At 46.2% G+C, this 559278-nt stretch overlaps 1 protein-coding gene across 2 annotated transcripts; it reads left to right on the forward strand.

Moving 5' to 3' along the window:
* Positions 1–150066: 150066 nt before the first annotated feature.
* SCAF1 (SR-related CTD associated factor 1) lies at positions 150067–464037 on the forward strand. Of its 2 annotated transcripts, none has more exons than XM_086930129.1 (11): positions 150067–150295; positions 193311–193594; positions 228038–228107; positions 229022–229134; positions 296810–296946; positions 345315–345439; positions 346220–350827; positions 385598–385680; positions 387883–388200; positions 402633–402761; positions 463178–464037. In XM_086930129.1, the coding sequence occupies exons 2-11, from the start codon at positions 193334–193336 to the stop codon at positions 463367–463369; spliced, it is 6036 nt and encodes a 2011-aa protein (XP_086786255.1). In that variant the 5' UTR covers positions 150067–150295; positions 193311–193333; the 3' UTR covers positions 463370–464037. The 2 variants fall into 2 exon arrangements, with proteins under 2 accessions (XP_086786255.1, XP_086786256.1); XM_086930130.1 differs by having other exon boundaries at positions 150158–150493.
* Positions 464038–559278: the final 95241 nt, after the last annotated feature.

The raw sequence follows: 559278 nt of genomic DNA on the forward strand, positions 1-559278 counted from the left end.
TTCTAGTCTCGCTCTTTTATGTTTATGCTGGCACTTTCTATTGCTCGCGGCATATCCTTTTCCCAATATTACTGGCAGTTATGTTCAATTCTGCCCTTCATTAGGGTAATTAGATCATTACATCGGTGTAGGCTTCTATTTGGCGATCTCAGTATCTTAGATGTTGTTTAATCTCTTTATCTTGAGGTGTTTCTGGTCTGATTGGTCCCAGTGCACTGTTTTTATAAATAAAGTTTTTCAATTCCACCTTTTAGAGTTGATATACGTTCCTGATATGGTTAACCCTCGATGCTCCCGTGGTGATGTGGACTTTCTCCAGTAGTCCTTCTTAGCTCGGGGCTCGTATTGCCAGTATCTTGACTCCTTCACCGATGTATCTCCAAATCCCGGTTATCAAAGAGCTCAAGAATAAGTGTACCAGTAGATGTTATCTGGCCTAATACTTTGTAAAAGGCAGCCAGATTTTTTCGAGGATCTGGTAACTGCCCTTTCAACTGCATTACCTCTGACCTTTTCCAAGGGACATGAACCCATAGCCTATGCCAGTGGGCTTCAACAGGCCCTCGGCCATTATTTTGGGCATTGGTGAGTGCGTTAACAAAGACAGGGACCGCCTCTCTCATTGGCATAGCTGTCTCTAGAGGGGGTTTGGGGAAGGTGGTCATTTCACGGTAAGCTATCAAAGCAGTCATAGCGCCAAATATCCCCTCTCCCTGCACATCGCCTCTTTTTATTTGTGACCTGAGGTCCACTAATCCGGCGGGTATCTGCCTAAATGAATTCTCGAATCTCTGCATAACCAAGGTACACATGTATTCAGCCCAGGTGGTCTGTTCCATAATCGTCCATTGGGAAAAGGTGGACCATATTTCTTTAAATGGATAAATATTCCTGCTATTTATCCAACATTCACACTGTTGCTTTTGCAGGTCATCTTCTCGAAGGGACGAAAAGCTGACTGCAGAGCACAAAAGCCAGCCGGGGGAATTCAATAATCTATATAAATCCTGCTTAACCGTAGACCACGGGGAAGAAAGGAAGGGGCGGGCAGGGGTAAAACTGCAGGGATTGGGCAGAAGGGGACTCGTTGTCATTCCCGTGGCGAGGACAGGGGTAGTGTGCGCAGTAGGTGTCATAGGCCCCAAAATAGGAGGGGGGGTCAGCGTAACGGGGGGAACAGTAGGAGGGGCAGTGGGGGCAGGAGTGTGCAGCACAGCTGGTGCCGCTGCATGCCGGGCAGGGGGTGTCAGCGCAGGGAATATGGGGGCATAAGCAGGAGGACTTTTCAACATGGTATCGAGCAGGGATTCACCCTCTTCTCCCCTTCCATAAAGCTTTTTCCTTTCTTTTCACTGGCCTGGTAGCACTTCTGCACCTGCTCCCTATGTTCCCTATCAGCTATTTCTACAGATTTTTCCATTCGGTCCTGTAAGTGCTCCCTAGCATGGTCAGCCATTGACATCCGCTCCCGCTTCCTTTCTAGTGCCTTTTCCTTCTTTGCTCTCTGCTCAATTTCCTCCCTCCACAACCTGACAGACTCAAACATCGAGGGACGAATCTTCAGTTTTAATAGCTGTTCCTCTAGATTTGCCAGAGCTTTCGGGTCAAAAGACCCATAAGGCGGCCATTGTAATTCTGAGTTACTTTGTTTAGTGTATTTGGTCCAAAAAAGGTAAAACATTATAGCAGAAGGACCAGGTTTAGTATACATGGTGTGACCAGGGGTCCCCTCTGGAGGAAGAGGAGAGGCCGCCTCCAGCTGGGAGTCCTGCGCACACATACAACAACATAATTTCTTAAACTTACTACTGGCCAGCATGCTTTTAAACAGATAACAGGCAACAGCGGGTTTAAAAAACTCACCTTGCTGGCTTGGCTTTAGCAAAAGTCAATAACAGCAGAATCATACAGACTCGGTGGGTGATCAGCCCACCCTTACCTGACAGGGGTAGTTCTCTTCTGCAGACATAGGGCTGTGTCCTGTTCCAGAAATCACCTTGTTAGGGGACCCCAGCGAGGAGGCAGTCATGTGGCCCAGACCGGGCGGGGAGGAACAGCGGGTGAGTCGTTCGGCCACCAGACTGCAAGAATCCCTCAGGTAGGGTACCTCCGTCGGAGTCTCTCCGTGCACCTCCTCACATCTACCGGGCCTGACCTTCGTGCTCGTGGGGTCCCTATTCGGGTGCCATTTGATGAACCGTTTATACCCACTTACTGGGTCTCGGTGGCGGGGGAACCGCCCAAGTCTTCCATACCCTCCTTATATAGAAAAAAGGAGACACAGGAACCTTCGTCTGCAGGAGGAACAAAGTTTTATTCGAATAGCCCGGGCTATGGAACAGATTCCCAAGCTCATCAGAGACAAGACAGAGGAGGCTGCTGCTTCACTTAGCAGCTTACAGGCCTTATATACACATTTCCCACCTTAAGAAACCAGTTTGGATGGGGGCCTGGCGCCCCCGAGTCAGAATGCAGTTACACCATTCTTTGTTCAGGCAGGACGGTGCTGCAACAGATGGTACAAAATATTATGGACAGGTCTTGCAAAACAGGATATGCACGTGAGGGAACAGACAGATATTGAACAACAGGATATGTCAAAGAAACAAGTTCTGGGACAGTGGCGTGACCAAGTCTTGCGAAACAGGGTGGGTGTGTGCAGGAGTTCAGTCCGAGTGTGGTGAGGCCAATTCTTTATTCCCTTTTTCGAAATTGGCTCAACCACAAGGAGCAGGAAGGGCAGGGTCGTCGTGACAGTTTAGAATTTCATCAGACATCAGCAGAAACTACTAGGAGGGTCGTGCAGAGGTGTTTGACACGAAATGGCAATGCAAACATAATGGAGTCTTGACACAAAATAAATACCGACAAGAAGGACACTTTTCCTCAGACCCTCCTTTTGCCATTGAGTGGCAAATACCCTAGGAAACGTCGATATTCATGAGATCATCTGTTTCTTGTGGGAGCATCATCTTCATATTGGAGTTGTGAATGTTAGAGGGTTGAGGCTTGAGAGCGTTTCACACAAAATGGTAATGCAAAAAGAATGGAGTCCTGACACAAAATAAATGCCAACAAGAAGGACACTTCTCCTCAGTTGCATGTCCTAATAGTGAATTACAACCATTTTCGTTGTTCACTATTGCAAGGCTACCTGTTCTCCATAGGCCAGAATGGGCTGTTAGATTATTACATGTTTATAATACTAACTGTCTCAGAAAACATGGTAGAAATTAGAGTTTATTATGCCTGAACTCAGAATGATAAAATGCATCTTTCAGTGAAGTTGGTTTCTAGCATTCTGTGTTTTCAAATACCACTTTTAGAAAGTAGGTATTTGCTTGCCTAACCTTTCAAGGCTGCCTCTGCTAGGTTTTGTATTCCATTGTCTGGTTTTGTGAGTGACGGGGCTGGGGGATTCCAAGAGACAGTCTGAGTCAGCCCAGTGTTGAATAGGGAGATCTGCATCTAGAAGGGAGGGAGGAGCTGTACCTGGACCTTGAATAGGGCTGTGCCTGCCTTCTACAATGCTGGCTCCACCCCCTGGGGAGTGGCGGATGTCTCTGCCCTGCACACTGAAAGAAGAGAAGGAGTCCTGTAAACAAAGTGCTCCTGGACTGTACTTGCCTTCCAAAATGCTGGCTCCACCTCCTGTGGGGCGTCTAATGTGCCTGCCCTGCACTGTGAAAGGAAAGGAGAAGTCTGGTAAACAGTGCTTCAGAACTGGTTTGGACTGGGCAAAGGCCCCTCTCCCATAAGAGAACAAAGGATTTTGGGGTATAAATATTGGGACCCTGATCCCAAGAAATTAGATCACTTTGGAATACAAGAAGAAACCTTTGCTAAGGAGAGGAACCTGGAGAAACTGAGGAGACACTATCCCTAAGCTGAAGTGCTGCTTGGGGGAATGGCATGCAGTGGTTGCCTGACTGCCAAAGAAAGGAGAAAGAACTTTGTGTGCTTTACTTTCAACTTGTGAAGGATCTCCAAGGGCCTGGAAAAGAGCTGGCCTCCTGCAGAAGTTTTAGGGACAACAGACTTCACCCACCAGCTTCTTAAAAATGTTCCTGAAGTGCCTGCAGCTGTGCTGGACTTTGTGGGGGATTTGCGTGTCGCAAGGAGCTGGAAGCGCGACTCAAGATCAAGAAGCATGTCGCAGAACAATGCCGCTTCACAACCCGAAGCGCTCTGCATCACCGGAGAAGAGAATCGACGTAGCCGCCGACGCATCACCGGGAAGCGTGACGCAAGAGAGAAGGACCGACGTCGCCGCAGACGCCGCCGCATCTCTGAGAAGCCTGTCGCAGGGCCTGTCGCGGCTCATCGCCGGAGAAGAGGATCGATGTCGCTGCGGACGCCGCCGCATCATCGGGAAGAGTGTTGCAGGGCCTGTCACGGCTCGCATCATTGTGTAGAGAGGATCAACGTCGTCGCAGACACATCGCTGGGAAGCTTGTCGCAGGGCCAGTCGCGGCACGCATCTTGTAAAGTATCTTGCATCGCCGGAGAAGAGGATTGACGTCGTGCAGACGCCGCCGCATCACCGGGAGGCGTGTTGCATCAAGGACAGAGCGAAATCTTTATTTCTTTGCACCCGAATTTTACTGCATTTCCATGGCTGCAACATTGCTTGTTGTGGAAGCACAACGCATCGTAAGGTACATTGACGCAAAGTGTCGTATCTTAAGAACTGAACTGAACTAAGCTAAATCTACCATCTTAAAGTAACAGCATTGTGTATTTTTGTTGTTTATGGTCTTGTGGTAAATCTATACAAAGTATACTTTTTTTTTATATAAACCTTGTGTGGTGTACATCTGTAGTGCTGGCACTGGGTTACTGTATGTTGTCACAAACGCTTAACACGCCACCCCTGAGATAAGCCTGTCTACTCGTGCCAAGCTGAATAGAAAAAACGAACCCTGCCAGAGCAAATTGGTTGGTCCCTAGGCGGGATCCTTTCAATTAGGTTGCGAGTGACTGAGAACACCTGTCTGAGTGGACAATGAATAAACTAATAATTCAGCCGTTATTGAAAAATGTACAAAAATTTTATTTACAATACATAAAAAGAATTTATTCTGTATAAATACATAATCCAAAAAATATATCAAAGAAAGAAGATAAGCACATGAGTCATAATCATAAGTCCCACATATTCCCTCAGTCACTCAGAAACATTCATTCTCTTTCAGCGCTTCAAGCATTCAATTCATACATACTTCAATCTAACGTATACTCATGATATTCAGTAAAGATACAGTTTTAAACTAAAGCTACAACAAACTGTGATATAAAGCAATTGAGGAGGCAACAAGCAGTAAATGGTTTTTTGAGTTGATACTGCACATGTGCCATCCAGGAGGAAATGCGCCGACGCGCGTTTCGATGCTTGGCCTAGTGGGGCTGCATCTTCATCAGGGCAAGGGAGACCAAAGGGAACATGTGTATAACAAAGATGGGCCCACTGCAGTAGGGCTGGGGCTGGGGAGAGTTGTATGTAGGGCTTCTCTCCGCTATGCAATCTCAAGGAGAAGGGGGGTGAACAAAGTGTCGTCCTGCGGGGTCCTTGGGTAGGAACATGGGACGTCAACCTGCAGGGGGAATACAGTGTGTGGTCCACTAGTTCAGGAGAATCCTGGAGGGTAGGGCAACAATCAGGGTCGCAAAGTGAAGTGATATAAGTATCAAAAGTGATTAGATCGGGTTTCAGGAACTGATTAAAAGCGGCGACCTGTACACGACTGGTTAATAGATTCCAGGTCTATCTGGTAGAAAAGGGTTGCGGGTGAGTTCTTAAAATGAGTTAAGGTCAATCCATTAATAAGGACCTGTCAAAATCTAGTTAAACAACTTAAGGTCCAGTTAGTTGAAAGGGGTGGCTGAGTGGAGGGATCCAAGGTAGTGTTGCCTAGTTAGACAACTCCAAGTCCAGTTTAGTTGAGTGGGGAAGTTGAGTGGAGGGATCCAGGGTGGGTTCCTCAAAAGGGAGCGGGCATCGTGGACCGCGAAGCGGCGTCTTCAAGGATTCCCGGGGGGTAATTGAAAGGATCCCGCCTAGGGACCAACCAATTTGCTCTGGCAGGGTTCGTTTTTTCTATTCAGCTGTTACTTCCCCTCATTTCCTGCCAGTATCATTAAGTCCCCCCGGGGAACCCCCTTCTATTTGAGAGTACTCGTGCCAAGCTACCAAGTGGGTGAGCAAGGGTTATTTTGGGAGTGTAACCCCCTTATCCTGACTAGAGGCAAAGGTCCCTATTTGTCACAAGTACCTACCTGTGCCAACTAGAGTCCCCAAATCTAACACCAACCAAACTGCAAGTCCCATAATTCCTCTCTGCGGTTGCATACATGTCAAGTTCATGAGCATACAGCCCGAATGCAAGTCAAAATCATGGGTTCATTGTGCCGGTGACCAATAGTCATTTGCAAACAGATGGTAATTTCAAAATCGGGAAAATGTCTCAATGTCACTCGTAAAACATAGCACTGAAAGTAGAATTGTGATGGGCACAATATATAATATTTATTTACAGGTTAGTATTCCCAGCTGTGGTGCTTTTATTTCAGCTGCAGGTCGAGTGCACATTGCAGGCGGATGCCTAGGCTTTCAATCATGAGTGGACAGGGTGGGGTATCATTATAGACAGCACAGGCAGACAGGCTGGGTCTGAAGGTTTAGTGCATGTGTCAGGTTGGGTGAGTGTTTTCCTACGGCCAACCCGACATGCGCTGTTGAGGCCTCCTTTACCAGCACAATGTTAATGAGATGGGGATCACATCCGCAACCTGCCCGGTTTCGTATGGAGCGCTGACTTTGCCTGCTCTGGCCAATCCTGGCACAACTCTTACTCTGTTTCCTGATGTAAACGCCAAAAAGAGTAGGGAGTAAAACAATGGTTATCTGTGATGGCACCTGCTGTGTATGCTAATACTGCCCTCACTCACACAGATGTGTGACATGCTTCATCATAGGGCTGCTTACAATACACCCCGGCATAGTCACGCACGGGGTGGATCAATATGGTGGGGGAAGACAATACAACACAAAAAGAGACAATTTATGTCACAGTAACTGGGAATGATGGTAGTGAAAGTGCAGTGATAAGTGAGTTAAAACTAGCTCGGAAGTGTTGCCGTCACTAAGACTTTTATTTCTGGACCCTTCGTCCAGAGTTAAAAACTTGAAGTAAGGTGGTGCGTGGGAGACGCTATGTGCTCCTAACACCCCTCCTTTACTGCCAGGTGGTCAACATGTTTCGGCCGTCTGTGTGTGCCCCATGTGTAGGGTCACGCCGGCCTTCCTCAGGACTCTACCTGTCCCAATGTATCGATACTCACACCTCCTGTTGAGATACGAGTGTATCATAAAAGCCAGATCATCCGTGCAGATGTATTTCCTCTTGTAGGTAGTAGGATTACGAGTTCACCCCTATTTCAAGTTAGAACTGGTGGCGTGCAAGGAGATATCCCCCCTCTAGTCACACTTACTCCAAGGGTAGTGCTCCCCTGTAGCTGCTCGCCTTCATCCGTTGTGTAGTCAAGGAAATACCTCTAAACGGATGATCTGGCTTTTATGATACTCTTGTATCTCAACAGGAGGTGTGAGTATCGATACACTGGGGCAGGTAGAGTCCTGAGGAAGGTCGGCATGATCCTACAGGGGGGCCCAGACACACGGCCTGGCAGTAAAGGAGGGGTGTTAGGAGGACATAGCATCTCCCACGCACCACCATCCTTCACGTTTTTAACTCTGCCCGGAGGGTCCAGGAATAAAAGCAGGGGCGGATTGGCAAGTCGGGCATTCGGGAATGGGCCGAAGGGCCGGTGCCTCAGTGCCCTCTGTGGGCCGTTTTTTTTCTCCCCTGTCCCAGTCCACAGAGAGTGGACTAGGAAAGGGGAGAAAAAAAACGGCCCACAGAGTGCACGGAGACGGAGACTGAGAAAATGAAAGCAGCCTCGCTGTGCGGCCGGACAGCAATTGTCAGCTGTGGTCTCTCCTTCACCCCTACCCTGCCAAGCAATCAAGCTGAGGCTGGGCTGGGGAGGGGTGATTGTTTGCAATAATCGGCCTCCCTGGGGGCCAGGTGTTTCTCAGGCCTTTGAGCCATTTGCACCTCTGCCCCCTGGCGCCCATGCAGCCCAGAAACGGTGTTAGTCTTAACACCTCGCCCACAGCCCTTCACATTCAGGGCATAGTGGGCAAGGAAGAATGGGTCTTGCTGTGGGGGCCAGGTGATGTTTGGAATTTTTTTGTTTTATTTATTTATTTATGCGATTTTATATAGCGCGGACTTTACCCGAAGGTGTCAGAGAGCTTCACACTAGGAACAGCAATAATACATGAGGAGAAAATGATAAGTGGACAAATTACAAAAGCAAACGTTAAGTTACATGAATCAAAAGTGACAATAGTGAGCAACCAAAATACGAGAGGAGCAAACAATACATTACAGGAGGAAAAAGAGATGTGTGCAGGTTACAAAAGCGTACAAAATACAAGTAGAGGTATAATACTGCAATTAATGGCAGACACTCCAGCACAAGAACAAACGTTACGTAGGCAATGGTGGCACTTGTGCAAGTATCTAAAGCAAACAAAAGTGAGAGGTAGCAAACAGTGTGTAACAAGAGAAAAGTGACTTGTGCAAGTTACAAAAGGGTACCATACACAGGTACAAGGGTAATACTACAGTAAATGGTAAATACTCAAACTGCCAGAACACACTGGGAAGGCACTTCCCATGCACCAGCTTCACCTCAGCCTCCCCCCTGGCTACCTGGCTGCCTTGGATGACCCAGAAAGCTGTGTTTTGTGCTCCCCTGCCAGGACATTTTCCCAAGGCCTGGAGGGTTGATTAATTTACTAATTGCAGGGGCCTTACCTCTGTTCATGTGCTCCTGAGCTGAAGGTCTGGGGAGGGCTGAGTAGGTTAGTAATAGCAGGGGCTTTGCTGCTTTCCAGGTGCTCCTGTGCTGGAGGGCTGGAATAATTTTGAGACAAAAAGGGGCCTTGCTATTTTTTAGTTGCTCAGCATGTAGGCCATTGTCACCTTGGCCCTGTGTCGTGTGCAAGAACAGTATTCTCCCACTTTCATTCCTTGTCTGTGCAAATGGTGTTTCATGAAAGGGCAAGCCCCTTGAATGTGGGCCACGCCCCTTAAATATGGGCCACGCCTCTTGAATGTGGGCCACTTTTTTCGTCAGTGCCCGGGCCGAATTGTGATCCCAATCCGACCCTGAATAAAAGTCTTAGTCACGGCGACAATTCCGAGCTAGTTTTTACTCACTTATCACTGCACCTTCAATACTGTCATTCCTAGTTACTGTGACATAAATTGTGTCTCTTTTTATGTTGTATTGTCTTTCCCCACCCTATTGCTCCACCCCCTGCGGATGGGAGGTTTGACATTTACAGAAGAACATGGCCAATCACAGTATGGCTATATTATGAAGCCACTCAGTGATTTGTCATTTTCTATCCCTTGCTGCATTTCCTTCAGTATCTACTGTTCCCCCCCCCTCATCATGGCCTGTGAGTGGAAAAGAGGAGGGTGAGGCTCCACCTGTTACTTTTTTCTCTGTGCTGGAGTTACGATTACGCATCAGCTCATACCCCTGCGATTCTAGGACACTCACTTTCTCTCTCCATGCCTAAAAAAATGTGCCTGACCTTGTGTAATGGTAATGGGTAATCATGTAAAGCACTTCGATGCCCTTGGGCTGACTTCGCACTATCAAAAAAACTATAAAATAAAACATGTACACAGTAGAACACACTGAGCATATATTTTAATAGCCAATAAGTGTTTTACCATTCTAGAGTAATTTGTAATGTACTGGCGCAGAGCCGCACTTCAAATAAGTAAATATTTAAAAACTATTGGATTAAAGTCAGGGAGGTGTGTGTGTTTCTTCGGACTATTTTAAGTCTTTGCCAAAGAAATGTTAGGCTTTTATTTTAAGATGGCTTCCTTGTTAATGGGCCATTCGTACAGTTCAAGGCCTTGTTATGTGTTTACTTTTAATTCCATTATGCCCCCTCCCCAACGCCCAAGAGGTGCATTGTCTTAGCTGATAACGTGTGGCTGTTTTAGTGAGATACGCTGTGGCAGAATCTTGCTAAAATCTAAAAGAATGCCATCCACGGTAGGGGCAGACCCTCTATTCCCATTTGTACTCAAAATAAATACGATGCATCCACGGCAGTGCGGCTGTAAATATTGATCCAAGCTAATAATGTTAAAGACATTCAAAGTTCTGTAAAAGTCAACGGAATCGCGATTGAGGCAGGGTTTTTTATGGCTGTTCCTTGAAAAACGCACATTTCCCGCGCTGCGTGATAGCTTGATTGATGCTAATTTCCTTGTAATCTGCCTACAGGCAGACGCGTTCTCTCTCCTCTCGGGTTATTTATCACAGAGGCAACAATGCCCGGGTAATTCACAACAAAGAAGCGTGTAATCGTGACGGCAGCAGCACTGCTAAGGGATTGTTGTGCATACTAATTAAAGCGCCAAATGAAATGTATGACACGAGCAACAATGGACATCAAATAGAATTATGTCGTCATCATGGCGGTAGTGTGGAACTTAACTCTGTCTGACACAGCTGCCTAACGAGTGTATTTGAAGTTGTCTTGAGATTCACTTGCACAGAAAACTCACACATTTAATTCCCTCCCGTAGAGCTTCTGATTTGTGAAAGACCCACTTGGGATGTCCTCCCGTCCAGGCAAAGGAAAAATATATGTATGCAAGGGGCGGAAGCAGGAACAAGGAACCCACAGAATCCGCTTAAATAAAGACAAAGCATTTTTTTTCTTAATTTAAGTTTTCACAGTAAAACACAGTGAAGAGTGGGCCAGTGAAGCCCAATTCTCTGGAATGCAAACCATGATTGGTCAGGAGTGGACCCACGACCCTTAAGTCGGGCTCTCCCACAGATCCTTGCCCAGCCCGAGTATTAGCCGGGGTAGCTGAGGATGTTTATTAGAGGCAGCAACGATTATCAATTTATCTCTTCGGACCGCTACCATTCCCGGGCGATGGAAGCAGGCTAAACTCCTTCCCCTTCTCAAAAAATCTTCTTTAGACCCTTCTGTGCCAATCAACTATCGCCCCATTTCTCTCCTGCCAGCCCTGGCTAAAGTCTGCGAGAAGATGGTTTTTCGACAGCTTGAGGCCTTTGTGGAAGCATCTGGGGCTCCTCACCCTTCTCATTCTGGGTTTAGGACCTTCTATAGCACGGAGACTGCACTGGTGGAGATGACGGAGGTGATCAGGGAGTGTTTGGATGTGGGCGGCAGGGTGGCCCTGATTTTGCTTGACCTCTCTGCCGCCTTCGATACGGTACCCCACCAGCTACTTCTTGCCCGGTTGTCATCTATAGGCATTACTGGCACAGTATGGGATTGGATAAAATCCTTCCTGGACGAACGCACTAAGCAGGTCTGGATGCCTCCCTTTTTGTCCTCAGTCAGGAAACTCTCTACGGGGGTCCCTCAGGGTTCCACGTTGAGCCCTCTGCTTTTTAACATCTATCTGACCCCCCTGATCTTTTTAGCAGAGGAGCTGGGAGCAAAAATTATAGCTTACGCGGATAACACCCAGCTCCTATTTACCTGGAAGAACTCTGCCCTGGGCACTGATACTGCCCAGAAGTGCCTCTCGTCTGCCCAACTTAAGTGCAATGAGGACAAGTCATAAGTACTCATGTATGGCCGGTTCCCCCTTGCCTTCAGAGAATCACTGTGGCCCCCTGATTTCTCCTGCCCTAACTCAAAGGGAGGCCCGACGAAGAACTTAGGGGTCGGTGAAGATCTCCGGTTTTCAGATCATATTAAAAAACTTACAGGAGTTTGCTTTGGCACCCTCAAGGCTTTAAGAAAGGTTTTCCCCTGCTACCAAGGCAGGCCAAAGAAATGGTAGCCCGTGCCCTTATCCTTTCCCGCCTTGATTATGCCAATGCTTTGTTTATTGGCATCCCTGGTTACTTGTTAAAGAAACTTCAAACCATACAGAATGCTGTAGCTAGACTTCTGTTCAACTTCTCTAGGAGATCTAGTGTTCAGCAGCATCTGCGGTATTTGCACTGGCTCCCCGTGGCCCAGCGGGTACCATTCAGAGCCCTTACTTTATCTCACAGAGCCCTCCACGGCTTAGGGCCATTATATCTCAGGAAGAGTGGGGCTTTGTACGCTCCCAGCCGATCCTTGCGATCTGCCACTCAACGCCGGATGGTAATTCCTCGGGTTCGCAGGACACGGCTGGGTGGTCAGTCCCTTTCTGTCAAAGCAGCAGCTGCCTGGAATGCTCTCCCTGCAGATCTACAGCATATCCAGGACTTCCGACTTTTTAAAAAACACTTAAAAACCCATATTTTTAATCAGCTTATCGAAATATTCTCTGCGCTCTCTGCCACAGCTCACTCCTGCGCCAGGACACTCTAGAGTATTTGAGTGCGTTATAAGTCTTTTATAACATAACATAACATAACATAACATAACAAACACAGGCTGTAACACATGGCTGCATTTGATGCTGCAGGTGGTGGGAGGAAATGGGCTGGGGCTGTAAACTTTGGGGAAGAAATCATGTGATAGTGGCAGGCAAAGGTTGTTGGAAAGGTGGCAGTATGCCTACAGTGCACCAACATGAATCAACAGAACTAAAGCACAACACAACTGTAATTAAATCCTGGTTTTGTCCACTTGTAAACATAATTAAAGCAGTAATATATGACACAGTTTTAAATGTGTTTATATATTTCAAGCCTACACATTCACAATTGCTTTATAAGCCGGTTGGTTTCTCAAATTCCCTCTAAAATTTACCATTTTTTATTTCTTTTTTCAAAATCTTCTTGGGTGGTGGGGGGGATAGAAGCCTCCTAAACTCCCCTTTTGTCCCTTTGATCTTGCTTGCTTCGCTCGCATCATAACTCTCATCCACAACTTTTACGCCTACCATTTTCAAATTGCACCAGCCACCGCTGAGTAATCAACACCAAACTCATTGCCTACAAGCTGTAATCTGTGAGATTTCATGTAACCAGATACATCTGTAGGCTTCTAGAGTGTCCAGTAACAATCCACCTATAAAGGCCCATTGGCTTTACCAGGTGTTTCATAATGAATAAATCAGGTCTACTGCCTTTGTCTGAATGTTTCATATGAGGCAGATCCGACCTATGGCATCAGAAATAACTCTTCCCAATAAACCAATCAGGTTTATAACTTTTGTCATTGGCTCGTCACTGTAATCAAGTCAAACCAAATGTATTTAGAATAAGCTATCCTACAAGGCAACCATCGGGTATATTGCTATAAAAATCCAAATACGAACAAAATTATAGTTCTCTTAACAAATGTCAGATTTGCTTTTTGCGTATTTACGCATTCGTACTGCATAATGGTACATTTTGGGTAGCTACATACATTTTGTAGACCCCTAAATTTGATTGCATTATGTTTTAGTATGTCATGTTTTTGTATTTCGTTTTTGGGGAGTTTGCTGCAGAATGTATTAACCAAAGGTTCCCAAGCCAACACATGGTGTCAAATAATGAATAAAGGGATAGCGATTCTACACAATTATTTTTTATTCTTCTCATATTTTATGTTAGGGTGGAGAGGTAGAGGCAGTCTGTCTGGCTAAGGGATTCACTGCGTTACACTGCTTTGGTTAACTTCTGCCGAATGCTTTATTTCACTCACTGATTTTATTAATCAATCAAACACTTCTGCACTATCTCACTTAGCTTTACATTCTCTCACTTGCTCACTGTCATGCTCATTTATGTAGTCTCAAATCAAGGCGCTTCAAACTCTTGATCATCATTTGATCACTCAGTCACTTCATGCTTCACTTACTTGCTCATTCACTCACTTGTAAACTCACACTCACTAAGACACTATCATGTGCTCAATCACTTACTCATTTGCACACTCCTTCACTCACCACAATCACTTGCATTATCATTGAGCCTTTTTCTGACACGCACACTCTTTAATTTGCTTTTCCACTCATTTACTTGCTGCTCACCCTTTCACTGACATTTTACTTGCTAATTCATTCACTAATTTGCACACTTGCCATCCAGTCAGTCAGTCAGAATATCTTTATTCGACTTTTTACAAGTCATACAAAGAACAAACAATGAAAACAAAGACAATTACATTTACATACAATACTTCAACCTACATTTTCCTAGAGGCAAACCATCTAGGCATTTGGAGTTAAAAAGTTATCTACATAATTAAAAAAGTTTTACATTTCATATTAATAATGCATAATAAAAAGCCATTAATTTTAAGGTGAGTTTTGGCCAACGGATTTCGCCCTTACGACAGCTACCAAAAAATTTGCCATGCAAAAAGTAATACGTGGATTAGGTAAAAGTTGTAAAATGAGCAAAGCCGGTCACACCTGCGTGAAGCCCGCTTCTTTCAAAATAGGGAGCAAATGTTTCTTTCTCTGCTCGTGATACAAACTACAAAACATGACAAAGTGCAGAGTGTCCTGTACCGAGAAATTATTGCAGCTGCACGGCGGGGCCAGATCAGGCTTCTGCCAGCTCTTAAAAGAACCCAAATAAAAATGTAGCAAATTAAATCTAAACTTTATTAATAAAAACCAGTGATAAGGGAATGTGACAAAGCTCAGATAGGGGGCGAGTGAGGATGAGCTAACCAGAAGGCTATGGGCCCTTACCGCTGGTTTCAACAGTTCATATTCCTCCCGCCGTGCTTCCTGCCTATCCTTGAATAACTTTTTAATGAAGGCTATATCCTGTACCCTAATTTTATCTGGGGATGAAAAAAGTTCCGGGCAACCCAGGTCTGTAAATGTTTTCCCTAAATAGGCCAACCATGGGATACTATTATATTTGTCCAGAGATAAGACGTCGAGCAGAATTTTGTGGTTCAAGGGGAGATCTTCGTTCGTCCACATTTTCAACCACAGAATCAACGGTGCCAGGCTCAAGGTATCTGACAGATAGGGTATGCCCACCTCTTTGTGAATAGAGTACGTTGGGGTTGACTGTGGTACAGAGAGCAGGGATCTGATGAATCTATTCTCTGCTCTCTGGATTGGGTCAAGATTTACATACCCCCACAAAGGGGAGCCATATGACGCTATGGCCACCGGTTTACTCATATAGATTTTTAAAAGAGCTTCCATGGGCCTAGCCCCTAGCTTACCAGCAAAACCCAGTACTGCTGAGGACGATCTTATTACTGCCAACCTCTTTGCTCTTATCTGAGGGCCCCAAGATCCTTTTTGGTCGAACATTACACCTAAATAGGGAAATGTGGTTACATTTGAGACAGGGACCCCCCTACAAAAAAATGATTTATGTCTTTTTTTGTTACACTCACGCCCCATTACCATCGTGTGTGATTTGGAGGCCTTTACCTTGAGGTCCAGATTCTCCATGAAAGAACCAAAGGCGTCCAGGAGATGCTGTAGGCCTACCCCAGTGCGGGCTATCAACACTGCGTCGTCCGCATACAGGAGTGCCGGTATTTTGACACCTCCTGCATACGGAACATCAGCTTCCAGACCCCGCAGGTGACCGCCCAGTCCATTGATATAAATGGTGAACAGTAAGGGGGCTAAGATGCAGCCTTGCCGTACCCCCTTTAAGGATTTAAACAAAGGGGTGCGTCTACCATCATTTGTTACTCGGACAGCTGCAAAGAGCTCCTGATGCAGGGTGGCCATGAACACAACCAACGACTCATCGATACCCATCTCAAGCAAGATCAACCACAGTTTTGACCTATTAACCAGGTTGAAGGCCGAAGAGAGGTCCATGAATGCAAGAAACACGGAACCCTCCTTGGCCACGGTATATTTAGAGATAAGTAGGTGCAGGTTTATGCATTGTTCAATAGTCCCTTTTCTTTCTCTGAATCCATATTGTAGTTCAGACAACCCACCACAGCTCTCAACGTTCTCCCTCAGTCTGGCCAAAAGTACTCTACCCAGAATTTTTATGGTTGAGTCCAGAAGAGATATAGGCCTATAGCAAGCGGGATCATCCCGCTGGCCTTTATTTTTAAAAATAGGGACGATGGTGGATGTGGCCCATGAACTCGGTGCTTGGTTATCGTTAACTGCATTAAACACATTTGAAAGGACCTCCGCCCACATTTTAGGTGAGTACATAAAGAAGTCGGCAGGGACGCCGTCAGGGCCAGGTGCCTTATGTCTTGTTGTAGCTAGTAATGCTTTTTCCACTTCTTCAGGGTTAAAAATGATAGGGTGAACAGCTACTATGGGCAATAGGGCATCTTTAGTTCCTTTATCCTCACCCTCATAAACATTTTTAAAATGATGCAGCCATTTTTCGTCGGTGATCACGCAGTCCATGGGATCATTTTTATCATCGCAAAATAGGGGCTGTTTGATATTCTCCCAAAATCTCCTGCTGTCCTTCAATACGGTCGCTGAGAGGAGATTTTCCCATGATTCGCGCTTAATGATGTCCTTACGATTCTTTATGGCTGCCTTATAATTTTTCCTTAATCTAGCGATGTCATCTCCGACCCTAGGGGAGGATTTTAAGGCTACCAGCAGTGCTCTATGGGCTTTTGAACATGCAGAGTCAAACCAGCGCTTTTTCCCAGGAGTTCCTTTTTTTGGTTTGGCTAAAAGGTCCTTCGCCACCTGTCCACATATTGCCTCATACGCCGCTATTACTTCTTTACCTTGGGCACCGATTTTTTTACAAATATCCACCTTATCTTTTATTTTAGGGAATTTTTTTTCGTAAAAGTTCTCCGGGATCACTTTAGCCCATTTCAAACGTCTATCTTGATCAGAGGGCCTCAGGGGATGTACAGGTTTTAACGTTATTGGCGGTGCGCCCATCTGGGCTCCCCAGGCTACTTCAAGTAAAACAGGATTATGGTCGCTATACGGTATTGTAACTGTGCGATAATCCATAGTCGGGTTTAAAATGCCTTGTGAGACAAAGATGTAGTCTATTACTGATCCATGTTGGGTGCCAGTAAAAGTTGGCGCCCTCGGGCCCCTGTCAGGTTCATACAAGTCGTAGTTAGCAAGAAATTCTTCTAACTCGTACCCCTCTGTGGAATGTTCAAAGTGGGGTCCCAAGGGGGCCTCCTCATCATCCTCATTGTCATTGTCACTACTTCCCTTACAGGCTAAGTTGCATAAATGAATGTTAAAATCACCTAATAATATTAACTCAAAAGCAAACTTGATATTCTGGAATACTGTGTTTAAAATGCTGTCTAGGTTAGCAACATTGCGACCTCTATGTTCGCTATTCCCAGAATTATAAAAATTTACGTAAATGGTCCTACTATTGTTGTTTATTACCCTTTCAACTATTAAAATGTTGACGGAGTCAGTATTGATCTGCCTATAGCTACCTTTCAAATCTAAAGAAAACATGGTTACCAGGCCACCTTTGGCTCTTCCCATACGACTGGGGACAGCAGGTTTAGTGAAACTGTTGAATCCGTCCCACCAAAAATTGGCGGATGTGTCCCACGTTTCTTGCAAAGCGATAATGTGATGGTTTGAGACGAAGCTCGAACAAGCGTTGTCCTGGCGTTTTGCATTTGAGCCTGCTATATTCCAACTTATGATTTTACATGGATCAGTTGGTGTCCTAAGCTCCTTTACTCCCACCTAGCACCCTTCAGCTGTTCGTGAGGATAAAGCCCCCTCGCTTATTTCCACTTCAAGAAGGCTCTGTATAAGCTCTGTATTCAGGCTCGGCTTTTCACAGGCCTCCGTCTGATGTGATGACAGGGGGGGGTCGCACACTCGCGACTCATTGTTTTCTGAGGCTTCTCTAAAAAAAGACTCGCTGTGATCTTCACCAGTATAATATTGACCAGTATTTAATGATGGCATGTTTCTAGCCTCACTTTCTGAGTCAGTTCCAAGCTTAAGTCAATCGCAGTTGTTTAGGTCGGACAGAGGGCCGTACCTATTCCCAATTCCGCCTCCCCAATCAAAGGGAGTAGCTACCTGACCTTGACCTATAACTGACGTATTCCACATTGGTTGTGGCGTGTTTGGGTGAAACAAGAACTGGTCATTTCTCATCCGTGGCACAAACCTATTTCTCCGGCCAATAAAATCATGACTCGGGAAGCCAGGACCCCATCCATTTGTAACTGGATCATATGGCATAGCAGGCCTGATATTTAGCTCTTGCGGGTAGTTAAATCTTCCAGACTCAAGGTTAGACATGGGCTGGAAACGGTTGTTAGGGTATCGAGGTCTAATACCCCCTTCCCAGCTGGTGGCATTGGTAGCTCTCTTGACTTTAGGGGTGTTAAAGAAAGTGGCAAGCTGGGTCTCGCTAAAGAAAAATTTTAGGGTGAGGGGGATTATGGAACCGCTACGACGTTGGGGTGGGAAGATATTGGTCAGAATGTTTGGGAGGACGTCCGCGTTAGCAAAGTTTATGATTACGCAGTCCCCCTTAAATTTTTTGGGCTTATTCCCAATCCAGGGTACCCTCCTGGTCATGACAATATCCCCTGCTAAACTATCCAACCCTTGCTGTGCCATATGCATATTAGTAGTGAGCCAATGTAGCGCTTTATCTTTCAGACCCTGTTTAGATTCTATTTTATCTTGTGATAAAACAGGGACATTTGCTAGTACAAGCACTACCGGGGAGGCTTCCAGAATGAATTGGGCTGAGTCATCCTCTTGTTTTGATCCTGCTATAGCGGCGGTTGTTGTGGTGGGAAAGACTCCTACCGCTGCTTCCTGTCTGGGTGCCAATATTAATGCAGATGGTAGTGGCTGCTCTTGTAGGGTGGTCTGTGGTGCGTTCATAGTTGATATGACCTCCGCATCTGTGGGCACCAATTTTGTAACAAGGGAGGATAAATTCTCTACCTCTTCGACCAACTTACTATGAACTCCACCCACCTTTTTGACCTCTGATGTTAATTTGTCCAGTTTCCCGATCAAAAGCTTAATGATTGTCCTGATCTTAATGTCAATCATTTCTTGTATCCGATTAAATAGATCATCATCAATAATGCGTCTTGACTCCTCTTCAACGTCAAACTCCACATTTTTCACGTTACGTCTTGGGGGTGGTGTGGCCAGCTTTTTCCTACCTTGTTGTTTCCCCCCCCCGCTTTGGCTGAGATTTTCTACAAGATCTCACAGCCCTTGGTGCGGGCTGCTCCGGTGATAAAGCATCTTCCACTGTAACTATCCGGAGATTAGAGTCAGGATCAGTGTCAACAGACAGATGTACTAAAACGTCTTCTTCCTCACGACGCGGAGGGCTCGCTTCCTTTGAAGCCCCTCCTGTCGCGTTGAGCGCGTCAGGGAACGCGCCGCTGCAAAGGCTCACGGGAACTGTAGTCCCGAAGCGGCGGCGCGACTGGCGGCGATGAGGTGCTGACGGCGCTGGTCCAAGGGTGTGCTGCTGGCTCCAAGGTCCTCGTGGCTCCTGCTCCTTTGCCGCTCGAAGGGTAAGCCTCAAACTGCTCCGCAACTCGACTAGTCAGGACCCCCCCGCTCCGCCGAGGGCTCGCTTCCTTTGAAGCCCCTCCTGTCGCGTTGAGCGCGTCAGGGAACGCGCCGCCGCAAAGGCTCACGGGAACTGTAGTCCCGAAGCGGCGGTGCGACTGGCGGCGATGAGGTGCTGACGGCGCTGGTCCAAGGGTGTGCTGCTGGCTCCAAGGTCCTCGTGGCTCCTGCTCCTTTGGCCGCTCGAAGGGTAAGCCTCAAACTGCTCTGCAACTCGACTAGTCAGGACCCCCCTGATTTTATTAATCAATCAAACACTTCTGCACTATCTCACTTAGCTTTACATTCTCTCACTTGCTCACTGTCATGCTCATTTATGTAGTCTCAAATCAAGGCGCTTCAAACTCTTGATCATCATTTGATCACTCAGTCACTTCATGCTTCACTTACTTGCTCATTCACTCACTTGTAAACTCACACTCACTAAGACACTATCATGTGCTCAATCACTTACTCATTTGCACACTCCTTCACTCACCACAATCACTTGCATTATCATTGAGCCTTTTTCTGACATGCACACTCTTTAATTTGCTTTTCCACTCATTTACTTGCTGCTCACCCTTTCACTGACATTTTACTTGCTAATTCATTCACTAATTTGCACACTTGCCATCCAATCACTCACTGCTTCATTCACATACGCACTAATTCCCACAGTCAACTGCTCACCCGCTTGCTCCATATCTTGGATACTCTCTCCATCACTCATTAAGTGTCTCACTTACCTACTCACTTGTTCTTTCCCGTACTCGCTTGGACAGTCACATCCTCATTCAAAACCCCTCAAATTCCCCTGGCCATTCAGTCATTCACTCACTCCATTTCTTATTCTTTCACCCACTACCTGTTTATTTGCATAACCATCAATCCATTAATTCAAATCAAGTTATTGCATACAACTACGATTGTTTGATTGATTGTCATTTGCAGAGTTTCTAATGAAAGAATACAGTATGTATTTATCTTTAGCTCTTAATTTTCATTCTAGATTAGCCTGAGAAGATTGTAAAAAGTTGGTGAGTCTGCAGTCATCTTTCGGAATGCACTGTAGGGCATCTCCTTTTTAGAAAGGACTATTTGATTTAACAGTGGCCTATCTGAAATGCTCCAGAAGGTGATGCTGTCACTTATCTAGAATGAACTGGCAGATAGCACGCGGGGTTGGCTTGTCAGACGGGCCTTCAGGGTTCCACTGTGGGCTCTCAGGAAGTGCCTGTGGTGTGAGTGTGAGCACTTTGAGAACTGGCTTGTGTGTGAGGGCCTATGATTTGGGACATCTTCAGCGAATCCTTGCTTTCTGGTTCACTAACATTACATAGTACTTGCAGTCTTGTTTTTATAATGAGATAAGTAAAATTGCACAATCACTCCCTAAATGGTTGATGAACTTTCAAATACTAAGATCCTGGGTATGTATTTTCAGTCGCTACTTAAAGTGCACTCTGTCACAATCATCAGAAGCACCTGCTGCAGGAGAAGCTAATCATCAACTTTAAATTAACCGAATGCCCGAGCAACACAGCCACGTCCAATTAGATACTCAGAAAAATCATGTGTCTCAGTTTATTCTGACGCAGGAGAAAGGGGAAACTCATATACAGGTTGTAGGCAGCTGGCTTTTTATGTGGTAGTGCCAATGTAAGGGCTCCCTAGGCAAAAAGTACAGATGACCCTTATTGGTTTACAAGGCTTAAATTAAATAATCCCAAGTGCTCTATTTGTGGTAGTGTGGTCAAGCAGCTTAGGCTTATCAGAGGGTAGTGTTTAGCATGTGTTGTACACACAGAGTCAATAAATGAGACAAACACTCAAGAAGAAATTCGAGACCAATTTAGAAAAAGAACACTGATTTTTCATATAATTTTAGATACCACTATCATCGGAATCAGGTAAGTACTTTTGGAGTTATAGATTTTTGTAGTATTAAAACAATACAGTCAAATAACAGTTTTGAGGTAGACGAATCTGAGTTCCTGGTGTCAGGGGCACCCGGAAATACTGAATTTAGGGGCGTTTATGTGAGTGTATGGTAGTCGCCAATGGGCTACTTACCCCTGGGGTGACTACACCCCCTATATGACTATTTCCTAGGGAGAGTGGGCATGAACCTGATCCGGAGTTCCTAGTTTCACCAAATTCAAAATGGTGAAACCTTTCCTTGGCTGTTCGCTTCAGGTGGCCTATCATAGGGGTGAGCTTAGCCTGAAAGTGTGACATGCCTTCTGGCTAACTAATTTTCTACCTACTCTGGTGCTAAATGGGCCTCAGGACAGGGGGTGGTATTCCCCAGGTCTTAGAGGGGAAGCCATTGTTACAGATCTAAGATGGCGGAAACTTTGAAGCCTCTGGCCTTGACATGCAACGGAGGAGGTGTGAATACTTTCCTCCAGAGCAGGCATTGTTTCTGGCCTTTGGGAGCATGGGCTCTCACCTAGAGGGTGTCAGAATCTCATCTGTGGTGGCAGTCTGGACGATACCAGTCAGCCAGCACACTAGAGGACTAGTAGGTTTTCGGGGGAACCTTTAAGGTGCCCTCTCTGGGTGCATGTCATGATAAATCTAGTACTGGCAACAGTACGGAGTTAGTAAGACAAGGTGTTTGATACCAAACACCATTGGTCTCAGTGCAGCCACCATGTAGCTGGGTAATTCGTAATAACCAGTGCCTAGTAGATGTCCTTAAGATGGCTGCCTGATAACTTGCAATATCTAGTAATGGAACCAGACATCACAAGGGCCTATCTGCTCATACAGATGTGCCCTCACATAACATATAATGGACCCTGCCTTAGGGCTCTAGGGTCTGCTGTAGGGGTGCATTACTTATAGCATATGCAGTGTACCTTGGCTCACAGGGAGTTTGCCATGCCTTGTTTTCAAAATGGTTTGCATGATTCTATAAGGGCAGTCTGCATGCAGTTTTTCGTGTGGGACATTTTGTGTGGCAAATAAAGACTGCAACCCATAGGGACCCTCTTTAGTACCTATGACCTGGGTACCAGCGGTACATTTTACTGGGGACTTACAGGGGTGCTAAAGTCCTTGCCAATAGGGTTACAATTAGACACTTACCTTGTTTTAAGGGAAAGAGCACTGGTACTGGTTGCTTGTCTAGCAGGGACCTATTGCACCTTCAGTAAAAAAAATCTGTACTAGGGCAAAAGGTCGGGGTGGCCATGTCAAAAAGGGCGCTTTCCTACAAAGGTAGCTTGTAAAGTGACGCTGTATTGTCCCAAACTTGGTGCACCTTAAACACCCTACACCCCAAAAAGAAAACATCAAGCTGGGCCCCAGGGAGGCCTTATATAAAAAAAATCTGAGCACAGGATGAACCCGCTGCATTTCACCTTGTTGTTCTCTGAGGGAGAACAGAGGAACGTGACAGACTGGGCTCAGGCTGCAGAGAAAAGTTTTAGAATTCTCTCCTGCTGCTTCAGGACTGCTCTGCACATATTTAAACTCCCTCTATTAGCATTTTAAAGACAAAAACATGTCTTTAAAAATGCATTGAGCAGCTCAGCTTCATCACTATCAGCCGCTCCAAAGAAGCATTTAATGAATACAGTGGAATCCTTTGCAGTGCACGCTGATTGTACCTCTCTGCACGGACGGAAGCCTAGGTGTGCACACCCACACAGGCACACAGTTTATAGGTAACTATCACCCAGGGGTATCCAGGGTGGACTGACTTGCGTGGCTCTCACCAGGTTTAGTTTTACCCAGAATCCCTTTTGAACCTCAACCTTTGACTAAAGGAACACATTTTACTCACATTTCTGTGATTGAAAGTTCTTGAATCTGCTGGGAGACACAAACGTCCTTCCACCTGGCATTCCTCTAAGACCCCCGATATAAAAGGTACCACACTTGTGTGGCTAGGCCATTTGCCAATGACAGAAATGGATCAAACCAAGGTCAATGGGAGTCCCCTGGCGAAGGCTCTCAGTGACCTTGGTTTGATCCGATCCTGTAGCGGGCACCAGGCCCAGCTACACATGAGTGGCAGCTTTTTTATTGCCAAGAATGAGGTAATGCAGAGTGATAGGAATGTTGTTGACTCATGCAGATTCCAGAAGTTTGCATCACAGAAATAGAAGGAAAATGTATGATTTAAGTCAGAATTTGAGAAATGGGCTGCTCAGTTCCTTAGACGGTGTCATAGAGGTAAATGGATTGTTCAGGAAAAGCACATCTTTGCATTGTGTCATGCTGCATGACACAATACAAAGGTGTGCTTTTCCTGAGAAATCCATTTACCTCTATGGTACAGTATAAGAAAACAAGAGGCCCGTTTAGCATTGTTTTATATGTCTAGAAATAATCTTGTATGTGTAGGTGTGACCACTTCTTTCTCCACACAATATAAAAGTCCAGTATTTGTAAAGCGCAAACAATTACCCGAAGGTGTCAAGGCGCTGGGGGCACTCTGGAAGATTAAGCAAGCTATTTCCTAGAGTCACATGGTGCTGGGCTGATCTGCCGCTTGCCCCAGGGATCGAACTATGAGCCCCCGGGTTCCAGTGTCAGTCGCCCTGGTCGCTGCTCCACACCTCTTCCACAATACAGAGGTGTACTTTTCCTGAATAATTTGTTTACCCCACTGAAACTGTCCGATTAACCGAGCAGCCTGGTATACATTTTAGGCTCAGTCTTAAAGTATTGTTGCACATATTACTCACAGGATGCCTTATTAAAGGTTCCAAGATTCTGTAGGGTAGTTCCAATATCGCTGATAGGCTCTGCGCAGTGGAATAATATACACTATAGTTTTGGCATAGGACTGAGGTCAGTATGCCTCTATCGAGTACATTAAACTTAATTACTCGTGTGTGCCAGCTGACTCAGAGGTCACTAGAAATTTCTCGAATGAACAAGAAGGGATTCGTTTCTGACAACCGCATAAACATGACAACTTTGTTTCCCTTAGAATTGGAACAATCTCAGAATCGTGGAAACAATAGATAAAAGTTTCACTTAGTCAATCGTGTATGCTTCGTTTCTACAGAGTTACACAGAAATAGATAGACAGGCGTTTCAATAAAAAGGGTTTATTAAACAGTCTTATTTCTCGTGGAAGAGATATGAGCTGCTACAATCGTAAGACGGAATGCGAAGTATAATACGTACAGCGTTAGCAGTAAGATTAGATAATACTGCAATAACATGGTTTGTAGCTGTGACATATATTCATAAAAATACATGCAGAAATAACACAGGCTAAAATACTCATCTTGTGCTTCTAAAATAATCCTACCCCAGTGTACCTAACCTAAGTGTAGTATGAGGGAAGAAGTAGGTGCTTTAGCTATAGTCTAGTTTAGCTATAGTTGCCAAGATTTGCCAAAAGTCCCTCTAGGTTCTAGTCTGCTCCATACCTTAGAATGAGTGAGGTTGGAATCTCTTTCCGGGTCTCGATCTCTAACACCCCGCAAGAGGAGTCAGAAACACTGGAGCTGGATTCTCTGCAAGGAGGATGACAGCGTCTAGTCAGTGCGTCAGGAGGGGACTTAACTTCCTTCAGACTTGCTGTGGCGAACCGCATTGTGCAAGTAGGCAGCCGAACCGTGGACCATGATTCGCCATGGTAAGTGAAGGTATATTTACACCTTGAAGGTTTTTAGGAATGCCAGTATTGACGTAAAAGTCGGGCATTGAATGAACCCATAAGGAATAGATGTTCATGCATAATAAATTAGTTATTGAAAAAATCAATATCCAAGCAAGGGGAAGTCCTAAAGGCTCAAGAGTCTGGTTTTCCAAGAATTCGTTGTGACGTAGATGAACAGATGTAGGTGGCCATGACTGTATTTGGTTAGCATGGAGAATGCCTAAATAAGGGCTGGATTTCTATGCCTAAATATGGGTAATGCGAATTGTTCCTATTTAAGGTCATAAATCGGGAAACCTATATACGGTATCTAAATCGACACACAACACCCACAACTTTCATATGAACGACATTACTAAATTCTAAACATGCTAAACATATCTAAAATATAGCTACATATGGAGGGCTAAGAACATGTCTAAAAATACATTGTAAAATGCATAAAAACTGTTGCCATACATAAAATGCATTGGTGGTGTACATATTAAAGCAATGTTTCATTCTAAGCTTATATTTATATTGAATGCTAAATGAATGAACATACATATATACATACACATTATGAAATGGCTTGTAAATACAGAAGAAAAAAGACTGAAACCATTTCATGTCAAGTTACATAAAACAATTGTTATTGACAGGGTGACATATGTCTCTGAAAGTGTTTCAAAGAATTCTGTTCTCTTTGAATAGTTCTACTGTAAGCAGATTATTTTGCCCAAAAAGAAAAATACAAAAAATTAATCATAGGAAAAAGTTTCAAGTTTAGTCTTTGTTTGGAAAAAAATGAAGGCCAAATTTAGAATCTTCCCGGTACACTGTGTGCTGAATCAAAAGTCAGTGTATGGGGATGGAGAAAACATGAAATCTTCTAATCTTGTAGACAAAAAGTCATCTACCGTTGTAGGTGAAAGGTGGATTACCTTGTTTAGAAGACTAACCGCACATAGATGAGAAGCATCGCCGTCAGCATTGGTAGCATCAGCAATGTTCGTATCGGATGTACCTGCATGCCTGTTGTTTCCTCTCGTACCTCAGCAGTAGCAATTTGTGTCTGTGAGATCCCAATGAATGCCGTCATCAGGATTGGTAGCCGCTTGGGAAAACACAGAGCATGGGCCATTACCGGGTCCAGCAGAGTATCGATATCCGTAGGCATGACTGATAGGAGTGTTAGACAGATGTCCACCACGCATTCTTCACTGCAAAGCAGGCAGCGTAGAACAGGTAAGATGCAATCCTGCCAGAATGGTCTGAATGACAGAAACCATGTGGTATTTAATTCTCGTAGAGGAGGGAAACCTAAAATTTGGACGATGCGCTCACAACACTTCATCACCAATAGAACTCTCTCTATGGTACTTGGAGTGACACTGGTGATTTGGCTTGCCATATCGTAGCAGTAGGAACAAAAATAGGATCCCTGCAATGAGTCCAAAAAGTAGTGGCTGTCCGCCACACACAGAGTGCGCGAAGTTGGGAAATATTTTGAGGACTGCTTGAAAAGATGCTAACAGTCCTGAACACACGGTCTTAAATACATGTAAAATACCGCTCGTATCAGACATGTTTAAGATATGTTCCAACATTTCTGAGAAATGTATAGGGCAGTTTGTTTTCAAAAGGGCATGTATCTCAGCAGTCCTTACGACTTGTAGATCATAGGTTTCTTTGGCCGAGGTCAGTGGCACAGTTTGTTGTAGAAGAATGGCTTTCATTCTGCTTAAAGTATCAATTCGTATAGAAGAGATGTTCAGTGAAGGCCATAAAGGCGACTCCCTGGCAGTCTTGGTTTGTGGAAACAATACTTGCATACAGCAAGTGACCCTGGATGAAACAGTCACTAGATATGGGATACCTGGCAACATGCCACAGCAGCTGTGATCATTCAACATGAGGTAACTCCCATTAGAAAGTAGTCCAAAAATTGGATTAATCACTGCAGCTGGTGAACCTTGCAGGTAACAGGATAAGTTTGTAGTGGAATCATCCCAGGCCCCGTGTAAATTAATACCCTAACAAAGGAGAGAACCGCTTAGTGCGTTTTCACAGTTTGAACTGCTAAGAAACACTTCACGCCCCCCACTCCAACAACTGTGTGTGTATGGTAAATCCCAGGATGTCTTGATGTATTCCTTATCCAACCTTTCATATTTGCCTGCTGGTATATTTTTTAGGTAATACTGAAAATTGAAAATTGTAACAGGCAGAGTAATTTTATCATGTATGATCCATTCAGTAGCTGGTTTCTCTGCCACTGTAAATGGTAATTTTTCCAGTTTTTCAATGCTCAGCACCGCATAGTCTGCTCCCCTTTGTGCCAGTCTGATCTGTTTATCAGTAAGATTCAATTCTGAAAACAGTGACGTTGTGTTTATTAAACGCCAAGGCACATAGCCTGCACGCACATTTTGTAGCTTCCAGACTAATAGCATGATAGAACGTAGCTGAGACTGACCATGTTGCAGCATGACCAAGTCTTGTTCCATGATGCCTATGGCAGAAGACACAATGTTGTCCAATGAATATATCCTGGACGACAGAGTTGTTAACCTATTGTCTACTACAGAGAGAGATTTCTCTAAAGTAATACGATCAATTTCTTGTATTCGTTCTGCAGTCTCTGCTTGGGTAATATTCCATATTTCATTATAAGCAGCGTAGATACCGGCATATATGAAACATTTTTGACTCGTTTTTCTTGGTCCTAGCAAGAATTCCCTAAAGTCTGCGCCATTTTTAAGTAAAGATAAGTGTTGTTTTACATCCTCAAGTGTAGATTTGTGTAGCAAATCAAGGCATAGTTTCCCTACACTGTATGTTGTTACTACCCCTGGATGCTGTCTTTGAACATATCTTGGGTCTGGCATATCGATAGTGAAACCCTGTGTTTTGTTCAGGAATCGATTTTGACAGTTGTTTGTGTCTTCCAATCTGGGTCTGATCTGTTGTGATACAAAATATTATGTACATCGACCTCCCTCTGTGTAGTTCTATTACTTGTAGGTATAGGTATGGTCGGTGTGTTCATGTCTTTGATATTGGCTAACCCAAGGCAAGATGTTTGTTGGACAGTGCCATTCAAAAACATCATTTGCTCAGGGATGATACAGGCTCTAAACAAAGCTTCTACCCCCTGCACTTGCCAATCCTTTGTACCCCAGACAGTTTTTGTCTCTAGGTTGTCTTTCCAAAAGTAAAAACCTTGTCTAGGAAGTTGGGCAATACAGGCTGCAGAATAAATCTGTTTCATATTTGTTAACATATTTTTCGTTCCTGTCTTGTTCACATTCTTAAAATAAAATGATTCTGGATTTGATAAGTTGAACCCTGAAAAATATGGAAATTTAATTTCAAAAGATTTTGAGCTACCCTTTGGAGGTGTAGGACAATGTTCCCATTAGTTATACATGTATACATTTCTAGGCATTGCAGATGTGTGCAAGAAAGGATGACCATAATGTTTATAACAATACATTTGTTCATAGTCTGATAAACCCTCTAAATATTCATGATTTGTGAATACTGCAGACATTTCGAGAATAGACTTCATGTTATTAACAGTCTCGAAGTCCTAATCATCATAAAAGCTACTAGAGGTAATAAAGTCACTTAATGAAATCTTGGATAAGTGTGGAATCTACAAGAGCTCCGACGGTCCAAAAATGTTATATTCAGTTGTGTCCAAAACTATGCCATCTGGTATAGGAACGGCTGTGATGTTCACTGCTGACTAGTCTCTTGGTTCGAGATGGAATGGTTTGTGTGGCTGGAGAAGTAAGTTCACTTTTTTACTTGCTGTGCCCATTTGAATATATCTTCCATTTTTCAGCATACCCAGTTATTACCAGAGCAAACTAAAGTAGAAAGAAGAATATTCCCAAAACAATCCATAGTTCAATCCATGCTGAAACCAGATAAGTCTTTTTCAGGTGATGAAAAAAGTCTGTTGCTTGTTCTCTGAAAGGTCTTTGTCCTGGCATAATTTCAGGTTCGCTGGGATCCTCAGAAAACGTATCAAAGTTAATGAAATAGCCAGAGGCAGTTCTGTCAATGGTTGGAATTGCATCAGGATTTGTTGAAATCACTGGAACCAGTTGATCACTTATTACTTCATTGTAGACAGGTGTATCAGGATGAACTGTTATTTGGGTTTCAAGAGGAACGAGTTCCATAGCTTTGTTGCTTAGTCCTTCATTTCTCACTGTAGAATCTTCAAAGGTGATGAGTCTCATTGTGAACCTCTTAGATTGTATCTAGCGGAGTGCGTCTGCTACACTGTTGGAGTCCACTTGGCCTACTGCTTAGTATCAGCCACATAGTGTGGTTTGATCAGGTCGATGGACACAAATCTTTTCTCCTTTTTACCAGCAAGGGGCGGCAGTAGTACTGTTCTTGATCCGTGGAATTGCTAGGACAGGTACTGGTTGTCTGTAAGAAGGCCCAAATTCCTTCTTGCCTGTGATCTTTTCTCTGACTAGATCACTAAACTTTGGGATCCAGACAGGCCTTGCTGGGACAGTTGGTTTTTCCCCAGTGGTGGTTGGCTTCAGGAACACGTTGCTTTGTTTCGATCTTAGTTCAGTTAAGTCCTGTAAAACTGCCAAACAAACTTTGATATAAAATTTCTTATTTTCCACCACTGTTCCTTGACAATTAAGGTTCGGAACCAACCTTCTCATCCCAAATAGGACCTCATATGGAGTGACACCCCCTAGAGAACTTCTTGGCAAATTGTTTTATGCAAGTTGGACCCCATAAAGATGTTTGACCCACCCATCACCCGAACCTAATACCCTTGGTGTTATAGACTGCTTTATGTCCTTTTTTTTCCACAACAGAATTTCCCTCAGGATGGAATGGAGAAGAATACTGCAATGCTCTACAAGGGTATACTAGATTAGTGCTGGATCAGAAGTCAATAAAGCAAAGTCGCAGTGAATGAAGGTTGTTCTGGAGCAAGACAAGAATTTAGAAAAAGCTTAAATGCCAAGTTAGCACTGCAGGTAGTGCTCGTTCAGGAACAAGGGAAACTGCTGTAGCTCAGGAACAAGGAATGCTAAGACTCAGGAGTCAAGGTAGCACTGCAGGCAGTGCTAATTCAGGAACAAGGAAAACAGCAGCAGGTCAGTAACAAGCTCAGGAAACACTGGAAACAAGGTCTTCAAAAGTTCAGGGAGCACTGGAAATAAGGGTCAGTCTCATTGGTACAGAGCTACAATGACCCACCTTGGCCTGAGGATAGTTGGGGCTTAAAATAGCTCACAGTAACCAGATGCATCAGGTGTGAGCAGGCTAGCAGCAACCAGCCACAGGTCAGCTGAATTCCTCCACCCATCCTTGGCCTGCAGGGGTGGAGACTAAGTAGTGAGCATGGAATTCTAGGCAACTGAGTGTCAAACATTAGCAGGCTGGCTTCAAGCATGAGCAGACTGGCTTTCATAAAACCCGGCATGGATTGTGAATGGATGTAAATTCCCAGATAGTGACCAAATGGATGGAAGTCAGGATATGCATGCAGGGAGTATCTGGAAGCTCATAAGAACACAGGAAAGTCTCACTATGCAACCCTCTGGTGGTAGGCACGAGAGTACAGGGAGCGAATGGTGACACTGGGAGTTGGTCATTACAATCTCCACAGCTCCATAATGGCTTTACTGAAAACTGTGAAGTTTAGTAGCAAACTTCTTAGCACATTAAACCCACACTGATGCCAGTGCGGGATTTAATGTAAAATGCACACAGAGGACATCTTAGAGATGCCTCCTGAAAAACAACCAGCCCAGGTATGGTTCCTGAATGGCTGCCTGCCATTTGCCACCCCCAGACAGGTTTTTGGACCCCTGAGTAAAGAGCCTCCGCTCTCTGGGTCCAGAAAAAAGCCCATCCTGGGCAGAGATGTCATGCTTCCTCCCCCAGGATGGGCTGTGTCCATGAGAAGAGAAGCTTTAAAGGCCTGCTTCCTTTGTACGCAGTCCCTGCCTGTGCTGCACCCAGCCACTAACTCCCACCGCTGGCTCCCGCCCAAAGTGGGGGTCAGCACTTAGGGTGGGAGAATCAGCAGGAAAACTGAGCTAGGAGGAGATTTGTGCCCACCTTTGCCAACCACTTTGAGGGGAGTGCTAGGTGAAGCACACATCAGTCCCCTACACCTTGGAGATGAGGGGACCAAACCAATTAGGAAGAGGCTCATGACCACCTCCCACTGGAGGGTGGTATAATAGGGGGTGTACTCACCTCAAGGAAGGGACCCATTGGTTCCGACCTGCACACCCCTATAACACCCCTAAATTTAGCATTTAGGGGCAACCCGAACCTTGCCTCATCAGAATAAAGGAAAAAAGAAGAAGGACCGAAGAGCCATGCTGACCCAGGAAGAAGAGGTCACCAACTGCTTTGGCCCCGCCCTACTGGTTTTTCCCAACTCCCACCTGCCTACAGCGGAATCCTGGCATGTCCAGCAGCCATCAGCCCCCCAGAGCCCGGAAGACCTACCCTGTAACCATCTTAAAGTCTATGTCTCCCGTGAGCACCATATTTGCTCAACAAAGACTCACCCACAGAATCTGGATCCAAGCAGCTCTGTGATTTTGCACCACTCTGCACCGGATGCCCATGGCCCGAGTTTGAGTGGCCTACACCACGAGGAGGTCTCCCCAGTGATCCTGACCTCCCTCAAGTTTCAAGCCGACAACTGCAGCCTCAACCTGAAGGCCCCCCAACCACAAGAAGAACCAGATGCCAAAAGACACCCCTGCATCCGATGCCTCACGGCCTTGTGTGGCCCAACCGACGATGTCCAGGCATCCTCCAAGGACCCAACTTACTTCTCCAGCCTGTGGTTGCCTTCAGGAAGCCTCCCTGCCCAAGCCTTCAGCATCTTTGCCAAAGAGCACTCTGCACCCAGCCGTCCCTGTACAGCTGGTGGTGCAGTTCCTGGGCAGATTGTTGGCCCCTGCAGAGCTGATCCTAACCTCAGGAATTTTCCTCCCCCAGGCAAGAGGCCTGCTCATAAGCAGTCCCTGACCAAAGGCCCCATTGGCTAACATTGGGCCCTAGCACTCTGCACCTGGCTGCCTCTGTGCTGCTGGTGGTGCAAATTGAGGGCCTACCTAGACCGTAGGGAACCTTGGTCCTAACCCCCAAATCTCCCACTTGTAAGTCGTTTACTTACCTGAGAACTGTTAATCCTTTTTCTCCCTTTGGAACCAATGTTACGAGTTTTGTTCCTAAAAATGTTGTCGCGCTGAACTTTTGTATGAAAAGAAAAGAAACAATATTGCAAACCTGAAAAAGTCTTACTTACCTTGTATTGTGGGATCCATGGTGTGGTATCTAGGCATACAACTCAGAGTAGTCGATGTAATCCAAAAAGTATCTTAAAAGTATTCCAAATGTAATTACTGTGTATTTTTAACAGTTTTTGAAGCAGATCTAGTAACGATTGCAAATTCAACCACAACTGCATTTTGTTGTAATGTCTTGTATTTGAAAGTATATTTCACTTACATGTGCCAAGTCTTGTTTGGTATAGAAATAAAACATACCTTTACCTTGTTAATACTTAACCAATTGGTCTGGATTGTGTTTCTGAGTGTGTGTAATTAGTTCTCCTCTACTACCACAAACAGAGCTGTTAGTACTTACCTCATTTAGCCTCTGCTATACCTCTGGGGATTCCCTGGACTCTGTGCACACTATGCATTACTTTGGTATAGTATATGCAGAGCCATCTTCCTACCCCAAGTCATTGGCACTCCAGTGCACTGGTGTATACCCTTTAATTCTTTCACTTGTTTGGACAGATGGGCCCTCTTTTCCTTACGCAACTTATTGTCCACAGCAAAAATAGCCATGAATTCCCTGTTGATGACTAATTTAACGGCTTCCCAGAGCATGCAGCTGAGACTTCATGGGTGTTGTTCAGTGCAAGATAGTCTGTAAGGGCTTGGTGGACTTGCTTCACCGCTTCAGGACGCTGTAATAATGTGTCCCTCACTCGCCCGGACTCTGTTGGGTGGCGCATAGGGGGAAGTGTCATTGTGAATGAAATCGCTGTGTGGTCTGACAGTGCAGCCGGAAGTATCTCCCATCAAGAGGTGAGTGTGAGGATGTCTTTTGTGCCCAGGAAGTGACCCAACTGTCCATAGGTTTATTGTGCATGGGAAAAATCTGAATATTCACATGTATGGGGAGAAGTGCGCTCCATATAATTTGGAGCCCCATGTCTTTGAGCCACCCGTGCCCTGCCCTCCTCCCAGCCTGGCCATGTTAATGCGTTAACCTGTCTAAGTCCTTATCTAAAACCAGGTTAAGGTCCCCCACACTAGAACTCTTCTTTCCTGTGCGGACAGGACCTCTATCAGTGCCGAGCACAGAAACACCTCTTGACACCCGTTTGGGGCATAGATGGAGACCACCACAAATGACCAGTTGTTGAGGGTGAGGTGAAAAACGGGGCAACAGCCCTTCCCCTCCACCACTTTGGAACCAATTTTCCCCTTTAAGGAATGCTCTACTAGGAGGGCCACCCCAGCTGTCTTGGTACTTGCAGAGGAAAATAATTGGTGCAGGAAGATGCGCAAGCAAGCCTGTGACAATCTTGTGAGAGGAGGTGTGTCTCCTTGAGTAGAAATATATCTGCCCCTGCCTTCTCCAAGTATGATAAAACGGCCCTATGTTTATCTAGGCTATTAAGGCCCTTCACATTGAGGGTGAAGTCCCTAAGGGGGGTGTCCCTCATGGTGTGTCTGAAGGAATCTAAAGGCTGCCCCAAGCAGCATTCACTGTACAGTTCAGGAGCTTGTTTGGCGTCTCCTGGTTCTCTCTATTATTGCGTGTGTACCATGTTGTGACTGCTGTGAGCATGAGTGTATCCCCAAACTAAACAGAGATCCCTTCAAAAGAACAAGCAAAAGTGCAAACAGAAACATATGTAGTCAATCAAAAAGGAAAAACCGATCCACAGTTCAGAATGTTAAATGTAGAGGGTCCAATCCATGGCCACGATTCCCCATTGCTCCGCCCCACCACCCAACCTGCCTGCAATACAGTCAGATAAAGTATTGCCCATCTGTGTTATGAGGAGTCGGTCTTAGCCAGTACCACAGGGATCAGCTCCAGTGCCACCTATTGTCCCTTGGCAATCGTGGCTGGGTCCCGTCAGGCAATCCTTTTCCCCGGCCTGTTGAGCAAGAGGGAAATGCCCGAGGTGAGGAGCCATCCACCGCCAAGTCTATTGCCCAGCACACTGCATGTCTCTTCCAGTGATTGTAGCTGGAAAAGGTTCCCATCTAAGCAAAAGATAAGGCAGACGGATGCCCCCATGAATATGGTACCCCCAGGATCCGGAGTTGAGAAGATGCCAGCCTGAAGGCACACCTCTTCTGCAGGGTAGTCTCTGCCAGGTCTTGGTAGAGAGTAGGCATTTGGTCCCTGAAGGTGATGGGGTGTTTCTCTTGTACCTTGCACAAGATTTCTTCCTTTACCTGGAAGTCATGGTTGCAGACAAAATGAGGGGCGGTCTCCTCCTGAGGGGGGCAGACTCTGTGTGCTCGGCCCAATTTTATCGGCAGAGTTGGTGAAGCGTCCAGGATTCTTTGAAATAGATCAATGACGAAGCCAAGGAGGTCCTTGCCCTCTGCTTTTGATGATACACACCTGATTCGGATGTTATTCCGGCAGGATCTATTCTCGAGATCTTCAGCATGTGCCTGAAGATCTATCTGCTGGTTGCACAGGCAAAGGATTTCTTGTTATAGGGCCTCAACGTCTTCCACAAGGCCACTTCTCTGGTCCTCCAAGGTAGCAAAGTGGTCCCCTAGAGAGTCGATGTCTCTCTGGAGTTTCTGGATGTCATTGTAAAGGTCTTTTTTGACTGCCTGCATATCTTCAATGAAGGACTTGAACAGAAATTCAAGGAAGGAGTGAGTCACTGGCTCCTCCATCCTCATCCTGAGTATGAGTTGTAGCAGATATTAAGGGGCGGTTTCCAGAGGTGCCCCAGACTTGCCTGAAAAGCATCGCTTTCAGGTTACTCCGCCTTACACTGAACCACCTCTCCTTCAGAAAACAACTAAAAACCTGGATATTCGATTAGTAACTTACCCCCCCCCCCCTCCCTCAAGCGCCTTGAGACCCTCTGGGTGAGTAGTGCGCTATACAAATCTTTAACTTGAACTTGAACTTGTTTAGATCTAACTGTAGCCATCACAGGTCTACTAGGTCTCCTTCGACTGAGGCAATAGTTTGTGTAGACCCCCAGTACTCTTGTAGCAGGACAGGGTCAAGCCCAAGGGAAGCCCAGCCGCTCGCGGGGGAGAACTTCAGGGGGGTGCTGGGTAGCAGGACTCCCACCATTCTTGCCCCACCACCACAGAGGGATGGTTTCACTGAGTGTTGCAGTCAAGAAAGATCAAAGCTGAAGCTCACCACCAAGGGCGCCAACCCCGCCCCAGGTGGCCGCCCCAAGGGCCTATTATCCAGAGGCCGCGCAAGGGCGGTGATGTCCACAAGTTCGTTGCCAGTGTCGTGGCGTGGCTAAGCCAAGCTCTGTCCTGTTGATAGAGCGCTAATACCAGTGTCCATATATAGCTTTATTGCCAAGATTTGCTCGCTTCAGCCACAAAGGGAAGGCAGCTTCCAATCAACACTCACTTCACCCCCGTGAGGCAATTAAGCCCCGTCAGGAGAACCCGCAGAGCCACAGCAATGGCCCCCCAAGAATGTCAATCCGCTGCAGCTTGGTGATCCCCGGGGTACACAGTGCGAAGGCCTATGGCCAAACCTAACCAGGACTGGGAGCTCAGGTGTCCAACCAGCCCAATTGATCTGGCCTCTGCAGCCCACTCCAGTTGTGGTCCACACTCAGATGCTAAGGGGCCCTACTCCACCTTGTTCCAATTACCTCAAATGTCTATGTTGCTCTCCATGGGGCACCACCAGCCGTCCAGTTGAGCATCAGCTTGTGTCAATGCCCCAATAACCCGGTCAGGGGAGGGCACCCACTATGGCATGCAGACTGGTCCCCTGTGAGGGCACCCTCAGCACCAGCAGGGGGATGATAGATTGGTGGCTTTGCAGCTCACCTCTTGTCAATCCGCTCACAGGGGGCAGTCCGGATCAAGGCAGGTCCTCTAGGCATGCCGCTTTCATCTTCCTGCAGCTGCTGTCCTCAGGCCTCCCCCATGCCAGATCCCTCCTTCGCCCGAGTTGTGCGGTTCTCCAGGAATGCCCGGGTAACCATCTTCGTGAGTCCCGGCAGATGCGTCAATCCAGGTGTTGACTCGCAATGCAGGGCCACGTAACCACTGCCATAGCAGTGGGAGGGAGTCTGGGTGAAGCGTGTAGTCTCCATCCGGGCTGGATCTCACCCTCTCGGCGTTCACTCAAAAGCCCTCGGCCGCCGGGTGCAGCCAGAGGGACCGCTACAGTGCTCGTCCGGGTGTGTCCTAGGATGGCAACCTAGCAGGTTGGCTACCAGGCTTCCAGCAACATCGGTAGTGACTGTGGTAGGGCAGTTGTGCAGTGTGTGTCGGTGGAAATCGGCTGCAGTGCCGGAGAGATGGGGTAGAATGTCTCACTCGGCTGCCATCTTGGCCACATCCGCACAAAGGTGAAACTTCAAAATGATACAAGCCTTTCGGAGTTGAGAGCGCTTATTTTCCCTGTCTTGCATTCCAAAGCACATCTGCGAACACCCTTTACAGAGGTCCTGGGTACTGATTTATTGTGCCTCTCCTAAGCTGTCCACCGTCTGATTGACCTGTGGAAGAGGGCAGGCATCACATTGGGAAATCTTGTTAACTTCTCTAAAATCAATGCAAAATTGGACAGATCTGTCCGGCTTTGGATCCAAGACTATCGGCGAATTCCACTCACTGGTTGAGGGCTCAATTACACCCATTTGTAGCAACTGATTTACTCCATTGTTTATTAATTTTTTGACAGGCTTCTGGTATACGACATGGTTTCAATCTCACTCTTGTGCTGGGAGGGGTGAGTATAGCATCTTCAACAGCTTCTAGTTCTACCTGGGAGAAGGGAAAACACCCCTGAGGGGGAGTGTAACCCTTCTATCAACTCTTGTCTAAGGAGACGGGGTAGATCTAGGTCTATGCTCTGAAGGAAAAGGGGTGCTTCTGAGGTTATTTCCGTTCACACCAGTAGGGGACCCTCCTATTTCTTTAAGAGATTCATGTGATAAATTTGTGATATCTTCTTATAGGAGTCACCTTCTATTCTATGTGTAACAGGAGTTATCTTTGCAACAAGGGCCTTGCCACTGCCCCAATAATTTGTGGTCTGATGAAGGCATCATTATTAAAACACGATCTCCCACATTAAACACACTTTCTTTAGCTTTTGTATTGTACTGTCCTTTTAATGCTATTGGTACCCATTCCAGGTTGGCATTAAAAATACTACTAACCTGATGGGGCGCTAGAGGGCGCATGACCGTAATGGCCGCAAGTTAGCGAGGCTCCGCCAGACCGGGCGATAAAACACACTAAATAACTATCCTGATGCGAGAATTCAGCCCAGAAAGAATCTTAAACACGAGCGCACATCATTAGGCATACTGTGATGCGAAAATCTGGCGGCGAGCCTACTCCAGCGCAAAGACGAGCACCAGGCAAAACCCGTGCGGGAAACAGCAGTGAGGGGCTGGGGAGAGGAGCCGGCGGTGCCTGCTATGAGAGGACGGAGCTGACAGGGCCTGCAGCGCCGAGCCGAGTGGGCACGGCACCGGCCTAGCCTGAAACACGGGAGTATACAGGTGCGGCGAGGTGACAAACAGTGGTGAGAGAGGCTGACGGCGGCTGGGGAGCCCGTGTCCTGGCGAGGAGAGGGCGAAGCGGGGAGTGGAGGCGGCAGATTAGGACGAACGTCATCCCCGCTGAGAGACGGCACGGAAAGCGGAGAGGACGTGAGTAAGAGCCCTGCTTCCCTGCTGGTGCCCTAGTGAGCTACGGCGAAAGTGAACTCCTACGGGGGATAACTGCTGGGAGCGTTGGCCGCACACGCCGCCATTACAGAGGCACGGGCAGGAGGATGCCGCAATTTTCCCAGCACAACGGCACTTCGAGACAGTGCGCGGGTATGCCCTGAGCCTGACTTAGAACCTGCAATAGCACCAAGTGTCTAAGGGCCCCCGCAGCCCACCACGCAAGAGCTGAGATGGGAAAGTGGACTATCTATTACAGAAAGGCAGCTGGTTTCCGCAAGCACAGCCACTGGGGGGAAAGAGACAGGCACGCAGACAGTGGAGCCGCCATCTTAGCAATGGAGCTGCGCACTGAGACGTTGTAGAGGGCTAGGTGGGAGACAGCAAGCTGGCGCACTGATAGCTTGCCCTAGCTGCCCGGAAAGTACGTGCTGAGACAGGAGAGGCGATTGAGCCGTGCAGTAAGGCAGCCATTGCAGACACGCATAGCCATTGGGGCGAGAGAGACAGAATGAACGCAGACAGCGGCGCTGCCATCTTTTAATGAAATAGCGCGCTGCACCACTGTAGAAGCCCACGGGAGAGCCTGCATGCTGGCGCATGGATAGCTGGCCCTTGCTACACACCACACAGGTACTCTGGCGCAGGAGTACAACGCACTTAGGGAAGGAGCAGGCATTCCATATTAACACAGCTGCATAAACGGGAGTGATTGGCCGCGCACAGTTAGAGGCCCACGCACAGAGGACCAGCAAAGCAAGGTGGGAGCACAAGGGAAAGAGCCCGCGCACGTGGAGAACCCTGACGCGCAGCCCCTCTGAAGTCAGACAGCCTGGGCTTCACGTAAAGACAGCGACAAGAGTGGGCGAAGTGCGAGTGGAAAACGACAGGAGAAGCTGATAGCATGGGACATCGGGACCACTGACAGTGAGCTCCTGGGCCCCAAGAGGAACACAAGGAGTGACAGCAGTACGCGAGGCCTCCCAACTAGCCCACGAGGTGGACCAACTGAGCGGATACGACCAGAAAGAAGTGAAACTACAACCGAGGGGCTACAACGGACCTTAACTTTGCACGCCCTCCCAAGCACGCAGAGGGCAGTTACCATGGGGCACACCAACGCTAAGCAGGCTAAATTATCGTTCGATGCTCGCAGACCACCTAATCCTAAATCAGCAAAGAGGATGGACAATGACTCGCCTGAACAACAGGAAGAGGACTGGAAGTCGCTGTTGATTGGAATGAAGCAAAGTCTCACGTCCATAGACGCGAAAATGGACACCATGAATGCCAGAATGGACTCAGTGGTGACTAAATTGAATCAGCACGACCAGCGGATCAAAGAAACGGAGTCCAGGGTGTCGGAGCTGGAAGATGGAGCGGTGGCAAACAGAGAACAAATGCTCCAGATGGATAAATTGCTGAAATTGATCGCGGATAAAAACGAGGATTTGGAGGCGCGCTCCTGAAGAAATAATGTACGCGTGCTGGGACTGGCTGAATCTACAAAGAGTGGTAAAATGGAGAAGCTGCTTATTGACTTATTTGGCAGAGACGCCTTTTCCGCACACATGATCATAGAGAGGGCGCACAGATTGCTTGCACCTGGAGCGACGCCGCAACCTATCATAGTTCGATTTTTGAACTATCGCGACAGAGATGCGGTGCTGCAACTAGCTCGGGAGAAGCAACCAGTATGGAATTTTACCCAGATTTTACGCAAACAGTACAGGAGGCCCGCCGCAGATTCGCTACGGTGAAGAAAAAGCTGGTGGCACAGAACATGCAATACGCCATGATGTACCCAGCAAAACTATGTGTCACTCACGCTGGAAGACAATATTTTTTCAGCAACCCCCAGCAAGTGAAAGTTTACCTCAAAAAGGTACACCAAGAAGCATCCCAGGACGCGGGGGCACGTGGAAGATCCAGATCCCTCTCGCCTATGGCAAATATAGACTGAGGAACTTTGCTGATTCCGGAAGGCCCCGGAGAACCTGGCATGCAGTATGCCGGTGAACTTTCACATTTGGTGTTGTACACTACTGATATTTTCATTCTGAGAAATGTCGCCCGGTCACTCACCTCCATCCCGCTGACCTCGTCCTCTCTACTGAGCGGGGCGATGGGTGGGTGAAATAGAGGAGGGAAGAGGGCAGGCGTGAGCCCCTAGTGAACCCCGTATGAGGGCAAACCCCATAGAACTAAGTTTAAGAAAGTTGGGGATAAGGTGAGGGGGCGTATGTTGGTGGGGGGAGGAGAAGTATGCCTGGCAAGTTGGGGGAGCCAGAGTGGGAAGGGGGGTGGAGGGAGGGAACGGGGGAGTTGTTTAGGGATGGGCATGGCACTGAAGATGAGGTACTTGTGTGCAATACCAGAGGGGTCAAAAGAGAATGGCGGATACTGTCAAGGAAGGCAGTGAGCTCACAGTACTGACTTGGAATGTAAGGGGGTTGAACAACCCAAGGAAACAAAAGCAGGTGCTCGGATACTTAGATAGGCACAACATCAAGGTGGCCCTCTTGCAAGAAACACACTTAGATCCGAGAAAAGAGCATCGACTTGCGGTAACATGGGTGTCTCACCAATGCTTGGCATCCTATTCAGGCTACTCTAGAGGGGTGTGTATATTAGTCAAGAGAGGAGTGCAGTTTGTAATGGGAGGGACCGACACAGACAAAGAAGGTAGATATTGCCTGCTCTGGGGGAGACTAAACCCTCAAGAGGTAACATTTGTTAGCTATTACTGGCCCAACACCGATGACACACACACCTTACTTACTCTATGGGGCAAAATCCAAGACATAGGCAAAACTTATGTTGTATGGGGAGGGGACTTTAACACTGTAGGGGGCTCTAGACAACATAGATCCCACGCCTCTCCCACGCACTACACTAACTCGCACCGCACTCTAAAGGATATAATAGACATGCATTACTTGCTGGATGCGTGGCGGCATAGGCATCCTACTCAGAAGGAAGGGACACACCATTCCGCAGTACACTTAACCTGGGCAAGGCTAGACTACCTCATAGTAATCGGTGGGCATGGCACACTCGGTGGAAAAAGCTGAGCACCTGGCCCGTACTTATTCTGACCACTCACCTGTGAAGGTGATTTTACGGACTCCGAGCACTCAGGCCCCATTTCTTAATTGGAGGCTTACCTCTTGCACCTACAAGATGCAGTGTTTAAAGCTGAAATGGAAAGGGATATTCAAGAATTCTTTGAGACAAACGTACACTCGGTAGCAAGCCTCACAACTGTGTGGGAGGCATTTAAGGTTACTGGTGCATATCCAAGGGAGGGGGTGTACTTAAGGACCTGCGAAGGGACCTGCGTAAGCTGGAAGTGGAGATTAAAGGCCTAGAGGAGGAGCTGGCATTGGGAAGGGCGGGGGACGACATGCGGGCAAGAATGCACGCCAAAATGACAGAACATGAGGAGGCGGCAGAAAAGGAGGGTAGGTTCAGAGGGAAAACACACTTGGCACGACTCTACAGCGAGGGGGATCACCCAGGGAAAGTCCTGGCGAGTGTGATATGGCCCCCTAAATTTGCAAATTATTTCACTGAAATACGAGACGCACAGGGGCAAACACATAGAAATGTAAAAGGGCTGATGGACACCTTTGTCGAGTTTTATGAAAATCTTTACACATCTCAGAGGGGTACTCCCCTGGACCTGACACAATATCTTGACGATACGGCTCTGGCGTGGTTGGGTAACACACAGCAAAAGTTCATGGGGTTGGATCTAAAAGTTCATGGGGTTGGATCTAGAAATAGACGAAATTAAGGAAGCAATCATGGGTATGAACTCGGGACGCGCGCCAGGCACAGACGGACTGTCAGTTGAATTCTATAAGACTTTTGTGTCCATCCTTGCTCCTATTCTAAAGGCAGTGTCCTATGAGGCACTGGAGGAAGGCATATTACCTGCAACTATGAGAGAAGCCCAGATAATCTCACTGCTCAAGCCAGGGAAGATCCCGAAATCCTGCGATTCATACCGGCCCCTCTCATTGCAAAATTGTGATACCAAGATCCTGGCAAAGGTGTTGGCCACTCGTCTTAATTTACTAATGGAATGCATGGTTCTGCCTGACCAGGTGGGATTTGTTCCGAACCAGGTCAAGTCCCATAATTTGAGAACCCTCCTGGCGGTACTGCAGGACATTGACCCTGAGTGCTCGGCAGTGACAGTGTTTCTAGACGCCACCAAGATGTTCGACTCCTTAGAGTGGGACTACTTGATGGGAATCCTAAGACACATGGGAGTACCGCCGGTCTTCCTTGGATGGGTGCAGTTACTGTACCAACACCCTCGGGCTACAATGCTGCTGAATGCAAGCGGGTCCGCAAGTTTCGCCATAACAAAGGGCACGAGACAGGGGTGCCCGCTGTCCCCAATATTATTTGCGCTAGCTATAGAACCTCTATTAGCGAAATTGAGACAGCACCATAATCATAGGGCATTAATATACCCATCTCGGTAGTTATTAATTTCTCTGTACGCAGACGACATTACCCTATACGTCAAGCAACCCATGGAAAATCTGAACCCCATACTGAGAGAAATTACTAAATGCGAGGCTATTTCAGGGGTGCAAATTATCTGGAGTCTGCGGTATTCCCCCTAAAGGGAAAGACGGTCAGACACCACCTGGATTACCCACTGATATGGGAGACAGAGAACTTCAAATATTTGGGGATTCCCATCACCCAGAATAAAGAAGAATTAATGCGGGCCAACTATGGAGTATAGGCATTTTTTTTTGTATAGGCATTTTTTTTATATAGCGCACTACTTACCCGGAGGGTCCCAAGGCGCTTCGACCGCTACGAAACCCTTCCTGGCTTCCCTGAGAGATGGTCCCTTAATGGGTATCTCCAGGGTGAGACCAGGCATCCCCGGCGGTCTGGTGGGGCCGTTAGTGACGATGAGACAAGCTAATGCCCAGAGTTGCCGAGTGTGATCGCTGATCAGAGTGGGCACCGAGGCGAGAGAATTATCGAGTCCGCTGACCCTGGTCCAGAAACCTGCCGCGCCGGGATTCGAACCGATAAAATCACAGATACTGTTTCTAAATGGATAAAGTTACCCTGTCAATGGCGGTCAGGATATCCCTAGTCAAAATGACAATCCTGCCAAAGTTTCTGTATTTATATATCAACATACTCTATCACCCCGGGAGGTATTTCTTCAATACGCTCAGAGCGCAGCTAGTTTAACGCATATGGGGAGGGGAGCAGGCACGGCTTAACCTAGCCACTCTAATGCTGCCATACCACCAAGGCGGCTACGAGGTCCCCAATTTTGAGCAGTATTACTACTGTGCGCAGGCGCACTTTGCGGTGTATTGGTTTCATCCGCCCCCTTTTATGACCCTTCTGGCGGTAGATGATGGCCTCATGGCCCCGATACCCCCGGAGAACTACATATTTGCAGGGGTGAAGGAGAGGGAGAGAGACACGTCAACGGTGGACTGCACGGTCGCAGCATAGCGGTAGATGGCAAGGAAATTAGATGCGCCAATGTTGTATTCCCCGCGGATGAAAATGACTCGGAACCCTATTTTGCAAATCACAAGTGAAGGGCTGTGTCGCAGGATGTTTGACAAATTAGCTTTCGGCACCTGGGGAGACTTGTACAAGGAGGGACTGTTTCGTACCAAGGACCAGTTCTTTGGGGGGGATACACCCACATTCATAGTTACTTTCCTATATATCCGTCTTAGACAGAGTATGAGCGCCATCACCCCAGCATTTCCTAAGAAGCCAGATACTTTTCCACCGCTACACATGCTGCTACAATCTGAGACACCCAGACATGTTATTTCTCACCTGTATTGGCAGGTCAGGCACAACCCTCCTCCTCAGACCCTGCGGGCTAGAAAGGAATGGGATAAAGATCTAGAAACACCCCTAACTGATGACCAATGGGAGACCTGTTGTATGCAGACCGAAGTTGTCACCAGTAACAGCAGACTTAGACTGATACATTATAAATTCCTAAACACAGACTGTACCATACCCCGGTCAAATTACATAAATTTCGCCTAAGTGCGGACGATAGGTGCGAGCGCTGTCGGAGGGAGGGAGCGGATTTCATAAACCTAGCGCGGTGCTGCTCGAGAGTCATGAGCTATTGGAAAGAAGTGTTTGTAGGTCTGTCTGACATGATAGGAGAACAGATAGAGCCGTCCCCTCTACTAGCACTGTTGGGCCTACAAGATGGAGTGAGGACAAAGCATAAGAAGTTCCTGACAATGAGTGTTTTACTGGCAAAACGACAGGTGGCCTGTAGGTGGGGTAGGGGAGAGCACCGAAATTCAAGAGCTGGATTACGGACCTGACAATGTGGCAAGAGCGTCTTCATGACCATGCAGACACGCTCCCAATCAAATCCCGACCCAGGGATATTTGGGGATCATTGATCACTTACCTCCTTGCACAACAAGCTGGGGATGAGGAGGATACGAGGGAGGGAAGAAGCTCAAGGGGTGCAGGGAGATGTGGAGCTCTGGTAGAAGGGTAAATAGAGCTGTGCTGAGTGTTGAGGTAGTTGAGGAACGAAAGCGGGGAACATGCACACGTACTGAGGGTAGAAGCAGAGGGAACTCACTGCACTTCAAGGGACTTTGGAAGGCTATTGGAGCAACAGCCTGATCAAGGAAAGAAACATTTGGTCCACGAGGACCTGCACTGAGTACTTTATACAGTATCTCGCTAAAGTGCATAGGGGTAGGGGAGAGGGCAGGGAGGTATTTCGAGAAAGTTGGGGAGGGAGGGGAGGCAGGCAAATGCAGAAATGGGTGTCAGAGTATGTCTGTATATTGACCAATCCAATGTCGTGCTTTTGCGATGCTGTACTTTGCCAATCTTCAATAAAGGTTTTTGAAATAAAAAAATACTACTAACCTTCCAGGAATGGGTGTACGTACCTATTAGTACTTGTTGATTACGCAACATGATTTACTGAAGCCATTGCTCTACATAACCATAATACCTTAAATGTTGCCAAAGCTTTGATCAATGTATTTGCAAGGGTAGGCTTCCCAAAAGAAATTTTGACGGCTCAAGGCACAGCATTGGTCTCCAGGCTAATGCAACAGGTGTGTCACATGCTGGAGGTCACCCAAATACACACAGCTGCATGTATCAAATTCTGGGGGGTCACCCAAATAAGCACAGTAGCCTATCACCCCAAACAGATGGTCTTTTTGAGGGACACAATGCAACTTTGAAAAACACACTTAAAAAGATATTGGATCTGGATACAAGACACTGAGAGAAAGGAGCCATTCTCCACCATTGGTCTCTGTGAGAGTTTGCCTACCAGACCTTTCCGACTACGACATCCAGGCTCCTCTCGTCTATCTTCGCAGGGCTACGAACGGGGATACGACCCGGAAATCCCTCCCTCGACGACCGGAAACAGTTCCTCAGGACCAATAAGAGGGGAGTGGAATAACCGTTACGAGAGAGAAGGAGGTGGAACGAGGACAACGTGGATGGAAGACGCGGGACCCGAATTCAAGCAGGAAAACGCGGGACCCGGTTTCAAGCAGGAAGACGCGGGACCCGAATTCAAGCAGGAAAACGCGGGACCCGAATTCAAGCAGGAAAACGCGGGACCCGAATTCAAGCAGGAAAACGCGGGACCCGGTGTAAAGCAGGAAGAAGACGCGGAACCCGACCGAAGAGAGAATTGGACAACCGGAGCCAACGAGGACGAAGAAGAAACGTGGTCCGAAGATTGGTGGTGTCTGGAGGTGGCTGGAGAGCGGCCGTGACTCAGGAGAGTTACGGCGGAGCCAGGTTAGTGATTGTAAACTGGGAACAGTCGGGAGAGGGTGGTAACGCATGGGTGGAGGTAGCGTTCAACAAAGTAGTCATTTATGCGTTCTTTGTGACAATAACACTGCCTTAGGTTGAGTCTTATGTTATTGCCAGCCCATCCTGATAATCGAACCGTAGAAGTAAAATAATAGGAGACTATCATTTTGAGGGCGATAAAACCCTATCATGTTTTTTTTTTGTCCTTACTGTGTGCAGGACTGTGCACCAAAACGCTGAGATTGTAACGTTAGGATGGTATGACTTTTTCGGTCCTAACACTACTTAATTCTAACGGCTCCTTTTCATTTCTTTCTTTCCTATGAGCCTCCGGGGAAATCATCACGATCACGGACACAACGAAGATCGAACTTCCACATCCTCGTCGGACTCGGACGACGCCATACAATCTCAAAAGTCTATAACTCAACAACCTTCAACTTCTTTACCAATTCTTAATAAACCTTCTTTTAAACCCATTCTGCAGCCTCCTCGCCTGTTTATCAAGCCTGCCCTCCCACAAGTGGTGTCAGAAGTGGGATCTGAAGGCGTAATGGAGGCCGCCCTAGCCAAAATGGCTGAAAACCAAGAACATTTGGGAAAAGTAATGGAGCGGTTCCTAACGGTCGTGGAAGAAGACCGAGGGAAGCTACAAAAAGTACTCACCGACCAAGAACAAACACAGGGAACCGTTGTAGACAAATTAACCGCAGCACTCAGTCAGCAAAGAGGGCCAACAACCTTACCCTCGGTAGTGTTACAACGATACGTTGCAGGAGAAGACCCAGACTTTTTCTTTAGTAATTTCGAACGCATGGCCAACGCGGCATCATGGCCACCGGAAAAATGGGGACAATATTTGGGTCCACTGTTGTCAGGTGACTTACAGGCTGCTTACCAAGCTGCAACTCTTCAGGGAACGGTTCCCTACGCCGACATAAAAAAATGTATTTTGGAAAGACTAGGAATAGATGATGAAACGTATCGAATCAAGTTACGACAAATGAGAGAGGGTCCACAAGAAACTCCACGTGCACTCTATTTTAGGGTACAAGACATGGCCGATCGTTGGTTGAAGCCAACTACTACAACTAAAGATGGGATTATGGCAAAAATATATTTAGAACAATATTTAACATCTCTGCATCCACCCATTCAACGATGGGTGCGGCAACAGGCAAACCTCACTCTAGAAACGGCGGTTGAAATAGCCAGTGCATATAGCAGAGCCCAGGACTTTCAAAAAGGGAAAGAGGACGTAGGAAAACCAGTAGGTCATTCCCTTCATAGGCCGACCAGACCCCTTGTACCCAAGAAACCTGAACCTCTTGCTTTGGTACCAGGTACGCCCACAGTGCCTATACCCAGTATTCCCCTTAACAGACCTCCTCAGACTGGGCCTCAATGTTTTCAATGTGGAGGGTTCGGCCACATAGCCCGGTTTTGCTCCCAAAGAGAAGAACCCATGGAAATTGGGTTGGCACGCAATTATTATTGTTCTCCCCCCGCAAAGAAACTACCCCCATACAAATGTACGGTTTCAGTAAACGGGCAGACCATGACCGCATTAGCCGATACAGGCTGCTTACATAGTGTGGTTCGGCCGCAAGACTTGGGAGACCGCATAGGACCCATTGACGGGATGGTGGCTATCAAGTGTGTACACGGCGATATCAAACCCTATCCGACTGCCAAGGTCTTAATTCAACATCCCCAAGACCAGGGTACATCCTTGACGGTGGGTTTGATACCGCGACTTCCCAAACAGGCTATTCTTGGCAATGATTATGAGAAATTACCCCAGTTGTTACATGAGACAGGCACGGAAGACACCAGAGAGTGGCTGGCTACAGCCCCTTTTTCCACAGATGTTGAAAAAGTATGGCCCCCATCCAAACCGCAGAAAAGTCGAAATCAAAGGAGGGCAGAAAAAGGAAATCCACCGGTGGTGATGCCGTCCATTCCTGTGGAAAATCCATGGGAAACCGATCGGAATTTTCATGCTGCCCAACGGGAAGACCCGGTGCTACAAGAAGCCTGGAAGAACGCCCTCGATGAAGAAGATCCACAACATGTAGGTCCTTATTTTTTTATTAATAAGGGATTGTTGTATAGAAAGAGTCATGAACAAAAAGCGCAGTTGTTAGTACCAGAACCTTTCCGGGAAAAAGTGTTATATTTAGCCCATAGTCATTTATTGGGTGGTCATTTTGGGGCAGATAAGACGGAAAAGACCATACTTGACAATTTTTATTGGCCAGGTATTTATCAGCATGTAAAGAAATATTGCAAGGAATGTCCCATTTGTCAGCGACATAGTCGATACCATCCCCCTCGGGCACCATTGTTTCCATTACCCATTATCAATGATCCCTTCAGTCGAGTGGGCATGGATATAATCGGGCCTCTCTTACCCTCTCGAAGTGGTTATAGATATGTCCTGGTGATTGTTGATTATGCCACAAGATTCCCTGAAGCTTTACCTCTCCGTCGTCCTGACACAACCAATGTAGCTAAAGCCATGATTGGAGTGTTTTCCCGAGTAGGATTTCCCAAAGAGATCCTAACGGATCAGGGAACTCCTTTCGTTTCCAAACTAATGAGAGATGTGTGCAAAGAATTAGGGATCCATCAGATCCGAACATCGGCCTACCATCCACAGACAGATGGTCTGGTAGAAAGATATAATGCTACGATCAAAACCACTCTGAAAAAACTGCTAGATCTAGAAAGTAGGAAATGGGAGGACATCTTACCTTTGGCTCTTTTTGCTATCCGGTGCAAGGAACAAAAGAGTACTGGGTATTCACCTTTTGAATTGCTCTATGGCCATAAACCTCGTACTTTCTTGGATATGGCTCGAGAACACTGGGAGGCTGAACATGATAATAGCAAGCCTTTACCCGAGTATCTCACGAATCTCAAAACTCATTTAAGTCAAATGCGAGAAATTGTCCGTAACAACTTAGAGGAGGCACAGAACGCACAAAAGACACAATATGACAAGAAAGCCAAACTCAGAACTTTCCAGGTGGGAGACCTGGTACTGCTTATGATGTCCTCCTCGGATCAGAAGTTATTAGGGCAATGGCAGGGTCCCTATCCTATATTGCAACAAGTTACACCCGTAACTTATCGAATTGAGGTAGACAGTAACAAAAAAATCTCTCAAATATACCATGTGAACTTGCTTAAGAAATGGGAAGGACCAGCACCGGCAGCAGTTCACTCTGTTGAGATTCAAGAACCCCTTTTCAAACAGTGTATCGATCCAGACTTGCCAGGGTCTTTAACCAGGGAGCTAGTGGAAAAATTACAGTCTCACGAATCCGTCTTTTCCAATACACCGGGTGTGACTAATCTAACGGAACATGCTATAAGGACCACCCCGGGGAAAAAGGTTAGATTAAGACCTTATCGGATACCCGAAGCCAGGAGGCAGACAATAAGAGAAGAGGTACAAAAGATGTTACAGATGGGTATTATAGAAACATCCAACAGTGAATGGAATTATCCCATAGTACTTGTGCCAAAGCCTGATGGATCTATCCGATTTTGCATAGACTTTAGAGAAGTCAATAAAATTTCAGAATTCGATACCTACCCGCTCCCTAGAGTGGATGAAATGGTTGAAAGAATAGGAAAAGCCAAATACATTAGTACTTTGGACTTATGCAAAGGATATTGGCAAATTCCCTTGAAAAAAGAAGACAGGGAAAAAACAGCCTTTTCCACCCCAGATGGGTTGTACCAATTTAGGATGTTACCTTTTGGGTTACACGGAGCTCCTGCCACTTTTCAGCGGGCCATGAATACAATACTAAGGCCCTATGAAATATTCGCGGGAGCCTATATTGATGATATCATCATATATAGTGATACGTGGGAACAGCATTTAGAACATCTTGCCGCAGTAGTACACACACTGGGTTCACCAGGACTGAAGATTAACCCCACCAAAAGTCATTTGGCAGCTCAAACTGTTAAGTATTTGGGCTATCTGTTGGGGGAAGGGGTTATACGACCACAACCTTCAAAATTGTCGGCCATTTCCCATATCCCTTTCCCCAAGACAAAGAAGGATCTACGGGCCTTCTTGGGGTTACTAGGATACTATAGAAGGTTCATCCCACAATTTTCACAGTTGGCAGCACCATTGACTGATTTGTTGCAAAAACAGTGCAACACCGAACAAGTACTACAGAGTCCTCCCAAGCCTGTTCAACAGTCCTTCGAAACCCTAAAACAAACTTTAACGTCGGACACTGTCTTGATTAGTCCCGACTATTCACGACCGTTTATTTTACAAACGGATGCTTCAGATCAAGGACTTGGGGCTGTGCTGTCGCAAGAAACACCACAAGGAGAGAAACCGATTTTGTATATTAGCCGCAAGTTGTTTCCTCGAGAGAAAAACTATGCCACGATCGAGAAAGAAGCCCTTGCCATCAAATGGGCTATCGAGACATTACGGTATTATTTAGAGGGAAGAGAATTTACTTTGTTCACAGACCATGCTCCCTTAGAATGGCTAGCACGAAACAAAGGACACAACGAGAGAGTGCTGAGGTGGTTCCTCTCTTTACAACCTTACCGATTTCAGACACGACATAGGAAAGGTCAAGAGCAAGGAAATGCGGACTATTTGTCCAGATACCCACAAGAAAGGCTTCCCCTTAGAAGAAAGACAGCAAGGGAAAGGGGATGTGAGAGTTTGCCTACCAGACCTTTCCGACTACGACATCCAGGCTCCTCTCGTCTATCTTCGCAGGGCTACGAACGGGGATACGACCCGGAAATCCCTCCCTCGACGACCGGAAACAGTTCCTCAGGACCAATAAGAGGGGAGTGGAATAACCGTTACGAGAGAGAAGGAGGTGGAACGAGGACAACGTGGATGGAAGACGCGGGACCCGAATTCAAGCAGGAAAACGCGGGACCCGGTTTCAAGCAGGAAGACGCGGGACCCGAATTCAAGCAGGAAAACGCGGGACCCGAATTCAAGCAGGAAAACGCGGGACCCGAATTCAAGCAGGAAAACGCGGGACCCGGTGTAAAGCAGGAAGAAGACGCGGAACCCGACCGAAGAGAGAATTGGACAACCGGAGCCAACGAGGACGAAGAAGAAACGTGGTCCGAAGATTGGTGGTGTCCGGAGGTGGCTGGAGAGCGGCCGTGACTCAGGAGAGTTACGGCGGAGCCAGGTTAGTGATTGTAAACTGGGAACAGTCGGGAGAGGGTGGTAACGCATGGGTGGAGGTAGCGTTCAACAAAGTAGTCATTTATGCGTTCTTTGTGACAATAACACTGCCTTAGGTTGAGTCTTATGTTATTGCCAGCCCATCCTGATAATCGAACCGTAGAAGTAAAATAATAGGAGACTATCATTTTGAGGGCGATAAAACCCTATCGTGTTTTTTTTTTGTCCTTACTGTGTGCAGGACTGTGCACCAAAACGCTGAGATTGTAACGTTAGGATGGTATGACTTTTTCGGTCCTAACACTACTTAATTCTAACGGCTCCTTTTCATTTCTTTCTTTCCTATGAGCCTCCGGGGAAATCATCACGATCACGGACACAACGAAGATCGAACTTCCACATCCTCGTCGGACTCGGACGATGCCATACAATCTCAAAAGTCTATAACTCAACAACCTTCAACTTCTTTACCAATTCTTAATAAACCTTCTTTTAAACCCATTCTGCAGCCTCCTCGCCTGTTTATCAAGCCTGCCCTCCCACAGTCTCCCTCTTCCAAGGTTTCCTATACCAAAGAGTTGAGGTGTGGGTAATCATTAACTACAATTATAGGTTCAGGTTATCTTGGTGTAAGACCCACTTTAAGGGGCACTACTGGTAGATCTCGGAGTTGTATGCATACTCTGCCAAGGGGTATCTCTTACTGTCTCTGTGAACACACTGTATGTTCAGAGTTTCTTTGGTTTCAGGGAGATCATTGGAACGTTCTTGGGGTTGCATTATGCTTTGTAAACACCTGGTGTTTGGCAGGGCATTAACAGGCACATCATTTACTGATAAATCACAGTGATAGGGAGGCTTTCTTTCAGGAGGGCTGCTATACAAAACGTGAGTCATTCCTATCTCCATAGGTTCCTCTTTTTGGGAGTAGTACCTGGCAATATGACCAAACCCTCCACACTGAAAGCATTGAGAAACAGGTGGGGGAGGCCTAACTACTGGGCCGGAAAGTAAGGTCATCAGTTCAGGTGTCTTTTTAGCAGAAGGATGCGGATTACAAATAGGTCTGGAATGTGAACATCTCCAATTTGGCTCTTCCTTCCCTTCCCCTTCTGTAGTTCCTGGGCATGACTATATGCCCTGGCTATTTCTACTGCTCTGTCCAGAGTCAATTGGGTATGCTGTCTTACCCATTTTTGCCTGAAGGGGGTGAAGGGAGGTGATGTATTGCTTGATATAAATTTTCTCCATTATCTCATTCTTGGTATGGCATTTTAGCAATCGGTCAGTCATGTTTTTCACCAGAAAATACAAAGCTCTAGGGGTTTTTTGAGCACCTTCTTTGATATGCTGTAGTTTTATCCTATAGGTTTCATTGTCTACTTCTAGTCTTTCGAGGATGCTCCTCTTGATGTCATTGTATGGAGGAGTTTCTTCTGGGTTTGAAGCCTGGTAGGCTGATAGTAACTCTCCTGTTAGTAAAGGACCCAGTAAAGGACCCAGATATTGATTGGCAGGCCAAGCAGCTGCCTGAGCCATTCTCTCAAAGTTATTAAAAAGAAAAAAGGGACTTCTCCACTAACATATTTTTGTAGGACTACTAAGGGCAACGCAGTACGCCCTCTTTGTTGACCCCACTTATCGGTCAGTCTACCGAGGGCTGTCTCTTGGGTGGTTGATTGAGTTGTCAGGGCTTTATGTATGTATTTGCGATCCTCCACTGCTGCGTTGAGGAATTTTTCCATAACACGTTCCAGTTTCTCATAGCTTTTGGCCATCCTATTCACCACAGCCTCCATGTTTCCTGATCCCACTTCATGGCATGACCGGCCGTTAAATTTATTCAGAGAAAGTTGCCCCTCGAGAGAAGACTCACTCCCAGGTAGGTATTCACCTCTATAATGACGATTGCAGCGAGATCAGAAGCAAAAGTGGAATCATTTCAGAGGGACCTAACGCGTTACGGGTGGACACCCTTGTTCACAGGCCAAAACTAAGCTCACAGCAGCAAATTTCAGTCACCTGATATATCTTAAATCATAGTTCCCCCCACAGTGGGCCTCTGGTGAGTAAAGGGCATTCTGGTAATAGTGGTCCTGCACACATCTTACCCCAGTGGGTTTGCCGTGGCACCCAGGTTTCATTAACAGTTCATCTCCCTAATGGGTTGATACCAATCTCACATTCCTGGGCTCACTACATTTGATCCATCACTCATTATGGACCTACTATTCTGTAAATGGCTCCAAATTCTTGTTTCCTCAGATCCACTTTTGATTGCAGCAGTGCGACGTCACGGCTGAACCGGTCCTTAAATTTATTCAAAGAAATTTGCCCCTCGAGAAAAATCTTAAATAACAAATAATTAATAAAATACTATCCAACTTCTATCATTTTACATAGACGTCTTAAAAGAAAAAAACATGCAGGAAAAAGTGATGTACTGCCTGAAAATAACAACTATCAAAACCATCAAAAAGATATGAGAATAAGTATGCATACATTAATTAAAAAAGTATAAACTCACCCAAATAGCAAACAAATATAAACCTAATGCCTCAAAGTCTAGAAACTAGCAACAAATTAACATTTATAAAGAAATGTATGATTTTTTTCACCCACAGAAAGCAAAGTACCAGGTCCATATAAGAATATCCCCAACACAAAAGCTGCAAATCGTAAAAAACATCTATACACAACATATATGTTAGCATACCAATAAGAAGTGCTTGCATAGTTTTAAATGAAAATAATACTTAAAAAATTGTTTAAAATATTATATATTTTTACCATTACACTATTTTCCGCTACAATGACAGAGGCTAATATCATTTTGCGGAAAGTAAAGCAGTTATGTAAAGATGAATCGCAGTCGAATGTATTCTCAAATACTTTAATACCACAATCCTGGTACAAGTACAGCAGATAACTGCACTTCTAACCGGCACCAGTTCTGACCTCATTCCATTCCACACATTTACATCATCCACTACCCATTCCATATACACATTCCACCCTTACATACCTGACATTTCAAAGATCAGAATGGGATCACAACACATCTTCCCCTTTTTGATTACACAACAAAATAAATGATAACATAAGCATATAAGGATATAACATGCATGTCACATTTTCAAGGATTAAGAGGTTCTGTTAGCAAGTAAAAACTCCCCATTAAATAAAAAAAGATAACTCAACTAGAATATAAAGGTTTACATTGCTTTCTCTACAACCTCACTGACATAGTCTTTCAGTCTTGTTGGTATCCTTACAATCCTACCAAACCTCCCAGTCCTACTTCCCATCTCTGCAGTGCTTTCCTCAGAAAGCGTAACCCCTCCTGCATTAAACTCTTCTCTACTCGTGGTGGTTTCCCTTGTCACATTTGTTTCTCTTGTCACGTTGGTATCCCCGTTGGCTTCCCCATCATTTCCACAGCACCATTGCCAGCCAGGTGACAAAGAGAAGTGGTACAATGCTTTCCTCCGTTCTATCTCAAAAACTTCTCAAATGGCTCAGCCACAATTTGTACACTAGTTCAGTGATCACTGACTTTGGTAACCCTTCCTTCTGGAAACTTTTATACAAAAATCTTCCAACAGTACTATCATCCTAATGCTCTACAATTTCCACCTCTGACTATTTAGAAATTGGTCGACAGCAACCACTAAATATTTCTGCACAGATCCATCCCAGATTGGACCCTAACTGACCACTCCCAATTTCTCCCATGGCATTCCCGGAACACTAACCGGACACAAAGGTGGTCTTAATGGTACTTGACTTTTAGCTGCGTTTTTCGCATAACACGCATTCCCAGACCTTTCAATGGCCAACCCCATTCCAGGCAACCTGTACAATTCGTTTATGCGGTTTTTAGTCTTCACAATTTCTAAGTGCCCCTCATGACACACTTCAAAAATCCTGTTCCTTAACCTTTTTGGTAGCACAATCTTACCATTTAACAATATCTTGTTGTCTTCTACTGACAACTCTTGTCTCAACTCCCAAACATCCTGCGGCTCTGTAGGAACACAGGGGCTGATTAGAATGGTGGGCGGACGTAATCCTATTAGAAGCGGGACTGCCCAACAGTCTGTTGGTGGTCTCCAGAGAGGCATTACAATGTGACCGCCACCACGGCGGTCACAATGCCTATAATTTGCATTGTTGCAGGTGCCGTTAGCTGCAGCACCGGCCACAATGCAAAATGGGGACACATTAAATATCCCTGCACTACGTGGCAGGTAACATGCAGCCTGCCACATGGTGCTGCAACATGTAGGGGGGCACCATAGGTGCCCCCCAAAACCCACAGCTTAGGGCCAGGGAGGAAAGGGGGGCCACAACGGTCCCCCAAAGTCCCTTTCTGCCAGCCTTTTCATGGCGGGTTACCGCCATGAAAGGGACATCATAATCACTACAGCGGTGCCCGGTAGGCACCGCCACCATTGTAGGGATGTGATTCCCCTCTGACGCACCGGTAGACTAAAGGAGCCCGTTGGATGTGTGGCAGTTGGTCTTTCCGACCACCACCTAACCGCCCTCCATGGTAATATGGCGGGCGGATATCATGGTTCCGATGCAGTTGGGACCACCACTGACAGTGGTCCTACTGTCATCATAATCTTAGCAGGCCACCATTCTATTACTCTGACCATAGTGTTTGCCAACACAAAAGCCTCCTTGTAGACCTTCCACCATTCCTCTGACGGGATAACAACTACCTCTTCTCCTAAGCATGCTACACTGAACTGCTCAATGTCTTCACCAGGTACATCTGTCACAGGAAGTGGTAATCTGCTCATAAAATCAGCAACTTTATTATGCACGCCAGGCATGCACTGCACACTATACTTAAAATCAAGGAGCTTTACTGATAACCTTGCTTACCTGAGGGAAGCAGTATATAACCCCTTAGTGGACAAAACCTGTGTGAGTTGTTTACGGTCACTTCTTAAGAACACATGGCTTCCCCAAAAAAATGGCCTGTAGTGCTCTAAGCCCCATACACACGCCAATACTTTGCATACTATTACCCAATATTTCTCTTCGGTGGGTGTTAACAAACCCAACACAAAAGCTACTACACACTCTTCTCCTACCTCAGTCCTTTGGATGAGCACAGCACCAATGCCACGCTTGCATCTGTCTGACCATAGACTTTAAGGTGGGATCAAAACCTTGTAATGGCATTGCCGCATTCACCTCCTGTTTAATAGAGGTAAATTCCTCCTTACATTTAGCTGACCACTCAAATTTACATTTGTTTTTAGGAGCTGTCTCACATTGTACGTTTTGCTTGAAGAATTTTCAACAAACTTAGAATAGAATACAAGACCTAGGAAGGCTCTTACTTCCTCTTTGCTACTTGGTACCGGAGACTTCTCCACAGCCTCCAGGAATTCCCTTTTAGGCTTAATATCTTCGACTGACACATTGTGACCTAAATACTTCACACATGTAGACCTATTAAACCCCGCGGTCAGTCCTTTATCCTTCAATACATCCATCACTTTCCTAACCATCAAATCATGGTCTGCCTTGGTTTTTCCCATTATCAAGATGTCATCCTGAAAGAACATAAAACTTTTCACATCTGTAAATAATTCAAACATAATTCTCTGAAACATTATCACAGCTGAAGCCTACCCAAAAGGCACTCTCACAAACCTAAAACATCCAAAACGAGTTATGAATGTAGTTAGGCTCCTACCCTTCTTGTGTAGAGGAACTTGGTGCTAAGCAGCAGTGAGGTCTATTGTAGTGAACCACTTAACTCCCTTTTTGAACAAGAGTATTTCCCTTATTCTTGGCAATGGAAACTGGTCCACAATCATGTTCCTGTTCAAATCTCTCATATCTACACACAATAAGAGTTTCCCATTTGTTTTCCTGGTAATTACCAATGGCGAAACTCACTCTGGCACATTCCACCTTCTCTATCACGCCTCCAGCATACAACTTTTCCAACTCGCTCTTGACCTCCTCCCTCAAGGCTAAAGGAATATTTCTCACTTTGTGCACCTGTGGTGATGCACCTCGTTTAAGCACTATCCTATGCTGCAACCCCCTTAATTCACCAATCTCGCCTGTGAATATTTCTGGATATTCTCTAAGAATCTCCTGTTTATAGCCCACCATTTGGTTGAACTACTAACACTAGATACCAACTGTTGGGATAAAGTATATTCCGCAAGTCTCCCTGATCTCCCCAGCCTAAAACTGATGGTCGTGCTGCAGTCACATACAGCTTACACTCAGCTTCTCTATCTTTAAACTTAAAATCCAATTCTCTAAGTTCCATATTATAATGTCCTGCCCCGAGAATGTCTTAGGACAAACCTCTGTAGGTTTCAGAACATCACCTAGAAATGGAACAAACTTTTCCCTCTATATCTTACTAGCAGCCCATCCCGACGTTGTCCGGGTATGAATTGCTGCCGTCCAGGAGTATATTGTTTTGTAGGATTTCGTTTTGTTAGCATTTCTTATCTGTGACAGGCCTGTGAAATGCTCCGATTCACAGTGCACTGCTGATGCACTTAAGAGTGCGAGTTCAGTAGTGTGTGAATTTGAGTTTCCCTACTATATTTTTCCTTGCAATATTATATAGCGCGAACTTGACAACATGGCATGAGCACAATTTACATTACAGAAGAACACATTCATTTGTGGTAGGCATGGGGAGACAAAGTGATTTGCCTGGAATCACAGGATGTTGAGCTGATGCCAAGATTCAAACGTTGCTCCCCAGCTCTAAAGTCCGCAATTCTAGAACTTGTGGCTGGAGGTGTGTCTAAAAGTGTATGTCGGTGCTAGCCATCAACGAGAGAGACCTGTGCATTTTTCAAATGGGTGGTGAAAAAATATGAGTATGTTGCTGGAGATGTGGGCTGCCGTGCCACCAATGTACTTACCGGAGAAGGGTAAACACCCATTATTCCACAACTTTCTTTCCGCATACCATCACTCCGCATACTTTCATTACGAAAGTACCATGACTCCACAATGCCATTATAACGCATGGCATTACATTTTATATGCTTTTACCACGCATACATTTACAACGAAATTCGTTGTAAATGCATGAATGGTAAAAGCATGTTTTTTTAAATGTTTGGATAAGGTAAGTATGGGTATAGGGGTATATGTTTTGGGGTACTGAGATATATGTTTTGGGGTGTTTGGGTATTTTAAGGGTTCAAAGTTACAGGGGTAGTTTTAGGCAGGCACGGCCCGTGCCGGGCGTTATACTGGGGTGGTGACTCAAGGCAGGGGAGGGTCAAGGTGGGGGGTTGTAAAATGTGGGATATGGACCATTAGAGGTAAGTACCGAAAAAAACAAATAAAACAAATTTCGTTGCTCACGCTGCATCACATTTGGCGATGCAACATGGGCAACGAAATTCGTTTTATTCATTTATTTTGGTACTTACCTCTAATGCTCCCTATCCCACATTTTGCAACCCCCCACCCTGACCCTCCCCTGCCTGACATCACCGATCCAGTATAACGCCCGGCACGGGCCGTGCCTGGTTTTAGGGTTTAGGGATAGGTATGGGTTTTGGGGTACAGGGGTATTTTAGGGTTCAGGGCTAGGTTTGGGTTTTGGGGTATAGGGGTATTTTTAGGATTCAGGGGTAGGTTTGGGTTTTGGGGTACAGGGGTATTTTAAGGGTTCACAGCTAGGTTTGGGTTTTGGGGTACAGGGGTATTTTTAGGGTTCAGGGCTAGGTTTGGGTTTTGGGGTACAGGGGTATTTTAGGGTAATGGGGTAGGTTTGGGTTTTGGGGTACATGGTTATTTTTAGGGTTCCGGGCTAGGTTTGGGTTTTGGGGTACAGGGGTATTTTTAGGGTTCAGGGGTAGGTTTGGGTTACCGGGGTATTTTAAGGGACCAATGCTAGGTTTGGGTTTTGGGGTACAGAGGTATTTTAGGGTTCAGGGGTAGGTTTGGGTTTTGGGGTACAGGGGTATTTTTAGGGATTCAGGGCTAGGTTTGGGTTTTGGGGTACAGGGTATATTTATAGGGTTAAGATGGGTTAGTGTTTAAGGGTGTTGGGGTATTTTAAGGAGTAAGGGTGGGTTATGATTATGGGGTTCAGGGGTATTTAAAGGGGGCAGGGTGGGATTAGTTTTTAGGGTGTGAACGGTAATAAAATAAAATAATAAATAAAAAAATAATATAAATTATCCAATTTAAAGGAATACATGTTTTAATTAAATTAAAAAAAAATATTTACTATGAGAACTTCCTGTTTGCATATTAACAGCATAAGAGGTGCACTTTGGGAGTTGTATTATTTACATGGAGCCACGTGACTCTACGAACTTTAAAAGCACCACAGGAGCACAATGGCGCCTTGAACGTCATGTCTCCCACCTGTGAGCAAGGCCAGGAGGCCGAAACATTAGGAAACTGGGAGAATGCAGTGGTGCTGTAAAGACTGAATAAAGCAACCTTCACCTGTATTGGGCCTCTGTTTCGTTGCTACAAATATGATGGGCTGCTCCATGCTCATTTTTTAGAGGCTGCCCTGAAGGGTCGGGGGCTCCGGTAACTGGAGAGGTTATGTGTTATATATATATACATATATACTCATATATACAAACATATATTTGATGTTTTAATAATGTATTTTTACAATGTATATGACTTTACCACACATGCATTTGCGTTATAATGGCATGCATGATAAAGTCATATGCTTTGTAAAAGTTATAGCAAATGATGTCTTTGCGGAGTAATAGTCCCGCGTTGTAAAAATTTCGGAGTGATAGTATGCGGGATGTTAGTTTGCGGAATATCATGACATATTCCCGGGGGAGGGATAGTCCCTTTCTTGCTATTTCCGTGGAGGCGGGCCTTGTGTCCGGATGTGTGTGACGCGAAGCCTGTGCGCAACAGAAGTGGAAAATCTCCAGTGTGCGCTTCAGGCGTCACTGGAGGTTAAAGCGAGATTACATTTCCTGCAGAATGGCCCCTGTTTGCGCTCTTTCCGGCACTTGGGAATAGCGCCATGCCTGACTTCCATAAAGTAAAGCAGGTGCACGTCACTGGAATGTACGAACCTGGGAAGAAAAAACAATGAAATATGGGGGACAACGCTCGCTTTTTTTTTCCGTAATCCTGCGCCCCGCACACACCCACGCCCCTGGCACACGCCCACAGCACACGATATGAGACATGGACTGAAGATCGGAACGTACCACACGCCCCCAGCCTTTGTCACGCCCCCAGCACACGCCCACAGCACAACGCAGACACGCCCACAAGGGACTACTTTGCTGGCACGGTTCTTTTACCTTTTAAATGTATATAGTGGGCGTCTGCATAGCCTATGTCCTTCTGCTACAACTGCCCTTTCCAACGCTGTATTGGGTGTTTTGATTGGTGCTGTGGTTCCTGAGATTACCCGCCTCAAAGGTTTGGGCTCTCTTTATTATATTAGTATAGATTAACAATGATATAGGGCAAGCCTGAGTCAGCTGTAACTGTGATAAGTGCCTCTACTATAACGATGTTGCACTTGGGTCTTTTCCTTTGTTGCTCAACAACTTTAAGTACCCCCTCATCAACATGCAACACACATATGTTAATATTGTCATCCTCATATTCCTCGGAATTCGTTGTGAAAATCCTGCGTTAGAAGATTCACTCCCTTCACACACCCTTTCTGTCTTCTGCACACCTTCTGGAAGTGTCCAACAATATCACACCATGAACACTTTTGGTTCTTTGCAGGACACCTCTTGTCTTTTCCTGTATGTCCTTTGTTCCAGCACCTAAAACACCTGCCTTTGAATGTTGAGTGATCAAGCTGTTAAAAGGTTTTCCACTCTTTCATGACCTTCTTTAGTTCATATTTAAATGCGTTCTGAGACTTTCTTGGTCTGTACTTTTGCCCAAACTCCCTTTTTATTTTCCGCACCAGTTTTGTCTATCTTCACACACCTGCCAGACAATTCTGCATTCTTCACCACATCCACTACTTCCTGGAGTGACAATTCCCCCTTAGTCCTCAATGTATCTTGAATGTTAGAATTTGCACTACACATGACTATTTGATCACGTATCAACTTACCGGGCAAATTTGTAAATGTACACATCAATGCCAAATTCTTCAGGGCAGCTGCATAATCTTCCATTGATTCTTCTCTCACTTTTTCCTATGTAAGAATGGGTAACGATCTGCAGACACAAACCATTCACTAAGAAATCCACCATACATGGTAAATATCAAAATACAAATATCCCTTTTATATATGCTCTACTTCAAAATAAACAAGCACTGGCGTTGCCAATAGGTCTCGCAGTAGGAAAGTTGGAGCTATTACAATTGCAAATAACAATGCCTTTTATTTTTGTTTTCATTTTAAAAACATAAAGGGCTTTGTCATTTACAAAACCAATAGCTCCAACTTTCCTACTGCGAGACCTATTGTGCACTGCTCAGTGTGGGTGAAAGTGGCACTGCGTGGGTGTGAGTGGCTTTGAGTGAGTGGCGTTGCGTGGGTGAGTGGAGTTGCATGTGTGAGTGTTGTTGCGTGGGTGAGTGGCGTTGCATGGGTGTGAGTTGCGTTGCGTGGGTGTGAGTGGGGTTGTGGGTGTGAGTGGCGTTGCGTGGGTGTGAGTGGTACTGCGTGGGTGTGAGTGGTACTGCGTGGGTGTGAGTGGTACTGCGTGGGTGTGAGTGGTACTGCGTGGGTGTGAGTGGTGCTGCGTGGGTGTGAGTGGTGCTGCGTGGGTGTGAGTGGCGTTGCATGTGTGAGTGGCGTTGCGTGGGTTTGAGTGGTGCTGCGTGGGTGTGAGTGGTGCTACGTGGGTGTGAGTGGCGTTGCATGTGTGAGTGGCGTTGCATGTGTGAGTGGCGTTGCATGTGTGAGTGGCGTTGCATGTGTGAGTGGCGTTGCATGTGTGAGTGGCGTTGCATGTGTGAGTGGCGTTGCATGTGTGAGTGGCGTTGCATGTGTGAGTGGCGTTGCATGTGTGAGTGGCGTTGCATGTGTGAGTGGCGTTGCATGTGTGAGTGGCGTTGCATGTGTGAGTGTGTGGACAACATTTGAGAATGCAGTAAATGTTTGGGGTAAATAGATATTAAAAAGAAAAGTCTATGGATGCCACTGGTAGAAAGTACCCCAGCGAATAGTATCTTAGTTCTGCACGTTCGAAAACATGCCCTGTTGTAGAAGAGAAATTCTATCCCTGTATGCTATCCCAAAGAGACAGATTTCTAACATTGGAACATGATGAAATGGGGTGATGGGTGAAAGATGCCGCCAAAACCTTTGTAGCCAGGATCAATCTAGTGAAACTGTACAGGCAACCCAATTCTCGAAACGGAAAAAATCATTTCGGCAACCTCTACCATAAATATCAGAAAAGGAATGTGGACCGATTCTTGCTGGAGCACAGACTTTGGGATAGGACCATTAGTTAAACAAGTCATAGGACGTAAAGGGCTGCGATTTTTTAAACCTGAAAGAATCCTACCAATGGGTAAAAGGGTTATTCCAGGTTTCCGAGCAATAGGGGTTCTAGACCTCGCCTGCAAGACCCGACATGCAAAGGCGGGGGAACTAAGATTTGGGAAATATTTAACTGTTATAGTCTTTAAAAAATGAGATTGCTTTTGGAAAGGCACTTGCCTGGCTGCCTATTAAAAATGTGTGAACTCCTTGTTGGGAAACAACTGCTCAGGAAAAAGACTGTCGCATCAGGTTAAGCAGGATACCAAGAGACACTGGTTAATGGAGTGTGATTATTATTTGTAATTGTTACATCTCTTATTGGCTTGGAGTTAAGCAGCCAATGCTAGGAATATGATGAACTACATCGTCAGTGTAATCAATACACTTACAGTAGCACCAGCATCAGGCTGGCCGCCCGTAAACAGGCCTTTTATCGAGAGACAATTACACAGCTCTGCACTGCTAATGAGGGCACGAGGCATGCAGGGGGCAGCAGGGCGGGGGCCAGCATCAATCACTGGGGGTGAGGGCAAAGAAGAGGGGAGCAGAGGGAGGGATGAGAAGAATGATGTGGTAGGAGGAGAGAAAGGAGGGTCGAGCGGAAGACAACGGCAGGGATGGACAGAGAAAGGGGTGAAGAGCAAGGCAAAGGCTGAGGGAGAAGAACGATGAAAACAAGTCAGCGGGATATGGATGGGCAAGCGGGAGAAAAGGCAAAAAGAGGGGACGTGGTAAAAGGTATAGCGAGGGCCTAAGAGGAAGTTTATTCATTGTGCAGGGGGCGGTGAGAGACTAACAAAGGAAAATACATCAAGTTCCTGGTGCACGAACGGGTAGAGGAGAGAGAAAGCTAAAACATAGGTATGAAAGTAAATTACTGGCATCTGCTTTACAAAAAAAGAAAAAACATGAACAGCTACTTATTGTTTTTGACAATGCTGGTTTCCTTTGGCAGAGGTCAATGCTTTTTGTCGATGTTGAGCATCGCAAAAAAAGAACTGTGCTATTGATATTGCTGCTGCAGTTCCACACCGGACAAAAAATAAGAGCACAATGGTGTGTAAGTATGTCACACACCTATGCCTCTTGGCCGTGAAGCAGGGGGCGGGGCAGCGCTGGGGAAGCCTGTGGGAGGGTGATTGATGACTTTGATGTGGGGAAGGATGCCTCTTGGCCGTGAAGCAGGGGGCGGGGCAGCGCTGGGGAAGACTGTGGGAGGGTGATTGATGACTTTGATGTGGGGAGGGAAGAGAGCCTTTTGCGAGCCTGCAGGAGAAATGCTGCCGATGCGCGTGCATGTTTAATCACGTGATTCACGTGAACTGCATGAAAACCGCGGGGCTGAAAGCCCTTGGTTTGACGATGATTTTCGCCACTTGAATTCTCGTTCCCTCAATGCGCTTGCGCGCATTGTAGGTCACGAGACCTAAAAAAGCAGCGCTTACTATGAGCACCTAAATCATATAAAAAAATCAAACAAATAATTACTACTCCCAATAAATAATCCAAAACATCCTACAATACATATTTTGAAATCTATGGCACATGTAGCAACGTTGGACAGTAGAACAATACAATACTACAATACAATAGTGTGAGGATACTATACTAGAAAAGTTGGGGAGACAGACTTGCGTAGAGTAGAGATGGGCAAGCTACTGAAAGCTTCAAACAGGCTAAAGTCACATGCCTGGCTCTGCTTCTGTTCGAGATCTTCTAGGCACATCGAACACAAAATTGGCCGACCTTTCATATGGCTTCTACCTGACAAGCTCTACCCTCAGGAGCCAAGATTTCAAAGCAAACTATAAACCCCTGATGTTAAAAGGAGAAAAAGAGATACCCATCTAGAGACTGTATTTCCAGAAACCACAGTCTGTGACTAATCTTGGCTTCCCTGCTTGATAAAATTGTGTGATCCTAGGCAAATATTTAATTTTACAGAACATCCTTTTTCTTCATTGTCATATAAAAGCACCTTCAAATACGTGAGTTCGGGATGTGCCGTACAAAAATCTCTTGTGTTTGATTTAATAGGCTATAATGTTGCTTCATCCATAGTAAAAATCTAGGCAACACATATAGGGCCAGATGTACGACCAAAAATTTTGTGCATCGTAAATTGCGGCTCTTTTGCGAGTCGCAGTTAGCGAGGTGCCATTTCTGATGTGTATTTCACACTGTTTGTGATTCTACCCAATAAATAAAATTCCACATATATGGAAATACTAAATAAAATTAAGCAACAGACAAATAATTATTTTCCACAGAAAATAAATATAGATTTTGAGCAGGCTATGATATCTGCAATTCTAAATTGCTACCCACACACATCAATACAGGGATGTTATTATCATTTTAATCAGTGTCTATGGAGACACATTCAGAAATCTACACATAGGGCCTGATTCTGATGCGGTTAGGCAAGCCATCCCACCTAGGGCCTGATTACGATGCGGTTAGGAAGGCCTTCTAATGGCATTTGATCCTTTCAAATCAGATCGGGAACATGTCATCCCGACCGAGGGCCCAATTACTATGCGGTTGGGAACATATGCTCCCATTGAAGTCAATGGGAGTCCAACCAAATCGCATCTAGAAGCATCCGGATGCATCGTACTCGGTCAGTCGGACTCCCCGATCCGAGTGGGTCGGAAACCATTTCCAAACCTATTCGGTCGGGAAGCTTTCCAAACTGCATCAGAATCGGGCCCTAAGTGTAGAGTATGCGACAAACAGTTCATTCACATACAAAATTTTAAAACATATTGCACTAGCCTACATGCCAGTAACTGAAGTGGCTAACATTACAACCTTTTACTAGAAAGTCCTTACTACCAGCAACACGAACAAAAATGAAGTCCCTTCCTAGACGATTTTGAAGATACCTGGGTAGGAAGACTCCCTAGATCAGACCATAGGAGACAACCAAAATACCAATTACAATCATTACAATGGCTTAACGATCGCCACCGCCGAGCCTGCGGTGGCGACCGTTACGCCATCGTAACGGGAATACCCCACCATATTATGATGGTGTTGGTATTGTGACGGATGCAAAGTCGGTCGGTTGCTTTTCTGCCGGTCGGCAATCGTTCCGATTACCAGCCGAGCGGTGCTGAGCCAGTAATATGATGGCGGTGCCTATGAGGCACCGCCACCCATATTACGATGTGGGTGGTATACAGGCAATTCCATGGCGGCAATGCTGCCATCGAAGGGCTGGCGGGGATTAGTTTTGGGGGCCCGTTGCAGGCCCTTGGGCAGGTGAGGGGGTTGAGGGTGCACTTGAGGGTTACCCATGGTACCCCCTGCAGTTACCTGCACCAAGTGGCAGGCACCAAGTGGTGCCTGCCACATGGTGCAGGGAAATGGCAGGCATGCAATTTTGACATTGCTGCGGGTGCTGTTGTTAGCAGCACCCACCCCTATGTTAAAAGGCGGAATGCGATCAGCAGGTTGGCGGCCCCATCCTAATTCGCAGTGCGGGACTGCCGCATGTGTGGCGGGCGGTCCCAACACAGCAAGGATGGTGGGCGGAATCAGGTCCGCCCGCCATCCTAATAGGCCCCCAAATTCCATGGTGGAATGTCTACCTTAGCACATTAAACCAAGATGCAAAAACCAACAATGCTGTTGAAGGATGGCATAATACCTTACCAAGCATCAACAGGACGAGGTACACTACCCTACACAAACTAATACTCTCTCTGCAAAAAGAACAAAGCTACCATCAGCTAAGAATGGAGCAATCTGTCACACAACTCAGGCATAAACTATCCAAACAAACTAAGCAAATGTAGCAATACCTTCAACAACAAGTAAAACTATACCCTACAATAAGAGGCCTAGAATACTTAGGAATGATTGCCAAAAGCCTACTCTAAACTCCCAAAGCACTGTAAAATGTATAATACTTTTCAGTTTAAATTATTAAAATACATACAAAACAATTTTATTTATTCACAAAACTAATTAATTTGTCTAATATATTTTTTATTAATAAATACATCTATATATAGACACATTAATTATGTTTTTGAAAAAATAAACAACAGCAATAAAATTACTATTTGCCTCCCACAATTAATAACTTTAAATAACTTACCATTTCCATAGTTGTAGAAACAAAATCCCACATCTTGTAAAATAATCCAGGCAGCTCATAATCCAAATAGATGAAAAAGTTTCCCCAAAAAACATGTAAAAATCCAACTGTACCAAAAATAAATCCTCCGTCTGTAAATCCACAATCCCGAAACCATACAAAACCCGAAAAATCTGTTAAAAAAAGAAACGCTCTGTAAAACTCGAAAAATTAAGAAAGTGTTAAATAATTATTAGTAACTAAAACTAATATACACTTCCTTAATTTAAAAAAAACACAATCTTCCGGCAATAAACCTATAAAACAAAAACATTCCCACCCACACAGATATTCAATAATGTATAATTTTACAATATTACAAACATTACACACAATTTAATAACACATATCCGACTCTACTTTAAATTTTCAAACTAGGACTAAAAATCGTAACACTACATAAATCGTTGATACCTAACTAACGCATAAAAAAGCCTTAACTTCTAAAACCTAACTCAACACACACTATCTACAACCTTCCTACCTTCAAATGTAATTAAAAATTTTGTTTTAGTAAAGAAAAGTATTCTTACCTTGCTCGACGTGAAGTAGATCCCAACTGCGACCTTCTCCCCTTTGAAATAGCCCAAAACAACTGAAAGCGGTTACAAAATACAAGCCCCAAACAAATATGGCAGCTTTAAACATTTAAAATAAATGCATTTTAATTTGAAAAATGTTATAACATGATATAAAACTTGTTATGAGGTTAGAGGCAGTAGACCCGGGAGCAGAGGACGGCCTGGGACCAGGGTTCAATTCCCGACGCGGCGGAGTCGTGGACCAGGGTCAGCGGACTCGATAATTCTCACCTTGCTGCCAACTCTAACCAGGGATCACACTCGGCAACTCTGGGCATTAGCTTGCCTCATCTCCACAACGGCCCCCCACATACGCCGGGGATGCCTGGTTTCACCTTGGAGATACCCAGTAGGGACCATCTCACAGGGAAAGCCAGGACGGGTTCCCCAGCGGTCTACTGGGCAGAGATACTCCTTCGGGAGTCGGTTCTAGCGCATTACAAACCCACAATTAATTAATTAATTAATTAATTAACATACAAAAATTTGTATCTTATTTGTTTAAATGCATAATTTTGGCATTGTAAAATTATAATAATAATTATTATTAAACACATAGGGGCTCATTAGGATGGGGGCGGAGGCACCTCCATGGTGCTGGCGGTAAATGTCATTTTCCGCAAGCCAGCAGCGGTCCTCGCGCCTGCCATATTACAATGGGCAAACATAGCCCATTTCCCGTCTGCAACGGGGCGATGTGAACCACCACAAATCTGCTCCCGCCAACGTGGCGGTGGGAGCCAATAGAGAGCCAGCCTGGTGCAGAATGATGTCCCGTCCGCCGAACAAATCACGATGCCTCAAACAGCCCGTCTCATCGCAGCGGAGAAACCACCCAACCAGAGACGGCGGAAGCACAACAGCAAAGCGCAAAACCAGATACCCGGTCCCCTCCACCCGGTCCCAGCCGCAATGGATCCAGCTCTACAAGCCTTTCTGGTGCTGTACCTGATCCACTACCAGCAAATAATGGACCGTCGTGGACAATGCTGCTGGTATGCTAACACACTGCTCCGCACACAAACACAACACACAACTCCTGGGCTGATACACGGTTCCTGTCCACATCAGACACTCTGGTGGGGACAGGAACACATCCTCAAGTGTACCCACACATGTCCTACCTGTCACAATATCACCCCTTGGCATCCGGGTCACCCATCAACTGCGAAATCACTGCAATATCCTGGTCACATCACTGCAGCGGTGCAGACATGGGAAAACCTGCGCACAATGTAGTAGGCAGGGCCAGCGCCAGGCATGGGCATTCTACAAAGATTTAGAGGGCCCCACCTCCACCCTCCACATACTAAACCCCCCACACCCATTTGGGGACATGTGTGCTCCTCCAGTGCCCCCCCAGCACAATTAACCAGCCAGGTGTACCCAGACACTGCACCACACACACCAAACAACCAGGGAGCCTATCTTAGAAGGTAGGGGTGAAGAGGAACACCCTGCACAGAAGCTCAGTTGCAGGGCATTCCTCCTCCTCACCCCTACCCACCACTCATGTCAAGCAAACTGAGTCCAATCACAAAATGAAGACTCACCCTGCATATGAAAAACCATTGAACTGTCTACACTGCATGTCAAGTCACTCAGACATACCCGACACTGACACACAGCTACATACACATACCAGATGTCAGCAGCAATGGAGGACAATAAATGGGCTAGCCGAAAGTGAAGTGGACAGTGATGGAAGCCATGGAGCAAGCCACAAAGCATGTGTACATCACATGCAAGATAAGGAACACATCACACCACCCTTAGGCCATCAAATCAGACATGGGGGGCACATTGAGTGGAATTAAACCAAAGTGACCTCTGTGCAACAACTCAGGGAGACATGAAGGCAAGCCATGAATAGGCAAAGGAATGATAGGAAGTGTCTGAAGTCAAACAGTGATCAGCCACACATCTGTCTCAACTTACTTGACATGTGTATATCATCAGCACAACACACATGGCTCATTGTCACACTCCCTGACTGTCAAACACAAGTTGGATCCTTCACACATACCCCTCCTCTACCCACCTGACACCTGTAGCACCCAACACCAGTGTCAAACACACAGAATGATGAAAATGATGCCCTGTGAGTACACAGACAACCAATCACACTCCCTGGGGTGCATCCACAAACATCACACACACACTCAGGGATGCATGAAACAATGCGGACACAAAAACAATAGCCAAACACAAACCTCACAAAACAACATACACAGAAGTCCAACAAGCCCACATATGGCCAGCCAAATAGTGGAAAGGCAATGGGACCCCAGCCAGAACACGAGCACACAACATTGTCACTCAGGACCAATGCACAAACACCATACCCCAACACAAACAAGAAGATCATCATCTCAAAACAATCATGAACACAAACTGGGATCAATGGGACAATAAGCTAAAACAGACAGACACCACACCACTCATCAAGTCAACATGGTGTCATAGTGTACTACAAGCATGCACATGCACTTTACAGACAAGTGACAGGTCAAATTTAGGAGGACATAGCACTATTGTGCACTCAAAACAAGCCTAGTAACAAAAATACACCATGCTGCTTGTGACAGACACATACGTAATGCAAACCACACCTGCAACACACATCTGAATGAATCACAATGCACAAACTACTCACACACAATGTCATGCAAATAGAACATCACACACACAGAGCATTTGTCAGCTGAAAGAGCCAACACAGCCCAAGCACTGCATACATCCACAACAAAAAAACAACGGATTCACATGCCAATCCATCACATTGCAAACTCAGCTGGACATCAGTGGGATGCACACCAGGCAAGTACATGGCAACATACACTCACAGCACTGCATGCAGGCCAAGCAGTGTATGCACACCAAACAAATCAGTAGCACACACATCTCAGTGCCACAATATGTACTCATACAACACAAATCAGCACAGCACACAGACACCATCACACTCAGGAAGGGTAGCAGTACCTCAACAAACACACATACAGCTAACCCAAGACTCACAGATGCACACCTCAGGGACACCCAGGTGCAAACAACATGACCAGAGGACTGTGTAGCACAAACCGTTGCACTGTACATGAGCAACCATGACTGCATACCAGTACAAGAAAAGCACACATAACTAATTGGAAAACTGTTCTGAGTGGCACATTGGTCCTGTGCACAGATCAGCACCACAAAGCATAGTATAACAAAAGAAGTGGTGGGGAGGCTCGCACACTGGCAACCTAAGGGGTAGGTGACATGAGAGTGAAGTGGTGTGTACGTCAGTAGTGGACCGGTCTGGAGTGTACTGATCATAAATACATAGAGGAGTCACTCACAAGGGCAGGAATCAGAAGCACAGATAGGGGATGGCATGACTCCACATCCCACATACCATACTGCGTGCAATGGCCCTTCATACAGCCTTCTGCTGGTGGACTTTAAGCTGCAGGCATGGGAGACAGGGAGAGCAAATTTCAGTGACACTGGATTATGTACCACTGTGTCTCAGTACAGGAGCATGCACAGCTATTCAAATATGTTTAGCAGAGGCAATACAGCATGACACGTAGTACATTAGCATGAGACAATCATACCTAGATGCATGCAGGTAAGAGGATGGGCACAGCCCACTCCATGGAAAGTGGGAGCATGATATAGGACGCACGCTGGTTGACAAAGAAAGGGAGAAGATACTTAAAAGCCCGGTACGCATCCCCAGAAACATGCGCTTACGCCAGATCCAGGTATATATAGTTCACAGAGCCTATCTCACCCCCAGCTTAATAAATAAATACTTTCACAGGCCGGATGCGTCTTGCCCCGGTGTGGCGAGCTGGATGCAGATCTTCACCTTCTGTGGTACTGCCCAGGGCTTGGCACCTACTGGAGAGACATCAGTGTCCTGCTCACACAATGCCCTGGCCGCACAATCCCCTGTAACTGGCCTGAATTTCTCTTGCATCATTTCAAGCGGTCGTCCCTCTTTCTGGATCTGGGGATGGTAACAGCGGTGCGGCTCCTCACAAGGAGATGGAAGGCAAGTGACTCACCCAGTGTGCAGGCATGGACCTTGTCCCTCCTGTCGTGGGCCCGAGCAGAGTGGACTGTCATTAGGAGAGAGGAAACGTTGGGGCTCCGCAGGGAGCCCATGGCGGAGTGCTGGGAGGGCATGCTTAATGCCCTGCAGGCGGCAGGGGCTAACACAGCTGAGAGGGTGGAGGGGGACACAGTAGACATGGTGGATAGTAGAGGAGAGGGGTGCGCGGCGAACAACACCACTGACACACAGGCTGGCGCCCAACATGGGATTGTGGCGAGGGTGTCATAGGAATGGAGATGCACACACATGATTAGGGGGTGAAGAGAGTCAGTAAGACAGAGAAAGGGGCCAAACATGGAAAAGAGGGAGAGGGAGGCGGGCCTCGGGAATGGGACTGAAGGGGCATTTTGTACTGAATACTGGTGACAATGCCGTATTTTGATGTTCTTGTTTTCTTGCAAATGTTTTGATTGCAACTGAGTTACGCATCTAAGACTTGTCTCTCCACGCGGAAATGGGACACACTGACTCTCGCATACTGCGGACATGCCTGGGTGCCCAAGACTTTCTCACATGCCATAGAGATGTAACTGTAGTAGAGCCTTTTTGGCTTGCCACACTGTCAGTGCACTGGCACCCAGACAAGGTTGAAGAATTATCTAAACGTAAATGGTGCACCCAATGCAATGTTAAAAATAAAAAAATGCCAATAAACAGAGTTGACAAAAAAGAAAATGAGGATGGACACAGTACATTGCCATCTCATACACATGCAGAATTCCAGCACAGAAAGCAAGGTGAAGATTGCCCACATCTGCAATGCAGTATGTGAGGGAGCAAGACATACATTACATTCCAAATTATGTTTTGGGGCAGACTCACTGTGTCCAACACTGCACACTCCTCAATGTCCTTGGCCTGTGATGGCTACCTGTGTCATGAAGGTCACATATAGGGATATGATCTTACAATTTCACACCCTTATCACAAAGTCTGTCTTGTGCAATCCACGGGCGTAAGATAGCTAATTGAGGAATAGGGTAGAATACAACCCATATCTCTTACTCTGTCCATTTAGTGATGGGTCCCTGACAAATTGGGCAGAACCTCTGCAGGCCAGGGGGGCTCACACAGCGGTTCTAACGTGGACCATCAGAACTGTCACATGCATGTACAATATGAGAGGGAAAACAGTGCCTACACATGCAAGTCAGTACACATGATGATGAAAATGAAAGAGGGACATTTCAAAAGTACAACAATGTGCTGTGTCATTGATGAATTTCCACCAAGAGAGTCACCCTCTGGCATTTCACTCTTATGCATAATGCTGACATATCCATGGTGGCAATATTGAGTCAGATACATTTCCCTCAGTACTGTAATGTCACAGATGAGCCTGTGAAGAACCTCATGGACCCAAACATCATTAGAATAGGCTATTTCTGTCCTGAATCCCACTTACCAAACTTGCAGTGTCACTGTACGGCTGCCAAAAACACTGCATGCCCCTCCCAGTCTGATATGCAGCCAGGGAAATGTGTGAAATAGGCTACAAACCCCTTTCTCTCCTGAAGTCAGCATGCTAGGCAGTGTATCACACATACCCTCACTCTCAGGTACATACTGCAGTAGATCAACTTAATTTGTGCACTCTCTGCACTCCCCTACTTTCACTCAGAAACACTTATCATGACATCAGGAGCTCCATATAGCCTCCCATAGTGTGTGAGCACCTCGTCCACCAGGACCTCCAGCTCCTCTGTGGTGAAGGGATGGGCCTTGATGTTCTCAATCCTTGCCATCAATGGGTCCATGAGCCGGGAACAGCACCAGTGAAGTGTGTCAGTCAGCAGTGCCTGGAAGCAGTAGAAATGTGTGGTTCTCTCCCACACATATATACCCCCCTAGAGTTGTTTCAGTGGTACTAAGCTGCTGCAATTGGTGTTCCAGGTCAGCTTTTTTCAAATGCAGCCAATGACCGCGATTTTAAAAAATGCATTTGGCTACCACGATTGCGGATTCCATTGGCTATAAGGGCAGGGGCATTGGCGGTGACACACCGCAGTAGCCAGGCGGTTGCTATCGCAATCGTGCATTTTGCAATGGCATCCAATGACCAGCCCCCCGGTAGCGGAGCATGCCTACCGCGATTTAAAAAAAATTCAGTTGGCTACCACAATTGCGTTTCCCATTTGCTGTAAGGCCATGGGCATTGGCGGTGACACACCGCAGGGGCCAGGGGGTTGCTACCGCGATCGTGCATTTTGCAATTGCATCCAATGACCGGCCCGCAGTTGCGAAGCACGCCTACCGCGTTTTTCAAAAATGAATTTGGCTACCGTGATTGCGTTTCCCATTGGCTGTAAGGGCATGGGCATTGGCGGTGGCACACCGCTGGGGCCATGCGGTCGCTACAGTGATTTGGCCGCTTGATATTGGTGCCCATGGCCATGATTGTGTTGGCGGAGCACACCAACCACCAGTTTACAATGTGTATATCACCATTGCGATTGCGGTGGGCGTTGTCGGTGGCACACCGCAGGGGCCATGCGGTCGCTACCATGATTTGGCCGCTTGGTATTAGTGACTCTGGCCGTGATTGTGTTGGCGGAGCACACCAACCGGCGGTTTACTGTGTGTATATCACTACCGCGATTGCAGTTGGCATTGGCACACCGCAGGGGCCAGGCGGTCGATACCATGACTTGGCCGCTTGATATTGTGCCCATGGCCGTGGTTATGTTGGCGGAGCACACCAACCACCAGTTTACAATGTGTATATCACTATCGCAATTACAGTGGGCATTGTCGGTGGCACACCGCAGGGGTCAGGCGGTCGCTACGGGGATTTTGCCGCCTGACATTGGTGCCTATGGCCGTGATTCTGGTGGCAGAGCACGCTTATGGCACCTATGGACACATCATGCTCTGGCAGTGGCAATGGCCAGTTCTCAACATTGTACAGTAGACACAATAATCATGCCACCAGCAAGTGCTTACTAATGATAGTATGACATTTAGCCCACTGATGACTACACATGCCATGTCAGTGCACAGGATTACATGCATGGGCATGTACTCCCTCACAAGTCACTCATGAAATTGTTGTGCATGTGCACAGATCTGGGTTGTGATGGACTCCCACATGTGTACACATTTCAATGTGTGAGATGGCTAAGCGACACACATCAATGAAGATATGACCACATAATGTGCCTATTTCACTATGTAGCTTGCTGAACTCATGATAATACTTGCTCTTTATGCACACACTGTGTACATTGTGTTATGACTGGGTGCCCTGTCCGATTTACACAAGTAGATGTGGCAGGTACAGGAGCTACATAGAGGCTAGCAGTGTTGCTGTCTCACACATATTCTGTGTCAACTACTCTCAGGGCTGGTGACATAAGATGTTGCAATGTACCTTTTGGAATTCACATAGCCTGATTCTGTTTTGGGGGTACTCACTGTCTGAATACTGGATGACAAGTGTGCAAATAGTTTAGATCAATGTGTCCCTACATGTGAGTTGTGCTGTAAGCTGAAGTGTGTCTGCCAGTCATTGTTGGCGCTGTCTCAGTGAACATGTAAGATGTTGTACACATCATATGAGGGGATTTAATTGACATGTGTGCCCTTTCATCTCACCTAGGAGACTTTCGAATGTGCATCGTCCATTCACAGTGCTGGCGGACATGGAGGATGAGGACACCATACAGAAATTCCGTCTGGATCGACCTACCCTTCAAGACCTATGCGCTCTGTTGGTGCCCCATCTGAGGCCTCACAGAACCTATCCAACTGCTCTGACACCAACGTGTAAGTTGATGACAGCCCTGCATTTCTTTGCTACAAGTTAATTCCGCAGGTGGGTTGTCGCAACCTATGTTCAGCATGGTGCTACGTGATGTCCTGTCTGCTATGATGACATACAGGAGCCGATACATCAATTTCCCCAGGAGGCATGAATTGAGGCATGAATTGGTGGCTGTGAAGGGTGATTTCTAAGTCCTTGGACACATCCCTAATGTTGTTGGTGCCATTGACAGCACACATGTTGGCCTGGTTCCACCACAGGCATGTGAGCACATCTACAGGAATAAGCGGATATGATAATCTCCCGTGTCTGTGCCAAATTTCCAGGATCAGCCCACGACTCCTACATCCTGCATAACAGCATCGTACCACAGCTGATGGCAAATCTGCATCCAGAGCATGCGTGGATTGTGTGTGAGTACGCAGAGTTAAGTAGTGTTCTGTATATGTGACATGCTGTTCTCAGCTACTGTTTGAATTACATTGGTCTGTGTCTCTCACACCTAGGTGACTCTGCATAAACCAACCGGTCTTGTTTGCTGAGCCCACTGAGGAATCCCAGGACCCATGGGAGGACACGTCGTGTGGTGGAGCATACTTTGGTCTACTTAAGTCACGATTTTGCTGCCTGAACAAGACCGGAGGTACTCTCCCCAAAAGGTGTGTCAGATCATAGTTGCATACTGCATGTTCCACAACCTGGCCTTGTGCAAGGAGATCCCCCTGCTCCTGGACGATGATGAACAGCCGAGACCACCGCCTGCAAACCCACAAATGTCCAGTGATGAGGATAGGAGAGAGGAGGAAGGTGTCGACCTGTGTCAACAGCTCATCAACCGCTACTTTCCTTGAAGGCGAGTGAAAACGTACAAAGGTGCCATTGTCTGCAGATTTGGTTGTTGCTGAAAAGGCCTAGGTGAGCATTGTTGAATCTGTGCTGGCTGCTAATGTTTCTGGGACAGGGTAGTCATGCACAGCTACAGGATGTCCATGTTGGTATTGTTGCTCATTGTAATGTGTGCAGATTTGAGTACATTGATGACAAGTGTGTAATGGGTGTGATACCAACACATGACAAGTGAATAGTGTTCTCTTGTGTTTTCCTAGGTCCCTTCAGGCTCTCAATGCCTCAAAACAATCACTGCTGCTGGTACATTGTAAACAAAGTCAACATTGTGCATCCTGTGATAAACATGGAGCTGACACAAACACATAGGTGTGTAAAGAGTGTTTATTTACAATGGGTATATGTGACAGGGAAGTAAATATTTACAAAAAGGTGGAAAGTGAATCAATGAGTTGTCAGTGATGGAAGATGAGACAATCGAGTAGTCACCACATTGATGTGGTGACCTAGTCCAACTGATGGATGCCATTAACTTGGCAGTGTGGGGAAGGACAGTCAACAAAGTAAATGGCAAGGTGAAGAGGGGTGCCATCATGGCTGGCTCCTTGACTGGCATTTGGCTGGTGCTTTGCCACAGGATCCTTCCTGGGATTTCTTTGGACGGCCCCTTGAACGTTTGGCAGGGGGGGCCTCTGCTGTGGGCTCAGCAGGGTCTGAGGACTCCCCCCTCTCTGTGGTTGCAAGAGAATTTGGAGAACTGTCATGCTGCGGGCCACTGGAGGAATGTGAAGCTGTTGTTTGGGCTGCAGGCCTGTCTCTCAGAACTGCCACAAGCTGGCCCAAGAGGTCCACATTTTGGCCCACGCGGGTGTCTATGAACCTCAGCAGCAGGCAGAGCTCAAGGGGAATCTTCCATAGCCTGGCCTGTGTGTCCCTGGGCTCATTCATAGGCCCCAATGACTCTGGTGATGTTGGCCAGGGCTTTGGTCCCAGTGTCCAGTTGGCTTTGATGCCCAGTTGTCCTCCCACCTGCCCTGCTGTCCCGTACCTTTGGCGTCACCACTCTACGCACCCGCCTACTCTCCCTGCCCTCCTCAGATTGTGAGGTGTGGGGGGGTTATCCCCTGAGGCATGGAGAGTGTTGCAGGCTGCAGTGGTGGTGGTGAAGGCAGCACAGGTTGTTACAGCAGGGGTCAGCGTAGTTGTTGTTGCTGATGTGATAGCCGGGGGACAGTGGGGTCCTGGGACCTGTTGTGCCCTGGCATGCTTGATGGGCCGGCTTCTGGCTCCGCATCCTCAAAATCCAGGGAGTCTGCATCAGAGAGTCCATATTCAGGAGTGGAGACTGTCTCTGCAGGTTGGCGTGATCGTCTTCTGCTGTCAGTTCTTGGTCACCTGTGGTACAGAGGAGAAATGGTCATTGAAGTGCACCCCTCAAGCTTGGTGTTAGATGTATCTTATTTATAGGTTATATACCACACAATTTACTAGTTATCACATTGTATGTCTGCAGAGTACTATGCATCATGACATGATGTGGAGGTACAGACATTACTTGTCCATGGGGTGACATGTCAATAGATAAAAAGTGCTGCATGCATATTTTGTGATTACAAGGACATGTTGTCATCTAACTACTAGCGGCACAATGACTTTATGTGAAGCATCTTTGTTGATTACTCTGCATGTCAGATGTTACATCTGAGCATGACCTAGCCTTTGTTATCTCCTGCATACCTTTGTCATGTCATGTCCTTTGCTTTATTTGTACTACAGACCATGCTTGCTTTGTTTTTTTTATAAGGTCCTTGATGCTCTGCCCCCATGGCACTTACAGATAACATTCAGTGCTGTGCATGATTGTGCACTGAATTTCTCCAACACGTGATTTGATGAGTCACACTTTGGTTTCTGTGAGAGTTACATGGGATTAGATGTCTGCACACTGTAAGTGGCAATTGGATCTCAGGCAATTTTGGTGGAATGTGAGTGCTGGTTTTGTCATATTGCTCCATGCATTTTGGAGAGGAATGGCGGGGTGCATGCACTGTCTACTTACTTTTTCTGTTGGCACATTTGGGGGAATTTCTGACATATATTTTTGGGTGTGTGGTGGAGTGCTCCATCCTGCTCAGGTGGGACAAGGGTACCTGTTGGGAGTTGTAGTGCTAGCCTCCCACCCACACACACCTCTCCCTGTTAAGATGGCTATCTACCTGTAGGTTTGATGACTGAGATTCAATGGCTGCTACATGGTTGTGTGTGTATGGAGTGCTCCATCTTGCTCAGCTTTTTGACAAGGGTGCCTGTTGGGAGTTGTAGGGCTGGCTTCTCTCTCACACACACCCCTCCCTGTGAAGAGGGCTACCTACCTGTTAAGTTTAGTTGGGGAGGTACAATGGCTACCACATGCTTCTGGTTGGGGGCTGCTCCATGTTGCTCAGGGGTGGGACAAGAGGGCCTGTTGGGAGTTGTAGTGCAGGCTTCCCATAGACAAACACCCCTCCATGTGAAAATGGCCACCTCCCTGTGTAGTTGACAGAGTGAGCAAATAGGTTAAACATGGCTCTTGGGTGGTGGGACTATTCCATCCTGCTCAGGGGTGGGGCAAGAGAGCATAAGATGGCTGCCTACCTGTTAGATGAAGGTGAACAATGCAATGTCTGCTACATGGTTCTGGGTGGAGGTGTGCTCCATCCTGCTCAGCTGTGGGACAATGGAGTCTGGGGGAGTAGTGGTGCTGCCCTCCAACCCCAAAACACCCCTCCCTATGAAGATGGCTACCTACCTGTAAGTTTGGTTGGTGAGACACAATGTCTGCCACATGCTTCTGACTAGGGGGGGGGGAGTGTTCCATGTTGCTGGACTGTGGGACATGTGAGCCTTTTGGGAGTGGTAATACTGGCCACCCACCCACAGACAACCCTACCTGTTAAGATGGCTGCCTACCTGTTGAACAGAAGAAGTGATTGGTTGCACAAGGCTCTTGGGTGGGGGGAGTGTTCCATCCTTCTGAGCTGTGGGACAGGGGACCTAGTGGGAGGTGTAGTGATGGCTTCCTAGCCAGAACCCCCCCCCCCCCCTCCCTGTTAAGAGTGCTGCCTAACTGTAAGTTTGATGAGTGACATTCAATGGCTGCCACATGCTTCTGGCTGGAGGAATTTTTCCATGTTGCTGGACTTTGGGACATGGGGGCCTTTTGGGAGTTGTAGTGCTTGCCTGCCACCCACAGACACCCCTCCCTGTTAAGATGGCTACCTACCTGTAAGTTTGGTTGGCGAGATAAAATGGCTGCCACATGCTTCTGGCTGGGGTGGAAGTGCTACTTCTTTTTCTTTTTTTCTTTTTTAATCATTTTGCGATTGTATGTATAAGGAGTATAAGGAGTTTCGGGAGTCTGTTGTTTCAACGTTCTGTGCTGTCACTGCCCCGTTTTTCTCGTACTGGGAGTATCCCTTTAGGTGTTCTTTGTAAACAGGTTTCTCCTTTATCCTTTATCATTGTCAATAATTCTAATTCTTACACGGGGGGAGCTAGCAGTCCTGGCTACTCGTCAGAAATGATTCCGCCTGAATTATTGTCATCGCTTTAATCATTGGATATGGTTAGCAGATCTATACAGAGGTGTTAGTTAACTGTTTGGAAATACTGTTCCCACAATTCCCTGAAATTTGACTTTTGCTTGTTTTCCCTTTTCTATCAAGTTTATTCATGGTTAGTATAGAATTTAGCCAGTTTGCGTGCAAAGGAGGTGCTGGTTTAACCCAGTCAAATCTCTCTTGACTGATTTGCCCGTACAAGTCGGCCAGGGCCCTCCGCTCAGATAGGGAAAATTTGGCCATCATCCCAAGAGTGAGGAAGGCACGTACTGGAGGCCGCCGGTTCTCGCTGAATGCATCAAACAAATGGAACGCCCTTCCTAGAGACCTCCGGATGAACCCGTTCACCTTAAATTCAGAAAAGCACTCAAAACCTTTCTCTTCCCTACTACTTCCTAAATCCGTCCCTTTTTAGTTCACTATGTTCAGGTCAATTTCAGCGCTGGGACGCTCCAGGGCAGCCATGCGCTCTATAAATCCAAATCTAATCTAATCTAATCTAATCTAATAGTATTATTACAAACAATAGCTTTTCCTGTTTTTTAGTCAACTTACTTGTCTCCATATCATTTGTAAGGTAGATCCCAAAAATAATTAGAGTAATACTTACATCTATTTGATGACCCAACACCATAGTTGTCGTCTTACCAACTTCATGCCAAAAGGAGGTGAGTAGGGGGCATTCCTGGAACATATGGATGTCATTTGCCTTCTCCAATCCACATTTGGGGCAGGACTTTATGTTTGCTCCTTTAAATGTCGATAGTCTTTTTGGGGTCCAGTATGCCCTATGAATTGTGAGCAAGTGGTTCCTTTTCAAGGTTGCTGGTTTTAGGGTGGACCAGCATTTTTCTAAAGATTTTTGCCAGAGAGTTTGAAGGTCTAGTTCAGGTTTATCTTTCCTCCATGTTGTTTCGGGAACTGGGCAATCTTCCTCTCCGGCCTCTATGAGAGCCCAGTACCATTTCGATATTTCTTTTTTTATTGTTGCAGATTTTATCATTTCCTTCTCTAAGTCTTCATTGCCCGGTTTTTTTCCGTTAGAGATTTGGCCCAGCTGGTCAACTGGTAGTACTTGAATTTAGATAAGTTTGAATTAGTGACTGAGAAAATGTGGTCCCACGTGATTATGGAGTTGTCTATTAGGAGTTGCCCCCAGGTTTCGATCCTAGCTACTTTTAATGGTAGAGCCAGGGAATCTTTTAGACAGTCTGGTGTGCCAGGAGAAAGGAAGTATCCATCTTTCTGGGCTGTGGGATAAGGTGGCCTATAAGGAGTTGTGGTGCTGGTTGCCTATTCAAAGACACCCCTCCCTGTTAAGATGGCTGGATCCCTGTGGAGTAGAGGAAGTGATTGGTTGCACATTGCTCTTGGGTAGGGGGAGTGTCCCATCCTGCTGATCTGTGGGACAGGGGGCCTGGTGGGAGTTGTAGTGCAGGCTTCCCTCCCACATATACCCCTCCCTGTGAAAATGGCTGCCTACCTATAGGTTTGATGTGATTAATAGAATGGCTACCACATGGTTCTGGGTGGTGGGTTTGCGCCATCCTGCTCAGCTGTGGGACAAGGGTGCATGGTGGGAGTTGTGGTGCAGTCTTCCTAAACACAAACCCCCATCCCTGTGAAGATGGATACCTACCAGTAAGTTTGGTTGTTGAAATGCAATGTCTGCCACATTCTTATGGGTGGGAGTGCTCCATCTTGCTGAGCTGTGGGACAGGGGCCCTGGTGGGAGTTGTAGTGCTGGCTGCCTGAACACATGCAACCCAGGGTATGTTGCTAGCTACCTTTGTGGAAAAAGAGGGGGAGTGAATGTTGGATCTGTGAGACATGTGTTGGGGAGTGTATGGTGCAGATGAATGGATTTTGGCCTAGGATGTGTAGCTTTGTAGTTGTGCACGACAGTATATAGCAGTGTGATGGTAGACATTTGTTTGTACTTACCAGCCTCCACTCCCCCGGCTACTCCTGTGAGACTCTCTGGATGCAGTATGGCAAGCACCTTCTCCTCCCATGCAGTGAATGTTCTTGGTCGAATGGGAGAGCCACCGCCAGTCATCTGAGCCAGCTGATAGTTCTTGTAGTTCTTCTGTTTCATCTGCCTCTTCAAGTCATGCCACCGCTTCATGAACAAATTCTTGGTGCGTGGGGTGGTCCCTACTGCATTGACCTTGTTGACTTTCTTGCCCCACATTTGTGCTCTGGTGGCTAATGGTGTCTGTTGGACCAGGTGACCAAATGATTGAGGTTCTACTCTGATTATCTCATCTGTCATGACTGACAACTCATTGTCAGTGAATTTGGGAATTTTCTTTTGTGCCATGGTGTGTGATGTGCAAATGGTTTGAGGTGCAGGTGTGAGGATGGAGGGGGTGGTGTGGGTAAAGTGTGTGTGTGTGTTGTTGTGCTGGTGAGATTTGTGGTGTTTTGCCTATCCAATGTGCTGCAGGGTTTAGTTCCTTCAGGGCTGGAGTAGTGCAAAGGATTCTGGTCAGGGTAAAGGCAGGTTTTATACGCCCCTATGTGGGTGTGTCAAAAAGGTGTATTGCTGTCAGGTGTGTTGTGTGGGTTGTCCTGGGATTAGTATTTTGTTAGTTGCCACGGGGGTGTGTCCTTGAGGTGTGTTAGGTGTTTTTGGTGGCTGAGCTAGTTTGATGTGTGCACTTGGTGGCCTTGTTGTGTGTTTTTTTTTTTCCTACCGCCATAATAGTTCTGGTGCGACCGCGGCGCGGTGGTGGGTATGCAACAGCCCTTCCGCTGGCTCTCCCATTCATCACTGTTTGCGATCGTGGATGTTGGAAACAACGGATCGTTCCGCTGTCACCTCGAAGGTATCCTAATTGTGCGTGCCGTCACTCCGCTGGCCTTGCGGCGGGTTTGGGTTTTTACGCCGCAAAACCGACCGCCGCGGACTTATTTTCACCTGCTCCGCCCGCTACAGGCGGTCTTTTGTGGCATCGTTCCGCCGCGCTCAGATTTTTCTGGCTGTGGATCCTAATCTGATCGACGGTTTTGCTGCAGTACCTGCAGAGTGTTCATTTCCGCTACCTTAGCAGTCTGGATGGTTTTCTGACCGCCATCCTAATAGACCTCCAAATTAGGTAGGGGCTGAACACTAAACTTAATTAACTTACTATTCCCACTCCAGTCACTATTAAGTTTGGGTAGGTGTTGGACATTAAACTTAATTAACTTTACACTTTACACTCTAGTCCGTATTAATTTAGGGTAGGTGCTGGACCGTGAACTTAATTAATTTACTATTCTCACTCCAGTCAGTAGTAAATTGGAGTAGGTGCTGGACACCAAACTTAATTAATTTAATATTCCCACTCCAGTCAGTATTAAATTGGGGTAGGTGCTGGACACTTAGGGGCCCATTACGATGTCGGGCGGATTGCCTCCACCAGGCTGGCGGTGGCCACCGCCGGCCTGGCGGAGGCAATCAGGCCGACATCCATTCCCGAATTCCCCCCCGCCATATTAGTATGGCGGGGGGACCGCGGCGGACAGAAAGACCGTCCGCCGCTTTTCCGCCCCGGTCGCCTTGCAGCCGAGGCGAAAAGATTTTAATATGATGGCGGTGTCTCATAGACATCGCCAGCCATATTAGTATGGGCTGTCAGTCAGGCCTTTCCGTGGCGGCACGAAAAGGCATGCGTTCTTCACTCTGGGGGCTCCCTCCGGGCCCCCAGAGAGAAGGAGGGGTGGGGGCTGCACATGGGGGGGTACCTGTGGTACCCCCCACATTTGCATAAACAAAGCAGCAGGCACCGCGCGGGGCCTGCCGTTTTGTTTATGCACATGCTGAAATGCATTTCTAGCATTGTGGCACCACCCGCCACTTATGGCGGGCGGTCCCAATCCCCGCTAGGATGACGGGCAGACAAAGTCCGCCCGTCATCCTAATGGACCCCTAAATGTAATTAATTTAATATCCCCACTCCAGTCAGTATTAAATTGGGGTAGGTGCTTGACACCAACCTTAATGAATTTACTTTTCCCACTCCAGTCAGTATTAAATTGGGGTAGCTGTTAGACACTAAACGGAAGCCACCGCCGGCCCGGAGGATGCGGAAAATCCGCAGCAGACCCACCAAAGACCCACCGCCACATCAGGATGGCTGGTGGGTCCTGGTTTCCGTCCGCAGCTTTTCCGCGGCGGCGGAAAAGCACTAATATGGTGACGGTGTCTTTCACACACCGTCAGCCAGATTAGGATGGGCTCTGATACAGGCTTTTCCGCGGCGGCTTTTCCGCTGTGGAAAGGCATGTGTAACTTCACTGCGGGGGCCCGTTGCGGGCCCCATAGGTGAAGGCGGGGGTGGGGGGTGCACATGGGGGGTACCTATGGTACCCCCCCTGCATTTGTATGCAGAAAGCGGCAGGCACCACGCGGTGCCTGCCACTTTCTACATACAAATGCAATGCATGCATTTTTAACATTGCTGCGGGTGCAGCTTGAAGCCGCACCCGCCGCAATGTTAAAAATAGAGGATGTGACCGCCAGGGTGGCGGTCACATCCTAATTGCACATGAGGGAACTCCGCATGCCATGCGGAGGTTCCCTCCTACTCTGGGGTCACGGACGGACGCAAGTCCGTCCGCGATCCTAATGGGCTCCTTAATTAATTTACTATTACCACTCAAGTTAGTATTACATTGGGGTAGGTGCTGGACAATAAAATTTATTAATTTACAAATACCACTCCAATCAGTTATAATTTGAAGAAGGTTCTTCACACTATACTTAATTAATTTACTATTCTCACTCCAGTCAGTATTAAATTGGGGTAGGTGCTGGCCATTAAACTTTTGCTACATATCATTTTATTTTTTTGAAACACTCCCCTCCTATAGCCACTAGAAAGTCAACATCCCACTCCAAGCAAATTATATCAAATTAATAAATATTATCTATGCATTAAAAAAACATTTTTCAAAAAAAAATGTAATACATTATTTTAAAACACTCCCCGCCATTATACCTATAAACCCAACATCGTGCTCCTAACAAATATATTTATAAATTTGAAATTGTATTTTCTAAATCACAAATATAAATGTTACATTTATTATAAATTAAAATACATTATTTTCAAACACTCCCCACTCGTATCCCCTATAAAGCCAACATTCCGCTCCTAAAGAAAAAAGTTCTAATTACATTTTTTTCCAAAATAATATTCATGAATTTATAATTTAAAATAAAATATTTTAAAATACCCCCACCGTTATCCCCTATAAACCCAACACCCCACCCCTAAAAATTATATTTCAGAATTCAAAATTGTATTTTCCTAAATTACAAATATAAATTGTAAAATTATTACAAATTAAAATTTTAAAACAGTCCCCACCCTTACATTTACATCCCCTATCAACCCAAAATCCTACTCCTACAAAATATTTTTCAAATTCAATTTTTTTTCAAAATAATAATCATACATTTTAAATGTATTATAAATTAAAATATATTATTTTAAAACACTCCCCACCCTTATTCCCTATAAAACAAACATCCAGCTCCTAAAAAATATTTTTCTAAATTCGATTTTTTTCTTCTAAATAATAATCATAAAGTTTACATTTATTATAAATAAAAACCAATTATTTTAAAACACTCCCCACCCTACTCCCCTATAAACCCAACATTCCGCTCCTAAAAATATATTTCAAAATTTGAAATGTTATTTTCTAAATTAAAATATAAATGTTACATTTATTATACATTAAAAACAATTATTTTAAAACATTCCCAACCCTTATCCCCTATAAACCCAACATCCCGCTCCTAAAAAATATAATGCAAATTATTTTTTTTATAACATTAAGGAATATACTACTACAAAGCACACTATATACATTGAAATATAATACAATAACGATATTTTCACCTAACAATATTTTAACAGTCGATTTTACATACTTCAATATTTTGTACAATACTTTAAATCGATATTTTTGACATTGATATACAGAACATCAATATTTAATACTATTGATATACTAAAGTCGATATTTCTGTATATCGATGTTAAAAACTCAAAATTAAGACTACTTACCTATTAATGCAGCACTATGTGCATTCTGTAATGCAAATGTTTTTGTGCATGTGTTTAGATGGCTGTAGTCTAAGACTAGAAGATATGAATTCTCGGGATTCATTACTGGAAACAAAGGATTATTCATGGGGGAGGTGCAAGTTTCAATTACACCCTGGTATTCAAGTTGATTTAAGATATCCCTGACCTCTTTTTTTTTGCATTTTGTTTTATTGGGTACTGTCCCTGTGGAGATGGAGTCATTTTTACTGGGATTACATGGTGTGGTGACTCAGCATCCCAACCAACATAGTTGCGATTAAGTGCTTGAGCAAGGGCTAGCGCCCACTCCCACGCATATGTGTGTTTTAAGTATTTTGGAACGTGGATGGAAAATGATGGTAAAATTAATGTTTCTCCCTTTGGGCAATCCATAACAATTTCAGGCTGCCAATCTTGTTCAGCTAAAAGTGAATGAATGACATTACTATGCCATCTGTTACCCCACAGTAGGTTACAAAGCGGACATTACATCGTCTGCATTGTTACCACTCATGGCTTTACATCGCAAGTCATTTTTTACGACTTGCGCTAGATGGGCACTGGATTTAGGAATAATATAAACAGTGCTTTAAATGGGCCTTTACTCACCGGTACTGAATACCGGCACTTCTTAAATTTATCGTTCGGAGTACCGGCACTTCTCTACTGCCCAAGGAGAATACCGGTACTCATGAAAAGGTTGGCTTAGAGTCTGTGAGTGCTGGCGCAGTGGCGAGCAGGAGTGGGACGTGTCTCTGGGAGCAAAGGCGCCGCTTCTGTCTCCCGATCTGAACCCCAGCTGAGCTATTTAGCAGGGCTCATCTGAATAATGCCGGGTGCTAGCTGTCACGCTGTGCTGGACAGAGCAGGGTCGAGATTTGTTTTACCTGCTAGTGTGCGCGTGTGATTTTCAAAGCGCAGCACTTCAGGTAGGGAAAATTCTGTGCAGGGTAACACTTTATACATTGATAGACATATTATCAGGAGCGGATTCTCACACTTCCCGTACAGTCTCTGGATCAGAGGGTTAATGCCCAGACGAATCAATCGAAGTGGCCCCTGGAGCCCTAATCTAACTGCTTTCTGCACTGAGGCACCTACCTTTCTAACGCCACATGCCTCAATTACCCGGTCTGTGCATAGAAGGCTTTCTTATATGCCAAACAAGCTCAAAACTAGCGCCACCAGCCCATTGTTTCCCCACATTCCTAACACCCTCCTTTAGATGCGCTTGGCTCCCATCTTGCTCTGTCACACTGTGGTCGCCGCCCATGCTGTGGCATGGTGTTTCATTTTCTGCCTGCCAGCTGTTTCCCAGAGCACCCAGGAATTCCCCTGCTATATGGACTTGAAGGAGGAAGCCGGTGTTCGAGACTCGATCACCTGCTCACCTCCTCCGGACCTCGACATGATGGGCTATTGCTGTGCCCAGCTCCGAGCCCAACTTCTGCCCCACATGCACCACGCCAGCCCAGTGCTACCTTTTCTCTAAATTAGCAGCTTTGCTTATTTTGTTAGTAGTGCCAAGTGTTTAACATCCCTGCTTGACAGTGACACTACGAAGCAGCACCCTTTATTTTCTCAGGATAGTTAGACTTGATAAGTCAGGTGATTATTGTTCCTGCTGGAGAGAGGTCAGAGTTTTCTCCACTGGCGCTTTTCACTCTGACCATTAAGTAGCGTAGAGGGTTAATATGCCTCCTTCAAAAAAAGCATATTGTATTGTACTTGATTGCATGTGGATAGATCAGTGGGTTGCTGCTTTTGTCAGAGATCCCTTTGTTGCATGTGGTTTGGCCACACCTGAAGCTAAGTTTGGGGTGGAGGGTGCTGATTTTTTAAAGAATTTGAATAGCTTCAAAAGCACCTACTGCAGAGTTTGACTTCCCTGTTGTTTAAATTAGTGTGATTTCTGATAATTGTCTATTTCTATTGACTTCATTCCATGATCATGCTCGCAAGAAAGTGCCACTCTAAATGTTGCACATCTAGTTGTTGCCTGACTCTCGTAAATCCACGGAATCTATGAAAATGTCACACATAAGCAATCTGAAACATTAGCAGCTATACTCAAATGGATGTTTTTTTCTGATATTTATATGATTCCCTCGTCTTCCTTGCCTAATTTTGCTAGCGAGAAAGAAAGTGTCACTCATAGTCGTTGAAATGGCACTCACAATTACAATGAAAATATGAAAATGTCACACATAGCAATCTGAAACCTTGGCAGCTACAGGGTCCATTCAGGCCCTGTGCTGTCAACCACATTCACACTATCCTCTGCATTTGCACAAACATAGGAATCATGGCAATCCCCTGGTAGTGGCAATTAAAAAAGCCATGAAGAAGAGTATGACATGGCTTTTAACATACCGGAGTCTTTAGTCAGGAAGAGCCAGTCAGTCACCCCAGCCCAGCCCAGCCCAGCCCAGCCCAGCCCAGCCCAGCCCAGCCCAGCCCAGCCCAGCCCAGCCCAGCCCAGCCCAGCCTCTCGCGCGGTTAGCACTCTAGTTCTGCAGCAGGCAGGGCATTTAAGGCAGCGGGCACTTGCGGTAGGGAGGACGGTGGCAGAGTCTCCCTGACCCGCTCCTTACATCGTGCTCCGTGAGTGCTGAGAGCGCTCTGCGCTTCTACTCTGCCTGATACCTGTGTGCTGTGCCATTCTTAATATTTTAAATTGGACTTGCTCTTTATTTTATAGTGCTTTTAGCGTGTTTGCTAATATCTTCCTGGAGCACCAGGGACACATTGGGGCTTCCTGCATTCAGAGGGGCTGTGCTCGATTCTTTCCCTGCCCCGCCCCGGTCCGACTCGGCAACCAGTGCCGTTGAGCGGAGGGCGGGACAGGAAGAGCCAGTCACCCCACCCCAGCCTCTCGCGCGGTTAGCGCTCTAGTTCTGCAGCAGGCAGGACATTTAAGCCCTCTCGTCGCCCAAGCGTGCAGCAGTTGCGCGCGGGGGAGCGCCTTAGTCGCGCCGGAGACGAGCCAGTGAGGAGCCCGTCTGTGCCCGTCCGTGACCGAACGGGGCCTGGGGCCATGGCCCCTACATCCGCTGCGCTTAACTAACTTAGCAGAGAGAATAAGGTACTCCCCTTATGAACTATGTAATATGTGGACTACTCCCCACACAGGCTGTGTACAGGATTCATGGCCACTCCCTGAAGGTCCGTTCTCGTGCAAAATTTGCAAATTCCAGTCTTACCCTAGTAAACACTTACCAGACAAGGTGTACCTGAGAGCCTCAGAACCAGGTCCCTTATAGGGAACAGTATCCTTTGCAATGTAAGGTCTCTGCCGAAACACTACTCAGAGGTTTGGGACTTGATTCATTCTGCCCTCCCTGACTACTGTTTCTGTACTGAGACCTGGCTCAAACCCCATTTGGTCCCAGCGATTACTCTGGGGACCCCTCTGGGATACAAGATAATTAGACTAGACCACCCTGTTAAGACCGGCGGGGGGGTAGCCATTATTTATAAGGATACCTCCACCGTCACCATCCTGGACCAATGCAGTACCAGTGATATCGAAATCCTGGTCTTCAAAATCAGTTCCAATCTGGAGACCAGCTGGAAGGGGGCATTGGTGTATCGTCCCCCGGGCCCTTGCACAGACGCCTCTACAATCCTTATGGAGACGCTGGCTCCCCATATCAGCATGGGGACTAACTTCCTACTCCTTGGAGACTTTAACATCCATAGTGAACTGGTGGACAACGTAGAAACCCAAACCTTACTGGCAGACCTAGCAACTTTGGGCTTCAAACAGTGCAATCAGGGCCCCACACATCGTGCTGGTCACACTCTCGACTTAATTTTGTCGAATTCGCACATGCTGACCTGTCATCCTCCTACACAGGTGGAGTGGACTGACCACTTTGTGATAGGTTTCTCCCTCCCCACTCTTACAGAGGATCGCCCCCAACCTGCCCCTCTCCCTTTATGGCGCAGGCAGTGGCACAAGGTGTCCGTGGAGGCCTTTAGAGACATCTTTGTTCCCCTGGACATTTCCACTTCGGATACCCCGGACATGCTCTGAATACTGCAGTTAATCTCATTGCCCCTTTAAGAGTCTGTAATCAGCGGTCTAACCGCAGGCAGGAATTATGGTACTCTGATCTACTGCGTGCAGAAAAGAAACTATGCAGGAAGTTGGAGAAGCTCCCATACTGTAGCAGATAAATTTCGCTACCACTCTGCCATGAGATCTTATCACAGAAACATCAGAGCTGCTCGTAAAAACCATATTATTTCTCAACTATCTGAGGCAGGCAATGACCCTAAAATACTTTATCAGGTTCTCCGAACCTTCACTAAGCCTGTTGCTTGTGAAAGTCCAGAGACGGTGTCCCAACAACTGTGTGATGACACTGCTGGGTTCTTCTCGAATAAGATCGACTCTATCTACCAAACAATTGCTCAATCTACTAATTTGGTCGATACTAGTGATTCCTTTCTAAGCCCTCAGCTCGAGACTGTTGAATCTGACCCCACTAAACTGTCCTGCATTCCTGAGATCAGTTTGGACGATGTCAATTCACTGATTGGCACCATTAAATCGGGTTGCCCGGCGGACCTCGTTCCTGCCCGAGTGATGCATCTCATAGGGAACATTCTTAGTCCTACTATTCAGACCCTGATTAACCGCTCGTTATCTGAAGGCTTAGTTCCACTGGAGTGGAAAAATGCCCTGGTCAAGCCCATTAGGAAAAACACCTCCGTCCCTTGGTCTGATATGTCCAACTTGAGGCCCATCTCCCTCTTGCCGTTTGTCGGCAAACTGATGGAGAAACATGTCAACCTTCACTTCTCCAGTTTCATTGAGCAGACCAGATGCCTGGACCATTCTCAATCGGGGTTCAGGCCAAAGTATAGTACAGAGACTGCTCTCCTTTCGGTCACGGATACTATACGCATGTCCCTGGACAGGGGTTTGTCTGTGGTGTTGGTGCTGTTGGACTTGTCCGCAGCATTCAACACCATATCACATACCATTCTTCTAAGAAGACTAGAGGAGATCGGCCTGGAAAAATCTGCCCTGGCGTGGTTCACCAGCTTCCTCACAGAATGTACCCAGCAGGTGAACATGGGCACCTTCAGTTCCAATCCTTCTAAAATCACCAGAGGAGTCCTGCAGGGCTCCTGTCTCAGCCCTACGCTATTTAATGTTTATGTTGCCTCTTTGGCTAATATTATGAGGTCTTACGGGTTTGTACCCATTTCATACGCCGATGACACTCAGTTGTTGTTTACCTTTAAAACCTTCACCCCTGCGGTAAGGCAAGCCTTCTCGAGTGGCATGACGGCGGTCGCCAGTTGGATGGCCAACAACTTTCTCCAGTGTAATGTGGGAAAGTCAGAAGTCATGTTGTTCGGGGAAGCTAAAATCTTGTGGACTCCTGACTGGTGGCCTACTAGCTGGGGAGAGGCCCCCTCCCCTAAACAGGTGGTGAAAAATCTGGGGGTCCGCCTTGACCACGACCTCACACTTGTACATCACGTCAACATCACGGTGGGGTCTTGCTTCCATGTCATCAGCCTCCTTCGGAAGGTGTTCCCTCTCCTCCCCGACAGCTCGAGGAAGACCTTGGTTCAGGCTCTCGTGTTGAGTCGCCTGGACTACTGTAACGGTCTTCTCCTAGCGGCCAATGAGGGCGTGTTAAACAAACTCCAAGTGGTACAGAACACCGCAGCACGCCTGGTGACAAATGCCCCCCCCCAGAACTGCATCCCGGCCCCTTCTTAAACTGCTCCACTGGCTTCCCATCCGGAAACGGGTGGAATTCAAGACCTGCTGCGTGGCGCACAAAAGTCTGCATAATCTAGGGCCGTCCTATCTAGCTGACAAATTTGTCCATCATCACCCCTCACGTAACCTGCGCTCTAGTAACCAGGTGTTGCTGCAGATTCCCCGATTCAACAAGACCAGACAGGGAGGACGTGCCCTCTCTGTTATGGGTCCACGTCTGTGGAACAACCTTCCCTTCTCCCTTAGACAGTGTACCAGCCACTCAATCTTCAGGAAGAGTCTTAAGACCACTCTGTTTCAGTACTAGAGCCTACCTCTCCTTGCACCCTCAGACAGCACTGCGCGGAGATACACCTTCGGGTGTGATTCCGGCGCGTTACAAATCTATAAATAAATAAATAAATAGTGTGTCTGCTTATGTTTGTGTATTTTCCTGCATTTGTATGCTTGTTTTTTGTAAGAAAAATGGGTGGCACTTTGTGTGTACATGTCTGCTCGGTGACAAAGGTTCATAAATAACGTAGTAGGGAGGGTTGGTGGGTGAGTGGGTGAGTGAGTGAGTGAATAAATGAGTAAGCAAGGGTGGATGTTTGAATGGATGGATGGATGGATGAGTGGATGGATGGGTGAAAGAGGGTGGAGGATTGAATAAAAGGGTGGATATAGGTGGATAAGTGAAAGATTGGATGGGTGAATGAAAGGGAGAGGGAATGGATGAAAAGGTGGATGATGGATGAATGAAAGGAGGGATGGAGTGAAAGGGTGGATGGAATGAAAGGGTGGATGGAATGAAAGGGTGGATGGTATAATGGAGTGAAAGGGTTGATGGATAGATGAGAGAAAGGATTGATGGATGAGTGAAAGGGTGGATAAAGAGATGGATGAGTGAAAGGATGAATGGATAGGTTTAAAGATGGATGGAAAGGTTTGGACATGAAGGGTGGACAGACAGAATGGTGACAAACTGAATGATGGATGAAAAACTGAATAGACAACAGAATGTAAAGGGTAAATGGTGGACATCAGCAGGTAAATGGTAGGATGAATGGATAGATTGATGGAAGAGACAAGAAATATCTTCTGGGGAGGGTCATGATGATTTGCTTCATTTACTTGGTGCCATAAGAGCTTTGGTTCAAAGTGGAGGTATTTTCAGTTTCTTCTTACTCACATGCTCAAAAATATATAGTATTGTGCCAAACAACAGCATTTAACAGTATGGCATTAAGAAGGTGTAACTATTGCAAAAAAAGGAAATGTTAACATATTATCGCATTTCGCTTTAATTGTGTGTAATGTTAACCTGATTTGTTTATATACACACATTTATCATGTGTTTTGTTGTGTGGTGCAACTGTTATAGAAGTCGTTAAGTATCATCATGTCTTGCCCTTAGCCCCGCCCCTGGCCCCGCCCACTAACTACACCGCTAGCTCATGTTAATGAGTTCCTGCACTTATTTTTTTCCATTTAAAGGACTGAGTATAAATTACTATTCGTACTCCAGTTAGCGCAACAGCAGGGAATGTGTTAGATTTAAAATCCAACATATTCCCTGGTGTTGCGCGCCATCTAGCGCAAGTCGTTGAAACGACTTGCGATGTAATGCCATGCGTGGTAACAACTCGGACGATGTAACGTCCGTGTTGTTATCTAACCGCGTGGTATTACCAGTGTTGTAAGCGCTGTTTCCCGCTAAAAGTATATCATAGCCAAAAGCCAAGTTCTACCCAAAGAGACTTTTAACTTTCCTAGGTTTGCCCCCCTCCATTTGGAGTGTTATCTCATGTAACCTATGTGGGACACTTACCCTTGGATCAGGTGTTTCCACCGTGATGCGCGCATTCAACTCCGCTGTCACCAGAAATTCCTACAGGTTCTGGCAAGCTATTTTTACGTCTGCTGAGCTGTTTGGTATCGTAGTTGAGTCCTCAGAATTCTGGGCTTGTCTAACTTTGAGACCTGCTACTATCTTCTTTTTAAATTGAGGTTTAGATTGTGGTAGCTTAAAGTGCGCCGGGTGTCTCTGGACTTTGTACGCTCTTCTTGTCTGTGTTCTGACCGTCCTTCTCTATCGGAGTTTCTTGGTGAACCCTGAAAGGAATGAGAGGAATGTGTACCTGTCAGGTTTTGATAATGTTATCTCTATTCCTGAGATTTTCTCTTTTCTGAGTTCTCCTGCTAAGGAGACCCACTCTTGGATAGAGATCTATTTTCTCTAATATCTAGTTTTTATTGTTAATAGCCCATTTCCTCTTAAAAGAATCAGGTGCTTGCTTGGTGTTTTCCTTCTCAGGACCCATCAGTTGTGGTTTTGTTGCTCTAGCTCCCAAACTATCTTTTCCTAATTCAGCAAAGGCGTAAGTGATAACTTTAGGTAATTCACATTCTTCTTGTAAAGGAGTGAAATCCCTCAGGCGTGGCATATTGCCACTGCTGCTGCATCCCCTTAGATATTAGCTAATATGATAGCTGATAATTGGGCAAAATTACCTAATAATTTGACTTGTTTGATTAGCTCTTGTTGGCTGAAGTGTGTGTGTTCTCATCACAAACTGTGTCATGTTCCTGTACGTAAGTCTGCTACTGGCATTGTGTCAATGTCTGATGCGGTGTGTAAGCTACAAGGACAGGCCAAGTGGCCCGTCTCTTCGGAGCGGACCTATTCTTACATTGTTTCTTGTATGGGGAGGGTACCTTTACCCTAGTTTATATGCTCCTGGTAGGTGAGCGGAATTTCAATGTCCTCATACGGACTGTATTCCTATGGTATTTCATCTTCAGTGTAAGAATGAAATATATTTGATTGCGATTTCTGTTTGCGGGAATTTCACCTATGAATAGAATACCTCTGTTCTATATGATTTGTGAGCCTCAATCACGAAAGTTACTGTACCACCCCTAGCTGTTACTTCGTAGTCTGTTAGCTTTTCAGTAGGGACATTTCTGATATTTTCTGAAATGTTAATTTCCCCTTCTTCTTGTACTAAAACGCGCTGTGCTGGCACAGAGTAGTCTTTTGTCATTGTTGGAAAAAAATTCAAGTAAGAGTTTTAAAGAAACTGAGATAAGGTTATATACACAATAGGAACGGTTTGTTCTTCAAGCTTGATAAACCTACAGCCAATATTTTGCCTACTCAGCTGTGGCGGATAATACCCTTCCCACTCCAGACATCTCTGGGAAAATGTGAGTAGGTCTCTGAGAATAGCACGACTGAACTATTCAGATTTGACTGTTAAATAAGTACCAAACAAAGGTTGGCAGCGCTGTGTCGTGTAGTGCCTATAAACCTATAGAGGATCTGCGCATTTAGACAACATATACTGTAGGATTGGAGTCACACTGATTCTGGACACCCCTACCGGATATGTCAGACTGTATACCAGCTAGCTCACAGTACCACTAGAAACCCCTCGTAACAAGGAGAGAATAGTTGTTGACAACTATAGAACATGACAACCCTGATCCCTCAGGATCGTGGAAACAGTGTACTCATTCTAGTGTAAAATAGGTGTGATAAAACAACCATTATCCAGTCTATATATTAACGATTATAAGCACTAACAGAGTAAAAGGATTGTAGATGTCTACCATTGTGCTAAAACAATGAGTACAGACAAGTATATAAAATACATGACAGTAGTAAAATGCGAACCCCTATGATGCGTCCCTAACTAGATGTAGCAAGTACTTGGGTGTAAAGCCAAGAATCTCTCTAGGATAAAGTCAACCCCATTACCTGATGTGAGAGACTGTGGGACCCCTTCTTAGTCTCAAGATGGACATCCCGCAAGGGATGTCAGACCACTGCGAGCTGGAGTGTCTGTGTGCAGGAGCCCCAGCCTCTCACGTCAGTGCGGCATGAAAGTCCTTTTCTTCTCTGACTATCTCAGCAAGAGACGCTGTATATATGCCCAAAGTGGTACCCCCTGGGGATGTACCTTTCTGTGTCATGTCAGACTGGGATGACAGAAGGAATGACCCTTATACATAGTTTTTATGCAGGCGATGGTAAGCCTGCTGTCCTGTTGTGAATCCAAGAATCCTCATGCGTAATGAAGGAGGCTTAAGCGTTTCGGAAAAAACCCATGTCATACTTGGAAATCACCGTAACTAGGTAAAAGGTCAGTACCAAGAACCGTTTTGTAGTGCAATGGTAGGTAGAATATAGGTGAAGGGTTGGGTGACTACCTGAGCCAATATTAGGGTACCTATATGGAACATAAAAGGCTGCCTGATAAGGGGTAATGCCCCAAAACCGATCGCAGGATGCTTCTTTCCGGTCCAGGGAGGACCTGCCTTGGCAGCTTGGGCTTGACTGTTCCCATGAAGAGCAGGGTCAAACTAATATGCATAAGGCTGAGACCAAACTGGGTAGACGTGGTGAGCAAAAGCGATGGATTAAACCCAGATCTTTGTGCCTGGAGGGGAATGTTTGCATTGTTCAGCATTCCGTTCGTCATTTGTTATTTTTGAATCGGTCACCCTAAGTGAGGATGTGGGTCCTGCGTTTGCTGCGCCCCCGGATTCACGCTAGCCCGGCTGATGATGGGTGATGCCCTGAAACCGATCCTAGAATGCTTGTTTCCAGTCTAGGGAGGACCTGGCTAGGTAGTTCGGGTTGGACTGTTCCCATGAGAAGCAGGGTCAAGGTTGATTTGTATATGACTAGGTCCCAACTAGGGTGGCGTGGTAAGAACAATGGATTAAACTCAGATCTTTGTGAGTGGTAGTGAATGTTTGCACTGTTTAGCATTCCGTCCATCATTTGTTCTTTTTCAATTTGTCACCCTAAGTGAGAGGAGTATCTCCAGACGTGGGTCTCATACTCGTTGTGCCACTGGATTCAAGCTAGCCTGGCTGATAAGGGGTGATGCCCCGAAACCGGTCCCAGGATATTTGTTTCAATTCCAGGGAGGACCTGGCTTGGCAGTTTGGGCTTGACTGTTCTCATGAAGAGCATGGTCAAGACTGCTTTGCATTTGGCTGGGTCCTAACTGGGGTGGCGTGGTAAGCAAAAGAATGATGGCTTAAACCCAGATCTTTGTAGCTGGGGTGAATGTTTGCATTGTTCAACATTCTGTCCTTCATTTGTTCTTTTTGAATTGGTCATCCTAAGTGAGAATGATATGCCCAGACGTGGGCCCATGCTCGCTGTGCCACTGGAATCAAGCTAGCCTGTCTGATGATTGGAGATGCCCCGAAAGGCCCAGGAGGCTTGTTTCTAGTGCTGGGAGGACTTGGCTTGGCATTTTGGGCTGTACTGTTCCCATGAGGAGCACAGTCAAGACTGATTTGCATATGGCTGGGTCCAAACTGGGGTAGCGTGGTCAGCAGAGGAACGATGGATTAAATCCAGATCTTTGTGACTGGGGGTGAATGTTTGCATTGTTCAGTATTCCGTCCATTATTGGCTCCTTTTGAATTTGTCACCCTAAGTGAGGAGGGTATGCCCAGATGTGGGTCCTGTGCTCACTGCGCCACTGGATTCAAGCTAGACTGGCTAATGAGGGGTCCCAGGATGCTTGTTCTGGTCCAGGTAGGACCTGGCTTGGCAGTCCAGGTTTGACTGTTGCCATGAGATGCAGGGTCTAGACTGAATTGAATATGGCTAGGTCAAAACTGGGGTGGCATGGTGAGAAAAAAAACAATGGGTGAAACCCAGATCTTTGTTACTAGGGGTGATTGATTTCATTGTTCAGCATTCCGTCCATCATTTTTTCTTTTTGAATTTGTCACCCTATGTGAGAAGGGTATGTCCTAACATGGGTCCTGTGCTCGCTGCACCACTGGATTCATGCTAGACTGGCTGATGAGGGGTAATGCCCCAAAACCGGTGCCAGGATGCTTGTTTCCGGTGTAGGAAGTACTTGCTTGGCAGTCCGGGCTCGACTGTTCACATGAGGAGCAGGGTCAAGGTTGATTTGCATATTGCTGTGTCCAAACTGGGGTTGCGTGGTGATCAAAAGAAAAATGAATTAAACCCAGATCTTTGTGACTGGGGGTGAATGTTTGCATTGTTCTGCATTCTGCCCATCATTTGTTCTTTCTGAATTTGTCACCCTAAGTGACAAGAGTATGCCCAGATGTGGGTCCCGTGCTCGCTGTGCCACTGGATTCAAGCTAGCCTCACTAATGAGGGGTGACGCCCCGAAACTGGTCCCAGGATACTTGTTTCCATTCCAGGGAGGACCTGGCCTGGTAGTTCGGGATGGACTGTTCCCGCGAGAAGCAGGGTCAAGACTGATTTTCCTGTGGCTGGGTCCAAACTGGGGTGGCATGGTGAGTAAAAAAATGTTGGATTAAACCCAGATCTTTGTGACTGGGGGTGAATGTTTGCATTGTTCAGGATTCCGTCCATCATTTCTTCTTTTTTACTTTGTCATCCTCAGTGAGAAGAGTGTTCACCAGATGTGGGCCCTTGCCACTGGATTCAAACTAGCCTGTCTGATATGGGGAGATGCCCCAAATGTTTCCAGGATGCCTGTTTCTATATTAAGGGAGGACCTGGCCTGGCAGTTCGGGCCGACTGTTCCCACGAGAAACAGGGTCAAGACTGATTTTCATATGGCTGAGTCCAAACTGGGGTGGCGTAGTGAGCAAAAGAACAATGGATAAAATCCAGATCTTTGTGACTGGGGGTGAATGTTTGCATTTTTCAGCAATCCATCCATAGTTTGTTCTTTTTTAATTTGTTACCCTAAGTGAGATGGGTATGCCCAGACGTGGGTCCCATGCTCGTTGCGCCACTAGATTCAAGTTAGCCTGGCTGATGAGGGGTCCCAGGATGCTTGTTCCCAGTCCAGGCAGGACCTTGCTTGGCAGTTCGGGCTGGACTGTTCCCATGAGAAGCAGTGTCAAGGCTGATTTGCATATGGCTGGGTCTAAACTAGGGTGACGTGGTAAGAACAATGGATTAAACCCAAATCTTTGAGACAGGGTGAATGTTCAGCATTCCGTCCATCATTTGTTATTTTTGAATTTGTCACCCTAAGTGAGAAGAGTATGCCCAGGCGTGGGTCCCTTGCTCGCTGTGTCACTGGATTCAATCTAGTCTGGTTGATGAGTGGTGATTTCCCAAAACCAGTCCCAGGATACTGGTTTCCATTCTAGGCAGGACCTGCTTGGCAGTTCGGGCTCAACGGCTCCCCATGAAGAGCATAGTCGAGACTTATTTGCCTATGGCTGGGTCCAAACTGGGGTGACTTGGTGAGCCAAAGAGGGATGGATTAAACCCGGATCTTTGTTTCTAAGGGTGAATGTTTGCATTGTTCATCAATCCGTCCATCGGTTGTTCTTTTTAGGTTTCGCCCTGGCAGCGCGCATGCGCTGTCTCTCTGAGACATCAAGTAACCTTTATCAGGTGTGAAACTCCGCCTTTTGCCGGGGAATTTCTCCTGCCACTTGCCATTCGTAAATACTGGCATTGCTTTTCTTAGAGGGCTTATAATTGGCTGTAGATCTGCTACGATACTTCCATTGCTGCCTCCATAACAGCCGACCCTACACCACTGTGCCCAACAGCGCTCTACAGTTCGCTCTCCCTGCTACTGACACAGTGCATGGTTTGCATTGTTTGCGCGCCTCCAAGCCCTAGCTGCAGTTTCCCAGCACTGACATGCGTCCTCCTCCCAGCTTCGCAGTGCACGCTGCAGCCCCTCCTCCAGGCCGCCTCCTCTCAGCCACCTCTGCCGGTGTGCGGAGCGCCCAGCAGCACAGTCACCTGCCACCTCCTCACCTTGCCTGCAGCTCTCCCAGAGGTTGCAGCTCCATGTCGTGGCCAAAGATACTTATAGGCTTAGAATTGAATGGGTCCTCCCTGAAGGTTGCCCCCCAAAACCCTCTCTGCCCCACTGCACTGGAGGGGCCTCAATTAAGCCCCTGTTCCTCGTTCCTGGCTCAGAGCCTAATCATCCTAGGTCAGACAGCATCGAGAAATAATTAATAATGTATTTATGTGTAAGATGTCCACGGATGGCTAGGGGAGAGTTCCTAAGACATTTCGGCTGCTTCTTCAGGACCTTGGCAGAGGTAAGCGTGTTTTGCTTCCTTGTTTACGTTATGCCTCTTCCAGATGATATGCAAAGTGCTTTGAGGTCTGCCTGGTGCACATGATTCCCTGAGGTCCCCAGGGATCCCCTTTTGTCCAAGAATGCATCTGTGGAAGTGTAACTTTATGGCATTCCATTAGTATTTTTGTTACATGCATCAAATTAAATTTTGTTAGGAACGGTGTATTGGAATGAAGAACTCACACAATAGGGACAGTCTGGGCACTAATATAAACTAATTGAAACACAATCATCCGTAAAGCCCCCTCCCCCACCGTCCCCTAATATAGGAACTAACGCCAAAGTTTTAACGTATTTATTACCAATCACAAGTCTATAATTAGACCACAATCCACGGATGTGTGTCTTAGGTGTCGGCTGACACCTCTCTGGACATTGTTTCCAGTTGGTTCCCCGTGTATTAAGATCCACAATCTTCGGCTGTCACCCCTTCCCTCTTGTCCTGATGAAGACCCGCCTCTGATGACTAATAAGCTGCACATCTAGTAAGGGTTGAAACGTTGATGTTATTATCTCTATTAGTCCACACAATTTCCCCTTCTTGAACTGGAAATCATAACCATTGTTGGGATTTATGCTTGCAAGACGTGCAAGATAAATATCTCCCTGTGTTATGTTTATGTCATATATGTAAATGTGTGTCACTTTTGTACAGTACTTTGCCACATTATCACTATCAGTCACTAAGTGTACACCGTAGCCATCTGTGTTCTTTCGCCGTATGTGCCTAATGTCACAGACAGCCATTTCATTTATCTGTACATATATAATCCAAAAGTAAAGAAATTAATTTTTTGTATAAACAAATTGTTGTTCTTGGTGTGTTACATGGTGATATGAATTGGACATATTTCTTTTATGTATTTAATACCTTGTGCAAACCAGTTGAACTTCCTGACAGAACCATTTTTTATCTAATGTACTTACCCAGGTTCTGAGGGTTACTGGGTTACCCCATTATCATTAATGTCAAAATAAAAGGGGTGATCCAGTGAGATTTACCACACTTAATTCTGTTTATAATTTTTACAGATTCTAGACCAAAATCAGAAAGTTTTCAGTTCAAGGCATACTCGGTGAGATCATGCGACTTTAATTTAGAGAAAATAGAACAAGCATTTACAATGCAATAGGTTTCGCATTTGTAAGAGATTATGCTATTGGCATTGTAAATGAGAATGCCTTTTATTTATTTGTTCTAAAAACCAACACATTAATAAAAAGGCATTGTAATCTACAATGCCAATGGCTCAAACTCTAGTAAATGTTAGACCTCTTGCATTGCAAATGCTTGTTTAATTTGTCACCCTAAGTGAGATGGGTCTGCCCAGACGTGGGTCCCATGCTCGCTGCGCCATCGGACTCAATCTAGCCTGTCTGATATGGGGATATGCCCCGCAAGGTCCCAGGATGCTTATTTCTAGTAAACGGGGGACCTGGCTTGGCAGTTTGGGCTGGACTGTTCCCATGATGCGCACAGTCAAGACTGATTTGCATATGGCTGGGTCCAAACTGGGATGGCTTGGTGAGCAAAAGAAAGATAGATTAAACCCAGATCTTTGTGAATGTTTGCATTTGTTGTGAACGTATCTAGGACCCTAATTAAATATTCCCGATTTATGCCCTTATGTGGTTATAACAAATCATATCCTTTTAAAAGGCATAGGAATCATATACATATTTAGTCATAGCCAATGCAGTCCAAATACGGCAAGGCTACTTCCTTAGATTCCTAGAAAGTTCAACGAGTTCTTTCAACAAACCAAACCTCCAGCAACCTAGGAATTCCGCATGCTAGAACTCCTGCGAGTCCGAAAGAACGGCCAGTTCTTAGTGACATCTTTTATTGACGTCTTATGTCCAACCTTACGTCAAACATGGCACCTTCCAGGTATAAATATACCAGCGTTTGCCTTAAGCAACACACGGTGGTTTGGAGCAGAGCGGCTATCTACTTATCTGAAGCCCAGCTGATGCGAGTGCCAAAGGAAGCCGTCCCTCCCATTTGGTGCACTGAGAAAGACGCTGTCTTTTTCTCCTGCCGAGAAAATCCAGCTCCAGTGTTTCCAGTCACCCTTGCGGGTTACTGGGAGATCGAGTCCGGAGAGCGAGATACAAGACCTCCTTCATTCTAAAACCAAGGTACGGAGCTGATTAGATCCTTAGAGAATTCTTGAGTCAGATTCTTGGCAAAACTAACTTAACTTAAAAACTCCTTTACTCCTTCCCACGTACTAGGCTTAGGTTAGGTACACTGGGGTAGGCGTACTTAGAAACCTCAGTGGAGTACGTTTAGTCAACTTTTATCATTGTATGTAATTGTATATATTTTATACATTTTAAGTATCATATGGCTCAGAAACCATATCAATGCTTTTACAGTATTATTAGCAGCCCGTCCCGACGTTGTCCGGGTATGAATTGCTGCCGGCCAGTAGTATATTGTTTCGTAGGATTTCATTTTGATAGCATTTCTTATCTGTGACCGGCCTGTGAAACGCTCCGATTCACAGTGCACTGCTGATGCACTTAAGAGTGCGCGTTCAGTAGCGTGTGAACTCTAGTTTCCCTACTTTATTTTCCTTGCAATATTATATAGCGCGAACTCGACAACATGGCATGAGCACAATTTACATTACAGAAGAGCACATTGATTTGTGGTAGGCACGGGGAGACAAAGCGATTTGCCTGGAATCACAGGATGTTGAGCTGATGCCGAGATTCTAACGTAGCTCCCCATCTCTAAAGTTCGCAATTCTAGAACTTGTGGTGGGAGGTGTGTCTAAAAGTGTATGTCGGTGCTGGGCATCAATGAGAGAGACCTGTGCATTTTTCCAATTGATGGTGAAAAAATATGAGTATGTTGCTGGAGATGTGGGCCGCCGTGCCACCAATGTACTTACGGGGGAGGGTAAACACCCATTCCGCAAATTTCTTTCCGCATACCATCACTCTGCATACTTTCATTACGAAAGTACCATGACTCCGCAATGCCATTATAACGCATGGCATTACATTTTATATGCTTTTACCACGCATACATTTACAACGAAATTCGTTGTAAATGCATGAATGGTAAAAGCATGTTTTTTAAAAATGTTTGCATAAGGCAAGTGTGGGTATAGGGGTATACGTTTTGGGGTACTGGGGTATATGTTTTGGGGTGTTTGGGTATTTTAATGGTTCAGATATAGTTTTGGGTTATGGGGTACAGGGGTATTTTTAGGGTTCAGGGCTAGGTTTTGGTTTATAGGGGTATTTTTAGGGTTCAGGGGTAGGTTTGGGTTTTGGGGTACAGGGGTATTTTAAGGGTTCAGGGCTAGGTTTTGGGGTACAGGGGTATTTTTAGAGTTCTGGGCTAGGTTTGGGTTTTGGGATACAGGGGTATTTTAAGGTTCTGGGGTAGGTTTGGGTTTTGGGGTACAGGGGCATTTTTAGAGTTCAGGGGTAGGTTTGGGTTTTGGGGTACAGGGGTATTTTAAGGGTTATGGGCTAGGTTTGGGTTTTGGGGTACAGGGGTATTTTAGGGTTATGGGCTAGGTTTGGGTTTTGGGGTACAGGGGCATTTTTAGAGTTCAGGGGTATGTTTGGGTTTTGAGGTACAGGGGTATTTATAGGGTTCAGGGCTAGGTTTTGATTTGGGGTACAGGGGTATTTTTAGGGTTTAGGGATAGGTTTGGGTTTTGGGGTACAGGGTATATTTATAGGGTTAAGCTGGGTTAGTGTTTAAGGGTGTTGGGGTATTTTATAGAGTAAGGGTGGGTTATGATTATGGGGTGCAGGGGTATTTAAAGTAGGGGTGGGCGGAATTGGCGCGAACTTGGTACAATAAATCCGCAATATTTCGTTCCGTCAGATTTCCAATTATTAAAACAGAAACCTCATATATTCAAGGTAAAACAACAAGTATTTCTACATGCTAAAATGCATATAGTCATTTCACAAAAGTGAAATTAGCTTCCAGCAAGCAGTGAGAGAGGTGATGATTTTGAGATCAAGCCCCTGCAAACCATTATGGGACGAGATTAGCAGTCGGAAGGGTATATTATAGTATCCAAATAATTCTACAAAGAGCTGCAGTTCACCTCGTTCTCCCCAGTTGTCCCCAAGAGGCAAAAGCAATAGCATTTAAAATATTATACATCAAGCTGCAGTTCACCTCATGGTCCCTAGATGTCCCTGATGAGGCAAATGCAATAGCATTCAAAATATTACACATCAAGCTGCAGTTCACCTCATGTCCCTACATGTCCCTGATGATGCAAATGCAATAGCATTTAAAATATTATATATCAAGCTGCAGTTCACCTCGCCGTCCCTAGATGTCCCTGATGAGGCAAATGCAATAGCATTTAAAATATTATATATCAAGCTGCAGTTCACCTCGTCGTCCCAAGATGACCCTGATGAGTAAAATTCAAAAACATTGAAACCCTTTCATGAATAGTAAAAATTATGCGAAGCTTATCCCATAATGCTTTGCAGGGCCTTTTAGTTGTATTTTCGCCCATAACTGTGCTTGGGGTGGTTCTAAGAGAATGGGACCACCACTGAATTACTATTTAAAGGGAGCAGGAATGTGTAGAACCTGGGAAGAAAAAACAACACTCGTGAGGGAATGCCCCCAGCGATTGTCACGCCCCCAGCACACACCCACAGCACAATGCAGACACGCCCACAAGGGACTACTTTGCTGGCACGGTTCTTTTACATTTTAAATGTATATGGTGGGCGTCTGCATAGCCTATGCCCTTCTGCTGCAACTGCCCTATCCAACACTGTATTGGGTGTTGTGATTGGTGCTGTGGTTCCCGAGTTTACCTGGCCAAAAGGTGCAAGTTCTCTCTTTATAATAGTAGTATAGAATAGATTTCATAATACTCCTTTTACTGTACGCACTTTACTTTATGACAAGTATTACAATTGTAGCAATTCACTTCTCTTGCATGAGAAAGAAGACTGCTCAATAAATAACACCTTTTATTGAAAACGCCTGTCTCTCTATTTCTCTGCACTCTGGTGAAACTAAGTATGCACGATTGACTGAGTGAAATAGCCATCTATTGTTTTCACACGACTCTGGAGTTATACTCCTTATTCTGGGGGAGCAAAGTTGTCATGTTTATGCGGTTGTCAGAAGCTGAATCCCTTCTTGTCTAAGCAGGGAAGTTAACTCCTCCCTGTTCATTCGAGAAAGTTTCTAGTGACCTCTGAGCTAGCTGGCAAACCTAATTAAGTCTAACATATTCAATAGAGACATAGTCGACCTCAGTCCTACGTCTAAACTGTTGTTTATGTTATTCCAATGCGCAGAGACTATTTGGAAAATAGGAACTACACTACAGCATTCCGTCCATCATTTGTTCTTTTTGAATTTGTCATCCTAAGTGAGAAGATTATTCTCAGACGTGGGCCCGTGCTCGCCGTGCCACTGGATTCAAGCTAGCCAGTCTGAAGAGGAAAGATGCCCCAAAAGGTCCCAGGATGCTTGTTTCCATATCCAGGGAGGACCTGGGTTGGCAGTTTGGCCTAGACTGTTCCCATGAGGAGAAGGGTCAAAACCGATTTGCATATGGCTGGATCCAAACTGGGGTGGCGTGGTTAGCAAAAGAACAATGGATTAAACCTAGATCTTTGTGGCTGGAGGTGAATGTTTGCATTGTTCAGCATTCCGTCCATCGTTTGTTCTTTTTTAATTTGTCACCCTAAGTGGGATGGGTATGCCCAGACGTGGGTCCTGTGCTCGATGCGCCACTGGACTCAAACTAGCCCGGCTGATGATGGGTGATGCCTAGAAACCGGTCCCAGGACGCTTGTTTCCGATGCAGGGAGGACATGGTTTGGCAATTTGGGCTGGACTGTTCCCATGATGAGCACAGTCAAGACTGATTTGCAAATGGCTGGGCCCAAACTGACATTTATGAAGAGTCAGGATGCACACCTCATGTTCATATTTTTATCAATCTTAATGTATTTTTTTCAGTATGTACAAGGATAGCGTGCAGATTGCTATAGCGCCATGCCCCATGGCACTCAGGTACTAATATCACATGGGTGGGCCGTGGTCACGTCCCAAGCAAATGCACAGCATATTGTGCCATTACGGTCTTCATGTATCTGAATCAAATTATTTAGTATTTACTCAATGTTATCATTCTTATCACAGTTTTTGTCCCATTCTTCCACATTTTAAAACGAGTCCACACGTTGGCTATACATTGCTTATTTTCAAGTTTCTAGTGCCCAAATGTGTCAGAGACTTTCCATAAGAACACGACTGAGGCATGGGTTCCTTTCAGGCAGCATTTTATTCGAAAACAAATGACCCAATGCATTCCGGGCATAGCGCCCTTCTTCGGGGGTCGCTGTGAAAGATCATAAGAAAACTTAATTACCATCTGCAGATTGCATAAACATTTAACAATCATCATCGCCCTTTCCTGTCAAGTTGTATTCTCTTATATGCTCTCAACAAAAATTAACATCATGTCTGCACGTATTAACACACACTAAAGTACGGAGAAATGCTATTTGCTGTGAACCATATTTCTACCCTTTCCTTGTATACTCATTCCTTCCGCAACTTTTAACTTACTTATTTGTCTAAAAACAGGCTCCAAATTGAACATTTAGGAATCATATGGATTTCACCCTCCTCTTCATCCTAGAGGTGTACAAGCGGTATTCTGCCTTTCACTCTCATCTTGCCTCTCCCGTTATCGTTCTCCTTTATCTACCCATCTACTTTCACCCTGTAACCTTAACCTCCCATGCTTTACAGCGTTTCAACTGCCCGCTCACGGTGCTAATTCACTTCCGATGTCCATTCCATATAAATGTTTAGTTAACTGCAATTGCACCCCTCCATACAACATTGCCATTGCACTCTTGTACATACCTGCCAAACTGCCGTTAAAATCCCTCCGCCCTCGCTGTTTCTTCCACCAAAATCCAAATGCATCCCACAATCCCTCTTGTTTTTAAACACATCCCTTCAGTCACCCCATAGGTTCACAGATTTAACAGATTCAAGTAACTCCCATTCCCCCGATTTTACAATGCATTGCACATGGTACTTTAGCTTGCAAAACTTCATTTCCCATAATGCCGTGTACTAGCACTGCACTTGCGGGTATCGTGCCGTGGCATACAATCAAAGTTAATCACGTAATTCAAGAGCAGGTTGAGCGTAAATAATGTTAACCGATAGGTTTTCATGATCATTTCTTCACAGAAAATGTCCTTAACAAAATCAATTTTCACACCATCTGTCACGAACCACTTTGTTGTTCAAACGTTTGGGCTCTTATTTTCTAATGTTCTCCTTCTTTTAATCCATGGGTGCTTCCTGGTTTAGGGCATCAGTTATGAAGACATTTATGAAGAGTCAGGATGCACACCTCATGCTCATATTTTTATCAATCTTAATGTATTTTTTTCAGTATGTACAAGGATAGCGTGCAGATTGCTATAGCGCCATGCCCCATGGCACTCAGGTACTAATATCACATGGGTGGGCCGTGGTCACGTCCCAAGCAAATAGGAGCCTGTTTTTAAACAAATAAGTAAGGGAAAAGTTGCGGAAGGAATGAGTATACAAGGAAAGGGTAGAAATATGGTAATTTAGTGTGTGTTAATACGTGCAGACATGATGTTAATTTTTGTTGAGAGCATATAAGAGAATACAACTTGGCAGGAAAGGGCGATGATGATTGTTAAATGTTTATGCAATCTGCAGATGGTAATTACGTTTTCTTATGATCTTTCACAGCGACCCCCGAAGAAGGGCGCTATGCCCGAAATGCATTGGGTCATTTGCTTTCGAATAAAATGCTGCCTGAAAGGAACCCATGCCTCAGTCGTGTTCTTATGGAAAGTCTCTGACACATTTGGACACTAGAAACTTGAAAATAAGCAATGTATAGCCAACGTGTGGACTCGTTTTAAAATGTGGAAGAATGGGACAAAAACTGTGATAAGAATGATAACATTGAGTAAATACTAAATAATTTGATTCAGATACATGAAGACCGTAATGGCACAATATGCTGTGCATTTGCTTGGGACGTGACCACGGCCCACCCATGTGATGGGTTCAAACTGAAGCAGCGTAGTCAGCAAAAGAACGATCGATTGAACCCAGATCTTTGTGACTGAGGGTGAATGTTTGCATTGCTCAGCATTCCGTCCATCATTTGTTGTTTAGGTCTCGCCTGCCAATGCGCTTGCGCATTGCTGGCGAGAATTATAGTAAGTGGAAAAGAAAAGTCTACCATAACGGCTGCGGATCCCATACAGTTCATGTGAGCCAGGCGTGTGCACGCCAGCCACATAACACACAAACATTTGTCTGTGCCTCGCATCAGACTTCATAGGATGCCGCTCCCCCGCCCCCGCGTGCACATCGCGCACCACCATTTGTTTGTGCCTAGGCATCAGACTTCAAAGGCTGCCGCTCTCCCCGCCCCCGCATCTGACTTCAAAGGAATGTGCTCCAACTCCCTGTCACGGCAATGCCAAGAGCTTGTTTTTTTAACGTGTGTGGACCGATTTTTCACAATCCAACCCGGAGTTCAGCCGTTCGTCCTATTGTGAATTAAGGCCATAGCTATTTAAAATGGCAAGTTCTCACGGAGCACACCTCTGACAGTGTGCTCGCATCTAAAATACAACTTCACCTTCAGCGTGCCTCGCACACAACTGTTGCTGCATCTCGTAGGCGACAACACAGGAACTGGAACATGTATCTCTCCCAGTGACATTATCCGTTAGTGTTTTATCCTGTTCTTGCAAAGAAATACAGTTCTAGCGTTCAACTCAAAGTCTCATAGAACGGGGCGGTTTCCAATTCAACATTTAACAAGAATAGTCTATTTGTCTGCATTGTGTTTGTCAGCTAATCACGTCACCTGCATTCAAAATAAAAGACAGACCAACGCAACATTTTTCCGCCCCATTCCTAAACTTCACCCAGTAGCCATCTTGGAAAAAAGGTGATTTGAATAAAAACAATCATAATCAACCCATTTACTATAAAGGACAGCTACTACACGATAGTACACAGGAGATAAACAGTAACTCTATACCGAAATTAATGTCTTGTTATCTTCTATGGTCTAATTTAAAATAATTCACCAATATGTGTTTATGTACACAGATACAACTTTTACTATATATGTAGTTATGAAGCAGAGGAGAACAGCGTCTTTATAAGACCTTAATGAAAGATTATTTTGTAAAACGGCATGCTAAAGAGTTAACTGAGCAACGCAACCCTCCATTAGTATTTGAACATGGCCGCTTCCTTTTCTGAATCCTTCCACCCTCCAACTCCAACTCCACCCTCCAACTCCAGCCTCTAACTCCAACTCCACCCTCCAACTCCAACTCCACCCTCCAACTCCAACTCCATCCTCCACCCTCCAACTCCACTCTCCAAATCCAGCCTCCAACTCCAACTTCCAACTCCAACTCCACCCTCCAACTCCACCCTCCAACTCCACACTCCAACTCCACCCTCCAACTCCAACTCCACCCTCCAACTCCAACTCCACCCTCCAACTCCACCCTCCAACTCCAACTCCACCCTCCAACTCCACCCTCACCCTCAAAATCCAACTCCACCCTCCACCTCCACCCTCCAACTCCACCCTCCAACTTCCAACTCCAACTCCACCCTTCAACTCCACCCTCCAACTCCACCCTCCAACTCCACCCTCCACCTCCACCCTCCAACTCCACCTTCCAACTCAACCCTCCAACTCCACCCTCCAACTCCAACTCCATCCTCCAACTCCAACTCCACCCCCAACTCCACCCTTCAACTCCACCCTCCACCTCCAACTCTACCCTCCAACTCCAACTCCACCAACCAACTCCAACTCCACCCTCACACTCCAACTCCACCCTCCAACTCCACCCTTCAACTCCAACTCCACCCTCCAACTCCACCCCTACCCTCCAACTCCACCCCCCAACTTCAACTCCACCCTCTAACTCCAATTCCAACTCCACCCTCCAACTCCACCCTCCAACTCCAACTCCACCCTCCAACTCCACCCTCCAACTCCAACTCCACCCTCCAACTCCACCCTCCAACTCCACCCTCCAACCCCACCCTCCAACTCCAACTCCACCCTCCAACTCAAACTCCAACTCCACCCTCCAACTCCAACTCCACCCTCCAACTCCACCCTCAACTCCAACTCCACCCTCCAACACCAACTCCAACTACACCCTCCAACTCCACCCTCCAACTCAACCCTCCAACTCCACCCTCCACCCTCCAACTCCAGCTCCGTCCTCCAACTCCAACTCCCCCTCCAACTCCAATTCCACCCTCCAACTCTCCCCTCCACCCTCCAACTCCACCCTCCAACTCCAACTCCACCCTCCAACTCCACCCTCCAACTCCAACTCAACCCTCCAACTCCACCATCCAACTCCACCCTCCAACTCCAACTCCACCCTCCAACTCCACCCTCCAACTTCAACTCCACCCTCCAACTCCAACTCCACCCTCTTAACTCCAACTCCACCCTCCAACTCCACCCCCCCAACTCCAACTCCACCCTCCAACTCCACCCTCCACCCTCCAACTCCACCCTCCAACTTCACCCTCCAATTCCAACTCCACCCTCCAACTCCAAATCCACCCTCCAACTACACCCTCCAACTCCACCCTCCAACTCCACCCTCCATCACTCAGGGCCACCACCACATCACTCAGGGACACCACCACATCATTCAGGGACATCACCACATCACTCAGGGACACCACCACATCACTCAGGAACACTACCACATCACTCGGTGACACCACCACATTACTCGGGGACACCACCACATCACTCGGGGACACTACCACATCACTCGGGGACACCATCACATCACTCGGGGACACCACTACATCACTCAAGAACACCACCACATCACTCAGGAACACCACCACATCACTCAGGAACACCACCACATCACTCAAGGGCACCAATGCAGAGGTCTGGCCCGGGACCAGGGTTCAATTCCAGCCTCGGCGGCTCTTGGACTCAATCTCCACGGACCTGATAATTCTCGCCTCGGTGCCTAGTCTAATCATGGGTCCCACTCTGTGACTCTGGGCAATAGCTTGCTTAATCTCCACAACGGCCCCAGCAGCGCTTGGATACCTGGCTTCACCTTGGGGGTGCCCAGGAGTGGACATCTCACAGGAAATCCTGGAAGGGTTCCACAGCGGTATGAATACAGTTCTACGAGACCTCTGGGTAGAAGGCGCTTTATAAATACAAACACACAAACACACACACCACCACATCACTCAGGGGCACCACCACTTTACTCAGGGGCACCACCACTTTACTCAGGGGCACCACCACATCACTCAGGGACATCACCAAATCACTCAGGGGCACCACCACATCATCACTCAGCACCACAACAGCACAGTCCTTGCTTGCTACCAACAAGCATTGCCATAGCCAATAGGACTCGCATTAGTCCGCAGTTTGCTGTTTGCCGCACGTCTTCCGCACGCCTGAGACCGTCTCAGAGGAGGGTGTTGGTGCTGGAAGCTTTCCGGGTTCCGTGTTCCCGTGTTGACAGCCCCTGGTCGCGCTGCCATCACGGGCTGTTTCGAGTCAGGGGTGCAAGATTTGCCGGCAGTAAGGGCCCCCGCGTGAGGTGCCCCCGTGTGAGGCTCCCCCTACGGCAAGCAACCCAGGCAAGCTACCCAGGTGAGCAACGCAAGGGGTTGCAGGGCCGCGGGGGCGAATCCTGCCAAGAGTCTGTTTGTGGTTGCGGGAGGCAGAGCTGTAAGTTCTCCCAGTGCCCCCCCCCCCCCACAGCAGCGGCAGGAGCCGCGTGACACCACCCCAGGATACTCGTGCAGGGGGTGCAAGTGTTTCCAGCGGCCCCCCAGCACCAGCGGTAGTCAGACGGCATCAAATATATATATATATATATATATATATAAAAGACGTTTGGCAAGGGTCAGTTTGTTTGTAGTGGCAGGAGCGGCAGGAGCTGCGGGTTCCCCCAGCGGCCCACAGCACCATGGCAGCATTAGGAGCAGCGTAAGACACCTTCAGGACATACGAGCAGGAGCCGCAAACTTCCCTAACGGCTTCCTTGCGCCACACCGCAGGAGTCATGAGTACCTACCAGCAGGTAGCCATCAGCAGGAGCTACCTGTGATACCTACAGCTGCAGGAGCTTGCTCGCAGCAGCCACATGTAACATCTTGTCAGCTGCATGAGATATATCACAACAGCAGCGGCAGGAGCTACAAGAGCTCCAAGTGTTCCATAGTAGCAGGAACCGTGCGAAGCGGGGCAAGTATTTGCAGGAACCACCCAACCACACAACTGCGGTAGTATCCATACAGAGCCCCTACAGCTCCTCGTAGCCCTCCTACAGTGAGGGGGAAGTGAGCGCAACTCCCCTCAGCAGCGACAAGGTCTTTAGTGATCGCCTAGCTGATCAATTCACATCAACTCTTAAGGTGCACTCACTTGACCATTCACTTGACCATCCTTTATCGTTTCCACTCTCAACACTACGCGCACGCCCACGAGAGAGAGGCTCGCTTGTAACAATAATAACAAAACAAACCCTGTGTGCCAACTGATCAGAGCCACTGGCAGAGGAGGAGTTGAACAAGCCTACACTGTTCGGAATAATGAGGTCAGGTAGGTCTAGAAAGAACCCACCACAACCCATGAAACGGAAAATCAAAGCCAAAATGGACAATAAAGGGATAACCTCCCCCCAGAGTAGTAAAGCCAATCCATCAAGGACCCCACTAATTCCACCAATTTACTCAATCTTTGGCTCAATGAACCCAACTGGCAAATTTACTTTTTTAAAAGATCCAGTTGCAGCCATCTACTCAATGCCAGCAAAGATCAAAGTACTTCAAAAACCACTGACGCCGCACAAAGTAACCAACCAGACGGACGACAAATAAATCAATATGACACCAATAATACTGGGAAGAAAGTAAAGGAGGCCCCCTTCTTTGTCAATTCTGGGACAGGGGAGGAAAGTTGAAAAACAGGGAAGTCCCACTGGTAACCCTCAAAGGTGGTTAGAGTTATATGGTAGGTGCCCAGAATCTTGCTTTTTACCAATACCAATCGCACAATAATATATTACCAAACCTACTGTGCAACTTATTCGGTTTCACATTAGCCAACTCTTTTGTTGAAGAACTATCAGATATCTTTAATACCTATAAGGCTCAGCACATTACCAATCTTTAGTCAGAATTTAGAAAAAACAGGAAAATTGTTTTTAGAAAAATATAACATTTGTATGTTTATTTCAGAATCACAAGTAAATCACAATGATCACAATTGATTAAAAAAATTCGTACAGTAATATGATTAAAACATTCAAAATCATTGGTATAAACAATAAACAAACAATTTATACATTATCAAGTTAAAATGTTCGCAAGAACAGGGGTCGACGCGGCGTTTCGGTTTTGGAGAAACAATTAAAACCTTCTTCAGGACCAAGTTCTAAAAGGAAACACACAATTACTTTTTTGTGTTTACAGTTCGTTTTTTTTTTTTAAACAAACACATAATCCTAAAACAATTCCTGTTGTCTAAAGATACAAAACATACTACAGCTATTTAGCAGTTGGCACTAGTCTATATCCAGTTGTTGGTAATGTTATTGGTATTTGTCAAAAACATATTAGTTTCTGAAATAGTCACCATCGGTAAATACCAGTATCTAATTTCCATAGAGATGATGATACACTGTTATCACTTAGTCAATGTTTAAGAGCGGCATTAATTACCCTAGTTGTAAAACTCCAGTTGTTGGTAATGTTATTGGTATTGTCAAAACATACTAGATTCTGTAATGATCACCATTGGTAAATATCAGTATCTGATTTGCAAAGAGATGATAACACCCTCTTCTCACCCAGTAAGTGGTTAAAAGATGGAAACAATTACCTTAGTTGTAAAACTGTCATCCAGATAAATCATGGAGGACTAGCCGCCCGAATGTAATTTCCGGGTCTTAGCTATACTGCATATTTCCAGGGATATAGATATGTCTTGGGCAGTTATAGTGCCTGCGGGTGAATAACAATAAGGCCCACGTCAATGTCTAATCAAACATAATTTACAGAGCGTTTAACAAGTGATGGAACAATGAATTTGTATATTATGCAGCTACCTTATGCTTTCATTGGACGGATTCACGCTCTGGTAGTAGGAGCCACCGATATAGGATTTCTGTTGGGCTGTAGATAAGTGGAAATAAATTACTGTATTGTTTTTCTAGGGGTGATTCCCAAAAGTCCAGGGGGGCTCTTTCATACGCACTTTCCCAGATTTTTGATTCCTGGCCACTCACTATGACACGACCTTTTTCAATTGGTTTGTGTTGAAGGCAGCTTTCATATATTAGCAGGATACTCCTGGCACTGTAGATAGAGAGAGGGGGAATTTGTGATAAGGATGCTCCCATTACCTAAATGGTTCTATTTTACCCTCATCTGTCATACAGTTATAGTACTAATGCTGTATATGCATTATGACAGTGCGTTGTTGATGGATACTGCTGTATAATTTTTGCCATTTATCGAAATTGCCCTTGATACATGAATCGTGTCGAGTCGACATGAGGTCAGATTCTTTCATTTAAGGCATATCTGTCTTGGTTTTAATTGCAGTTACTTACAGATGTCTTCCCTCATATGCAGCTAGTTACTGCGAGTATATAAAAGATATTCAATGTGGGTTTTAATCTATATACCTCACGTTCAAAGTCACGGCTACGTTTTAGGAATGTGACGTAGTGGTACATATCTAATTCAATGCTATTTGTTCTAGCGGCATAATTCATATCGGGAACGTTACAGGACGTAAGCATTTACTTTACTTGCAGCGTCCTAGGTAGTTGGAGTCCTAACTCTGTACAGTTGCTTTAAGGGACTCAGGAACGGACCAAAATGAAGGATTGGGCATGATAGTTTTACAACTAAGGTAATTGTTTCCATCTTTTAACCACTTACTGGGTGAGAAGAGGGTGTTATCATCTCTTTGCAAATCAGATACTGATATTTACCAATGGTGATCATTACAGAATCTAGTATGTTTTGACAATACCAATAACATTACCAACAACTGGAGTTCTACAACTAGGGTAATTAATACCACTCTTAAACATTGACTAAGTCAGGGGTACTCATAGTACGGCCCGCGGGCCGGTGGCGGCCCGGCAAGCCTTCCTTGGCGGCCCGCCGGACCTTGCAGACATGTACCAGTTTTAAAAAAAAAAAATCTAGAGTTTTAGTAAACGCCGCCGGTTGATGCAGCCTGACTCGGAGAGGCTCTGCTCTGGGGGGCCGGGAAATTCCAGCCATAGAGTGGAGCTGCAGGGGCCTCAGAAGAGGTGAAACAGAACAAAGCCTCATTAACGATTTAATGGTCTTTTAAAGACCTGTGAAGTGCTCCGGCTGTGTGCGCGCCAGGCAAGCTGACTCATCCCGGGCTGCCACAGAGGAGGTGGGGGGAGGGGAGAGGATTGTTGGACAATTACAGTGATCAGGACAAACCCCGTGACTGATTGAACCGAGCCGAGCATGAACTTGGAGATCACTCTGCGCAGCCTCGAGTAGCATTTGTTTTATCGACACTGAAGGGATGAAAGTCTGAATCAGCCCAGCCTTATTTGGAATCTCTGCCCTCCGGATTACACCTGATCTCTGCTGCAGTGGTCCAGCCAGCTCTCGTGCACCCTCTACATTAGGGAGGCACTAATAATGTGCTGCAGATTTTGGGAAGGCTGGGGAAGGTGGTTCGATGTGTGCAGCAAATAGCTCTTGCTATTCGTGATATTTCTAATAGAATTAATACACCTTGCCTAGACAGAGATAGGGAGACAGAGATGGAGAGAGAGGGCCAGGGCGGGAGAGACAGAGGGAGGGAGAGTCAGGGGAGGTTGAGGGAGTGAGAGAGTCAGGGGAGGGCGAGGGAGGGAGTGAGAGAGGGAGGGGGAGAGTCAGGGGAGGGTGAGACAGAGGGAGGGAGTGTGAGAGGAGGGAGAGAGGGAGAGTGAGGGGAGGGAGGTAGAGAGAGGGAGAGTCAGGGGAGGGAGACAGAGGGAGAGCCAGGAGGGGTGAGGGAGGTAGAGAGAGGGAGAGTCAGGGGAGGAAGAGAGAGGGAGAGTCAGGGGAGAGGGAGGGAGGGAGGGAGAGCCAGGGCAGGGTGAGTGAGAGGGAGAGTGAGAGTCAGGCGAGGGCGAGGGAGGGAGAGACAGAGGAGGGAGTGTGAGGGGAGGGAGGGAGGGAGAGTGAGGGGAGGGAGGTAGAGAGAGGGAGAGTCAGGGGAGGGAGAGAGAGGGAGAGTCAGGGGAGGGGAGGGAGGCAGAGGCATAAGGAGGGAGGGACACAAAGGGAGGGAGGGAGAAAGAGGGTGAGAGGGAGAGAGAGAGGAAGACAGGGAGAGAGAGGGAGGGAGACAGTTAGAGAAAGGGAGGGAGACAGTTAGAGAAAGGGAGAGAAAGGGAGACGGAGAGAGGGAGGGAGACAGAGAGAGGGAGGGAGACCAAGAGAGGGAGGGATACAGAGAGAAGGAGGGAGACAGAGAGAGGGAGGGAGGGAGATAGAGGGAGAGAGGGAGGGACAAGTGGGAGGGAGTGAGGGAGACAGAGAGAGAGGGAGAGAAAAAGAGAGGGAGGGAGAAAAAGAGAGGGATGGAAACAGAGAGGGGAGGTAGGAAAGAGAGAGGGAGGAAGAGAGAGGGAGGGAGGGAGACAGAGATAGGGAGGGCGGGAGACAGAGAGAGGGAGGGAGACAGAGAGGGAGGGAGGGAGACAGAGAGAGGGAGGAAGACAGAGAGAAGGAGGGAGACAGAGAGAGGGAGGGAGACAGAGAGGGAGGGAGGGAGACAGAGAGGGAGGGAGGGAGACAGAGAGGGAGGGAGGGAGACAGAGAGAGTGAGGGAGACAGAGGGAGTGAGGGAGACGAAGGGAGTGAGGGAGACGAGAGAGGGAGGGACGGAGAGAGAGAGAGAGGGAGGTAGAGAAATAGAGAGAGGGAGGGAGACAGAGAGAGAGATATGTGTGTATGCTCGGTCTGGTGGCTCAGTGGACAAAGACATCCACTGCCAGGGCCTGTGTTCAACCTCATGGTCACAGTTTTTTTTTGTCTCTAGCCCCGCCCCCTCTCTCACTGACCACGCCCCCACCGGTGCGGCCCTCGGCCACAAACTACACTGTAAATTTGGCCCCTTAGAGAAAGTTTGTGAGTACCCATGGACTAAGTGATAACAGTGTATCATCATCTCTATGGAAATTAGATACTGGTATTTACCGATGGTGACCATTTCAGAAACTAATATGTTTTTGACAAATACCAATAACATTACCAACAACTGGATATAGACTAGTGCCAACTGCTAAATAGCTGTAGTATGTTTTGTATCTTTAGACAACAGGAATTGTTTTAGGATTATGTGTTTGTTTAAAAAAAAAAAACGAACTGTAAACACAAAAAAGTAATTGTGTGTTTCCTTTTAGAACTTGGTCCTGAAGAAGGTTTTAATTGTTTCTCCAAAACCGAAACGCCGCGTCGACCCCTGTTCTTGCGAACATTTTAACTTGATAATGTATAAATTGTTTGTTTATTGTTTATACCAATGATTTTGAATGTTTTTAATCATATTACTGTACGAATTTTTTTAATCAATTGTGATCATTGTCAAGTCAAGTCAAGTCAGATAATTTATATAGCGCACTACCTACCCAGAGGGTCTCAAGGCGCTTAGAAAGGGGAGGAGGATTATTTGTCAAATATCCACGTTTTAAGTTGTTTTCTGAATGCCAGGTGGTTCTGGGTGAGGCGAAGGTAAGCGGGGAGTGAGTTCCATGTTTTAGCAGCCAGGTATGAGAAGGATCTGCCTCCCATGGTGGTCCTGTTGATGCGAGGTACAGTGGCGAGGGCTTGGTTGGAAGAACGTGGTTGGCGGGAGGGGGTGTAGAAGGACAGTCGTGAGTTGAGGCATTCTGGTCCGATGTCGTAGAGTGATTTGTGTGCGTGAGTTAGCAGTCGGAAAGTGATTCTCTTATTGACGGGTAGCCAGTGGAGGTCTTTCAGGTGACTGGAGATGTGTTCGTTGCGCGGGATGTCTAATATGATCCTGGCTGAGGCGTTTTGGATTCGTTGGAGTTTCTTCTGGAGTTTAGCGGTAGTGCCTGCGTAGAGGGTGTTTCCGTAGTCCAGTCGGCTCGTGACCAGAGCATGGGTGACTGTTTTTCTGGTTTCGGTGGGGATCCAGCGAAATGTTTTTCTGAGCATGCGAAGAATGTTGAAGCAGGATGAGGATACGGCGCTGACTTGTCTGTTCATTGAGAGTGAAGAATCCAGGATGACGCCTAGGTTCCGTGCGTGGTCTGTCGGGATGGGTGCTTTTCCAAGGGCTTCCGGCCACCAGGAGTCGTCCCATGCAGAGGGGGATGTACCTAAGATGAGGACTTCTGTTTTGTCTGAGTTCAGTTTCAGACGGCTTTGTTTCATCCATTCGGCAACTTCTTTCATTCCTTCGTGTAGGTTAGTTTTGGCGGTGCTGGGGTCATTGGTGAGAGAAAGGATTAGTTGAGTGTCATCCGCGTAAGAGATGATGTTGAGGTTGTGTTGGCGGGCGATGGCCGCGAGGGGGCTCATGTAAACGTTGAAGAGGGTGGGGCTGAGTGAGGATCCTTGAGGTACGCCACAGATGACTTCAGTGGCCTCGGACTTGAATGGTGGGAGGCGGACTCTCTGGGTTCTTCCGGAGAGGAATGAGGTGATCCATTCAAGTGCTTTTCCTTGTATTCCGATGTTGTTGAGGCGTTGTAACAGGGTGCTGTGGCAGACTGTCGAATGCTGCAGAGAGGTCGAGGAGGATGAGGGCGACTGTGTCTCCATTGTCCAATAGAGTTCGAATGTCGTCTGTTGCTGCGATTAGGGCGGTCTCAGTGCTGTGTTTTGCTCGGAAGCCAGATTGTGAGGAGTCGAGGGATTTGTTGGCTTCGAGGAAGGCGGCGAGCTGGTTGTTGACGGCTTTCTCGATGACTTTGTCCGGGAATGGAAGGAGCGAAATGGGGCGGTAGTTTTTGAGTTCGGTGGGGTCCGCTGTGGGTTTTTTCAGAAGGGCGGTGAGTTCAGCGTGTTTCCAGTTATCCGGGAAGGTGGCGGAGTTGAAGGAGCAGTTGATAACGTCTCGGAGGTGCGGTGCTATGACGGAGTCTGCTTTGTTGAAGATGTGGTGAGGACATGGGTCTGTGGGGGATCCTGAGTGGATGGAATTCATCAGGCGGATTGTGTCCTCAGTGGAGATTGGGTTCCAGTCGTTGAGGGTGTTCACGGGGGGAGAATGTTCAGCAAATGGTTGGGTGGGTTGGTCTCCGGGTTGGTTGTCGAAGCTGTTGTGAATGTCTGCAATCTTGTTGTGGAAGAATGAGGCTAGGGAGTCGCAGAGGGCTTGAGAGGGGGTGATGTCGTTGGAGTTGGCCGAGGGGTTGGAGAATTCTTTGACGATGTTGAAAAGTTCCTTGCTGTTGTGGGCGTTGTTGTCAAGTCGATCCTTGAATGCTGTTTTCTTGGCCTTTCGGATTAGTTGGTGGTGAGTGCGGGTGGCGTTTTTGAAGGCGTCCTTGGTGCTAGTGGATGGGTCTTTTTTCCAGGCCTTTTCAAGGGAGCGGCAGAGTTTCTTGGACTTCTTAAGATCATCGTTGAACCAAGAGGCCTTCTTGCTGCCAGGTTTGCTTTGACGTTTTTTCAGTGGTGCTAGGGTGTCGGCGGTGTTGGATAGCCATAGGGTGAGGTTGGCGGCGGCTTGGTTTGGGTTAGAAGAGTGGGCTGGGGTGTTTAGAAGGAGCGATGCGGAGATCTGGTCGGTGGTGATCTTGTTCCAGTTTCTTTGCAGAGTTGGTTGGAGGTTGTTGGTGGGTTTTGGCTTGTTGTAGGTGAAGTGAACGCAGTTGTGGTCAGTCCAGAGGAGATCTGTAGTGTGGCTGAAGGAGACATGGTTGCTGGAGGTGAAGATGGGGTCGAGTGTGTGCCCTGCGATGTGGGTGGGGGAAGTGACTAGTTGTTTAAGTCCGAGGTTGGCGAGGTTGTCCAGCAGGGTGGTGGAGTTGCGGTCGTTGTTCTTTTCAAGGTGAAAGTTGAGGTCTCCCAGAAGGATGTAATCTTTGGAGGGGAGCGCGTGTGGAGTGATGAAGTCCGTGATGTCTTCACTGAATTTTGCGCGGGGTCCTGGTGGTCTGTAGAGGAGGGTGCCTCTGAGTGTGGTCTTGGGGTCGATGTGGATCTGGAAGTGAAGGTGTTCGGAGTTGGCGAGGTTGGCGTCAGAACTGGTTGAGATGCGGATAGATTTCTTATGGACGATAGCGATGCCTCCGCCTGTGTGGCTGGTACGGTCCTTGCGTGTGATCTTATATTCTTCAGGGATGGCAATGGTGATGTCTGGGGCGGAGGAAGCGTTCATCCATGTTTCTGTTAGGAAGGCGACGTCTGGGGAGATGGTGTCTAGTAGGTTCCATAGGTCAATGGCGTGCCTGTGAACCGAGCGGGTGTTGAGGAGGATGCATTGTAGGTGGTTGGGGTCGGGAGTCTGTGGTGTGGTCGTAGCGGAGATGTTGATGGTGCCGCTGAATTTGCAGGAGTAGCAGGAGAAAGGTCCATGAGTGTGTCCAGGAGCGGCTTGGACGCAGTTGGGGGCGCGACCGGGGTTGAGGGCTAGGAGGGTGGCGGCATCGTAGGTGATGCGGGAGGGCAGCGCAGCGCGAGGGGCAGGGGGTATGGCGCTGGGCGCGGTCCAGGCGCGGACGGGCGTAGACGGGCTTACCTTTGGCGCACCTTCGGCGCGGGTTGGGCGCGGTCGCTGCGCGTGAACGCTGCACGCGGGAACTACTGTCATATATGGAGAGTGGAGGGGGAGGGGCGAGGGCGGCTCAGCTGGGAGGCGTGGCGGGCTCAAGGGACGGAGCACAACAACAACAACAAGAAGCTCAAAATGGAGGGGAGGGCAGAGCAGGGCGCCGGGGGATCGCACAAACAATGCACAGCTCTACTTAAAATGAGCGAGTAATGGCAAAGAAATGAACACGCTTTGAAATCACCAAACAGTGCAGCTTAGAAATAATAATGCACAGCTCTACTTAAAATGAGCGAGTAATGGCAAAGAAATGAACACGCTTTGAAATTTACTTGTGATTCTGAAATAAACATACAAATGTAATATTTTTCTAAAAACAATTTTCCTGTTTTTTCTAAATTCTGACTAAAGATTGGTAATGTGCTGAGCCTTATAGGTATTAAAGATATCTGATAGTTCTTCAACAAAAGAGTTGGCTAATGTGAAACCGAATAAGTTGCACAGTAGGTTTGGTAATATATTATTGTGCGATTGGTATTGGTAAAAAGCAAGATTCTGGGCACCTACCATATAACTCTAACCACCTTTGAGGGTTACCAGTGGGACTTCCCTGTTTTTCAACCAATAATACTGGCACAACCTACGAATTGTACAATGCATACCATCGGAACAGAAAGGCCAAACATGAGTAAGCCAACATCACAAGAGACTGATATGTCATTTAGTCAGGGGAACAATAAGCATACAATTCAGACACAAGCGCAACAGGGAAAAAATTCAGCTGGGGGCTTACGAAGTAAACAATTGACGCTAGAACCAGAAGTAAGACAGGAAACAATAATTGAGATATGAAGTGTGTCGGAACAGGTAGACCAAGTACCCACAGAATTATCTAACAAAACATGTAAAAAAAAAAGACAGGAAACAATAATCGAAATATCAAGTGTGTCGGAATGGGTAGATCAAGTACCCACAGAAGCACTTAACAAAACCAAAAAAATGAACCAAACCTGGAACAAAGAGCTGACACGGTCAGGGAAAATGCGGTGGAAAACATAAAAAGCATAGCTAATCCGCTTAATCATAACATCAACTGGTGCCAGCAGGCAGACAATAACCTTAATCAATATCCACCTGAGGAAAAACAGGATCCAAATTACAATCTGGAATCTCTAATAAATCTACATGGTGCTCTAGGGAAAACACTAGAAACATCAATCAAAACTCTGAATATGCAGTCTGACAAACTTGATATTCAAATAAACTTAATGAGTCTAATCGCTGAACATATCTCAGATATAAACAATAAACTTGATACCATGACGAATATACTTGCAAACTCCCAGGATAAAAATAAAATGCGGGCCCAATCTTTAATCTGCCCCTGTAGCCCTATACTCGATAAATTAAGTGACCTGCAAACTATACAAATGCAAACGTGCGAATTGCGAATCTGTAAATATGGAATCACACGGTAAACACTGCACACTGGAAGGAAAAAACATCATTAACATCGCCCTGCAAAAAGATATAACTAATGCTGAAAAAGATAAAGTAGAAAAGAAGATGAGAACAATCCCTCAAATAACTCCTCACAAAACAAAAGAATTGAGCATCCAACAAAGAAAAGAAAAAAGTTAAAATCTGGAGAATCAATTGAGGAACTAATAGCACCAAATAACCAATCGTTAGAGTTGACTAAATATAGTCACGTTCCAACCATTGAAACAAATCCACAAATGCATAAGCAAACGAGCATTACAAACAATCAATTGCCCGCCTTAACAAAAAGACAACAAAAACGAGCTAGAAAGGCTAGAAATCAATTACACACCAGCAGAACATCTAATAAACAGGCTTTGGATAATTATCCAATTTTTAACCTCTCCAAGGGCATACGGAAATTTCAAAAACAACCAGGTAAAGTGGTAGAATCGCACGGTAAACACTGCACACCGGAAGGAAAAAACATCATTAACATCGCCCTGCAAAAAGATATAACTAATGATGAAAAAGATAAAATAGAAAAGAAGATGAGAATAATCCCTCAAAAAGCTCGTCACAAAACAAAAGAATTGAGCATCCAACAAAGAAAAGGAAAAAAGTTAAAATCTGGAGAATCAATTGAGGAACTAATAGCACCAAATAACCAATCGTTAGAGTTGACTAAATATAGTCACGTTCCAACCATTGAAACAAATCCACAAATGCATAAGCAAACGAGCATTACAAACAATCAATTGCCCGTCTTAACAAAAAGACAAATAAAAACAGGCTAGAAATGCTAGAAATCAATTACACACCAGCAGAACTTCTAATAAACAGGCTTTGGATAATTATGCAATTTTTAACCTCTCCAAGGGCATACAGAAATTTCAAAAACAACCGGGTAAAGTGGTAGAACATCAGTCCACACCAGCGGAAGTATTACCCCGACGAAAAGCAGTAGTACCACTACTAAATAGTCCAGTTAGCGCTGAGGATAGCAATTATGAACAATCTACAACACATACACCTAAGGGGAGCAGCACAAACTGAAGCTTCGAGAGTAGTGACCCCGAATCACCCATAGCAAAAAGATCAGAGGGGAGTACAACGGGACAATTAAAGAGCACTGGAAACAAAATTAAACAAACCACCAAGACAACCCAGTTTGAAAAGGGACAGATTATGATTGCACAAGACAATGGTGTCCCCACAGATAGAAAAAACAACAAAGACTCAAATCTAGGGGTGTCCAAACAAGGATTCCCAAGGGATTTGATAAACAAAGTCAATAACCCCAAAAAATAGTAAGCCCTGCTCAGCAAAAGACCATCAGCCCCGAAGTAAACGACCGCTCACAGAAAAATCCCAGAGCTATCTCTAGCAAAGGCGATACTAAAAAAGCCAGGCAAGTTATTGTGAAGGTAGACAAGAGCTCGTGAGATTTGCTATTAGTCAACATAAATACGGATTGTGACGATGCACATACCAACAGAAGTGCTGAAAAAGAAACAACTTTAAGGCCAGGTCATTTGACAACCCTATTAGATCACGGCCAAAATCGTAGTACCAGTGGCATAAAGATAGGTAACCAGAAAGTAATTACGAAAGTAAATGAGCCTCTGGAAAATACCAGGAAGGACCCCAACACGAATAACGTAAAAAGTCAGTTCAACTATACAAATTAAAAAGATTACAGAGACTTAATGAGTTAACGGACCAACAAGCAGACATCATCTTCTTGTATGCAAAAAAAGGAGAACATATTGAACACAACAAGAAGGATTCTATTCACCCCAAACTACCAATCACAAGGTCCACAAGACTATCTGAACAGAGGAAACATCCTACGATTAATGGCAGAAATTCCAACTCTATAACATATAACATCTGCCGATCTAATAGCAATAGAATGTGTTAATCCTGGAAACAATATAGGAAAGGAAGGCACCCTAGCAGTATGGAGGAACGAAGAAACAGTCAAAGCCATACTACAAGAAATCATCACATTTGAAGAGTGGGGAATCTCTCTTACCAAAGAGGTAATACCATGCTATCCCACTCCATTCCTAATATCCAGTGTCTCCAAAGAAAAAACCCTAACAACAAAATGTACTGTGTTGCAAGGTGCCGAGGGGGCGGAGGGCACAAAAGCAGAGCACCAGTCAAAAACAAATATTGGATCAGGAATCATGGAGGAATGAAATTATAGTTTGGGTGGTAAAACAGACCATGCCTCCATAAAAATGTTATCTTGGAACATCGCTGGAGCAAAAGGTATCTTACATGACAAAGGAAAGACCGAGTCCTGGGACAGACACGAAATACTCGTACTTCAAGAAACATGGCTAACAGCCCCAGTCGAAGTCCCAGGCAGAATAGGCCACCATGTTAACGCAACACGAACTCAGCAATATGGACGAGCCGTTTATATTTCTACAGCACTAAAAATAAAGTCTTCACAGTTGACATCAACAACCCCAGTTATGCAAATAATAAAACTGGAAATGGGACCATCCGCACGGGTATGCACCATCATTCTTATCAATATCTACGCACACCCAAAATCCAAGATAAAAAAAGAGCTTTTCAAAAAATGTATTGATGGTAAAGCGGAATTTCGCCTTAAACAGCCAACTTGGGAAATAATTCTAACAGGAGATTTCAATGCTAATCTACTACACCCCCATGAAGAGGAAGAAAATATCATAACAGCAAATGAAATCTGGGCAGTAGAAACGCAGCTGATCCCGGTAGCACCTCGTAAGGACAAAGTGGGCCGGCAACTTATATGGGACCTTGAACAGCTAGGTATGCGTGCACTAAACGGGAGAATAAACCATGATAGACCCGCGAACTGCACGTATATTGGTCCCAGCTCAAGCTCAATCCTGGACTACACCATAGTCACTCTTTCCCTTCTAGGGTTAACTAAGAAGTTTTAAATCAAATGTTCACCTGATAGCGATCATTCGTTCCAGCATATTGAGCTAAAAATAACTCCTCTAAAACATCAAGAAGCGCCAATAATAGTAGGGGTAACTTCTACAATAAATCTGAAACGTTTAAGGTGGACAAGTACCACATTACCAAAGATAGCTCAAAACGCTAAAAACCTAATGTTAACGCTCGCGTCAGAAAACCAAATGACCATTGATACATGAACTATCTTATTGAAAAAGCTACCAAAAGTAGGAGTGTCAACTAAAATGACAACAGCCATCTTAATCAGGTATCCCGAGGCTTAAGAAGGCGCCTGAGAAAGACAACTTTTGGATGAAAATAGTTTACAATGCAAGCAAATCTGACTCCAGAGCATTCTGGTCTCAGGTAAATTCAATGAACAGAACCACAAACATCATAAGTACGACCTCCGTCTCGGAGAACGCATGGGTCCAGCATCTAATCGTTACATTTTCAATGAATAACTTGGAACAGCTGCCATTAGCTGTAACCACAGGGTACGAAAGTAAAAACGTAGAGTTTCAGCTTTTACCCGCCTCAGATTCCACAAGCAACTTGGAACAGAAACATGAAGACTCACCTCAAACTACCCCTGCTCATACTGAAGTAGAAGTTTTGGGAATCATAAGGAAAAGTCGGTTAGACAGCGCACCTGGACCGAACGGCGCCCCACAGGCAATTTACAAGCAAGACCCCCATTACTGGGCCTGTAAGCTCAACAGCCTGTTTCAGACGATCAACATTACCAGTCGCATTCTGGAAAGCTGGAGAGGCGTGATTATCAATCCAATATATAAGGGGCGGGGATCGTACGGATCCAGCAAATTATCGCCAGATCGCGCTGATAGATGCGGAGGCTAAATATTACGCTTCATTGATTCTAACTGACCCTGTAAATTGGTCCGATGAGAATAAAAAAATCCCCGCAAATCAGTCAGGGTTTCAGCGTGGTTCAGGCACAATTGCAAACGTCTTAGCAATAAGCCTAATCGCAGAAAAAAAAACTACAAGAGCGACAAGCACTCCATCTATGTTTTGTGGACTTTAAGGCGGCCTTTGACCGTGTGAGCCGACAAATATTATGGGCTAAATTAAAGCAACAGGGCCTACTGGACACGATTTTAAATCCAATCATGGACCTTTACACTAACACTTGGATGCAGGTTAAGATCGATAATGGCCAAAGGCTTACAAGAAAGATTCCAACCAACGAAGGATTAAAGCAAGGCTGCGTCTTGCTCCCTCTTCTGTTCAACCTATTCATGGCCGACTTGACACCAAGGCTAGATGGGGTCAACGCACATCCGCCACGACTAGGGACATTGCCCCTAAACACACTTATCCTACGCAGATGATGTTCTCCTTCTTAGTCAAACAAGAATAGGATTGCAACGTCTAATCCACGAGTTAGCTGAATTCCCCAAAATAACCCTGATAGAAATAAACAGTAAAAAAACAAAGGTCATGATCATAACGCACCGTCGCCTCAAACAGCCGAAATTTACAATCAACAACACAAATCTTGAAGTGGTTGACAGCTACAAATATTTGGGGATACATCTGGATGATCGAAGGCTTACATTCACCATGCATTATGATACTATTAAAAAGAAGGGAACTGCATTACTGCATGCATTATGCAGAATATCTAAATGGCTAAAAGGTCCCTTGTTTACCCACCTTCTCGCAGTCATTAAAGCTAAGTTACTTCCAACGATAGCCTATGGCAGTGTGGTTCATAATGGAAGAAGTGCACCGATATTAGATAAAATACAAACAAGAGTATATAAGCGAGTATTTTGTTTACCGTGCAATGCTTCACCAGCACAGGTACGCCTCGAGTTTGGATTAAAGCACCAAATATTGCATAAAAGATAGGAGCCAATTAAATTCTGGTATAACATCTGGCTCAATCGCGGTGTAGAAATTAACTCGGCCATCTGGGCAGCGTTGAAAAACAATCCTAAATCTAACTATGCAAGGTACTTAAATGCCTCCCTGAAAATGCCAGCCTGTAAGAAGCTGGAGAGACTGTGGAGGGTAAACTACGGGCTCGCAGAAAAAGCCAAATATAAGGAAGCATCCAAAAAACTACAGAAAGCTATTAGAAAAACAAAAAAACTGTTTTATGCGGACTCTATCCAGCAGGCAGAGCAGTCGAGTAAGCAGATCTTTAAGGTGGTACAGTCCTTTTTTAAACCTAAATGCATCGAGAGGGAGGTCCCCCCGTCACCCACTCTATGCGAAAACATCTCTGAGTTCTTCGACCAAAAAATCAAACAAATTTACGAATCCTTTAGGCCAGAAACAAAAACGGTGAAATCGGACCTAGCTATCAAAGATGTGATGGGTGAAACCCTTGCTCAATTCCAGACTATACCTCTGAGTGCGGTGAGGCAAGAACTTATCCGCTTCAAATCCGGTTCGCCTGACGACCCGTGTCCATCCAAACTATGGGGCACCATAGCTGATTTTGTGGCCCCCACAGTACAACAAATCTGGAACTCGTCCATCGTCTCGGGGGTATTCCCAAACATCTGGAAATATGCAACCCTCCTCCCGCTTAAAAAAAAACCTAATGGGGATCCAGAAGACCTCAGCAATCTTCGCCGCCCCGGGAAAAATGTTTGAGAAAATAATACAGCGCCAGCTGAGTGAATTCATTGAAGCAAACAAGATACTACATGAGACGCAATCAGGCTTTCGTCCCGGCTTTAGCACGGAGACAGCACTAATTGAGGTGGCAGAGTCAGTAAGGTGGTCGATGGATGCAGGAAGCTCAGTGATGCTGGTACTCCTGGATCTGTTGGCATCCTTCGACACGGTTGATCACGCTAGACTCTTGATGCGACTGGCTGAGATAGGCATCCGTGACAAAGCATTGGGGTGGTTACATTCGTATCTGTCCCAGAGAACACAGAAGGTGGCACTAGGGACTGTCTCTTCAACACCCAAAGTCCTCAGCTGTGGCGTCCCACAAGGGTCGGCACTCAGCCCCCTCTTGTTCAACATCTACCTCGCTCCTCTCTTTACGTTGATTGCCAATTGGGGTGTCAAGGCAATCTCTTATGCCGATGACACCCAGTTGGTATTTCCGTATTCAGAGGTGTCGCAGGAGTCCTTCTCGAGCTTCAAGGGCTGTCTCCAAGATGTGGCCTGCTGGATGAATACGAACAAATTAAAACTAAACGCTAATAAAACGGAAGTGATCTTTTTTGGTAAAAGCCCCCCTCCTCCCTCAGAGCTATGGTGGCCAGCGGAGATGGGCCAAGCCACCTCACCTAGCCTCACGGCAAAAAATCTTGGAGTGCGGTGGGATGACAGCCTGTCCTTTACCTCGCATATTCAACAAGTAGTCGGTTGTTGTTTGAGTAAGCTGAGGAATCTCCGTAGGATTCTGAGACTTCTCCCTGAGAGTTGTCGGAAAACAGTAATCCATGCCACAGTAACATCCAGGCTGGATTACGCCAACGGACTCTATCTGGGCTTACCTAAATACCTGACTCAAAAACTTCAGTTGGTCCAAAATGCGGCTGCGAGACTGTTATTGCGGATTCCTTTTAAGCATTCAGTCTCTCCGTATCTGCGATCACTGCACTGGCTACCAGTTGCCAGCAGAATCAAATTTAAGTTACTTACGTTGGCCTTCAGATCTCTGTTTGGCACTTGCCCGAAGTATTTGAAAATCCGGCTCCTGAGATACTTCCAGGCCCGGGCGCTTTGTTCCAATTGCCGTGTTCAACTTGTTGTCCCACGAGCAAAAAGGGCTTGATTGGGGGGTCGAACTTTTTCGGCAAATGTTGCAACGCTATGGAACACCCTGCCCCCAGCAATCCAGCAAGCCCCCTCTGAACCTTGCTTCAAGCGGTTGCTAAAGACTTGGCTCTTTACCCAACCATGCTAAGCTCCCTCACTTCAACCCACCAGGTCAACTGTGTTCTTCCTAGCGCCGGGACACCTCCTCGTGAGGTAGCTGTTCGCGCTTTACAAAATGCTGTATTATTATTATTATTAAAATCACCAAGATGACAGATATTTGGCAAAGGAAATTACCAGTACCAGCATTCAAGCAGATTGTGAAAAAAGCAGCTAACTTGCACTCGTTGATCGGATATAAAACAACCTTAAGACGACATGCACACGCATGGATGGTTTTACAATCATATACAAGGCTGGTGCCAGCAGCTTACTTAGGCCTTGCTTTTCCTCCCCACCTAAAATTAAAGTACTTGAAGTTACGCATGGGGAAACTGCCCACAAATGCCGACCAACCCGATTGGAGGACCCCGGGCTCTAAGGATTGCAACCTATGTGGCGCAGCAGTTCAAGATTTCATACATCTGATTTGTATCTGCTCTGTTTTAGAGTGGGATTGCCGGAGTTTACTCAGGAGAAAGTTGAATGAAAAAGGCATTTGCACCTATCGTTCAGCAATTCTAGACGCGTTGGACTCAGTCGATCCACAATTCATTTGTCTAATAATTAAATTTGTAACCAATTTTGAAAACTTATTGAAAAGATAATGTAAGCCAGATTTACTTTCGGTTTAGATTTACAATTCACTTGTCAAATAATTAAAACTGTAATCAATTTTGAGAATTCATGTAAAGGACAAATAAGACTAAAGTAATAACCCATCAAGTTTGACACGGTTTTATAAAAATTTTTTTTTTAAAGAATTCGGAACATGTTTTTAAAAATGTGGTTTTAACAATTTGTATTTAATGTATAATAGCACGCAAAGGAAAAGTATTTTATTAATTGGAATAATGTAACTGTTTTTATTAACTATACAATAAAGAATTTATTATTAAAAAATAGGACTCGCATTAGGAAAGTGTAAGCTATTGGCTTTGTGAATAACAATGCTATTAATTTATATATTTTCAAAGCCAACACATATTTAAAAAAATTGTCATTTACAATACCAATAGCTCACACTTTCCTAATGCGGGACTAATTGCTTTGTAAATGCTTGTTTTGAATTTGTCACCCTAAGTGAGGAGGGTATGCCCAGACATTGGTCCCGTGCTAGCTGCACCACTGGATTCAAGGTAGCCTGGCTGATGAGGCCCCAAAAAACGGTCCCAGGATGCTTGTTTCTGGTCCAGGGAGGACCTGGCTTGGCAGTCCGGGCTTGACTGTTCCCATGAGGAGCACAGTCAAGACCGATTTGCATATGGGCATGGGTTGATAATCAAGAGCAGAGGGACCCAAACCAAGGCAGGCTGACTGAGATATTTCATCAACACAAGCATATACCTCGCCTGCAGCCCTATTTGGACTTTATTACAAAGCCGAGAGATAGGACTCTCTTTATGCAGTTTAGGATGGGCACCCTTCCTCTTCATGATCGTACCAGCAAATGGAAGCCCCCGCACCAAACGCCTGTGGATTGCCCACACTGTGCAGGTGTTGTTGAAAATATCCCTCACCTTTTCTTCGTATGCCCAGCCTATATAAAACCTAGTTTGAAATGGCTTAAACCTGTGTGCCTGCAGCTTGAAACTAGGGACCACTCTGTTGCACTTAGAATACTTAAGGCTGATGCCAGTACAACCCTAGCCTGTGGGGTGGCTAAATTTTTAAGCTGGGAATGATTAATTAGACTAAAGGCTTTATGAAGAAACTGTATAATTAATTGTTTTTAAACATCCGCAAAGCTGTTAAAGTTTAATATATTTTTTATCTATTCATTGCAAAAAAAAAGTTTTTTAGATGAATTCCTCTTTTTATTGTATTTATTATGAATTGTGTTTTAATTTGTGAATGTGCTTTTATGATATCAAATATCTAAATAAAGCTTTGTTGATTGATTGATATGGCTGGGTCCAAACTGGGGTAGCGTGGTCAGCAAAAGAACGATGGATCTTTGTGACTTGGGACTTGGGGTGAATATTTGCATAGGTCACCATTCCGTCCATTATTTGTTCTTTTTGAATTTGTCACACACAGATCTTAGCAGCAGATGTCTTAAGCCAGTAAGATATTTCAAAATGCAACCTCTTTCTGACCAATTAAGTAAACCAGAACAGATTTACTGTCATATTTGTCTTTTAGGCCTTTTATTTTCAACTGTGTTTAAAAAACAAAAATGAATACGTTTACTGCCAGACTCTGTTTTTAGGTCGAGGCTACCATCGCACTGCGAAGCAGTGGGCGGAGCCAAAGATTTTATGACTTCAACAGTGGGGCTTTAAACCGCCTCTCTCATAAATGGAGGCTAGCCATTGGAAGAGAATGATGTCAATTATTCTTGGAGAAGATTCGTGGGCGTTTCTGTCTTTTTTTTAAGTCCCGCCCCCTTTGTTACGTCATTCAGAGTTGGGCCATTGTGGGTGTTTACTTTTTTTTTTTTACACAGATGTTTTTCGTCATTGCTAACCTCGTCCCGGTCCCGCGTGGTTGTATCCTGCCCCCCTCCCGCTGTCCGTCCCCCCTCCCACTGTCCGTGTCTTTTGTTTTCTTTTTGGGGCTGTTTTATATAGCGCAAATACGACCTGAGGGTATCATAGCGCTTTACATGAGCGCCCTGTTGCATTACATCCACGTTTTCAATGAAGGGGCGTCTGATATATTTGCCCATTGGCATGCATGGCGCTTGTAAACACCATCGACAATTTTGGTAAGAACCGAACTTCTCCATCTAAAAAGGAAGATGGCGAATGTGCTGCGACGTCCTCTTCGAGCGCTGCCCGGGTTCACCCAGCACCCCCACGTCCCGGTCCCGCTCTCCCCCTCAGCCCCGCAAACCCCCCCCGCGGCAGCAGACAGGCATGTGTTTTCTTTTTTGGGGCTGTTTTATATAGCGCAAATACGACCCGAAGGTATCAGAGCGCTTTACATGAGCACCCTGTTGCATTACATCCACGTTTTCAATGAAGGGGCGTCTGATATATTTGCCCATTGGCATGCACGGCGCTTGTAAACAGCATCGACAATTTGGGTAAGAACAGAACTTCTCCATCTAAAAAGGAAGATGGCGTATGTGCTGCGACGTCCTCTTCTCTTCGAGCGCTGCCCGAGCAGAGTCTGGGGTCTGCGCTACGGAGCTGACCGCGGGGGCTGACCTCGATAGCACCCACTCACCGGGGCATTGCGGCCCTCCAGGACCCCCAGCCTCCGCCACAGGTGAGAGGGGGTGCCACAGTAATGCTGCCGGTGATCACAGACAGACCTTCTCTGAGGAGGGGGGGTGAGGCTTGTGGATTGATTCGAACAACAAGTGGGTTAACACAACTTTCAAAGGTTAAGGGACATCGGTGGGCATTCAAGGTCTGCTCACAGCACACGTGTGTTCATTTACTGAACCAGCTCTCTCGGTAAAAGCACTAGTTTTAATATGAATTGTATCTGAAGCTTTAGTAAGATTCCTCATCTACATGTTACTAATTTCACCAGTCGTGCAGTGGATGAAAGGCTGAGTGAATTTGGCTAGGAGACTCCGACCCTATACCGCGCCTACAAAACGCTCTGCAGACATTGCTTTAAACCAGCGAGCGACTTCCCCTTTCATTCCCACTCGAAGGATACAAGAGTTCCCACGACTTAAAGCTGTAATAAACAATTGTTATTCGAAGAAATACATGAATTTACGGAACGTAATCTTTCCCATGAGTTCTCTATGAAAAATCACTATGGGGTGGAGGCGCTCATCTATCTATTGAAGAATTAGACATTTGAACTTAAAACTTGACTTCCGGAGCCTTTGAATCTACTTTTTTATTTTAATACAATTGATTTTTAACCTAACAATGTCGTCTTTCTCAATCTCTAATATTTTATAGCACATAGAGCGAACACTGCCATCTCTGGGTGCTCAGTAAATTGGTGCAGTTATTAAATATGTTTATTTTATCGACCTCCGAGGGATACAAAGCTGGGTTAATGCACCACAAAGTAAAACTTAATTGACAAATCGTAATGTAAAACAACACCATTTCAATGTGGAATTATAAACTGTGGCCAAAGGACCTCTGGCGCTGGTGCAGATGAAGAAGGCCCCCGCCACCCCTCAGCCCCACCCTAACCCCACGCTCTGCAGTGTGACCAGTGGCACCCATTTACAACAAGGTGACCTGTTTGCCAATAATTTCAGCTTCTATCTCTTTTGATGCTACTTTCCATTTCCAACTCAAAACTGTGTGTAATATCTCATGATGATACTGATATTCAATCACAAACAAGTACGCTGATATCTGGATGCAGTAATAGTATCAACTGATCACATAACTTGGGCAGGCGTGTGTGTGGCTCTGTCTGTCTGTGTGCATGTGTGTGTGTGTGGCTCTGTCTGTCTGTGTGCGCGTGGGTGGTTCTGTCTGTGTGCGCGTGGGTGGCTCTGTCTGTGTGTGCGTTGGTGGCTCTGTCTGTCTGTGTGCGCGTGGGTGGCTCTGTCTGTGTGCGCGTGGGTGGCTCTATCTGTCTGTGTGCGTGTGGGTGGCTCTGTCTGTCTGTGTGCGCCTGGGTGGTTCTTTCTGTCTGTGTGCGCGTGGGTAGCTCTGTCTGTCTGTGTGCGCGTGGGTGGCTCTGTCTGTGTGTGCGTGGGTGGCTCTGTCTGTGTAGGTGGCTCTGTGTGGGTGGCTCTGTGTGTGTGGGTGGCTCTATGTGAATGGCTCTCTGTGGGCGCCTCTGTATGTGTGTGTTTGTGGCTTTGTGTGGGTGGCTCTGTGTGGGTGCAAATGCAATAGGTCTCGCATTTGCAAGCTATTAAGCTATTGGCATTGTAAAGGACAATGTCATTTATTTATGTCTTCAAAACAAAAACATAAATAAAAATAATGTCATGAGCAATGCCAATGGCTCTAACTTTAACAATGCAGAGACCATTGCATTGTAAATGCTTGTTTAGTGGTGTGTCTAGAGGGGGTCTGATGGGGCATGTGCCTGATCCAGCGCTCTGATTGAAAAACTGTCTCACAAACGCTACCTATCACCTCAATGCCCACCATTAAACATCAAACACATATACAGGGCCAAAACACCAATGAGACACTTTTTGAGCAACTAAATCAGGTGATTTGATTAATAATAAATCTATTCACATAATATTTACATTATTATATACAACTGCAGTTTATCTTTCTTACCATGGATTCAGACATTTATTATTCATTAATCAAACCACTTAAGGCGATTGGATCAACTGATGGAAACTAGACCATGAATATACAAGACCAGCTTGTCTTTTCAAATCTATTTTTTTTAACTTTATTTTTCATAAAGAAAAAAGCATTTACGTTTTTGAATATTTATTTTATAAGCAAATAAGAAAGCAACATTTAATAAGGAAATGAAATTAAAACTGACATTTTAAAGCAAGCTCAAAACTATGAAATATTAGCAGAATAACAGTTTCCATTCCCTAAAACTATTTCCCTATCTATTTCTCACTTCACCTAAAAGGGAAAAATCATTTAAAGTCTGCTGTCCTTATATGCGCCAAAGGTCCATCAGCATGTCACGTCATTCAGGAATCGGAAGGTAAGAGTTTTTTCCTTGCTCATTGTGTCAGACTTTATACCTTTCTCTCTAGCTAAACTTTCTACATTTTACATTCTTTTAAACGAATCCGAGCTTTTCATTGGCTTTCCTGTGTCAGTCCATGATAAAATTATTAGGTCATCTCCGACTCTTGACCAAGTCCAGGCTTCACATAAGCCCTATTGTCTTTCATTTCCATGTCTTACAGCTTCCTCAAGTAAGTTACTTTTTTTTCCTCGAGTTTCGAACGTTTACTTCCTGTCCTTGGCAGACATATCAAGTTCCTGTCCTTGGGCCATCTCTCCATGAGCACGTTCAACGCGACCAAAGAACTGCTTTTTAATTCACGATGACAATGCAGCAAAAATCTTCACAGCTGCGCATGTGTAAAGAGTTCACTCTGGACAAGCTTTTGCGTCTGCAGCTCTGTCAGCCATTTTCTGAACCATCTTTAGGCCTCACTTGGAAACTATTATTAAACAAACACAAGACATCAATTAATTAAAGAATTGAGACCCATTCTGTTACCCTCCCCCTTTACTAATTAATCCTGTTAATTATGTTACCTAGCAAAAGCACAAATAGGCAGCATCATAATTACTTCTCCTTTTCGTACAGCAGGAACTCCATGAGCCTTTATCACGAAAGACATAACATAAGCACATAAAATAAGCACATGCCATTAATTTAACTGCCGCATTTAATACTGACAAAGACAATAGACAAGGTTAGTTTATTATTCTTTCTTTGCGTTTGCAACATAGAGCACATTAGTTTATCCCGCGTGTAATGATGAATGTATTCTTAAACTAAATTGATTAATAATTTCACCACAAGTTTATTAATCTGATTACTTTGTTATGAGAGATTAACAAAATCTTGTTCTTCACCTTGCTCCATCAACTCCCATCTCTATTTCTCCTGCCCCTCCCCACAGCTACACAGCTATTCAATGTACGCTTTGCTACACACATTAAGGTTACAGCTATGTTTCCTTGTGAAGCTGTGTTTGCTTATAATGTTTAACTCTGAATGTATATTATTGTGTATATATCTATATCAAAATATGCATGTAGAGATATATAGAAAGTCAGATTTAAATAGTGTGCGTGCGTGTGCGTGTGTTTTGTGTGTGTATACCATGTAGGTGGCTCTGCTACTTTTATCTGTAGCCCCATGTTTCCCCCCCTAAAATTCACTTCACTCCTAGGAATGAGCTTTTCATGATTCCGCCGATTTATAAGTTCCCGTAGTCAATGTATTTCCTAATTCCAGCACTGACGGTAATATAATCTAATGATCTACTGTCAAACGCTTCCGCATGCAAAAAAAAACAACTTTCTTTTTAAAGAGACTTCTATAATATTTTTAGGTCTCGCTGGCGTTGCAGCGCGAAGCGCTGCCGCCAACGAGACGTATAGTCACCGTGTTTGCCTCCAAGGGAGACAGACCTGTGCACGAGCCGATTGTAGTATGGGTACGAGTCGATTCAGGTCTGTGAACAGTGGAACAGCTTGTGCGCCGCAAGTAACAATTATCACAGCATGAGACCCCACTTATCACAGCATGTCAACAGGCGCCTCAGGCTGCTGGAGCACTCAACTATAATTAATGTGCAGTTGAGTGCTCCAGCAACGTGGGGCGCCTCTCTGCATGCTGTGATAATTATCACTTTGGGGCCTCATGCTGTGATAATTAGGGCGGCATGCTCTATTTGTAGCACTGAACATTTTCAAAGAAGGCGAAGCAGCGACATTCATTGGAGACACTCACCCTCATGCCCTCACCCCCCTCACTCGCCCTCACCCCCTCACACCCCCTGACCCCTCACACACCTCCTCACCCTCACACCCCCTCACTCTCACACACCCTCACACACCCTCACCATCACTCACCCTCACACACCCTCTCACCCCCTCAACTTCACACACCCTCACCCTCACACCCCCACACTCTCACACCACCTCACCCTCACAACCCCTCACACCCTCACCCTTACACCCTCACCCTCACACCCTCACCCTCACACCCCTCACCCTCACACCCCTCACACTCACCCTCACACCCCTCACCCTCACTATCCCTCAACCACCCTCACACCCCCTCACCCTCACATCCCCTCACCCTCACACCCACTCACCCTCACACCCCCTCACCCTCACACCCTCTCACCCTCACACCCCTCACATACCCTCACACATCCTCACTCACCCTCACACACCCTCACTCACCCTCACACCCCCTCACCCTCTCACCCTCACTGACCCTCACACCCCCTCACCCTCACAGCCCTCACTCTCACACCCCCTCACCCTCACACCCCCTCACCCCCTCTCAACCTCACACACCCTCACTCACTCTCACACCCTCACCCTCACACCCCCTCACCCCCACACCCCTCACCCTCTCACCCTCACACACCATCACCCTCAAAAACCCTCACCCTCACACACCCTCATACCCCCTCACCCTCACTCACCCTCACTCACCCTCACTCACCCTCACACACACTCACACACCCTCACATACCCTCACCAGCATAGCATAACAAAACATAGCATAGCATAACGAAACACAGCATAGCATAACAAACAAAAGCATAGGATAGCAAAAGCACAGCATAACAAAACAAAGCATAGGATAGCAAAACAAAACATAGCATAACAAAACAAAACATAGCATAGCAAAACACAACAAAGCATAGCATAGCATAACAAAACACAACAAAACATAGCATAGCATAACAAAACATAGCATAACAAAACACACTATAACATAACAAAGCATAGCAAAACAAAACATATCATAGTAAAACAAAACATAGCATAGCATAACACAACACAACAAAACATAGCATAACATAACATAAAACAAAGCATAGCATAACAAAACATAGCATAACAAAACATAGCAAAACACAGCAAAACATAGCATAGCATAACAAAACAAACCATAGCATAACATAACAAAGAATAGCAAAACAAAACATAGCATAGTAAAACAAAACATAACATAGCATAACATAACACAACAAAACTCCCCCAGACTTCCCGCAAAACGGTGGTCCAGGCACTTATCACGGCACACCTTGATTATGCCAATAGCCTATATGCCGGTGCCCCCCCAATATCTTATAGACCGATTACAAATCATTCAGAACGCGGCAGCAAGGCTTATTGGAAATATCCCCGCCCGCAACTCGGTCAGTGCGTACCGAGATGAGCTACACTGGCTTCCCATAGCCCGTCGCATTGATTTCAAAGTTCTGATCCTTGCCTTCCGGGCAATTCATGGAACTGGCCCGGCATATCTGAGCAAAAGGCTCAAGATATCATCCTCAGTAAGACATCTGAGATCTAACAGCCTTCGCTTACTAAACGTCCCCAGATTCAGGCTCACTCGAAGTGGAGGCAGAACTTTCACCGTTACAGCCGCCAAGCTCTGGAACAGCCTACCTCTAGACCTTAGGTTTACCGAGTCTGAGCAAGTCTTCCGACGCAAACTGAAAACCTGGCTGTTTACCAAACGCTAATCAAGAGCTCCTCTGCAGCCCTTGGTTTTCTTTTCGGATGGATATGAACTAGGTAACCCTCTCTAGTGATAAACCTGTAGTCTTAGCGCCGGGACACCCCCGCTGGAGGTAGCCGCGCGCTCTATAAACTTCGTAAATAAATAAATAAATAAATAAACAAAACAGCAGAACAAAACAGCATAACATAACAAAACATAGCATAACATAACATAAAACAAAGCATAGCATAACAAAACATAGCATAACAAAACATAGCAAAACACAACAAAATATAGCATAGCATAACTAAACACAACAAAACATAGCATACATAACAAAACACAGGATTGCAAAGCATAGCAAAACATAGCATAGCATGGCATAAGAAAACACAACAAAACATAGCATAGCATAACAAAACACAACATAGCATAGCATAACAAAACAAAGCTTAGCATAACAAAACATAGTATAACAAAGCATAGCACAGCATAACAAAACATAGCATAGCAAAACAAAGCATAGCATAATAAAACACAACACAACATAGCATAGCATAACAAATCATAGCAAAACACAACAAAACATAGCATAGCATAACAAACCAAAGCATAGGATAGCAAAACTAAACATGGCATAGCATAACATAACAAAACAAAGCATAGGATAGCAAAACAAAACATAGCATAGCATAACAAAACATCACATAACATAAAATAACATAGCATAACAAAACACAACAACACATAGCAGAACAAAACATAGCATAACATAACAAAGCATAGCATAACATAACTTAAAACAAAGCATAGCATAACAAAACAGCAAAACACAACAAAACATAGCGTAGCATAACAACACAAAACAAAACATAGCATACATAACAAAATATAGCATTGCAAAGCATAGCAAAACCTAGCATAGCATAACAAAACACAACAAAACATAGCATAGCATAACAAAATACAACATAGCATAGCATAACAAAACACAACATAGCATTGCCTAACAAAACAACGCTTGGCATAGCATAACAAAGAATAGCATAACAAAGCATAGCATAACAAAGCATAGCATAACAAAACATAGCATAGCAAAACAAAGCATAGCATAGCATAATAAAACACAACAAAACATAGCATAGCATAACAAAAAATAGCATAACAAAGCATAGCATATCAAAACACAACAAAACATAGCATAGCATAACAAAACACAACAACGCATTGCATATCATAACAAAACAAAGCATAGGATAGCAAAAAATCATAGAATAGCATAACAAAACAAAGCATAGAATAACAAAACAAAATATTGCATAGTATAACAAAACATAGCATAACAAAACATAGCATAGCATAACAAAACACAACAACACATAGCATAACAAAACATAGCAAAACACAACAAAACATAGCATAGCTTAACAAAACACAACAAAACATAGCATAACAAAACAAAACATATAGCCTAGCAAAACATAGCATAGCATACCAAACACAACAAAACATAGCATAGCATAACAAAACATAGCATAGCAAAACAAAGCATAACACACACAACCACACACACACAACCACGCACACACAACCACACACACAACCACACACACAACTATCTATCTATCTATCTATCTATCTATCTATCTATCTATCTATCTATCTATCTATCTATCTATCTATCTATCTATCTATCTATCTATCTATCTATCTATCTATCTATCGCCCTCACTCTATCTATCTATCTGACGGAGGCCTTCCCTGTGTGACGAGCTGTGGCTGACGTGGACGTCGTGACGTGCTAACGCTGAAGCGGAGGTCGAACGCTTGACGGAGAGAGAGAGCAGCGCAAGCAGAATCGAGACGCGGAAGACACGGTGCGTACCAAGCTAAAAACCCCCTCCCCCTCCCCAAGGGGGTCGCGGAAGGTGCCGGCCGGGATTATAGCGGGCAGCACATTGATCACGGTGGAAACCGCTACCGAGGGTCTGCCCCCTGCATGAGTTCTGCGCTCTCAGTAAGAAGGGCCAGGTGGAGGTGTCAGAGTTCGCGGGGCCCCCGGATTAGGAGAGCAACTCTGCTGGGAGTTGCTGTTGCAGTTGCAGAAAGTTCGTTATTCCCTGATTCTGGCAAATTAAGCCCAAATTAAGCCCAAGCCCCGGGGAGACACCCGATTAGGGGCCCCTGTGAGGACTGGGCAGGTTCAAGGCAGGTACAAGCCAGCATAAGAGAATCAAAGATCAGCCTTGGTCAGCCAATCAGCTCACAGGGAAGGTAAGTGGTTTTAGTTTTGATTTTTACCCGTTTTTATCATTTGGATTAGCGTGTGAGTGGTTAAAGTGAGGGCTGCTGAATTCGCAGGCTAACAAGGGAAGGCTAGCCTGTGTGGCCTTGACATAATCCACGGAACAGGTGTAGCTTGGATATGGCCCCTAGAAAGGCAAAGCCAAAGGAAACATGCTTAGAGACACTGGAAAAAGCTGATGAGTTCGACGTGACATCAGTCGCGGAAGGGCCCGGGCTAAACGATAAAAAGGAGGGGAAAAAAACTGCCAAGAAGTCCTCCACGGAGAATAAACTGCAAGGATGTGAGAAAGATTGCAGCCTTGTGTCTAAATCGATAAAAGACTTTGTGGGGAAGCACTTTAAGAGAACACCCACCCCAGGAAAAGGGCAAGCCCAAGAGTTCAATAAGGAGTTACTAAGCGTTGAAGTAGAAGTAGAAGATGTAGTGGAGATTGTGGACTCCTCACTTACACAGTGTGATCTAAGCCATAGGATGCTCCCCCTTGAACCAAGACTCTCATCTTCTCGGATCTTTTCTTCGCCAAGGGCAGGGGAGGAAGGCTTGACCGGTCTTGGGTCCAAAGATGTGGGGGACTGTTTGAATATGTCAAATCCAACGGCAAGAACTATATTTGACAGAAGTGTGGACCAAGTCGGGAACCAAAGCCCTAAACCTCTAGATCCTCTAAATGAAATATTACGGAATGGAACTCTGGGCATGGATATTACATCGTCATCCTCTGCCTCGATGTTGGACATTATGTTGATGCTACAAAAAATGCTGCAAGGACTGCTAGAGGTTTCTGTGTTAAATAATACCCTGTTAAATAATCATGAAATACAATTTAAGGAAATGATAGAAGAACTGCAGGGGATAAGGGGACTGATGCCTACAATGGTTAGAACAGTACAGGACCCAGCGACAGATGGCCAAGTTGAAGAGAACATAGAGCCATTAGTGGAGAGTGGTCCCCTGAATAATGTTTATATTTCTAGATGGCCTATGTTGGTAAGGAGGCGGAGAGAGACCTTTGGGCTCCAGAACTTCAGGTACTCCCATAAAAGTCTTTCCCACGTTCAGGGTAGACAGAAGGCCAAAAATAAAGTGAAGGGTAAAGAAATGCAGGCTAGGGTAATAACTAAAGAAAATGTCCGGCGGAAAAACATGAAAATGGAAGGAAGGGAAATAGGGAGGCAATCTGTCCCTGTAGGAGCTGCGGCTGAAGTAGAAAAGAATAGGGCACCACGAAAAATCACGTATAAACCCACGGGGGAGGTGGCGAGCTCCAAAAACATTAGTAACAAGTTAGGAGAGAGAGCACCCCTAAGAACCGCAATGGTTGGAGGTAGCATAGCAGACACACTCCCTAGAATAAATGCACAGGAGGGAAGAGGTGGCTGGGATTCAATATCCTCAAATAAAAGCAATTATAATAAATTGTGGATCTACTTTAAATCCAAGGAACAAGTGCCTGGAGGGAAAAAACAAAGAAAGGTAGTGCCACTAAACCGTTCCCATCTTTTATCTTCGTTTGCAAAATGCCCGTCCCTAAAAGAAATTGGTTCAAAGGACCTGAGACAGATAGGGTTCTGCAGTGACAAGAATGGTGCAGAATATACAAAGGTACTACTCTACTCAGGGCTTGTTAAAGCGGCAATCCAGAAAGCCGAAAAAGAAATTTTAAAAGAGGGTATAAGGATAATCCAGGAAGAAGAAGTAGAAGTAGGGAAACAGCAAAAGGGAGGCTTTCTGAGGTTTCACGCAGGATTGGGGGAAAGGCAGGTGAGGTGGGTAACCAGGGGTCGGGGGGAGAAGGCCAATATCACCATAGCTGTAGAGAACTCGAAGCTTAGAAAGGACGTGGGTAGCTGGGACATGGATAGTAGTGCTTGCTCATGGGGTCTGAATGAGTCAGGGTGTCTCAGTGAGATCGACTAGGTTACCGTGTTGCCGCATAGCCTGAAGTTAATTTCATGGAACATAAACGGGTTGGGAGGTACAACAAAGGCAGATAGTTTAAACCAGGTTGCAAAGGGGGTAGACATCATTTGTCTACAAGAAACTTGGCTATGCGGCAACACCCAGGTAGTTGAAGGATTTGTTCATTTTCATAAACCAGCGAGTAAAAAGAAAAAATTTGGACGTCCCTCAGGGGGGATGATGACCCTCGCTTCAACCAGATTCGTGAAAGAGACCAAATTAATTAACTCACTATGTAAATGGTTGTTGGTCTGCAATGTATGTCACCCAGGTACTGAAGGGAAGGATGCCCATTTGATTATCATAAATGTATATATTCAATGGCGGTCTCAAGAAGAATATGATATAGAATTAAGCCTTTTTTAAAAGGACATAATTGACCTGACAGAAAAGTATGGGAATGCCACATTGATGATAATGGGTGACTTTAACCACAAACTAAATTTTGGAAAGATTGATTACTGGTTCGAGGACATGCTGAGTGCCTATAATATAGGATCAGCAATTTTCCCATTGTGTTTAACCTCTAGCCAGGACGAAGCCCTTGGGAAGTTCTTGGGTTCTATGGGTCTAATATGCTTAAATGGCAGGAAAGAACCTGATCGACCGGCGACACAGACCTTTAGAGTAGGCAACCAACAATGTCCAATAGATTATATATTCACCCAGGCATGGAACTATATACTGGTAAAAAAGTTCCATGTAATTAAGCGCAGGGATAGCGATCACAATGCCCTGTTCTGTGAAATAGTGGGTGGGTCATTAAGTAAATGTGAAAAGGTGATCACCCAAAATGTGGAATATCCTAAGCGCATAACTACAAGATTGACGGATGAGTATGTTGAGAAATTGGCTTGTTTTCAACAAAACATACTGAAGGATAAAATCGAAGGGCATCAGGTAGCATGGTACGAGGATACAATAGTACAGGCGGTGCAGTGTCTAAGAGTATATCTAAAAGATAAGAAAGACGCCAAGGTAAAAACACAGCCCAATAAAGCGAAGCCCAGGTGGTTCAATCAAGAATGCCAGAGTAAAAAAAGTGAGATACGGAGAATAGAACGACGCCAGAGGAATAGTTATGACTTAGGGAACTTGGAACTCCTACTCGGGCTAAAGAAAGAATATAAATATTTAGTAAGGAAGCAGAAAAGGATCTTTAAAGAAGAATGTTGGGCAAACCCTTTAGAGACAATAGAAAATAAAAACATAAAAGGGTTCTGGAGGCTGATACAGGATGCTACAGGAAGGGCACCGGGTACGATGAGTTGTGTTGTGGAAGAGGCAGCTTGGGTAAATTACCTAAGTAACCTATATAGTGCTAAAAGGACCCCGGAAATTGTGAAGAATAAATCAGCTTGGTCAGGGGGCGTAGAAGGATTAAAATCAGACTTCGCAGTAGAGAAAGTAAAAGAAACCATTAAAAAGCTGAATCTATCACGTGCTGCAGGTCCAGATAATCTTCCCGCTGTTTTAATTAAAACTCAGTTAGATTGGTGGGCAGGATTTTTTTCTCACATGTTTGCAGCAATCCTGGACTCAGGTCATTTTCCTAAATCCTGGAGAGGGGCCATAATTAGACCCTTGCATAAAAAGGGGGAAAAGAAGGACCCTAAGAACTACAGGCTGATCAACTTGCTGGATATTGGCGAAAAGATTTTCTCAAAAATTATCCTTGGCAGGTTAAAGGAGTGGGCGGAGCGGCAGTCAATAGTCCCAATAGAGCAGGGTGGCTTCAAGGAAGGGCACTCTACTGTTGATCACTGCTTCGCACTGTGGGCTGTAGCGAGGAAGTCCATGGAGCAGCAGGGCAAATTGTTTTGTTGCTTTGTTGACTTTCGCGCTGCTTTTGATTTGGTGGATAGGGACTGCCTGTGGGAGACATTGCGAAATTTTGAGGTTCCTGCCGACCTTTTGCAGGTAATCCAAGAACTGCACAGCCAAAATTGGGCACAAGTAATCAAAGATACCTCTGGTGGCCTTACAACGGAAATAGAGATATATAATGGGCTGAGGCAAGGCTGCGTTTTGGAACCGTTACTCTTTGCCATATTTCTAGCAGACTTGCCTCCTCTCTTGGGCACAGCCAGAGGTGCAAGCCCAAAAATAAATGGTAAGCACCTGTCCTGTCTGTTGTATGCGGATGACCTTGTAATAATGGACCAAACAGAGGTGGGGCTTCAGAGGAAGTTAAATGTATTTAATGAATATTGCATTGCAAAGCGTCTTACAGTAAACATGGATAAAACAAAAATTCTATGCTTCGGGAAGAAGAGTACGAAATTTAGCTGGTACTTGGGCCAAACTAAATTAGATACTGTAAGCGAATATAAATACCTCGGAATATGGTTTACAAGGTCCCTGAGGTGGGAAACCCACTTGGAAGCTCAGAAATTAAAAGCGCATTTAGCGGTATGCGGGCTGAAAAGATTCAACAATAGCTATGGCGATATGTCACACAAACCTCTATTGACTGCCTTTAAGGCTATGGTCCCTCCGCAATTCCAATATGGGGCAGAAGTAATCTGCATTGACGGGAAAAGCTCTTGGGATAAAGAGGAGGGCAAATGTTTAAAATCCCTTCTATCTCTTCCTGGGTCGGTAATGGTCCAGGCAGTTAGATTGGAAGTAGGCCTAACCGCATGGAATGTTCAGGTGCAGATGAGTCTCCTTAGATTTTGGAATCGATTGGGGCAGGGGGAAGTTACAAAGGTGTCACAATGGTGTATGAAAGAAATTCAGACCAGTGAGTTAAAGTGGGCCAAGGCAACAAGAAGTAAACTCCGGGCCATTTGTGACCACCTGAATGTGAACATTGACCCTCTGACACTCCAAACTAATGTAATAAAGAGCGTACTAAAAGCACAGGGAAAAGAAATTTCAAGGGGCACAGACCAAGAGTATTTGAGAAAGAAGGACTCCGTGAAATTTATGAGCCCAGGTTGGGAGAAAGACTTAAGCTTTCCATATATAGATTTGCTACCAAACCGTTGGTTAAGGATAGAAGTTCTTAAGTTAAGAATAGGTATTAACCCGATATTTTTAAATAGTGCAATTAAATCAGCTTTAACGCATCCTGATGGCAAATGTGTGTGTAAGCTAGGAATGAAATGTAATATTTTGCACATTTTATTGGATTGTGATATGTTTTTAAATTTACGTAAACAGTTCCTTCGTCCGATATTTTTAAAATACGAGGTTGAGGTGCGTTCTCAAGCACGGGAGCTTCTAGTTGTTATGGAAAATTTATACATTGCAATAGCCATCGGGAAATTTATGCTGGGTGTTTATAAGTTCCCGGTTTGGCAGGAGGCTCAAAAACAGCAAGTAGCTTTATAATCCAAATGAATCCTTGTTTTAAACTGTATAAAGGTAGTTTTTAGGATAATTTGACTTTTTATTGATATGAATATGAAATTGTGATACGTTGATTTTATATGACAAAGTAGGATCTCTGGTTTATAGATCAAATGGTCTAAATAAACTTTTTTTTTGACTTGACTTGACTTGACTATCTATCTATCTATCTATCTATCTATCTATCTATCTATCTATCTATCTATCTATCTATCTATCTATCTACATATCTATCTATCTATCTATCTATCTATCTATCTATCTATCTATCTATCTATCTATCTATCTATCTATCTCCCTCACTCTATCTGTGTATCGATCTATCACCCTCACTCTATCTGTCTATCGATCTATCGCCCTCACTCTATCTGTCTATCTATCTATCGCCCTCACTCTATCTGTCTATCTATCGCCCTCACTCTATCTATCTATCGGCCTCACTCTATCTATCTAATCGCCCTCACTCTATCTATCAATCTATCTATCTATCTATCTATCTATCTATCTATCTATCTATCTATCTATCTATCTATCTATCGGCCTCACTCTATCTATCGCCCTCACTCTATCTATCTATCTATCGCCCTCACTCTATCTTGCTATTGCCCTCACTCTATCCATCTATTACCCTCACTATCTATCTATCACCCTCACTCTATCTATCTATCTCCCTCGCTCTATCTATTTATATATCTATCTATCTAACACCTTCACTCTATCCATCGCCCTCACTCTATCCATCGCCCTCACTCTATCTATCTATCTATCTATCTATCTATCTATCTATCTATCTATCTATCTATCTATCGGCCTCACTCCATCTATCAATCTATCTATCTTTTGCCCTCACTCTATCTATCGCCCTCACTCTATCTATCTATCTATCTATCTATCTATCTATCTATCTATCTATCTATCTATCTATCTATCTATCTATCTATCTATCTATCTATCGCCCTCACACTATCTTGCTATCGCCCTGACTCTATCTATCTATCTATTGCCCTCACTATCTATCTATCACCCTCACTCTATCTATCTATCTATCTATCTATCTATCTATCTATCTATCTATCTATCTATCTATCTATCTATCGCCCTCACTCTATCTATCGCCCTCACTCTATCTATCTATCTGTCGCCCTCACTCTATCTCCCTCACTCTATCTATCTTTCTATTGCCCTCACACTATCTATCGCCCTCACTGTATCTACCTATTGGCCTCACTCTATCTATCTATCGCCCTCACTCTATCTGTCTATCTATCGCCCTCACTCTATCTATCTATCTATCTATCTATCTATCTATCTATCTATCTATCTATCTATCTATCTATCTATCTATCTATCTATCTATCTATCTATCTATCTATCTATCTATCTATCTATCTATCTATCTATCGGCCTCACTCTATCTATCTATCTAATCGCCCTCACTCTATCTATCTATCTATCTATCTATCTATCTATCTATCTATCTATCTATCTATCTATCTATCTATCTATCTATCTATCGGCCTCACTCTATCTATCTATCTAATCGCCCTCACTCTATCTATCTATCTATCTATCTATCTATCTATCTATCTATCTATCTATCTATCTATCTATCTATCTATTTATCTATCGCCTTCACTCTATCTATCGCCCTCACTCTATCTATCGCCCTCACTCTATCTATCAATGTATCTATCTATCTATCTATCTATCTATCTATCTATCTATCTATCTATCTATCTATCTATCTATCTATCTATCTATCTATCTATCGGCCTCACTCTATCTATCAATCTATCTATCGCCCTCACTCTATCTATCGCCCTCACTCTATCTATCTATCGCCCTCACTCTATCTATCAATCTATCTATCGCCCTCACTCTATCTATCACCCTCACTCTATCTATCTATCTGTTGCCCTCACTATCTATCTATCTCCCTCCCTCCCTCCCTCTATCTATCTATCTATCTATCTATCTATCTATCTATCTATCTATCTATCTATCTATCTATCTATCTATCTATCTATCTATCGGCCTCACTCTATCTATCAATCTATCTATCGCCCTCACTCTATCTATCGCCCTCACTCTATCTATCTATCGCCCTCACTCTATCTATCAATCTATCTATCGCCCTCACTCTATCTATCACCCTCACTCTATCTATCTATCTGTTGCCCTCACTATCTATCTATCTCCCTCCCTCCCTCCCTCCCTCTATCTATCTATCTATCTATCTATCTATCTATCTATCTATCTATCTATCTATCTATCTATCTATCGCCCTCACTCTATCTATCGCCCTCACTCTATCTATCGCCCTCACTCTATCTATCTATTGCCCTCACTCTATCTATCTATCTATCTATCTATCTATCTATCTATCTATCTATCTATCTATCTATCTATCTATCTATCTATCTATCTATCTATCACCCTAACTCAACCTATCGCCCTCACTCTATCTATCTATCTATCGCCCTCACTCTATCTTGCTATCGCCATCACTCTATCTATCTATCTATCTATTGCCCTCACTATCTATCACCCTCACTCTATCTATCTATTTATTGCCCTCACTATCTATCTATCACCCTCACTCTATCTATCTATCTATTGCCCTCACTATATATCACCCTCACTCTATCTATCTATCTATCTATCTATCTATCTATCTATCTATCTATCTATCTATCTATCTATCTATCTCCCTCACTCTATCTATCTATCTATCTATCTATCTATCTATCTATCTATCTATCTATCTATCTATCTATCGCCCTCACCCTATCTATCGCCCTCACTCTATGTATCGCCCTCACTCTATCTATCTATCTGTCGCCCTCACTCTATCTCTCTTTCTATCTATTGCCCTCACTCTATCGCCCTCACTCTATCTATCTATCTATTGCCCTCACGCTATCTATCTATCGCCCTCACTTTATCTACCTATCACCCTCACTCTATCTATCTATCTATCTATCTATCTATCTATCTATCTATCTATCTATCTATCTATCTATCTATCTATCTATCTAGCTATCTAGCTATATATCTATCGCCCTCACTCTATCTATCTATCTGTCGCCCTCACTCTATCTCTCTTTCTATCTATTGCCCTCACTCTATCGCCCTCACTCTATCTATCTATTGCCCTCACGCTATCTATCTATCGCCCTCACTCTATCTACCTATCGCCCTCACTCTATCTATCTATCTATCTATCTATCTATCTATCTATCTATCTATCTATCTATCTATCTATCTATCTATCTATCTATCTATCTATCTATCTATATATCTATCTATCTATCGCCCTCATTCTATCTATCTATTTATCTAGATTCTGATCGCCATCACTTTATCTATCTGTCTAGCTATCTATCGCCCTCACTCTATCTATCTATCTATCTATCTATCTATCTATCTATCTATCTATCTATCTATCTATCTATCTATCTATCTATCTATCTATCTCGCTCACTCAATCTCTCTATCGCCCTCACTCTATCTATCGCCCTCCCTCTATCTATCTATCGCCCCCACTCTATCTATTTATCCCACTCACTCTATCTATCGCATCACCACAGCATCGCTCAGCACCACCACTGCATCACTAAGGGGCACAACAACATCACTATGCGCTACCACAGGATCATTGAATGCCACAGCATCACTAGTCGCCACCACAACATCACTCACCGCCACCACAGCATCAATCTGTGCAACCATTCAACTACTTGGTCAAATATGTACTCTCAATGTTTCAAGCTTTATTACAAATGTCACAAAAAGAGGTTAGTATTTCACTGCTGTTCTTAGATTTTTGTCACAATAAAATACACTGAACATATTCTTCACAAAAGGTATTTACAAAAGTTTAAGCTATTGCCATTATAAATTACAATACCTTTTATTTAACTATTAATTATTAAAAAAAAATAAAAGCCATTGTTATTTGTAATATCAATACATCTAAGTCACGTGAATACAACACATATTGCATTACAAATGCTATAGGTGTCACAAGTTATAACTATTGGCATTGTAAATGACAAAGCTATTATTTTTGTTATATTCAAAACCAACACATAAATAAAAAATGTGTCATTTACAATACCAATAGCTCAAACTTTCCTAATGCGAGACCTTATGCATTGCAAATGCTTGTTACATGTTGTTTCTTACTAGATTTTCTTGCCAGCGATATTCAACTCGTGCACGGGTGTTCTTAGAGACCAGCCAGACCCTTGGCACTCTCTGGCTTGGCTCACATCGCCCTGTTAATTTACGATTTCTTCTCAAATTTGTCAAACCATGTTAAAATACGCATTGCTAAGGCACTGTATTAAAGAAACTCATATTTTGACAATTTACTACTACCTATTTAGCGATAAGTACTTCTTATTCCACCAGTTCTATTCAAGCAACCTGGCGATCACTTTTGTTCCGTCATTGGAGTTGAATGTTAGCATTCTAGTTCTTATTTGGAATTAGTGTGTGTCATCGGTGCCCCTGGGGCACGGAGATTTTTTTAGCTTCCCGGGGTTTTCATCGAGAGCACAGTCTAGCCCTCAGACGCCGGAACCACTCCGTCTTTCTGGTTGGGACCACATATCCCAGAGTGCCCCCCTCGCGCTCAGTGGCAGCGGTCGGAGGAAGATGGCGGCCGCTGGAAAGACGGAGGAGCTGCTTTTGTTGTAGAGGCCGCAGAACACAAGAGAGGGACAGGCTGCGGCATCCGGCGGCGGGGGTGCAGGCACCAGCGGCCCGGTAAGCGATCGAGGGAACCTGGGAGGCGGCAGTCTACCTCACAAGGCCTTCCAGCTTTCTCGCAACTCGCGAGAGTATTCGGCAAAGGGAGGCGGCCTGCAAGTGGGCCACAGGATCAAATCTCTGGCTACCTCGCCTATCTACGGTCGGGCTTTCCTTCAGATGTGCCGACATCGGTCATAGATCGCCTTATGTGAGGTCAGAATCCTCATCGCATAACAAAAGCTGTGGGGCGAAGGGTGTACGCAAGCTTCGCTGAGGAGATCTCTGAGCCGGTTGTGTGACAGGGCTGCCTAGGTGCGCTTTGCTGGGGCACACTTTGCTGATATTACCTCATCGGTTTCCTTTCGTTTTTGGTGTGTGTTTATTTATTAGTTTTGGGATCAGTTTCTATTTTGTGCACGATTAATTGGTGAAGAGAATGTTGCCTCTTATTAACATTTACGTGCTTTATGAATGCAAGCACATATGTCTCAACTTCCTGTTATCATAGATACAGCTTCCATGAACAGATCTTTCATGGCCAAATCGGTTGGAAATGTACGTGTAAACAATGTTGTGAAGTAAAAAAAAAATGTCCTTTAATGGCGCTATTGAAGATGAAATGTAAAACAAAATTCCCCCTTTCTGAGGGTCCATGGTTTGTTTTTGTTTTTTTAAACTTGATATGTGATAATGACCATATATAACTGAGCATGTTAAAAAAGCATATCGTCGTGTGCACAGTTTTGCGTTCTCTACTGAGAAATTATTAAATGATTGGTATTGAATCTTAAAACGGGGATTGCAGGTTTTTATAGTCGTTAGCTGAACAGTATGTCTTTTGTTGACTATGCTATTTCCCAGATTGTTTCAAAATGAGGTCTAAGGTTGACTGTAAAATAGAAGTGAGTAGGTACCTCATATAAATTGTGCACTCACAATTGCTATGGTGCAACCATTACGTATTTGGTACAACGTTCAACATTCAGATGCTCCGATTTTGCGTATCCCTGCTTCGCAGATTTGCATCCGTGGTTATCATTTACGATCGAGAGATATTTCCCATTTCCACTACTTTCAGTTGACCACTGCTGGCTGCCCATCTTGTGGTGTGGATCTCTATGCCATATCATTTACGTACTTTGTCTGCTTCTATCAAACTCGTGAGAGACTGAGCTATTCATTTTAAGATATTATAATCTAAGCGAGGTACTTCCAGAATACAGTGAGCAAATGTCCCTTTCTGATTTGACAATTTTAAATGTTATGTTTTACATCCTGGAAGTGACTGTTAAGACATAAGTAGGGCCTGCACTTTAGTGATGTATTTGTTTTGTTTTCGTGCCTTTCGCCTTTTTTTTTTTTTTTACTTTTTTTTTTTTTTTTAATCTTTTAATTAAGGAACATAACACGGATAATCGGCCAAAGCACCACATCATAATCGCCTATCAGCAGATAGGCAATCGGCATCAATACATTACAGACATATTTCACAACAGTTGTTCCTCTGACAGATAACCGAAGCATCAGCAACGTGGATATCAAGAAGGAGACACAGTTGCTCTCACCTGAGTGTGGAAGTACACAGGCCCCCTCTATAATCATTCCAGTTGCCTCGCAATTTCTCCCACTTTTTTGGACAGCCCTTCCCTTCATAAATCATTTTCTCAGCTATCATGCACCAGTCCATGTCTCGCTTCCAGTCTCTTAGGTATGGTGCCATCTTTGCTCCCCACAATCATGCAATATTACGCTTGGTGATTGCCAAGCCCAGGGTTATCCGGTTTCGTCGCATACGATTCAAATCAGTTGCGTACCAAATATTGAGCAAGCACCACTGGCCGAGAGTGGCCTCTTACTGCCGCACAGGCTGTTCATACAATTTACTGCGGATTCCCAATAGATCCGCACAGTAGAGCAATCTCAAAAGATATAATGGAAGGTATCTAGCTGTCCATACAGCTAGCGGCGGTTTGCATCTTTTGCCCTACCCATTTTCACCAAGATGGTGCATGCATAGTATGACCTATGTAGTATCTTTAGCTGTACTAAGCGAAACCCCCAACCTAATCGCTATCTCTCTCGGGAAGGCAAGGGCCTCCGGCTACTCTTCGTCCTCTAAATCTAGGTTCCAGTAGATAGTGTGTTAATGGAGTTGTTAAGCAGTTTGCTGTACGTAAGTGAAGTTGCCTTGCAGGGCATATACTTGTCAAGTAGTCTGTCTTTCAAGGGGGATGATTCGGGTAGTTTGTAGCCTTGGGTAAGTACCGCTCGGAGGGCGTGTCAGACTTGCAGGTAACAGAAGGTCTCAGTAGGAGCTAATTGATGGTAGCGCAGTAGGTTGGTGAAACACTGTCTCACCGGGACCATAGATCACCCACCCTGGAAAGGCCAATAGGATCCCACTTGTCAAACAATGGTTACCTACCCATGGTACCCAAAGCTTCGGAATCCCACAAGGGGGTGACTTTGGTTAACCTTCCCTTACATCCCAGGGCTGTGTTTATAGTAAGCTAGCTTGTAACAGCCGTAGTTCCCTGGAGTGTCAAGTGTCATCTAGAAAAGCGGCCCCACAAGTATCCTCCGGGTTGTAAATCTCAGAAGTCTATTAGAAATGCTGGTTCGTACACCGTGAGGTGTACCTATTGATTAATACCCGTAAGTTGAGGGGCCCAGTAGTACTTCTGGATGTCTGAAGTGCTATGCTTGCTGGTCTCTCATCCCATGACAGCCTTCTGAGACCCAACTCTATGGCCTGAAAATAGGCAGTTAGAATAGAGTATGGTGTGTTGTGTAGTACATAAAGGAAACGAGGCAGGGCTGTTTAAGATTAAGGGCAATAAAGCGTCCAGGAATAAAGCCGGATTAATCAGGATGGGTTTGCCATTCACTTTTAAATTTACAAAAAAAAAATCCTCCTGCTTGGGTCTAATAGAAAGTGAGTTGAAAGGAACTCTGAATTTTTTTTTGTGTGATTTAAACCTAGGAAATGTCCCACTTGAATTTCAGATAAAATAATGTAAACAGTGAGAATATTCTTTTAATATTTACGTGCCCAAATGATATACTCTGAGGCCCTCATTGAGGTACAAAAATGTCCTAAACTGATCAACACATTTGTCACATTTATCAGCAGTCCCGTTTGATAATTTCAGCCATACTGTATCACAGTATGGATATAATGCCTGTTTACTACAAGCCAATGCTGGTGGGGGCTGCACAAAGGAGTGGAAATTTACAGAAGCTGTTTTCTTTAAATTATTCCCCCATTCAATGGCCTAAAACTGTGCTACTGCCATGTGTTCCCATTTCAATAATTACTGCATCAGTGAAGCTGTCTCCAATGGCCTCTCAAAACGAGGATCGTAATGCTGTAAAAGTCAGCTGATAAGCTTTGGTGTCTAGCTAATAGATAATGTCAAGCACAGCACTGGTTACAAATCTCTTAAAAATCTGCCTGGATAAAAAGACTTGTTTATATGGAGTGTGTCCCATGTCTTTTTGGTGCACAATAAAGTGAGCCTGGTAGTTTACGTCTTCTTGCACTCTTTATACAGGTCAGTACAGAAAGAAAATTAATTACTATTCTCAAATTTGCCAGGTACTGAGTTAAATATATTACTTTAAAAAATATTCTCAGAAATGGTTTGTTTACCCATATGTCCCTTGTACATTATTAACCCCTTCCATGCGGCCGCGATTCCCCTGGTGTGCTGTAAACAGCACGAACAGGGGCGGGCCGTGACGAACCCCAGCCGTCATCAGCACACGAGCACCGTAGTGCATGACGGCTGGGGTTCGTCATCAGCATGGAAGGGGTTAATGCATACCAGAACTCTAGAGTGATTTTTGTGTGTGCAGAAGTCAGTAAGATAAACTTTATAGTAACCTTGATAGAAAACACACTTGGAGGGTAGTAACTTAATTTGGCCGATTCAAGCTTTAAATGGTAATGAAAATATATATTTCTAAGATGTCTGCTACATCATTAGGTGGCATTGCTTGAGAGTTGTGTATTTAAAATCAAATGACTCCTGACTATAATTTATATGTCATCATCATCATAAACTTTTATTCGGTTACCACTTATTATTGCAACCATAAAAAGTACAATAAAGTTAAAATAAACAATTGTAAAAACGTTTTACAAACAAGTCAATCCTGTTCTACACGAAAAAAGAAAACACATTTACTTATAAAGCGTAAACTAAAGTATAAAATTACTCATAATTACGTCGATATTTGATACAAGATTTAAAAAAGTTAGCTATGTACTTCGCTATGAAACTTGACTCAAGGGATTGCAGGTACAAAAATGCTGAGCGACAGGATCTTAAACCCGTTGATCGCAGTAGAGGCAAGATCCAGACCTTCCTGGGAGGAGTGTAATATTTACAAACTAAAACAATATGCAATGTTGACTGAGGGGAAAAACCATCGCAGGGACAGGGAATGGTTATAGAAGACCAGTCTTGGGATTTAGGAAAGGTTACAAGCCGGAAAAAGGATTTAAAACGAAACCTTGTCAAAAGGTACTTTTCAAAATTGTTCAGATGGAAGGTCAAATAGGGTTGAATACCCAGATAGTTCTGAACAGCAATGATTTGGGTGTTTGCGGGTTTCACCAATTCCATCGAACATCGAAGAGCTCTTAAGTGGCACAAGCACAGCTTTTTTAGTTCTTTCCTCGAGATGTCGCCCATACTGGGTGGGTCCTGGAAAAAGCTGCTACGGCCCATGTCCCGACAAAAGTTCCTTATATATACCAGCCAAGGTATTTTCTCCCAATTATCAAGGTATATACAATCCAAAATTATTGAACGCGTTAGGTGGCACTCCTCTTTAGTCCATATACGGTGCCATAAGAGCATGGGTTGGCAGCGAATAGTGTCCGTAATGTAATCCATACCCAGTTCGGCTAACGAGGCATAGGTTGGGGCACTTTGTGGTAGGGCCAGCAAATACTTAGCAAACCCGTTCTCAACAGTTTGAAGTGGGTTTATTGGACCTTAGCCCCAGACCCCTGCTCCGTAAGTAGCCACACTGTTACACTTTGCGTAATAAATTGTAAGAAGTTCAGGAGGAGCCGGTTTTCCCAGTTTCCTTGAAAAGGTGACCAGGGCTGCTGTTGCTCTCTGAAAGAGCAGCTTTTTACTTGCCACAGCCTGCCGCCAGCTCAGTGAATCGTCCACCAAAATGCCCAGGTAAGGATAGACGGGAGTTCGTTCAAGCTTGGTTTTTTCAACAAAAATAGGTTTAGGGCTCTTAATTTTTGGGCCGAGATGCATTACAAATGTCTTTTTTATATTAACCTTAAGGCCCAGGGATCCCATGTAGGAACAATACTTGTTGAGCTGTACTTGCAGTTGGGTCAGCGTTCTCGCAAAGATGACAGTCGTCCGCGTATAGCAGCGTTGGTATAGGGCGATGTTTAATTTGTGGAAGGTCCTGGCTCCCTTCTAGCATAGCTGCCTCCAGTCCGTTAGTATATAAATTGAACAGGAAGGGAGCCAGTACACAGCCCTGCCTAACCTCTTTGGTAATTGAAAAAGGGGGGGAAGTTCACCATTGATCCCGAACCTGACTCTTGCCGTTGCATCTGAATAAAGTTCGCGCAGAAATACAATGAGAGCGGGATCGAGACCCCTATTTCCCCAAGCATAGCCCAAAGTTTGGGGTGCAGGACACAGTCAAAGGCTGCACTGAGGTCAACGTATACAAGAAATAGGTGACCCTTTTTGGCGCCCACATACTTCCCAATCAGAAGGGCGAGATTCAGGGCCTGCTCCACAGTCCCAAGACCCGCCTGGAATCCGTATTGGAGGTCGGTCATGACGTTGTTAGTTGTTGCCCACTCCTGAAGACGTTCCAGCAGTAGTCGCCCCGCTACCTTTCCCAAATAGTCCAGGAGGGAGATGGGCCTGTAACAGGCCGGATCGTTCCGGTCGCCCTTCTTGAAAATGGGGAGGAGAATAGATGTGGACCATGAGTCAATAAGACCTGTAGTTGTTATCGCAGCCAATACCTGGGTAAGAAGTGGAGACCAGAGCTCGATGTTATGAGTGAAGATGTCCACCGGCACCCCATCTGGGCCAGGGGCCTTGCCTGGTTTTGATGCTTTTAAGGCTCTGACTACCTCTCCGAGCTCGACTCGGATGTTAATTGGAAAGGTCTTTGAGTCCGATGGGGTAACTGCAATAAAACCCCCCCTCTATGGGTTCTGTTTGGCATCCGCCAAAGATTCTCGAGAAATGGGCAACCCACTCTTCTGCTGTCACTGCGACATCAAGATGCTGGATTGTTGATGGATCTGACAGGGAGATTTTACAACTCCCCAAAAGAGGCCACTATCTTTGCTTCGGCAGCTGTCATGTAGTTGTGACCACAAGTTCGCCTTTATTTCTTTACTGCGATTTGCCCTTGCGGCCTTGTAGAGCTTTCTTAGTTTGGTTATCTCAGGGATGTTCCTCACAGTGTTCCGGAGAGCTGCCTTAATGTTAGAGAGAGCTTTCCGACACCCGCAGTAAACCAGCCCTCGGCCGATGGTTTGCGTACATGCGTACGAGATAATTCCTCCTTTATTATTCCCAGAATCCTGCCAAAGCTGTCCAACACAGTTTGAGGCGAGGAATCAGGATTTAAACAGTCGTTTACACAGTGGCAAGCTTTTTTGAGAACTTTCTCCGTTACTACATACATACGGATCTATTTTTGCCCACTTTACTGAGAAGCCGTTCACTTTGTCCATTTTTAACGATTGTTGTGTTAACAGGCTTGTAACATTGGTGTGTAGTGAAACAGATTTTGGTTGTATTAAAACGCTGTTAGGGAAGTGGTCACTGCTAATGTCAGATCCTGTGCGAAATTTTGCTATTTGGCCCTTCATACTCTGTGAGCAAAGAATAAAATCAATTGTACTTGACAGACCCCTACCGTGAAATGTCGGGGAGAAATCAACTTGCGGGTGTACCAACTCGTTTGCATAGTCCATCTCCAATGAGAAGAGGCTCTCGTTCAGGCAATTCCCATTGATGGTGTGTGCAAAATGGGCCAGGGGGCTGTCAGTCTCGTCTAACAATCCACAATTCCCATTTCTGTGATTTGGGCATAATGGGATATTAAAATCGCCACCCCAAATAACATAGACAGGGAGAGACGATGACTTATTCAACTGTAATGTTATAGTGGTAATTTCATTTAGTATCTTCACACACTCAAGGGGTTGAAGATTATTATAAAAATTTACCAAAAGGTAAGTAAAACTGTTATTCAGGTGGATTTTTAGAATTTGGTAGCAAACCTCTTCTTTTAAGCTAGTTATTTCTGTTGAGGAAAGGTTATTTACTACATAAACTACTAAACCACCCTTGGGTCTTCCGAACAAACCCTGCTTTGCCGGAATAAAAAAAGTTTTAAAACCAACCAGATGAACAGGGACGGTTAACCAAGTCTCCTGAAGGCATACTAAGTGGTTCTCATCGATTGTGTCTGCCCATGATTGTAAATTAATCTTGGAACGTAGGCCAGCGATGTTCCAGAATAAAACAGATAGGGTCGTCCCCTTAAGTGGGAGGGAGTTAGATTTTTGGCCGTACGGGATAGCTGTGCTGGCACTTTCAGTTGTGGTCATTAGCAAAGAGCTGTTCCGAGCCACAGTCGGGGAAGATAATTTAAAACCCTCGGTCAGAGAAGGCGACGAGTCAGGAGGAGTTAAAGGTTCCTCCGGATCACATCCTGTGAGGGCATGGGGAGGAGTGAGGAATTGGGCACAGGTGGTGCCTGGTGCGGATAGCACTTTAGTGTTATCAGATTGGATCGCTAAAGCTCTCTCTGGCATCTGTGGAAACCCAGGGGCCCTCTGGATCAGAATGCTCCTATGTGGAATGGCTATCGGTCAATCGACCATTTCCAGGCATTCATATCTGTTTCTAGTGGGGATACCTCGCCAACCCACCAGAGAAGCCTGTTCCCAACTAGGGTACCAAGGCCGAGGTTCCCACTTTCTACTCCTATTCCTCTGGGTAAACCAGGGGCCCACATAGTTCCAGAGACGTTCTGGTGGCTGATCCCAGTTTGGAACCAGAGGATACTGGTTGCTAGGTATTGGTGGATAAAAGGAGAGGCGATGTGCGTCAATCCCCTCTTTCTTGGCCAAAGCTGGCCATGAGCAAATGTAGTCAACAGTGGCTGGGTCATCGCAGCTTACTATAATACAGTCTCCCTGTGTACTTTTAGGTTCGGTCCTTATCCACGGAACTCTGCGTACAGTAGAGATTCTGCTCGTATGTGGAGGTTGTAATGGCCTGTTTACACTAAGACACTGTAGGACCTTATTTTGGAGAGACCAAGACGGTTCCTCTGTGGTTGACGGGAGCTCCGGGACCCCCGTGAGGATGACAGTATAGGGGGACACTTCTGGGGGAAGATGGATCGGGACGTCTGGGCCTAATTCCCCTTTTCCTCTCGTCCAGTACATTTGATGAAGAATGCTGAGATGGTAAAGATGGAATAGGTCTCTGATTTGATGACTGAACGGGACCCTTATCAGGAATGGGCTGCGATGGAGCGGGATGGGTAAGGATGGTAGTCGGGGTCTTATCCGAGGGCCCACTGCCAGGGGTGGAGGGGGAGAGGGTTTGTGGCCCTTAAGGCTTTGTTGGGTTGTTTTGGGCTTTTGCCGCCTTGGACGGCTTGGGTTCACAATCCTTTTGGTCCCCTTGAGCACCTGTGCCAAGAGGATTGTCTTTACCCACCCCTAAATTCGATTGACCCACTCTGTGCTGATTAGATGGTTTCCGGGCGAGTTTCGCAAGTTGTTTTTCGATTATCATTATACTGCGTTCTAAGGGTTGAAGATGATGATTTAAAATTTCCCTGAAACTTGCCAAAAGCTGGGTGTTTGTACTACACAGACTACAAATCTCCCCCACAGTACCCGTGGTCGTTGAGTTAACAAATGGGTCAAATGAATTAATAAATTGGGGTGGTTGAGTCATTTGGAAAGTCCTGCAGTGGCTGAACATCTGGCCTCTTTTTGTTAGTTATAGCTACTTGGGGTTTTTTTAAGTTACCTTTCTTCTTATCATTACCCTGCTTAGGGACTGCACCCTCCTTCGCCCCCATAAGCTGATTCACAGGGCCTGAATCTAGTGTTTGGAGTAACTGAAGGTCTGGAGTATTTTCAAGTTTGCCTGTAGAATCAAAGTCTGAGGAGAGATTAGTGGCTGATAAATCAACAGATTTCGGGATGGAATGGATCTCCACTAGAACACTTGGCTGAAGTAACACCGGAATATTTGAAGCCGATTGTAACGGAGATGGAGCTGAGGCTAGGGGGCCCATTGATGACCTTCTGGCAATTGCAAGGTCTTGTGACACCCTTCGCTCAAGCAGAGAAATTCTCTGATCAATGACTTCATTTGTTCTTAAGATAAATTGGTCAATAGGGCTGGTGATCAGGGCGTTGTTCAAGGCCGTCTTACTTCTGCTCCCCGTGTCATGGTAGATTGAACCTAGGACTAAGCACGGTAGGTTGTGGTAGTACTACTGGGTAGAACAGGTAGGAATGAATTAATTAATGTACCTGATGGTCGGAGAGTGTTTCACCAGGCACAATCGCCAAGGGGGGTGGCCCAGCCCAGCACAGTCTAGAACGGGCCCGCCCTTGGCCCGGGCTTCGCCCGGCGTCACGCGAGGCGGGGCTGGTGTTGCTTATGAGCGCCTCCTGGCGCTGTCCGGGTGACGCGGCGGACCTCAAGGGCTGATGGACTGCGTAGTCCGCCCCTCGCCACACTCCTCTCAGAAGCCCCGCTCCGATGTCCGTGGAAGCGGCAGGCGGCGGGAGACAGGCGGAAGGTCCGCAGCTACAGGCAGCAAAGAGAACGGTCAGTTCTGCACTCTGGCAGGACGTGCGCAGCTACGTAAAGATTCCGTAGCTGCATAATTTATCTGTAGATAGACATCATTTTATGAATATTCGGATGAATTTGCTTTACACATTCACAACTACATGCTTCTCAAATTCTGTATGCTCACTTTTTAAGTGCACCCTCATTTTCTTATAATTTTCTTGATTGTTTATTTCAAAACTCAAGGAAATAGAGATATAATTAATTCAATTTGTTGGTTCGAAGAGAAATTATATTAAACCATAACCAAAGGAATTCTCGTAGACATTACGCTGATACAAAGAAAAGGGCAGTTAATTCCAGATCCTCATGTAACATCTTGGTTTGCTGTAGAAAAATCGCTAGCCCTTTTGCAAGCTTCACCATTGTAGATTTTTGCTTAACCTCTGCGTAAGACTTCAAAGGCTGTCAGGTGCTAGCTTATCAAAAGCTCGCATGTATTTCATAACAGTTGACACTAAGTCCAAGCAGCTCTTCTTCAGTTCCTTGGACCTTTAATGAGTATTCAACATTAACTATTCTGCCTAGTCAGCGTTCAGTGGCAACTCTTTTGGCAACTAAGGGATGTTTAGTGGGGATTCATCATGCGACTCCATTTTCCTCTTCATACATTTTTGTAGCAGATGAGTCCTTATAGGACCATGCCATCAGAAATCTTTTCTTTGGCTCATTAACTTCACGAGAAGAATTGTAATAAATAAGAACAGTCCCATATAATAATAAATTATTGCTTGTTGTAGGACAAACCCGGGTGTGTGTAGGGTAAACAAGCATTGGCATAGCCAATAGGTCTCGCCTTTGGGACCTTATAAGTGTTTGTCCATGCAACAGTTGGTGATGTTGCGCCAAGGATATTGTACTTCATAACTAAATATTTATAAGGTCCCAAAAGCTAGACCTATTGGCTATGATAATGCTTGAAACACGAAACAGTCGGAGTGATCCAAACATGATCATGTGAAACCCATCATTACTGAAACTGTACTGCACAGCAGCACACAAATTAGGAGAGTACATGTAATGCTTTTTTTATTTAAGCAAAAAAGGGCAGTAATTTAGCAGCTCAATTGTGACATTATTGGACCCTTAGAATTATAACACGTTCACATTTTTGTAGACCAAAATGAACATGCGTCTGCGAGCACAAAGGGGGTTGATTGGGATCTTTAAAAATAGGGGAGAATCCCACTTTTGATGAGCGATCCAGTGTGTGTGGCTGTCCTTGGCTTCAGGAGCCAGTTATTACATATGGCGTCACTGAGATGGACATACCAGCTCTTATTTTCGTTTGCTTGGTAGTACTATTTCGTCTTGATGATTGTTGATGCGTTTCGACCTAATGTGTTTTGGAGATCCCCTCAGGACAGATGCTGGTGCGAGGTCAACCTGTAGGGCGCATGAACTAATTTATAAAACTTGGTTATACTATGTACGAGGGATAGTGGGAAAGGTAGATAGGCCAATGCAGTCTTGCTTACTTAATGATTCTGTAAGAGTAGCCACCTCAAAATACAGAACCTGTGCAAAAAGTGTATTGTAGGACATTTTTTACCTGGATTTTTGTCTTGTTTCTGCTGGGTGTATAACTATGCAATATACCCCTGCTAATCAGCTTCAAAACGCCTCTGCTCCTTTTCTAAACACAATGTAGTTGGCACGCCCCTAATAGGCATATTTAGCTTGCTTGTAAGTACTGTTGTTCCTGCTGAAAAGGGTACTCGGAGCCTAAAAGTAAAATGTCACTAGTCGAATACAGTACCCAATCTGCCACCCACTACAGAGATGATGCAAACATGACTGCAGGCCTACCATTTGTAGCCTTGCTGTTGTAGTTCAAAAATGGAAATTCAAACGGTCAAAATATCTTCTTGACAAGTCAAAAACCTCCTTTAAAATATTTACAGGGGATAGATCCCCAAAAGTGGAATTCTCAACCGCTTTGAAGAATTAATTCAACCACCACCCTCTCTCCCCACTTGTGATTGCTTTAATTCTGGATCAGTGTTCCATTATGGGCTATAGAAATGTAAACTTGTGGTAATGCTAAAGAGCAAACAAGGGGCAAATGTCACATGACCGTCCAATCACAGGCTTTAAAAAAAAATATACGGTGCAAGCACTGTTATCCTAATTTGCGTCTCTCCACACACTACACTTTTACTGGTGATGGTTTTCGCATTATCAGATTTGGGGCACTCAAATTGAGATGTATGATTATATTTTTAAGTTTCCTTATGTTGGAAGCATATCTACTACGAGGTATGCTCTTCGATAAGCTGTGACTATAAAAACTTTACAAAGGTTAAAATTTGACGTAAAGTCAAGTAAATAGCTTGAAAGACATTGTTCCTAGTATATACTGTATATGTGGTCCAGTCTTTCGTCCTGCGTAACATGGGCCAAACAATTTTAGAACCGAAGGTGTGTATAGCTCTAGCGACCAGTAGCATATAGAAATCACAGACAAAAATGATGGATTTGTGACTTCTACCTAATTGTATGTAGTGTGCAGTAGTTTTCTAAATTTTAAGGTATTTTGGCATTTTTGTGTAAAGGTCGGATAACATTATTCAACGGCAAGACTTACTGGCTTTACCAATAATTGTTGTGATATTGGACCGGGGAGGCGTATCACAGCTAAATTGCCAATGCAATTAAGAAACCAAGAACTAAAAGGAATCCTTCGAGAAGGTGAATCCACTCCTCTATAAATGGGATAGTGCTTGCTTCAGCATTTTGATTTTCTTTTTGATAAGCCCTCCGATTTGGCGATTGTGGCTTTTTTTTTTAAACCTTTATTTGCAATAAGTAGTGGAAGACAAGCAAGAGATCATCAGTAACGTACATACAAAGCATACAAGGATTCAGATGTAGTGTAGTGCAGCGGCATACATGAAATGTCCAGGTGCCATGTCCAGAAGGGGGAGCATAGCGGGCAGAAATGAAGTCATGTTAACAGCAGTGGCATGTGACGTTACACATCAGTACAGAGCATACAAACACATCAATAATGCGAATAACAAGCACATACCTCTCCAAGGGGAGAGCAGCGGCAGGACCGTGGGTGTGTACTCACAGTTCAGCAGTCCCAGAGGTAAGGCATCACAAGCAGCACCACAAGGGAGAGGGCCTTAAATCCCCGCTCCCCCGCCGACGAACATATAGCATACCCCATACATCTAAATAAACAGTAGTGCAAATAGACAGACCCTCTCATCGTGTAAACTTGGCATGTGGCAAATAAACGTGTAATTCCAACAAATGAAACCCCATTAACCCACCCCAACCCGATCCGCACTATCCGAATCAGAATCCTGCTCAGCCCTGGTGAGGAGGTACACCTGCAGTGGGCTCCAAAAGTCTCTGGGCCTACAGCGCACAGGCATCATTTCTGCGTAAACATTATATTGGTCCTGACAATAAAGGATATCTTTCAACCAGTCCTCGAACTGCGGTACTCTGCCCCTTCCCCAGCAACAGGCCACACGCCTCTTTGCCAGCAGCAGAGCTACATCCACAAACCTACGATATAACGCTGGCACCTCCTTGGTATAACCCAACAACAGGACCATTGGGTCGAGTGGCACCCCATTGTCGGTCATAACCTGAAGAGCATCATGGACTTGCACCCAGTACTCTGAAACAACCCCACACTCCCATGCCAAATGAAGAAAATCGGCACCTGGCATATGACAACGAGCACATCTATCATTCTCCGCTAGCCGGAACCTGAGTTTCCTAGCCGGAGTGTAGTAAAAACGCTGTATGAATTTGTAGTGTATGATCTTTAGGCGGCAGCTAGAGGAGATGTTGGCGGTCACACCACAACCATACTTCCACTGGTCATCAGAGATGGAAATTCCAAGCTCAGATGTGAGAAGGTGGCCTGATATGCAGTGCTCACTATTGTAGTGAACACTATGTATCAGTCCAGCAACCCTTATTGATGATTGGTTGTAAGTCAACCTTATAGACCAGCTATCCTAGTAGCGTGGATACGAGCAGTCTAAGGCTAAAGACTCGAGAGGGCGTGTTAAGCCAGCTGTTATACCACACATATACCCCTTGAACACCAAGTGAAAGGACACCACACAAGTGTTATGAAAATAAACAGTGTATTTATTAAAATCACAACAGCCCTGTACTCTTTATGAGGACAGGGTACTAGGCACAAAACAAAACTCTTACGAAAATACTTAAGTTAGCACAGTATATACAAATGCCCGAGGGGCACGGAAAACCATATACTCTGAAAGTGGAATGCGAAATTACTAGCAGGTAAGTACAGTACTAATAGGCTTTGGAATCGCTAGGTCTTGACTATAGAATCTTCAGATTACTTCTAGGAGGCCTAGGGGACTCTGGTGCAGAGTGTGCACTCTCACGCGGGATGCGGGACAAAGTCTATGGTAGCTAGATTTCACAGAGTTAGTGTTCTCGGGCGAACCCGACCTGGTAGGAGGAAAACGAAAGTGGATTCTGACCCTTGGATAGTGAGGCTATGCTGGGGCACCGAAATGCCGAAGTTACCTAGCCCAGGGGCTGCAGCTGCATAGGTCTCAAAAGACGTCGGGAATCCTCGTAGACGGACCAGGAGCCTGGAAGAAAGATGCTGGCAGGCGACCAGTGAAGAGAGTTCGAAGTGATCCAAGCCTGGATCTTGAAGATAGATGACACCTGAAAGCAGAGGGGACCAAGTTCGAGACTACTAGCCAGTAGTCAGGTGGCACCAGGAGGGCACCGGATGGTAGTCACCTCGACTAGGTGAGTGGGTGACGCTGTGCTCTGCAGATGTCACGGACCAGGAGGCGTTGTCGGCGACCAGGATGGAGGAGCGAGCTGTCCCACGATGGATGAAGCTGTCGGCGTCGCTGGACCCAGGATTGGGCAACAAAGCCTTGGCAAATTCAAGCCCACGCGGTGGACTCAAAATGGCGTCTGGAGTGGACCAGGAGGGTCCGGGGTGCCTCTCTTGAAGAAGGAAGCAAGGGCCAGTCTGGAGCAACCAGACCAGCAGCAGTGATGTCGTCGGGCGTCGTGAAGAAGGCCACAAGCCAGCCGGCTAGTAGCCACACAGCGCGGTGAGCAGGCAAAAGCAGAGGGGCCCCACGCAGATCGTGGAGATGCTGGAGGGCTGATCTTCGGTGCTGGAGCTGCTCAGGGTTGGGGCTTCTCGGACCCCAAAGCACTCACCAGTGGAGCACACGGTGGGCTTGTTGCAAAGAAGTCGTGCAGTCTTGGCGATCGTCGGTCCCTCGAGGTCTCGTCGCACTCACGGTTCTCAGCTTGGCTGTAGAGGTGAGTAGAGGTCAGAGGTGCCAGGGAAGCCGGGTCTCGTCGAGCTGGGCAGTCGGATTCCGGAGGAAGGACTTGCAGCAGAGCGCAGTGTTCTTAGGATGGTGTCCGCTTGATGCAGGGTGACTACTCCTTAGCCACAAGGGAGAATCTTGAAGAAGAAATCTTGATGTCCTTTCGCAGAAAGTCGTATCTTGATTCCAAAGATGATCTAATTTGAACAGGGGGCCCGCTCCTATCTTTATACTAAGAAAAGGGGCTGACCCGGTGACTAGGTCCTGCCTATGGGTGGGACTAGGAGGGGGGTGGTTACACCCCTCTCCCATGCCGGACTTTCCCCAGGCCAGGGGCTGGTGTGCCCCTGGAACTGGTTCTGACCGGCCTATGCGTAGTGAGCACCGGGGTGCCACTCAGCAGTCACCTTCCTGTAAAGCCCTGCCTACCCAGGATACACAAAACCCTGTCTGGGACGGTGCTAGCACCGCCCTCGACAGGAAACCCTTTGTCCAGGCTCCCCTCGCTGGAAGGACTCCCAGCTGCAGGGGGTCAGACATCCATTTTGTGGAGCTGAGGCTTCGTTTAACTTTAACCGGGGTTCACAGTTACATACATGTCGTGTCCCTCTAGAAGGGTGGAATGCTAACCCCGCCGCCAGAATTGGCGAGGGGTTAGTATTCCAATTCGTATGACACCTTACTCGACATGTTTTGATAAAGCAATACCAAAGATAGCATTTAACCGCGAGGATTATAATGCACTTGAGAGTATATGGTATGCGTTATCATGGAACAGCTATTAGGACTTGGTTCCGCAAGCTGCAGACAGGCTCAGCTCATGCCAGAGCACCATCTCACACGATTCCAAGCACTCTGCCTTCAGGATTGTCAAGGCCTGCCATAGGAGTGACTGATAGGAATCTGTGTGCCCATTTTTAGGGTTAGATATAGGTATACTATATCTACAGCAAAGGGTGATTACACGACTTTGCCCCAGCTGTCATGCAGCCAGTTGTGTCAAATTTAGGAGGCCAGCCATGGGTGGCATAATACATGCTTCAGCCCCTGGTAGGCCCTGGGTACACCTATGCCCTGAGTTACAGGGTCTGATAAGGTGGCCCAGTACCAATTGGTAAATGCACCTAAGGTACATGGAATCCATTTTACAGAGAGAGCAGTAGGCCTGGTGTACTGATTGGCAGGGTCCCAGGTCGACTATGTCAAAAACCAGCTAAAACACAGGGCAAAAAGTTGGGGGCAACCATAGTCAGGAGGTACCTTCCTACACTAAGCATCCCACTGGGCCCGCGCCCGCCCAGGCGAGGCAGCTCGTTGTTTCCTGATGGCACCATACAACTTAGACACCAAGTGACGTCCATCAGAAAGTAACAGCACGTGAAGCGGTAGGGTCACACCCGGCTCCCCGGGGAACTCCGGTAACAGCGACCTCAGGCCTTGTCGTAGCCGGACATAATAAAACATTTCAAGCGGGGAGTATGCCCCACCCCCAAAGAATTGCTCCAGGGTACGGAAGGTGCCCTCACGAAACAGGTCACCCCAGGTAATTATCGCAAGACGCCTGCACAGGCGCTGGAACCCAGTTTCTTGCAGAAGAGACAGAGCAGGGTGATATATAAGAGGCAACGCAGGTGAGTAGAGAAAATCAACCTCCAGCGTCGTTGCGATACGCTTCCAGGCATCAACAGTGCAGGTAACCGTCGTTTGGTGTGAGTCAATATCCCCAACGTTACCCAGGACCATGCCCTCCAATGGGAGAGGATGAGCAACCCACTGTTCAGCGGCCACCTGAGGCATAAACGGCGTGGGGCGCATCCAGTGGTAGGCGTAGTGCGCTTGGGCGCTGACATAATACAGTTCGAAATCAGGGACGTCGAAGCCCCCATTGACATAAGGCAGCGTCAGCGTAGACCACGCCACTCGTGGCTGTTTGCCCCCCCCCAGAACAGCCGAAGCAACTCTGAGTGGAGACGTGTGAAAAAATAAGCCCCAGGATGATACGGAATGTTTTGAAACAAATAGAGGAAGCGGGGTAACACCACCATTTTAATGAGAGAGGCTCTACCTGCCATAGACAATGGTAAAGACATCCACCTCGTTATGCTATCTGCTAACTTAGTTATAGCCACACCGTAATTAAGCCGTAACGTCTCCTCTTTGAGCAACGACACGACAATACCCAGATACCGCAGCTCCGAGTCACACCACTCCAGGGGGTAGTCAAGTGGGAAACGATGAACCGCTGCAGTGAGTGGAAAGAATCGGGATTTCTGCCAATTGATATGAACTCCAGATATACCGCCAAAGACAACAAACTCACGTAGTATCGCGTTAAGATTCAACTGCGGATCCTTCACATAAAGGGTAACATCATCAGCATACAGGGATATGCCAATCTGCCGCTGAAGACAGTTAAACGCACTCTGTTGATGCAATTGTCGAACCCTACATGCAAGAGGTTCTATAGCAATGGCAAACAGGAGGGGAGAGAGTGGACACCCCTGCCTGGTCCCGATCGGGAAAGGGGAGGACAACACACCATTCACAACCACTCTGGCCATAGGGTCAGTGTAAAGTAATTTAACCCATGATATAAATATTCTGGGAAAGCCCATCCTGCACAGAACGTCTATTAAATAACCCCATTCCACCGAGTCAAACGCCTTTGTCGCGTCTAGAAAAATAGCAGCCACCGGGAGCTCTGGAGCTATAGTTGGAATCAAGGAGAATAATGTTCGAAGATTATGGGACGTCGCCCGACCAGGCACAAACCCTGACTGGTCAGGTAGCACTATAACGGGCATAAGCTCAGAGAGACGCGTTGCCAATACCTTAGCCAGAATTTTAACATCGCAGTTGAGCAATGAAAGAGGCCTATAGGAACCCACGTCAAGGGGATCTTTTCCAGGGTTGAGCAAAGAGGTGATAGCGACTTCCCTCATAGACCCTGGTAGGCGCCTTACCTCAAGGGATTCCTCGAATACCTCCCGCAACACCGGAGCCATAATATCCACGTAACATTTATAAAATTCGGCGGGGAGACCATCAAGGCCTGTAGCCTTGCCATTATTAAGAGACATGATGGCACTCCTGACTTCATCAACCTCCAGGGGCCTACCCAGAAAAGCCCTATGATCGTCAGAGCCAGCAAAGCGACAGATCATCTAAAAAACCCCCATATCTCTCATCTCCTGAGTGCTGGGAAGTGTATAAGTGTGTGTAGTGTTGCAGAAACGTGTCCTGAATAGTTGTCGTGTCTGTACAGCGCGTACCATCAGCCAAGACCAGTTCCAAGACATCCGAACTATGCCTCTGGTGTCTCGTAAGAGCAGCAAGCACCTTCCCCGGTCTTTCACCTTCACAATACCTTCGAGCCACCCAGTATTTCCCCCTATGCTTCGCTTCCCTGGCCGCTTCTTCCTCGTACTCCGAAAGTTTACCTCTAAATTGGTGCATGAGATCAGGGTCAGAGCCATCAAGCAGCCTACGCTCTAGATGTCGTAGGTCGGTCTCTAAGTCAGCAAGCGTACGAACAATAGTCCTGAGTACCCCACAACTCTTGGAGATTGTGACCCCCCGGATCATAACTTTAAATGCCTCCCATATCACTTCCACACTGTCCACAGACCCCCTATTCCTCGGGAAGAAAGCCTCTATTTCTTCTCCCAGCTCTGCCTTAAAGATGGGGTCCAAAAGGGCCGAAGGGAAAAGCCTCCAAGGCGGTCGCGGTCGGTGCAATCCAGGCACCGATACCACAACCCTAACTGGACAGTGGTCAGAGTATGTCCTGGGGAGGTGTGTCACACCATGCAATCCAGCCACTAGCCCCCTGGAAAGGAAGATGTAATCCAACCTCGCCCAGGTACGGGCCTGCGTCGTAAAATGCGTGCCCTCCTTAACAGTGGGGTGTACATATCGCCAGCTGTCTACCAGACCTGCCTCTTCCACAATGCCCCGCAAGACATCCCTGGCTTGGACGTTGTACTGATGACTCCCCTCCGATCTGTCTTCAAGAGCCCCCACTGCCAGATTAAAATCCCCCCCCCACACAATATGGGAAGCGTCTACTGCAAGTACATGACCCCATAGTGCAAGAAAAAAGGCAGGAGTATCAACATTTGGTGCATAACAATTTACGAAAAGCACAGTGACCTGCCCTATCCTCCCCCACAACAGCACATATCTCCCGTCGGAGTCTACGTGCGATCCCAACTCCTGGAAGGTAAGTGATTTCTTGATTAGTATTGCAACCCCCCTTGCATAAGAGGAGTACGATGAAAATTTCCTCAGTGGCCCACCTCCCCCCCAAACGTATGTGCCGGTGACCGGCGTAGATGTGTTTCCTGCAGAAGCGCCACCTGTATGGCATGTCGGTCCAGATAGTGCAGCACATTACGACATTTCCTGGCATCATTGAGCCCACGCACATTCCAAGAAAGAATCGATATCCTATCCAACACCTCGACCGACATTACACACAAGGAATACGTGCCAGGGAACCCCGAATCCCCGCATCAGGCACACCACACGAGCAAATACAGTTGGCCGTAGCCGCCGCACACCCTTTCCACCTAGTAACACGAACATCACAGCCATCCATGCCGTCTTCCATACCCAGAACCAACCCCCCCCTCCCAAAACCAAACAGAGCACAACCGTGCAACAGGCACGCAGCACCACTCGAAAACATTCCGCCTGCGTCGCACCCAGCAAGTGAGTGAAAAATTACCAATGCGTCCCCTCCTCCCTCCGCCCACCTGACCAACCCCAACCTGTCAGGACCCCCTACCACCCCCCCTCCCCACACCACAGACATCCATCCATCCGTCCAGAAAATCAGTCGCACAACAAAATAAAGTGTAAACATTGAAGGGGAATTCCCGTTGGGGGTGCCCACCAGAGGTGCACTTCACCACCCTCATACACTATGCCGACCTTCCAGCCGCTAGGCAAAGATACGAGTCAGGCACAGTGCTGGGGTGGGTGCCCGGAGCAAAGAATAAAAAAACCAACCATCGCCACCTCAATAGTCTCTACATATGGCCGCTCGGAGCGGTCCGGAGGTCCACCCATCCGCCCACAGAAGCACATGTCTGTGGAAAAGCAGCCTCTAGTGACAGGTGTAGCAGTACCAATATGAAGTGTTCAGCTCAGTCATCACGCTATCAAAAACCTGATCAGGCGTCCTCCTCCTCTCCCGCCGATTGGTGATCATTCTGTCCCAGTCCATCCTGGCGGCCAGCAGCACCCCGTTCCCTCTTCAGCCGCTTCACAAATTCTTCCGCCTGCTGCGGATTAGTGAAGAAAGTCTGCTTCGCTTGATGAGTGACCCTTAATTTTGCAGGGTAGAGCAAGGCGTAGTCCACCTGTAGATCCCTAAGCTTCTTCTTAACTGCCAAAAATTTACACCGCTGCTCCTGCACCATGGGAGTGAAGTCCGGGTAGATGGTGAAGTTGACCCCCTCGAAGGAAAGTGAGCGGGAAGTGCGAGCTGCACGAAGAGCCGCGTCACGATCCCGATAGTTCAGGAGGCGAGCAATGATAGGGCGCGGAGCCGCGCCAGAGGCCGGTCGCGGTCCGAGCGACCGGTGTGCCCGCTCCACAATAAACTGGGTAGAAAAGGCCTCCGCCCCAACCGCTCCAACCAATAGTCTTTCCACATACGTTTCCATCTTCCTAACATTCGTCGTCTCCGGCACACCTACCACGCGAATGTTGTTGCGCCGACTCCTCGCCTCCAACTCCTCATTGTTGGCGGCTATTACTCTTAGGATATTGTCCATCCTCGCCAATTGAGTGGTATGAGTGGCCGCAGTGTCGTCGTGATCCGAGATTCGCTGCTCCGCCGTAGTCAGGCGCTCCTCATGGACATCAAGTTTCTGTACTACCGCGTCCATGCGGGAGGATAGTTTGTCCACTATGGTGGCGAAGCCCTGCCGCATCTCCTGCATCATCTGCTGGAAATCAGGGGTGGTGGGCTGCGAGAGAGCATCCGCGACAGGCGGAGGGGGAGATCGTGAGGTCCCAGCCTCCTGTACTAGGCGTGCGCCCCTCCTAGAAGCCGTGGAGTCAAAGGAGAGCTTAGGTTGCTTATTGTCCGGTTTGCCCATGTTGATACACACACAGCGTGCAACAGCGACGTGAATAAAGAGGCAAGGGGGTCGATCCTCGAGAACAAGGCCACGGTCAACCCGGCTATGCACCCAACAGGACACGCGATGCAAGAATGTCAAAAAGTGGGGCATAGAATGCTCACCTCCACACAGCACCGTCAGCACCCTCAGCGTAGACACAGCGTGCCGTCGCTGCCAGCAGGGCAGCCGCACTGACGGCAATCGGATGTAGTCCGGTAGGGCACTGTAGCGACCCGGACCACCACACCACAGAGTAGAAAGGGTAGTGCCATTCACAGCCCTCGAACAGGGACAGCGCGTAGGAGTCAGCTCCAACAACGTCTCTCAGGGTCCAAGGCGGTGAGATCTAGGATCACCAGGCAAAGTAGGCGCAGTAGGGGGCAACCGTGGACTATGGCAGGCAGATGGTGCCAGCGCCGCAACATCCAGTGGAGGGCCTCGCCGTGAAGACTAGCATGGCAGGCTCCGCAATATGGCGACCGCTGCGATGAAAAAGGGCGCCAAATGAAAAAAGTCCAGGTCCGCCGTGCCACGCTCAATAATGCCACATATAAACCTGTTTCTGATGTATAGTGCACTCTTGCTCACACCATGCAGATTCCAATCAGCCAAAGCAGCTCCGCATATGGGGGGCACGAGCAGGCGTACCTGCCCCGCCACTCCCCTCCGTGAAATGGCCGCCTCCAGTTCCAGGGATGGATCGTAGCCTCCACCTCAGCTCTGCTGCCACAATCCCTGGCGCCACCCGCACCGGCGCCCCTCACCTCGCGCCGCCGTCCAGGGGCCACAGGGGCAGCCACCGGTCGCCACCAGGCAAGCAGGCACGGAGAAGCACCGAGGGGGTAGGGGAGCAGGCCCTCACCCACGTGTGCAGCCGCGGACTAAAGTGAGCCGGCACGCCGGGCCGCAGAGCGTCCGCTCTCCAGAGCGTGCGGCGGTGAAATTTCCGGACCTTCCAGCTTCGGCAAGGAACCTCCGATCGGGACAGGATTTTAGCCGAGGGCAGTCCGTGGCCAACCAGAGCAGAATCCGGGATCAGGGCAGGGAAAGGCGACGGTCAAACAGGATTCCTAAGCGGATGAAGACTCCGGGCTGCAGGAGCCTCACGGCAGTGCGGCCATGCTGCAGTGCGCCCTCTAGCGCCCCCCGCGATGGTGGCTTTATACAAAATCAAGACCGGTAAAGTCTTGGAACACGCGCAGCAATAAAAGCAAATCCCTGTCCCAGCCATGGCAACGTCACCCTAGCATAAAAACTGGATTTGACACGCACTTTTGGGTGAGAGGTTTGAGGGGGGAAAATCAGCTGGTGCAATGAGGACGCAAATACAACTCCGAACATACCTAAAAATTCCATCCCAGATTAAAACAATCCGTGCCCCCTTACTAGCTCATATCAGAGGTTTTTTTTTTTTTTTTTAATTTTTTTTTTCTTTTTTTGTGTTAAATTTATACTTTATTACACCTTCGATGTAAGCACACAGCACTCATCGCCTACAACCCAGGGGCCGGCGGCAACAATAGATAGCACCTAGGTCAATGGTCAATAGTCTCATACACAGCCGTAATGCCAGCATCCCGGGGGCCTGGCGGCGTACACATATGAAAGAAAGAAAAAGAGGACCGTTCTGTGGAAATAGCTTATAACTGACATCAAAAATAAAGTAGTTAATACTGGTGTCGACACCCATGACCATAGTTCGGAGTGCAAAAAATAATGCAGGTAATTTGTGTGTGCTAAACAAGTCTCGAAATCAAAGTAACCAAATATCCTGAGAGAGGGAGAGAAAAGAGTGCAACAAACCCACCTCTAAACAAACCCCCACCCTTCAAACAAGTCAGCCTACCCATACCCGTGTCCACCCACCCACCTGCACCAACTACTGAGTCTATAGATGAACTTAGCACCCATGTCGAAGGGCCCGAGGGCCCAATGGTGTGTTGTAGAATTCAAAAGGGACCACTAAGGCCACCCCCCCAGCACAACCGTCCCAGGGATTCACTCACTTAACTTCTCAACTGACACCCGGATGGGACCAGACAACCACCTCCGAGAAGAGGACAGTCAACCATGCAACATGCCAGCCTCCGCTGCCTCCACCCCGCCCTCCTGAAGCTCATCCAACTCCTCCCCTTCGGGATCTGATTCACCGCCCCCCTTAGCGCACTGATATTCCCTATATAGCCCCCAGAAATTCCTAGGGCGACTCTTTGGGGGAAGCAGTTCATTATACACCTCAGATTGCGTACAGCAATACAGCAAATCCGTCTCCCAGCGCCTTTTGGTAGGAACCGGCCCCCTCATCCAGCACAACGCAACCAGGCGCTTGGCCGTCAGCAAAGCCATATCAGCCAAGCGCCGCACCGCCACTGGCAACGGCTTGGAAAAGCCCAGCAGCGCTAGAGCCGGGCACGGCAGAACCTCCGTACCTAGCATAGAACTAAGTTCCGAGAATACCTCCCGCCAAAACTTATGGATACTAGGAAAGTCCAGGACATATACAAGAAATCAGCTGTGGGAAAATGGCATCGCTCACACTCCGCCGACTCCCGCAAACCATATCTATGCAAGCGGTCCGGTGTGTAGTAGACCCGCTGTAAATATTTAAAATGTATCAGACGATGTCTACTATTAAGGGAAATCTTCCTAGTGTTCGTACAGCAGTATTGCCACATCTCATCAGAGATCGTCAACTGAAGATCACACTGCCAGGCCAATCTAGCCTTGGAGAGAGGGTACTGCCGGTGCCGGTCCCCCAGTTTCTTAAGATTAGTTACCAATTTACGGGGCGTGGGGTTCTGAATAACGTACGTGAGCTCCGGCACTTCCTGCGGCTCTGCCAATTCCGGGCCCAGCAACCCCTGCAACGCCCTACGGACCCGGTGGTATTGGAAGCTGTGTAACAGCGTTGTTCCAGAGTGGGATTGGAGGACTTGTTGCGACGTTTTCACCGTGTCGTTCAGAAAGAAGTCCCCCATCTTTTCTATGCCCAAGTCCCGTAACGCCTTCAGGACACCCTTCTCTGTCAGCGGGGCCAACCACACCGCCCATTCCACTCTCAGAAGGGGAGAGTACAACAGCTCGCTCTCACGGGAGCGGACCAGCTCATGCCAAGCGTGGTTTGTGGCGGCAATTGAGTCCAAATTACCAACCCTGCGAACGACAGGACAGCATATTGTGGCCGGAAGCGGGGTGGGGTCCGCAAAGAGGCGCTCCAGCTTTACATGCGGGATTCCAGGGTCCCCATGGATCCAGGTGTGGAGATGAGCCCCTTGTGCTATCCTGTAGTACCTTTCTAGATCAGGAGCTCCCAGGCCCCCGCGTTCATAGGGAAGCATTAGTGTTTGCCATCGAACCCTCTGCTGTTTGCCCCCCCACGCAAGCCTGATAAGTGTCTGCGTAAGCTGACGAAAAAAAGCCTTTGAGAGTACGGCAGGTATGTTAGTGAAGAGAAAGAGGAACCTGGGGAGCACCACCATCTTCATAATAGCTATCCTGCCCATTAGGGACAGCGGGAGCCTGCACCACACCTCTACGTCATCCACTAGCTTAGAGTACGCAACCCCGTAGTTCTCGCGTATCAGGATCGGTGTGAATACGGATCCCTAAATAACGTATAGCGTCCGTGGTCCATTGCAACGGGTATTCCGAGTCAAATGGGAGGGTCACTGGAGTCAGAGGCAACGCCACAGACTTGTTCCAATTGACTCGAAGGCCCGAAAGGGCTCCGAACCTCACCACCTCCCGCAAGACAGCCGACAGATTCACCTCTGGCTCTCAGACGTACAACAGAGTGTAGTCAGCATATGTCGATATGCCAATCTGATAAGAAGGAAAGTTGATCCCCTCGAACCCGTGGTATTCCTTAATAGCGCAGGCCAGGGGTTCCGCCACCAAAGCATACAGAAGTGGGGAAAGGGGGCAGCCCTGCCGAGTGCCCCTACTGATCTCAATCGGGGCAGTGACCGAGTTCCCTATCTTTAGCCGCGCAGTCGGCTTGTAGTACAGAGCCCCTAGCATCTGAAGGAAGGGTTCGCCGAGCCCATACTTACGCAGAACCCTGAGCATGAATGGCCACTCCACTGAGTCAAAGGCCTTTTCCATATCCAGGAAAATAGCCACAGCCTTGTTCTCCTGCCGGACATGCTGAATGGTGCCTAGGACCGTACGGATATTGTAAGTCAAGTTCCGGGCGGGGACAAACCCTGCCTGTTCCGGGGCAACCAATTCTGGGACAAGTAGAGCCAACCGTGTCGCCAAAACCTTTGCATATAATTTGGCGTCTACGTTAATCAGGGAGAGCGGCCTATAGGAGCCACACTCGTTAGGGGGTTTTCCCGGCTTCGGGATGGTAATGAGAAGCGCCTCCCTCATAGACTTCGACATGCTACCCTGTTGACAAATGTCGTCAAAAAGGAGCATCAAGTAGGGCACCAGTTTGTCTTGAAAAGCCTTATAGAAGGCCACCGTAAGGCCGTCCGACCCTGGAGCGCTGCCTGACCTCATCCCCTCTAGCGCCTCCGTGATCTCCTCTTTCTGGAATGGCGCCATCAGAAATTCCTGTTGCCAATCAGCTAAAAAGGGCATCTGGATGTAACTCAAATAGTCGTCTATTTCCTCCTCCAGGTGGCCTGATCTCGACGTGTACAATGCGGTATAATAAGTATGGAATTCCGCCAGTATATCCTGTTCCCCAGTCACCACATCACCACTAGCAGTTAATAACATCTCGATCACCAGGGGCGGCCTGCTATTACTCATCAGTTTAGCAAGCAGTGAGCCAGGGCGGTCCCGTTCCCCATACGTGCGTGCCGTGGCGTACTTCCCCATATGACGTATCTCCCTATCCGCCTCATCATGGAATTCTGATAGCAGAGGTTCAAGCCTTTCAGTTATGTTCGCATCACCGGCACCTCCCGCTTGACGTTCCAGATCAGACAACTGAGTTTCCAGATATTTCAACCGCTGCCTGATAGCCTTAAGGACCCCAGAGTGTTTGGCCATCGTCATCCCCCGTATGTCCACTTTGAATGCATCCCAAAGCACCTGGACACTATCCACCGACCCCACATTAGTCGAAAAGTACGTATCTATATCCTCCGCCAATTCCCCTCTGAAGGCCTCATCCAGAAGTGAATACGGGGGGAACCTCCAGGTGAACGGGGGTATCCTTCTAGCCGGGGCCTCTAGTATCAAAAGCAGTGGCGAGTGGTCAGATAATGTGCGGGGCAGCACAGCACATCCCTTTACGGAGTTAAGGAGGAAGCGGGAGACAAACCAATGATCAATCCTCGTATGTACATTATGGTAGGCTGAGTAGTGAGTGAATCCACCCTTCCCCGGGTGCCTATGACACCACACATCCAACAGGTCGAGTTTCACTAGCTCCGCATGCATAAGCAATGCCGAGGCCGCCGGGGCCCTGGGAGTACCAGCCGACCTATCCAACTCCGGGTTCAACACAAAATTGAAGTCTCCCCCCCCATAGCAACCTGGAGCCCTCATATTGCCTACAGAGGTCCGCCAGCAAGGTGTAAAAAGCGGGTGTGTCGCAATTGGGGCCATACACATTGACAACCAACAAATCGTAGCCTTTCCCCACACAGCGGGCAACAGCATACCGACCCTCCGAGTTCACAACAACCTTCTGCAGTGACAACTGAGATTTGGGATTAGCCCACGTAAGCACACCCCTTGCGTGTGTAGTGAACCCTGCAGCAACACAAGCACTCCCCAGACCTCTGGTCTGCAACATAGGACTAGTTAGTGGCAGGTGTGTTTCTTGGAGCAAGGCTAGATCAACCCGGTGCCGCTGCAGATAAGCTATTACCTTCCTAAGTTTACGGAAATCATTCAGCCCCCTAACATTCCAAGACGGCAGTCTGAGAGAGTTGGGGCCACTCTCCGGCCCTAGAGACTCAGCGTCCACCATGGTAGGACAGGGAACAAATCAGGGTAGCACAGGAGGCACAGTAGACACATTCCAGTAGCAGGCCTCACAAAACCCTCCCCCCCAACAGACCCCGAAAGACCTACATAACATGGTCAACAAGAAAAGAACAAAGCAAACACCCACCCACCCACAGCCGACCAACCCCAACCCGGTCAGACCGGTCCCACCACCACCCACCATCCTCCCACCCCAATGAAAAACACTACAAACCCAAGGGCCCTCAGGAGAGCCAAAGGCCGAAAGCGCAGGGGCAGAGGTTCCCAGCTGGACAACAGAACAATTAGGTCAAGGACCTCAGACCTCGGCGGCTCCACCACCCTGCCCCCCAGCACCATTCAGCACCCTCACCAGCCAAAGAAAAATAAAAAAAAAACAGTCAGATAACAAGTCTCCCACGCGCGGGAGAGCCTCCCCCGGGGCTACCAGTTAACAAGAAAACGTGCTGACGCCACAACCCTATTGCAGTCCGCTAAGAGCAAGAGTACACCCCACATTGTCTATTAAGTAGGTTCACAGCACCCGTAGCAGATATAAATACTTGGAAGGGGCTCAGCCGACCCGGAGAAAAATCCACAGATTAGATTACCCCTGACCGTCCATGGAGGCGGCCTCCTTCTCGTCCTCACGTTGGCCCCTCGGGCTGTTGCGGTGTTCCTTGGCCCACTCCTTCAGAGATTTTTTCAAGTCCGCTGGGTCAGTGAAAAAGTGCGAGTGCCCCTGTTTGTTGATTCGGAGTCTCGCCGGGTACTACATGGCGTAGTCCAGCCCTAGGTCTCTCATCTGTTTCTTATATGGGGCGAAGCGCTTCCTCTCCTCCTGCACTCTCGCCGTGAAGTCCGGATAGAGGGAGATGTTCATGCCCTCGAATTGCAGGTTTCCATTTTCCCTCGCCAGCCGGAGCGCCAAGTCTCGGTCCCTATAGTTCAAAAGCTTCGCAATGATCGGCCGCGGCGGGAGGCCTGGCTGCGGTTTCGGCCCCAGAGTGCGATGAGCCCTCTTGACGATGAACATAGGGGAAAAAACCTCCTCCCCCAGCAGTGTCTGGAGCAGTTTCTCCACGAATAACTCCATTTTGCCAGTGTTGGTGGATTCCGCAACCCCAGTAATGCGGACGTTGGAGCGCCGTAAGCGTGCCTCCAAGTCCTCCGTCTTATCTTGTATGACTTGGAGTAGGCGTCCGAACTGCTTGCGGTCCTTATCCCATTCCGTTTGGGCTTCCTCTGCTTCCGTTAGCCGCCGTTCTGCCATATCTAGCCGCTCAGCATGTTTATCCACCCTCTCAGACATTCGGTCCATCCTGAAGGACAGGGCGTCCATTTTCGTGCCAATCGCCGCCATGCTGTCCTGTAAGCCCTTTTCCATGGCGCCCAGCATTTCACGAATGTCCGCACAGAGTGAACTGTCGGTTGCCGTAGGCCGCGGCGAGGCATCCGGGGCCGGACCCTCAGCACCTTTTTGTTTTCAGCTGATCAAACGACAGTTTGGGTTGATTCTTATCGCCTTTCCCCATAGCGTTCCTAGTAGACATTCAGCAGGGTGCTCAACCGCCAGCAAATTATCGCCAGCGAGTGATAGTGGGGCGAAAAGGGGACACTGGGGGAGCTAGCTCCGAAGGGCGAGCTGTTGCGCAGCAAAGAATGCAGTCAAGATGGTGGCCAAGCGCCACGCAGCTCGAGTAGGCCTAGGAGCCAGAGAGGCACGCCACCAAGCACTCTCTCAAAACCAGGCCACACCAATGTCAGGCAGCTGGGTCCCCACACGTCCAGCACACTTCCAATCCGCAGCTCCGCAGTGGTCCTTGAAACGCGCAAGGCGCAGGCAACGGCCGATGAAACTCTCCCCAAGGAGACGGCGGCCCGCCGGGGGGTTCCTGCAGCGTCCAATTGTACCCCAAAGTATCAGCACTCTTTCACCCATCAAGTGCTTTAACGAGGGCCAGTCCACCACCGCCGCTCCCGGGAACACACAGCAGGAACAGTTGTGCAGACACCAATTAGGCAGACCGACACCACTCTGGCACCACTGGCCGCACGTAACGTGACGCAGCTCGGGCGGCTCCTCAGGATAGACCGCGGACTACGGCCTAGTCCGCCACTGCGCCCCCCTTCCAACAGCGAAGCGAAACCACATCGGATTTCGACCGGGGAAAGGCCCCCCACCAGGTCGGGGCGTAGATGGAGAGTCCACCGCAGTTTCCAAGGCTGGCTCGGTGCCGAAAGGATAGTTTTGACGAATATTAAAGGGGCTCAGGCGAGGAGCTCAGCGCTCACACGTCTTTCATGGACGCCGGCAAGCTCCGCCCCCTGCTCATATCAGAGGTTTGAGTGCTTTGAAATACCTCAGCTCATTCGAGAATTGCTTTTTTTGCAGAGAAAAGCAAAAGCGCTGACAGAGGAAAGCATCCCTCCTGTCCCGCCCCCTACGACTGAGTGAAGGGAGTTGTTAAACGCATGGATTGTTGCTCAGCAGCGCCTTTCAATTCCGCTGATATGATGAAAAGCGATGTTATTCTGAAGTGTTGAGTCTGCAGGGAAGCAAGGCTCCCTCCGGCAAAGACAAAGGCAGCGAGCACATGCCGTCCTATTCTGGAGCGAACATAGTGTGTCAATAGTTTCTTGGAATCTGACTCCAATTCGCCTCCGGGACTGAAGCATGGCAAAAGCGGGCGCTTTCCCGTGAAATGAGAACGGAAACCAGCGAGCCAAGTTTTGACAGACTCCTCTGACAGAACAATGAAACATAGCCACCAGATGGGGGCTAAAAGGAGCACACGCGGTGGAAATAACACCCCCTCCCAAAACTGAACAACGATATACATGAGGCACAGGGACAGCATGCTGCGATCTCACTCCAAATGAGGATGTGTGCTGACACGGACAAGAGAACCAGCCACGTTGAGGATTGAGAGGGAACCTACAGCTGGCGACAGGACGCAAAGCAGGGCGACAACTAATCAAACAAGCGCACGCAAATCTGCATTGAAGCATAGATTACACGAAGAGCCGGCAAGAAAGTGAAAGTGACAGCGACTGCGAGCAGGCAAATGTAAACAAGCGCGTGCAGCCACGCTAATTACAAACATATGGCCCCTGCGCGCCTCTGCTCGCTCCTGCACGGTGGATGCCACCACAAGCACGAGTGCTTGAAAAGAGCTGACCGATTTCTAAAGGTCCTCTCCTAGAGCAGCGCCTGCGCGCTGCGCTAGGCTCAACCTAAAAATGTGGGAGAAGGATATCTTTCAAAGTACCTGCTAGCTACACTTTTAATATTGCTAAATAGTTGAGGTTTTCTATGATTATACCATACATTTTCTTTGGTTCATCCCTTAGCCTCTAGCCTAGGGAAGTTGGCCAATACCTTTCTGTTAAAATGAATGGGTTAGTTAACCCAGCCTCTCCTACCTCTTTCCTCTGGGAAGAATAACATTTCACCCCGTTTGGGAAGACACATCTGCACAACAAGCAAACATTATCTTGCCCGCTGGGGATACAGCTGCACAAAAACTTCTTACAGGCTGGAGATACAGTGAACTAAATAAACTCTTCCCCCAGCTAAATACCAACGGGGTGGCTATTTCTTTCATGTATAGTATTATGTTGGAGTGCTCAAGGCAGGGTAACTGTCAAATTGTGCATTCTCACTATGTGGAAAATGTATAATAGGCACATTGCACTGAAATATTACCTAAAATATAGTAACTAATGTTTAATGTAAGACAACTAACTGGTTAAATCCTTTGATGACACAATGGTATCTAGCGTCAGAAACCATAAATATGTTCCTCTTTCAGTGGCACCCAATTCATTGGCCATGTAAAGGTGAAGACTGTGTTGGCCTGATGAGGCTCAAACCTGTGACCTCCAGCTTTCACACACATTGCCCGATGCAGGTACATAAACCCTAGACGCTCTACATGTACCTTTTTATTTTTCATAGCAAATGTTAAAAAAAAAGTACTTTTTGGGGGGGATTTTGTAAATAAGTGGCTACATTCTCTGGCCACCAGAGCCTTCTTTAACCTCTTAAGTGCTGCGTCGGGGCGTTGGCCGACGGCAGCACTACCTCCCCAGTGCTGCGCACGTCCATTGGACGTCCATTCAGCACTAGTTCCAATGGACAGCGCAGCACTGGGGAGGGATATTTGCGCCGCATCTAAGGTGATATTGAACAATGGCTTGGATGGTTCTCTTTCTCTGGATATGAAAAGTAAGCCCAATTTAGGATTCTCTGGCTGGGTCACCCATTAGTCACTGGATTTCTTATCCATGATGCCTGGGGATCTGTAGCATATTTTATAAAATAGTTAAATTGTATGTACTTATGCAATAAATTGAATGTTCTCAGAAATATTCTATCTAGGCAGTTTGTTTCAGCTGGTGTCTGATTTTGAAACTAATCAATCGATTTGCATTATGCACACAACAATTATTGGTCTCTTGGTCTGTGTCCTTCAAATAGGTTACATAAATCGGATGGATTTCCGATACATTTTAAAAGATAATTTGGACATATACCGGTCGTCTTGCTGAAAGGACTCGGAACAATATGCACTCTTTATGGGATATTGCCCTTATAACTCCTGATTTCAGCTGAAAATTGCGAGCCTTTTATCCTAGTTTATTAGATCCTGTTATTTGTAATACAGAGAAATCCGCTTTGTTGAGTAGAGGTAGGCCAAAGTTTCAAAGCACTTAAATATCGGGCATCTTAGTTTAAATTGGAACCAGCCCTTCAATTGGAGTCAATGCAATGAAATTCTGCTTTGTTCAACATCCTCTCTTTTTGTCAGACCCAATATTAGACATATTGAGCCCTTGGCAAGTGCAGAAATCCTGCATTAAAACTATTTTCCAGTTTGCATTGACAATCTCTTATAATACCAAAGCCTTATGAGATGTACAAAGAAATCTCAAACGGGGTGAATTGTATGCTGGAGCGTCATGTAGAGAATTCGGCATATATAAAAAACAACTTGCAATTAAAAAAAAATCATAACTAATTATTAGTTTAAATTAAATACAATAAATAAATGGACTGTTGACAGTTTAATTTAAGGTCATTATATCTTTGGAAAATGCATTAGACAGTGATAATTTCTCATACTTAAGCTTTATACTAAGGCAATATCGAAGTCCTTCAAATTGCGTGACACTAGTGCTAACGTGATATCAACAAAATATCAGGTGTTAAAGTCTGACTAATATGATACTTGAATCTCTCTCTTCTTCTTTCGGAGCATATTGATGACCTGTAAGAAAGTGCCCTCCTTTTGCACGGTTGCCCCCTCTTTTTGCCGAACTGCTGATGTACTTTGAGTGTGCCCTGGGTTCCTGCCAAACAGGTACCCACGGTGTATGTTCTTTTCCCTAACCTGCATTAAAAATAAAACCCAGTTGGCACTCTTTGGCAACATGTCAGTCCCTTGTAAATGGTACCAAGGGCACTGTGGCTAGGGAATGTGTCTTGTGTCACGCTTAGAGGCCCTGTATCTTTACACACACACTGCCATTGCAGGCTGCGTATTTTGATGTAGAACAAAGTGAAGAGTCGACATGGCACACATTTCTGTGTACCATGCCTACAACCCACTACCCTGGCATAGGTCAGCCAACTCTAGCTGGGTGCTCTATACCAGTGGTGAGGGTACAGGTGCATGAGCCATGTACCGTACATTGTCTGAGCCAATTCTTAGACGTAAGCGCAGTTATGCCATTAAGAGTATATGGTGCTGGGAGTTTCATTACGAACTCCAGAGCACCATAATGGCTGTACTGAAAACTGGGAAGGTTGGTATCAAACTTATTAGCACATTAAACCCACATTGATGCCAGTGTGGGATTTAATAAAAAAAGCACCCGAAGGGCATCTTAGAGATGCCCTCTGAAAAACGACCTAACACTAGATTCCTGGCTGAGTGGCTCCTTTCCAGCTGCCACCACCAGACATTTTTCCCTTGGTCGAGAGCCTGCTGCTCTGGGGGGTCTGAAACAATGCACATCCTGGGACGAGGTGCCATTCCTCCTCCCCAGGATGGGCAGGGTCCACTAAGCGGAAGCTTTAAAGGCTTGCCGCCTTTGTGAGCTACCCCAGCCCTTTGCTGCTTCCAGCAACAGGCTCCTGTTCTGACCCCCATTTTGGGTAGGAGAATCGCCGGGAAATCCAAGTGAGGAAAGGAGGTATGCCCACCTTTGCCAACACCCCCACTCAGTTGGGGGAGGCGAGGTGAAGCACAACACTCAGTCCCCGGCATCTTGCAGATGGGGGACTCGGACAACAAGAGAGGCATATGCCACTGTAAGGTGGCATAATGGGGTTTACGCACCCCAAGGGAGGGACCCATTGGTCCCAACCTTTACTTACCTGTAACACCCATAAATCTAGTATTTAGTGGCAACACCAAACCTTGCATCCTCGGACAAGAACCGACCAGATGAAAAAAAGAAGGACCGAAGAAGCTGTGCTGAAACTAAGAGGACGCCCACTGACGTCCCAGCCCTACCGGCCTTTCCCCACATCTAACCTGTTCTAGCGAAATCCCAGTGTATCCTGCAGCCAGCAGCCTCAAAAACCCGAAGCCTGCCTTCCAAACCAAAGACTTTTTCTCACGTGAGCACAGTATTTGCTCACCCACAAACTCTTGCCGCAGCCAAAACCGTGAGTTTGCACCCGATGCCGATGGCCCGAGCTCCAGCGGCCCAACACCACAAGGAGGTCTGCCCAGCGACCCTGACCTGAGATCTGGTGCTCTCTGACCTGCCTCGAGCCTTCAAGCAAAGCCTGCAGATCTGGTAAAAAATCTGACTCCTAAAGACACCCCTCGACCTCCCATGGCCTTGGGTGGCACAACTGATGGTGTCACAGCATCCCAACTTACCTCTCCACCCGGTGGTCACCTCCAGAAGTTCTTCGTCCCCGAGCCTGCAGACTTTGGTGCAACAAGAGTATCAACAGGGCACCCGATTCCTAAACAGCACCATGCACCGTCCCAGCGCCCCTGTGCCGATGCAGGTGTACTTTGGGTGCTAACTCGGGTCCTCCTTTGCCATGAGCCTAACAGCAGGAGCTTTACTCCCACAACCTTGTGGCCTGCTCGTGAGCAGCCACCCACCGGAGGCCCCCTATCCACCATTGGATGACATTGGGCCTCAGGACTCTGCACCCGGCCACTCTAGTGCCTTATAGGGTGTTTCAGGAGTGCATCTTTGACCTGGTTCTAACCCAGGAATAGCAACTCCCATAAACTTGTATTTACTTGCAAATTGTTATCTTCATTTTTCTCCATATGAATACATTGACTGTTTTTCCTTGAAAATTGTTTTAAGTGTGGAGTTGGTTTGAATGTCACACTAAAAAAATGCAAATGCCAAAAACTGATTTACTTACCTTTTCTCTAGGAAATGTCCCCGTGTGATATCTAGGCATATCCCACAGAGTACAAAAAGTAATATAAAAGTAATGTACAAAGTAATCTGTAAAGTAACTGAAAAGTAATTTCGAAACATTGACTTACCTGTAATCCTGCATTTGAACCTGCATTCAACTGTAAAACACTGCTTAAGATTTTGCAAAGCCTTTTTCACTTATCTGCATCAGACTTGGCTTGATTCTAGAAATAAAATAATATTTTTGATACAAACAAAATTGGTCTGAGTTCAGTCTGAGTGTGTGTGACATCATTTGCTGTCTGAGTGTGTACAACAAATACTTAACACTATCCTCTGATAAAGTCTTACTGCTTGCCCACACTACCACAAATGGAGAGTACGGTGCTATCTACTTTTACCTTTGGGGTCCCACTGGACTCTATGCACACTACACCTCATTTTGGTATAGTATATACAGAGCCAGCTTGCTGCATGACATACTTGCAGGTGGACTTGTTCCTTTCCTTTCCTGCCTGACTAACTCTCTTATAAAGACTTTAATTGGCATTTTTGTATTTCCAATTGAAAATTATGAAACTCTAAAAATCTCAATTTGATGCTGCTGCTGAACCTTACCTCTGTGTGGTATTTCTCCAGAAGTGAACTCCCCATCGTCTTTTCTACTACCTTTTCCTGACCGTGTCATGTCATACTTTCATAGAAGCCTTGGTGGCACTCTGTGCACAGTCAACTAAACTGTTTTCCCCTGCCCTGTAAAGGGTCACGTAGCCTGCTCCTAGGGCAATCTGCTGCAAGTGCGTGCTTATCAGATAATCCAGAGTTAATCTGTTCCTCGCTCTCTGATGTTCCCTTGAACAAGGAACCTGCACAGCTTTTTTCTGTTTTTTTAATTGACTACAGATTACCCAATAAAGGCACCAACTAAAGCATCCAATTTTTCAGGACTATCAAACACTGGATCAACCCCTTGACAGACCCACCTATTCCTCATGCCACAGAAATTCGCATTGCCATCAATATTCAGTGAAAAAAATACAGAAGGTCTGACGGCACATTAACATCAGTCCTGCTTCATCTCTAAAGCCCGTCATTTCCTGTTGCTTCTGGCAGTGGTCAGCCTTCAAATCCCTATCTCTCTCAGACCTAATTGAACTATTCAATTTCTTTTAAAGCCACTTCCTTATAAAGAAGATGTCTAGCCCTCTAGTCATTTATCAAATCTTTCTCAGGACTTTTTCCCACTCCCTACGCCCCATTGTCAATGCCTCCCTCACTCAAGGTATCTTCTAGAACCTCTCAAGCCGAGCAGTATCCTCCCACTTCTTTAAAAAGTCCTCCTAGACCCTGATCTGTCTTCAGAGAACAAGCCTGCTGGTATAGTGACTTGAATAATCTTCTGCACCTAACTGTTATGCACTTGACCCAGAAATCGGTCCCAAATTTCATGATCGTAGGCAAATATTTTTATTTAACCAAGGCCTCTTTTTTTCATTCTTGCAAATGCTTAAGTTCGGCATGTCTGCTGTACAAAAAAGTATTTTGGTTGATTTAAGAAACTAAACTTTTGGTCCATGTATAATAAGAATCTAGCCCACATATAGTTTATCCATGACCACTGACTTGCCTTTTAGTTCACTAATAGTTTTGTCAGTAGGGTGGGTGCCGGAGTGTTTCTCAGTTCATGTTTAAAAACGCTTACTTTTAATAAATATATTACTAAAGCATGCCCTTGATATGGCCACAAATGTTTCCACTGACATGCAGTTTTACTATTTGAACTATATAGTGCACTAACAATAATATGTGGTAATCTGGGTGCAGCAAATGTTTTATTATTTGCAGATCACCAAGTGTTGTGTTTTGATTTATTTTGATCATTTTAAACCTTTGTTTCCCTCACACTTCAGAATTACCAAAAAATGCTTTTCTAACTCCTGATATATTTTGAAATATATGTACTGTTCATATACAAGTGATTTAAATGTTGTGTTGGAACAAAATGACCCCCTACAGCCTTTCACTTCAAACATACTGTGCCCCAGCACAATTACCACAGTTTACTTTACAAAATCCTTTAACTTTGGAGTCAGAGAAAGAAAAGTTAACACCACTCTCCAGGATAAAATAAACAGCAATTAGTATGAAGACATGATCTGACATTTGACCTATCTTTGAACACATAAGAATGTGACACAATAAAAACATGATTTGAAGGTATTGCTCATTCACTTTCTAAATGAACAGGGCACCCGTTCTTTGCCCGCTGAAGTTCTTTCTCTGGATCAGGCCAATTGGCCCTAAAAATAGCTTGCCCTAAAAAAATCTGAGGTTCAGATAGGCTCAGCACATACCCATATATTAACCAGTCATAGGAAGTATTACAAAATTAGTGATTCTCAAATTAGTCATTCCAGATCAGAGAAAACAATCCCCCAAAGAAAATATTAGAAGCTCCAATTTGTTATGAAATGCTTTTTTTCTTCTTTATTTGATAAATGATCATTCATTCGATTTATTTTAAAAACACAGTACAAAATCATAGCCATCGTTGCCGACGCGTTTCGTCTCCACGAGACTTCTTCAAGGCTCTTTGCGTTTTTGTTTATTCTTTAATCAATTCCAAATCAAGTACAAATAGCTAAAATCTCCAACGGTTGGATGGAATGTTCCTATTAAAAATTGAATCGTTTTATTTTGAAAACCCCACAGTATTTTCCTCTGTTGGACCTATTATTGATTTTGTGGAAGTTCTCCCAAGGTGGTACGGTGCCCAGAAATATCATCTGTATGACGCTTCATCAACAGAATCAGATACCACGCCAAACGTTTCGTCATACAGATGATAATTAGGGGCAACAGTACTGCCTTGGGAGAACTTCCACAAAGTCAATAATCGGTACATTCCATACTGTGTTTTTAAAATAATCAAATGAACATCTGTGAAATATCAAATGAAGAAAAAAGCATTTCATAAAAAATTGGAGCTTCTAAAATTTTCTTTGGGGGATTGTTTTCTCTGATCTTGAAGGACTTTAATTTGAGAATCACTAATCTTGTTATACGTCCTATGGCTGGTTAATATATGGGTATGTGCTGAGCCTATCTGAACATTGTGTTTTTGGTCATCCAAAATTTGAGGAAACTTGGGAGGTCTGGTTCCCAGCTCTTGCACTACCACCATCGCCCACACCTTACAAAATTATATATGTACTATTGCAGGTCTTGGGTGAAGTGACCCTTTAATTAAGTGTTTTTCTAATAAAATCTGATTCGCCATAGCGAGTGGGCAAGTAGATTTATCAAGGAGTGCCTGATGACTTTGCCAACTACCGGTTGTCATTCCTCTACAATTCATGGGCCAGATCATTGAAAAAGGATGTTTCAGTCCAAGATCACATCAGTGAAAACTATCTCTTGCACAACTACCAATCTAGCTTCAGCATGGAGACTGCTACCTTATTTGTCGTAGACTATGTTCTTCTGATACTGCTGAGCCTCCCAGTTGCCTTCGATAAAGCTGACCTTCCCACCCTCATATGAACAATAGAGTCTCAAATGAATGGGATTCACCGGCAATGTCCTTCACTGGTTCTCCTTCTACCTTTCCAATAAATCGCCAGTATGTTCACATTCGCAGCTCCACGTCCCAGAGCTCTGTATGTATCGCCTGCAAAAATCGGCAGGCTTTCTCCTATCGTTGTCTGTGCATGGAGATGCCTAATGACCTGTTCAGCTCAGATAAGAGCATTCAGATTAAACAATATACTAATGATACTCTACTTGAAAGTCACCTCTGCTTCAGCTATCCAATGCCTCAACCACTGCTGGCACATCATCCAGACCTGAATGTTTAGCACCTATCTGAAGCACTACTCGGCCAAGAAAGAGTTCCTGTTATTCTTCAATAAATACTGACAAACCAGAAACAGTACAGATCTGGCTCAGTGTCATGAATCTTGACTGCTTCAGACCCCAACTTTCACCAAATGCCAAGTCTGTGTGAATCACCCTGGACACCTGCCACATCCTCAAGTACACATTGCCAAAAAACAAAGACTGTCGAGTACTAAGTGTGTTTTCTAAAGAAAGTGAGTTTTTTTTAAAAATAGAAATTGACTTCAGAACTGCTGTTCAATTCTCGTACTCTTGCAACTGGTTGATGGTAAGGCCTTGTTCGATAGCCTTCTAGACACCACGTTTGCACTGCATAGATTCAATCTGTAAGCCTCAACACGTCTACTCCAGGGCCTGAAGAATTATGATAACATCACCCCCATCCAGATGAACCTCAATTGGCTTACATGCCATCACCATCTTCAAATCCAGCTGCATAATTTATTAAGCCATCACGATTGGCACCCCTGCTTATCTTGCAGATGAACTCTATGGCTCTCTTCACTCTTGCACCCAGGGAGCCATCTGACTGCAAACCAAGAAAGTGTATTAAAAAGACTATGCAGCAGGCCTTTTTCAGCTTTACATCCATGATCTAGAACAGCATAACCCTCATCCATCAGCTCCAATTTAGAAACCGTTGAAGACTCACCTGTTTAAAGAACACTACATCACAATACATTAACCTTCCACAACCCAGCAACCTGTCCTGTCACTCATTGACTTTATGCTGCCTTTCGTCTAGGGTTACACATTCAAAATAAAATATACATACCTACCCACCCAGTATCAACCTTCCTTAGTTTTGTACTAGAAATTAGCAGGGATCACCCTGTGAAGAAGTGCTTTTGCTGATTACCAGAGAAGGTACCTCTCCACTAGTCATTTATTTGGGCCCAGATCTGTCACTCAAAAGAAGGCTCCAGTGTCTCTTCCTTGCTCGCTAAGACTACGTTTGACTTCCATCCATCAACCTTACATAATTCAGAAGCTAGGTAAGAAAGGGGCCATCTTCCTTAATGTATAGGCCAGGCACCGAACTGCGGTGTTAGTATGTGTTTAAAAAAATATATATGTTTTTTGTTTACTTTTTACGCATTTGAATTAGATGGATTCATGTATAAACCGGTTGTGTTTTATCAGCTATTACTCTTGTGCAGTGGCCTCTATCCTTGATAGGACTTTCTATGATTACTATAGTTCTAAAATGATTCCCCTCGGTTGCACTTTTCATTCAGTTTCTTAAACATTTTTTTGTCTGTTTTATTGTGAGTTTTTATATGGTAATTTTAAAGGATGCTAATTGTAGATTCTATTAGTCATTGTTTGTAAACACTACTGCTCCTTTCAAATTTATTATGGTTGTTGAAACTTTTAGACCAAACTTTAGGTGATCATTAATTGTTCTTTGTGTCTTCTGGTTTTCTTCTCTTTTCTTTGCTGTGATATATTGCAGTGAACGAAGCAGTGACCTAATCTTGTATGGTTTCTTCAGAGCTCTTAAACTGGCTCCACCTAGAAGTTTGAAGCAATGTTTTTACATGGAGACTTTGAAACCCTTTTTAGGTCTCGTGCCTAGCGTTTCACTGCGTAGCAGTGCTTCGCGCAGCGCGAGGCATTTTGTAATTGAAAAGGGGGTTTTCAGAGTCACTTTTGACTGTAAAATGCTCGTGCGTGTGCTTTTTTGTTTACTGTTACCTCATTGGCCTTGGCGTTTTTCGACAATGAAAGACTTCACACTATTGGCTTTTTGCGCGAGCATTGCTCCTCCCATGGCCTATTGGTGTCTATTACGTGCATGAAGCTCGTAACCGACACCAATAGGCCGTGGGAGGAGCAACAGAGCTACGGGCATGCTAATAGAAATGACACGCCTTGCTGTAGCGCGCACGCGTGTGTGTTTAGCAATTACTGGCTTTTTTGGTGAACGGCGTGCTATAACGAACAGTAAAGGAATGCCATCTCCCCCTCGAAATTCGGCTGCACTTGCATGCGTTTAGCGTGTGTTTACCAATTACGAGCTTTTTTTTGTGAACTGCGTTTTGTAATCAATATTAAATGAATGCCATCTCCTTCTCAAAATTAGGCTGTAGTTGGCTGTCTGCACAGAGAAGTACAAAGGTAGGAGAAGTGATATACATGCAGGAGGAATGCGCGCGTTTACCAATTACTTTATTTATTTAAGCATTTTTATATAGCGCGGACTTTACCCGAAGGCGTCGGAGCGCTTCACAATAGGAACAGAACTGATACATGAGGAGAACATAAAACGTATGAAGGGCGTTCTTTAAGGAACAGTAATAGAAATTGCACGCCTTGCTGTAGCGCGTGCGTGTCTTTAGCAATTACGGGCTTTTTTTTGGTGAACGGGGTGCTTTAAGGAACAGTAAAGGAATGCCATCTCCCCCTCGAAAATCGGCTGTACTTGCGTGCGTTTATCAATTATGAGCTTTTTTTTTTGTGAACTGCGTTTTTTAATGAATATTAAATGAATGCCATCTCCTTCTCAAAATTAGGCTGTAGTTGGCTGTCTGCACAGAGAAGTACAATGGTAGGAAGAGTGATATACATGCAGGAGGAATGCGTGCGTTTACCAATTACTTTATTTATTTATGCATTTTTATAAAGCGCGGACTTTACCCGAAGGTGTCAGAGCGCTTCACAATAGGAACAGAAGTAATACATGAGGAGATCATAACACGTGAACAGATTACAAAAGCAGACGTTAAGTTACATAAGGTAAAAGTGACAATTGTGAGCAAACAAAATACATGAGATAGCAAAAAGTGCACAGGAAGAAAAAGTGACAAGTGTGCAGGTACAATTAGAGGAATAATACTGCAATATATGCTAGATACTCGGGCACAAGAACAAACGTTACGTAGGCAATGGTGGCACTTGTGCAAGTTTTCTTATTTTTTCAGTCCTTCTCCCAGGCACTTTGTCTATGATTGTTAGAATTAGCCTCCCTCCCCCGAAAACCATTCCCTCCTCTCCTTAGGCTTTTCTTATGTATGCGCGCGTTTACCAATTACGTACTTGCAGCCGTACAGGAGTACTTAAGTGATATTTAAAACACCATTTACTTGTAAATTAGGCTTTTGTGTGTTTAGCAATTACGGGCTTTTTTGGGTTTTTTTTTTGTGAACGGCGTTTTTTAATGAATATTAAAGGAATGCCATGTCCTTCTCAAAATTAGGCTGTAGTTGGCTGTGTGCACAGAGAAGTACAAAGGTAGGAGCAGTGATATACATGCAGGAAGAATGCGCGCGTTTACCAATTACGTACTTGCAGCCGTACAGGAGTAGTGATGTATACTCGAACAAATAGCTGAACACGCAGTGATGCAGACACTGACAATAATGTATGTACAAAGACACACTCACTAACAGGAAGGTATACTGTAGCCCCCAGCGTACTCGCATATGCAATGTTGAGCTACAAACCAACAAACAAAAGCAAGTTTTATCTTTTTTATGTCATTGCTATATTACAAGATAAATCACTATATACAAAATATTCTTATGGTGAAACCAATAACCATTAAATATTAACTACTGTATGTAATGCAACACCAATATTGAGATCATAAAATAAAATGTTGTTTATATATTTTGTATAATCGGCATTAATACATACCTATTTCTACCAAAAAAATTCGACAAAACAACTAACTTTAGTAATGCGAGACCTATTGCATTGTAAATGCTTGTTTTATCTTCTGAATGGGATAGTGCTTGGCACCCCTTTTGTGTAATTGCAATCATAACTTGATTAGAAAATGGCTTCTATGCTACATGGATCAGTATTAAGGACACTAGGAACGTAAATGAAGCTTTAAAAAACAAGATGTAGGAAGAAACACAGGTTGTGAATAGAACATTTTGTAATTGTAGCACTTATAGCGCTCATTAGATCAATCAAGGCATCGGAGCACTATGCAGGAGTAATAACTGTGAACGAGAAAGCAGCTCAGAACATCAGAACTCCAACCCCTCGCCCCCAGAAAAAAATCATTTTGCAACTCTTCCCATCAATCCTTGGAACATTTTGATTCTAGAGGAATATGATGTTTGAAGTTACTTAACTGTTTGAAAGATAACCAGTGTCACTATTGGGATTTTGCAGACGGCCATGATGTTCTGGCATGCCGATCTCTGCCTGCATAGATCTGCATTTTTAAATCTGTGCATTAACTGTCCAAATGAGAAAAATGTCATGGGCTAAAATACCGACATTCAGTGGACAAAATTCCGCCAAAATGAGTCCAGTAACAGTCTGGGATTGACTGCCTTCTTTCGATTACTGTTTATATAGAGATGTTACTTCCTTTGACTGCACCTGCTACTTTTGATTGTCAGTAGTTAATAATTATGTTGAAGGCTTCATTTTACAATCTTTGTTTTAGTATTCAAATTTATTTTGACATATTTTCCTGCCTCTCTTTTAGGCTTTCCATTAGAGGCTGCAGTGATGGATGAGGAAGATGGTCTGGACCCAAAGGCGCATGAGGATGCTTCAAAGATGGGTCCTGACGCAGAAGTGACATCTACGCCAGAGGATGCAGAATTGGCAAGCACACCTGAAAATAGGCAGGCAATAAAAGAAACCAGGCCAGAAAGAAACGAGCAAAAGACAAGGCCAGGACCCGAGGGACCCGTGCACAGTCCTCCCCAGCATGCTAGACAGGAGTTTTTGCCACCAGCTCTGCGTGATGGGCAGTTGATGATCCTGGTAAGGCCATAAAGAAAAATTATCAATTGATATGCCATGGTCAGCCACAGTAACAAACCTCCAGGGAAAAACTCTGTCGCCCTTGCCATGGACCTGTCTGGTCACAAATCTAAAGTTCCGTTCACCACGTACCCAAGGTTGTACCTCAATGTGCACATCTGCTTCTGATCTAAAATCTTCAGTGACAGAATCTTGACAATACATGTCATTTTGTAGCTCCTTGTTTTTCAGTTTTTATTATTTTCTTTGAGTTAAAAAAATCTCTTGTTTATTTGTATTTAAAATAAACAATGGACACCAGAGATCCAAGACTGTTCAATAAGTCAAGTCAGACAACATGTATCAAGAAAAAGCAGATATCCATTAATACAAATGTCAGTTGTACGTTTCATACATATCGGAGGGACTGCAGTTTTCTTTTTACGTCTAACAATAAGGGTCAATTGCACCCAAGGATTAGCAATTAGACCTGTTTATGCAGCACAAGTACATTAGAGTTTGAAGAGAGTAAACAGGACACTTAGTATTCCATTTAAATTACCACGTTTTGCAGTTCACAGTATACACAAAAAATTATTCTCTCTCCAAATAGGATCTGGATTGAATAATCTGGTTATGATGGTATAGTGCTGCCTCTCTTGGCACAATTCACCTCGTAGTCACCCTAACTTTAGGCTGGACTTTAAGGTATAGAGTTTAGCAGATAGTTGCTGAAGTTGTCACTAGACCTGGAACAGCGTATGTTTCGAGTTGTTCATCATAGTGTGTTAGATTCTTTAGTTGGCCTCTAGTATTTAGACATTTGTCGTTTGGCAATTATCAACATTCTAAGCAGCGTATGTCATAGCTGGACTATGTTAAAGTAAATCATCTTGGATATTGTCTCGACCACCTCTTGCCAGTGTCTGTAAATTTTATGAAAAAAAGACCGAGCCAGGTGTAGAAATCTTGCACTCGGTGCCCTGCACAGCCTACATGTCAAGTCCTCTTCGAGGCTGTATTTACACTTGTACATAGGAATATGATAAATTCTGTGGATGAACTTAAACTGCATAATTCCACGTCTACTGTTAGGAGAAAGGGCACCAGTTTGCGCGCAGCAGAACTGCCAGTCTTCTTCGATCTTATTTGGGAGCTCAAGATTACATTCATTTATGGTGGTGGGAAATATCATGGATTTATATGGTCTCCTTACCACACCTACCAGCAAGCATTTACAATGCAATGGTTTCGGCATTCTTAAAGTTAGAGCTATTGGCATTGCTCATGGCATTATTATTATTATTATTATTATTATTTTTTTTAAAACGAAATAAATGGCATTGTCGTTTACAATGCCAATAGCAGGGCAGGAGAGCAAGCGCAACGAACGAGGGGGCAGGACAGCAAGCGCAAGCAACGAGGGGGGGCAGGACAGCAAGCACAAGCAACGAGGGGGGGCAGGACAACCAGCACAAGCAACGAGGGGGGCAGGACAGCAAGCACAAGCAACGAGGGGGGGCAGGACAGCAAGCACAAGCAACGAGGGGGGGCAGGACAGCAAGCACAAGCAACGAGGGGACAAGACAGCAAGCACAAGCAACGAAAGGGCAGGACAGCAAGCACAAGCAACAAAAGGGCAGGACAGCAAGCACGAGAGGGCAGGACAGCAAGCACAAGCAACGAGGGGGCGGGGGAACAAGCACAAGCAACGAGGGGGCAGGACAGCAAGCACAAGCAACAAGGGGGGCAACGAGGGGGCAGGACAGCAAGCACAAGCAACGAGGGGGCAGGAGAGCAAGAGCAAGCAACTAGGGGGGGAAGGACAGCAAGCGCAAGCAACAAGGGGGGCAGGAGAGCAAGCGCAACAAGCGGGGGGCAGGAGAGCAAGCACAAGCAACGGGGGAAGGACAACAAGCACAAGAAACGGGGGGAGGACAGCAAGCACGAGCAATGAGGGGGGCAGGGGAGCAAGCACAAGTAACGAGGGTGGGCAGGACAGCAAGCACAAGCAACGAGGGGGGCAACGAGGGGGCAGGGCAGCAAGCACAAGCAACGAGGGGGGGAGGACTGCAAGCACAAGCAACGAGGGGGGAGGACTGCAAGCACAAGCAACGAGGGGGGAGGACTGCAAGCACAAGCAACGAGGGGGGTGGACAGCAAGCACGAGCAACGAGGGGGGGAGGACAGCAAGCACGAGCAACGAGGGGGGAGGACAGCAAACACGAGCAACGAGGGGGGAGGACAGCAAGCACGAGCAACGAGGGGGGGGAGGACAGCAAGCACGAGCAACGAGGGGGTGGGTCAGGACAGCAAGCACAAGCAACGAGGACAGCAAGCACGAGCAACGAGGGGGGAGGACAGCAAGCACGAGCAACGAGGGGGGGTCAGGACAGCAAGCAACGAGGGGGGGGGCAGGACAGCAAGCACAAGCAACAAGGGGGGGCAGGACAGCAAGCACAAGCAACAAGGGGGCAGCAGGGGAGCAAGCACAAGCAATTAGGGGGCAGGGGAGCAAACGCAAGCAACGAGGGGGGGCAGGACAGCAAGCACAAGCAACGGGGGGGCAGGGGAGCAAGCGCGAGCAACGGGGGGCAGGGGAGCAAGCGCGAGCAACGGGGGCAGGGGAGCAAGCACAAGCAACGAGGGGGCAGGACAGCAAGCACAAGCAACGAGGAGGGAGGACAGCAAGCACAAGCAACGAGGGGGGACAGGACAGCAAGCACTCACTGGAGTACTCTGCAGCTTCTCGACTTCTTGCGGCGGTCGGGCAGAAATGGCGTCAGAAAAAGCGCCGACATTTTTGCATTCGGGGCGTGGTTTTTGCTGTTGAGTGACGGATGACGTCATGGCGAGAGAACTGCAAAAAACACGCTCCTGAATCCGAAAAAGACTGGGCTTGAACGGAGTGACGCCCCTCTCCTCCAATGGCTGGCCTCCGTTTAGGAACCCAGCCAATGGAGAAGAGGGGCGGGTTCAAGCCCCCAATTATAAAAAACATTAAATCTCGGAGCGAGACTGCGCAAGCCCAGCCTACGGTCTGAGACCTAAAAATGCTTCAAGTGTTAAAAAGGGAGGTGGTTCCCGAGGGAAAGTGGGGAAATTCATTTTGCATGTTTTCTGTAAAACGTAATAAAGAAAGATATATTGAGAGGAAATATTATTTCGTTTTCTCTGTAATCGTACAGAGGTGAATGGAATGACCCACTCTTGCACAAAGATGCAGATGGTCAATATATTGACATGTGTAGCCTGCTGGTCATTAGTTCTAAACTCAGCCACGCAACTTGGTGGGTAAGTGCACCTACTGCAGAAAAGTTGTGACTCCTGCAGGACACAGATTAAAATACCTGAAAGCTCAGTGTGTTAATGCAGCTGACGTTAGTGTTAAACATACTGGTCACCAGTTCCATCGATTGTGAGGCAGCTAGCTCACAGCAGTATACTAGCTATGAAAGCACTACAGCAGTAGAGTCCAACGAATCCGATGCGCTCCACTGCTTGGAAACTTCTACACCCTGTCCATCCTACTACTGTACCTTTCCTTAAATCTGGCACTGCTTGGTGATAGTCAGGGCGCTTAGAAGCAGGCTGCATCAGATGAGAAGTGCCATTAACAAGCACTGAATGGGCACAGATTCTATATTGCCCCATATCCCATACAAGGTGACATCAGAGGTTGTCCAAGGACAGAGAAGGCATGGTGTTATAATCACTCATCGCGCACTGCAAGCCTATAGTCTAATCTGCAGATACACCTAGCGAGAGGACAAAAATTAATGTGATAGCAATTTAGATTTCCCCTGCATTGCCCTGATTGCAGGAGGCTTGAGTCTAAGTTTCAATCAGCATTATGGCTGAAGTGGCGATGAAAGAAGGAAAGATGTGAGAATGGGGAAGAGAAAGGAAAGAAGAAAGACATTGCAAAACAGTAAGGGCTTATTATATAAGTCACGGCTGGCTTCAGACAAAAACAAATGCTGCTAGCTGTGGTAATCCTGTGTATTGTGTACATGACGGACGGCGCTTGGCAGTCTAAAGCACCAACGATGCTGCTTCCCCGCTGCTCTTTATCAACACAGCAGAAGTCTCAGCTGTAGCGGCACAAAAAGAATACTAATGACGTTGAGTGAGAGAGGGTGCTCGGGGAGAAGCCGATATGGCACTCTGTCATATTTTTTTTTAATTTTTTTTATTTTTGAAAACCTTTATTGTGCTCAAAGACAGTACAAATACGGGCCCACAACCATCCGGCCGGCCACGGTCACACATTTAGCACTGGTGCATGCAACTCGGCGCCAGGGTAATGCGGCACGGCAATGGTTACAATACAAGAACAGACTGGAAAGCGCCGTCATACCTAGACACAGGAGCAATGTAGGTTAATTTCAAAGTCTTTTTTTTGTGCAAATATTAAAGTCAGGTCATACTACTCCGTACTTAAACAACGAAAAAAGAAAAGCAAGGTCCATGTAGGCGGGACTCAAAAAAAAAAAAAAAAAAAAAGACATCAGTTTCTGGCAGAGCAATTCACAACATGCAAGTCCCGACCAGAGGATGGCCACAGAATAGTCAGACCACAGGAAGCTGCCTCAACAACCCATCTTCAATGGCGCCACCACCCATCCCCCAGCATACCTAACACGGGCCTAAGAAAGAAGGGAAAATCATAAAAGAGCAAAAAAGGAACCATAGAAAAAAAAACTCAACTAACAGTTAACCCCCCACCCTACACACATGCAGAGGCTATGGCCTACCCCCCCCTAGCAGAGTGTCTGTCGCCCCGTAAACCCGAAATGTAGTAAGAGAAGAGAAGAGAGGAAGAAGAGAAAGCGAAAGTGAAAGTAAAAGTAAAGAACAAATTCCAATGACATAGGGAGTAGGAACAGGAACCCCGTCCCTAAATGCCCCTAAGAAAAGATCCGGGAGGAGGGTCAATTAAACATGCGCGCAAGCTCCGCCGGTCCAATAAGCAATCCCCACCCCAATAATAACATCAATAGAGCTGCAGCAAACGATACAGTGGAGAGTGAATCAATGCGCAATCAACAATAGAACCAGCCAAGTTCGGGGTCCACCCTACCTCCACACACCCGCCCGGGTACTAAGCAAAGAAAGTCCCCTATCCCTGGCCAGTCCTGGGGCTCAGTCTCTCACCCCTTCCGTTCACTAGTCCAGTGTAGTGCAGGAGAACAAAGGAAGATGGCCGCTCGGGAGAGGGGGGAGGTGCACAATCGAGGGAAGAATGGCGTCCGGTCCCAGGAAAAGAATCCACCTCGGTCCCAGTCCGCTCTGGCATGGTCCAGCCGTGCAAATCACAAAGCAAAGCAATCCAAATCCAAGGCAAGCATGCCGGTGGTGAGGCAGGAGAGCAAAACACTGGTAGCCCGGGCCATGATCTCTCGCACAGCTGCACACAGTCAAGCATGGAGCAAGGGGGATACACTGTTTTGTTGATGGTATTAATAAGAGGTAACAGACCACTACCAGCTCCTGCGATGGCTACAGTATCTTCCACTGCGATCTCACGAGACAATGTTGCGGCGTCAGGCTGTAGCAACTCCCGTCCGGAGTCTTGTTGAAAACAATGCCCCTGCTCCAGGCTGGAATCCCGGGAACAGGCATCGAGTCGTGCCCCCAGCGCGATACAGCAGCCCCTCAACTCCAATTGCAATTCACCCAGGGCTGCAACAACGTCAGCAAGGGTGAATGTGGGCTTTAAAGACCCCATGTTCGCAGTCCCGTGGGGAGGAGTTGCTCCGAACCTTTTCACGCCGGGGAGCTCGCTGCTGTGATGGGGGGCTGTGTAGACTGTGACTCAGTGGCCAGCCGTCTGCTGCACCATCTTGACTCCTGTTCAGCACAGTGCGGGGAGAGGCAGGGGGAAGCAGCGGGACGCGGTCAGGCGGGTACCGATCACCCACCGGCCAGCAAGGATCCGCCCGTCTCGGTGGATCATCCGAGGGTCGACAAATGCATGGGGAGGCACGCAGAGCAGGATCGGGTCAGCCGTCGTCTGCCAGAGGGACTCGGAGCACGGAGCAAAAATATGGCGGCCAAGAAGAAAGGTCCCGCTGGCGAGTCGCCCAAGCCGTCCGGCACCATTCAGCCCAGGAAGTGTGCAGCGGTCCCCGTTGGCAGGCAGTGCGCTGGTCGTGGTTGCACAGGGAAGCGCCGTCCAGCCGTATCACCCCCGTCACAGAGCAGCTGCGGGAGGGGGCGCGAGGGCAGCAGGGCGCTGCGGAAGAAGCTGGGTCTCGGGCCAGGGCTCGTCCGTCCACAGCGTCTGAATCCGGGCGGGTGGAGGGGCCGGCGGAGCACCGGCAGCAGCAGCTCCGTCTCCCGCACCTTTTAGAACCAAAACTGGGTAGCCGGGCAAGCAGGATCGTGGTGCGGGATTCCGGGGCCGGCGGAGCCGAAGGCTGCGCGTCCGTTCAGGTCGCCATCTTGGCTCCTCCCCCCTCTGTCATATTTTTGATCCTCTCTGCAATGGTGTGTTGTTAAAAAGCACACAGCCTGCAAAAAAAAATAATTGCCCCAACTCCGAAAGCTCACACCTAACTATCGAACGTCCGGGGGTCTGAAAACTGCTGTGAGCTTGGTGCAGTGCAAATTTAAAGCAGCCCCTCTCCATGAACAACTGCACATTGTTGTAAGTATCGGAATAAGGGGAAAGGGTTAACAGACCTGCACATGCTGCCGAAGTAAACTGAGGCTGGCATAGGATGGGTGCTGGCATTAGGGGGTATCCGCAGTGCGCGGTCTAAGCATCTGCTTTCTGCAGTGTACTGAGAAACACACAGCTGATCTTGTGTGCACTGTGTGGGGGAGGGCTCCTAACGTGAAGAGGGCGGGGGAAAAGCCAAAATCATAAAGAGGCAGCGAGAGAAGAGAAATTTAAGGTGGATCTGATATAAATGCCATCCAAAACATGAAACACAGCATCCGCGAGGTAGGCACTGTGTTGATACACAAGCAAAGAGAAAGCAACAAAAAAAAGAGGAGTGCGCAGGAACGAACATATATTGGACAAGTAGGAGGGGTGGGGGGTGCTCGTGCTAAGCAGCAGCTGTTTGCTCTTTTTCAAAGCACACACTCCCGCAAGCTGTATGCCGCCACAAGCTCGAGTGTGAACTTGTAAAAAGAGCTGTACGACGGCAAACGGTCTCCTATGCAGCGCATGCGTGCTATGTAGGCGAGACCTAAAAATGACCCTTTTTAGGTGTCGTCTAAGCCATCGCGTTAGCGATGCTTTGGCGAGGTATTAAGTAGGGACTTTGAAAACTGCTCCCAATGGCTTTTCCAGGCGGATTGCCTACAGTGCATGTGTGCGGGCGCGTGCACATCGCACACCATTTGGCAGCCTGCGAGCCTCGGCATCAGACTCCAAAGGAATCCCCTCTCCCGGCCCGCCGTTTCTTGCTTTGCTCCACGGTGCTTTCGCAGCCGTGCTTGTCTCCTCTCGGGATCGTCACAGGCTGCTGACTACAGCCTTGTGGGCAGACATCTAATTCATTGGCTACAAAGCATGTTCGCAGTGACTTGTTTTATTTACATGAAATCACAGCTGCTGTGCGTCTCCCGCACCTTAATGGATTTTTTTAGGTCTCCCGTGAGCCATTGCATAAGCGATGCTCTGGAGAGCATTAAGTAAAGGGGCATTTCAAAGTGCTGCCCAAGGCTTTCCAGGCGGATCGGGTGGCGGTTATGAGCACGACCACGTGCATTGTGCACAGCTTCCTTTTACCACCAGCCACTTCATGCGCGCACACTGCGCTCCGCCTCTACTGCCACACGCATTCAGCTCACCAGGCTGCACACCCCCTCGCTTCCCATATGCTCGCTCGCAAATGTCCCTTGCACCTTTCCTTTGATCTCCGCTTTTCTTTTAACTTTCAGCGCGATATCCCACAGGCTCCTCTCCACCTCCTGCCTTTAATGGCCCTCCCCCTCCCCCGCACAGAGCGCACATTGCTTGTTACTTAAATCCATTTTCTCCATTCCACTTCACATTCTTTTGAGACACTTCTCTTCACAACCGCCTAACTTTAATACCTGTCTCCTTACTCTATTCGTTTTACAACCAGTTCACTCCCCTTGTCTCCACTACCTCTTTGCTGCTTTCCCTCTCACTTATCTTCGTTTCTCTTCTCTTTCCTCTTGTGGGTGACTACCCCCTCACTCACCCATTAACGGCTCTTTCCTCCCTCAAAGGCTCCAGTCTCTGCTTCCAGCTCTTCACTCCCCCCTCCCCCCTCACCGCTCTCGCATCCTTTTACTGCCTCCCTTCACTTCCATTATCTTTCCTGTTCAATGGTTCCATGTGCACTGGCCTCTCACTGCTGTCTCCAACTCTCAGTCCACTCCTTCCTTTGTCCATTCGTAGCGCTCACTTATTCACCCTTTACATCTGCAGCCTTGGCTCTCTCCCATCCCGCCCTTAAGTCTGCCTCCCGTTCTGCCTTTCCCGGCTCTCCCATTCCGCCTCTCCGGCCCCTGCCTTGGCTTTCTCCCCTTCCGCCCTCTCCTGGCTCACTCCCCGCAGTCCTCCTGTCTCCCCACCCCTTCTTTAACTCTTCCCGCTCCCTTCCTTCCTTGGATGTCCTCCAGAAATGTTCAGGTTACTGCCTCAGCGTCTTTCACAGCAGCCTTCCCTTCCAGGGATGGTGAAAGCAGCCATGCAACCATCCAGTTTGAACACTGCCAGGTCCCTATAATGCAGGACGTGTCCAGGTGCAGCCTTAGCCTGCCCCCTCGCATTGTCTACGCTACATTACCTCCTCACCTCTGTATGGCTGACCTGCTCTTGGATTTAGGGCTCTGTTGGTGTACGTCCTCAGTGAGCAGGGCAAAGAGGCCTCCGCCTCCCACTACGAGATTCGGGTGCTGATGTGACGGGCGCAACTTGCAGTGAGTGTTGACTTATTTTTTTAATTTTATACCTGGCCCGTTCCTCTAGTGCCCCTTTGACCTTTTCTTTTGTTTTAGGTATTCCTTCTGAAGTGCAGGGTGACGGTCAGTAACTTGGCCGAAAAGTTAATCAAAATACAGGTTGGCATTCCAAACCTAACACTTAAATTAAACGTGACCCATGCGCACGTTCACAATTAAACGCGTTTTTCTTTTCTTTTTTCTAAATGCATCTTGCAGGGAGCGTGTTAAGGTTTTGCAACATTGATCCACTGGTTGTACAGCTACAGGACCGTGCTGCTATTAATTTCATCATCTTTGTCCAGCTGGAATTTACTCAAACACTTTTATGCATATTTCTCATAGTCATATATTTCAAATACCGTGAGCTCATCTAGTAAGTCTGGTTAGCAGTGTTCGACAGAGTAGAAGTCCAGGTTGTCAAATGCAAACAGATGTACCGCGAAGTCAGTGTGTACTTTAAACACGGCACAAAAACAGCACTTAATATTGCATGCGCACTGCTCGCACTGTTAATGGGCATCAACCTACACTACTGAAACTTGTTGCTTTTGTTCTATGTTACCTGTGCAAAAACGCTTTTACCTGCATATGAATGTACTGCTTGTTTTCCAGCAAATTAAATCTATCTTCCCCTTGTGACTCTTTTCAATGGGATCCTTTTTGGTCTCAAATTATAGTTCTCCTAACCTGACAAAATTACTTCTTTGCCAAGCCTTTCTAATCTTTACAGTGACTTTGTCCATTAAAAGCATTATTTTGTCACCAAATAAGTCTCCTCATTATTGAGAACTTGTAGCATCAATTTCAGATTTTGCCCTTGTGGCAGTTTGATTATTTTCCTCCAATGTTCCTGACTTTTCACCGCTGACATGTCATTTTGAGTCAAATAATCTTTTCAAAGTACTTATCTACCAGTTGTTTAGGTGGTTGGGAAGATTTGCTTGAGTTCTGCTCTCTGGCTGCTACTCCTTTCGTGGTTGTTTCAAGACTCTGAAAGGAACAGTTGGATACTACTCCGTGTCCAGATTCTTTTGTATATATCCCAAGTGAAGGCTGGAACGCCAGCAGCCTTATTACAAGCTGCCAGGATGCTTATGGGTGGCACTTGTATTTCATTTTCTCTCATGGAATTGCATGACTTGGCATTGCATCACCTGACCTAGTACGTAGATGGCACACCTCATTAAAGCTCATCCTTGCTGCTTTCTGGAGTAAGGGCACTGAATGCCCCTTGGAACAAGATCATATGGTTCAAAAGGCCACACATATTTTAATATACATGTCTTCATTCTTTGTTTTGCCTACAGACTACTTTATCTGGTAGGTGTCGAAGACCTAAAAGCATACGAGTTGTTAATTTCATTTTCCTATTAAAGTGCTTCCATTACTCTTTTTTTTGTTTGTCCTGCCCCTGGAGCAAAGCTGTGTTTCTAAATGAATGAGTTGTATTCCTCCACTGCTTTACAATCAGAGAACTAATTTTTTCTTTCTTTCAGCACTCCATGGGTGTGCTTATGTTTTTTCTCTCGGACTCTGGTACCTACTTTGTTTTACATATTTACACCCTTCCCCCTTTTCCTTTGTGCATGCCACCCCTAGGTATAGATTATAGGCAGCGCAAATGTGCTGTTCTGCGAGGCATGCTGTTATGGAGTATGCACTTGAAGCCCCGCCCACGATCACTTTGCATGTGGTTTTTTTTTTGTCAGTCCCCCTGGGCACAAGCAGGCATCCACTTCTGTCTTTTTTGCTGCGATCAGCTGTCCTGACAGAAGTGGATGCCTGCTTGAGCCCCAGGGTAACTGACAGCAAAAACAAGCATGCATCCAGTGTCATTGTTAACACAACCACAACCACACACACAACCACAGCCACACACACTCAGCCACACACACTCAGCCACACACACTCAGCCACACACACTCAGCCACACACACTCAGCCACACACACACTCAGCCACACACACACTCAGCCACACACACACTCAGCCACACACACTCAGCCACACACACTCAGCCACACACACTCAGCCACACACACTCAGCCACACACACTCAGCCACACACACTCAGCCACACACACTCAGCCACACACACTCAGCCACACACACTCAGCCACACACACTCAGCCACACACTCAGCCACACACACAGCCGCACACACACAGCCGCACACACACAGCCGCACACACACAGCCACACACACACAGCCACACACACACAGCCACACACACAGCCACACACACACAGACAGACAGACACACACACACACACACAGCCACACACACACACACAGACACACACACACACACAGACACACACACACACACACACACACACACAGCCACACACACACACAGCCACACACACACACAGCCACACACAGCCACACACACACACAGCCACACACAGCCACACACACACACAGCCACACACACACACACACACACAGCCACACACACACACACACACAGCCACACACACACACACACACAGCCACACACACACACACACACAGCCACACACACACAGCCACACACACACACAGCCACACACACACAGCCACACACACACACAGCCACACACACAGCCACACACACAGCCACACACACACACACCCAACCACACACCCAACCACACACCCAACCACACACCCAACCACACACCCAACCACACACCCAACCACACACCCAACCACACACCCAACCACACACTCAACCACACACCCAACCACACACCCAACCACACACCCAACCACACACCCAACCACACACCCAACCACACACCCAACCACACAACCACACACACAACCACACACACACACAACCACACACACACACAACCACACACCACACACCACACACAACCACACACCACACACAACTACACACCACACACAACCACACACAACCACACACAACCACAACCTGTTTTTTTTGGCTGTCAGCATAAATACGCTGTCACCAAACACGATTAACACCTCGGGAAAGTTTGAGAAGTCACCCCCAACTTTAAAACCACTTGCTGTTGCAGAGTGAGTGCTGTACACATGGCAATACCTTGACCCAGCGCACTGTTGCAAGGAATGCTTGGAGCCTCGGAGTCTGACAGACCTCAGTCTGCATTAGTTCACCCCATCTTGGCGCTGCATGAAAACAGGGTGCCCACTGTCCAGCATGAAGTGAGACTGTAATCGGGGCTGGAGATGCTATTTAGCCTTCTGCTTAGAACATTGGGTTTCATTTAAGGCATTAAACATAATGGAGCACTGGCAACGTTGATAAAATGGATTTCATTTTGAGTAGTGACTAAAACTTAAAAAGCCTGCAGTACTGGAAACAAGCATTTGCAATGCAATAGGTCTCGCATTTGCAAAAGTTGAAGCTATTGGCATTGTTCATGACAATGCCTTTTTTATCTATTTTGTAAAACAAACCCATAAATAAATGCCATTATCATTTACAATGCCAATAGCTAGTGTTGCATTATTATTAGCAATGCCAACTGCTCACACTTTTATAATGCGAGACCTATTGCGTTGCAATGTTTTCTTTGTTTTAACTTCATTTATAACTAAGGGGACAGGTGAAACTCTGCTGGCTGTGGGTGGCCTATCAGTTGTAGAAATCGATCTCTGTGGATATATATATATATATATATATATATATATATGTATATGTATGTGGATATATATATATATATATATATACTGATTCCCCCCTCCCCCCCCCCCGTTTCATTAATTTTGAAGCCCATTGGTAGATTTGGAATTGGTTTTAACTGCTATAATCGGGTTGCCGTTTCCATGAATCGTGCAAGCTAAAAATGTTTAGTAACTTGCAGTTGCCATCTTTTAACAGTTTATGTTCTTTTAACCTCTTCGCCGCTAATGACAAGGGTAACTCGTCATGGAGTTTCCATTGATTTCAATGGAAATTACATTGAAGTTCCACCAGAAGCATAGCATCCAAGTGGTTAAAGAACGACCACTTACAGCCACTTTGTTCAAAATTCAACAAGCATTTGCAATGCAATAGGTCTCGCATTATAAAAGTTTGAGCTGTTGACATTGCTAATAATAATGCAAGAGTAGAAGCTCAAAGATTCAGTAATGTGAGACCTATTGCACTGCAATTGTTTTTTTAATTTTATTTTTATATTGCACAAACTTGAGTGAAAGCTGTGTATTTATGTTGCATTGAGTACAGTGTAATTATGTGTTGTGTTATTATGTGGCACAGATTGGTATTGTGTGGAGTGTATTTACATTGCATTAAGTAGAGATTAATTATGTGGCGTGCAATTATGTAGTACTGAGTGGTATGTGGAGTGTATTTATCTTATATTGAATACAGTGTAATTATGTGATGTGTAATTATGTGGTACTGAGTGGTATTATGTTGGGTGTAGTTATGTACTCTACTCAATGCAACATAAATACACCCCTCATACCACTCCGTACCATACAATTACAAACCACATATTTACACATTAATCAATGCAACATAAATACTCTCCACATCATAACACTCAATACCACATAATTACACAAACATATTTACACTCTACTCAATACAACATAACTACACTCAACAGAATACCACTCAGTACCACATTTGCTTGTTTTCAAGGGTTGTGGTCAGTTTCAGATATCGTACTGCAGTTAGTTTCACGTACTGTGATCAGTTTCATGTATTGTGGCTGATTTGAAGAACTGTGGTCTGTTTTATGTAGTGCAGTCTGAGACAGTCGGTGCTAGTGTTGAATTAGTATTAGCAATGCCAACTGCTCAAACTTTTATAATGCGAGACCTACTGCATTGCAAATGGTAGTTTGGCAAAGTTCCTAGCTGTAGTTTTTGAACCCTAGCTCTGCCGGCACCTAGGGAAACCTAGCAAACCTATACATTTTTGAAAACTAGACACCCACAGGAATCCAGGATGGGATGACTTGACTGCCTCTCACCAGGTTCTGATACCCAGAATCCCTTGCAAACCTAAAAAATTGTCCAAATGACACAATTCTCCAGTATTGGGGTGATAGATTCACATGCCTGAATCATTCCCTGTCATCTGAGTGTGAGTCCCACGGTACATAAAAAAGCAATAATTTGTATATCAGAAACCAAAACCCTTGGTAATATCAACCGGGAAGTAAAGTAGCCCTAAGCTACATTGTAAAAAACTTCCACACTCATGACTATTCTTGTCATTTTGTATAGACCAAACTGCAACCTATCAGGCGCCAGCACCCACCAGAATGTTCTCCCCAGAGACTCAGGCTCTCAGATTTTCTACCGCACGTCATGTGAAGGGAGTTTCCCTGAGCTCTGCTCAGTACTTCTCAACCTGACTGGTTTTCTACCTATTTTTGGAATGTCTTCATCTAAATCTCTCTTCAGACCATGTGAGTCTTGTGGGAGGCTTAGGCTTTTTAAAGAAGATCCCCACAAATGATGCATTTATTGCCAGTATCCAGACCATGAGGTAAAGGATTGTAAGATCTGCAGAACCTTTCCTCAGGAGACCCTCAGACAGGGAAGGTCGTCTTCTACTGTGGTTGCAGAAGATCAAAGACCAGGATAATCCTCTATCTGAGGTAGGAAGTCTGGCTTCGGAGTCTACTATTTCTTACAGAAAGAGGAAGATTGAGGATGAGGTATCTTCTCCTGGGGCTAAGGTGTTGAAAAAAGCTAAGGATTCTAGCTTGCCTTCCTCCTCGACCGAAAAAAAGGCTTCTCTACCTTCAAAATCCGGACTTAATACGCCCCCGAGAAAGTCTGCAAATCCTTTACCATCTAAAAGACTGTCACAGAAAACTGTAGCTCAGAAAAAGACCGTCTACGACTGCATCGTCGACGGCTTCTCAGTCGACGGTTACCATCTACGATGTTTCCTCCATGTCGACGGTTACTTTCTCATCGCCAAGAGCTCAGATGATAATGACGTCTGCTTCTTCAACGTCGACGATGGTCTCCGTTTCAATTAGACCCATCTCGTCGACGAAGATACTGCCATCGAGCGTTGACGCTCCTTTATCGTCAAAGACAAAAAAAAGTCGACGAGCGCATCGTCGACTAAACTTAGCCCGTCGACGAAAGTCATCCCGTCGAGATCACCTTACCGTCGACGACCCCACTGTCGACAAGAACTCCATTGTTGCCGATGGCTACATCGTCGACGAGAATTCAAACGTCATCGACAGCTACATCGTCAACAAGAATTCCACCGTCGTCGACGGCTGCGTCGTTGACGAAGACTGCATAATCGTCGAAGACTTTGTCGTCGAAGATTGCCTCGTCGTCGAAAACCTCGTCGACATTGATAACCCCGTCAACAAAGATCATCGTCGGCCACAGTTCATACAATTTTCCCGTCGACGGTTTGTCCGTCAACGCCTCTTCTGTACAGATATGCAGGTTTGGTCTGCTGCCTCCTTTACCTCGCCGTCTACGGGGGTTTCCTTATTGCAAAGAAGAGGCTCTTCTCTGACGGCTCTTTCACCGTTGAAGTTGCCTGAGCAGCTTCTAGACTCAGAACAATCTGACGAGGAGGACAGGTTCCGGGCGTTCAGAAGTCCTTTAGAATTGCTGATAAAGTTGCAGGAGGAGGATCAGGAGGAAGAACAGTTTCCTGAGCCTGTAGATCAAACCTCTGCTGCGGTGCCAACAGCACAGATGCCGTTAGATCTCCTTAATAATCTGCAATATATGTTGAACGACTATTACCGCCGATTCCCTCCATCTGAATCGGCAGAGTCGCTTCCTACAACGCCCATGCCTCAAGCACCTGCTTCAACCTTAGGAATCCCATGACAATCTTCTCCAACACCAGCACCTGACGTACGTTCCATAATTCCGCCTTCTCTGGCACAATCCCATCATACGCAGGAGGATATAACCACTGATGATGACAGAGAGGAAGGAAAGGTGGATGATAAATCTGTACTGTCGGAGTGGGACGATTTCCAGGCGCAAACCCCATCACCTACTGCTCCTCATACTGCGGACTCTCCACCTGTGGACATTAGGGGATTCCATCTAGTAATGGAAAGAGCGACAAAGAGGTTTCAAATTGCTATGGGAACTAAACAGGATGATTGTTTTTTGTATGACTTTAAAGATCAGCCACAAAGACCAGTAAAAACAATCCTAATAATAGATTGTATTTGGCAGGAGGGCCTTAAAATCATGTCGACTCCAAATTCTTTACCCGCAGTCTTACCTCGTATAGACAAAGTATAAAGCGCCTCTCACATCACCGGTGTGCCTTATAGGACAAGCTAAGACAGAGTCAGTTGTCACTCAAGCAGCACAGAGACGAGCCAGAAACCCTTCCTCACAGGTGACCGCTCCACCTGACAGAGATGGCAGACGTCTGGACTCTATTGGCAAAAAGGTGTCGACGATAACTGCAACTACAATCCGTGCGGCGAACTCCCTAGCAATACTAGGGAGATATGGTGAAATATCCGACCACATTGGTCTATCATATCTTGAAAAGCTTCCGGAACCAGAAAGATCAGAAGCTAAGAAAGAACTACATGAAGGAGAGTGCGTTCTGCGGAGATGATAGATGTAGCCGTAGATGTGGCATCTACAGGCTTCCGACAATTGGCAGGTGCAGCAGGACTGATGAGACAGAGTTGCTGAAGTCAACATCCTTCCGCCAGGAAGTCCAGCCAAAAGTAATAGATATGCCTTACGATGGAGAATTTCTCTTCGGCCAGCACATGGATGAGGCCTTGCAGGTCATAAAGATAGATACAGAAACCGCAAGGTTACTGGGAAACCTGCAGTTTCACAAATCGTCCTTTCGGGGTGCCAAAAGACGTGGGTCCTATTCTAATGGATGGGGCTACTCTCAACAACGCTCGTACCAATCTTCACCGGGTAACCAGCGATACCAGCCGTATAAGCAACAAACATATGGACAGCGAGGCAACAACTTTTCACTGAGTAAAAGAAAGTCCTCTTATCGCGGACGTGATTCCTCCAAAAGGCAATGAGACCAGCCACCTGCCACCACCTCTACCCATACCAAGGTCAAAAGTTGGAGGAAGAATATCCCATTACTTCTCAAATTGGTCCAAAATTACTACGGACAAGTGGGTCCTGGATGTAGTGGCCAGAGGACACACTTTGGAATTTGTCAAAACACCTCCAAAAGGTCCACCACCAGCTCACCTAAAGGAGCTGTTCTCCCAAATAAATATAATGATTCGGAAAAGGTGCAATAGAAAAAGTTCCTCAATTGCTGAAAGGAAGAGGTTTCTATTAGAGGTTCTTCCTCATACGAAAGAAGTCAGGGGAATGGCGCCCTATCCTCGACCTGCGTGCCCTCAACAAATACCTCAAGAAACTTTCCTTCCGGATGTTAACACTTCAAGAAATCCTCCAGCATCTTTCCAAAGGCGATCACATGGCCACCCTCGACCTTCAGGATACTTACTTTCAGGTATCCATCCTCCCAGGCACAGGAAATTCTTAAGGTTCAGAGTGGCTGGCAGGGATTTTCAATTCAAGGTTCTCCCATTTGGGCTTCGTTCAGCACCCTGTGTGTTCACAAAAATATTTGCTCCAGTGGCGACACATCTTCGCTTGGAAGGCATTCAATTTTTTCCGTACTTGGATGATTGCCGTATCAAGCCCATTTCTTTAGGAGCAGCAAGAGTGCACTTTCAAAGGTGCCTGTCGCTATTCTAGTCTCTGGGTCTCTCAATCAATTTCAAGAAATCCCATCTTGTTCCATCGCAGAGGATCTTGTTTCTGGGAGCCACATTAGACATTCGGCTCACTCAAGCCTTCGTCTCAAAAGAAAAACAACTCAAGATTTGCAGCATGGCCCTCCGCTTGCGGCAGAAAGAGTACGTTTCAGTACGACTGTTCAAGGCATTCCTAGGGATGCTATCATCCTGCATCCCTCTCATACCCAACTGCCGTCTTCGGATGAGACCTTTCCAAGAGGAACTCGACCTCCAATGGGTGCAGGTTTCGGGGTCCGTCGACAACAAGATAACTTACCGCATGAGAGAAGCTTTTCTTTGGTGGGTTCAAAAGGAAAACCTGCAAGTAGGGTGTTCATTCCTGATGGAAATGCCAAGGTATACCATCACCATGGATGCTTCCCTGGAAGGATGGGGGGGGGGCGCACCTACAGGGAATGACTGTCAATGGAGAGTGGAATACGCATCAAAAGAAATGGAAAAAATAAATCTGCTAGAGTTGAGAGCAATTTTTCTGGCCTTGAAGTCCTTTCGAACAGTAATACTGGGATCCACAGTTCTAATAAAGACAGACAATACAACAAGTATGCATTACTTAAACAAACAAGGGGGCACAAAATCGGCCCCTCTTTCTCAGCAGGCCCCGGAGATTTGGAGTTGGGCTCACAAAACTATAGGACGGGCTCGTGCGCCCATCCTATAGTAGTGGTGTAATGAATGTGTATGCCACTGCGCATATTATTGGAGATATGCTCCTATCACAGACTCGTTGACCAATTCAGCGAGTCTGTGATAGGAGCATATCTCTAATAAAATGCGCAGTGGCATACACATTTATTACACCACTACTATAGGATGGGCGCACGATCAGCTTGATCAACGCAGAACCTTGGAGTAAGGAAATAATATAGGGGTACTTCGCTCCCTCTATTCATGACACGGGTTCTACAAATCACGCTAGTTGTTTAGGGTTACTCAGCTCCCTCTATTCATGAGGGAGCTGAGTATTCACATACATTCCTGTAGCTTGAGGAACAGCCCGGCCTTCTTTGTTCTCACTCATACTTTACGGCACTTGCTGTGGCTGGACCTACCACTCATTAGGAGTGGATATTGCCCTTATCAAAAAGACCTCTCCCTCTTGTTATAAACTATCATCTTACTTTACCACAACCTGTGAAAACTAGTATAGCAAGCTCCTATGACTCGCTACTGCCACATGGTAAAAATGTGGTTTTGCACACTGGGCAACAATCTGACAATCCTTGGATTTGCTGTTTGTTAACTGTGGTCTAGGGGCACCTTTTACTGTATATCACATGATAATTTTGTGATTTACACCCAGAATATCTCCAATGCCTTACTCTTGATGAAAACATATTGTTTCTTTACCTTTGCAACAAAATCCTCGATTCAATATACATTCTGACCACCATGACCTTTAAAAAAAATCTTATTCAAAACTGCCCCCAAACCATGTTGACTGGCATCCTTGTTCAACAAAGTATGACACATGATATCAGATCAGTGTATCACCTTGGCATTTCTTACACTACACTAAACTTCATCTCCTCAAACTCCTGCAGGCTTTTCATTTTCCTGTTAGGGTCCTTGGGCCTGATTCACAGAACTAACTTAAGACAAAATCCTAAACTTACTACCATTTTGATATTCGCAGAAGGCACTTACTCATGTTGGTATTCACAGAAGTTAGGAGTCCTAACTTTAGGACTCCTAAATGCCTTCTGTGAATACCAAAAGTCTTAAATTGATTTTTCTCGGTTTAGGAGTAGTAAAGTTAGGACTCCTAATTTTACCACTCCTAAACTGAGAAAAATCGATTACATGCACAGTGGGAGGAATGGTTAGGCACGCTGGAGGAAGAAGACTAGCGTGACGTCCTTATGGCCCCCAGGACGGTCACGGCCTCTGCTAGGCTGCGTATGATACAACTCTATTATTTGCATGCTGCTTACCTCACCTCTGTACGCCTTCATCGAGCAGGGTTTAGCCCGACCTCTGCCTGCACTAGATGTGGTCACAACCCTGCCGATTCTCTCCTTATGGTATGTGCCTATCCTCGCTTGGCGCGGTTCTGGAGGGACATTGAGGAATAACTCACTGAAATACTGGGGTGGGACGTCCCATATGACCCGAAATACACGATCCTGGGCATTACTGACGGGCTAGCTGGGTCAAAGAATGGCAAATTGTTTTTTACTACAGTAATGGTGGGGGCTAAAAGGGACATAGCGGCCTTATGGAAGAGCCCTGAACCCCCATGTGTCAGACACTGGCAGACCGGGGTCGACTGGTGTGCCACGCAAGAAAAAACTATGTATGAAGCACGTGGGTGTCCTAAGAAGTATCGGAGGATTTGGGGGAAGTGGTTGAGGGGAAGGGTTTAATCTCGAGAGGAATGTCCTAACACTTGCAGTTTTATCATTTATATTCGTGGAATGGGTCACGCTGATTGTTTGTACTCTTGGTGTTCATGGTGTCGTGATGTATGGCTGGTGTCTTTTTGTCAAATCAATAAAAATGTGTATCAAAAAAAAAGAGGACTGTTTACCTTTTGGAGAATAAGGGTGAACCATGCGAAGTCCCTCGGCCCACATGTATAAGCATCTACTCTTATTTTGTTAACTCCTTAATTGCTATATCATCTTAAATGTAGGGCACCTTCACCTTAGCAAAAGTGTTGATACTCCCCGCTCTGAGAAATTGCCCTTAAGCTGATGTCAGAGCAAAAGACATGCCCTTGATTAACAGGGTAACAAACAGTAAGATAAAGGACGTGAGATTTGTATCTGTACAGCCTAACATTCATCCCAAGGGATATCACGGTGTTAGGATGGACGGAAAACTGTTTAGCGTGCAATGTGATATGATGTGTACATCGGATTTGGAGCCATTATCCAAGGGTATAACTACTTGAGTCATGAAAAGAACCACGTCTTCAGCTTCTTTCTAAAACTCATGTGATCTTCAATGAGAAGAATCTCTAACAGGAGGTTGTTCCAGTGGGTAACTGTCAGATAGGTAAAGAAGTGACCCCCTCGCTCTGACTCTTTTGATGTGTGGAGTTTTGGCTGGAGCGTGGCTGCCAGACCTAGGGTCGTTAGAGGGGAACATAGAATTCCAGTTTGTTCCGCAGTATTCTAGGGCCAAGTTTATACAATGCTCTGTGCGTATTGCATAAGAGCATAAATTTGGCTCTTTATCCGATATGCAGCCAATGTACATCTTTCAGACAGGCCGAGGCCGAACTGTGCTAGGCTTTGTTGCTAGGTTTGGCTGCAGCATTCTGAACAAACTGTAGGTGGGAAAAAAGTTAATTGGCCATGCCAACATAAAGCGCATTCCAGTAGTCCATATTGCTGGTCAATAGGGCCTGGGTAATAGTTTTCCTTCAGTTCAAAAGGAGCAACATAAAGTCTCCCAAGTAGTTTTAGCGTGGAAAAACTTTTCCCACAAAGAGCTCGGAATTGGTCCTGCATGTTTAGTGCATTATCTACCAGGATTACCAGATTTGTCACCACACGTTTATGGGCATGGAGGCAGTGCCCAATGGCTTGGGCCACGAAGTTGTGACCCAGACTGAAGGTGCGTTTCCAAAGAGAAGTATTTCTGATTTGGGGGCATTTAATTTCAGGCAGTGGGCTGAAATCTATTCCGCAGTTTCAGGTTACTTTTATGGTCTCATAATTCTCCTCAAACACAATCAACAACTGGGTATCATCCGCATATGATCAGATGTTGAGACTCCATTTCCTACCAATCGTAGCCAGGGGAGAGACATACGCATTAAATAGAGTTGGGCAGAGATGACCTAGTGACTGACGCAAAGTTCTGTCACAATAGGCAGAAGAGATGTAGAGAGTTGAAATGGTTCCAAGCATTTCACTGATATTGGGAGACTGTTGCCAGTTGGCCCATAGTCTTGCTCTACTATCCCTCTGATCAACATGGTTTCTCACCCTGTCACCTGCCTTACTTGCCACCCCCATAGGTGCTGACCATTCAGGCAGCTCAGTTGGGCCTGCTGCTACTTCCTTGCATATCTAGAGTGTTCACACCCACTGAGGGCCTGTGTTTCTTGAAGACCATTTTATAATAAAGTGTGTGAATTTGCCTATTTGTTACTAAACATTGGTGGATTTGCCATTCACTGTACAAACTTGTTTCAAAGGCACATAGTCCAAGATTTACATGCTTTTCATAATACCCTTACCATCTTTCAAACCCACCAGTCCTTTAACCTCACCCTCATCTTAGGCTAACTTAATATCTTAAGGTGCTCCCAGCCATATACTATGGGATTGATGTCAGTCGTCGCCCTGTTCCATTCTTCTTCCACTTAGTCCTGCTTTACACTACCACCATTATAAATATAGTGTGCTACTAACTCCATGCTCCATATCTGCAACATTCCCATGAACCTCAAGAATCCTTTGCACATTTTCTTTACAACCATTGCTGTTCTACTCATAAATAACCTACTTTTTGTCAGGTCGGTCTCTATTTTTTTATTTTTTTATATGTTAGATTAGTTTTATCCTGATATCGTGAAAGTGCTAAACATTAAATGTATGGGACTGAAGTAACAGCCACACGAAACAGTGAAGCAGCAAATGGTGGAAAAAAGCTCACAATGGTTTCGTGAGACACTTTTTGCGGTCAGAGGTAATCTGCAATGATATAGCTGCTAAAAGTCACCAGCTAATAACTCTAGAATTCTAAATGGTAATAAAGCACAGGAACAATTTAAAAAGTATTAAATGTTCTCAGCAATAGAAACTGTCGCCCTAGAAGAACATCAGTGCATCTCTTTCTCAGAGTATTGGCTAAAGCGGCGAGGATAAAGTGATGAACGTTGCCACCATGGCCAGTGACGCGCATTCTCCAGGAGTAGTACCCTTTCGGAGCGTGTTCCCAGGCATTCTCAAAGATCTGGGCTTGGTCATTTAGTCTATAAATTAGTCTCCTGTGTAGTCAATACCATCATTTTCAGAAAGCCGCTTTCCACACTTTGGTGTCATGTGACCTCTCCTTCCAAGGTGCATAACTTTGCCACAGCCATCGATGTGCCTAGCCATCTCCTTTGATTCATGAGTAGGATGTTCGAGTAACTCCAAAAAAGCAGAAAGTGTAGTATAACCCCTTCCATACTGATGACAGAACGGTTCCGTCATCAGCTACGGGTGAGCTGTGCTGATGACGGAACCGTTCCGTCATGACTCCGCCCGCGCAAGGCGGAGTCAGCATGGGCGGGGAATTCGCGCCGCACGGAAGCGGTTAAATATCTCTGGAGATATTAATGACTTCCCAGTTATTTTCTCTTAGGTGTATAGTGCACTGTAAACCCTAAGGTTTTTTTAACATCATGATCCCCTTCTTTGCATCTACTACATAAGTAACATTGAAATATGTATAGAGTTGCCAGCTTCCAGTGGCAGTTTGTCTGTTCTAACAGTATACTTTTATGCACGAGACAAGATAATCTAACATGTCCTTCTCTATTTTGTCAAACTCTAGTATGAATAATCTTTAAGAGCTATTGGGCCTCGAAATCAGGCCTCATGTGGGGACGTTTCAGGCTACCTGAGGTCTTGCTTATGTGCCATTTTGACATAATATCTGTTTGCCATCCCATACACACTCTTTTACAAGTGTTTCAATTGTCTGTAGCAAAGAATGGAAAGCCAATACGGATACAGAGTTAAACCTGAATGCAGCTACACTTTTAACAGCACTCTTCCACCATGAAGAGAGACGTAGCTCGCTCCATCGTGCAAAATCAATGGTATTCTCTAAAAGTGGAGTTGGATTATTTTGGATAATAAGGGTAACATTAACTGTTAAGTGTTCTGTGTTTTTTGTTACCAACATTTAACAGATTGTCGGTAATTTGGTTGTGCTCTACACCTGGACCTAGCTTCGCTCTTGTACCAATTAGACTTATAGCTCAAGGTGGCAGAAAAAAAGACCACCAACCAGCTCGACTAGGATATAGTGACTATAGAGGTGTCATGTTTTGTTATTGTCAGTATTGTCTGTTCGTACTTTTTGGTTCCTGATCGTGTTTTGTTTTGTACTGTTTAAAAGACCATGGTCTAAATAAACAAGTTTCTCTCTCTCTCACAGTATTTTACTGTCTGTGTATAACATCAACTTTATGAAGACTGGTTATGTTGGGATGTCATAAATATGTTATATTGTCTGATGACAGCCGCCAAAAGTTTCAAAACCAGAAAAAACAGTGGTGGGGCAGGGGGCAGCCGGGATGTGTTCTTATAGGAATAGTAAACTGTTCCAACTCAAATCCATCGTAGTCTATTCTGGCTGAGAGTGCTAGGTATAGCCATTAACCTTGGTAAATGGAGCCTCAACCCATTCATGCTTGATCCATGGTTCAAATAAGAAGCCCCGCATATCTCTATGAAATGCTTTTTTAGAGTTGAACAACAGTGCTGTTTTATCTTGTGCATTATATGTTTCCCATAAAAGGTGAAGAAGGGTATACAAGAGGTTCCTGTGTGAGCTGCTCAGGAAGAAAACTCCTGTGTATAGTAAATAAATCAAGGTTACTCTTGTTGGGCTTATACTTTGGCCATGATCTTCATGTCCGAGGTGATCAAAATAGCCCTGTTCCTGGCTCACCTCAGCAGTCTTGAGTAGCAATGTAATCTAGTGTTTGTAATTCCTGGTAAGCATACGCCGTCTGTTGGTGAACCTTCTTATTTATCATTCTACCCCCTCTGTTTATAAAAAAAACAACACTTTTTAAACTTTTACCTTCGTTACATCGGTAATGCAATAGTACATTGTATTTCATGGTCACACATGCGCACACATCCTACATCTAGGCATAATCACTTAACTGTTTAACGTTGTTCAAGAGGGTCAGTTATGGCCTGAAGAGTCATCTGATGTTGACTGCATCATGTTGAGCCCTGCCCTCTGAATCAGTTCGGGTACAAGAGTAGGGGTTGCCTACCAATGTTCTATTCGGTTTAATAAAAGCTTTGAAAGATAGTTGGTAACTATGGACAAATTCATTCTGCTATGCAATGCGGCAGTCCATTTTTAGAGAACCTAAGTCAGTCATACCTTTTCCCACCCTGCATGTATGGGAGGAGTAACCAGTTGTTTCCATACATGGGATAATGCTAAATGTGCAGCTACCTGTTGATGTGTAATGACTTAGCCTCTTGGTGTGGTTAGGGGGTATTCGCCATTCTCTCCAGCGCCCCCTCGGAGTATCGTGTGAGGGTTTCAGGGGATTGTGATTCCTTATATTTGTCTGAGGTGTGACCAGGTTTCCATCCAATATGCCTGAATGAATCTGCACGGCCACCACAAGTGAAGGAAGGTGCCCCTTTTGCCACAGTTTCTACAACAAGTGTCTGGGCTTCAGGTCATTGCATTGAGGTGTGTAGGGGGCAGATACCACTGGGTGAACAACTTGTATGCTTTCTCTGTGTGTGCTAGTTATTTAACAGTGGGAGGTGTATTCAGCATATGCTGCTTCCAGGCTAGTCCGTCTGTGGCAACCATAGTATGAAGTGCAATGGAATTTAGGAGAAATGGTGTGCTACCTGAACCCAGCCTTTATTTCCTGGACTAATATTCTAGTCTAAGGCTAGGGGAATCTGTGCCGCTAGGATGTAGGATCTAATATTCTGGAAGGTAAGGCTGTCGCTGCTATATTTTTGTAAAATGTTTCTCTAGAGACTTTAGGTGCAGGATCTTTCTACACAAAAGAGTAGCAGTGTATTTGGATTTGATCTGTGGCCAGTTTGGGAAAATGAAGTGTGTAGGATTTGCGCCACATGAAGTAGACTTGGTAAAAGTTCATCTTTCCGGCGGTCATTCGGCCTAACCAGGAGATTTCCAGCTTTCCCAAGAGATATGCATAAGGCTTGCAATAAAGGGCAACTTTACACTAATATAGATTTGTTGTGCTTGGAAGAATGATGCCTAGGTTTCCGATTGACTCCTTTGCCCATGTGAAACCGGTTTAATCAAGGTTGTCTTTTCACTGTGGTCTTATCAACAGGAATACATTTCTATCTCCCTCGTGGCCGATTTAACAATTACTCTTGGGTGAACTGCCTTATAGAATGATATGTGGACATGCTAGCCCTCCTTTCACTCGTAATGCTTCTAGTATTTTGGCCTTTACTCAAATTCTGCATTCAGTCCATACAACGGTCATCGTCCGCTGGAGATGTCTCTTCTCTCCCTTGGGGATGAGACCAGCAAAGTCTGAAAAATATGTAGCTATCTTGACAGAACATTCATAATCAAAATGATTAAACCTTGCCATGATACATTTTGCAAGCTGTAATTATTTAAATCTGTCAATCCCGGCCAGTTAGCCCTGCTCCTCCCTTCCACATCTTCGGTGTTTTTGTTTTTCAAATTATTTTTATTGATTTTTATACAACAAAAAATAGGAATAATAAACAATCAAGAAATGCGTAAACCCATTCTGAAAGGGGGGGGGGGGGCGGTGGGGAGACTCCAGTTGCATGATATGACAAAAAAGTTTAGATATAATGAAAAACGCAACTGAACTGAAACACCAGACACACAGAATGACTGGGGGCAAGAGCACATTGAGCCCTAGTTACTAAGCTTAATACAAAATGACCAGTACACCCTCATCAGAGCTAGTCTCATCCTCATCAGCAAATTTATGAAGAAGAAACCCCCACAACATGATTGCCTCAGCAGCTGCCTCGTCTGTATGTCCACTACGCATATGTATCTCCTCCACCACTCCCCATTCAAGAAGATCCTGCTGCCATGAAGACAGCAGCTGTGCCAGAGTGCTCTTCCAGAAGATGGACACCCTATGTTTGGCCAGTAATAATGCAAGCTGGGCCATCCTATAGGGAATCTCCGTATCATTCGTTCGCTATAGACTCTGCTTCTTTATCAAGTTGTTGCCCCATCTTTAGGGACGGGATTGATCAGTTAATTGTGCTGCATCTGTCTTGCGGTCTATTGAGAACGTTAATTTTAATATCTTGCAAATATCTAGATTTATTCCAAAACCTGTGATTTTTTTTTTTTTAAATTTCAAATTCCGTTTGGCCCACCTCTACTCCACTTAGTGAGATTAGCGAGTTGCCTGATGTAAGTAGAACATAGTCTACAAATAGACAAGTCATTTTGTTTAACCCCACCTACCAAACTTTATTTCTGGGTTTATTCCTGTGACCAATTGGGAGAGGAGTTGGCCTAACGGCTAGGGCGGTTGACCCCGAATCTGGGAAATTGGGTTCGAGTCTCGGCAATGACTCCTGTGATTCTGGGCAAATCACTTAATCTCCCCTTGCCTAACAAAAAAAATTAATGTGTCCTCATGTAATGCTACTGGTGCTATGATACCCGATCTGGGTCAAGTCCGCGCTATATAAAACTCTGTAAAATATACAACAATAAAAAAAAATCGCTTTTCCAATGGCTCAGTTACTAAATCCGAGAGAAGAGACAATGCAACAACTTTTCCCATTTCTCACTGTAAAGCAACTTTACACCAGACTAGCCTTTTACATTTTACACTACCCTATGGGCATTTGTAATTGGTCATAGTCGACTTCGATCATTTTAAGTCTTGTTTGAACTTGTTTTAAAGTGCTTCCATGTATTTCTGGATGATTCTATCAAATGCCTCTCCAGCATCAAGGGTACAGCTGGAATCACCTTTGTTGACTAGGTGGACTACTAGTCTAACATTATCACTTCCCTGTCTATCTCTGATAAATCTCCACCTGGTCTGAATTTTATAGGTGTGGTATTATTGCACACAATCTATTTGACAGGACGTTTGTGAATACTTTTATATCTCTATTGAGTATTGCTGTTAGCTAGTGGGCTGCACAGCCTTCTGAATCTTTCCTTGCTTTGTGAATGAGTATAATGTCTGCATATCTCCTGGTTGGTGGAACGTCTAAGTTCCGGTCAGTCTAATTGAAGAAAGAGACCAAGTATTTTCTCGGGTATGGAAGCAATATTTTATATAATGAGACCAGTAACCAGCTCCTACTTCTTTGGAGAGCTAGACAACAGTCTGATGGGGTTCATATTTTCTTGGAGAACTGATCGAAGTAGAACAGTTTTCATACTAAAGTGATCCCCACATCTCAGGTGGGTTTCTTGAAGAAACACTATGTCTGGGTTATGATGTTTGATGTAGTTCTAGTTTGGGGGAGGTCAAACCCCTGATTTTGATGTTGGTTTGAATGGTGGGATTAGTATCTCGTTTTAGACGTAGTTCCTACATGCACCTATCTAGTAAAGTCTTCATTTGAGATTCCTACCCTATTAACTGAACAAAACCCATAAAACATCTTTGTTTTGCAATAACCATTTGTATCGACCTTAGGTGGGGTCAAGCACCTATCAGTTTGGCTCTGGCAAGTAGACCAATGAGGCTAAGGTTTCCTCACAACATATTCTGTATTCTACTCACCCCTGGTGCTCCCTCGATTGATCAAGCTCAGTCCCTTTTATTTAAACTCTTCAGAGATAAAAATAATAAATCACAACATTCTCCCATGTCCTTCCTGTTCTTTCTCATTACCACCTTTTTGTCATTTTGTAAAATGAAATCTTTCCTTCAAAAGACTTCCTCGCGCCCATATCTACACTTATGGAGCTGCAAACAGTTTTAGGCATCTGTATGCCTGCCTCTTAGGTACCGGTCTAAGGGTCCCTAAGATAGGCGCATTTGTAATGATTTGCTGTAAGTTTCTTCTCTGTCTCTCCTTGATGAATTTCGAGGGTCTTAAGTGGAAGGGGAGTACTCTGATCTGAGGCATTCAAAGCCGGTCTCCAAGCCTTTTCTATTCCTTTCAGCACCTTTCCAGGTAAAGTGTACTGAGGTATGGTAGCACTAGCAATATTAAACCCACTTAACATTTTAGGCATGAGTAATAGGTTTCAGTTCCTTGCACCTCTGGCAGCTCCTGGAGTCTTAAGTCTTGATAGAAGAGAATTTTGTAGCCTTCATTAAGGATATGATTAAATTGTCTAGCTTTTTAGGTCGAGTGTCAGCGAAAGACCTATTGTTTTCACTTTCGGGGGAATCTGAGACAGCGTTCGGTTACGCGCCTCTGCTGTCTCAGATTCGCCCTCGAGGGCGCGCACGCCGCCGTGCACATCCCCTGCCTCCCATTCACAGCCTCTCTCAATCACACACCGCCACACTCACGCATGCGCGCACACACACACATACACCCACGCAGGCACAATGCATCGGGACACACATATACACACGCACGGCTAACAGACCCACAGCTACACACGCGCACACACACAGTTACACCCACACATGCGCGCCCCCCCCCCCCCCCCCTCACCGGGCTCTTCTTGTTTCCAAGGCTGCCGTGCACATCCCCTGTCCCGCACACACGCAGGCACACACACACATACACACACGCAGGCATACCCACGCACACTGCATACACACACTCGCACACATACCGCCGCCGGCCCCCACCGTCGCACACATACACACGCGCGCGCACACACACACACACAAGCGCACCAAGACCCCCTCCCCCCCCCCCTCGCCCCCCCTACAACTAAGGCCCACTTACCGGCACTCCGGACATCTGCAGCCTCCGCGGGGCTGTTCCTCTGGCCAGACACTCCGTGGACGCGGGCTTCACAAAACGGAAGTCCCGCCCCACGATAGGTTTCGGTTTTGTCAGTGCGAGCGCAGGTCTTGTCTCTAGAAATTGCCGTATTTGCCATCCGCAACGGAAAGAAATTAACAAGCGTGAGGCGTACAATCCCACTAATTACTTGGTAAATATAATTCTTGTTTCATAATTGCTTCTTATTGAAAGTCTGCCTATTTCACAATTGTGTACCTAGGTCAGGCTGTGTGTTCACTAGCATTCCTCCCCACACTATGGGCTCTGGATATGCCGATGTCTGGCTGCTGCTGTATTGTTTTTCAGGCATGCATATGTTACGTCCTGTGCCTTCCTTCAAATTCCAAATGTATATTTTTCCCTCATAAATCAATTTTTCCAGATATGAAGAACTGTCCTACAGTTACCTAATCTGTTTGTAAGTTGCAGCCTACCAGACAGCACAGCTGTCTGGTTTGCTAATACATTCTGAAAGCTTCCCTGAGAATGCATTCCGTTCATTACATATCATTGACTTTGTAGTTTGTAACACGCAATTGCTTGCTTTCTATTTGCAGACTCTATTTATTTTAAGCCGTCTGCCATGTCTTTGTCCCTCCCGTGTTGCAAAGCCTGTTCACCATCCCTCCTTGTATTCTTCTATGAGGTCAGGTTTTCTATAAACATGCTTTAAAGATGTGTTCTTGTCACATTTGCTGTGCATTCAAAGACCGAGGTCAAATGTCAGTCTGTCTTCCAAGGGAGGTTGATGTTTACTTTTATTTCTCTGACTTCAAAGTGAGAGGGTTTATCTGGCAATTCTACTGGGGAACCATTTGAGTGGGAAGGCAATGGAATGTTTTTTGCTCACACATAACAAAATGTAAGATGTCTGTAAATGGACTATGCAAATATTTCAGAATATATCTGAATAGAAAGCACAAACTAAGCACATTTTTTTAAACCATTCTGAAACAAATAGAATCAGGAAAAATCAATACACTTGGTGATGCCATTTCCACACATTGTTTGTGTGCGGTATGGTTTTATCAGTAAAACTGTATGTCTGTGCAAATGTCATGGTTATTTCATTTGAAAATATGTTGCCTATAATGACCGTGTGCTACCACACCATGTATACTTCCCTCTTCTCCACACATGCCACGGTACACTACTCCACGAAACTCTATGTCCTTCCACTCTGTGCCCCTCCTCGCAACGCCCTGGACTCCACAAACATTTAGCCATACTGAACAGCAGTCATCCCGGTGTACAACATGGCTAAAGCATATTGGGAAAGCCAAAAGCTCTTGCATAGGCAAGACCTATTGGTTTGCCATTGCTTGTTCTGATTGGTCCATTGTGGTGTGTAGGTCCTGCTCCCCTTCCTTACTTTCCTTCATTTAGATGTCTGCTGAATTGAGCCCTTAATTTAAAGATTGCATGTCTGATATCGTGTCTGATATGCCTTTCCTAGTGCTGCTGACACAGCACTTTTTTTCAGATATGGATTTCTCCAGTTCAAGTTGTATCTCAGTTAAACAGATCTTCAAATCCTGCTTTCTCACTATGTTCTGGTATTGCGAGGCCATTTCGTCCCTTGCTTGACAGATAGGCTCTTGTACACCTGGCATTAGCTATTTGGAAAGCAAGCAGTCTTGAGTTACTTAGTGGGTTTGGGCAGTATTGACTTGTTTTTTTTGGGCCTTCCAAGAGGTAGGATTCTGCCTTTAATCCCATATGACAAGTTGGTTTCAGTGCTCTAACTTCTAATTCAGTTCCTCATTTGTTTTGATTGATTTTTTTGGAGTAGCTTTCTGGCTTGCACACATCTCTGTATTGCCTTGTGTGTTCCAAGTGTTCACCTGCAGTCAGACTACCACCGTAGGTCCCTGTCTCTGGGTTTCTTAGGGCCAGATGCTTTGTTGGAGGAGGTTCCCCATAATTCCTGTGTTGGGGGTGGTCGCTACTACTTTTCTTAATGTGCCCCACATTAATTTGTGGTCAAGCGTAGTTTTATATTCCATGTAATTGCATTGTCTATTTTCTGCTGGCCTTACCATTGGGTGACACTCCCTCCGCCCCAGTCTCACTAAGTCATCCTTGTCTGCCAGAGATCTCTTTTTGCTTTAGTTCGATATTGAGGGATGTTGCAGTGCTGTATTTGTCATGTGCTTGCCGCATCATTTAGTGGTGTCTTCGGGCGGTCCTAAACATTCCAGGGGTATCTCCTGGTAAGGGTGGCATTTCCCTCAGGCCCCTCTTTTTGGAAAGATTTAAAATACGATGTCTCCACAACATAATTTGATGTGCCCAGATTGGGAGTCTAAAACAGTACAGCGTAGTTGTGGCATAAATGGTGTAAATGTTTAGTTATTGTTTTTACTCTACTTATACAAGTTTTATGCCTCTGCCTAGTATTGCATACCCACAGATTTGTATTGAGAGTGCCCATAATTAGAGATGCTGATCATTGCTGACTTGAGTTCTTTATCTTTTTATTCTGCATTGTAATAGCCTAGTCCTTGTAATAGCCTAGTCATCGACCAGATCTCCTCATCGCTTCTTCAAAACCCCCCTGCCCACTCTTCGAACCCCAACCAAGCAGCCATTAACCTCGCTCAATGGCTAACCAACAGCGCCGACAACCTAGCACCCCTGAAAAAACATCAAATCAAACAAGGCAACAAAAACGCCCCCTGGTTCAACGATTATCTTAAGAAATCCAAGAAACTCTGTCGCTCGCTTGAGAAGGCCTGGAAAAAAGACCCAAACACCAACACCAGAGACGCCTTCAAAAAAACCACCCGCATACACCACCAACTGATCCGAACTGCCAAGAAAGCCGCTTTCAAAGACCGACTTGACAACAACGCCCACAACAGCAAGGAATTATTCAACATCGTCAAAGAGTTCACCAACCCCACTGCCAACTCCAACGACATCACTCCCTCTCAAGACCTCTGCGACTCCCTAGCTTCGTTCTTCCACGACAAAATCGCAGACATCCACAACAGCTTCGACAACCAACCCGGAGACCAACCCACCCAACCTTCTGCCACACCTTCACCCCCTTGAACATCCTTAATGACTGGAACCCAATCTCCACTGATGATACCATCCGCCTGATGAACTCCATCCACTCAGGATCCCCCACAGACCCATGCCCTCACCACATCTTCAACAAAGCAGATTCCATCATCGCACCCCACCTCCGAAATATCATGAACTGCTCCCTCACCTCCGCCACCTTCCCAGATCGCTGGAAACACGCCGAACTCAGCGCCCTTCTGAAAAAACCCACAGCTGACCCCACCGAACTCAAAAACTACCGCCCCATATCACTCCTTCCATTCCCGGCCAAAGTCATCGAGAAAGCTGTCAACAACCAGCTCGCCGCCTTCCTCGAAACCAACAAATCCCTCGACTCCTCACAGTCCGGCTTCCGAGCCAAACACAGCACTGAGACCGCACTCATCACAGCAACAGACGACATTCGAACTCTACTGGACAATGGTGACACAGTCGCCCTCATCCTCCTCGACCTCTCCGCAGCCTTCGACAGTCTGTCATAGCACCCTATTACAACGCCTCAGAAACATCGGAATTCAAGGAAAAGCACTGGAGTGGATCACCTCGTTCCTTGCCAGGAGAACTCAGAGAGTCCGCCTCCCACCATTCAAATCAGAGGCCACTGAAGTCATTTGCGGCGTGCCACAAGGATCTTCACTCAGCCCCACCCTCTTCAACGTATACATGAGCCCCCTCGCGACCATCGCACGTCAACACAACCTCAACATCATCTCCTACGCTGATGACACTCAACTGATCCTCTCACTCACCAAAGACCCTAACACCGCCAAAACCAACCTACATAAAGGAATGAGAGAAGTAGCCGAGTGGATGAAGCACAGCCGCCTGAGACTGAATTCCGACAAAACAGAAGTCCTTATCTTAGGTACCTCCCCGTCCGCCTGGGACGACTCGTGGTGTCCAGAATCCCTTGGAAAAGCACCCATCCCAACAGACCACGCACGAAACCTGGGCGTCATTCTGGACTCCTCACTCTCGATGACCAGACAAGTCAACGCCGTTTCATCATCTTGCTTCAACATTCTTCGCATGCTCAAAAAAACATTTCGCTGGATCCCCACTGAAACTAGAAAAACGGTCACCCACGCACTGGTTACAAGCCGCCTGGACTACGGAAACACCCTATACGGCGGTACCACCGCAAAACTTCAGAAAAAACTCCAACGCATCAGCAGGACTCATTCTAGACATTCCACGTAAAGATCACATTTCTGGTCACCTGAAAAACCTCCACTGGCTCCCCATCAATAAGAGGATAACATTCCGCCTTCTAACCCACGCACACAAAGCACTTTACGAACTTGGACCCGAATGCCTCAACACACGACTTTCCTTCTACACCCCCCTCCCGCCAGCTACGCTCCTCCCACCAAGCCCTTGCTGCTGTACCTCGCATCAACGAAACCACCATGGGAGGAAGATCCTTCTCCTACCTGGCGGCTAAAACCTGGAACTCACTTCCCACTCACCCTCGCCTCACTCAGAACCACCTAGCATTCAGAAAGCAACTTAAAACCTGGATATTCGACAAGTAACTCCCCACTCTTCTCCAAGCGCCTTGAGACCCTCTGGGTATGTAGCGCGCTATATAAATCACTGAATTGAATTGAATTGAATTATTGATGGACATTAGGCAAAGCTTTGAGGGTCGCTTAATTGCTTTTAGTTCCATTTACTCATTAACTCCTGAAGACCAAGCCCACAAAACAGTGTTAAGTAGTTATTCATTGAGAAACCGCTTTGTGTTGGGAGAGTATACTTAACAAGATAATTGTAAATCTGACCCGAAAAGTGCCTTCTGTTAGGTTCAAGTGCTTAGGGTCAACTGGTGTACCCAGGATAAGAGGTGCCTAAAATGAAGCGGTTGGAGTGCCAGTTCAGTGTTAGATGAAGAAGCTGCTTATCACCTTAACAGCTAGGAGTACTACTTGCTGGGGTGTCCGCTGACATCTCTTTTCTGAAGGTAATCGACTGAGCCAGTGAACACATCCAAGATAATGTGTGATAAGAGGACGTGCTTTAATCTATTATCCAGTTTACTTTTTTTTTTTATCTTTCAGAAGGCATTACAGCATGTCATGGGAACCAGCCTTGAGAGTGAAAGCAAAAAAGACCTGTTTGAAATGGCAGGTAATGTTCAATGCACAGTGATCTGTATAAAGAAAAGTCTTCACTTCTCTCTAATAGTCAAAAATTAAGGTTGTTTTTGCTCGAGAGATTCAGTGTGTCTCTTGGTTAATACCTGGGATGCTTAGCCTTATTTGTTTCTAAAAACTCCATGTGAGCATTGTTTTGAGTGCATTTTTTTTTATTACTGTGCTTATGTGTCCTGATATGTTTCCCACACATGTGCACATCCTGTTAATACCATTACCTGTGGGTCTTTTTCACCTCTCAGGCCACATGGCTTCCTTCACCCGTTAGTTTTTGTACCTGTCTGAGCTTTCCCTGTCCTTCATACCTCTAGGTCCCACTAAGTCGTGTTCTGCTTGGTGGGTGCACCTTGTGAACATGAGACTTTCCCTGATGGGCATGTGCCTTTTGCCTGAACAGCTCTTTATGGTCTTATACTGATGGACGAATGCCACGTAATGGTTTTCCATGCAGGTTTTTGATCTGCGCTTTCAGTGATTGGTGAGTTAGGTAGTCTTACTGCAGGCTGCGTAGGTGACTCTCTTACTGATGATATATCTATCTACATCCCGTGGTGCCAGGAGCTAACCTGACCAAAATATGAATCCCCACACTTTCAGTACAAACATTAACACGCGCACTTAGGCCTTTGTGGAAAATCTATCATTTTTTGTGGACCGAAACCCCGCCTTATGCAACACGTTCCAGCCACCTGGCCTTGCTTACATATACTTGTCCCTGTGAAACAACGATCCTAAATCCGTGAGTACATGGTCATAGAAAGAGGACTTCTTAAACAGGACAGTATAGTTGCTATCTTAGGTGCTTCATTGTTGGAAGCATATATAGATAGTCTCTTTCTGGATTATGATGTTGTTCATGATCCGGTATGTCATTGATTTGTTTTTCAGATATCCCATGGAAAAATGTAACACAGAAGAAGACCTGCAAAAAGAAAAATGATATGTGTGGATGCCCAGGAGAAAATGTATCCCCCACGCTGGACGTGGTGAATGGAGCTGCTGTACGTATGCACTACTTACAACTGATTTGTTGGTTATCTTAATAAATGCACTGAATGCATGAGGTCTGCATACTGTAATATTCTTCAGGTAATAAATCGTAAGTATTACATTTCTTGCATTTGAGATTACCCTCTCATCTCAGTATCTACCCTGCGCCAGTCCTGCGGCTTTAGCTCCTCATCTAGTGCCTCGTCCGATTTACTGTGTTGTTGGGGCCAACTCCGGTAAGCCATTGCATAGAACCCTATAGATATGTGTTATGAGTCTTCATCTTTCTGTCCGATCTAGCAGTCTCTGCAGGGGTTCCTCAGGAAAACTGGGCCACATCCTGCACGCTGTGGCCAATATTGTATTGCCCAAAACCCAATGTGAACGAGTCATTCACATCTTCCTGCCTGATAAACTGGCCCCCAAGATATAGGGCGTCCATATAGTGTCCCCTGTAGGACATACAGATACCGTAGCAACACTAGCATTTTTACTAGAGCTGCCCTTCCTGTCAGTAAGGGAGGGAGGTCCCTCCAGAGCGGGACCGAAGCTCGCTGCCCAAGTCAAAGAAATGTTGTTTTTCATATGCTATTTTAATCCCTAAATAACGTATACATTCCATGACCCACGGTGACCAGACCTCAGGGAGTCTTGCGGGGTCCATCATTGTGGGATCCCCCAGCGGCAGCAGACGTGATAGCTGAGCATTAACAGAAAGTCAGGACGCCTCCTCAAACTCTCCCAGGGCATCCTACAGCACTGAGACCGAATCTTCCGTATCTTGTAAATATACTAGGGCATAGGCCACATATGAGATCACACGTATTGTCTCCTAACCAGATACCCAAGGCTCTAACTTCTGTCATAACGGTGCTGCCAATGGTTCAATCACCAGTGCAAATAACAGTGGCGACAGCGGGTACGCCCTATCTCGTACCGCCATGTCGTGGGAAGCTTGCAGAAACCAAACCACCTGTCCGGATCATTGTAAAGTAACTTGAGCCAGGAAACTTATTTGGATCCAAAACCCATTCTGTCTAAGACCTGCCACTGATATTCCCATGCAACCGAATCGAACACCTGCTCAATTTTAAGGAACACTAGTGTTCGAGGCATATGAGCTGCAGATGGTACATTATGAATAGATCGCCATCTGGTGTTGGGCTCGGATGATTGCACTTGTTTTTCTCTTGGAGAAGTCTTTTGTAGTCACGAGGCTGGTGACTCCTCCCTTGGGTGATAGTGCGCATGCGCATGGGCATGGGCTCCATCATTAGATAGTTTTTTTCCGCCATTGGGTTCGGATGAGAATCGAAGCGCTCCGGATCGACTTCGAGAAAAAGTTATATTTCGGCGCGTATTCCCTTTCCAATTCGACGGTATTGTTTATCGAGCGCAAGTTCATTCCCATTTCGAAGCGCTTCGACGTCAACACCGAAGAGTTCTAATTCTACCTTGACGGGACCCTGAGGCCTATTTCGACGTAGTCCAGCCCGTAGTCCATGGAAAGGACTCCATTCATGAAATGTCCAACGTGTGGTGCTAAATTCCCACACAAGGACTTGTTACCTGACAACGAATCCAGGATTGTGAAGCCTGTGCAGCTTTCTCCTCCAAGTCGACGATTCGAAACCGTCGAGCCCGAAAACACGAAATATCGAGGATGGAGTCAAATGCAATCCCAGAACTGTTCGAGGTCGAACACTCCGAGGAGGAAGATGAGGACGGGTCGGGGTCGGAAGCGGACGAGTTTGATGTTGAAGTAGACGTTCATCAAACCATGAGGGACGACGTCCCTTTGCCAAAAAACCGACCCCGATTGGTATCGAGCCCGGTCAGACAACCGAAAAAAGTTTCCGACACCCCGCCTTCTGGCCGGCACCGAAACACTCGGTCCCTCACTATGTCAGATCCGAGAAACGGTAGACATCGACACCGAAGCTCCACACCAAAGAGAGCTTGAAGTGGAGACATTCCATGTCGAAACCGAAACATGGTTCGACGTCGAAGACTCCCTAGACACCGAAAAAATCGGACTCGAGCAAACTCTCGGTGCCGAAAACACAACACCGAGACACAGAAGCAAAAGCACCTATCGGACCCAAAGGCTTCGGTACCGACACAGGAGCAGGAGATAGATCCAAAACAAAAGACTTTGTTCATTGATCCACAAACTGGCAAGGTGGTGGCAAAACCACCTAAAAGGAGGAAGACTCAACCGTTGGAGGGGAAAGCTCCTCCTCCTAAGAAGAGAACAATGGGGACAAATACAACTCCTCCCCTTTCTCCACAGCCTATGGACACACCCTCTTCTCCTCTTCCTCCTACTCTACCAGCTATCCCTCGACCTTTTACACCACGCCCATCTACACCTCACACAGATGTAGACAGTGACACAGGGAATGGGGACCTTCCTGGGGATGATAACAATACCTTCCCAGAGCACACAGACCCATGGGAAGATTATGATGCAGTAAAAGATAATGATCTGTATCCCTCAAAACCCTCCCCACCTGATGATAATTTGGGTTTTGCACAATAATTAATAGGGCAGCAAAATATCACAAGGTAGATTTACATACTGAACCTCAGGTAGAAGGTTTTCTTTTAGAAACGCTGCCAGCTGCACACAAATTTTCAGGGACCCTACCAATGCTTAAAGGTCTCTTCACTCACACATCCGATACATTTAAAGATCCTGTGAGGGCTAGGGTGTTAAACCCAAGAATTGACAAGAAGTATAAGGCAGCCCCAAAAGACCCAGTATTTATCAAGGGCCAAATACCTCGAGACTCGTTAGTAGTATCAAATGCTCGTAAGAGGGCGAACTCACTAACAACAGGAGAAGCTCCTCCTCCTGACAAGGAGTCTAAGTTAATAGATGCCTCTGGCAAGAGAGTAGCATCTCAAGCAGCAAACAGCTGGCGCAGAGCAAATACTCAAGCGCTACTTGCACGCTATGATAGAGCTCATTATGATGAGTTAGAGAAACTCATTACACATCTCCCTAAGGAACATCAAAAAAGGGCAGAGCAGCTGATACAAGAACGGAAGATAATAACCAACACTTCCATTAAGTGCGCCTTAAGCGCAACAGACACTGCGACAAGATCTATAAACACTAGTATCATGTTAAGAAGACATGCAGAGGTTCCTTTCGTAGATCCACCTATAGAGGCGGATCAAAAAATACAGGCACAACCCAACAATCAACCTCTTTTACACCAACATCCCCTAAAGGTAATTCAAGAGGCAGTTAGAGGTAACAACAACAAGGGTAGAGGTCGCGGAAACAAAACCACTCCTACCCCAAAACAGTGACTTCATACAGCTCCCCCCAGACCATGTAACACCGGTCGGGGGACGTCTATCACAGTTTCTGCCTGTCTGGGAAAACATCAGATCAGACAGGTGGGTGAGACAAATTATCCAACATGGTTATTGCCTAGAGCTCACTGCTACCCCACCAAACATCCCCCCCAGACAGCGTCCAATGAGTCAAGACCATCTGACATTGTTAAAAGAAGTACTATCACTGCTACAAAAGCATGCCATAGAGAAGGTTCCAAAACATCAACAAGGGACAGGAGTATACTCTCTATACTTCCTAATCCCCCAAAAAGACGGGTCTCTAAGACCAATCTTGGACCTCAGACCTCTCAATGCATACATAAATTCGGAACATTTCCACATGGTCATGCTCCAACAGGTACTTCCTTTACTGAAGAAAGAGGACTTTCTCTCTACACTGGATCTAAAAGACGCTTACTTTCACATCCCAATTCACAAAGCCCACAGGAAATACCTAAGGTTTGTAGTGGAAGGACAACATTATCAGTTCAAAGTCCTTCCGTTTGGGGTCACAACGGCACCAAGAGTGTTCACAAAATGCTTAGCAGTGGACCATGTAACACCGGTCGGGGGACGTCTATCACAGTTTCTGCCTGTCTGGGAAAACATCAGATCAGACAGGTGGGTGAGACAAATTATCCAACATGGTTATTGCCTAGAGCTCACTGCTACCCCACCAAACATCCCCCCCCAGACAGCGTCCAAGGAGTCAAGATCACTTGACATTATTAAAACAGGAGGTACTATCGCTGCTACAAAAGAACACGATAGAGGAGGTTCCACAATATCAACAAGGAACAGGAGTATACTCTCTATACTTCCTAATTCCCAAAAAAGACAGATCTCCAAGGCCTATACTAGACCTCAGACCTCTCAATGCATACATAAATTCGGAACATTTCCACATGGTCATGCCCCAACAGGTACTTCCTTTACTGAAGAAAGGGGACTTTCTTTCTACACTGGATCTAAAAGAAGCCTACTTTCATATCCCAATTCACAAAGCTCACAGAAAATACCTCAGATTTGTAATAGAAGGACAACATTATCAATTCAAAGTCCTTCCGTTTGGAGTCACAACAGCACCAAGGGTATTCAAAAATGCCTAGCAGTGGTTGCAGCACACCTAAGAAGACAGCAAAAACATGTCTTCCCTTACTTGGACGACTGGCTAATAAAGGCCACGTCACAAGAAGAATGTCTTCAAAACACACAAAAGACAATTCAACTGCTGCACCAGCTAGGGTTTACGGTGAACTACACAAAATCCCACCTGCAACCAAACAAAGTTCAACAATATCTAGGGGCTGCTATAAATACAGAAAAGGCTATAGTATACCCCAATCCAGTCAGGATTTAGACAATGATTACCCTAATTCAAAGATTTCAACCGCAACACTCATTAGCAGCTCGAGTGTGCATGCAGTTCTTAGGGATGATGTCCTCTTGCATACTGTTAATCCCATATGCCAGACTACAAATGCGTCTGCTTCAAGAAAGTCTAGCAACACAGTGGAATCAGGCTCAAGGTCAGATTACAGATCTGGTGTTGGTAGACGACCTCACGCATTACTCTCTGAAGTAGTGGAATACAACAAACCTTTCCAAAGGACGGTCGATCCTAGAGCCAATTCCACAAGTGATACTAACAGCGGATGCATCGCTCACGGGATGGGGAGCGCATATGGAGAGATACACAGTACAAGGGAGATGGAGTGTACAGCACAAACGACTGCACATAAATCATCTAGAACTACCAGCATTGTTTTTAGCATTAAAAGCTTTTCAAATGCATGTTCTCAACAAAGCAGTCCTGGTCAGAACAGACAACATGACAGCAATGCATTATATTAAAAAACAGTGGGGGACACACTCTCTCCAACTATCCAGACTAGCGCAGGAAATTTGGAGATGGGCCATTCCTCAAAGCATCTATCTGTTAGCAAAACACCTTCGAGGAGTTCAAATTCAGATAGCAGACATCCTAAGCAGAGAGTCAGAACAAATACACCAATGGGAATTGCACAACCAAATACTGCAACCATTTTTCCAAAGATGGGGACAACCGGGGGATAGATCTCTTTGCCACTCATCAGAACGCAAAATACCAAAGCTTTGCATCCAGGTACCCAGACCACCTGTCGCAGGGCAATGCATTATGGATAAATTGGTCCAACAATTTTGCATACGCTTTTCCCCCTCTCCCACTAATTCCATTAGTGGTTCGAAAACTGCAACAACATTCAATGACCATGATATTGGTAGCACCCACGTGGGCACAGCAGCCATGGTTCACCATGCTCCTACAACTCTCACAGGTGCCACACCAAAAATTAAGAAACTCACCCATGCACCTTACACAGAACCATGGAGAAATAATGCACCCAGATCCCAAACAACTGAACCTAGCGATCTGGCTCCTGAGGTCTTAGAATTTGGATACTTAAATTTACCTCCAAACTGTATGGAAATTATTAAACAAGCAAGACGTCCAACCACCAGAGCCTGCTATGCAGCAAAGTGGAAAAGGTTTGCGGTATACTGTAACAGTAACAACATCAACCCTCTGGACGCATCTACACAAAATATTATTTGCTACTTACTACACTTACAGCAATGTAACCTTGCTTATACCTCCATTAGAGTACATCTTGCAGCTATAGCAGCATACCTACAAAACAGGCAACATTTATCCCTTTTTAGGGTACCCGCAATCAAGGCTTTCATGGAAGGCCTCAAAAGAGGTATTCCACCAAGACTACCACCTTCTCCACATAGTACTCACCAGACTAATGGGACCACCTCCTGAACCTATGCATAGGTGTGAAATGCAATTTCGTACATGGAAGGTGGCTTTCCTTATAGCCATTACCTCCCTCAGGAGAGTGAGTGAGTGAGTTACAGGCATTAACAATTCAAGAACCATTTCTACAGTTACACCAGAATAAAGTGGTTCTTAGAACAAACCCAAAGTTCTTGCCTAAAGTAATTTCAGCATTCCACATCAATCAGCCAGTGGAACTACCAGTCTTTTTTCCAAAGCCACAGACGGTAGCAGAAAGGGCCCTACATACACTATATGTCAAAAGGGCAATATTATATTTACATAGAAAGAACACAAACTTTCAGAAAAACTAAACCACTATTTGTAGCGTTTTCCCCAACACATAAAGGCAACCCTATATCTAAAGCAGGTATTGCCAGGTGGATTGTTAAATGTATACAGATGTTACATAAAGGCAAAAAGAACACTAACTGTTCCCCCTAGAGCTCATTCTACACGCAAACTAGGGGCATCTATGGCATTCTTAGGGAACTTTCCCCTAGATGACATATGCAAGGCAGCAACTTGGTCTACACCGCATACCTTCACAAAACACTACTGTGTTGACGTGCAGGCAAGACAACAAGCAAATGTGGGCCAGCCTGTATTAAAAACTTCATGTTCGAGGCATATGGGCTGCAGATGGTACATTATGAATAGATCGCCATCTGGTGTTGGGCTCGGATGATTGCACTTGTTTTTCTCTTGGAGAGTCTTTTGTAGCTTGGTGACTCCTCCTTTGGTTGCTAGTGCGCATGGGCATCGGCTCCATCCTTAGATTGTTTTTTTCCGCCATCGAGTTCGGATGAGGATTGTAGCGCTCCAGATCGACTTCGGAAAGAAGTTACTTTTCGGCGCGTATTCCCTTTCCAATTCGACGGTATTGTTATCGAACGAGATTTCATTTCCATTCCGACGCGTTTCGACTCCAACATCAAAGAAAAACTTCGATCTACGTCGACGAACAGGAGGCCTTTCTCGACGTGGTCAAGCCCGGAGTCCATGGAAAGGACTCCATTTAAGAAATGTCCAACATGTGGTGCTAAGTTCCCACACAAGGACCTACACGAGGTGTGCAACCTCTGCCTATCGCCTGAACACGAATCCAGGGACTGCGAAGCCTGCGCAGCCTTCTCCTCCAAGTCGACGATTAGAAACCGTCGAGCTCGAAGACACGAGGTTTCCAGAATGCAGTCGGAGGCGATCCCGGAGCTGTTCGAAGACCAGCACCTCGAAGAAGAAGAGGATCATAAAGAACAGTCAGGGTCGGAAGGGGACGAGTCGGAGGTCGAGGAATTCGATGTTCAACAAACCGTGAGTGACGCCGTCCCCTTACTAAAAAACCGACCCCGTGCGGTAACGACCCCGCCTTCGAGCCCGGTCAAACCGCAGAAGAAAGTTTCCGACGCCCCGCCTTCGGGCCCGGCAACGAAACTGAAACTGAAACCGAAACTCTCGACTCCCAGCATGTCGGATCCGAGAAACGGTCGACATAGACTTCGTCACCGAAGCTTCATGCAAGGGAAAGCTCGGCATCGAAACATTCCATGTCAAAACCGAAACATGCTTCGACGCTGAAGACTCACTCGACACCGAAAAAATCGGACTCGAGCAAATCCTCGATGCCGAAAACACCGAACGTTGACGATCGGAAGCAAAGGCACCTTTCGGAACCAAAAGCTTCGGTACCGACACAGGAGCAACAAACTGATCCGAAACAAAAGATTTTGTTTATCGATCCACAAACTGGCAAAGTGGTGACGAAGAAGAGGAAGAATGAACAGCTAGAGGACAAAGCTCTTCCTTCTAAGAAGAGAACAATGGGGACAAATACAACTCCTCCTACTTCTCCTCGACCTAGAGTTACACCCTCTTCTCCTATTCCTCACACTATGTCAACTATTCCTCCACCTTCTACACCAAGACCATCTACACCTCAGACAGATGTAGACAGTGATACAGGGGAGGAAGAACCTCATGGGGAAGATGACACTATCCCAGATGAGGAAGACCCATGGGAGCATTATGACGCAGGGTCAGATGATGACAACGACCCAGAGTTATATCCCTCAAAACCTTCACCCCCTGATGATAACACAGGTTTTGTACAGCTCATTAATAGGGCAGCAAAATATCATAAGGTAGATCTACATACAGAACCTCAAGTAGAGGATTTCCTATTAGAGACACTACCTACTGCACAAAGAACATCAGGTACTCTACCTATGCTGAAGGGTCTTCTCAGTCACACAGCAGACATATTCAAAGACCCAGTGAGGGCTAGGGTGTTAAACCCAAGAATTGATAAAAAATATAAGGCAGCTCCAAAGGACCCAATATTTATCAAGGGGCAGGTACCTCTGGACTCGCTTGTAGTTTCAAACGCTCGCAAAAGAGCAAACTCATTATCTACAGGAGAAGCCCCTCCACCTGATAAGGAGTCAAAATTAATAGATGCATCAGGCAAAAGAGTAGCATCACAAGCGGCAAACAGCTGGCGCATAGCCAATACACAAGCGCTACTTGCACGCTATGATAGGGCGCATTATGATGAGTTAGAAAAGCTCATCACACATCTCCCTAAAGAACATCAGAAAAGAGCAGATCAGCTTATACAGGAAGGAAAGAAAATAACTAACACTTCCATTAAGTGCGCCCTGGACGCGGCAGACACTGCAGCAAGATCCATCAACACCAGTATCATGATAAGAAGACATGCATGGCTTAGAGTCTCCGGGTTCAAACAAGAAGTACAAACATCTTTATTGAACCAACCTTTTGATCAGAAGACACTTTTCGGCTCAGGCACAGATGAGACTTTAGAAAAGATGAAAAAGGACACAAACGGCTAAGTCAATGGGAGCATTACAACAGCCAACACAAAGGGGTTCCTTTCGTAGATCCACCTATAGGGGGGCTCAAAAAGTACAGGAACAAGTCAGCAATCTACCTCTTTTACACCAACATCACCCAGAGGTAATTCAAGAGGCAGTTACAGAGGTAACAACAACAAGGGTAGGGGTCGCGGAAATAATAACAACCACAACTCCAAAACAGTGACTTAATACAACTCCCCCCAGACCACATAACACCGGTCGAGGGACGTCTATCACAGTTCCTACCGGTCTGGGAAAACATCACATCAGACAAGTGGGTGAGACAAATTATCCAACATGGTTATTGCCTAGAACTCACAGCTACCCCACCAAACATCCCCCCCAGACAGCGTCCAATGAGTCAAGACCATCTGACATTGTTAAAAGAAGAAGTACTATCACTGCTACAAAAGCATGCCATAGAGAAGGTTCCAAAACATCAACAAGGGACAGGAGTATACTCTCTATACTTCCTAATCCCCCAAAAAGACGGGTCTCTAAGACCAATCTTGGACCTCAGACCTCTCAATGCATACATAAATTCGGAACATTTCCACATGGTCATGCTCCAACAGGTACTTCCTTTACTGAAGAAAGAGGACTTTCTCTCTACACTGGATCTAAAAGACGCTTACTTTCACATCCCAATTCACAAAGCCCACAGGAAATACCTAAGGTTTGTAGTGGAAGGACAACATTATCAGTTCAAAGTCCTTCCGTTTGGGGTCACAACGGCACCAAGAGTGTTCACAAAATGCTTAGCAGTGGTGTCAGCACACCTAAGAAGACAACAAATACATGTCTTCCCTTACTTGGACGATTGGTTAATAAAGGCCAAGTCACAAGAAGAATGCCTTCACAACACACAGAAGACCATTCAATTGCTGCACCACCTAGGGTTTACGGTGAACTACAAAAATTCCCACCTACAACCAAACAAGATTCAACAATACCTGGGGGCTACTATACACACAGAAAGAGCCAAAGCATACCCCAATCCAATCAGGATACAAACAATGGTCACGTGGAAACAAACAATGGTCACGTTGATACAAAGATTTCAACCACAACACTCACTACCAGCACAAGTGTTTATGCAGCTGTTAGGCATGATGTCCTCCTGCATACTACTAATACCACATGTCAGACTACAAATGCGTCCACTACAGGAGTGTCTAGCGACACAGTGGAATCCGGCTCAAGGTCAGATTACAGATCTGGTGTTGGTAGACGACCGTACGCATTGCTCTCTGGAGTGGTGGAACACAACAAACATTTCCAAGGGACGGTCGTTCCTAGAACCGATTCCACAATTGATACTGACAGCGGACGTATCGCTCTCCGGAAGGGGAGCACATATGGACAAATACACAGTGCAGGGGAAATGGAGTGTGCAGCAAAAGAAACTGCACATCAACTACTTGGAACTACTAGCAGTATTTCTAGCATTAAAAGCTTTCCAAATGCAAATAACCAACAAGGCAGTCCTGATCAGAACAGACAACATGACTGCAATGTATTATATTCAAAAACAGGGGGGGGTGGGAACACTCTCTCCAACTATCCAAACTAGCACAGGACATTTGGAGATGGGCCATTCCTCAAAAGATCTATCTGTTAGCAGAACACCTACCAGGAGTTCAAAATCAGATAGCAGACATCCTAAGCAGAGAGTCAGAACAAGTACACGAATGGGAGCTGCACGACCAGAGATAGATCTGTTTGCTAATCATCAGAACGCAAAATGCCAAAACTTCGCATCCAGGTACCCACACCACCGGTCCCAGGGCAATGAATGCACTATGGATAAATTGGTCCAACAAATTTGCTTACGCTTTTCCCCCTCTCCCACTAATTCCATTAGTGGTTCGGAAACTGCAACAGCACTCAATGACAATGATACTAGTAGCACCCACGTGGTCAAGACAGCCGTGGTTCACCACGCTACTGCAACTCTCACAGGTGCCACATCAAAAGCTAAGATTACCCATGCACCTTACACAGAACCATGGAGAAATAATGCACCCAGATCCCAAGCAATTGAACCTAGCGATCTGGCTCCTGAGGTCATAGAGTTTGGATATTTAGATTTACCTCCAGAATGTATGGAAATCATTAAACCAGCAAGACGTCCTACCACCAGAGCATGCTATGCAGCAAAATGGAAAAGGTTTGCTGTACACTGTAACAGTAATCACATCAACCCTCTGGACGCATCCACTAAACAGATTATTTGCTATTTACTACACTTGCAGCAATGTAACTTAGCATATACCTCTATCAGAGTTCATCTCGCAGCTATAGCGGCGTACCTACAAAACAGACAACATCTTTCCCTGTTTAAAGTACCAGCAATTAAAGCTTTCATGGAAGGACTCAAGAGTCATTCCACCAAGACTACCACCTTCCCCAGTCTGGAATCTCAACATAGTACTTACCAGACTAATGAGACCACCCTTTGAACCTATGCATAGGTGTGAAATACAATTCCTCACATGGAAGGTGGCCTTCCTCATAGCTATCACTTCACTCAGAAGAGTAAGTGAGTTGCAAGTGTTTACAATTCAAGAACCATTCATGCAGTTACACCAAAACAAAGTGGTTCTTAGAACAAACCCAACATTCTTGCCTAAAGTAATTTCAGCATTCCACATCAATCAGTCAGTGGAACTAGCGGTCTTCTTTCCAAAACCACAGACGGTAGCGGAAAGGGCCCTACATACATAGGATGTCAGAAGGGCAATATTGTATTATATAGAAAGAACACAAACTTTCAGAAAGACAAAACAGCTATTTGTAGCGTTTTCTCCTACACATAAGGGCAATCCCATCTCTAAAGCAGGCATTGCCAGATGGATTGTAAAATGTATACAAATATGCTACTTAAAAGCAAAGAGGACATTAACTGTTCCTCCTAGAGCTCACTCTACACGTAAACTAGGAGCATCTATGGCATTCTTGGGAAACATTCCACTAGATGACATATGCAAAGCAGCTACCTGGGTTACACCGCTTACCTTCACAAAGCACTATTGTGTAGATGTGCACACAACACAACAAGCTAGAGTGGGACAAGCTGTATTAAAGACTTTATTTCAGACTTTTGCAACAGACACGGGCGACCACCGCTAGGGAGAGAACTGCTGTATAGTCTATACATAATGTACCATCTGCAGCCCATATGCCTCAAACGGAATATGCTACTTACCAGTATGCATCTGTTCTTGGCTTAGAGGGCTGCAGAGTGGTACATGCCCTCCCAGCCTCCCGGGAAACCTGTGTCTGTTCCAACAATATCTTATTTAGATACACTTACATGGGCATTTCTATCTGTATTCTATCATACTACTCCATCTAACCCTACTATGGCAAAACAATCTAAGGATGGAGCCGATGCCCATGCGCACTAGCAACCAAAGGAGGAGTCACCAAGCTACAAAAGACTCTCCAAGAGAAAAACAAGTGCAATCATCCGAGCCGAACAGCAGATGGCGATCTATTCATAATGTACCACTCTGCAGCCCTCTATGCCAAGAACAGGTGCATACTGGTAAGTAGCATATTCCTTCAAACTGTTGCAACAGACACCGGTGACCACCGCTAGGGAGGTAACTGCTGTGTAATCTATTCATAATGTACCATCTGCAGCCCATATGCCTCGAACGGAATATGCTACTTACCAGTATGCATCTGTTCTTGGCATAGAGGGCTGCAGAGTGGTACATGCCCTCCCTGCCTCCCCGGAAACCTGTGTCTGTTCCAACATTATCAACAACGGCGCCCCTACGAGCCTCCTTGAACGCGGCCGCAAGGCTCATCACTGGTTCAAGAAAACACTCGCACATATCCCCTGACCTAAAAGCCCTGAACTGGCTGCCGTTTGAAGCCAGAGTACAGCTGAAAATTGCCTGTATGACACATTCGGCCGTACACCACAAGGCACCCAACTACCTCACTCACAAACTGACTATATCAGGAGGCTCAAGATCCAACAGAAGCACAAAGAATCTCCTCCTGAAACCTCGCAGATTCCGAAAGGAAAAAACATACAAACGCTCCTTCTCAGGAATGGCACCCAGGATCTGGAATGCACTCCCGCCAGAAACTAGGCTTATCCCCTCCTCTGTACTTTTCAAGAAAGAGGTAAAAGCCATCCTTATGGCTAAGTTCACCTGAACCCTATTGCTACTGGATCAATGACAGTACAGGGCTCCTAGTCTACCGGCTACCTGATTGCTTATGTATATTAGACTCTTATACGACTGCTACTGGACTAAAATCATAGCACGGATGCCTTAATATTTGTTTCCGGAGTGTTTACTAGGGATGTACACTGTGACCTGAGTGCCCTACTAACTTGCAATCCATTCACTACTGCCTATTATTCCGTTCTCAACAGTGTGTTTACTCACCCTCTGGGGTGCTATAATCTTACTCGAATCGACATTGCACGGCTTCAATATTATTGTTATATATATATTGTTATTAGTGTGCATACTCCTGTGCAAGTACTACCCTACTTTGCAACTCACTCCCTACCGTATATTACACTGTTTTCAAAAGTTTGTTTTCCTACCTACTGTTTCTGTAAAGCGCTCTGATATCTGCAAAGATCTTGTTCGCGCTATATAAAACTCTAAAAATAAATAAATAAATAAATAATCTTATTTAGATACACTTACATGGGCATCTCTTTCTGTATTCTATCATACTACTCCATCTAACCCTGCTATGGCAAAACAATCTAAGGATGGAGCCGATGCCCATGCGCACTATCACCCAAGGGAGGAGTCACCAGCCTCGTGACTACAAAAGACTTCTCCAAGAGAAAAACAAGTGCAATCATTCGAGCCTAACACCAGATGGTGATCTTTTCATAATGTACCACTCTGCAGCCCTCTATGCCAAGAACAGATGCATACTGGTAAGTAGCATATTCCTTATAGGAACTGTTCCATGGACTAAGGGTATGGATAACTTGAAACAGTCTAAGCAGTTTATACATGGTGCTCCTCTTTGGAATGAACCCGTATGTAAATTCATAGATAAGGGCTGACAGAAACTGGAGCAGTGAGGTAGCCAACAGGCCGCTAATTATTTTAACGGCCGCATTTAACATGTATAGTGGTCTATAAGACGTCACCTCCACCAGTACCTTACACGGTTTCGGCACCAGCACCACAAGAGCCTCTCGCATAGTATCTGGGAGGCGTCCCCGTTCGAGCCTATTAACTATCACATCGGCATGTTTATGATAAAATATGGTCAGAAGGCCATATCCCCCCAGGTGTTTTTGCACTTTTCTGATGTCACAATGATACTAGGATCTACTCTTAGGTTACTTCTGTGTCAAGCAATTGCCTCTCTTCCGCTCCCAACCTAAGGACCTTCAAACCTGCCAGAAAGTCCTCCCCCCTCCCATTTGATGCAGATTCTCTTTTCGTATATACCTTTGCAGGTGAACCTTGAACACCTCATTTAGGACTACCTGGGAGTTAACTATTTTACCTCCATTATCCCTTAAAGCCAAAGTCCGCTCCCAAAATCTTCAATCATGGCTTCAGTCTTGTTCCCCTCGGTGTGCAATCTCGGTCGCTATGCAGTGAGCACGTGCTTTACCAGCTTGCGCCAGTTATCTAATAGAGCACTACGGTGCATCTATATTCTTCAAGCTTCTGGGTTGTATCAAGAGCACCCCTTCTGATGGATACATCTGCCTGTGGATTCCTCACCTCTTGAATCACCACTTGCGCAGTATTCCACTTCGGAATCTATAGGCAGATACTGTATCCACCAGAAGAAGCGTTACCGAAGGTAAGTAACTTACCAGAGAGTCTGGTCTCATTTTTTTTTCTAAGTCACAGACTTATTGCTGTTTCACCCCATATGTAGTATGTAAGCACCAATCCCCTGACATTCCAGGTCAAGAGTTTAAATGTTGCGTCTGCCATCTTTTGTATTGTGTAGACTCTGCACAAGACCTGCACACACCAATGAACACCACCATACCACACATCTCAAACATCCAATCACATGAGCAGCCACATTCCCCCTGAAATTGTAACTTGAACAGACCTACCCATTTTCCCAACTCCCCCATCCCCTGGGCAGTACTGCAACCCCAATACTCCCCGGTAGTGGTATCTCCCAGTAACCAACATGAAGATAATGTTCCATTGAACAGCACTATTTGTGCATACTTGTCCTCGTCAACATTAAAGTCTTTCAATCTGTGGCCACAGTCTGTATGCTGTGGCTCTAACTGGGGAAATATTTCTTTCTCCCTGGTGCCTGTGACACCGGTAGGATTCAGCTCGCAGTCTGGCTTGTGCCCTGCGAGGGCAGAGCTGCCTGTGAGTTGCAGTCTGAGGTACCTGGCAGAAGAGCAAACTCCAGATTTGAAGAATATAATCTCTACTCATGATGGTTAAAGAACCATAAACCTGTGTCTAGCGATCAGCACTATCTGCGCTACCTCTGGCGAAACACTCGTAAATATTGTAGCAAAGCAAGCAACATGAGTCTGCATTTACCATAATGCTAGGGGCGAACCTTGATGGAAGTTTAAGCGGCGTGCTCCCACACCTGTTCCTGTTTAAAAGCATTATGTCTGCTGTTTGGGGTTTATGGCAGAGCCTCTCTAAGCGCTTTCACCATCTTGGCTAACCTAGCCACGCCCTCTCTTTCTTGTCCATGTTGCAGCACCTTGGGAGGTCTTGGATTTGTTTCATGCCATAGAGAGGTTTTATTGCACAAACCTATTTAGATGACAGGAATGTTGAGACTGTGTGCCAGATAGCGATAGGATGACCTTTGTATATGGGTGAATTTTTAAGCCACAAAGCAAATTTTGAATGTAATCCTTAGTGTAGATCATCAACTATGGTCAAGATGTCAAATTTTCTAGGTGATGGCAGAAATAAGGCTAATGAATGGAGAACTACTTGATATGGGCAGGTGTGAACCAAGGAACACCACCCACGATAGTATTGCCAAAGTCAAATCAGGAAATAACTAGTGCTTTTCCAGCTGATGTTTGGCTATCAAGTCAGCATACTTATCAGTGTGCACATCCGTATCTTCACCGATCTAGCTCAGCAACTCAGGGCATTGATTAAATAGATTTGGAGCTAAAATGGTGGTCTGGACCAGGGTGTCCGACCTTTGTTGATGTGTTCACCAGTCTTTACCTCTTGACACCATTTGATGATAATTAGTTAAAAAGGAGGCAAACCAACTACAGACTTAATCGCAGAAGCGTGTGTGGTTTGTTGGAATGGGTATTGGTCTGTGATGATCAGGTTTATTGAATGTAGATTCGAATACAGGAGAACAAGTGTGCAGGAGTATTTATTTTCCAGTATGCAGCAAACATCTGTCAGGATTCTGGTTTATTTGCCAAACCAGGAGCAAAAGCCAGGTTGGTTTTGGCCAGTAGATATTGTTTTTCGTAATAGAAATCAGTTTGGAAAAATAACATTTTAGTTTTTATCAGTACTAATGTGATTTGGCCAACTTTTAGCAGATTTGGGGGAAAGACCGTCAGAGCTGAAACTTGATCAGAGTGCACAGGTGGTTGATCCAAGAAGTGGAAAGTGTTCTTGATAGTGCTGGCCGAGAGTATAAGCAAGTAATAGTTGGTAAGCTAGAGATATTTTAGAATTCTGACATGTTTATCTATTTTCTTTTCTTTTTAGGTCGAGCTGATGTTAGCATTCATGCCAAGCATGAATGCTGTCAGCTCGACAACTAATGTGATCCGTATTTAGGAGAGTGGACACCAAAGTGTTACGAGCTTTTTCAGTCTCGGATTTCACCTCGGGAGCGCGCAGCATTGTCTGCAGTGGCAGTGTCAGTTTCGCTTTTTTATTACTTTCGTTTTTCCTGAGGCTGGCTGAGGCTGGCTTGGAATGAACAGGCTTGCCCCCGCGCATGCGCAGAGTAACTCACAGCCCTTGCTTTTACAGACGCAGGCAGGCAGCCCCCACCCCTCTGCATGCACGCACGCACGCACACACAGGCGAGCGCATGCACACGCAGGCACACACATACAGGCACACAGACACTCGCTCACACACACACACCCCCCTCCCCCACAGTCACACACACGCACGCACACACACATACATACAAAGCCCGCCCGCCCGCACTCGCGCGCGCACATGCTTTTCCCCCGCCCCCCTCCCCCCTCGCCGCTCCCCCATTCGGCAACGCACTCACCGGCTTCCTTCGTGCGGCGGCTCTCCTCAGCTGCAGGGCCCGGCAGCAGGACTCTTCTTCCCTCCTTCGGCACCGGGGCGCAGGGTAGGCTCCTGCCTGCTCCGGTGCTCCAAACACGGCGGCTCCGTCCAATCGCGGCTCTTCCGTGAGAGGCGGGGTAGGCTCCTGCCCCCCTACTTCCTGTTTCCTGTTGTCGCTCCGGCCTGCCTGACTTCCTGGTCGCAGCCGGCAGAGTGACGGCGGTGATTGCGGTATGTATTTAGTTAGTTATTTATGCATTTTTATATAGCGCGGACTTTACCCGAAGGCGGTATTTATTTATTTATTTTTTTGGGACGCTGCGTGCTGTCCCGCACCACCTCCTGCTGCATTTCCTGCTAGTCGGCGCCCGTTGCCATTGACAATTCTTTTGCATGTTCTATGTGAAAGCTGCAGTATTTGTCTTTGGTCAGTATTTGACACTTACTGAACACTGTTTTTACGTCAAGAATCCACTTGATAACATTGCACACGTGTTTTGTATTTTAAATTTGCTCCTCGCAAACAGCATGCACGCATTTAAAACTAGTTCTTTATGTTTTTCCTTCTGTATTTCTTGCTCTCGTTTTCTCGCTCCCTCCTACAAACTTAAGTATCGGCCCTTGCACTGAGTTCTTCCTTTCTCCACCTCCCTCTGTGCCCCACCAGGTCATTATTTACCACATTGCAATATACTTTTTCATCGCAGTTTCAAAACTTTTTAGCTCTTGCTCCTAATGCAGCTGTCGAGTGACCTTTTGTAGTCAACGTAAAAAACAGATTTCATAACAACTGTTGAAAGGGGCTTAGGCGTCACCCACATACATGTTGGTTGCCTTCAGTAGCAGGACATTGTTGCTTATGGTCTCAAGCCAGTGATCTTGGCTGTGTGCCGGATCTGTTTATGTAAAGTTATGTTAAAGGCAGTAGGCCTGAGATATTTGTTGTGAAAATGTTTGTTTTTTCCCAAGATTTTCATACGCGTAAATTCTTGTGGCCTAGTGGACGTTGGTAAACCACTGTCATTCTGGTTCTGTACAGTAAGCAAAGCAGGTTAAGGTGCAAACTTTTCGATTTTCAAGGGGAGAGGATGTAGCCTTATGGTTAGAGCAATGCAATAGGTCTTGCATTATTAAAGTTTGAGCTAATGGCATTGTAAATGACAATGCCTTTTATTCATTTGCATTGGTGCGTAAACAAGCACTTTGTACTTCTAGTCCATGCTTATGAGAAGCAAGGCTGGCAATCTCTTTTACTGCCAGCCTTGCTCATCTTAAGGAAGGACTATACGTTCAAAGTGCGTGTTTATGCACCGATTGCAGGTTTTAAAAACAAATGAATAAAAGGCATTGTCATTTACAATGCCAATAGCTCAAACTTTAATAATGCGAGACCTATTGCATTGTAAATGCTTGTTTTTCTTTTGTCCTCATCTCACCACTGACAAATGCAAATTGTTACCCTTGGCCCAATCTTATCCTGGGCGTCCCGGGCCGGAGTTCTTGCTTTCGCCTGGGGCCAACCCGGCCTGCCTTTTTATACCAAGGCATGGTGCAATCATTGGACCTTGCATATACTATAACAGCCTCATTGCCTTCCCCCCATTCCATAAATAAAAGGTTTCCACACTGTGATATTTACATTGTGAGTTAATTGTGATTCTAAATGTGCAATTCTAAGTAGCTCGAAGCCAATTTTCATATAATGGAGGGCTGGCATCCTTCCAGATCTTACCAATTTCTCTTCGAGCAATAAAAATGAAAGAAAAAAATAAAGCAACTTGTGTCTCCCTCAGTCCAGCTATGAGTTATGCATCCAGACCAAACATGACTCTGGCTAAGTTCAAGCATAATTTTGTTTTATAACTCTCATTAGCCCTCTCCACTCTACCCCAAAAGGGTCCCACTACCGGACAGTCATAAAAGATGTGAATATCATCCGCTTCTGTGAGTCCACATCTTGGACAGACAGGAGATGGGTTTACAAACTTCGCCAGCTTTTTCGGTGTATAATAGAGCCTGTTTATAGTGTAGAAGTGATTTTTTTTTTTTTTAGAGAAACTGTCCTGACATATTTATAAAGTACTTTAAGAGAGTTATCACACAAAGCAGCTGAGTCTGCCTCCAGCCTAGTAGAGTTCCAAACCCGGTATAATGGGGGGGGACTGCAATTCCTCCGCTTCCAGCATTTTCCTATACCAGAGCCCAACTTCCTTCTTCCTAGGCCCTGGAGATAGGAGAGCACGCTCTATTTCCCAGTTACCACCGATGTTCTCTTTCTCGGCCATGAACCAGGAGCAGAGTTGGGTGTATTTAAATCTAGTCAGAGAGTCCCCTATCCTAGATCTCAGTACCTCCCACGGAAGGACCCCTTCTGATGTTATTAAATCAGACCAGATACTTATTCCTGCTCTCCTAATAGGAAGGGACAGGCTATCCCTAAGGCATGGGGGCAAACCTGGAGATTCCCAGATTGGAGCTCACTCAGAATAATATTTGATGCTCCATCTTGCTTTAACTTTGTTCCATACAAAAAGAGCTGATTTTAAAACCTTTAGGTGTACTTTTTTGTAGAATTTTACTGCTCCAAATTTATATAGAAACCCGGACTCTCCTCCCTCTTGACCTACCATTATATTCAGAATCCTCCCCCACTTAAAATCGTCAGGGCATGAAAGAAGACATCGAATATTTTTCAACTGGAAAGATCAGGCATACCAATTTATATCTGGTAGTGCTAGCCCCCCCTTTAATAATCTTCTTTTCAGCTTTTTCCAAGATAACCTGGGATTTTTTTTAGCCCAAATAAAACTGCCGATCTTTCCCTGAATATTCGCCAACATTTTATCTGGAAAAATGAGGGGTATTGCGTTAAACAAATAGGTTACCTTAGGCAGAATTATCATCTTGACCAGGTTGACTCGGCCATATATTGTAAGGGGAAGGTTCTGCCTCTGGAGAAGAGCTGGTCAATATCCTTACATAGTTTCTTTATGTTGGTTTGATCTACGTTATTAATATCTGAAGTGATAATAATTCCCAGATATCTGAACTGGCTGCTACAAGGACCTTCCCAATTATCTATCCCCCAACACATTATTTCTGTTTTCGAGTTGTTTATTTGATATCCCGAATGGAGGCCGAAATCAGCCATTATCCTCTCCACCCTGGGGAATACTTCCACAGGGTTGCTGGTATGAATCAAAAGATCATCAGCATATAAGGCAAGCTTACAACTCAAATCCTTGTATTTAAAAGGTGTAATAGTCTCGTCGTTCCTCAATACTTGTGCCAACTGCTCAATATAAATGTCAAAAAGAAGGGGCGAAATGGGGCACCCCTGCCTGGTACCCCTCCCAATATTGAAGCTTGATGTTAAAAGACCATTCAATAGAATTTCTGCCGTGGCACCCTCAAAACACCCTCTCATGGTTTTGATAAACCCATTACCCTAAGTACATTCCACAAAAATCCCCAGTTAACACGGTCGAAGGCCTTCGCCGCATCATATGCAGCTAGCGCCAAGGGCTCGGACCGTGCCACCGCTTCCAATCAACTGCAGATTCAACTCGTGAATGTATCTTCCGGGCACAAAACCTTTCTGGTCCGAACTGATGAGTTGTGGATCCAATTTAGCCAGTCTCCCTGCCAAAACACTAGTAAAGATTTTGTAGTCCGCGTTTAGCAGGGAAATGGGTCTATATGAGTCTGCATTGAGGGGGTCCTTCCCTGTCTTTAAGATGAGTACAATGATGGACTTCTTCTAGGATACTGGTATCTTTCCCCTTTGACTATAAACGTAATTGAATAATTCACATAGTCTTGGTACCAGACTCTCATGAAATATTTTATAAATTTCGCCAGGGAGTGCATCAGGCCCTGCTGCTTTGTTATTTTTTAATTTTTTGATATGATTCCTAACCTCTTCCTCAGTGAAGGGACTATTAAGAATTATTCTACCTTCATCGGTCAAGCTAGGCAGGGCCTTACTCTCCAACCATTGTACGGAGTTCTCATGTGTCGAAGATGGTTCTTCCTCATAGAGTTTAGAGAACATAGAGAGCAAATGATCTTCCAGATCTTTCTGTTTGCAGGATATATTCCCCTGGTCATCGATCATTAACCTATCTGTTATTCCGCACCCTGTCCATTCTAATCTTACTTGCCAGGACTGCACCGGCTCTCTCCCCATACTCATAATTGTCCATAGCATGAACTACCCATTGAGCCTTTTATTTTTTGATCTAGTAGCCCTCTATATTCTGATCTGAGAAGTTCCAACTCGTCTAGTAACAGTGTTAAGTTTGGTTGTTGTGTACCCAGTCGAGCGTTCTCTAGCGAGGTTATTTTATTCTCTAATGTTTTAAATTTCCTGGCCTCCTCCTTATTTTCCGAACAAATTAGACTGAAGTTGACCTCTTATATGTGCTTTCCAGGCATCCCAAACCTACTCGGGAAGAGTAGAGCCAGCATTATCAGTAAAATAATTCTCTATTGATAATTTAACAGATGTAACAATATCTTGACTATACAGTGCAGACCTTTTTAGGGTCCATCTAGGTGATACCGTAATTGGAACCCTGTTAGTCAAAACCGAGAACATGATGGGTGCGTGATCAGATATAATAGTAGGTAAAATTCTTATATCCTCCAAGATCTCTAAACATTGCCTGTCCACTAAGATATAATCCAACCTAGATGCGTGACCATGCTTTTTACTGAAATAGGCATATCCCGGTGCTGACCCACCCTTAACCTTCCAAGCGTCAATTAGCCCAAGCTCGTTCATCATATTGGCCATGGCACGCCTAGATCGCGGTGCGGTCTCATGCTTACAATAATTGGAGCGATCGTGCCTGGGGTCAAGCAGGACGTTAAAGTCCCCCCCGATAATAATGAGTGATCTAACCTCCACAAGATTAGATTGTACTTTAAGTAGGTGGGTGAGATCATCTATGTTGGGACCATAGTAAAAAATAATAGTCTATAAAATTCCGCTAAAATCTAACTGAGCCATAACCCATCTTCCTGTGTGATCCGTTGATGTTGATCTAATGGAACCTCCTGTCCCAGCCTTTATCAAGATTGCACCCCCCTTATTTGCAACAGTCTGCCCAGAGCAACAATAGGACCCCACCCATCTTAGTTTACCAAAAATTTCATTACCTCCAATAAAACTTGAATGGGTTTCTTGGAGAAAAGCTATTTTGGCCTGTGATTGTTCTATATACTTCAAGACTAGCCTTCGTCTTCTGGGACAGCGGAGCCCGTTAACATTCCAGGAGATATAGGAAACCTTATTGTAAGTCATTACATTTTCCCCTTACCCATCGCCCAAAACCCCAAAATGGTTAATGGGAAACCCCGCCCAGCTAGTGTCTGGTAAGTGGTGAGTGTGATGAGAACTTAATTTTTATTTTGTTACCCCACCCGGACCACCCCCCCCCTGCACCCCCTCCCTCCACCCACCCGCTGCCTCCATGACCCCAGAACCCCCATCCTACCCTGGAGAACCCTCCCATTCTTCCTGGGCATATGCCCTTTGACGGTGCCTCCCCCCTGTGTATAGTTGAAAAAAGAGAAATAAAGATTCGTGCTGATTAAATTTAGATTTTCAAAACCTTGGTGATTATGCTCTAAAATGTATACATTTTATGTGAGATACATGCGAAGAGTAAGGCAGAATATGGCAGATATAGGGCCTATAGCATATTTCTAGCATAGAATTCAATGGTACTCTTATGCTATACCCTATATCTTACCCCTAACCAGCTGCTTACCAATACTCTACTCCCCCCCCCCCTTCACTGCCAGCCCTTATTTTCTCAATCAAAGCATCTGCTTCCTCCACATGACGTATAATGTGCATATGGTTACTCCACTTTACACAGAGTGAAGCAGGGAACTTCAGCTGGGCACGGGCCCCCAATGAATTAAATATTGCCACCCTCTTGCCCAATTCCCATTGTTTAGTAGCTGTTATGGATGAGACATCCGAACGGATCATAAATGAGAATGTACTGGAGAAGGAAGATGATTTAATGTGGCCTGTTTTGAGGGCCAGTGATAGAATCTTTTCTTTAATGGCATAAGTTAGGAAGTTCACCAGTATTTTCCTGGGATGCTCTTTGCCTGGTTTCCTCCTATATGGGTCACGATGGACCCGCTGAATATCGGCTAATAAATCCAAATCCACTTCAGGCGATTCCTTTAGCACTGTTGTTTTTAAGAGCGCTACTATGAATGCCTTAATTTCACTACCCTCAATATCCTCAGGAGCATTCAAAAATGTTAAGTTGTTCTTTCTCGTATGGTTTTCTAACCTCTCTGTCATCTCTCATCTCCCAATTCTGTTGGGCAAGTTTATCAAAAGCCATTGTGGTGGCACCTATGGCCTCCTTCATTTTTGGCAGCTCCATCTCTAGTGCATCCGTCCTCGATGCCACCTCCTCCACCTTCCGAGCCAGTATCTCACAGGAAGCCTGAATCGCATTCTGGTTTGCTTCTGAGATGGTGAACCGTTTTCCAATATCCTCTTTTAGCCCTAGTAATATATCCGCCAATGTTCAAGGAACTGTCATTGCAACTGGCGTTATGGGAATATTGTCTGTGCGATTCACTACAGGTATGTCATCCTTAGGTACTGCTATGGCTGCAGATAGATCTTCCTCTCCTAAATTGTCCTCCCCAGCTTCCCTGCCGTCTTGCAACCCCTGCTCAGCCTCACCATCTTGTGCCATGTCTTGAATAGCCAGAGCTGAGAAACTATTTGACAGTTCTATTGTTGGATGTACTATATCCTGTATATGGGAAGAAGTAAAGTGAGATGGTGGGTCTATAGGGTCTATTGAGCTAGAAGGGCTGGCTGTGGAAGGTATGGGAAGTACAGGAGGCGTGGAGGCACTAATTATGTCCTCCCTCGCAAGGCTCTCCACTGCTACCTTGCCTGTCATTCTTGTAGCACTAATAGTGTTTTTAGCACTTATACTTTTAGGCCTATTGCTTGTGGTATTACTTGGGGTATTACTTGCCACGCTACTTGTGGTGTTCACGATGCTAGTAGTAGTTGCAGTGCCTGTGGTGGTTGTGGTACCAGTTGCTGCCATCTTTTTTTTCTTGATCTGTACTACTAGTGGATACGACTTTATAGTACGATTTTAATGATGATGTAACCTTGGGAAATGATGGTGTAACCTTAGGCAGGCTAGAAAACCCTCCCAATGTACCAGCTCTCACTTTCTTATTTTTCCCCTTACCTTGGGGAGTATCCGCCCCACCAGAACTTATCTTGCCTCTCCTGACTCTAGCCTTCAATTGTATCACCGGTGGAGTAATTGATGATTTTGAAGAGATTGTTACAGCGTTCGTATTCGTGTGCACAGCTCGATTTCGCAATGTGTAGCGAGTTACTCCAGCCCGGGAAGCAGTAGTATCAAGCACACAACCACGATCACCTAAACAGTTTTTTGGCTGAATACTGACACTAGCTGCACCGTGGTCTCCCTCCTCCATGCAGGAGACCCGATCCAGGTACCAGTGCTGGCTATAAAAAAACCTGTTTTATACCAATTTGTGTGGATTTGTAGAGGTCTGAACCCAAAGCCCCCCCAGTTACTTGCACCGAGGATGTATAGCTTGTCTTCCAATCGCGTGCATCTACTTGAATATTTGGTTGTATTAAGCAGCTTACCGGTGGTGAAGAGAAACTTGACAGTACCGACAGCCTGGTAAACTTCCCTTCCAGCAGACCCGGACCCTCCAGTCCAGGAAGTAAATCTCCTGTGAGTCTGTCGCCAAGATCTAACGGCTCCAAGTTCCTTACACTACACCGACACTGCCGACTCACCGCTACATCCACCCGGGACCATCCGCTCTACTGCAGGGGGACGCCTATGGCCGTCGCAACTACGGCCGTCGCAACTGGTGGAGAAAAGGAATCTCGAGCGCGAACTCTAGTAAGCTTTTCCCTCTAAGCTCACTTAAATGCACAAAACAGCCTTTCAGTGCCGTTTATTTCTTCGAGTTAGCTCGACCGAGAGACCGCGAAACCTCTAAGGAACAGACGTGTTAAACGCTAGCACTCCGTGGACGCCATACACAGAAGGAGGAGGGGCTCCGTCACGGCCCGTAGCGTCCAGCCGTCATGTCCTCCTCGACATGTTCATCTATTTTGATAGGGAAGAAAAACTGTCCCTGGTATTTTTGGTTTAGGGAATGATCTAAGCACTCGTATTGTAGTTTGATGTGAATTTGTCACTTTAGTTGATTTTTTTTTGGGGTGAAGAAATGGTGCCGCTTGTTGCTGCTTGTTACACCTATATACTGAAACATGAGGTGTGATGTGCGTAGGAGCAGAATTCTAGCGGTTGAGGTTCTGGGAAGGAGATTAGCAGACATTTCACTGAAGTGCAACCACTGACCCCTCTTGACACTGATGTTTGCCCAGAGGTGATTGATGATTTTCTTTTGTTTTAAAGGAACTTGGCACCCCCCTTGCCTCACCTGCATGTCCTTCCTATCATGTCCTTATGCATTTCGCCATCTACAACTGCATCACTATTTAATTAGTCGCAGCAGTCCGGGTGGCAATATCTGTTTGCAAGAATGACTGACTTTGCTCAAAGTCAGTTTAACCTCGCAGGATTAGCTGTTTGATGCTATAGGACATTAGATGATCGCGTGGCTATGTCATACTTTCTGCTTAGATTTCAGTTGTAGTGGTCCAAGGAAATGCACTATTTTATGGACTGAAGTGTTTTATTACTTCATCTGTTTCCTCAGCAATTACAAAACAGCCTTAGTTTATTCTGGGATGGAGAGATCCTCGTAGCAGTCATGTGTTTCAAGGAGTGAGACCAAATTATAATTATATCTATATTTATATCTACATATCTAGATCTCTATAATGAGCTATTCTACCTTGCCACCGGTGGCCTCCTCCTGGAGGTCGCTCTTGGTGTCTTGGTCAACGAAGAGGCTGTCGGTGCGCCATGAAAGCCGAAGCAATATAACAGACTCAATGGTTTCATTGGATCTTAATATGGAATGCTAAACAGACTGCACATGAGTCCTTTCGATGGCCAGGAGACAAATAGAGGTTACAGACGCGATAGAGGTCTGTCACGGGTACTTTGAGTGACACTAGGAGCAAAAACAGAACTTAGTTTTTACCATCACAAGAACATTCTTGTGGGTCATATATTGTATCGAAGGTCCGAACGGGCCAGGCATTGAAAATGTCAGATCTGCAGAAAACCGAGTTTAAGGAAGTACACGGTTGGAGAAACCAGACACGTGATTGCAGACTCTTCTGTCGAGGAACAGATCCTAGCAGCCTGAAAACACCACCACGTGGGGGAGATCCATAGTTAGAAGGAACTCGTCTGAAACAGACGGCAGAGAAAAAAAGTCTAACAATGGTGATGATTCCCAGGTGCATTACAAGTAATAGTTTAAATCTCAGTTCCTAATGACACGAAGACTTCATAGAAAAACAATTTAGACATGTACAAGTCCAACACTAGATGACAGGAGTATGCACAGCCAAAGGCTTATTAAGGATATATGTCTCATGGAGTCCAAGGTCCCTCTGAGGGAGGAGTTGATAAAATTATTACGGGCATTCTTTCTGGATCCCCCACGGACGTCGCCCCTGCTAAGATTCTCAGAAGCCATCTACCCCTTCTGAGCAACTATATAGGTAATCTGGGCGCCCTATCCTTCCATGAAAGTCAGGTGCCTGAGGAATGGAAACTTGCCCAGGTGGTTCCTATAAAGTAGAAGGCCAATTTGAGTATTACCCCGCTGGATAATCTTCGCCACATCTCCCTCCTGCCTTTCTGTGCCAAAGTTGTGGAGAAATTTTAAATTTGTGGAGGATAATAATCTTCTACACTTTTCCCAATCTGGTTTTAGGGCGAAACACTCTACGGAGACCGCCCTTCTTTTCTCCACAGAACTGCTTTGTAAGAAAGTTGATGAGGGTCATACAGCTGCCTTGATATTGCTGGACTTGAGTGCGGCTTTTGATACCGTATCGCACTCCAGACTCCTCGCCCGCTTGAGCGAGATGGGGATAGCCGGCTCAGCCTATGAATGGATGGGCTCTTTTCTGGCGGATAGGAAATTTCAAGTACACTGCCCCCCTTTTAAATCTACGCCGCGGTCTCTTAGACAAGGGGTTCCTCAGGGCTCTATATTGAGCCCTACGATGTTTAATCAGTATATGGAGCCCCTGGCAAGATTGGTGGAATCCTATGGGGTGGCTATTGTGTCATATGCTGATGACACCCAACTGTTGGTTACTCTATCTCACAACCCAGTTGAGACAGCAAATAATTTCTCCGCTTGTCTTGTGGCACTCGCTGGCTGGATGAAGAGCAACTGCGTCCGCCTTAATGGGAACAAGACGGAACTTTTAGTGATCGGTTCTTCTCCCTCTACCTGGACATCGGCCTGGTGGCCTGCGGATCTGGGTCCGACACCCACCCCTCTCTGGCACGGTGAAGAACTTGGGTGTTGTTCTGGACACTAACCTTTCATATTCTCAACCTATTGGAAATGTGGCCGGTAAATGCTATGGCATACTAAAGGTTCTACGTAAAATCTTAGATCTCATTCCCATTAAAGCAAGGAAAACTTTAGTTCACACCTTGGTCACCTCTCATCTTGATTATGGGAATTCTCTGCTCTGTGGCCTCAGTAAAAAAGGCCTGAACCAACTTCAATCTGTCCAAAATGCGGATGCCAGGCTTGTCTTGAACGTGCCTAGGAAGTCGTCGGAGGAAGCGTGCTCTACAGACCTTGCACTGGCTTCCTATGCAGGAGCGCATCCGGTTTCAAACCATGTGCATGCCCCACCGTATTGCACACGTCCCTCCTTACCTCCAAAGTATGCTCACCATATACCGTCCCAAACGCCTTTTGAGATCTATGGGCAGCATGCAGTTTGTGGTACCTCGTATCCACAAAGCACGGATGGGTGGGCGTTCTTTTAGGTATTTAGCCAGTAAACAATGGACCGAACTCCCCATTGAACTTCGGATGGAACCGTCAGGATTACGGTTCCGGATGAAACTGAAGACCCACTTGTTCCCCAAAGATAAGAATTAAGCTGGTCCCTGACCCCCTGTTCCCCCCCTCTCTGTGGGCCTGTTCTTAGAAGTTTTGGTGGAATGCATCCTCAGCGCGGGGACGCACTGTTCTTCTGTGTAACCAGGCGCTTAATAAATGTTTTTATTATTATTATTATTATGTGAATCTGCAGCACTACATGCCATAAACAGATGGTTACGTTCTAAGTAATATTGTCCTTTTTTCTGGCATTAGTACTTCATCTTCTCTTCGGTGAGAACGCAGTGCGTGCTGTATTCCTTTCTTGGTACTTTTTCCTTTCTTTGTGGTTCCTGGCTGAACACGATGAGCACTGTTTGCATATGTTTTGTACTTATTTCAGCCTTGATTGTAATTCTAGAACGAAACACATGTCTGATGTATATACTTGTTTGAAAAACTTGAAAACATTGAGAATAAACCTAGAAGAAGACAAGTGAACCTTTGGACCATTTGTTCAATAAAAGAATTGCTACAACCCACTGCACTGGCATAGATCAGTCACCCCTCTAGCTGGGTGCACTTTACCAGTGGTGAGGATACCAGTTTATGAGCCCTGAACCCCTACACTGTCTAAGTCCATTCTTAGACATTGTAAGTGCAGTGCTGTCATTAAGAGTATACGGTGTTGGGAGTCTGTCATTACGAACTCCACAGCACTATAATGGCTACAATGAAAACTGAGAAGTTTGGTATCAAACTACTCAGCACAATATACCCACACTTATGCCAGTGTGGTACTTTATGAAAAATGCACACAGAGGGCATCTTGGAGATGGCCCCTGAAAAACGGCTTACCACTAGTGTCCTGGCTAAGTGGCTGCTTGCTTCTAGACCCCTGGGTCATGTTTCTAGACCCCTGGGTCGAGAGCCTGCTGCTCTCTAGGTTCTGAAACAAAGCACATCCTGGAACGAGGTGCCCAGGATGGGCAGGGTCCACGAAGGGTAAACTTCAAAGGCTTACCACCCTTGTGAGCTACCCTAGCCATTAGCTGCTTCCAGCAACTGACCCTCACCTGTTCTGACCCCCTCTTTGGGTGGGAAAATTGCCAGAAAACCAAGTTAGGAGGAGAGGTGTGCCCACCTTTGCCAACCCCAGGCCTCAGGTGGGTGAGGCGATATGAAGCACACTCCCAGTCTTTGCAATCTTAAAGATGGGGGACCCAGCCAACCAGAGTGAGGCTTATGTCCCACTCCCACTGGAGTACCCACCCCCCCTTTACCTACCTGTAACACCCCTAAATTTAGTATTTTGAGGAAACCCTGAACCTTACCTTCTCAGCCCAGAAGAGACAAGGACTGAAGAGCCGTGCTAAAGAGGATACCAACTGACTTGGCCCCAGCCCTTATGGCATGTCCCGATCTCTCCCTGCTACAGAGAAATCCCAGCGTCTCCTGCAGCCAGCAGCCCCCAAGAAACTGAAGGACCTGTCCTGCCTTCCCAAACCGTCTCCCATGAGCACCGGATTTGCTCACCCCCAGACTCTGGCTCCGGCCAAATACGCTAGTCTGCACCCGACGCTCAAAGCCAGAGTTCGAATGGCCCAACACCTGAGCTGGGATCTGGTGATCCCTTGCCTCAAGTATCCAGCTGACGCCTGCAGCCCTTTTCTGGAGGATTCCACGACTTTGACAGGAGCCTGTAAGGAGAATCCAACTCCAAAAGACACCCCTGCACTGACTTCTTACTACCTTGGGTGGCCCAACCGACGGTGTCCCTGCGTCCCAAGACAGCCTAACTTTCCTCTCCAACTGGTAGTTGCCTCTAGAAGATCTTCGTATCAAGCCTACAATTTTTGTTGCAACTGGAGAATCCCCATTGAAAACAGGGCACCCCATGTTAAAACGGCACCCTACACCCGGCTGTCACTACGTCGCTGTGAGTGCACCTTGTTTGCTAAATCGGATCCCCCTTTGCCCTGAGCCTAAGTCCAGGAGGCCCTTGTGGCCCGCTTGTGAGCAGCCACCAACCAGAGTACCCCTTTCCCCGATTGGATAACATTGGGCCTCAGCACTCTGCCCCTAGATACCCTAGTGCTGCTGAGGGTGCATTTTCGACCCTGGAAAAACCCTTGTTCTAACCCCAGAAAACCAGCTCCCAAACCTATGTACTTACTGTTGAGTCGATAATGTTGTGTTCGAGACATGTGAGCTGTAGATCACATGCTCTGCATACTCCTGCCATTTAGTGTTGGGTCCTGATATTTGCAAGTTGTTTTTCTTCAGAGAATTCATTCCAGTAATGAGGTAGGTAATGCCTCCTTTCGGTGATAGTGTGCATCGACTGTGATCTGGTTCAAAGCTGTTCTTCGGGTTCCCCTCGGTGCGCAATCCACTCTACCCGCGTCAGTATTGTTTCGAACGCGTATCGTGTCTGTTGAGGAAAACCTCTATTTCGATTGAAGATCTTGGTAAGACCTTACGACCTAACCGCGTCGGTCCACTTCGCAGTCGATGGAACGCACACCATTCAAATGCTGCCTTGTTACCGCGCCAAGTATAAGAGCACCGACTTGCACGAAGTGTGCAACTTGTGCACAACAAACAGGAATATTACATGGGCAAAATGTTCAGATCGAAGAAAACGCTACATGATCGTCCGACCCGACGTTGCGAGATGCAGAGTCAAAATGTCCAATACACGCCGGACATCTTCGGTGAAGGATCCGACCACGAATTCGATGCAGAAGGGGCCGAGGAAAAACAAGGGGAACTTGTCTCCATTCCAGAATCAGACTCCGAGTTGGAAGACTTGCCACAAGGTCAATGTACTGTGAGTACCAAACGTCCCTTAACCCAAATTCCAACTCAGCCAAATCAAAAAGGCTTTGTTCCTACCTCCGCCTTTGGGCTACAGTCTGCACCGACAAGATGTTTCGACACCCCGCCCTTTGGCTCGGCACCAAAACAAGTCTCTAAGCCTTCCGGCTCGGGATCGAGTCGACCAAAGTCTGACAAAGTCAAAACTTTCTGGCTCGAAGCCGAAAACCGCTTAGAGCTGAAATCGTTGACACCGAAATCAAAGCCTACTTCGGCACCAAAACCTTCAGCGCTGGAAAGTGATCATACCCCGGCACCGGAATATTCGGCACTGAAACCTAGAAGTGTTCCTATAAGGAGCAGAATCCGATTTTCGATTCCCCAATACTCCAATCAGACCCAAAACAAAAGGAACTATATATAAATCCAGATACAGGACGTGTTCTTACCAAGTCACCTCAGAATCACAAACCTGAGTCGGAGGACACACCTTTCTTTATTCCTCTGAAGATAAAAAATAAATGTTGGTACTAACCCTTCCCCTCCTACTCTTTTACCACGTTCTCCTACAACATCGCCACCTTTGCATCATTTACTGATTACACCAACTAACTATCCTCCACCACCACGTGATGATGGAGATGATAATGGAGATGGTGATGATGATGATGATGGAGATGGAGGTGATGATGATGATGATGATGATGATGATGATGAAGATGGAGATGGAGGTGATGATCATGATGGAGGTGATGATGATCATGATGGAGGTGATGATGATCATGATGGAGGTGATGATGATCATGATGGAGGTGATGATGATCGTGATGATGATCATGATGGAGGTGATGATGATCATGATGGAGGTGATGATGATCATGATGGAGGTGGTGATGATCATGATGGAGGAGATGATGATGGAGGTGATGATGATGGAGGTGATGATGATGGAGGTGATGATGATGGAGGTGATGATGATGATGGAGGGGATGATGATGATGGAGGTGATGATGATGATGGAGGTGATGATGATGATGGAGGTGATGATGGAGGTGATGATGGTGGTGATGATGGAGGTGATGATGGAGGTGATGATGGAGGTGATGATGGAGGTGATGATGATAATGGAGATGGAGGTGATGATGATGGAGGTGATGATGATGATGATGGAGATTGAGGTGATGATGATGGAGATTGAGGTGATGATGGAGATTGAGGTGATGATGATGATGGAGGTGATGGTGATGATGATGATGGAGGTGATGGTGATGATGGAGGCGATGATGATGATGGAGGCGATGATGATGATGGAGGCGATGATGATGATGGAGGCGATGATGATGATGGAGGTGATGATGATGGAGGTGATGATGATGGAGGTGATGATGATGGAGGTGATGATGATGGAGGTGATGATGATGGAGATGGAGATGATGATGGAGATGGAGATGATGATGGAGATGGAGATGATGATGGAGATGGAGATGATGATGATGATGGAGATGATGATGGAGATGATGATGATGATGATGATGATGATGGAGATGATGATGATGATGATGGAGGTGATGGAGGTGATGATGATGATGATGGAGGTGATGATGCTTATGATGGAGGTGATGATGATTATGATGGAGATGATGATGATGGAGATGATGATGATGATGATGATGGAGATGCTGATGATGATGATGATGGAGATGCCGATGATGATGGAGATGAGATGATGATGGAGGTGATGATGATGATGATGGAGGAGATGTACCACACAAAGGGCTAGTCACACTCTACCTATGCTTATATGCATGATGAGACATGCCAACAACATCTTTAAGAATCCAGTGCAGGCTTGCATTCTCACCCCAGGATTGAAAAATATAAATCTGCTCCCTCAGATCCAGTCTTTGGTGGTCTCTAATGCCTGTAAACGGGCCATTTCACAGACCACAGGTGAAGTCCCCCCTCCAGACAAGGAGTCAAAACCATTAGATGCCTCTGGTAAATGAGTAGCTGCCCAAGCAGGAAATCATTTGCGCATTACGAACACCCAGGCCTTGCTTGCCAGATATCATAGGGCAGTCTGAGACGAAAAGGAGCAGTTGCTACAACACCTCCCAGGTGAGCACAAAGCAAAAGCCCAGGATTTAGTCCAGAAAGGGGAGATCAACACTAGTGTGTTACTAAGAATACATTCATGGTTGAGGATTTTTGGTTACAAACCAGAATTACAACAGTCTATATTAAATACTCCTTTTGACAAGGAACATCACTTCTGGCCCGAAGTAGATGAGTCATTAGAAAAAAATGAAATCAGCATTTGCAATGCAATAGGTCTCGCATTAGGAAAGTTTGAGTTATTGGTATTGTAAATGACACATTTTTTATTTGTGTTGGTTTTGAAAATAGCTAAATTAATAGCTTTGTCATTTACAATGCCAATAGTTTTAACTTTCGCAAACGTGACACCTATAGCATTTGTAATGCAAAATGTGTTGTATTTACATGACTTAGATGTATTAATATTACAAATAACATTGGTTTTAATTTTTTTTATAATTATTACTTAAATAAGTTATTGTAATTTATAATGGCAATAGCTTAAACTTTTGTAAATAACTTTTGGGAAGATTATGTTGTGTATTTTATTCTGATGAAAATCCAAGAACAGGGTGGAGGGTATAGGGTGGAGGGTATAGGGTGGAGGGTATAGGGTGGAGGGTATAGGGTGGAGGGTATAGGGTGGAGGGTATAGGGTGGAGGGTATAGGGTGGAGGGTATAGGGTGGAGGGTATAGGGTGGAGGGTATAGGGTGGAGGGTATAGGGTGGAGGGTATAGGGTGGAGGGTATAGGGTGGAGGGGGAAGGTATAGGGTGGAGGGGGAGGGTATAGGGTGGAGGGGGAGGGTATAGGGTGGAGGGTATAGGGTGGAGGGTATAGGGTGGAGGGTATAGGGTGGAGGGATAGGGTGGAGGGTATAGGGTGGAGGGATAGGGTGGAGGGTATAGGGTGGAGGGATAGGGTGGAGGGTATAGGGTGGAGGGTATAGGGTGGAGGGTATAGGGTGGAGGGATAGGGTGGAGGGTATAGGGTGGAGGGATAGGGTATAGGGTGGAGGGATAGGGTGGAGGGGGAGGGTATAGGGTGGAGGGATAGGGTGGAGGGGGAGGGTATAGGGCGGAGGGATAGGGTATAGGGTGGAGGGGGAGGGTATAGGGTGGAGGGTATAGGGTGGAGGGGGAGGGTATAGGGTGGAGGGGGAGGGTATAGGGTGGAGGGGGAGGGGGGTGGGGGAGGGTATAGGGTGGAGGGTGGAGGGGGAGGGTATAGGGTGGAGGGTGGAAGGTGGAAGGTGGAGGGTATAGGGTGGAGGGTATAGGGTGGAGGGGGAAGGTATAGGGTGGAGGGGGAAGGTATAGGGTGGAGGGGGAGGGTATAGGGTGGAGGGTATAGGGTGGAGGGTATAGGGTGGAGGGGGAAGGTATAGGGTGGAGGGGGAGGGTATAGGGTGGAGGGTATAGGGTGGAGGGTATAGGGTATAGGGTATAGGGTGGAGGGATAGGGTGGAGGGATAGGGGGGAGGGATAGGGTATAGGGGGGAGGGATAGGGTATAGGGGGGGGATAGGGTATAGGGGGAGGGATAGGGTGGAGGGTGGAGGGATAGGGTGGAGGGGGAGGGTATAGGGCGGAGGGATAGGGTATAGGGTGGAGGGGGAGGGTGGAGGGTATAGGGTATAGGGTGGAGGGGGAGGATATAGGGTGGAGGGGGAGGGGGGAGGGGGAGGGTATAGGGTGGAGGGGGAGGGTATAGGGTGGAGGGTATAGGGTGGAGGGTATAGGGTGGAGGGTATAGGGTGGAGGGTATAGGGTGGAGGGTATAGGGTGGAGGGGGAAGGTATAGGGTGGAGGGGGAAGGTATAGGGTGGAGGGGGAAGGTATAGGGTGGAGGGGGAGGGTATAGGGTGGAGGGTATAGGGTGGAGGGTATAGGGTATAGGGTATAGGGTGGAGGGATAGGGTATAGGGTATAGGGTGGAGGGATAGGGTATAGGGGGAGGGATAGGGTATAGGGGGAGGGATAGGGTATAGGGTGGAGGGATAGGGGGAGGGATAGGGTATAGGGGGAGGGATAGGGTATAGGGTGGAGGGATAGGGTGGAGGGGGAGGGTATAGGGCGGAGGGATAGGGTATAGGGTGGAGGGGGAGGGTATAGGGTGGAGGGGGAGGGTATAGGGTGGAGGGGGAGGGTATAGGGTGGGGAGGGTATAGGGTGGAGGGGGAGGGTCTAGGGTGGAGGGTATAGGGTGGAGGGGGGAGGGTATAGGGTGGAGGGTGGAGGGGGAGGGTATAGGGTGGAGGGGGAGGGTATAGGGTGGAGGGTGGACTGGTGGCGCATAGAGTGGTGGCGGGTTGATGGAGAGAGTAGTAGAGTGGTGGCGGTAGAAGGCTTGACTCCATCAATTGTTGTTTTTTCATTTGTCACCCCGAGTGGGATGGGTAGGCTCAGACGAGAGTCCCATGCTCTCCACACCACATCCTGGCTGAAGACGGCTGATAGCCAGAAACCGGTCCTAGGATGCTTGATTCCGGTCCAGGAAAGACATGGCTTGGCAGTTCGGGCTGGACTGTTCCCATGAGGCACAGGGTCAAGGCTGATTTGCATATGGCCATGTCTGAACTGGGATGGTGTTGAGTGCAAAAAAACGATGGATTTAGGCCCAGATCTATGTACTGGGGTGAATGTATGACATTGTTCTGCATTCTGTCCATCAATTGTTGTTTTTGCATACTGAAACATGAAGCACGGTGCCTGTGAAGAGGGCGTTGTGCAGAAAAAATAAAAAGTGCGCGGCCTCCAAAAGCACACACGCTACCTCCCGATAATAAAAACAACAATAATCGGAAACATGAAGCGTGGCGCCTGTGAAGTGGGCGCTGTGCTGAAAAAATAAGCCATTCGGTCTATAAAATCATATAAAAGAACAGTTCACAAGTGCTGGTATAAAACGCAGAGCTACATCGCTTTTAAAACAAGCAATGGTGGTGCGAGCCGGCGCGATATGGGGAGAAGCGGGAGTTGCGTGCACGCGCGGCCGAGGCTTAGGAAGAAAAACAAGTTTGATGAGGGTGGGGGAGCAGGGGAGTGAGCCGACCATATGGGCATTGCTGTGGGCGGTGGGTGGGTGGGGGAGCAGCAACCTTTGATAAAGCGCGCGCCTGGCAAAGCGTCACGCTTCAGTAGACAACATGCATTGGGAGGAATCCGGTTTGGAATCCTCTTGGTCAAAGAGTTTGTTTCAACTCCAATAGGTCAGAGCTATAAATAGCTCGACCTAAAAAGACACAGGGGTAGCCAAGACTATGGGAGCTCCGCTGTCTCCCTCTAATCGAAGTTCCTTTCATCACTCCTACCGCGGTGGATCGAAAATCATGTCCTCGGTCAATACTGCCACCTCTTACAAAAGCAACAGTCCATGTTCCTCTGCAAGGGGTTTCTTTAGAGGAGGATATAGAGGTAACAACAAAGGTCGAGGCAAGGGTTCCGCACCGGGTAATTCCCCCTCCTCCAACAGACTGTTACTTGCCTACACTTCCCCCGATCATTTATCTCCAGTTGTACGTCTTCTACAATTCCTCCTCATTTGGCAATTTATCACCACAGACAAATGGTTGTTAGGAATTATCAAACATGATTATTGCCTGGAGTTTACCAACAACCCTCCAAACATACCACCATGTTCTCACAAAATGTCACCAGAACATTTACGTCGACTTCAGCAAGAAGTCTAGTCTCTCCTCCCCAAAGGAGCCATAGAACCTGTGCCACTACAACATCGTGCGACAGGCTGTACTTTCTCATCCCCAAAAAGGACAGCTTCCTGAGACTTAATCTATCTAGATCTCAGAGAACTAAACCTTTACATACTGTCAGAGCCTTTTCACATGGTAACACTTCAACAAGTGCTCCCGCTTCTACAGCAGGGCTATTTTTATGTCTACTCTAGACTTAAACGATTCGTAATTCCACATTCCAATTCATCCCGCTCATTGCAAATACCTCAGATTCATCATAACAGGTCATCATTACCAATACAAAGTATACTACCATTTGGAGTCACCATTGATCCCAGGGTTTTTAGCAAATATCTAGCAGTAGTTGCAGCACATCTGAGAAGACAACAGATCCATGTCTTCCCATACCTAGACGACTGGCTCATCAAAGCTGCTACTTACCAAATGTGTCTCAAACACACTCAAACCAATATTCACTTACTTCACTAACTAGGGTTTACAGTGAATGCGTAGAAGTCTCAACTACAGCCTTCCAACACACAAACTTATCTGGGACCCACAATAGACTCTCACAAAGCTCTAACCTCTCCCAATACAGCTAAGATTCACAGTATTCAGTACCTTCTCACTCAATTTCAGCCCAACCAATCATTGCCAACAAGAGTCTTCATGAAACTGCTAGGCATATTGGTGTCTGCATTATAATTGTTCCCCACAAAAGACTTTACATGCCTCCCCTTCAAGAATGCTTAGCAAGTCAGTGTAACAAGTTGCATGGTCAGTTAACCGATCTAGTGTCTGCATTATAATTGTTCCCCACGCTAGACTTCACATCCCTCCCCTTCAAGAATGCTTAGCAAGTCAATGTAACAAGTTGCGTGGTCAGTTAACCGATCTAGTGATGGTGGATGGCTGCACCCATCGCTCTCTGCAGTGGTGGAACCCACAAAATGTATCCAGAGGGCGGCCCTTTCTCGACCCTTCTTCACAGACCGAGCTAACAGCAGAAGCATCGCTCACTGTTTGGGGCGCTCACCTACAGAATCACACATACCAAGGATTATGGACTGAGTACAGGACCCTACATATCACTCACCTAGTGCTACTAGCAGTGTTTCTAGCGCTTAAAGCCTTACAGGCTCACCTTCTAGGCTAAACTCTTAGTCCGGACAGACAATATGACCGCTATGTACCACATACAAAAACTGGGGGGCACACACTCTCCAGCTGTCACGCCTAGCACAAGCTATTTGGAAATGTGCCATACATCACAAAATGTATCTCTTAGCAGGAAACCTTCCAGGAGTAAACAACAAATTGCAGACCTTCTCAGCACACACAGACAGCAAATCCACAAAGGGAACTTCATCCCCAAATTCTTCTTCCCTACTTTCAGGAATAAGGATTTCCTCACATAGACCTGTTCGCCACATCTCAAAATGCAAAATGCCCAAGCTTCGCCTCCTGGTTCCCACACCCACTCTCCAAAGGCAGTGCCCTATGGATGAACGGGTCAGGAATATTTGCATACTCTTTTCACCCTCTCCACTCATTCCACTCAAAGTTCAGAAGCTCAAGGCAACATCCCTCACACTGATTCTCTTAGCTACCACATCGGCATGCCAACCCTGCTGGAACTGTCAGTAGTTCCACACCAAAAGCTGCATCTCAATTTCAGTCTCCTCACTCAGAGCCATGGAGAAATCAGGCATCCAAATCCCAAGGAACTCAACCTGACGATTTGGCTCCTGAAGTCATAGAGTTTAGTTATTTACAATTACCACCAGACTGTATGAATATCCTAAAGGAGGCTAGGAGACCTACTACTAGGGCATGCTATGCAGCAAAGTGGAATGGTTTTGTTATATATTGTAATAACAATCCTCTTGATGCTTCAGTACAAAACATCATCTTTTATCTCTTACACTTATAGCAATCTGGATTAGTTTGTTCGAGGCATGTGGGCTGCTGAATTCATATCTGTGCATAGATCGCCGCCTAGTGTTGGGTTCCGATGATCGAACATTGTTGTCCTGGAAGAGTCTTCGAAGTATCACAAGATAGGTGGCTCCTCCCCTGGACTACAGTGCGCATGGGCATCGACTCCATCCTCAGATTGTTTTTTTCGGCCATTGGGTTCGGATGTATATTGGTTCACTCTAGTCGGAATCGATATAAACTTTCTTAAGGCCAAAAGGCCTTTAGTTATTTTCGTCGGTATAGTCTTGCGTTCGGTGCCTGATTCTTCCAGCTCGGTTCCGAGCCGGATTCCATAGACCCGCATGCTTTCGACGCGGAAGGCCCAGTCGACGCCACAGACCCTATCGACTGATCATCATGGAACGGAGCCTGTTAAAGAGAGGTCCCGTGTGCAACTCAAGTATCCCCACATCGACGTCCACCCGGTGTGCAACAAGTGTCTGTCGCCGGATCATGATGAAGCCAGTTGCATGGCTTGTTCCCGTTTTCGATCCAAGAAGACGCTTAAGCATCGACGCGCTGCGCGCCAGGAGTCCCAGCAGACTGCACCGGCGCCTGTGGACATTTTCGATGCCGGAAATGATGAGGGAGCTGACCAGGAAGTTAGTGAGAACCTGTCGAATCCCGCCTCGGAGGTCGACTACAACTACGACGCGGACGCTGAAATGCTCGAAGCGGAAGAAGTCGTCGACGAGGTAGGAGACGACGATGAAGCCTTTGGGGCCATGGAAGATAGCTCGAGCGGAGAGCTAACTCAGACTGACATTGGGGCCGAAACGCTTCAAAAGGCTCAGGTCGAGGGATCGCCACTAGGCCTTACCCAAGATCTTCTAATGGGTTCTACGGCTCCGCCTTCGGGCTCGGCTACGGACATTGCTATTGAGCCGCACCCTGCAAAACGGAAACTGAATTTGAAAACGACGGTCTCGACGCAAGTGAAAGCACGTGTGCCCCCCTCGAAACCGAAAGTGCGCATTACTTTGGTCGGATCGAAGGCCTCGGACCTGTCTGCACCGACGAAGCAAAAGGGTGTTGTCGATCCAAAGACACAGGTCAAGGGTGTCAAGACTAAGTCTGCCACGCCGAAGACAAAGGTCAAGGCAGTCGAGCCGAGTAAATCGGCGCCGAAGACTGTCGACACCAACAAAGGACTCGGTGATCCGAAGGTTTTCGAGACTCTGCGTCAACAAGACAAGGCCAAGAGCGGCACATCCCACGAGTCCTCGTCTAGTGGGGCCTCGAAAGATTCAGTCGACTTGGCGCGGCCGTCCGCCGCTTTCTCCAAGCAGGTGGAGGACTCCCTAAAGCGCATCAAGGAGAAGGCCTCGACTGTCGTGCCAAAAGATCCTTCACCTTCGAAGCCTGTCGATAAACCTCAAAAAGCGTCGACGCCCATTCACTTCACGTTGCCGCCGAAAGTGGGGCCGAAGGCTTTCACCCCTAGGATGGTCGCCAGCGTGCCCGAGAAGGTGCCCTCAGTGCCGAAGTCGACGACCGTGGTCCCGGCCTTTAAGCATCGACAATCTTCGTTGGAAGAACAGCAAAAACATTTTATCGATGCCGAAACAGGCGGACATTCCCTTCATAAACTGAAAATTGCCCCAGAACAGCCAATGGAGTCCTATAAAATTCCTTTAAAGAAAAAGGATTCCACTTCAACTCCTGTTCTTGTGGAACCACTTTCTCCACATGGCCATGATGTCTCATCCACTTACTCTGACGTGGAAGCTGGGGAAGGTAACGATGATGATGATGAGTACAGCTATCCTGTCTACACTGACCCAGATGATACCAATGAACCCTGGGCAGCTGGTGCTGACCCAGGTGATCCTCACTCTACCCCAGGCACAACTCTATGCTGTAAAAACGTCGCCCACAGAGGATTCAGCGGCGTTTAATACCCTCATTGAAAGGGCGGCTAAAAATCATGACGTCCAGCTCCATGCTGACCCCATTGAAGTAGACTTTCTTTTTGACACCTTTTCCGTCTCGGAGAGAACTGTCAAGACTCTGCCTATGTTGAAGGGTGTCTTGAAACATGCTGGGGAAATCTTTAAGGAGCCTACCAGAGCCAGGGTGATAAACCCTAGAATTCAGAAGAAGTATAAACCAGCACCTACTGACCCTACTTACATCAAGGGACAGTTGCCTTTGAACTCTCTTGTTGTTTCTAATGCCCGGAAGAGGGCTAATTCACAAATAACGGGTGATGCTCCTCCCCCAGATAAGGAATCTAAGGTGTTTGAGGCATCAGGGAAAAGGGTGGCAGCCCAAGCGGCCAATATCTGGTGCATTTCAATACACAAGCACTTCTAGCAAGGTATGACAGGGCACACTATGACACACTGGAGACCCTGTTGCAGCACCTTCCAGATGAATACAAAGAGGCAGCTGAGATGCTCATCCAAGAGGGGAAGCTAATATCCAATGCTTCTATTAAATGTGCACTGGACGTGGCTGACACAGCGGCCAGAGCTATCAACACTAGTGTCATGCTGAGACGACATGCCTGGCTCAGAATCTCGGGATTTAAGCCAGAGATACAGACCACCATTCTTACTCAGACAGTAAACCCTGATCATCTGTTTGGCCCAGAGGTGGACACCACCTTGGAAAAGATCAAAAAGGACACTGAAACTGCTAAGTCCATGGGGGCCCTGCAGTCCCAGCAATTCAGGGGTGGTTCTTTTCGTCGCTCAAGCACTAAAGGTGTTTTCCAGAGGCCAGCTCTCCCAAACCACACAGTACTATAAAGGCAACACGCAGACCACATACACCAAACAAAGTCGAGGTGGATATCGTGGAAACAGCGCCAATGGCAGGGGTCTTGGAAACAACAACTCCAGATCCTCTGCCACTAACAAACAGTGACGCCTTGTCACTGCCCCCCGACCACGCAACACCGGTCGGGGGGAGACTTCAACAGTTCCTGCCAGTCTGGAAATCCATCACCACAGGCAGGTGGGTCACACAGCTTATACAGTACGGTTATTGTCTGGAGTTAACATCCACTCCACCCAACATTTGCACTTATTGCAGCAGGAGGTCCTCGTCATGCTGCAAAAAGGGGCAATCGAGCTTGTGCCTGTGGAAGAAAGGCACAGGAGTTTACTCACTGTACTTCTTGATACCAAAAAAGGACGGGTACTGGACCTCGGACCCCTCAATCAGTACATTCTATCGGAGCACTTTCACATGCTGACCCTGCAGCAAGTACTACCGTTGCTCAGTCAGGGGGATTTTCTCGCAACTTTAGATCTAAAGGATGCATATTTTCACATTCCGCAGCACCCGTCACACAAAAAATACCTCCGGTTCATCATCCAAAACAAACATTACCAGTTCAAGGTTTTGCCTTTCGGGGTCACCACGGCACCCAGGGTGTTTACAAAGTGCCTGGCGACGGTGGCGGCGCACCTAAGGCGACAAAACATTCACGTCTACCCTTATCTGGACGACTGGCTCATCCAGGCAAAGTCAGCCCAGCAGTGTGCCGCCCACATGTCCCACACCATTCACCTTCTTCACGATCTAGGATTCTCACTGAATTACCCAAAGTCCCACCTGAAACCCGCCCACATACAGCAGTATCTGGGTGCGACGATAAACACTCTGGCAGCCACAGCACAGCCAAATTCAGTGAGGGTCAACAGCATTCAATCGCTGATACAAAAATTCAGACCTCAACACTCTTCCAGCGCGAGTGTTCATGCAGTTGATAGGCATGATGGCCTCCTGCATCTCCATAGTCCCGCACGCGAGACTACAGATGCGTCCGCTTCAGTAGTGCTTAGCACGTCAGTGGACTCAGGCTCACGGACAGTGACAGACCTAGTGTTGGTGAGCGGTCGGGCATACAACTCTCTGCATTGGTGGAATCCACGAAACCTTAGCAAGGGACGACCGTTCCAAGAGCCTGTGCCACAGATCATCCTGACGACTGACGCTTCTCTCCAGGGATGGGGAGCTCATGTACTCCATTACACTGTGCAGGGACTATAGACACCACAGCAAAGGAAGATGCACATCAATGTTCTGGAACTGATGGCGATCTTCATGGCACTAAAAGCCTTCAAAGTACATCTGTGCAACAAGGTCGTGTTGTTCCGGACGGACAACATGACGGCCATGTACTACATTCAGAAGCAGGGAGTAACACACTCTCCACAGTTGTCTCATCTGGCTCAGAGCATGTGGAAGTGGGCCATTCAGAGAAACAGCTTCCTCATGGCAGAACACCTCCCAGGCAAGGACAATCAGATGGCGGACCTGCTCAGCAGGTACAGCCACCAAATGCACGAGTGGGAGATACATCCATCAGTACTCCACCCGTACTTCCAAAGGTGGGGTCATCCAGAGATAGACCTGTTCGCCACAAAGGAGAACGCAAAACGCCGAAGCCTTGCCGCCAGGTTTCCACACCCACAGTCGCAAGGCAATGCGATATGGATGAACTGGTCAGGCAAATTTGCGTACGCTTTTCCCCCAGCACCTCTAATACCGCTGGTGGCACGCAAGCTGAAGCAGCACTCGATGACTCTCATCCTGGTTGCTCTGACGTGGGCTCGCCAACCATGGTACACAACGTTTCTGGAACTGTCCGTGGTACCGCATCAAAGGCTGCGCCTCACACCCAGGCTTTTGACGCAGAGCCATGGCGACATTCAGTATCCAGATCCGCAACAGCTCGACCTGGCGATCTGGGTCCTGAGGTCTTAGAGTTTGGCTACCTCAACTTACCTCCTGACTGTATGGACATCATCCGGGAGGCAAGGAAGCCCACCACCAGAGCATGCTATGCGGCGAAGTGGAAGCGGTTTGTCATTTATTGTGCGGACCACAACATTAACCCGCTGGATGCATCTATTCAAAACATCATTTATCTCTTACATCTGTACAAATGTTATCTGGCCTATGCTTCCATTCGTATACATTTATCCGCAATGGCTGCTTATCTCCAAAACAGACAGCACCTCTCACTTTTCAGGGTGCCTGCCATTAAAGCCTTTCTGGAAGGACTCAAACGAGTCATTCCTCCGCGGACGCCACCAGCTCCGGAGTGGAACCTCAGTGTGGTCCTCACCAGGCTGATGGGTCCCCCTTTTGAACCACTGCATTCCTGCGAGATTCAATTCTTGACATGGAAAGTTGCTTTCCTTATAGCGATTACGTCGCTACGACGAGTTAGTGAACTCCAGGCACTAACTATCCAAGAGCCATTTATTCAAATTCATTCCAACAGGTTGGTGCTTCGCACTAACCCTAAATTCCTTCCTAAGGTAGTGTCTCAGTTCCATATCAACCAGACTATAGAACTACCTCTGTTCTTCCAAAATCCAGAGTCACTGGCGGAGAGAATGCTCCACACACTTGACGTCAAAAGGGCCCTAATGTATTACATTGATAGGACCAAAGATTTTAGGAAGACTAAACAACTCTTTGTTGCCTTTGCGCCACAACACAAAGGTAACCCCATTTCCAAGGCTGGTATAGCCAGGTGGATCGTTAAATGTATTCAGATCTGCTATCTGAAAGCCAAGCACACTCTCACCATTCCACCACGGGCCCACTCCACCCGAAAGTTGGGGGCCTCCATGGCTTTCCTTGGAAATATTCCTTTGGAAGACCTATGTAGAGCAGCCACATGGTCTACCACACACACATTTACAAAACATTACTGTGTTGATGTGCACTCCAAACAGCAGGCAGCTGTAGGGCAGGCTGTTCTAAAAACACTTTTCCAAACTGCTGCAGCTGGCACGGGCGGCCGCCGTTAATGGTGGGACTGCTATGTATTCTATGCATAGATATGAATTCAGCAGCCCACATGCCTCGAACCGAATATGCTACTTACCAGTATGCATCTGTTCTTGGCATGTAGGGCTGCTGACATTCATATCGTCCGCCCTCCTCCCCGGCGCCTGTAGCGGCTGCAGCATTCACACATACTTCTAGCATGGTCTTCATTCACTTAGTTTCACTCCATCTTGGCTACAATGGCTAAAAACAATCTGAGGATGTAGTCGATGCCCATGCGCACTGTAGTCCAGGGGAGGAGCCACCTATCTCGTGATACTTCGAAGACTCTTCCAGGACAACAATGTGCGATCATCCGGACCCAACACTACGCGGCGATCTATGCACAGATATGAATGTCAGCAGCCCTACATGCCAAGAACAGATGCATGCTGGTAAGTAGCATATTCGATACATACATTTGATTGCATTTAGTAGCAGTAGCTGCATACTTACAAAACAGACATTTATTTCTATTCAGAGTCCGAGTGATTAAAGCCTTTATGGAAGGAATAAAAAGAGTAGTGCCACCAAGAGCTTCACCTGCTCCACTGTGGAACTTGAACATACTCCGTACAAGGCTAATAGGACTACCCTTTGAACCGATTGAAATCACTTCCTTAAGGCGAGTTGGTGAACTCCAGGCATGAACTATACAAGAGCCTTTCTTTCAACTTCACAAAGACAAGGTGGTTCTTCGATTAAATCCCAAATTTCTTCCAAAGTGGTTTCTGCTTTTCACATCAATCAGTTGAGTTACCTATGTTCTTTCCTCAACCTGATTCTTTAGCAGAACGAGCTCTACACACACTTAATGTTAGAAGAGCTCTACTACATTATGTAGAAAGAACAAATGATTTTCGTAAGACAAAGCAGCTCTTTGTTGCTTTTTCTCCATCACACAAAGGCAATCCCACTTCTAATCAAAAACACACTTAGGCTATATGAATGGGATCTTTTTGAGCCAGAGAAGTACCGATCCCTAAGACACTACTTTTTGCACATCATAAATCGGGAATTGCAAGATGGATTGTTAAATGTCTCCAAACATGTTATACAAAAGTAAAAAGAACATTGCCAATACCCCCTAAAGCACAATCCACTCGCAAAATAGGGACTACTATGGCCTTCATAGGGAATATTCCCTTAGCTGACATATGTAAGGCCGAGACCTTGTCTACATAGCACATATTCACCAAACCCTATTGTGTAGATGTGTTAGCAAGGTAACAAGCTAATGCAGACCAGGCAGTACTTGCAACACTTTTTCAAAGCTACAGGTTAGTCACCACGTTGGGAGGATACTGCTGCATAGTCTATGCAAAGCATATGATCTACTACTCGCATGCCTCGAACAGAAAATGTTACTTACCCAGTAAGCATGTGTCCTTGACATGTAGAGCTGTAGATTGACATGCGCCCACCCGCCTCCCCAGGTACCTATACCTGTTGCAGTTTTTTTCTTTTCTTACATGCATACGCATGGACATCTCTATTCTATCTTAACTAACTGCATTCTGAAATTCTGGGGAAAACAATCTAACATCGGAGTCGATGCCCATGTGCACTATCAGCGAAAGGAGGAGTCCCCTACCTCGTGACTGGAAAGAAAAACAACTTGCAAACATCCGGACCCAACAGTAGATGGTAGGAGTATGCAGAGCATGTGAATCTACAGCTCTACATGCCAAGAACAGATACCTACTGGGTAAGTAACATTTTCCTTTCTCCCATAGGACTGCATTGAACTGCTTTCTTGCGAAAAGATTTTTGTTTGGAGTTGGTTTGTATGAAACCTTAAATGTGTAAAAACTGATGTACTTGCCTTTCCGCTAGGAAATGTCCCAGTGTGATATCTATGTATATCACACTGAGTAGAGAAAGTAACAAAATGTAACCTGAAAAGTAATTCAAACTGCTATACAAACTAATGACTTACTTACCTGTAATCAATTCAATTGAATTTAAACTGCATCATTCTTGCAAAGTGTTTTACTTGGCCTTGCTTGGTTATAGAAAATAGAATATAACTAAATGTTTTGTATACAAACAAATGGTATGAGTTCAGTCTCTGAGTGTGTGGCATAATTTCTTGCCTGAGTACAATAAATGCTTAACACTACCTTCTGATAAAGCCTTACTCCACACCCACACTACCACAATTGGAGAGTAAGGTATTATCTACTTTTACCTCTGCCTACCGTTGTGGTTCCACTGGACTCTGTGCACACTATACCTTTCTTTGTTATAGTATATACAGAGCCAGCTTCCTACAGGTATATTTAATTTTCTAGAACCAAGCCAGGCATGATACAGGTAAATATATTAAGACCGGTTGGAGAGGTAAGTTGGGATGTCAGGACACCGTTGGTTGGGCCACCTAAAGCTGTGGGGCGTCTGGTGCAGGGGTGTCTTTTGGTATTGGGTTTTTCTTACCAGCTCCGGTCGAGAGGGATCCTCCAGAAAGGGGCTGCAGGCGTCGGTTGAAACTTGAGGAGAAATCCTTGTGGTCTTGAGCCACTCTAACTCGGGCCATGGGCTTTGGGGGCAGAGTGGAACAGATTTGCGGATCTGGCTGGAGCCAGAGTCTGTGGGTGAGCAAATCCTGTTTCTAGGGGGGGGGGGGGGTTGTCTGGTTCCCCCCATCTTCAAGATGGCGGGCACTGAGAGTTGTGCTTCGCCTTGCCTCCCCCCCCCCCCTTAGGGGTAGGGTTGGCAAAGGTAGGAACACCTCTCCTCCTAACTTTTTCTTCTCTGGATTCTCCCTGCCAAAGTGGGGGTCAGAACCAGTGGGGGCCAGTTGCTGGGAGCCAGTTTTGCAGCGTGAATCTATCTGGATTCACTATGCTGTGCATATTCCGCGGTCTTGTGGTTGGGTCCGGATTCGTAGTCTTTTCTTTGTTTTTTTTTTTTTTTTTTTTTTTTTTCGTAGCCCTTGTGGGCGTCGTCGTCACACCTCCTCGGGTGCATTTCCGGTGACGTCGGCATGCTTCCTGCGGAAGCTCCCACTCTTGGGTGCCATCTTCAGATTCTTTTTTCCGCGGTCGGGTCTGGATCGTTCCCGTTGGGCTCCAGACATTTTTGGAGAAAGTACTGAAAAGAGTGGAAGTTGGAGGAGATTTTGGAAGAAGAAGACTAAAGAAGACTTCACAGAACATTGACGAGGAGAAAAGAAGGTGAAAACCTCGAGAACTTCGACGATCGTCGACGTCCACGCGGTCAGGGAGGCCTGAACGCACGAGGATGGACAACACGCCGTTCAAGTTCTGCCCGAACTGCAGACACAAGTACGCGCAGAAAGACCAGCACCCGGTTTGCAACCTTTGCCTACCGGTAGAACACAGAAGCGAGGACTGCAACGCCTGCGCCGTCTTCGCCCAGAAGACCCTTCGTGTGAGGAAGAGACCGAGGGTAGCACACGCCACCCTCGAAGGAAAATCCCCGACGCCATCGCTGTACGAGCTGGGGATGTCCTCAGAGGAGGAGGACAACGCTGCTGCCGAAGACGACAGCTACACGGTCGTAGAGACCGATTACAAGAAGACGCCTGATAAGGTAGGAGACTCGACGTCCCACAAGAACACGAGAGACTCTGAGTCTCAAAAGTACGAGGCCAAGAGCCCGAAGGCGCCGACGCAGCGACATCTGCCGTCCGCGACCACAAGCAGGCCCAGCGGATCCTCGGAGAAGGAGTCCCTGGCGCCGAAAGCTGTTGACCAGCAGAAAGCATCGAAGATCGTCGCCGAAAGGGACCGATCGACGTCGAGGGAGAAAGACCCTAAAGCCTCGGCACCGCCCAAGGACCCGAAAGCCAGTTCGACGTCCAAGCCGTCGACGTCGAAAATCTCGCCGCCGAACCAGGCGACTAATAGAGGGGCCGAACGTTCCGAAGCCGAAAACGCAGCCGAGATGGAAAGGAAAAGACGTCGGCTAGAAGCCGAAATGGCAAGCCTCTTGCAGCGGAGAAAAGATTTCGCCGCCGAGATGAGTGCCTTCACGATTCCACACAAGACCAAGCACGCCGTGCTAGATCTGGTCGAAGAGGAAGAAGAACATGCCGACGACCATGTGCCTAGCGACGAGATGGTCGACGACCAGGAAGGTGAAGAGAATCCCTACGAGGATTACAGCTATGAGGACGAAGAGGGCAGTAGGTTGGACGCCGAGTCGGCCACGTCTGACCCACGCGAGGAGGATTACCTAGACGTCGACACCGAGAGCCCGGAAGAGGCGGTCGACTCATACCCCTCGAGACCCTCGCCGCCGGACGACATCGGGGCATACAACTCAGCGATACAATCTGCCGCAACTGCATTCAAGCTAAAGCTCGACGAGGAAAAGCAGAAAGCAGACTTCCTGCTAGAGACATTGCTCCCAACACAAACAAGAAGCCAGTTCCTTCCAATGCTCGATAGCGTCTTGGCTCAGGGAAAGGAAGCGTTCAAAGAGCCCGCAACATGCAAGGCGGTAACTCCCAGAACAGAGAAAAAATACAAACCCTCCTCGAAGGACCCGGCCTACATTCGAGGCGAGGTCTCCGCTGACTCCATTATCATGGCCACAGCTAGGAAGAGGGCGAGCGTATCCACTACCTCGGGCCCACCACCGGATAAGGAGAGCAAGAGGATGGATCTGGTAGGGAGAAGGATCGAGCGAAATGCCGCGACCCACTGGCGCATGGCTAATTGCAACGCCCTGTTAAACAGGCACATGTACCAGATCATGGAGGGGCTGGGGCAGTTGGTGAAGGACCTACCCCAGGATGCCAGGCAGAAGGCCGAAAAATTGATCGAAGAAGGGAAAAACGCGGCAAATTCTTGCCTCAAGACAGCCCTGGACGGAGCAGACACCGCCAGCAGGCTCATGATGATGGGTGTCACGGAAAGGAGACACGCCTGGCTCAGGATCTCAGGGTTCAAACCCGAGGTACAACACAGTATCCTTAACACGCCGTTCAACGGCGAAACGCTTTTCGGAGCAACAGTGGACGAGAAACTATGCCAACTCAAAAAAGATAACGAGACGGCAAGATCCATGGGGGCATTGCAGTTCAGGGGCAACAGAAGAGGCACCCCGGCACGGTGGCACGGCGGGAGAGGTGGAAACCAGCCAGGTACATCGCACCAGGCCTTCCAGCAGACGCACCAGGCAGACGCACCAGGCAGACTCTCAGGCTCAGCAAGGTCACCAGAAGCAGTCCTGGCAATACCAGCCAAGAGGTCAGTCCTTTCGAGGGAGAAATGGCCGTGGCCAGAATAGAAGAGGGGGGCAGCAGCCCACCTCAAAGTGAGTTCAGACACCTCCAGGTGCCCGACCACAGAAAAGATCCCAGGGGGCACCACGTACGAAGGGGTCAGGACGATCTAAGGACCTACGACCACATGACACCAGTGGGAGGAAGATTAAAGTTCTATCTCCAAGAATGGAGAGAAATAACATCAGACAAATGGATCCTAAACATCATCCAATTCGGATACTGCTTGGAGTTGGAGAGAAAGCCAACAAACAGAAAACCATGGGGGAAGCCACCAGCAAGAGAACAGCTGGCGAGGCTTCAGGAAGAAGTGCAAGAACTTCTACAAAAACAGGCCATAGAAAGAGTTCCCTTCAGGGAAAGGAACAAGGGAATATACTCAACGTACTTCCTAGTACCAAAGGTCGACGACAAGATGAGACCCATCCTAGACCTAAGGTTCCTCAACAAATTCATAAGAACACAAAAGTTCAAAATGACCTCCCTGCAGGAGGTGCTGCCGCAATTGCAGGTCGGAGACTTCATGGTCACGATAGACCTCAAGGACGCCTACTTACACATACCGATGAACGAGAAGCACAAGCATATGCTCAGGTTCGCAATCGGAGGAGGCCACTACCAGTTCACAACGCTGGCCTTCGGACTGAAATCAGCACCAAGGGTATTCACGAAGTGCCTCGCAGCAGTCGCAGCGCACTTACGAAGACAGGGGATACACGTATACCCTTACCTGGACGACTGGCTGGTGAAAGCAAACTCGTACCAGAAGTGCAAGCAGCATGCACATACAGTGACGAGCACGCTTCTAAACCTGGGGTTCTCCGTCCATTGGAAGAAATCATCAATGGAGCCGGAGCAAGTGAAGATCTTCCTGGGGGCAGAGATCAACACCTTACAGGGCAAAGTGTTCCCCAGCGAGAAGAGAGCAAGGGCACTGGTCAAGGAAACTCGCCTCTACCGGAAGGGACAAGCTCGGACAGTGAGGACTGCGAGCAAGATCATGGGGATGATGGCATCGTGCATCCACCTAGTGCCGAATGTGCGGCTCCACATGAGACCCATGCAAGAATGGCTCCAGGAACAATGGTCACAGGCTTCTGGCAGTTGGGAGGATCTTGTGGTGGTGACGCACGCAGTGCAGAAGGAGATGACATGGTGGACCTTGGAGAACTTAACAAGGGGACAGCCTCTAACACTCCCAACTCCGACAGTGACCATCACCACGGACGCATCCCTGAAGGGATGGGGCGCTCACATGGAGGAACTCAAAGTGAGGGGTCTTTGGACTCCAGCAGATGCGACAAAGCACATCAATTACCTCGAGTTGAAGACAATCTTCCTTGCACTGAAAGCCTTCCAGACAAGACTGTACAGGCAAAGGGTGTTGCTACAGACAGACAACACCACGGCGATGTTCTACATCAACAAACCGGGTGGAACACAGTCAACAACGCTTTCGACGCTGGCGCAGGAGATATGGAGGTGGGCCATCCCTCTCCAGATAGACCTGCTAGCCATACACCTACCAGGGAAGGAGAACATTCAGGCAGACTGGCTGAGCAGACAGACCTCGGCATCCCATGAGTGGGAGCTCAATGCTCAGGAGACAAGGAGGCTGTTCAACAGGTGGGGAACGCCATCAGTGGACCTGTTTGCAACACGCCAGAATGCGAAATGCCGAAACTTCGCATCCAGAAAACACGAAGAAGGGTCCCTTGGGAATGCCCTATGGATAGATTGGTCCGGGAAATTTGCGTACGCTTTTCCCCCGATACCACTGATACACAGAGTACTGAGCAAGTGCAGAGCGAGCACCATGACCCTGATACTCGTCGCGCCACAGTGGGTGAGGCAGACATGGTACTCGCAGATCATGGAGATGGCGCAGTGTGCACCCCACAGATTCGGCAGAAGAAAAGACCTGCTCTCCATGCAGAACGGAGAGGTGCTGCACCCAGAACCAGAGAGCATGAGCCTAGTAGCATGGCTCCTGAGGACATAGAGTTCGCACATTTGAGACTGCCAGAGAGCACCCTCAGGGTCCTTCGGGAGGCACGAAGGCCCAGCACAAGGAAGTGCTATGTCGCAAAGTGGAAAAGATTCACGATGTGGTGCAGAAGGGAAAGACTCCACAATAAAATGAAAAAGGACTCCACGGTACTGAAGTACCTGACACACTTACTGGAGAAAAACCTCAGCTCGTCCTCCTTGAGAGTTCACCTGGCGGCTATAGTGGCATACACAAGGGGTGAGATGGGCAGAAGCTTCTTCACATCACAAGTTGTAAAGAGGTTCCTCGAAGGAGCAAAAAGGATTGCACCACCCAAGCGGGTGCCACCACCGGCATGGAACTTAAACGTGGTCCTGACGGAACTCATGAAGGAGCCCTTCGAGCCGCTTCACAAGGCCTCCTTGAAGATGCGAACTATGAAAACTGCTTTCCTGGTTGCAATTACGTCCTTACGCAGAGTGAGCGAGCTGCAAGCGCTAACGCTAAAGGAGCCCTACTTACAAATACACAATGACAGGGTGGTGATGAGGACCGACCCACACTTCATGCCGAAGGTGGTGTCCAAGTTCCACATGAACCAGTCCATACAGATACCAAGTTTTTTCCAAAAACCAACCACTAGCGCAGAGCGAGCTCTGCACACCCTGGACGCCAGAAGGGCGGTCATGCATTACATTGAAAGGACAAAAGGACACAGGAAAACGAAACAGTTCTTTGTGTCGTTCGCCAACAGTTACATGGGCAAGGCAGTGACTAAGACCACTATTGCACGATGGATCGCGCAAACAATCCAACTCTGCCACAAAAGGGCAGGAGAAGAACTGGCAGAGGGGGCACGCGCCCTCTCCACTAGAAAAAAGGGGGCTACAATAGCCTTCCTGGCCAATACACCCATACAAGACATATGCCTGGCGGCAACATGGGCTTCGGTGCACACATTCACGAAGCACTATTGCGTGGATGTTCAGATGAACAAAGAAGCACAAGTCAAAGGGTGCTCCAGCATATATTCAGAAACCAGAGCTCATCTTCCACCTAGCCGCCACGGAAATGAGAAACCGCTACGAAATCTATGCACAGCATAGTGAATCCAGAAAGATTCACGCTGCAAAACGAATAGTTTCTTACCTGTCGGTGTAGTTTTGCAGCTTGAAGATCTTTCTGGATTCACTAGCGAACCCACCCACCCACCTCCGCCAGAAAGATGAGGCTGGAGAGAATAGAGGTGGTCAAAAAAAAAAAAAAGGGAAAATAGGAGGAGAAGAAGTAAGAGAATATAAGGACAAGTGGTAAAGAAATTATCACCTGAATAGAACATTGCCATTGCTTCGGAAAAGAAAGAAACATGGAAAAAAGAATCCGAAGATGGCGCGCAAGAGTGGGAGCTTCCGCAGGAAGCATGCCGACGTCACCGGAAATGCACCCGAGGAGGTGTGACGCCGACGCCCACAAGGGCTACGAAAAAAAACCAAAGCAAAGACTACGAATCCGGACCCAACCACAAGACCGCGGAATATGCACAGCATAGTGAATCCAGAAAGATCTTCAAGCTGCAAAACTACACCGACAGGTAAGAAACTATTCGTTACTGGGAGCAGCAAGTGGCTATGATAGCTCACAAAGGCAGCAAGCCTTTGAAGCTTCCCCTTCGTGGACCCTTCCCATCCTGCCGGAGGAGACTTGGCACCTCGTCTCAGGATGTGCTTTCTTTTAGAACCCCGAGAACGCAGGCTCTCGACCCAGGGGTCCAGAAACATGTTTGGTAGTGGCATCAGGTCGAGCAGCCACAACACTAGAGTTATGTCGTTTTTCAGGGGATGTCTCTAAGATGCCCTTGAGTGCATTTTTAATCTCACACTGGCATCAGTGTGGGTTTAATGTGCTGAGAAGTTTGATACCAAACTTGCCAGTTTTCAGTAAAGTCATTATGGTGCTGTGGAGCTCGTAATGACAAACTCCCAAACCATATAGTCTTTATGGCATTACTGCACTTACAATGTCTAAGAATTGACTTAGACATTGTAGGGGTACAGGGCTCTTGCACTTGTACCCTCATCACTGGTATAGTGCACCCAGGTATGTGGGTGGCTTACCCATGCCAGGGCAGTGGATTGTAGGCATGGCACACAGGGATGTGTGCCATGTCGACTCATCACTTTGTTCTGCAACAAAATACGCAGCCTGCAATTGCAGTGTGTGTGTGTGTGTGTGTGTGTGTACACGTGTGTGTGTGTGTACACGTGTGTGTGTACACGTGTGTGTGTGTACACGTGTGTGTGTGTGTGTGTGTGTGTGTGTGTGTGTGTGTGTGTGTGTGTGTGTGTGTGTACACGTGTACAGTGTCTCTAAGGGTGGCACAATAAGTGCTGCAGCCCTTGAAGGCCTTCCCTAGTCACAGTGCCCATGGTACCTGTGGTACCTCTTGAAAGGCATTTACAAGTGGCCGGAGAGTTGCCAATTGGGTTTTGCAACAGTACAGTTTGGGGCAAGAAAATAGGCCTGGGTACTTGGTTGGCAGTCAAAGTAAAACAACATGAGGCAAAAAGTGTGGGGCAACCATGCAAAAAGGTCCACTTTCCTACAATAACTAAATAATATTTTTATGCAAACAAATTTGTTGGAGTTCAGTCTGAGTGTGTGACATCATTTCTAGCGTCAGTATGTACAATAAATGCTTAACACTACCCTCTGACAAAGCCTTACAGCTCACCCACACTACCACAAATAGAGAGTAAGGTATTCTCTACTTTAATGCCTGCCTACACTTGGGCTTCCAATGGACTCTGTGCACAACACAACACCACACCAGAAAAATTCCATACTAATTTTATAAAATAAAGTACATTTTAATAAATATTTGACAGTTAAACAAAAATACAATCAGTAGAATTGGTGTTATGAAATTTTAAGGTTTAAGATAAAATGTAGTGCCTAAAAGATCAGTGTCCCTGCATCTAGGTGCTCAAAATCGTGTCAAAGTTGAAAACTATTGCCGTTCGCAATAAAGTGTGAGTCGGATACAAAAAGTAGATTAAGCCTGGCCTGTGCTTACCTTCTGACTTAGAAGAAATTTGTAGCAAAAGTCTCTGAGAAGGTAGAATTTCAGTAGGGCGAGTCTGCAACTGACAAGTGTCATGAGACCAGATACCCTTTTGGGGAAGTACCAATGAATGGAATTTCCTGCTGCAGAGAAGAATATAGCAGGAGCTGGTTTGAAGTTAGGCTGACTGGCGATACACCTTGGGTGGGTTGACTCGAAGGTTGGTCCTGGTCTCCCCTCGGTTCTCAGAGCAGTTGTTAGCCAAAATCCAAAACTTGGGACTTGGAACATTTTTGGCTATCTGGGCATCTTTAACACCACCACCAAGGGTTCAGGACTGAAGGGCCACCTCTTGGGGAGCTAGGACTTACTCCGGCTTGGTCCAGGTGCGGGGTCAAGATGGTTGGAGCCTTTTCTGTCCCTGAGGCTGTGATCAGGAGGCCACCCAGTTAGCCCTTGGAGTCACTCTGGTAGTCCTGAGATTAAAAAGTGGAACAGGGCTCAGGCAACAGGGGCAGGCCTCTGAGGGTTCAAGACAGGCTTCAGGCAGCAAAGCAGTCCTTCAAGGTGCAGCAAAGCAGTTTTTCTTAAGTACACTCCATGCCAAAGCAGCCAGACCCCTCCACCCTCTCCCTCCACCCTCTTTCTTTTTTTCGCTCAGTCATTTCCCCTCTATTTTTGAAATTCATATTTGAGCCCCAGCAGCAATTTACTGGAGCACACATTTTTGTTCTTGCGGCAGGATGCTGTGGCCTCACTTTCACTTGCACATTCTTTATTTCCCACTCATCATTTTTCCCTATACTTCATTTGTTCTGGTCTGATCCTCCTTTTTTTTTTTTTTAGATTCCTGTCCCACACCAGTGTTCTGTGAGTAATTGATGTAACCAGTTGTGATTGAGAGTTTAATCCCTTTCTAACACTATACATTTTAAATCTTGGTCACCCGTATTTCAGATTGCATGGTCTGGATGCTTCTTATCCCCTCCCAGTCCTGATGATGATGATTCACCAACCACCCCAGGTCGAAGCATTGTCAACACTTTAAGATAGGAGGACAGTGCTTATGAGTTGTATTGGCGTCTGACTGTTGGAGACCGAATTCTTGTACAAACGTATTTTTTATACTGTTCCATTGCTGCCTTGCATCAAGCACACCAAACACAAGCTTTAGGCCTTTCACAGTATGACCCCATGAGCACTGACCACCTATCTATGGAAACAGTGATACTGTATGAATTTAATACAGGTATACTTTCTGTAAACTGACCAGGTTTTGCTGTAATTGTTTTTCTGTGTGCCGTTGTTATCATGTTGATACATTGGTAACCTTAACTGGTTATTCTCAGCTCTATGGTCAATCTGCAACCATTGTTTGTGTTACTCTCCATAAGCTCCTGGTACCAAGGTGCTTCGGGCAACCTTTGTTTTTGGTAACTACTTCCCTCTCACAATGAACACATCAACACGCAAAGTAGTTTCCTTCAGTGCCAATAACTACTATGGCAGTGTGTGCTTTTTTGCACTGTCTTTAACCGGTGTTTTTGTTTAGCTTAATGATGGCCCGATAGCAAGAATTGCAAAAAGGCTGGTTGGCAACACGATACCGATTAGGAAAGGAGTTGGCCTAACGGCTAGGGCGGTCATCCTCAAATTTGGGGAGCCGAGTTAGTCTCAGCAAGGACGCAAAACATCCTGTGATTCTGGGCAAATCACTTAATCTCCCCGTGCCTAACAAAAAATATGCATGTGTTCTCATGTAACTCGACTGGTACTCGTTTAAAGCACTCTGATACCTTCAGGCCAAGTTTGCGCTATATAAAACATCATAATATAATATATCGCCTTTGCCATTGCCTCTCGGTTTGATTTTGTTTTGTTTTGTTGCTCGACTTAGTCGACCATTTGGTTATATATCTTCCCTCCGCCCCCAGAAGCCAATATGTGTCATTACTACTTTCAGAGCCTTTTTTTCCATCATTTTGTCAGGAAGCAAGCAGAAGACTTCGAGGAGAATCGAGGAATGCACTGATAATGATGAGGATTAGTTAATCAATAGTGGTTACATCAGACTATGCTCTTGCTTCATCATTTCTTGCACATACCATCTTTAACCTTTCTACATCATTGGCCTCATCTTTGCCTTGAACTCCAACACTGTTTGTATCCTTCAAACTTCAGTTACCCCATGATTCATGTTGTCTTCCCATCCTGTGTTCCTTTACTGCAACACAGTTGAGATACATTTTGTGGACTTCACCAAATGACCAACAAAAAATAAACTCCAGAAAAAAGCATCTGAATCCCTCTGCCACTAATAAACCTCCACAAGGTCTTTTTTTTATTTCTTTATTAAAGTTTGTTATGCAATTTCCAACCATAACTCATCCATGTTGCACAGTCATCGGAAGCAAAATGTAAGTAAAACATATATACATCACTTCACCAGTCCACCATTACTTAAGGCAATCCTTGTAGACTCATATCCCTTCACCATCCCCTTGCTTATTCCACCCCCTCCACCCTGAGGCTGGCTGAAATGCGAGAATACAAATCCTCAAGTACGAATGGGCATCTACTCCATTGTTTGATCTTTTCAGCCGATTGGTCCGGAAGTACTCTCTCGCGTCCAGTTCAAGATCATCTCGGGTCCCCTTTTGGTTCACCGTTCGTTCCTCTAGCTTTATGGTATTGTCTTGCTCCTGTAGATCATTATTCTGCTTGGAGCACTGAAACAATCCCTTGCGTTGAATCTCGCGACTCGCCTTAGTGGCCTTCGGACCACGACCGACTGGGCTTTTTCCTAATGTACAGCTCTATCCGAAAATGAGCTGCTGATGGAACACACTCCATTCGTCTGTAATTTGTCTCTTGCCCGACCATCAAGAAGATACCTGTGAGGCCTGCAGGTCATTTTCTTCTAAAAAGACACTTTAGGACTGACTTGTGTGGTGTCTAAAAATGCAACGCAGAGACAACACGCCTGATATCTTCAGCCAGTCAGAATAGTAGGAAGCGGCCTCTGCAGCAGTGGTGGAGTCTGTTTCCTTATAAGACTCAATTTCCCAGTTAGACACCAAAAAAGATCCAATTCACAATGAGTCGTCCGAAGATCGGCATACCGTAAGTACACATCCCCGATCCGAAGCCCAAATTATTGCCTCAAAATGATAAAACTGCTCATGGTCTGCCACTGCATAAAAGCCATGGCGCTGACCTATCCATCGATTTGGATGCCCTGCCCTCGGGCTCTGCACCGAAACATCAACCAGCAGCGGCCTCCATCTTAAAATTGGCATCAAAGCCTGCGCATCAAACCATGCCCTCGGGTTCAAAAGCCAAGTCCCACCGCTCATTGGCTCCGACCTCTCCAGTACCAAAAGCAAAACCGTCATCGTCACCGAAATGTTGGACCTTCGGACCGAGAAAAAAAACACCTGAGCCGAATCTAGAAACAATGCAAGAACGGCTCGATTTCCCCCCCAAAAAAGTTATAAATTCAGCCTGGTACAAAAAAGATTAGCCTACAATCTGCAACGCCTACACCATGTAGAATAAACCTGTCTGACAAGACCTCTACACATGCCTATCCCTACCTGTGCCACTCCACTATCACCATCTTATACTTCCACTCCTACACCTGGCTCACCAAAAGGAGTGCAACATTACACCTCACACACATTCACCCTTTAGGGAGGACCAGGATGACATGGGAGAAGATACACAAGCTACAGACCCAAGGGATGCCTATGACATAGAGCCAAAGGGGGACACAGACCCTGGCCTCTACCCAGCACGACCATCCCCACCAGATGATGCTGCAGCTTATCCGGATTTAATAGCTAGTGCTGCAGTGTACAACTAAGTACCTTTAAATAAAGATCCAATAGAATACTACTTCCTTTTTAGACTGTCACCTCTGCACAAAGGGGCTGACCAAACGTACCTATGCTTAAGAACGATTTACACCATGCTGATGAATTTTCAATGATCCTGTAAGGGCAAGGATTATAACTCTGAGAATGCACAAAGTACAAAGCCGCACCATCTGACCCCATAGCAAAGGTCAGTTAACATCTGATTTATTAGTGGTGGTTAAGGCAAGAAGAAGGGCAAACTCCCAGACAACAGGAGATGCACCTCCCCATACAAAGAATGAAAACTAATTGTTGCATCTGGTAAACCGGTAGCCGCACAATCACTGGAGAATAACAGTCCAGCCTTATTAGCACGGTATGACAGAGCACACTGGTAGGAGACAGAGAGACTCTTCCAACATCTACCAGAAGAACATAAGCAGGGGTATGAACTAGTAATGAGGACAAACTCATTACAAACAATTCCATTGCATGTGCTTTTGATTCTACTAACACAGCAGCAAGAGATATTAACACTTGCATCCTCTTGCACTGACATGCTTGGCTCCGTGTCTCTGGCTTCTAAACTGAAGTTCAACAGGCTGTCCTTAATCTACCCTTTGAGAAGGTGCGCCTTTTTGGACCACCAGTGGATGCAGCTCTAGGAAAAATTATAATGATAACCAATGTTGCTAAATATATGGGTGCCCTCCAATCAACCTCATTTCGTGGGTCCTTTTGTCACCCCAGTTTTAAGCAAGACGCAAAGGTTGAATCAACAGACACCTCTGGGTCACAATACAGATAAGGAAATAATATCCATGCTGCAAAAACCTCCTTCAAACAAGGACTCCCTTACCATTCCCCCCATCATTTCCCCCACCTGTCGGGGGACGTCTACAGCAGTTCTTCACAGAACGGCAGACCATTACAACAGATCAATAGGTGTTGGACATTAAACCATATGGTTACTGTCTGTAGCTTATCACAACTCCTCCAAACATTCCACCCAAACAACTGCAACTTCTACTCAAACAGGAAATAACAGCTCTCCTACTCCAAGGAGCCAGAGCCAGTACAACCTCAACACCAAGGAACAGGAGTATATTCACTATATTTCTCATTCCCAAAAAAGACCTCAGATTGCTAAATCACTACAATCTTTTGGAACACTGCCACATATTCACCCTCCAGGAAGTAATACACTTGTTACAAAAAGGAGACTTCATGTCCTCCTTAGACATAAAGGACGCCTACTTTCATATACCAATTCATTCTGCCCATCGCAAATACCTAAGGTTTGTCTTCCAGTGCCAGCACTATCAATTCAAAGTGCTTCCATTTGGAGTCGCCACCGTTCCACGAGTATTCGCAAAATGGCTGGTAGTAGTTGCAGAACATTTGCGCAGAGAAAACATTTATGCATTCCCTTACTTGGATGATTGGCTCATAAAAGCTAACAACTCCCATATTTGCATCCAACATGTCCAAAAAAAGATCAGCCTGCTTAGGGTATCGTCTAGGGTTTACCATCAATGTGCAAAAATCGGATCTCCAAACTTTACAAATACAACCTTACCTAGGGGCGATTCTAAACGCACAGTCAAATCATTCATACACTAATCCAATAGTTTCAAACGGGAAATCTGCTCAGTCAGGACAGTATTGCACCTTTTCGGCAAGATGGCATCCTGCTTCACAAAAGTTTCATATGCACAGCTACATATGAGACAGGTGCAAGAATGCGTTTCACTGGAATGGAATCAGTCACATGGTCAAATGCACGATCTAATGTTGGTCAATAGCTGCACACATCACTCTCTGCTGTGGTGGAACTCAGAAAACCTTTCCAATGGGCCGCCGTTTCTAGACCCAGTTCCCCAAGCCATTCTTACAGCGGATGCTTCTCTGACAGGATAGGTAGCCCAGCTGCAAACTCTTAACAGTTCTGGGTGTATGGAGTCCTAAACACCAGTGTCTCCACATCAATTTCTTAGAGATTGAAGCTCTTCACCTAGCATTGAAAGCGTTCCTAACTCACCTAATCTACAAAGTTGTACAGGTCCGAACGGATAACATGACCACTATGTACTATCTACAAAAAACGGGGTGGCGGGAGGGGGCAGCACTCTCTGCAATCATTGTGCCTAGCAAAAACAATCTTGCGCTTTGCAATACATCACAACATTATTGTACTGGCAGAATATGTACTAGGGACAAGCAGTCAAGTTGCAGACCTTAGCAGGACGCAGCAACAAGTTCACAAGTGCGAACTCCACCCTCAAATACTCCAACCATACTTTCTCAAGTGGGGGTTCACACAAATAGACTTGTTTGCAACCCCAGAAAACTCAAAATGACCAAACTTCACCTCCAGGTTCCCACACCCCCTATCCAAATGCCCTATGGATTAACTGATCAGGGATATTTGCTCATGCTTTTTCCCCTCTCCCACCTTTGTGGTCCGAAAGCTCAGGCAGACTTCACTCACCCTAGTTCTTATAGATCCATCCTAGGCTCTGTAACCATGATTCACTCCACTATCAGACCTCTCACAGGTTCCCAATGAGAAGCTTTCCTTCAACCTGGACCTTCTCACGCCGAACCATGGCAAAATTGGACACCTCAAATCCTAAGGAGATGAACCTTGCAATTAGGCTCCTGAAGTCATAGAATTTGGATATCTAAACCTTCTACAACAGTGTATAGATATTCTTAAACAAGCTTGCGGACCTACAGCTAGAAAATGCCTGCTGGATAAATGGAAAAGATTTGTGTTCTATTGCCAAAAGTAGCAAGTTAACCCTTTGCAGGCACAAACAATTGTTTCTCTCATCTTCAAACACCAGGCTTAATATACACTTCAACAATGTTTACACCATGCTGCCTATGCATCCTATCTGCAAAATAGGCAACATTTGTCCTTATTCAAAATACTATTCATTAAAGCATTCATGAAGGGACTTACAAGAGTAATTCCCCCAAAACTCCCACTAGCATCAGCAGGGAATTCAAACATTGTGCTAACAAGTCTCATTGGGCCCTTGTTTGAGCCACTACATTCATGCCAACTCCAATACTTATCTTGGAAAGTAGCATTCTTAATAGCGATCACTTCACTAAGACGTGTCGATGATCTCCAGGCACTAACCTTGGAAGAACCATTCTTTTAGCTCCATAGAGACAAAGTTGTGCTCAGAGCAAATCCAAAGTTTCACCCCAAAGTAGTCTCTCCATCTTTCCACATTAATCAGTCAATAGAATTGCTTGTCTTCTTTCTGCAACCTGATTCAGTAGCAGAAAGAGCTCTACATACTCTAGACGTCAAGAGCTTTAATGTATTCTATTGACAGAACCAAAACATTTAGGAAAACTAAGCAGTTATTTATTGCTTTCTTGCCTCCTCACATTGGAAATCCAATTTCAAAAAACGTAATTTCTAGGTGGATAGTTAAAACTATTCAAACGTGTTATGCTGAAGCTAAAGCACTTTTAGATGTTCCCCCTAGGGCTCACTCAACTTGTAAAATAGGAGCCTCTATTACTTATTTTAGGGAACATCCATATTGCTGATATTTGCAAAGCAGCAACATGGTCCACATCACACATTTTCACAAAACATTATTGTGGGGATGTTTTAGCACATCAACAAGCTAAAATTGGACAAGCAGTGCTACGTACCCTATTTCAAACAACTGCAACCCCCATAGAACCACCACTTCAGGAGAGGGACTGCTTTAAAGTCTGTGGACAGCACGTGTATCTACAGCCACACATGACTTGAATGGATTACGTTGCTTACCTTGTAAGCATCTGTTCTTTGTTTAACTCTGTTTTATTAAATTTTCGGCATAGAAATATATACACAATACAGGTCTCATGTAATCTCTTTTTAGAACAATAAAGGCGGCCCCTGGATCCGACCCCACTTCCCTGCTTTGTTGCTGTACAAAGCAAGAGTTCTGTGATGAAGTAAGAGTCCAAGGAGGCCCCACGGGGCCAGAGCTCTTCTTGAATAGACCAGTTATTAACTCTGAAGAACAAGAAAAAAAATAAACCTTACCCCCTTAACCCTGATCTCTTCCCCCCTCCTGCGCCCCTCCCCGGAACCGGTCAGCCATGGTCTTGTGGTGTGGAGATATTGTAAATGAGGATTGTCAAATGATTATCCTTCAGATGTTGAGGTATCTGTGAGTCGCAGGAGGCAAAGATATTTCGGGCGTGTGACTTCGTTAAATTCCATCGCCAGCAGGGATAATAGAGGTTGCCAAATAGTGTTGAATGAGGCAGTAGATTGGGTAAGATTATCATGTATGCGGTCCATACTGACAACGTACCATAGCTTATGCAGCCAATCTGTGTGTGAGTGGGGTGAGCTTGTATACCCCAAAGCAATAGGATATGTTGAACGGCCGCTCCCATTGCTATCCCCATCTGTTTCCCCCTGAGTGACTTCAGTGGGACAGTGAGTGTGTTGGGCAGCCCTAAAAGTGTATCAGCGGGGAACCGGGGAATTTCAGTTTCAGATTGTTTGTTAGTGTCGTTGAGGACTGCCATCCAGTATCCCTCCACCTCCATGCACCCCCAGAAGAGATGAGTCAGCGTGCCCTCCTCATCACAACCTCTCCAACAGGTTGGGCTGCGGTTAGGGTTACCCTTATTCAATCTGAGTGATGTTAAGTACCAATATATTGCAACTTTGACTGCTGCTTCTCCGCTAGCTGTATTCCTGGCCGTGTGATTCGCTCTGTAAAGTACGGCCTGCCATTCTTTGTCCAAGAGGACTCTCCCTAGTTCCCTTTCCCATCTTTTCTGACTGGCTGAAGGCCTTGAGAGAGCCGGATGAAAAATCATCTTGTAAAGGTCTGTGATCAGCTTTCGGTCTGACTGTTTGGTAATAAGCCGTTTCTCATAGGTCGTCAGCTTTCTGCCTACCATAGGGTATACTTCTGGGTGAGTCAACTGTGCCTAATTTGGAAGTATTGGAAGCGTTTCTGGTCTTTGATATCGTATAGCTGTGGTAGAGCGGAGAGCTGGAGGAACCAGTCAAGGTCTAATAAGTGGCCCACGGATTTGCAACTCTACGTGCACCATTGAGAAAACGCTTGCCTCTCCATCCCTGGTGTTAATTCAGGATTGTCGAATAAGGTCGTGAGCGGAGAAGGGAAGGAGGTGAGCCCTCCCTTAACCACAATTGTGTCCCATACACCCATCACTGTTCTGGTAATAGGGGATTTGTTGAGGTAGATTGGTCTGTCGGATCGCTTTAGGAAGGGTATCTTCCAGAGTGACGTCTGCGCCCTAGCCCTGTCTTGGAAGAGCCATCTCTTCTCAGATTCAGGTCGGCTCCACTCCACTCCACTCCACCAGGTACCGTAGTTGCGCCGCCTGAAAGTATCGTAGTATGTTGGGGATTCCCATTCCACCCTCATCCGGAGGCCGGTGGGATAGGTCTCTGCGCATCCTTGGATGTTTTCCAGCCCATATGAATTGTTGCACTGCTTCTTGCAATTTGCGTATGGTTCCTATGGGTGGGTGGGGGGGGGGGTGGAGGGGGGGGGTAACTAGGATGGTCTGAAAGATGTATAGTTTTTTTAGGTAAGACGGACATCTTTACCGCTGCAATACGGCCGAGCAGTGATAGTGGCTGTTTCTGCGATCTCCTCAAATCTCCGTGCATTTGGGAAGTGAGTCTTTGCGTAGTTCAGGGTGACTGTCTATTCTGTAGACGGGGTAAGGACCATCTCCAGGTACAGGATCATGGTGTGAGGTTTCAGGCCCCCATATTCGGGAGATGCGCCATATAGCTTGTTTGCGTTACAGCATAGAGACAGGAGCATTGATTTCCCCAGATTCATTTTAATGCCAGACACCCTCCCAAATGCCTCCAGTTCCCTCAAAAAGGCAGGCACTGACCGTTTGGGTAGATCTAGCGCTGCTAAGATGTTGTTTGCATATAAGCTAATTGTGTGTTGCTCCCCTCCGAAGGGAATACCCGCGATATATGGGTTGTCCCGAATCCTCTGTGCTAGGGGTTCTGTGTAGAGGGCAAATAGGAGGGGAGACAGCGGGCACTCCTGCCTCATCTAATGTCAAACTGCTGTGAGCTTGTACCATTAACGCGTATCGTTGCCCTCGGTTTGTCATAGCAGCTCGCGACCCAGGCCCTAAAGCAGTTTCCAGATACCGAAGTGCGCCAACGTTTTGTCTTAAAAACCCCAGTCTACCCTATAAAACGCCTTTTCTGCATCTACAGACAACCGCATTAGGTCCCCTTTGTAGTGGGCCTTGTCTACTAGGTGCATGAGGCGTTTAGTGTTGTCGCTGCACTGTCTGCCCGGAATAAAGCCAGATTGAGCTGGTTCGATGATGCCAGTTAACCGTGGTCAAAGTCTAGATGCGTGGACCCCTGTAAATATTTTTAAGTCTATGTTGAGTAGGGAGATCGGCCTATAAGCGGCGCACTGGGTGACGTCTTTCCCTGGCTTGGGTAAGACAATTAAATCCACCTCCAGCATATCTGGAGGTATAGAACCGGGTCCCTGAAAATAATTAAAAAGTCTGGTTAAAATCGGCCCTAGGAGTTGACAAAAGGTTTTATAAAAACCTGCCGAGAAGCCATCTGGCCCAGGAGATTTCAGAGGTTTGAGGCAGGCGATCGCACCGACCACTTTCTTTATCCTAATGGGGGCATCTAAGGTGGCGGCTCCGGCTGCGTTGAGAGCTGTGGTCGCTGCATGACTTAGGTAGGCCTCCCTGTCTTTGTCAGTATTCGAGTCCTCGCTGTATAGAGATGTATAGAAGTCCCTAAAATCCTTAGCTATCTCGTCTGTATCCGCCTTCTCTCCCTGAGCATTATGGATGGATGTGATTTTAGACCGGTGAACTCTGGCTCTGAGCTTGCTTGCAAGGAGGCGCCCTGTTTTATCGCCTCCTACATAGTATGTGTGTTTAAGCCGCAGGGCTGCATACTCTGCTCTGTCCAGGTCCAGGCCTGTTAGCTGCGCCCTAGCGGCCTTCAGTTGCCTCCATATCCCGGGGCTCCCGTGCGACTGTGCGCCCTCTTGAGTTCAACCACACGAGCCATTAGAGCTTCCCTTTTTTCTTTCCGCTATGTGGATTCTGCCGCCGAGATGGCTATCCGTTCCCCTCGCACTACTGCTTTACGGGCCCCCTATCCGGGATTCATGCTGAAGCCTATACTCCGATTATCAGCGGCCTCTTGTCTCCTCACCTCCCTTCCGTTTAAAAAGTGTGGCTCTCACTGCACGTAGCTCTGCTGGGGGCTGCCGGCTCCAGTTCCTCACTGCCGCCTCTTTTGCGCACTTTCCGGGGCCGTGTGCGGAAGTCCCCGCTGCGCCGTTCAGGCGGGTGGCGCCCGTGCACGTCCACGTAGGCCCGACAGCCCGGACCTCTATTTTTGCGCCTCCGCTCAGGAGCGCCTCTCAGCCCTCTGTTGCTCGCCGCTTGTGCTCCTCCTTATCCTCTGTCTCGTTACTCTGCCGCTGCTGCCTACTCACTGTCTGTCAGGACCGGTGGTCGGCGGGCTGGCACAGGGGCCGTGGTGTCTCCGTGGCTGGGCTCAACTGCGTCCACGCCCGCTCGGCCTGGACGCCATTTCACGACTGTGAGGTGCGGGCTGCGTCTGAGTCCCTCAAGGGCAGATCGCCTCCGAAAGTGCTCTCAGGTACGGCTTCTCGTCTCCCCTTGACTTTCCGCCAATGTTAATGCACAACTGGGGACTGTTGTGCGTGAATCGGCTGGGGAAGGTAGCTCGGTGTGAGGAGCCTCAAGGTCCTGCGTCCTCCTAGGTTGCCATCTTGGCCGCGCCCCTAAGCATCTGTTCTTGACATGTAGTGCTGTAGATTCATATGTGCCCTCCCTCCTCCCTGGAAGCCTGTGTAGGTCACAGTCCACTGCTTTACATCACTTTAATTTACATCACATATCAGATACAGACTCTAACTCCTTTCTCACCTGCCTTTGGCAAATCAACCTACCAACGGAGTTGATACCCATGCGTAGTATCACTGGGAGGTGGGCTGACACATCCTCGTGACTCAAACATTCTTTGACGAAAAACAATTTTCAATCAACCAAACCCAAGACTTGATGGTGGACTTATGCACAGCTTGTGAATTTACAGCACTACATGCTAAGAACAGATGCTTACAAGGTAAGTAACAGAATCCTTCCACAAGTTCCAATTTATGCTTATTTTCCCCAACATAACCGTATTAAACTCTCCTGCAACTGCAGCCCTTTCAAATTTTAACTTTCCATTGGCACACCCTTTTCATTTCGAATCAGCTTATGCCCTTTTTGCCAAATCTCCTTCACCTGCACCTTCTTCTATCTGGCACACCTTCATGCAATGAGGTGCACCTGGGCCCAGTGGTTTCCCAGATTGCACAGTGCCCCAACGTGTTTGACTATTCCATTCTGTTGCTAGGTATATAGTCCAGCTACCAATAACTCTGAATATGTTGGATTGTTTTATACAGTCCTACGCACCACCCCCTTCAACTGAATTATTTTCCTCTGTGTATCATCTTTGACCTTGGTAACCTTAAAATGTTTATTTATTAGGTGCAGTCCAATGTTATGTGCTTTATTCAAAGCCTAAAAATACGAAACGGCAATCCTAGTCTGGCAGCTGTTTGCTGGCTGTTTAGGAGCATTAGGCATCTTTATCCATCACAGATGATCTGGCCTTGAACTGCATTTGGCGCTGACTTCAGAAGATCAGGAGGATATTATTTGTGTCTTTCTGATTGAGTTTGACTTCTTACTGCAGGTCCCTGAAGCAGTGACGGAACTGCTGTCCAGCCTGGCTGCTGCTGTGGACTATTTGGAAAGAACATACCTCACTGATGCCTCTCCACCGTCCCTGGGTTTGAATACGGATAGGACATTCATTGCTGAAGAGCTCTAGTGAGTGAAATGCTGGCAAGCAACCTACTAATGGACGACATTCGGGTGGTTTGGAATTTCGTATTCACATTTTAAATGTCTTATGATTGTTTACTCAAAGCTTCGTAACCTGTGTCTCCATGTGAACATACCAAGTCCAAAACGAAGTACTTTGTCACTGCCACAACCAAAATTTAATAAGAAGCTCGTCTAGATACCCTGTCTTTGTCTTAAGTGTCCTAGTGTTGAAAATTCAGGAAGCCCCAATAAAAACGTGTATAACGGTTAAATTACTTTTGTCTGTATAGTTTGCCTGAGTCTCTGGACTTGTGCCAGCCACTCGCAGAATAACAAAATAAGTAAAAATATTACACTGGAAATTTGAACAATATAAAAGTAAGCATGCATGTTCTTAAGTACACTTACATATAGTACACCTGCTATGAATTTAATTAGTTTAATGTGCTGATAACATTAGTTGTAGACAGCTGAACAGTACTAATATTAACAGTTTAAGAATGAGGCAGAATGAGAGGCTGGATGGCGCAGTTTTGAGCTGAACCTGACGCATGCTCCGCCCAATCGATCGTCCTTCCCTATCTCAAAACATTTATATTCATACTGCGGAGCTACTTCTCGAATATGCAGCTGGTCTCTTGATCAGTGTACTGTGCTACTGGTTTAGTACGTTCATCTGTGCATTACTGCAAGCTCTGGGTTGCCTGTAACATGCACTGTTAACTGGTGCATTAAGCAGGGCTAAAGTGTGATGTACAGTGCAACAAACTATCCATGCAGCAAGAGGCCCAGGAAGTAATATGTTAAGCATACAGACCATATATCACTGTGTTCCATTTTCTCACCACACCCCTACAGCTTCTAAGCAGCACAGGAAGTATACATTTCCAGAAGTATATCCTCATGTTGCAGACACACTATTCCCCTTCCTTTTTCCAATAGAAGGATCACCAGCAACAGTTGGCTCGGTTTGTAGGTTGTATGTGGCAGAAATGTAAGCTCCTTATTCGGTCTCGCCTAGGCAGCGCTTGCGCGGTCTCTTCTAGACATGCTGGATTCAGGATATGGGCATAAAGCTCTACCCATCTTTTTAATTGGCTCCAGTCCTAGTCCTTTGTAAATGGTGGCTTGTGAGAAAGTTGCTCTATATATAATGGACTAGAATGAAGTACAGTGTGTATGGAGTCCACCAACCCCAGAGGTATAACAGGTTAAAGTCAGAACTGACCTTACTCTCCAAAGTGGTAGCTTGGTCGAGCAGTAAGGCAGTACCAGAGGACAGTGTAAAGCATTTGTTGTACACACTCTACTTCTATGGCTCCAAAGACTTAAAGATAAGGATCATGTACTTTCTGATGCTGAAAGTCTTATTTTTGGCCATTCCCAAGCAGCCTCCAAACGTAGTACTGTGCAGGAGTTGCCTTCTCCATTTATTAAAAAGAGGAAAATGTCTTTCTTTGGCCCCTGCGGTGTCTTCACCTCTTCCTACTACTTCTGCTCCCACAAGACCTGGCTCTCAGGCAACTGCTGCAACTTCCTCAGGTTTTTCTGTGAGGAAAACTGTCTCAGCGTAGACGACAGTGTCGACTACAGTCCCGTCGACAAAATTGGCTGTATCTGGACCATCGACGACAACAGTAATGACGACGCTTGCTTCTGGGTCGTCTACAGCCCTTTCGTCGACGTCATAGACGAAGGTAATTCTCCGTTACAAGACTGTGTCTTTAATTATTCCAATTTCATCGTCGACGGCGAAGAAACCTCCTTCGTCGACTGCTAGATCATAGTCGACGAAAGGTAGTAAGATGATGGTTTAGTCGACGCCTTCGACGACGAGTGTCCCGTCGACGAGTGGGCCGTCGACCACAGCTCCGTCGACGAAGAAGTCAATTCCGTCGACGAAGGTCCCGTCAACATCTACGACGACGAAGGTTCCAGACGATGTCACCGTCGACGACTGCTTCGTCGACGACGTGTACCGTCGACGATGGCTTCGTCGACGAAGAACAAAAAGCCCTCGTCGTCGTCTCTGCCGACGACTGCATCATCGGCGGAAACATTGTCATTGACGATAGAATCTCCAAATGTAGACCAAACAGTTCCGTCTACAATGCCGTCCACATTTGCATCTCTGCCTTTGCTGCCACTGTCTTCCAATGGTTCAGCCACTGTTGACACTCTTAACAAACGCCGTAAGGTGCCAATGGACCAACGCGCAATTACGGGTGATGCACAGCATCCCTCACCTTTGTTTGCTACGGACTCTGTTCAGGAGTCTGAGGAGGACGAACATGAGTCTTTCACACAAGCACATAGTCCGTCTGACTTGATCATAAAGTGCCAAGAGTTCAGTAATGATGATGAGGAACAGTATGGCCAAGATGAAGAGATTCCTGTCCAAGTTCCGACTGCGACGTTGCCTTTGTCGCTCATCTCAAACCTCCAAAATATGTTAGACGACTATAACAGGCGTTTCCCTCCATCACCACAGGTACCTATAGTTCCTTCAATCTTAACAACTACTGCGGAGCAGCTATCCGCTCCTTCAATACCTTCACCACCTGCTGTCTCTCAGAGACGCACATCAATTCACATACACACAACTGTGTATCCTGACGATGACGAGGAGAACCCTCCTGATCGAGAAGATGGAATGGTTACGGATGTTGATGGTGATGATAATATGGCGGAGTGGGATGACTATCGGGCCCAATCACCGTCCCCAACTTCCGTAATGCCAGGGGATTCTCCACCTGTGGATATTGCAAGCTTCCATCAGTTAATGGACAGAGCTGCTCAGCGTTTTAAATTGCCAAGAGGCCAAAGAGAGATAGATTGTTTCCTTTACGATTTTAAGTCAGCCATTCAAACAGGTTTATACTGTTCCGATTATTGATTTTATCTGGGCTGAAGGGGTAAAATTGATGAAGACACCAAATTCCTTGCCTGCCCAATTACCCCGTTTGGAAAAGAAATATAAGGCGCCTGCCGGGTCCCCATTGGCCAGCCGAAACCGAATTCGGTTGTTACACAGGCAGCTCAGCGGAGATCCCGGAATCCTGCTTCCACTATTACGGCACCACCAGACCGTGAGGGCCGTCGCCTTGACGCTACAGGCCGCAAGTTCTCATCAATGTCTTCACTACGGTGAGGGCGGCTAATGCTTTAGCCATCTTGGGTCGATCCGACCGCCAAATTTGGGCTGATATGAGTGCCTATGTGAAGTTGATTCCGGATGCTTCTAAAGCAGAAGGATTACAACTTCTCCAGGAAGGAGAGAACGTCAGAAGAAATGATTGATTGTGCGGTAGATGTGGCCTGCACTGGTTTCCGACATCTCACTGGAGCGGCTGTCCTACGTAAACAAAGTTGGTTGCGCTCCACCTCCTTCCGCCAAGAAGTTCAGGCGAAGATCCTAGATATGCCATATGATGGCGAATCACTCTTTGGAGTACATATTGATGAGGCGTTACAGTCCATAAAGAAGGACACAGACACTGCACGATCCTTGGGAACTCTACAATTTAGAAAACAGCCCTTTCGGGGTGCTCGAGGACGCAGCACTAACTCTAATTTTCGAGGAGGAAGCAATCAATATCGCTCCTTTAACCAAACCAACCAACGTTATTCCAATAACCAACAGTCGTCTCGTCAACAGCCTTCAAAGACCGATAGAGGGAAAACCTCTTACAGAGGGTCTACTAACAAACGACAATGACTTCCCTTTATCCCAGTAGATTGGAGGTCGAATCTCCCTGTTTTGTTCTCAATGGTCCTCCATCACCTCGGACCGTTGGGTTCTAGACATCGTAGAAAAGGGCCATGCATTGGAATTCGTCAAGATCCCTCCTCTAACTCCTCCATCCGGACTGCCACCTGCTCACATCAAGGAACTTTTCCATCAAGTTCAACTTCTGATTCAGTAGGGTGCAGTAGAGGTAGTGCAAAGGTCTCAAAGAGGGAAGGGATTTTATTCCTGTTTTTTCCTAATCATCAAGAAGAACGGGGATTGGCGACCAATATTGGACTTGAGAGCGCTCAACCAGTATCTCAAGAGTCAGTCCTTCCACATGCTAACGCTTATAGAGATCTTGCGTTTGCTCTTAGTCGGAGATTTCATGGCAACTTTCGACCTCCGAGATGCCTACTTCCATGTTCCAATGCTCCTTCGTCATCGGACGTTTCTACGTTTTCGTGTGGGGCGGAAACCTTTCCAGTTCAAAGTATTGCCTTTCGACCTTCGTTCCGCCCCTCGAGTCTTTACAAAGATGTTGGCTACTGTCGTGACCTATCTGCGCCTCCTGGGTGTCCAGATATTCCCATATCTCGACGATTGCCTCCTGAAATCTGTCTCGCATAAAACTGCTTCAACATACATCCCTTGTCAGAGGGTGTTTCGCTCCTTGGGACTGTATAAACTTGGAAAAGTCCCAGTTACATCCAGCTCCATGCAAGGACTTTCTAGGAGCCACATTGATACCACTCTGGCAAAAGCATTTGTGTCCCTAGAACGTCAGCAAAGGATCCTTCGTCCAGTATCTCTACTACTATCAAAGCAGTCCGTTTCAGTCTGACTACTGAAATTATTTCTAGGGATGGCGTCATCGTGCATCGCACTCATCCCACACTGCAGACTGCGGACACGTCCCATTCAGGAGGAATTGGATGGACAGTGCAGTCAGGTCGCCGGATCCTTCAACGATCTAATTTGTGTCCCAGCTCGCATGAAGAGAGTGCTCACATGGTGGGCACAACCAGTAAATCTCTCAGCAGGGACATCATTCCTATCCGTCACTCCAGATCTCACGCTCACGACGGACGCCTCTTTGGAGGGATGGGGGGCACATCTCCAAGACCTATCCATAAAGGGAAGATGGACTCTGCCTCAGAAAGCCTGGCACATCAACAGGTTGGAGCTCAATGCTATATTTCTAGCGCTCAAGTCATTCCAACCCGTGCTTCAAGGAGAGTCAGTCCTTATACAAACAGACAACACAACCTGCATGCATTACATAAACAAGCATGGCGGAACAAAATCTCCGGTACTGTCTTTACTGGCACAGGCAATCTGGGACTGCTCGCTCAGTCACCAAATCACAATCACCGCAGTTCATCTCCCAGGGATCTCCAACCTCCTAGCGGATTCCCTCAGCAGATCCAGCTCATCAACCCACGAGTGGGGGCTACATCAACCAACACATGAAATCATTTTTCGCCGATGGGGGCGCCCGTCACTGGTTTCTTTGCCACACCAGAGAACCGGAAATGCCCAGCTTACGCAAGTTGGCATCCCCATAGAGGGTCACAGGGCAATGCCCTTTTGATGAACTGGTCCAATCTGTTTGCTTACGCCTTTTCTCCGATCCCTCTAGTGCCTCGGGTGCTATGGAAGATGCGGAGAGAGCCCTGCCACATCCTTCTCATTGCTCCCAGGTGAACGCGACAGGCATGGTTCTCGGAATTGCTCCTTCTGTCCAAATGCGAGCCCATCCTTCTACATCCTCGGATGGATTTTCTCTCCATGGACAGGGGCCAAATTTATCATCCGGACCCCTCTTCTCTGAGCTTATCAGCCTGGAACCTGAACACTACGAATTTGTCCATCTAACCATTCCGCAAGAATGTAGGGACATCCTTGCTCAGGCCAGAGCGCCGTCAACTGTGAAGACCTATAAGTTGAAATGGAAGAGATTCTGCCATTGGTGTGCTGCTACTGGTGTTCATCCCATTCGTGCAACACCTGCACAGCTCCTTCCTTTCTTCTTACAATTAGCTCAGTCCGGGCTTTCTCATGCCACTTTAAGAGTTTTTCTGGCGGCAATTTCGCGCTTCTGCCAGGATCGCTCAACCTCCCTTTGCTCTTCTAGGATAATACGCCAATTTTTCAAACACTATTTTGTACTTTTCCACCTATTCGGCGCCCTCCTCCTGCTTGGCGCCTTAACATTGTTTTGGCACAACTAATGAAAACACCATTCGAACCTATACATAGAGCTGACTTGAAGTATCTCACCTGGAAAGTTGCTCTTCTCCTGGCATGGACATCTTCACGTCGCGTGAGTGACATTCATGCATTTACGATCAATCCTCCGTTTCTTCAGTTTCAACCAGATTGTGTGGTGCTTCGCACTAACCCTACCTTACTGCCTAAGGTACCTTCAGATTTCCGCATCAATGAACCTGTTATTCTGAAGACTTTCTTTGCTAACCCACAATCTCCTGCGGAACAGCGCTTGCACTCCTTAGACATTAAACGGTGCTTGAAGTTCTACATCAACAGAACGGCTCCATTTCGTAAATCTGACCAACTCTTCGTGGCTTATGGATGCTTTCACAAGGGGCGTCCAGTTACCAAACCTACGATAGCACGTTGAGTGTCTTCGGCCATTGCTTTATGCCATCAAAGGGCAGGTAAGCCTCTACAGCCTTCGGTGAGAGTACATTCTACCAGATCGATGGCGTCCTCGACTGCTTTATTGGCTGGTGTACCGTTGCATCAAATTTGCAGAGCAGCTACGTGGTCCAGCAGACACATTTTTACTAAACACTACTGCCTGGGTGCTATGAATGAAGCGGATACCGCAGTAGGACAAGCTGTGCTTCGTCATCTTTTTCAATAAGGTGAGCCTCTGTTCTACCCTCCTCCAATTGGTTTCCAAGTATTTTATTGACTGTTTCTGACTGTTATTTTCTTTATATATATGTATTCCATACATATGTTTTTTCAGTCTGTTCATATGCTGAGTGACTTTGGAAACTCTTTTATTGGTGCTCACTGCTATCTATTCTATATTCAAGCATGTGAATCTATGAAAGAAACCCTAATACTGGAGAAGAACAATTGTTACTTACCTATAAACAGGTGGTTCTCCAATATTGGTGTCTTTCGTAGATTCACATGCGACCCTCCCTCCTCCCCTCAGAGGCTCTCTTCTCCTCATAGACTCTTTGGTCACTCTTGTGCTACGAAAATCTGAGGTGCTGAGCTCGGAGGAGAAGGTTCTAGAGGGTTGCTGGCGCCTGATTGGCTGCGGTTTGGACCAACATAATGACGATGATAGACTGCAAATAGTTTTTTCCTTTTCAATGCATTCCTATGTAGAAATATGTGTAGGCTTGTTATGCCTTTTTTCTAATACATATTTCAGGTTTTATGTTACATATATAGTATATTAATGCTATTTTATTTACTGTGGGACTCCCACTCAGACTACGGGGGATATTCAAGCATGTGAATCTATGAAAGACACCAATACTGGAGAACCACCTGTTTACAGGTAAGTAACAATTGTTCTTATGCAGCATGCAGTACCATATGCAACCAAAAGAGGTCCCCTTTTACCCACAAATTGTATTGCACCCTGCAACATGGCTAGGTAAAAAAACATTGCCATTCATAATGCCAATAAATCCAACTTTGTAGACTTGCAGTGCTGGTGCCTTGCTCACTAGGGACCTCTAGGAGCAGCTTGTGGTACTGCACCTAGACATGCAGTGCTGGTGCCTTGCTCACTAGGGACCTCTAGGAGAAGCTTGTGGTACTGCACCTAGACATGCAGTGCTGGTGCCTTGCTCACTAGGGACCTCTAGGAGCTGCTTACAGTACTGCACTGATGCATACAATGCTAGTTCATGGCTCACTACGCAAGCATTTTTACTGCACTAGGTCTTGCATTACTGAGCTGTTGGCGTTGCATTATTATTTGCAACGCTAATATCTCAAACTATCCGTGATGCAAGACCTATTGCATTGTAAATGCTTGTTATATTGGTTATTGGTGTCTTGTACTTTTTTTGTGAAGGTGTTGAATTTGATTCCTGATCCTCTTCTACCGTGTCTGGTAATTGTGAGTAAGACAATTGCATCAATTGGTTTTATTTCATATGATTTGCAGGTGTCCTCCTGTTGACTAATCTTTCTAGCAGCCCTAATGGGTTACAATTGCATGAAGGTCATCTGCATGGCTAGCAGAAGTTCTGCTCTACCTTCCTGCCCTTTGACGTTTTCTTGATAGCTATTTCCTGCCTTAAGTTGTCTTTATATTTATGTGAGCCCATTGGAGGTGCTCCAGTACATTGTTTGGCTTCACAGCTAAGCTCTGATGTCAATGACCCCGTAAGTGTCTAATTTTATTAGTGAGAGTAGGTATTTGCCTCACAGCAGTCTACATGATGACTAGCACTGGTGGCAGTGAGAGTCTAGTCCACAGCATATGCCTAGGCCATTTAACTAAAACAGTAACAAGAGCTACCCACCCTCCCTCCATGTGGAAAGCCTATGGAGCAGGCTACTGAAGTGACATGGAGAGATGCTTACTGCCTGCTAAGGAGATGGACTGTCCCCGGGTCTACAATGAAGCAAAAGGACAACCCATGGGCATGGGACAGTTTGTAGATAAAGCATGTTCCCCATTCTGAACCTCAGAAAAAGATGGAGACTCTAACGCACTTTGCTGTAGCACTTATCCTGTGCTGCTGAGTACGTAGGCTTTATTCACTTAGGCCCAGTGTGGAGGGAAAATGGCACTAAAGTATAGGTTCCATCTCAGGCCCTCTGTTTTGCTTCTCACACTTGTTTGTAAGCTATGTCTGGCTCCTGAGGAGGGGGCAGTACTGCCCTCCCTCTGTTGCCTAAAGGTAGACTAATAGAGCAAACCTGAGAGGATGCAATTTCTAGGTCGTGTACACTGCTTTTAACTACCTGTAGTGTGGGCAGAAGCCTTTTGTGAATCATACCTAAAATCTACAGGAGGCTTTGATCCTGTAAGTTGCTTACAATTGGTTGACTTTATTGTCACACTTGCTTCCCATTCAATGACTTGCCTTCGTCTTGTGTTAGCCTCTTTACCATCTTTTTAGTTGGCTAACATCTATTGCTCACATTTTATTAACTGCTTTGTTTATAGCATGTGTATGCTACGGCATCTAGAGTTGACTGCGGATGTTTACAAGTTGTTGAAAGGAGGCTTCAGTCTGTTTTGTGGGATCATAGCCCCCAGTACACCAGGGCAAAGAGTTCTTCTGGAGGACTTTGGATATCATGACTCTGACCTTGTAGGTCCTTCTCGCATACCACTAGGACAGACTGAGAAAAGCCCTGACACTTATGGAGGGCACCAAAGAAGGAGGAGACCATTGTGGGAGAATGCACGTGCCAGAACAAAGACCAATGCACAATCGGCAAAAGCGCCTCCTTGACACGAGGTCTTGGCCCTTCATGGTTTGGCCTCATAAACAGTCTCATGCAAATGCTATGTGCAACTCCTGAGGGAACCTTGCTTCGAACCTGAGAAGCAATTTAAAAGACCTCAACACATTGCTCTGGCTGAGCTCAGTGAGCCCTCAGTAGGGAGGGCCTGCCTCGACTCTGTAGAAGCCTAGTGCTAATAGCTCCGAGACCAGGCCCAAAAGGCTTTATTTCAAGCCCTGAAGCATTGATCCAACATCCTTGGTGCTGAAATATACACCAGGGTTGGGGCTCTTATGAGTGTTTCCCTGATTTTTTCCAGATGTACAAAATAGCAAGCCCTTTAAATATCCAGCATCTGGGAAGATCCTTGTAAGGCCCCACCACCAGAGGAGCCTGCACCCAAATGTCTAACAAAAATACGTTTTCCCTTTTGAAGAGGCAGTTTTAGAACTCCAGAGGGAAACCCTATTCCTAAGTAGTGTAAAAGGTCACCCACTATTCACCACTACCTCAGCCACCACAGTCTCCATATATGTTGCCTTCCCCATAGTAGCCTCACCACACACTTTCTTACTAATCAATAAGATGCTATCAATGGTCATTACTGTTACCCAGGGCCATCACACGTGTGGGAAGACTAACGCCAATCATTAGGACGACTCTGGGTTAGGACCATACTCTACTCTGCCAGCTGTTATGCCTGCATACAATGTAGTAATTTAAAGGACAGTTGACCACCATGAAGTCGAGGTGGAGGACTTGTCTAGAAAATGGTCGAGAAAGAGGAAGTTTCTTATTCAGACCCTATCAAAGTCAGAGTTTTCAGTACCATTTTCTCATATTTTCACAAGCATAACAGCATACGCAGGTACAAATTAAAGCTGATTACTATGTGTCTGCCATCTTGAATTAAAAAAAAGGCGTAATCGGTAATTCCGCTGACTTGCACTTGCGTTCTAACACATACATCTGCACAGCTCATCACATATACACACTCAGACCGAATGACAAGGCACATTGTTATGCTTCCTCCCGAGATGGTGCACAGCATAGACAAAAAACATTAGGAAAGTCAATAAGGCTAGATTTATTGGCTTTACCAGTGCTTGTTAAAACTTCCAAAGTGCATTCAGTACTGGGGGAAGCCTTTTTTCCTCCCAGCTGTTTTCCAAATTCACAGGCGTACTGCCCTCATGGCCACACTGATAGCATTTTGGACTGGCTCAAGTGCCATGTCTATTGGTGACGTCTAGAGGATCCATTATCAAACCGAGCACAAAACCAGAAACTGGGAAGGGAGCACTTACCGCTGTCAGGGGAAGCCTGATCTTAACAGCAAGAGGAGGAACTCCCTGCCTGAGAAGGCAGCCAGTAAACACCTTTTTGATGGTGTTCTTTGTTTTTAGCAACAGCATGCGCAAAGTCAGAATCTGTTAGAATCCAAATAAAATACATGGTTCTTGAATTTGACCATCTATTCCTTGAAAGTGGTCTTCTGGATGATTCGCGTGTGAAAAGTATCTGTATGGTAATGGCACTTGACACCCTTTTAGATCTGGAAACGGTGGTTTGGATGCCATGTGCCATGGTGGTTTGGGTGCCAACTCCTATGGCAAAAATGCTACCTTCATCTTTAACAGACTGAAGCACAGCGTGTTATATGAAAGACAAGCAAAGTAACGCAGAATCTGTTATTTTTTAAGGATACTAGGGGTTGGACTCTGGACTTGCTCAGACATTTCAGGATTATACTTTCTGGCTACAAACCAAAGACTCAAGTTTACATTTTTAATTGGACTAATGTTTGCAATAGCCTACAGATTAATTTTATTCATTGTATTTATAGACTGCGACTTTAGCTGTAGGGTGTAGTAAGGTGCCTTACATACATCATTTCAATTGTTATAATATTTACATTCAGCTTCTAAAAATGTGTACCCAGGCAATTGATATAACTAGGACCTGGCTTCTAGAACTTTTGCATATTTTAAGGCGATTTGACATAGTTATTAATAATTGTGTCCATAGTCTGGGGGTAGGCAAGATAACGACCAGTATCAGTCTGTCTCTTCCTCTTGTTAGTTATTGTCTTCCTGTAGTGTGACGTTCTTCTTGAAGGTTTCGTGGGATCTCGGACCATACTGTCTTGTGTTATGCAGTGATTTTAATTTTGAGGCAAACTTCAAATGGTAGCCAGTGGAGTCGTTTTAGGATCAGATTTATCAGATTTTCTTCCATATGGTGACTTTTATTGGCAAAAGTGTGCATTTCAGAAGCTCTGCTGAAATGGTATTGTTGCTGTCTGCTAGACCTTGTATAACAGCAATTATTCTGGCAGGATTGAATTCCGAAATTTTAAAGAGGTTCTTGTAACATTTAACTGTTTTTGTAAATTGTTCCTTCAAATTCATAACTGCATTGAACGTTTCAGAGTTCCCAGAGCTTTAAGCAATTTTAGACTAGTGAGTGACTTTGAAAAAGGACAAATTCACCTTGTTAGCATTTTCAACAAAAGGTTGAAATGTCAGATTGTCAATAAAACTTCTTAAACTGAAATGTCAGATTGATTATATTTTAGGAGTTGGAGATTCTGAGGTACAACTGAGTATTGTCAGTGTATCGTAGTAAAGCTATGCTTTTGCTGTGTACTGTTTCCATCAATGGTGCTTTGTGCAGGTTGTGTTCATGCAAAGCAGCCTAGCGTACAAATTTGAATCCAGTAATGTGTGATGAACAGAACCAGTGTAAGGCCGATCATTCTATGAACATTCTTGAAGATGAGGATATTTAGCAGGGATTTAGGGTTAATGGAGATAAATGCTTCTGACAAGTCCAAGAGTGCTAGTAGACAGGAGTCTTCTCATCTAGCATTTTGAGGATGTTGTCCGTGACACGGTGGCTGATTTTGTACTATGTTTCGGTCTGATTTGCCTGTTTGTCTGCTTAGGAGTTTGTTATAAAGCGAGAGGTGAGATGAATAGCCATTGCTTTTCCAGTGATTCTATCCATTTAAAACAATTTGGTCACAAGGCTTTTGTTTGAAGGTTTTCTGGCTCTAGGATTGTTTTTTTAAGTTGTATCAATTGTCCAGCTTTAAGAGGTGCTGGAGAGGTTCTTTCAGACAGTGAAGAGTTCTCACTTTTGTGAAGCAGAAAAATGTAGTCCGCTTGTAGTACTTGGTCCAAGTGGTTTGAAGGTTCCTAGGTAGCAATTCTCTTGTGTAGGTCTTCTTTGCCCAGACAAAGAGATAACCGGGATGAAAAACAAATCTGAGCAAATAACTTTGGGGCAGGAACTTTCTACTTTCAGAAGAGTGTATAATAGAGGTAAAGGTCAACAATCCCTCTGCCAAAAATCTGTAGAACACAACCAGTGACTCACTTGGGCACCCCTGAGCGCATGGCACTCGGAAGGAAGGCAGCGCTTAGGTTTTCCTGTTGCACAGGGTAGGCTAAAATCTGATGCTGGAAACTGGCCACTAGTTAGTGTCCCATTTTTACAAATTATACTGACAGATTCTCATTGACTTCCGGCTCTGTCACAGGAAAATGTAGCCTCTTCTGGGTGTTTGCGGTTCACGGAAGACCTGGCTTGGCAGTTCGGGCAGGACTGTTCCCGTGAGGCACAGGGTCAAGACTGTTTTGTATATAGCTGAGTCTGAACTGAGGTCGCGAAGTGAGCTAAAGAACTGTGATGGATTAAACCCAGATCTGTGACTGGGGGTGAGGGCCTGAAAAGTTTATGCGCTCCGTCCATCATATCCTTGTGTTTGCTCTGTATATACTATAGGTATAGTGTGCACAGTCTAGTGGAACCCCAAAGGTAGGCAGAGGTAGAAGTAGATAGCACCTTACTCTCTATTTGTGTTAGTGTGGGTGAGCAGTAAGGCTTTATCAGAGGGTAGTGTTAAGCATTTATTGTACACACTCAATCAGCAAATTGTCACACACTCCAAGACTGAACTCAGACCAATTTGAATTGTATAAAAATATTATTTAGTTCTACTTATTTTCTAGAACCAAGCAAGGCTGGTACAGTTAAGTGTAAATGGTACTTTTCATGGCAGGCTGAACAATCCAAGGAATCTGAATGAAAATGACTTTGTTCAGGGTTGTAAATGCTTTCAATACATTGGAAATTACTGTTAATTACTTTACAGATTACTTTAGAGATTACTTTTTCTACTCGGTGTGATATACCTAGATATTATACTGGGACATTTCCTAGAAAAAAAGGTAGGTAAAGCAGTTTTTAGTTATTTGCAGTTTTTCAATGTTTCATACAAAACCAGCTCCACACTTAATTGGAAATAAAAAGCAGTCAATGCAATCCTATGGAAGAAAATTGAGTTATCGGGTTAAAGGTAAGTACACATTTGTGGGAGTTGGTGTTCTGGGCTAAGAACCATTCTGCTTGCCTGATTACCTACATATTTATTATTTACACTTTCTCCTGTTTATGTTGCATGCTTTTGTGTACAGCGCTCTGATACCCTGATGGGTCTTGTTCACGCTATATAAAACCTTTCAAATCAGTAACTCACTAGTATTGCATCTAGTACATTAATTTAACTTTTGTGGTAGGTTAGTATACATATTTAACACACAAACTCTTAAACAATGTAGGAAAGTGCCCTTTTTTGCATGGTTACCCCCCCCCCCTTTTTTTTTTTTTGCTGGACATCTGATGCAACCCAACATGATATGCCCTGGGTCCCTGCCAATCAGGTTCCCAGGGCCTGTGTTCATATGTACCTTTATATCCAGAATTGGCACATTCCTGGCCACAGGCAAGCCCCTTGTAAAAGGTACCAAGGGCACTGTGGCCAAGGAAGGCCTCTGAGGGCTGCAGCACCTAGTGTGTCATCCTTCGAGACCATGCACCTTCACCCACATGTACTGTGATGCGTGTTGTGATGCAGAGAAAAGTGAAAAGTCAACATGGCATGCACCCTTACGTGCCATGCCAGCAATTCACTGCTTAAGGCCATTGTAAGTCACCCCTAAGACCTAGATAAGTCACCTCTGTGGCCTAGATAAGTCACCTCTGTAGCAGGTTGCACTCGTCCTAAGGTAAGGGTACAGAGGTATGAGCCCTGTACACCTACAGTGTCTAAGTTAATTAATAGTCACTGTGTGTAGTAAAGCCATAAAGAATATATGGTCTCGGAGTTGGTCACTATAATTCGCAGCTCCATAATGGCTTTACTGAAAACTGAGGACGTTTGGTAGCAAACCTCTCAGCACATTAAACCTACACTGATGTCAGCGTGGAATTTAATGTAAAATGCACACAGAGAGAATCGAAGAGATGCCCCCCGAAGATCGACCAACCCTGGTGTGGTTCCTGAATGGCTGCACACCGTTGCCACCACCAATGGAAAAGGTTCACACAAAGGTGCAGTATGGAGAAGCTACACAAGAAAATTATAAGGGAATCACCGGTGCTAAAATATCTAATACACCTGCTGAAAGCAAGACGAAGTTCATCCTCGCAAATAGTACACCTAGCAGCGATAGTAGCCTACGCAAGAGGAGAGACCGGAAAGAGCTTCTTTACATCACAAGTAGTTAAGAGTTTCCTGGAAGGGTCAAAAAGGATCGCACCACTGTAGAGGATGCCACCACTGGCATGGAACCTGAATTTAGTCCTAACGGAGCTTATGAAAGCGCCCTATGAACCCATTTATAAAGCTTCACTACAAATGCTCACAATGAAGACAGCCTTTCTGGTGGCAATCACCTCGCTGCGCAGGGTAAGCGAGCTGCAAGCGCTGACGCCACAAGAACCCTACATCCAAATACACAATGACAGGGTGGTGATGAGAACGGACCCACACTTTATGTCAAAGGTGGTGTCAAGGTTTCACATGAACCAAACAATACAAATACCGTGCTTCTTTCAGAAACCATCCACAAGTGCAGAGAGGGCGCTGCACACTCTGGACGCTAGAAGGGCAGTAATGCATTACATGGAAAGATCAAAAGAGCACAGGAAGACAAAGCAGTTCTTTGTGTCCTTCACAACCAGTTTCCTCGATAGACCAGTAACAAAAGACACCATCGCACGATGTATTGCACAAACGATACAATTCTGCCACAAACAGGCAGGAGGCACAAGCCCACTCGACCAGAAAAAAAGGAGCAATAATAGCCTTCCTGGCTAACACACCCCTTCAAGACATATGCCTGGCGGCAACATGGTCTTCAGTGCACACGTTCACTAAGCACTACTGCGTGGATCTACAAATGAACAAGGAAGCACAAATAGGATAGAAGGTGCTTCAACACATATTCAATAACCAACGCTCATGTTCCACCCAACCGCCACAAACATATCAAACCGCTTCAAAGTCTATGCACAGCATAGTGAATCCAGAAAGATTCACGCTGCAAAAGGAATAGTTTCTTACCTGTCGGTGTAGTTTTGCAGCTTGAAGATCTTTCTGGATTCACTAGCGAACCCACCCACCTCCGCCAGAAAGATGAGGGATGAGAAGAAGGTGGGAATACAAGGTATGAAGTACAAACAGACACTTTAAGAGACAAGTTGATAAATCATTTACTTTAAGGAGGAAGTTGATAACCTTGCCAAGGATTCACGAACATATCACAAAAACAAGAAGAAAATAATACTGCAGATGGCGCCCAAAGGTGGGAGCTTCCGCAGGAAGCATGCCGACGTCACAGGAAGTACACTAGAAAGTGGGACGTCGACGACCACCTGGGCTACGGGAAAAAAGAGAAAGAAAAGACTTCGATTCCGGACCCAACCACTAGTCCGCGGAATAATGCACAGCATAGTGAATCCAGAAAGATCTTCAAGCTGCAAAACTACACCGACCGGTAAGAAACTATTAGTTTCCCTGAATACTAACTAAATTTAGGGGCATTAGGTGTGTAGGTTGGGACCATGGAATCCCTTCCTTGGAGTGGATACACCCCCTATGATGCTACTCTCCTGAGGGGGCATGAGCCTCTTCCTAATTGGCGGAGTCCCCTCATCTTCAAATGGAGGGGACTGAGATGTGTGCTTTATCGCGCTTCCCTCACCTGAGGGGTGGGGTTGGCAAAAGTGGGCACACCTCTCTTCCTAACTTGGATTTCCTGACGATTCTCCTGCCCAAGTAGGGGTCAGAACCGGTGAAGCACAACTCTCAGTCCTCGCCATCTTGCAGATTGGGGGACCCAGCCAACCAGAAAGAGGCAACCGACCCCAAGAACCTGGAGTACCAGCCCTGCTTTCCCAAATCAAGAATTTCTCCTGTGAACACCGGATTTGCTCACCCACAAACTCTGGCTCCGGCCAAATCCACGAGTCTGCAGCACTCTGCAAAAAAAAGCCTGAGTTAGAGTGGGCCAACACCACAAGGAGGTATCCCGGCGATCCTGACTTGAGTTCTGGTGATCTCTGACCTGCCTTGAATCTCCAGTCAACGCCTGCAGCCTCTTTATGGGGGATCCCCCCCCATCCTCGACTGCAGCTCAGATCTCGGATCTCTAAGATGCCCTCTGTGTGCATTTTACATTAAGTCCTACACTGGCATCAGTGTGGGTTTAATGTGCTGAGAAGTTTGCTACCAAACGTCCATGTTTTTCAGAAAAGCCATTATGGAGCTGTGCAGTTTGTATTGACCAACTCCCAGACCTTATATTCATTATGGCTTTACTACACTTACAATGTCTATGAATTAACTTAGATGCTGTAGGGGTACATAGCTCATGCCTCTGTACCCTTACCTTAGGACTAGTGCACCTTGCTAGAGGGGTGACTAACCTAGGCCTTAGGCAGTGAATTGCAGGCATGGCATGTAGGGGTGTGTGCCATGTTGACTTTTCACTTTTCTCTGCACCAAAACACGCAGCCTGCTTGTGGCAGAACGTGTGAGTTAAGGTGCATGGCCTGTAAGGGTGGCACAAAAGGTGCTGCAGCCCTAGAGGCCTTCCTTGGCCACAGTGCCCTTGGTACCCATGGTACCTTTTAAAAGGAGCTTGCCTGTGGCCAGGGATGTGCCAATTGTGAACACAAAGGTACAATTTCTGGAAAGCACAGAGGCCCTAGGAAACTGAATGGCACAATAATTTGGGTTGCATCAAATGTCAGACAAACATGGGGGATAACCATAAAAAGAAAGGCCACTCTCCTACAGTGTTTTTAGGAGGTTGTGTTAAACATGTATACTAACCTGCTACAAAAGATAAGTGTACTAGGTGCACTACTACAGAGTTATTTATTTGAAAGGTTTTACATAGCGCGAACATGACCCATCAGGGTATCGGAGCGCTGTACATAAAAGCATGCAAGATAAATCGGAGAAAGTAAAAATACTAAATATGTAGGTAATCGGGCAAGCAGAATGCGAAAAAAGAACAACCCACGTCATTGAAGGTATAAAGCAATACAAATTTCATTGTTAAATGTTAAAATGAGTGTATGGGCGGCTTCAGGTCTATTGTTGCAGGAAGATATTCAGGAGCTACCCTTTGGCTTCTTTTTTTAATGTGGCAATCGAAGGGGTAGTCTGATTTTGGGCGTAAGAGCATTCCATATTCTCGGTGCAAGACCGTAGACGATGTTGAAGAGCGTGGGTGATCGTGCAGATCCTTGAGGCGCTCCAGTTGAGACCAGCATACTGTTAGAATGAGAATAGTTGTTTTTGTGTTCTTATTTAGGAATGAGGCAAACCAATTTGAAACTGGGCCCAATGACACCATCCTTTTTTCAAGAAGCTCAATCGAGTCATGTTTGACCGTATCAAATACAGAGGAAAGATGAACGTGTCTAAGTAAGGAACTTTCATTCTGGTCAACTAGTCTCAGGGCACCATTAACAGTGCATGTCAGAGCAGTTTTAGTATGGTCACGTTCTGAAGCCCGATTGGTATTGGTTGAGGAGTTGAAACTGTTTGTGATTACAGAGTTTTGTGTACACGCATTTCTCAATTAGTTTGGCAAGTCATGATATTAGAAGTTGGTCTAGAGTTGTTAAGATCAGTTAAGTCTGCATTTAGCTTTTTTGGGATGGGGGATGACTTGGCCTATCTTAAGGCAATCTTGAATCAAGCCCTCCAAGAGCAATTCATGGACAATCTTGAGCCAGAGTAGGAGAATGGAGGAGTTTACGTTCTTTTTAGAGATTGGCGGGCAGAGCATCATTGAAATTATTTGAATGTTTTAATGAGGTTTTAGTTTTGAGTAACACAACATCGTCTGGTACCACAAATGCATTCCACAACGCCTTTGTTTTATTCCCCAAAAAAGGAGTCAAAAAGAGGGGGACTCGCCAAGGGTAGCAGAGAGGGAGTGGACTGGGACATGCAATGCGTATTTGGTGCATTGCAGTTCTAGTTCGATCTTTCTTGTCTTTTAATGAAGTGTGCAGAAAACTCCTCTCTACTAGGGATTGAGTCCTTGAATGTACTACTTTTAGCATGTATTATGTGAGTGGCTGTGTGACTGTGTGTATGGGTGTGTAAGCGACTGTATGAGTGTATGCGCGGGCGTGAGTAGCTGTGTGGGTGAGTGAGATGCTGTGTGAGTGGTGGTATTGGTGATTGAGTGGGTGCGTCAGTGGCTATATGGATGAATGAGTAGCTACGGATGGGTAAGTGGGTGTGTAGTGACTGGATGAGTGAGTGGGTGTCTGAATGGCTCTCTGAGTGAATGACTCGGTGTGTAAGTGAATATATGGGTGAAAGAGTGGCTGAGTAGGTGTTTGATTAAATGAGTTGGTGTGTGAGTAACTATATTGGAGCATGTCTCTGTGAAGGTGTATGGGTGAATGAGCAGGTGTATGAGTGCTTGTATGGATGTTTGAATGGGTATGTAAGTGGTTGTGTGAGTGCTTTTATGGGTGAGGGAGTGGTTGTTGTAAGACAGAGTGGGTGTGAATGACTATGTAAATAGTGGGTGCGTGAGTGGTAGTATGGGTGAGTCGATGCTTGTGTGAGTGGTTGCACGAGTGAGTGGGTGTGTGAGTGCCTTTATGGAGGAGTGAGTTAGTGTGCGAGTACTGGTATGGTTCTTTTGTATATGTATCTGGGTGTTTGGAGTGATAGTGAGTAACTTTGTATGGGGGTGTGAGTGGTTCTATGGATTGTCATCAGTGATGTAAATATGATGTCACTGACTATATCATGAGTTATGTAATATGTGAGGTCATAAGCAGTGTATTGCAGGGGTGTAAGTTATAATTAAGGCTCCCCGTTTTTACTGATTTTTACAGATAAAGACAGATGCAAAACCATTTGTTTTCTTCTCTGTATTTATTTTTAAATGTAGATAAAAACGGAAATTGGGTTGCTTTTTGGGTGATTCTAAACACACTCTGCTATGACTGCCAGGCCAATAGCTTTGTGGATTGATAGTAAAGAGGGTTTAACAGCAGTAGATATGCACACGATTGATACTGAAATTTGCATATTTTCACATAAGGCGCATTGATTTATTTTCTTCGGATGTTCATAACACTGAAACCTGGCAGGCTTTCAAGCATGAGTTCATATTTATCTGGGAATGAATGTGGAAATATACCAGTTTCAGCGAAACAATTTTCAGAAAACCCAAAATAAATATGGATGAAAACAGATAAAATTACCTAAAAATCAATATGGATAAATACAGACTGAAAGGTCAAACCAATAAATACCAGAAAACCAAGAGCCCTAGTTAGCTCAAGTAACTACCACTCCTTTTTAGGTCTCGGCTTCGAGACCTATTGTCACGGAGTTCGCTCTCAACGGAGATAGAGCGGTGCACGAGCGCCGATTGCACATCGCGCACGCCGAGCCTCCTGGAGCCGTGCACATCTCTTGCTCCACATTCACACTCACGGAAGCACACACTCACGCACACACACACACACACACACACACACACACACACAGAAGCACACACACACACACACCCTCCCTCTCTGCCCACTCCCTCTCTGCCGCCCCCCCCTCTACCCCCACTCACCGGGCTCTTTCCCTCGCAGTGGGTCAGTCATGGCAGCAGGCAGACTCGGTGTCTTCTCAGGCGATCTTCAGCTGATGTGCACGCCCACGCTGGTCTCGTGCGCGCCCGCCACGCTGTTTCGCGCCCGTTGATCCTCAGCTTGTTGCTTACAGCCAGTGGCTTGAACTTGAATGTACTCGACAAAATATCCTTATATAACTAAAAACTGAGCATCATCTTCATCTCACGTTTGTAAAGGTAACCATGAACACCAATTGTGTTAAAATATATTGAATACGATAGATCACCTTCCACTCGCCCATACATATACTTTAAATTCCTTATTCATTATTTATTAGAACAAAGCAACGCAGAAGATAATTTTTGGTTGTCTGTGGGTGGGGAGATGGGGTTAGCACTCTCTGCCCTCTTTTCCTATCATTGACTCTTTGGCGCTTATAGGAAAAACCCAAGCTGCTTATACTTTAGAGGAATTCTGCATAAGGATTATTATAGTGTGCGCACAGTTTAGAGTGCGCAGAGTGTGAAGTAGTGAGTGAGCAGAGTGAGTGAGTGAGCAGAGTGTGAGTGCAGAGTGCGCAGAGTGCACAGTGTGAAGTAGTGAGTGCAGAGTAGTGAGTGCAGAGTGCGGTTGAGTGCAGCGTGGTGTGTGCTGTTGAGTGCAGAGTGGTGTGTGCTGGCAATTTAAATGACAATGCCATTTATTTATGATTTAAAGAAAAAAAAGAAATGTCATGAGCAATGCCAATAGCTCCACCTTTAATGATGCCGAGACCATTGCATTGTAAATGTTTGTTTATGCAAATGCCTGCGCTTCCTTTTTAAATGTAAAACATTTTTAGGTCTCGCCTTTACCATTCCGCAGGAATGGGAAATGGGAAGAATTCAAGTCGGCAAAATCCTCTTCAAACCACGGGCTTTCAGCCGCGGTTTTCTTTAAGTTCACGTGAATGCACGCACATCGGCAGCATTTCTCCTGCAGGCTCGCAAAAGGCTCTCCTCCCTCCCCACATCAAAGGCATCAATCACCCTCCCACAGGCTTCCCCAGCGCTGCCCCGCCCCCTGCTTCACAGCCAGGCCATCTGTTCCCTGCCAGACCTCTCACACCTCCGTCACAGCATGCCTGTGTACTTCAAAGGCTTATTACTCCACACGGCCGGCCGCAGGCCGTGCAACCAGAGCACTTCAGTTGGTGTGCAGCCCCCCTCCCAGCACTGCCTTGTTACTCTCGGCAGCCGTGAGTCCCTAAACACTTTTTATATTTAATTAGCAGCAGCAGCATTTCTCCTGCGCCAGGTCACATCAAAGGCTCTGTGCCACTTTCACCCACACAGCAACACTTACAGACACGCAACGCCACTCACACCCACGCAAGCCCACTATCATCCACGCAACACCACACTCACCCACGCAACGCCACTCACTCACGCAAAGCCACTCACACCCACGCAGTGCCACTTTCAGACACGCAACGCCACTCACACCCACGCATGCCCACTATCACCCACGCAATGCCACACTCACCCAAGCAACGCCACTCACCCAAGCAACACCACTCACACACGCAACACCACTCACACACGCAACACAATTTCGTTTCATTTTCTTCTGGTGTTGAGGGAGTGGGTTGCTTTCTTTTTGAGCTGGTTCTTGTTGATGGGGAAGGGTTACTGGCCAGTTCCTTCATCTCTGCAGCAGAATAGTTTATAGGATGCTTGCGCTGCATGTGGCGGATCATTGTGTGATTTCCAAAGGAATATTTTTTAAGAGGGTCCTCTCTGGAAAGTTCCATGCCACAGATTAGGCAAGTCACCTTGGCTGCATTTACCTTTTTCTTCCCCTGTGGAAGAGAAAAAAACTCCCAAATAATGTGTGGTCTAGGCTGGTATGGGGTATTGTGTTCTTGGAGAAATGTTCTCGTCCTTTCTTCCTCTTCCTCCTCTTCTTGACCACCAATGAAAACTTGTGGTGGTCCTTTTGGTTGTTGTGGTGGTGGTGCAGATGCACCAGCTGCTGCTGCTACTGAAGCCATTATAAAGATGATAATTGTACAGAGGTACAAGCAGGTCTTCCTCAGTCAAAGGACAAAGTCAGAAGAAAGGAAAAAGGTGGGGTCTTTCATCAGAAGGAAAAAAAAAAGTTAGATCCAATGAAAAGTGTTATTTTCAGGTCACATGACTAGGGGCTTCATCATTATGAAACCAAAACTGTTATGAACCAATGAAAAGTGTTATTTTCAGGTCACATGACCCGACGCGCTTACGCTACGTGCCCGGGGGTGCGCCCCGGGTCGCGTCGTGTAAGCGCGTCGGAAGTTTACATTGCGCGATCGTATTCGCACGAGTGCTTCCGGGTGCGCTTACGCCGTGCGTTTCACGCAGACGCGGCTACGCGATACGTCACTATCATGTTTTCGAAAACGATAATGGCGCTTACGGGACGCTCCCCGGTGCGCTCCCCGGGGCGCTTCACATAATTACGCTTTCTGGGGCGCACCCCGGGCCACGCACCGGGAGCGCACCAAGGCAAAAAAAAAAAAATAATATATTTATATATATTTTTTTTAAAAAATAGGCAAAATTGTAGGGACTGGTAGCCCAATGTGCCTTTGCTATGTCTCAAGATATATGCTCACGTCGTTTTTACGAAAATGAACTTTGAAAAATATATATTGGGCTACATTGGGCTATATATATATTAGAGCCAAAATGTAGCCCAATGTAGCCCAAAGATGGCCACCAGAGACAAAAAACAAAAAAAAATGTAGCCAAAAAAACAGCCAAAAAAAGTAAAAATATAGCCCAATAACAGAATGTCCCAGAGAACAACTAGTGCGCTAACAGTCTTACTTATAAACTGAGATTTATAGTTGGGAATTAGCATTTAAAAAACCTTTGAAATTCACGGAAAAACCATAGGTTTCACACCAGTTATAGTTAGGAATTGGCATTTAAAAAACCTATGAAATTCACTGAAAAAACCATAGGTTTCACACCAGTTATAGTTAGGAATTTGCATTTAAAAAACCTATTAAATTCACATAAAAAACCATAGGTGTCACACCAGTTATAGTTAGCTGGAAATTTTACTGACATAAAACCATTGAAATTCCCACGTTCTAGTTAGTTGGACTCACTATAACTTGCGCGTGCAATGCACTGCTGATGACGTCACATATTACATCACTCATGACATGGTCAGTGCCATCACTCATGACATCACTGATGACACCATCCAGTGAATGTGTGACTTTATGAAAAATAAATATGTTTTATATATGTATTAGGAAAGGTCGATGGAACAATACATTTTTAAAAAAGTGTCTTAATGGATGTTTTTAAAAAAAAAAAAATGATTGGTTAACTGGCTTATTAAGTGTATTTTAGTGAATACAAATATTAGGGAGTAATGTTTAAAAATTAAAAAATATGTATCCGTGTTTCACTTTGTGCATAAGTGGCTGCATGGGTTGGTGAGTAACTACATGTGTGTGTGTATGGGTTATTAGATGTTTTTTTAGTATCAGTATGAGTGACTGTTTTGTTTAGTGTGGGAATTACTTACTACAATGACTCTTTTTTTGTATGTATTTTAAAGACTGCATATGTGCAGGACTGCATGGTTGAATAGTGTGGATAAGTGTACGTTAGTGAGTAAATGACTGTCTGACTAGTGTTTTTAACAGTAACTACATATGTTTTAATATAGAATATGTGAATATTGATGCATATCAGTGAGTATATGTGAGAGTAAGAGATTGTAAGAGTTCCTGTTTAAATAAGTATGTGTTTCGAAAAGTGATTGTTTAAGAGAATAAAGATTTGTAATTTTCATTAGAAGTAAGGTGGTAGCGTGTGTATTGCTCTATATGCAAATAAATGGATGATCAATAGTTTATTTGCATGTGTGAGTATGTGTGTGAGTAACTTTTGAATGACTGTCGGTGTGTAACAGGATGTATAGGTGTATCACTTCATATGATGGGTGAGTATATGTATGAGTGACTACAGAGAACTGTTGGTGAATGAGTGGATGTGTATATAGATGGTGGAATTACTGAATTGGTTGTTGTAACTGAAATGGGTAAAATTACAGTGAAAGGAGATCTGTCACTAAGTCACAAGAATGGTATCATCAGTGATGTCATGAGTGAGGTCACTGACCATGTCATGAGTGATGTAATATGTGACGACATCAGCAGTGCATTGCACGCGCAAGTTATAGTGAGTCCAACTAACTATAACGTGGGAATTTCAATGGTTTTATGTCAGTAAAATTTCCAGCTAACTATAACTGGTGTGAAACCTATGGTTTTTTTATGTGAATATATATATATATATATATATGTATGTATATGTATATATATATGTATATATATATGTATGTATATGTATATGTATATATATATGTATATATATATGTATGTATATGTATATATATATATGTATGTATATGTATATATATATATGTATGTATATGTATGTATATGTATATATATATATGTATGTATATGTATGTATATGTATATGTATATATATATATGTATATATGTATGTATATGTATGTATATGTATGTATATGTATATGTATATATATATGTATATGTATGTATATGTATATATGTATGTATATGTATGTATATGTATGTATATGTATGTATATGTATGTATATGTATGTATATATATATATGTATATGTATATATATATATATATATGTGTGTGTGTATATATATATATATATATACACACACACACACACATATATATATATATATATATATATATATATATATATATATATATATATATATATATATATATATATATATATATATATATATATATATATATATATATATATATATATACAAATTGTCCTGTCGCAGCGGGAGCCCAGTCCAGTTGGTGCCCGCGATGAGACCAGGACAGTGTCTCAGTTAATCTCCATACCAGAAAAAGAATTGCGGCACACTTCTTGGTTTTTCACGCTGTTACTTTATTTCCAAACGTGAGGTAACCACTCCTACGCGTTTCGAACCGTAGTTCCTGATCACGGTAGTATTAGTGTTTAGTCCCTCTACTATTTTCATATTTATACCAATACACGCCCTTAGCATTATCTGGGGCATGCTGGGACTTGTAGTTTTTAAATAAACAGATTATGCATTTGTGTTTTGCATTTCACAGCGTGGGTTACATTACTATGTATATATTTATATGTATGTGTTTTTTCGAGGCATGCGGCCTGCTGAATTCATATCTGTGCATAGATCGCCGCCTAGTGTTGGGTCCGGATGATTGCACATTGTTGTCCTGGAAGAGTCTTCGAAGTATCACAAGATAGGTGGCTCCTCCCCTGGACTACAGTGCGCATGGGCATCCACTCCATCCTCAGATTGTTTTTTTCCGCCATTGGGTTCGGATATATTTGTTAACTCAAGTTCGGAATCTATAAAAAACTTTCCTTTTGGCCAAAAGGCCTTTAGTTATCGTCGGTATTGTCTTAGCGATCGGTGCCCAGTACTTGTTCCAGCTCTGTTCCCGAGCCGGACATCCAGAGGAGCCGCGTGGCTTTTCGGCACTGAAGGCCCGGTCGACGCGAGAGGCCTTATCGACGATCCATCATGGAACGGAGCCCGGTCAAGAGATGCAGGTGTCGGACTCGATGAAACGCATTAAAGAGAAGGCTACTACTGTCGGACCAAAGGCTTCTCCACCCCCGAAGCCGGTCAGTAAACCTCCAAAATCGTCGGCACCCATCCAGTTCACACTGCCGCCGAAAGTGGTACCTAAGGCCTTCGCCCCTAGGACGGCCGTCGAAGCGACCAAGAAAGGTGTCCATGGGGCCGAAGCCTACAACTGCGGAGGTGGCCACCAAGCATGGACAGCCTCCGCCTGAAGATCAGTTGAGGCAATTCATCGACGCCGAGACGGGTAGACTTTCTATTTACAAGCAAAAGATCGCCCCTGAACAGCCTATGGAGTCATATAAAATTACATTAAAGAAAAAGAGGGATTCTGCTACGTCACCTCTTCTCTTTGAACCTATAACACCACATGGACAAGACACTGCTCCTATCTCGCCCACATACTCAGATGTGGAGGCAGGAGATGGTGACAATGAGGAGTACAGTTATCCTGTAGACACTGATCCTGAAGATCACACTGAACCCTGGACAGACGCTGCTGACCCAGGAGATCCACAAACTGCCCCAGACAGTCATGTCTATGCTGTGAAAACCTCGCCTACTGAAGACACGGCTGCGTTTAAGGCACTTATTAAAAGGGCAGCGAAAAATCATGATGTCCAGCTCCATGCTGACCCTATTGAAGAGGAATTTTTGTTTGACACCTCCTCAACCTCAGAGAGAACTGTCAAGACTCTACCAATGCTAAAGGGTGTCCTAAAACATGCTGGAGACATTTTTATGGAGACCACAAGGGCAAGGGTGATAACCCCAGAAGTGAGAAAAAATACAAACTAGCACCTGGGGACCCTACGTATATCAAGGGACAGTTGCCGTTGGACTCTCTGGTTGTTTCCAATGCCCGGAAAGGGCGAACTTGCAAACAACGGGTGATGCTCCTCCCCCTGACAAAGAATCTAAAGTGCTAGAAGCATCAGGGAAAAGGGTGGCAGCTCAAGCGACCAATATCTGGCGCATCTCCAACACACAGGCACTCTTAGCCAGATATGACAGGGCTCATTATGATACACTTGAAACCCTGTTACAACACTTGCCAGATCAATATAAGGAGGAAGCAGAGATGCTAATGCAAGAAGGGAAACTTATATCAAACGCATCTATCAAGTGTGCACTGGACGCAGCAGACACTGCAGCCAGGGCAATTAATACAAGTGTGCTGTTACGGCGACATGCCTGGCTGAGAATCTCCGGTTTCAAGCCCGAGATACAAACCACCATACTAAATCAGCCTGTTAACCCTGATCACTTATTTGGCCCAGAGGTGGACACCAACTTGGAAAAAATCAAAAAGGACACCGAGACTGCAAAGTCTATGGGGGCTCTACAGTCGCAGCAGTTCAGGGGTGGTTCCTTTTGTCGCTCCAACAATAGAGGAGCTTCCAGAGGCCAGCTGTCCCAGCAGACACAATACAGTAAAGGAGGCACGCAGACCACCTACACCAAACAGAGTAGGGGTGGCTATCGTGGAAACAGCACCAAGGGCAGAGGTCGTGGAAACAACAGCTCCTGATCCTCCGCCACTAACAAACAGTGACGTCTTGTCACTGCCCCCCGACCATACCACACCGGTCGGGGGGAAGACTGCAACAGTTCCTGCCGGTCTGGAAATCCATCACTACAGACAGGTGGGTGAGGCAACTTATCCAGTACGGTTATTGTCTGGAGTTCACATCCACTCCAACCCAACATACCCCCAAGACACCGTCCTATGTCCACAGAGCATTTGCAATTATTGCAGCAGGAGGTAGTCGTCATGCTGCGAAACGGAGCCATAGAGCTCGTGCCTGTAGAAGAAAAAGGTACAGGGGTGTACTCGCTGTACTTCTTGAGCCAAAAAAAAGACGGGTCCCTCAGACCCATACTGGACCTCAGGCCCTTAAACCAGTACATTCTATCAGAACACTTTCACATGCTCACATTACAGCAGGTTCTGCCGTTAGTCAGGGAGATTTCCTCGCAACATTAGATCTGAAGGATGCATATTTCCATATACCGCTACACCCGCCACACAGAAAATACCTCAGGTTCACCATTCAGGATCAGCATTATCAGTTCAAGGTCCTCCCTTTCGGAGTGACGACGGCGCCCAGGGTGTTTACCAAGTGCCTGGCGACAGTAGCTGCACACCTACGGAGACAGAACGTTCACGTCTACCGTTATCTGGACGACTGGCTTATCCAGGCAAAGTCGGCCCAGCAGTGTGCCGCCCACATGTCCCACACCATTCACCTTCTTCACCATCTGGGGTTTTCACTAAATTATTCAAAGTCCCACTTTCAGCCCGCCCACGTAAGGCAGTATCTGGGCGCGACAATAGATACTCTGGCAGCCAAAGCACAGCCAAATTCAGTGAGGATCAACAGCATGCAATTGCTGATACAACAATTCAAACCACAACACTCGCTTCCAGCACGAGTGTTCATGTAGTTGATGGGCATGATGGCCTCCTGCATCTTCATAGTCCCGCACGCGAATCTACACATGCGTCCGCTTCAGGAGTGCTTAGCACGTCAGTGGAATCAAGACACACGGACAGTTGAAAGACCTAGTGTTGGTGACCGGTCGTGCATACAACTCTCTGCATTGGTGGAATCCACAAAACCTTTGCAGAGGCCGACCGTTCCAGGAGCCTGTGCCACAGATTATTCTGACGACGGACGCATCTCTCCAGGGATGGGGAGCTCATGTACTCCACTACACAGTGCAGGGACTATGGACAGCACAGCAGAGGAAGATGCACATCAACCTTCTAGACCTGATGGCTATCTTCATGGAGATGAAAGCATTCAAGGTACATCTGTGCAACAAGGTTGTGTTGATCCGGACGGACAACATGACGGCAATGTACTACATACAGCAGCAGCGAGGTACACACTCTCCACAGTTCTCTCATCTGGCTCAGAGCATGTGGAAGTGGGCCATTCAGAGGAACATCTTCCTCATGGCGGAACACCTCTCGGGCAAGGACAATCAGATGGCGGACCTGCTCAGCAGGTACAGCCACCAGATGCACGAGTGGGAGATACATCCATCAGTACTCCAGCCGTACTTCCAGCAGTGGGGTCATCCAGAGATAGACCTGTTCGCCACAAAGGAAAACGCCAAATGCCAAAGCTTTGCCGCCAGGTTCCCACACCCACAGTCGCAGGGCAATGCGATATGGATGAACTGGTCAGGCATATTTGCGTACGCTTTTCCCCCAGCACCTTTAATACCGCTGGTGGCACGCAAGCTGAAGCAACACTTGATGGCTCTCATCCTGGTCGCGCCAACGTGGGCACGCCAACCATGGTACACCACGCTTCTAGAACTCTGTGGTACCGCATCAAAGGCTGTCCCTCACACCCAGGCTTTTGACGCAGAGCCATGGAGACATTCAGCATCCAGATCCGCAACAGCTCAACCTGGCGATCTGGCTCCTGAGGTCTTAGAATTTGGCTACCTCAACTTGCCTCCTGACTGTATGGATATCATAAGGGAGGCAAGAAAGCCCACCACCAGAGCATGTTATGTGGCAAAATGGAAGCGGTTTGTCATTTATTGTGCCGACCACAACATCAACCCGCTAGATGCATCTACTCACAACATCATTTGTTATCTGTTACATCTATACAAATGCCATCTGGCCTATGCTTCCAATCGTATACATTTGTCCGCAATAGCAGCTTATCTCCAGAACAGGCAGCGCATCTCACTTTTCAGAGTGCCTGCCATCAAAGCCTTTCTGGAGGGACTCAAATGAGTTATTCCTCCCAGACACCCACCAGCGCCTGTATGGAACCTAAATGTGGTCCTCACCAGGCTGATGGGTCCACCTTTTGAGCCTCTACACTCATGCGAGATTCAATTCTTGACGTAGAAAGTGGCTTTCCTGATAACAATCACATCGCTACGACGAGTTAGTGAACTTCAGGCACTAACTATCCAGGAGCCATTCATACAGATTCACTCCAACAGGGTGGTACTCCGCACTAACCCTAAGTTTCTGCCCAACACCCGAAGACCTCTCAGTTCTCCCTGTTCCGTACCTCAGAAACAAAGAGTCTTCTAGGTGAAGTCAGAGTCGAGTTTTTTTGGCTGCAACCAAGTAACAAGTGTCCTAGAAGTACAACAGCACGGGATGTAGGTTCTCAGGAGACTGTTCGTTTTTACAGAACCAGCCTTCTCCTTTTATACAAAAATAACAGCTGCAGGCAAGTATTCTTCAGTTTACAAAACGGTCATATACATATTTCCACAATAAAGCAAAAAGCAAAGTCACGCCGGCCAACCCATATTTTAGATGTCTAGTTGGTGATAGATAACCCAGGTCGGTCCATAAATACCATCAGATATCGACGAAACCCCAATAAAATCGGGCAGACCGCTCCCCCTCCTACACCACTCACACCCCCTCCCCTTCTACCAACCCTCAGACCTCCACACATACCATTAACACTCCTCTCACACCTACAGCTGACATTAACACTCCGCTCACCCCTGACAGCACAGCTCCCACCCACAAGACACCTAACCTAGTCCAGCACCAGAACTACGAGCTTATCGACAAATCCCCCCTGTTATCCCCCTCATTCTCAGTCCCCATTACCCTCTATCCAACTACGCAGAACACACCTCCTCTCTCAATCTAACTCCCCCTCCCCACAACAGGACCACCTCCAATCCCAGTTCCCCTCCTACTCTCAGCCCCCATTACCCTTCCTGCACCCCCACCACTACTATCAGTCTCCCAGCCTACACCTTGACCCCCCGCCTACCATCAATGCCCTCACTCATACCACCAATATCCTCCCTACCTCATCCACACCCTTCCCGCCCAAAACCTCTCTCCACCCTAACACCATCCCGTACACTAACACAACACAGCCCTGCTCGAACACCTCTCTCCTCCCTAACACCATCCCGTACACTAACACAACGCAGCCCTGCTCGATCACCAGCCCACTCTCCCACCTGCACGCGAATTCCCGGGGCAGTCATTCACCTCTGGCTGCCCCCCCCACCTCCACCACCTACCCCAACATGGACAACATCATGGCCACTCTCTTCCAGATCAAAGAAGACATACACATCATCAAAGAACTACTCTCCATACACCCCTCACCCACCTCCACCTCCCCTCCCAAATCGTCCCCCACCCCTCCGGCTGACTCCCACACTCAACATGCCCTACACCGGGCGTCAATCCCTGCTCATAGCCGCAGCAACTGCCCCCGTTTCCCTCGTCGCCCCTGCAACCCCTCACACAACTACACCTCTACGCCCAACTTGTCCTCAGCCCTTCCGATTAACTCTCTCACTCAACTCTCCCCCCAACCGGACCTCAATCCCAGCTCGCAATCGCAACAACCGCCCTCGTCGCACCCACAACCCTACTTCTGACCTCGACACACTCACCCTTCTCCGCTACTATGACCCAGCCCCCCAAAATCACACAACCACCCCACACCTCACCATTCCCACGTTACAAAATAACCTTAGAAAAGTCCCTCTCTCTCTAGAACCAACTACAACCCTCAACACACCCCGTCTCAAATGCACTCTCCTCAACTGTAGATCGGCCTCGAAACATTCCGCCGCCATTGCTGATCTCCTCTTATCACGGGACCTTGACCTAATCATCCTGACTGAAACCTGGTTAACTGAATCTTCGACACCTATAATGGACATTCTGGTTCCTCCCAACTACCACATTATCAGGCTCGACAGATCAGGCAAATTGGTGGTGGAATCGCATGCATCTACAGGAACAACCTCTCTGTTATGAAAGTCAATTCTACCTCCCTACCATCCCCAACATCCTGGGAATACATCTGCCTCGACATTATTAGTGAGGGCAAACCGATATGCTCTCTTCACAGCATTTACCACCCACCCAGGGACAACCTCCCCCTTTCCCAACAAATCATGGATATGATCTCATCCAACTCCGGACGGCAGCTCACCCAAATATACCTTGGTGACTTCAATCTCCACTGGAACGATCGCAATGACGCAGTGGTAAATAGTCTTAAAAATTTCCTCGATGCCCTTAACCTCACCCAAATATGCAACAGCCCGACCCACGAGAAAGGTTCTATCCTCGACCTGATCATCTCCAAAGAGGACTCTATCCAACTCGAGTCCACCCAACCCTGTGACTGGTCAGATCATCATATTGTCACATTCTTCATCAATGAAAAAGTTAAAGTTAACTCGGCTCAATTCTCCAAGCCCAAAGTCTGGAAAAGAGACATGAAAAAGCTCAACCCAGGCTCTTTGCCCCCTAACAGCTGCAATCTCCTACTCCCACCGACAGGAGATACGGACGTTCAAACCCTGACTGACCACTATCTCAACGCTATGACCTCGATAATTAATGAGGCTGCACCTATGCAGCTAAAAAGAGTCTCTACTAAAATCTCCAATCCATGGTACGACGGGAGTCTCAATGAGGATAGACGAGACCTGCGAATGGCAGAGCGTATCTGGAGATCAGCTCCCTCTGCAATGCACCTAAAAGATTTGAAGAAAAAGAGAAACGCCTACTTCAGGAAAATAAAATGCTCAAAATCAGACTTCTTCAGTCTCCAGCTCGACCAAGCAAAAAATCGCCTGAGGAAACTGTTTGAGCTAATCAGATCACAATCCAAGGATCAACCCCAACCACTCAACACTGTGCGTGAAGCACCCTCCTGTGAAGACTTCGCCGCTTTCTTTATCCAAAAAACCGACAACATAAAAAGCGATCTCCTCATTGACGCAAGCCTCTACTCCAAACCCCTGTGCCCAGCACCCACTGAACCAAAAAACAAGGCTACATGGTCTACCTTTGGCACATACTCGGAAGAAGAAATTGGCAAACTGCTCAGCACCCTGAAACCATCCAATCACCTCACGGACCCCCTTCCTGCTACCGCAGTAAAAGACTTTACCCCTTTGCTTCTCCCTCTCTGGACTAAAATTATCAACAGCTCTCTCCAACAGTGAAGCATACCTGACTCCCTCAAAGTTGGTCAAGTCACACTTCTATTAAAGAAACCTACAGCCGCCCCTCTGATCTCAACAATTACCGTCCCATTACCAATATTCCCACTCTCGCCAAACTGCTGGAAAAATGCGCACCACTACAATTGACTAAACACATTGAGCAATTTGATCTCCTCAACCCTCACCAGTCAGGCTTCCGAGCAGGACACAGTACAGAAACCGCTATGACTCACATAATTGACGACGCACTTCAAATGCTAGACCAAAACGACACCTGCCTCCTCATCCTTCTTGATCTCTCATCAGCATTCGACACCGTTAAACATGAGAATTTACTAGAACTACTAAACACAAAAATGGGTTTATCTGGAACTGTTCTCAAGTGGTTCACGTCCTTTCTTCACAACAGGTCGCAGAAATTCAAGAGCAACAACCTGATGTCCTCGACAATACCTGTAACGCTAGGCGTCCCTCAAGGATCCTCTCAATCCCCAACTCTGTTAAACCTAGTAATGGAACCTCTCACCACCTTGCTACAAGCATCCAATGTACACTTTCACATGTACGCTGATGACACCCAACTTTATCTCAAATTACAATCCCCCAATGACATCTTGCTCCTGAACTCAACGATCAGATGCACCCAATCCTGGCTTGCCGATAATCACCTCAAACTCAATGCCCTGAAAACAGAGTTCCTTCTGATCTCACCTCCAGCGAAGATCTCCACCACTCAAATTTGGCTTAAACACCTAACCGCACTCAATGTCCAACCCACCATCGTGGACTCCGCAAAATCTTTAGGCATAACACTCGACACCAATCTCAACATGCAGCAACATATCAGCAAGGCAACAAAGGGTGCAAACTTCCAGATCAATACTCTGAGGAAACTTAAACCCTTCCTCCCAGCCAAAGACTTCCAAACCGCAGTACAAGCACTAGTCATCCCTCGAATTGAATACTGCAGCACCGCCCTCTGCGGACTCCCCCTAACTACAACAGCACCACTAAGAGCTTCTCTAAACACTGCAGCGAGACTCATCACTGGTTCAAAAAAGCACTCCCATATCACCCCTGACTTGAAATCCCTGAACTGGCTGCCTTTTGAAGCCAGAATACACCTGAAAATTGCTTGCATGACTCACAAGGCGGTACACCTAAACTCATCCGGCTACCTCGCTCAGAAACTGACAATCACTGGCGGAGCTAGAAACACTAGAGGCACAAACAATCTTCTGCTGAAACCTCGAAGATTCCGGAAGGAAAAAACATATAAGCGCTCCTTCTCAGGAATGGCGCCTAGGATCTGGAACTCACTCCCTCCCGAAACCAGGCTTATCTCTTCCACTGCACTCTTTAAAAAAGAAGTAAAAGCTATCCTCATGGCTAAATACACTTGAACTACTATCTCGAACTCTGTTTATACTCTGCACTGATTTGTACTACATGGTTGACCCCTTCGGTTATTTGTATGAGTTGTCCTATTGCTCACATGATTGGCTTTACAGCCACCTATTTGTACTGTTTGATCTATTGATTTATCTGTATGACTATGCTCCATCATGTACCCCTCTATGTAAAGCGCTCTGATATCTGCGAAGATCTTGTCCGCGCTATATAAAACTTTCAAAATAAATAAAGTGGTTTCACAGTTCCATATCAATCAAACTATAGACCTGCTAGTGTTCTTCCAGAATCCTGACTCAGTGGCAGAGAGAATGCTCCACACACTAGACGTCAAAAGAGCTCTAATGTACTACATAGATAAAACCAAAGATTTTAGAAAAACAAAACAACTGTTTGTTGCCTTTTCGCCACAACACAAAGGCAACCCCATTTCCAAAGCAGGTATAGCCAGGTGGATCGTTAAGTGCATTCAGATTTGCTATCAAAAAGCCAAGCGCACATTAACGGTTCCCCCAAGAGCCCACTCCACGCGAAAGTTTGGGGCCTCCATGGCTTTCCTTGGAAATATTCCTTTAGAAGACCTATGTAGAGCAGCCACATGGTCTACCACAAACACATTTACAAAACACTACTGCGTAGATGTGCACTCCAAACAGCAGGCAGCTGTAGGGCAGGCTGTTCTAAAAACACTTTTTCAAACTGCTGCAGCTGGCCCAGGCGGCCGCCGCTATTGGAGGGACTGCTATATATTCTATGCACAGATATGAATTCAGCAGCCCACATGCCTCGAACCGAATATGCTACTTACCAGTATGCATCTGTTCTTGGCATGTAGTGCTGCTGACATTCATATAGCCCGCCCTCCTCCCCGGTGCCTGTAGCGGCTGCAGCACTCAGAATTACTCTTAGCATGGTCATCACTTACGGTGTTACACTCCATCTTTGCCACAATGGCGAAAAACAATCTGAGGATGGAGTGGATGCCCATGCGCACTGTAGTCCGGGGGAGGAGCCACCTATCTCGTGATACTTCGAAGACTCTTCCAGGACAACAATGTGCAATCATCCGGACGCAACACTAGGCGGCGATCTATGCACAGATATGAATGTCAGCAGCCCTACATGCCAAGAACAGATGCATACTGGTAAGTAGCATATTCGTTTATATATATACATATATATATCACCACAAAAAGGCTCAAACGTCCGAATCCATGGTGCCTCTGCTCCTGGTGCGGAATTCCTCTGCAGAGCCTCGCCGAGTAATATTGCAAACAACTTCCTCGTGATGCGAAAAATGAAAACGCACTCACAGGAGATAACTTATCCCCAATTCTTTTAATTCTCCAAAACAACTCCCACGTCACAAAAAAACTGCGCTTTTCGTTATCCCCTGGTAACTTGCTCACGGTTACCACAACAGTGTTTGAATACACCCATTAAAACAATTCAAATGCACCATGTGACTCGTGATATCATCCTCGCACTAATTGTGCAATGTATTGTGATACTTGTAGGCAGAGGCCATGTGTGTGTAGTTCTGTGATATTTTTATTTAATTTTTCCTGGTCCTTGTTGGCAATTTATACCGTTTATCTTTTTTGTATATATACCTATATGCTACATTTTACCCAAGAGTTATTTCGCCTGTATTTGGGACTGCAATAATTTATGCTAGAGTCCCGCCCTTACTTTTCCTTTAACCTAGCACTTGGTTAATTTATTTGATAAGAATTCCCTTTACCCACCAATGGGAGGGAATGGATTGTCTTCATTGGATCCAATGTTTAAGTACATCACATATTTTTTGTCGCGTCTCTGCGATTTAGCAGAAACACAATCATAAAAACAGTGGTATACTCCCCCTAGTCCAGCCCTCCAGTGGGGGGATTTGGACTACTGGTTTATAAATAGCATTCTTTTAAGATGCCATTAAAAGATTTACTCCATACTTGGCCCACCAGTGGGCCTTTAATCTATACATGATTTTAGTGTAAGATCTTGTTGTAGCCCCTGACATCTAATTTATGTGTTTTGGATTGGAGGCAGAGGATTTTTGAGCCTACATTTGGTAATTATGTTCTGGTTTCAATCGGACCCCAATTTCATTTATATGTAGCAACTTATCATAAGGCAAAAAGAACCACAATGTTGGTCATTATCACCCCACATAAATTTGCCTATCTCCACACCACATATTCCCCAAAAACAGGATGAAATTCTAACAAAACTCTTCCCTTAAAGATGTACATAAAGTTCCTCACTTTGGTTGAGACCCCACGGAGTAAAAGTTCTAAAGTTCAATATCTGTCGGGACTCTCTCTGTCTTAATTTCTTTTCCTGATCTCCACCTCTTGTTGGTGGGTATCATTTCAAGTGCGTAAAAACGCAAAGCTTTCCAATCCCGTCCATGGTTTGCTTCCATGTATTTCGCAACTGGGTTGCTTCTGTCCCAATTCACTGGCGGGTCTTGGTTTCAAAATTCCACCGACCTGATAATTCTCGCCTCGGTGCCTATCTAATCATAGAGTCCCACTCTGCAACTCTGGGCAATAGCTTGCTTTAATCTCTACAACAGCCCCCACAACGCTAAGGATGCCTGGCCTTCACCCTGGGGGTGCCCAGGAGTGGACGCCTCACAGGGAAAGCCAGGACGAGTTCCACAGCAGTATTCGTACAAGCGCCTTGAGACCCTTGCGGGTGAGTAGTGCGCTATACAAGTATCAATTTACTTTACAATTTACTTTACAGTTGGGCTCACATGTTCGAGTATTCTTTTTTCAACTCTCATTTCATGCTCCCAATGTATTTTAATGCACACCGGCATTCAATCACATAAACAACGAATTGACTCTTGCATTTAATTAACTCTTTGATTTGCCACATTTTGCTTTTCGGCAGAATCACTGTGGTTGTGTTTTTAGCAATTTGATAAACTTTACATGCCTGGCATTTTAAGAAGCCTTTTGTCTTTAACCCTTGTGTTCCTTTCTTTTTTCCTGGACCTTAATGATGGCTATGCACCAATTTATCTCTTAATTTTGTGCACAACGGAAGGTGACATTAGGATGTTTGCCCATTATTTTTCCTACCGTAAATGTAAATGTGTTGTATTTGTATAGCGCGAACAGTAACCCGTAAGCATCCCGGCGCTTGTACTCCTACCACAAGGGAACCCCTCCTGGCTTTTCCTTGTGAGGTGTCCACTCCTGGGCATCTCATGGTGAAACCAGGCATCCCTTGTGTATCGGGGGCCGTTGTGGAGACTAAGCAAGCTATTGCCCAGAGTTGCAGCGTGGGGCCCATGCTTAGATTCGGCACTGAGGCGAGAATATCCGGTCAGAGGAATTTAAGCCCGATCCCGCCGAGGAGGGAATCGAACCCTGGTCCCTGGCCAGCGCTCTGCATCCAGGTCTGCCGCTCTAACCATTGAGCCACACTTCTCCATGGGGTCCAGTTGTAATAACCTCCAGTTTTTCCTTAGAATTTTTACAATTTGTTTGGATTCTCTGGTTTAGTCCAAAATTAATCTCCCTGGATCCCCAGTTTTGTGTTCCACATTTGATGTCTGGCATTTCACTTTCAATGTCTCATCTTGTCTTTTGTCATTTGCTCGTTGCCATCCTCGTTTAATGATACAATCCTTGTATCCACGTTGTCTGAATCTTCCAACTGTTCTCTCTGGCTGTGTTCTTCCCATTCCTTTTCTTCTGAACAAATGCGGCACAGTCTTAAAAATTCCCTGTATGGAATGTTCTCTATCACCGATGTTTCATGGAAACTATCCGCGTGCTGAGTGGCATTAGTCGATGTCTTTTTTCTGTGTAGGGTGGTCTCTATTTTGTTATTAGCGATATAAATCAGTGTCCAGAAAGATCGCTGTGATGGAATATGTAAATTTTATATTAGCCTCTGTTGAATTTAGGATTTTGAAGTATTTCTCAAATTCCTTTTCTGTTCAATCCCACATAATTAAAAGATTATCAATATATCTTAACCACGTCATGAATTTGTTCACAAATTTGTCATTGTTTGGGTGCCATGCTATTTGTTGTTCCCACCACCCCACAGTGAGACACGTGGATCCTGGACTGAAAGTGAACCCCATTGCACATCCTTGTATCTGTTGGTAAATCTCTTCTCCAAAGTAAAACACATTCGGTGTAAGGCACATTTCTATCATGTCAATCAGCATTTGGTTATGTTATTTAAATTGTATATCTCGTTCTTTGAGAAAAAAGCCACATGCCAGTAATCCAATGTTGTCAATGTTTGTATAAAGAGATATTACATCCATTGTTATAAGTCGGTAGGAGGCTTGCCATGGTAGATCTTAGAGATGTCTTAAAAGGACAGTGGTATCTCTTAAATAAGAACTCAAGTTTACAACATAGGGCATTAAAAAGAAATCGATATAGTTTGCTACTGGCTCCAGTAATGAGCCCTTTGTGGAGACTATTGGCCGTCCTGGTGGTTTACATGGGTTCTTGTGTACTTTTGCCAAAAAATACACAGTCTCTGTTATTTGGTGGTATGTAGTCAGAAATGTTCTTTCATCGTCATCAATAAGATTCTGTGACTCCCACTGAGAGATCTTCCTGTCCAGTTTTTCTTTGTATATTTTTGATTCCTATCCAATTGTCGGTAATATTCCTTGTTCTTCAATTGTTGGTGGGCTTCTGAGTCATAATCTATGGTGTTTTGAATGACTGTTGCCACCCTTGTCTGCCATTTTGATTGTTTTTAGTTTATCCTCCATCAGATTTTTTAGGGCCCTTCTCTCTTCCTTTTTTGAGATTGTCCTTTTATTTATTTCCTTTTATTTTGTAAATATCTTGAGCTTCCTGGAAAAAGTCGATCTTATTGCCATGTGGTAATTGAGGACCTGGGAGTTGTTTTGGAGAATTAAAAGAATTGAGGATACGTTATCTCCTGTGAGTGCATTTTAATTTTTCTCATCACGAGGAAGTTATATATATATATATATATATGTCACCACTCTATAGATACAGTTAGGACTGCATTTCCATAGAAAATTGCTTTTTTGGTTTGGAAATAACTTTGGCACCGTTTGAAGAATCTCCACAAAACTTTCAAGAAATGGGCTCTTTTTTCCTCAAGTCCTTCCTGAAAAGTTTTGGAGTGATCCATCATATGGGACAGAGAAAAAGGGGCGGGTTCCAAAACGCAATTTCCCCCTGCAATTTCCATATGGATTTTTGCAAAGGCTGCAGCCAAAACTATTAAACGGAATTACACCACATTTGGCAGAAAGCTGATTTGGTGTAAATATGTTCAGTAGTTTTTGCAAAATTAAACTTCAAAAACGGTATCTATCTGGGAGCTTGGCTTCAGGGGACTCGTGAGACCGCAACGTCTACCAAAAAAATCACACCGTTCTGATTTGCCACAGGGGCCTTTTTTGTCCGTTGATCATCTTGCTCCTGCAGGAGTGAGGACTCCCAAGGGGCACACTGTGATTGGCTGGCGTTAAAATGAAAAGAAATGTAGAAGTTGCCATTTCAGGAAACAGCAACTTTGTTTAGGTAGGGGTACCTGGACCCCCTTGACCATGTGGGGGATCTGATTTTTCTGGGTTTCCGTTACCCAAGTGACATTATAGCTAATTGTAATAATAATTTCTGAATTGCATTAAACAAACTAAGAAATTCACTGAAAAAAGCAAAGACTAAAGGGACGTTACAGTTGGGTGCAAATGTCAGTTAAAATATACTATTTTAAAGGAATAAAAACACTGAAATCTACCAGTTATGTCTTTCAAATAACTTAGCTTGACTCCAAAATTCATTGTAACTCGTGCCCTCACCCTTCATCGGTAATTACCTCACATATTACATTACTCATGACCTGTTCTTTGATCCAATGATAACATCTGTACAACATATGAAATTAAATCATTGACAAACACTGTTCATGGCAAGGGAAAACGTTATATCCCGGCCTTGCTCCCAACCTCTTTATGGTGGTCAACCTCTCACTGAGGCTGGGGAGTTGGGTGTAGGGCTCCAATGCCTCTTTCATTACTTTCATTTAATTAATTAATTTTGCAGTGCCCCAGATCCGCAGGTCCCTTGCAATTCTGCAGGGAAGCAGCTGAGCACAGTGGTGAACCCGTGAAACTGCAAACTGCCCACCCCATCCACCCCCTCATTACCAAGGGAGTCTGGGTACCCCTACGATGCCCCTAGTATGTTTTTAAAAAAAAACATTTTGGGACAAAGTCCGTTGATGGTGGCTGCAACACTTTATTTAGGTTGCCGCAAGTTAGTGGGGTTCTGTGGTCAACCTTGTGGATCCATGACGGTTAGTCACAGTCAAACAATCACAGCACTGCAGGAGCTGTGCATCATCTGCGTTGTGATACATACGTAAATTTTGAGCCTTAGTTTCTCAGACACTATTGAACTGATTTAGACTAATTCTCAAACATTACACTTTTTTTTTTTTTTTTTTTTAATTTTTAAAACCTTTATTATAGTAAAGCACACAGCTATTCAGCCTAACATCCCGGAGGCAAGGCAGCATGGTGTCAGAAGAAGTAGTGTGCAAAGCGATTCATATCAGGACAATGCAGGTTGTTTTTTATTTTATATACAAATAAGAACTTAAACAGAGGCACCCTAGGGCGCAGAAGAAAGGCAATGGAGAAGGAGAAATGCCTATGAGTCAGTAGGAGGCGTCAGAGGTCAGGTAAGATTTAGAAAAGAACGTAAGTAGGATGTAGGAAGGGGGGGAGGAAGGAACAGGAGAATTACAACACGAGTAGCATAGCTGGTGTCATCGGTTATGGTGATTGGTGTTCGTCGCGGGGAATCGGCTCTGGTGGCAGGCACAAGTCACCTCTGTATGCATTCCATGCCCCCCACACCTTATTCCATGTCTGAGGCCGCCCCCTGGCAGTATACACAGTCTTCTCACGCAGCATACACCAATCCATGTTGGCCTTCCATTGTACCACCAGGGGGGCCGTGTTGGATCCCCATTTCTGCGCTATATCCCTCTTAGCGACCATGTTGCCCAATGTAGCCCAACGAGTCTGCGCCGTGTTGTAGTCATTCGGCTCCCAAACATTGAGGAGGCACCTACGCGCCTCTGCTGCCAACTCAACTCCAGTCACCTCCCTCATCACTCGATGTACTCTCTCCCAATAAGGGGCAATAACGGGGCACTCCCATATTATATGCATGAAAGTAGCAAGGGCTCCGCAGCCACGACGACAAAAGCCATCAGGCGAGAAGCCCATACGCACAAGCCGGGGACCGGTAACATACACCCGGTGGAGGATCTTAAACTGCACCAGCCGCAGACGCGAGGAAATGGCGACCTCCTTAGGGGAGGACACAGCACTCTGCCAGTCCTCGTCGTCCAGTTCCAGGCCATCGGCTACCCACTGTTCCCGCAAGCGCTGGAGGAGGTCGATTCTAACATTAATCAGCTTCTTGTAGGACAGAGAGATGGCGCTATCTGGCATATGCCCGTCCAGGACTCTGTCCTCCAAGGGGGAGCTTTCGGGGATGTCACCCTCCTCCGGTCCAGCGGTAGTTATCGCATGCTTGAGTTGGGCATAACGGAAAAACTCCGTTCCACCCAGTCGGTATTCCGCCTGTAGTTGCGGAAAAGTCTTGACTTCCCCCCCTGGCCAGCATGTCCTCCACTCTCGAAATACCTATGAGGTCCCATTTGTCGAAACCCTTGGTATGCCAGAGCTTGCCTAAGATATCAGAATCATATAGAGGGGTGAATTTCGTCAGTCTGCCCTGCCAGCCCTGTATCTTATTGATCGTTCGCCACGTGTGTACCGCCGCCTTGGTCGGGCCTGTGAGGTGCCGATCGAAGGATTTAGAATAGAGGGCGCGGTAGTAGTTGCCCCCTTGCAAGAGCCATCTATCCATAGCATAGCCCGGGCTGTCCACAGGACCGTAGAGGCCATGGTTAATAGCGGTAAGTTGAGAGGACCAGTAGTACCTCCGCACATCTGGTAGCGCAATGCCCCCATCATACCACGGCAACGTAAGCTTCTGGACAGCGACGCGGGGCCGACCATCCCAAAGCAGGGCGCGCTGCAGGCTCTCAACCTCCCTAAAATAACGAGCCGGGACAAGGTCCTGGGTGTTCTGCAAGGCATATAAGAACCTGGGCAGGGACATCATTTTAAATAGTGCCGCCCGGCCCAGGAGGGAGAGAGGGAGCCTGCGCCAACCCTCCACATCCCTCTGCAATCGTTGGAGCGGAGGGAGTAAGTTGTGGTCATACCTCGCCTTAGGATTATTCGATATATAGATCCCCAGGTACTTGAAGCCTTGCACGGCCAGTTGTATGTTGCAACCTCTGGGGAGGCGCGGCGTGTCACCCTTGAGGATGTAAAGGGAAGATTTGGCCGAATTAATAATTAGGACAGAATAGCGCCCAAACAACCGGAGCACGTCACACGCCACAATAAGCGACTTACAGGGGGAGGTGAGGTAAAGCAGGATGTCGTCCGCATACAGGGAGACCCTGTCCTCGAAGTCCGGGGACCAGGAGATCCCATGCAAGTCAGGGTGCGAGCGTAGCATGGCCGCGAGTGGCTCCAGGGCCAACGCAAACAGGAGTGGAGACAAGGGGCAACCCTGTCTGGTACCACGGTGGAGCGCAAAAGGAGCAGACATGCGGCCGTTAACAGTGACAGCGTCCAGAGGGCAAGCATAAAGAAGTCGCACCCAGCCCAGGAAGCCCGGTCCAAACCCAAGCTTTGTCAGTACCGCCCATAAGTAGCCCCACTCTAGGGAATCAAAGGCCATCGTGGCATCAAGGGAGGCAAGTACCGCCGGTTCCGTAAGGGCGTGAGCTCTGGCCATGACCCCATGCAGGCGTCTCAGGTTGAGGGCAGTGTTGCGGTGGGGAATAAAACCGGATTGGTCCGGGTGTACCAAGTCGCTGATAACCCCGACCAGCCGATTAGCCAGTAGTTTAGCCAGGATCTTGGGCTCCGCGTTAAGGAGGGAAATGGGGCGGTAGGATCTACAAACATCCCGCGGCTTGCCTTCCTTATGGATGACCACTATGGTGGCCAGCCGCTGGTCCAAGGGAAGGACACCCTCTTCACGAGCCCGGAGGAACATACCCCTCAAATAAGGAGAGATCACATCCGGCCGGATCTTGTACAACTCAACCGGTATGCCATTGGGGCCGGTAGCTTTACCTGCTCGCAGGGCGCGGATCGCCAAAGCAATCTCGTCCGCGGTGATATCCCGGTCCATATCGACTCTTTCCTCTTCCGAAAGACAAGGGAGGTCAATCGCCGAGAGGAACTCAGCTGAATCGGCCTCGGAACGATCCGAGCCGGCTGTATAAACACCCCGAAAATAGTCAGCAAAAGACTCGGCAATGGCACTCGGATCTGTAACCACCACTCCGTCCTCCCCCAGGAGTTCCGGGACCACTCGGCTTGCCATCTCCCGCCTGTCCAACCAGGCCAACAATTTACCGGCCTTATCACCGACATCATAAATGCGGCCCTGCTGCTCCTTGGCCAAAATCAGGGCAGCATTCGTAGCGAGATCATGATACTCCGACTGTTTCAGGGAGAGTTCGTGTAGGAGAGAAGGGTCAGGCTCAGGCCCCAAACGGGACTCGAGATCCAAGACTTCCTCTTCCACATGCAGAAGGTCGGCATCACGAGCTCGCTTAGCCTCTGCAATGAGAGCTAGAGCTTCACCCCGCAACACAGTCTTGAATGCCTCCCACAGGGTGACCGCAGAGCCAACGGAGCCCACATTTTCAGTGAAATATAGGTCGATGGCCTTAGCCAGGAGTGCTCGTGTTTTATGGTTGCGGAAATACCAAGGATTCACCGCTGCCGGACGGCTGGACAGGACGACACCAAAATCGAAGGAGACCCACAACGGCGAGTGATCAGAGACGCCCCTTGTCAGAAAACGGGCCTCGGAAACGGCAGGCGATTGCGCCGCCAGGGTGAGAACATAATCTATACGGGACAGGCTCCCATGGGCACCGGAAAGGAACGAAAACTGGCGGAGCGCAGGATGCAGTAGCCGCCAACAATCCACCAAACCCATAGTCAAGGAAGGTCGGCAGCCACATTTGGGAGCCCAGTAGGTCCCTCGGCGGCTGACGATCAAGGGTGCCAGAGCAGACTGAGTTGAAATCGCCCCCCAGGATCAATAGGCCCGAAGGCAGGGACAAGATGGCGCCACCAAGGTCCTGGAAGGTGCTAGATTGGAGGCCTGGGGGGAACATAAACCGAAAGCAGCGCTAAGGAACGCCCCTCCCATCTTCCCGCCACAGCTGCGTAGCGTCCTCTATCATCAAGCAGCGTGACGTCTATTTCGAGAGGAAGGGACGCACGCACAAGGATGCCCGCCCCCCGGGAACCCGAGGAGAACCCAGAGTGTGCAACCATTTTGTAACCCTTACGATTTAGGGCCCTACAGGAGTTTCCCACCAAGTGCGTTTCTTGCAAAGCACAACATCAGGCATGTGCCTCTTTATCAGTTGAATTACCACCCCTCTCTTAACTCGGTCACCTAGTCCATTGACATTCCAGCTAAGCACTTTCAATTTCCTACCCCCCATCATCCCACAACCCGCCCCACCCGACTACAACCAACTCAATTATCAATTGCACAATAAAAAACACAATCCATTGCCTCAAGAAAGAGATAGAGAAAGAACAAACAAACAATAAAACTTGCATAGTCGCACCCCCCACCCTGCACCCCTGCATATGACTAAAAAGCCCCCCCAACCAGCAGTGTGCCTGTCGCCCCATAACTACTCTACAAGAAGACACCCAGAGGAGTGAGGAATCTCCGCGAACACCCCCCGCCACCCTCCATGTACTGACAGGAAAGGTAATACGGCATTCAAACGCTACATTCGATAGTCAATTGAGGCAAATATAACAGACGAGGAATCACCCACTATAGAGCCAAGTCTCATAGGTCCGGGCCGCCAGCAGCGCCACCTTCATGGTCCTCCTGTGCGTCTCGGCGCGTCGATAAAGTGTCCAGCCAGTCACTTACATTCTCAGCAAAGTCAAAGAAAAGGGCACGACCCTCGTGCTCGATCCGGAGCTTGGCAGGGAACATCATGGAGTACTTTAACCCCAGGTCCCGCAGTCTTCGCTTCACCCCTGCGTAGCTCTGGCGTTGTCGCTGAACCGTCCTGGTGAAGTCCGGATAGAAATGGACATCGGCATTCTGGAATTTAAGCGGTCCATGTCGTCTGGAAGCCTGCAGGACAGCGTCTCTGTCACGGAAATTGAGCAGCCGGGCCACGATGGGTCTGGGTGCCACGCCCGACTTCGGCGGGCCACCCGGCACTCGGTGGGCTCGCTCCACCGAGAAAAAGTTGCTGAGGCCAGGCAGCGCCAGATGAGTCTTGATCAGATCTTCCACGAGGAGGTCCGTCGCCGCCTCCTCCGAACCCTCCGGTACACCGACAATGCGGACGTTCTGCCGCCTGGCACGGCTCTCAAAGTCATCCAGCCGCCTTGCGAATTGCTCCGCTGTTCTCTGCAGGTTCCGGACTTCAGTTTGTAAGTCCGAGACGTCTCCCGTCAGACTGGACGTCTTGATGTCCAAATTCTTGACTCGATCATTAGTTTTACCCAAGTCGGCTCTAATGAGAGTCAGATCGACGGCCATGCCATCCACCTTATGCGTAAGGACTTCATGCTGTTGCTGCATATCCGCCCGGAAACTTGTAATGGCCCCCATAATGTCACTCAAAGTGGGCTCAGAGCCGTCCGGCGAGCCCGAGTGCGGGATGTCCTTGGTAGAGGGCCCAGTAACAGGCGGCGTCTTTAGTTGGGTATAGCGCTCAATCCTGTTCTGTTGTTGCTGTGATTTGCCGCGGACGCCTCTGTTCGATGTCTTATCGGGGTCCCCCTTGCCCGCCATATTAGGTCCAAAGAACAAAGGGCTATGCCAGGCAAGTCCGAGCCCAGGGACCCGGAGATTCGTCCGGGACAGACTGTAGAATGCCGTTACAGGGTCGCTCCGCTGTCCAGTTCACCTCGCCGTTGGCGAAGGCAGGCGGGTACTCCGCAGTGCGTAGTGGCGAAGTCCGGAGATCAATGGCACTGCGCTGGCACGGAGTCCCACTCGACGTAGCTCAGCGTAGGAGACACCGATTCGAGATCTGAAAACGGTTCTCGCCTCAGTAGACCATCGGCAACAAGTATCCACCCACATGGATCAGGATTACGGGCAGGATGATTGCGGAGGATCGGAAGGTCCGCGGAACTCCGAGCTTACGCGGCCATCTTGGTTGCCCGCGAAGCTCCTCCCCAACATTACACTCTTTGAACCAAGATCTAGCTTTCCGACAAATTTGGTGTAATTCCTTTCAGCCGTTTTTGTACTATTGCTGTTCGATTTTCCTATAAAAAATTGCATGGTGAAAACATGTCCAACCCCTGCCTCCCCCTTCCCCCTTTTTACTTGTTCTCCTGCTTGATAGATCACCCAAGAAAGAAAGTACTCTGCAAAATTCTGTGCTTTGCATATTTAATCCTATCTAACCTATATCTAGTCTTTCCTTCAGCCATCAATCAAAGAAAATAAGTGGTAGGTTAAGGAGTTGGCCAGAACTCTCCTCATGCGATTTTACTCTTCTCATGCGATGTGAGAGACTGATAAAGTCTTACAAAATAAATTACATCTAGTTATTGCTGCTAATGAGAGTTGCACGCATCACAGCATCATGTTGTGCATGTTTGACACAATGCTGCTGATTGTTGGCAAATTTATTTATGTATATATTTTTTTACAACGAAGTGAAATATCAATCAACCAGGGATTTGTGAAGTGCGCTACTCACCCGTGAGGGTCTCAAGGCGCCTGGGGGATAGTGGGGACAGGAGTCTGGCAGCAACATCTTACCCGAACAGCCAGGTCTTGAGGCTCTTCCTGAAGGCATGTAGAGTGGGGGGACGTTTGTTGCTGAGCAGGATTTCGTTCCAGGTCTTTGCCACAATGTAGTAGTAGACTCTTCCACGCGTTCTGGTTCGCCGGATGCGGGGGTTTCAGCCAGGATGAGGTCGGCGGAGTGGATGCTACTCTTGGGTGCGTAGATGGAGACTCTTTCGTTAAGGTACTGGGGTCCGTGTTTTGGAGCGATTTGTAGGCATGAATGAGTAGCTTGAAGGTCACTCTCTGCATGACTGGTAGCCAGTGGAGGACTCGTAGGTGATGGTTTATGTTGTCTTGTCATGGGATGCAGAGGGCGAGTCTGGTGGCTGTGTTCTGGATGGTCTGAAGGTTTTGGAGCAGGGATTTATTGATTTTGGCGTATCTGTCATCTGTCTAATGTGGTTAGAATAATTACCGGACCCCATGTACAGAAACTGGTTGGACCTTTATACAGGAGGGCAAGTAAGGCAGTCTCTGCTTAAAGTACGCAGTTAAAGAGGTACCTCATCCTTTCAAGTTGAAGCAGTGGCCACCCCTGCTATGGCTTACAGTACACGTAAAGTGTTAATTTAGCAGCTGATATCTGGGTAAACAGTGTGCTCACAAAATGAGTAGTATTCTGGGCAAAAAATCTAAACCAGATCTATACAACAGGACGGGGATGTACAGCAGCACCAAGCCTAGCAGAGTACTCTGTATCCACAATTCACAGCAATATTCAAATATCCAAATTATCTGTTAATGCCTTGATTTTTTTGTATTAAAGAGTCAGGTTTTGTGTATGCTTTGTTGATATTTGTTATGTTTTAATCCATACAAACATTCGGAGGATGAATGTATCAAATTCTGTATTTTATAATTACAAATTGCATCCTGGGAGTCTGTTAAATAACTATTAGGTTGCTTGTTGAGGGGTGAAAGTTTTGTTTGGGTACTGTTTGCCTGAGGCTTGCAAATAAAACTCTTGAGCTAATTATGTCTTGTTTACCAACCTGTCTGATGGACAGTTCTGTTTCTATTACCTCACCTTTTACACTTTCAGTCTTCCTGGTGCATTGCTTTTGTGATTCTGTAATTTTTTTTTGTCCCTTGTTCTCTTTTCTCCCTTTCTCATATTCCCAATCTATCTCATTCTTTCTCTTTAGTTTATTCTGACTAAACCACGTAATCCTTTAATATTGCTTTGTTCCTTACAGTATGGATGATGCAGTGGCTGAAGTTGAACTTGTTGCTGAAGTACGGATAGACGACGTAGGACTTTGCTCTGCAACCCAGTCTGGGCTCTTCAGAAGTGATCAAAACTGGAGGCTTTGCAAATCTGGTATGGCGACTGAGAAAATGACTTGCCTTTCTCTGCGAATAGAAGCTTCCCCAAGCGAGAAACTTCTACAGAACCTATGTATAACTCATTTCTGCACTGGAGCTTCTCTTTCATACATGGTAACAGTCATCTTGAGTAGTGAACGTTTCCTGCCACCATAAACCAGCTGATTTTCTCTAGGTCTAAAACTTCAAACTGATACCGCAGTGAGAGGTGCCTGTCCAGAGCCCCCATTCTGCTCTTCTGTTACCATTTGCCATATTGTCACAACCCGTGATAATGATGCACTTTAAAATTTACCCTCACTTTAGAGAGCAAGTTCTTTTCGTTCAGGTGTCTTGTGACAGTTTGATTAAGAAGAATGTAAAGTACAAGTAGAAATTGTTAATCTCTTCTGACTCTTCTGTTATTCGTTTAGAAATCGATACACAACTAACTTAGGGGTCTATTTTGTAGAAATCCAGATAGTGATTCTATAATCTTGACACTTACGTTTACTGGTGCCTCACATTTTGGTGATTTGGTTTGTTAGTTTTATTTGGCTTGCTCTCATGTACATTGGACATGGTGTCAAGATTATAGAATCACTATCTGGATTTCTACAAAATAGACCCCTAAGTTAGTTGTGTATCGGTTTAGTTTCAGTGGGGGATAATACTTAGGCTTGGTCTCTAAACATCCCTCTAGCCCTGCAATAGTGTTTGTTTTTTCATTCGTTTAGAAATACCATGTCTTTATCTGATGTAACCTCTTCACCATTCTCTTTTCCACTCTTTACAGTGTGCCTGGGTCCCAGAGAGCTTCCCGCAAGAGGAGAATCTCCACTTTCATTTAGAGACACTTTCAGTAGCTTGTCACCACCAATGGGACTCAGAAGCAAGGAACCCACACCACGTATGCGTCATTCTCGCAGTCCAAAGACCTTGGGCAGGACTAGGAATACACCTGCCACCACTACTGCTCTTTCTGGAAATAAGAGCCTTCGGACTGTGGATGAAAAGTACATTTGCTGTCTTAGAGACTCTAGCAAAGCTCATTCGTTAGTGGTTCAATTGCCTGATATTGCGAGCCCTGTGTTGGATTTTAGTAGTGACTGCACTCCTCTGAGAGTACCACATGCTTTTGATTCCAACCAAACAAGTAGATTTGATGTTTCTAGGACTGGGGCGGCACAGAGTTCAGGTTTACATCCGTGCTGGGGTTATACATTGGGCAATGGCACTGGTGTGTCCAATGGTCAGCCAGGACCCTTCGCTGGAAGCAGCTGTTCCACCTCTTCCGGAAATCAGCATTCCCAACCCCCCACTAACTCGTTGGAGAAGGTAGAGTCCATTAGTTGTTCTTCATCATCTTCACCCTCTTCACAGCACCATTCTGATAGTGGTGGTGGTGATGGGTTTGGGATACAAGGCCACACACCGCAGAACCAAGAAATCTATGATCCCTTTCATCCTACCGATGAAGAGAACTTGAATGGTGACTTTTCTTATAGACCTTCTCCTGAACAGGAGTTGGAGGATGAGAAGTATGATCCTTTCGAACCAACGGGATCCAACGCCAGCTCTTCAGAGCGTAGCCCATCCCCTTACGAGGATGATGACGATATCCCTGATCCCGAGGACAGACTTTCTGAGGCACTGGCCAGCATCTATGAAGATGAGGATGACGATGATGATTTGGGCCCCATACACAAAACAAGGCCACCAGACACCCCAGCCATTACTTATGAAGATGACAGCAGTATTTTTGATCCGGAGGACAAAATATCTGGGGAACCAGTTAGCCCCTATGACGAAAACAGTGCACCTTATGATGAGAACAGCGTGCCATATGATGATGAGAGCGATGCCCATATTGATTATGAGAATGATTTGCAAATTGACGATGAAGACTGTGTTCCTGATGAGGACGATGGTGCCCCTATTGATGATGACTGTGTCCCTGTTGAGGATGAGGATTGTGTTCCTATTGACGAGGATTGTGTCCCTGTTGATGAGGATTGTGTTCCCACTGATGACGACTGTGTCCCTGTTGATGAGGATGTTCCCATTGATGATACGAAATATGACCTACTTAGAAATAAGAACAGTGTCACTGTTGAGAAGAACAGTGTTAATGTTCACAGTGTCCCCATTGACGAAAGCATCTCCATTGACAATGAAAAGGATGTCCCTGTTGAAGAGACTGATTCCCGTATTGTTGACGAAAGAGCGGGCCCTGCTGACAGCGAGACAAACAACCCCATTGCAGACAATGTCTCTGATGGTGATGTGAAAGATATTCCTCTTGATGAGCCAGGTGTCCCAGTTAACAATGAGACAAACATCCCCACTGATGCAGACATCCACATTGATAAGCCAGATATTCACATTGATAAGCCAAACACCCCCAGTGACAAAAAGAGTGAAGTTAGTGTTGAGGCTGAGATCCCTAAAGCAGGTGACATTGAGGCCAGTATGCCTGTTGATATTAAGCACAACATCCCTATTGAGGCTAAGAGCGAGATATCCAATGCTAAGCATGACATTCCCATTGACTGTGAGGACGAGGCCCCAGTTGATGAAGACGATGTCCCAACCCCTCTTGACGGTGAAGAACATGTCCCATCTGACAGTGAGAATGACCTTCTTGTTGACAGTGAGAATGATGCCCCTAACCCAGAGGATAAGATTTCCGAAGTCTTGGCTAGCATCTATGACGACAATAGCCTGAGTCAGGAATTTCCAGGTTCAGAGAAACCAAGGGAAGACTCCTGTGTGCAGGTGGAACAAACGGAAGTAGGTAAAGATGATGAAAATGCCTTGAATAAGGAAAGTACAGCTGGTGAAAAACCGATCAAAGACGAAAAACGATCTAAAGACCAAGTCTCTCCAAAGGTTATAGCAGACATTCATAGTCCAGTCTCTAGTGTGGATACTGAAAAACAAGATGTGTCGGAAGAGAAGCCAAAAAGTGAATCTGATAAAAAGACATCTAAAAGTCCCTCTAGTGCAGATTCATTGCTGAAGGAGGAACCAGTGTCTGATGAGTCTGAGGTGGCGCTGGAGCCCAGAAGGAGAGTGGTTACGGTGGATCTTACTAAAGACTACACCCGCAAAACTGAGTTCACATCTGAGGCAGATTCCAAATCAAAATTGGAAATCAAAGTCTCCTTAGAGTCGTTTGCGAAAAAAGATGTAAAATCGTACCTTCGTCTGGAGAAAATTGCTAAAAGAGGTGGAGAATCAAGGTCGCACCACAAGTCTAGGCGATCATCAGAAAGAAGGGATGAAAAGGATCGCCGCTATGATTCAGAGATTGAGGAAGGAGAGATTGTGCAGCAGGAGGAGGATCGGTTCAGTCCCATGCGATTGTTCCGTAACCGCAGTCGTGTCCTTGATCGGCCTACAAGGGTTGTAGAAGGTGATGATTTGATTTCACTTCATGCTGATTCAGATGAGGAAGGTGCTCTGCAGATAGACCTAAGAGAGAACCAAGGAGACAGCAGATGGAAAGGGTTAGACCTGAGACGGAAGATTACTAACCAACGTAGAGAGAGGTACCACAACAAATCTGCATCTCCTGGGGAGTCCAAAAGAAAGACCAAGTCACGCTCTAGCTCACGCAATAGGAAAAAAGCTAAAAGGGATCGCAAGAAGTCTAAAGAGCGCAAGAGGTCAAAAGATGCCCGATCAACAGCCACATCGTGGCCTACACCAAAAAAGTCCAAGGAGAAAGAACGCAAGCGTTCCCGTTCCAGATCCAGACACAAAACCATTCGTTCCAGATCGCGAGATCGCCGGCGATCCCGCTCATGGTCGCCTATCGTTAACACCAGTGTGCTGGGTTCCTCTTCGAGAGTATCTACAGAAAGAAGGAAGGGAAGAAGATCCAAGTCAAAGGAGAAAAAGCGTAGATGGTCAAGAACACCCAGTGCTGATCGGTCTAGGAAAGACAAACACAAGGAGAAGCACCGATCAGAAGGAAAAAAGAAGAAGAAACGTTCCCGTTCAAAGTCACGAGAGCGTGAGAAGAAGCCTGCACGACGGTCAAGCGAGAAGAGAGAGAAGGTGAAGGAGCGGGACAGGCATCCAATACAAATGTCTACTCCAGTCATCCCTCCGCTCCTCGAGCGCCGGAGGAGAGATAGTCGCACTGTGGTGCCACCGTCCATTCAGGACCTGAACGATGATGACCTTTTTACTATTAAGAGGACAATCACTGTCAATCCGCAGGAGAAACGTGATGATCGTGATGACATGCTAGGCACTCCAGAAATCTCTGCCAAAAGAGAAGTACTCTATGACTCAGAAGGTCTTAGCTTTGAGACGTGCTTTTCCGACAGGGAGCCATTGGACGATCGTGAGAACAAAAGTGTGCGAGTGTTTGAGAGGATACCCAGCAAGGCAGAGGGAAGTAGGAGGAATGCCTCTATGAACTATGAGAAGAGTCGCACTCAGGACGATGTAGATGATGGCGTACAGAAAACGGGGAAAGACCGTGAAAGAAAGAGGCCCTTCACGGATGACCGCTCAAGTCGGGAGAGGTATGGGAAGAAGTTTAAAGAGGACCTGTTGTCTGATGCAGAGTCTGTAAACTCTGAGAAGGACAAACTGCGTGTTGAGAAGGAGAAGGCTCCGAAAAAGGTGAAGGGGAGCCATAAGGATAGCAAGAGCAGCACCAGAAAGGTTAAGCTACAGTCTAAGGTGGCTGTGCTCATCAGGGAAGGGGTGAGCAGCACTACATCTGTAAAAGATGCTGGTTCCATTGGCATAAAGTTCAGCAGGGACCGGGAGAGTCGCTCACCCTTCATGAAATCAGAGGAGACTCTGCCTGACTTCTCCAGTGGCCGGCCAAGGTTGGATGAGGAGCCTCCTGCAGAACTGATTGTGGTAAGACCCAAAAAGGTGAAAGGACTGAAGGCCAAGACCGGCTTAAAAAAAAGCAGAGTTACAGATGACAGCACAACAACCCTGCCCACTGGCGAAAAAATCAAGACTGTGGCAGAGAAAAAGAAACGGAAGCTAAAGACCAAAACCTCTCTAAAGAAGTCCAAGGCAGACAGTTGCAGTGTTGAGGTCCCCAGCCCCATAGAGGTCAAGGAGGAAGAGCCTTCGTGGTCTGGCTCAGAAAAGTCTGAGTGCCAGCTGAAACCACCTAGTCCACCAAAGCCAGCACCAGAGCAGGATCTGACCCCTGATTCCCAGACTGTGGACAGCAGCTGCAAGACACCCGAAGTGTCTTATGTGCCAGAAGAGCCAGAACCAGTGGAGGTGGTGGAAGTGGAGGTGGACAGTGTGTCTGAGCCCAAGGAGGAGCCCCCACCAGTAGTTCGTCCTGCACCAACACCACAGATTCCGCTGAATCTACAGTCTGGCTTTGATTGCACCACCAGCGGTGTCCTTGCCTGTGAGTATTTGGTACCTGGGCACATGTGTGTTTTGATAGCATGGAATATCTTTAGAAGCATGTTTTGAATGAGTGACACCGAGCTATGAGGTGGGTTGTCCAAGTATTGCAGGATAATGTAGTAGTTATGTAGTACTAGAAGACTGATATTACAAGTCTGGCAGAGGGAGACTCTGGTCTCCATCACTTGGATGATTTTTCTCCCTAAATGATGTGGCGTGTATGTGTAATGCCTTCCTTGGGAATGTTTTGAGTCTTGTGTTGCATCTTCTGAACCTGATCTTTTCAATTGACTCCTTTTTTCCTGGACCGTGTTATTGTTATGTTTTGTTGTAACTCACCACTTAAAAAATCCTCTTTCCTTGTTTTATTTTTTTAAAGAAAAAGAGGAAATGAGTCCAGAAGTGACATATCACACCATATATTTATCCTCCCCTTGTAACCTATGCATTCCTTCTAGAGTACTCTTCACTATTGTGCATTTTACTCTCCCTGGAGCATGGTGGGTTGACCTTTTACCCACGTTGCACCCTCTTACTTGGCTACAATACAGTGCTAGTCCTGCAGACTTGTCCATTATGCATCATCCAACCTCTCCCCACCTCAATTGCTGTTGTACTGTTCTCTAGTGCTGGTAGCCTGCAACAGGCCAGATGCAAAGCATTTAGAATGGACTGTCGCCATTCTCTAACTGGCATGTACTAATCCGATGTTCTGTCTCTGATGTACTTCTTCCTTTACCTGGTACCCCCTATCTCCAAGTGTGATACTTTGGGCTGAAGTCAGCATCTGGGTTGCATTCTACTGAATGACAGCATGCCCTTTTGACAACCATCCGCCATGCGGATTTGCTTCCTCTGAAAGCACCTTTTGATGCCTACCACATGGTGAGAAGCCTGCAGTTGACTCTGCATACACCATATTGGGGTGTGAAGTTTATCTCTGTGCTATGAATATCAGCTTCTCAAGGTCTGTGCAAGGCTTTGCTTATGTTTGTCAGGTTTGCTGGTTGCTTTTACAAGGGTATGTTCGTGACAGTGCCTGGAGTCTTTTAGGGACTGTTTGAGGGCCAGCATGGGAACGTTAAGACGTCTTTGTCAGTGTCTGTTGAGAGGTATGAAAGAGTTGAGAAGCTCGTTTGTGCCAGGATCCCTGATAGCCCCAGGAGTGTCTTTCAGAGCACATGTAATGGTATGTGCATGCTCTTTCCATTTTTAGGATTGTATCTATTTTTATTTTTATTTAAAAAAAGGTACAAGTACAGTCGCAGATTTCCAATAACTGGCAGTGCACAATTGGGTGGGAGGTGAGGGGGAAACGGATGGGGAAACAAAATTATACATAAATAATTTACATTTAAACCAAGTAACCATTCTATGTTCTTATAATGATCCCTGTGTCCCTCCCTTCATGTATATTTCTTATGAGTTGGGCTCAGTATCTGCTGTAAGGTGGAGCACCCTCAAATATATCGGGCAGGTAAGCGCCTAAAGGTACTAGACACAAATTTCAGGCATGGTCCCCACATTGTTCCAAATTTGTGCAGTGTGTGGTTTACTACTTCAGTCAATTTCTCTATGGCTAACAAGTCCCAGAGCTTGTGTGTCCAGTCTGCAGGTGTGGATATGGTGTCCATGCCCCAACGCGACAGCAAAACCTGTTTAGCAGCACATAGTGGCGGTGTTCTGGCCCTCCGCCTAGCTGAATTTAGAGGGTATGTCTAAGCATTGGGTAACCCTTATAGAATATAGCTAGGTAAGCAGGGCAGCTCAGTGTTAAACATAGTGTCTATATTGGTGAGGACCTCTGATCAGTATCGGTGTAATTTGGGGCAGTGCCATAGCAATTGGGATAAAGTGCCCGAATGATTGCAGTGCCTCCAGCACTTATCATCACTTCCCTTCTTACACTTAACCAACTGGGAAGTGTAAGTGTGTGGTAGTGTGGGCGTGCAGTAAAGCTTATCCAGAGGATGTGTTAAGCATTTATTGTATTCACTCAATCAAGGACTAATTACAAACCTCCAGACACAGAATCCAGACCAACTAGGTAAGTATAAAAGAAGGTATACTTATATTTTATTTTAGAACCAAGCAGGACTTGGCACAGGGAAGCAAGATGTACTTTCAAATGCAAGACTGTTCAAGGAAATGCAGGTACAAACGTTACAGGTTTGTATATGCTGTGAAAACAGTTTAAAGTACACAGTAACTACTTTTGGGTTACTTTTCAGTTACTTTTGGATTACTTTAAGTACTGGGGGTGGTATGCCTATGTACCACACCTTAGGATCTCACAAGAGAAGTAAGACTTTATATACTTTGCAATTGAGTTCTCTTTTTCTCCATACAACAGCAGTTCAACACTTAGACATTTTTAGGCCCAAAGTCTCTAAACATGGGTTCTTATGGGAGAAATGTGTTTGCGGTTTCTCAGGTAAGTAAATGAGTTAAGAGTGGGAGTTTTGGGGGTGAGGACCAAGGTTCCCTAAGGTCCAGATGGGCACTCAAGTGGCGCCACCAGCTGCACTGCGACGGACCGGTGCAGAGTGCGGGGGTCTAACGTTAGCCAGTGGGGCTAAGGTGGCATTCGGTTAGGGACTGCTGATGAGCACGCTGCTTGGTTTTGGGAGTAAAGCTCCTGGAGGTTAAGGTCAGCAATGCAGGGGCAAGGGCCAACACAGGAGCTGCACTACCTGCGGCACTGGGGAGGCCGGGTGCAGGGTGCAAAAAGTACGTCGGGACCTTTGCATTTCAATGGAGACTTTAGGTTGTGCTAAATTGCTGTATGCTCCGGCAGAGGGACTTCTTGAAAGCAACCACCGGCTGGAGAGGTACGTTGGGATCTTGGGAGATGCCTGGACACTGTTGGTTTGGCCACCCAATGCTGTGGGGCGTTGGGTGCAGGGGTGTCTTCTGGCTTTGGGTGTTCTTACCAGTTCTATTCAGTCAAGTTGGCCCTTCAGGTTGAGGCTGCAGGCATCGTCTCGAAGCTTGAGGGAGGTCGGGGATCACCAGATTCCAGGTCAAGATCGCTGGGGAAACCTCCTTGTAGTGTTGGGCAACTTGAACTCTGGCAGTGCCAGTCTGGTGCTGAGTGGTGCAGAATCGAGGAGTCGCTGGAACCTGGAATTTGTGGGCGAGTCTTTGCTTGAGCAAATCCAGTGCTCACAGGAGACAGAATCTGTAAGATTGTTGCAGGGCAGGTCCGCAGGGCTCGGGGAGTTGCTGGCTGCTGTACGCACTGAGGTTCTTGCTGTAGGCAGGTCATAGACGGGCAAGGCCGGTAGGGCTGGGGCCAAAGCAGTTGGTGTCCTCCTTCTTCCTGGGTCAGCACAGCTCTACAGTCATTCTTTCTTCCTTGAATCTCAGGATGCAAGGTTCAGGGTTGCCCTTAATACCAGTTTTAGGGGCATTAAAAGGTATGCAAGTGGGGGCCAATGCGTCCCTTCCTTGAGGTGGGTACACCCCCTATTATACCACCTCCCATTGGGAGGGGGTGATGAGCCTCTCCCTAATTGGCTGAGTCCATCCACAAGATGGAGCGGACTGAGATGTGTGCTTCACATCCCCTCTCCCACCTGAGGGGTAGGGTTGGCAAAGGTGGGCACATCTCTCTTCCTTGCTTGGTTTCTCCACCGATTCTCCCGCCAAAGTGGGGTAACCGAACCAGTGGGAGCCAGTTGCTGGGGACAGGAAAAAGCAGGGCAGCTTCCATAGGTAGCAGGCCTTTGAAGCTTCCCCTTTCGTGGACCGAGCCCATCCTGGGGGATGAGGCATGACACCTCTGCCCAGGATGGGCTTCGTTTCTGGACCCAGAGTCTGGAGGCTCTCTACCCAGGGGTCCAGAAACCTGTGTGGTGGTAGCAAATGGCAGGCAGCCTTTCAGGAACCACACCAGGGCTGGTCGATTTTCAGGGGGCATCTCTAATATGTCCTCCAAGTGCATTTTACATTCATTTCAACACTGGTATTGGTGTGTATTTAATGTGCTGAGAAGGTTGCTACCAAACTTTTCAGGTTGTAGTAAAGCCATTATAGAACTGTGGAGTTCGTAAAGACTAACTCCTAGACCATATACTCTTTATGGCTTTTCTACACTTTCAATGTCTAGGAATGGGCTTAGCCACTTTAAGGGTACATGGCTCATGCCAATGTACCCCCACCTTAGGGCTAGTGCACCCTGCTAGAGGGGGGGACTTACCTAGGCCTCAGGCAGTGGGTTGCAGGCATGGCACATAGGGATTTGTGACATGTCGACCCTTAACTTTTCTCTGCACTAAAACACTTAGCCTGCAATGGCAGTGTGTGGGTGTAAGGTACAGGGCCTCTAATGGTTTTATAATAGGTGCTGCAGCCCATAGAGGCCTTCCTTGGTCACAGTACCCTTGGTACCCATGGTACCTTTTACAAGTGACTTACCTGTGGCCAGAGATGTGCCAATTGTGGGTACAAAGGTACAGGTTTGGGAAATAACAGAGGCCCTGGGAACATGATTGGCAGAGACCCAGTGCACATAAAGTGAGGTTGCATCAGATGTCAGGCAAAAAGTGTGGAGGAACCATTTCAAAAAGGGGCACTTTCCTATACAGAGGGATAATCTACTCTCAAGCCTGAGAAGCTGCTTTAACAGCAGAGCTGTACAGTCACTGCGGGGAAACCTCCACTGCGTGCACAGGTAGACTCTCGCATAGCTTTGCGGTTAAGGCGGCTTCTCAGCCTTGAACGGGGATTATACCTCCATCTTGAAACAACTGTGGAACCAAGAGTTTTGCAGCGTGAATCTTTCTGGATTCACTATGCTGTGCATTATTCTGCGGTCTGATGGTTGGGTTTGGAATCGTAGTCTTTTCTTTGATGTTTTTTTTCGTAGCCCAGGTGGGTGTCGACGTCCCACCTTTTGGTGTCCTTCCGGTGACGTCGGCATGCTTCCTGCAGAAGCGCCTACCCTTGGGCGCCATCTTCAGATTCTTTTTTCCGCCGTTGGGTCTGGATCGTTCCCGGGAGGGCTCCAGAGATTTGGAGAAAAGAGAAGACGAAAGCCAAGTTTTTGAGAAGAGAAGACGAGGTGAGACTACATCAGCGAAGGGGACGACGAAGAAAGAATATCTTCGAAGAACTTCGTCCAGAAGAGCATGCGCAATCAGCGGGCCCACTGAACGCAAGAGATGGACAACACACCATTCAAATTCTGCAAGAACTGCCACCACAAGTACGCGCAGAAAGACCAACATCCAGTCTGCAACCTCTGCCTGCCGGTCGACCACGAAAGCAGGGACTGCAACGCCTGCTCCGCCTTTACGCCGAAGACCCTTCGTGTGAGAGAGAGGCAAAGGAGAGCTAACTTTGCCATGCAAGGCAAGGGCCAGCCACCGTCCCTTCGAGACCTGGGACTCTCGACCGACGAGGAGGATTACGTCACCGAAGACGACGGCTACACGGTCGTAGAGACCGATAATACGAAGACTCCAGAAAAGGTAGGAGACTAGACGCCCGAAAGACTCTCTGCAGTTTGCCCAAGACTCTTGAAAAAAACGAGGGCAAGACCCCGACAGTGCCGACGCCGAAAACTCCGGCGTCCGCGGCAACACCCAGGGCCAGCGGTTCCTCACAGAAGGACTCCCAGGCGTCGATTAGCCAAGGTCGTCAAAAAGCGTCCACAAAAAGGACTGCTAGATGCCGAAGACCTCTTCGACGAAGGACGCAAGACCTGTCTCGGCGCCGAAACCAGTCTCGGCGCCGAAACCAGTCTCACAAGGCGGCCAAGATGGAAAGAAAGAAGAGAAGACTCGAGGCAGAAATGGAGAACATCTTGCAGCGAAAGAACTACTTCGACGAAAGGATTAAAGAGTATACAATTCCGTCTAAGCCAAAGCCACCGGTGGTCGAGTTCGTCGAGGAAGAAGATGAGTTCGAGGTCGAGGCACCGCCGGAAAGCCAGGAAAATCTGGAATATCGGGTAGATGACACTCCCTACTACGAGTAGGAGGAAGATGACGACCAGAGGACCTTCTAGGGCTCGACCTACTCTGACACACAGGACCAAGAGTGGCAGGACCTCGAAGCCGAGAGTCCAGAAGAGGGAGTGGTCACATATCCGGCGAGGCCGGCGCCGCCTGACGGCATTGGACTTCACAATGAAGTAATCAAGAACGCAGAATCAGCGTTTAGAGTAAAACTTGAAGAGGAACTTATTTACTTTTATGAAACTTGGTTAAACGTGAACAAATGCCCGTAGGCGTCTCGGCGCTGCAACATATGCATTAGATTCTCCACTGGGTATGTATGATAAAAGGAAAGAAAATTACTGGTTAAATAGCCAGGTTTTTACCTGTTTACGAAAAGACCAAAGAGTGGTGCAGGTTCGAATTGACTGAGGAACGGTATTCCACAGTTTTGGGGCGAGGCCAGGAACCGACGGTCTCCCCAGGAGACTGTCTTGGTACGGGGCACCACTAAGTCATTGAGAGTAGAGGATCTCAGTACCCTAGGGGGGCGGTAGAGGATCAATTGATCTTCGATCTTTGAGGAACAGCCTATAAATTAGGAGCCAGTACCTGACAATACTCGAAAGCATCAAAGGACAAGGCAGAGAGGCCTTCAAAGAACCTGCAACTTGTAAACCCGTCACACCCTGGACGGAGAAGAAGTAAAAGCACTCCCCCATGGACCCACCCCACATCCAGGGAACGGTTACTGCAGACTCCATCATTGCTGCAACTGCAAGGAAAAGGGCCAATGTCCCGACCACGTCAGGACCACCTCCAGACAGGGAGAGCAGAAGGCTGGACCTGACAGGGAGAAAGATCGAGAAGAATGCAGCAACGCACTGGCGCATGGCCAATTCAAACGCCCTGCTGAACAGGCACCAATACCAGATCATGGACGAACTGAGCCAGTTAATCAAACACCTCTCACAAGAATACCAGCAGAGAGCTACGCACCTGATAGAGGAGGGGAAGAACGTGGCAAATTCATGCCTAAAAACAGCACTGGACTGTGCAGACACATCCAGCAGACTTATGATGCTGGGCATCACGGAAAGGAGACAAGCCTGGCTCAGAATATCGGGTTTTAACCCAGAGGTGCAACACAACATCCTGAACACCCACCCCGTTCAACAGTGACACTGTTCAGAGCACCAGTTGGCGAAAAGCTCACCCAGTTGAAAAAGGACAACAACACCGCAAGATCCATGGGGGCCTTTCATTTCAGGGGAAATAAGAGAGGAACCCTGTCACGGAGACCAAACTGGAGAGGTGGAAACCAGCCGGGGACTTTGCACCAGACTTTCCACCAGACCCACCAGGGCGACACCCAGACGCAACAAGGCCAGCAAAAACAACACTGGCAATACCAACAGAGGGGCCAGTCCTTTCGCGGGAAGGGGAATGGACGTGGAAACAGAAGAGGTAGCCAACAACCCACCTCCAAGTGACTCTGCCACGCTACCAGTGCACACCCTTTCAAAAACTCCTTGGGTGGAGCACAGATACAACAAAGAGGAGTGGCTCGGACTAAACAGCCGAGAGCACGTAACACCGGTGGGAGGAAGAATGAACCTTTTCTTCCAGAGTGGAAGAAAATAACTACAGACAGATGGATTCTCAACTTCATACAGTTCGGCTACTGCATAGTTGGAAAGAATACCACCGAACAGAAAACCAAAAAGAAGAACTCTAGCAAAGACTGAACTAGAGCTACTTCAAAAGGAAGCACAAGAACTCCTTCAGAAGGAGGCTATCGAGCTTGTACCTCTCATGGAGAGGAACAAGGGGGTGTACTCTACGTACTTCCTGGTACCAAAGGTAGACGAAACAATGAGACCCATCCTGGACCTAAGGTTTCAACAAATGCATAAAAACCCCAAAATTCAAAATGACGTCCCTGCAAGAGGTCCTTCCACAGATACAAGGTGGGGACTTCATGGTCACCATAGACCTCAAAGATGCCAACCTGCATATCCCAATGAACAGGCGGCACAAACATCTGCTAAGATTTGTCATCAACACAGATCACTATCAATTCACGACACTGGCATTCGGACTGAAATCAGCACCACGGATATTCACAAAGTGCCTTGCAGTAGTCGCAGCACACTTAAGGAGGGAAGGGATCCACGTATACCCTTACCTGGACGACTGGCTAATAAAGGCAAGGTCACACAAGACATGCAAACGGCACGCACAGCGAGTGACAGACACGCTGATGGCCCTGGGTTTCTCAATCCACTGGGGAAAATCCTCAATGAACCCAGAACAAGTAAAAATGTTCCTGGGTGCACAGATCAACACCGTACAGGAGAAGGTGTTCCCCAGCGAGAAGAGAACGCAGGCGCTGTTGAAGGGGGCACACATCTACCAAAAGGGTTGTGCTCTGCCAGTGAGGACGGCGAGCAAGATGATGGGCATTATGGCCTCATGCATACACATAGTGCCAAATGTACGACTCTGCATGAGACCACTCCAGGAGTGGCTACAGGATCAATGGTCACAAGCTACAGGTTGTTTCGAGGATCTGGTGGTTGTAACACACGCAGTGCACGAGGAGATATCATGGTGGAACAAAGGAAACCTAACAAAAGGGAAGCCTCTAATGCCACCAACACCAACTGTGACCATCACCACAGACTCGTCCCAGAAGGGATGGGGAGCACACATGAAAAAGCTCAGGGTGAGGGGTCTGTGGACACCAACAGATGTGGTCAACACATCAATTACCTGGAACTTAAGACCGTTTTCCTCACACTAAAGGCATTCCAGACGAAGCTGTACAATCAAACAGTGTTGATCCAGACAGACAACACAACAGAGATGTTCTATATAAACAAGCAGGGAGGGACACAATCAGCCTCGCTGTCAGAACTAGCGCAGGAAACATGGAGATGGGCCATCCCACTGAAAATAGACCTACTGGCGATTCACCTAGCAGGGAAGGACACCGTGGAAGCGGACTGGCTAAGCAGATGGACATCGGCTTCACACGAATGGGAGCTCAATGCCCAAGAGACAAGGAGACTGTTCGGCAGGTGGGGAACACCATCGCTAGACCTATTTGCAACACGCCAGAATGCAAAATGCCAGCACTTCGCATCCAGGGAACCAAGGGAAGAGTCACTGGGGAATGCCCTATGTATAAGCTGGTTAAAGACATTTGCTTACGCTTTTCCGCCGATCCCCCTGATACATAAGGTACTCAGCAAGTGCAGGACGAGCAACATGACCCTGATACTGGTGGCACCACAGTGGGCCAGACAGACCTGGTATTCGCAGATTATGGAGATGACAGAGTGCACCGCACAGATTTGGGAGAAGGAAAGACCTACACTCCATGCAAAATGGAGAGGTGTTGCATCGAGAGACGGAAAGTCTCAGCCTGGCAGCCTGGCTCCTGAGGACATAGATTAAGCACACATTAAATTACCTGAGAGCACCCTGAAGGTACTTCAAGAGGCAAGAAGACCTAGCACGAGGAAGTGCTATGTGGCCAAATGGAAGAGGTTCACACTGGTGCAGAAAGGAAAAACTGCACAACAAGATTGCAAGAGACTCAACAGTGCTAAAATACCTCACGCACCTGCTCGAGGCTAAGCTGAGCTCATCCTCGCTAAGGATACACTGGCAGCCATAGTCGCTTACACTAGAGGAGAGACAGGGAAAAGCTTTTTCACTTCACAGATTGTAAAAAGATTCTTGGAAGGTGCAAAGAGGATCGCACCGCCAAAGAGGTTACCAGCACCGGCGTGGAACCTCAACCTAGTACTGACAGAACTCATGAAAGCGCCCTTTGAACCGATCCATAAGGCATCCCTACAAATGCTAACCTTGAAAACAGCTTTCTAGTGGCAATCGCCTCGCTATGCAGGGTGAGCGAGCTACAGGCGTTAACACTACAAGAACCCTACATACAAATTCACAACGATAGGGTGGTGATGAGAACGGACCCACACTTTATGCCAAAGGTGGTGTCTAAGTTCCACATCAACCAGACTATTCAAATACCTAGTTTCTTCCAGAAACCAACGACAAACGCAGAAAGGGCACTGCACACTCTGGACGCCAGACGTACAGTCATGCACTGCATAGAAAGAACTAAGAAACACAGAAAAGCGAAACAATTTTTTGTGTCATTCGCAGACAGTTTCATGGGAAAAGCAGTTACCAAGGGGACAATTGCACGATGGATTGCGCAAGCAATACAATTCTGCCACAAGCAAGCTGGGCAAGAACTAGTGGAGGGCCCGCGGGCCCTTTCTACCAGGAAAAAGGGAGCAACAATAGCCTTCCTGGCTAACACTCCCATTCAGGACATATGCCTGGCGGCAACATGGGCCTCAGTACACACGTTCACAAAACACTACTGTGTGGACATACAGATGAACCAAGAAGCACAAGTAGGACAAAGTGCTTCAACACATTTTCAAAACCCAAAGCTCATCTTCCACCCAACCGCCACAATGATAACAAACCGCTACAAAGTCTATGCACAGCATAGTGAATCCAGAAAGATTCACGCTGCAAAACAAATAGTTTCTTACCTGTCGGTGTAGTTTTGCAGCTTGAAGATCTTTCTGGATTCACTAGCGAACCCACCCACCTCCGCCAGAAAGATGAGACTGGAGAAAGAGGTGGTAAACACGGGGAAAAGACTTAACAGACTTGAAGGAAAAAGTGGTGAAACTAAATATTGAAACATTGCCATAATATTCAGAAACAGAACAGAAATGGGGAAAAAAAGAATCCGAAGATGGCGCCCAAGGGTGGGAGCTTCCGCAGGAAGCATGCCGACGTCACCGGCAGGACACCAAAGGTGGGACGTCGACGCCCACCTCGGCTACGGAAAAAAAAAAAAGATAAGACTACGATTCTGGACCCAACCACCAGACCGCGGAATAATGCACAGCATAGTGAATCCAGAAAGATCTTCAAGCTGCAAAACTACACCGACAGGTAAACTATTCGTTCCGTTGGGCCATCAGGTTCCCATCACGCTTAACGTTTGTGAGGACAGTAACCTGTTTTAATTTCATATAAATGGTAGGCTGAAACACGTTGATAAAGGAGACAGAGGTTCTTTCTTTTCCTGCCTTGATGATATTAATGGTGTTTTTTGTTATATTTGTATGCATATGCTTCTCCAAGGCAGATTTTGTTCTCGGTGAGATCTGGTCTGGAACGTAGGCAGACTTTAATCTCAGATGAGATCTGGCAGTGGACCTATGAGAATCTGATATTATAGGCAACAGGGGTCCTAGGGATTTAGGATGTAACAAGAGATGCTAATATAGACCACAATCAGTACTATATTTTTTATCGCCCAGCCGGGCGTAGAGTAATTTATTGAGAATAACAAAGAATTACATTGACCATGACCAGGAGAAGGTCAAAAAATGAAAAACAAGATGGGGAACAGTCCTGTACCTATCCCGCAAGGTTGGAAAACCAATAGAGTCAAGCAAGGTAGAAAAAAGGAAAGAGGTTTTTCAGGCAAGAAAAGATTTTCGGAGCCAAAGGATGGCTTGCGATCTCAATGGATAGTTTCGCAAAATACATCCAACAGTGTCAACAGTAAATTATACTCATTAGATCATATGTAACACTGTTCAGAGCGTCGACGTTTCGATCCCTAAGGGCTCTCAATAAAATGGGATCATCATCAGGACAATTTACAATCATAGCCTGAATTACAATGCGAATGCCTGTAAGGAAAAAAGTGGGGGGAAAAAATAGAAACATAAAATAAGGCATCCGCCTGAATTATTAAGAATTTAAAAACAAATCGACAGGGCACAAGTGCTATTTATAAAGCCATTGCCGTGTTGCTACTCGCGGACACTTGAATAATGTGAAGGTGAGTAGTGCTAGCAAAACATTGCTAGTGTTGCAATTGTTATTCATCCAGTGTAAAAAGTGGCGCAGTACATTGACGTCTAATCTCCATATCATGAAGATGTCATCAATGTATCTGCGCCACATGATGACCCCGGAGAAGAAAGGATTGGAGGGTACAAGAATTGCCTGTCTTTCTATTTCATCCATAAACAATATGGCCAGGTTTGGGGCAAAAATAGCGCCCATGGAGGTCCCCTTGATTTGTTGGTAAAAGGAACCTTGAAATGTGAAGAAATTCTTTGTTAAGCAAAGTTCCAATAACTTGCAAATAAAGGATGTAGGAATAGCATGTGGGCGGGATCGCATTTAAAAAGAGCAAGAGTCCATTGTCGGACACGTTAAATGTGGCAGTTGTACAGTGTGCGACTTAACAATTGAAGGGAAAAGCTTTGTATTTGATAATGTTACCTTTAAATGCAACACACTTACAAATTGCAACACTAGCAATGTTATTTATTTGATCCAATGTCCGTGCAACAAAAATTATGTTGGGCAAACATCTCAAAAAATCAAGACCCGGATTTGCCAACATAGGAGCCGCATCAGGTGCCGCACACAAAATGCCCCTCTGGTGGAACTCTTCCTGGAGACCAACCATGATGAGGATGACATCCGTTGGACAGTACTAAAGGCACTGAAACTTCCCCAGAGAGGTGGGAGCATGACCAGTCTCCTGAACAAAGAAGAGCTGAAATGTATCATATTGCTAGACTCTATCCGCAAAGGACTGAATCGAACAGAGGACTGGACATCCCTACTATGAATGCGCAACTGGATGTACATAAGTGACTTTCTTGTATCGCTACAAATTGAAAAGTCTTTGAGAGTTTGAAATGTGAAGACTTAAACAATGTGTTCTTAAATTGCTGCCAAATTCTGATATGTATGAATGAGGAGCACAGACGGCCTTCACTACTTGCGGTAAAGAGCACAAAACTGCACAATCCACTCACGTTAAATGTTCGTTATCACCCACCCCCCTCCAAAATGGCCACTGTAAACACAACTAAGTTGCACTCTGGTCATCCCGACCCTGCCACTCCAAGATGGCCACCAACACAGGAAGCGGTACCTAGTCCTTCCTTTATCAATTTCCGGCTTTAAATAGAACAGGCCACAGACACCTCTGCACAGCGGATTCGCACTGCCACTGAAGGGGGAGAAGACCATCGAGTTTCTCCCACCACCCCACCGCCACTTCCATCGAGAAGTCAGGTAAGCCCACTCCCAAACGCAGCTCCACCACCACCCTATTGCCAATCTGGGGGCTTGTCGTAATTTTAATCCTTGTCATTTAGTATTAAGTCTGCGGATCAAAACAAAGGAGTCAACCCTACTCTTAAAACGGGAAGAAACCATCGGGTTCTACTTCCACCCCACGGCTGCCCAAAGTGCGGCCAGGTAAGCCTCAATCCTTACCCCCTCAACCCCGGCACTTTTGCCCTCATCAACCATCTCATGGTAATGTTCTTTTACCATACAGCAATCAGCTCCTAGAGCCGGAAAGAGAATTCCTCTCCAACTAAGAAACAAACATGCCATCACGACCTTGATCTTGGACTTGTGAAGGTATTTTTCTTGACCATACCTTGATGACTGCCTACTGACAGTCAGTTTGCCCACTTGTATCCTTCACTCACTTTCACTACCAACGCATGTCAACTGAACCCAAACATGCTCAAAAACCGACACATGGAACCACGGCTTCACGAATTGAGCACATTGAAGAGTTCACCATCGTCGTTGATATAGATCTATCACCATGCCACTGCGCCGTTTTTTCACCCAGTTTTTAAACGTTCTGAATAGCACTACTCACCTTCACATTATTCAAGTGTCCGCGAGTAGCAACGCGGCAATGGCCTTATAAATAGCACTTGTGCCCTGTCGATTTGTTTTTAAATTCTTAATAATTCAGGCGGATGCCTTATTTTATGTTTCTATTTTTTCCCACCCACTTTTTTCCTTACAGGCATTCGCATTGTAATTCAGGCTATGATTGTAAATTGTCCTGATGATGATCCCATTTTATTGAGAGCCCTTAGGGATCGAAACGTCGGCGCTCTGAACAGTGTTACATATGATCTAATGTGTATAATTTACTGTTGACACTGTTGGATGTATTTTGCGAAACTATCCATTGAGATCGCAAGCCATCCTTTGGCTCCAAAAATCTTTTCTTGCCTGAAAAACCTCTTTCCTTTTTTCTACCTTGCTTGACTCTATTGGTTTTCCAACCTTGCGGGATAGGTACAGGACTGTACCCTATCTTGTTTTTCATTTTTTGACCTTCTCCTGGTCGATGTAATTCTTTGTTATTCTCAATAAATTACTCTACGCCCGGCTGGGCGATAAAAAAGTATAGTACTGATTGCGGTCTATATTAGCATCTCTTGTTGCATCCTAAATCCCTAGGACCCCTGTTGCCTATAATAACTGAATTAACCCATGGTCCGAAGGCCCCTCTACGGGTTTCCTTGTGTTCCAAAATGCTATGAGAATCTGAGTCATATGAGAATCTACTGACCTATTTGAATCTATGGACCTAAGAGAATCTTTGATTTCTCATTTATAGAAGCAGTAAACAAGCCTGGGTTCTCTTTCTGTCAGTGCTATAGGATGCATCTTTTGATGGGTCACATGCCATAGCTTCATGATCATTCCTCCGGCACTAAAAGCTCAAGTTTCAGTAATGAACCTGTGGTGTGGCAAAATGTCATGGTAGTTAAAAAGCTGTTGTTAAATCTGAATTGCTCCGGATTACACTTCTGCTGAGGCGTGGAAAATAACGAACTTAATTTAGGCATGTGGCATATACATTTCTGATAATGTGAGACTCCGTTTACTCTGATTAGCCAACCTGGCATCAGTGAATGGAACTGACTGTGTAAGTTTTGATCAATTCATGTGGCACCTGGAAAGGAGTTCATATCCATTAGAAAGAAGCATTTAGTTTTCATTAACTGCTAATCAACTGGAGACCATAATATTGACTTGCAGGCCTAGTTTGAATATTACAAAGCTGCATTTTGATTTCATATTTAGGATGGCCAGTATTCAGGGTTTACTACAGTTGTCTAAGAACACAATCTCTCCTCCTCAGTCTGGACTTGCACTCCTACCAGGACAAATTATATGGTTGTTTTTAATAAGACCACATAATGGCACTAGCACATTTCTTTGAAAATGCAGATCATGTAATACCCTACTGTTTAAATAATGGGAGTGTATTCCAATTGCCTTTGTGTTCAAGGGAAAGTGGAATATTCATCTGTTGATTAGGTCAATGTACAGTTTCTTTAATGCACAGTTCCTTTAACGTGGTATTCAAGTAGATGACCTAATTGCAAAAGTATGAGGATACATGCTTAATATATTTCCACCTCGGAAGGAAATAAAGGTTGTAGTTTTTCTAAACCACTCAATCTTAAATCGTAGACCTGACCCTATCCCAAATCTACAGGCATGATATAAAAAGTCTTTTATTAGAGACACCCATTCACCTTATGCTGCCTGATTAGCTGTATCTGGCTCAACCCTGCTAAACTGTTTCAACCCAGTAAATGAGATGTCTACACAAGTTCTCATAAAACCTTATTTGTTTAATGCAGCTAGTACCATAAACTGCTCTTGGGCACTGAGTAAATCAAAAACATTGTCAATAATATCGACATATAATATATAAATTGGGTCAGAAGAATACAAAAATAACATTACTAAAGTAGGAGCCAGTTCGCAACCAAGCAATTTCCTTTAGTGTTATCTGAAAAACATTTAAATTTAGACTTGCACCGATGAAAAACTGTATTAATTCTCCAAGCTCAGCCAAATTCAAAGCTCTTCTACCTCTTCTTTTGGGGGCGATACCATGGAATTCTCAGTTTATTATCCTGGCTTAATCTTACATACATGGATGGTATATTAAAATCAGTTTGTTCCACTGAATAAGTGGTGCACGACCATGAATTATTTCCTATAAAAGGCTGTGTACATAAACCTGAATTTAAAAATGTGTGTATTTGTAGCATCTGTTGGCTTCAGATGCACATGCTATGCATACTTCTGCCATCTAGTGTTGGGCCAGACTCTCAGGATGTTGTTCCTCTAAGTTTTATGATCGGCGCTGTGCGCCGTTTTTCCTCGCTCTCCAGGTATTATGCATTTTAAACCTCTCCTTAGAATGTTTTTTTCCGCCATCTGGCTCGGACGGACTGTGTGGGAGCTCGCAGCTTAGATGCCCATGCAGCCTACAGTCGAGAAAAGACTCGGAGATCCAGTAGACGACAGGCATGGTGGGACCAATAGCCGGCACCTGATACGCACACGCCCGTCGAGACAACAGTCTCCGTGTGATGAAGCTCTTCTGGCCGTTCCCTAGGTGTGGGGCCAAATACGCACACTCTGACACACAAACTGTATAATTTGTACCTATCTCCGGAGCACAAAGAAGAAGCTTGCGCGTTGTTCAAAAAGAACCCGTAGAGATTGACGTCTTGCACACACCATGGGACTGGTGGCCAAGTCTGAGTTCCTGCATGACAGCGACTGGGACAGCGAGGCCAGTGCTCCGGTAGGATGTGGGGTGATCACCGATAGCCCCCACTAAGTCTCTTCCGATTCATCCTCTGGGGAAGAACACACTCTGGTGCATGTTGAGGAGCCCACATCGCAGAGGCGGATACTTATATCTGGGCTGAGGACCAAGAAGACGTCACATACCGTGAGTACTGATTCCCCCCCTTTCAAAGGAGATCTTATTCTCACCTCCACCAACCCTGCCCTTGGGCTCAGGCCCAAGCCATGAGCATGCCTTAGCCGAGAAGGGATGAGAACGTTCTAGATCCCACTCAGGCAACATAGCCACTGCATGGGGACGACTCTGACATTGCTCTGGCACCGAAGTACAAGTCTGCACCGACTGAGCCAGTGGTACCGAAGCATAAGTCTACACCAAAGTATGCCAAGCAGACTGTGACCCCAAGAAAATAATCGGATCCAAAGAAACTTTCGGGCTCGAGCATCTCTGAATCAGAACAGTCCTTGGTTCCAAGGACTGAAAACAACATGGACACTCTACTGATAGAAGAACAGGCTCACCTCTGGGGTTCCAAAGACACACAAAGTTTCTGAGTACACACAACTGACTCCAAAGAAACAAGGCTCCTACACATAGAGCGAGTGAAGAATAAGGCAACAATTTATGCAGGAAAAACGTAAAGACAGGCTCGGGAACAGTCCTTGCAACAGCCTCCCCCAAAAGCAGTGCAGTGACAAGCGCACAGGGCCACAAGCCCAATCACTTTCAGCCCCTTTGAGTCACCACAAACAAACAAACAAACAAACTTGTCCTCTCCACAAGAGGAGGAAAAGGGATACAGATTCTCAAGGAACACAGGATACCCACCATACCCCTGACCCATGGGATGATTATGCTGTAGTCCTGCCTGAACCAGACATGATCAAATAAGATTTTCAATTCAATTAGCCTACCCTTCCGATACAATAGGGCTACCTGGGTAAACATACAGGACCTGATGCAGCATCTGCCTGATGAATACAAAAAACAAGGAGAACACCTGGTAAATGAAAGGAGGCAAATCTCAAATGCAACAATCAAATGTGCATTAGACAGAGCTGACACTGCTGCAAGGGGCGTCAGTACATGAATCATACTCCGTAGACATGCGTGGCTACGCATATTCAGATTCAAACTTGAGGTGCAGCAGCAGATTCTTTTTTTGTTTTTTATAAAAACTTTATTTTCAATTTCACCAAATATACAACTGGCAGTCTAAAAAAACACACATGTTCATATCATTGAAATGTATAGAGGGCAATAGGGAGAATATGACATTCTATTAATCTGGAGGACCCGACCTGGGATCCAAGTCCCGTTCTCCCCCCTCCTCCACTCTCCCCGATTCCCTTGTGTCGTTTCTACTCCCCAAGCTGTTGCTATGTTGTTGAATCATTGGGGGAACCCCAGCTTGTACCTCCCCTTTGTCATTATGGTAATCCTGTCTGTCCTGGGGTCTGATTCAGTGGCTGAGTCATTGTCAGAAGGCGGGACTAGGGGATTGTCAACGTCCGCCATGTGTTTATTGCTTCTTCGAGTTTATCATCCTTCCTACTTAAGCGTATGTGCATTTTATCCGCTAGGACCCACTACACCACATCTTTGTGCCACAGGTCTATTGTTGGGGTGCACTGAGATTGCTATGTAATGGCAACTCTACGCAGAGCCAATACCATCTCCAACTGGCCAAATTTATAGGTCATCTTCCAGGTCCGTGGTATTGAAACAGTACCAGCAAGCATCACTGGGTGGGGGTGCAGAAGGGGGTGGGGGCAATGTGTTGCTGTGTAGCTTTTTTCAGTTCGACTACCAGCTACCGGGAGGAGTATACAGCTCCGCCGGACCATGCCAAGTGCAAAAATACATCCTGCTGTAATTACACCGTGGACATGTATCCGGGCGAGCCGGGTCCATTCTATAGTGATGGACTAGTGTTAAATATGTTCTCCGCAAGAAGTTATGCAATGCATTCTTAATGTCCCATTCGATAGAGAAAACCATTTTGGGCTTGCTATGGACACACAGCTAGAGGACACCGACCCAGCCTAATCCATGGGTACCTTAAAAACCACACCTCAAAAACAGCAGCCCTTTTGGCAAGGGGCCGCAAAAGCCTCTACTCCCACCACCTATCCGCAACAGCAGTGTCACCAGAAGGACGTGGATACTATTGAGGAGGCTACAAAAACGGGGTTCGAGGTAAAGGTACCTCCAAACTACCAACTAAATGACTTGGCCACAATTCCACCTGTCAGTGGAAAGTTATAACAATTCCACCAGTTGTGGCCAAACATCACTTTAGACCAATGGGTGCTACAAATAAGCAGGGATATTGACTAGAACTAACTCAACAGTCACCAAATATCCCGTCAAAATGGCAGGTATTAAATCCACAACATCTACTTCTGCTAAAGGAAGAAGTAAAGGCGTTACTGCTAAAAGGGACCATAGAGCTAGTCCCACGCACACCTCAAAACAAAGAAGTCTACTCCCTTTTTTTCCCTCATACCAAAGATAGACTGCTCACTGTGGCCCATTCTGGACCTGCGCCCACTCAGTCGCTACGTACTATCGGAACACTTCCATATGGTCACATTGCTAGATGTAATACCACTACTACAGGAGTGCGAGTTCATGACAGCATTAGACCTGAAGGACACTTACTTCCACATGCCAATCCACCCAGCGCACCACTAATACTTATGGTTTGTGGTAAGTGGGCATCATTATCAGTTCAATGTGCTACCATTCGGGGTAACGACAGACCCAAGGGTGTTCACAAAATGCTTAGTGGTAGTAGCAGCACAACTATGAAGGGAAAACATACATGTCTTTCCCTATCAAGACGATTGGCTGATCAAGAGTCCAAACAAAGCCAAATGTCTAATAGACACTCAAAACACAATCAACCCACTTTACCAAATGAGCTTCTCCGTCAGTGCAACAAAATCTCATCTACAACCACTCCAGGTGCAACCATACCTAGGAGCGATGCAATACTTCAGTATTGGGAACAACTTTAACCCAATCTGCAAATGGTTCTCAATCTCCAGAACCAACTGTATCTTCTGCCATATAGTCACCTACCAGTCGCATTGTCACCTACCAGTCAAAACAGTGTTGCGCCTACCAGGGATGATGACCTCATGCATAGCACTAGTGCCACATGCCAGACTACACATGAGACCTTTTGAAGTGTGTTTAGAATCACAATGGTCACAAGCGGAGGGGTGCATGGACATCTAGTGTTGGTTTCAACCAAGGTCCATAAGACACCTCAATGGTGGAGTACCCTCAAACATGCTGAAGGGATGAGCCTTCAAGGACCCAATCCCTCAAGTGACAGTCGCAACTGATGCATCCCTCATGGGGTGGGGTGCTCATGTGAAGGACATTGTAGTTCAGTGACACTGGATCTCAGAACAGATCATGCACATCAACATGTTGGAGCTTCTAGTCATCTATATGGCTCTCAAACGTTCCTAACAAACATTACAGGGAAAATGTCCTAAGAACAGACAATGTGACTGCAATGTATTACATTCTGGAACAGTGGGGGACCCATTCCATACAGCTCTCGCAACCAGAGCAGACCACTTGGAAATGGCCAAACAAGCACACACAAAATCCTCCTCCTGGCACAATATATACCAGGGCAGGGAAACTCCATGGCGGACTTGCTCAGCAGGACACAGCAACAAGTTCACAAATGGGAAATACACACTCCATTACTGCAACAATACTGCCACTGGTGGGGAACCCTCACACTAGACCTATTCACCACCACTAAAAACTCAAAATGCCAAAGCTTTGCATCTAGTTACCCACACCCACTATCCAAAGAGAACGCTCTATGAATGAACTGGTCAGGGATATTTACTTGAGCTTTTCCTCCTCTCCCACTCATTCCATACCTGGTCAGGAAACTTGGTCAGACTTCAATGACCCTGATACTGATTGCACCCACATGGGCTCGACAGCCACAACACTGCTAGAGCTATCCCTAGTACCTCATGAGAAGCTACCTAGCTATCCTAACCTTCTCACTCACAGAGCGGGCAGGGTTAGACATCCCAATACAAAACAGCTCAATCTTGCTAGCTGGCTCCTGAGGTCATAGAGTTTGGATACCTGGCTCGACCTCCAGAATGCATGACTATTCTTAAGGAGGCCAGAAGGCTGACCACAAGGGCTTGCTATGCACCAAAATAGACATGTTTCCTCTACTACTGTACGCCCTTATACATCAGCTCTTCAACAACAGAACAACAACTAGTCTTTTACCTGTTACACTTACAAAATGCACATTAAGCATATGCCTCAATTTGCCTACCTTTAGCAGCCATTGCTACATACCTACAAAACAGGAAGGACCAATTTCTTTTCCGCATACCTGTGTTTTCAAAGCCTTCATGGAAGGATTAAAACTAGTCATTCCACCATGTACTCCTCCATTACCCACGTGGAACCTGAACATTGTTCTAACACTATACATGGAGCCGCCATTTGAACCACTACATAACTGTCAGATACAATTTATAACATGGAAGGGGGCCTGCCTTGTAGCAATAACATCTATACGATGCTTTAGCAAAATACATGCGTTCACTGTGGAAGAACCATGTTTAAGGCTTGTGTACCTAGAGATACAAATACTTTGCATACGTCTACCATCCAGTGTTGCACTCGGATGAATGAAAGTTGTTTTTGTTCGAAGACTTTCTTCAAATCACAAGGCTGTTTGGCTTCTCCTTGATAATATTGCCCATGGGCACCAATCCATTGTTAGATTATTTATTTCTCTCAACTGATTCAGTGTACTCTCTCTCGTTCAGGTTCGAGATCCTTTTGGACTCCTTTCGGTTTGCCAGTAGATCCCTTTATTTGACGATATTGTCTTGATCACCTAGTCACTAGATCAAAACAACAACTTGGCGCGTTCTTTGACTCGTCTCGACATCCTACCGGCCATGCCGCGGCTGGGCCCTCTAAAATTTATGAGCTCCAACTGAAAAATGAGGTTCTGATGGAACGCACTCTGTTCCTCTTCTGTCCGAATTATCATTCAAAATACCCTCACACCCACCAGCATTCGATTTGTAACTTATGTCTGCCGCCCGATCATGGGAGGATACCTGTGAGGCCTGCAGATTGTTCTGGTCAAAGAAAACCCTTTTGGAATGACATGCACATTGCCTAGAAATGCAGTGCAGACAAGCAGACGACACATCCAACAACTTTGGTCGACAGGATGACGAAGAAGAGGTCACTGCAGCCCAAGAAGAATCCTTCTCTATCGATGAATCTGATTCAGAGTGAGAATCGGAGGCTGAAAAAGATCCAGTTGTCCCGGAGTCTTCTGAGAAGCTTTGGACCACGAGTACATCTCTCCCAGATCCAAAACCCAAAAAATCGGCTCCACATGTGTAACTGCTCACGGGTCACCACTGCACAAAAGCCTTGGCGTGTCCTGAAGTACAGACTGACGCCCCGTCATCTGTCAACACCGAAACATCAGCCTACAGCAGGGGCCTCCACCAAATCGGATTCAGCACCGACACATCGGACTGTAAGTTCGGTACTCAAAGACAAAGGGCATAATGCCATGCCTCATACCACACCTGCACAAAAAACGAAACATTTACCGACACTGAAATGCTACACCTTCGGACCGAAAACTCCACCCGTATCTATCCTATGAACTATGCAAGAGCTGCTTAATTAGAGGCAAAAGACTTTACAAATTCATCCCGAAACGAAGATTATTCTTCAACAGGCAATGCCTCAACCCTCTAATAGACAATTGTCTTTTGAAGAGGCAGTTGATGCTCCTATTCCACCTCTCAAGAGAACAAAAAAGACATTGCCACTATACCTCTCCCCACTTTCAAACAAGGTGCCAGATATGCTTCTACAGACACTACAGGCCCTCCTGCAAAAACCAAGTACCTCTAAAAGATTCTACAAAGGTACATATATATATGAGGCAATAATTTCAAAGGCAGCGGTCTCTGAAATTATACCCGTACCGTAAAAACAAACACTAAACAATGACTTGCTCAACATTCCCCCCAAACAACTAACACCTGTTGTGACGTCTTCAGAATTTTTACACAACAAGGAAATCAATCACAACAGATCAGTGGGTGTTGGACATTATCCAACATGGTTACTCTCTGGAGCTCATTACCACTCCTCCAAATATTCAACCTGCAAGCCTAAACTGTCCTTACAACATCAAGCTCTCCTCCGACAAGAAATATCAGCTCTCTTTCTCAAAGGAGCTATAGAGTCAGTGCCTCTTCAATATCCAGGAACTGGAGTATATTCAGTATACTTTCCCATTCCCAAAAAGGACAGGTCACTTCAACCCATTCTGTACCTCAGGCCTCTAAATCACTACATCCTATAGGAACACTGTCACATGGTCACCCTTCAAATAGTAATACCATTACTGCAAAAGTTGAAGCACCACCGCCCCACAGGTATTCACAAAATGCCTAGCAGTGGTGGCAGCTAATCTGTGCAGGAAAACCATTCATGTATTTCCTTACTTAGATCATTGGATTATAAAGGCGACTGCTCCCAGGTTTACAAAACATTCTAACTCTAGCCCAACAGCTTCAAACTGGGCTTCAAGTCACAGTCAGGACTCTCATGCCCCTTCTAGGCATAATGGCATCCTGCATCGCAATAGTCCCACATGTCCGTTTACAGATGAGACAGCCGCAAGAATGTCCCTCTCGTCAATGGACAGTCACAGGGTCAGCTACACAGTATTGATAGACCGCCACACACATCACTCTCTGCTGTAGTGGAATTTACAAAACCTATCCAAGGGGCATCTGTTTCCCAGTTCCCCAAGCCATTCTCACAGCGGATGGTTCACTAAAGGGTTGGGTAGCTCACCTTCACAATTGTACTATTCAGCGGGGTATGGTCCCCCAAATACTAGGGTTTTTATATCAATTTCCTACAGCTTGAAGCTGTTCACCTAGCATTGAGTTTTCCTACTTCACCTCCTAGAAAAGACGGTCCTAATATGGATGAATAATGACAACCATGTACTATCCACAGAAATAAGGGAAACTCATTCTCTGCAATAATGGCGCCTAGCCCAGAACATATGGTGCTTAGCAGTACATCTCAACATTAATCTCCTACCACAACACGTTCCATGCAGACCTCCTCAGCAGGACACAGCAACAAGTCCACGAATAGGAACTCCACCCCAAAGTTCCCCGACCAAAGTTTCACAAATGCGAGTTTCCACAAATAGACTTTTTCGCAACCCTCAAAAAATGCAAAATGCCCAAACTTTGGTTACAGGTTCCAACACCCACTATCCAAGGGCAACGCTGTATGGATGAACTGGTCAGGAATATTTAACTACGCTTTTCCACCCTTCCCACTCCTTCTATATGTGGTCAGAAGGCTTACTCAGACCTCCCTCACTCTAGTTCTCATAGCTTCAACCTGGGCGCGTCAACCATTGCTCACCACAGTACTGGAACTCTCACAAGTTCCCCACAAGAAACTTCGCCTCAACCCGGACCTTTTCACACAGAACCATCGAGAAATCACTCTTCCTACGCCCAAGAAAATGAAACTTGCCATAAGTCCTAGAATTTCGATATCTAAACTCACCAAAACAATGTATGGATATTATTAAAGAAGCTAGTATGCCTAAAACTACAAAATGCTAAACTGCCAAATGGAAAAGATTTGTTTTATATTTCCAGCCATAAAAAACAAAACTCTTAAGATGCAGAGGTACAAAAAATTATTTGTGATCTGTTACATCTTCAAACCTCAGGTTTAGCCTACACTTCAATAAGTCTACATCTTGCTGCCATTGCAGTCTAACTACAAAACAGAACATATTTCTTTATTCAAAATACTAATCATTAAAGCATTCATTGAGGGACTTAAGAGTAATTCCCCCTACACTTCCACTAGCATCATCATGGAATCTCAACATTGTACTAACTAGGCTCATGGGCCCTCTATCTGAAACATTACATTCCTGCCAACTCCAATACTTAATCTTCGAAAGTAGCTTTTTTAATAGCTATCACTTCACTTGGACGGGTCAGTGAGCTCTAGGCACTAGCCTTAGAAGAACCATTCTTAGGAACTCCACGAGACAAGGTAGCATTCAGAACAAACCCTACATTTCTGCCCAAGTTTTCTTTCCTTTCCATATTAATCAATCAATAGAAATACCGGTCTTCTTTCCACAACCTAATTCTGCTGCGGAAAGAGCTCTTCATACTTTAGACAGGAGCTTAAATTATATTATATCAACAGAACTAAAACATTCAAGAAACAAAGAAATTAATTCTGGGGTGGGTGATGAGTGGGAGGGGCAGGGTATGGTGGACGATTTTATGTGACATGCTTGATATGTTTATATGGTTCACAAATGCAAATAAAAATAATAAAGAAAAAAAAGAAACCAAGCAATTCTCTTCCAGGGGATACTCATCAATAGTCATAAGCACTGAATAATCTCTGCCCATGAGCGGGAATCCATCAAGAAATCCATTTTTTTTAAATGAAATTTCCAATGTGAGGAGGTGAGAAAGCAACCCATAAGGATGACTGACCACTACCTCGACTCTGTGAATTCAATAATCAATGAAGCCGCCCCACTGCAACTAAAGAGAGTCTCCACCAAGATCTCGAACCCCTGGTATGATGGCAGACTCAACGAAGACAGGCGTGCTATGCGAATGGCAGAGCGCACATGGAGATCAGTCCCCTCATCGCGGCATCGCAAAATACTTAAGAGCAAGAGAAATGCCTACTTTAGGAAAATAAAGCGCGCAAAATCTGATTTCTTCAGCCTCCAGCTGGACCAAGCAAAAAACAGACCAAGAAAGCTGTTCGAACTAGTCAAAACTCAAACCAAGACGCAACCCCTACTCTCGAATGACTCAACAAACATCATCCCACACTGTGAAGACTTTTCTGCCTTCTTTAAGCTAAAGACCGACAACATAAGGAGTGACCTCCTTAATGATGTAAGACGATACCCGAGCATCACCAAAATGCCCGACACCCAACCTAAAAATAACCCTTCCTGGTCGTCTTTCGAAACCTACTCTGAAGAAGCAATACAGAAACTGCTCGGCACCTTGAAGCCTTCTAATCCCCTCACAGACCCCTTACCTGCCAATGCTGTTAGAGACTTCATCCCCGTTCTTCTCCCACTCTGGACAAAAATCATTAACAGCTCCCTTCAGCAAGGTCTCATTCCCGACTCCCTCAAAGTGGGGCAAGTCACGCCCATACTCAAGAAACAGACAGCTGATCCGGCTGACTTAAACAACTACCGCCCTATCACCAATATACCCACTCTGGCCAAGCTGTTGGAAAAATGTGTGCAACTCCAACTAACAAAACACATTGACCAGTTCGAACTCCTCGACCCTCACCAATCAGGCTTCCGAGCGAAACACAGCACGGAAACGGCCATGACACACATAATTGATGACGCCCTCCAAATCCTGGATCGCAACGACTCCTGCCTCCTCATTCTCCTGGACCTCTCCTCAGCATTCGACACGGTCAAACATGAGAACCTATTAGAGCTCCTAAATACCAGAATGGGCTTATCCGGGACTGTACTAAAATGGTTCACTTCCTTCCTACACAACCGATCCCAGAAGTTCAAGATTAACAACGTGCTGTCCTCTCCAGTGCCAGTAGACTTAGGCGTCCCACAAGGATCTTCCCTCTCACCCACGCTGTTCAGCCTCATCATGGAACCACTCGCTACCCTGCTCCAGGCATCCAATGTACACTTCCACATGTATGCCGATGACACTCAACTATACCTAAAGGTACAATCCCCGGAAGATATCAAACTTGTGAACTGCACACTTAGGAACACCCAATCTTGGTTGGCCGACAATCACCTCAAACTAAATGCGTTGAAAACTGAGTTCCTCCTGATATCACCCCCTGCGAAAACTGCCACCACCCAAATATGGCTCAATCACCTAACAGCATTCAATGTCCAACCCACCATCGTGGACTCTGCGAAGTCCTTAGGCATCACACTTGACGCAAAGCTCAATATGCAACAGCACATTAGCAAAGCAACGAAAGGAGCTAACTTTCAAATCAACACTCTAAGGAAACTCAAACCCTTCCTCCCAGCCAAGGAATTCCAAACTGCTGTACAAGCACTAGTCATCCCCCGCATATACTATGGAATTGTGGCCCTCAGCGGTCTCCCTCAAGCAACAACAGCACCCCTAAGAGCCTCCCTAAATGCGGCCGCGAGACTCATTTCGGGCTCAAGGAAACACTCTCATATAACCCCTGACCTGAAATCGCTGAAATGGCTTCCCCTCGAAGCCAGAATACAACTGAAAATTGCGGTTATGACACACTCAGCCATACACCACAAGGCTCCCACCTACCTCACTCAAAAGCTGACTATATCAGGAGGTTCGAGATCCAACAGAAGTACTAAAAGTCTGCTCCTGAAACCTCGCAGATTCCGTAAGGAAAAAACCTACAAGCGCTCCTTCTCAGGAATGGCACCGAGGATCTGGAATGCACTCCCTCCTGAAACGAGGATTATCTCCTCCACTGTACTCTTCAAGAAAGAAGTGAAGGCCATCCTTATGGCCAAGTTTACATGATCCTCTCTGTTGCTGCTCAGAGACTATGCACCGATCTTGTAACGTTGGATAATTAGCGATCCATTAACTTTCTGTTCATGTACCGTACCATAGTATTGTCTTTTGAGGGTTTACTGGTATCCACTGATCTCTATGGCAGCTGGATCAGAGTCTCTCTGCACCACCCTATCCTAATGTCTATTTGAATGTTTATTATTATCGCTAGACCTGTATTGTAGCTAGCTCAGACTCAGTACCGTCTTATATTTTTGTCTACTTGAGTGTTCTCTGCTACCTCATGATCTCTATTTTAGTTAGATCAAAGACTCTACACCGCCTTATTTTACTGTCTAGTTGAATGTTTACCTGTATCTTATTGCACATGATTGTTATCCTATTATGCTACCGTGCACTATACTGTACCCAATTACTATGTCTACTCACCCTACTGTGAAGCGCTCTGATATCTGTTAAGATCTTGTTCGCGCTATATAAAACTTTGAATAAAATAAAATATAAATAAATACTTAACTGTAATCTTAGTTCTCTTCCAGGGGTATACTCATCAAAGTCATAAGCACTGAATAATCTCCGCCCATGAGCGGGAACCCGGAACATATAACATAATACATGTATATGTGTAACTAGTGGAAAAGGAGTACATAGTACGAGAAAACTATACACATAGACATGTATAAACCAACAATATGCAGCACTAAACAGATCTAATAAGCTAAGAAATCCCGAATTACAAGCATTTCTCTGGTATGAAAATAACCCTTGACATATATTGTAAAAGGACATGTACAGCGATTGCATTCCGCAAAACAACCTTTTATTTTCATCAAAGAAAACAGGTAATGAAAGGCCATTAGCCTAAGAAAGGCTACATAAATAAATAACATCCCTGTACAGAAAAGTAAACTAGCACCTCGCCTTTAAGCCCTCAGAGAATCTGAACACTTGCCCTTTAATGCTTCAGGGGAACTCTGCTCCCATCATGCACCACAAGTGACAGGTCAGTTCTTTTTTCCCCGACTCTTTTTGAGAGGAACCTGGAGCTTGAGCTCAACTGATTTTGGCTTTCTTTAGTCTGAATTTCTATTCTACCTACTTTTTTCGAAATTTCTTGATGCTGGTGGTATTTTTCCATGTTTTCTGACTAATTGGTCATTCTTTTTTAGTCAGATATGCCACCTTTAATTTACAATTGTCCTTCCTGTGGGAAGATGTCTAAAACTCCTGTTTAGACGTCGCTGGACAGGCAAGTTATCCCTGTAGGAGAGGTGGAAAGACTAGCTTCCAGACCTCAACGTTCGACGTTGAGGGATACTACTTCTTCCTCACTGGGGATAAATATCGTTCAAGTTACGCCGGAGGGCTCTCCGGTACGCAAATCACCTACTATTAATATGTCCCCTAGATGGATGGAGGGCATTAGACACTGGAAGATGCAACCCAGGCCTAATGAGAGGCCTCCTAACATGGAGTGCTCAAGACCTCCTGCTAGTAAGTCCCCGAAGCGTTCCAGATCACCGTTAAGACTGTGTTCGCGCTCAAGAGAGCGCTCCAGATCACGCCGGTCTCATACTCCAAGGAGAAGGCAGAGGTCTCCTGCATCGACCATGTCAAAAAGGTCGTCATACAGAGACTATTCTAGAGGATAGCAATAACATGGACTCCCTGGGGCGGAGGATGTGTAATACGGCAGGGTCTGTGATGAGTGGCTAGTGCAGCAGCTCTACTGGGTCGATATGACCGATCGTTATGGGATTCCTTGACAAGATTTGCGGATAAATTACCAAAGGGAAATCAGAAAGACTTCTTGGAGATTGTGCAAGAAGGAGGTCTGGTTGCTAATCAGATTTTCAGTACGGCAACTGATTCAGCTGATTTAGCAGTGCATGGATATGCTCACGGCATCTGTTCTAGAAGATCAGCGTGGCTTCGTCTCACAAGCCTAAAACCCGACGCTCAGAGGAAGATTGTTAATTTGCCCTTTAATGGTTCGTCGTTGTTTGGGTCCCATGTAGACGATGAAATGGCTAAGATGAATACTGAGTTAGATACTCTTAAGGCCGTAGGCCTTGAAAAGAAGAGAGTTTTGTCGTCGCTTTCGTCCCTATGACAAGCGGTCTTTTCAGCAGCGAGGGCAAACTTCTAATTGATAATCGCAAAACCAGGGCCAAATACAACAAAGGTCCCAGTTTCTTCAACGCCGGCCTGGACGGGGCAGAGACGGTAACATAGAAGTCTACAGCGCCAACTCCAAAACAACCACAAAAAGCATGAGATGGGTCTTCCTCCAAAGCTGTTGTCCACTCCAGTAGGAGGAAGTGTTGCATTACATCTGGAGGAGTGGAAGCGTCTAACAAAAGACAGATGGGTCATCAACATTGTTCAAAACGGATATCTTCTAAAATTCAAGGCCCATCCTCCATCGGTACCTTCGAAAGGCATTACTCAATGCGACCTAAGATCGTTGCAAAAGGAGGTGAACACCTTATTAAGCAAAAGAGATTTAGAAAAAGTTCCAGCTCTGCAGAAAAATCAAGGGCTCTACTCTTGGTTCTTCCTTGTACAAAAAGAGGTCCCACCACAGAATACAGACCAATACTGGATCTGAGGCTGTTGAACGAATTCATTCGCAGAGAGAAATTTCGGATGTTAGCCCTCCATCAAATTTTTCCTCCGCTTCACCTGGGGGATTGGATGTGTTCTATCGATCTGCATGACGCATACTTCCACATTCCGATATCAAAGAAACATCGCACATTACTACGGTTACGAGTGTCTGTCCAGCATTACCAGTATGCTGTTCTTCTGTTCGGGCTGAAGTCAGCTCCCCGAACATTCTCCAAGTGTATGGCTGTGGTGACTGCTTTCCTGCGCAAGCAGAAAATTTTAATTTACCCTTACTTGGACGACTGGCTCTTGAAAAGCTAGTCTCCAGCTCTGTTGCAAGACCATCTCTCGAGCTGCTTTCAACTGCTACATAAATTGGGCCTTCACGTCAATTAAAAAAAGTCCATACTAAATCAGACGCAAAAGATCCACTATCTGGAATCCTGCCTGGACACAGAAAAAGTAAACGTGTGTCCTTCGGAGGAGAGGTGGTTATCAATTCCAGAGAAATGCCTGACACTTCTTCTCACGCAATTCCTGACGGTTCGTCAGGTGTCATCTCTACTGGGGTCAATGGCATTGTGCATCTTTATAGTGCCAAACGCACGATTACACATGCGTCCACTACAGCAATGTTTGGAGGACCAATGGATGCAAATTTCAGGGTGCTGGGAGGATCAGATAATTCTCCATCAGACAGCCAAAGATTCCATCCGTGGTGGATGAAGAGATCGCACCTGATGAAAGGAGTCCCGTTCCACCAGGACCCTCCAACTCAGACTCTAGTCACGGACGCTTCTCTCCATGGCCGGGGTGCTCATATGGGCCCTCTGCAAGTACAAGGTCTTTGGTCCGACTCCGAAAGGGGTTACCACATCAATCTGCTAGAGTTAAGGGCTGTACATCTAGCTCTCCCTCTTTCTGTCGTTCAACTCTTGGGCCATTCTAATACAAACGGACAATACAACGACAATGTATTATTTAAACAAGCAGGGAGGTACCCGATCCAGAACACACTCCATAGAGGCTCAAACCATATGGAAGTGGCTTCCGGCAAGAAACTTGTCAATAGTGGCTATTCCTCTGCCGAGCTCCCTCAATTCTCAGGCGAATTTCCTCAGCAGAGACTTTGTTGAAGTGCACGATTGGGTTCTCAACAACGAGGCAAAACTCAGTATCTTTCAAACATGGGGAACTCCAGACATCGACCTGTTTGCAGACGCGGAGAACGCAAAATGCCCCGTCTTCGCATCCAGATTTCCCCAGAAAGGATCTCCAGGGAATGATCTTTTGATCAAATGGTATCAGAACTTACTGTACGCTTTTCCACCGATCCCATTGATACCAGTAGTAATCAAATTGTACAGGGCCTACTCCAGGATGATCCTGATAGCCCCGGAGTGACCTCGCCAATGGTGGATTCCGGACCTTCTTCAACTATCGGAAGTGCCACACAAGAGGTTGCCATGTCGCCCGGAAATTCTATCCAAGCAGGCCGGGAGAGTGTTCCACCCCAATCTGTCTCCCTCCTATTGATAGCATGGCTCCTGAAGTCATCCAATATGGTCACCTACACTTAAATTCAGACTGTGTGGATATTCTTAAAGAAGCAAAACATCCTTCCACGAGGAAGTCATAAGCCTTTAAGTAGAAACGATTCTTCCTCTGGTGTGTGAACAATGGACACGATCCCATCCGTGGTCAGGAACAGGTGATTTTACCTTATTTGCTGCATTTGACCAAGTCTGGGCTACAGTTTGCTTCTATTAAAGTTCACCTTGCAGCAATCATGGCCTATAGAAAGTCTCCCAACCAGACTACTTTCTTTAGAATTCCAGTGGTGAAGGATTTTCTGGAAGGCTTGTGAAAGGTGTACCCACCAGTTAGATCTTCCTCTCCTCCATCGGAGCTTAACATTGTGTTGACAAAGTTGATGGGGGCTCCTTTCGAGCCGATTCATAAAGCTTCTTTACAACATTTAACATGGAAAGTCGCGTTCCTAGTGGCAATCACTTCCGCCCGCAGGGTGAGCGAAATCCAGGCTCTTTGTTGTAAGGAACCTTTTACTGTGTTTCATGCTAACAGGGTGGTTCTCAGAACACACCCTAGTTTTTTGCCTAAAGTAATTTCGGAGTTGTACATTAACCAAACTATAACTTTGCCTACGTTCTTTCCAAATCCTGTGACTCCGGTAAGTAACGGACTAAATTAGCAAACAGTGAGATATTTACTGCCCTAGTATGGTTTATATATCGTTTACATTCAAATAAAGCACATGATAAGTACAATGTATATCTCAATTCTGATTTAGCAATTACTGTTCCTAATTATGGTTATCACATGACTGATATGTCTTTTTGTCTCTTTTGTTCTTTTACAGAATTCTTTGTATATCTTGTGTGTTGTATTCTTTTATTATTTCTGAAGTGTACATGTAGGACGGTCACCTGATGAAGGCTACGGCCGAAACGCGCGTTGTTTAACTACACCTTGCCTACATCTGTAAAAACATCGACCTAAATTAGTGTTATGTATATATGTTTTTTGTATATTCTTTATTGTCTATGTAAACTGTATGAATTTTGAAAAAAACTATTTAAGAAATAATCTAAGAAAAAATTAATAGATATAACAATATATTTTTCTAACATGGATATCAAAAAATAAATCAGAATTGAGATATACATTGTACTTATCATGTGCTTTATTTGAATGTAAACGATATATAAACCATACTAGGGCAGTAAATATCTCACTGTTTGCTAATTTAGTCTGTTACTTACCTGTTCAATTAGTCCCTACAGTTAGCAAGCTTAACAATAAGTAGGGGTCCCCTGTTTTCAAAACAACAAATCCTGTGACTCCTCCAGAAAGATCTTTACATTCCCTAGATCTCAAGAGGGTTCTTAAGTTTTATCTGGACAGAACAAAGACACTGAGGAAGTCAGACCCTTTGTTTGTTAACTATGGTCCTGTTAATACAGGTTCTGCAACTCCCAAAAGATCCATTTCTAGATGTATTGTTTTGTGTATTCTCTTGTCCTACCAGTTGGCCAACAGATCTCTTTCAGGGAGACCAAGGGCACATTCCACATGGGGAAAAGCTTCTTACCACTGCTCTCCTAAGGAATGTCCCCATTGCAGAAATGTGTAAAGCAGCTACATGGAGAACAGTTCATACTTTTACTTGCCATTACTGTCTTGATACAGACACACAGGCAGATGCTCAGGTTTGGCAAGCCTCATTGAGAAACGTGTTTGCTAATATTGTTTAAATTGTATATGTCTAGATAGTTTTCAGTTTTGTGCTCGTCTGCTCGGAAGTGAGTATGAGCTCGCTACTCTATTCAGCGCTTATGAGTATCCCCTGGAAAAGAAGGATACGTTACTTACCTGTAATCCTAGTTATCTTCCAGGGGTATACTCATCAAAGTCATAAGCACCTTCCCGCCTCCCCGGACGAGTAGGAACAGTTTACTGTTTTATGCTTGCATCATGTATGCAGATTCCTACAGGTTTCTTATACCGTACAAAAGAAATGACCTAACTGTCACCTGTGGTGCATGTTGGGAGCAGAGTTCCCCCTGGAGGCCTTAAAGGCAAAGTGTTCAGATTCTCTGAGGCCTTAAAGGCGAGGTGCCAGTTTCCTTTTCTGTACAGGGATGTTATTTATTTATGCAGCCTTTCTTAGGCTAATGGCCTTTCACTACCTGTTTCCTTTGATGAAAATAAAAGGTTTTGCAGAATGCAATTGCTGTACATGTCCTTCTCTTACAATACATGTCATGGGTTATTTTCATACCAGAGAAATGCATGTAATTCGGGCTTTCTTTGCCTATTAGATATGTTTAGGGCTGCATATTATTGGTTTATACATGTATATGTGTATAGATTTCTCGTACTATGTACTCCTTTTCTACTAGTTACACATATATATGTATTATGTTATATGTTCCGGGTTCCCGTTCATGGGCGGAGATTATTCAGTGCTTATGACTTTGATGAGTATACCCCTGGAAGAGAACTAAGATTACAGTTAAGTAACTCATCCTTATGGGTTGCTTTCTCACCTCCTCACATTGGAAATTCCATTTAAAAAAAATTGATTTCTTGATGGATTGCCAAATGCATTCAAACTTGTTATGCTAAAGCTAAAAGACATTTACCCTTTTTACCTAGGGCTCACTCAACTTGTAAAATTGGAGCCTGTATAATATTTTTAGAGAACATTGACATTGCTGACATTTGCAAAGCAGCAGCATGGTCCACACACACACACACACACACACGCACTTTCTCAAAACGTTACTGTGTGGATGTTTTAGCACGTCAACAATCCAGTACTACGTACTCTTTCAAACAACTGCAACCTCCACAGGCTAGCCACCGCTTTGGGAGAGCGACTGTTTTACAGTGTATGAAAGCATGTGTATCTGCAACCACACATGCCAAGCGCAGATTGTTTCTTACCCCGTAAACACCTGTTCTTGGCATGTAGTGCTTTAGAAGCGCATGTGCCCACCCTCCTTTACGGATGCCTATGTAGGTCACAGTTTACTGTTTTACTTTGCCTGCCATCACATTACTAGCATTTCATTACTGATACTCTAACTCTATGCTCACCCGCCTGCAGCAAAACAGTTTAACAATGGTGTTGATGCCCATGCACAATATCAGTGGCTCCCAGCCCCATTGGCCCAGTCTTAAGTTTTCTCTCCCAGGGCTTCTGTCTCTCCCGGTCCCGCTCCCCATTTACAGACTCTCTAGGCCCCTCTCCCAGGTCGCATTCTCACTGTCTTTTTAACGGAACCTGGCTCTCTCTTTTGGGTGTCTCTCCTTTTCCTGTGGGGCCTCCTCTGAGAGGGGTGCTCAGGCATAATGCTCTATATTGTTTTTTTTTTAGTATGATTGTTGCATCCGACGTATCTTCCATTCTTTGAAAGTGTGCAAGTCGTAAGACTTGTAGGTATATTTTGCATGGGATAGTGAAAGGATAAAGGTATGGTTGTGGGACATTAGACTCATGCTGCTTTCTCTTCTAGTGACTGCTCTCCTTTTCAAAATGGAAGAAGCAAACCTCGCCAGCAGGGCCAAGGCCCAGGAGCTTATTCAGGCCACCAACCAGGTATGACTAGGAATGCTCATGTAAGGGGCAAGGGAGCCAGGGGAGATTGTTCACTGGTAGCGGTCCATGAGTCTAAAAAGAGGCTAAGGGTGGTGTTGATGTTATTCTGTGGTGGTTAAAGGGAATTAACAGGATTCTGAAGTGGACTTAAGGGAGGTAATAGAAGTCTTAAAATGTGTTCTGTGTTCACATGGGAGTTCTGTACAGTGTTTCATGTCTTCACTATAGATGCTTAGGAGTATGAAAGTTTAGATTCAGACAAAGGAAATAGTACATAAGCCTCTCAGACATGATAGTTGTGAGGTATGGAAACGTATACAGAAAGGAAGGAGAGTAGAGGTTTCCACAGAGTTGGATATTCATGTGAAGAGGAGAGGTTTCACTGGGAAGGTATGCTTCATGCCAGAGTGTCTATACAAGTGAAAGCCCATGGGGACTGAGTCGTCTGTATAGTAGACTATGCAGACTTGAAAGTTCAGGGAAGGGTATAAAATGTTTGAGATCCTAGTGGGCTGGAAGATGGGCAAACTACTACAATGTGTGGTGATGATTCGAGGTTCTGAGGGCGCTGGTTGATGAGTGCTTCTTAATCTCTGCCGGCGTTGGCTCATATGAGCAACTTTTGCTTGTGGACTACTCTGAACACTTAAAGAATGTGAATCGCTTGTAAAAGAGTAAGATTGTTTTCAAAGGCATATGAACTGGCACTGAGAAGTAGAGATTCTCCATTATTGGATCTTTGATATTCAGAAACATTAGAATTTCTGCTCTGAATCTTGAAACCAATATAGTTTTCATGTTCAAATATGATCTTATAAAGTAAACATGCCTGAAGGTAATTCTCTTTTTTCTTTAATGAAAACCTATAGGAATAATATGCCTTTGGTTGAAAGACCCTTTAATTGGTCCCCAAAATGAAACAAAGTAGAAATGCACAAGAATTATGACAGTGCCTCTTTAATATATCAGTATTCCGCTATCACAGAATTCACCAATTCTCCTTTAGCTCACCTGGCCATTTGTTTGACCCATTTTACAGTAGCAAAGTGTTTTTAAGGTCAATTCACCAGCTTCACATAAATAATCAATTTAGCTGTTAAATTTATCCCTATTTCTCAATCTGGAGCGCTGTTTTTCCTCACTTTTCCCCAGATGAAGGCTGCTGTTCCACTGCCGTTTTTCAGACACTACTCATTTGATCTACAGTGTATCTCCTGTGGTTGAAATAAATATTAGTACAAACTTATTTTGTCTGCTTTGCCTTACAAATTCTCACATAATAGACAAGTAGGACACATTTTGAGATGCTATGGAAAGGCTGAGACAGAAGGAGCTCATATGACTACAAGCTAGGACTTCTAAGGAAAAGGAAGGAAAATCGAAAATCCATGAAATTATTCCTATTCCTCGATTCTTAGAGATCTACCCAGACACACTGCATGGCCCTCCTTAGAAACTGCAGCATCAACATTGTCTGCCCCCTTTTGATACATTCACAAATTAAAACCTTGCTGGCAATATATCTCTTTATATAATGGTTGGCTAAAGTGTCTTTGTTGAGTCTAAACATTTAGAATAAGAACATCATCTTTATAGTGTTTTGAGAGCTGAGAGAGAAAGAAGTGGAGTAGTTGAAGGAACTACAGCAGAGGCACCGGGTGCCCACACACTGTATCCATTGGATGAAGGCCTTCTCTTGTTCCCTCAATAGTAGTCACAACAGGTCATGTTATCTCCACTGCTGCCACCATGCCCACCAGTCTTAAAGACCATTCGCCCACCCTGAAGAGTAAGTTGCTCAGAAAAGCGCCAGTCAAATAAAGTGTTCCCACATAAAGATGGATATTTCGATATTTATTAAATGAATAGAAGATATGCATGATGGAGATAAGGATAATAAAGAAGTAGCTTTTATGTATGGGCTTATACAGTGCCAAGAGAAGGGGGTGCATGCTCAAACATGTATAGACTAAAGAGAGATTTTGCAATCGGAAACCAATGCAAAAGCTGTATTTAGTAGGTTCATGTTCCTGAACTGATCTCAAGGACTTCCAGAAGGGTGTGATAGGCAGAGATGTTGAGAAGGAAGATTCATATTTCAAGTCATGGTTGTAAAAATGTCGACTGTGAGCCCAATACATTTTAAGGAAATTCGCACACAAATCAATGTCGCAGCCCTTTTAACTGTAATTTTTGTCTCAGATCCTCAGCCAGGGAAAGCCCTCTACCTCCATGTTGGTGCAGCCACCTCCACCACCACCGCCTCCTCCACATGTGCCCGTAAGCCACGCGGCACCCTCGCATATGGTTCATAGTGGTCTGTCTCTGGGTGGATTTGCCTACAGTCCTCCTTCGCCTCCCTCTCCGCCATCGCCGCCTTCCCCTCCAGCACATGCCAGTCTCATTGGCCCAACCTCCACAAGCAACTCCTCCAGTCTCTTCTTCAATGCCTCATCCAGCAGTGAGACGGGGAAACGTGAAGGCAGCATCAGCTCTGATGGGCCTGGAGAGACTGACAAGGTAAGCACTATACAGCATGAAATGTTTGGTAGAATGGCCCGTTAAAAAAGGAAACCAGCCAAGGGGATGAGCAGCAGTGCCCACAGAGTTGTTGTACCTGCTTAGGCCACAGGGAGTTGGGTAGCAGAGTCAGAGGGACAGATGCAAGCACGTAAAATGGAAAGATCGGCAGCAGGGCTTTAGGATTAGGGTTTGTGGCTAGCCTTGTAGTAAAGCTGCCCAATTAGTCTTATGTTTCATTAAAGCTGCAGTCCATAATGTGCTTCTCTGTATTTCCTTACACAGATGTGAAGTCCAGTAGCCTATTTATGTTGAGCAGATTCATTTGTGGTTTCAGTTCAATAAGGGGTTTATTAGTGACAAAATCATAAGGTGGTGTATTTCCAATCTTTTCAGTTAGCTGTTTTGCACAGGTTTGTCGTACAATGATGTGCATCTCCAAAGTGAATTGTCTTGCTTGTCCGGTGTATTGACCTGGGTAGTGTTAGTTGTCGCTACTTTAATGATTAAGTGTAGAAGCTAGCTCTGTATATACTATATCAAAGTGAGGTATAGTGTGTGCAAAGAGTCCAGTGGAACCCCAAAGATAGGCAGAGGTAAAATTAGATAGAACCGTACTCTATTTGTGGTAGTGTGGTCGAGCAGTAAGGCAGTATGAGAGGACAGTGTTGAGCATATGTTGTACACACTCAGTCAGCAAATGAATTCACAGACTCAAAGACTGAACTTAAGAAAAATTATTTTTGTATAAAACCTATTTTTTAAGTTATTTTATTTTGTAGAACCATGCAAGCCTGACAGGTACGCAATAAGTACTCTACAGTAGTAATGCAATTGAAATAGTGTGAAGGATAATTGTATATGCACTTTTATTTGGTTTACAGTATGGATGCAGATAAATGCAATCCTTAGTTAATGCAGACTTGTTTTTTTAGTGAAATAGCAGGTAAATAACTTTTGAGATTGCTAGGTTTCCTGAAAACATGTAAGTAAAATCGTTTTTGTTAGATTATGCAATTGTAAAGAATTTCTTTAGGTTTTCAAACTCCACACTTTTCCAAGAAAAACAGTCAATGTTATTCTATGGAGGAAAATAGTGTTTACAGGCAAGTTACTTTTGAGATTACTTTTCTTACATAGTGCAGTATACCTGGATACTACACTGGGACATCTCCTGCAAACAGGTAAGTAAAATCGTTTTTGTTATTCGGTACAATTTCTTTAGGTTTTCAAACTCCACAATTAGAAACTTTTCCAAGAAATACAGTCAATGTTATCCTATGGAGGAAAATATGGTGATTGGTTTAGAGGTAAGTATTTGGTAGTGGGAGTTGAGGTTCTGGGGGTAGACTCGGGGGTCGCCCATGGTCAGTGATGCACTCTTGTTACACCCTCTGCGGCACTAGGGCGGCTGGGTGCAGTGTGTTGAGACCCAATGTTATCCAATGGGGTATAGGGGGCCTCTGTTTGGTGGCTGCTGATGAGCAGGCCACTTGACTGTGGGAGGAGAGCTCCTGGACTCTATCTCAGGGCAAATGGGGAAACAAGTCTGCACAAAAGGTGCACCCTCAGCGCTGGGGTGGCCGGATCCAGAGTGCTGTTTTGGCGTTAAGTGCCCTGTTTTCAATAGGGATTTTTGGTTCTGGTCTTTTGCTGCAGGCTCGGTTCAGGAAGACTTCCGGGAGGAACCAAGCTGGACCGGTTCCTTTCTACAGGACGAAGGGGGGCTGGTTGCAGGGGTGTCTTTTGAGGTCGGATTTCACCTTACTGGGCCACTTGCGGTTGGGTGGGTCTCCGTGCAGAGGCAGCAGACTACGTCGGGGAGTCCTGGACGGGTCAACCCACGGTGGGCTGTGACCTCTGACTCTGGAGCGGTGGGGGACCTCGCTGGGACCGGTGAGCCACTCTAACTCCGCCGTAGGCGACGGGTGCAGTGGTAGTTCCATGCATTGGGTTTCTTTGTCCTCAGCAGGCTCAGAGTCTGTTTTCGGAGTTTTTTTTTTAACGGGACTGCTGTTCACATGAGATCTGGTCTTTGTTGAAGGCAGTCAGTGCTCTCAGGGGTTCTGGAGTTCGCTGGCTGCAGGATAAGGTGGCTTTTGGCGCATGATCTCTGGAAACTGTGGACTGGCCCGAAGGGTTTGGGCCAAGGCAGTTCCTCTGCAGTCTCCTCTGCTGGGCATCTTCTTTCATCTTTTTCTTCTTAGGTTCTGGGAACCTCCTTTTTGGTTCAGGGCTAACTCCTAAATACTGCATTTAGGCAGTGTTTTAGGGGTCTCTGGGTCAGTAGCCAATGGGCTACTGATCTTAGGATGACTACACCCTTGGTGTGCTCACGCCACGTGAGGGAGTGAGCGCAATCCCGAATTCTGATTGGGGAGGGCCTGCCTGCAAGCTGGCGGGCTCTGAAAAGGGGGTTTCACCTCTCCCTCCCACCTGAGGGGTGGAGTTGGCAGAGGTTGGCACACCTTCTGGGCTGGCTATTTTTCCCGCCTGTCTTCCTGTCGAAAAGGAGGGGAGACCGGAAGGGGGGAGACTGCTCCTGATAGCAGGGTAGGCTGGAGGGTTGCATTACAAAGGCTGCCAGACCTTTGAAGCTCCCCTGCCAGAGATGGCTCTTTCTGGCCTGGGCTCAGGCAGTGAAGGCTCCCACCCCACAGGTCCAGAAACTTACCTCCTGGTGGCAGGCTGGTCTGTATCAGTCAGGGTACGCACCAGAGGCTGGTCGTTTTTCAGGGGGCATCTCTAAGATGTCCTCTGTGTGCATTTTTCATTAATTATCACACTGGCATCAGTGTGGGTTTATTGTGCTGAGAAGTTTGATACCAAACCTCCCAGTTTTCAGTATAGCCATTATGGTGCTGTGGAGTTCGTAATGACAAGCTTCCAGCACCACATACTCTTAATGGCAGCACTGCACTTACAATGTCTAAGAATGGACTCTGTAGGGGTACATGGCTCATGCACCGGTACCCTCACCACTGGAATAGAGCACCCAGCTAGAGGGGTGACTGATTAATGCCTGGGCAGTGGGTTGTAGGGATGATACACAGGGATGTGTGCCATGTCGACTCGTCACTTTGTTCTGCACCAAAACACAGTCTGCAAAGGCAGTGTGTGAAGGTACAGGGCCTCTAAGGGTGGCGCAATAAGTGCTGCAGCCCTTAGAGGTCACAGTGCCCTGGGAACCTGTAGTACTATTTACCAGGGGCTGACCTGTGGCCAGAGATGCCAATTGAGTTAATTTTGGGGAAAGAACACAGTCCCTGGGAACCTGATTGGCTGGGACCCACGGCACATCAAGTGAAAGTGCATCAGTAGTCTGGCAAAAAGTGTGTGGGTGGAGTGGGGGGGTTTCTTCAACAGAAATCCACTTTATCCAGTATTGGGGTATCTTTCATAGATTCACATGCCTGAATCATTCCCTGCCGCTGAGGCGGGAGTCCCACGGTATATAAAAAAGCAGTGCCAAACGTAAATTGCAGTAGTAGGCCCTATGAGAAAGGCCTGAGGCCTAGATTGTTTTAGCCTATCTACCTCATTATGCTAAAAAGACCAAAGTCTTTGTTCCAACCAATCAGCTAACAGCACCCTCTAGAACCCTCTCTGCAGAGCCAGTTCTCCTCATATTTTCACCGCACGTCCTGTGGAAGGGAGACTCCCTGAGTCTTTACTCACTTTCTTCTCTACTTCAGGATGTCTGACAAAAAGGCTTTATTTAAACCTTGCAGAACATGTAAAAAGAAAAGGGTCCATGTTGATGACCAACATAAGGACTGCATTTATTGCCTTTGTCCAAAACATGAGGCAAAAAATTGTAAGATCTGCCGCACCTTCCCTTCCAAGACCTTAAGGGATAGGGATGCCAGAGTCCTCTTATGGCTCAAATCCTCTTCAACTGATGATGAAGACAGAGCTTCGATCTCAAGTAAGAGAGCTAGATCGCAGGAGGATTATCCAAGTGAGGGGAGAAAACATGTTAAAACCTCCCACTCCACTTCGGGCTCTTCACAGAGATCTTCATCTTCTCTCTCTGAAGCCCCAGCTCTCAAGGAATCTACAAAGAAAACTGAGTAAGACCTCTTCTGTCTCCTCACCTGTGACTACCATCTCATCTTCTGCTCCTTCGTCTATGGCTATGATTTCCACCACAGCCATCACCTCTCCTATACTGTCTACTAAGATCTCCATTCTGACGAAAAGAACCATCGCCGACGATCCGTCGACGACAGTCTCGTCATCAAAGAAGCACTCGTCGACGAAAGCACCATCGAAGCCCCCGTCGAAGTCATCTACTGTACCAAGGTCCGTCACCGGTGGTCCCGTCGACGTTGAGTCAGTCAACGGTGGTTCCGTCGACGTCGAGTGAGTCGACTGTGGTCCCGTCTACGGTGGTCCCGTCGACGACGGTCCCATCATCGACACCTCCAGCAAGACTAATAGCTGTTACTTCAGCAATGCCTCCAACCACTGTAGAGGCCTTTTCAAAGCCACTTTCTTCTAAAATATTTCAATTAATATCGTACCAACGGCAAGAAGGTGCTTACATCTCGCCACTTACACGCTCCCATCTCTTAGAGACTTATGCTCATGAAGAGGAGGATGATTTTGAGGATGATGACAATGAGGGAGCTTTTGGGATAGCTCACCATATTTCTGAATTGAACATTAAGTGCCAGGATGATGAGGAGGATGATAACTATTCCGAATATTATCAGGAGGACATTGTAGTGCCTCATCAGACAGAATACCAAAGGCGATCTCGTCCTTCGGTATCCAGCTATTTGCCACCGAGCCTTGATCAAGATTTACAGGCCTTGCTGGCAGACTATAAACAACATTTTCTGCCGCAGAAGGTCATGCCTCCACCCCAACCTGCAGTTCTGGCTCCTCAACCTGAGATTCCACCACCTAGATCTCCGGGAACGGAACCTCCACAACCTGATTTGCCTAATCAGACCCGGATACTTCTTCGGATAAAGGAGGGCGAGTTACGAGATAATCCTCCGTTAGATCAGTGGGATACTTATGTTATTCCCATGCCGTCTCCACCAACTCCACAACCTTCAGACTTACCACCTGAAGACATAGGTGGGTTCCATAATCTCATGCAGCGAGCTGCAACTAGATTTCAACTACTGGTAACAGTGGAACAGACAGAATGTTTTCTTCATGATTTTAAAGAAGAAACTAGGAAGGTGTCAAGAGCCATTCCTATTATAAATTATATCTGGAAAGGAGTCAAAGTGATGAAAAATCCTGCTTGCGTGTTACCAAGGATTGATAAGAAATATCGCGCTCCTCTCAGTAGTCCTTCATACCTCATTGGACACCCGCGGCCGGATTTGGTCATCTCGCACGCCGCGCAACAAAGATCGAAAAACACAGCCACCCCCATCACTACACCACCAGATAAGGAGGGTCGTCGTTTGGTCCTTATCGGTAAAAAAAAAATTCACCATGGCTGCTGCCTGGATCAGAGCTGCAAATTCTTTGCTGATTATAGGGTGCTATGATCGCCAAATGTGGTCCGAGATGGCTGGTATGATTAATCTAATTCCAGAAGATAAAAGGCAAGAGGCACTTAAGATCTTAATGGAGGGGGAATGTGCAGCTGCAAAAACCATTGACTGCGCTTTGGATATTGCAAATACAAACTTTAGGCAACTGGCAGGAGCTGCAGTTCTCAGGCGACAGGGCTGGCTAAAGGCTACCACCTTTAGGCCTGTGGTCCAACTAAAGTTCTGTAGTAGGGGATCTCTGTGTATAGTCATAATCTAGTGAATAGTCCCGCCCATGTGCGTGGATCCCGGCAATCAAAAATAATCTCTTAAGTTGTCAAAAAATGCAGAACTGCAAAGACACTTAAGAGAGAATTTAAAGACAAATAATGCAGCCTATATCCACAGGCAACACTGTCGTACTTCAACTAGAAATTCCACCAAAAGAACCACACATACAACACAGCCTGCCCAGTTTCTTCCATAGAGAAACTTGCCTCTACCAGTAAAAGCCTCTGGAATGATAGAGAGGAAGGCATGGACAGACAAGCCCCATAGGCTGCCATTATGTGGCTTAAATAGGATACTGTGCCTTTAAGAGAACTTTCTAGAACTTCTCCCAGTATCCCAGAATGCACAGCAGGTCCCTTTTACTTTCAGTTCTTTTTTTCCGGCTCCTGCTAACAGGACCCTGGTGCATTGAGCTCTCACTTTTTGCAAGGGTTTATTGGATTTTTGTGCACTTTGTGATTTAAAAGTGTTTTCAGTTTGTGTCTTGGTGTTTCCCTTCACTCCTGTGGGCTTGTTCAGGCTTTTTAGGGCTCTAAAATGCCTGCTCTTTTCGACAAATGCCCAGCATGTGGGAGGAAGAAGTTCAATACTGATCCACACGACGTCTGCATCATCTGTCTACCTGAAGCACATGTCCCTGAAGATTGTGACATCTGCAAGAACTTTTCAGCAATGACCCTGAGGGAAAGGCTGAAGATTAGGCTTCAAGGCCTAGAGGACAGACGACTGCAGGCTGCAAGTGGGTCTGGGCAGACTGGGAAGGCTCCCCCTGCCGAGGCCTCTGGGGGTCTCCCCAGAGGCAGGTAGACCAGCAAACGGTCCCGGTCTCCGTCGGTGTAGATTGCATCGACGACTACGTCGAGAGGGATGACAGCGGTGTGTTCCCCATCTCCCCGGGGCTCCGGGTCGAGACGGCGTGAAGGATCAACGTCGATGGGCCTGGGTAGGCTGCCGTCGAGACCACCGTCAACGGCTTCGTCGTCGACGTCAGCGTCGAGCCATCGACGTCGAAGGAGCGACAGGCGTCGGCGCTCGCCGTTGAGGCGACACCGCCGGTCGGCGTTGAGAAGACGGTCGGCGTTGAGAAGACGGTCGGCGTCGAAGACGATCGGCGTCGAACACGGTCGGCGTCTAGGGGATCCTCGACGTCGAGGACCTCGAGGAAGCGGTCGGCGTAAAGGAAGAGCCGACGTTTCTTTTGGGTTTTGGGAGAAGTTTGGCACCCACCCTTTTCAGAGGAATTTTGGGGCCCTGTGGTTTGATCAGAAGATTTATTCCCACCCTTCTCTTGAGGCTTGGTTGATTCCTTCTTTTGGTCACCACCCTGGTTCTTAGGCCTGACCCTGGTTCTGACCCATTTGTCTGCCCTCTTACCCAATTCTTGTGGAGAGGTCAGATCAGAGTCTACCAGGTGCTGGTGTAATTACTGGTTCTGACAATTACTTAAGATTTGCTCTCTCATAATTAGATTGTACAATCCTTTGAAATCAGTAACCTTACTTCCCAGTAGCCAGCCTTCAAAAGCCTTAGTGGCACAATCAACAAAGTCAGCCCAATCCTGAGACTGAGTTTTCTGGGTGTCTCTGAACATCAACCTGTACTGTTCAGTGGTTAAACCAAACCCATCAACCAGTGTATTCTTCAGGACTTGGTAATTGTTAGCATCCTCAACTCTAGTAGTGAGGAGCTTATCTCTACCTTTGCCTTACAAGGAGAGCCACAAGATAGCTGCCCACTGACTCTGGGGGACACACTGTACAGTGCAGGCCCTCTCCAAAGCAGTCATCCATTTGTGGATGCCATCCCCTTGTTTAAAGGGGGGCACTATCTTACTCGGGTGTCTAGTGTCTAAACTCCTGTCTTTTTCTCTTGGGAGAATGCTGCCACCAGTGAGATCTAACCCACTTAACTTTTGCTCTCTAGCAAAGGCAAGCCTCTCTTTGGCCAGGGCAAGTTCTTCCCTTTCAATCCTCAGATTGGCTTCCCTAATCTTAGCTTCATGCTCCCTTCTCTTAGGGGATGACATCCCTCTGTGAGAAGAGGTCTGAGAGCCATTAGTTCGAATGGATCTATTAGAGCCTCTGGACAGAGACCTAACTCGTCCACTCCCAATGTTAAGTCTGCCTGAGAGTGGCCCTGGGGGTCCCCCAAATCCATTCTCATGCCTACTTAAGTTGGACCTGGTGAGTCTCCTGACTTCTACCTGTCCCTTGTCTGCCTCATCCTCTGAAAACTCCTCCTCCTCCTCCTCAGCATCATCTGCTGCCTGGAGGGGGTGGTCAGGGTTACTAAAGGGTCCCTCTAAGGGGGGCAGATTCCCATCTGGATGAGAAGGATCTGTGTTGGCAGACCTCCTTGCATCATAAGTCTCTAAGAGACCAATCAGAATAGGAATGGTAGGGTTAGAACCCTGTTTTAGCTTCCTGGATGTACAGATTTGTCTCATCTCCTGGAAGCTAAGAGCAACATATCTGGAAGGGACCTGTGGAGGGTCCACAACCACAAGAAGGGTCTCTGAAGACTCTCCGTGGTTAGACATGCTTCTAGTGTGGTGTAAGTGATGCACCTGCCTACACTATTTGCCTACTGATCCCTTGCTAAGAGTTGTAGTCTGGGTGTGCTAGGCCCTGTTAAACTACAACAGCTGGTTCAGTAGAACTCAGAGTATTCTAAGCTAAGTTATATGTACCTTAAATACTTATGTGATCTTTCACAAAGATATTCTTAGGATACGTGTGGTAAAACAACAGCAAGCTCAAATCCCAACCGCTGCTCACCAATGTTAGAAGTTGGCCTGATATATAATGTTCACTATTCTAGTGAGCACTTTGTAACAGTCCAAACAACCCTTATTGATGATTGGTTGTAAGTCAACCTTATAGACCAGCTATCCTAGTAGCATGGCTACGAGCAGTCTTCGGGCTAAACTCTAGAGGGCGTGTTAAGCCAGCTGTTATACCATCACATATACCCCTTGAACACCAAGTGAAAGGACACCACACAAGTGTTATGAAAATAAACAGTGTATTTATTTAGATCACAACAGCCCTGTACTCTTTATGAGGACATGGTACTAAGCACACAACCAAACTCTTACGAAAAAACTTTAAGTTGCACAATTTACACAAATGCCCGAGGGGCACGAAAAACCATATACTCTAAAAGTGGAATGCGAAATTACTAGCAGGTAAGTACTGGACTAATAGGCTTTGGAATCGCTAGGACTTGACTACTGAACCTTCAGATTACTAGCAGGAGGCCTAGGGGACTCGGGTGCAGAGTGTGCACTCTCACGCGGGGCAAAGTCTATGGAAGCTAGAATTTACAAAGTTAGTGATATCTGACGAATCCGACCAGGTAGGCTGAAAACGAAAAAGGATCTGGACCCTTGGATAGTGAGGCTATGCTGGGGCACCGAAATGCCGAAGTTACCTAGCCCAGGGGCTGCGGCTGCATAGGTCTGGAAAGACGTCCGGAATCCTCGTTGCAATCTATGGAGCCTGAAAGAAGTTGCTGGCAGGCGACCAGTGAAGATTGTTCGGTGGATCCAAGCCTGGATCGAAGATGGAAGACACCTGTAAGCAGAGGGGACCAAGTTCTGAATCACTAGCCAGTGATTAGATGGGCACCAGGATGGCACCGGCTGAAGTCACCTCGACCAGGTGAGTGGGCGACGCTGGGCTCTGCAGTCTCACGGACCAGGAGGCGTTGTCGGCGACCAGGATGGAGGTGCGAGCTGTCCCACGATGGTTGCTGCTGTCGACGTCGCTGGACCCAGGATTGGGGCAACAAGTCTTGGCAAATTCAAGCCCACGCGGTGGACTCAAAATGGCGTCTGGAGTGGACCAGGAGGGTCCGGGGTGCTCCTCTTTTGGAAGGGAGCAAGGGCCAGTCTGGAGCAACCAGACCAGCAGTGTTGATGTCGTCGGTCGTCGTCGGGAAGGCCACAAGCCAGCGGGCTAGTAGCCAGACAACGCGGTGAGCAGCAAAAAGCAGAAGGGCCCCACGCAGATCTGGTGGATGCTGGAGGGCTGAACTTCGGTACTGGAGCTGCTCAGCGTTGGGGCTTCTCGGACCCCAAAGCACTCACTCGAGGATCCCTCGGCGGTCGTGCTGGGCAAGAGTCGTGCAGTCTTGAAGATGGCCGGTCCCTCGAGGTCTCGTCGCACCCACGGATCTCAGCTGAGCTGTAGACGTAGGTAGAGGCCAGAGGTGCCAGGGAAGCCGGGTCTCGTTGTGCTGTTATGTTATGTTATGTTATTTGGGTTCTTCTATAGCGCAACGGCTACTCCAGTAGGAGTGTCCCGGTGCTTTAGCGAAGAGGTCCTTTAAGAAGAGGAAACATAACTGCAGAATAAAAGGAACAGCGAAGTTAACTGGTAAACAGCCAGGTTTTTAATGCCTTTCTGAACGACATCAGACTAGGGGCCTGTCTGAGAGAAATGGGAAGCTCATTCCAGGCGCGCGGGGCCAGGTAATGAAAAGAGCGCCCCCCTTGTCTGGTTCGCTTGATGGACGGAACAACCATTTTAGACAAGGAGGCAGATCGCAAAGTTCTGCTCGGCTTGTAAAGAGCAAGGCGCTTCCTAATGTACCTAGGGCCTGAGTCATGAAGGGCCTTGTAGGTCAGCGTCAGGCTTTTAAAGAGAGCCCTCTTGGCTATAGGAAGCCAGTGCAGTTCCTTCAACAAGTCAGAAGCACTAGCTCGTCTAGGGAGTCCATAAATAGCCCTGGCAGCTGAATTTTGGACTACTTGAAGTCTCCTCACGAGATATTTAGGGAGTCCTAGATAGAGGGCATTTGCATAGTCCAAACGCGACCCGACAAGTGCTTGGACAATGACCCTTCGATGGTTCATAGAAATCAAGGGGAGGAATTTCCTGAGCATCCGCAGGATCCCGAAACATTTCCCCGAAAGACAGGATATTTGAGGCCCAAAGGTTAACTCATTGTCAACAATGATACCTAGATTTTTAGCCTTGGTACTTGCATTAACCGGTGGAAACAGGTCTTGTGGCCACCAACTTTTCCAGTTTGGTTCAGAGACACATCCAAAAAAAAGCAGCTCCGATTTATCGGAGTTGCATTTTAAGCCGTGTCTTTTGAACCAATCAAAGACTGCTTCTAGGCAGCCTCTGATGCGGATCCCATCGAACACCTCATTCTTGTCATATGTGAACAAGAGCTGGGTGTCGTCAGCGTAAGACACGATCTGAGCGCCGAACGACTCTGCAACCTCTGCAAGGGGGGCCAGAAAGATGTTAAAGAGCAGGGGGCTAAGAATAGACCCCTGAGGGACCCCCACTTCCAGAGTTGCCATAGCTGCGGAGTGAGGTGGCGCCCAGATCGTTTGTCGACGGCTAGCTAGAAATGATTTGAGCCAGTTCCACACCGTCCCCCGGAGACCACAATCCCAGAGTCGAATTAGGAGGGTATCATGGGGAACGGTGTCGAACGCCGCCGACAGGTCCAACATGACCAACATGGCCTTTCCTCCAGTATCCAAGACCTCTCTGATGGCAGTGGTGACTTCAAGTCGCGCGGTCTCTGTGCTGTAATTCGCACGAAACCTAGATTGAGTGGGGTGCAACAGATTGTTATTCTCGATGAAGTCAGAGATAGATCTGTGCACATCTGTGGTCAGTCGGATTCCGGAGGAAGGACGTGCAGCAAACCGCAGTGTTCTTGGATGGTGCCAGCGGGTGCAGGGTGACTACTCCTTAGTCACAAGGGAGAAATCTTGAGAAGAAGTCGAGAGTTCCTTTCGTAGAAAGTGGTTTCAGGATTCAAAGATGATCTGATCTGGAAGGGGGCCCGCTCCTATCTTTATACTAGGAAAAGGGGCTGGCACGCGACTAGGTCCTGCCCCTGGGTGGGACCAGGAAGGGGGGTGGTTACACCCCTCTCCCATGCCGGACTTTCCCCAGCTCAGGGGCTGGTGTGCCCCTGGAACTGGTTCTAGCCGGCAGATGCATAGTGAGCACCGGGGTGCCACTTGCAGTCACCTTCCTCTAAAGCCCTGCCTACCCAGGATACACAAAACCCTGTCTGGGATGGTGCTAGCACCGCCCCTGACAGGAAACCCTTTGTCCAAGCTCCCCTCGCTGGAAGGACTCCCAGCTGCAGGGGGTCAGACTTGTGTCTGTGGTGGCAGCATCCATTTTGTGATGCTGAGGCTTGAGTTAACTTTAACCGGGGTTCACAGTTACATACATGTCGTGTCCCTCTAGGAGGGTGGAATGCTAACCCCGTCGCCAGAATTGGCGAAGGGTTAGTATTCCAATTCGTATGACACCTTACTCGACATGTTTTGATAAAGCAATACCAAAGATAGCATATAACCGCGAGGATTATAATGCACTTAAGAGTATATGGTATGCGTTATCATGGAACAGCTATTAGGACTTGGTTCCGCAAGCTGCAAACGGGCTCAGCTCATGCCAGAGCACCATCTCACACGATTCCAAGCACTCTGCCTTCAGGTTTGTCAAGGCCTGCCATAGGAGTGACTGATAGGAATCTGTGTGTCCATTTTAGGGTTAGATATAGGTATACTATATCTAAAGCAAAGGGTGACTACACCACCTTGCCCCAGCTGTCGTGCAGCCAGTTGTGTCAGATTTAGATGGCCAGCCAGGGGTGGCATAATACATGCTGCAGCCCCTGGTAGGCCCTAGGTACACCTATGCCCTGAGTTACAGGGTCTGATAAGGCGGAGCAGTACCAATTGGTTATGTACCTAAGGTACAGGGAATCCATTTTACACAGAGAGCAGTAGGCCTGGGGCCCTGAATAGCAGGGTCCCAGGTCAACTAAGTCGGAAAACCAGCAAAACACCAGGCAAAAAGTTGGGGGCAACCATAGTCGGGTATCTACCTTCCTACAGTGGGTACCAAATATCAGTTTAGGATGAAACTGTCCAGGGCTATTGGATCACTACTCAGCTTGCCCCAACCATCCCCTAGGGGAGCTCTTATCCTGCTGCTTCAAATCTATAAAACACAGTGTACGGGACACTTTCAAAAGTGATGCTATTCAGTCTGAAGAGAACAGGATTGCAGAAAGGTCCTGGCAGTTCCCATTTCATCCCCCTATTTAATCTGCCATGAAGAACTAGTTGTCCCATACATTAAGGATTACATCAGAGAAAGCCCCACCTTATTATGGCTAGCAAAATGGAAAAAAAGGAGGCCAGTTTGACCAAGGACATCATTATGGACAGCCTCAAATGTAAAAGGGGCCTAACAATCAGATGGCTAGCTGGTGTAGAAACAAGCTGTCATAGTCTTTTTGGATCCCGAGCTTAATATTTATATAAACAACAAGCATTTACAATGCAATTGGTCTTGTTGAAAGAAGCAATAGAAGAGTTAAGTCTGGTTTCTTGGGGTAAAGCATTCCAATTCCTGGGCGCCATCCCTTAGAAGGATCGTGTATAGGTTTTCTTCTTGTTGAATCTTTGGGGTTTCAGTAGTAGGTTGTCTGTGCTTCTTGAAGATCCTATCCCACCAGAAATCATCAGTTTCTGTGCCAAATAGCTTGGTTCCTTGTGATGCAGGGCTTTATGCGTCATACACGCTATTTTCAGATTAATTCTGGCTTCCATTGCTAGCCAATTCAAGGATTTTAGGTCTGGGGAGATGTGGGCCCTTCTTTTAGACCTAGTGATGAGTCTCACTGCCACATTTATAGAAGCTCTTAGAGGTGATGTTGTAGCTTTCGAAAGGTCACATAGAGGGACACATCCGTACTCTACTCTGGGGATAACTAAAGCTTGAACTGCCTGCTTGAAGTCGTTGGCTTGAAGGAAGGGTTTCAGCTACCTCCGTGTGTTTATCTGGAAGTTTGCTCCCTTTGTAGAGTTGCTAATATGTTTTTGTATATTGAGTTTCCCCAAAACAAAGAAAGGTCCATAAGGGTTGCAGCACGAATTATGGCACCCTAAGAGACCCCTCACCAAGCACATACAAGAAGACTGCCACTGGAGGCTGCGTGCTTTGGTGCAGACAAAAATTGAAGACATGACACATCCCTGTGTCAAAAAAGGTAGAATGCCCACCGACCTTAAATGTCCGTGTAAACATGTGCAAAAAAGTGTATTGGGATTGTCATCTCCACGTTGAATTATGTGGAAACCTGTACCGATATGTGTCTTGGAGCAAAGCCTTAGTGGCACTCTTTGAGCCTATGTGAAGTTTGAAGATGAAATTTTGGATTACTTGAGATTACTACTTGTATAAAATGGATGAAAAACAGAAGACAGTGTCTGAGCTTTATTGGATGGTGATAAAAGTAAATTCTGATAAAATAAATAGTTTACTGGGTAGTGTTCATCCAGTCACAAATGTATGTCATTGTTTTGTGGAAGGCTTCCTTTGATTCTGAGGTATTGTCAATGGTAAAAAGCAGCTGCATTTCATCAGCGTAGTTCTAAACTGTTCATTTTCGATTCTTTAAAGAATGTGCAAGGAGGGCTGATACACAGGTTAAAACGATGGAGAGTAGGGAGGATCCCTGAGGTACTCAGCAGTTTAATTGGACCCTAGATGAGCAGAAGGGTGAGAGGTGGACCAACTCAGAGCCGCCCTTATTGGCTACAACTATTGATTGTGGATTGTATTGCTTTCTCCTCCTTGGCAGTACTTGAAAAAGCTTCACACGCAAGAGCGAGCCATTGAGGAAGTAAAGCTGGCCATTAAGCCCTACTACCAGAGGAAGGAGATCACCAAGGAGGATTATAAAGACATTTTACGAAAGGCTGTAAGCAAGGTGAGTGTACTTGTTCTGTTGCCATCCTATCTCTCCTTCTGTTCTCATTGCCTTGGAGACTATGCACTAGTTCTGTTCAACCACTGTTTTGTCACTTCACAGGTTATTCCCTTCATAAGTATGGTACATATGACTTACCACCTACACTGTTATATCCCTTTGTAATCGCCCCTCATAAGTCCGGTGCAAGGACTTCTCTTGTATTCCACTTCTTAGGGGAAATAAGTTATACCCTTCACACTAATACAATGTAGATTAGTTATGAATGTGTTTGTGCTTTTTTGCCCACTGCACTTCTACTTTACACTCAATGCACAATGTTGTTGTACCTGTCCTATCCCAAAACCTGTCCTCCCTGTTTGTCTCTTTACACAGAACTGCACAAGATGAAACTTTGTCATTCTATTATTCGCCCTACTTTTCTCCCCTTTCTGGGTGTGCACAAGAATAGATTATCTACCCTGCGCCTTGTGTATGGTTTATTTGTATAGTTTGAACCTAGTCAAAACGTTGAGTGTATGCTTACAATGGCCCTGTACATCAGTGAGTGAACGATTGGACAGGTGTCTGATTTCTGGGCGAAGTGTACTGTTACTGCATCATGATGATGTGTTCTTTGAAGAGAAGTACTTTCCTAACTTTGAGCTGAGTTGGGGTGGTCCTGATGAATCCAAGGTCATCCTCCTAACATTCCACTGAAGCGTTGCGTGAGGTGAGTTACTGACTTGTTTCCCACTTTTGTAACTCCTCCATCTGCAAGGTTATGTACATTGTGACAACTTGCTTACATTCGTTCAAATACCCAGTCCAGAAACCCCAGTTCTTCCCATCCACCCAACCTCTTTAAATCTGTGCATTCTGTGAGATCGGGTCTTGGCCTTCTGTAATTTTTTCCTGACATGCTGTACGAGTGGTCAAAGCGTTTCTGTTCCAGCCCACTCACTACCACCCTTCTCTTTAAGGGTCCTGAGCAAGGCTAGAGCATGCCTGATGTTGCACTCTTTCAGTTTCCTTGGACAGGCCTTCCACAAGATCTGTGTTCCTGACCTTCACCATATCCTTTCAATGACTTAGTCATGCACAGCAAAAGATGTGTATTTGTCTTTCTTCTGTCACACATGTGACATGGGTACCTCGAATAATAGGGCGTGATTGAATACAAGCTTGTGGTGGCATAGCAATGGTGCCATAGGTCTTGGGTCAATCAAGGAAAATGGACCACCTCTACCACCTGTTTGGTTTATTTAAAAAATAAAGACACCCACAGTTGGGGTTCAGAATGCCCTTAACATACCTGGGGCCACTACACCTGCTGCACTATTCGCAACTACACCCTTGCGGCTGCTGACTGCAGGATGACTAGACAGAGTCCCCAGCATCGACTAGCTCAAAGCTTGCAGTTAGGAAGATCTGTAGATCTAATATGTTGTTGGTTTTTAGATCATAAGCAGGGCCACTGGAATTCTGCCGCCAAATTATATGGCAAGGTTTACTAAATTATAAAGCAAGAAACGGCAACTTAAGCGGTATAATGGTGCACATTTTGTGATAGTGTTACCTCGTTATGGTGTCATTTTTACACATATTAAATCTACTGGGGCAGTGTTATGATTTCATTAGAACCAGTCCAACATCCAAATACAACAATAAGCAATAGCCCACTTTTGCGAAGGGCCTTTTTAGTAACCTTTGATCCGTTTGAGCTACTAACTATATTTCTTTGTTAAAATCTGCAGATTAAGCAGCATATGATGAATTATGTGACAACAGTGACAAATCCATAATTATGCTTAAAACACTGCTGCCACAACATCGTGTAATTCCAGTAGCCCTGATGATCTGGAGGATCTGCTACTGCAGTCTCCTTCAAGAAGCATTTTTGGACAGAGGTTTCTGAAAAACACGTTGTATATATTTTACCACTACTGAGAAAGAGCAGAGCACCTGTAAAGTGTTAATTAGCCCCAATTTCAAATAAAGCAATGGGGATTTGTTTTTCTACACTTTTTGCAGGTGCTTATTGTGTACACATTACATAAAGTGCTTGTGGTCAGCTTTTACTTGATTTCTGCCAGACTTTTTAAGTATATTCAGATTTTTGGATATAGCAGTGTCTTGATGCAAGGCTTATTGCTTTCATGTTGGTTCCTTTATATAAAACATACCTTTACCCAATTTGCACACTGGCTCCCTCTTGTTTATACATCATTCCTGTCAACGGAAGCATCGAGCTGCTGGTTATAGTATCTTGTCGCCGTCCTCATGTGTATTTGGATTTCATGCACCCTATGTGCTCTTTCTTGTGGTCTGACATGTGAATTTTTGCTGTTGCAATGTATGGAAATTCTAATTTTGTTACCTGCCACTGAATTATAGAGAACAGGACATCTGAAGATAGCCAGATAAGAACTGGGGTTTTCCAGTATTGGATCTTTCATAGATTCAAATGCTTGAACCGTTTCCTGTCAAAGTAGTACTCCCACGGTACCATAATAAGGCAGTTTGCATCACTATTGTAGGCTATAATGGCAATGAACAATCATTTAGCTAGCCTATCTAGGTCGTTTTTCAAAAAAGGACCAAAGTGCAAACCTTAACCAATCAGGCGATAGTACCCTCTAGTACACTCCAAAGAGAAGCGGAGTACCTCGGATTTTCACTGCACGTTGTGTGTGAAGAGAGTCTCTCTCAGCTCTGCTCAGTTTTCTTAAACCCAGATTCTGGAAGCTTCTGCTACTGCTGCTACAATGTTGACATATTGAAAAAGGCCTTTTCATGTCCTGCAAAACTTGCAGAAAGAAAAGTTTACATGTAGATGACCCACATAACCCACATGACCCACGCAGTCTCTACTGCCTCTAAAATTTGATGCACTTTTTCCTCCAAAAGCTTCATCTGTTGCTTCAAAAACCAAAACTCAGAAATCATCATCTTCTGAGGAGGATATTGATCCCATGACCAAGGGACCTCTGAGGAAAGCTGAAAGCCCCATAAAATATCCCACCGGCCTAAAAAATCTTTTAAAAGGGAGAAAAAGAAACCAATCTCCTCAGAGGTGCCTTATCGGAGTCCAATACACCATCTATCAGGGCTGGGGATTACCTGTATACATCTTCCTCATAACCGTTGACAAGGCACGAGACTCTACTTGGAACCCGTCGAAAGTACCATCACTGCCGATAGCAATATTGTCGGCAACAATGACGGTTACTGCTGTCTCATCGACAAGACAGTCCACGACATTGATTCCGCCAACGAGAATTTAATGGCAGACTAAGACTGTCAAAGACCACATCGGGGAGGGGATTTAATGACCACACCAAAAACCTCAAGACTGCAGGACACCTACAGGACCATCACCTCTACAACAATGTAGTTGACAACAAAAATGACACAAAATTACTAAAACATCCTTACAGCTTGAAATAACTTCCCCAGCAAGGTCTCTCCTCTTTCCCAAGTTGTCTTCAGGACCAGGAGGAGCCAGACAAGGACAGCCCTTTTAGAGCAGCTCACATCTCCATAGGAGCCCAGTGAGTCCCCAAAGGTATGGCAGAGGTTAAAAGTAGAGAATACCTTACTCCCAATTTAGTGGTAGCTGGGCTGAGCAGGTAGGCTTATGAGAAGGTAGTGTGACTGCATTATGCATTTGGTGTACATACTTATACAAGGCAGGAACACACGCAAACACGGACTCCAAGCCAATGTTTGTAGAAAAATATTACTTTAGTTACTTTTATTTCTAGGAACCGAGTTGAAATCAGTTACAGGTAAGTAGACTTTTATACTTTCAAAATACTGGCAATATGTTTGTATAGCATTAACAATACTTTACATGTGCATTAAATGCTTTTCAGTACAGAATACTATGTTCGAGGCATGTGTGCTGTAGATGAACATGCTTTTCATATTCCTGCCATCTAGTGTTGGAAGCAAGCTTCTGTCCTTCCGATGCTGAAAGAAGCAAATCTGGATATAACTGACCCTAATAATTATCGTCCTATTTCGAGGCTTCCTTTACCAGCCAAATTAATTGAAAAAATGTTAATTCTCCAACACAGTGCGTTTCTAGGGGCCGCCCGGGCCCTAAACCCCTCCCAACAGGGGTTCAGAGCCGGCCACGGTACTAAGTCTGCTCTGATTAAAGCAACGGAGAAAATCAGAGAAGTGCTGGACCTCGGAGGCAAAGCGGCGTTGGTCCTATTGGACTTTTCCACTGCCTTCGATACGGTACATCATGGGATTCTGATGGACCGGCTGAAGAAATGTGGGATACATGGGAAAGCATGGGACATCCTGAAAGCTTTCTTAACCAATAGAGAACAGTGTGTGGCAATGGGTGTTTACGTACCATAACCGTTTGTGTTGCCCTGCGGTGTTCCGCAGAGCTCTTCCCTAAGCCCCACACTGTTTAATATATATGTTACCTCGCTGGCTCCTATTGTCAGGTCATTTGGTTTTGATTTAACATCTTATGCAGATGACACACAAATTGTGGTGTTGCTGTTACCTGGCAAGGGAGAAGGAATAGCCATGCAATTTCAGGAATGTATGTTGGCAGTAGGCAGATGGATGGCTGATAACTGACTCAAATTAAGCACAGCAAAAACGGAAGGCATTATATTTGGTACAAAGGAGGACTTCTGGAGTCCTTGCTGGTGGCCGGGGGAGATGGGTTCCCCGCCCCTACCGGTTGCCAAATTGAAGAACCTGGGTGTCTTAATTGACGATCAACTTACCTTTAGGCCCCAGCTTAACACCGTAGCATCGTCAGTATATTTTATACTTAAAATGATTCGGAAGATCCTCCCTTTCCTCCCGGAGAGCAGTAAAAAAAGGTTATTACTGCATTAGTGCTGTCCCGCCTAGATTGCAACAGCCTGCAGGTGTTGCAAAATGCGGCAGCTAGACTTTTTTTACTTTTTTTTTTAAAACACCTTTATTTGTGAACTGAAGGTTATACACAGCTTGCAGCCTACAACCCCAAGGGCCGACAGCGAAAAACCTAAATAGCTGGACTGCAGAACAGTCCGATAGTACACGGCCAAAATGCCGACATCCCTGAGGTCTGGCGGCATACACCATCCTGAATCAAAATTATAATTCGATATGACCGTTATCGCACTGTAATTCCAATCTGCTGTATTCCATGGCATCTAATAGGTCTATACCGTAGACAACATATCCTAGAACAATAGCGGCAGCGGTGTGTTTTTGATAGTCTGAATCAACCCTCACCTGTGCATAACCCACTGAAACTACCCCCCCACCCCCGTGTGGAAAACCCTGAGCCCCCCTCCCACCCACGATAACTTGTTCCCTAGCCTATGTGCCTTCTACATGTCTTACTACATATCCCGTGCGGCAGCGAGATTTCTGACGGGCCTACCAAAGTAGGCCTCCATCTCGTCCAAAATCACACTGGCTGCCAGTGCGGTAGCGGATTTCTTTTAAGGCCTTGTGTCTGGTCTTTAATGCCTTGCAAGGCTGAGGGCCTGCTTGACTGAAGGAGTACTTTCAATGGTACATTCCCCCAGATATCTAAGCTCATCTGGGCTGCGGTTGGTTAAAGTCCCTCGTATAAAGAAAGCTCAGTGGGGAGGTAGAAGCTTTGTGTTGGGGGCAACGAAGGCCTGGAATGCCCTGCCCCTCGCCTTGAGGAATATGACCGATTTGATGGCTTTCAGGAGAGGCATTAAAACTTGGTTATTTAGACAATAATTCCTTTCTGGCCTGAACCTTTAGGAGTATTCATCTAGCGCCAGGACACCCTTGGGTAACAGCGCACTGTATAAATGCCAAAAATAAATCAAAAATAATGTTGGGTCCTGATGTTTGCAAGTTATTTTTCATCGAAGAAGTCTTTCCTAGTCACGAGGTAAGGTGACTCCTCCTTTTCGGTGATTGTGCTCATGTGCATCGAGTCCATTGTTAGATTGTTTTTTTTTCCGCCATCTGGTTCAGTCATGTATTGCTGTGCTCTGGTTCAAAACTGTTCTTCAGGTTCCCCTCGACGCGCAATCCTCTCTACCCTTGACGGTGTTGTTTCTGTACGCGTTCCCATTTCTCCACGTATCCTTTCGACAACGGAATCGACTTTTCGATCGGAAAGCTTTGCTGACGGCCGTAGGGCTAGAATGCGCCGAGTTAGCGCTCAGTCGATGCATCGGACTGGTAAAATTCTTTCCTTGATGCCACGCGAAGTATCCGCACACCGACTCACACAAAGTGTGCAACTTGTGCTTGTCTCCCGAGCACAAAGAATAAACCTGCGACTCTTGCCGATCGTTCCGATCAAAGAAAACTGTTCTTGATCATCTGGCTTGACTTCGAGAGATGCAGCGTCAAAGCATCGAAGATATGCCGTAAATCTTCGGCCAAGATTCCGGCCAAGAAGACATCAATGCATCAGCGGCAGAGGAGGAGGAAGCCTTCTCCGAACAAGACTTTGAATCGGAGCTCAAGATAGACCTCGAAGAACTGTCACAGTGACAAGGTGACATGAGTACAGAAGACCCCTTCCCCCACAACTTTTCCGACTCCCTGCCTCCGGGCCCGGCTCCGAAACAGCCAGTCATGCCTTCTGGCTCGGTGCCGAGTCGTCAAGACCTCCTCTGAACCGAAATCCTCCATGTGGAAAACCAAGCACTCTTCAGAGTCGAACCCTTCCACGCCGAAGATCAGCTTCCTCCGGCACCGAAGACACCTGCACCGAAAACTTCAACGCCAAAACAGAAAGAGACCCCTTCGTATCCGAAAGAGGACATTATTCCATTAACACCAGATCCTAAGCAAAATAAGCTGTATATTAGCACAGAGACCGGCCATAGTCACACAAAGCCGATTAAAAAAACGCAGGCTTCAGGATGATGACACTTTTTACAAGATTCCTTTAAAGAAAAAATGTGTGACTGAAAGTCCTTTTAATCTACCATCACCACCACATTCACCGCCTCCTGCTCCAACAGAGAATACCTTGCAAATTACACCTCAGGATTCACCACAATCTCACCATGGGGAAGACAATGCTGATGATGGGGGCAGGGGATACATCTACCAACAGATCCATGAACAGATTATACAATTGATCCCCCAGATGATAATGATCCAGACCTTTACCCAGCTACACCATCTCCTCCAGACGACAATGCATCCCATCAAGAACTCTTTGTCAGGGCTGCACAATATCATGGGGTGGCACTGCACAAAGAATCACTGGAGGAAGATATTTTGTTTGAAACTTTAGCATCCACACACAGGTCATCACAAACACTTCCCAAGGCATGATGCGACACGCTGATCCGATTTTTAAAAACCCAGCCAGAGCACGCATCTTAACTCCTAGAGTAGACACAAAATATAAGACCTCCCCTACAGACCCTATGGTTATCAAGGGCCAGTTGCCATTAGATTCCCTAGTAGTGTCTAATGCTGGTAAGCAGGAATTTCTCAGACTTCAGGAGAGGCTCCTCTTTTCAGATAGAGTTCAAGTTAATTGACGCTTCTGGGAAGCGCATAGCTGCTCAAGCTGCTAATCAATGGTGCATTGCGAACATGCAGGGTCTTTTAGCCAGATACAACAAGGCACACTGGGATGAGGTAGAGCAATTGCTTCAATATCTCCCAGATGAGCATAAAGTCAAGGCACAGGACTTAGTAAATGAAGGTAAACTAATGTCTAGTTCCTCTATAGGGTGTGCTCTAGATGCTGCCGACACCACAGCATGAGATGTTAATACCAGCATCTTGCTCAGGAGACACACTTGGTTAAGGATTTCAGGGTTCAAGCCAGAGGTCCAACAATCAATCCTTAACACACCTCTTGATAAAGAACATCTGTTTGGTTCTAACGTAGATCAAGCATTAGAGAAAATGAAAAAAGACACAGAGGTGGCTAAATCTATGGAGTGCTCCAGTCTCCATCCAACAGAGGCTGCTTTTGTTGCTCCTCCTTTTACAGAGAAGCGTCCAAACCCACATCCCCAGATCAGAATACCTCAACTTATAAAGGTAACAACCAGTCCTCTCCCTCCAGAGGATTTTTTCGAGGAGATTATAGAGGCAACAACTTAATGGGTAGAGGAAAGAGCAACACTCCCCTTCCCCCAACAAACAATGACTTGCCCACGCTTCCTCCCGATTACACCTCACCTGTCTGGGGAAGACTTCAACAATTTCTCCCCATTTGGCAGTCTATAACAGACAAATGGGTGATAGGAATTATCCAACACGGTTATTGCCTGGAGCTTACCAACAATCCCCCAAACATTCTACCTTGATCTCCCAAATTGTCTCCAGCACACATACACTTGCTAGAGCAAGAGGGCCAGTCCCTCTTACTAAAAGGGGCAATAGAGCTGGTTCCAATACAGTACCAGGGCTCGGGGGTTTACTCTGTATTTTCTCATTCCCAAAAAGAACGATTCCCGAAGACCTATTCTGGATCTCAGAGAATTAAACTGTTATATACTGTCAGAACACTTTCACATGATGACGCTTCAGCAGGTACTCCCAATTTTACAAAGAGCAGATTTTCCGTCTAATCGAGATTTAAAAGACACATGTTTTCATGTTCCAATTCACCCGGCTCTTCGCAAATACCTCAGATTTGTGATAGCAGGCAAACATTACCAGTTCAACATGCTTTCCTTCGGAGTCACTACAGCGCCCAGAGTTTTTACCAAATTTCTGGCGGTAGTCGCAGCTCATCTCAGAAGACGGCAGATTCACTTCTTCCCCTATCTAGACGACTGGCTTATCAAAGCTAGCACTCACCAGAACTGTCTACAGCACACACTGTTCACAATAGATCTACTTCATCAACTGGGCTTCACCATCCATGCAAAACAATCTCACCTGCATCATTCTTATCTAGGAGGTAGTCTAGACACAGTCAAAGCTCTAGCCTCTCAATTGCCAAATACACAATATTCAAGCTATCATTCTACAATTTCAACCCAACCAAGCTTTCCCGGCAAGGGTATTTATGCAACTGCTAGGAATGATGGCGCCTTGCATAGCGATAGTGTTTGTAGACTGCCGTACCCATTGCTCTCTGCAGTGGTGGAACCCACAAAAATAAGCAGGGCAGCCTTTCATCAACTCCGTTCCACAGATTATGCTCACAGCAGACGCATCTCTAACAGGTTGGGGAGCTCATCTCAAAGATTACACAATACAAAGACTGTCGAGTAACAAGCACAAGACTCTCAACGTCCACTATCTGGAGCTTTTAGCAGTTTTTCTAGCACTCAAGGCTTTTCAAACTCACCTCATAGTCAAAACTGTCCTAGTCGTACGGACAACATGCCAGGAATCGGTTATGTGAAAAAGCAGGGGAGGGGAGACACACTCTCTAAGTGTCAACACTCGCTCAAACCATCTGGGATTGGGCAATCCATCATAAGATCGATCCTCTGGCAGAACATCTCTCAGGAGTAAACAATCAAATTGCCGATCTCCTCAGCAGAAGGAGGCAGCATATTCATGAGTGGGAATTTCATCCCCAGGTTCTCCTTTACTTTCAACAATGGTGTTTTGTGGTGTAAATCTTTTCTGAATTCACTATTGTTAGATTTAAGGGTCTCTATTTAGCACAGGTAGGTACTTGCGACAAGTAGGGATCGGCTCTAGTCAGGATAGGGGGGATTACACTACTAAAATAACCCCTGCTCACCCCCTTGGTAGCTTGGCACGAGCAGACAGGCTTTATAGAAGAGGTGTTGTGTTAAGCATTTTTGACCACATACAGTAACCCAGTGACAACACTACAGATGGACACCACACAAGCTTTTATACCAAAAATAAGTATAATTATATAGTTACCCCAAGACCATAAACGACAAAAATATGCAATACTGTAAGATGTTAGATTTTAGCTTAGTTCAGTTCTTGGATGCGACACTTTGCAACCATGTACCTTAGGTTGCGTTGCACTTCAACGACAAGCAATGTCGCAGCGAGGGAATTGCGGCAAAGTTCAGGTGCAAAGACATGAAGATCTTCCAGATACGGCACGCTTCTCGGGGGTGCGAGAAGTTCTCGGTTCGATGCGTGGACTGCAGCGGCGACACCCTTGTTCCACGATGCAACGGCAGCAGATCCACTTGCGACACAGTTCTCCCACGTTGCGTGAAGCTTCCGCACGATGCGACAACTACAGCGGCGACATCCACGATGCGACGGCAGCATCTCCGACGGGGGCACGCTTCTCGGGGTTGTGCGGCGCTTTTCTTCAATGTGGTGCAGTGCAACAGTTCCAGTGGCGACACCCTCCCTTGGAGTTGCGACGGCAGGCACAGTGACTGCAACACGCTCCGACCTTGTTGCGAGACTCTTCTCTCAATGCAGTGCAACAGCTACAGCGGTGACACCCTCCTATGGAGTTGCGACGGCCACACACTTCCTCTTCGTTGCGGCACGCTTCTCTCCGATGCGGCGCAGTGCGACAGCTCCGACGGGGACATCCTCCTTCGGAGTTGCGACGGCAGGCACAGCGACGGCGACACGTTTCTTCTCGATGAGTCTCGCTTCCAGCTCCTTGCGACACAGTTACTCAGAAGCAGCAGGCGCTTCCAAAGAACTTTGAGGGGCTGGGGGGTGAAGTCTGTTGTCCCCGAGACTTCAGCAGGAGGCACGCTCTTTTCCAAGCCCTTGGAGATCCTTCACAAGTTGAAAGCAAAGTACACAAAGTTCCTTTCTCCTTCCTTTGGCAGTAAGGCAACCACTGCAGGCCAATCCCCCTAGCAACACTTCAGCTTGGGAATAGTCTCTCCTCCGTTTCTTCAGGTTCCTCTCCTCAGTAAAGGTTTCTTTTTGTAGTCCAAAGTGATCTAATTTCATGGGATCAGGGTCCCAATATTTATACTCCAAAATCCTTTGTTCTCTATGGGGAGAGGGGCCTTTGCCCAGTCCAAACCAGTTCTGAAGCACTCTGTTTACCAGACTTCTCCTTTCCTTTCACGGTGCAGGGCAAGCACATCAGACGCCCCACAGGAGGTGGAGCCAGGATTGTGGAAGGCAGGCACACACCTATTCAAGGTTCAGATGCAACTTCTCCCTCCCATCTAGATGCAGATCTCTCAAGTCACCACTGGGTGACTCATCCTGTCTTTTGGAATCCCCCAGCCCTGTCACTCACAAAACCAGACAAAGGAATACACAACCTAGCAGAAGCAGGCTTGAAAGGTTAGACAAGCAAACACCTACTTTCTAAAAGTGGTATTTGCAAACACAGAATGTTAAAACCAACTTCACTAAAAGATGTGTTTTATCATTCAAAGTTCAGGCATACTAAACTCGAATGTCTACCATGTTCTCTGAGACAGTTAGGATTATAAACATGTAATAATCTAACGGCCAATTCCGGCCTAAGGAGAACAGGTAGCCTTGCAATAGTGAAAAACGAAAATGTCTGTAATTCACTATCAGGACATGCCACACACAGCAGGGCTTGTCCTACCGTATACTTACAATGCACCCTGCCCTTGGGCCTACCATAGGGGTGACTGATATGAAGAAAATGGAAGGTTTAGGGACTGGGAAGTGGGTGCACTTGCCCAGTCAGCATGACGGTACTAGACTGCACGCAGGCTCTGCAATGGCAGACCTTAGACACATTTTACTAGGCTGCTGTGGGTGGCACAACCAGTACTGCAGGCCCATCAGCAGCATTTGGATTTACATGCCCTGGGCACACTCAGTGCACTAGACTAGGGTCTGACAAGTAAACTAAATAGCCAAACATGGAACCACTGATTAATACATCAATTTACATTAGGAAACACTTGCACTGTGGCACTGAATAGCAGTGGCACAGTGCCCATAGCATCTAATACCGGCAAAAAACACCTGAGGCCACAGCAAAAATGGAAGGGAGACCCACGCCAATGGTGCCAGGTCTAACAACTAGGCTGTGCAGTATTCCGCCATCTAGTGGTTGGGTCCGGAATCGTAGTATTTCTTTTTTTTTTTAACGGAAGCTCCCACCTTTGATAGCCATCTTCAGATTCTTTTTTTTCCTCAGTTGGGTCTGTATCGATACAGAGGAGCTCCCAAACTTGGAGAGAAGAATCGAGGAAAAAATCAATAGGACAGTGTCTTCCACTTTCAAGACGACTGCAGTTCGACAAAGGAAGAAAAAACAAGATCTTCGACGATCGGAGAATGCAAATGCAGGGGGCTCACTGTGCACGGTAATGGACAGGATGCCATTCAAGTTTTGTAAGAACTCTCCCCACAAATACGCTCAAAAGGATCAGACCCCGGTCTGCAACCTGTGCCTGTCGCTGGACCATCAGAGCGACGACTGTAACGCCTGCTCTGTCTTCACCCCGAAGACGTTGAGGGTGAGAGAAAGGAAGTGACGAGCCAATTACAGCATGCAAAGCCAAGGACCATCGCCATCGCTGCGAGACCTGGGCGCCTCTAGTGAGGAGGAAGATAACATCGCCAAAGGGCCAGAAGGCGATGCGAACAGAAGTTTTGGTCGTGGAAGTCGAGAAGAAGACTTTGAAGGAGTTAAGAGTCGTCGACCTCGGAAAAGCTCTAGACCTCCAAAGGGATCTTCAGTGTTTAAGTATTCTGCGACCGCAGCTGCATCCAAACAAAGAAACGACCGTAGGATCCTTGGAAAAGAACTCTGGAATGGCAAAGGTCCTTGAAAAAACGAAGACCTTGAAAGACAGTCTGGAAAAGGACGCCTCAGTGTAGAAAACAGAGGCCCAAACCAACATCGACGACCGGATCGGCGTTGACAGCCAAAAAACTGAAAGCAGAAAATCTCTATGCTAAATCACAAGTGGCTGAGATAAAGAGAAAGAGGCTCGAAGCCGAAATGGCTAATATCCTTTAACGAAATAAAGACTTTGAAAGCTTGAAGCCATTCAAGATACCCCCGAAAACAAAAAATACGGAAGGCAAAAAGGTCTTCGAAGAACCAATTCCGCCAAGAACCCCCTAACCGATCGAAGAAGAAGAGGAAGAATCATTCTTCGGGGAAGATGTCGAGAAAGACTAACAAACCTATGCAGAATCGGCGACCTCAGAGAATCCAGACCTCCAATGGCAAGATCTCTATGCCGAATCACCTGAGGGGGCCGTGGAATCATCTCCTTCGAGGCCATCTCCCCCAGAGGACATTGGCATGTACAATTAAGTAAGGTGCAGAAACTTATGGGATACAGCTAGAGGAAGAAAAGCCTAAATCAAGTTTTGCATTAGAGACACTGATGCCTACACAATTTAGAAACCAATTCCTCCCAATGCTGCCAAGTGAATTACACCAGGGGAAGAGGCATTCAAAGGGCCTTCTACATGCAAGGCTATAAAACCAAAGGCAAAAAAAGAAGTATAAACACTCCTCTAAAGCCCATATATACATCAGGGGATCAGTGCCAGCTGACTATCATTGCCTCAACAGCAATAAAAAAGAGCAAACATCCTAACTACAGTGGGACCACCTCCAGACAAGGAAAGCAAGAGGATGGACCTTGAAGGAAGGAAGGTGAAAAGAAGCGCAGCTAATCAATCACGCGTAGCTAATTCAAATGCATTGTTGAACAGACGTGCTTACCAACATTTGGAGGAGGTAGGAGAACTGTTACAAAACCTACCAGAACAATTCCAAAAAAGCTAGCCACCTGGTAGAAGAGGGTAAAATCGTTGCAAATACATATTTAAAATCAGCCTTTGATGCTGCTGAAACATCTAGTAGGCAAATGATGTTTGGCAACACAGAAAGGAGAAAAGCATGGCTTAGAATCTCAGGCTTCAAGCCAGATGTGCAAAGCAACATCATCAACTCGCCATTCAATGGGGAACAATTGTTTGGAAGTGTGGTTGATGAAAAGCTAAATCAACAAAAAAAGATCAACTAAACTGCAAGATCCATGGGGGCTCTGCAGTTCAGAGGCATGTGTAGAGGCACATCATCAAGGAGGCCAGCGCAGAGGTACACACTAACCTGTTACCTCACATCCAGGTTAGCATCAAACATACAAAACAGGAAACCAGGGCACACAACAGGGACAGCAACAAAACTGGCACTACCATGGAAGAGCATCCTTTCGAGGGCATCCCTGTGGCAGAGGTCAGCCACAAAGAGGTGAACAACAAACCTCTACTAGTGACTACGCTCACAACGAGGTACACTAACAAACAACAGTGAGAGTACACACAAAAGAAGCATGTACAAAAACAAAAGAAAACCAGTTTACAGTTTCTTCAACATACCACCCCATTAGGAGGCAGACTAAGATTTTTCCTACAAAAATGGAGGGAAATAACCACAGACAAATGGATTTTAAACATAATACAGTACGGTTACTGTATAGAGTTAGCAAATCCCACCACGCAATAGGCCAAAGCAAAGGACACATTCAAAAGAAGAATTATCTCACCTAGTAAGAGGTGCAGGAGCTTCAGGAAAAACATGCAATAGAGCACATACCACACAGAGAAAAGAACAACGGAGTACATTCACATACTTGGAACATTACGGCCAATATTAGACCTAAGATTTCTAAATAAGTTTATAAAAACAAAGATTCAAGATGACTACACTGCAAGAGGTGTTACCTCAATTGCAAAAGGGAGATTACATGGCAACAATAGACTTAAAGGATGCGTATTTACACATCCCCATGAACAAAAAACACAAAAGGTTAAGATTTGTCGTGGACAAACACTACCAATTCAAAGTACTCTTTTTCGGGCTACAATCGGCACCAAGAGTGTTCACAAATAGCCTGGCAGCAGTAGCAGCACATCTCAGGAGCCAAGGAATTCATGTTTACCCCTACTTAGACGACAGGTTGGTAAGAGCAAACTCTTACAGCCTATGCAAATAGCATATACCACAATTGATAGAGACACTAGTTTAGCACGGTTTCTCCATACATTGGGGAAAGTCATCAATAGAACCAGAACACATAAAGGTGTTCTTAAGCGCAGGGATAAACACTGTGTTAGGAAAAGCATTACAGAGCGAGAAAAGGAGATCAGCCCTATTGAAGGGGACTCATCTATACCAGAGGTGGCATCATCTTAGAGTGAAGACAGTGGGGGAATTACTAGGAATGATGGCCTCATGTATTCATTTAGTTCCCAACATTCATCCATTTGAGACCATTTCAAGAATGGCTCCAAACACAATGGTCACAGACTTCAGGGAGTTGGGAGTATCTAGTGGTTGCCACAAATAGGGTTCATCAAAAGATAGCATGGAGGAACAAGAACAACATAGCACAAGGGAGACTTTTCACACCACCAACTCAAACAGTGACCATAACAGATGCGTCCCTGATAGATGGGGAGCACACATGGACAATCTCAAAGTAAGGGGATTGTGGGCACCACAGGATGCGGTAAAACACATCAATATCTTAGAACTAAAACTGTTTTCTTAGCCTTAAAAGCCTTTCAGAACCAGCTCTACGGGAAAAGGGTGTTGATACAAACAGACCACACTACAACAATGTTTTACATAAACAAACAAGGAGGGACTCTGTCTTTAGCACTCTCCTCTAGCACAAGATATTTGGAGATGGGCAATTCCAATAGAAATAGACATTTTAGCAATACATCTACCACGGAAGGAAAATATAGAAGCGGACAGACTGAGTAGGCAAACAACATCATTCCATGAGTGGGAACTGAATCAAACAGAAGTACAAAGAATTTTCCTAAAACGGGGGACACCACAAATAGATCTATTTGCAACAACCCACAATGAAAAATGTCTACACTTCGCATCCAGGCGACCTGGCAACCAGTCCCCAGGGAATGCACTATGGATAGACGGGTCATGGATATTTGTGTACGCTTTTCCCCCAATACCATTACTGACCAAAGTGATCAGCAAATGCAGAATCAGCAAAATGACAATGATTCTCATCGCACAACAGTGGGCCAGACAGACTTGGTTCTCAGAACTAATGGAAATTTCACAAGGAACAATGTACAAACTTCCAAAATGAAAAGATTTTTTAACAATGCAAAACGTGAAAGTGCTTCATCCAGAACCAGAAAGCTTAGGCCTATCAGCATGCCTCCTGAATTCCCACATCTCAAACTACCAGAAAGCACAATGGCTGTTCAAAGAGAAGCTAGGAAACCAACAACAAGAACATCTTCTACATCAAAATGGAAAAGATACACACAATTGTGTCTTAAAAGGCGTCTTTCAAGGAAGATTAGAAAAGAAAGAACAGTGCAAAGTAAATACAATACAAAGTAAATAATGTTTTACATCACTAAAAGTAGACTTAGCAGCAATTGTAGCAGCAATCGTCACGTATACAAGAGGGGAAACGAAAGAGTTTCTTCACCTCACATGTGATCAAACAGTTCCTAGAAGGAGCAAAACGAATAGTTTCTTACTGCACTGCGGATGTGGGAACCTGGAGCTGAAGTTTGGGCATTTTGCGTTTTCAGCTGTGGCGAATAGGTCTATTTGTGGAAATCTAATAGTTTCTTACCTATCTGTGTAGTCTTGTAGCTTGAAGAATTTTCTGCATTCCTAGTGAATCCACCTTCCTCCGCCAAGTAAGAGAACTTTAAGGAGAAGAAAGAAAAAAAATCTGAAGATGGCTACCAAAAGTGGGAGCTTTCAGAGGAAGCCCGTCAACGTCACAGAAGGGAACCAAATGGTACTACGTCGACGCGCACAAACAAAAAAAGAAAGAAGAAATACTACAATTCCGGACCCAACCACTAGTTGGCGGACTAATGCACAGCATAGTGAATCCAGAAAATTCTTCAAGCTGCAAAACTACACTGACAGGTAAGAAACTATTAGATTTCCACAAATAGACCTATTCGCCACAGCTGAAAACGCAAAATGCCCAAACTTCAGCTCCAGGTTCCCACATCCGCAGTGAAAGGGCAATGGTCTATGGGTGAACTGGTCAGGGATATTTGCCTACGCTTTTCCGCATCTCCCGCTCATTCAGTGAGTGGTTCGGAAACTCAGGCAAACATCCCTTACACTAATTCTAGTAGCTCTCACATGGGCCCTTCAAACCATGGTATATGGAGCTGTCAATACTTCTACATCAAAAGCTGCACCTCGCCTCCAATCTCCTCGCACAGAACCATGGAGAAATTAGACTTCTAAATCCCAAAGAACTGAATTTAATGATCTGGCTTCGGAAGTTATAGAGTTTGGTTATTTAAATTTACAGCCAGACTGTTTGAATATCCTAAAACAAGCAAGAAGGCCAAACACCAATCACCAGAGCTTGCTATGCAGCAAAATGGGAAAGGTTTGTTGTATACTGCAATAACAAAATCAATCCTAGATGCTTCCATACAAAACATCATCTGTTACCTGTTACATATACAACAAACTGGACTGGCTTACAAGTCAATTTGTTTCCACCTCGCAGCAGTAGCTGCCTACTTACAAAATAGTGTTATAGCAAACAAATGGACGGAATGCTGACAATGCAAACATTCTCCCCCAGTCAAAAGATCTGGGTTAAATGTATTGTTCTTTTGCCCACTACACCACCCCCGTTTGGACCAAGCAATTGCAAATCAGTCTTGACCCTGTGCCCCATGGGAACAGTCCAGACAGAACTGCCAGGCTAGGTGCTCCCTGGACCAGAAACAGGCATCCTGGGACCGGTTTCAGTGTATGTCACCCTTCTTCAGTTGGGCTAGCGTGAATCCAGTAGCACAGTGAGCAAGGGACCCACGTCTGGGCATACCCATCCCACTTAGGGCGAAAAGTGTTACAGCAAACAAATGGACAGAATGCTGACAATGCAAACATTCTCCCCCAGTCAAAAGATCTGGGTTAAATCTATTTTTCTTTTGCCCACTATGTCACCCCAGTTTGGACCCAGCCACATTTATTTTGAAAGTTTTATATAGCGCGAACAAGATCTTCGCAGATATCAGAGCGCTTTACAGAGGAGGGGAGCATGTATAAGCAGATACATCAATCAATTTAAAAGTACATTGAAGTGATATCATAAAACAATCAAGTAAGTCAATTTCAGAGTCAAAATGAAAATACAAAGGGTTCGAACAAGTAGTACAGATGAGTATCGAGTCTTTGTAGTTTTTCCCCAGTAGTGGTTCAAGTGTATTTAGCCATGAGGATCGCTTTTACTTCTTTCTTGAAAAGTATGGTAGAGGTGGTTGTTGTATGGTTGTTGTAAGCGGGAGAGAGATTTATGTCTGTGCTTGAGGGATGTAGGGTAGCTACGGTAGGTGGGTGAATGACTAAGGTGCCGGGAGTAAAGGGGTGGTGCATGTCGTTTTGGGTGGGAGCTGTGGTATCAGGGGTGGGAAAGGGGATGAGGGCTGGTGTGTGAGGGGAAGGGGTGAGGTGGTTGGTGTAGGAGGGGGAGTGATCTATGTCTGTGCTCGACGGGAGTGAGGTAGTTACGGTAAGTGGGTGAGTGACTAAGGTGTCGGGAGTAAAGGAGAGGTGCATGTCGTTTTGGGGCTGGGCTAGGTTAGAATGAATGGGGTTTGAGGCTGTGGTGTCAGGGGTGACAGGAATGGGTGTGGTATGAGAGGATGACAAGGTGAGGTTGTAGGGTGGGAGGGGGTGCCGCTGGGATGTGTGGGTGAAGGATCTATGTCTGTAACTGTGGAGTGTGAGGTAGCTACATTAGGTGGGTGAATGTCTAAGGTGCCGGGGGTGGGGGGAAGGTGCGTGTCGTTTTGGGGTTGAGCTAGGTGATTGGGGGCTGTGAGTTCAGGGGTGATAGGCCTGCGGGTGCTATGAGTGGGGGTCCGATGACTGGCGAGGTGTTGTTTGAACGTGGGGAACAGGTTGTCTAGTAGTTCCAGGTTCTTGTCTGTGGATTGAATTAGGATGATCCCGTTATTGTATCTAGTGATGGTTGTTCTGCCCGGGAAGAGTTGGGATGGAGTGATGGAGAGTTTTAGGCCATGCGCACATGCAAATCAGTCTTGACCTGTGCCCCCTGGGAACAGTCCAGACCGAACTGAACTGGCTGAAAGCCCGAAACCGGTCCTAGGATGCTTGTTTCCAGTCCAGGGAGGACCTGGCCTGGCAGTTCGGGCTGGACTGTACCCTTTGGGCAGAGGGTCAAGACTGATTTGCATATGGCTGGGTCAAAACTGGAATGGCATGGTGAGCAAAAAACGATGGATTTAGGCCCAGGTCTCTGTACTGGGGTTAATGTATGACATTGTTCTGCATATCAATTGTTGTTTTTGTACTTACAAGATAAGCAACATCTGTCACTATTCAGAGTTCCAGTAATTAAACCTTTCATGGAAGGCTTAAAAGGAGTAATACCACCACGTATTACTCCTGCCATAGTGTGGAACCTCTTAAACAAAAGACTACTGGGTTCGGGCTCCCAACAGCACTGCTTGCCACAAGCTACTAAACAACAACAGAAATTGCATGTGCTGCCAATCACTTTACTCTCTTATTTTGAGTTTGAACATCTGACCATAAAACAAATGTTACTAATGACCAAAATGTGTCCTTTTTATTTAGGTTTTTTATTTTGAAGAGGGTTTCTTTTATATTTTTGAATCTCAACCATTTAGAAATTTCAATGAAAAATTTAAGACCTTATGTACAACAACAAAAGATTCATTATTCAAAAGGAACAAAACTTTTTTTCACAAGTAGAAATTTTTAGATTTTGTTGGACAACATATAATACATACATTCAATCATACCACTCACAAACCACACTATTTACATATATACACACACGCAACAAAGAAAGAACATGTAAGTTGTATCTACAATGTAATAACTTTGATTTACAAAGAAGCCTAGAAAACATTCATATTTTTCAAAAACATTTCAAAATAAATATCACAGGTTTTATGGTTTTTAAGGCTTGAAAAGTCTACGCGTTTCGAACTCATATAGATGAATGAGTTCTCGTCAGGACCAAGGTCTGTGAAGAGAGAAGGGGAAACTTATTGGTATGCTATTTATTATAACCACACTGACTGCCCCTACTACTAGCTTATGTCTCTTACCTCTCAGTCACTGAGGGACCAGAAGTACAAATGAGGTTGCCGGGACACCAAACCGTCTGTCATGAAAAAAATGATGAATCCCATCAAAATCTATCAGTACATAGCCGTGTCTCACCGCAATCATACCACAACTATTCTCGTCATGCTTACATGAATGGAGTGGGTCCGGGCTCCGCAATAATTGAAGATGGTGTGCTCCGGCTGTGCGTAAAAAAACGGGGTTGTATTGTAAGTGATCGGTAGCTCTGACTTGTAAGAGCGACATATGGCTGAAAGGAGAGTGAATTCTCACCTGAAGAGCCGTCAATGTGTCCTAATGGCCGGCTTGGTGCGAAGTCTCGTTAGACGCGTTGTCCGTGCGCGTTAGAATGAGTCTGGGGAACCGAGACAGAGAGAGCTTTGTCAGCAAATGAGTACGAGTGGTTTAGGGGTTGGATAAAGCGTGGCTGGAGCAAGTCTTACCTTCCAACGGGTACATCGATGCCGAACAGCGTTTCGTTCTGCTGGTCGTCCGAGTTGCGCGAAGCTTCCGGGTCCGCAAAGGATCCTGGGAGTATGGGCGGATGCGCGCTGTTCGATGTTTTCATTCTTTTAAAGGGCTACGAGGCTTGTTTAATGGACGGTCGAATTTCAAGATTGTAAGAGTTGGTCAGTGGTTTAAATGTAGTCCTTTCGCTCGTATAGGTTTATTTAAACCTGTTATTTTATAAAAGCAACAGGAGAGTCATTATATTAATTTAAGTTGACCCTATGTCCAGTGGTCTCTGGGAGCACAAAATTCCGGGTGGCAACCAATGTTGGAGAGTTCTGAAGGTGCTTGTATTCATTAATCTCTGGGGACTGCGTGATCGGTCCTTGAAAACATCGAACAGCGCGCATCCGCCCATACTCCCAGGATCCTTTGCGGACCCGGAAGCTTCGCGCAACTCGGACGACCAGCAGAACGAAACGCTGTTCGGCACCGATGTACCCGTTGGAAGGTAAGACTTGCTCCAGCCATGCTTTATCCAACCCCTAAACCACTCGTACTCATTTGCTGACAAAGCTCTCTCTGTCTCGGTTCCCCAGACTCATTCTAACGCGCACGGACAACGCGTCTAACGAGACTTCGCACCAAGCCGGCCATTAGGACACATTGACGGCTCTTCAGGTGAGAATTCACTCTCCTTTCAGCCATATGTCGCTCTTACAAGTCAGAGCTACCGATCACTTACAATACAACCCCGTTTTTTTACGCACAGCCGGAGCACACCACCTTCAATTATTGCGGAGCCCGGACCCACTCCATTCATGTAAGCATGACGAGAATAGTTGTGGTATGATTGCGGTGAGACACGGCTATGTACTGATAGATTTTGATGGGATTCATCATTTTTTTCATGACAGACGGTTTGGTGTCCCGGCAACCTCATTTGTACTTCTGGTCCCTCAGTGACTGAGAAGTAAGAGACATAAGCTAGTAGTAGGGGAAGTCAGTGTGGTTATAATAAATAGCATACCAATAAGTTTCCCCTTCTCTCTTCACAGACCTTGGTCCTGACGAGAACTCATTCATCTATATGAGTTCGAAACGCGTAGACTTTTCAAGCCTTAAAAACCATAAAACCTGTGATATTTATTTTGAAATGTTTTTGAAAAATATGAATGTTTTCTAGGCTTCTTTGTAAATCAAAGTTATTACATTGTAGATACAACTTACATGTTCTTTCTTTGTTGTGTGTGTATATATGTAAATAGTGTGGTTTGTGAGTGGTATGATTGAATGTATGTATTATATGTTGTCCAACAAAATCTAAAAATTTCTACTTGTGAAAAAAAGTTTTGTTCCTTTTGAATAATGAATCTTTTGTTGTTGTACATAAGCTATATAAAAATTAAATAACATAACATAGCTGACATATGTAAGGCAGCTCCATTGTCTACATCACACACATTTACCAAACACTATTGGGGGAATGTGTTAGCACGTCAACAGGCTAATGTAGGACAAGCAGTACTTAAAACACTGTTCCAAACAACTGCAACATCTACAGGTTTGGGAGTATACTGCGTTTTAGTCTATGCAAAGCATGTGTATCCACAGCGCACATGCCTCGAGCTGAGGTTACTTACCCAGTAAGCATCTGTTCTTGGCATGTAGAGCTGTAGATTCACATGCGCCCACCAGCCTCCCTGGGTACCTGTAATTGTTGCAGTTCTTGATTATACATTTATACTCATGGACATTTATATACTACACTTACTCCATTCTCGCCCTCTTGCGGGAAAACAATCTTGCAAACATCTGGACCCAACACTAGATGGCAGTAGTGTGCAAAGCATGTGAATCTACAGCTCTACATGCCATAAACAGAGGCTTACTGGGTAAATAACATTATCCTTTGTGTTCAGGATCACACTTGGAACAATGTAGTGAGAGACCAATGCAATCGTGTGGGGAAAAAGACAGGTAAGTAGATTGCAGGTAAGTGAGTGGTTTGGAGTTTGTCTCAAAGGGTTTTGGTCAACACTGGGCAAGCGTTGTATGAAGGTAGTACTGCACCACCAGTGGCACTGGGGCAGCCAGGTGCAGAGGTCACTTGACCCAGTGTTGTCCCATTGAGGCTTAGGCACCTCGAAGAGCCACCAGTTACAAGTACCTGTGGGTCACTGGAGGGGGCCACCAAAGAGCCCTGAGACTGCCTACCAGCGGTGCAGAAGTGGCCGGGTGCAGAGTGCAAAGGAGGTGTCGATGGAGGGGGCGGGCGTGGCGGGGGCGTTGTAACCAGAGGAGATCCTCCGTTGCGGAAGACTACTGCAGGTTCAGTTACGAAGGTTGGCTAGAGGAATCCACTACTGCAGAGGTAATTTGGATAGTGGGGGGATGCAGGGACACAGTCAGGTGGGCACTCCTAGGCCGGAGGGTTGCAGGGGTGTCCTAAGGTGTTAAGTTTCTCTCACCAGCTCCGCTCACGGTTGGGGAGGGGACATGACCATTCAGGTAGGGGCTGCAGACGTCGAGGGGGAGGTCAGGAGAGGTCATCCAATGCTGAAATCCAGGTCCGGATCTCTGAGGAGACTTTACTGGGTCGGTGGGCCACCTGGACTTGGGGGAAGGGTGTCGGGTGCAGAGTGGTGCAAGTGTTGCGGTTACAAAGTCCTTGTGCTTGTTTCTTTGCTGGACAAATGCGTTGTCCACAGGAAGCACAAGCCTTTTTTGAAGACCGCACAGGTCCCTGGGGTTCTCGGGGGTTGCTGGCTGTGGACTCTTGGATCGTTCTTCGTAGGTCATCGAATCTGAGGAACAAGGTTCGGGGGGACCCCTTAAACACTTTAAGGGCATTACTGAGGTTGGGGTAGTAGCCAATGGCTACTGTCCTCTAGCCTTTGAGGCTCACCGCTAAGTGTTGCTGTTCTTACGAGGGGGAGGTGTGATGCACCTCCACCCAGAGCAGGCTTTGTCTCTGACCTCCGAGATCACAAAGGCTGTCACCCCATGATGTTGGACACTTATCTGGAGGTGGCTGGCGGGGACCAGTCAACCAATACACTAGAGGTCTGTCGTTTTTCAGGGGGCATCTTTAAGATGCCCTCTGAGTGCTTTTTTATAATAAATACATCACTGGCATAACTGTGAGTTTCTTATGCTGAGAGGTTTGACACCAAACTTCCCAGTCTTTTTAGAGCCATTCTGGAGCTGTGGAGTTAGTGTTGACAAACTCCCAGCCCATGTACTCAAGATGGCGGCACTGCACCTAAAATGTCTGTGAATGACAGACACTGTAGGTGCACATTGATCAGGTAGCTATGCCCTCACCTGGGGTATGGTGCATCCTGCCTTAGGGCTGTGAGGCCTGCTAGATGGGTGGCTTATTCATGCCAAAGGCATTGGTGGTAGGCATGTCAAACAGGGATGTGATCCATGTCAACTTTTCAGTTTGGTCTGCACCAAAACACACAGCCTGCAATAGCAGTGTATGTGTGTGTGTGTTAAGTTGGGGGGGTCCCTGAGGATGGCACAATACATGCTGCAGCCCTCAGAGGCCCTCTCTGCTCAAAAGGCCTGGCACCAGGGGCAGCGTTTTTAAAGGGGCTTGCAGGTAGCCCAGATGTGTGGCAATTGTGGAAAAAAGTAACAGTTTTGGGAAAGAACACAGGTGCTGGGGCTTGGATAGCAGGGTCCCAGCACACACTCAGTCAAGTTGGCATCCGGTATCTGGAAAAAGGTTAGGGGCTAACCATGCAAAAAGGTTCACTTTCCTACACATATTTCACTTTTTCGGCATTTACAGGCCATGTTGCAACCAGAACAACCAATGGCTTCACCTCAGCCTACATGCTCTGCAACTCCAAGTCTTATTCCTACATCTATGACACTAAGGGTGACACATGCTTCTAACATAGCGGCGCCACCAAGAGAAGAATCCTCGTCAACAGATGACGATCAAGAAAAAGGTGAAATGCCAGATCCTGAGCTACCCAGTCATGAATGGAATGATTACCTCATCCCTATTTCATCACCTTCAGCACCACAGCCCATGGACTCTCCTCCGATGGACATCGGAGGCTTACATAACTTTAAGGACTGGGCTGCCACAAAGTTTCACCTCCTAATTTTGGTCAAGCAGTCAGTCTGCTTTGTATGATTTTAAGGAGCGGACAAGAAAATCAGTCTGAGCCATTCCCATTATAGATCATGTATGGAAGGAGGGATTAAAATCGTGAGGAACCTGGCAACAGTGGCAGCGGTACGGCCTCTTATTGACAAGAAATAATGTTCCCCGGAAGATTCTCCTGCTTGCCTCACAGGTCATCCCAAACCAGACTCTGTAATTTTGCAAGTGGCACATTGCTCTAAAAATCCATCCACTCTCATATTTGCACCAACAGACAGAGGTCAGGCGCGTAGACAACATAGGCAAGGGGTTCTCCACCATGCCTGCATCACCATTTGTGTTGCCAATTCCCTGGCAATTCTAGCCTACTACGATAAGCAGATGTGGTCTGACATTTGGGACCTCATTGACCTCGTGACTGCAGACAAGAAATCAGAGGCAAGAAAGCTTCTACAAGAAGCTGAGTGTGCGTCATTCGAGATAAGACTGCACAATGGACATAGCCTTGTGGGCAGCTGTCTTAAGAAGGCACGTCGGGCTCAAAGCAACAACCTTCAGGACGGAAATGCAGTCCAGAATCCTGGATGTGGCCTACTAATGGGAAACCCTGTTTGGAAAGCACATAGATGATCCTCCGTTGGGCCATCCAGACAGACACAGACCTAGCCAGATCCCTTGGCTCTCTGCAATTCAGAAAACATCCCCTTTCAAGGGGCATGCGGAAGAGGCTTTTCAACCTACAGAGGAGGATACCGGGGCTCCCAATAATATCAGCCCTTCCATTCAGAGTACAGAGCTCCTTATCAACAGCCTTACTGTCAGCCGCTCTCGACGGCATAAGCAAATCAAAGCCCTAGGCGGAAGCAACCCACTCAGTCAAGACACAGGTTGTAAACAGTGACCTCAATCAGGTGCCAGCTACCTCCATTTCTTCCCATCCTGTGGTTGTGGACATTACCAACTACCTCCACCATTGGTGTCAGATAACTTCAGACAGATGTCTATTGAGTCTTGTCACCTTTGGCCATATCCTAGAGTTTGAGAGACCGCCTAACAATCCACCAACAGGAGGGCACTCCTCTCTTCTTCACTTACTCAAAAAAGAAGCCCTCATCATGTTGGCCAAGGGAACAACCGAAAAAGTCCTGTTCATCCAGAATGGTATGGGTTTCTGCTCCCATTTTTTCCTCATCAAATTGAAATTAGGGGAATGCAGACCCCACAAACCAAAGAAATTCTTGTGGAAGCAATCCTTTTGCATGGTCACTGTCTCTCCGACATCCTGCAGCTCCTAAACCAAGGAGATTATATGACCACTCTGGACTTGCATGATGGATATTCCCACATTCCTACACATCCCAAACACTGCAAATATCTCTGCTTCACTGTAGCAGACACCCATTACCAGTTCAGAGTCCTCCCATTCGGCCTCAAGTTAGCTCCTCGCATCTTCACCAAATGCCTTTCTCCAGTAGCATCCACTCTAAAAAAAAAAAAAAACATGGTCATCAGGTATCCCCTCTACCTGGAAGATTGGCTGCTAAAAGTTTCAAAACCATTGCAAGCGTTCGAAGCTACAAAAGCATGCCTCACATTGTTTCACAAACTGGTTCTTACTGTGAATCAGAGGAAGTCAACCACTATTCTAAAACGGAGGATAATTTTTCTAGACTCTAACCGTGAAACAATCGAAAACAAAGCTTTATTTTCACAAGGCAGACCACAAACAATGGCTATCAAATTCTCCAGGAAAAAGTCTGTTTCAGTACGTCTGTTGGCCATGATGTCCTCTGCAATCGAGCTAGTCCTTCTTGCGGGCCTGAAAATTAGACCATTTCAAGAAAAGCAACAAAAACAGTGGATCCAGTCAGAAGGGTTGTTTGAGGACCTGATAAGCTTCACTCCAAGGATGGTGAAAATGCTAGCATGGTGGTCTCAGATCTCTTATCTCCCAAAGGGCCTCATGTTTTTTGCCTCTAAACCAGTCTTAAACACGGAGCTTCTGCTGCTCTGAGTCCACTCCCATTCTCCTACAGACAAAGCAAGCTCTATTGACGATGAACCAGGGCCAAGTCCTATATCCGGACCCAACCTCTCTACACTTAGGTGCATGGCTCCTGAATTCCACGAGTTCAGAGAATTGAATATTCCTCAGGCCTGCAGGGATATTCTTTCTAAAGCAAGAGTGGAAGTCACCATCAAAACATAAGAGTTAAAATGAAATCGGTTCTGTTTATGGTGTCGGCAATCCAACCTGCATCCATCCATCTCACCTCACCTCACCGTTGTTCAGAGCTTTTCCTTCGGTATGAGTCCTTTCCCCGGAATGGCACCTGTAGGAAGCTGGCTCTGTATATATTCTACCAAAGTAAGGTATAGTGTGCACAGAGTCTAGTAGACCACCAGAGGTTTAAAGCAGCATAAGTAAATAATACTGAAAGCTTTATTTGAGGTAGTGTGGTCGAGCAGTTAGGCGTATCAGAGGGCTCTGTTAAGCATTTATGGTACACATTCGGGCAAGCAATGATTACACACATTCAAAGACTGCATCGCAATCAATTCTTTTGTATGAAAGGTTATTTAGTTATTTTATTTCTAGAGCAAAGAGGTTCTCAGTTGCAGGTAAGTAACAGGTTTCTAACTAGTAATACTTTTCAAAATGCAGTAGGAATGGTTTTACAAGGCATTAGAAATGCTTTACAGTCTTGAAAATACTTCTGTGATATCAGTTTAGAACATTTGCACTTTGCAATAGCAGTAGATAGACTTTTTTTATGCAGTGGGATGAAAGCTGCAATTCAATCCTATGGGAGGAAAACGGGGTTATGCGTTATTAGGTTAGTACACGACTTACTCTTCCTGCCTTTAAGTGCTTAAACCAAACACTTGGCAAGGTTTCAGTGTAAGGTAGGTTCTGCAATACCAGCGGCAATGGGGCAGCCAGTTACAGTCGTCAATGAGCCTAATGTTAGTCAATGGAGATTAGGGGCACCCAAAGAAATGCAGGATTCAGTACCCTTTGCCTTGGCGATTGACACCGGCAATGACTTTTACCCTCTGTCAGAGTAGATCAGTGGATATGGATGGGATTCAGAAGACTGCCAACCCTGTGACCGTAGCGGCCGTCATTAGCAAGTTACTGTAGATTGAAGGAAGGCACTGCCAACTCAGGGGTCGTGGGATGGAGATGTGCAAGAGATTAAGGAATTCCGCTGTGTCGGACAGTCACAGAGAAGCAGCGGTTGTGCGGCTGGGGCAGGAGGAGGCCGACCAGGCTACTTGCAGGAAGGTACAGACTCTAGGGAATTGATCTATGAACAGCTTGGGACGTTGGGCTGAGAGGTTCCCTCTCGGTCATGGAAGCCGTCCAGCTGCGGTGCTTTCTTCTTGGCAGGGCAGAGTTGCGTCTACATAGGGGTTGGTCCCCTACCACTGCGTTCTTTGTTCTTTTGCAGCAGTGATTCGTGTTGACAGTGTTGGCCCCGAACTGCGGCGGTTCCTGTATTAGCGGACGGCAGGGACTAGCGCCTCTAGCCCAGAAGATGTTCATGGCGATTTGGTGAAGGCTGAACAGTCTCTGGGTTTTCTTGGATGCTTTGCAATGTTTCTGGAAGGATAGCAGGTACAGTTGTTGAGCCGGTTGCAGGTGGCAGGGTTCTTGCAGAGTGCTTTCTGTAGTGGTTCAGTTCCTGGTCCAGCAGCAGATTTCTTCTGTCTTCTTTGGTCTGTCGCATCTAAGGACCAGGGTTCAGGGGAGCCCGTAAAGGGCTCCCATGAGCCCATTACTGAGGTCAGAGGGCAGTAGCCAGTGGTTACTGTCCCTTAAGAGTGAGTACACCCTTTAGGTGCTCCCTGCCTTTGGGTAGAGAGGGACATCACTGTTTCTATTGGGCCTAATCCTCCAAACCAAGATTGAGAGTTTTGAAAAGAGGTGTTTACCTCCGCTCCTGGCAACCCTAGGAGTGTGCCAAGCCTAGGTAGACACTCCTACTGTGCTGGCTAATTTTCCCACCAACTGTCCTGATGCCAAAAAGTGGGGTGAGGACAAGGGGGCGGGCATGTTCGCTAGTTTGACCTGCCCGATTCAGCATAACACAAGGTGGGAGCCTTTGAGACTCACTGCCAAGCACTGCTGTTCCTACAAGCGGAAGGTGTGGTGCACCTCCACCCAGAGCAGGCTTTGTTTCTGACCTTTGATAGCACAAGGGCTTTCATCCCATAAGACCTGAAACCTCTCTGGTCCTGGCTGGCTTGTGGCGACCAGTCAGCCAAGACACTAGAAGTTGTCTTTTTTCGGTGGGAATCTCTAAGATGTCCTCTAATTGCATTTTTATAATCCAACACTGGCATCTGTTTGGGTTTATTATTCTGAGAAGTTTGATACCAGGCTTCTCTGTCTTCAGTAAAGCCATCATGGACCTGTGCAGTTGGTGTTGACAAACTCCCAACCCATGTACTCCAAATGGCTTTACTGCACTAACAGGGTCCAAGAATGGAAACTGTAGGGGCATACAGCTCATGCATCTATGCCTTTACCTGATGTATAGTGCTCTCTGCCTGAGTGCTGTAAGGCCTGCCAGAAGGGTGACTCACCTATGCCACAGGTAGTGATGTATAGGTACGGCACCAAGGTCGACTCATGTCAACTCTTTTAGTTTAGTCACACAAACGGTGAACATAGTTTACCCTACATCCAGAACACTGCATGCAATTACAACTCCGTCGTTACAAACAGCCTTGTTGTAACAACGCATTCCATTACTCCGCAAGTCGGACCGACGACTTGCGGAGAGGTCAGAAGGTGTTGGATTTTAAATCCAACACCTTCCCTATTGTTGCACAGAATGGAGTTGAATAGTAAATACATTCAGTGCCACCCACCCGCCGAGCAAGTTGTTGTTCTGACGAGTAATGGCATGCGTCGTTACAACGCAGTCGTTGTAACCCGGTCGTTGTAACGACCTCATTGTAATTACATGCAGAAAAAAAGCATGCGTTGTAAGGTGGCATATTCCACCACAACACATAGCCTGCAGTAGCAGTGTGTATGTGTTTGGGTGTGTGGTCCTTTAGGGGAAGCACAATACAAGCTGTAGCCCTGAGGGACCCTCTCTGGTCACAAGACCCTTGATACCACTGGTGCCTTTTATGAGGGACTTAAATGTGGGCAGAGTTGTGCCAATTGTGGGAGCAGTGGTACAGGTTTTGGGACAGAACACGGGTGCTGGGGCCTGGTTTGCAGGCTACCGGCACACACTCAGTCAAGTTAGCATCAGTAATCAAGCAAAACGTTAGGCGGTAACCATGCCAAAAGGGGCACTTTCCTACAGCACCTAAATGTAGACCTTTCTCAACTTCCTCCATTTGAACTCAGTCACAGAGCGGACATCAAGTTTATCACATTGAAGGTAGCTTTGCTGTTGACGCTCACTTTAGCTAGAAGAGTAGTTGGGATGCAGGCTTTATTATTTATTTATTTGTTTATTTAAGAAGCTTATAAAGCGCGCAGCTACCCCCGACGGGGGTGTCCCGGCGCTGTGAGTACATGTTAATCACGAGGAGGGAGCTACCAGGTGCATGTCCATCATAACCGGAAGCTACATAGATCCACAAGGATAACTTAATCAGAGATTGGTGAACAGCCAGGTTTTAAGTTTACGTCGGAAGACTTGCTCTGACTCAATGAACCTAAGGTCCAGAGGGAGGCTGTTCCAATACTTGGCCGCGGTCACTCCGAACGTTCTGCCGCCACTCCTGGCGAGCCGAAATCTGGGTGCCACCAATAGACGAAGGCTGTTTGATCTCAAAGATCTGGCTGATACAGATAATTTGAGTCTTTTACTCAGGTAAGCCGGGCCAATTCCGTGTATAGCCCGAAAGGCAAGGATCAAAATTTTGAATTGAATGCGACGGGAGATGGGGAGTCAGTGTAGTTCGTTCCGGTAGGCTGAGACCGAGTTGCAGGTAGGGATGTTTCCAATGAGTCTAGCTGCCGCATTCTGAACAATTTGCAGTCGATCAATGAGATGGAGGGGGGCACCGGCGTACAGGCTGTTGGCATAATCTAGATGTGCCGTAATAAGAGCATGGACAATCGTTTTGCGGGACGTCTGAGGGAGATAGGGAAAGATCTTCCTGATCATGCGCAGCTTTTCAAAGCAGGCTGTAACTCTGTTGACCTGAGCTTTACAGGACATAGTTATCGAAAAGGAAGCCGAGATTGCGGGCCGACTGTACAGGACTGGGAGGGGGGTTCAAAACAGTAGGCCACCACAGGGTGGCGGGGGGACCGATTTCTGGCTAAAGAAAAGCACCTCCATTTTGTCCGTATTCAGAGCCAAATGATTAGAAGCCATCCACGCGCAGATGTTGCCAAGGCAGTTGCGAAAGTTGGAAAAATGGGAGTCAGCGTGGTCTCTAAAGGAAAAGACAAGCTGAGTATCATCAGCGTAAGAGACCACCCTGACCCCCCAGGACTCAACTACCCTGGCAAGCGGCCCTAGGTACACGTTAAACAAAAGAGGGCTCAAGGCCGAGCCTTGAGGCACACCGCACAGAAGGGGTTTATCCTCCGATTCAAAGGGACGAAGAAGTACCCTTTGGGATCTCCCTGAGAGGAAAGATTTAATCCATGCCAGGGCCGTGCCACCAATCCCCAACTGCTGCAGGCGAGTCACGAGTATGTCATGGGACACTGTATCGAATGCTTTCACAATGCAGGAGCCCTTCCTAGGTTTCACTGATGATTACATGGTTGTCAGAACAAATCCAAAATTAATATTCAAGGTTCCATCACAGTTCTATTTCAATGAGCTGATAATACTGCAAAAAAAATTCCCAAATCCGGGATCACGGGCAGAAAGGTTTCTCCATACACTTTACTTAAAAGAGGTCTGAAATTATACTTGCATCATAGTAAACCGCTTTGAAAAACTGATCAACTGTATCTTATGGATATAATCGAGAGGGTTCTTCAGTCACAAAAGCGACCATCGTGAGGTGGATATCTGCTGTCATCCAATTTTGCAACTCCAAACGTGGCATAACTACTCACAGTGACGGCAAGGGCTTATTCAACGACAGCAGTGTCCCCTTCAGCAGCCTTGTTTGCAGGCGTTCAGCTGGAGAATATATGTTGTGCTGCGACGTGGAAGGGCACCCACACCTTCACGCGGCACTATTGTCCAGAAACTGCATAGCGCAGTGATACAGCCATTGGATAAGCAGTGTTACGACATCTTTCGGGGCCCAGATCGTTTCCTACGCTGATGACACCCAGCTCCTCTGTACCTGTGAGAAGGGTGCGGATTTCGATGGAGGTAGGAGTCGGGGTTGCCTTGAGGCTGTATTTCAGTGGTTCCAACATAACAGCCTCAAGTGTAACTCTGACAAATCCGAGGTCCTCTTTTTTGGGTGCAGTTCGGATCCGGACTGGAAAGTGTGGTGGCCTGAGAACATGTTTCCACCAGCAAGTTCGTCCCAGGTGGCAAAAAACCTTGGGATTAAGATCGACAACGGCCTCTCACTGCGCTCACAGATAGTCGGCCTCACGGGCACCTGTTTTGGTCTGCTCCGGATGCTGCGTAAGTTTCTCCCTTTGTTATCGGAGGAACACAGGAAGATCACAGTGCAGGCGATAATTGGCTCGAGAATTGACTATTCCAACGTTTTGTATCTCGGCCTGCCAGAGTATCTGCTTCAACGGTTACAGGTGGTCCAGAATTCGGCAGCACGGGCCTTCTTTGGACTAACTCGCCGTGCTAGAGCCTCGTGCCTCTTGGAGGCATTGCACTGGCTTCCTGTCCGGAAGCGGATAATGTTTAAGACCTTGACTCTGGCACATAAAGCCCTGCACGCCTCCGGAGCGAAATACCTCCAAAAAAGACTGACCTTTTACCACCCAGCCAGGTCGCTGAGGTCAGAAGCCTTGTTTCTTGCCGTTGTGCCCCGTGTCAAGAGGGCACGCATTGGAGGCCGCTCCTTTAGACTGCTGGCGCCCCAGTTGTGGAATAAGCTACCAGTGGCCCTGCGCAGCACTTCAAACCTGTTGGCCTTTAGGAAAGGGCTTAAAACCTAGCTTTTTACTTCCTAGTTTCCCATGATCTGTTGGTTTCTTTTCTGTCTTTTGCTGTGTTTTTTTTCTTGTAATGTTATATGATTGGTGTGCAAATTAAAGCGTCGGGACACTCTCTGAGTAGCCGTACGCTATACAAAATACAGTTTAACATAACATAACATCTGTTCCAATTAGTTAATCCCACTGTAATTACTTAGTTATAATTCTTTACAGGTACATCTTTTATGTGTGATTTTATGTGTTTGTATGTGTGTGTATATATATATATATATATATATATATATATATATATATATATATATATATACCGATCTATCTGCATATAATTTTGTGATATATGACATGTTTATTCTATTACATATAGTGTGTTTAAGTATTTATATATTACTGTTACACACCATCCTCAACGGGTACTTATCTTAAAATATGTTTAAATACAGTAACTGCTTGCTATTCTGATTCAAGCATGTAAATCTATGAATAATCCACTACTGGAGAAGTAAAGGAGTTACCAGTAACTGTGATTCTCCACTATCTTTCACAGATCCGCGTGACCCACCCTCCTCCCCTGAGAGGCTCTCCTTACAGCACCACATTATTTTATTCCCACTTGTGCTTGACAATCTGAGGACTCTGGCTCTCTTAGGAGTGTTCTAGAGGGTGCTGGCACCTGTTAGATCTGTTTTTAAAAAGGACATAGATAGGCTAACTGATTTTCCCCACACATTCTAGCCTATTATACTGCTTTGTTATGGTACCACGGGATTCCTACTTCGATGAATGGTAATGATTCAAGCTTGTGAAACTATGAAAGATACCAGTGCTGGAGAACTGCACAATCTGGGGTTAGTCAAGTCCTACCTTCGAGACCTTTAGATTCAGCCTTACGTAGGAAAAGTTCTCAACACAGTCACTGGGAAACTGTATCCCTCCTAGCCAATCGCGGATTCAAGCTTTCAGTTTGTTACTGCCTCTTTCTCAGACAGATCACCCTTTAACAGTCCGGATGATGTGCACCTCCTCAGCATAATGGCCTCCTGTGTTACCATAGATCCCCATCAAGATTACACCTGCATCGGCTACAATATTGCCTAGCTGCACAATATTCACAAGTGGAGGGTCACTGGGAAGATCTAATGTTCATTTGGGCCAGCACCTTCCCTCTCTGTAGTTGTGGAACAGCAACAATCTCTATTGAGGCTGGCCCTTTTTTCGAACTAGTTCCAAAAGTCACCACCAACATACCCTCACAGCGTGGATGGGGCACATTTACAGGAAATCACCATACGTGCCATCTGAGTAGCCCACAAACTGGGTTTCCTCATCAACTACCTGGAGCTAATGGCCGTCCAGTTGGCTCTCAGTTCTTTCTCCTGCTACCTACAATACAAGGTAGTCCTGAGAACAGATAATGACTTGCATGTACTTTCTCCAGAAGCAGGGTGGCACACACGTACAACAGCGTTAGTACAGGGCATTTGATGGTGGGCCCTCCACCACAAGATCAGTCTTTGGCGGAGTACTGTTGTAACGTGTAATGTTGCTTTGCATCCTTTCCCATAGCTACCTGTTCCCTGCCACTCAGCCCGTGTGAATGTGTGTGTGTGGAATGTTGGAATGCTTGATGAGGTAGTGAAATGCTGGAGTGCCTGGTGTGGGTGACAAACAGTTGGAGTGTGTGGGCTGAGCAGCAAGGTTGCTGCTCCTGGTGGGGCTGAATGTATCCTACTTCCCATCCTGTAACTAAGCTGAATAAACCTCTTGACTTCATTTGGAGTGTAACAAGTACCTACTGGGAGGAGACAGAATGGGGCAACAAGTTCACAAATGGGAAATCTACCTTCAAGTCCTATTCCTGTACTTCAGTCTTTTCACTAGCATCCTGGTGGCTCCCATTTGGGCCTGGGTGCTACCAATTTTGACCTGTCCCTAGTTCCCCACAAGAAGCTGTCCAGCTAGCCAGACATAACCCGAAACCAGGTTCTCCAAACCCCCAGCAGCTAAATCTTGCGATTCCGCTCAAGAAGTCTTTGTTTGGCTATCTCAGTCTGCCTTCTGGATGTATTTCCATCCTTAAAGAGGCCAGCAGAACCACCACACACGGCTGCGGTGTAGCCTAAAAAGATTTTCCCATGACTGCCTTTGCAAACACATTGATCAATTGAAACCAGCAGTCCAAGACATAGTTTGTTTTGCAGCATGAATCCTTTTGTGGATTCACATGCTGTGCATTATTCCACCATCTAGTGGTTGTGTCTGGAATAGTCTTCATATTTTCTTTTTTTTTAATGTTTTCTTGTTTTGGACCTTGATGACCACCATTTGCTACCAGGTACGTCCCCTGTGTGACGTCAGACGGCACCCTGTAGGTCGTTGTGCATGGTAGCCATTTTCAGATTCTTTTTTCCGCCGTTGGGTCTGAAAGCAAGACGGGACGCTGCGAAAAAATTTCAGGAAAGCCCCCGAAAACGAACATTTCAACCGAAGAGAAGAACAGAACTCCCAGATCGACATCACAACAATGACACAAGACATTAAGGGTCGACAAATGGCGATGTAAGGGTCATGAAAAATACACCTTCCAAATTCTGCCCTGACTGCCAACACAAGTTTGCACAACGCGACCCACACCAGGTGTGCAACCTCTGCCTGCCCAATGACCATAAAAACAAGGACAGTGAGGCCTTTGCGGTGTTCCAGCCAAAAACACTCCGGACACGCCGAAAGCAGAGAAATGCCCACTACGCAATGATGTCACAGACTTTAAAGAAAACTTCCCTAAAGGACCTAGGCCTTTCCGGTGATGAAGAGGACAAGGGAGTTCCGGCAGAATCGACGCTCAAAGGATCGGAAGTCGAAATTCTGAAAGGAGACTCCTAAGAAACCACACGCCAACAAGAAGTTGGGCGAAAACAGGAAGAAGACTGATAAGGTAAGACACCATACACATCTGTCGGAACCGAAGGGCCACAAGAGCAAGACCGCAACCTAAGGCAGTCCGACGCCAAACAAAAAGGTGATCGAAGGCCAGCCGCGAACCATGAACCCTACCAAGGTACACCGACGAGGGAAAATCACACAAGACGCCGAAGTTGATGGTCGAACATGTACCCCCAAAAGGAAGTGCGACGCCGTCGAAATAAGATGCAAGCGCTAACAAGAAAAGAAAGTATCTGGTCTCCAACATGAGAGGGCCCTCTTAAGTAGAGAAAATGACTGGAAGCCGAAATGGCGGCGCACCTCCAAAAGGAGTTTGGTGCTTTGCTGAAAGACTTCCAAGTTCCAAGGGTCCCAGCCCACAAAGCGGACAACCTCGATGCCGAAGGGGCAGAAGACGCCGAAGGGGAAGGAGATTCTCGAATCGCCACCAAACCCAAAACCTCGTGAAGATCTCGAGGAGTACATACATGCTCCTAAAGAGGACGTAGCCTCTGAAAATTTTAAGGACCCATGGGATGAACTCGACACAGAAAGTCCAGAGGAGGAAATATGCTGCTATCCCTCAAAGGCATCCTAACCAGAGGATATAGCCTTCTACAATGGCCTAGTTAATAGTTAAATGGCAGCAGACACTTGAACTCGACACAAAGTCCAGAGGAGGAAATATGCTGCTATCCCTCAAAGGCATCCTAACCAGAGGATATAGCCTTCTACAATGGCCTAGTTAATAGTTAAATGGCAGAAGACATTTTCAGAATCTCCCTCGAAGAGAAGGGAGGCACGTTTCATTTTAGAAACATAAGCCCCAGCCAACAAAGGGACACAGTACCTGGCAATGCTGCTAAGCATCCTAGACCGAGGCAAAGAAGCCTTTAAGGAAACAACCTCAAGTAAGAGGGGGGGTGGGGTGGTAACACCAAGTGTCGAGAAGAAGTACAAAGCCTCCTCCAAGGACCCGAAGTATATTCAGGGGAACACTGTGCCTGACTCCATCACAGTCACCACGGCCAGTAGAAGAGCAAATGCCCTCTCTAACACTGGACCACCTCTAAGAAGGAAAGCAAGCCAATGGATACGGTGAGCAGGAAGATGGAAAAGGAGGCAGCGATGCAGTGGTGCATCGCAAACTCTAATGCTCTGCTAAACAGCAATGGGATGAGATCGAGGAGCCTCCTGATCAGCCTACTCTTTTCGAGTCCCCTATTGTAAATCGCTACCTTATAAGCATTACTTACCTGTTCCCTCCAATTCTTTTGGAATGCCCCAGTGGGACCTGAATCTGGTTCTGACCTACCTTATGTGTGCTCCTTTCGAGCTGCTGCTTAACTGTCCTCTCAATCGTTTGAATCTTAAAACTGCCTTTTTGGTTGCCATCACCTCTGCTCGCGGCAGGGTGAGTGAGCTTTAGGCTCTTTCTTCCAAACCTCCTTTCCTGGCTGTTCATCTGAACACAGTTGTCCTCCGCACTAGGCCTTCTTTCTTTTCCAAAGTAGTTACCTCTTTCATCATAGGATAGACCATCACTTTGCCCACCTTCTTCCCATCCCTGCATCCTTCTAAATAGGAGAGCCTCCACTGTCTGGATCCAAAACATGCTCTTTCCTAGGCTCTGGATTGCACAAAGCAATTCCGGGTGGATGACCAGCTCTTTGTTGGCTATGTGGGTGCCAAGAAAGGTTGGGCTGTGCAAAAGTGGACCATCTCTCGATGGGTCCTCTTTGCATCAAAATCTGTTATTCCTTGACAAAGAAGGAACCTCCAGTGGGACTGCGCTCCCATTCCACTAGGGCAACGGCAGCCACTACTGCTTTGGGATGTGGAGTCCCTCTTCGTGACATCTGCCAGGCAGCCACGTGGGCTTTATTGCACACGTTCACCCAACATTACTGCCTGGACAGTCCAGTCCGGGGAGACGGCTTCTTTGGCCGTTCAGTTCTCCAGGACATTTTGGTGTGAAATTCGTTTGCAGACCCACCTCCAGGGTTGGTATTGCGGGGGTATCTATTCTAAGGTGAGGATTCAATAACTAATAGGCTCTTGCAGATGAACAAGTTGCTTACCTTCGTTAACAATACATCTTTAAGAGACTTATATTAGTTATGGATTCCTCACCACCCCACCCATCCTTCCCGTTCTGCAAACTGACTTTTAGGTTAAGTGACCCCCTTTCAGGGCTCTAGTTTTGTGCACCAGTGGTCCGTGTCTTGCACAGCTCTGCGCTTCTAGCGTGGAATGTTGTGTAAAGAACTGACGTCATCGCGCATGGGCGGTGTCTAAGTAGATCCGGCAACGTCATTCTGGCGATCACGACGCCAACGACTAACACGGTGTCAACCGACACCACCTACCGACGCGGAGGGGTACTGCTGAATAAAATTTCTCCGGATCCAGTCTGACACCTGGGGTTAATTCTAAGGTGAGGAATCTGTACATGTCTCTATTGTTACCGAAGGTAAGTGTTCGAGGCATGTGGGCTGCTAAATTCATATCTTTGCATTAGATCGCCACCTAGTGTTGGGTCCGGATGATCGCACATTGTTGTCCTGGAAGAGTCTTCGAAGTATCCTGAGATGGGTGGCTCCTCCCCTGGACTACAGTGCGCATGGGCATCGGCTCCATCCCCAGATTGTTTTTTTCCGCCATTGGGTTCGGATGCGGTCTCGACGTCTCTCCGTCGGAACCGAATAAACATCATTTTTTACGGCCAAAAGGCTTTGGGTTCTTTACGTCGGTATTGTTTGCGTACGGTCTCGAGTTTCTTCCGTCTCTCGGAGCCGGAATCACCGGAGTTTCTTACAACTCTTCGGACATCGAGGCCTTCTCATCGCGACTCGACACTAAGTTCCCAGCATGGAGCGGAGTCCGTTTAAACTCTGTCCGCTCTGTGGGTCCAAATACCCACATATAGATGTACACCCGGTCTGTAATAAGTGCCTTTCGCCAGACCATGACGAAGGAAGTTGCCGGGCCTGTGCGAAGTTCAGGTCGAAGAAAACTCTCACGATTCGGCGCGCGGTGCGCCTTGTGGCCAAACAGGCGGCCCCGGATCCAGATAACATCTTCGGCGACCAAGAAGAAGAGGACCAGAGCCATCATCTTCAAATCTCCCCGCCTGAGACGGAGGTCGAGGCCGATCCGGAATATGACGACGACGGAGTCGTGGGTCGGGGCCTTGAATACGTCGACGAGGTAGGGGACGACGTGATGGTTTATGGGGCCGAGGAAGATAGCTCAGGGGACGAGCTATGCCCCGAAGTTGAAGAACATCAGGAGGGGGTCGCGGGATCGCCTGTCGGCCTTACCCAAGACCCTGTAGCGCAAGCCACGGCCCCGCCTGTCGGCCCGGCCACGGACATACTTGCTGCGCCTAGGGTTTCGAAACCGAAACTGAAAGCAACGGTCTCGACTGCACCTAAAATGGCCGACCCGAAACCGAAACCGAAAGTTAAGGACTCGAACGTCCCTAAGATGGCGGTCGCAACGGCAAAAACAAATAAACCGGCGGCCTCATCGACTCCGTCGACCTCCGGTCCGCAGAAGTCGAAGAAACACGGCGATTCCACAGGGTCGAAATCGGCGCCGGAGGAGAGATCCTCTAAGAAGGGTGGCACGCACAAGACAAGCGCGCCGGCGCCGGCGAAGGCTGCTAAAGTAACGGACACAGCACCGGCTCCAACGGGGACATCTGCGCATCGCTCCAGGGACTCGGGGTCGGCGCCGTCCATCCCTCCAAAAGACCAACGGAACGTCGCATCCGAAGGCAAGGCCACATCGTCGGTGCCAAAGACATCGGTCACCGACGCATCTCTCGTGGCTGCTTCACTACAAAGAATTAAGGACAAGGTTTTTTCCTCGTCGACGCCAACGCCATCGACGCAGAAGGCGGCAGACGTCCCGGTCAAGCCGGCAAGCAAGCTCCTCTTCCTTCTACCGCCAAAAGTGGTGCCAAAGGCCTTTTCCTCGAAATCGACGCCAAAGAAGTCGGATTCTTCTACGGCGGGGACATCTTCGGGTCAAGTGCTCGACCCTGAAGAGGATTCGGAGTGTTTTATAGACGCGGACACGGGGAAGTTAACCCTTTATAAAAGGAAGATCACTTCGCAGCCGGTGGAATCCTACGTCATTCCCCTAAAGAAGAAGAAGTTTCCACAGGACGCCTCAGTCCTCATGGAACCTATTCTGCCTCCTCTGGGAAGGAGCCCAACACCGTCTCCAGACCACTCTGACAGTGGGGACTATGGTGAAGATGAACAATACACGTTCCCAGTAAATGAACCTGATGCACAGCCAGATTCTTATTATGGCATTGGGGACCAAGGCAACCAAGATGTGGGGCAAGACCCACAGTCCTTCAGTACACGTGCATCCCCTACGGAGGATTCTGCAGGTTTTCATGCACTAATTGAGAGGGCAGCTGCTAATCATGATGTGGACATGCATGCTGACCCAGTTGAGGAAGACTTTCTATTCGACACATTTTCAGTTTCGGAAAGAAATGTAAAGACACTGCCTATGCTCAAAGGGGTCCTCAAGCACGCTGCGGACATCTTTAAAGAGCCTACCAGGGCGAGGGTGGTCAACCCACGTATTGAAAAAAAGTACAGACCAGCGCCTGCAGACCCTGCATACATTCGAGGACAGTTGCCGCTTGACTCCTTGGTGGTAGCAAACGCACGCAAGAGGGCCAACTCCCAAACAACGGGTGAAGCTCCTCCCCCGGATAAGGAGTCCAAAGTGCTAGAGGCAGGAGGCAAAAGAGTGGCTGCACAGGCTGCCAATTTCTGGCGTATTGCAAATACACAGGCACTACTGGCACGTTATGATCGATCACATTACGACACACTAGAGCAGATTGTAGAACACCTGCCTCCGCAGTTTCAAGAGGGCACCAAAATGATTATACAAGAGGGACAACTGATCTCCAACGCGGCCATAAAGTGCGCACTTGATGTCGCGGACACAGCCGCTAGGGCCGTTAACACCAGTGTCATGCTCAGAAGACAGGCTTGGCTCCGCATATCGGGGTTCAAACCTGACATTCAAACAACCATACTTAATCAACCAGTCAATCCGGATAGACTGTTTGGTCCAGATGTTGACACCACCCTGGAAAAGATTAAAAAGGACACTGAAACTGCTAAATCGATGGGGGCCCTACAATCTCAGCAGTTTCGGGGCAATAATTTTCGTCGCTCAGGTGCCCGTGGAGTCACCAGAGGACAGATGGGTCAACAGTCACAGTTCCCTAGAGGTGGAGCACAGTCCTCGTACCCCAAACAAAACAAGAGGGGCTACAGGGGAAACAGCAACAAAGGACGTGGCAAAGGAGGCAACAATTCACGCTCCTCTGCCCCAAGCAACCAGTGACTCTCTGTCACTGCCCCCCGACCATTTAACACCTGTCGGGGGGAGAATACAACAGTTCCTGCCCGTCTGGACCAACATCACCACAGACAGGTGGGTGCGACAGCTTATCCAGTACGGTTATTGTCTAGAGTTAAAGTCCACTCCACCCAACATTCCACCAAGGCAAAGGCCTATGTCCGCAGAGCACTTGCACTTATTGCAGCAGGAAGTGTTGGTGATGCTGCAAAAAAGGGGCAATCGAGCTCGTGCCAGTGGGGGAGGAAGGCACAGGGGTTTATTCTCTGTACTTCCTCATTCCAAAAAAGGATGGATCTCTACGGCCAATTCTGGATCTCCGTCCCCTCAATCTGTACATACTGTCAGAGCATTTCCACATGCTCACACTGCAACAGATTCTTCCTATGTTAAACAAAGGAGACTTCTTAGCAACCTTGGATCTCAAGGATGCTTATTTCCACATTCCGTTACATCCGTCCCACAGAAAGTACCTCAGGTTCACTATCCAGGGCACGCATTATCAGTTCAAAGTCCTACCCTTCGGAGTCACAACTGCCCCAAGGGTCTTTACCAAATGTCTGGCGACTGTAGCAGCGCACCTCAGGAGGCAGAACATCCATGTCTACCCCTACCTCGACGACTGGCTCGTTCAAGCCAGATCGGAACAGCAGTGCGCCGCGGACATGTCGACTACCATTCACCTCCTTCACGACCTGGGTTTCTCGTTGAATTACCCGAAGTCACACCTTCAGCCGGCACACGTCCGGCAGTTTCTGGGTGCGACAATCAACACCCTGACGGCCTCGGCAAAACCAAACCAGGTCAGGATAGACGGCATGCAGTCCTTAATCCAGAAGTTCAGACCGGGACACTCGCTTCCAGCAAGAGTGTTCATGCAGTTGATAGGCATGATGGCCTCCTGCATCTTCATAGTCCCTCACGCACGGTTGCATATGCGCCCGCTCCAGGAGTGCTTAGCAAATCAGTGGACACAGGCTCAGGGACAATTAACAGACCTAGTGTTGGTTACCAGTCGGGCATACAACTCTCTGCATTGGTGGACTCCACACAACCTTTGCAAGGGCCGACTGTTCCAGGAGCCAGTGCCACAGGTTATCCTGACAGCGGACGCATCTCTCCAGGGATGGGGAGCACACCTGCTCACTTACACAGTGCAGGGACTATGGACGACGCAGCAACAGAAGATGCACATCAACTATCTAGAACTGATGGCGATCTTCATGGCGCTCAAGTCCTTCATTGTACATCTGTGCAACAAAGTGGTGTTAGTCCGGACGGACAACATGACCGCGATGTACTACATCCAAAAACAGGGGGGCACTCACTCACCACAGCTGTCTCACCTGGCTCAGAGCATGTGGAAGTGGGCCATTCAGAGGAACATCTTCCTCATGGCAGAACACCTCCCGGGGAAGGACAATCAGATGGCGGATCTGCTCTGCAGATACAGTCATCAAATGCACGAGTGGGAGATACATCCATCGGTACTCCAGCCGTACTTCCAAAGGTGGGGGCGTCCAGACATAGACCTGTTCGCCACAAGGGAGAACGCAAAATGCCAAAGCTTCGCCGCCAGGTTCCCACACCCCCAATCGCAGGGCAATGCGATATGGATGAACTGGTCAGGCAAATTTGCTTACGCTTTTCCCCCGACACCCCTGATACCACTGGTGGCGAGGAAACTACGGCAACACTCCATGACACTCATCCTAGTTGCTCCAACGTGGGCGCGCCAAGCATGGTACACCACGTTCCTCGAGCTCTCAGTGGTCCCGCATCAAAGACTGCGCCTCACGCCCAGACTTCTGACGCAGAACCATGGAGAAATTCAGCATCCAGATCCGCAACAGCTCAACCTAGCGATCTGGCTCCTGAAGTCTTAGAGTTTGGATACCTGAACCTACCTCCTGAATGCATGAACATCATCAAGGAGGCGAGGAAGCCGTCTACCAGAGCATGCTATGCCGCAAAATGGAAGCGTTTTGTCATTTACTGTGCAAACAATGACATAAACCCGCTAGATGCGTCTATCCCTAACATCATTTGCTATCTGTTACACCTTTACAAGTGCAAACTAGCGTACACTTCTATTCGGATACATCTATCCGCCATCGCAGCTTACCTTCAAAATAGGCAGCATCTCTCAGTCTTCAGGGTGCCTGCCATTAAAGCGTTTCTTGAAGGCCTGAAACGAGTCATTCCCCCAAGAACACCGCCAGCTCCCGTGTGGAACCTCAATGTGGTCCTCACCAGGCTGATGGGACCACCGTTTGAGCCAATGCACTCGTGCGAACTGCAATTCCTAACGTGGAAAGTTGCTTTCCTAATTGCCATTACGTCACTAAGACGCGTAAGTGAGTTGCAAGCACTCACGATACAAGAGCCTTTCATCCAGATTCATCCAAATAGGGTGGTACTACGTACTAACCCCAAATTCCTTCCAAAGGTGGTGTCACACTTTCATCTCAACCAAACTATCGATTTGCCTGCATTCTTCCAAAACCCACAAACAGTGGCGGAGAGGATGCTCCATACCTTAGACGTACGGAGGGCATTGATGTACTACATAGACAGGACACAACACTTTAGGAAGACAAAACAACTCTTTGTTGCCTTCTCACCACAACACAAAGGCAACCCAATTTCCAAAGCAGGAATAGCCAGATGGATTGTTAAGTGCATCCAAATCTGTTATCATAAAGCCAAGCGCACTTTAACAATACCCCCAAAGGCACACTCCACACGCAAGTTGGGGGCATCCATGGCTTTCCTTGGAAACATTCCTCTAGAGGATATTTGCAGAGCAGCCACGTGGGTTACACCACATACCTTTACAAAACACTACTGTGTTGATGTACATTCCAAACAGCAAGCGGCTGTAGGGCAGGCTGTTCTCAAGACACTTTTTCAGGTTTCTGCAGCTGGCACGGGCAACCGCCGCTGATGGAGGGACTGCTATGTATTCTATGCAAAGATATGAATTTAGCAGCCCACATGCCTCGAACTGAATATGCTACTTAGCAGTATGCATCTGTTCTTGGCATGTAGGGCTGCTAACATTCATATCGCCCACCCTCCTCCCCGGTGCCTGTAGCAGCTGCAGATATACTATTGTATTTAATCATTAGCATGGACATCCTTTACACTTGCCACTCCATCCTCTGCCACAATGGCGAAAAACAATCTGGGGATGGAGCCGATGCCCATGCGCACTGTAGTCCAGGGGAGGAGCCACCCATCTCAGGATACTTCGAAGACTCTTCCAGGACAACAATGTGCGATCATCCGGACCCAACACTAGGTGGCGATCTAATGCAAAGATATGAATGTTAGCAGCCCTACATGCCAAGAACAGATGCATACTGCTAAGTAGCATATTCAAACTTATTCGACAAAACCCTTTGAGCCCATGCATAAGGCAGAACTCAAAGACATCACTTCAAAAGCAGCCTTTCTCATTGCCAAATACATCCTTACGAAGAGTAAGTGGGTTATATGCATTAACCATACAAGAACCATATATGCAAATCCACAAGGACGAAGTTATTCTAAAAACAAATCCACAGTTCCTACCAAAAGTGGTATCCAAATATCACTTAAATCAAAGTATTCTTCTTCCAGTGTTCTTCAAAAACCCAAAAACATAAGGAGAAAAAATTATGGAGTATTTTTTTCTCCTTATGTTTTGGGGTTTTGAAGAACCCTGGACGTAAGAAAAGCTCTACTGTATTACCTACAAAAAAACAGAACAAGCCCGCAAGAGAAAACAGTTGTTTGTTGCCTATGCACCTACTAACACAGGAACACCAGTCACAAAGGCGACTATCGCAGGGTGGATAGTCAAAACCATCCAACTATGCTATACCACTGCTAACAAGGAATTCACAGTACGACCAACAGCTCACTCCACTAGGAAAAAGGGAGCGACTCTGGCATTTATGGCCAATGTGCCCCTAAACACTACATGTGCAGCAGCTACATAGGCATCACCACACATTATTGTGTGGACATACAGATGAATAAGGAAGCAAAAATAGGACAGAAAGTACTTCAACACCTGTTTGCAAAGTCTTCCTCTCACCACAGCCTCCCCAAGACTACGTAATCTGATGCACAGCATGTGAATCCAGAAAAGGAATCACGCTGCAAAACTAAATGATTACTTGCCAATAGGAGTAGTTTTGCCACTTGAAGAATTTTCTGAATTCACATGCGACCCACCTGGCCTCCCCTACAAGGAATACTAACAGGTGGGGACGCAAGTTATAATCATTATCTAAGGAACCATCTAAAGGACTATACACTAAAGACACAGAGAAAAAAAAAAGTCGAAGATGGCTACCCCACACAACGACCTTCAGGGCGCCGTCTGACGTCACACAGGCACCAAATGGCGGTCAACAATGCCCAAAACAAGAAAATACCAAGACAATTCCGGACTCAACCACTAGATGGCAGAATAATGCACAGCATGTCAATATAGAAAATTCTTCAAGCTGCAGAACTATTCCTACTGGTAAGTAACCACTTTGTTACCTGCTTAATCTCCAAATGTCAGGCCTTGACTACACTTCAGTCCAACTACAGGGAACATTGACGCTGTACTGGCATCCTACTGGCCTATACACCTGGCATGTCTTCATTGCATTGCTCCCTTTGCATCGTTTCTTTTAGTAGATACTGTTTAAGTTGGACAAGCAGACAGTCAGCTGGTTTTGTGATTAAATTTCCCACATCCCTCTGTCCCCCCATTTAAGTGGGGGAAACAAAGTGGTATGTTTTGGGTGTAGGCAGTCCAGGAAGTCAGAAGCTGGAATCTTTAGTTTTGTTGCTGAGTCTTGTGTACAGGACATTGTATTCTCATGGCAGCAGGGATGTAGTATTGTTTATTGTGCGATTAATTAAAACCATTACAATTATTTAAAGCACATATAGAATGCAATACATCTAGAATGATAGAGAAAAAACACACAGGTAAAAAGACATCATTAAACACTTAAACGGTAATACTGTAGTTATTCCATATTAATGTGGTAAAACAGATTGCTAATGCAAAAGAACCCAAATAGTCAGCAGTGATAGGCAGGCAGAAAAGGTTGGATGAAGTTACTGGAAGGAGAAAATAAATGACAAGAGGGTGCCTGGCCCACTCTTAACTGCTGACGTACAATCGGATGGAAGCATCAGTTCATTGAATGGAAGGTTTATTCCATCTGATTTACCCAACAGGACCATTTAGCAAATTTTTTTTAATGCACTAGGGTCAGGAAGTAGAAACTGATTTTCAGGTAGCAGCACTATCTCACAAAGTGCAAGTGCGATAAATAATCGCAGCAAACTATTCAATGTAAAGTGGTATCTGATCACTTTGCCTAACATTATCATCTCTCACACCTATTTAAAAACCACAAAGCTTGATAAGTTCCAGCATCCTGCATGTAGGAGGAGACCTCCTACAACAGTGAAAAACGTTAGCAGCAAATTATCTATTGGGAGTTGAAAAGTGCCATCTGACCAATTTGTATAGCAGTAAAATATGACACCTGCTAAAAAAACACACAAAGTTTAATAAGTGCCAGCCATGCTACATGTGGACAGAACCCTCTTATAACAAAATAAACAACACTGACTGTTCCAGGGGTCCCCCCTGGCTGAGCTTAGCAGTCCAAGGGCGTGCCCGAGGTAGGAGCAGAGTTCCCTGGCGACACAGCCAGTTGACTGAGCTTGTTGAGTGTAAGGGAAATAAATACGGTCTGCTGGATATTTAAAGAAGTATTGTCTGGATTAAGAGAGGTGATACAAACCCTCAGAATTCACCGAACGGTGTCCAGGTACCATGGTGCATTGGCACTTTTCGTTACTTGGGGGTCCGTATATATCTGAGTAAGGCTGACCTCTTCGATGGCAACGTCAGAACCTCCACTGCTATTCAGTCGCAGATGGCCTTATGGAGAACACTCCTGTTGGCCGTTTCTGGTAGAGTAGCTTTCACGAAGATGATGATCTTTCCACGGCTCCTCTACTGTTTCTCTAATCTGCACCTCTACATCCCACCTTCCTTCTTTTGTAAACTCGATAAGGTAATCAGGGACTTTGTCTGGGGTTCGTCTCAACATAGGGTGTCCACTAAGAAACTTTTATCTTCTGTCTGGACAAGGTGGTCTCTGATTACCCAATGTTAGAACTGGGGGTCTCTAGTTGGCTGAGGAAGGTACCTTAGGCCAAACAGGGACCCTGGCTTCTAGTCTGGGAAAGGAGGGACACCCTCTTAGATAACCCCTGCTCCCCCCCAACCCCCCCTCCCCCTCCCCCCCACACTCCCAGTAACAGGGATAACACCACAAATGGACACCACACTGGTTTTTATAAAAATAGCGGTATCTTTATCTTAAACTCAGGCAGATTTGATGTTCTTAACAGAGACGTGGTTAGATGAATCATCGGCACCTGAGATTTTGGTTGCCCTTCCACCAGAATATAGTTTACTGAGAATTGATAGAGGAGTCCAAAGAGGGGGAGGTATTGCAATAGTATACAAGGCTAAGTTTGAGTGCTCATTGGAGTAAGTAAAAATGAGTAATTGTGAAGCTGGTCTTTTTTTTGTTAAAATCTCCCCTGAGTGTACTATCATGGGTTATCTCATTTATCGCCCCCCTGGGGGCCCTCCACTGTTCGCTGACAGCCTACTGCAATCGGTGACTCAGCCGGCCTTACGCTATAACAAATTCCTAATACTAGGTGATCTTAACCTTCACTTTGAGGATGCGAAATGCGTAGAGGCCCAATCAATGATATCCTCTTTGAAATCCCTGATGCTCACTCTCTTGGATGAGATGCCCACGCATCAGACGGGTCCTCTTTTAGAGCCCATATTTTCGAACTGGAACGGCATCAGAGTGCTCCCCCCTATCAGAGTTCCGTGGTCTGACCATCATCTTATCCCATTTAATATAACCGGCAGACCCAAAAGGGATATACCTAAGCGACCTACTTTATTTAAACGCAGGAAATTGAACAATTTTAGTCAGGAGACATTTGAATCCATGCTTATGCTAGGGAAACCGCCTCTCAGTAAAACCTTTAAGGAAGCATGGACGGAGTATGAGGATTGGGTATCAAAGGTGCTGGATAAGGTTGCCCCATGGACCCATAAAGCCCCAGCTCGCAGGACGAAGTCTGCCCCCTGGTACAATGAGGAACTGTGTGCAGCTAAAGCCAGATGTAAAAGACTGGAACGTCTGTGGCGCAAAGACTACGATGTTGGCCTGAAAGAGCTATACATGAACAGTCTGAAGGAGTACCATGGGCGGATTAATAAGGCAAAAGGATTATTCTTTAAAGAGAGGATTGAATCTGCTGAAAACTCCTCAAAGGAGCTCTTTTCCATCTATAAGGAGCTCACGGCTCTCACTAGGACGGAGACCAAAGACCTTGTCTCCACTGAAATATGAGAATCTATCGCTGATCACTTTATAAACAAGGTGGATCGGATATACGTGTCTTTTCAGCAGGGAACATCTGAAGAAATATTGGCTAGGGATATTGGCACAGGACCTTCAACTGACTCATGCCTTAACGAATTCAGGGTCCCCCTCAGGGAGGAACTGATAAAGTTAATCATGAGCATCCAGTCAGGTTCCCCTATGGATGTTGCACCACCTAGGATTCTTAGGAACCATGTCCATCTCTTATGGAGTTATATAGGCAATCTGGCCGTTCTTTCCTTCCAAGAAAGACTAGTGCCGGAGGAATGGAAACTCGCACAGGTTGTTCCAATTAAAAAGAAGGCTAACCTGAGCATTTCTAACCTGGACAATCTCAGGCCCATCTCTCTCTTACCGTTTTGTACCAAAGTCGTGGAAAAACTGGTCACCAATCAGTCGGTTAAATTTGTGGAAGATAACCATCTTCTTCACCCCTCCCAATCCGGCTTTAGGGCAAAGCATTAGACTGAAACTGCCCTTCTTTTTTCCACAGAACTGCTTCTCCAGAAAGTGGACGAAGGACAGACGGCCACCTTGATATTGCTGGACCTAAGTGCGGCATTTGATACCGTGTCGCACCCTAGATTGCTAGCCCATCTGAGTGAAATGGGAGTTGCTGTCCTAGCGTATGAATGGATGGTTTCCTTCCTAGCGGGAAACAATTTCAAATACACTGCCCCCCCTTTAGATCCACGCCTCGAACTTTAAATAAAGGGGTCCCACAGGGTTCCATTTTAAGTCCTGTATTGTTTAATCTTTACATGGAACCCCTGGCCAGGATGGTGGAATCTTATGGAGTGGATATCTTATCATATGCGGATGATACGCAACTGGTGGTTACTCTATCCCATAACCCAGTTGAGACGGCTGATAATTTCACGCCGTGCCTTGTGGCACTGGCAAATTGGATGAAGTGTAACTGTCTCCGCCTAAACGGCAATAAGACGGTACTGCTTGTGATTGGCTCTTCTCCTTCAATCTGGTCATCAGCCTGGTGGCCCACTGACCTGGGTCCTACACCTATCCCCTCTGACACCATGAAAAATGTGGGTGTACTCTTGGATTCCAATCTCACATACTCCCAACACATAGGTAAGGTGGCGGGGAGATGCTATGGCATTTTGAAGGTCCTGCGTAAGATCCTGGATCTCTTACCTATGAGAGACAGGAAAACTCTGGTCCACGCACTGGTTACGTCCCATCTTGATTATGGGAATGTCCTGCTCTGTGGCCTCAGTAAAAGGGGATTGACCCAGTTACAATGTTTCTAAAATGCGGCGGCCAGGCTTGCGCTGAAGCTGCTGAGGAGGTAGTCAGGAAAACGTGCACTTCAGCGCCTGCACTGGCTCCCCATGAGGGAACGCATTAGGTTCAAGACCATGTGCATTAGTCACTGTATTGCACATGGCAGGAGTCCGGTCTACCTTCACAAGCTGTTAACCATCTATCGTCCGAGGCGTCTCTTGAGATCTATGTGCAGCATGCAGTTTGCGATACCTCGCATTTATAAAGCACGGATGGGAGGGCGATCTTTTAAATTCCTGGCCAGTAAACAATGGAATGACCTTCCGGTTGAGCTGCGGATGGAGCCGTCGGAAACCAGGTTCCGGCAGAAACTGAAGACCCATCTTTTTCCAGAAGATTAGTATAATCTTAGGGTTTCTCTTCCTCTGTCCCCTCTCCTCTCCGTGGTCTGTTCTTGATTTTTTGCTGTGTTGGAACGCATCCTAGCGCGGAGACGCACTGTTTTAGTGTATTCAGGTGCTTAATAAATGTTATTATTATTATTATTATTATTATTATTATTATTATTATTATTAAGGAATACGATGAGACCAAACGATAGAAATACAACATATACTTATTCGTAATCTTTCACTTTGCCGGTTATTAAATTCATTTTTTTAAATTCAAAATACTTAATTCGGTTTGCTTGATTAGAAACCATAAAAGTTACACAATACAGAATACAACACAAACATAATCCCAAAATAAAACAGTGTGCGCGATATCCTAGTTAAAAGACAATAGTGGAAATTCAGTAACGAGGTTGTCATAAAGAGGAGGGAATTTTGCAGGCCAATAAAAGGCTATAAAATAAGATATAAGAGACCATAAAAACACTATAATAATTTAAAAATCCAAACATTTTCTGTAGTTCATTGCACATTTCAAGAAGCCGGCCACGTGGGGGATACAGTCAGGTATTAACAATTGCAGATAAGAGAGCGGGGCGTACTTGCACGAAATGTATTTTTTTAAAATAGGTTTTAAATAGAGAGTCCTAGGTATTTCATAGTATGTACAAAAGAACATGAAGTGAAGCAGATCCTGAGGAGACTTATTGTCGCAGCCACAGGGTGCTAACACTTTCCCTTTGTGATTGCTGGTTATTAGGTCAGCAATCACTTATAGGTTCTTGCGGTATTAATGAGCAGTTCACAATGATCTAATGCAATGCTATGCAGTTCGTAACGCAGGAATAATGCGATTCGTAAAGCAAGTATCAGGCAGTTCGTAATGTAAGAATAATGTGTGTACGTAATGCAAGAATCAGGCAGTTTGTAATGCAAGGAATAATGCTGTACGCCAATCTGCGTGGTCAACCCGAGCCCTCACTAGGCCCCAATATTTATTTATTTATTTATCAATTGAATTTATAAAGTGCATACGTTTGCCCGTGGGCGTCTTGGCGCTAAGAATACACCAGAGACAACGGTCATAAGCTTAAAGGGGCGTTCCCAGTACTGCTAGGCAGTTACGGGCCACTCGGGGACTCAGCTCGTCGAACGTGGTGCAGCGGGAGAGAGCTCAGAGCACTCCTGTATTCCTCCTGCACGCCTCCCCAAGCCACACATGCTTGCTGCTCCCGACCGGAGATCAAGCCTCACCTAGGGGGGTGCGCTTCCTCGCTCTCTCTCTTCCCGCTAGTCAGATGTCCTGCTGAGCAGGCCCGATGACGTTTCAGCTCCGTTGTTAGGCGACGCTGTATCCGGACAGGTTATGGTGCGGTCTTCTCCTTCGTTGACTATCTTGGGCAGAGTCCTCTCTGTGAATCATGATCCCTTTCATATTGCAGCTTTCTTAGCGTCAAAAAATCCTTTAGCACATTCCTCCCTTTCCCTGCAAAAATCTTTGAAGCACTTATGAACCACCAACTTTCAGATTTCATTGATCAGCACTACTTGCTGGATGATACACAATTCGGATTTAGAAAGAACCACGGAACAGAAACAGCACTGATAAAGGCGACTGATGAGATCAGAACTATTCTAGACCATAATGGGGCGGCTGCACTCATATTGCTCGATCTCTCCGCCGCCTTTGACACGGTCGATCACTCCATCTTGATCGACCGTGTCTCAGCACTGGGGGTCAACAATCTAGCCAGAGACCTTATAGCTTCCTTTCTGTCAAACCGCTCCCAATCTGTGAAACTTGGCACCTTCTACTCGCCCACATCCACACTACCCAGGGATCCTCGCTAAGTCCGACACTATTTAACATCTATGTGTCGGACCTAGCGAGGTTCATAAAAACTTATGGGCTAAATCTGACTACCTACGCAGACGACACCCAATTGGTGTTGGCAGTCCATAAGAATGGTCTGGCAGTTGCATCAAGATTCCAGGAGGCTATGCTAGCCATAGGCTCCTGGATGCTAATGAACTGCCTAAAATTAAATTCGAATAAGACAGAGGTGATGACCTTTGGCAACCTGTCCCCTGTATGGTCTGACATCTGGTGGCCCACTGATCTTGGCCCCCCCACCAGCACCGGTTGCCAAGGTCAGGAACCTTGGGTCATAATCGACACCAAGTTAACATTCATCCATCATGTTAATGCGGTGATCTCATCTGCTTTTTTCATCCTCAGACAAATTAAAAAACTACTTCCCTACTTACCTCCAGCTGCAGGAAAAACACTGATAACCACCCTAATATTTTCTAAATTGGACTACTGCAATGCCCTCCTGTTAAATGCCCAACAACAGGTTGTGGATAAATTGCAATCAGTCCAAAATGCGGCAGCTAGAGCTCTTCTTTCCATTCCCAAATACCAATCTGTTTCGGCGGCTATACGTCAACTGCACTGGCTCAGAGTCAGAAGCCGCATAAAATTCAAGGCCCTCTGTATTGCATATAAGGCCATTAACAACGTAGGTCCTCAATTCTTAATAAATGCCTTCAGGATTTACTCCCCCAGCAGGTCCCTCCGCTCGGCATCCAACTTCCTTCTTCCTCTTCCTCGCACCAGAACAGTTGCTTGGGGGGGACAGACGTTTCTTGGTAGCCACGGCGAGGCTATGGAATACTCTCCCTCTTCACATCAAAACCAGTCCATCCCTGTTAATTTTCCGAAGACCGTTGAAAACATGGCTATTTGATCAATAATTTCACTTCTCTTTTATTTCAGTCAATGTATAATCTTCTGCGCCGAGACACCTTCGGATATTTGTGCGCAATACAAATTTAATAAACATAAACAGCTCCGGACGGCACCAGTGATTCTTACTCACAGCCTGTTACGACAACTGCTCTGGCCACAAACAGCAATAAAGCAGCGTAGACTATGTTCCATGCTGCGGGGGCAATGCGATCACCGGGCACCTCGCAAACAGTACCACGGACCACACTGCAGTCGTCCAGAAATCCTGAAGCACGTTGCGGATCGGGCCGGCGGCAGAGATTCTTGCAGCCTCAGTTACAATGACGGCGCGGGCCACAAACAGCAATACAGCAGCGTGGATGATGTTTCACGCTGCGGGAGCAATGCGATCACTGGGCACCTCGTAAACCGTGCCATGAACCACACAGCAGTCTTTCAGAAATCCTGTAGCATGTTACAGCTCAGGCTGGCAGTGGGGATTCTTACTCACAGCCTCTGTTACCAATACGGCTTGGTCCACAAACTGCTACACAGCAACATGTACGATGTTTCACGCTGTGGGGGCATGAGATCACGGGGCACCTCGTAAACGGTACCACGGACCACACGGCAGTCTCAGGCGTGCAAAAGCACCACTCACCAAGCTTCTCTGAGACACAGTTGGAAGCATTTATGTTCCTGAGTATCCACAACTGGGGACCAGCTCTCCTCTGGCCTTTGGAGACCTGCTACTTCAGGACACAGCTCACAGCAAAGTCCTCACATTCAGGGGGACACAGCACACAGTAAAGTCCCTAGTCCTCACCTTAGTCAAACCAGCAACCTGCAGGCCTTTCAGAACACGCAGCAAGGGTGGTCCTTCTCTTCAGCTGTTCTTCTTTGGCAGAGGTTCCTCCTGATCACAAAGTAGGTTCAATCATTTTTCAGTCTTGAGTTCAGACGTTTCAGCTCTCACATTTATACCCCTAAATGCCTGTGACGTCTTTGTGTTCAGGGGACTATGAGCCCAGTCCAAACCAGACCTGGGTGTCCTCGTGCCAGTGCACACCCTCTTCCTTTGATAATCAGGGTCTGGGGACCAGACACTCTGCAGGAGGTGGAGCCATCCTTTTGTGGTAGCAACACAGCTCTCTTCACATCCAGGGGCTACTCCTCCCCCACCCCTGCCCCCAAATGCAGGCCAGCCTGTTGCTGTCTTACCTTCTCCTCCCTGGGGTCAGGACACGTCCCAGACCTTGTCTCCTCGAAATCCAGATGGTCAATACGCGAACAGGCAGAGGCACACTGGATGGTGTAAGACAAGAAACCACCCACTTTTAAAAACGTGGTTTCTAAAAACACACAATTTAAAAACCATCTTCACAAAAAGATGTTATTAAATTCTGAGTTCAGGCACACTAAACGCCATCTTATGCCTATGAGAAGATATGCTGGAAGCATGGGATTCAGAAAAGGGGGTGGTGATGAACAGAGTGTCTGAATTAAGCAGACCACTCTTACCCAGTCCAAAGATCAGGGCTTGATCCATCACCGTTATTTATCTCACTGCACCATCCCAGCTCAGAACCTGGCTATATGCAAATCAGTCTGTCCCTGGCCCAGTGCATCATGGGAACAGGGCAGACTAAACTACCAAGCCAAATCTTCACCAGAAAGGAGACAAGCTACCGGGGACCGGTTTCTGGCATTTCAGCCGTCTTTGGCCCGGCTTGCTTGAATCCTGATGGTGCAGTGAGAAAGGGACTCATGTCTGAGTATACCCTGCCACACCTATAGTGGGCAAAAACGATTCAGAAAAGGGGGTGGTGATGAACAGAGTGTCTGAATTAAGCAGACCACTCTTACCCAGTCCAAAGATCAGAGCTTGATCCATCACCGTTATTTATCTCACTGCACCATCCCAGCTCAGAACCTGGCTATATGCAAATCAGTCTGTCCCTGGCCCAGTGCATCATGGGAACCTGGCAGACTAAACTACCAAGCCAATTCTTCACCAGAAAGGAGACAAGCTACCGGGGACTGGTTTCTGGCATTTCAGCCGTCTTCGGCCCGGCTTGCTTGAATCCTGATGGTGCAGTGAGAAAGGAACTCATGTCTGATTATACCCTATTCTGTCTTATGGGTAAGATGGCCTTGCAACAGTGAAAAACGAATTTGGCAGTGTTTCACTGTCAAGCCATGGTACCTACCTCAGTACATGTACTACCTTTCACATTCAATGCACCCTGCCCAGGGGGTACTTTGGGCCTACTATTGCAGTGTCTGATGTGCACAAAAAGGGAAGGTAAGGCCTGGCAAGTGGGTGCACTTGTCAGGTCAACAAGGCAGTTAACAACTAGTGGCAGGCCTGAGATCTCTTTTTAGGGCTACTTGTGTGAGTGGCACAATTAGTGCTGCAGGCCCACTTGTAGCATTTGCATTACCAGCCCTGGCACATAGTGCACTTTACAAGGGACTTTACTAGTAAGACAAAAATACCAATTGTGGACAACCAATTACCATAACACTTTATACAGGGACGATATGCAATTTAGCACTGATCAGCAGTAGTAAAGTGCCCAGTCTATGAAAACCTACAAAACAGATCCGAATTGATACAGGAGGAAGGCAAAAAGTTCAGGGATGACCCTGCATAAAGGGCCAAGTCCAACCCCCAACATTGAGCATTATTACCTAACCACCCAATTGCAATGGATAGCCAGATGGCTAGCCTCCCGCCACCTATCTAATATCACCACACACTGCTTTGCCCTACCACATCACACATTGCGTCACATATTCCACCCCAGTGCAAAACCTCAACACACTGATTCTTTATTGCTCTCACTAGCCTGTAGATGCTACCGTAGAAGCCTCTTTCTCACTCGTGATATCAAGCCATATGCCCATACTATTCCCCTTCCTAGGACACCTAGGGGACAGTCCCTTATCACGGCAGATGAGTTGCGTAGCTGGGATACGGCAGGAATCCATGAAGTAGGGGACCTGTATCAAGATGGCACCCTCATAGTGTGCACTGAGCTCATTTCGGAGGAAGGTCTCCACCCAGGGAGCTTTTTGCTACATAATGTGCTTGTAACTGCACTCATCTAAATGGGGTAACCTAACTGCAGAACCCCCCCTCCCATCCCCCACACACACTGTGTGATTCACTACTTACATATAATGGGGGATGGGGTACCTGATCAGCTGGTTTGCATCTTCTCTCCGTCAACATACAGTGATCTCTTTGGCTCCCTTGAGACAACGTTGGGAGGACGATCGAGGGTGGGCCTTTTCAGACAAAGAATAGTCCACTGTACTGAAGGGTCCAAAACACATTCCCGTAACCAGTGCTTTCACCAGCTTCAGCTCTTTCTCTTGCACCTGGCATACCTCACCACGGCCCAGATTAATAAACTCTTTCATCGCACAGATTCAATCTGTACCAAGTGTCTTTTACCCAACGCTGACTTGCTACACATGCTGATGCTGTGGCAGTGTCCCTCTCTGGGAAGTACTGGTCTGGAATTGTGACAACTTTGATCCAATGCACAGAACGGGACATTCCTTTTCGTGGGAGACAGGCATCTTATACCTCTTTAAAAGGGGCAGGAATAACAGGGTCATTTCCTGCTTTCTGGATCTGGTCTTGATCACGACAAAGTGACTGATTACCAAACGTAAGTCGCCAGAGGCCCCACATGTAAAGGCATGGCTCCACTCTTTGCTTAATTGGGCCAATGCGGAAGGCGTGGCCTTGAAAGAGAGTACCTCCTGGGCCTTCGCAAATTTTGACTAGCTGTTAGTTGGAAGGGGGCCTATTGTGGTGGACCTACTGGGTATAGACACACAAGCTGAGGTTTCCGGGGGAAGGGAGGGCGACTAGTCGGGTCGCACGTTACAACATGGCCATGTGGTGATACATGTGGATAAGTGAACCACTCTACTGGGTCAGCCAGTCAATACTTTGGTATCCAACGCCTCAGCAGGGCAGTTTTGTTGTTGTAGCAGCACCTCGCAGCAAAAGGTCATAGGCAGTTTCCTCTACCATTCCTTATATTAATGTGTCCTCCTTTGGTTGAACCCTCCTCCCATTGTTCAAACTTACCGACATGCTATGCAGTGAATAACCGTGACTCGCATACGTGCATATAACAATGTACATCTACTTATACACTAGCATCACCATCTGTAGCTGACTAAAGTAATTAATGCTGTGCTGATGTAGTAATTATGTGACTGTGTAATGCAAAATGTCAATAAAAAGATTCAAACAAAAAGAGGTGACACTAACAGACTTCCAGATTGCTCCACTCTCACCTTATTTATGCACATCCAGCAGTGTAGGGCAATGTTACTGGAATGGCCACTCTCGTAGCCTAAGGCCCATAAATGTTTCCTTCAGATGGTTAGAATATTTGCTGACAAGATAGGATAAAGGTGATGCTAGCTAGTACGTGTTACCAACCAGGCCTGGTTACGCTTGGCTTTGATGGTCCTGTCAGAGTAATGACCAGAGGCGGACACTTGTTTAAATTTCCACTTGAAAGGCATGTTGGCTCAAGGTGGAGTCCCAGAGTTCCTTCACATCCAGAAGGTGCTGACAGTCTGGAAGATACTGTTGATGCCGTGAATGTGAGCCCTAGGTGTTGATTTAGGCCCATAATAATGCCTCTAAGCAGCCACCCATAGTTGTAGCACATGTTGAGATAGGCACCGGCATTAACTGCTTTCTGGTTGAAGAGACCCAGTTCCAGACTAATCTGGACAGCGGATGAAAACTTTGGCATGCAAAGGACACCTTTGTATAAGCTTGTGGTAGGTTTGTTTAGTAGGCTGGCTTTTTTTTGCCCAGTGATATTTCGCCCTCATAACTCCCAGCAGGGATGAGAGGCCTGAAGAGCAAGGGTTTTGCTTCAACTTCCTTTCGTTGTTTTGCGAAGGAGCCTATAGCATCGATGTGTACTTCATATATTTATACGATTGTTCCTGATATCCTGTTGCTTTTATAAAACCAGCTTCTCCCATGATGCTTTCTCCTGACAAATGTTACTACCTTTCTTTTCTTCAGGTTGACCTCAAGATTCTTGGTGATTTTGTAAAGTGTATGGTTGATTTAGCAGGCGCCATCGCCCTACTCTCGTGAAGCTAGAGCGTCCATGTGTGTATAATAAATTGCTGATCTGTTCACCACCAATCTTGGGTGTGATTGTTGATGGAATCAAGGGTTTGTGCCAGATCGCTTTTAAGCAGGTTAAACATCAGGGGGCTAACGCAAACCCCTGCTTTAACGCCCGTGTGTCAGTGATTGTCCTGGATACGTTGGCACTATCTCCTAGATTGATGTGAATCCAGATGTTGGAGTGCAGCTGTATTATGGACTCCAAGAGTTTGGAAGGAATTCCCCCTCTCGATAGTTTGGAGCAGAGAACTTCCCCGCCCATAGACTAGGTTGAATGCCGCTTTTAAAGTAACAAAACAGTAGTGCAGAAGAGAGTAAGATGAAGTTTCTTTGTTAACCAGGATTGATTATGCTAACCGGTTGGATAATGTGCCAGATGTAGCCGTAAAACCTGTTTGATTTATTAGACTAAGTCCCTTTGACTTCGCCAATAGCTGTAAATCCTCCAGGAGAAGACTAGCATAGAATTTAGCTTCATTGTCAAGAAGTGCAATTAGTTTAGAATTGCTCGGATCTGATCTAGAGCAACCTTTGTAAATGGGATGTACTATGGCCTGACGCCATGATTCATTGTTCTAACCCGGTATTTGTAAAGCGCAAACTAAAATCACCCCTAAGGGCCTCATTGACCAGGGTCGCATGATGCTGATCTGATCTACCTCCTCGGCTGGTAATCAAACTGTGAGCCCCACGCTCTGGAGTCAGCTGCCCTGGCCGCTTCTCCACACCTCTCCCATTGTTGAGCTCCTCACACAGTAGTTGAAGAGAGACTACCTGCCCAAAACGTGATGTCCTGTTTAGAGAGGGCCTGGGGAGGCCATTAGGCCCGGGGCCACATCCGTCATTGCCTTATATATTACTTGATCTAGCCAGTTTATCAAGAGAGGTCCATGCATGGCACTTGCAGCCAACATGTTGCTACTTGATAGATAAATTCTGAAGTGGCTGCAGGAGGGCAGGGGTTTGAGGGGTTAAGCATCCATATAGGACCCGCTTCATGATAATGTGAATGTAAAGATATATATGTTATATTGCATTGCTGCATGGATAAATGCCAATCATTAGCCATTGCAAGAATTTCCTGAATACTTCAAGGCCTCGTCTCAAATGACATTGCTCTCCTCTCTTGTAGGCTTAAAAAAGAAGAGAGTGAGATTAAGATAAAAAGGTAGTAATTATTTTACAACCTTTGTAATGTGAGGAAAATTATGAGGCGCTATCTTTGGAACTTTAATTTAGCTATTCTGGAAATGTAATACACCGACAAAAAAAGGAATCTCAAAGCTATTTAAAATTGTCTTTTAAAAAACTACGCGCATTTGGCAGATCATATTCAGAATGTTACTCAAAGGCAAATTGTGAGGAAATGGGATGTATTATATGGTGTGGTTGTGCCGCCTCACTGTGTAGTACACTTATCCACCCCTTTAGGACATTTAGGTTTCCTTCATCAAATCTTCAACTCTACCCTGGGTAGCTGTGACTCAGAGCAGCAAGGCTTACACAAAGGAACAAGTGTAAAGCATTTAAACAGCATCAAAACAAATTAAGAAGAAATGAACAAGACACAAAAGATATCCTACACCAATTTATAACTATAGACTGTATTTATATATATATTTTACAATTTTACTTGCCATTTTAAGTTTGCCAAATGCAAAATGCAATTCACTAATAGAAACCCGACTATCCATCCAGCCAGCCAGAGCCACCAAAGACATGACTAAAATAAAAATCCCCAAACACAAACTCGCCTGCCTGCATGAAGCTCCTTTTAAGGTTATTACCTAGGAGGAGTCCTCCTCCGTTGAAGTTCTGAACCGCTGGTAATCTATTCCGTTTACCTAAAAATTGAAGATCCACCCACTGAAATGGATGTACTGAAGTAACCAAATTAACCTCCTAACTCCTCATTCACAAAGGCACTTCCTCTGCCCTATAGTACCCGCCCTGCTTCTCACCTCATGCTCCATATTATCTTTGCCTGTATTCTTGCATTTTTCCTTCATCCCACACATGTATTATTGCATGTGAATGGCAGTGACCACCATGACACGTAAACATATTTTACATAAATCAATTCAGTCTTTTGTATTCTTGAGATCCTGCATTCAGCCAGAGACTTTTTTCCTAACATCCAATCAACCGTGCCCCTTAACCACTAAACCAGCTATCCATACTCTCTATATGTCTGTTTGTTTGCTGCTGTACTCCCAAAGTTCATTTGGGCATGTTTCTTAAGTATATCAGTAATGTATTTAGTTGCAGGGCCTACAATGGGTATAGTATGCGGAAATTAAACCTAGACATTGAGGGCTGTAGGTGGGACTAGAGCTTCCAGTACTATTCAAGCATAATGTGACATGTCCATCTCTTTGGAAATTCTCTTGCAGATCTGCCACAGTAGGAGCGGCAAAATCAACCCTGTCAAGGTGAACTCGCTGGTCAAGGCTTACGTACAGCGCTACAAGTACTTCCGCAAGCACGGCAAAAAGATGGAAGACGTTGAAGGTGGTGGTGGTGGCAGCTACCGCAGAGACACTGGCAGCATGGACAAGGGAATTTTCTCCTTACCCATGATGTGAGCCTAGAGACGGACTTGCCTTTTTATTTTGTTTTCAAATTAAATTAAGGAGCCAGCGAAGCAGCGAGGCTGGCATTGTGTCCTAGTTCAATAAACTTGGAGGCAAAGATGTGATGAACTGTATCGGTAACTAGATTTCTGACCAGTAAGGAGAAGGGAAGAGGGATGAGACTTTGCTCCTCTTCTGTCGCCTGGATACGGATCTCAGGCCAAGAGTCCTGGGTGGGAGAGGAGTCGTACCTGAACTCTAGGCAGACTGGCAGGAGGTTGTCAGACTTCTGCTTGAGCCTTGCAGCCTCCTATTGTAAACGTTCTGCTCCAAGTCCCCCTCTCCCCCTACGAATGATGATTATATTGATAAAGCACCTCTTTCACATTATGTAAATATGTCTGCTCCGTACTGGAGTTGCTGCTTTCTTACTTGCCCCTTTCGTCCCAGCATTCAGATTCCATCTGTTGATTTTCTTTCGCATGGTGTTTTGCGCCCACTTCTCTTCAAAATAATTTCTTCCGTATAGCAGCTATTTTATTTTAATATTTTTTGGATACCCATGTTGTACCTCTTGCTGCCTGCAAAATGTTTCTGTACCAGTCCCCTTGCCACAGCTGTAGTCCTCTGTTATCTCCGTTCTCTTTATAAACTGATAATTCTTGCACTGTTTTGGCAAATTGACTGGAACCTTCTTTCACGCACCTGCGTGTCCTCTGCCAGCATAGTTGCATTCTAAAGTGCTGCTGAGTTCTCCTTGCTCTTAAACTAGTGATGGTTTAGAGGTGCAGCTTTGCATCATGAGATCCTTGACAACTGTTAAGAGGTACCTAGATACACCTTGACCTCCCTGCGTCATCATGCTGAATGTATCCCGAAGCCACTGTGCCTCACCTACGGGCTGGGACGTCTGAATCAATATTTGGAGAGTTGAGTTTATCTTCTCTAAGAGGGCACCCTTATAGTTATAGTGGCATTCCTCTACCCATGCACATGACCATTCTATTGATACATAACCGCATATTCCAATGTGAAGTTTCAGGGGTGCTAGTGCAGCTTGAAAGGTATGAACACCCCTGGAGATCTGAGGGGACAGATGGTGTTCATGACTTAGTGGAGACCAGGCATAAGGGACTGTGGGCAGCCGTTAAAAGAAAATGTTTGTTTATGGGGCATGGCGGAATTGCTTGTTTCTTCCCAACAAGGTAAAACGTGTGACACTATAAGGTGTGTTTTTTGATCCCGGTGTCAGTGAAGGTCATCGGAATAATGCACTCAGTCTTTGCCTCGAGTTTAGACGGAGTCACCACTACGCTCCTAAACAGATTCACTCGAATGGTTTAATCATATCAAATCGTGCAGACTTTGTTGTGTCTAAAAAGTATATTTTTGCTGCATGAATCTTGTATGAGCGTCACATGCTTTGCATATTCTTCCCATCGGGTGTTTGAGTCTGATAATTTTACAGTATTTTTCTCCAGAGTGAGATTCTTCTGCCACATGGAGGCAGCTCGGTCTTGCTTCGTGCTTTGTACCATGCTTTAATTTATATGTATATATTTCGTTTTTTCATTTTTATTTACTGGAGTTGATATTCGAGGAAACCATTGAAGGTGCTTGTCCCAAGGATTTTAGGGTGTATCATCAACATGGCTGCTAAAACCTATAATTTCAGCAGTAAATCCAGTACACCAAAAGCATAGCCCAGCTTCAGAGGTGTGACCCTGTCGATAATGAGCTAGTTGGACAAATCTAGGGGATAGTAGGAATGACGTGGATGAGGGTGATGAGTGAAACAATATGGCACAGGCATCTTAGATGAGAATATAGTTCCGTTCTGCTTGCCAGCTACCTTCCAGTTGACACCAAATAGCTTTTTAATGCTCTGATAAATAGCGGTTTCTTGGCTGTTGTAAAGTTCCACATTGCTGTGAAGAAACAGTCATTTTTATTTCTTCCTTAGGCTAATAACACCAACCGATGTTTGTCGATTTTGGCACAAATGTTTTTTGTAATTAAACATTTTAATTGATTATAGCAGTACAACATAGTACATGTCATAGGCAAACTTTGTCATTAAGCCCTAGTGCACATTAAGTTTCAAGTGCAAACTTTCAGTGCCATGGCCACACAGCAGTTGATATTGACACCTGGACACCAATATTGCCTTTTCTGTTTCCACATTTCTATACCTTTCATCAGTCGAAAAACCAGTGGCAGCTGCTCTGGTACAGGGTAAGGAGGATGATAAAAAAAAAGTTCACTTTTCTGATTACAGTCACAACTTCTGTCATCTTCTATTCCTGGCTTCCGGCAGGACAATGGCTCCCCTAAGCCAGTCACGACGCAGATGTCACTAGCATGACCCCAGCGTTGTGATTGGTCTGAGCCGCCTGTTTGGCCTCTAAGACAGTGCCTGGGAGCCTTGGGACTGTTCTCCACCCGGCTATGCAACACAGCCAGGTGGAAAATGCTGAGTGTGCATGACTGTCTGGCTGGCCCAAGACTGCAGGACTAACTGCGCACTTCTGGTCACCAACCACTCCTCCTCCTCCCTGTGACCCTGCTCCAACCTGGCCCCGTAGCCCGTACGAAAAATAAAATGATAATAACGTTCTGTTATTATCATTTTATTTTTCCTTTTTGCAGTGCTCTGAAAGCAGTGGGGCAATGCTCCTCTGCCTTAATGGAGTAGCCGCGGCTGGTCAAACATAAGGGTCGATGAAATCTCACTTTACATGGCACCCGTATTTTTCAAACTTTTTGGGGCCTCTTCTTGCTTCATATTTTGCCTTTTCTGCTCTCAAACACCTATCCATATTTTTTCTCATTGTGCTATGCGGGGCGGCGTGGTTTGCATTTCATAGACTTGCTATGTCCTGCTTTGCCACGGTCCTCCCCAGGTCACACAGTATTTTCACCTATTTGGGTGGTGTTTCATCATCCTGCATTCCTAGAAGTACTAACTTTGCCTTAACTGAAAATTGTATACCCAATCTTTTCTGCAGATACCTCTATACTCCATCCCAAAAGCCCTCTAAGTGAGTGCATGTGCTTTCCCAGACAATGTCCATATGTGACAACGTTCTCAGGCATGCATCTGAAGTATAATTTCTGAATTTCACCATTCGTGTATAATAACTTCTATGGAGGAGTCTCTGTTTATTAGGCGATGCCCATCTCAATACCAACCACTCACAGATATTGACAGGCATCAAGCAATTCCTCATCCTCAAGTGCAATCAAGTCCTCCTCCCATTTATCTTTGAGCACTCTAAGAGTCTGGTTAATTTTTTTTTTTTGGATACATGATTGAAGTAGCTTTCTAGAAAGAGGTTCGGATAAGATTACATTTTCTAGGGGTTCACTTTTGTTACTATAGGTTTTGCCTAAATTGCAAATAATTAATTTGGTACAAATTATTAACATTTAAATGTATTAGCTGAACACTGTGTTGATTTAGTGTTTTATATATTTTTAGTAATCGGAAAATGTACCTTCTAATAGGCTGAGCGCACAGTATGTATTTGATACTGCCTCTTTAAGGAATTGTAAGGTTGCAGCTTTCCCATAATACTGTGCAGGGTCAGCAAAGGGTTTTTTTGGGGTGGGGGAGTGAATCATTGATTTTTGGCTATTTTATACAGTGTCAACTCCACCCAAAGGCATTGGAGCAATTTACATGAGCACCAGTTGCATTGTACAAGATCTAATTATTTGTTAATATAGGTATGGAGGTTAAGTGATTTGCCCAGAATCCCTGGATGTTGAGCTGACGCTGTAACTTGAATCTACTTCCCCAGTTCTGACATCGCCAGCTCTGACACTACGTCCCTTACTACGTTTTGTTTTTGTCTGGGAAAGGTGGCATCACAGCGAAGCCAATGTATACACACCGCCATCCAATCACCAACGCCTGTAAGCACTGAGACTGAGGTGTCAACTTCCACCTGACCCCTAGCAAGGTCACTTCTCTCACTAACCTCCTCTCCAGCCCCCTATAGCCTCAGGGTGATGACCTGGCAGCGGAGTGTTCAAGAAAAGCACAGGGCTGCTGCTACGGGGGAGGCGTTGGTGAGAATGGTCCCATGACACCTGCATGCTCCCACCATGGCCTGAAAGTGATGAACTCACAAGGGGTGGGGGGGGAAGTGGCACTGCATATCAAACCAGGCACAGAGTGCAAGAATGCAAAAAGCACCATCATTTTTTCTGTGTTCCAGACCAAGAAGCTGATGAGTGCACCATTGGTATGGGAACTCTGTGCAGAAAGATGATGACTGGATAGCTGTAGAAACAAGCATTTGCAATGTAGTAGGTCTCGCATTGGTGAAACTTTGCGCTATTGGCGTTGTAAATGCTAATGTTTTTTTTCTTTGTTAAAAAATATCCCAGCAGCAACAATTTAAAAAATGAATAAATCTGGGATATTTTTTAACAAAAAATCCCCCAAACATTAGCATTTGCAACACCAATAGCTCAAGGTTTCAGTAATGCGAGACCTATTGCATTCCACATGCTTGTTCTAGCATGAGTTTCGGGTGGTTATATCTTGGGCCGATGACGGGCTCTCTCCTTGTGTTAGTGAGATCAGCCCCCAACAATATCTAACAGGTGACCAGCCCAGTATTCCCTCTACAGTAATTGCAGGCAAGTTTTATTTTGCCTAGAGGGTTGGGCATCCTCGCACTGTTTGTGTATGCCCATATTTCTAGCACCAGAATGGGCGCTGGCTTGTTTGCAATTTATGCTGGAAGCGTTATGTATTTTCCAGATGGCCTTCTTTGACGTAGATCCTCAATCTATTTGATTATATGCAATTCCAGAGCCATGTGCATAAAAGAGCGCTAATTTAATCCCAATAATTTGTAAGTGCGCACGTCTGTCAGAGACGAGCCCAGCTCTCCACACGGACACGGCAGCTGACAGACTGCAGTCGAAGAAAGCTGGGGAAATGATTTAAATTAATGGGTGGAGTCCGGATTAAAGTGAACTACGAAAAGCCATTGTTTTGTACCACATGTGGAAAAAGCACAGTTTTAAACCGGTTAGAGCTAAATATTCAAAAGAGCTGATGTTCGCAGTGTTTAACAGCTTCCACACCATTAGCACCTGTATACAATAATAGTTGTCTGAATCCAAGAGGAAAGAAGCACATGCGTACTACTAGAAATACATATAGCACATTGCGACATAGGGTATCAAAGCGTGGCACACAAGTTTTGACCTGCCTTGTGTTGTTGATGTTTTCAGATGCTCGTGAGCCGCAGCTCCAAGGCTAGATAGGCCTGGGCGAAGATGCCCAAATACTGCAAGGCAGCCCATTGTTACAACTGCGCCAGACAACTTTCTGCAGACAACCATTGTAAGCTCTGCTTTTACAATTGAGAGCTATGTGGAAGTGAGGAGGGGGAAGCAATGCAAAATGGGACAGTTGAAGCACTTTTGCAAAGGGAGGGGGCATTCACCGCATTAGTTGTACGCTTTAAGAAACAAGAGACTAGAGCTGTGTTGTGAGGGTGCGGTATCGTAGGTTGTCACTAGGTGTCCCTTGGGACGTCTGTTGGCCACAAATGGTACTGCACCCTACAACATAGCTAGGGAAAGGATATGGCTCAACGGTGGGAGTTGGGGATCCGTGTTCTAGTCTGGTGTCGGCTAGCAACTAATTTAAAATAAGATACGAATTCAAAGCACACTATATAAATAAAAGCAAATAATTTATAAGAATGCTGTGTAAATAAACGCGACTAATAAAAAAAATGTAAAGCAGCAATCTCGTCAGCGCCCAAGTAGTGTGTGCAACGGGGTTGGATAAACTGCTTAAATTCACCAAAGGAGAAAAGCAGGGACAGTGGGGGCCTGCGAGCAATGTTGTGAGGGGGAGGCACAGAAGATTAGGTAAGAGAGGAATCAGTATAGTGGAAGGGGTGAGGCACACAGCAAGCAAATGAAACCATGAAGTTTCATTGCACAAGTAAACGGCACAGTTAATGTGGAAAGAGGCAGGGCAACTAAAAAAAGAATGTTCTCGAACTATAAATAACCTGAACAGTAAGAACACATATAGGAGGGCCAGTCCTCAAGAGAGGATACAACATTCCAAAAGTAGGGACTACTAAGTGTATTCCCCAATGAAAAGGCAGCCGTTCTAAAGGACAGCAGAAAGTTTTTTCAAGCCCTTAGCCTAGATACAACATGGCTAGAAGAGACCGCGCATGCGCTGTCTAGGCGAGACCTAATTAAAAAATGGAGGTGTGAAATATGTAGTACATGAAATACCCCAGGCTATTTATTTATTTAATTTGTATAGCGCGTTATAACCACCGGGGTCTCTAAGCGCTGTTTGTCCAGATTACGTAGTGGGGGTTTGGCATTTACTTGATCTTAACAGTACGCCTAGAGGCTGCTCCATGCTTGCTTGAACAGTACAGTTTTTAACTTTTTTCTAAAGGATAACAGATTGCATTCCTTCCTTAGTTCTGGGGCCAGTTTGTTCCACAAAGCTGGGAGTGTGTTGGAGAAAGCGCGTCCCCCCACCGTGGCCAGTTTGAAGCGGGATTGGGACAAGAGGGTAGCGTCCGACGAGCGCAAAGTCCTGCTAGGTGTATATGGGGATAGGTGGGATTTCAAGTATCTTGGTGCATTACCATACAGCGCCTTATGTACGATACACAATCCTTTAAATACAACCCTCTGCCGAATCGGGAGCCAATGTAGCTCCTGCATCAGAGGGGAAGAGTGGGCAGTCCTGGGTTTCTTATAAATCAGCCTGGCTGCGTCATTCATAACCCCCTGCAGCTTATCCAGCAGCCGCTGGGGTAGACCTATATACAGGGAGTTTCCGTAGTCCAGCCTAGCCAGAATTGTGGCTGAGACCACGTGTCTCAAGGTGGAAAATGAGAGTAGTGCAGAGATCTTCCTCAATTGTCGCATCAGGCCTATACAAGTACCCACTACCGTGGTGACTTGTTTTTATGAAACTTTAATCGCTGAATTAGGCATGTAATCACATCTGTAAATGCAGAGGGCTGTTTGACATTCAGAAAAATGGATGGGTGAGTACTGAATCTGCCACAATCTCTGCCACTGAATTTCAGTGGTCAGTTTGACTTTTAGTGAGAGGGGCGGGGAAGAGAGATGCGAGTGTTGGCTTTTGTTATTTTTTTTGCAGTTTTATGTAGCACAAACTGCGTGGTCTAAGGGTATTCGAGAGCTTCACACAAACACTGAATTGCATTACAGAATATCAAGTCCTTTTTTAAATTATTTTTGTAAGCACTGGGAGATTAAATGATTTATTCAGAGTCAGAGGATGTTGAGCTGAAGTTGGGACTTGAACCATGTTTCGCAATTTCAAAGTCGGTTAAGGGCACATACTTTCCCAATTGACTGCAGTAATTGATATCTGGCAGGAAAAAGAGAACAGAAACAAATGTATCCCTGTGTTCCTTGGAGGGGATAACCTGAGGAGCTCCCTCACTGGCCCTCACCACCCTATTTTCCTGTCCTCCTTCCCTAATGCTAGCATTAGTGTCCAGTGCAACAGTAATTACCCCCATTACCACCTCCTCCACTAACTCCATCACTACCAATCTCCTACACCCCCCCATCTGTCCCTAGCTCCTCTCTGACATGCATTTAATTGTTTTTATAGCACTACTCATAATTCACTCGTGCTTATTTTTGTGATTTGCATGGTAAACGTTCTTTGCACAGGGACATTAACCTTCTGTGCACATGCCACTAGCCACAATTCTGATCTTTCACCAGCAGGAACATTAATCACCACCATTACCTTTCCATTTTTAATGTTGCCTGAAAACTGCCAGAGTACAGGAAGTTCACCTGTTTTTAAACGCTTAAGTTATTTTAAACAGAGCTGCTCCCCCCCCCCCCCCCCCCCCCTCCTGATCAGTGCCAGGTGTGGCTGCACCACCCTAAGTCTGGCCCTGCTTCTCCCTACCCCAGTACTCCCCAAAGCGAGTGCTAATGGCTTCCCATCAACAGCTCCTTGAGAGTCCTCTGTTGAACCTGGAGGGGGCCATAGGGCAGGCACACCGAGCTGCCCATTGTCACTTTGTTAGCCGGCTTGACATGGGTCAGCCTAAGTATATACATGCAAAGGCTGTAATAATAGCCTTTCAAGTTGTGCACTTGAGGTGTAGACTGGTAAGGCCCTTGGGCTATTTGTACTGCTTAGACAACCAAAAAAACGGCCCAACAACTGGCCTCTGCCAGTTGGCCCATCGACCCATGTCTGATTGCTCGCCTTTCCAATCCAAGCCTGTTTGTGTGGAGGAAAGAAATCGTGGGAGGACGAGCAAAATGTGTATCGTCTGTCATATGGATTATTACTATTATTACTAATCACACACTGTAAAATATGCTTGGTGATGCCACATAGGCCTATTGGAGACTGGAGAGGTTCGCTGCAGCAGGAGTCAAGCCATTCAGAGGGGGGAAACTATCTTCATAGGGGAACATGAGCGATCACCCTCTTCTTAAGAGGGAAGTAACAAGGGCTTCAGCTCTCATATCCGGTCACAGTTGTTCTCGCTCTGGGTTCATCATATGATTCTCCATTGACTGAGAGGCACTGGTTCTTGTTCACTTTGGACCCCAAGAGGTCACACATTGACCTCTAGTGACAACGTCAGAAGATGGTGGCATATTTTACGTCTCAAATTTTGTAATGCTCCATCTCTCTACTGAAGTGCTCCCACCTATCCATTGTTAAAGGATGACTTTAAACCCATAAGTCAAGTAGGTTTATCTCATTCCACGGCATTGCCTCGTATACCCCACACCACATCCTGTGATTCTGACTCTGGTGATGCCTCCTACTTCTCCAGTAATCTGATCTACTTCGGTTCAAAGTCATAACCAGGACTTGCATCTCATCTTCTGAACATGTAATGACTAGGATAAAGAAGAAATCATTGAATTTCAGTATCTGTGATGCCTTCTTCCAAGAGGTAAGCAGTAGAGCTGCAGGGAATATTAATATTAAGATGTCTGCACCTTTGTATGAAACCTAATAATTTTTTTATTAAATTATTAAAAAGCCATAGGTTTTATGGTATGACTGCTTCCAGGTTTGTTAACCTCATCCATGCTGGTGACGAGCTCAGTTCGTCATGGAGTACAGTTGAGCTGTAATCATGACAAGCTAAGCTCGTCACGGCCGCTGGAACGTTCGCATGCGACGGTAATTACCCCGCTGTGCTGAACGTTCTAAAAACGGGTGTGGCCGTGACGTGCTCAGCTCGTCATAAGGGCAGCTCCGGTGTGCCTCATGACGAGTTCAGCTCGGCACCAGCATGGGGGTGCTGCACCCCCCCAGCACAGCGGGGGCGAAACACCCCGCAGAGAAGGGGTTAAGGCTATTCAAGCCTATAATGTATACCTTTATGACACTGGCCTCTATCAAACCCGGACATGGACAGGCAAAGTAGTAGAGACCTCCAGATTTCGATCAGTTGTTCCTGGTGTAAACGTCACCTTCTGATTCTATAGTGTGTCATCAGCTAAAATGTCATATGTCTCCAAGTCTGCCTCTCCAGAAAAAGTGACAGATGGATGCAGTGAGCAGTCCGCACATCTTTAAATCCCTATGAATGGCACGTTCCACTGCCTTACTGGGCCGAGACACCAGAGAAGTAGGAGATTTTCTGGAATGGTTTTCTTGATGGTTTTCTCTGCAAGATAGAGAGGAGTTCTAAGACTTTATAAATGAGGATTGATTATGTTTGATCAAACTATCAGTGCAGCAAAGCATCTAGCTGATTTGGCTGTCACTGTGTGACATATTATACATGGGAACAACTAACGTCACTGACACTTCTTGTCAAGTAAAGTTTATGGACCTACCTTGTGTCTCTCTTCTCCTCTTGGTCCCCATGTAGACTAGGAATCCAAGTGTATCATGGCAAAAGTTGAACCTTTGAAGTTAATCAGTTTAATTGAAACTGCCTAGGGTCTAATACAAAATGATGGTTGTGGACAGCAAAAAACTGTTCTACCTTTTTGACAAAGGTATTGACTGCTGCCTCAACTACAACTACCACAACCAAAACAGTATTTTTCAGAACAGACTGGTTCCACTGTCGAGACATTCACTCCCCATTTCTGCTGTCAGCGGACAGCATCCAAGTGGTGAAAAATATTTCTAGACATTTTCCTGCCTGGCACAGCATAAAAATAGACATTTGTGTGCTGAATATTATGAAGTCTGGTTACAAAATCGGGTTCCATGCATCTGCACATTCCATACCGCCGAATTTTTTAAGACCATTCCACTGTAAACATCTAGCTCAAGAAGTATAAACTCTTATTCGCAAGTCTCAGTCACAGAAAAACAAGTAAATGCAGTAGAGCATCACCACATTCTGTACCTAAAATATGCCAACACAACGGTCAAAAGGGAAAATTCTGCATGTGGGAACTTCATCAAAATCTTCCACTTCGCCAGTGAGATTGAATGGTGTTAATAGACTTACTTAATTAAACAAAGAGAGGAGTACCACCAGAAGAAAAACAGAACATTTCCTAATGGGGTGTTTTGACTGACAAAAGGGAAGAATTCATCCTTTTGTAAAAAAAACCCTCACTCACCAGCCTAGTGGTGACATGCTTCATCATCGGGGTCCACCCTGGTGGCCTAGCGTCACCAGGGTGTGCTTCAACACCTGAAGTACAGTGGAGCAGGTTGTGAATGTAAGTGCAAAAAAAGGTGTTAAAAATTGTCCTGGTTTAACTTATAGAAAATATGTACTTTGTTTTTAAAGCAACTGGACAATATTAAAAAAGGGGGCGAGATACTGAGAGGGAAGTTACGGCCAGAGTATCTCTATATGTGTATTGGTCAACATGTTTCTACCTTAAGTGGGAAGTACCAGGTATTCATCAGGACCATGAACAAGGAAATGGACGGTATGTACCCCCTAAAAGGCACACCCTATCCTAGATCCTCGTGTACCTATTAGCAAAAATCGCTAATGGTGAAATGCTCGGTCAAAAATGGTTGAACATGTATAGTAAAAAGCAAAAGACCTGTGGAGAAGAGAGAAAACAAACAAATATCAGGCGTGGTCAGTCTTACAAGCCTGTTACGTCGTGCTGTATCTCTGTGCTTTCATACTTCATGCCACTGTTATTAGGAAAGCTTTGCGTGATTAAAACGTGCTAATCAGGTGTCCGTGGATGGCTTATTGTTGTGCCAGGACATGTATGCTTATCAAGAGGTGCGTGCTCAGTCGCATGCACTATGTTTATCGCAATCTCACTCATTCTTGTAAATACATAGAGGCACGATATATTATTCTGTTCACCCCGCTATGGTGGTCGGGGTAATCGTTGTGCAAAGTTTGCCCGTAAACATAAATGACACACAAGAACTCACACACAAGTAACATTTAAGAGGCACACAGGTAATTCATGGTGGGGAGAGGCTTACTCCTATTATGTTGTCAATTGCTTCGGCGGGCAGGGGGCAGTCTTGTCATTCAGTGAAACATATTCTGTAATAATGTGGAAACAACTGATGGTGAGAGACGGATCCGCTAGTTACCGAGGAACGTGGTAAATGCCAGGCTCGGTAAAAAGGGGTTCTGTGGAAAAGGGGGGGTAGCGGAACCAGTACGTTCCACTTACAGTTCTGTCATGACGCGCGAGGCCAAATACCTACATCTACCGTCCGCTGCTCGGCTATTAGTGCCGGTAGATCTGGGATGGTTAAAGTAAGGCTGGCGGCTTCCGGGTAGGGCGCTGTTGGTGTCACGTGGTAACGTTGTCATGGAGACGAGAGTGTGGCCGAGGGCTACGGGAGCCAAGAGAGGGCAAACTAAGTGGGAGGCTACCGTCATCCGCGTAAGGCGGGATCAAAGGTCACATGGCGCGTAACTATGGAGATATGGTGAATGTTGAGTGCTGCGGGTGCCGTGGGGCCCGTAAAAGCTGGATCGGCCTAGAAAAGTGTTAACAACTTGTTTGGTAAATACCATTTAGAGGCGGTAGACAGAGTTTTGAGTGCCACATAGTACTGTGGAGAAAAAAATTATTAAAATGACTATGCCCTTGGAAAGTATTCCTGTGAAGCAAAAGACGCTGATCACCCCGGATGTGGGGTGGTCTGGGTGTGGAGGGGGGGGCTATTAACGAGGGAGTTTCCTAGAAATTGGTACACCCAGTCCTACTAGAGGGCGGATATTAATGAAGGTGGGAAAGGATTCCATAATACTGCTTTGGTAATGCTCTGGAAGCTGGAGCATGGATTGTAAAAATCCATGGGAGTTATATCGCCATAGCGTGAGTTCAGGAATGGGAGATAAAGGGAGTTCAAACTAGATGGTTTTTTACAGACAGAGCAAAGTTACTGATTGCCGGTCAATGAGTTCAGGAAAAAGGTGTATTATTTTAAGACTGACGCCCAGGGAATATTGTCGTTCAGGCCTTTTTTATGTGTCGAAAGCCTGTAGATCCATCGTTGTTCCTTCTCAAACAGGCGGTTTTGTACATTGGGACCTGGTTGTATTTGTTCAATCACTGTCCATTTCATGTCGTTGGGGGTATGATGTACCGCCAGGAAATGGTCTGAGAGTCTTGTGGTGTTTTTCTTACATCGGATCGTGCTTCGATGTTCACAGATACGCTGCTTCACCTTGCGTGTGGTCATCCCTATGTAAGGTTTGCCACATGTACATTTGATCAGATATATCACGTTACTGCTGTTACAGTTTGTGTGCGATCTCTGTTCCCAGACTGTGCCTTCCTCTAGATTGAGGGTCTTGGTATTTTCAGTGAGATGGCAAACACTACAATCTCCGCATTTGGAGTGTCCTGTGACGGGCGGGAGCCCCCAGATCTGTGTAATGCTAGGATTGGTGTTGGTCATTGTTGTCTTAGGTCTGGTATTTACTAAGCTGTCTTTGAGGCTCTGTGCTTTTTGGTATGAAAAGAGGGGTTTATCCCATTCAAAGTTGCCTGAGTTGAGTATGGACCAATGTTTGTTTATACTTTTGCTTACTTGATTGAGTGTTGCGTTGTAGGTGGTGACGCACGTGAGAGGTGTTGTCTCATTTTCTTTAGTTTTCTCTTCAAGCAGGGCTTGCATGGGTTGGTGTCTTGCCCTTTTCTGGCATTTGTTGATGATTTTGGATGGGTACCCTCGATTTTTGAGTTTCTTTGTGAGGTCCTTCGCTTGTTTTTATAATCTGCCAGTTTGCTACAATTCCTGCGTAGTCGCAGGTATTGGCCATAGGGGAGATTTTCCCTAAGTGGACGAGGGTGAAAGCTTTCATACCTCAACAGGTTGTTTTTAGCTGTGGGCTTGAAGTGGGTTTTCGTTGTCAGGGTGTCGTTTGCCCTGTGAATTTCAATGTCCACAAAAAACATCTTGTCCCTGTCAGAGCAGTGTGTAAATCGCAGGTGTGGGTTGCAGGTGTTGAGCCAAGTTATGAAAGCCATTAGCGTCTATTGTGGGCCTTGCCATATTGTCAGGATGTCGTCTATATATCTTCGCCAGAATTTGATGTGATCAATATAGGGATTGTCAGTGGATAGATTGTATTTCTGCTCGAAGTCAAAGACGTAGAGTCCTGCTACACTGGGGGCAAAAACACTGCCCATCAAAGTGCCTCCTATTTGGAGGTACAGTGATCCTTCATATTCAAAGAAATTTTTCTTAAGGGCAAGGGTGGTACACTCTATAATGAATTGCTTCGGCGTGTGGTGGTCCCAGGTGGTACCTTCCAAAGTTTTTTTGAGAACACTTATGGTGGCATCCTGTGGTATGCTGGTATAGAGACCTTCGATGTCAAAGCTCACGAGGATGGTATCTTCCTCCATTTTGATGTTTTCTAGGAGTACCAATAGGCTTTTGGTATCCTTCAGGTATGTAGATGTTCTCTGCACTATGGTCTTAAGGAAAAAGTCGCAGAACCTGGATAAGGGTTCTAACAGTGAGCCCATACCTGATACGATGGGTCTACCAGGGGTAGGAATGTTGCCTTTGTGCATTTTTGGAACCACGTAAAAATACGGGATTTTGCCTTCAGTTTTGCACAGATAATCTGCTTCTTGCTTGGAGATGTGGCCTGCGGCTTCTGCGGATTCCACCATGTGTATGATTTCAATGCGTAGGTCTTCTGTCGGATCTGTTTGGAGTGGTTGGTAGTTCCTAACATCTCCTAGTAGGCGTCTACATTCTGCATTGTAATCTGATTTTTCCATTAGTACAAGGCCTCCGCCTTTGTCCGCTGGTTTGATTACTATGGTGTCGTCTTTTTTCAGGTCTGATATAGCGTTGTTCTCTGCTCTGCTGTTGTTGTGGAAGAGCGTGGCGACTGTCATGGATTCAATGTCGTTAAACACTGCCTGCTCAAAAGTGTTGATTTCAACTGGGATTGTGTGAGGCAGTGGTATAAATGTGGACTTTATTCTCAGTCCAGTTTCATTGGTGGTCTCTTCTGTGGCATCGGTGTTGGTTTTTTCAAAAAAGGCTTTCAGCTTGAGTTCTAAAGAATGAGGCCAGTTCGCAGTGTAGTTTAAATTTATCCAGAGCCGCTGTCGGGACGAAGCCAAGTCCCTTATTTAGGACCCTTGATTCAGTCTTAGTGAGTACCCTGAATGACAGGTTAGTTACTAACTCCTCGCATTGCTTGGTACTGCTTTGTTCATCCCTGTTTTGCTCCTGGTGTTGCTGCCTACTGGGTCTTCCTCCTCCCAATGGACGTTGTTCCCTTGTTTGTTGCGTCCTCTTCCGCACCTGCCTCTGTTGGAAAAAGGAGGACAGAATTGGTTTTGTTGGGAGGGGAATTGTTGAAATGGTCGTTGCCACCCGTACATTGGGAACTGCTGTGGTTGTTGGAACGGGTTTTGAAAGGGAGGATGGCTGTATTGTGGCCATTGATCGTGTCCTCTGTATGCGCCTCGCTGTCTTTGTCTTGGGGTCCCATTGCCGGATCCCCCACTGCTGTTTGAGGTGTTGCTTGAAGTGTCTGAATCCGGGTCTGGTGTTGTGGTGGCTTTGTAGTCTGGGTCTGAATACGGGTATGCCTTCACAAACGAGAATTTTTTGAGGTCTTTTTGGAATTTAAGCACTTTTTGTTGCGTGAGATTATCTCTATATTCATTGATCTCTTTGTTGAGGTCATCCAGTTTCTTCTTATATCTTGTGATTCTGGCTTTGATTTGGGTTTCAGTGACCTGGATCTCTATCTGGATTTTCTCTGATAGTCGTAATGCCGTTTTTAGAACCAATATAATCCAATCGTGTGTACAGTGCCATGCGATGAGGGCCCAATCTTTTCTGAACTCTGGGTCATCTAGAAAAATGCGAGGGGCATTTGTAACTAGTAGACCCTTTGGGGCTATGTTGTTGGTTACATACTCTTTGAGTATAGTCCCATGCAGTATGGTTCTGATTCGATTTCGTTTCATTTCTGTCAGTTTGTCCCACTCTGAAGTTTGCGAGATGGTATTGCTGATATTGGCATCCGCAAATACATTGAGGTTACTCATGATGGAGTCTATTTCCTCCGTTGAAAAGGATAAGCCTGGGTTCTCCGCCATGTTTGTAGTGTGTGTCTTCTATGGTGTCACAGGTGAAAGTAACTGTGTGTAGACTCTCGCAGCTGTGCGCTGCCGTGATATTGGAAAACAAAGGGGAGAGCAAGGGATGGTGTTCACCCAAGGTGAACGGAAAGTACTCCTGTTCCCCTGATCAAGGACTGAATTAAACAAAGAGAGGAGTACCACCAGAAGAAAAACAGAAGATTTCCTAATGGGGTGTTTTGACTGACAAAAGGGAAAGATTCATCCTTTTGTAAAAAAAACCCTCACTCATCAGCCTAGTGGTGACATGCTTCATCATCGGGGTCCACCCTGGTGGCCTAGTGTCACCAGGGTGTGCTTCAACACCTGAAGTACACTGGAGTAGGTAGTGCAAAAAAAGGTGTTAAAAATTGTCCTGGTTTAACTTATAGAAAATATATATTTTATTTTTAAAGCAACTGGACAATATAAAAAAGGGGGCGAGATACTGAGAGGGAAGTTACGGCCAGAGTATCTCTATATGTGTATTGGTCAACATGTTTCTACCTTAAGTGGGAAGTACCAGGTATTCATCAGGACCATGAACAAGGGAATGGACGGTATGTACCTCCTAAAAGGCACACCCTATCCTAGATCCTCGTGTACCTATTAGCAAAAATCGCTAATGGTGAAATGCTCGGTCAAAAATGGTTGAGCATGTATAGTAAAAAGCAAAAGACCTGTGGAGAAGAGAGAAAACAAACAAATATCAGGCGTGGTCAGTCTTACAAGCCTGTTACGTCGTGCTGTATCTCTGTGCTTTCATACTTCATGCCACTGTTATTAGGAAAGCTTCGCGTGATTAAAACGTGCTAATCAGGTGTCCGTGGAGGGCTTATTGTTGTGCCAGGACATGTATGCTTATCAAGAGGTGCGTGCTCAGTCGCTTGCACTATGTTTATCTCAATCTCACTCATTCTTGTAAAAACATAGGGACGCAATATATTATTCTGCTCACCCCGCTATGGTGGTCGGGATAATCGTTGTGCAAAGTTTGCCCGTAAACATAAATGACACACAAGGACTCACACACAAGTAACATTTAAGAGGCACACAGGTATTCCATGGTGGGGAGAGGCTTACTCCTATTATGTTGTCAATTACTTCGGCGGGCAGGGGGTAGTCTCGTCATTCAGTGAAACATATTCTGTAATAATGTGGAAACGACTGATAGTGAGAGACGGATCCGCTAGTTACCGAGGAACGTGGTAAATGCCAGGCTTGGTAAAAAAGGCACAGAGATACAGCACGGCATAACAGGCTTTTAAGACTGACCACGCCTGATATTTGTTTGTTTTCTCTCTTCTCCACAGGTCTTTTGCTTTTTACTATACATGCTCAACCATTTTTGACCGAGCATTTCACCATTAGCAATTTTCGCTAATGGCTACACGAGGATCTAGGATAGGGTGTGCCTTTTAGGGGGTACATACCGTCCATTTCCTTGTTCATGGTCCTGATGAATACCTGGTACTTTCCACTTAAGGTAGAAACATGTTGACCAATACACATATAGAGATACTCTGGCCGTAACTTCCCTTTCAGTATCTCGCCCCCTTTTTTTTAATATTGTCCAGTTGCTTTAAAAATAAAATACATATTTTCTATAAGTTAAACCAGGACAATTTTATAACACCTTTTTTTGCACTTACATTCACAACCTGTTGAAGCACACCCTGGTGACGCTAGGCCACCAGGCTGGACCCCGATGATGAAGCATGTCACCACTAGGCTGGTGAGTGAGGGTTTTTTTACAAAAGGATGAATCCTTCCCTTTTGTCAGTCAAAACACCCCATTAGGAAATCTACTGTTTTTCTTCTGGTGGTACTCCTCTCTTTGTTTAATTCAGTCCTTGATCAGGGAAAAGGAGTACTTTCCGTTCACCTTGGGTGAACACCATCCCTTGCTCTCCCCTTTGTTTTCCAAAGTTAATAGACTTACAACATCACGGTTTCCATAGCCCCATCTGCAAATCACATCAGTGGTTTCTGTCATTTCCGGGGATTGGGGAGGTCACTTGCTTTACCAATATTGCATCCTGCTATTTTGTCCGATATCAGATGCAGCTCTGCGAAAGAAGGGGACACTTACACTCAGTAGAAAGATTCAAAATTAGGTGTCTACAACAGACACAGTATAAGCAAAAGTGTCTGCTTCAGAGTAATGACTGTCATCTATACATTTAAAAATTCTCTCTGATAGTGACAGCGGCCCTATCAGTAAGTCAAGATTCATCTATCCTAGGGAGCATTGCATCGCACATTCTTCAATGTCAGAATTTGTATATGTTGTCTACAAGAATGTCTGGAAGATCAGAAGTGTCACAAAGCTAAACACTGGAAAAGAAGACTTCCCTAGGTCTGACACTGTGACTTGAAAGGTGTGATAAGAGCGCGAACCTGCCATGGGATTTGGAATTTCAGAAACCTCATACTTCTGTCTAAATCGTTAGATACATTACTAGGCGGCTGTTGATTTCACATGGAAGATCTGTCTGATCAGGCAGATGGTGACTGATGATAAAACTGAACCATATCAAGATGCTAAAATTGAAAGCTTTTTGCATAATGCTGAAATCCTTCCAACTATCCATTTTGGATTTTACAATACAGATTCAAACGGGCAACACAACCGCCATACCAATAAATGGGGATATAAGTTCCCAAGTGCTGCGAAGGGAGTCTTAATTGGCTTGACACAGGATACTAAATGATAAGTGTCTGAAAGTGATTTGCCCTCTAGGACACAGAACTGGAAATCCAACACTATCAGCAGACATCTTTTATCGCATCATAGGTGAGTGCTGCACAACATTGTCCTACAAGACATCTTTCAGGGCAAGTCACACTGTAAACCGGCTTGTTCATTTTAAAAGAAAATGCTAAATGTCTTGCCTTGGGGCCTAGTGTCCAAGAGCTCAGATCCAGGAACAATGCCCTTTTGATAGATTGGTCAAGACATTCACCTATGCTTTTGCTCAGATTCCCCAGTTTTCCAAAGTCTTTATCAAGATGATGTAGTGTAGAATCAAAATGATCCCTATTGCTCTGTGCTCGCTGAGATCACAATGGTCTCTGTATCTACTTCACCTACTGCTTCATCCTCAAAAGAGAATTTGCCCCAGCATGTCAGGCAGGATTTCTACCATAAACAACACTGGCTGAACTTGACTATGTGGCTCTTGAGTACATACAATTTGGCCCCCGAATCTTCCAGATGGTTGCATCAGAATTCGGAGAAGTCCTGCAAAAAGACCACCCACTCACTTCTCATATGCTTTTGAGTAGGAAAGGGTATGTGCATGGGGCGTTCAAAATGCAGATGGATCGGAGAACCTGTCAAGAAGAGCTCTTACTGTATCTACTTTATTTGGCAAAAATATGGCCTTCAATTCTCCTCTGTGCTTCGGCTACCATCATTGCATATAGGAAGCCTCCCTCTCACACCCTCTTTTCTTCACCATTCCAGTGATTAGAAATGTTCTTGAGGGGCTAAACAAGATATTTCCTGTGTCAAATTGTTTCTCTACGGTAACAAAACCATTTCCTCTCCAAACTAATGGACCCTCCATTTGAGTCCATGCATAGGGCACATCTATAAGTCTTTTCCTGGAAAGCTGCATTTCTCATGGCTATAATTTCAGCCAAAAGGGTGAGTGCACCTCAACCTCTGTTTGGGGGACATGTATTTGATGTTTCACCATACCAGTATATTTCAGAACTCATCTTACATTTCTGCACAAAATGATCATGGTTTTTCATATTAATAGGACAAAGTCTCATGTTTAATTTTATATTTATATTTTATCTCTGGCAAAAAGTCATAATGTACCTTAGATGCGCAGCTGGCTCTAAAGCACTACATTAAAGCCATTAGAAAAACTAAATAACTATATTTAAATAACATATTGGTCAGTACTGGAATGGCTTAATCTAAACCACACAGCTAAATGAATAGTGCCCTGATTATGTGTTACCAAAAGGCTAACAAACCCTTTTGGTTAGGCCTGCAACAATTCATCTGTATTTGTTAAGTGCGGACACTCACCCATGACGGTATCAAGGCGCTGGGGGTGGAGTTCTGCAGATCCGACGGGGTCCTGAGGATTAGTTGAAGAGCCCTGTCTTGAGTTCCTTCCTGAATTGGGCCAGAAACGGGGATAGCCTGAGGTGCAGAGGCAGAATGTTCCAGGTTTTGGCGACGAGGTATGAAAAGAATCTTCCTACAGTCTTGGTCTTACGAATCCGCGGGGTGGTGGCAAGGGCCAGTTGAGCAGAGGTCTCTGGTGATTACGTGGAAGGAAACGATCTTCCTAAAGTCCTGGTATTACTGATCCACGGGGTGGTGGCAACTTCCAGTTGAGCAGAGGTCTCTGGTGGGTATGTGGAATGAGAGGCGGAGGTTCAGGTATACCGCTCTGGCATTGTGGAGGGCTTTGTAGGCGTGTGTGATGAACTTGAAGGTGACTCTTTTATTGACTGCCAGCCAGTGGAGTTTTCACAGGTGTTCTGCGATGGGGATGTTGAGGACCAATCTGACTGGGGCATTTGAAAGATTCTGTAGTTTCCTGAAGAGTTTATGGGTGACACCTGCGTAGAGTGCATTGCCGTAGTTGAGTCTCCTGATGAGTGCGTGGGCGACCGTCTTTATGGGCTCAGTGGGGATCCATCTGAACGTCTTTTGAAGCAGACAAAAGTGTGTGGAAGGAAGATGAAACTGTTAATCTGGCAATTCAAAGTGAGTGAGGAGTCCAGTATCGCGCTGAGGTTTCGTGCGTGGTCTGTGGAATTCAGTCTTGTCCAAGTTGAGCTTGAGGCAGCTGTCTCTCATCCAGGTGGCAATGGGCTTCATCCTGTCATGGAAGTTGTTTCTCGCAATTGTGGGCTCGGTGAGGGAGAGGATCAGCTGGGTGTCGTCCACGTAGGAGATGATGTTGAGTCCGTGGTTCCTGACTATGGCTGCGAGCTGAAAAAAGTGGGCGTCAGGGAGAGCCCTGGGGGACTCTGCAGCCGATCTCCGTGGGTTCTGAGAGAAACGTTGGTTGTCTGACTTCCTGTGTTCAACCGGTGAGGAAGGAATGGATCTAGTCCAGGGCTTTGTCACGCATGCCACCATCATGGAGGATCGTACTTAGGGTACTTTGGGAGACAGTATCAAAGGTGGCGGAGAGGTTGAGGAGGATGAGGGCTGCTGTTTCTCCCTGGTCAAGGAGGGAGCCGATGTCATCGGTTGCGGCAAGGAGGGCTGTTTCGATGCTGTGGTTACTTCAGAAGCTGGACTGAGAGGTGTTCAGGACATGGTTGGCTTCGATGAACTCAAGAGTTGGGCGTTGATGGGCTTCTTAATGCCCTTAACTGGGAAGGGGAGCAGGGAGATGGGTCTGAAATTCTAGAGGTCTGTCAGGTCGGCAGACAGTTTTCTTCAGCAGGGGTTTGATCTCGGCGTGTTTCCAGTCATTTGAAAGGTTGCGTTCTAGATAGAGCAGTTGATGGTGCTTGTAGATCAGGGACGATGGAGGTGGCAGTTCTGTGGAAGATGTGGTGCGGGTAGGAGTCCGAGGGGGCTCTGGAGTGAATGCTGTTTATGGTCTTGAGAATGTCTGTGGTGAGTGGGGTCCAGTTCAGCAGGCCCTGTTGGAGGGCGTTGTCATCGTGTGTGGTGGTGGTGGGAGTGATGGGCGGGTCGTAGCTGTCGTAGATCTGCTTGATCTTGTGGTGGAAGTAGGAGGCGGGTTTTTTGCAAAGGTCTTGGGAGGGTGGGACTTCTGTTGTCTCGCTGTTGAGTTTGGGGAACTCCTTGATGATGGTCAAGTGTTTTTTGCTGTTGTGTGTCTTGGTATTGATTATGTCTTGGAGGGCGATTTGTTTTGTAGTTTTGAGGAGTAGGTGGTGTGTGCTGATAGAGGCTTTGAAAGCTGCGAGTTTCCAAGGTTTTGTTGTCCCTCCATCTCTTTTTGAGCCGTGTACATGTGCTGATGGACTCGTGGAAGGCGGGAGTGAACCAACTAGCTTTCTTGGAGTGTTATTGCCGAGTGCTTTCTTGAGGGGTGCTAGAGTGTCGGAACAGTTGGAGATCCATTGGTAAACGTTGCATGCTGAGGTATTGGCGTATGTGGATGTTGACGGTGTGTTTGTGCTGAGGGAGGCAGTGGGATGTTCTTTTGTGACCTTGTTCCAGTTATGCCAGGGTGTGAGTGCAGTTGTGGACGGTAGGTTTGGTGAAGGCAAAATGAATTCAGTGGCGGTGAGCCCATCACATGCTGCATTAGAGAAAGCTGTTACTGCTGTCTTGATACAATATGTTCAAATTCCTGAAATTTGCAAAGCAGCCACTTGTAGATCAGCACATACATCCCCCAAACGTTACTGTATTGACTATGACTTAAGAACAAATACCCAGATAAGCCAGGCTCCTATGTGCAATTTATTTGCAGGAGAAACCTTTTTTCTTTCCTTCTTTTTGCCTTCTTTTTGGGTCTTTCCTTAGAGTTGTGTGGCTGTTGTATGCTACTGTGTATCCATATCAAAGTAAATCCTCAAACAGAGAAGGATATGTTTCTGACTTGTAATCCTAGTTCTGTTATAGATGTTCTCTCTGAATTTTTGAGATTACCCCCAGTCCTCCTTTTTTCCAAGAGCATTGGTGAAGACTCTGTAAATGTTATGAAACTTCAGCTGTACTTCTTTCAAAACAAACTTTTTGCATAATACATAACATCATGCAATACATTATTCAGAAATGCATGGAAGAGCTACAAAATGTAGTAAACAAAAAATGTTTTCTTGTCAGGAGTAAATAGTTCAATACTTAGCAACAAACAGGCTCAATGGCCCTGTACTACTTGAAGAAAGGTGACCGTATTATAATTCTTTACATAGAATTTATTATAGTATGTGCTCAGCTTGTTACAAGCTACATTTTCCCATTACTTTTAGGGGTTTTTTCTGTAGAGAACAAGAAAAGAAAAGAAAGTTCAGTACACTGTACTGTTAAGTTGGAAAATTAAGATTTTTTTCAAACCCTAAATTTAAAAAAGTTTCCTTTTGCATACATGTGTTTTTATATAAAAATTATTTTGAAAAATTTGGTTTTCCAGGGAATCACACCAGTGCTCTGGGGTATTCTCTATGGATTCAAAAAAAAGCTATTACGAACAACTAAGATTACCACAAAGAAACATTTCCTACTACTGTTAGTAAAAAAAAAAAAATAAGGTGATGGGAGTGTTACCTGAGCCGGAAACCTTCCGTGTAAGAGTAAGGCCTTGTCCGTAGGGCAAGCTGGCTTAAGCACTACCAATACCACAATCTAGTAATGCTTAGATCATGCGCAGAACACATCCTGAAAAATGCTGATCAGTGCATTACTGTGCATACAAACGTTTATTGAGCACACACTTCAGTCCTAAATTAGATGGCGGCATACATAATATTTTTGCTGTCACCTTATGTGAAAAAAATTACTCATTGCAGGATATTCTTCTTATTCCTTACCAAAACAGGAATTTCATAAGTAACTGTCAGAAAATTTCACAGCTTTAACAGTTTAGGCAAAGACAGTATAAAACGCAGCCTTCTTCTGAGTATCACCTAAAATTCACTTCACACCATTGAGAGTGCAAATTGCCTGCTGGAATTGGATTTTTGTTTTTGGGAGACCCGTATGACCATTCATGTAAACTGTTATCATTAACCAATATAACAACTGAATAACGGTTATGGTACAAAATTTGCTTGCACGCCATTCGTCCCAAACGTTTTTAGATGTGCTCACTCTTTTGGGCCAACCGAAAAACTCAATTCTACACAATTTTGAGGAGCACAACAGCATTTTTTAGTGAGAGAGTCTAAAGAGATCTTTTATAAATAACAAAGCTTATACACCTTTTGTACTAGAAAATATGGCAGCAAAAGGCTTCTATTAATTATATAATTTACAGATAACTTTCACATCTGGATTTTATTCAAATATTGTGATAAAACAGGGTAACAAGATGAAAACAGCCTATGTGTTTCGGCCCTATTTACATGGGACTTCTTCAGGGCTCCTATATCTCTCTGTAAATGTATCATTGACCACAACATGTTTAAGACAACTGCCTTCATGATCAGTTCTCTAAGCAAATTAATGAGGTGCAGACATCTTTGTCAGCAAACGTCCACTTCTGGGCCCTATGAATCTAGGGGGAACGCACGGAAGCAGAAAGTCACAGGAGGGTAATCAAGAGTAAAATTATTGGCAGGTGGAAAGAAAGAATACATTAAATACACTGGGTTGACAATACAAAACAGATAGTGAAAGTCCTTGATTGGTAGAGTTGATGTTGAATGCTGTGTTGAAAGCTTGTGTGGACAGTAAGGTTTGAATGTTTCCCTGGATTGAAGGTAGTCCTCTTGACTTATTAAAGCAGAAAGTGGAATTTTTCAATTGCGAGACCCGTTACTGAACAACTTTGCTCAAAATTTCTGTCTTTGGCATAAATAGAGTGAGTTGAGATTAATTTGTTGACCTCTGGTTTCTTAATGGTTTTCATGAAGAGGCCACGAGTTGGAGATCAGGCATGATTTGTATAGGGCGTTATTCAAAATTCTGAATATCTTGAACTTTATCCCATGTTGGGCCGGAAGGCAATGAAGATTCATGGTGATGTAGATGCAGATTGTTCCAGGGTTTAAAGCCAGTTTGATTATATACCATTTGCAATTTTAAAATTTGAAGATTTTTGCAGGCCTGCATAAATATTTTTTTACAGTAGTCCAGTTTAAGAACAAAAAGAGTGACCTTGTAAGATTTTTCCGAGGGTAGTAGGAGAGCTCTGAATTTGTGACCAATTGATAGTTCTCTCTTTTTAGGTCTCGCCTGCCAATGCGCTTGCGCATTGCTGGCGAGAGATATAGAGGCTAAACCAAGCTCTGAAACCATTGCGGATTTCATCGAGTGCATGTGGTGCTCGTGCATGCGCTTGCCCGAGCCTCCTGCCTCCGAGAGCTTAGCTCACTTCAAAGGGATCCGCTCCCCCACCCCCTGCTTCACACTTTTCACAGCCGCCAGGCCGTGTCTCGCATTTCTCCTCCCTCCCTCCCCACCGCCCCCTGCTTCACACTTTTCACGGCCGCCAAGCCGTGTCTCGCATTTTTTTCTTCATTGTACGTTGTATTGCCATGCTCTAGCGGGTCGTGTGAAACCACGCACTTTATGAACCGCATGTCCTGAGTGCAACCGACTGCTAATTCTGCTTCTCTGAGTGACGCACATCCAGTCTTTTACTTCTATACAGCGCTTTGAAGCTAGAGAGCACAATCTGACATGATCCAACAAACTTAGGGAAAGCTTTGCGTGTCATCTTCAACATTTCAAAAATAAACCACTAGAAAAGCTGTGGATAATTTACCCGCATTATGGAAGTTACTGCCTGGTTACTTTACGTTGTTCCACTTCAGCCATCACCAAACGGTACCACCTTCTGCCCGTCGTTTGTTTTTAGCAAGACCTCGTAAATTGAACCTCCAGTTTAGCTTTCTCTGCCATGAAAGCAATCTTTCCTTTATCATCGCGTTACTTTTTCAGTGGCAATTTAGCAGAAGAGAATGCTTCTAGTAATTCCTGTAGTGTCCATCTCCAACGGCTATTAAGTTATGTATTTGGTTACATTTTTGAAAATAAGTCTGCATTACACCAACTCTTTAACTCCAAACCGCAAAACCGAACATCGGCATCCGTACGCGCTCGAAGAATCCTGCTCTGTGTATGGGGGTTTGCTTTCAGTTTATGAGCCAAGCACGTACATTCACGCAGTATTGGGTTCTGCAGTTTGAAGAGAGGGTGGGAGCTGTTCCTCTAACTGCATCCCGAAGGACTTATTTTTAAGATTTGCCAAAAGGATATTTATTTACTTGGCAGCCTAAGTAACGTTGTATGTCTTGATTTGTTTTGCTAAACCAAAATAGAAGTATAGACATGCAAGGTGATTTAAATCTGAAACCAGACATGCATGAACAAATGCTGTATCAGTTGTTTTTTTTTCTCTTGATAGTAGACAACATATATCCGAGAGAAAAAAAACAAGCATTGGATTGGAAACTGCAAACCACACAGGCTTGCTATTGAATATGCCTTTTAATTCAGTTTAACATCCTTGCACACAGGCTAACCCCTCATACTCACCACTCAGCACCACCACAGCATCACTCAGAACCACCCAGCATCACTCAGCTCCACCCCAGGGTATCTCAGCTCCCCAACCCAGCGTCACTCAGCACCACCATGTATCAGCCAGCACCACCACATTATCACTCAGCACCACCACAGCAACACTCAGCACCACCACAGCATCACTCAGCACCACCACAGCATCACTCAGCACCAGCACAGCATCACTCAGCACAACCCCAGCATCACTCAGCATCACTCAGCGCAACCACAGCATCACTCAGCACACCCACAGCATCACTCAGCACACCCACAGCATCACTCAGCACACCCACAGCATCACTCTGCACAACCACAGCATCACTCAGTACCACAACAGCATCACTCAGCGCCACCACAGCACCACTCAGCAGCACCATAGCATCACGCAGCGTCACCACAGCATCACTCAGCACCACCACAGCATCACTCAGCACCACCACAGCATCACTCAGCACCACCACAGCATCACTCGGCACCACCACAGCATCACTCAGCACCACTCAGAATCACCACAGCATCACTCAGCACCACCACAGCATCACTCAGCGCCACCACAGCATCACTCAGCGCCACCACAGCATCACTCAGCGCCACCACAGCATCACTCAGCACCACCACAGCATCACTCAGCACCACCACAGCATCACTCAGCGCCACCACAGCATCACTCAGCACCACCACAACATCACTCAGCACCACCACAGCATCACTCAGCACCACCACAGCATCACTCAGCACCACCACAGCACCACTCAACACCACCACAGCACCACTCAACACCACCACAGCATCACTCAGCACCATCACAGCACCACCACAGCATCACTCAGCAGCACCACAGCACCAGCACAGCATCACTCAGCACCACCACAGCATCACTCAGCGCAATCCCAGCATCACTCAGCACCACCACAGCATCTCTCAGCACCACCACAGCACCACTCCACACCACCACTCCACAGCATCACTCAGCAGCACCACCACAGCACCACTCAGCACAACCACTGCATCACTCGGCACCACCACTGCATCACTCGGCACCACTCAGCGCAACCACAGCACCACTCTGCAGCACCACTCGGCAGCACCACCACAGCACCACTCAGCAGCACCACCACAGCACCACTCAGCACCACCACAGCACCACTCTGCGCAACCACAGAATCACTCTGCGCAACCACAGCATCACTCTGCGCAACCACAGCATCACTCTGCGCAACCACAGCATCACTCTGCGCAACCACAGCATCACTGCGCAACCACAGCATTACTCTACGCAACCACAGCATCACTCTGCGCAACTACAGCATCACTCTGCGCAACTACAGCATCACTCTGCGCAACCACAGCATCACTCTGCGCAACCACAGCATCACTCTGCGCAACCACAGCATCACTCTGCGCAACCACAGCATCACTGGTTCAAATATGTTCTCTCAATGTTTCAAGCTTTATTACAAATGTCACAAAAAGATGTTATTTCACTTCTGTTCTTGGATTTCGTCACAATAAAATACACTGAACATAATCCTCACAAAAGTTATTTACATAACTTTAAGCTATTGCCATTATAAATTACAATCACTTAGTATTAATTATTTAAAAAAATTAAAAGCCATTGTTATTTGTAATATCAATACATCTAAGTCACGTAAATACAAAACATGTTGATTTACAAATTCTATAGGTGTCACATTTGCGAAAGTTATAACTATTGGCATTGTAAATGACAAAGCTATTAATTAAGCTATTTTCAAAAACAACACATAAATAAAAAAATTGTCATTTACAAGACCAATAGCTCAAACTTTCCTAATGCGAGACCTATTGCATTGCAAATGCTTGTTTCTTCTTCTTATAACCTGAAAGTTTCCCAGAGGATCGGGGGGCATATCTTTGTTGAAGATAATTTTCAATTTCTTTGTACTTGCTGATGGTTGTCCCCTGTTTTGGGCTAACTAAATGGTACTGTGTTGTGCATCTATTTTATTTCTGGGAATGGAAATTCCCTCATCCAGGAGATAATGTTCCATGCAGGCTGAAAATCGATGTAGTTTGGTGAGTTTTTATTCAATGTCAAAAATATCTCCGCACCACCACAGCATCACTCAGAACCACCCAGCATCACTCAGCTCCACCCCAGGGTATCTCAGCTCCCCAACCCAGCGTCACTCAGCACCACCAGGTATCAGCCAGCACCACCACATTATCACTCAGCACCACCACAGCAACACTCAGCACCACCACAGCATCACTCAGCACCACCACAGCATCACTCAGCACCAGCACAGCATCACTCAGCACAACCCCAGCATCACTCAGCATCACTCAGCGCAACCACAGCATCACTCAGCACACCCACAGCATCACTCAGCACACCCACAGCATCACTCAGCACACCCACAGCATCACTCTGCACAACCACAGCATCACTCAGTACCACAACAGCATCACTCAGCGCCACCACAGCACCACTCAGCAGCACCATAGCATCACGCAGCGTCACCACAGCATCACTCAGCACCACTCAGAATCACCACAGCATCACTCAGCACCACCACAGCATCACTCAGCACCACCACAACATCACTCAGCGCCACCACAGCATCACTCAGCACCACCACAGCATCACTCAGCGCCACCACAGCATCACTCAGCACCACCACAACATCACTCAGCACCACCACAGCATCACTCGGCACCACCACAGCATCACTCAGCACCACCACAGCATCACTCAGCACCACCACAGCACCACTCAACACCACCACAGCACCACTCAACACCACCACAGCATCACTCAGCACCATCACAGCACCACCACAGCATCACTCAGCAGCACCACAGCACCAGCACAGCATCACTCAGCACCACCACAGCATCACTCAGCGCAATCCCAGCATCACTCAGCACCACCACAGCATCTCTCAGCACCACCACAGCACCACCACAGCACCACTCCACACCACCACTCCACAGCATCACTCAGCAGCACCACCACAGCACCACTCAGCACAACCACTGCATCACTCGGCACCACCACTGCATCACTCGGCACCACTCAGCGCAACCACAGCACCACTCTGCAGCACCACTCGGCAGCACCACCACAGCACCACTCAGCAGCACCACCACAGCACCACCACAGCACCACTCTGCGCAACCACAGAATCACTCTGCGCAACCACAGCATCACTCTGCGCAACCACAGCATCACTCTGCGCAACCACAGCATCACTCTGCGCAACCACAGCATCACTCTGCGCAACCACAGCATCACTGCGCAACCACAGCATTACTCTACGCAACCACAGCATCACTCTGCGCAACTACTGCATCACTCTGCGCAACTACAGCATCACTCTGCGCAACCACAGCATCACTCTGCGCAACCACAGCATCACTCTGCGCAACCACAGCATCACTCTGCGCAACCACAGCATCACTGGTTCAAATATGTTCTCTCAATGTTTCAAGCTTTATTACAAATGTCACAAAAAGATGTTATTTCACTTCTGTTCTCGGATTTCGTCACAATAAAATACACTGAACATAATCCTCACAAAAGTTATTTACATAACTTTAAGCTATTGCCATTATAAATTACAATCACTTAGTATTAATTATTTAAAAAAATTAAAAGCCATTGTTATTTGTAATATCAATACATCTAAGTCACGTAAATACAAAACATGTTGATTTACAAATTCTATAGGTGTCACATTTGCGAAAGTTATAACTATTGGCATTGTAAATGACAAAGCTATTAATTAAGCTATTTTCAAAAATAACACATAAATAAAAAAATTGTCATTTACAAGACCAATAGCTCAAACTTTCCTAATGCGAGACCTATTGGATTGCAAATGCTTGTTTCTTCTTCTTATAAACTGAAAGTTTCCCAGAGGATCGGGGGGCATATCTTTGTTGAAGATAATTTTCAATTTCTTTGTACTTGCTGATGGTTGTCCCCTGTTTTGGGCTAACTAAATGGTACTGTGTTGTGCATCTATTTTATTTCTGGGAATGGAAATTCCCTCATCCAGGAGATAATGTTCCATGCAGGCTGAAAATCGATGTAGTTTGGTGAGTTTTTATTCAATGTCAAAAATATTTAAGAGTTATCTGTGCGTAGCTACAACTGGATCTGATTAGAGTCAGTGATCTGTGTCAGGAGTGGTTGTATTTGTTAAATAACAAAGAAGACAGTAATGTACTGATTTTGATGAACCAACTGGGATGGTTGTTTCCTGCCAGGCATGAATGATCCAATCCATTTTGGGGCATTGCTGATAAGCCTGTCCTGTCTTTGTCTGTTGATGACGGTAAATTTCTCCACTGTGTCGGAGAGATCAAGGAGGATCGGTGCTGCTGGCTGAGTTGCATCCAGAGCTGTTAAGATGTTTTCACATATATTAATACTGATTATGTTTATCTTCCTAACATAAACCCAATTGGTGGCTCTAAAGATGATCTTGATGTTATACCAATACTTTTGCAGTATTATGTTATGATTTACATTATGTTCACTTAGAGGTTGAAACATTTGCAACACATACAGATCACACTTAGGGACATATTCTCAAGGAGCTATCGCCGAGTTAATGGCACTTTATTGCAGCCAAAGTCGCGAGAAATTTATCGCCCCATTCACAAGCTGGTGCTAACAGCCCGCAGCATCAGTTTAACTGGAATAGCAGCCGCAAAAAACATCGCCACAGATGACCGCCACAACTATCGATAATGAGATGCAGCGTAGGCGTTCTCGAGCAAAAAGCCACAACAACACCGCTCTGCAACATTCTCAGCGACCAGCTAAATCGGCAATAAGATCACAAAACATGCAATAAGGTGCGTTAGCAGCAGGAAACTAACACCTGACCTGGTGTAAAGTTGGACCAGAGCCTGCACCACAAACGGGAGCCCAGCCCAGAGCCACAGCTGAACAACAACAGATGCCATGGAGCCACTGATCATGCAGCCCGGATGCCATGGAGCCGCTGATCACGCAGCCCGGACACCCAAGAGGGCCACAACACCCACTGCCACCACCCCCCGGACTCCTCCTCCCCAGGCCCACTTCTCCCAGGATAAAGACATGCCACATCATCTAAACGGAATCATGTACCAAATATTCAGCCTGATGACGCAAATCACATCTGGTTACATGCATGTGTCAACACAAAAATGAGCATCACACTTTTATTTTCCTGATGAATTTTTTTGCTTGATCGGATTTTATTTTCCAGGCCAGGAATCTGCCTGCAGCCTCTCCATACTCTAAATGGGAGATCTTACTCGCCTCCCATCTCTTTGCAACCCTTACCTGTAGTAAGCTTTCCAGATTTTTTTTAAACTCTCCCCGCTTCTCTTGGTCCTCTGCAGATCCTGTGGTGGGGCCGCACTTCTGATCTAGGAGAAGCAATTCCTGCTCTAAATTTTTAATTGCTTCTCTATATATCTTCCCTTTATATGAGGCTCTGTTGGTTATACACCCTCTTAAGTAGGCTTTGAATGCTTCCCAGACGATCACTATGGTAGCCGAGTTTAGATTAATATCCAAGAATGAAATAGACTCAGCTACCAAAAAACGTATCTCTTCTTCTTCCAGCAAAATCGTCCGGTCAAAGGACCAGGAGGTGTGTCTGATCTGCTGAGAATGTTTTAAAGTAAAAAGGATAGCTGAATGGTCGGACAGGTGGGAAGATAGGTATACTAGCTCCTTCAGTGCATCTTTAAGATTGTAACTAAAAAGAGCATAGTCGATTCTCGACTTGTGTTTATATTTGAAGTTCTGGAAGGAGACCCCAAGTGTGTTACCCTCCCTTTCCCTCCATTTACATAGTTACACCTCTTTTTTGATATTTTCCTTTTCTTATAGCTTTTTTTTTTCCTCTCAGTTTGGTGTATAAGGGAAACCGGTTTCAGCTAACACTAAACCTTGGGCGCCTCGGGGAAGAAAAATAAGTGTGGAGTTCAATGTGTGGTGAGATCTATGTTACTTTAATCCCCCTCATTATCTCAATATCTAAAAAGAGGCAAAATTCATTAGCATCCCCCCCGTGAGTGCACACTGATGGATTCTATTAAGTCATCGGCCTTCCGAGGGGAACGAATGTTATGCATTTTATTGTTATACATCACCCTCAGGAAGGCCGGAAACCTCATCTGCACTGTTGCACCCACAGCTCTAAACTTCTCAATTTTTTGGCCGAGCTCCCACTGTTGATCTAACGTGGTCTTTGACAGATCAGACCTGACTTCAAAGGAAAAGTCTGGGGCCTTTAATGACTTTGCCTTCAATGCTAGGTTCAGGATTTTTTCCTTTAAGGTGTAAGTAAGGATGTTCACTAAGATCTTCCTCGGTTTCACTCTCCTGGGGTTGAGGCGGAAGGGGTCTCTTTGTATCCTCCGGATATCCCTCTCTAGATCTTCCGTTGTTTCCTCCAGGTTGAGGACGTTCTTTAATAGTGACACCACAAATGCCTTAATATCTCCACCCTCTTTCCCCTCTAGGATCTTCCAAAGTCGGAGATTGTTCCTTCTGGGGTAATTTTCAGGGACTCGACCCTTTCCTTCATCGCATCCCCCTCTCTCCCTAGGCATTTGATCTTAGTCTCTGCTGAGTCCAGATTTGCTTTTAGTTCCCCCACTGAACTTTCCAGGCTCTCTGTTCTTTCGAAGAGACCATCAACCTTCTTTTCAAGGGTCTCACAAGCCGCCCTGATCTCATTCTGGTTAGTCTTTGATTCCATAAAGCCACTCCTTATTTCCTTCCTCATGGCAGTCAAAAGTGCCTCCAATGATCCACCACCCCCCTTCTCACCCACCATTGGGTCTCCACAGGCATCATTAACTTCCCCAACGACCTCCTCAGAGTAGGTAGACTCCCCGGGTTCAACCACTGACTTTGATTTAGATTTTAAGGCCTCAGTTATGACCGCCGAGCTGGTGGACTCAGTCTCCTGAGCAATATTGGATTCAATCATGATCCCTTCGGGGGTACCACTAGCCGCCTCTGAGCTGTGTATGATATCCAGTACTTGGGGCAGTGATTTAAAATATGAACGCAGCGAGGGTGTTATTCGGGTCGCACTACGTCGTGACCACTTAGAAACTTTGGGGTGCGTAGAACCCCCACTTGATTTAGCCACCTGAGTCACCCCTGCTCTGTCACTGACACTGTCCACTTCTACCTCGGCCACAGGATCAGCCTCCCCCTCTACTCCCTCTTCACTTTCTCTCTCTGGGGCACAATCTCGGATACACTTTGGGGCTTTCTTAAGTCCTTCCCCTTGCTTTGCCACAGAGGTGCTGCTCCTAGAGCCCTTCCCCGCCTTCTAACCCTTCCCCCCCTCGCTTTTCAGGTGTGCCCCTGGTGGTTTTTTGGGCTTCTGAGTCTCAGCGCCCTTTGTGCATCCAAACCGCCCCCCCTCCTTACTGTCCGAAGTTGTTCTGCAAAGTGCTATGACAGGACCGCGGGCTGCCCCTGCCTTCTCCTTCTCTCTCGCCGCAGCTTCCTCAATGCTTCCTTCCGGCTCCATGGGGCGAAAAATAGGGAAAGTCGGGTGGGTCGTTAAACCCCCCCACCCTCCCCCATCCCCCTCGTATCCGTACACCCCCTCTCAGGAGTCCGCGAGCCGCCACCCTGCGGCTGCGCCTCAGCTCCACGGCTGCCTGCTTCCACCGCAGGAGAGAGGCGGGGGGAGGTTCCAGGCTCAGACCAACACACATCTATGCCGAACACACAGGGCCAAATCCTAAACGCCACCAGAGCTCCGGGACTCAAATCTTCATTTTCCCCCTTCCTACAAATCGACCACTCCTACAATGCAGCCATGAACACCGGTAACTCCAAACAGCGGCGGGGCTGGGAGAGGTCAGTCACAGACGCGCGCGCCGCCCTAACAAGCAAAAACATTCATCAGGAAAATAAAATTGGACGGGGAAGTCACTGCCATGACTTCCAACCCAGAAATTGGGAGTGAATTCCAGGAGTTCTTCCAGAATATATATAAGGAAGAGATCTTGGACGACCCATTGCAAGGGATTCCTGGTTAAACAGGATTCAACTGCCTACCCTGTCAATAGAACAAAGGGACCATCTGGACGGGGAAATATCAGAAGGTGAGGTTACTAATGCTATTGGACAATTGAAGAGAGGGAAGGTGGCTGGTCCGGATGGTCTACCAGGGGAGTTATACCGTGTATTAAGTCCTGCCATAGTTCCATCCTTGACTGCCCTTTTTAACGGTATTTTTTTGAATGGCGTCGCGCCTCCAGAGTTGTCAAGTGAGGCTACGATTGTTCTGATCCCCAAACCCGGCAAGGATCCGACTGATTGCGGATCCTATCAGCCGGTTTCGCTCCTAAATAACGCTTATAAGATCTTTGTATTCTGTCGATACGGTTGGGGAGCGAGATCGGCTCAATTATCCATCAAGACAAGAAGGGATTTATAAGGGGGCGTCCGTTGTCAGATCTCACCCATGACCTTGTTGGGGCTATCGACATCGCCTCTACCTTCGCTCTTCCCCTGGCCACTTTTACGCTGGATGCTGCCAAAGCATCCGATAGGGTCAATTGGCCCTTGCCTTGAGAAGGTTCCAATTTGGGGTCAACTTCTGTTGAGTCACCGATCTCCTGTATAGGGACCCCAGGGCTAGATTGTCGGTCAACGGGACTCTGACGGAGCCCTTCAAAATCACGAGGGGTACCAGGCAGGGCTGCCCGCTTTCCCCCCTCCCATTCAATTTGTACATTGAACCTTTTGCGCAAATCTTGAGAGAGGAGCACAACATCCCCTCTTTTGAGTTTGGAAGATGGGTAAAGCGGGTAGGACTCTATGCAAATGATATTCTTATTTACACCACTGACCCTGCGCAAGCTTTCCCCATTGTTGTTAAAAGGGCGGAGGGATTCAGGCGGATTTCGGGGTACGAAATCGACGCAGGGAAAACCGAGATAATGACATAGAACACCGGTAACACACAGCTTGCAGTGACTACATCTGTGCGCTATCTCGGAATAAGGATCACTCAGGAAGTAAGTAGTCTGGCACAGACCAATTTGGATCAGGTCTTCCGAGATTGTCGGGCGCTACTAAAATCCTGGACCTTTCTTCCATTGACCATACGTGGGAGAATAAGTCTAGTAAAAATGTCCATTCTCCCCAAATTCACGTTCATCTTCAATACCATCCCTCTAGCCTTTGACCCCAAACAACTTCCAAAATGTCAGCAGGAAATCAATTCTTTTGTTTGGGATTATAAGGCAACAAGGCTGGCCTGGAAGAAATTGAGGAGGAGGGAAAAGGGAGGGTTGGCACTCCCAGACCTACAATATTATGCATGGGCCTTCCAGCTGTCACATTCTAGGATGCTGTTGAAAACTCCATCAAGCTCACCTAATGGTAGAATGTTTAAGGCCATGCTAAGTGGGGCTAATCTGCCAATTGATGGATTCCTATTTAAGTTCGGGGACCAGAAGTTTTTTTTAAAAGGTGAGGCTAAAGATCCTACAATCATTGGCAAAAGCCTGGGTAGTGATAAAAGCACCCATGCTTGATCGGGTTGGCATATTTTTCCAACTTCGCCCCAATTTGGGACTCCCCCGGGCTTCCTCTCTGTCTTAATGATAGTCTTGCAGTTCCCGTGAAGGAGGCAGGGATTCTAAGATGGGGCGAGTTGTTAGCAGGAGGGTCATTGGTAGAATGGGAGGAGTTATACGACAGTGTTGGTCCAGCCCTGTCTAGATTTAAATATGTACAGCTCGTTAGCTGGTCCCGGGATTTGATCAGGAAAAGGGTCCAAGTGGGGAGGAGTAGTACTCTGGAACAACAGCTGGTAGAGAGGCAAGCGGGGGGGAAAGAGGTTGCCTTCTGGTATTGGACCATTTTGGAGGAGGTGGACGGGGAGTTTAATCTCCCCGATGAGCAGTGGGGTGGTGTTGTGGGTCTCGAGTGTGAGGACTTATGGATAAGATCTTTCACTCTCCTGTATAAAGTTGTTAAGCCAGCTTGGTTGAGGCGAAACCACCTGTTTACAATACACCGAGCCTACCATTCCCCTCTAAGGTTATCCAAATTTCAGCCAGGAAAATGCTGTAACAAGTGTAAACTCCCCGCAGCCTCCGACGTCCATATGTTTATGGAGTGTCCTCTCATTAGATCTTTTTGGGAAGAAGTAAAGGCCACTTTGGACTAAATTCTTAAAACATCATTATCCTTTACATTGTCATTAATCATTTTTGGTTAGATGAGAACGTCACGGGGCCGGCAAAGACCTTCCTGTTCTATGCTATTCTCCTTGCGGGACAGCAGATTTGTAAATTTTGGGCCGAATCTAACGCACCTTCTCATGCAGGCTGGCTAACGTCTTTATACGATACATCAAAGGTGGATCTGGCCAGATCCTGTAGCAAACGTAATCTCACCTTTTGTAATTTGTTGGTTCAGTGGAGTTAGATTGTCTGTCTGGATTTCCGGTTTTTTTTTCCCCGGGTCCGATGATTATGCCTCTCCATGGTCCTATTGGTGATTCCGCCCGATATCTTATTTGGCCCAACAGGCTGAAATATGCCTTGATGGAGTATTGTAAGAAGTGGCACGTCTTCTTATATCTCCCCCCCACCCTCCCCCTCTCAGATATTCCTGAAAGCGTCTCCCGCCAGTCTGGTACTCGTGTCTGGGTGTGGGAGAGATCTCACCCTGTGGCTAAGGACATGTAAGGTGGTTGGCGTTCTTCTTGGAATGAGGGTTAGGCAAATGAGGACAAAAAAAAAAGAGCATCACACATTCACCTTCGAAGCAGCAAATGTAAATATATTAAAACAAGCAGAGAACAGAAAGGAAGACACATGGCGGCACCCTTCGGGACACTCTAGGTCACAGCCTAGTCCCCCGTCCCGTGCCCTGTGGGGTCCCCCAAGGTTCCTCCCTTTCCCCTCTTCTTTTTAATCTCTATATTTATCCCCGCATCATTTCTCTGCTCAACATGGAGGTCTCTGTGTATAACTACGCAGACGACCTTCAGCTTGTTTTTGATCTCTCCCCTGCCCCTGATTCTCTTCTTAAATTTCAATCCGTACTTATTTTTATTTCTGACTGGATGAATCAAAACCACCTCAAGTTTAACCCGGACAAAACGGAGTTGGTCCTGACTGGTGGTGCCACCAGCCCTTGGACTTCTGCCTTCTGGCCTTCCATCTTCGGCCCCCCTCCGGTTCCTTCGGTGACAGTCAGAACCTTCAGCATCAAAATCAGTCAGGACCTCTCCATGCGTCCCCAGGTTAGCTCTGTTGTATCATCCTGTTTTCTCTCCCTCAGGATTATCCGAAACATTTCCCGTTTCTTTTCCACTGATGCCCTTAAAATAATTGTTTTGGCCATGATTCTCTCACGGTTGGACTACGGGAACTGCCTTTACGTGGGCATTCCTGCCTATGAGCTTTGGCGCCATCAGACCATCCAGAACCAGGCCGCCCGCCTTATCCATCGGCTTCCTAGGTCCCACCATACCACCCCATCCTCAAATCCCTTCATTAGCTTCCCATCCTGCAAAGAACTCTCTTCAAGATGGGATGCCTAGTTTTCATGGCCCAGGCCCGCACTGCTCCCGCTTTCATTAATTCCATGATTACCCACTATCACCCTTGTCGCAATCTTCGATCCTCCAGTCAGGCTCTCCTCAGTGTCCCCCGCTTCCGCAAATCCAGAACCGGTGGCACTAGATTTTCCATTCTTGCCCCCCGCTTCTGGAACAGTCTTCCACTCACCATCAGGTCCATCACTGCCTACCTGCATTTCCGTAAGGCGCTTAAAACCTATCTGTATACCCAAGCCTACACAAACCTGTAATTCCCTGGTTGCCTCTTCCATCTGACACTATCAATCCCCCAGTGCCAGGAAACCGCTTGGTCACAGAGCGCTTTACAAATATTTTCAACATCAACATCAGCCTGCAAGACAAAAATCATGATGAGAAGGTGTGTCCTGCACACATCAAGGGACAGAGAGTGAAGGAGAGAGAGATAGATGGACAGAGTGGGGGGGGGATAGAGATAGACGAACAGAGTGGGGGGGGGAGAGAGAGAGAGGGATAGAGTGGGGGAGAGAGATCAACGGACAGAGTGGGGGAGAGAGAGATGGAGACAAGGAGAGGGACAGGAAGAGAGAGTGCCGACACTGCGCACTCGGACCACACTGCTCACCTGCTACCCCCAGTGTGTCTCCATCCATGTACCAGTATGTAGTGCAGTTCACCAGGCCCCACATCTGAGACAGACCAGTCATCTGAAACAGAGTCCAGATACATGAATAGTAAAGTGCATACAATTGCATGCGACAGCATCGCCTGTCCGCCCCTTCGCACCCAGGCAGCTGCCCCGTAGCCCCTTCCGCTGCCCAGCGGTGCATGCCCTCCCCTGCACACCCATGCCTCACTACTCACCTTCCGCGACCGGCCTGTAGAAAAGAGGGCCCACCACGTGCCGCTGCAAGCCACAAACCCGGGGCCCACGGACATGTCACCCTCCACATTATTCAGCCCCGCTCCACAGGCCACCAGGTCTCACATTTGGTGCTGGGTCTTGATTACTCCATGGCAGAGGAAATACCAGTGCACCCGGCACCATCGCAGGTTGCACACCCGCTCAGCCCAATGGGTGCCACTAACTCTGTGATCCCGGAAGCGAGGCCCCGTGACGGTAGGCCCGCGCTGCCCGCTGGCTCAGGCCTACACTGCAGTTCAGCAGGGCACACAAAACCTGAGCCATCTGGACCGCCGGGACAGGGCATCATCTCAGATGGAACACCCGCTCAGCACTTAAGGTCCCCCTACCTCCGTGCAACGAAAGTCACCATCCTGTGGCGGTGTGCCTGTGCCGGCCGCTGTGTATCTGGTGCCACCAAGTTTGTGCCTTTCTAGTCATGGACCCTCTATGATTGGGGAAATCATGTAACCTCCAGGCCTGCGGAATGTGATGTCGCTGGCCTCTGGGCCCACATGCCTACATGCACACCAAATGGATACACCCGAGAGATGGAAATGGTGTTGTGCCCTTTTTATTGGCAGGGTCACGTACTGTGACGTGTGTGCTGGATGGGTGTGGTGTGGGTGTAAACCAGCCATGAGGGAGTGGCCGTGCCATGCTGACAACTATACCTGTAAGCAGCAGATCACCAGAGGGAAGTTCTGGCACATGTAGTGTTGTTGCCCCCAACTCCCCCCGTAGTGGGCTGGCCTGGTGTACGCCAGTCCAGTGTAAGGTTCTGAACAATGACCCTTGGGCTCTGGGAGTGGTTCCGTACGGGGCTGAATGAGGAAGTAACTAATGTGTGTGTCTGCGTCGGTGCCACCCAGACAACATTCTGCAATGTGTCACCCAGTGAACCAAGTCCAACGACATGAGACACATGGACCTAGGGGGAATTCACTGACCCTACATTCATCAATACTACCACAAATGAAATACCATAGACACAACACATCTGTATGATTCAGAATGTTTAATGCACATTCAGTGAAGTATTGCATCTGGAGCAGTACAGGGCCATGCAAACCCAACTTTACAATGTTGGCCTGTGGAGGGCCAGCCAGAGTCCTTCAGGGAATGAAAAGTCCAAAGTAAGAGGAAGAGTTCAGTCTGCAGTCTGTTTGCTGTGTCGTTGGCGATCAAACAGAATATGGCAGTCCATTGTGAGGTCCAAGGTGCGTGTTACAGAGTGTATCGGGGACAGTGGAAGGTGATGATGAAGAGGGCAGAACCAAGCTGAAACCGGCCATATGGCAGAGATGAATGCTACTGCGTCCTTATCACCACGATGGCCATTTCATTCGCCTCTTCGTCCTCTGCTGTTCCAAGTGCCTCATGTGTGGGTGGTGCTGGCCTTTCTCCAGCACTGTGTGGCAGTGACACCTCAGTGTCCGAAGGTGTAATGTCTGCCACACTGTGTGGCACTGACACTTCAGGGGGTGGAGATTTGGATGTAGTGGTAGCAGCAGCATGCATCAGCGCCAGGCCTTGTGGCAGCAATGCCATGAGGATGGTCTTGAGGTCATTGAGGAACCCAGCTACCACTCGCTGTTGTGCAGCTGTGGCAGCCGCTCTTTCCGCATTGGCCCGCTCCATGGTCTCCATGATCCTCTGCATGTTTCCCAACTCCCAGGCGAGCTCGATGGAGCCACTCTGACTAGTCAGTTCTTGTCTCTGAGTCAGGACTCCAGAGATGTCAACCGTGGCTTGTTGAAGAGCATGGAGCAGACTGTGGGTGTCCGTTATGGACTGTGAGTGGTCCCTGATGGGACACCCACGTATGGCATCTAGTTTGTCTGCCATGCCGTCGAAGCCCACCCGCACCTGCTCAGCCAGCTGGTCCTGGCATCTCAATACATGGCGTTGGAAGCCATGTGTTCTTCGTAGGGGTCCTGGGAGGCAGCCGTGGTGGTGGGTGCTGTCTGCTGCATGGTCTGAGCAAGGGGTGGGTTCTCCTCGTAGCAGCTGGACTGCCCTGCTCCTGGAGGTGGGCTGCGGAGGCTGTCCACAAGCTGTTGGAGGGCATTGGAGTCAAAGCTGTGGTGGTCCTCTTCGTCATCTGAGGAGAGAGGGTAGGGCTGCTCTGCAGGAGGTGTTGATTGTCCCTCTGCAATGTGAAGGGGAGATGCAGTTTAACAATGTGTTCATGTATGTTGTCCCATTGTACATGTTTAAATACAGACTGAATGACTGTGTACATCTTGGCTGTTTCGGAGGAGCTGCCTATTTGATGGGGGACAGTGGACATTTTGACAAAAGACGTGTGTGTGTTTGTACTTGTACATAGTCATCTCACATTTCCCTGCAATGCCACTTGTGATTGGCCAGTGTCTACACCCAGTCGGCACTAGATGTGTCCTGTGTTCTGCTGTGGACTTGTTGCGATTCGTGCCACATTGTTGTCAGTGTTGCTGTGCTCTGCATTTTATGTGTGTGTGCTGCATTTCGGGAGTGTGGTCCCTGCTGCTTTGTTTTGCTGCCCCTTATCTGCGAGGTGCCTTTGCCTTTTGTGCTCATGCAGTGCTGAGATGTTGCTTGCCTAGGTACATTGGTCTCTTGGTGGGAGTTGGGGTCTGGGGCATGGTTTGTCTGCAGTTGTGCTCAGCTCAAATGTGCATGTGTGCCATTGTGGCCATCACCCCCATCCCCCCAGTCCCTGGTCGTTACCCTGTTGCATCTGGTCATGTTGAGCAGTGTCTGGTCCCCCGACTCCAGTCACCGTCTCCCCACAGATGACTGTGGATACCTATTTCTCCATGTCGTCCAGCTCCTCCTGTGGCGCAGGACTCCCACCTCCAATCTGCATTGCTGCCTTCCGGTTATTGGCAAGTTTCAGCTTGGTTTTGCGCTTGAGTTCATTCCAGCTCCTCTTGATCTCTTCCATTTTCATCTTCAACACTCCCACTGCATTCACCTTGTCCACGATGGACTGCCATAGTCCATTTTTTGTTGCCAATGACACAGTGGAGGTGACGAACAGTTGTTTATGGTGTTCGACCACCTCCGTTATCAGGATCCTGTGTTTCAGCGGACTGAAGCGCTTCTTCCTACTCTTCTCCTTGGCCTTCCCTGACCCTGAAGTCTCGGGCAGGTCCTCCAGGGGGCTTGTGGTGTTCTGGTTGTCCTCCATACTTGCTCCGGCAAGGTCCATTGTGCTTCTCTGTTGTTAGGCATTTGTTTGTCAGTTTTTTTTTCTACTTTTATGGTGATTTTTCCCGCCTGACGCGTGTGAATTGCAGGCCTGTTGCTGGTTTTCGCTGATTTTAGTATCGCAATTGGCCTCATTGCAGTTTTTTTGCGTTCGCGTTTTGCATTTTTGCGGCGTGGCGTTTATTTTAACGCGTTATCTGGAGTCTATCGCATGGCACCACTGTGTTGAGATTGCTTTGTTAATACGGCGTCATTTTCCCGCGATACACTTTGATGTTGGTAGTTGCGTTAAGTTACTTTTGCATTGGTTATCACACATTCTTGAGAATATGCCCCTTAATGCAGAAAAGTGTCACAAAAACATATGAAGATGGTAATCTTCTGTTTAAGTAGAAAAGTAAAATAAGCATGCATGTGGCAAGTTGGAGCTGTATCTGAATGTCACAAGAGAGTTTGATTTCCAACACTTTATGGAAGACACTCAACACTGGCTGCAAATCTTTTTTTTTTTACCTAGACACTAGATGACAGGAATATGCTCAGCATGTTTACCCATGACAAACTGCAAAGTGATTGTTACAGGTACGTAACTAGTTTCATTTTTCTTGTTTGTCTATTGACATTTTTGAATATTAAATGTATTATTTGGCTATTGGTTATAGAAACAGCTCAGAATTGTCTGAAGGTAATTTCAGAACTCACCGAAACAGGGAAACTAGTAGTAAAGAAAGTAAAAGGAGAAGAACATAGCATAGATAATAGAAATAGATGGCAACATGCATGTGAATCCCAAAAAAGAGCTGGTCTGTTGTTTCATTGAAAGATAGTGTGTCTGCTGTAGATGACATTACATAATTAAAGACAACTCAGGAGACATGAAATGGCCTAGCTATCTGGTGAGAATGAAGAGCCCGCTAAACTGCATGACTTGACACTCTGCATTCACCATGACAAAAGAAGTGTGAATGCTGTAATCGCTCAAAGGCAACATGTGACAAGACTACTGTATACATTTATGTCGATAGGGCCTACTATCTTTAGTCTAATTGCAAAGAGGCACCTGTTATTGATCCATCATTTTCAAGCTAAGCAGCCCAGTTCACCAAAATATATATAAGTTTTCTGTTCCAAAAGATGCACCTCCTGCCAGTGTGTACTTCTCAAAGGCTGGTCATGATAGAGTAGGGGTTAGAGCTCTTTGCTTGGTACCGAGATACTGCCTGAGGCTCTGTGCAGTCTGACCGTACTCCAGGTTGCGGAACAAAAACACAAGCAAACTGGGAAAACAGTTTCCAGGCATGAAATTAATTGGTTTAGTCTAGCAGGCAGGTTAACCAAGTAAGGAATGAGGAGCAGCACCAGTTAAGTAGCAAGACTGGAGCTCCAGGACCATTGAAAGGGAGCAACATAGAATTTGTGTTGCAACATACTGACTGGGCCTCCAGAGACTACTCTACCTAAAGGTCATAGGAAATGTGGGAACCCCCCCCCCCCCCCCCCCCCCCCCCCAGACATTATTTTCTGCAATTGTTGGCCTGGAATTGTTTGTTTCCTTTTCCCCTCACCCGTCAGATACCAAGAGCCTCGAAAAGAAGGTGCAAACGGCAGCCCAGGCTTTGAAAAAGATGACAGAGTGTCAGCCGTGGCAGAAATAACCCAGTGGATCCTGTCTCAGGGATACTGACCAGGGGAAACATCAAAATAGACGAAGACAAGTGTTGGACGAGAGACCTCGAAGGGTAAGACCATACCATTGGTGGCAGAATCCACCACACCCAAGAAGAGGCTCTCCTTGGCTTCATATACCGATATGGCCCTCAAGGTGGAGAAAAAGAGGAGACTCCTAGAGGCAGACATGGTGGCACTCCTTCAACAAAAGTAGGAGTTTGACGAGGAAAACAGAATTCCTTCGAAACCCTCCACTACGGCAGAGGAAGATGAGAATACGCTCGAAGCTCCAGCAATCCCGAACCTCATGAAGATGGTGTTGAAGAAGAACTCCACTTTCCAGAAGAAAGCTACAGGAACTTTCTAGGAAGAGTGGAACTACCTGGACAGAGAGAGCCCTGAAGAAGAGGTCTGTAGCTATCCCTCGAAGGCTTCGCCACCAAATGACATAGCCTTTTACAACAGCCTCAGCAGCTGATACTTACGGTGGCCATTAGAAGAACTCCCCTTCCGGAAAGCCTTAAAAACGTACCTGTTCTGTTAACTATCCCCCCGTTCAAATAACATCTAACTCAGCTTAAGATCGCACAGGAGCGCCGGGACACCCCGTTGGGGTAGCTGTGCGCTATAACAAAATACACTAAATAAATAAAATAAATAGAAGAGAAAGGAGACTCATGTTTCCTCCCGGGAACTTTGACACCATCCACGAAAGGTACGCAATTCCTTTCAATGCTACCAAGCATTCTTGATCATGGCAAGGAGGCTTTCAAGGAGCCTGCCGCAGCAAGGTGAGTAAACCCAAGGGTCGAAAAGAAATACAGACCCTCCACGAATACATTCAAGGGAGCAAGGTGGCTGACTCCTACATTGGTACCACAGCAAGAAGGAGGAGCAATGCTCATTCCTCCACTGGTCCACCTCCAGAAAGAGAAAGTAAGAGAACGGACCTGGCAGGGAGGAAGATGGAATGGGAAGCAGCAACGCAATGGTGAATTTCTAATTCTAATGCCCTTCTCAATAGGTATGGCCACCCAACAATGGGACATCAAGGAAATATTTAACAAACTCCCTGAGGAGGATAAGAAAAGAGCAAAAGGAATAATACAGGAGGGGAAAAAATAACAAACACCTGCCTGAAACATGCTCTAGACGCAGCCAATACAGCCAGTAGACAAATGTGCCCAGGAACAATGTTAAGAAGGCATGCCTGGCTTAGAATCTCAGTCTTCAAATAGGAAGTACGAACATCTATAATCAATAAGCCCTTGACAGGAGAAGCCCTGTTTGGACGTCAAGTAGGTGAGTCCCTAAAGCAAATAAAGAAGGACAATGAAACGGCCAAAGCTTTATAAGCCTTGTAATACAGGGGCACCTTCAAAAGGGACGACCCACAGGAAGGTGTGGGGGGGGGATGTCTTCTCAACAGGACAACAGGTGTAAAGCAGCAGACAACAGCCTAGCCTACAGTCTGGATAACAATCCTGGCAGCAACAACCAAAGCAGTCCTTTCGTGGCAGAGGAAGAGTCATGGGACAACCCTCAAGAGGGGGAGGAGCAAACTCAAGTGACTTGCCCACAAGGAAGGTCCCCCAAACAACACCAGTGGGAGGCAGAATAGCACATTACCCACAACAATGGGAAAATATAACTACAGACAATTAGATTGTAAATATGGTACGCCACAGCTATTGTATAGAACTAACAAAGAAACCTTCACCAAAGAGAAAATGTTTCAAAGAACATGACTTTTAAAATTTAATGAGGAGATAAAAGAATTAGAAAAACATGCACTAGAGACAGTACTAACAAGGGAGCCCACAAAGGAAACGACTCACCTATTTGTTGATACCAATGCAAAATCTAACATTAAGATCAATCTTAGATCTCAAGTTCATAAACAAATTAATTTGCATGCAGCATTTCATAATGAGAACCCTACAAGAAGTAATCCCACAGCCACAAAAAGGGGACTACATGGCAACAATAGACTTAAAAGACGCCTTTATGCACATCCCAATGATTGAAGCACACAAAAGTTACCTCAGGTTCATCCACGAGGACACACTACCAATTCAAGGTCTTGCCTTTTGGAATAAAATCAGCAACAAGGTTTTCATCAAGTGCTTAGCAGCAGTAGCAGCATCCCTAAGGAGGGGAATCCATGTCTATTCCTATCTAGACGACTAGTTAGTGAAGGCAAATTCAAAACAAAGGTGTTGCTTACACATTCAACCGGTGATCACAACGCTACAAGGATTGGGTTTCTCCATAAGCCACAAATAATCCTCACCGGAACAGGAAAAGATCTTCTTAGGAGCAATGTTGAACTCCAAAATGGCACTGGCATATCCGACCCAAAGGAGCATACAAGCAATCAAAGAGGAAACTTGCCTCTACCAGAAGGGACAGTCTCTGACAGTTTTGGCAGTTATGAATTTAATGGTCATGATGGCATTGTGCATTTCCTTCATTAACCATGCACGCCTACACATGCGCCCTCTACAAGAATGGCTACGCAACAGTTTGTCACAAACCATAGGGAGTTTGGAGGCTCGAGTGGTGTAACAGAGAGGATACAGAAGGAGATACAATATAGGGCATCCAAGAACATAACACTAGGCAGACCATTCAAATCACCAGCTTCCTCAGTGACCATCACAACAGATGTGTCTCGCAAGGGTTGGGCAGCGTATTCAGGAGACCTAAAGATACAAGGTCAGTTGAACTATACAGACTCCATAAAGCATATCAACCTCCACTAAAACCATTCCAAGCCCACATAACAAACAGGAAGGACGAAATCAGTTACCCTACGCAAGCTAGCTCAGGAGATATGGCAATGGGCTATACCCAGGAAAATCGCCTGCAGACAAATCACCTGCCAGGGAAGGACGACACGGAAGTAGATCAAGTCAGCAGGCAGAACAGCAGCGCACATAAATGGGAAATAAAGCAAGGGAAACTGCAAAAGGTATTCAGCCTCTGGGGGACACCATTGATAGCCATATTTGCAACAGTGGAGAACAAACAATGCCAGTTCTTCTCTTCCAGGTTTCAACACCTGCTATCAAAAGGGAATGCCAGTCTTTTTTATATGCTTAACTCCAATCATTCTAGTACAAAGGGTACTGGAGAAGGCCAGCCAACCAGGAACACATCTAATTCTCATAGCCCATCAATGGGCAGACCTGGTACTCCAGCCTACTCAAACTGTCCAAGGGGCAGATGATCAAATTCAAGGCAGAAAAGGACCTTGTGACAATGCAAGGGGGGTCAAGTAGTTCACCCGGAACCAGCAACACATAGCCTGGTGCCTTTGTACATAGAGTTTAGACATTTGAACTTACCACCAAGGAGATACTAAAAGAGTCAAGAAAACCAACCACAAGACAGTACTACACAACAAAGTGGGAACAGTATCTCGTGGTCTACGGAGAGCAATACCCTAAATTCTATATCTACATAGGAAACAGTACTAATGCATATTACAGACTTGCAAGGCAGTAAAATCAACTACTCAATCCTAAGGTGCACTTGGCACTGATTGTAGCTTATACCAGGGGAGCATCATGTAAACATTGTTTCACATAACCAGTCATCAAAAGAATTACATCTCCAAGGAAGGCTCTAGTCCCTATGTGGAGCTTAAATACAGTCCTAACACGGTTGATAACAGATTCCTTCGAACCCATGCATAAAGCAGAACTCCGGTATATCACAATAAAGACTGCATTCTTAATTGCTATAACATCTCTATGGAGAGTAAGTGAACTGCAGGCATTAACTATTGAGGAACCATGCATGCAAATCCACAAGGACAAAATTGTCCTAAGGACCAACCCTCAGTACCTACTTAAGGTGGTAAGCAAATTCCACTTGAATCAAAGCATTCAGCTAGCAGTTTTCATCAAAAACCCACAAACACGACTTGAAAAAAGCCTTCATACCCTGGATGTAAGAAGAGCTATACTATAGCCTTAAAGCCCACCGTAGCGGGCTATACTGGCTATTAAAGGCCCGCTCCAGCATTAAAGGCCCGAGCCAAAGGCGAGGGCCTTTAACAAGGCAGCAGGACTTTAATAGCCGGTATAGCCCAGCTACAAAGGGCTAAAAGGCCATTAGAACATTCTGCCACTAGAGGGCAGAATGTTCTAACAAATAAAAAAAAGGCCTCTTGGAGCCTGAGAGGGTTTAAATCCCACTCGGGCTCCTAGAGGCCTTTGTGAAAACAACATTGGAATGTTGCTTTGCTGGCTTTTACCGGCCCGTAGAAGCTCAGAGCACTCCATTGTCTTCAATGGAATGCTCCACATTCCAATGTTCTAACATACTATCTAAGGAGACAAATCAATTCCAAAAGGGAATCAATTGTCCGTCTCTTACTCTTAAGTTCAACATAGGTGCACCTGTGAAATAGGGGACAATTGCACATTGGATTGTAGAAGCAATTCAGGTATGCTATTTCTCAGCGGGAAAAACATTAAATTCCAGGCCAAGAGCTCACCCAACAAGGAAAAGAGGGGCAACCCTAGCTTTGATGACCAATGTGCCAATAGACACTATATGTGCATCCGCTGCATGAGAATCTCCATACCCCTTTACCAAGAGTGAGGATATACATATTACAAAGGAAGCTCAGGTGGGAAAGTCTTCCACATCTCACCCTAACCATCCCAATGAAGGCAAAACCGCTACATAATCTAATGCACAGCATGGGAATCCAAAAAGAATGAATGCTGTAAAACTAAATGGTTACTTACCAGTAGTTGTTTTGCGGCTTGAATAATTTTCTGGATTCACATGAGACCCATCTCACCACCACCCCCCCCCCCCCCCCCTACTCCCTCCCCCAGAGATGATGAAAGCAAATAGGTGGGAAAAGCAAAATCAGGTAAAGTAAAGAGAAGGAACCTTAAAACAAGAAAAGAAAAGACATAACCTTATTTGCAAAAGAAAAGAGAAAAAAGAATTCAAGAATGCCTATCATGCACAGGAACTTCTGGTGCCAGTCTGACACCACACATGAGATGGACCTCGCACCAAATGGTGGTCGACGACATCCACTAAAAAAAGAGGAAACGGGCAATTCTGGACCCAACCACTAGGTGGCAGAATAATGCGTAACGTGAAACCAGAAAACTCTTCAAGCTGCAAAAATACCCCTACTGGTAAGTAACCATTTCGATATGTATCAGGCACCAATTCCTAAAAGTAATTTCAGGACTTGATTTGCAGAAGGAATCTAATCATTTTGTATCCCCTAGAATTGAGACATGAACGTGTGTCATACGCAAGAATCAAGCAAGAACATTGAGAAATGTGAAGCGCATCTTCATGCACTCACCACTCCAAAAGCAGTATGCCTCTTCTTCAGCTTCTTCAGCTTCTGAGCCCCTAAAGACAACATGTCCTTGTCCAAAGGCCACCAGCAAGAGTGCAAGAGGTGTAAAAACCCCATGCTCGTTCCCTCCCTTCTAAAAGACCAAGTTTACTTGGAAATAAACAATGGAATCTCATCCAACTTTTTGTGCATTAACTGAAGTGGCTCGCATCGAAGACCAGTCATATTGGCTGATAACTTTCTCAATAAGACAGGTACTCAAATTTTCCCTGACAAATTCTAAAAGCACAAATATATTTGCAGATTCCTCCTCACCACTACAAGAATAGGTTTGGGAGCGTGTGGAGCCTTCCAAAAGTATCTAGGTCAAGTAGGCTTTAACAGAGATACCTGGAAAGAAGAATGAACTCACCAGTATAAAGCGAATCTTAAGTGAACCGTTACTAGACCTTTAATCCTAGTTTTGGTAAGTGGGACAAAATAACGTGGAAACAACACAGATCTGCAATTTCCGCGAGGGAGGTTAATATTAGAAAGCCAAACATTGTTCCCTACTTTCTATCTGGGTGTCAACCTTCAATGCTTATTTTGTTTAGGCTGTTTTTCCTGAGCCCTTTCAAATGTGTAAATTAGATTACTATGAATCTTCTCTAGGTCTCTTAAGAAATTCTGAACTGCAGGATCATGGCCTTCAGAAGAGGAATCTACAGACCAAAGTTTAGGATTCTATCTATAGTTACCAAGGAAATTACTATATCCAGTGGATGAATTGCAAAGGATTTAAAGTCTGAAATTAGATTGAGTGGCATTGAAAAACCAATGTAGATACTCTTCCAAAGTGATGAAATCCAGATGAAAGTTCTCCATGGATGCTGAGATTTTCGTGAATTTGGGCCCAAAATTATTTGGAAGTAAATTGTACTCCTGTGATATAAAGGATCTTTGCTGGAGCTTCATGAAGATGGACGCCATATGCAAGGCTGAAACTATTTTGGACTAGGGAAAAGAGAGAAAAATGAGGGATTTTGGGAAAACAATCTACAATAACCATGATGGTATTACATATTTGGGAAGATACACAATAAAAGTCATAGAAACGATTTCCCATTGTAACTCTAGAGGGCTTTGAGCACAGACAATACAAGACTCAACATAATCTACTATGTTCACGTGGAGAGATGGCTACCAGATTTTTCTCTTAACTAGATTTTCATAGGTCTTCTGGCCTCTTTGTCCCACCATCAAGGAGCCATATCTAAACTGTAAGATTATTTTTGTAACCCTTTGGTAGGAATAAAAAGTCTCTGATTTACAAACATTTAACCTTTTATTTAAATATTTACTGCTTGCTTTCTCCTGTGATCAGTTGCCCGCTAGATCTTGATCTGAAAAGACTCGGTGACTGAATTTATTGTAGAAAAGTTCTCTGATAAAATCTTTTAGTTAAGTAGGGTTCCTCTAAAGAAAAAAATCTGTTCAGGCTATTGACAATAGAGTAGTGTTCTGAGAACCCTGTAACTATGTTGTGTTTAATCATACTGTTCAAACAGTATGCCCATCCAGCCGGGTGACTGTTCCTACATTCAGCCTGCTAGAAGACTCTGAAATTGAGGTGATCAGTTCTAACAATGGTAGTGCGGCGTCCTCTTAATAAAATAAGCATCAGCAAAGCAATAGGTATCACCTTTGGGACATAATGGCTTTTCCAATGATTTTACCCATACTGTACAGCAGCATGGCTAAAGATTATTTTTTAAGCAGTGAACAGTCCCTGCTAATGCATTTAAAAATGTTTGTTAAAGCGCTATGAGTTGTTCAGTGCCAATGTGCTTTTTAAACAAAATATGCAAAGCACGGGAGAATGGGTTGGCCATGTAGCAACAGGGAGGTTGGAGGCATCATGTCAAAGGAGCTGAGGGGAGAGGACAACTGAGGGTGGGCAGGGAACCACACAGACAACAGACAGTGTGCAAAGGTAGGAAAGCATACAGACGAGGATGGAAAAGTAGGCGCAGGCACATGGACCACGGAGGGTGGGCAGGTGAAAGCACATTGACAGGCTTCTATGCCCCTCTGTGAAGTAATAAAATGCCTCGGGAGAGACTGCATGTGCACTGTCACAGGCATACCTAAAAATGTATCCAATCCTTAAATTCTGCCATAATGGCTAACAGTTCATTTTCAAGAACTAAATAATTTCTCATGGACTCAAGTTTACAGGAGTAGAGACCACAGTTATGTATCATTCTCTTGTTGTGGCCTAAATAGGGACAAATAATGTCTTGAGTAAATCTGTAATTGGACTCAAGATCTTCTTGTGATAGTAAATGCCTAAACCAATCCAGCTCTGTTTTCTCCACTGTAGTTGGCTTCTTCCACTCTAAAATAGTCTTAACTTTCTTGTCTTCTATTGCCAGACGTTTTTGAATGTAGAACAAAACTGAGATATTCTACTGAGCCTTGATCAAAAAGATATTTTTTAGGCTTTGCCAGAAAATGGTTCTCCTTTAACCAATAAAGGCTGTCTTTTGCTTATAACTCATCCTGTTCGGAATCCTTTAGAAAATATCAACATTTTTTCTAAATAGACAGCCATTATATGACAAAAAATGGCATCCATGACCTGCTGAAAAACTGCCCTGGCTTTAAATAAGGTGAATGTCATAACTGTGTTCTCATAGTGGCCCAGAGGTTTACGCAAGGCAGTTTTTCTCACCCCTTTCTTGATCTGGAACAAATTGTAAGCCCCTCCTAAATCTACTTTAATAAATACTTTTGCTTCTCTTATAACATCTAGGATGTCTTAAATTAGTGGTAGCAGATAGCCGTCATTAAAGGTGATTTGATTAAGTCCTTAATAATCAATGCCTAGACGGAGCTCAGTAGACCACAATTGGGACACAACAAACAAGGCTCCAGAGAACGGTTTAGAGGGCCCAATAAGACCATTTTTAATGTTTTATCGAAGTTCCCTTAATTCTTCCAAATGGTAGGCATCTATATAACCCTGGGCGTAGTTTGCATAGTAGCGCTACGCGTAGCTATTCGAAGTGTACTACGCACGCTACGCGAACTGCGTAGTGCGGTAGGGAAATGCTGTTCACAATGATTGCACAGTGCTGGATGCTTGTCCGCACTGTGCAATCATTGCGAACGGCATCGCGCACAGTGCAAGCGGTCGTTTTCTGCCGCTCAAGTAGATTTATACTAGAACTGCAGCTTTCTCAACGAGGACTGGTAGTTTCTCGTCGTGAGCATACGCGACTACTCGCAATGAGAAACCTGACATCCCCGAATTCAGAATCTCGCCGGGAGGTTTATTTTCCACGCTCGCTATCGGCAACTTGGTGTTGACGATCGCGAACGAGGAAAAAGTCTCGCCAGGATGTTGATTTTGCTCGCTCGCGGTCGCAAACTTGTAGAGGAGAGCCGTGTTTTTGCACTGTGCTACGTGCGATTCGCGTAGTTGCGCAAACTCCGCAAGCGTAACATAGTTTTCCGCCCAGGGTTACATCTATAGCACAGTTAAATGTTTGATGCTGCGGAAAGCATTAGTTTTCTGGCTTAATAAAAACTTTAGGATATTCCTAGTACTTTATTGGAGGGGATAAGACTTGAGCTATTTTGATCTTAGCCTTTTTTGCCAAACAATGTTGAAAGCAAAAGTTGGAACCAAGGAACATGGTCTTGGCAGTCCAAATTTATGAAAAGGTTGTGTTTGGTTGGCCAGAATATTTTATGTTATTGGATATGTGGTAGTGACTCTGGTGTCAGATATTTTGTGGTACCATCCAATTATTGTCATTTCGTATCCACATCAGGTAGCTCACCTTAAGGGTGGAACTAACCTCAGGCCGGACACATCTCTGATTATTAATTTTTCCATCTGTCCTGGCACCAAATGTGGTCTGTTCAGGAGGGTTGGTATCCCCTCACCTCTGAGGGAAGCCAGATTCACCTACCAAAGGCGGGGGACTCTTTGAAACTCCCTGCCTTGGAAGGCAAATTTACCAGCCTTCCTGGAGGAGATGCAAAACACCTCCCTTTCAGACAAGGCATTGTTCCTGACTTCCTGAGACAGTGGACTCTCGCCCCTGGGGGTCAGAAACTCCTTGGTGGTGGCAGACTGGACTGAACCAGTCAACCAGCACATTAGAGGGGTAGTAGGTGTCAGGAGGTACCCTTTGGGTGCATGTATTAATAAATCCACCACTGGAATCAGTGTGGGTTTATTTTTACAAGGTGTTTGACACCAAACACCATATGTTTCAGTGAAGCCATTATGTAACTGGGGAACACATTTGACCAGTACATACCTTAAGATAGCTTCCCTGCTCACTTGCAATGTCCAGTAATAAAACTAGCCATCACAGGGGCATATCTGCTTATGCATATATGTCCATACATAAAATATAATGCACCCTGCCTTAGGGCTTAAAGGCCTGTTGTACGGGTGACTTTCATATATTTCCTCTTCTCACTTTCTAGTACTTATACACACACCCTTTATGAGAAAGCAGACACTCTCTAGCCTATCTAGACCAGTAGCACCCCTTTTGTGTTTTTTGCGAGTTAGATTAGGGGATAGGGTGCACCTGGGTCATTAAACTATTTTCCCCTTTAGACCCTCCTTTCACGTTGTGTTTTTTGTTAAGATAAATAAGCAACAACTATGACTTTGTTGTACATAATATATAACATTGAAAATGCTTCAGTTCTGAACTGATGAAACTGTGAACAAACTTAAACAAGCCTATTTGGAATTACATCAAAGGCTTTGTGCTGCTGTTGTGTTGAGATTTATCTAAGGGCGAAAATGGAGACCGAAGTGGTTGTTAGTTGCACAAGATAGTTGCATAAGATAAATATGCAAAAACTATGGCTTTGTTGTATATAATATTGAAAACGCTTCAGGTCTGAAATGATGAGACTGTAAGAATGAAAACAGTCTCTTTGAACTGACAAAGGCTTTCTGAGCAGTAGTGCTGCTGCCGAGTTGATATATATATTTTTTCACCCTGAAGGCAAAAATGAAGCCCCAATAGCTATCCGTCTCAGCACCTGCTTTGTAGTACCTGGCCCACTAAAACCCCTGCCTGTTATCTCGGGAGAACAAACTCTCATAAAAAGTAAATTTCAGCTGATGATTAACTCTCAATTGGTCACAGAAAGCGGCAACAGCGCCATCTTCTGTCACGTTTACCTAAATTAATATGTAAAACCTAACCACTCCCAATAAATCGAAGAGAAATACATACATATCTCTGCCCAAGATTTTAAGTCCCCTCGAAAACCACAAAGGATATCTTTACCTTTTGTGTCGGTGCATGAACAAGGAGGTCTAGCAACAGAAAACCACAAAATATGGGGCCAGCAATAACAACATTGGCATTGGCTTAACTTACTGCTTTCAGAGGCGAGGATGCTGCAATTAGTGCCAGGTGCCAGTGAATCTCAGCTCCGTTTCAGCTGGGCACACACTGCTTCTACCGGCGCTGGGGTGAGCATGTGAGACACTATTTGTCTGCGCATGCCCCTTTGACCTTTACCTGGCAAATGCGGCCCCCGAGGAATTATAACAGCAGTAATGGCGCCGAGTCCCTGACTGCTGTTGTTTTCAATGGGTGCCGCAAGGGAAGGTCTGGCGGGCCGCAACGGGCCCATGGGCCGTACTATGAGTACCGCCGGTCTAGAGTGTCTCCGAAAGATGAGATCAACACCTACCATGATGTGCTTCAGAGAGGGGCTCAGAAGCTAAACATCGAGATGTCAACACCTCAGGTGGCAACAACGGTCATCTTTGAGACTCTGCATCACAGAGCAGCCTCTCGTCCATTACTTCCCATGGTTCCTTGACTTCTGGAGCCCGTAATGGACATTTTCCTCACTCCAGCTGTGATTAAAGCCGCTCCGGCTAGGATTCTGAAGAAGTACAAGCCTGCCTATACAGACCCTGCATTATTGAAGATAGACCTGCCTGTGGATTCTGTTATAATCGCGACAGCGAGGAAAACTCATGCTGTAGCTGCTTCTTCATCGGTCCCACCTGATAAAGAAAGTAGGTCCCAGGACTCTTTGGGAAGTAAAGTGTGCGGGTCTGCAGCGTCGTCACTGAAAGTCTCCAGTGCAGCAGCCTTATTAGGTCGCTATGACGGCCTTGTGGGACTCTTTGGACCGCTTCAAAGAGAAGTTGCCAAAAGAGGATCAAAAGGACTTTGAGGACTTTGAGGAGGTCATCACAGAAGAGTCGCTTGTTGCCAACCAAGTGATCAGCACGGCAGCGGATGGTGCTACACTATCGGCACATTCATATGCCCATAAGATTTGCGCCAGGAGATCCTCCTGGTTGAGGCTGACAGCCCTCAAGCCGGATGCTCAGCAGAGAATCTTGAATCGCCTGTTCTCCAGCTCCTCCCTGTTTGGAACCCATACAGATGAGGAAATGGGCAGAATGAAGTCCGAGCTCGATACCCTCAAAGCTGTCGGCTTGGAGAAGAAGAAGGAGTTCAAGCGTCTGTACAGGCCCAACCAGTGCAAGGGATACCAGCAGAGCGTTCAAAGCCCTCAATGGTATCAGGGCAAAAGCCAAGGCAAGTCACAGTACCAAGACCATAAATCAAACAGAGGTAGACATGGTCACCAGCAGCAGCCCTCTAACACGGCCAGATCGGCAGGTAAGCAATGAGCGAGAGCTTCATCTAGCGCCGTTGCCCACTCCAGTGGGAGGAAGTGCGTCACATCATCTGGCAGAGTGGTGCAGCATCACAAAAGATCAGTGGATGATCAGTATACTGCGCAATGGATACGCACTACGTTTCCGTGTGCTTCCCAAGGACATTCCTCCAAACAGATCTCGTCCTCACCAGTTAAAGTTGCTCCGGCAGGAAGTGGTAACCCTTCTACGAAAAAAGGCCATAGAAGAGGTTCCTTCCGCGCAGCGAGGGAAGGGAGTTTATTCCAGGTATTTTCTTGTGTACAAAAGAGATGGCCATGTCTGAACTGGGGTGGTGTGGAGATGGGATGGGTATGCTCAGACGTGAGTCCCATGCTCTCCACACCATTGGAGTTAAGCTATCTTGGCTGAAGACGGCTAATAACAAGAAACCGGTCCTAGGATGCTTGATTCTGGTCTAGGAAAGAAATGGCTTGGCAGTTCGGGCTGGACTGTTCCCATGAGGCACAGGGTCAAGTCTGCTTTGCATATGGCCATGTCTGAACTGGGGTGGTGTGGAGTGCAAAAAAACAATGGATTTAAGCCCAGATCTCTGTACTGGGGTGAATGTATGACATTGTTCTGCATTCTGTCCATCAATTGTTGTTTTTGCATTTGTCACCCCGAGTGGGACGGGTATGCCCAGACATGAGTCCAATGCTCTCCACACCACTGGAGTCAAGCTATCTTGGCTGAAGACGGCTGATAGCCAGAAACCGGTCCTAGGATGCTTTATTCCGGTCCAGAAAAGACATGGCTTGGCAGTTCGGGCTGGACTGTTCCCATGAGGCACAGGGTGAAGGCTGATTTGTATATGGCCATGTCTGAACTGGAGTGGTGTGGAGTGCAAAAAAATGATGGATTTAGGCCCAGATCTCTGTCCTGGGGTGAATGTATGCTAGTAACAAAAAAGAGCTGGCTCTAATCAGTAAGGCTAAGCCTATCGAACAACATAACAAGAGAATATGCCAATACTGATATGGTACTTTAACACACCTAATGGCATCCAAAAGAGAAATTAGATTAAAAAAATGGGTATTGCTATTTAATAGCCGTTTATTCAATCATATATACTTGAAAATGCAAAATTTAGTACTTAGTACATCTTTTCAATTGAGGAATTGCAAACACAAAATGAAAAATAGGACACAATAAGATAAAATCACATTCACACCTTCACTAATCAAACATATCACAGTCATCCCACCCGCATTCACACATTCAAACAAAATACTCCCCACAATCTGTGAGAAGTAAAAGCGATCTGCTATATATTCAATAATAATCACAAGAATGATTTCTATAGAATAATACACTCCAATGGTTTCTTAACGATCAATTCTATTAGAACCATATATTTTATAAAGGTGGTGTACAAAAATTCAAGTGCAGTACAAGTCGGCACAGCAGACCAGAATAAAGAGGCCGACGCGTTTCAAATCCCTATGAGTCAATGGGGATTCTCCTCAGGGCCAAAAGTATTCTGGAAAACAAAAAAGAAAGGAAATCTATATGTAGACTGTTTAAAAATACAAGAACACTAGCGAGCACTACTACACCAAAGTTACACACAGCTTACCCTCATTAATGAAGGAAGAGAGACAGGTGCAATGCTGGAGACCACTGCAGAAGTAGGAGAAAGAAAAACAGAAGAGAAAAGCAGACCCAGTGTCAGTGGGGGGTCAGTTATCAGTATAGCCTATCTAAGCGCTGTTCATTGGGGGCTTGTGGAGGCTAATTTACCTTGAGCCAGGGGCGGTGTATCCACAGCGGCTGGGTAGGTGGTGTCTGGCAGTAGGCACAGGATCTGTGGGGCAGAACGCATTTTTAATGATCGAATCCTTATGTTAGTAAAAGCATGAGAGCACGCAAGGCACTTCAGAATGTGGAATACTCTTACCGGCAGTTCCTAGTGTAACAGGTCTGAACCACAAACGAAGGCAGAAAATACGCCGAGTTCGATTCGGCGAACAGGGGCCAAACAATTGTCCTGTATCCACTCTGTAATGGAAAGGGAGGTATTAGCCAACGGCAGCTGTTGGAGTCATTTGTGTGGAAACATCAGTATATGCGGAGAAGAGGGGCTTACCGGGGCTGGTTGAGTCCCTCGTTGTGGCAGTTCGGCGTTCTGAAAGCACTAATCCTTCACGCATGCGCCGTCAGTGTCTGCTCATGGACACAGGGATCTTCCAGTTTTAACGAGCTGGGCTCAGAGAAAAAACGCCCCTAGGGGAGGCGCCAGGAAGGACCAGTTCTTTCTATCAATGAAGTGTCGCTTCACGTGGGGATTAAAATGGTATGCCACAAGCTCGTTGGAGCATAAGATGCCTGGCAATGCACCCACCGGAGATTTAATCGTGTGCGAAAAAAGAAGAATTGAAAAAATATATAATAATAATCAAAATGAAATTATGTAGGCCCATACCTTTCTGGGTCCATCCATAATGAGGAAACTCTGCATGGATGATCCAGATCGGTAACTGCGCATAAAAGTGAATGAAAGAGTGAATCCACAAGGAGTAACACCAAGGTGAGGTTTAAACAGGATGAGTTATAGTTTGTAGATTTCAGACAATTCATTAAGACCTGTTACGGCCGTGTCGAACTTAACGATGAGGAGTGCCTCCCTTTTAGATAGTTTAGAGTCCCAATCTCCACTGCGTAGATCTTTTTCAACTTTTGAAATAATGGTCCATTTCAAATCACTGATTTGGTGTTTCAGTCTATTCCAGTGGTTGACCAATGGCGCTGTTTCTACTTTATTTTTTATCCTTGACTTGTGTTGGGAAATTCTCTGGCGGATCTCTTGGTTGGTCTTCCCAATGTATAGGAGTCCACACGGGCATAGAATCCCATAGCCCACGAACTTGGACTTGCAGTTGCTGAATGTATCGTATTTCCACGAGATGCCTTTATGTTCAAGTTCAAGTTCAAGTTTAACATTTGTATAGCGCACTACTCACCCAGAGAGTCTCAAGGCGCTTGAGGGAGGGGGGTACTTTACTTATCAAATATCCTTGGGGCATATTATCAAGGGGGTTTATCTCCGCTTTTTTGGCTTTAAAAGCCAAGAAAGAAGAGATAAAATTATCTCCCTATTACCTAGCTGTCGCTAACACCAGTTAGCGACAGCTAGTAGGAGATAGCGACCATCTTGGGCCCCACTTTGCATGCCAGTGATATTTATCACTAATGACATGCAAAGTGGGCGTGCCAAGATGTTAGAGACTGAAAACAGTCGCTAACATCGCTATCTCCTATTACCAACTTTTGGAGATATTCGCGCTAAGCGCGAATATCTCCAAAAGCTAACACCTGCCCTGAGCAGTTCTTAGCCATGTTATCCAATGGGAGGTGGATAACATGGCTAAGAGCATTAGCTCGGTAATGCATGAATATCGCTGACTTTTCAGCGATATTCATGCATTGGGGCGATTTTTTTTGCATTTGCAATAAACCTTGGTAATACCAAGGTTTATTTGCGGTAAAAATCGCCGCAGCTCAGCGGTAAATGTTTGTCTCTAACCAAGCAATAGCGATAATTATCGCTATTGCTTGGTAATATGCCCCCAAGTTTTTAGTTGTTTTCTGAAGGAAAGGTATTTCTGTTTAAGGCGGAGGTGGGTGGGGAGAGAATTCCAGGTTATGGCCGCTAAGTAGGAGAAGGATCTTCCCCCCATGGTGGATCTATGGATGCGTGGAATTGCGACGAGGGCTTGATTGGACGATCGTAGTTGGCGGGTGGGGGTGTAAAAGGACAGGAGCGTGTTGAGGCATTCGAGTCCTAGGTCGTAGAGGGCTTTGTGTGCGTGGGTGAGGAGGCGGAACGTTATTCTCTTGTTGACAGGGAGCCAGTGGAGGTCTTTCAGGTGACCGGAAATGTGAGCTTGGCGGGGGATGTCTAGTATGAGTCTGGCTGATACGTTTTGGATGCGTTGGAGTTTTTTCTGTAGTTTGGCTGTGGTTCCGGCGTAAAGGGTGTTTCCATAGTCCAGTCGGCTTGTGACAAGTGCGTGGGTGACCGTCTTTCTTGTTTTGGTGGGGATCCAACAGAAGATTTTTTTGAGCATACGTAGTATGTTGAAGCATGATGATGAGACGGCGTTGACTTGTCTGGTCATCGAGAGGGAGGAGTCCAGGATGAAGCCCAGGTTATGTGCGTGGTCCGTTGGTATGGGTGCGTTTCCCAGGGCCGGTGGCCACCATGAGTCGTCCCAGGCGTCGGGGGATGATCCTAAGATGAGGACTTCCATTTTGTCCGAGTTCAGTTTTAAACGGCTGTTCTTCATCCACTCGGCTACTTCTTTCATCCCTTCGTGTAGGTTGGTTTTGGTGGTGTTTGGGTCTTTGGTGAGGGAGAGGATAAGCTGGGTGTCGTCTGCGTAGGAGATGATGTTGAGGTTGTGTTGGCGCGCGATGGATGTGAGGGGACTCATGTATACGTTGAAGACTGTGGGACTGAGTGATGATCCTTGTGGTACTCCGCAGATGACTTCGGAGGCCTCTGATCTAAACGGGGGGAGGCGGATTCTCTGGGTTCTTCCGGCGAGGAACGAGATGATCCAGTCCAATGCTTTTCCTTGTATTCCGACGTTGCTGAGGCGTTGTATAAGGGTGCTATGACAGACTGTGTCGAATGCTGCGGAGAGGTCAAGTAGGATGAGGGCAGCTGTTTCTCCGTTGTCCAGTAGTGTTCGAATGTCGTCTGTGTCTGCGATGAGGGCGCTTTCGGTGCTGTGTTTGGCTCGGAAGCCGAACTGTGAAGGGTCGAGGGATTTGTTGGATTCGAGGAAGGAGGCGAGCTGACTGTTGACGGCTTCCTCAATGACTTTGGCAGGGAATGGGAGGAGCGAGATGGGGTGGTAGTTCTTAAGTTCAGTGGGGTCTGCTGTGGGTTTCTTCAGGAGGGCGCTGAGTTCGGCATGTTTCCAGCTTTCCGGGAAGGTAGCTGAGTTGAGGGAGCAGTTGATGACTTCTCGGAGAAGGGGTGCGATAATGGAGTCTGCTTTGTTGGAAATGTGGTGGGGACATGGGTAGGTTGGCGATCCTGAGTGGATGGAGTTCATCAGGCGGATGGTGTCTTCAGTGGTGGTTGGGTTCCAGGCGCAAAGGTTGTTGGAGGGAGGTATTAGTTCAGAGGTGGGTGGGGTGGACTGGTCTCCGGACTGGTTTCTAAAGCTGTTATGTATGTCAGCGATTTTGTTGTGGAAGAATGAGGCTAGGGAGTCGCTGAGGTCTTGGGAGGGAGTGATGTCGTTGTTGCCAGCTGTGGGGTTGGTAAATTCTTTGACGATGTTAAATAGTTCCTTGCTGTTGTGAGCGTTGTTGTCGAGTCGATCCTTGAATGCTGATTTTTTGGTGGATCGGATCAGTTGATGGTGTTTGCGGGTGGCGTTCTTGAAGGTGGCCAGGTTGTCAGTGGTTGGGTTTTTTCGCCAGGCTTTCTCAAGGGTGCGACAGATCTTCTTGGATTTCTTAAGGTCATCGTTGAACCAGGGGGCTTTTTTGCTACCTTGCTTGATTTGATGGTTTTTCAAGGGTGCTAATTCGTCAGCGCTGTGGGTGATCTATTGTGTGAGGTTGGTGGCTGCAAGGTTTGGGTCCGATGATTTTGCAGGGGGGTTTTGGTGAAGCGCTGTGAAGAGCTGGTCGGTGGTAATTTTGTTCCAGTTTCTGCGGGGAATTGGTTGTGGGTGGTTGTGGGTCGTAGTCTTTTTGTAGTTGAAGTGAACGCAGCTGTGGTCTGTCCAATGGAGAGTTGTGGTGTGATTGAAGGAGATGTGCTTGCTGGAGGTGAAGATTGGGTCGAGCGTGTGCCCGGCATAGTGGGTGGGGGTGTCAACAAGTTGTTTGAGTCCGAGATTGGCGAGGTTGTCCAGAAGGGTGGTGGTGTTGCTGTCGTTGTTCTTTTCCAGGTGGAAGTTGAGGTCTCCCAGTAGAATGTAGTCCTCGGAGGGGAGGGCGTGTTGTTGTATCACAACAAAGGCATGTGCCACATTTGTGGTGCCCTACGATGGGAGTTAAACCCATCATTTGTCGTAACGAGGGTTGTGTTTCTCTCGTGGTTGCAGCTCTCACCACAAAGTTAGCGATGTTATTCCCCTTTTTAAATGCAAAAAGGGGTGGCTGATTCAGGCTTTCGTCCAAATTTTTTACCAAGTGCCAGTTTTGTCCAATGATCTTTTTTAATTTGTTGGCATTTGAACAGTACGTTGTCACACATACCTGGCGTTTTAACTGGGATTTATTTCGCCGCTCTAGTAAGGTTTCTCTTGGGGTCCATCTCGCCCGTTTCATACAGTTCCGCACCAATTTTCTCGGATACCCACGGTCACACAGTTTGGACACCAAGTTATTGGCATGGAGCTTGTAATCCTCATTGGATGTACAATTCCTACGCAAGTGCAAAAATTGGCCGTAGGGCAAATTTTCTTTTAGGCTCCTCGGATGGTTGCTGGAGAAGAGGAGAGCCTTATTGCGGTCTGTTGGTTTGACAAATAATGATGTCGCTAATTTGCCCGCAGATGAAAACACTTCTACATCCAAAAATGATATTTTGTTCTCCAAATGGGATATACTGAACTGTATGTCCGGTGTACTCGCATTCAAACAGTTGTAAAATAGTATGAGATTTTCTTCTCCTCCAGTCCACACCATAAAACATCATCTATGAAACGTAGCCACGTTCCAATGTGTTTTCCGGATGGGTTATTGTTGTGGACATACGTGTCTTCGTACAAAGACATAAATAATACCGCCAGCTCTGGGGCCAATGGGCACCCCATCGCTTCTCCTTTTACTTGGAGATAGAAGTCTTTCCCAAAACAAAAATAGTTCTTTTTCAAAGCAAAGGATGCTAAATCAACCAAAAATTTAGTAGGTACTTGCACGGGCTTTGGTCTTAAATCCAGGAAATGTGTAAGCACTGCCACTGCTTCATCCTGGGGTATTTGGGTGTAAAGGGATGTCACATCTAGTGTGACCAGTATGTGCTTTCCTTGATTGAATTCAACCATTTCCAACTTGTTGATAAAATCTGTTGTGTCCTGTAGATACGAAGATATGCGATCCATGAATTGTTTAAGAAAGCAATCAACATATTTGGCAATTGGCTTAAGTAGGGAGTCACATCCTGCCACGATGGGTCTCCTTAGGGGCTTGGTCTGATCTTTATGGACCTTTGGCAGAATGTAAAACATTGGTTCCTTAGGATGTTTATTCTGTAAGTACTCAAATTCTTTAGGTCCCAAAAAACCTTGTTCAAATCCTTCCTTTATTAAGGGGAATAGCTGGTTCTGTAATTTTACCATTGGATCCTTTCCAATCTTACGATAGCAGACTGGGTCATTAAGCTGCCTCATATCTTCGATGGTATAGTCAGCGGTGTCCCAAACAACAATCGAGCCGCCCTTGTCAGCTTGTTTGATGGTCAGGACCAGGGTCAACAGACTCGATAATTCTCGCCTCGGTGCCTACTCTAACCAGGGACCACACTCGGCAACTCTGGGCATTAAGCTTGCCTCATCTCTACAGCAGCCCCCCACAGACGCCGGGGATGCCTGGTTTCACCTTGGAGATACCCAGAAGGGACCATCTCACAATGAAAGCCAAGACAGGTTCCCCAGCGGTCTTCAGCGCCAGGACGCTCACGGGCAAAAGTGCGCTTTACAAGTCCCACACATTCACATTTACATTTACCGTTGGATCATTTTGCAAAGTTGTTAGGGCGTTAGTTTGTTCTTTCGTGATATTAAATTTCACGTATTTCCTTTGTTTTTCCATCTAAGAAATGGCAGAGAGTACAGTTTTTTCAAACGTAATAATCTCCTTAGGTATCTTATGGCTAAGTGGGCAGAATGTAGATTTTCTTGCGCAATCCTGTAACTTCAGATGGCATTGGAGAGGGGCTCTCAGAAAAGAACAAAGTGAGTCTTAACTTACGACAGAACTCTATGAATTCACTTTTCATTTTTACAAAATCGGTCCTTTTAGAAGGAACAAATGATAATCCTTTTGAGAGGACGCTTTCCCCTGCCTTGGTCAGAATTCTTTTAGATAAGTTGAAGATGGGCGAAACAGTTAGTTCTTGTAGTGCTGGCGGCGAGTTGTCATTTCCCATAGTTGGGCATATCTTACTTTTGCCCTCGGTCTTGTTTGTCCTCTCCCTAAAAAAAGTCCCCGAATGGGACGGGTATGCTCAGACGTGAGTCCCATGCTCTCCATACCACTGGAGTCAAGCTATCTTGGCTGAAGACGGCTGATAGCCAGAAACCGGTCCTAGGATGCTTGATTCCGGTCCAGGAAAGACATGGCTTGGCAGTTCGGGCTGGACTGTTCCCATGAGGTACAGGGTCAAGGCTGATTTGCATATGGCCATGTCTGAACTGGGGTGGTGTGGAGTGCAAAAAAACGATGGATTTAGGCCCAGATCTCTGTACTGGAGTGAATGTATGACATTGTTCTGCATTCTGTCCATCAACTGTTGTTTTTGCAAAAGAGATCAGGAGCACAAGTTCAGACCTATCCTGTACCGTCGCTTGCTGAACAGAGTCATCGTGAAGGAGAAGTTTCGCATGTTGGCCCTTCATCAAATATGTCCACATCTGCGAGCAGGAGATTGGATGTGTTCGGTGGACATCCAAGATGCGTACTTCCATATACCTATTACTCCACATCATCGCAAGTATCTGCGGTTTGTAGTCAGCGACAAACACTATCAGTACAAGGTCTTACCCTCCGGACTGAAATCTGCCCCACAAGTCTTTACCAAATGCATGGCAGTGGTGGCGGCCGCCCTACACAGAAGAGGTCTGTTCATCTACTCTTACTTAGACGATTGGCTCCTCAAAGGGCCATCTCCTCAAAAAGTAAGGAGCGATTTCCAGGTCTGTCTACGTCTACAACACAGACTGGGATTTCATGTCAACATGGAGAAGTCTGTGCAACAGCCCACCCAGATGATCCATTATTTGGGATCGACTCTGGATTCAAACAAAGAAAGAGCGTTTCCTTCGGAGGAGAGACGTTCTTCAAGTGCAAGGCTCTGCTTTAGACGATAAGATCGCCCAGCAGTCCGATAAGTGGCATCTCTGCTGGGGTCAGTGGCCTCCTGCATATTTCTCATCCCCAACCCCAGGCTGAGAATGAGACCATTGCAACAAGATCTAGAAGACAAGTGGGACCAGGCAACAGGTCACTGGGAGGATCGGATTCTGCTCTCCCAAGCAGCAAAATCATCCATCATGTGGTGGACTATGTCACAGAATCTGTTGGTGGGAGTCCCTTTCCATCAACCAGTTCCAGTGCAATCGTTGATAACGGATGCATCTCTGCAAGGATGGGGGGCACACATGGGGTGCCTTGAAATGCAGGGCCAGTGGTTCCACGAAAGAACAGTCCTACCACATAAACATGTTGGAGCTACGAGCAGTCCATCTTGCTCTGAAAGCTTTCTTGCCATCGATCACGTCCAACTCGGTCCTGATCCAAACAGATAACATGACCACCAAGTATTATCTAAACAAGAAGGGTGGTACGTGCTCCCGCCCTCTCTCCCTGGAGGCTCAAGCGATCTGGCACTGGCTTCTGGCTCGGAACCTCTCCATAGTGGCAGTGACCTTCTGGGAGAGCAGAACGTCCAAGCAGACGCGCTCAGTCGGCACTTCGAAGATCAGCCACACTGGGTGCTGCACGGCGAGGTGGTAGCAGATATTTTCCAACAGTGGGGTCGTCCATCAATAGATTTATATGCAGACGACAAAAACAAAAAATGCAACGCCTTCGTATCCAGATTTCACCGTCCAGGGACAAGGGGGAATGCACTTTTGATGGATTGGTCAGAAACATTTGCTTATGCCTTTCCTCCTCTGTCTCTGATCCCAAAGGTAGTGTCTAAGCTCATCAGATCCAACATGAAGATGATTCTGATAGCTCCAGACTGGCGGCGTCAGTGGTGGTACCCGGACCTTCTGCAGTTGTCGGTGCTACCCCACAGGAGACTGCCTTACAGAGCGGACCTGCTGACCAAGATGGACGGGAGGATTCTCCAACTCAGTCTTCCCTCCCTGAACTTGGCAGCATGGCTCCTGAGGTCCTACAATACGGACACATTAATCTGCCGCAGGACTGCATGCATATTCTGAAAGAGGATAAGAGGCCTTCCACAAGAGTGTTGTACGCTTTTCAGTGGAAGAGATTTTACATATGGTGTGTTGAAAATCATTTTGACCCTACAAAGGGGCAGGAAGAAGTCATTATTCCTTACCTTCTGTATTAAGCTAAAGCGGCTTTGAAATATGCCTCAATCAGGGTTCATTTGTCAGCCATTACGGCATACAGAAAATCACCCAACCAACCTTTTTTCCAAATGCAGGTGGTTAAGGATTTCCTACAGGGGTTGAAGATAGTGTATCCCCCGGTTCGAACACCTTCTCCTCCCTGGGAATTGAATCTGGTGCTGTTTAGATTAATGGGTCCTCCTTTTGAGCCCATTCATAAAGCCACATTGCAACACCTGACGTGGAAGGCTACATTTCTGGTAGCGATTACATCAGCGCGCAGAGTAAGTGAAATCCAAGCGCTGTGCACAAAAGAACCATATACTGTGTTTCACCACAACAGGGTAGTGTTAAGGGCTCACCCTGCTTTTTTACCAAAGGTTATATCTGATTTCCATATTAATCAGTCAATCTCCCTACCGTCTTTTTTTCCAAATCCAACGACTCCTGCGGAGAGGTCGCTACACTCCTTGGATCTCAAAAGAGTGCTTAAATTCTATTTGGAGAGTACCAAGGGCATAAGGAAATCGGATCAATTGTTTCTGATTTATGGTGCCATGAGAACAGGTTTCCCAGCCTCCAAGAGATCCATTTCAAGAGGGATAGTGTCCTGTATAAAATTGGCCTACCAGTTGGCACATAAACCCCTTTTGTTGTCTCCTAAAGCACACTCCACTAGGGGGAAAGCGGCCACAGTAGCTGGAACAATGTAGACTTAAAGGTTAAGAACTAAAAGAAAAACTTAAAAAGACTTGTTTTTTAACCCTATTTGAAATACAGAGTACATTGGGTATAAATAATATGGATACGAATCCAATACTAAATGCCCCAAAGCAATTTTGATGTATGATATGTGAGTAAGTATGTACTAACTATAAAATGAAAATATGATTTAATTAGTCTACTTGAATTTTGATACAAATTAAACAAGCAGAACTCTGTCATATATAACATCAAAGTGGTGTACTACACATCAAGTGTGCGCTCTCTATACCGAATAGAATTTCATTTGAAGGTTACAAATACTATGAAATGTGTTAACTGTCAGTTTGGGATACAATGCTTTAAATCACTACATCTCCCATAATGCAATGGGGTTGTTTTTACCAGGAAATGCTTTATAACAGATGACGATGGTAGTGTCTCCCCATCGTGACAAAGGCCGCAAGGCCGAAACGCGTCTGTTGACAAACTGGCTCTGTTGAAATAAATACTTTGAAATAAGAAGAACAGGTGTGTGCGACTATTAATTTGCTGGAAAAAAATATATATACATCTATATATATGGTGATACATATATGTGGGGCACACATCTGATTGTGTTTCCGGGGTCCCGCACATGGGTGGCAATATTCTAGTGCTTATGACTTTGATGAGGATACCTCTGGAAGAGAACTAGCATTACAGGTAAGTAACTAATCCATCATCTCAACTCTTGCTCTTCACGGACCAATTCTAGCCTGACCCCACCGAGGCCTATACACTCATCCTTCCCAACACAAATAGAGTCCCTCCCCAGTGTGAAAGTCATCCAGACCCCTTCCCCCGTAAATCCCCCACGTCTCAAATGTGGACTATTAAACTGAAGATCAGCCAGAAAACACGCCTCAGATATCTTTGACCTCATCCAACACTAGGACTTAAATATTATCATTCTCACTGAAACCTGACTAAATCCAGCCTCCAATCCTATTCTAGACCTACTAGTACCTTCCGCTCATGATATAATCAGGCTTGACACAATTCTGAAGCTGGGTGGGGGTCTAGCCTGTATTTACAGGAATACTCTCTCGATTTCACACTTGGAGTCCTCTCCCCCATCCTCTTGTGAATACCTCTGTCCTAGCATTGTAAGGAAGAACCTACTGATCTGTAAACTACACACCTTTTACCACCCATCGGGGGACAATCTCCCTTTTATTGAGCAATTAATGAATATCATCGCTAGCAGTGTCGACTCTGCTGTGTCACAAATCTTCCTTGGGGACTTCAACCTACATTGGTCCAACCCCAATGACCCTGAAGTATCCTGCCTTAAATCATTTGTAAATGATCAAGATTTGATTCAGCACTGTGACCAACCAACCCACATTAAAGGTGAAATTCTAGACCTCATCACCTCCAAAGAAAACACCATCACCTTAGAATCCACAACCCTTTGTTATTGATTGAACCATCAGAGCATCCTCTTTTATATCAACAGGGAGGTGCTGTTGAAAAAGGCTCAACCTCTTAAATCAAAGATATAGAAAAGGGATCTCAGATCAATAAACCATGACTATCTAGCTGCCCAATGTAAATCTGTCTTCTCCCAAGCCGACTTGGTCGAGGTTCAAACTCTCACGGACTCCTACAACTCGACCATGGCCGTCATCATGAATGACATTGCTCCGCTCCAGCTTAAAAATACAGCATCTAAAATATCCAAACCGTGGTATAATGAGAGCTTAAACTCGGAACGTCGCAACCTTAGAGCAGTTGAACGCTCCTGGCGATCCAATCCCTCCTCGGACCAAATAAAACTCCTGAGAGATGTCAAGAGCCTCTACAAAAAAACAAGTCAAGAGAGCTAAGTCTGACTATTTCAGACTACAACTAGACCAAGCAGCAAACCGCCCCAGGAAACTCTTCAAATTGGTCAAACAGCAATCGGTTAACGGTCCTAACCTCTCAGATCAGAGTGGCACCCCACCCTCCTGTGAGGAATTTGCTGTATTCTTCACGGAGAAAACACGAGTCATCTCTATTGACCTAGCCTCTAAGAAGGCCTTAACGCCCTCCTCTATTGCCGCCTCACCCCATGACTTCTCTGAACAGTGCAACTTGACCCTCATGATAGCCAAGAACAATGTGTTTGGGGCACCTTTTCCCCATTTAGTGAAAGAGACATCGAAAAAATTCTCCAGATTATTAACCCGTCCAACCACTTCAGTGACCCGTTGCCTCGGGCCATCTTCAAGGAAATCAAGAGTGCTCTAATCCCGACCTGGAGCAGGATTGTAAATGCTTCCTTATCTCAAGGCATGATCCCCGACTGCCTAAATGAAGCCCCGGTCTCACCCATTCTAAAAAACAATGCTGACAAATCTGATCTCAATAATTTCCATCCTATCTCCAACATCCCCATTCTAGCGAAACTCCTTGAAAAATGTGTACAATCCCAACTCTGTGCTCACATAGAGACATACCAACTTTTTGACCAGCATCAATCCGGTTTTCAGAAGGGACACAGCACCGGATTGGCCCTCACACTCGTTATGGATGACATTCTGAAAATACTAGACAAAAATAAATCCTGCCTACTGGTCCTCTTGGACCTTTCCTCAGCTTTTGACACGGTTAATCATGACATCCTCCTATCCATCCTACAAAACAGAATGGCTTTCTCGGATCGGGTGCTTCAATGGTTTTCATCCTTTCTTCGGCACTGAATACAAGAGTCAAGGCAAATCATTCTCTCTCTCAGCCCTCTCCAGTACTCATGGGGGTCCCCCAAGGATCCACCCTTTCACCGATCCTCCAACCTTTTCTTGGAACCTCTAGCTAACGCACTAAACTCTACGAACATTCTCTTCCACATGTATGCCGACGACACACAACTCTATCTGAAAATTTCATCCCTAGAAGGCATCATCTCACTTAACTCGATACTCACGTTTACTTAAAATTGGTTAACTGAGAACCATCTCCTACTCAACGCCTCCAAAAAGGAGTTCATGCTCTTCTCCCCCCCGAACCACATCCCCAAGCTAGATCTCTGGCTGACTCACCTAACTGCTTTCAATTGCACTCCGATCATCATTGACTCAGCCAAATCGCTTGGGTCACCTTAGACAAGCACCTGAATATGGAAACTCATATCAGCAATGTATGTATGGGAGCAAACCACTTGACGAGAACCAGAACCCTCAGAAATATCAAACCTTTCCTGCCTCTAAGTGATTTCAAGCAGGTGGTCCAAGCGCTGGTCCTACAAAGGTTAGACTATGGCAGTGCTACTCTCTGTGGCCTTCCCAAAAACGCCTTGGCCCCACTAAGGGCATAATTGAATACCGCTGCTAGATTGGTGACATGTGCCAAATGAAACAAGCACATATCCCCAGTCCTTAACACTATCAATGCTGATGGTATTCCCCTCCTGTGCTGACCCTTATTTATTCCCATTGTTCATTACGAGCTCTGCTCGTCATGAGTGTACGAGAGGTGTACCTCATGACGAGCTGAGCTCGTCATGAGCATCGAAGGTGTTAAATCTCTCAACTGGCTACCCTTTGAAGCCCGAATTCAGCTAAAGATTGCAGTCCTGGCGCACAAAGCCCTTTTCCTCTATTCTCCTACTTACCTGGCGCAAAAACTTGAACTATCTTGTGGGGAGCGGGCATCAAGAAGCGCCTCAACATTCCTCTTGAAACCTCTCATCCTTAACAAAAAGAGATTTGTAACCGAGCCTTCTCCGGTGCTGCCCCAAAGATATGGAACTGTCTACCACCTGAAGTACGCAGTCTCTCCTCGACGACAGCGTTCAAATTGGAAGCCAAAAGATTCCTAATGAGCAAATTCTTACCGTAAGGGGAGGAGGCACACCTAATTCGTCTGACTTTGTTCTTATCACCATGGTACCTCAAGCTACAATGGATCTTCTCTTTTGTTTTTTTTTCTTCCCACATGCATATACCTGTTTACTGTATTATCTTCCTTTTTTCTTTTGTTTGTTGTCGTTTCTCAATTGATGTTTATACTACCCCTTTGTTCTTTCTTCTTGCCTATTGTAAAGTGCTCTGATATACTTCAGGATCTTGTTTGCGCTATATAAAACTTTATAAATAAATAAAATAAAATAAATAAATAAGTGAGAGGGTCAGGCATGATGGTTTCAGAGGTTATGGCACTTATAATTCTGCACACGTCCTGCCAGTAGTTCGCTACTTTAGGTACGACTAGGCCAGGTGTGTAAATGTTGCAGCATTCCAACTTCATATTTTCAGGAGTGGCAGCTGATATTGAGGCCTACATTTAGCCATTTAATATCTTTTTGCGCTCTTGGTAATCTGTTCTACCCACTGCATTTCTATGAGAAAGGAGACCATGTCCTGTCACATATATATATATATATATATATATTAGATAGATTAGATCAAGAAGCTATTCTATATGTGTAGGAAAGTGGCTCTCTATATACTGGACCAAAGTAAGGTACAGTGTGTATAGAGTCCCCAGTCCCCAGAGGTTTGACAGAGGCTAAAGGTAGATATAACCTTAATCTCTAAAGTGGTAGCTTGGTCGAGCAGTAAGACAGTATCAGAGGACAGTGTAAAGCATTTGTTGTACACACTCAGTCAGCAAATGGTCTCACACACTCAAGAACTGAACTCTAGGCCAATGGTTTTGTATCAAAAGATATAGTTGTTTTATTTCAGAACCAACACAGTATCAAAATATACTTTTTCAGGCTGAGTTACTTTAGTTAAATACTTTTCAAAAACGCAATAGACTTTTTGAATGCATAGTTACAGTTTTTTGCAATAGGCAACACAATTTCAAACACAATGCAACATTGAGCTAAATGGGAATTTCTGGTTAAATGCAATTAGTTACTTTGTAGATTACTTTTCTAACCACAGGACTGTATTTTAGATTTAGTCCCGGGACATGAGCTGTAAAAAGTTATGTAAAAGCGTTTTGGTTACAGGAGTGATTTTTAAGGAATATTATTGTATTTTAAAAGTTGACAGAAACTTTTTCAGTTGAAATTACCAATGTTATACTATGGAAGGAATTTCAAGTTGCAGGTAAAGTATGTTCACGTTACTTTTGTAATCCAGTGCTGGACTCCTAGGTACAGCACTGGGACCTCTATCTAAAACAGGTAAGTAATTACGTTTTGGTAGTTGGTACGATTTTTAAAGAATTTTTGTAGTTTACAAAAATCGACAGAAGAAATTTTACAGAAAAACAATCAATGGTTTCCTATGAAAGAAAACTCAATTGGCAGGTAGTGCATGCCCACGTTACTTTTGTAATCCAGTACTGGACTCCTAGGTTCAGTACTGGGGCCTCTATCTATCACAAGTAAGTACTGTTTTGCAGTTGGTATGATTTTTAAAGAATATTTATAATTTGCAAAAATCGACCCAGAAGAAATTTCACAGAAAAACAGTCAACAGTTTCCTATGGAAGAAAATTCAGGTTACTGGTAAGTACGGTTAAAATTACTTTTCAGGGTTTGTGCTGGGCTAAAAGGTGCAGCACTGAGGTCTCTCCTGATAACAGGTAAGTAAGTCGGAATTCGTTGGTCGGCTGATTTTAGGTGAATATTTTAAAGTTCCAAAACTCCACACACAAAGTGAGTTATCAGCTTCGAGGGAAGTACTCGACTGGCAGAGTTATGGTTCTGGGCAAGACTCAGGGGTCTACCAGGGTCAGGTAGGTACAGTTGGTACACCATCGGTGGCCGGTTGCAGAGGTTGTTAGGCCCAATGTTATCCAATGAGGGGCAGGGGGTCTTCGGTTGGAGGCTGCTGGCTAGCAGGCCACACGGCTGTGGGAGCTGGGCTCCTGGTCACTTGCTCAGGGCAGATGGGGAGGTAGGATAGGACAAAGATTGCACTGCCAGGGCCACTTGGGCGGTTGGGTGCAGAGTGCTTTTGAGCCGTCGAGCGCTCAATGTTATTCAATGGAGATCTTGAAAAGGGAACAAATGCTGCAGGCCCGGGGACGGTGGATCTTCTGGAGCGACCAACACTTCGAGGGGTAAGTTGGGATCTTGGAGGGTAGGTAGTCACCCCGCAGTTGGGCACAGGAGGCCGCGGGCGCCGGGTGCAGGGGTGTGTTTAGACGTCTGGAAATCTTACCCTCTGCTGGTTGCTGTAGGAGGGGTCCCTGTTTCTGAGTCTGCAGGCGTCGTCTGGATAGTCGAGGAGAGTCCTTGGGCACTGGATTCCAGGTCAGAATCGCCGGGGGGACGTTCTCAGGGTCTTTGTCCAAAGGCCGGGCTCGGTGGGTGCAGAGTGGGCTGGATTCGTGGTTCCTGGCTGGCACCAGGGGTATTGCTGTTTGAGCAAAGCCACTGCTTGTGGGAGTCCCTGTCTCTAAGAGGGTCAAGGCATTCAGGTCCTCCGGGGTTCTTGAGGTTGCTGACCACAGGAGATGCCGGGATTTAGCAGGAGCAGGTTCAAGGATCAACAGGCCTGTAGGGCTGGTGCCAAGTCAGTTGGTGTCATCCTCTTGGTAGCAGCTGCATGGCAGGTCTTCTTCTTCTTGGTCTTCTTTCTTGTTTCGAAATCAGGATCTGAGGAAGGAAGGTTCAAGGTGCCCCTAAATACTACATTTAGGGACGTTACAGGTAGGGTAAGGGCAGGGACCAATAGGTCCCCGTCTTCGGGCGATTAAACCCCCTATACTGCTCCTCTCCGGTGGGAGGGGGGCAGGAGCCTATCTATGATTGGGCAGGGCTCCCCATCCTCAGGATGGCCGAATCCCGGAGTTGTGCTTCACCTCGCCTCTCCCACCTCAAGGATGGAGTTGGCACAGGCTGGCACACCACCTTTCCTCACGTAGGGTTTCCCGCCAGTCTTCCCGCCAGAGTGGGGGTCAGAACTGGTGGGGGCCAGTTGCTGAGTACAGCAAGTGGTCTGGAGAAGCTCACAAAGGCGGTATGCCTTTGAAGCTTCCCCCTGCCCACCCTGGGGGAGGAGGCCTAGTAGCTCGCCCAGGATGTGCATTGTTGTAGGTCCAGGAGAGCGGGGGCTCTCCACCCAGGGGTCCAGCAACATGTCTGCTGTGTGGCAGCCTCTCAGACCAGACGTGGATTGTAGGTTTGGTTTCAGAGGGCATCTCTAAAATGCGCTCTGTAGTGCATTTTACATTAAATCCCACACTGGCATCGGTGTGGGTTTAATGTGCTGAGAAGTTTGATATCAAACTTGTCAGTCTTCAGTGTTGCCATTATGGTGCTGGGGAGTTCATAATGACAACCTCCCAGCACCATATACTCTTAATGGCATCACTGCACTTACAGTGCCCAGAAATGGCCCTGGGTACTGTAGGGGCACAGGGCTCATGCACCTGTGCCCACGCCACTGGCTTAGGGCACCCAGCTAGAGAGGTAACTGAGGTATTCCAGGGCAGTGGGTGTGTGGGCATGGCACACAGGGATGTGTGCCATGTCAACTCTTTGTTTAGGTCTGCACCAGGACACTCAGTCTGCCAAGGCAGGGTGTGGGTGTCAGGGTGCAGGGCCCCTAAGGGTGGCACAATAAGTGCTGCATGCCTTAGGAGATTTCTCTGGTCACCATGCCCTGGGTACCTAGGGTACCATTTACCAGGGGCTGACATGTGGCCAGGGAGGCCAATTGGGTTTCAGCTTCAATACAGTTTTAGGGAAGGAACACAGGCCCTGGGCACCTGATTGGCAGAAGCCCAGGGCACACTCAGTCAAAGTACATCAGCAATTCAGCAAAAAGTGGGGACATACCATGCAAGAAAGATGGCACTTTTTCACAAAACGTTTAAGGAAAATGCTACTTACCAGTATGCATCTGTTCTTGGCATGTAGAGCTACAGATTACTACACTTAGCATTAGATCGCCACCTGGTGTTGGGCTCGGATGATTGCATGCTGTTGTCATCTTGGAAGAAGTCTTTGTAGTCACGAGATAGGTGACTCCTCCCTTGGACGATAGCGCCCATGGGCATCGGCTCCATCCTTAGATTGTCTACATGCCAAGAACAGATGCATACTGGTAAGTAGCATTTTTCGTTCGAGGCATATGAGCTGCAGATACTACACTTAGCATTGATTGTGCAGCAGTGTCTCCCCTAGCGGTGGTCACCTGTATCTGTTGCAGTAGTTTGAAAGAGAGTTTTAAGGACAGCTTGGCCTTCTGCAGCTTGCTTCTTGGCTTGCACATCAACACAGTAGTGTTTAGTGAAGGTGTGTGTTGTAGACCATGTTGCCGCCTTGCATATGTCCTCTAGGGGGATGTTTCCTAAGAAAGCCATAGAGGCTCCTAGTTTGCGTGTGGAGTGCGCTCTAGGAGGAACTGTTAATGTGAATTTTGCTGTTTGATAGCATATTTATATACATTTTACAATCCATCTTGCAATTCCCCCTTAAGAGATGGGGTTGCCTTTATGAGGTGGAGAGAAAGACACAAACAGTTTTTCGAAAAGACTTAGTTCTATCTATATGGTAGAGGATAGCTCTCTTAACATCTAGTGTGTGTAGAGCCCTTTCTGCTACAGAAACTGGGTTTTGGAAAAACACAGGTAACTCTACAGATTGGTTTAAATGAAAAGGAGTAATGACTTTTGGAAGGAATTTTGGATTAGTTCTTAAAACCACTTTGTTGCGATGTAGTTGTAAAAATGGTTCTTGTATTGTGAAAGCTTGTATTTCACTTACTCTTCTAAGAGAGGTAATAGCAATGAGGAAAGCTGTTTTCCACGTGAGGAGTTGCAGTTCACATTTATGTAAAGGCTCAAAAGGGGGTCCCATGAGTCTTGTAAAAACTACGTTTAGGTTCCACACTGGAGAAGGTGGCAACCTGGGTGGGATGATTCTTTCTAATCTTTCCATAAATGCTTTAATTGCAGGTACTCTGAAAAGAGACAGATGTTGTCTGTTTTATAAATATGCGGCAATTGCTGCAAGGTGCAGGCGTATGGATGAATATGCCAAGTTACACCTTTGTAAATGTAAAAGGTAGCAAATGATATTCTGGATGGAAGCATCCAGGGGATCAATTTGGTTATTGTTATGTTATGTTATGTTATCTGAATCTTTTAAAGCGCACGGCTACTCCAAGGAGTGTCCCGGCGCTTTATTGTAAACCTGTAGCAGAAAACACAACAAGGCAAATAAAGAGAACCAGAAATCAAAAGAAAAGAGCGTATCTAAAGAGCAAAAAGCCAAGTTTTAAGGCCCTTCCTAAAAGCCAACAGATTGGAGGTACTACGCAGTGCCACAGGCAGAGTGTTCCAGAGCTGTGGCGCCAACAGCCTGAAAGACCGGCCCCCAATGCGTGCCCTTTTTACTCGAGGGACCACGGCAAGGAACAGAGACTCGGATATCAGGGATCAGGCTGGACGGTAGAAGGCTAGCCTCTTTTGGAGATATTTCGCTCCAGAAGCTTGAAGAGCCTTGTGAGCCAAGGCCTTAAAAACTATCCGCTTCCGGATAGGCAGCCAATGAAGTGACTGTAGGAGGCCGGAGGTTCTGGCTTGCCCGTAGAGGCCAAAAATAGCCCGTGCTGCCGAGTTCTGGACCACCTGCAGCCGTTGCAAGAGATACTCCGGCAAGCCGGGCTAAAGGGCATTGGAATAGTCCAATCTCGAGCCAATTAAGGCCTGAACCGTGATCTTCCTATGATCTTCTGGGAGCAGAGGAAGAAACTTGCGGAGCATCCTGAGGAGGCCAAAGCATGTACCCGTTAGGCCCAGGATATGTGATCTCAACGTCAGGCCATTATCGATCTTGATCCCCAGATTCTTGGCTAGCTGGGAAGAGCCTGCTGGAGGAAACATGTTGACAGGCCACCATTCCTGCCAATCTGGGTCCGACCGGCAACCGAAGAAGAGTACCTCAGATTTATCTGAGTTGCACTTGAGGCTGTTAAGCTGGAACCAGTTAAAAACAGGGCCAAGGCACCCGCGGATACTCTCTCCGTCAAAATCTGCTCCTTTCCCACACGTAAAGAGGAGCTGGGTATCATCGGCATAGGATACGATCTGGGCCAATAAATGGCAAATCTCTTCCATTTAGCAGCATAACAAGCTCTGGTAGTAGGTCTCCTGGCCTCTTTAATGATGTTCATTCAGTCTGGTGGTAGGTTAAGATAACCAAACTCTAAGACTTCAGGAGCCAGATTGCCAGATTCAGTTGATTTGGGTCTGGATGTCGGATGTCTCCATGGTTCTGCGTTAGCAGAGGTGGAGTCAGTTGTAGCTTCTGGTGTGGAACTAGAGAGAGTTCTAGCAGTGTGGTAAACCACAGTTGGCTTGCCCATGTAGGAGCTACTAGGATTAATTTGAGAGACTGTTGTCTGAGCTTGCGTACTACTAATGGTATTAGTGGTAGTGGCGGAAAAGCGTACGCAAATCTGCCTGACCAGTTCATCCATATCGCATTGCCCTTGGTTAGCCGGTGTGGAAACCTGGCGGCGAAGGTTGGGCATTTTGCGTTTTTGTGTGTGGCGAACAGATCTATGTCTGAATGACCCCACTTGTGGACGAATGATTGAAGAACTTGGGGACTCCTGGAAGGTGCTCTGCCAACAGATATATGTTTTGTGGAATGGTCCATCTCCAAATGTTCTGTGTGAGCAGGGACAGTTGTAGATAGTGTGTCCCCCCTGTTTTTGTATATAATACATGGCTGTCATGTTGTCCATCCGGATTAAGACAGCTTTGTTTTGTATTTGTACTTGGAATGTTTTGAGTGCTAAGAATATTGCTAGCAGCTCTAGATAGTGGATATGGAACCATTTTTTTTTTACTGTTCCATTGCCCTTGAGCTGTATGATGTAGGAGATGGACTCCCCATCCTGTGAGAGATGCGTCTGCTGTGAGCACTAGTTATGGAACAGGTTCGACGGCCGCCCTTTTGTCAAGTTTTTGGTGTTCCCCCAATGCAGAGAGTGATGTGTGCAGCTGTCTACCAACACCAGGTCTGTTAGTTGACCTTGAGCCTGGTTCCACTTTTGTGCTAGACATTCCTGTAACGGACGCATCTGCAGTCTTGCATATGGTACTATGAAGATGCAAGATGCCATCATGCCTATTAGTCTCATGAACACTCTCGCTTGGAGAGAGTGTTGATGTTGGAAGCTTGTGACTAAGGACTGAATGCTCTGTATCCCTGCTGGACAGGGATACGCTAGAGCTGTAGACGTGTTTATTGTAGCCCCTAGATACTGATGTATATGAGAGGGTTGCAGGTGCGACTTGGTGTAGTTGATTGTGAACCCTAAGTCGTGTAATGTTTGAAATGTCTGATGTGTGTGTTGGACACACTGATTGAATGACTTGGCTTTTATGAGCCAATCGTCTAGAGAAGGAAAGACATGTATTTGTTGTCTCGTGAGATGTGCTGCTACTACTGCTAGGCACTTTGTGAATACTCGTGGTGCCGTTGTCATTCCTAATGGAAGGACTTTGAACTGATAATGTTGTCCTTCCAGCACAAACCTTACATACTTTCTGTGAGCAGGATGTATTGGAATGTGGAAGTAGGTGTCCTTTAGGTCTAGTGTTGTAAGGAAATCGCCTTGTTGCAGCAGTGGAAGCACTTGTAAAGTGATCATATGGAAATTATCTGATTGTATGTAATGATTGAGGGGCCTGAGGTCGAGAATTTGTCTTAGTGTCCCGTCCTTCTTGGGAATTAGAAAGTACAGTGAGTAAACCCCTGTTCCTTGTTCTTGTAACTCTGTAGAAGGAGCGACGGAAGGAACTTTTAGCTTGTGTGGACTGTAAAGCTCCCATAGATTTGGCAGTGTCTGCATACCTTCTTCATCTTTTCAAGTGCTGTGTCTACTTCTGGTCCAAACAATTGGTTTTGATTAAATGGTTGATTTAAAATGGTAGTTTGCACTTCCTGTTTAAAACCTGAAATGCGTAGCCAAGCATGTCTTTTAAGTACAACATCTAGTGCGCACTTGATTGAGGCATTAGAAATGTGCTTGCCTTCCTGTATAAGGTTGTTTGCCTGTGCTTTATATTGGTCAGGTAGATGATCTAGTAGTTTCTCTAACTGATCATAATGAGCCCTGTCATATCGTGAAAGGAGGGCTGGTGTGTTAGCTATGCGCCATATGTTAGTAGCTTGCACAGCTATTCTTTTGTTTGAGGCATCTATTACCTTTGATTCTTTGTCAGGTGGGGGTGCCTCACCTGATGTTTGTGAGTTTGCCCTTTTCCTAGCATTTGATACACCTAGTAAATCTAATGGTAGTTGTCCTTTAATGTTGGCTGGTTCTGCAGGTGCAGGCCTATATTTTTTCTCAATTCTAGGGTTTAGGATCCTAGTACATACAGGGTCTTTAAATACCTCTGGAGCATGTTTGATGACCCCTTGAATCATGGGAAGAATTTGAACAGACCTTTGCGATTGTTCAAATGTGTCTAACAGAAAATCTTCCTCTGCCTCATCAGAATGCATAGTGACCCCATGATAAATGGCGGTTCTGTTCAACAGGTGACCAAACCAATGTTATCTTCTGGGAGAGAAGGTTTTGATGGATATGACTGTTGGTCAGGAATATCTGGCACATCCTGTGGGTTTGGGTACTCCCAGTCTGTATCATCTATAGGGTATGGGAAAGGCTCACCTGTGTCTATCCCTCTCCCTAAACTATACTCATCATCATTTTGAGGTGAGTGTGAGGATAAAAGGGGAGAATGTGGAGGAGATATCTGTGGTGAATTGTTAAGAGGAACAGGGGATGAAGGAGAAGGAAGTAAATGAGAAGAAGGGTGCATCAATCAATCAATCAATCAATCAATCAATCAATGCATTTATATAGCGCGCTACTCACTTGGGAAGGGGGGGTCCGCTACTGCTCGAACAGCCAGGTCTTGAGCTGCTTCCTGAAGGTGAGATGGTCTTGGGTCAGGCGGAGGTGGGTGGGGAGGGAGTTCCATGTCTAGGCGGCCAGGTAGGAGAAGGACCTTCCTCCTGCGGTGGCTCTGCGGATGCGGGGGACGGCGGCGAGGGAGTGGTTGGTCGATCAAAGCTGGCGTGTGGGAGTGTAGAAGTTGAGGCGGTCGTTGAGGTATCTTGGGCCTTGGTTGTGTAGGGCTTTGTGTGCGTGGGTGAGGAGTCGGAACGTGATTCTCTTGTTGACCGGGAGCCAGTGCAGGTCTCTCAGGTGTCCGGAGATGTGGCTGTGTCGAGGGATGTCCAGGATGAGTCTTGCTGAGGCGTTATGGATCCGCTGGAGTCTCTTCTGGAGTTTAGCAGTGGTTCCGGCGTAGAGGGAGTTGCCGTAGTCCAGTCGGCTGGTGAAGAGGGCCTGGGTGACCGTCTTCCTGGTCTCGGTGGGGATCCACCGGAAGATCTTCCATATCATGCGCAGGATGTTGAAGCATGACGAGGAGACGGCGTTGACTTGTCTGGTCATGGAGAGGGAGGAGTCCAGGATGAAGCCCAGGTTGCGTGCGTGGTCTGTTGGTTTGGGTGCGCTGCCCAGGGCGGGGGGCCACCAGGAGTCGTCCCAGGCGGAGGGCGACGATCCCAGGATGAGGACTTCCGTCTTGTCTGAGTTCAGTTTCAGGCGGCTGTTCCTCATCCACTCTGCTACGTCTTTCATCCCTTCGTGTAGGTTGGCTCTGGCGGTGGCGGGGTCGTTGGTGAGCAAGAGGATCAGCTGGGTGTCGTCGGCGTAGGAGATGATGTTGAGGTTGTGTTGGCGTGCGATGGCTGCCAGGGGGCTCATGTAGACATTGAAGAGGGTGAGGCTGAGCGAGGAGCCTTGAGGAACGCCGCAGATGACTTTGGTGGCTTCTGATCTGAACGGGGGGAAGGCGGACTCTCTGTGTCCTTCCGGCGAGGAAGGAGATGATCCAATCTAGTGCCTTCTCTTGGATTCCAACGTTGCAGAGGCGCTGCACTAGGGTGCGGTGGCAGACAGTATCGAATGCCGCGGAGAGGTCCAGGAGGATGAGGGCCGCTGTTTCCCCGTTGTCGAGCAGGGCTCGGATGTCATCAGTGGCTGCGATGAGGGCGGTCTCGGTGCTTTGGTTGGCCCTGAAGCCAGACTGCGAGCGGTCGAGGGAACCATTCGTCTCGAGGAAGGCGGCCAGCTGCTTGTTGACGGTCTTCTCAATGACTTTGGCCGGAAACGGGAGGAGCGAGATAGGGTAGTAGTTTTTGAGTTCGGTGGGGTCCGCTGATGGTTTTTTCAGTAGAGCGCTGAGTTCGGTGTGCTTCCAACTCTCCGGGAAGGTAGCGGTGTCGAAGGAGGTGTTGATGATGTCTCGCAGGTGGGGTGCGATGATGGAGTCGGCCTTGTTGAAGACGTGGTGAGGGCAGGGGTCGGTTGGGGATCCGGAGTGGATGGAGTTCATTGTGCGTAGGGTTTCTTCGATGTTGATCGGGGTCCAGGCGCGGTGGGTGGTGGTGGGGGGTGCAGGTGCTGTCGTGGGGTGCGTCGGCTGTGTGCTGAAGCTGTTGTGAATGTCCGCGATCTTGTTGTGGAAGTAGGAGGCAAGGGAGTTGCAGAGGTCTTGTGATGGGGTGATGTTGTTGTTTCCGGCGCTGGGGTTGGAGAGCTCTTTGACGATGTTGAAGAGTTCCTTGCTGTTGTGGGCGTTGTTGTCCAGTCGTTCCTTGAATGCGGTTTTCTTGGTGGTGTGGATCAGTTGGTGGTGTTTTCGAGTGGCGAGCTTGAGGGTGGTCATGTTGTCTGGTGTTGGGTCTCTGCGCCAGGCTCTCTCGAGGGCTCGGCAGTTCTTCTTGGAGCTCTTGAGTTCGTCGGTGAACCATTGTGCTTTCTTACTGCCGGGTCTGCTGGGCGGGGTCCTCAGTGGGGCGAGGTCGTCTGCGCAGTTGCTGATCCACTTCGTGAGGTTGTTGGCGGCCTGGCTGGGGTTCGCTGAGCTGGTGGGGGGGTCGTGGCTCAGGGATGCGGCGAGCTGGTCGGCTGTAATCTTGTTCCAGCTTCTGCGTGCAGCCTGTTGATGGTGGTGGTGGATCATGTTCTTTCTGTAGCTGAAGTGGACGCAGCTGTGGTCCGTCCAGTGGAGTCCGGTGGCGTGGCTGAAGGCGATGTCCTTGCTGGAGGAGAAGACGGGGTGGAGTGTGTGTCCGGCGTAGTGGGTGGGGGTGGTCACCAGCTGTTTGAGACCGAGGGTGGCGAGGTTGTCCAGCAGGGTGGTGGTGTTGCGGTCGTTGTTGTTCTCCAGGTGGAAGTTGAGGTCCCTGAGGAGGATGTAGTCAGCGGAGGGGAGGGCGTGCGGGCTGATGAAGTCGGCGATGTCTTCGCTGAATTGTGTGCGTGTATAGCGCGCTACTCACCCGGAAGGGTCTCAAGGTGCTTGGGGGAAGGGGGCCGCTACTGCTCGAACAGCCAGGTCTTGAGTTGTCTCCTGAAGGCGAGGTGGTCCTGGGTCAGCTGAAGGTGGATGGGGAGGGAGTTCCATGTCTTGGCCGCCAAGTAGGAGAAGGATCTGCCTCCAGCGGTGGCTCTTCGGATGCGTGGTACGGTGGCGAGGGCGAGGCTAGCGGATCGTAGCTGGCGGGTGGGCGTGTGGAAGGTCAGGCGGTCGTTGAGGTACTTGGGGCCCAGGTTGTGGAGAGACTTGTGTGCGTGGGTGAGGAGCTTGAACGGGATCCTCTTGTTGATGGGGAGCCAGTGCAGGTTCCTCAGATGGCCGGAGATGTGGCTGCGTCGAGGGATGTCTAGGATGAGTCGGGCGGAGGCGTTCTGGATGCGTTGTAGTCTTTTCTGTAGCTTGGCTGTGGTTCCAGCGTAGAGGGTGTTTCCGTAGTCCAGCCGGCTGGTGACGAGGGCCTGCGTGACCATCTTCCTGGTTTCGATCGGGATCCATCGGAAGATTTTGCGGAGCATGCAGAGGGTGTGAAAGCATGATGAGGAGACGGCGTTGACTTGTCTGGTCATGGAGAGGGAGGAGTCCAGGATGAAGCCAAGGTTGCGTGCGTGGTCTGTCGGCTTCGGGGCGGTGCCCAGGGCAGGGGGCCACCAGGAGTCGTCCCAGGCGGAGGGTGATGGTCTAAGGATGAGGACTTCTGTCTTGTCTGAGTTCATTTTCAAGCGGCTGTTCTTCATCCACTCGGCGACGTCTTTCATCCCTTCGTGGAGGCTGGTTCTGGCATTGTCGGGGTCTCTGGTGAGGGAGAGGATCAGCTGGGTGTCGTCGGTGTAGGAGATGATGTTGAGGTTGTGTTGGCGTGCGATGGCTGCGAGAGGTCTCATGTAGACGTTGAAGAGGGTGGGGCTGAGTGATGATCCTTGCGGGACGTCGCAGATGACTTCGGTGGCCTCGGAACGAAACGGGAGGAGGCGGACTCTCTGTGTTCTTCCAGCTAGGAACAAGATGATCCACTTCAGTGCCTTCTCTTGGATGCCGGTGTTTCTGAGGCGTTGGACTAGGGTGCGGTGGCAGACAGTGTCGAACGCGGCGGAGAGGTCTAGGAGGATGAGTGCAGCTGTTTCCCCGTTGTCGAGAAGGGCTCGGATGTCGTCGGTGGCTGCGATGAGGGCGGTCTCGGTGCTGTGGTTGGCTCTGAAACTGGACTGCGAGGGGTCGAGGGATCCATTCGTCTCGAGGAAGGCGGCAAGCTGTCTGTTCGCGATCTCCTCGATGACTTTGGCAGGAAAAGGGAGGAGCGAGATGGGGCGGTAGTTCTTGAGGTCGGTGGGGTCCGCTGTTGGTTTCTTCAGTAGGGCGCTGAGCTCGGCATGCTTCCAGCTCTCCGGGAAGGTGGCGGTGTTGAAATAGGTGTTGATGACGTCTCGGAGTTGGGGTGCGATGGTGGAGTCGGCCTTGTTGAAGATGTGGTGGGGGCAGGGGTCAGTCGGAGATCCGGAGTGGATGGTGTTCATCGTGCGGGCTGTGTCTTCGCTGGTCACTGCGGTCCAGGTGCGGAGGGTGGCAGTGGGGTGCGTTGGTTCGACGGTAGGGTGCGAGGATGGTGTGTCGAAGCTGTTGTGGATGTCGGCAATCTTGCGGTGGAAGAACGAGGCGAGGGCGTCGCAGAGATCTTGTGAAGGGGTGATGTCTTTGTTGCCGGTGCTGGGGTTGGAGAACTCCATGACGATGCTGAAGAGTTCCTTGCTGTCATGGGCGTTGGTGTCCAGTCGATCCTTCAGTGATTTCTTCTTGGTGGTGCGGATGAGCTGGTGGTCCTTGCGGGTCGCGTGTTTGAGGGCGGTCATGTTGTCAGTGGTCCGGTCGAGGAGCCAGGTTTTCTCGAGGGTGCGGCAGGTCTTGGAGTCCTTGAGTTCGTCGGTGAACCAGGGGGCCTTCTTGCTTCTGGGTTTGCTGGGGGGGTTCTTCAGTGGTGCGAGGTCATCGGCGCAGGCGGTCAGCCATTGCCTGAAGTTGCAGGGTGCTTTGTTGGGGTCCGGTGTGCTGGGAGGAGATGTGACAGAGTCCTTCTTGGCAGGAACTACATGTGTGGATGTTGCATCTGCCATACTCTTCTTGTGTGGTGTAGTGGATACATGACCTGTCTTTGGGTCAATGTAGATCTTCTTTTGCAGAGGATCTGGTTGGAAAAAGTCTTCTCCTTGTGGAACCTTTGTCGGTGCTGATTTTTTCGGTTCCGGACAAGGTTGCTGTCTGTCTTTAGCTCTAGGAGTTGTTACAATGTCCTTTGGCATAGTTTTCGACACCGAAGGTGTTTTTTTCTGTGTCGTAGGCTGTTTTGAGCGCTTGCAGGCGTCGGAATCAGGCCTTGACGATGGCTTCGGAGTGGAAGCTGGTCTCGTCGGCTTCGAGGCGTCGGACGCTGGCTTCATACTTTTGTCTTCATAGTTTTGTCTTTAGAAGTCTGGGGTTTCGGAGCTCAGACTTCTTTCGGTTTTGGTGCCGAGGGAGCTTGTGGGATCGGCACGTGCGGCTTGCTCAGTACCGAGCTACCGGAAGGCTTAATGACTTTCTTCGGAGCCAGGCTCGATGGCATGGCTGTCGAAATGGTTTTTGGGATGCGACTGGGTCCCGGAGGCAGAGTGTTGACCTTTGCCTTCAATCTGGGTGCTGTGTGTGGTGCAGGGGCAGTAGTACTCACGCGCAGACCCAATGGTATGGAGTCATCTGAGTCGTCTGCCTCTGATACGATTTGGAGATCATCGGAATCTTCTTCGGGAACGAGCGGAACCTCCTCGTCAAAGATATCCACCGGTTCTGGAGCTGATCTCTGCATGTCGTGTCGATGGGCCCTCCGATCTCGGATAGTTTTCTTGGATCGAAAGGACGCGCAGGCTGTACAGCTGGATTCGTCGTGTTCTGGCGATAAGCAAAGGTTGCAGACCTCGTGGTGGTCACTGTGTGGAAACTTTGCTCCACACTCTGGGCATCTCTTGAATGGCGTCCTTTCTATGAGGTGTAGGCCTCACGGCGTGGATAGGCCCAACGGCTCGCCTCGATGACCGGAATCGAGCTGATGGAGTCGAAACGATGTTAGTCGATATCGAAAGTAGTTTGGTACGTTTTAGTAAGTTTTTTGCGCTTCAAAGTACTTGAAAATTCTATTTCTAGCCGGAGCGGAAAACTTTCATCCGAACCCAGTGGTGGAAAAAAACAATCTAAGGATGGAGCCGATGCCCATGCGCACTATCATCCAAGGGAGGAGTCACCTATCTCGTGACTACAAAGACTTCTTCCAAGATGACAACAACATGCAATCATCCGAGCCCAACACCAGGTGGCGATCTAATGCTAAGTGTAGTATCTGCAGCTCATATGCCTCGAACATACTTTTACAGCCCCTTTGATTCACACTTTGCCAGCCATGCACTACTAACGGGTACTCTCTTGACTGACCACCTGGACCATTCAAAGGGAGTATGAAGAGGCTATACAGTGCTGCAATGCCATAAAAGCATATTCCCAGGATACCCTTATTATTTAGGTCTATGCCATAGCCTCTAGGGCCCTGCTGACTTTACATACTCCAGCTTTCCAAGGGAAAGCCACAATTTGCGTTTTACTGTTTTTAAGTATGCTGCCCAATGCAGCACACACAGAAACAGCATAAACGAGGAGAAATAAAGCTTTTCTCCTCTTTTGCAATGTTAAGACCAGGTTTTTTTGGGTGTTAATTTTGGCGCTGCCTCCTATTTATGGCACCCTTGTAAATAAGGGTTTACCCCTAAAAATCCATTGATCTTGCAGCAGAACACCCACGCAACACCCATTGCCCACCCCTTTCACGCTAAGTATAGCGTGAAAGGGTGCCTTATTTACAAGGCAGCATTAAGCCACGTTAAGTGGCTTAACACTGCCTTGTAAATAAGGCGAAGCCTGTATCGCCATAGGAAAGTCTTTAACAGTTACATTGCTGTGGCGATAGGGTCTTGTAAATATGCCCCTAAGCGCTCTGGACACAGGGTATGGCCGAAGATGTTGTGGCTGCTGCAGGCTAGTATACTGTGGTTCCTCATCTTGGGTCCAAACCTGGTGTGGAATGTTGAACGTTATGGGCAATGAGTAATGTCATTCGAGTGAGTGTTCTGTTCTTGTCAGTTGAAGTCTCAATATACAACTGAGGACTGAGCTGCTCACATGATAGCTCCTGGTAGGGATTCTATGCCTGCAACTTGTCCCTGAATGAAGTTCCAATACATTTTTTTTTTTTGTAAGACCTTTATTCGTAGCAAAGTATTTATACACAGCCAGGAGCCTACAACCCTGGGGCCGGCTGCGTTAGTATGATATCGTATTGCAAAGATGGTGTTACACAGCCGTATGGCCGACAACAACTGTCCGGCGGCGTATTGCACTTAAATTAGGTCTTGGTTTTTTAAATTTTGTTGGTGCATTAGAACATACACATCAGGAAACAGTAAATAACCCCAACAATGAGACCTTAACATATCAGTAGTCTACTCCAGAAATTACAGCGTAGCCATTTCGTAACATCCCCAAGGAACACATCAGCATCCATCCCCCCTCAGCTTCTTAAGTCTCTGCACTCAGAACTGAAACCTAACATTGTCAGTCCGCGTCACTCTCCAGTGTGATCAAATATTCCGTTAGGTATGAACAGAAGTCTTTCGGCCTGGAGCGTAACGGTAGACCCTCTTCGTATGTCAGGAGTTTATCCCTACAGCTGGACATGTCTCGTGTCCATCTAATCATGGTGGGTACCTGTGTAGTGTGCCAACATTGCGACACCTGTCGTTTGACTAATAGTAATGCGACCTCACAGAATTTACGTTTAGATGATTTGAGCTGCGGTATAATACCCAATAGGCAAAGTCGGATAGTGCAGTCCACCGCAACTCCTACCATGGCAGATATTTTGTTTGTGATTTCTACTCAGTATTCCTGAATCCTAGGGCAAGCCCAGGCTAGATGAATGAAATCAGACCCCTCTCCACCACATCTCTTGCATCTGTTGTCATCCTGCATGCCGTATTTGCACATGCGTGCCGGAGTGTAGTATGCCTGATGTAGGTATTTGTAATGTATGATTTTAAGGGTACCATTAGGGGTAAGAATTTGTGTCAGTGTACACGTCTGCTGCCATTCCTTTTCTGTCAAGGGGACCTCTAACACCGAGTTCCACCTATCTTTGGCCCTCTCTGTGGAGCGCGGCATCTCGGCTTGGGCAGTGGCATATAATCTTGATATCAAGTGCGATAAGTCTTGGGTCGTAATAATGAGTTGCAATGTGTCTAGGCTTGCCGGTTCTTCAGGAAAGGTAGGGTATAGCTCCATCATGGCTCTCTTCAGCCTGTAATGCGTGAAGCAAAACATCTGTGATTTGTTGTGTATGTATTGAAGGTCCGTAATGTCCACGAACCTGCCTTCACGAAATAAGTCCCCCATCTGTGCTATGCCCACCTGTTGTAACAACGACATCCCCACCTTCTCGCACGTGACTGATAGTGCAGCGTGATCATGTAGTGGCATATTTTGTGCATAGAGAGGAGTTTTATGCGACAACCGACCAAGTTCGTGCCATGCCTTAACGGTGGTGTCAATTGTATTGATGTCATGATCGTGCAGTGGTGGTTGTTTGTATGAGATGATGGCAGTGAGAGGGACAGGTTTTGCATCGCCTTCTTCAATCGCTGTGTGAGTGAGATATGGTACTAGGTGATACCAATAAGCTGCATATTGAGCCTGTGCGCACAAATAATACAGTTTAAAATCCGGCACTCCAAACCCTCCCCATGCATATGTGAGCGTCAATGTCTGGAGGTCAATCCGCGCTTGTTTGCCTGCCCAAATGAGCTGTGTCACCAATGATTTAATGCGGCGGAACACTTCTCCTGAGGGCGGTAATGGGGATGTTGTTGAAGAGATACAGCAGTTTAGGCAGTACATTCATCTTCACTATTGCGATACGGTCTGCTAGGGACAGTGGTAGCTGTATCCAGCGCTTCACTTTATCCTCCAGTTTGGAGATCGTGGTGCCATAGTTTGTGCGAATTACTATGTCTGGGTCACGATGATGTAGTACACCCAAGTAGCGCACCGGATCGGTCTGCCACTCCAAGGGGTACTCTGTGTCAAATGGAGTTGTGGTATCTGTGAGGGGGATAATGTAGGATTTTGACCAATTTATCGCAAACCCCGAGTGTCCGCCAAATTTGATGTATTCCCTCAGTAGTTGGATTAGGTGTTCGGCCGGGTCTCGTATGTAGAGCACCATATCATCCGCGTACAATGATATGTGTAACGGCCTAGCGGGAAAGTGTAGGGCAGATGAGTTATAGTTCTGTCGAATAATGCAGGCTAGGGGTTCCAATGCCAGGGCGAAAAGTAGGGGGGAGAGCGGGCAACCTTGTCTGGTACCGCGTTCCACTGCAAAGCTGTGGGATACGTATCCATTCACTCGGACCTTGGCACGCGGGTTAGTGTAGATTAAGGACACCCATTGGACAAACCTCTTGGGGAAGCCCATACGGTGTAGAACCGCAATCAGGTACTTCCATTCAATAGAATCGAACGCCTTTGCGGCGTCCAAGAGTACCGCAACAGCCTTCGTGTTGGGTTGGAGATAGTGGGATAAGGCGAATAGAGTCCGGGTATTATGGGACGTAGACCGTGTTGGGACAAATCCTGCTTGATCAGGCAACACTAGGTTGGTCATCAGTGGTGTTAGCCTCATCGCCATGATATTCACCAGAATTTTGGAGTCCACATTTATCAGTGATAGCGGCCTATATGAGTCGCATTGAGTCGGGTCTTTGGAAGGTTTTAAAAGAGTTATTATAATCGCTTCTCGGAGCGTTGGAGGAAGTTCACACTGGTCAAACGCAGCCCCGTACATCCCCGCCAAACGGGGAGCCAAAATATCCACGTAGTGTTTATAGAATTCGTTTGTGTACCCATCCGGACCCGGCGCCTTACCATTCGGTAAAGATTTTATCACATCCGTGACTTCTTCCACTGTGATAGGTGCCGCCAAGTATTCCCTCTGGTTGTCTGACAACCATGCTATCACCACCTCCCTGAAGTAGCTGTTAATGGCCTCCGTAGATGCTATTGGGTGCGACTTGTACAGCGCACTATATGAGTCTACAAAGCTTTGCAGTATGTCGGCCGTTTGCGTCTGTATGGTACCATTGTCTGATTTAATACCAAGTACCACATTGTGTGCTTTACCCTGGCAAATTTTTGCAGCCAACAATCCGCCTGGTCTGCCACCCTTCCCAAAAGATCTAGCAGTGCCTTTTGTCCAGATATTTTATTTCGTCATCAACCAGGTTCTGGTGTTCTGTGTGTAGTGTGCGTAGTTTTCCCAGGATAGTGACATCTTGGGTAGTTTCGTAATCTCTCTCCAAATCCCTCATTTGTGTGTCGCATTTTTTGATCTGTTGTCGAATGTATGAAGTTCCAATACTTGTCTGATTCCTTGGTCTCTTTGCCCCAGTACAACTTTCAAATGTGACAGTGGTGATGGGCGAAAACTTGAAGGCAACCGAATTGGAGATCAAAGGACAATTCCCACCCCCCCCCCCCCCCCCCCCGAGTGCCACAAGATCTTGCAGCCCCAACACAGAGCTTTTGTGTGAAGATCGTGCCACAGCCCCACCACTCAGGACATTGGAGTAATGAGCGAGTGCTGAGGAAAGTGCTTCGAGTTTTTTGTGAAAAAGAGGTCCTGGATGCTAGAGGTACTCACAAGCACTTGTGCGATCGAACAACGCAGTGAAATACATTGCATGCCTTAACCACACATTTTTACCCCACTTTTTTGTACAACGCATATGTTTTTACAATGTATGCCATTACATATAAACAATGTATTTGTGGGGGGTGAACCCACCCCCCCTCAACTTACCTTAATTGTATGGTAAAAGTATGCGTTGTAAAAACATGCAAGTGGTAAAAACATGCATGCTAAAGGTAAAATGTAGGAAAAACCTTGTTGTTTGGCACTTTAGTTCAAAAGAGTCTTGGATAGCGCTGGAAGATGTTAACAGTGTTGGGATTGGAGAGCTCAAATTCACCAGGGATCACAGTTCTCTCCAATTCCTAATACTGGAACCTGTTCACGCCCTCCTACCACATTCTGCCAGAGATGGACCAATCGTATCTCTCATCAGCCCTTTTGAAAGTTCAACTGTAACAGGAATAAAACCAAGAAGGGAGAAGAGGACTGTTGCTCTGGAAGCAAAGCGCTGTCCAACAATAGGGGTACATCGAGCTACTGTTCAGTGGATGAGAATGTGGACCCCAGGAGTCTAATTGGTGTATCTTTGGCCCACACTAATTGTTACTGGTAAACTGGAATAGCAGGCTTTTAAAAAACCTTTCAAACAATTTGTTAATTCTTTTTTTCCAATGTTTTCTTTGCAGAGAGTGGACCAGCTGCTATTGATTTGCTGGTGTGTGCTAACTTGTTCATGGAAATAGGCATTCCTGTTTTGGGAATGCTGAGGTCAAATGACAGCCAAAATATACTATTTGTGAGCAGCCTGTCAGGATTCCTGCTGCTTGGCTAGCCCCACGTGTCCTTTCCAAGTGTTAATGTCCTCAGAAGGGAGTCAGTGAAAGTCAGAAGAGACATCTGTTTCCAGACGGTAGTGTGGGGAATCGCTGAGAGAAGCCTTTGTTTTCTTCTCTGAATGGGAATGCTTTACACAATCCTCTCAGGGGTATATTTGCAAGAACGTGTGATAACTACCGCAAGAGTAGCGTAACACAACTTTCAACATTGCAGCCTATCATGGGAAAATAACCCTGTGTCAACGTGGAATTCACAAAGCGGTAGAATGCGGTAGACACCAGATAACGCGTCAAATGTCCGCGTGAAAATCAACGCCATGCTGCAAAAATGCGATACGCGAATGCAAAAAAACATACGATGAGGCACATTGCAGGACAAAAATCAGAGAATACCAGACACGGGCCTGCAAATCCCATGCGTCTTGATGAAAATGCACTATAAAAGAAAGAAAAAGAAAATGAACCAATTCTAACTGCGTAGTACCATGGATGCACCCGGACCGAGTGCAGAGGACAAGCCGAACCCCACAAGCCCCATGGAGGACTAGCATGGGACCCCGTGTTCAGGGGAGGGCAAGGAGAAGAGGAAGACGAGGTTCAGTCTGCAGGAAGACCAGAACATCGTCACAAAGGTCATAGGACACCATCAACAACTGTTCGGCACCTCCACTGGCAACGCAAACAGAAATATAGCAGGCCATCGTCACCAAAGTCAATGCAATCGGAGTGTCAAGGAGGTCACTGGAGGAGGTCAAGAGGCGCTGGCATGAAGTACACAGCCAAACCAAGAAGAAGCTCTGCGCCAACAGGAAGGCAGCAATGGCTACTGGAGGTGGGAGTCCTGTGACACAGGAGGAGACTGATGAGCTGGAGGAAATGGTGGCCACAGTTGACAGTGTGGAGACGGTGGAAGGAATTGAGGGCCTGGACAGAGCACAATACAACCTCACCCAACAGCAACAGGGTGAGTAATGACCAGGGACGTGGGGGGAAGGAGGTAGATGGCCACAATGGCACACATGCACAATTATGTGCAGCACACTGTACACCCACAATAATCTTGGATCATGTCACTGATAGCCTTGGCACACTGCAGCACACATAGAAACGCCAAGTAGGCCCTGTCCACAATGTGCACAAAGGGGCCCCCTCCAGATCACCAATATCACAAACGACCCATGCCCATGTGCTGAATCCAGCAAAGCAGCTGCTCTGTGACCCACACTGACTATGCAAGTAACACTGCATGCCCGATAGCATGGCAGCAGTCCAAAAACATGAGATGGCCCACAAATCGACATGGAGGTAGCTCATTGCGGATCACATCCGTAAAGGAGCACGTCACACTCTGACATGTCCACGCGCACACACAACCAATGCCATACAATACACGCAACAGATTAACAATGCACCAGGCCACAAAATCTGTCCGAGAGCACATGTGACCCAAGTCAAAAACAAACCATGGCCCGAAAAGCACACAATTCAAAGGCACTCCGCCTCAAAGGGAGGAGGCTACACGAAATCAGAGCTGCAGGGGCAACTCTCCCACAATGCAGCACACATACCAATCACAGAACATCAGCAATGACGGCAATGTGGTACAAAGTGGAACACCAACAGCATAGGCTACGGCTCACAACAGGTCCCGCACATGCGTAGTAACTGTCTTCTCACATCTGGCATTGCCTGACACTGCGTGATGAAAATACACGGGTACTACCACACATCCGGCATGTAGTCGAAAAACACACTGACTGCCATCAAATAGACAGCTCCACCAAAACTATGAAAATGTACATTGGCATGCAGTCTGAATGTAAACATCTGCAAAACTCCAACATACATGTGCAACTCTGTTAACCTGCATCTCACCTTTCACATTGAAGAGGGACAAACACCTCCTGCAGGGCACACCACACCTCACATCATTGATGACGAAGAGGACAACCTGCACATATGTCAAGACACCCTCCAAAGGATATTGGACAGCCTCCGCACCCCATCGTCAGGAGCAGGGCAGGCCAGCTGCCTCGAGGTGAGCCCACCACCTACACAGACCACACAGCAGGAAACACACACCACCACAGCTGTCTCCCAGCAACCCCCGACAAATACATGGAGTTCCAACAACGTGTGTGGAGTTGCCAGGTGGATTTGGCTGAACAGCTGCAGGAGGTTTTCGAACTCATGGCAGCTAAACTCGATGCCATACATGGGTGTCTGAGTCTCATCAGGGACCACGTACAGTCCCTATCGGACACCCCCTGTACGCACCATGCTCCGCCACAGACCTTGGCTGACCTCGCTGGGGCCATGAATCTACTACAAGAACTGTCTGGTCAGACAGGCACCAGCAATTACAACACAGAGTTGTCACAAATGCGGAAGCGACTGGAGACCATGGAGCAGATGCATGCCGGAAGTATGTCTGCCACGGCTGGACACCAGGAAGTAGTAACTGGGACCTTCAATGCCCTGCAGTGCTTCATCTGGTCATTGTTGCCACTGAGCCGCTCCCACATGAATGCAGCAGGAACATCGACACACACAGCTCCGACCCCTGATGTGTCCGTGGCACACAGTGATGCTGCCCCATCACCCTCGCAATCTGTGGTGTCAGTGGCACACAGTGATGCAGCCATCACCCTGCCATACACACCGGACACAGAACCCGTATCAGGGGAGTAAGAAGGGGATGGGAATTACTGTGTGAGGAAGGAAGCAGTAGCATCCATCACCACCATATGCCCTGTCCCTTCCTGGTGATGACCTATGCATCATGCTCTGGGAAACACCTCCTACTGACTCCCAGAACACTCAGCGACATTTACCCGGACCCCGACACGGACTCCAATTTCATCACTGCTGGCCAATTACATAGCAATCCTGCTATGGACTGCACCCTCCCACTTCCTAATCACTTTGCAATCCCCAAAGGACTGTGGTTGGCCAACCACTGGACTTTCATTTGATGTGGGCTTGGATGGCCATGTACAGCTCCAGCTCCGTCAATTACCTGAATGTGAATAAAACATTCTGAATCACACAGATGTGTCATTACTATGTTAACTCACGTAAGGATGTATGGCTGGATGTAGCGACGATGATTGCGTATGAAGGTACACCATGGTAACTGACATCTATGTGCGTGTGTATCCCTGAGACACATGGCAAATTGGATGACTGTGAAGGTGAGTACTAGCTGTGTCCCCATTGCACATCAACAACAATCTCACAAACCCCCAACGTCCATGTTTTGAATAGGGCTATGTGTAAAAGTGACCAAATCGGTAGCAGGCCAGGAGTGGTGTCCTACTTCACATGTGACAACAGAACTTCATGACGCATACCTACTTACACACATCTGTGTGGACACATTCTGTTTTGATATATGACATTGCTCCACATGGTCAGAGGTTGGACACAATACTCACATTGCTGAAGTCACGTCAGTGCACATGTCAGCCAGCACCTATCCCAAAACAATGTCTGGCTCACAGAGGTTGAGCTTGCAAAAGGGACCCACCCCCATTGCACATGCGTCAGTCAGTTTCTCCTTGTGTAGGGACGATGCTCATTGTGGCACATGAGTGGACAATCAAATCAACACACCTCACAGTTAGACACCAGTGGGGTGGCAGGGACTTATTGTGCGTGTCAGTGTGGACGAGGCAATGGCCACAACAGGCAGGGACATGCTTAAGACACTTACACGCAGCATGGGTACATGTCGAGGTTCAGGAAATGGTGGTGCAAAAATGTACAACAATCATCACGGATGGCAACGCTCCCAGACCACCTTGCCTTGCTGGATGAGTCATGTGTTGTGTGGCATCTGCCCACTGCCCCGTGTGAGGGGGCACGACTCACTGCCCATGGGATCTGCATAGTGCTCTGCCACCGGAGAGCTCTGATTGTCTGCTCTGCTGACAGTGTTCATGTGAAAGGGTCCGACAGGTTCACATGTTGTTCTAAATTGCCATTTGTGTGCTCTCCCCCAGCACTGTGTCCGAATTGGCAACGTTGCCAAACAAACTGTGTTGCTCCAACCATGGACCTGCATCATCTTGCACAGGTGTGTGTATACACACGTTGTGCCATGCACATACATCCAGAGTCCGGACGATGGCAGACGAGGCCTCTGTTGTGGTGAGATATGTGAGCAATCCCCACGAATCCAACAAGTTGTTGGGACATGTGCTGTGGGTAACAATTGAGTGTGGCTGCAGGACGTAGTTACTCGTCCATGAATGCCTGCACTGCTTCATGTGCAATGTGTTCCAATAGTACGTCGTTGTCCTGTTCAAGGAACACCAGGGTGAGCCAATCCATTAACTGATCCGGGCAGGTGTACTCAGCCTTTAGTTTCACCTATCCACAATACAGCCCAATAGGGGAGCGCCTCTATATGCTCACTGCACACGCGGAATTGTGCAATCTCCCATGCACAACTGCCAATACATACGCAGTATGTCAAGGCATACCATGGACAGCTGTCTCAGTTACACTCCTGTTCGTGTCCAACAGGGGGCGCACACTCAAGCCATAGTCCAATAAATCTATGGTTGTGTTGGATAGATAGACATCCATGGGACACTCAAATGTGCATGTTCAGCAGTGGAACTAGGACTGGACGCAGGTGACGTAGGTAATGCAGAAGCTGAGTCGGTAACTGATCAGCAGCACTGCCAGTGGCACTGCGCCCAGTAAATGCAGCATATGTGCATAGTGCTGTTCCACATGATGGGTTTGTGCATGTGCCCGGTATGGCCTGCCATTGCCTTGGTGCATCTCGTGGAACCGGCACTCTTCTGAACTGCGGCAGTTGTGTGGAGGATATGCCACAGCTCTGGGCAATGATTCGTATGTGTGTGCAACGTTGGGCTGAATAGGTTGCTGTTTCCGTGAGTTTTAAGGGCATCCCATGTGGGGGTACCTCCAGCAGGTGCTTCTGTGTGTGGGGTGTGGATGAGTCGGATAATTTATTTGCGCTATGCGTGATGTGGAAGTAGTCCACATCTTCCCTGGCATCTCTCTCAGGGTGTTCCAGGCACGTTCTGGACCAACATCAGAGGTTAAAGTGTCCTTCTGCCTTCTGCATTGGGACATGGGAGCTTTTATCCCTGATGTTTGTCTGTCTTCTACTTGCGTTTTCGGAATGTGATGTGGCTTTGGCGCTGAGATTGGGACACAGCCTTGGGCTCATGGTGTACGGATGGCGATGCACACACACATGTTGGCATGTAGAGCCAGGTGCCCTGCGAGGCCTTGCGCTGCTTGTGCAATTTCACTCCGTCTCTCTCCCTTACTCTCTCCCTCTCTTTCCTTTGTTGGGCGCATGGCACATCTTCCTCTCTTGGATGTAGTGATCCAGGCTGTGTCTTACGGATTTTCCAATGAGGACCCACTAGGTCTCATCCGAATGGTTGTTTTGGCATTTGTTTGTTTGGCGTTTTGTGTTGGTGTTGGCATTGCTATATGACTGAATCTCCATTTTCTGGCCACGCATGTATGTTGATTTTCCTGCTTGTGCGACATCAGGCAGAATATTTGTTTTGGGATTCGTGGTGTTGGTGTGCAGTTTCTTGATCCGGAGTTAGGGGTGAGCCCGGGGAGGGGGCGTTACGGGCCTGGGTGTGGTGTTGGTGGGTGTTGTGACCCTCTTGGGTGTCCGTGCTGCATGTTCAGTTGCTCCATGGCATCTGTTTGTCTTCAGGTGTTGCTGTGGGCTGTGCTCCCTTTTGTGGTGCAGGCTGTGGTCTGACTTTACACCATGTCAGAGCAGGTGTAAAATTCCTG

The sequence above is a fragment of the Lissotriton vulgaris genome, chromosome 7, assembly GCF_964263255.1.
Source record: "Lissotriton vulgaris chromosome 7, aLisVul1.2, whole genome shotgun sequence".
NCBI classification, from domain to species: domain Eukaryota; kingdom Metazoa; phylum Chordata; class Amphibia; order Caudata; family Salamandridae; genus Lissotriton; species Lissotriton vulgaris.

Coding starts and splice junctions, on each gene's coding strand:
- SCAF1 (XM_086930129.1), top strand. CDS start 193,334: ATGGATGAGGAAGATGGTCTGGACCCAAAGGCGCATGAGGATGCTTCA. Junction 296,947..345,314: donor TTCATTGCTGAAGAGCTCTA/GTGAGTGAAATG, acceptor TGTTCCTTACAG/TATGGATGATGCAGTGGCTG. Junction 350,828..385,597: donor CACCAGCGGTGTCCTTGCCT/GTGAGTATTTGG, acceptor TTTCTCTTCTAG/TGACTGCTCTCCTTTTCAAA.